Source organism: Bos mutus, chromosome 19, assembly GCF_027580195.1.
Source record: "Bos mutus isolate GX-2022 chromosome 19, NWIPB_WYAK_1.1, whole genome shotgun sequence".
NCBI lineage: Eukaryota > Metazoa > Chordata > Mammalia > Artiodactyla > Bovidae > Bos > Bos mutus.
In genome coordinates this window covers 49042042-49591640 of record NC_091635.1, presented here as the reverse complement: position 1 = coordinate 49591640, position 549599 = coordinate 49042042, and the positions used below count along the sequence as shown (strand labels likewise).

The 549599-nt window shown below is 44.8% G+C and overlaps 9 protein-coding genes, 2 non-coding genes and 1 pseudogene across 30 annotated transcripts; 7 read left to right on the top strand and 5 right to left on the bottom strand.

The window, feature by feature from the left end:
- Positions 1-9105: 9105 nt before the first annotated feature.
- On the bottom strand, positions 9106-19733 carry CHCT1 (CHD1 helical C-terminal domain containing 1). Its single transcript, XM_005892309.2, has 6 exons — positions 19683-19733; positions 17449-17550; positions 17028-17203; positions 15296-15395; positions 12080-12275; positions 9106-9185 (listed from the first exon to the last, which is right to left on the bottom strand). Exons 1-6 carry the CDS (start codon positions 19731-19733, stop codon positions 9106-9108), a joined length of 705 nt encoding a protein of 234 aa, XP_005892371.1.
- Positions 19734-63256: 43523 nt separating this feature from the next.
- USP32 (ubiquitin specific peptidase 32) lies at positions 63257-275922 on the top strand. Its single transcript, XM_005892310.3, has 34 exons — positions 63257-63483; positions 127413-127540; positions 172362-172467; positions 175913-176031; positions 180029-180188; positions 207380-207511; positions 209379-209486; positions 212417-212532; positions 213063-213125; positions 214418-214501; positions 219859-219920; positions 223078-223180; positions 227048-227243; positions 229625-229800; positions 230571-230711; positions 234784-234901; positions 238114-238268; positions 239359-239440; positions 240463-240537; positions 241027-241165; positions 241644-241749; positions 243416-243589; positions 244378-244552; positions 245056-245207; positions 246093-246204; positions 247548-247759; positions 252324-252508; positions 253685-253771; positions 254806-254926; positions 267002-267193; positions 269843-270131; positions 271549-271973; positions 272418-272510; positions 273744-275922. The coding sequence occupies exons 1-34, from the start codon at positions 63426-63428 to the stop codon at positions 273915-273917; spliced, it is 4818 nt and encodes a 1605-aa protein (XP_005892372.1). The 5' UTR covers positions 63257-63425; the 3' UTR covers positions 273918-275922.
- On the bottom strand, positions 132897-135574 carry LOC102268324 (V-type proton ATPase subunit G 3 pseudogene; annotated as a pseudogene).
- LOC138983978 (U6 spliceosomal RNA) lies at positions 165995-166096 on the bottom strand. The gene has a single exon (XR_011461341.1). It is a non-coding gene; the product is annotated as a U6 spliceosomal RNA (small nuclear RNA).
- Positions 275923-299027: 23105 nt separating the features above from the next.
- CA4 (carbonic anhydrase 4) lies at positions 299028-306813 on the bottom strand. Its single transcript, XM_070390538.1, has 8 exons — positions 306655-306813; positions 302529-302582; positions 301523-301678; positions 300719-300864; positions 300505-300597; positions 300166-300229; positions 299670-299836; positions 299028-299344 (listed from the first exon to the last, which is right to left on the bottom strand). The coding sequence occupies exons 1-8, from the start codon at positions 306710-306712 to the stop codon at positions 299150-299152; spliced, it is 933 nt and encodes a 310-aa protein (XP_070246639.1). The 5' UTR covers positions 306713-306813; the 3' UTR covers positions 299028-299149.
- Positions 306814-338803: 31990 nt separating this feature from the next.
- Positions 338804-345666, top strand: ZNHIT3 (zinc finger HIT-type containing 3). 2 transcript variants are annotated; one of them, XM_014477153.2, is made up of 5 exons: positions 338804-338988; positions 339089-339120; positions 343561-343647; positions 344745-344846; positions 345345-345666. In XM_014477153.2, exons 1-5 carry the CDS (start codon positions 338903-338905, stop codon positions 345524-345526), a joined length of 489 nt encoding a protein of 162 aa, XP_014332639.1. In that variant the 5' UTR covers positions 338804-338902; the 3' UTR covers positions 345527-345666. The 2 variants fall into 2 exon arrangements, with proteins under 2 accessions (XP_014332639.1, XP_014332640.1); XM_014477154.2 differs by having other exon boundaries at positions 338818-338988; positions 344745-344834.
- Positions 345667-346312: 646 nt separating this feature from the next.
- MYO19 (myosin XIX) lies at positions 346313-390186 on the bottom strand. 6 transcript variants are annotated; one of them, XM_070390522.1, is made up of 26 exons: positions 389949-390186; positions 377966-378513; positions 377008-377161; positions 372484-372622; positions 371996-372144; positions 370422-370535; positions 364103-364235; positions 363105-363174; positions 362437-362539; positions 361671-361767; positions 361472-361548; positions 359913-360003; positions 359278-359449; positions 357308-357381; positions 356552-356673; positions 356287-356400; positions 355913-356089; positions 355449-355601; positions 354509-354616; positions 353558-353628; positions 352614-352717; positions 350888-351003; positions 350661-350790; positions 349161-349246; positions 347556-347858; positions 346313-346450 (listed from the first exon to the last, which is right to left on the bottom strand). In XM_070390522.1, exons 3-26 carry the CDS (start codon positions 377017-377019, stop codon positions 346322-346324), a joined length of 2844 nt encoding a protein of 947 aa, XP_070246623.1. In that variant the 5' UTR covers positions 377020-377161; positions 377966-378513; positions 389949-390186; the 3' UTR covers positions 346313-346321. The 6 variants fall into 6 exon arrangements, with proteins under 6 accessions (XP_070246623.1, XP_070246619.1, XP_070246621.1 ...); XM_070390518.1 differs by lacking the exon at positions 389949-390186 and adding an exon at positions 379140-379290; XM_070390520.1 differs by lacking the exon at positions 389949-390186 and adding an exon at positions 379140-379290 and having other exon boundaries at positions 378119-378513.
- Positions 348032-348161, top strand: LOC138984029 (small nucleolar RNA SNORA11). The gene has a single exon (XR_011461389.1). It is a non-coding gene; the product is annotated as a small nucleolar RNA SNORA11 (small nucleolar RNA).
- On the top strand, positions 378673-382936 carry PIGW (phosphatidylinositol glycan anchor biosynthesis class W). 7 transcript variants are annotated; one of them, XM_070390532.1, is made up of 4 exons: positions 379731-379867; positions 380031-380153; positions 380517-380627; positions 380905-382936. In XM_070390532.1, exon 4 carries the CDS (start codon positions 380917-380919, stop codon positions 382426-382428), a length of 1512 nt encoding a protein of 503 aa, XP_070246633.1. In that variant the 5' UTR covers positions 379731-379867; positions 380031-380153; positions 380517-380627; positions 380905-380916; the 3' UTR covers positions 382429-382936. The 7 variants fall into 7 exon arrangements, with proteins under 7 accessions (XP_070246638.1, XP_070246635.1, XP_070246637.1 ...); XM_070390531.1 differs by having other exon boundaries at positions 380517-380658; positions 380909-382936; XM_070390534.1 differs by lacking the exons at positions 379731-379867; positions 380517-380627 and adding an exon at positions 379323-379413.
- Positions 390187-390322: 136 nt separating the features above from the next.
- Positions 390323-423501, top strand: GGNBP2 (gametogenetin binding protein 2). 8 transcript variants are annotated; one of them, XM_070390525.1, is made up of 15 exons: positions 390323-390456; positions 391021-391225; positions 398612-398692; positions 401081-401334; positions 403705-403803; positions 407714-407839; positions 407929-408042; positions 414882-415091; positions 416123-416297; positions 417726-417920; positions 419731-419878; positions 420215-420340; positions 420423-420571; positions 421547-421795; positions 422852-423501. In XM_070390525.1, the coding sequence occupies exons 2-15, from the start codon at positions 391133-391135 to the stop codon at positions 423053-423055; spliced, it is 2223 nt and encodes a 740-aa protein (XP_070246626.1). In that variant the 5' UTR covers positions 390323-390456; positions 391021-391132; the 3' UTR covers positions 423056-423501. The 8 variants fall into 8 exon arrangements, with proteins under 8 accessions (XP_070246626.1, XP_070246627.1, XP_070246629.1 ...); XM_070390526.1 differs by having other exon boundaries at positions 390323-390486; positions 414882-415085; XM_070390528.1 differs by having other exon boundaries at positions 390323-390486; positions 417726-417860.
- A 2173-nt stretch (positions 423502-425674) lies between these two features.
- DHRS11 (dehydrogenase/reductase 11) lies at positions 425675-435767 on the top strand. The gene is made up of 7 exons (XM_005892317.3): positions 425675-426055; positions 428772-428981; positions 433042-433136; positions 433892-434021; positions 434637-434729; positions 434924-434989; positions 435117-435767. The coding sequence occupies exons 1-7, from the start codon at positions 425699-425701 to the stop codon at positions 435156-435158; spliced, it is 993 nt and encodes a 330-aa protein (XP_005892379.2). The 5' UTR covers positions 425675-425698; the 3' UTR covers positions 435159-435767.
- A 795-nt stretch (positions 435768-436562) lies between these two features.
- Positions 436563-455512, top strand: MRM1 (mitochondrial rRNA methyltransferase 1). Its single transcript, XM_005911964.3, has 5 exons — positions 436563-437216; positions 437418-437511; positions 444324-444456; positions 444556-444675; positions 445164-455512. The coding sequence occupies exons 1-5, from the start codon at positions 436654-436656 to the stop codon at positions 445334-445336; spliced, it is 1083 nt and encodes a 360-aa protein (XP_005912026.3). The 5' UTR covers positions 436563-436653; the 3' UTR covers positions 445337-455512.
- The last annotated feature ends 94087 nt before the right edge of the window (positions 455513-549599 follow it).

Below are 549599 nucleotides of genomic sequence, written 5' to 3'. Positions count from 1 at the left end.
ATGCCTACCAATGCAGGAGATGTAACAGACAGGGGTTCGATCCCTGAGTCAGGAAGATCCCCTGGAAGAGGGCATGGCAACCCCCGCCAGTATTCTTGCTTGGAGACTCCCATGGACAGAAAAGCCTGGTAGACTACAGTCCATAGGGTCGCAAAGAGTCAGACACGACTGAGTGACTTAGTACACACACATGAACTGCTATTGCTCCATTATAATTTCAGTTTGTCATCATTATACAGCAATAGATAATAATTCCAGCAATAGAGGATGCATTAAATTATGGCCCATCCACCCAGTGGCGTACATAGTCATTAAAAACTACACTTACCATATATAATAGTATGGGGAAAAGGTCATGACAGAAATAAAGCTGGAGGTCAAAACATAAATCAATACAAAACATGAATGAAACAGAAAAAAGAGCAAATATGCCAATATGTTAAATGTGGTTACCTCTTTATTAGTAGAGTGGCAGGTATTAAAAAAGTACTTTATAGTATTTTCCAATATAATTAATACATATAATAAAAAATTCATGATAAACAACCCATGTAACTAACCTTGCAGTTTTCGCCTTTATAAGCCACCCCCGTTTTGTAGGCCATTGGAAGACATTTCAAGTGCTTCTTGAATCTGTGTCTCTGAGGCTGCAGTCCTAACAAATCCCAAATACACATCTTTTTATTTCAGTCCGGTCCCTTGTTTCTAAAAGTTTGGTTAACAGTGCCACGTTATACCAAATCTTAATTGGCATAAACCAAAAATATTAATTAACAGCTCTTGTGGAACTGGAGTTCAGGAGTGGCTTCACTGAGTTGTTCTAGCTCAGCGGACCTCATAAGACTGTAATTATGGCAACCTTAGACTTGGGTGCTGCTGGAGAATCTGCTTCCAAGCTGGCTCACATACACGGCTGTTGCAAGAGGTCTCAGTTCCTCCTCATGTGGGCCACTTGATGGGGCTGTGAGTCTTTTTGACACGGCCACTGACTTACCCCAGGACAAATCATTCCAACAGAAAGAGCCACAGTATCTCCCCAGGAAGTCATAACTCCTCATTTTCACCATACTCTATTCATTAGAAGTTGGTCCTCCCCGAGAACAGCTCACAAGGGAAGGGGAATTAAAACCCTTGTCCTGAAAGAAGCAATATCAGAATTTGTGAGTATATGTATTTTTGTTTGTTTACTTATGGCTGCTTTGGGTCTTTGTTGACTGCGTGGGGGCTTTCTCTTTTTGTGGTGAGCAGCGGCTACTCATTGCAGTGACTTCTAGTTGCAGAGCATAGGCTCTCGAGCTCAGTATCTGTGGCTCACTGAGGCATGTGGGATCTTCCCGGACCAGGGATCAAACCTGTGTCCCTGAATTACCAGGCAGATTCTTTACCACTGGACCACCAGGGAAGTCCAAGTATTTGTGGATGTATTTTCAAACCTCCACACTGGATATTTAAATTGCTTCCAGTTTCTCCCCATTGTAAATTTCCTCCCTGATATTATCCTTGACAATGAAGCTTTGAGCACATCTTAGATTCTTGTCTTAGAGATAAATCCCTAGTCGTGGAGTTGCTGGGTCAGATTTTGACACGTGCTGCTGGGTTGTATCAGTTTCCATTCAGGTTGTAATGTATCAGAATGCTTCTTCTTCCACATTCACGTCCACAGGGGGCCTTTATGATTTTTTTTATTACTAATATGATACAAAGACAGAATTATTCTTTTCATTTGCATTTCTTGGATTAGTAATAAGGCTATGCATTTGGGGGTCTGTGACTGGTTGACTTTTCAGGGTCTTAACTGTCAGGATCTTCCTGCTGGTAAGGAGCGTCCCTAACTCAGTTCTGTCTGCATGAAGAACATTTCTTATTACAGACCATCTCCTAAGGCTCTGAGCCTCCTGTCTCTCTTCTCTGGAAACTTACCAGCTATCAGAAATCAAGACTTGATTTGAACTCCAGTCTGGACCTTCATCCCATCTCCTTGCAGAAAGTGAATCCTGGGGAAGAGGTCTGGGTAGAATAAGCTTCTAGACCAAATATCAAGGCTGAAGACTACCTTGCTTGTTTTAATTCTATATCTTTTAAAAAATAAATTTATTTGGCTTCATTGGGTCTTAGGTACAGCATGCAGGATTTTTAAGTTATGGCTGCTGCTGCTGCTGCTGAGTCGCTTCAGTCGTGTCCGACTGGGCGCGACCCCATAGACGGCAGCCCACCAGGCTCCCCCGTCCCTGGGATTCTCCAGGCAAGAACACTGGAGTGGGTTGCCATTTCCTTCTTCAATGCATTAAAGTGAAAAGTGACAATGAAGTGGCTCATTCGTGTCTGACTCAGCGACCCCACGGACTGCAGCCTACCAGGCTCCTCCACCCATGGGATTTTCCAGGCAAGAGTACTAGAGTGGGTCGCCATTGCCTTCTCCTTAAGTTATGGCATATAGGGTCTAATTCCCTGATCAGGGATCAAGCCCAGGCCCCCTACATTGAGAGCGTGGAGTCTTAGCCATGGGACCACCAGGGAAATCCCAAGACTATCCTGTTTTAAGCCGAAAGAATTATGGCTCTTTTGGAACTAGGAAAGAGGCACTGGTTTGGCTAATCTTTTGAAACTTTCTGTTTTGGAAACTTGTAAGTATGCAAAAGTAGAGAGACTAGTATAAGGAACTCCCTTACAGCTTTCATCCAGTTTATAAATACGTCTCATTATGACTGTTCTCTCAGCCACCAGGCACCCTGCCCTTGTGACCCAATTATTTTATTTCAGTTTTATTGAGATTAACTGATAAAATAATACGCACTGTGTAAGTTTAAGATGAACAGCAATCATATTTGACCTACATACATCATGAAATGATTGCCACAATGAGTAAACATCCATTATCTCATGTAAAAGAAAAAGAAGAGAAATTTTTCCTTACAATGAGAACACTTAGGATTTACTCTCTTCACTTTCATACGGAATATACAGCAGTGTTAATTATACTAATTATGTTGAATGTTATAGTCCAAATACTTAGTTTATCTGATAACTGGAAGTTTGTGTCTTTTGACCACCTTTCTCTGGTTCCTCTTTCCTCCTAGCCCCGCCTCTGATAACCACAAGTCTGATCTCTTTTTCTACAAGTTTATTTGGGTTTTGAAGTATAGTTGGGCTACAACACTGTGTTAGTTCCTATTACACAACGCAGCGATTCGATGTTTCTATACATTACCAAATGATCACCACTCCACTGGATATTTTAAATCAGATCCCAGAATCATAGTTTTATCCACAAATATTCTACTGTTTATCTCTAAAACATAAAGACTTATATATATATATATATATATATATATGTGTGTATATATATAAATCCAAAATACTATTACTAAACTCAAGAACTACTAACATTTCTTTACATCATCAAATCATCAGTCCACGTTCAATTTCCCTGAATGTTTCATAAACGTTTTTGTAGAACTGGTTTGTTCTAATTGAGGTGCAAACACAGTCCTCCTATGTCCTTTGGTCATATCTCTTCAATCTCTTAATTTTTAGATTTCTTCTCCCTCTTTTTTTCCCCCTTTGAAGTTTATTTATTAAAGTAACTGGTTTGTTTACTCTGTGGATCTTCACATAGTCAAGAGTTTGCTGAGGGCTTCCCTGGCCAATTCAGGGTACACAGGTTTGATCCCTGGTCCGGGAAGATCCCACATGTCGCAGGGCAGCTAAGCCCAGGGCCACAACCACTGAGCCCGAGTGTCCAGAGCCTATACTCCACAACAGGAGGAGCCACCACAGTGAGAAGCCCGCAACCAGAGGAAGCCTGAGCAAAGAAACCAAGACCCAGCGCAGGCAAAAACAAATACATAATAAAAAGTTTTTGAAAGAAGTTTGCTGATTCTGTCCCCATGGTATCATTTAATATGCTCCCCAGTCCCTTGTATTTCTTATGAGCTGGTAATTAGATCTAGAAAATTGATCAGATTCAGGTTTGATTTTTTGCCAACATACTGCTTAGGCTGGAGGCCCATAAATGTCTGGTTATTTTGCTTTATGATATTAAGATTGATCTGTGAATTCAGATGTTGTCTCCTGTTTAACTTGACCATTAGAGTTTCAATATCAATGATTATTTTTTATTTTTGAAATTTAATTTGGTTCTTTTTAGAAACTGAATACTCTTTTCCTATCATATCCAGTTTCGTTATTGTAGTGTCTTTTTCTCCTTTTTCAGTAAAACCCAACTCTACATAAGCAGGCAGATCAATAGCCCAGAACAAAAAGTTCAGAAATAGACCCAAGTAAATCAGGAACTTAATATATAATAAGGATGACATTTCAAAACTGTGTAGAAAATGGTTTTTTTCCCCTATATATTATATCCTTATTGTATTTTCCCCTATATATTATATCCTTATTGTATATTGTATATTATCAATACACTCCCACTTGTGCAAGGATAACCATTTAGCTATCTGAAAAAAAAATATTGGAATCCAATTACACAACTTTAAATTCCAGATAGATCAAAGATTTAAATGTAAAAACTGAAATCTTGGTGCTAGAAGAAGGAAAGATAGAATTTTTAAAATTTATTTTTGGTTGCATTAGATCTTCGTTGCTACCTTCAGCCTATTCTCTAGACGCGGCAAATGGGGCTACTCTCTGGCTGTGGCGGCAGGCTTCTCATTGCAGTGGCTTCTCTTGCTGTGGAGAGCAGGCTCTAGGGTGTTCCGGCTTCGGTAGTGGCGGCTCATAGGCTCTAGAGCACAGGTTCAGTAATTGTGGTGCATGGGCTTAGTTGCTCTGTGGCATGGGGTATCTTCCCAGACCAGGGGTAGACCCGGTGACTCCTGCATTGCAAGGTGAATTTTTAACATTGGTTAAGAACATTGGACCACCAGGAAAGCCCGAAAGATAGAATTTTAAATATTCTCTGAGTGAGGAAGATCTTTCAAAGTCATAAAGAAACCACTTAAGAAAGATTGATAATTTTACTTTATAAAAACAAAAAATGTCTGCATGCACGAAGGAAAAATCATAAAGTCAAAACTAAGGAGCATTGGATGTGGAGCCAGGAGACCTGGGAAGTCTGTCTCTCAACTCAGCTGTGGCAGCCCCTAAGCCTCTGTTTTCTTCTCCGTAATGCGACAGAATCTCCCTGACGAGTTTGACATGAAGATCCAAGGAGGATGGATACAAAGAAAGCACTTTGCCATCTCCCGAGTCATGGAATCCAATCATTCATTCTACAAATATGTTAAGGGATTTTCCCAGCAGTCCAATGGTTAAGACTCTGCCTTCCAATGCAGGGGAAGCGGTTTGATCCCTGGCTGAGGAACTAAGGTCCCGATGCCACTGGATACAGCAAAAATTAAAGACAAAAACCCCAAATGTGTGTTAAGTGCCTCCTGTGTGCCGGGCCTGTTGTCCTGGGATACAGCAGTGAGCAAAACAGACAAAAAGCTCTGTCTTTGTGGAACTTCTATTTTAATGGGAGGAGAACATCAATAAACAAGAAATATAATCATTAACTAAATTATGTAATATTTGAGAGGTATTAGTACTTTAGGAAAATAAAAACAGTAAAGGATATTTGGGGTGCAGAGGTTGTTGGACTTTAAAATAGGGGATTACGGTAGGCTACCCTAAGGAGGTGATACTTGAACAAAGATTTCAAGGGAAAGAAGAAATGACCAAGTGGATATTTTGGTAAAGAACATTCCAGACAGGGGCCTTCCCTGGCAGTCCAGTGGTTGAGACTTTATGCTCCCAGTGCCGGGGGCATGGGTCCCATCCCCTGTCTGATCTGGGAACCAAGATATCCACATGCCTAAAGGTGCGGCATGTGGAATAAATAAATAAGTGGCTATTTTTTAATAAAGGAATGTTCCAGACAGAGGAAATAGCCAGTGAAAAGGACCTGAAACAGGAGTATACTTTAAATCTTTTTTATTTATTTGGCTGAGGCAGGAGTATACTTTAAATTATTTTATCTTATTTTTATTTGGCTATGCCAGGCCTTAGTTGGAGCACACGAGATTTTTGGTTGCAGCATCTGGGATCCAGTTCCCTGACCAGAGATCAAACCAGAGATGGGCCCCCTGTGCTGGAATCATGAAGTCTTAGCCACTGGACCACGAGAGAAGTCCCCAGCAGTATGCTTGACTGGTATGAGAAAGCAAGGGTGAGGGCAAAGAGGTCCCAGAATGGACAGGGATAGATCATATAGGGCTTTGCCAGTACTCTTGCCTGGAAAATCCCATGGATGGAGGAGCCTGGTGGGCTGCAGTCCATGGGGTCGCTAAGAGTCGGACACGACTGAGCGACTTCACTTTCACTTTTCACTTTCCTGCATTGGAGAAGGAAATGGCAACCCACTCCAGTGTTCTTGCCTGGAGAATCCCAGGGACGGGGGAGCCTGGTGGGCTGCCGTCTATGGGGTCGCACAGAATCGGACACGACTGAAGTGACTTAGCAGCAGCAGCAGCAGCAGCAAGCTCTTGCAAAAACTTTGGCTTTTAATCTGCAGGAGATAAAGAGCTGTTGGAGGGTTTTGTTTGTTTGTTGGAGGGTTTGTATATGTTTGTTTGTTATTTTTAGAGCAGTTTTAGGTTCACAGAAAAACTGAGCAGATGGTGCAGAGATTTCCTGCATACTGCTCTCCTCCACATGCACGGCCTCCCCCGTCACCCACACCCTCCACCAGAGCGGTTATTGATTACAACTGATGGACTTACATCGATAGAGAATTATCACCCAGAGTCCACAGTTTACATTAGGGTTGCTCTTGGTGTCACACATCCTATGGGTCTGGGCCAATGTATGATGGCATGTATCCAGCACTCTGGTATCACACAGGGTATGTTCACTGCTCTAAAAATCCTCTGTGCTATTGGAGTATTTTGAGCAGAGCAATGTCTTGTGATCTGTCTTTTTAGAATTCTGAGACCTACTGAATTTAAGGAAAGAGTTAGGAGGCCTCCCCTACCCTCCCAAAAAAGGGACTTCCCTGGTGGTCCAGTGGTTAAGACTCCACCTTCCAATGCAGCGTATGTGGGTTCAATCCCTGGTCAGGCAACTAAGGTCCCACACGCCTCAAGGCAATTAAGCCCACCTGCCACAACTAAGACCTGATGCAGCAAAAAAAAAAAAAAAAAAGCCTCCAAATCCAAGCTCACCTCTTGCACATTTTACCTGCAGGCTTCCCGATTGTACTCGAGGCTGGTAGGAATCTCCCACACTGGCTCCTGGTCTCCGGCTCTTTGCATAGGAGAAGGCTGTAGAGTTCCAGAATTCCTGTAGGGGGCAGTGTTGCCTCACACACACAGAGGTCACTTCCTTATTTTGGTCTCTTCCCTAAACACCCAGCTTTTCCCCTGCGACCTTGTCAGTGACATTGCTTGGGAGAAAAGTGGAGAGCCCCCAGTTGTCTGAGACACCCTCCGACCTGCTGCTCTTCTCTCACAAACCCTCCCTGCTTTGTCAGGACTGGTGGGGACCACCCAATGAGGCTGACCCCGGCCCCTGCCTTAACGTCTCTCATCTCACCTCTGGGAGGCAGTGGGTGGGGGTGGGAGGACCAGAGAGATGGGGTGGCTGCCTCCCTCCCCACTGGTGCGTTCCTGTCCTTGGCCTTCAGGTCTAGACTGATGTTCATTTTACCATTTAAAACCTTGGATAATATTTACTCCTGAATACAAATCGAAGGAGGAGAGGAAAAAGGGTCACACACATTTATTCTGGTTCCCCACCCCCACCCCACCCTCCACCCTTCATGGGCGCCAGATGCTCTGCCTGGAGCGTGGCCAGTTTTTTCAAACTGTTGTTATTTCTAATGTGAAATGTACCGAGTTAATATTGGCAACTGACTTTTTAAAAGAAGTTCTACTTTAGTCATTCAAAATGCCCTAGAGAAGTGCTGCTGCTGCTGCTAAGTCGCTTCAGCCGTGTCCGACTCTGTGTGACCCCATAGACGGCAGCCCACCAGGCTCCCCCGTCCCTGGAATTCTCCAGGCAAGAACACTGGAGTGGGTTGCCATTTCCTTCTCCAATGCAGGAAAGTGAAAAGTGAAAGTGAAGTCGCTCAGTCGAGTCCGACTCCTAGCAACCCCATGGACTGCAGCCCACCAGGCTCCTCCGTCCATGGGATTTTCCAGGCAAGAGTACTGGAGTGAGGCGCCATTGCCTTCTCCGGAGAAATGCAGCTGCCTTTAAAAAAAAAAATTGTTTTGTGGCTGAGCCAGGTCTTGGATGTGGCATGCAGAATCTTTAGTGGCAGCATGTGAGCTCTTAGTTATGGCATGTGGGATCTTGTTCCCCAACCAAGGGTCCAACCTGGGCCCCCTGCATTGGGAGCATGGAATCTTAGCCACTGGACAGCCAGGTAAGTCCCTTGGGACGATTAATATAGTTCCTTCTTTGGTCTCCTGACTCTACCCTCTCTCACTTCCTCGTACTTTGCTGATACCCACGTCACATCAACTCCTTCCCCTGCCTGGCATCTCCCTTGTCACTGTCCCCTCTAAGTTCCCACAGGATCAAGGGCAGACGATTTAAGAAGGGACCAGGCTTGTCACCCTCCGACCGACTCCTGGCCCACTCCCCTCCCACCTGTGCTCTCTCCTGGCAGACACATATCAGGCCTCTGTCACCTCCCTTAAGGCCCTCCCCAGACACCGGCATTACCCTGTTATAACGTCTACATGTGTGTGTGTTTCCCCCAGACTGTGACGGTCCTTGACACAGAAACTGCCTCTTACTCACCTGTGTATATGGAGGCCATTTGCTGTTCAGAAAGTGGCTGGCAAATATTTATTTTTAATAAAAAAAAAAAAGAATGAGACCTCCCCTGCTCTCTGCAACTAGAGAGAGCCCGCAGAGAGCAGTGAAGCCCCAGTGCAACCAAATAAATGACTTTTAAAAAATGAACGACGATGATTAGCCAAGTTGAACTGTCTAAAGGATGTTTATTTTCTTGTCCCATTTATACACAATTAAGACTGAGCATCCTTTTGATAAAGACAGCTTCTTCTTCCCCCTCACTGGTCCCTCATATCCCCCTCCCCTCAAGTGCAAGTGCTCTAGGATCCAGGGCAAGCTGGCCCTCAGCCCCAGCTGGGTCTTCTATAGACAGGTCTCTGGAGTGTCTGGGGCTTCCTTAATCCTCCTTCTCTTGAGTTTCGGCTCTTGAGAAAGCTTAGAACCTGAAAAAGAGGAAGGTCGGAGACAGTGACATCACAAATAGTAAGAGAATCTCAGCCTGTAACATTTGCCGGCTGTGGTGGGAAGAGCAGCAAAAGCTTACCTTGCTTTCAACCTAAGTCCCTTACCCTTTTCTCACAGAAACCCTGTGGGGTAGGGAGATGGAATCACCCCAGTTTACAGCTGAGGGATTACAGCTGAGGATCTGCAGGCGCAGAGTAAGGAAATGGGCTGCTCAAAGTCTAAGCCAGGGGTACAGTCAGGACAGACCTCCGGCTTCTGTGATTCCTCTCCACTCCTGTCTCCATTCACTCCCCAGTTTCCAGTACTTTGCTGCTGGGTTGTTTGCAAACACCATTGCCATCTTTTTACTTAAGAACTGACTCATGAAAAAAGTAAAGAACTGATTCATGAACACAGTGCCCAAGGAACACCACGAAGGTCCTATTTGGGGGGATGGTGTTGATTTCACTGATCTTTTCTTTTTTAAAAAAGAAATATTTATTTATTTTTGGCTGTGTCGCTTCGTTGCAGCTTGTGGGATCTTGGTTGCCCTCTGTGGGTGTGAGAGTTTAGTTGCCCAGAGGCATGTGAAATCTTAGTTCCCCAACCAGGGATCTAACTTGCAGCCCCTGCGTTGGAAGGTGGATTCTTAACCACTGGACTGTCAGGGGAGTCCCCGCACAGGTCACTTTTAATTTCATGATAGACACAGTGATTCACCTGGTCGTGGTGGCCCCACCTGGTAGTATGCGTTTTCTCATGTAACACAGTAGGAAGAATAGCACCTCGTCTGAAATGTATGCCCGTCAGAAATGTTTTTAACACGAATCCATGGGACCCTTGACCTACAATCCTGCTCCGAGAGAAACAAGCTTCAAAGATGCCAAATGGAAGCAACAAGAAAAGAGCAGGAGGTGGAACAGTCTGCAGAACAGTAGCCTGATCTCTTCAACATGTCGGGGTGGAAGAAAAGGGAGACTCAGGTTAAGAGAGACTTTTCCCTGGTGGCTCAGACGGTAAAGCGTCTGTCTACAATGCGGGAGACCTCGGTTTGATCCCTGGGTCAGGAAGATCCTCTGGAGAAGGAAATGGCAACCCACTCCAGTATTCTTGCCTGGAAAATCCCATGGACGGAGGAGCCTGGTAGGCTACGGTCCGTGGGGTCGCAAAGAGTCGGACACGACTGAGTGACTTCACCTCACCTAAGAGACATAACCAGGTGAAATGCATGGTTTGGGAAATTAAGTGCAAAAGGGATCTGACTATTGGGAAAATTTGAAAATGGAGTATTTAATTCAATGGAGATGTTGACATGGAAGGTTTCTCTAATTATCTGAAAAAAGCAAGTTCAAGTCAAAACCACGCATTCAGCATGGTCTCATTTTGGTTTAATACAGGTGTTTATATACATGAAAAGCATCTGGAAAGTGGTGGACAATGTGATGTTTATATTTTCTTATTTTTTGTTAATCTGTATTATCTAATTTTCTAGGGTATGCTTGTGTTTGTAATCAAATGTTATTTTAAGAATTATAATTCAGGGGCATCCCTGGTGGCCCAGTGGCTAGGACTGTGCACTCCCAGTGGCGGAGGCCAGGGTTCCATCCCCGGTCAGGGAACTAGATTCCACTTGCAGCTCACATGCCTCTACAGAGTTCGCATGCTGTAACTAAAGGTCCCGCATGCTGCAACAAAGACTGAGGGTCCCGAGTGCCGAAACCAAGACCCAAATAAAGAAGCAGTTTTTTAAAAAACACTTTACCCCGCTCTAAAAAAAATAAATAAATAAAATAAATAAATAAATAATAAAAAACACTTTAAAAAAAGAAGCACAATTTCAAGCCCAACTTAACACGCCATGTGCAGCTTTTCCTTGTTCCCTGCCACTCTATCCCTCTCCCTCCATCCTTCACCTCTAAGCGCAGCCTGTGTGCTCACTGTCTCACCTCCACACAGACCTCCATTCCACCTCTTTGTCTCCCTCGTCTCTCTCCTTTTTCCTTTCTCTAAAGCCTGTCCCAAACCTACCTCCTTCCAAACCTCCGGACCTACCCTTTGCCCTATGACCTGAGATTGATCATTAGTGAAAGGCGGATGGTCATGCCCAGCTCTTCTGGGTGCTGCAGGGGTGGGTGAAATTAAGAGACACGATGCACCTGGTAAGGGAGATGCTGGCTCCGAAGCCTGAACCACACTTTCCTCATCTGATTCATGGACTGCCTGATCCAAATCATCTTAATGATACCGACTGCCCTTCATTCCATGGTATGTTTCACTTCCTCAATCTAAGCAGTAGGCGCCAGGGCCACGGGCCCCACAGAGCTCAGGCACGAATCTGGGTTCAGGGCCTCCTTCCTGGGGGAGTGACCCCTTCCTTCCACCCACGGCCCACCCAACACCAAGAGGGCACAGCCTGCTGCTCGGCCACTTCCCGGGAGTCTCTGCTCTTGGCCACTAGAAATGGCTCTGCTTCTGATCGTATGGGAGCATGCCTTTGTTTACCTGTTAGCTGGAAAAGGCACATTTCCCGAGACCTCTAGGGGGAAACTGAGATGGAACAGGAAGGAAACACACCTAAATATGATTATTAGTCCTGCCTGTGGGTCATGGGTGACTTTTCTGTTTTATCCTATCTGGCAAATCCCAGGGAGAGAGGCGCCTGGCAGGCGACAGTCTATGGGGTCAGACACGACTGAGCGTGCATGCACAAACATTTCAAATTTCCTACAGTGAGATGACCTAAGAGAGGAGGAAAAAAAGAGAAAAGAAAAAGTGGAGAAGGGGAAGGAAAATGGACAAAGAGAAATGCAGGGCAGAAGAGAAGATGGGATGGCTGGAAGAGGACCAGGTCAGGCGCTTCCGGGGGGCAGACGGGCCACTCCTCCGGGCATACCTCTCCTGCGGGGGCCCCTGGCTCTCAGCTCCTTCAGCAGGCGGGCTGGGTGGCCCGGGGCCTGCAGCTTGGACAGCCTCTCCTTCATGCCATTGAGGTGGCTGCGGAGCCCCCAGGCAGTGCAGAGCTTGGGCAGACTGTCCTCCTGGTCAGCCAGCAAGGAGCTCTCCGGGGCGTTCAAGGGGCAGAAGGCCATCTGCAAAGGGACCAGAGTGTTGAGGAGGAGAGAGGGGCCGCCTGCCAGAGCCCGAGCCCTGCCCGTGTTAGGAAGCTGCTGCGGCCAGGCTGCACCTCACGCTTGGGCAGCCAGGATGGAGTGAGGACCACAGATGTTGGGGGGCAGAGGGGGGATCATGGGGATCTTGAGGTCAGGCTGCCAACTCTGTCTTCTTGGGTGGTTCTTTCCTTTGCAGTATCTCCTCCCTCTGGTTTTTGAGCATATTATGTGTTTGTAATGAAACAATGGGACTTAAAAAAAATATTTATCTGGCTGTGCTAGGTGGGGGAGGGCATGGCAACCCACTCCAGTGTTCTTGCCTGGAGAACCCCATCGATGGAGGAGCCTGGCGGACTGCAGTCCATGGGGTCGCAAAGAATCAGACACGAACGACTGAAGCAACTAGGCATGCGTGGCTGTGCTGGGTTTTAGCTGTAGCATGTGGGATCTTTAGCTGTGGCATGAGAACTCTTAGTTGCTGCATGTGGGATGTAATTCCCTGACCAGGGATTGAACCCGGCTCCCCTGCACTGGGCAGAGTCTTAGCCACTGGACCCCCAGGGAAATCCTGGTGCTTATTTTTTAAAGTCCTTTGCAAAATTAAAATCGAGAGCCTGGAAACATCTTTTGAAAGTTCCTTGGCTGCTGAAATCTAGGAATGACTAAAATGGCAGCTCCTCAAATTCTTAGAAGGAATCACTGAATCTATCCCCATATTCATGTTCAGAGAATGAAACAAAGACCCACAGAGAAAGTGAAAGTCACATCCAACTCTTTGTGACCCCATAGACCATACAGTCCATGGAATTCTCCAGGTCAGAATACTGGTGTGAGTAGCCTTTCTCTTCTCCAGGGATCTTCCCAACCCAGAGATTGAACCCAGGTCTCCTGCATTGTAGGCAGTTCTTTCCCAGCTGAGCCACAAGGGAAGCCCAAGAATACTGGATCGGGTAGCCTATCCCTTCTCCAGGGGATCTTCCTGACCCAGGAATTGAACTGGGGTCTCCTCCACTGCAGGAGGATTCTTTACCAACTGAGGATGCCATTATAGCTGCCCAGCTGGAGCAATGGGCAGGATAAGGTCAGAGCAGGGCTCTCCTTTGAATGAGATTATGTTTGAACCCAGCTCTGTCCTTCCCATTTGCTACGTGGTCTGGATCAAGTTCCTTCACCTCCCTAGATCTGGCACCCTCATTTATACACTGTGGATAACAATTCTAATTACCACCTAGGGTTGCTTTTGAAGAATGACATGAAGGAACATAAAGTTTCCTAGTACATAAACACTGTTCCCTGTAATTATTCTTTTGGACAGTGCTTCTCAAAGGGTGCTCTGTGAAATATTCTAACCTCACAGACCGCCTGAAAAGTGGGATCCACTCAGAGTGCAGGAGAGAAATCAATGGATTCTAATGTAACCTAGTGTGAAAAGTTCATTGATAACAAATCTGAAAAGGCTACATACTGTATGATTCCAACTATACCTTCCAATTATACAGTCCAGAAAAGGAAAAACTATGGAGACAGTAAAAAGATCAGTGGTTGCCAAGGGCCTTGAGGGGAGAAGGGGGGGATGAATGGGCAGAGCACTGGGGATTTTTAGGGCAATGAAACTTCCTTTGTCCACTGTAATGGTGGATACATGTTACTGTATATTTGTCAAAACCTACAGAATGTACAAAACAAGGAATGCACCTTAATGTAAACCATGGACATTAACAGTGTATCCATATTGGCTCATCAAAGATACAAATGTACCTCTCCAATGCACCAGGGAAGCCCCAATAAGGAAAACAGGAAAGGGTAAATATGGGAACTCTGTGCTTTACCCCCAATTATTCTATAAACCTAAAACTGCTTTTTTAAAAAAAGTCTATTTTAAAACATTCATTGAAGGAATTCCCTGATGGTCCAGTGGTTAGGACTCTGCACTTGCTCTGCAGGAAGCATGGGTTCAGTCCTGGTCAGGGAACTAAGATCCTGCTGTGTGATGTGGTATAAAATGAAAACAAACAGCCTAATAAACAAACATCTGTTGATACGGTTTCAGATTCAACACTGCAGTTAAGTAACTGCCACTTGCTGAGTTTTGGTGTCAAAAAATATTCACCTTTATCTGAAAATGCTAATAAAATACTCCTCTCCTTTCTATTAATAATTATATATATATATATATATCAGTAGGAGGCTGGATTTTCTTATGTACCAAATCATTATATCGTAAGAGACTGAGCAAAAGCAGATATGAGAAGCCAAGTGTCTTCTATTAAGCCAGACACTAAAGAGATCTGCAAAAATAGAAAGCAATGTCACAGGTTTGATTCATGGATCGGGAAGATCCCCTGGAGAAGGCAATGGCAACCCACTCCAGCATTCCTTCCTGGGAAATCCCATGGACCAAGGAGTCTGTCAGGCTACAGTCCATGGGGTTGCAAAGAGTCAGATGCAACTTAGCAACTAAGCACCATAAAAATTAAGAGGGGAGAAGTGATCTGAGACTAAGATGTTTGAGAATCACTGTTTTGGGACAAAGCCTACCCGGGATATTTATCCTCTGGCTTTTGCAATGGTCTCCATAGCCTCCCCCAAGCTGGCTATGCCTCTCTGCCTGGCCTGGGTCGTCCCCACCCACGGCTCCTCAGAAAGGTCCCCGCTCCTGCTCAGGGTGTGGCGGTGGAGGGTGAAGCTGAGTCTCTGGCCTCCTGAGCCCACTCTGTGCCCACCCTGAAGCCAGTGGAGTTTTCCTCAGGCAATGAGCATGGGAAGGACTAAAGAGTACTTGTTCTATCACAGGGCTCTTCAGGAAATTTCCCGCCAGTCCAGTGTTGAGGATTCTGCACTTTCACTCCTGGGGGCCCAGATTCCATCCCTGGTCAGCTAACTAAGATCCCTCATGCCACATGCTGTGGCAAAAAAAACACAGCCCTTCAGGCTCAGATCTCCCCCTATAATTCAAGAACACGCCACCCAGCCCTCTGCCGGCCAGGGAGGAGCCTCACCAGGAACTTGGTGGTCTGGTTGTTCTTGGTATACTTGTAGAGTTTGCGAAGCTGCTTCGCCTCCAACTCTGAGAAGAGGGAGACAAACCGCCAGAGCATCCTGCAAGGGAGGGGAACCGAGGCTGAGGGGGCGGGGCCGAGGCCGAAGGAGGCGGGACCGAGGCTGAGCGGGGAGGAGCCCAGCCCCTCTCCCCCTCACACCTGCCTTACGGCCAGGACCACCCGTCCTGGACCACCCCTGCACCCTGAATTTTTGGTTGGGCGCTTGGAGGGCAGGATTCTCCAGGCCTTGAATCCCCTGTATTTGGTGATGAGCCCCCACAGCACGCAGCAGTTATTCTATCAGAGTTCTTTCCCCCACTCCTCCCACCCCGATTCAAAATAGGGAAAGGAGTATGTCAAGCCTGTATATTGTCACCCTGCTTATTTAACTTCTATTCAGAGTACATCATTAGGAACGCTGGGCTGGAGGAAGCACAAGCTGGAATCAAGATTGCCGGGAGAAATATCAATAACCTCAGATATGCAGATGACACCACTCTTATGGCAGAAAGCCAAGAACTAAAGAGCCTTTTGATGAAAGTGAAAGAGGAGAGTGAAAAACTTGGCTTAAAGCTCAACATTCAGAAAACTAAGATCTTGGCATCCAGTCCCATCCCTTCATGGCAAATAGATGGGGAAACAGTGGGAACAGTGTCAGACTTTATTTTTGGGGGCTCCAAAATCACTGTTTGGGCTTCCCTGGTGGCTCAGATAGTAAAGAATCTGCCTGCAATGCAGGAGACCTGGGTTCGATCCCTGGGTTGGAAGATCCCCTGGAGGAGGGAATGGCAATCCACTCCAGTATTCTTGGCTGGAAAATCCCATGGACAGAGGAGCCTGGAGGGCTACAGCCAATGGGTCACATAGAGTCAGACATGACTGAGCAACTAACACCTTCAAAATCACTGTGGACGGTGACTGCAGCCATGAAATTAAAAGACGCTTACTCCTTGGAAGGAAAGTTATGACCAACCTAGACAGCATATTCAAAAGCAGAGACATTACTTTGCCAACAAAGGTCCGTCTAGTCAAGGCTATGATTTTTCCAGTGGTCATGTATGGATGTGACAGTTGGACCATAAAGAAAGCTGAGAGCTGAAGAATTGATGCTTTTGAACTATGGTGTTGGAGAAGACTCTTGAGAGTCCCTTGGACTGCAAGGAGATCCAACCAGTCCATCCTAAAGGACATCAGTCCTGAATATTTATTGGAAGGACTGATGCTGAAGCTGAAACTCCAATACTTTGGCCACCTCATGCAAAGAGTTGGCTCTTTTGAAAAGACCCTGATGCTGGGAAAGATTGAAGGTGGGAGGAGAAGGGGATGACAGAGGATGAGATGGTTTGATGGCATCAGTGACTCAACGTACATGAGTCTGAGTAAATTCCAGGAGTTGGTGATGGACAGGGAGGCCTGGCGTGCTGCTGTCCATGGGTCGACAAGAGACCACTGAGCAACCGAACTGAACTGAACTCGTCCCCGGGTGAGGAGAGTCCTTTATCCATTCAGTGCTGCCCTGAGTCACTAGAGGGTGCTGTTCTCTCCACCCCTCTTCACCACACTCACTCCAGGATCCTGACCCTTCCACACTAAGATGAAGGACTAGGAGATTTTCACTAAGGAGCGACCTCGATTCTGGAGGGAGAGGCCCAGGAGAGAGGGCCATGGTCAGGGTAGGGAGGTGTCCTACTTCTTCCAGTGCTTGATTTCCCAGGCTCGGCAGTAGTGCTGCACAAAGGTGTTGATGTGGTCCCCTAGGACCACCAGGCTCTGCTTCATGTACTTCAGTTTTTTCTTCTGGGGAAGGTCCTTTGGCAGGTGCAGCTTACGCAGGAACTTCTTCAGTGGCCTTAGATATTCTTTACACTGAGGAGGCAACAGGGGAAGTGAGGGGCCATAGGAGAAAGAAGAGAAAGTTGGACACCCCACATAGCCCGCAGGTGGCCCAGCTGCAGCCCTTCCGACCCAGTGTTATGTGAGAAGGCCACTTCCTTCCCAAGAGGGTGTCCAGTGGGGCCATGAACTGTGGATCCGAGGCCTGCCAGCTTCTGACCCAGGTCTCCTGACCTGTAGGGAATAGGGTACGGGTCCCAGGCTGGCCCCTTACTCACAATTTTGAAGGTGTCCCGGTCGAGGCCCTTGGCATGGCGCACAAGGGAGTCTTTGGCTGGGGTGGTACTGGAGCGCCTCTCTAAGCTGGGTGCATTCGTCCCCTGGAGGAGGCAGGGGCAGCAGTCAGCTGGGGACCTAGAGCTACTGCTCCTGAGAGGCAGTGCTGGGCAATCACTGATCCAGATGCCAGCCAAAGCCCTTCTCCATTTTCCCAGTGACCTCCTCTTTGACCCAGCTCTCGGGCCAGTGAGCCCTGGGAAAAGGAAACCCATCTCTGAGAATTCCTGCTTAGAAAACCAAGAACACCTAATCCATTTCTTTTATAATATTATAGCTCTGTATACTAACTAACTTTGCAAAGCACTTGACAAACATTAACTCTTTTTGTTTTGGATCATAAAGAAAGCTGAGCGCCAAAGAATGGCTGCTTTAGAACTGTGGTGATGGAGAAGACTCTTGAGAGAGTCTCTTGGACTGCAAGGATATCCAACCAGTCCATCCTAAAGGAGATCAGTCCTGAATATTTATTAGAAGGACTCATGCTGAAGCTGAAGCTCCAATAACTTTTTGGCCACCTGATGGGAAGAAATGACTCATTGGAAAAGACTCTGATGCTGGGAAAGATTGAAGGCAGGAGGAGAAGGGGATGACAGAGGATGAGATGGTTGGATGGCATCACTGACTCAATGGACATGAGTTTGGGTAGACTCTGGCAGTTGGTGATGGACAGGGAAGCCTGGTGTGCTGCAGTGCATGGGGTTGCAAAGAGTTGGACACAACTGAGCGACTGAACTGAACTCTTTCTGTGTATGGTTAACTTTTTTTTTTTTTTTTGAGGGGAGGACTGCACTAGGTCTTCACTGTGGCTTGTGGGCTTTCTCTCTAGTTGCAGAGCTTGGGCTCTCTAGTTGCAGTGAGCATGCTTAGTTACTTCACAGCATATGCGATCTTAGTTCCCCAACCAGGGATGGAACCTGGGTCCTCTGCATTGGAGGGTGGATTCTTTTTTTTTTTTAATTTTTAATTTATTTACTTTTTTGACCATAGTGGGTCTTCATTGCTGCATGTAGGCTTTGTTTAGTTGTGGCAAGCAGGAGCCATTCTTTGTTGTGGTATGAAGCCTTCTCCTTGCAATGGCTTCCCCTGTGGAGCATGGCTCTAGGGCTTGCAGGCTTCATAGGCTCAGGGGCTTTGTTGCTCTGAGGCATGTGGGATATTTCTGGACCGAGGATGGAACCTATGTCCCCTGATTTGCAAGGAGGATTCTTAACCACTGGACCATCAAGGAAGTACTAACATTAACTCATTTTATTCTCCCACAGATTCTGTAAGGCTAGAACTCTTTATTTTTGGTTACAGATGAGCAGAGGGTACCTGAGATGCTTAAGTAACTCCTTGGGGGAATGATCATCATTTATTTACTCGCTTATTCAGCAAACACTTATTGAGTTCCTAAGTCCCAGGCCCACTTCTTTGTATCCCTAATCTTTAGCTTCTTGCCAGGCTAACAGGCACTCAGGAAAGTGGCTGACAGTAATGGTGATGATGAGAAGGAACTTTCTGGCAGCAATCTGGGGCAAAAGAAGTTGAAAATGAATCACAGTGAGGTGACTTCAGAATAACACTTGAAGTCAGAGCACAGGATTAGATTGACATGAGGTTTACACCTGCCCTTTAAAAAGCCTCCCAGAAAAGGGAGCGTAGGGACTTCCCTGGTGGCGCAGTGGTTAAGACTCCAAGTTTCCACTGCAGGGGACACAGGTTCAATCCTCGGTCAAGGAACTAAGATTCTGCATGCCTCATGGGGGAGTCAAAACACAAGTGAGCATTAAAGTCCTGCCTGTGTTCAGGGGGCACAGGAAGTTCCAGGACAGGCTCCTCCAGACTCCAGAGGGAACCCTGACTAGTCAACTAGATAAACACTCCATACAAACCACACAGACCATGACACATGTACATACACACACACACACCAGCCTGTGAGTCTTCATAACTGACAATCATCTTGCCAGGAATCCCCACCCCCATTATCTTGCCAGTTATCTATGTCCTGGATAAACATCTGTCTGGATGAGTTAACCTTCTCTTGTTCTTTCAGTCTCTTACGAACTGGTGAACCTCACCATTTTCCCCCCTTCTCTTCTTCCTTGACACTTATCTTCTCTGCCTTCCCAAGCCAGCCCCTGCAGGGCCCTCCTTTCCTTCCCCCCTCACACCCCCAGCCCCACTTCACCTGCTCTAGTGGCTCCTCCCTTTCGTCCGCCTGCCCATCAGAGGCTTCCATCTCAACAGGAGCGCTGATGGGCTTCATAGCGGCACTCCCCGGGTCCCCTCGCCCCCGGTGACTCAGGGAGTGGCACTCGGAACTCCGGGCAAAACCATGGCAACGGCCAACACAGAGCCCAGCGCCCCTCCCCCACGCGGCCCGGGTTCCTCGGGGTGCCCTGGAGCCCGCCCTGCAAGTCAGCAGCTTGGGCCAGGCACACCCGGGATTTTGTCGGGGCACACAGCTGCCCAAGGGGGGCGGGCACCCCCTTCTCCCAAGAGAACTGTCGGGTGCTCTCGATTTTGAACGTGGGTAAGGTTTTAGGAATAATTCTCCTGCCTGCCTACCATTCAAGCCCCCTCGTTTACAGAGTGGGCTACCCTGTGGGCTTCCCCCTAAAGGAGAGCGAGAAGAGGTTTCCTAGCCGTCCTTTTAGGACAGGGGACAATGTGGTAGAGGATGCAGGGAGAACGTAGCATCGTCAAGCTCTCCGGGGATGCATCTTCTCTTCCATCATTCGTAGCCTCCAGGAGGGAGGAAGCCCACTGTTTTGGGTGGTGAGTGGATGGTGGTGGTGTTTTTAGGGAGTATACAAAAATACTAGCCACCAAGTACTACCTCAGTTAACCCTCATACCTCTTCCCCGGGGTAGGTCCCAGGGGTGGTGGTGGTTTAGTCTCTCAGTCGTGTCCGATACTTGTGACCCCACGGACTGTTGTCTGCCAGGTTCCTTGTCCATGGGATTCTCCAGGCAAGAATACTGGAGTGGGTTGCCATTTCCTTCTGCAAGGGATCTTCCTGACCCAGGGATCGAACCCAGGTCTCTTACGTCTCCTGCATTGCAGCTGTATTCTTTACCGACAGTGCCACGAGGGAAGCCCCGGGATCACAACTGGGAAGCCCCAGGTCTCAGTCGTGATCCCATTTCCTGAAACACCAGCCGAGAAGCACAGAATTCCCGTCATTTGCCTTGGGTCCGCCGCCACGAGGGGCAGCGCCGAGGTTCGGGTAGGAGTCCGTCCGGCCTGGCTTTTCCCTCCTGCGTCGCCCTCGGGGGAAGCCAGGCCGCAGGCGTAGAAGGGGCTGGTGGGGTCCGCGCGTCTCTCCAGCCGGCTTGTCCTGGAGGCGCTCCAGGGCGCGGGGCTACGCCGCCCCCTCGTCTCTTACGCGGCCCCTTGCATCCCCCATCAGCTCGCCGTGCGGGTCAGGGAGGTGGTAAGACCTTGCGGCCCCGGTCCCCTCACCTAACCAGCATCTTCTTTGGATCGCTGGACACCCTCTCCTGGCCGGTCCCTTCCTGTTTTCTGGACCCAGGTCCCGTTTTCTCCACTCGGTTTGGTCCTCTCTCTCCCCCGCCTTCGACGGCAGGGGTCAGCGCGCCGTCTGCTGACTTGCTGCCGCACGGTCTTCCCAGGCCTCTCTCTCGTCATCTGGCGGCGGTACCTGCGAGTGACAGGAATATTTAACTAGAGGTTGTAAGCTTTCCGGGTGGCTCAGATGGTCAAGAATCTGCCTGCAATGAGGGAGTCCCAGGCTCGATCCCTGGGTCGGGAAGATCCTCTGGAGAAGGAAATGACACCCCACTCCAATATTCTTTGCCTGGAGCATCCCATGGACAGAGGAGCCTGGTGGGCCACAGTCCATGGGGTTGCAAAGAGTTGGACGCAACTGAGCGACTGCACTTTGACTTTCCTAGAGGACAAGGTGGGTTTGTTTCCAGACTGGAAGGTGTGTTCTCTGAACATTAATTCAAGACTATTTTTCGACTGTTTTAAGAAGGGTAATTATATTGGCAAGAGTGAGGGGAGAGGACCTCTTTGGCACACTTCTACTGGGAGTGGTAATTAGTTTAAAAAAATGTATTACAAAATGTTAAATAGGCATTTGCTTTGACCCATAAATTCTGCAAGTGTAGGCGCTCGGTCATGTCTGACTCTTTGAGACTCCATGGACTGTAGCCTGCCAGGCTCCTCTGTCCATGGAATTCTCTCCAGGCAAGAATACTGGAGTGGATTGTCATTTCCTTCTCCAGGAGATCTTCCCAACCCAGGGGTCAAGCCTGTGTCTCCCGAATTGCAGGCAGATTCTTTCCCAATTCTACTTAGAGGAATTAGCCCTATGGAGAGAAGATGTAGGAGAAGGAAATGGCAACCCAGTCCAGTATTCTTGTGGACAGAGGAGCCTGGAGGGCTGCTGATCATAGGGTCGCACAGGGTCGGACACGATTGAAGCAACTTAGCAGTAGCAGCAGCAGCAGCAGAGAAGATGTAAATGAGGAAAGTTACGGTGGTAACAGTTTGGAAACAGCTGTCACGGATAGGAAAGGGTAAATAAACTGTGGCACATCAATACTTTAAAAAATACTATACTAATATTAAAGTTAAAATCAATTAAAAAATACTTCACTACTAAAATAGTACTGATTATTAAAATACATGTCTGATTCTGTGACTCCATGGACTATAGCCCACCAGCCTCCTCTGTCCATGGAATTCTCCAGGCAAAAATACTGGATCTTCTCCCGGGGATCTTCCCCACCCAGGGATCCAGTGCGAGTCTCCTGCATTGCTGGCAGATTCTTGGCCATGTGAGCCATGAAGGAAGAAGCCCAGTTATTAAGATATGACTGATTTTCACTATACAAATTAAATTTATATGAATAATTTAGATTAAATATGAATTAAATTTTTAAAATTTTAGATTACTACTCTATATTTAATGATGTGGAAAACAAACTAAAACACCACGTATGGTATGATCCCATTTATTTTAAAATGTATTTTATTGGTATATGTATAGTTGATTTACAATGTTGTGCTGATTTTTACTGTACAGCAAAGTGATCAGTTATACATAGATAAACATTCTTTCTCTCATTCTTTTCCATTATGGTTTATCACAGGATATGGAATATAGCTCCCTATTTACCATGCTCTGTGTAATAGTTTGCATCTATTAATCCCAAACCCCTAAGCCACCCTTCCCCCACCACCCCTCTCTGACGGCAACAAGTCTGTTCTGTCTGTGAGTCTATTCCTGTTTCGTAGATAAGTTCCTTTGTGTCATATTTTATTATTTATAATTTATTTATTATTTAAAATTTAAATGTATTATTTATTATTAAAAATTTTAATCCCAGAGGGATGGTGCGGGAGGGAGGAGGGAGGAGGGTTCAGGATGGGAGCACATGTATACCTGTGGCGGATTCATTTTGATATTTGGCAAAACTAATACAATTATGTAAAGTTTAAAAATAAAATAAAATTAAAAAAAATTTTAAATTTTTAATTGTATCTGTTTTTAGCTTAGTTTTTTCTTTTTTTTGGCTTGCTGAATCTTTGTTATTGCACACAGGCTTTTCTCTAGTTGCGGAGAGTGGGGCCACTCTCTAGTTGTGGTACGCGGGCTTCTCATTTTGGTGGCTTTTCTTGTTTTGGAGCATGGGCTCTAGGGTGCTCAGGCTTCAAGAGTTGCAGCACGTGAGCTCAGTATTTCCAGCTCTCAGGCTCTAGAGCACAGGCTCAATGGTTGTGACACATGGGCTTAATGGCTCCGTGGCATGTGGGATCTTCCCAGATCAGGGACTGAACCCATGTCTCCTGCATTGGCAGGCGGATTCTTTCCTTGAGCCACCAGGGAAGCCCCTATGCCATATTTTAGATTCCACTTATAAGCAATATTATATGGCATTTGTCTTACTTTTTCTGACTTACTTCACTTAGTATGATAATTTCTAGGTCCATCCATATTGCTCCAAATGGCATTCTTTCCTTTTTATGGCTGAGTAGTATTCCATTGTATATATATGTGTGGCATATCTTCTTTAACCACTCACCTGTCAATTGACATTTGGGTTCTTCCATGTCTTGGCTTTCTGAATACTACTGCTACAAACGTAGGGCTGCATGTATCTTTTTGAATTATGGTTTTTGTCTGGATATATGCCCAGGATTTGGATTGCTGAATCATGTGGCAACTCTATTTTTCGTTTTTGAGGAACCGCCATACTGTTTTCCATTTCCACCAATTTACATTTCCACTAACAGTGTAGGAGGGTTCCCTTTTCTCCACATCCTCCCCAGCACTTTTTATTTGTAGATTAAAAAAATAATAATAATGACCCTTCTGACCAGTGTGAGGTGGTAGCTGATTGTGATTTTGGTTTGCATTTCTATAATAATTAGTGATGTGAGTATCTTTTCATGTGCCCGTTGGCCATCTGTATGTCTTCTTTGGAGAAATGTCTATTTAGGTGGTCTGCCCATTTTTTGATTGTTTGTTGTTTTCTTATCGAGTTGTATGAGCTGTTTGTTTATTTTGGACATTAAGCCCTTGTTGGTCACAGTATTTGCAAATATTTTCTCCCAGTTCGTGGTTGTCTTTTCATTTTCTTTATGGTTTCCTTTGCTGTGCAAAAGCTTCTAAGTTTGATTAGGTTCCATTTGTTTATTTTTGCTTTTATTTCTATTGCCTTGGGAGACAGATCTAAGAAAACATTGGTACGATTTATGTCAGAGCATGTTTTGCTTATATTCTCTTCTAGAGGTTTTTACAGTGTCATGTCTCATATTTCAGTCTTTAAGCCATTGTGAGTTTATTTTTGTGTACAGTGTGCGAGTGTGTTCTAACTTCATTGGTTTGCTTGTGGCTCTCCAGCTTTCCCAGCACCACTTGGAGAAAGACTAATTTTTTTTTTTTTCATTTGTATATTCTTACCTCCTTTGTTGAAGACTAATTGGCTGTAGGTGTGTGGCTTTATTTCTCTATTCTATTCTATTGATCCACATGTCAGTTTTTGTGCCAATGCCATGCTATTCTGATACTGTAGCTTTGTAGTATCGTCTTAAGTCTGGGAGGGTTAGGCCTCCTACTTTCTTCTTTTTCCTCATTATTGCTTTGGCAATTTGGATCTTTTATGATTCCATATAAATTTTAGGATTATTTGTTCTAGTTCTGTGAAAAATGTCATGGGTAATTTGGCAGGGTGGTATGATCCCATTTTTGTATGTATTTGTATATATAGAAAAAAGTTTTGAAGGATACACTTCAAAATATCGAGGGGAATTTTTCACTTTCTTTGCATATTGCCTGCATTTTTAAGAATGATGAATATACTTTACAATTGCAGTCAGAGAGAAAGGAAAGCTGTGTTTGTTTTTAAAAACTACTCATAAGGAATAAGGAAACTTCCTTAGTGGTTCCGTGGTAAAGAACCTGCCTGCAATGCAGGAGACGCAGGAGGTGCAGGTTCAATCCCTGGGTTGGGATGATCCCCTGGAAGAGGAAATGGCAACCTGCTCCAGTATGCTTGGCTGGAAAATCCCATGGATGGAGGAGCCAGACAGACTACAGTCCATGGAGTGGCAAAGAGTAGGACATGACTGAGTACACAGCACACAGCACAGCATGAGGAATAAGTAACATCATTAAAAATGTAATATAACGCCAAGTTTAAAAATAGAACGTGGGAACTTCACTGGTAGTCTGCTGGTTAAGACTCTGTGCTTCCAATGCAGGGGATGTAGGTTTGATTCCTGGTTGGGTAACTATGAAATCTCATGTGCTACACAGCGTGGCCAAAAAAAAAAGTACACAAAAGATTGTCACATTATAACTCAAACTTAGGTAAGTGGTTGTGAATATGGACCACGATTGGTAGAAAACACGCACACACAAAGAAACAAAGAATATCTGTACATTTATTCCTCCACCAGCCCCAAACAATATCTAAAATTCAGAAGGGGGAGGTAAGTATTAGAACCCCAAAGCTTGTTTGTCTCTGCCTGCTCCCTACCCCTCCTCTTCCCTCCCACAGCCGCCAGCAAATCCTATACTCTGGATGACTGCCCTATTTTCATAATGGTTTTATTATAAACCGTAGGAAGTAGCCTGAAGAGACAATTAAATCTAACAGCAGCCACGAATGCTCAATGCTCAGCATTAACTAAGACAAAGCAAAACTCCATTGCCTTTGGGAGACACTCTTTAAAATCCAATTGGTCAGCATAAAATGAGGAGCAGGACAACTCTTTCAATAGAGTCATTCCTCCAATATTTAATTTTTAAAAATCCTTAGTGCCACATACTTTAAGCAGGAGGGGCTGGGTGTGGAGAAGGGTAGAAGTGAGCATGTTAATTTGTCCACCTTTTACTTTCTGCAGGCTGACATGTTCCTTGATGATATGGATCAGGGGTTAGAGAGGAATTCAGCATAGAATTGGGGCAAAGGTCGACAGAGTCCGTGTTTCCCTTGATTGACGTTGTGGAGGGTCATAATGAAAAAATAGAATGGGAAAAACTAGAGATCTCTTCAAGAAAATTAGAGATACCAAGGGAACATTTTATGCAAAGATGGGCACAATAAAGAACAGAAATGGTATGGACTTAACAGAAGCAGAAGAGATTAAGAAGGGGTGGCAAGAATACACACAACTATACAAAAAAGATCTTAATGACCCAGATAACCACGATGGTGTGACCACTCACCTAGAGCCAGACATCTTGGAGTGTGAAGTCAAGTGGGCCTTAGGAAGCATCCCTACGAACAAAGCTAGTGGAGGTGATGGAATTCCAGCTGAGCTACTTCAAATCCTAAAAGATGATGCTGTGAAAGTGCTGCACTCAATATGCCAGCAAATTTGGAAAACTCAGCAGTGGCCACAGTGTTAGGGCAAGCACACTGACTGAAACCGCCCACCCTGGCCAGGCACCATAGTAACCACTTGCATGGTTACTATGGTTTTACGACAGGAGGTCCTGGTAAGGAACACAGAACTAATAAGCTGCCACCAACTGGAAGAGTTCAGGAAAGGTCAAAAGGAAACACCACATGTCTGACCACCTCCCAGAATCCTTCTCTCCGGCATGCATCTTGGCTGAACAAGGCGTGCACCACCAGGAAGGACCCTGAGTCAGAATGATTGGCTAAAGACAACCCGGAAACTAATCCCATCACCATAAAACCCGAGACTGCGAGCCACGTGGCAGAGCAGTTCTCCTGGGTTCCCTTCCCCTCCTGCTTTCCACCCAGCGCCCCTTCCCAATAAAGTCTCTTGCTTTGTCAGCAGATGTGTCTCCTCAGACAGTTCATTTCCAAGTGTTAGACAAGAGCCCACTTTTGGGCCCTGGAAGGGGTCCCCCTTCCTGCAACATCAGGACTGGAAAAGGGCAGTTTTCATTCCAATCCCAAAGAAGGGTAATGCCAAAAATGTTCAAAAAAGTTAGCCACACAGTCATGTCCAGCTCTTTGCGATCCCGTGGACTGTAGCTCCGGCTCCTCTGTCCATGGAATTCTCCAGGCAAGAATGCTGGAGTGGGTTGTCATTTCCTTCTCCAGTCCCGACCCAGGTCTGCATTGCACAGATTCTTTACCAACTGAGCCACTAGGGAACCCTAAGAATGTTCGAACTACCTCACAATTGCACTCATTTCACATACTAGCAAAGTAATGCTCAAAATTCTCCAAGTTAGGCTTCAACAGTATGGGAACTGAGAACTTCCAAATGTTCAAGCTGAATTTAGAAAAGGCAGAGGAACCAGAGATCAAATTGCCAATATCCTCTGGATCATAGGAAAAGCAAGAGAGTTCCAAAAAAACATCTACTTCTGCTTCATTGACTAGGCTAAAGCCTTTGACTGTGTGGATCACAGCAAACTGTGGAAAATTCTTAAAGAGGTGGGAATACCAGACCACCTTACCTGCCTCTTGAGAAACCTGAATGCAGGTCAAGAGGTAACAGTTAGAACCAGACATGGAACGATGGACTGGTTCAACATTGGGAAAGGAGTATGTCAAGGCTGTATATTGTCACCCTGCTTATTTAACTTACATGCAGAGTACATCATGAGAAACGCTGGGCTGGATGAAACACAAGCTGGAATCAAGATTACTGGGTGAAATATCAATAACCTCAGATATGCAGATGACACCACCCTTATGGCAGAAAATGAAGAGGAACTAAAGATCCTCTTGATGAAGGTCAAAGAGGAGAGTGAAAAAGTTGGCTTAAAACTTAACATTCAAAAAACTAAGATCATGGCATCTGATCCCATCACTTCATGGCAAATAGAAGGGAAAACAATGGAAACAGTGGCAGACTTTACTTCTTGGACTCCAAAATCACTGCAGCCGGTGACTGCAGCCATGAAATTAAAAGATGCTTGCTCCTTGGAAGGAAAGCTATGACAAACCTAGGCAGTGTATTAAAAAGCAGAGACATTACTTTGCTGACAAATGTCCATCTAGTCAAAGCTATGGTCTTTCCAGTAGTCATGCATGGATGTGACAGTTGGACCATAAAGAAGGCTGAGCACCGAAGAATCAATGTTTTTGAACTGTGGTGTTGAAAAAGACTCTTGAGAAGCCCTTGGACTGCAAGGAGATCAAACCAGTCAATCCTAAAGGAAATCAGTCTTGAATACTCACTGGAAGGACTGATGCTGAAACTGAAGCTCCAATACTTTCGCCACCTGATGGGAAGAGCCAACTCATTGGAAAAGACCCTGATGCTAGGAAAGATTGAAGACAGGAGGAGAAGGGGACAACAGAGGATGAGATGATTGGATGGCATCTCTGACTTGATGGACATGAGTTTGAGCAAGCCCTGGGAGATGGTGATGGATAGGGAAGCCTGGTGTGCTGCAGTCCATAGGGTCTCAAAGAGTTGGACACGACTGAGCAACTAAACAACAGCAACATGAGCATCATTAAGGTCAACATCATCATTCTAACTTCTACTTGGGTAGGGGCCTTAGATTCTGTGGAACTCAGAGGTAATTATCAGCTTGTTCTGTGGTTCCCTTGAGGGGGAACCAGGACTCTGCTTTATTGCTGCCCTGGGTCTTCGTTGCTGCACACAGGCTTTCTCTAGTTGCAGAGAGAGGGGGCTGCTTTTCTTTGCAATGTGTGGTCTTCTCTTGTTGCAGAGCACAGGCTCTGGGCATGTGGCCTCAGTCGTGGTGCACGGGCTTAGTTGCCCCGAGGCATGTGGAATCTTCCTGGACCAGGAATTGAACTCGTATCCTGTGCATTGGCAGGCAGATTCTTAGCCCCCTGGACCACCAGGGAAGGCCAAGCTATTGTTTCTTGACTGCTTTTCCTTTATCCTTGCTTTCCCTCTCCTGTTTTAAGATCATTAATTGCTGAGACCTGATCAAGGGCAAGCGCAGCCAGGCTTAGATGATAAAATACCTTAAGCCTAACTGGTTTCTTTTATGTCAAGAAAATCATGACTGGTTCTTTTTCTCCAGGGACCCCCCTACCCTATCTGCTTTTTCCATCCCCACCCTTTCACCCCAGGAGCACATGCTAGAGGTCACAAAACTCTACGCTGTGAATTCAGTAGACATGGAAAATGACTTGAGCGTCTACTGCCTACACTTCCTCTCAAAGACTTGAAGATTTTCCCATCTCTGTGCATTGAACAGTGACTCAGAGCCTTCTTTTTCCCCCAAAGAACTCTGCTCTATTCCTCTCTTTGATAAGAGCCCAAGAGCATCTGAGCATTGCCAGAAGAAGCCTCTTGATCTTGCTCTGAATAACCAATTATCCGATTAGAATTCTATCAAGACTTCAAGAAAAAGAGGGCCACTCAAATTCCTGTCATAGCTGGGTGCTGAGTCTGCAAGGCTTGAGACAGTTCCCAGCTGAGGACCACAGCATCCGTACTCCAAGGCTACCAGAGTCTGAGTCACCACCAAAGACACAGTCTTTTTTAGATTTTATTGGAATATAGTTGGTTTACAATATTGTGTGTTTCATGTGTACAGCAGAGTGATTCAGTTAATCATATATATGTATATACATATATCCATTCTTTTTTTACATTCTCCTCCATTATAGGATATTACAAGATACTGAGTATAGTTCCCTGTGCTATACAGTCGGTCCTTGTTGGTTATCTATTTTATAGATAGTAGTGTGCATATTTTAATGCCCAAAAGAGTATCTTAAAAATTTTATTTATTTATTTGTTTGGCTGTGCCAGATCTTAGTTGTGGCATGCGAACTCTTTGCTTGCTGCATGTAGGATATCCCTGATGGGAGCCCATGGTTTTAGCCTCTAGATTACCAGGGAAGTCCCCCGAAAGAATATCTTGACATGGATTCACTGAGTTAACAAAGAAAGAGTTAACAAATCCTTAGAAACTCTAATGAAGGACTTCCCTGGTGGTCCAGTGGCTAAGACTCCATGCTCCCAATGCAGGAGGCCTGGGGTTAATCCCTGGTCAGGGAACTAGAGCCCACATTCTACAACTAAGAGTTCACATGCTGCAACTAAAATCCTGCAAGCCACACCTAAGACCCAGCACAGTCAAATACAGAAATATAAAAAGAAAGAAAGAAATTCTAGCTAGTAAAATATATGTGAGGCTCCACAGCCTTCATCAAGCAGAGAAGTCTATAGCCCCCAGAAAGTTAGGAACCAGTGATCTAAGAGGTCTGTCCTAAGCGTATGGACCTATTTCTCAGCAGTAGTTTTTCAGATGGGTCTTTAAATCTGAGCTCATGGAAGCACTCAAATAGATACTGAGAAATCCTAGAAACACGGTCTGGAGAGAAACAGCATGGAGGAAGAAGTCAAGGGATTTTTAGGACTAAAAAAAAAAGGAAAGTATTAGTTGCTCAGTTGTGTCTGACTCTGCGATCCCATGGACTGTAGCCCTCCAGGCTCCTCTGTCCATGGGATTCTCCAGGCAAGAATACTGGAATGGGTAGCCATTCCCTTCTCCAGGGGGTCTTCCTGACCCACGGATCGAACACGCATCTCCTGAACTTCAGGCAGATTCTTTACCACTGAGCCACCAGGGAAGTCCATTTTAGGCCTAACTAATCAATTCCAGACCCAACCCAAGAAGCCAGGGATGAAACAGAAGGCTTGACCAAGTCCAGTAAAGCTGAAACTCTGTGTCCCCTGCCAGGGGCCTACATCCAGACTTTAGCAGTGGGGAGGAAGCGCCTGTCACAGTAATATAAGGATGACAGCCAGTCAGTACAAGACTGCCTGTGTAAAGCCTTCCATCCCTGGGAAGACCCAGACACATCACTGCATCTCGCCATCTCCTCTCTTTTCAGAAAAACAGATCTCAAAAATGTTCGGTACATTTTTTTTCTTCGCTCCCTGATCTAATATTTACTATAGATTTCCATTTAATGGAGCCCTAGATTAATTTCACTTTTTTTTTTTTTTTTTTGGTAGCAATGTTTTAATTTGGGTTTTATGTACTCTAAGAATATCTTATCAGGGCATCAAAATAACACTGCAGAGCGGCACCCTGAGAACTTCAGAGCATTTTCTAAACAGTTGAATGATATGTAGGCTTCTGTGGTCATGTCAAATTCCTGGGCCTGGACTTCCCTGGGGGCCCAGTGGATAAGAATCCGCCTGCCAGCACATGGTTTGATCCCTGTTCCAGGAAGATTCCACATGCCGTGAAGCAACCAAACCCCTGAGGCACAACTATTGAGCCCAAGAGCTGAAACTACCGAAGCCCATGTTCTGGAGCCCGTGCTCAACAACAGGAGAAGCCACCGCAAGGAGAAGGCCGAGCACCGCACCTGGAGTAGCCCCTGCTCACTGCAGCTAGAGAAGAGCCTGCGTAGCAAAAAGACCCAGCACAGCCAAAAATTTAAATATTAATTTTTAAAAATTTATAGAAAGGAAAATAAATTGCTGGGCCTGATGACTTCCACGTGGCTGTCTCTGGAAGCTGTTCTTTCCTAAGTTGGGATTCAGGGAGATGACCAGGAGAGAATTGTGTGGTCAGTGAATATTAGAGTTGGGAAGGATTTTTGGAAAGAAAAAAATGACACCCCCAAATTTCCAGCAAGTTCCCCCCAAACGACTTACTCTTACCTCCTCTTTTTTAGAGTACTGTATTTGTACCGCTTGGTTTCAGGACTAGATTTGATCGTACTAGAGGTTCATATCAGGTTTTCCAGACTGAGACAAATTCTGATGAGTACGACACTTTACCTCGGAGCTTAAGAATCAGAATCTCCCGTGAGGGCCTGGGAATCAATATTTTAATAGATGTCCCAGGTTATTCTGATCATCAGGCACATTCAAAAGATGCTGGAGTTGAATCCCAGATTGACCCTTGCTGGGTCCAATTTGTTAAATAATGGACTCTCCAGCATTATTCTAGAACCAGCTCTGACAGACTCTTAACAGGTTCACCAGAGCCGATCGGTAAATTTCCAGGAATTTTGCCAGCCGTTTGTTCAACACAGACATTAAATGAAATTGATAGCAGGGACTCAAATACATACTTGTACTCAAAGCAGCATTATTATCAATAGCCACAAGGTGGAAACACTCAAGTGTCCATCAACAGATGAATGGACAAAGAAAATGTGGTAGACAGATACAATAGAATTTTATTCAGCCATAAATAGGAATGGATGTTTTAAAATGTATTGACATATAGTTGATTTACAATGTTGCATTAATTTCTGCTTACAGCAAAGTGATTTAGTTATACATATATATATATTATTTCTTACATTTATTTTTTAAATTGAAGTATAGTTGATTTGCAGTATTGTCCCAATCTCTGCTGTACTTAATTATACATATCTATACATCCTTTTTTTATTTTTCATTTTTCTTTTTCGCTACTCTGGGTGCTCATTGCTGAACAAGCTTTTCTCTAGTTGTGGCAAAGAAGGGAACTCTGTAGTTTGAGTGTGTGGGCTTCTCACTGCAGTGGCTTCTCCTGTGGAGCATGGGCTCTAGGGCTCATGGGCTTAGTAGCTGTGGTTCCCGGACCCTAGCTTCCTTGCTCCGTTGTGTCTGACTCTTTAAAATACTTTGGACTATAGTCCACCAGCCTTCTCTATGGAACTTTTCAGGAGGAGTCTTTCCTGCTGAGCCATTGGGGAAGACTTCTGGGGCTCTAGAACACAAGCTCAGCAGTTGTGGTGCAAGGGCTCAGTTGCTCTGAGGCCTACACATTCTTTTTTCATATTCTTTTCCATTATGGTTTATCCCAGGAGAGTGAATACAGTTCCCTGTGCTATACAGTGGGAATTTGTGTTTTATCCATCCCATGTATAATGGTCTATGTATATGTATATTAAGAAGAGGTGGCAAGAATACACAAAGAACTACAAAAAAGATCTTCATGACCCAGATAATCACAATGGTGTGATCACTCACCTAGAGCCAGACATCCTGGAATGTGAAGTCAAGTGGGCCTTAGAAAGCATCACTACGAACAAAGCTAGTGGAAGTGATGGAATTCCAGTTGAGCTATTCCAAATCCTGAAAGATGATGCTGTGAAAGTGCTGCAATCAATATGCCAGCAAATCTGGAAAACTCAGCAGTGGCCACAGGACTAGAAAAGGTCAGTTTTCATTCCAGTTCCAAAGAAAGGCAATGCCAAAGAGTGCTCAAACTTCCGCACAATTGCACTCATCTCTCATGGTAGTAAAGTAATGCTTAAAATTCTCCAAGCCAGGCTTCAGCTATACGTGAACCGTGAACTTCCAGATGTTCAAGCTGGTTTTAGAAAAGACAGAGGAACCAAAGATCAAATTGCCAACATCTGCTGGATCATGGAAAAAGCAAGAGAGTTCCAGAAAAACATCTATTTCTGCTTTATTGACTATGCCAAAGCCTTTGACTATGTGGATCACAATAAACTGTGGAAAATTCTGAAAGAGATGGGAATACCAGACCACCTGACCTGCCTCTTGAGAAACCTATATGCAGGTCAGGTAGCAACAGTCAGAACTGGACATGGAACAACAGACTGGTTCCAAATAGGAAAAGGAGTACGTCAAGGCTGTATATTGTCACCCTGCTTATTTAACTTATATGCAGAGTATATCATGAGAAACACTGGGCTGGAGGAAGCACAAGCTAGAATCAAGATTGCCAGGAGAAATATCAATAACCTCAGATATGCAGATGACACCACCCTTATGGCAGAAAGCCAAGAAGAACTAAAGAGCCTCTTGATGAAAGTGAAAGTGGAGAGTGAAAAAGTTGGCTTAAAGCTCAACATTCAGAAAACTAAGATAAATGCATCTGGTCCCATCACTTCATGGCAAATAGATGGGGAAACAGTGGAAACAGTGGCTGACTTTATTTTTGGGGGTCCAAAATCACTGCAGATTGTGATTGCAACCATGAAATTAAAAGATGCTTACTCCTTGGAAGGAAAGTTATGACCAACCTAGATAGCATATTGAAAAGCAGAGACATTACTTTGCCAACAAAGGTCCGTCTAGTCAAGGCTATGGTTTTTCCAGTGGTTATGTATGGATGTGAAAGTTGGATTGTGAAGAAAGCTGAGCGCCAAAGAATTGATGCTTTTGAACTGTGATGTTGGAGAAGAACCAGTCCATCCTAAAGGAGATCAGTCCTGGGTGTTCATTGGAGGGACTGATGTTGAAGTTGAAACTCCAATACTTTGGCCACCTGATGCAAAGAGCTGACTCATTGGTAAAGACTCTGATGCTGGGAAAGATTGAGGGCAGAAGGAGAAGGGGACGACAGAGGATGAGATGGCTGGATGGCATCACCGACTCGATGGACATGGGTTTGAATAAACTCCGGGAGTTGGTGATGGACAAGGAGGCCTGGCATGCTACGGTTCATGGGGTCACAAAGAATTGGACACAACAGAATTGAACTGAACTGAACTGAACTGATGTATAATGGTTTGCATCTGCTAATTCCAAACTCCCAATCCTTCCTTCCCTGGCAAGCACAGATTTGTTCTTTTTTTTTTTTTTTTTCGCGAGACTTGAGCGTGTGCCAGCTCGTGCTCACCACGTTCTAGCCACGCCACTCCAGCAGCCTCGTGCGGCCACGAGCTCTCTAGATTGCAGCCGTATCACGTCCAGATTTGTTCTTTATCTGTGCTCGTTTGTCTCATAGCTCAGTTCATCTGTGTCATAGTTTAGATTCCACATTCAAATAATATCGTATGGTATTTGTCTTTCTGCCTTACTTTGCTTAGCATGATAATCTCTAAGTCCATCCATGTTCCTGCAAATGCCATTATTTTATAAGGAATAAAATTCTTATACTTGCTACAGTGTGAATCTTGAAAGTATTATGCTAAATGAAATGTCAGACACAAAACAACAAATATTGTATGATTCTACTTATATTAAAAAAAAAACAAAACAGAAAGTAAAATAAAAGTTACCAGCATCTGAGAGAAAGAAGGAATATTTAGAATTTCTGTTTGGGCTGATGGGAAAGTTTATTGCAGGCAATAGATGGTGATAGCTATACAACATTGTGAATATACTTAATGCCACTGAATTGTATACTTGAAATGGTTAAAGTGGTAAGTTTTGTGTAATATATGTCTTACCACAATAAAAAAGTTAATTCTGTAAACATAGAAGTATTAACTTACAATTAAATAAATTATATTGGAAACAATAATACTCAAAACTCCACACTTCTTTTTTGTGTGTGTGTGTGTGTGTGTGTGTGTGTGTTTTTTAATTAATTTTATTTTATTTTTAAACCTTACATAATTGTATTAGTTTTGCCAAATATCAAAATGAATCCACCACAGGTATACATGTGTTCCCCATCCTGAACCCTCCTCCCTCCTCCCTCCCCATACCATCCCTCTGGGTCGTCCCAGTGCACCAGCCCCAAGCATCCAGCATCGTGCATTGAACCTGGACTGGCATCTCGTTTCATACATGACATTTCACATGTTTCAATGCCATTCTCCCAAATCTTCCCACCCTCTCCCTCTCCCACAGAGTCCATAAGACTGTTCTATACATCAGTGTCTCTTTTGCTGTCTCGTATACAGGGTTATCGTTACCATCTTTCTAAATTCCATATATATGCGTTAGTATACTGTATTGGTGTTTTTCCTTCTGGCTTACTTCACTCTGTATAATAGGCTCCAGTTTCATCCACCTCATTAGAACTGATTCAAATGTATTCTTTTTAATGGCTGAGTAATACTCCATTGTGTATATGTACCACAGCTTTCTTATCCATTCATCTGCTGATGGACATCTAGGTTGCTTCCATGTCCTGGCTATTATAAACAGTGCTGCGATGAACACTGGGGTACACGTGTCTCTTTCCCTTCTGGTTTCCTCAGTCCACACTTCTTGATTATCTTTCCTACATTTTACAATGATCTTTACCCCGGAGGTTTTTATGTCTGGTTGTTTCTATTTGGTTCTTGTTGTGGTTCAGTTGCTAAGTTGTATCTGACTCTTTGCAACCCCATGAACTGCAGCATGCCAGGCTCCCCTGTCCTTCACTGTCTCCTGGAGTTTGCTCAGATTCATGTCCATTGAGTCGATGACGCCATCCAACCAACTCATGCTCTGCTGCCCTCTTCTTTTGCCTTCAATCTCTCCAAGCATCAGGGTCTTTTCAAATGAGTCAGCTCTTCCCATCAGGTGGCCAGAGTGTTGGAGCTTCAACTCCAGCATCAGTCTTTCCAATGAATATTCAGGATTGATTTCCATTATGATGGACTGGTTGGATTTTAAATAGCTCAACTGGAATTCCATCACCTCCATTAGCTTTGTTCGTAGTGATGCTTCCTTGACTTCACAATCTAGGATCTCTGGCTCTAGGTGAGTGGTCATACCGTCGTGGTTATCTGGGTCGTAATGTAACTTTTTTGTATAGTTCTTCCATGTATTCTTGCCACCTCTTCTTAATATCTTCTGCTTCTGTTAGGTCCATACCATTTCTGTCCTTTATTGTGCCATCTTTGCATGAAATGTTCCCTTGGTATCTCTAATTTTCTTGAAGAAATCTCTAGTCTTTCCCATTCTATTTTTTTCCTCTATTTCATTGCATTGATCACTGAGAAAGGCTTTCTTAATCTTTCCTTGCTATTCTTTGAAACTCTTCATTTAGATGGGTATTTCTTTCCTTTTCTCCTTTGCCTTTAGCTTCTCTTCTTTTCTCAGCTATTTTTAAGGCCTCCTCAGACAACCGTTTTGTCTTTTTGCATTTCTGTTTCTTGGGGATGGTTTTGATCACCTCCTCCTGTACAACGTTATGAACCTCCGTCCATAGTTCTTCAGGCACTCTATCAGATCTAATCCCTTGAATCTATCTGTCACGTCTACTGTATAATCACAAGGGATTTGATATAGGTCATACCTGAATGGTTTTCCCTACTTTCTTCAACTTAGGTCTGAATTTTGCAATGAGTTCATGATCTGAGCCACAGTCAGCTCCTGGTCTTATTTTTGCTGACTGTATAGAGTTTCTCCATCTTCAGCTGCAAAGAATATAATCAATCTAATTTCTAGAAAAGAATACCTGGGGAATTTCCTGGCAGTCCAGTGGTTAAGACTCTACACTTCCACTGCTGGTGTTCAATCCCTGGTCAGGAAACTAAGATCCCAAAAGCCTCATGGTGTGGCCAAAAATAAATTGATGAATAAATAGAATAAAATAAAAGAATGCCAGAAGGGAGAGGAAGAAAACAAGGGACACTGCAGAGAGAGAAGCCAGCAAAACAGATGATGAGAAGCTGGGTCCATGTGGGGTGATTTGGAAGCTGGGGATGAATGGAGATTACACTTCCAGTGGGAAAGGGTGGCCAAAAGGATTGATATGGATTGTATTCGTCAGCTGTAAGTTATGAGCTGCAACCCTTCACTAAAACCCTTCATATCTACACTACTCAACAGCCTCAGATGTTTCTTTGAATGAAGGAATCAAAAAGAAGCTAGCCTGTCTTATTTGTATTTATTTGTTTCTTTTGGCCTTGCTGCATAGCATGTGATCTTAGTTCCCTGACCAGGGACAATCCTATGGCTCCTGCATTGGCATGGTGCAGTGTTAACCACTGGAGCTCCAGGGAAGTCCCTAAGCTCCTTATTTTGGGCCCTGCTGACAGTGAGAGATAAAGGGATAGCTCCAAGATAAGGCAAGAAGAGGCAGAGGAACCAGAGATCAAATTGCCAACATTCGTTGGATCATAGAGAAAGCAAAGGAGTTGCAAAAAAAAAATCTACTTGTGCTTCATTGACTATGCAAAAGTCTCTAACTGTGTGGATCGTGATAAACTGGAAAATTCTTAAAGAGATGGGAGTACCAGACTACCTTACCTGTCTCCTGAGAAACTTGTATGTGGGTCAAGAAGCCACAGTTAGAACCCTATGTGTATCCATTGACTTGTTCAAAATTGGCAAAGGAGTATGACTAGGCTGTATATTGTCATCCTGTTTATTTTACTTCTATGTAGAGTACAACATGCCAAATGCCTGGCTGGATGAATAACAAGCTGAAATCAACAACTTCAAATATGCAGATGATACCACTGTAATGGTAGAAAGTGAAGAGGAACTACAGAGCCTCTTGAGAGTGAAAAAGCTGACTTGAAACTCAAAACCACTAAGATCATGGCATCCGGTCCCATCACTTCATGGCAAATAGAAGGAGGAAAAGTGGAAGCAGTGACAGATTTTCTTTTCTTTGGCTCCCAAATCACTGCAGATGGTGACTGCAGCCATGAAATTAAAAGACGCTTGCTACTTGGAAGGAAAGATATCACAAACCTAGACAGCATTTTGAAAAACAGAGACATCACTTTGCCCACAAAACTCTGTATAGTCAAAGCTATGGTTTTTCCAGTAGTCATGTACAGATGTGAGGCTGCTGCTGCTGCTAAGTCGCTTCAGTCATGTCTGACTCTGTGTGACCCCATAGACGGCAGCCCACCAGGCTCCCCCATCCCTGGGGTTCTCCAGGCAAGAATACTGGAGTGGGTTGCCATTTCCTTCTTCAATGCATGAAAGTGAAAAGTGAAAGTGAAGTCGCTCAGTCGTATCCGACTCTTATCGACCCCATGGACTGCAGCCTACCAGGCTCCTCCACCCATAAGATTTTCCAGGCAAGAGTACTGGAGTGGGGTGCCATTGCCTTCTTCGACAGATGTGAGGGCTGGACCATAAAGAAGGCTGAGTGCTGAAGAATTGATGCTTTCAAACTATGGTGCTGGATGAAACTGTTGAGAGTTCTTGGACAGCAAGGAGATCAAACCAGTCAATCCTAAAGGAAATCAACCCTGAATATTCTTTGGAAGGACTGATGTTGAAGCTGAAGCTCCAATACTCTAGCCATCTGATGGGAAGAGCCGACTCACTGGAAAAGACTCTGATGCTGGTAGAGATTACAGGCAAAAGGAGAAGGGAGAAGATGAGGTGGTTAGATAACATCAGTGACTCAATGGATATGAATTTGAGCAAACTGCTAGAGATAGTGGAGGACAAAAGAGCCCGGCATGCTGCAGTCCTTGGGGCTGCAAAGAGTCAGACATGACTTAGCAACTGAACAGCAACGACCAAGATAAGGCTCAAAGGAAATAAATCAATCAGAAGTACCACCATAGTGACATAAATTCCTGGGAATTTGGAGAAACTTTGAGAAGTACTTTGGACTTCTATTCTCTACAGATTGAAGATCAGTTTCCTCTAGATTTTAAGGAGCTGGAGGATCTCAGCTATCACTAGATTGCATTCAATTTTGTTAAAAAATTTAGTTGTGTTATATTTCATTGCTTGACAAGTGGACATTAATACATTTTGATTTTTTTCTATAGTTCAAAGGGTTAGACTTTGATTTGGAGTCCTGGGATTAGGAATATTTTCAGTAAATCCATAAAACGTAAGGTCATTATAGTGTTAAATAACCCTGCTCTTTACACAAAATGGATTTTGATACCCATCAAGATCCAAGCTATCCAAAGAGTAAAGTAGGAACAGGGAATGTTAGTAACTTACCAGGAAATGACTGGCAGCACTAAATCAACCCAGTGATGAGAGTTAGTATTGCCAATGATGTCATGTGCCTGGTTGATCAGTCGAGTCAGACTCTTTGTGACTATGGACTGTAGCCCACCAGACTCCTTTGTCCATGGGATTTTCCAGGCAAGAATACTGGAGTGGGTTGCCATTTCCTCCTCAAGAGGATCTTTTCAACCCAGGGATCAAACCCAAGTCTCCTGCATCTTCTGCATTGCAGGCAGATTCTTTACCACTTGAGCCATCAGGGAAGCTCTCAGTGACGTCCTGTGTGGCATCATATCCCAGGTGTGATGTATGATGAGAAGGGCACTTCAACTCGGCAGTATTTTTCAAAAAACCCACAATCCCAGTCTAAGCATGAGAAAAACATCAGACGAAACAAGATTGGGAGACATTCTACAAGGTATCTGGCCAGTCTTCCTCAAGACTGTCAAGGCTGTGAAAATCAAGAAAAGACCAAGAAACTGTCACAGGTTAGAAAGAACCAGGGAAGGGCTTCCCTGGTGGCTCTGTGGTAAAGAATCCTCCTGCCAATGCAGGGGACACAGATTTGAATCCTAATCCGGGAAGATGTCATGTGCTGCAGAGCAACTAAGCCCTTGTGCTGCAGCGACTGAGCCTGTGCTATGACCCAGGAGCCCATGTGCTGTGCCTGCCGAAGCCAGTGTGGCCAACAGCCTGCACTCTGCAACAAGAGAAGCCACTGCAACGAGAAGCCTGCAAGCTGTAACTAGAGAGTAGCTCCCACTCTCCAAAACCAGAGAAGGGCTACCCAGCAATGAAGACCCAGCACAGCCAAAAATAAATAAATTTAAAAAAAGAAAGAACCAGGAGACATGATAACTAACCATAACGTGGTACTCTTGAGTTAGATCCTAAAACAAAAATTGAGCTTTAATGGAAAAACTGGTGAAATCCAAATAATGCCTTGAGTTTAGATAATTATATAACAATGTCTGTTTCCTAGCTTTCACAAATGTATCATGATAATATAAGATATTAACAATGGTGGATTTTGAGTAAGGAGTGTATAGAGGAACCTAGTGGGCTGCCGTCTATGGGTTGCACAGAGTCGGACACGAATGAAGCGATTTAGCAGCAGCAGCATATAAAGCTACTCCTTATAAAACCTTTGCAACTTCTCTGTAAATCTTAAAGTATTTCCAAATAAAAATTATTTTTAAAAATTTATTGAAGTATTGTTGATTTACAATGTGTTAATTTCTGCTGGACAGTGAAGTGATGCATATATATATATATATATACATTCATTTTTTATATTCTTTTCCATTATGGTTTATAATGGGATACTGAATATAGTTCCCAGTGCTATACAGTAGGCTCTTGTTGTTGAAAGTTTATTTTTAAAAAATCCGAGACCTCTCTGGCAGTCCAATGGTTAAGACTCTGTACTTCCAATGAAGGGAGTAAGAATGGCAAAGAATCATCCCCTGGTCAGGGAACTAAGATCCCATAAGTCGTGTGGCAAGGCCAAAAATAAATACATAAAAATAGTACTTCCCTGGTGGTTCAGGGGCCAAGATTGTGCTCGCAATAAAAGAGGTTGGTGTTTGGTCCCTGGTAAGGGAACTAGATCCCACATGCCACAACTAAGACCTGGCTCAGCCTACTAAATAAATAAATAAATATTTAAAAAATAAAATAAGGAAGGGATTTAAGTGACCAGTTCCCCATTTTAAAGAGCATAAAAAATCTGAATTACATAGCCTTGGTCTGACCCAGGGAATCTTATATCCTTAAGTTCAGAGTTTTTCTATTTAAGGAAATAAAATTATATGGTTTATTTGTGCTACCTACCAGAGTATGTTTCAAGGAATCTTTATTTATCCCCATTGACAAAAAATGGGATTCTCCTAGGCCACAGAAAAGAGATGCATTTGGGAACCCGAACTCAGAAAAGACATTCTCACTTAAGCTGTTTCAGTTGGATCAAACCTGGCTTCCTTTCCATGCCTGCACTTGGGATGAATTACCCACGGATGGGTGTTTCATTTGCTCAACTGTAATATATTGAGATGGAGTGCAACTCTGTGCAGAACTCTGTCCTGAGTAGTTGCATAAGAAAGGAAAACAGGGACTTCCCTGGTGGTCTTAAAAAAGATTCTCAAAACAGTAACAATTTTTTTTAAGTAAAATTAAAATATTGGAAAAAAAAAAAAAAACGGAGGAGCTTTCCTGGTGGCTCGGTGGTAAATAATCCATCTGCCAATGGAGGAGACGTGGGTTCCTGCTCTGATCCAGGAAGATCCCACGTGGGTGGAGCAACTAAGCCCATGTGCCACAACAACTGAGCCCATGCTCTAGGGCCCAGGAGCAAAGACGAGAGAAGTCACTGCAATGAGAAGCCCACGCGCCACAACTAGAGAGCTGTCCCCACTCGCTGCAACTAGAGAAAAGCATGCACAGCAACGAAGACCCAGCACAGCCAAAAGTAAATACATAAATAACTAAAATTATTTTTTTTTCAAAAGGAAAACAGATACAAGGGAAAGAAGCAAGCACATGCCATTTGGAAGGCATTTATAGTTAGTGGAAAGTATCATAACTTCATAGAAATCCATCATCATAGTACAAGTGGGTGACATTCCCATAAGTGCAACAAGTCCCCGTATTTCAGGCTGAATCCAAAGGGCTGGTGAGAAGCAGAGCACAGAGATTGAGAAGTGTTAGGTGGGAATAATTTCCTGAAATAAATAATTTATAGGCCAAATCTGATGGACTGGCAAAGCGGGATTGGGATTTCTCAGCAGAAGGAATAGCGTGGGCAAAGTTATGAAGATGGTGAGAAAGGAAGAATTGTGCGTGACTGGAGTGGATAAGCCAGATTAGAGAGAAGAAACAAGAATGTTAAGGAGGACAGCCACCCAAACCAAGGGCAGCAACTCCAGTACCATCTACAAGTAGAGAAGTGAGCAAGTTGTAGAAGAGAGATGGGGGACTTCTCTGGTGGTCCAGCAGTGAAGACTCTGTGCTTCCCAAGAAGGAGGCACAGGTTCGATCCCTGCTCTAGGAACTAAGATCCTATATGTTGTGTGGCACAGCTGAAAAACTGAAATAAAAAAAAAAGAAGAAGAAGAGAGATGAGATAGGGAAGGGGAGTGGGAAGAGAAAGGGAAAGGAGAGGAAACACTCATAAAGGCCTTGGCAGAGGTATCTGAGTGCATAATTTCTCTACCTGTTGGATAAAAGGGTGAAAGAAAACAAGACGCTGTTTATAGGATTAGCGCATGTACCTTGAATGAAGTAGGGAGTTAATTTATCAGATACATATTGAGTACTTACACTGTGCCAGCCACTATGCTAGACTCTGGGAATGCAGAAGTGAATTAAACAGACCCAGTCTCCACCCCTGGGGAGCTTTACTGCCTAAGGGGAGAGAAAGACGTCAGTTAAGTACTCCCAGAAAGGTGTAGTTGTAGTGATGAGACGAAGAACAAGGGGACCTGCTGATGAAAAAAAACTTCAGATTATTAATTTGGTTTCCCAGGTTCCTTGATGCTGGAAGGGGAAATTTTTTTTTTGGCCACACCACATGGCTTGTGGGATCTTAGTTCCCCAACCAGCAGACTGAACCTGGGCCCTTGGCAGTGAAAACACCAAGTCTTAACCACTGGACCGCCAGGGAAGTCCCTCAGGAAATTTTTTTTAATTAATTAATTATTTGGCTGTGCCGGGTCTTAGTTGCAGCATGTGGGATCTTTGATCTTTGTTGTGGTGTGCAAGATGTTTTAGTTAACGGCACGCAAACTCTTAGTTGGGGATATGGGAACTAGTTCCCTGACCACAGATTAAACCCTGGGCCCCCTGCTTCGGAAGGGTAGAGTCTTAGCCACTGGACCACCAGGGAAGTCCCTCTTCCCGGGAAATTCTTAATAGAGACTAATATTATCATATATCCTGGAAGAAATGTATCCTATATAAAGGCACTAACCATTTAGGTATATATATATTCTTCATGGGATTTTTTTTTTTTCAGTTTAAAATTCAACTTTATTGAAGTAAATTTTATATAAATTATAATTACATAACTGCAATTTATATAATGTGAACTCATTTCAAGTGTAGAGTTCAGTGAGTATCAACAAACACACACTTATAACCTATAGAGCTACAACCCAGGTTTAGAACTTTCCCATCACACCAAAATTGCCTTTCGTCTTTCCCAGCCAACCTTCACTCCCCCTCCTCCTTCAGCCCTCACCCCCAGCCCCAGACAACTATTGGTCTGCTTTCCATCATCATCAGTTTTCTTTACTGCAGTTTCACATGAATAAATCATACAGGATGTACTTTCCATGCCTGGCTTCTTTTGCTCAGCAGAACATTTTTGAGATTCTTCCATATTATCACATGGATCAAGAGTCCATTCCTTTTTATTGCTGAGTTGTATCCTATTGTATGACTATATCAGTTTAGGGAGAGTTTTATTTGTTTTCCATATGGCTATTCAGTTGTCCCAGTAATATTTGTTGAAGAGATTCTTGCATTATCTACTGCTGGAAAACACATTGTCTTAAATTTTAATAGCTTAAAACAATCCTTATTATCTCACGCAATTTCTGTGGGGGGAGAATCTAGAGGGTTAGCTTGGTGAGTCTGGCTTAATGTTTCTAATGAAGTTGCAGTCAAGATATCAGCCAGGGCTGTGTCGTCTGAAGACTTGACTGGGGCTGGAGGATTCACTTCCAAGGTGATTCACTTGTATGCTTGGCAACTTAGTCTGGTTGCTAGCAGGAGGCTTCAGTCTCTCACTATCTGGACCTCTGCATAAGGCTTTTTGGGTCTCCTCAAGATGACAGTCATGTCACACCACTGGACTACAGAACTGTATAGGAATAAGTTTTGTGTTGTTTTAAGCCACCAACTTTGTGTTAATTTATTACCTCCCTGGTGGCTGAGTCAATAAACAACCCTCCTGCTAATGCAGGAGACATAAGAGATGCAGGTTTGAGCCCTGGGTTGGGAAGATCCCATGGAAGAAGAAATGGCAACCCACTCCAATATTCTTGTATGGAGAATCCCATGGACAGAGGAGCCTGGCAGACTATAGTTCATGGGATAGCAGAGTCGGACACGACTGAGCGACTAAACCAACACAGATCATATTACTGAAAATAGGAAAGGAATATACTAGGTCATAAAAATCATGTGCCTTCTTTTTGCTGCCATTTTTTTTCTCTCTGATCACTTGCTTTGGGGGAAGCTAGCTGCCATGTTGAATTTTTCCTTTCACATATTATATTTTTCACCTTTAGTAGTTTTATTTGATCCTTATATCTTCCATTTCTTTTCTCATTATGTCTGTTTTCCTTTAAATATCCCAATATAATTATCATAGTTTCTGTTGACTGAGTTTTCTCCTGGTTCGGCTATTATTTTTACTGCTTCTTGGTACATACGGTCATTTTTATCAGATGCTAGGATGTTACATTCTTGAGTGCCTGAATTTTGTAGTCTTCCCTTGAAGACCACAGGCATCTGTTTTACCAGATGGGTTAGGGTTACTTTCAAATTAGTTTGATGTTTTTGAAAGCTTGTTTTAAAGTTTTGTTAAAGCAAGTCTAGAGTATAGCTTAACCCAGGTCTCCCGCATTGCAGGCAGATGTTTTAACCTCTGAGCCACCAGGGAAGCCTCCCACTATAGAGTTAATACAGATCAATTGGTAATGTTTGACATTTCTGAGGTCTCTCCTGACTGTCTTGAGTAGTCAATGAGGTCTTTCTTTTCTCACTGGTCAGAACACTTCCTAGCTGGGTATGAGCCCTGGGAATTGTTCAGTTATATCTCTTTGATTATTCCATGCTCATTCTCCTGGAATTTAACTCTATCATTCTGGACCACATTCGTATCCAGCAAAGAATCAAAGCCCTGTGCAGACTTTTGGAGTTCTTTTAATACAGTCCTTCTTTCATTTTGCTATTCTGTCTAGCAACATTTAGCTACCACAGGGACCATGAACGCCAATCTCTGTCTCCTCAACTCAGTGAGATTGCTGTGTTCTGCCACGTTCAGAATTTATGATCCAGAATGTGCCCTTAGGCATAAAGCCAGGGCAACTGTAGAACTCACTGCATTTGTTCATCTTCTCTCAATGATGTCAGTTCTGGACCGTCTATTGTCCAATGCCTAAAAATAATTGTTTTCTATATTTTGTTTAGTTTCCTAATTGTTTATGGCAGAAGGGTAAATCCAGTCCCTTTTATGCCATCATGGTCAGAAACAAAGGTCTTCTGTTTCATGGTCATTTTATTAACATAAGCCAGTCTGTGAGAGACTGATCAACATGATAAAATGGAGTCTGTAAACTTAAAAGTTCCTCAACTGAGGTGACTGCACTAAAACTAGTGTCAACCTGGGAAGCCTTTCATGGGCAGACAACGACTCTGAGGTGGTGTCATCGCACACCCTGATTTCTTATACAAAATGGTTATTTGACAAATGTTTGTTAAATAAATGAATTACTAAATGAAGATAATTACACTTAACCGTAGTCTTTCTAGAACCCAAAAGAATGGCCAGACTTACTTGCTCTATCCTATGAATTGACTAAGTCCTTGGTCTATGAGTCTAACAGTAAGATGTTATCTAAGCATACTCACCATGAGAAATAAGGCTAATTTATCAAAGAACAAATTGTTCAGCATATGTGTGGGCAAAGCTCACCAATGTTATCACAAAAAATAACTCACAAAGTAGCAACATGCTTAACTTCATACTTTATCTTATTTTATAATCCATAGTGTAACTGTAGATTATGGGCAAGATTTCAGATGTAGGTTTTTGTTTGTTGTTGTTCAGTCACTAAGTCGTGTCCAACTTTGCAACCCCATGGACTGCGGCACTCTGGGATCCCCTGTTCTTCACTATTTCCCAGATTTTGTTTAAATTCATGTCTGTTGAATCAGTGATGCTATCTAACTATCTCATCCTCTGTCATCCCCTTCTCTTTTTGCCTTAAATCTCTCCCAGCATCAGGGTCTCTTCCAGTGAGTCAGCTCTTCCCATCAGGTGGCCGAAGTATTGGAGCTTCAGCATCAGTCCTTCCAATGAATATTCAGGGATGTTTTCCTTTAGGATTGACTGGTTTGATCTCCTTGCAGTCCGAGGGATTCTCAAGAGTCTTCTCTAGCACCACAATTCAAAAGCATCAATTCTTTAGTGCTCAGCCTATTTTATGGCCCATCTCTCCATATGGCCCATTCATATATGACTACTGGAAAAAACCATAGCTTTGACTATACAAACTTTTTGTCAAAGATATGGTTGTGGCTCAGATGGTAAAGAATCTGCCTGCAATGCAGGAGATCTGTGTTCGATCCCTGGGTGGGGAAGATCCCCTGGAGAAGGGAATGGCAACCCACTTCAGTATTCTCGATGGAGAATTCCATGAACAGAGGAGCCTGGTGGGCTATGGTTCAGGGGGTCACAAAAAGTCAGACACAACTGAGCAACTAGTTGTTTGGGCAAGTTATTTAAATTTGATTAACTTTTTTTTCTTCTGTAAAATGGAGATAATGATAACATATGCCTCATAGAGCTAGTGTGAAGATTAAATGATTTAACAATGTATGTAAGTGTTAATCCAGTATCTGACACATATTAGAGCTCAATACATGTTAGCAATTAATTTGTTTAAGAGGATGTTCCTTGATTACATATCTTATAAATGAACTCTCTATGTCTTTGCTATGATGATAAAACATCAGATGTTGGTCCAAGGATTTCAGAATAATCAGTTCTTTTTTTTTTTTGGATGTGCCACATGGGTTTCATGATCTTAGTTCCCTGACCAGGGATTGAACCTCATGCAGTGGAAGCATGAAATCCTAACCACTGGACTTCCTGAGAATTCCCAGCTTTATTATTATTTTTTTTAGTTTTTAAATAATTTTTTTCTTTTCTTTTTTCTTTGGCCATGCCACAGAGGTTGCAGGATCTTAGTCCCCCAATTGAACTGGTACTCTCTGCACTTGAAGCATAGACTCTTAACCACTGGACAGCCAGAGAGGTCCCAGCTTTGAATGGTAAAATTGTATACATGATGGCCATGAATAAATTTATTAAATGGCCTGCATGTGCTTCTTGGAGGTACTAACAGTTCCTAAACTGGGACTTTTACAAGTGATTACTCTTTGCTTGTTTGGGGATTGTGACACTGGTGAAAAGCACCCAAGTTCTATTTAAGTGTCCTTTTCAAACTGGAAACATGAGAAAGCTATTTCTTGCCAGCCACTATTTTTAGAGCTTGTGCTCTGGGTGCACAATGATGGTTCTTCAAGAGAATTAATCCCTGTATCTTTCTGTTACAAGGAGGCTGAGGTGCACCCTTCAATAATTTCTCTGAGCCACAACTTACGGGTGCCTGTAGTATGTAGGTAATGCAAAGACCATGGAAAAGGTGAGTTTCAACAAGGCCAAATCTCCCCTCAGATAGGGATCTTTCCAAAAATAAGTCTTTAAGGAAATGAGATTTGAGGAATGTAGGTAAAAATGTAGTAAGTGATATCTTCTTAGATATCTGGGCAAAGGGAGAATTAAAGGATCTTTTCTTAATGCCCAAAAATTAATAGGTCAAGTCAGAACTTGCCCCTGGAATGAAATATATCAATATATTAATGCTCAAAACCTATTCTATGTGCATGATATTTTAAAAAACTTTTTATTTGGAATTAATTTCGAGCTTATAGAGAAGTTACAAAAATAAGAATAGCACAAAGGATACTTGTATGATTCATCTATTGTAGACATTTTACTCAGCTCGCCTTATCATTTGCATTCCTCTTTCTCCCCTTCTCTTTACATATATAAATACTTATATACATATATATATATACACATGATACATATATATGCATACACTACATTTATATGTGTGTGTATGTGTGTGTGTATATATATATATATATTCCACCTTCAGATGTAACACAGTGCCATTTCTGCTGCATTCCATTCATTGAAGCAATCACAAATTTATGTTCAGGCTCAAGGAGTGGGGAAACTGTTTCTGAAACGTTGTATGTATAAAAATAGTTTTTTCCTGAACTTTTTTTTTTAATTGCATGGAGTCTTCTTCGCTGCTCATGGGCTTTCTCAAGTCAGAGAGAGTGGGGCTACTCGTCACTGTGGCGCGCTGGCTTCTCACTGCGGTGGCTTCTCTTGTTGAAGAGCATGGGCTCTAGAGCTTGGGCTTCAGTAGCTGTGGTGCACGGGCTTAATCGCCCCACAGTAGGTAGAATCTCCCTGGACCAGGGTTCGAAACTGTGTCCCCGGAATTGGCAGGCAGACTTCTGTCCACTGCACCACCAGGGAAGTCCTTCTTGAACCATTTAAAAGTAAGTTTCATGCATCATGGTCCCTTTTCCCTAAATAACTTCAGTGTATATTTACAAAGAACAGGTGATCAAGTCAGAAGATACTGCATTAAGGAAAACACATTAAGGAGCCTCATTCACACCTGGATCTGACCTATAGGATGGGATTCCAGACTCCAAGCCTGACCCTGATGTCATAATGGCTCTTTTGGAGAAAGGGCTGAAGATATACTGCAATATAGGAGGGAGGTAAATTGTTTGGCCAGAAGTCACACTGTGGCACAGCAATATTTCCAGAGACTATTTCCCTCCCTTTAAACCTGGCCAAAACTTTGTGACTGCTTCAGTGATGAGAATGCCTTAGAAGTGACACTGTGGGACTTCCTGGACGGTCTAGTGGTTAAGAATCAGCCTGCCAATGCAGGGGACACTGGTTCAATTCCTGGTCTGGGGAGATACCACATGCTCTGCAGCAGCTAAGTCTGTGCACCCCAACTACTGAGCATGCACTCTAGAGCCCTTGAGCTGCAACTACTGAAGCGCTCATACCCTAGAAACTGAATTTTCGCAACAAGAGAAGCCACCGCAATGAGAAGACTGCACACGGCAGCGAAGAGTAACTCTCGCTCACTATAACTACAGAAAACCCATACGAAGAAATGAAGACCTAGCATAGCCAAAAAAAAAAAAAAATTAACACTGAGTTATGTTTTAGGCTACATCATGAAAGGCGATATAGCTTAGGGTGATTCCCTTTTTGTCTCTCTCTCTCTGTCTCTGCTCACCTTTGGAACCTAGCCACAGCATTGTGAGAAAAGAGGAAACACATTACACGTGTAATCGTTCCAACTGACAGTTCCAGCTATGGTCTCAGCCAACAACCAGCATCAACTGCCAGCATGTGAGTGATCAAACCCTCAGAGGATTCCTACTTCCTAGCTTTCAAGCCACTGCAGCTGACACTAAATGGAACAGAGGTTAGTTATCCCCACTGAACCTTGCCCAAATTGCAGATTCATGAACAAAATAAATGTTGTCATTGTTTCATGCCAGTAAGTTTTGGGGGATAATTTCTTGTGCAGGAGTAATAACCAAAATCATATATAGTAGCACAGGGATACTCACTTGTGTAAACAGACATATGTACCAGAATGTAATTCCAATCAGCACTCTAGTGTTTCAGAAGAATGAAAATTTAAGTTTAAGATCAATGAGGGATGGAGTATTGAGGATAGAAAAATTCCTTATATTAGTGTTTGTACAATGCTAAGTTGACCAGAGTTAATAAATGCACACAGAAGCCTACTAACTAGAATTTAACTCTACCTACCTCTGTTTTCATTACATATCCACAGAAACTAGAAGATTTGGATTAATTTAGCACCCTTTCTCCCCACTCCAGTACTCTTGCCTGGAAAATCCCATGGATGGAGGAGCCTGGTAAGCTGCAGTCCATGGGGTCGCTAGGAGTCGGACACGACTGAGCGACTTCCCTTTCACTTTTCACTTTCATGCGTTGGAGAAGGAAGTGGCAACCCACTCCAGTGTTCTTGCCTGGAGAATCCCAGGGACGGGGGAGCCTGGTGGGCTGCCATCTATGGGGTCGCACAGAATCGGACACGACTGAAGTGACTTAGCAGCAGCAGCACCCTTTCTTGGAAGGTTGCCCTAGAGTGCAGAGCATGATCTGAGTACTAATTAAGAGAGTATGTCTGAGTATATTGCAATATGGGAGGGAAATTTGAACCATTTCCCTATGGATTTTCAGGGAACAATTTTTGTATTTATTAGCTACTCTTTTAGATTTTTGCATGAATTAATTGGCATATCAGTATTATTTACTAATGTATACAAAAGTATGTATCTTAGCAATATCTTCTAAGTTATATGCAGGCTAATGTTCATACATTGGTAGAGATCTACTTTCAACCACTAATTATTATACTTTAGCCCAATTCATTCTTTTAGATCAAATTTTAAGGGTGCCTGTTGTCCCCAGAACCTCCTGTCCATTGCCCATTGACAGCTCAAAGAGATCACAGAAAAATAGATATGTAACAAAACCCAACTAAGCTCCTAAACATTTATAACATAAAATTTACTATTTAAACTATTTTTAAGTGTATATTTCAGTGGCAATAATTTAATTGACTATGTTGTTTGCAGTCATTACTACTATTTCTAAAGTATTTTTCATCACTCCCAAACTCTACTCATTAAGAAATAATTTCTGGAACTTTCCTGGTGGTCCAGTGGTTAGGACTCTGTGTTTCCACTGCAGGGGGCAGGGGTTTGATCCCTGGTCAGGGAACTAAGATCCCACATTCCACAAGCTGAGTGGCATGGCCAAAAAAAAAAAAAAAAATCTACCTGAAAGCAGTCCTCAAACACTTATAGTTCTTACCAAATGTTAGAAGTGAGAATGTTATCTTGCTGGTTAATAATGGATTTTGATTTTTCAGTCGTTTTAGTAGCTAGAGTTGATTTTGTTGGTACAAAAGGCATTTCTGATGAAGCAAAGCTTCTTTGGAGTTTCACTTTGGAGTTCTTGGCATGCCTCTCCCTTTATTTATTTTAAAATTTTATTTATTTGGCTGTGTCGGGTCTTAGTTGTGGCACTCGGAATCTTCGATCTTCTTTTCAGCATGTGCTATCTTTCAGTTGTGGCATGTGAGATCTAGTTCCCTGATCAGGGATTGAACCCCAGCCCCCTGCATTGGGAAGGCAGAGTCCTAGCCATTGGACCACCAGGGAAGTCCCCTCTCCCTTTATTTGCTTCCCTACCTCCATGGCTTCACTTTCTCAGTCTTCTTGCTTGTTCTCCATCTCTGAACTTTTAATGCTGGAAGCCCTCTGGGAGGAGAACATGTTCTTGGAGATCTCATCCAGTCTTGAGTCTTTATATGCTATCACTCTCTAATGACTCCTCAGTTTATATCTCCAGCCTGGACTCTTTCTAATGTCAGACAGATATTTAACTCTCTCTTCACTTGGGGTTCCAAGAGGCAACTCAAACATAACAGGTCGAAAGCTGAGCTCCTGATCTGGACCCACAGACTTGTTCTCCTACTCTCTTTCTCATCTCAGTTCAGTTCAGTTCAGTTGCTCAGTTGTGTCCGACTCTTTGCAACCCCATGAATCACAGCATGCCAGGCCTCCCTGTCCATCACCAACTCCCGGAGTTCACTCAGATTCACGTCCATCGAGTCAGTGATGCCATCCAGCCATCTCATCCTCTGTCATCCCCTTTTCCTCCTGCCCCCAATCCCTCCCAGCATCAGAGTCTTTTCCAATGAGTCAACTCTTCGCGTGAGGTGGCCAAAGTACTGGAGTTTCAGCTTTAGCATCATTCCTTCCAAAGAAATCCCAGGGCTGATGTCCTTCAGAATGGACTGGTTGGATCTCCTTGCAGTCCAAGGGACTCTCAAGAGTCTTCTCCAACACCACAGTGTCTTCTCCAACACCACAGTTCAAAAGCATCAATTTTTCAGCGCTCAGCTTTCTTCACAGTCCAACTCTCACATCCATACATGACAGTGAATGGCAATTCTATCCTTCCAGTTACTAAGGCCAACTTGGGAGTCACCCTTGAATATTCTCTCAGACATCCCAATCCCATCTATCAATAAATCCTGTTGGCTCTTCCTTCAAATTACTATCTTGGGCCCAACATCTCCCAAATTGCCTCTTAACTGGTCTCCTTGTGTTTACCCTTTTGTCTCTTCTCTCACCCAAGCCCATTTTCAACACAGCAGTCAAAGAGATCCTCTAAAAATGCATGCTTGGAATGTCCCTGGTGGTCCAGTGGGTGAGAATCTGCCTGCCAGTGTAGGAGACACAGGTTCAGTCCCTAGTCCAGGAGGATTCCACGTGCTGTAGAGCAACTGAGCCTGTGTGCCTCAATTACTGAGCCCAAGTGCTGCAACTACTGAAGCCTGTGCACGTAGAGCCTGTGCTCTGCAACAGAAGCTACTGCATGAGAAGCCGGTGAATCACATGGAAGCCCCCATTTACTGCAAATAGAGAAAGCCCGTGAGCAGCAGTGAAGACCCAGAGCAATTAAAAAAAAAAGCATGTCTAGGACTTCCCTGGTGGTCCAGTAGTTATGACTGGGCACTTTTACTGCTGGGCCCAGGTTCAATCCCTAGTCAGGGAACTAAGATCCCACAAGATGTGCAACATGGACAAAAAAGGAAAAAGAAGAAGAAAATATGCCAAACCTCTTCTTCCTTGAAAAAGCAGCAATAGCATCTTTTTTTTTTTTTTGGCCTCACCACACTGCATGTGGGATCTCAGTTCTCTGACCAGGCATTGAACCTGTGTGCCCTGTAGTAGAAGTGCAGAGTCTTCACCACTGCACCACCAGGGAAGTCCCAGCATTCCATTTTGCAAAGAGTAAGAGCTAAAATCTTTAAGCAGGCCCCGCCTCTATCCATTTCCCTCACTGTCACAGTCACACTTGCTCCTTGCTGGTCCTCACATCTGCCAGGGTACTCTTGCCTTAGTGTCTAGAACAATTTTCCCTTGGATATCCATGAGATTTACTCTGTCATCTCCTTCAGATTTTGCCTCAAATACCATCTTTTTGCTTCTCTATGACCATTCTATTTTTCTTTTTATTTGATGTAGACCATTTTTAAAGTCTTGTTGCATTTGTTACAATATTGCTTATGTTTTATGTTTTTATTTGGCTACAAGGTAGGATCTTAGCTACTGACCAGGGATGCACCCTCTGCATTCGAATGTCCACCCACTGGACTGCCAGGGAAGTCCCTGGCCATTCTATTTTATTTACTTATGGTTGTGCTGGGTCTTACTTGCTACTTGAGGGCTTTGTCTGGTTGTGGTTTGAGGGCTTTTCATTACAGTGTCTTCTCTTATTGGGGAGCACTGGCTCTAGAGTGTGCGGCTTCAGGAGTTGCAGCACATGGGTGCAGTAGTTGAGGTTCACATGCTCTGGAGCGCCAGTTCAGTAGCTGGGCAAGGGCTTAGCTGCTCTGTGACATGTGGCATCTACCTGGACCAGGGATCCAACTGTGTCCCCTGCAATAGCAGGTGGATTCTTAACCCCGGGACCACATGGAAGTCCCTCATTCTATTTTAAATTGCAACCTTCATCTCAAGACTTTCTGTCTCCCCTTTTGGCCATAGAGCTTGTTACCAACTGGTTGTTATTTTGCTTATTTTGTTTATTGTCTTTTCCCACTAAAATGTAAATTTCGTAAGAGCTAGAACTTTAATTAAATGTCTTCAATGTGCAATTAAGTGTCTTCAATGCCTAGGACAGTGCCACAGAGCAGGCACTTTAAATTTGTTGAATGAGTGAATGAATGGCTGATTTCTTACTTATCCTTCAAGATTCCCACACCCCAAGACTTCCCTCCCTCTCCACTCTTTCAGTTTGGACTAACGCCGCTCCCTACTTTCAGTTCCCGTAACATACTATATTTATCCTGATCAAATGACTTTAAAATATTCAACTTTGGTTCCCTAAGATTTAGCACAGTCCCTTGCACAAGAAAAATGCTTAATGTGGAAATGAATTATTAGCAGCATTCATATCAAATGATGGGGCGGTGGGAAAATGTTAGCTAGGCAACAGTGAGGGACTTGTCAACTTCCTGTTTTTCTATATGAATTTCCTTCCTCTTTCAAAGAAATCCAGATTTGATTCTGCCTCCTGCCATGGGGTGAGGGTGGGGGGGCAGTAATTAAACACAATTACCAAAAAAACTTTTGACCAAATACTATCGTATAGCTTTCCAACCCTTTTGGAAGAAAATATTGGGACTTGTTTTTAATGATATTAATTGTTGGATCAGTAACACCAAGCAAAGATTTTACCTAAACCTACAATCACAACTCATGTACTGGTTAGCTAGCTTCACCTCCTAGTTCCTTTTAAGACTCCAGTGATTTACTCCATCCTCACTTCCACTGTGAATTCCTATGGAGTTTTCAAATTAAACCACAATTGTGTATGTGTGTGCTCAGTTGCTAAGTCGTGTCCAACTCTTTACAACCCCATAGATTGTCGCCCACCAGGCCCCTCTGTCCATGGAAATTCCCAGGCAAGAATACTGGCGTGGACTGCCATCTTCTCCAGGGGAATCTTCCTGACCTAGGGATCAAACCTGCATCTCCTGCTTGGCAGGTGGATTCTTTACCACTGAGCCACCAGGGAAGCCCTATATCACAATTATTAGCCATTAAATATCTAAATGTAGGCAGGCAGATCCCTGTATCAGAATTTTTAAAGATATATATTTATTTATATATTTGGCTGCACCAGGTCTTAGTTGCGGCACTTGGAATCTTTCCTCTTCATCACGGCATATGTAATCTTTAGTTGCAGCATGCAGGATCTTTAGTCTGGGTACGCAAACTCTTAGTTGCGGCATGTGGTATCAAGTGCCCTGACCAGGGATTGAACCTGGGCCCCCTGCACTGGGAGTGTGGTGTCTTAGCCCCTGGACCACCAGGGAAGTCCCTCTATACCAGAATTTTTGATAACTAGATTTTATTTTTTTAAGCAGTTTTAGGTTCACAGCAAAATTGAGCAGAAGGTACAGAGACTTCCCACTTGCCCCTGTCCCCAAAATGCATAGCCTCCCCATCGAAATGATAGTTACCAATGGAAAGGAAGCCCCAAGAGATGTCAGACAATTAGACAAACAGCAGACTGGGAGTTCACTAAAAGGTGGGAAATAGAATAGAAGCATTGTGTTAATTAGCCAGGTGAGAAAAAAAAACACAAAACTCAGCCTGAACTAAAAATAAAAACAGATTTGAGCTGGCAAGAGATTGTATATTTCAAGAGATAATAAGATAATAGAATTTAAGATCTGAAAAAAAGCCTGACTGAGTTTAAATCACTCATCTACTAGATGAAGAAATCAAAGGTCAGAGGTACCTTTGATATTTCTCAGATATCTAAGAAAGCATATTAGACTGATAAGCTGGACTTTGGATGACTTGACAAACCTATTTAGAACCTAGAAATTGAAATAAGATATATCCCATCTGTTCAGAGCTGGATTCTGTATTATTCTATGTTTTCATTGCTGAGTGGAATTCAATTAATGGCTTAATCTCAAACTTGTAGTTTCTATTATGCTGGAAAAGGCTGGCCTAAGAGTACAATGGAGTTGCCATAATATAAAGAATAAGAAGATCAGAAAGACTACAAAGAAGCTGTTTGATTTTTCAGTAGCTAATAAGAAAAAGCAGCCTTTTGGGTGACTGGTGGTCCTTGCATGAGACCTATTTCCTAACCGATATAAATTATTAATGAAAAAAAACACACAAGTACAACTTCATTGCAGTTGGACTGGAGGAAAACAATAGAGGAGCACTATCAAGTGTAAACACTTACAGAGGCTCAGTGAGTAACATGAAATGTTTGCCCAGCGTGGATTGTGGTAAGACTGAAAAGAGAACTTCTAAAGTAGGTCTAAGTTAAAGGTCCTCACTAAACATTTTCTTTCCCATTCTTAGTTTCAGCTTAGGTATCTGAAGAGTTGGAAGCCCTTAGGGGAAGGCCCTGTAGAAATCTTGACAATTTTAGGCATCTTTTTAAGAATGTTAAGTAGGAAAGAGAAACATCTCTAACTGCTGAGCAGAGAATGATATCTCTTTAGTCATTCTTCAAATATTTTGTCCAGGTTTAAAATGAGAGTGAATTTCATGTCTACAAAAGCAGCAATTCAATTCTTTGTTCCTTGGCTTTGTAATAGGTAAATGATAATAACAAAAATCAGCTTAAACTGATATTAATGTTAAAAGGATGAGGGGAAATTGACTTTCTCAGATAATCTTGATTAGAATATAATTTTTTTTTAGTTTTTGTTTTTTAAATTAGAATGTAAATTGATCCAACTTTTTTTCATTTTAAGAATTTAAGTGAAATAATATATACACCACCTACCCTTCGGGGACTTCTCTTGTGGCTCAATTGGTAAAGAATCCACCTGCAATGTGGAAGACCTGGCTTTGATCCCTGGGTTGGAAAGATCCCCTGGAAAAGGGAAAAGCTACTGACTCTAGGATTCTGGCCTGGAGAATTCCATGGACTGTATAGTCCATGGGGTTGCAAAGAGTTGGACATGACTGAGTGACTTTCACCTTCACTTACCCTTTACCATCATCACCAATTTAAGTGCATGTTTCTGAAGAATCAGATATATTCTCCTTCTCACAGAGCACCACCATCCCAAGTTTGTGTCTTGTAAGACCAAAATTCCACAACCATGAAAGTCTCACTCCCCATTCCCTCCCACAGCCCCTGACACTGATGTCCACTTTGGTCCATGAGTTGTCAACCCCAGGATCCCCACTGGAGTGGAATCCTACAGTGCTTGCTGATGGGTTGTTTTGGAGGAGTTGAGTTTCAGTTTGAATCTCTTCCTATTTCCATCTGAAGAATCTGAATTTAGGCAGAGAATGTATGAAGAAGTGGGTGTACAAGGGACTGGGTGTCTGGGGCACAGATGAGCTAGGACCTGACCAGCTGCCTCATGGGCCCTCCTGTCCCATTTCTTGGCTTGCCTCATCTGCTTGCTCTAACTTTTTAGGCAGGCAACCTGGCAACATCTATTAAAACTTAAAGAAGGCCTTCTTCAATGAACAATGCATAAAAAATAGAGGAAAACAACAGAAGGGGAAAGACTAGAGCTCTCTTCAGGAAAATTGGAAATATCAAGGGAACATTTCGCCCAAAGCTGGGCACAATAAAGGACATAAATGGTAGAGACCTAGTAGATGAAGAAAAAATCAAGAACAGATGGAAAGAATACATGGAGGAACTGTACCAAAAAAATCTTAATGAACTGGATAACTATGATGGTGTGGTCAGTCACCCAGAGCCAGACATTCTGGAGGCAGAAGTCAAGTGGGCAGGCCCACTGCTGTGAACAAAGTTTTTGGATGTAATGGAATTCCAGTAGAGCTATTCAAAACCCTAAAAGATAATGCTATCAAAGTGTTGCACTCATTATGTCAGCAAATCTGGAAGACCCAGCAGTGACCAAGGACTGGACAACGTCAATCCTCATCCCAATTCCCAAGAAGGGTATTACTAAAGAATGTTCAAACCATTGGACAATTGCACTCATCTCCCATGATACTAAGGTCATGCTTAAAATCTTGCATGCTAGGTTTCAGCATTACGTGAACCAAGAACTTCCAGATGTCCAAGCTGGGTTTAGAAAAGGCAGAGGAACCAGAGATCTAGTCACTGGATCATAGAGAAAGCTAGGGAATTCCAGAAAACATCTACCTCTGTTTCATCAACTATGCTAAAGCCTTTGACTGCGTGGATCATAACAAACCGTGGAAACTCTTATAGCAAACTCTTAAAGAGTGGGAATACCAGACCATCTTACCTGTCTCCTGAGAAACCTTATGCAGGTCAAGAAGCAACATTTAGAACCCTGTACGGAATAATTAATTGGTTCAGGATTGGGAAAGGAGTATGACAGGGCTGTCTGTTGTCACCCTGTTTATTTAACCTATACACTGAGCACATCATGAGAAATTCCTGGGTGGATGAGTTACAAGCTAGAATCAAGATAGGCAGGAGAAACATCAACAACCTCAGACATGTGGATGATATCACTCTAATGGCAGAAAGGGAAGAGCAACTAAAGAATCTCTTGATAAGGGTGAAAGAGGAGAGTGAGAAAGCTGGATTAAAACTATATATTAAAAAACTAAGATCATGGCATCTGGCCCCATTACTTCATGGCAAATAGAAGGGGAAAAGCTAGAAGAAGTGACAGATTTCCTCTTCTTGGATTCTAAAATCACTGCAGCTGGTGACTGTAGCCATGAAATCAGAAGATGATTCCTTCTTGGCAGGAAAACTATGACAAATCTAGACAGCGTGTTGAAAAGCAGAGACGTTACTCTGCTGACAAAGGTCCATATAGTCAAGGCTATGGTCTTCCCAGTGGTCACGTATGGTTGTGAGAGCTGGACCATAAAGAAAGCAGAGCACCAAATAATTGATGCCTTTGAACTGTGGTGCTGGAGAAGACACCTGAGAGTCCCTTGGACAGCAAGGAGATCAAACCAGTCAATCTTAAAGGAAATCAACCCTGAACATTCATTGGAAGGACTGATGCTGAAGCTCCAGTATTTTGGTCACCTGATGCAAACAGCCAACTCATTGGAAAGTCCCTGATGCTGGGAAAGATTAAGGGCGGAAAAGAGGAGAGGGCATCAGAGGACGAGATGGCTGGATGGGATCACTGATGCAGTGGACATGAACTTGGGAAAACTTCGGAATATGGTGAGGGACAGGGCAGCCTGGCATGCTGCAGTCCATGGGATCACAAAGAGTCTGCCATGACTGGGTAACTAACAAAACAACAATTAAAACTTAAAAGGTTCATATTCATTCTCTGCCATTGCATTTCTGGGAATTCCATCTACACATACACTGACACATGTAAAAAGGTATATATTTACTAGGGTGTTTATTGTAACAGTACTTGTAATATTGAAACACTCGAAACAATCTAATGTTCATCAATAGGTAATTGGTTAATTATACATTAAATACACAAAATTGGCATCTTTAAAAAGATTAAGATAGAGCTGCATTCTGAGATAAAAAAAGTCTGGAATATTCAGTTGAGTGAAAAAAGAAACTTCAGATCAATATGTAGACTATGAATAATATGTGTAAAAATAAAGGGAGTGTAGATGCAAATGTTATATGCATGAAAAATATGGTGGGTGTAGTCCCAGAAAACTGGAAAGATTACACACTTCTCCTGTGAAACAGTGAGTGTGACCTTTTGCTTTAGATATACTTTTGTACTGATAGAAATTTTTTTTTTACAATGACTGATAGTACTTTCATTGAAAATAGCTTAGGGACTTCTCTGGCAGTCCAGTAGTTAAGACTCGGTGCTCCTAATGCAGGGGTCGCAGGTTTGATCCCTGGTTGGTGGGGAAACGAAGATGCTCCAGGCCCGGAAGCATGTGGCCAGGAAAAAAATTTTTTTAAAGGTTAACTGCTTTAAATAGAAGTATAATACAAGTAGGGAATTCCCTGGCTGTCCAGTGGTTAGGATTTGGTGCTTTCACTGCTGTAACCCCAAAGAACTAAGATCTTGCAAGCTGTGAGGAGGAGCCCCCCCAAAATACACACACATACACACACACACACACACACACACACACACACAATCACAATCTCCTACTGTGTCACCACGGGTAACAAGTCCCTAATTCTTTTAACTTTAAAATTTTTATTTAATTTGTCTGCACCAGGTTTTAGTTGCAGCATGTGGGATCAGGTTCCCTGACCAGGGATTCAACCCAGGGCCCTTGCATTGGACCACCAGGGAAGTCTAAGTCCCTAATTCTGGAAAATCAATTCTCTTATTGTGCAGTCATATTTCATACAGTGTGGGCCTCACTTTGTGGTAATCCAGTTAAACATAAGTCAGGTGCTGCTCCACCCTTTATTATATTGACCTCCTTGTCTGTGACTTATACTTCTTTGCAAATTACTAGAATGACTCTGCCCTATTTCTGTGCCAATTTTCTGGGAGTATAATCTGAGGAACACTGTCATTTAGATTCCCCAACTGGAAGAATAAATTACATACCAATCTCCCATGCATCTTCCTTTGGTTAACTCTTTCACAGACATATAATCATAGGTAAAGCAATGGTTCCTCAAGCGCCATCTAATGCTTAAAGTCAGGGGGCTGGCCAACTCTTCAGTGGATTAAGTGAAAGATAATGAAACAGAAGAAACTAAATGATTAATACAATTCTTTTCACCATGACAGGTAGACTTTAGATTTTCTACACCATCAAACTTAAGTGCTATATCAATTTTAAGATATAATAGAGGTTATGTTTAACATCTGACTGCCTGAGACGGTGTAATACAAACCAAAGAAAGAAAATAAAGTGAAGTCGCTCAGTCGTGTCCGACTCTTTGTGACCCCATGGACTGTAGCCTACCAGGCTCTTCCATCCATGGGATTTTCCAGGAGTGGGTTGCCATTTCCTTCTCCAGGAGATCTTCCCAACCCAGGGATTAAACCCAGGTCTCCCTCATTGTAGGCAGATGCTTTACCGTCTGAGCCACTAGGGAAGCCTAATACAAACCAAAAGGCAGGTTTTAATCCCAGTTTAACAGTCTATGGGGTTGCACAGAGTTGGACACAACTGAAGCAACTTAGCAGTAACATTTAAAATTCCCATCAGAAATAACTATCTGCTTCACTGCCTTCAATAATACGTTTAAATGACCTTAAACAACGGAGAAATAGTATTTCCTAGTTTTCTCTCTCAACCCATAATTTTGAGTACTACCTAATCCATGGTAAACCCCGTGATGAAGTGAAAATTTTTATGATCCTAGGGGAAGCTGGGCCTAAACCCAAGGAAGAAATCTTAAAAGTTCCTGTGTATTAGTACCGCTCTAAATCTTTCTTTATGTAGTTTATAGTCCATTCTTATTTTATAATAATTTACTATTTCATGAGATAGATTAATTCCAACCCAATCCCACCTTTCAAGTGAGGCAAGTACTAAAAAGAGATAAAACAATTTGCTTCCAGTTCTACTGTAAATCAAGTGGGTAGATAATCACCCAGGGCTGTCCTTTCTACAGCAAGGTCGCCTTTAGGTACTGATTATTTAGGACAGTAATAAAGCCAAGGTATGTTGTAATTAAACTCTTGAGGGTCTTTTCTCCCACAGCTGAGCCCTTTCTTAAGAGTCACTTCCCATTAATAATGATAATCTACTGCAGGCTGAAGATGACTGAGTTGTTTTGTCTGAAAACCTGCGTTTGAGCCGAACTAATCACCTGGAAATTAAAGGCTTTGAAGTACATTCCCAACCCCCTTATTCATGGCCTTTTAGTAGTGAAGCTAATCTGAGGCCTTAAAATTAACTACCTTACAGTGAACTGGAAAGGGCAGCACTGTGACTAATGCCAGGCTGCTGATCTGGTCTGCCAGGAAAGATGAGTAGAGTTATTACCTTCTCTCTCTAGCAGGGCATATTATAATCTGTTGACTTTAGGAACTAGAATCCTTTTGCTGTCCCTGAATTACGTATCACCTTAAATCTAATCTAATTCAAATGATTATTTTTCAAACAAATGTGTTTTCGTATACAAACTGAATTAAAAAAAAAGCAAGGAACTGAATTTATTCCATTGTAGGCATATACTATATTTACTTATTCATCTGTCCAGTTGATGAGACACTTGCATTGCTTCTACCTTTTGCTTATTTTGAACAATGTTCTATAAACACGGAGATATAAGTATCTGTTCCTGTCCGGGTTTTCAATTCTTTTGGGTATATAATCACAACTGGAAGTGCTGGATCACATGGTAAACCTGGGAAATTCTGCTACTGTGCTGCAAAGTGGACAGATCCTGAGGACACCATGCTAAATGAAATAAACCAATCACAAAAAGGGAAATACTGTGTGATTCTGCTCTTGAGTTATTTAAAAATGATTAGCATGGCAAATTTATATTTTAACATAATTTAAAAATAATAAAGAAAAGCGCAAGGAACTCTCTTATTAGTCTTGTAACGCTCACATTTCTGGTGGGGAGCAACTCTAGCAGATAAGCTAAGCTTTTGCACTACAGCTTCCACTGGCTGTAATAGAGGGAGGCGCAAGGCAGGATGCGCCCAGGGGCAAATTGCCTCGGCGTAAGTGAAAGAAAATCAGGCGTCAAAGGGTCGGGGGATGGGATACAGCTAAAAGGAAGATGTTCTAAATTTTGTCACAAGATTCACTTTCCTTAAGAATCACTCCACTAGGATGGAGAATTCTCTAGTGAAACCCTTAAGTCTCCTTTCCTTTCACAACTTACTTCCTAATCAAAAATGTCCTTAACGTCTGGAATGCCTCTTCTGCCCGTTCCTCTCACGAACCGCACCCGTTTCTGTCTCTCACAAACCGCACCCCTCGGACCCCGGCTCCCTAAGATTCCATTTCTCTTTCAAGACGGCTCTGGGCCACAGTCAGACCAACCTTCAGGGTTACGACCCCGCCCAGCGAGTACCACAACTTGTGGGCGGGAGGACGGCCTCAAGCGCCCCGGAAGTCACCACTCCTCAGGCGGGCGGAGGCCCCTGGGCCTTGCGGCTTCGGATTGGCCGGAAGGTGGCGATGATGCATTACGCGCAGGGTCTGATCCCGCCCCTACGCCCTGCGCGCGGCAAGCGTGAGGCGGGGCGGAGTGGGTGGCCCCTGGCGGCCATTACCCGGAACAATCCCCGGCCTCGGGTCAGGTGACCCTCGGCTGGGCAGGCGGGAGGGAGGGGGCGGGAAGAGGGCGTGAGGAGGGAAGGGAGGGGAGGGGAGGAGAGAGAAGGGCGGAGTAAGAGGGAGGGGAAGGGGGCGGGGTGGGAGCGGGTCACGTGATTCGGCATGGAGGTGGTGGCGGCGGCCGGGAGGAGCCGCCGGGGCAGGAGCCGCACTTGTTAGTGTTGGGGGAGGTGGGGACCGGGGGACGCAGACACCGTCAGCCAGGGACGCCGAGGAGAAGGCGGGAGGGGGGTGGGGGCGAGAGCGGGCTCCGACCCCCGGCCGAGGGGATGAAGGGAGCATGGGCGCCAAGGAGTCACGGATCGGATTCCTCAGCTACGAGGAGGCGCTGAGGAGAGGTGAGGGGGGGAGGGGTCTGGGCGAGCTGCCGGGGAGGCCGGCGACGGGCCGCCCGGAGGGTGGGTGACCGGGAAGGGGAGGGGAGCTTGAGGGCGTGGGGCGCCTGAGGCGGAAGGGAAAGGAGGCCACGATGGGGATTTTTGCGGGGGAGCAGGGTCGGGTGGGAGCAGTGTTTGGGGATTGAGATCGTGTGGACGGGGGCGAAGCTTTCCCAGAGAAAGGGGTGTCAGGCGCTGGCAGGGCGCTGACCGTGCTCTCTGGTGGCGTTGTTCTGGATGTGTCCAGGGAAGTCCTCCTCCCCTTTTTCCTTGGGTGGCACCAGCCCTTTCCAGCCCCCCTTATCCTTTACTGCCATTTTCTCCTATCACTCGTTCATAAACCCTCCAGCGACATCCTAACCTCGTACCTGACAGCCCTGGCTGGAAGGCAGGGGGAAGGCGGCTGCAGTGCTCTCTGTTCGCTAGCAGAAGCCCCTTCCAGTTGTGTGCCGTCTCTGCCGTTTCCAAGGGCTTTTTGCCAGTCTCTTGGGGGGCTGTCACCATCCACTGCCTGCCACCCCCTCACCCTTTGAGCGGCTGACTTTGATGAGAACGACCTGAAATTGAGTTGTGTTTGAGGTGAGATGAGACTGGACAGCTGGTGTTGCCACAAGACCTTGTCTTCGGTTTCATCGCCTCAGACATTGGTCAGAACCTTTCATTACACTTGATCCCTCCTGTTCGCTTCCCCTCCCTCCCCATAAAATGGCATTCGGAAATCCAGCATTCTGATATTGTGTTATAGCTCCCTTTAGAGACCGGCCTTCTTGCTGCCAGTTCTAGCCTGCTGCTTATTGGCTCTGATGCACAGTATGTTGTTAACAGCCCCAACCCCCTACCACTTAATCTGATACCACTGTCCATGATCACTAAAGCACACGCTAACTGGAAGTGTCTATTGCTCAGTTTATGGCCGGAATGTGACTTAATTTTTCATGACTGGGATTTGAGAGAGAGAAAGAGTGTGTGTGTGTGTGTGTGTGCGCGCGCGCGCGCACGTTTGCGCTTGTATTTCTTGTTAAAAAGTAAAAAAAAAAAACATTAAGCAGCTTAGGTGTTAGGCATTATTGTTAACAGGTTTCTAAGTCAAGAAAAGTCAAGAAACCAACCATGCTCCAGGTGATGGTATTAGTAGCTGCAGAAAAAAACTAGATTACAAGACAGGCATTCAATATGAGAATTTAGTAGCAAACTCTTGTTCCTATGTTGGAAGGAAAGGGTAAGTTCATTGGGCCATCACCTGAAATTACATACAGAATTTTGATATATTCTTGCGAAATGACCAGAATAACAAAAATAACACCTTTTAGGTCTTTTTTCACCCTGTGAAACAGTATACTGATTGTTCTTATGGGCAATCTTGCTTGAACTTTTTTCCTTGCTTCAATATGAGAAAAATTCCAAATTCTTGATGTGTTTCCAGCTCTAGTAGGCTAGTCATTTCCGGGATGCTGTTGAGCCTGACAGGTCTGGCCTCAATTAGGCAATGGCTTACATGGCATGAAAGAGGACTTCAGTCAAACTGATTTCCAGCTTCAAGGTTTAGAGGTGTTTCAGTTTGAGGGTGATTTAGCTGACATTAAGGAATTCTGAAATTGAACTTTTATCTAACTCTAGCCGCATATAAAGTAAGATTCTACCATTGTAAATATAAAGGAAATTAACAGTTGGTGTATTTTAAACTGATTTGACTGAAGGTCTTTGTTCAATTTGTTAGACAGTGTCTGCTTGTTGAATTTTAAAACGTATCTTTGAAGAGGTAGCAAAATATTTGTTAAAATCTTATTAAATTTGTTTGAATTTATGTTTTATCATTTTTGCTTGCAGTGGAAAATTAAGGCAAGAAAGAGAAGCAAGCTGTTGATTAAACAGCATTTCTAAATGTAAACCAGGAGCTTTTTTTTTTAAAACAACTTTTTATTTTGTATTATGGTATAGCTGATTAACAGTGTTAATTGTGAAAGTGATAGCTTCAGGCGAACAGGGAAAAGACTCAGCCATACATACGCCTATATCCATTCTCCCCCAAACTCCCCTCCCATCTAGGCTGCCACATAAAATTGAGAAGAGATGAGCTTTTTAAATAAATAAAAATAAAGTGGGTAATTCTTTTGATTATGATACTGTTTGTTAAATGTCAGACTTTGATACAGAATTTTTTTAGTAAGCTTGTAGAAGGAATTTATAAAGTTTTTGATAAAGCTGGAAAATAGTTTGAGAACTTTTTTGAGGCATGTGAATAATCTAAATAGGTACTAAACTTATATTTGTTAGTCTTAGCTGCTTGCTTATATTGTATAAGGTGAATGGGGAGGGTGAAGGACAAACAAGTAAAAAGCTAACTTGACAAACTACTGAAATACCTACTTGCTTGGCTTTACTTAAAAGTAGTGAGCCCTAAATAATGCCTAACCATAATTAGGTGGTATTAAAAAAAAAAGTCAAGTACGTATTGCCACCTTCAAATATGGAGTTACGGGCTGTTTATCTTGCAGAATGGGGCCTTGGAAATGTGGTGTTATGTTAACGACAGATAACACCTACTGGACCTGAGTGAAAGGGCAGTCTAGTGACTTCTTGTTTACGTTTCAGAAGCTCTCGAAATTAGAAGATTGCTTTTGGATACTATTTTAGCTACACTGTATATCAGCCTAATAAAAATTAATAATTTCCTTAAAGTATACTTTAATCTTTCTTTTTTAAAGGAGATGTATTAGTGGTAGCTTTTATTTTTGGCTTGTATCTCTATTTTTCTTAAATAGAACACAAGCTTTCCCTTGAAGGCTTGACTCTAGTTAAATTGCATATATTATCTAAAGTATAATATACTTACTATATTTTATGGATAGTGAAAATTTTAGCAGATAAGTTCTGCATCTCTTTACCTCAGTTCTTTATTGCATTAAGTTTGAGGCCGTGTATTCCTAAAAATGTATTCTAAATGCTTGGAGCATAGCATTAAAAAAAAAAAAAAAAGGGAAGGAGTTGCAGTTTAGAGCATTTAAGAACTCAGAATATCTTCTCCAGTTTTTTAATTCTTTTTTCATGCTCCTCCTTTCCTTGCATCATTCTGGAAACAGAATTATAAGGCTTTTTTTTTTTTTAAGTAAGAATTGGCTAAATTAAAATTGTCCTTAAGTGAAGTTGCTCAGTCGTGCCCGACTCTTTGCAACCCCATGGACTGTAGCCTACCAGGCTCCTCTGTCCATGGGATTTTCCAGGCAATAGTACTGGAGTGGATTGCCATTTCCTTCTCCAGGGCATCTTCGAAGCCGGGTCTCCCGCATTGTAGACAGACCCTTTACCATCTGAGCCACCTTAGCTTTTAAATTGTGGTAATACAATACAGTGGGTAAATTTCTTCCAATCCTTTTCTTTGAGTAGAATTTGGCAGTTATATTAGACTAAGCAGCTAGGTGATGTCAGAAAATTTTGTTGTGGATTCATGTTTTGAAGTGTCTCTTTGCTCATACATTCAGCAACCTTTTACTGAGCATTGTCTACTTAGACACTGAAGGAACAGAGATGACTGAGACCCCCTCTCTCATAACCTGTGTCAGTGCTCTCCACTGAAATATACAGTATATACTTCAAAGTGTATGTAGGACTAGCCATGGGAGGTGGGAATAAAATATTAGGATTTCTATTTTAAGATTCTTTTTTTGTGTTTATTTGATAATGGGCATAATAACTTCTAAATGTTTTATGTATTAAATTTATAAATAATTAACACACAATATATTAAGTGCTACAGTCTATAGAAGGGAGTGCTGTGGGAGTGCAAAGTGTGTGGGAGTATTTGGTGACCTGGAGGTGCCCTGCCACCATACTCATTTCATAGTATGTGCTCAGTAATTGTTTGTTAAAGAATTTAGCACTTAAAGGTCATTGTGTTTGCTAGTGAAATAATTAAGCATGTAATAGTTGAAGATTGCAAAGCTTCCCATTTTTTTTACCCATCAACCCTAATGTGCTCTAAGACATTGACTCTTCAACCAAAATTTTATCCTCCATGTTTTATAGTATTAATATTAAATTTTCATTAGTATTATACTAACCCTGATGTGATGTTAGCTGGTTTAGTGTAACATACCATTGTGCAAATGGAAATTGAATTTCACAGTTGGTACTTTCTGGGATGCACTGTTCTCTTTTATTAAGACACCAATTTGCCTTCATCGGTATTTGCTAAGTTTACCAGTGAACTCTCTAGCATTAGTGTGGAATGGTAGGTCTAGCCTTTTGCAAGTATGCCTCATCAACTGTTATTATATGTAAAGGAGAAAAACAGAGCAGTTAAAAAAAAAAAAAAATTATTTGGCTGTACCAGGTCTTAGTTGCAGTGTGTGCACTCTAGATCAGTATGTGGGCTCTAGATCCCTGACCAGGGACTGAACCTACCCGCCTGCATTGGGGGCTTCCCTGGTGGCTCAGATGCTAAAGAATCCGCCTGCAAGGTTGGAGACCTGGGTTCAATCACTGGGTTGGGAAGATCCCCTGGAGGAGGGCGTGGCAACCTACTCCCATATTCTTGCCTGGAGAATCCCCATGGACAGAGGAGCCTGGTGGGCTACAGTCCATGGGGTCGCACCCCTGCATTGGGAGCATGGAGTCTTAGTCACTGGATTAGTTTGCTTATGTGTAGTCACCTAAGTAGTTACAAAGATACTGTTCTTCATAATCTCCAGTTTGACACTCCATATGGAGTGTCAGTGACAAAGAGGAGATAAATACACCAGTGAACCCTGGATTTGGGGGGGATGAGCAGAATGAGGTGACATCACTTGACTGTTAACGGCCTCCCCATTTACCAAACTGGACAGCTGTTGTTTGTTTTTTCTTGTTCATTGTTTGCCTTTGTGCTCGGTTAGTGAGACTTCACAGTGACAGCGTTCAGGGTTGCCTTCCAGAAAGATGTGTAAGTTCCTTAGAGTTGGGAATATTGTGACCAGCCTATAGCCAGGTGTTCTCTCAGGAGACAGGGAAGGTTTTTGGCCCTTGATTTTATGATAGGTCACTGGAAGAGTTAGGAACGTGAATATTTTTGTTGCTGTGGCTGTAGAAAATCTGTTTTTGGAACACTGGAGTTTAATGATGAGAGTTTAAACTCCATTGTTAGCCAGCTGCAGAGGTGGAGAGATTTTTATTTGTGAATTAAAAGTTGGTGGTTTGATAGTGGTACTGAGAAGGCTAAGATGTTCTTTTTTTTAAATTATATCTTAACATTAAAAAAAAATTACATTGGAGTATAGTTGATTTATAATGTTGTGTTAGTTTCCAGTGAACAGCAAAGTGATTCAGTATTCATGTATACATATATCTATCTATTCTTTTTCAAATTCCTATCCCATTTAGATTATTACAGGAAATTGAGTAGAGTTCTCTGTGCTATACAGTAGATCTTTGTTGATGACAGTCTTTCCAAACCGTTTCCAGAAAGCGTGGCTTCTCTTTTCAGTGCTTGTTTATGCTTCCATTTTTACCTTTTGGGCTTCATGATATTTGTGTTTAAATTGGGCCACCCACTCAGCCTCTTTCCTTTCTTTTACTAAGAAAGAGCTCTTGGAGGTCGGAGGTAGATAGTTGATTACTGACCCCCAAACCTGACAAAACTAGCTTTATGATATTTACTGTTACAGTCAGAGGCCTTCTGTTAGAAGATCCATCTATTGAAAGATGAAGGCCTTCCCTTGTCACCCATTTTTATTAGGAATTTAATATTAATATAAGGCTCTCTTGAGAAATCCCATGTTTATCACTATCCTATGAACAAGGTTCAGGAAAATTGATGGTGGTTGGAGTATTAGGAGCAAAACTGTGAGGTGTTACAGAGGAAGTTCTCCTTCTGTTTCATTTCTATAAAGTTAGATGGTGTTAACATCTTACCCCTTGCAGAAAAAAGCTTTTAAGGTCTGCTGTGGTGTCTTACCTTTTCGTCATAACTTGTAAAAGAGTCTAGAGAGATTGCATTGTGAGAAGGACTCTTGTATCAAGCTAGGGCTCTCCTAGTCTTCCATGTGACAGTAAGTGGCACCACTATTCCAACACAGTTCCTAAAGCCAAAAATCGATAGACACCCTCCCTTCTTCTCTTTCACCATCTGACCTATCCTCTTATCCCCAGTTTGTTGTCTAGTCCCGTCTGTTAGCGTCTGCTCATCTTCGCCGCCACTTCTCAGTTGCCGTCATCTCTTGCTAGTTCACGAGGTTTCCTAGTTTTACATAGCAGCCAGTGTAATCATAAAATTCAGATGGGATCCTGTCATCCCTTTCCTGTCAACCTGTTTTCCTCTCCGCCTGGAAAAACTGTTTACAAATTTTCCCATGTCTGACTCATTTTTCACACCTGAAGTCCCAGCTCTGATTGCCTCAGATCGGCCTTCTCGTATCCTCTTTCATGATACTTACACTTACTTACATGATACTTACACTTCTGTCATTGTTGCACTGTTCTGCATAGTTCACAACTTGTGATTGTTACATTTATTGTCAGTCATGATGCTGCATTCCCAGTACCAAGATAAGTTCAGTACCTGGTGTATTTTGTGCTTAGCAAATATTGCATGATTGGGTGAATATATAAATGATGTAGAGATTTGGAGAACCACATAATGTTTGTGGAGGGTAAAGTGTTAAGTGCTGACAGGGATGAGTATGCTGAGCAATATATCCATCCCAGAATTTCTTTTCCTTTCATCAACTTTGAAAAAAATTGCTAAAGGTTTTGAATCGTAGTTAAAAACATGGGATCCTTAAAAGTAATACATAATTTTGTGTGTTTAGTTCAGGTATTTAATCTAATAATGTACATTCCTGAGTAGTCATTGAGAGACTAGAATGGCAGTCAGTACTGTGTTTATGAACGCTTAAGAATGTCTTTTAGTAATACGTAGTATTTGGTAATTTTGTTCATGAAGTGATTTTTTGGGAAGAGATTTATTTATTTTCAATTTGTTTTTATACATTGATATTCATATATTTTTCATCCATAATGACAAGTATCATTCTATTGCTGGATATGAGATTAGAGTTGGAAACTTAAATGCTTCAAGTGTTGTATAGAGTTACTTCGGAAGCCAAGAATAAAATTCACATCAACATATAGAGCATTCTCACTGGTTGTAAATAATCCAAATGATTTAAAACTAAATTTTATGAATAGCTTTAAAAAAAAATTAAGCTTATTTTTCGTACACTCCACAGCTAATGCCTTTCTTTCTCTTAGTCTTTTAGTTTTAATCTTTATCACAATGATACACACACATAATTTAAAATCAAATTATTTTACAGGGTTTGTTATGGAAACAATAGTAGTTATTCTCTCTCCCAGTTTTCATCCAGCCATCAGCCAATACTTTGAACACTTTAAATTTATTAATTTGGTCCTTATGTCTTGAAATAAAATGTTGAGGACTTGGCTTTTTTTTTTTTTTTTTTAACACTGCTACCAGTCCCCAACACACACATATGTGCTCCTGTCCTCCCATTTTCTCTTCTTAGTGTGTGTATATTTTAATTTTGTTTAGAGATAGTTGTTAACTGTTTATATATTAGGCCTTTGTAAGTGCTCTTCTCAGCTAAGCTATTTAATGTACTATTAATAGGATTACTTTGCCTTTCCTGTACACTTTATTTCCTCTTAAATATTTCCTTATTAATTGCTTTTATTTGTGTAGGTTTCTATTTACTGTAATTCAACCCCCAGAGTTGCCACCAAATGTTAAATCTATTCCATATGTTAATAGACCTCAGATGTTCACTCAGTTCACCATATTAGAAAAAAACATTTCCTGGAGCCTTCTGGCCTGCTGCAGTCTGTACGTTTTGCCCTTGCACTTCCAGCCTAGCTGCTGTCCCGAGATCTCCTCTGCTGTCCTGTGTTGGATCCTGTAGTCTGTATACCTCCTTTCCTCTTTCTTGATTTACTCTTCCATTTTGGTGAGGCCATACCACACAGAGTGTGGCTTCTTGGTCTCTCAACCAGGGATTGAACCCGTGCCCCTCTGCAGTCAAAGCTTGGAGTCTTAACCACTGGACTGCCAGGGAAGGCCCTAAGCTGGTGCTTCCCTGAAAATTATTATTGTTTCTCTAGTCTTTAGTATCCGAGAGGCCTTCTATGTTTTAATCAACCAATTATCTTGAAGTTCTTATTGAATAATCCTAACACTTAATCTCCAGTCACATGGGTCTTAATTTAAGGCTCAGGGAAGATTCATTGCAGTAATCAGAGAGATACTGGGGTGGAAGGAAGACATTGCCCTAGAATGCAGTTTTCATGATCATATATGGTTTAGTGGTAAAGAACCCACCTGCCAATACAGGAGACATAAGAGATGTGAGTTCAATCCCTGGGTCAGGAAGATTCCCCTCAAGAAGAAAATGGCAACTCACTCTAGTATTCTTGCCTGGAAGATCCCGTGGACAGGGGAGCCTGACATATCACAGTCCAAGCAATTGCAGAATCAGACACGACTTAGCAAATAAATGACAACATCCAGTCGCTCAGTTGTGTCCGACTCTTTGCGACCCCATGAATCGCAGCACGCCAGGCTTCCCTGTCCATCACCAACTCCCGGAGTTCACTCAGACTCACATCCATCGAGTCAGTGATGCCATCCAGCCATCTCATCCTCATCCCCTTCTCCTCCTGCCCCCAATCCCTCCCAGCATCAGGGTCTTTTCCAATGAGTCAACTCTTCACATAAGGTGGCCAAAGTCCTGGAGTTTCATCTTTAGCATCATTCCTTCCAAAGAACACCCAGGACTGATCTCCTTTAGAATGGACTGGTTGGATCTGCTTGCAGTCCAAGGGACTCTCAAGAGTCTTCTCCAACATCACAGTTCAAAAGCATCAATTCTTCAGCGCTCAGCCTTCTTCACAGTCCAACTCTCACATCCATACATGACCACAGGAAAAACCATAGCCTTGACTAGACAGATCTTTGTTGGCAAAGTAATGTCTCTGCTTTTTAATATGCTATCTAGGTTGGTCATAACTTTCCTTCCAAGGAGTAAGTGTCTTTTAATTTAATGGCTGCAGTCACCATCAGCAGTGATTTTGGAGCCCAAAAAATAAAGTCTGACACTGTTTCCACTGTTTCCCCATCTATTTCCCATGAAGTGATGGGACTGGATGCCATGATCTTAGTTTTCTGAATGTTGAGCTTTAAGCCAACTTTTTCACTCTCCACTTTCACTTTCATCAAGAGGCTTTTGAGTTCCTCTTCACTTTCTGCCATAAGGGTGGTGTCATCTGCATATCTGAGGTTATTGATATTTCTCCTGGCAAACTTAATTCCAGCTTGTGCTTCTTCCAGCCCAGCGTTTCTCATGATGTACTCTGCATATAAGTTAAACAAGCAGGGTGACAATATACAGCCTTGACGTACTCCTTTTCCTATTTGGAACCAGTCTGTTGTTCCGTGTTCAGTTCTAATTGTTGCTTCCTGACCTGCATATAGGTTTCTCAAGAGGCAGGTCAGGGGGTCTGGTATTCCCATCTCTTTCAGAATTTTCCACAGTTTATTGTGATCCACACAGTCAAAGACTTGGCACAGTCAATAAAGCAGAAATAGATGTTTTTCTGGAACTCTTGCTTTTTCCACGATCCATCGGATGTTGGCAATTTGATCTCTGGTTCCTCTGCCTTTTCTAAAACCAGCTTGAACATCAGGAAGTTCACTGTTCATGTATTGCTGAAGCCTGGCTTGGAGAATTTTGAGCATTACTTTACTAGCGTGTGAGATGAGTGCAATTGTGCGGTAGTTTGAGCATTCTTTGACATTGCCTTTCTTTGGGATTGGAATGAAAACTGACCACTAGTACTAAGGTATAAAACTCCACGAGGGTGGGACATGTATGTTTTACTCACTGCTGTATCCCTAGCACTTACACAGGGCCTATCATATATTAGCTACTCAATATAGATTTGTTGTTTTTTTGTTTTTAAGAATTACTTACATATTTTTCATTGCACTGGGTCTTCAGTGCTGTGCTGGGCTTTCTCTAGTTGTGACGAGCAGGAGCTACTCTTCATTGTGGTGCACGAGCTTCTCCTTGCTGTGGCTTCTCTTGGGGAGCACAGGCTCTAGGCGCACAGGCTTCAGTAGTTGTAGCACTTGGGCTCAGTAGTTGTGGCACATGGGCTTAGTTGCTCTGTGGCATGTGGAATCTTCCCAGAGGGAAATTGAACCCCTGTGCCCTGCATTGGTAGGTGGATTCTTAGCCACTGTACTACCAGGGAAGTCCTCAATACATATTTGTTGAATGAGTGAATTGCATATCAAAGCATTCTTTTCTAAAAACTAGATTGAATTTTTAGAGGAAGATTGGTTTGAATATATGTGTGTGTGCCCAGAGGCCTAAAACTCATGTTTTCATATCTATAGTATATATGTATTTAAATGCATCTTTTACTTTTAAAAAATGGTTAGTTGTATTAGGCATGTTATTATGTCATTTTTGGCTCTGCTTTAAAGTTGGTTTTGGAATCTGTTGGTGAGCAGCTGTGGTGGGAAACTGTGATGGGTTTAGAACAGTTGTTGGATTAATAAATCTGGTTTAGAAATTCTTTAGTTTATGTAAGCATCTATAAATGAAGTCTTTCACTGTGTGGAATTTTATAGATCAGAAGTTATTCATTTTGTCAGATGTTGACTCGACCTCTTTAAAGCTGATTATGGAAGGACAAATTGCCTATTCTTTATAAGTTTGGAGGTGTAGTAAGGAGGAATTACCTAATGGTGGATCCATTTTATATTGTCATATCACTGGTACCATCTTAGAGATTCAAACAGAAGTTGATGTGTGATTACCAAGCAAATATATTTAAATTACAAAGAAATAAGACATCATCTGAATGAACACTTGGCAGTGAGTAACATCTCGTAGAAAAATGTTCCATTTTGATTGGAGCATATTTCTTATTTCAGTAGAGTGTAAAATTAAATGCAACTTCTTTTTCTATAGATCTGCTTTTATAATGCATATGTCTGCGATTTACCCATGGCCCCAGGCCAGAAACCTAGTCATCAGTTGAGACTTTTCCTTTCCTCTGTTCACATTTAATCAGTCACAATGTCCCTTTGGTGCTGCCTTCTTATTATTTTCTGTTCCTTTTCCACCTTTAAAGTTGTTGCCTTAGAAAAGACCTTCATCTGTCTCCTGGACTATTAATCTCATACCCTTCCAATCCATTATTTATTTTTCCACCAGTATAGTCTTTTTGAAATTCTCAAGTGCCTTTCAATGGAAGGTACCTGTATCCTATGGTTTAAAGTCAGTCTAGCATGGCAAGCACTCGTAGTTTCTGTGATTTGGTCCTTGCCTGAATACTCTTTACCTTTGAAAATGCTGCTTCCTAGATGTTGGAATGCTTTCTTATCACTTACATATAGTTAAGTGCACAAGTCTCACTGTACAGCTTGATGAAATTTTAGATGTGTACCCAAGTAACCACCATGTAAAATCTAGAAAAAGAACATTTCCCACACCCCCCTAGGCTCCTTCCTGCCCTCTCCCAGTTAACAGTACCCCTCAGAGGTAACCAGTGTTTTGACATCTGTCACTGTAGATTAGGTTTGCCTATTTTTGAGTCTCGTGTAAATAGGATCATGTAATATTTGCCTTTTTGTGCACAGTGAACTGATTTGTTAAAAAGTTGAGTGTAAACTCATTTTTAAGGCCAAATTTCAAGGCTTTTCTCTATGAAGTAAATTCTTGAGAAGATTACTAGTGTCTTGAAATTAGGGTCAGTGTGTATTATTTTTATTTCTAGAAGCTGACATAGAGGCTGACATGAATTGATGTGCATCTTTCTTCCTGTACTAGCTCCCTCATCAGATCCTCATCCCTCAAAACTGAGTCCAGGCATTAGGTCCTCTCAGAAGCCTTTGCTGATGCTGCTCCTGCTTTCCCTCCTGCTGTAATGCCCTTTTACTGTAGTAGTTACTCCACTGCATCACAGCTGCTGGTTTAATTGTCACCTCTACTTTATGTTGAGTTCTGAAATGCTTGATAATGAGAACTCTGGGATCTAGAAGGTACCTGGCAGGGCTTATATTAAAATGTTTACAGAATGAATGGGCCAGCTTAGTGCCTTTTGAATTATGAAGAAAGCTGACAGAATAAAGCTAATAGTAATAATCTGGTAAACTGTGTTTTTACAGGATAAATTATGGTTGTTTCATGACATTTATGCAAATATTTGAATGCTCCAGGAATATAAATATTTAAAATTGAGTTACAAACTGGCTCTGAACTAAAATTATCGGAATCCATGAAGCACTTCATAGAAAATATGGAGGAAAACAGAAACACAACCTTATGTGCAAGGACTAGTAGATTTCTAATTTGTGTTATAATTCGAACCTTTGATTAAGTTTGAGTGCCCACTTTTTGCAGATGAGCAAAAAGTTTTAATGGTTCTGAGACACTCATATTTCTCATAAGCTGTAAATACTAGTATGAATAGATACAAGGGAAAAGTCATGTCAGAAGTCCATGTAATTTTTAGGAATGTTTTCCATATGATTTACACAATTTGATATTACGCCTACTTTAAAATTTTAAACTTCTCCATAATAAGCATTATGTGGGCTAATTGGTTGGTTCTCCTCATTTCAAATTTCTGTCATTTGCCTGGGTGACATTTTCTCTACTTTCATCTATTTTAATAATTTTATATTTTATGAAGTGTTGGACAGACGTGATGAGGCTGGAGTATGAATGGTTCTCATTCTACTCATCTTTTTGGACTTCTAGACTTTGCCTCGCAGAAGGCAATGGCACCCCATTCCAGTACTGTTGCCTGGAAAATCCCATGGATGGAAGAGCCTGGTAGGCTGCAGTCCATGGGGTCTTGAAGAGTCAGTCAGACACGACTGAGCGACTTCACTTTCACTTTTCACTTTCATGCATTGGAGAAGGAAATGGCAACCCACTCCAGTATTCTTGCCTGGAGAATCCCAGGGACGGGGGAGCCTGGTGGGCTGCCATCTGTGGGGTCGCACAGAGTTGGACACGACTGAAGTGACTTAGCAGCAGCAGACTTTGCCTAAATCTTCCTGTCTTCTCTAGAACATTACTGAACTACCCAGAGCTTACTACCCTTGAATTCCTGTGACTCTTAATTTGTATACTTATTATTTCAGTATTTTTACGTATGTATGGTGGTGTTTTATGTGTATTAATTCAATCTTCCTGCTAGAGTGCAAGTTTCTTGAGGAATATTTTTTCAAAAAAAGTCACTTTGCACAGGTAGATGTTCAGCATTTCTTGGGTTATCTAGTGGCTAAGACAGTAAAGAATCTGCCTGCAGTGTGGGAGACCTGGGTTCGATCCCTGGGTTGGGAAGATTCCCTGGAAGAGGGCATAGCAGCCCATTCCAGTATTCTTGCCTGGATAATCCCCACGGACAGAAGAGCCTGGTGGGGTCGCGGAGTCAGACACGACTCAGTGACTGAGCACAGAGCACAAGAGAACGAGATGGTTACAGTCATTGGTGTCTTTACATGATTATGATGTGTTGTACTTTATATAAAATCAATAGTTATTTCTTAGTTTTCTTTTAAGATACACACTTGGCCCTCTGTGTTCTGTGGGTTTTGTGTCTACTGATAAGGAGGACTGACTGTATTCATTGTACTGCTCCATTTAATGTAAAGGACTTGAGCATCTGTGGATTTTGGTATTCTGGAACCAGTCCCCCACAGATACCAAGGGACCACTGTACCTTTTAAATTTCATTTCTGTGTCTTCATCTGAATCTTTAAATAACATGTGGCTCATACCTCAAACTTTGTAGGAATGTAAGTGAAGGTTACAATTATAGGTCCAAGAGAACTATACTGCATAGAGGTTCAGTATGTATTAGAAGAATTTATTAGAAGATAGGCATTTGAACACCCCACTCCAGTACTCTTGCCTGGAAAATCCCATGGACGGAGGAGCCTGGTAGGCTGCAGACCATGGGGTCACGAAGAGTCGGATACGACTGAGCGACTTCACTTTCACTTTTCACTTTCATGCATTGGAGAAGGAAATGGAAACCCACTCCAGTGTTCTTGCCTGAAGAATCCCAGGGATGAGGGGCCTTGTGGGCTGCCGTCTCTGGGGTCGCACAGAGTCGGACACGATTGAAGCAACTTAACAGCAGCAGCAGCAGCAGGCACTTGAGGAGGTGGCAAGAATACTGTACAAAAAAGATCTTCATGACCAAGAAGAACTGTACAAAAAAGATCTTCATGACCAAGATAATCACAATGGTGTGATCACTCACCTAGAGCCAGACATCCTGGAATGTGAAGTCAAGTGGGCCTTAGGAAGCATCACTATGAACAAAGCCAGTGGAGGCGGTGGAATTCCAGTTGAGCTATTTCAAATCCTGGAAGATGATGCTGTGAAAGTGCTGCACTTAATATGCCAGCAAATGTGGAAAACTCAGCAGCGGCCACAGGACTGGAAAAGGTCAGTTTTAATTCCAATCCCAAAGAAAGGCAATGTCAAAGAATGCTCAAACTACTGCACAATCGCACTCATCTCACACACTAGTAAAGTAACTCTCAAAATTCTCCAAGCCAGGCTTTAGCAGTTACATGAACCATGAACTTGCAGTTGTTCAAGCTGGTTTTAGAAAAGGTAGAGGAACCAGAGATCAAATTGCCAACATCCACTGGGTCATCGAAAAGGCAAGAAAATTCCAGAAAAATATCTATTTCTGCTTTATTGACTATGCCAAAGCCTTTGAGTGTGTGGATCACAAGAAACTGGAAAATTCTGAAAGAGATGGGCATACCAGACCACCTGACCTGCCTCTTGAGAAGCCTATATGCAGGTCAGGAAGCAACGGTTAGAACTGGACATGGAACAACAGACTGGTTCCAAATAGGAAAAGGAGTACATCAAGACTGTATATTGTCACCCTGCTTATTTAACTGATATGCAGAGTACATCATGAGAAATGCTGGGCTGGAGGAAGCACAAGCTGGAATCAGGATTGCCAGGAGAAATATCAATAACCTCAGATATACAGATGACACCACCCTTATGGCAGAAAGTGAAGAGGAACTAAAAAGCTTCTTGATGAAAGTGAAAGAGGAGAGTGAAAAAGTTGGCTTAAAGCTCAACATTCAGAAAACGAAGATCATGGCATCCAGTCCCATCACTTCATGGGAAGTAGATGGAGAAACAGTGCAAACAGCGTCAGACTTTATTTTTTTGGGCTCCAAAATCACTGCAGATGGTGACTGCAGCCATGAAATTAAAAGACACTTACTCCTTGGAAGAAAAGTTATGACCAACCTAGATACATATTCAAAAGCAGAGACATTACTTTGCCAGCAAAGGTCAGTCTAGTCAAGGCTAGTTTTTCCTGTGGTCATGTATGCATGTGAGAGTTGGACTGTGAAGAAAGCTGAGCGCCAAAGAATTGATGCTTTTGAACTGTGGTGTTGGAGAAGACTCTTGAGAGTCCCTTGGACTGCAAGGAGATCCAACCAGTCCATTCTAAAGATCAGTCCTGGGTGTTCTTTGGAAGGACTGATGCTAAAGCTGAAACTCCAATACTTTGGCCACCTGACGCAAAGAGTTGACTCACTGGAAAAGACTCTGATGCTGGGAGGGATTGGGGGCAGGAGAAGGTGATGACAGAGGATGAGATGGCTGGATGGCATCACCGACTCGATGGACATGAGTTTGAGTGAAGTCCCGGAGTTGGTGATGGACAGGGAGGCCTGGCGTGCTGCGATTCATGGGGTTGGACACGACTGAGCGACTGAACTGACTGACTGATGCAAGTGAAAACACTGCAAGTGGATTTTTCAGCCTTTCAAAATTTTCACATTTATTAAGCTCTTTACAATTATTTCCTGATTTAAAAAAGAAAACTGATTTGATGTTTGCACTTCTGTAAAACCCTTTCTAAACACTGTGTTTGTGTATTCCTAATATTAACAAATAAAATATACTTTTCTCATACATATGAGAGAAAGCGAAATTGTACTCAATTATGATTGCTGATTGTAATAGGAATATAGCTTTATGTCTAGTACTTTCAACTATGTCTTGACCTTATTGTAAGGAACTTCTGAAATGTTTTATGTGAATTTTTGTCTCATCTTCACAGACTCGGGTGTATATGTCATTTTTTTTTCTGACTTCAGTAATGTATTATTACTATAGTAAACTACTATAGTACACTGTATATAGTATGAACTTTACTCTTTGAACCATTTAAAAGTGCATACTTCACTGCCATTAAGTACATTTCATGATATTGTGCAACCATCACCAGTATCTATTTCAAGAACTTGTTCATTAACAGAAACTCTATAATTGTTAAATAATAACTCCTCACTTCTGCCACCCCGCCCCAAGCCCCTGATAACCTTTATTCTACTTCTATCTCTGAATTTGTCTGTTCTAGGTACCTGAAGCAAAATCATGCAATATTTATCCTTTCATGTCTAATTTCACTTAGCATAATGTTTTCAAGGTTCATCCATGTTGTAACATGTAGCAGATTTCATTCCTTTTTATGGCTGGATAATATGTATATACTACATTTTGTTTATCTATTCATCTGGACATTTGAATTGTTTTTACCTTTTGGTTATTGTAAATGATCCTTCTAGGAACAGTGGTATACACATATCTCTCCAAGACCCTGCTTTCAGTTCTTTTGATATATACCTTGGAGTGTTGTCCAGTTGCTAAGTCATGTCCAACCCTTTGTGACCCCATGGAGTGCAGCACGCTAGTCTCCCCTGTCTTCACTGTCTTTTGGAGTTTGCTTAGATTCATATGCATTGAGTCAGTGATGCTATCTAGTCATTTCATCTTCTGCCACCGTCTTCTCCTGTCCTCAGTCTTTCCCTGCATCAGGGTCTTTTCCAATGAGTCAGCTCTTTGCATCAGGTGGCCAGAGTATTGGAGCTTCAGCTTAACATTAGTCCTTCCAGTGAATAGTCAGGGCTGATTTCCTTTAGGGTTGACGAGTTTGATCTTCTTGCTGTCCAGTGGGTTCTCAGGAATCTTCTCCAGCACCTCAATTTGAAAGCATCAATTTTTTGGTGCTCCTCCTTCGTTATGGTCCAACTCTAACATCTGTACATGACTACTGAAAAAAACCATAGTTTTAACTATACGGACTTTGTGGGCAAAGTGATATCTCTGCTTTTTATTTCAATACGCTGTCTAGGTTTGTCATAGCTTTCCTTCCACGGAGCAAGCCTCTTTTAATTTCATGGCTGGAGTCACTGTCCACTCAATGTTTAACAGTTTGATGAACTGCCAGATTGTTTTCCTAAGTGTCTGCACTGTTCTACACTCCCACCACCAGTGTATGAGATTGCAGTTTTTCCATCACCTTGTCTACACTTATTTGTCTTTCTTTTTTCTTCTTCTTTGTTTTTGCTGTTTATTTTTTATTTGGCTGTGTGGGGTCTTAGTTGCAGCACGTGGGATCTTTGTTGTGGCCCGCGGGCTTTGTTTGTTTGGAACGTGGAACTTAGTTCCCCAACCAGAGATCCGACCCGCATCCGCTGCATTGCAGGGCGGATTCTCCAGGGAAGTCCCTATTTGCCTTTCTTCTTTTAGCCGCCCTAGTGGATAGCAGTTTTGATTTGTATTTCCGTAATGGCTAGTGATGGTTGATCATCTTCTTCTGTGCTCCGTCATTTGTGTATTTTCTTGTTTTTGAAATGAGTTGTTTGCTTTTTTGTTGTTGTACAAGTTCTTTATGCTTCCCTGGTGGCTCAGAGGTTAAAGCGTCTGCCCACAATGCGGGAGACCTGGGTTCGATCCCTGGGTCAGGAAAATCCCCTGGAGAAGGAAATGGCAACCCACTGCAGTATTCTTGCCTGGAGAATCCCATGGACAGAGGAGCCTGTGGACTGAAGGCCACGGGGTCACAAAGAGTTGGACATGACTGAGCGACAAGAAGTTCTTTATATATTCTAGATATTAATCCCATGTTGGATATATGATTTTCAAATATTTTCTCCCTTCGTGAGGGATGTTTTTCATGCTCTTGATATTGTCTTTGGTGGTCAAAATTTTGATGTCAGGTATTTAGTTTTGTTTTTAAATGTTATAGAGTGTGTAGAGGATAAAGCCATAAAACCCCAAAAGATTGAGCCCGCAGCTGTAGAAATCCAGAGCAGAAAGAACCCTACTTCCTATATCCAAAACACTTCCCCAAATAAGAGAATCCTTTGGACATAAATAATATGCACAGGCTGTGGGTAAATTGAAAGTAAACAATATTCATAAAGGCAGTGCTGTCTGAAATGAAAGTACTGGAGAGCCAATTTCATGATCAAATTTAGCCAGGTTGGAAAATTGGGATATTCACTGAAGAACAGTGTAAAGATCAACCTCTGTCATTGCAAGTCAGTTCAGTCGCTCAGTCGTGTCTGTCTGTGACCCCATGGACTGCAGCATCCTGGGCTTCCCTGTCCATCACCAACTACTGGAGCTTCCTCAAACTCATGTGCTTTGAGTCGGTAATGCCATCCAACCATCTCATCCTCTGTTGTCCCCTTCTTCTCCTGCCTTCTATCTTTCCCAGCATCAGGGTCTTCTTCAATGAGTCAGTTCTTCTCATCAAGTGGCCAAAGTGTTGGAGCTTCAGCATCAGTCCTTCCAATGAATATTCAGGACTGATTTCCTTTAGGAAATTAGGATTGACTGGTTGGATCTCCTTGCAGTCCAACACCACAGTTCAAAAGCATCAATTCTTTGGTGCTCAGCCTTCTTTATAGTCCAGCTCTCACATCCATATATGACTACTAGAAAAACCATAGCTTTGACTAGATGGACCTTTGTTGGCAAACGTGCACAAATGATAATTGATAGCCCTCACAAGGAATGAGATGTGCCTTGTGTCTTTATCAAGTCTAAGGAGGCCTAAAGCCTATGTGTTATATATGCTGTCAGAGTAGAGACCATTTTATTGTTAAGATGGTACTTAATGATGCAAATAATGTTTATATGTCTTAAAATCTTATGTTTTTGTAGGCATTCTTTTAAAGAAAGTTTTGCTTTTTTTTTTTTTTAACTTTCTACCTGGAAATAGATTGTCAAAAGTTATATCTTAATGGGCATATAGAGATTAATAGATGAGTAATACTGGGTGATAAATACTTGCTATAAGAGGTTTCTTTTTAGCTTTGTAACCTCACAAATGTAGTTCTTGCCATATCAAAATTTTACTATACCAGTGTTCTTTGTGTGATTTTATTAGAGGTTGTCAGCCACTCATCTAATGATTCTTACTTCACAAGATTTTATCTCTTGGCAGTGGCTTTTTAAAACTTAATATATTGGAGAAAACTTCTTTTCTAGACTTAAGGCTGATATTCTATGTTAGCCTGAATATTTTTCCCCCAGCTTTTGAATGTTGTTTAACTGAGTAACCAGCTTGAATCAATGATTAATACTTTAATGTTATAATTTGGTACAATTATAGTAGAATACTCCAAGGAAGAAGTTAAATTTTCTTCATTTTAAAAAAGTTGAAAAAATCAGAATATAATTGGCAAAAAAATTGATAGGAAAAATTCAGTGCATATTCTGACCTACTGTTTTTTGATTACGTATGTTGGAAGATATGGGTTATCCTTTATTTCCAAATTAATGTAGAAATTAGAAATTTGTTAGAAAAATTAAAAAAGATGAGTCAAAATTAGTATTTACTTTTTTCACCTTCCTCCTGCTGACATTTTGTGCTTAGAATTCACATCTCAATTCTGATTGGCATGTTAGACTTATTTCTGCAGCTTTCTGTCAGATTGCTTCTACCAGTGTTGATGGAATAAGGGTAATCATAACTCTGGCCTTATCCATGGAGTATACTTAGCTCTACTACATTTAAAATAGGAAAAGGAAAAACAGTATTAACCAGAGATAATTTAGTATATGTTATTTATACACTTCATGGGTGTGTGTATATATGTTTGATCCTAGAATGCAGATTCCGGCATTATGCTATATAATTTATGGTGCATTATAGATATTTCTTTAAATGATCAATAATACTGTTCATGTAGTACACTATAACTTAAATTATCAGAATTAGTGTTTTATTGTTTGTAATAAAAAAACTTACCATGAATGGTTTCAAGTTTCCTTCTTGTATAACTTAAAATATGGAATGGGCCTCTTTTCTTTCATGAATTGTAATATTCCTTTCTAAATATGGATTAACTTCCAGTACTTTCTCTTTTGTGCTTCCAGTGTTGTGAAAGTACCTCTGAGGTTTCCTTAACGTTGGTTTTTTTTTGCACCTGTGCTGCTTCCTCTGGGACATCTTCATCATTTTCAACACAACCACTGTCCTTATTTGCCTTTCACTGAAAGTGAAAGTGAAGTCGCTCAGTTGTGTCAGACTCTTTGCGACCCCATAGACTGTAGTCTACCAGGCTCCTCCGTCCATGGGGTTTTCCAGGCAAGAATACTGGAGTGGGTTGCCATTTCCTTCTCCAGAGGATCTTCCCGACCCAGGGATCAAACCTGGGTCTCCTGCATTGTAGGCAGACGCTTTACCGTCTGAGCCACCAGGGAAGCCTTTCACTAAGTTCCTCTAAATGCATATCTACAATGGCAGCCCACTCCAGTACTCTTGCCTGGAAAATCCCATGGACAGAGGAGCCTGGTGGGCTGCAGTCCATGGGGTTGCTAAGAGTCGGACACGACTGAACGACTTCACTTTCACTTTTCACTTTCATGCATTGGAGAAGGAAATGGCAACGCACTCCAGTGTTCTTGCCTTGAGAATCCCAGGGATGGGGGAGCCTGGTGGGCTGCCGTCTATGGGGTTGCACAGGGTCGGACACGACTGAAGCGACTTAGCACCAGCAGCAGTCTCTTAAAAGTTAGTAATATCAATATTTCCATGGTCAACTGTTTCTTCTAAATCTCCATTTATGTTCTATTTGAATTTAGCATTATTTCTTCATTTGTTTGCTACATTTTTTATCTTTGTTGATGAGTTCCCTCTTTTGGTTATTCATTTTCATAAAATGTCATGGATTTATTATGCAAGTACCTTTGCTTTCCATGTGAGAACTATGTAACAGATGCTAAGTGACCAATTGTAGACATACTTTTAGAGAAGTGACATGAATTATCACTGATGATGATGTGCCTGTTTGCATAGAGATTTTTGCACTGAAGAGATAGCAGTGAAGTTTGGACTTTATGCGTTATTTACAGTTAATATGAATATGATAACTGAAATTTAAGCTATGTTTTGGGGGGACTTGGGTTATTCAGCTAAACTGCAGTAACTGAAATTCTGCATTGTGTGGTAACCATACAAAGCAAGGACTGCCTTTGTATTAAGAAGAATAACTTTAGTTTCTCTACAGTTCATAAATGCTTTGGTGAGGATTTGATTTCTCAAGAAGGGAATAAATGTGTCTATGGTTTGTAGAATAAAAGGGACATGTGTGCTCAGGCACTCAGTTGTGTCCGACTCTTTGCGACCCAATGGACGTAGCCTGCCAGGCTCCTCTGTCATTGGGATTCTCCCTGCAAAAATAATGGAGTGGGTTGTCACTTCCTTCTGCAGCTGATTTTCCTGACCCAGGGATCGAACCTGGGTGTCCTGCATTGCAGGTGGATTGTTTACCTACTGAGCCACTAGGGAAGCCAAAGGATATGAGGCTTACCTATATAACCTCAGTTTTTCTTACACTTAAAAATTCTACGAGCTTATTGCTTTTAACATGGACAATGTATGATGTGCTTACATTCTGTGGGTAGATTTTTAGATGCTTTTTGTTTCTTACCTACCTTGTGAAATTGATTAACAAAGATAGTGTTATTTCACCCCCAAAATTTATTAATGATTATTTGTTTTAAATTGTTAATAATTAAAATAATTAGGAACAGTTTGTGCCCACCAGTAGATTAGTAAAGTGAATTATATTCACACAATGAATATCATAGGCTCATTAAAACTGATACTGTAGAAGAATATTTAATAACATGGAATGCTGTTCAAAATATGATTCAGTGAGGAAAGCAGTATAATGTGTGATCTCAATTTTGTAAAAATGGTATACATGTAAAGGAAAACAAATTTGAAGAATATATTGTAAAATATTAACAGATTATCCCAGTGTTGTGAAGTTGACGGTGTTTTTCTTGTCTCCTTGTATGTGTGTTTTTCAAAATAGCTTAAGTTGTATTTTCTTATTACCAAAAAAAGAGGCAGTATCACGTTTTATGCCACTTCATGAATGACGTGTGTTTCTTTCATATTTAGCTGTAATAAGGAGTTCCATGTCTTTTGATATTCCGGTGGAATTAAAGTCACATTGAAATTTTAAATATTTATTTGTTTTTGACTGCGTTAGGTCTTAGTTGAGGCACGTGGGATCTTCGTGGTCATGTGCAGGCTTCTGTCCAGTTGTGGCGTGTGGGCACCAGAGCACAAGTGCTGTGTAGTTGCAGCACGTTGGCTCCCTTGTTGTGGCTCCTGGGCTTGGCTGCCCCAGTGCATGTGGGATCTTAGTTGCCCAACCAGAGATCATACTTGCATCCCCTGAATTGGAAGGTGGATTCTCAGCCACTGGACCACCAGGGAAGTCCCCCATTGTAAATTTTCTGTGACTTTTTTTAAGATTAAATTTTCAGGTTAAGTATAAATACGTTTGTGTGCTTTCTGGCCATTATGAACATGGAGTTGTGTTTTATGAAGCTTTCAACAGCTTTTATTAATTTATTCCCTTTACCATTTAATAACTTTTCAAAGTTTTTTGCGCTGCAGAAAAATAGAGGCCTTTTGCTGGTATCACAATTAAAAGTGTTTGTGTTGACAGAATATCAGGTAAAGAGCTCTAGAACTTACTGAAAAATATTCAGTTTTTTCAATATAATTGAAGAAATTTTTCTAAAAATTGTAGTACATTTTCTTCAAAATCAAAGTTTGGAGAATGATTTGATAGCTGCCTCTTTCATTAGCTTATAAAGAATTGAAGATGTTTTGAGTTTATTATTAAAGTAATCTAGATAAGTTCCTATTAAACATTTGAATACTACTTTGTTAATCTGAGTTATATACAGAAGTTAAAGGTAAATTATTTTTTAAGTGTTCAAATAGAAAAAATAAAGTTGAATAGTAAGAAATTACATTTCTTTCACAAATCTCTTTTGTGTGTAACTTGTAAGTTCCTTTTGCCTTTCCCCCCTTTTAAAACCTTCATAGTTTGTTAGATTTGACAAAAGCACTTAGATTTCTTATTGAAATAAACAATTGGATGATTAATTCTTTTACTAAATGCATATGTACTGTTCTAGGCTCTGTTGTGAGTACTAGTTGTACCAAGATAAGACATGATATGACCTTCAGGGCCTTATGATTCATGTAAGATAAAACAGGGTCATGAAGGAGAGTTTGGCGATGAAAGAGGACTGAAAGATGATGAGGTGATCAGGTAGCATTGTAAAAAGTAGGATGGTATCTATTGAGAAGGAGGGAGCATTGTAAAGATAGGCAAACAGGGATGTCATCTAACAACCAATAGCACTTTATCAAATGTGTTTAAAAATTAAAAAGCAATACAATAGAATTACTGAAACCTGGAAAAGAGAGAGAATTTCACTGATGATCCTGTTGCCTGACACAGCCAGTCATTTGCTTTTACTTTTTTTTTTTCCCAATAAATGTTTTATGTTATTTTAACCATAGCTTAAAGCTCAACATTCAGAAAACTAAGATCATGGCATCTCGTCCCATCACTTCATGGGAAGTAGATGGGGAAACAGTGTCAGACTTTATGTTTTTGGGGCTCCAAAATCACTGCAGATGGTGATTGCAGCCATGAAATTAAAAGACGCTTACTCCTTGGAAGGCAAGTTATGACCAACCTAGACAGCATATTCAAAAGCAGAGACATTACTTTGCCAACAAAGGTCCGTCTAGTCAAGGCTATGGTTTTTCCAGTAGTCATGTATGGATGTGAGAGTTGGACTGTGAAGAAAGCTGAGCGCCAACAAGTTGATGCTTTTGAACTGTGATGTTGGAGAAGACTCTTGAGAGTTTCTTGGACTGCAAGGAGATCCAACCAGTCCATTCTAAAGGAGATCAGTCCTGGGTGTTCATTGGAAGGACTGATGCTAAAGCTGAAACTCCAGGACTTTGGCCACCTCATGGGAAGAGTTGACTCACTGGAAAAGACACTGATGCTGGGAGGGATTGGGGGCAAGAGGAGAAGGGGACGACAGAGGATGAGATGGCTGGATGGCATCACCGACTTGATGGACGTGAGTATGAGTGAACTCCGGGAGATGGTGATGGACAGGGAGGCCTGGCGTGCTGTGATTCATGGGGTTGCAAAGAGTCGGACACGACTGAGCAACTGAACTGAACCATAACACGTGCAGTTTTATATTGTCTAGTGTTTTCTGAGATGTCTATTTTTATTAGTGCCATACATGCATATAGCTCAAAGGGGTAAATAGTTTAAGATTTGTTGAATGATAAGCAGTTGCCTTATCTTCATATTTCCTCCTTCTCACAAGAGACTATATTCTAGGCATTATCTGTTGACTTCCCGACTTCTTAGCATGTGAATTTAGCTTTCTTCTCCTCCCTCCCCCTTAACCACTTCCCCATTCACCTCTCCCTATTACTTCATCCTTCCACTACAGTAATACAGTAATTTTGATTAGATAGATATTCAGTGTGTACCTTAGGACCATGTACATAATTCACAGCCACCGTTATGTAGTGAGCTATGATTTTTCTATCGCAATTTTTTTTTTCCCTTAGTGCTAATAAGGGTGGTTTTATTTGTGTTTGTTTAGTGTTCCTAAGTAAGAATCACTAATTCAACCCTATACTCACCTCTCAAGATTATCAGATGTTATCAGTTTCTTCTAATGTTTTCCTGTAGCCTTCGAACTCACCTCAAACTAGAATGGTTACTCTTTGAACCTAGTCCATAGTTAGGATCCTGGGAATTCCTTCTACCCTTATCCTGGGGCTTCTCCTGTTCTAGATCTTTGTTACTTCTATTCCATATCTTCTGCTTTTTAGATTTTTCCTTGATTTGATTTCCTTGAACTTTTTAAGCATGAGTTTATCTAAAATAAATTATTAAAATTTGTAAGTCTGAAAATATATATATTTTAACAGTGTAAGACTTTTTATTTTCATAGCTGGCATTACAAATAGCATATTGATAAAAAAGACGCTGTCCTCCACAAATTCCTCACTGTTACTGTGACCACATCATTTAAGCTGTGTGGACTCTGCTTCCTACTTTTTATTTCATTCAGCAGCTGTGGATATATGTAAGTCTGAAAACATCTTAATTCTGTCCTCATACTTAACTGAAAGTTTGTCTGAGTTAGAATTCTAAGTTAGAAATCAGTTTTCTTCAGAATTTTGAAAAAGTGTTGCTTCATTTTTACCCTGGCTTCCCATTTGCTGTTGAGATATCCAGTGCCATTCTAATTCTCGAACCTTTGTATTTGTTTCTGTTTCTGGACGGTTACAGGATTTTTATCTAAAATGTTCTGAAATTTCACAATGATGTCCTTTAGTATGGCTCTGTTTTCACCTATTTACCACTAAAAACGGAATCCTTTAATCTGAACAGGAAATGAAAAAAAATTATAGATGATTTCCTCTCTTAGATTTTCTTTCTTCTTGCAGCTCTTATTTGGATATTGAATTTCCTGGACTAATCCTCTAATTTTCTTAGCTTTTTCCATCTTGTCTTTTTACCCTTTGGGGGAGATATCTTTAAATTTACCTTACAGGTTTTCAATTGATCTTTGTTTTTCTTCTCTCATTTTTTTTTAATTTTTAAGAGTGCAATTTTTTCTTATTGAAAATTTTCATGTGGTAAATTTACATGTGGTGAAATGCACAGATCTTAAGTGTACACGTCAATGAGTTTAAAAACATGCATTCATGTTACCTACACTACTTTCAAAATAGATCTTAAATATTTAGTTCAGTGAATTCTGACAAATGCTTTACAATTATGTTATTACCCAATTCAAGATATAGAATATTTCCATCACCCCAGAAAGACCCTTCATGCTTCTTTCCAATCAATTATTCCCAGCCACCAGCTGCTGCTGCTGCTAATAAGTCGCTTCAATCTTGTCTGACTCTGTGCGACCCCATGAACAGCTGCCCACCAGGCTCCTCTGTCCACGGGTTTCTCCAGGCAAGAATACTGGAGTGGGTTGCCATTTCCTTCTCCTCCACCCACCAGAGGCATCCACTTTTCTGATTTCTGTCGCCATGTATTAGTTTTGTTCATTTTTACACTTAATATAAGTGGAATCATATTGTGTGTATCCTTTTGTGTCTGGCTTTTTTTGCTCAAAAAATGTCTGAGAGATGTGATATTCATCCATGTTGTTGCTGAGTAGTATTCTCCTATGTGAATTTAGTATTCTTCAGTAGGACATTTGGGTTTCCTCGTTTTGGCTATTATGAATAAAACTGCTATAAACATTTTTGTACAAGTCTTTCTGAACGTATGCTTTCATATATACCTAGGAGTGGAGTGGAATGGTTGGGACATAGAATCGGTGTTTGTTTACCTTTATTAAAAACCATCAAATAGCTTTTCAAAGTGGTTGTATAATTTTTTCACTTTCACCAGTTTCAGTTGCTGTGCTTCCTTACCAATGCTTGGTATTGTGAGACTTTTTAATTTCAAACATTCAGATTAGTGGGAAGTGGGATGGGGGAGCCTGGTGGGCTGCCGTCTGTGGGGTCGCACAGAGTCGGACACGACTGAAGAGACTTAGCAGCAGCAGTATCTCAGTGTTGTTTGAATTTGCATTTCTTTAAAGACTGCTGCTGCTGCTGCTAATATAGTCCTTAAAGACTAATAATGTTAAATACTTTTACTTGTGTGTGTTGGCTATTTGTATGTCCTTAAGAGCCCTTTTTTGTTCTGTGAATTGTGTTTAATAGTGTTGTTTTTTTTCTTCATCTTTTTCATATTTTATCTTTGAGGATATTAATGATTTTTTTTATTAACAGGTTTTTTCCCCTCACTCTATAGACTGTTTCCTTAATTTTTTTCCTTTTTTTTTTTTTTTTTTTTTCTTTCATATTAGAGGCATTTTGCAGATGCCTAATCATCTTGTTTCTCTGCTTATAATGCTGATTAGAAGTTCTGTATTAGGCTTGTTGCTGAGCATTTTTAATGTGCCCACCCCCAACTCAGTATATTTAGGTCTTTTCTCAGAGAAAAGTCCCCTCTAGTCTTTTGTTTGGAGGATAAATTTGTGACTGTTAGATTCTGGAAGCTCAGAGGAGGAAGAGGAGAGATGTCTCTACGTTCCCATTCATATATTTATTTAGTACCCTTATTTTTAGAATGGCTTACCTAATCTCATTTATCTGATGTCCAGAGAAATGTTTCCTATCTTCTAGACAATCAGGTTTTAGTCTTTTGCCATGGCTGGGGAGGCTTAGTGGCCAGGCTGTATGAAATGGAGTTGGAGATCTCTGGAGTATCACAGTTTCTTAAATAGCTTTGAGCCAATAGCACAACTGCCTTCTTTATTCTTATCCTTCTACACAGTCTAGAGGTACCCTGGTCCGACTCATTCTGAGCCTTAATAGGGTTCTGTCATATAAAAAGCTCACCTCCTATTGTCAGCTTAGGATTCAGCTTTATTACATCTACTAAGTCCTAATATTTTATATATGTCCATCCTTTATAACTTCCAAAATTTTCTTAGCTTTATCTCCTATGCTGATTTCTTTTTTGGGGGGGGTTTATGCATTTAAAGAAAACAGTCCCTTTACTGAGTTTCAGTGGACTCTTATGCAGGGAGTGAAATTAAATATTTCAATCTAGTGTTCTTTTAATCAAACTCTGTTTTTTGTCATATAGTGTATTGTATGTTAGTTTTTCAAATTGTTATATTTTCATATTTGTAATTATTCTTGGTTGCTTTATATTTGCATTGCCTAAATTGCCTATAATTTACTGTTGCCTTAGTATTAGATATTTAAATTTATTCCAGTTTTTCATTGATTACATTATGGTGAAATGAACGTCTTCATTCATTGAAGCTTCTCCCAAATTTAGGATTATTTCTTTAGGATAGAATTCAAGAAATAACATCTTTTGTCTGAATCATTTTCTTTTTTAAAAAATTAATTTTATTGGAGTATAGTTGATTTACAAAGTTGTGTTAATTTCTGCTGTATAGAAAAGTGATTCAATTATATCAATACATGTATATATTCTTTTTCATGTTCTTTTTCATTATGTTTGTCATAGTATATTGGATATTGTTTCCTGTGGTATATATATAATAGGACCTTATTGTTTTGATATCATTTTCTGAAAGTGATATGAGTGTTGATTTTACTAAAGATTTTGTCAGAATTTGGTATTATCATTTGCGAAAAAATTATTTGCTAATTGAATAGTCCAAAATGGCAACTTATTTTATATTTTTTGATTTAGTTGTCAAACTGGAAGCTTTCCTGTAATTTTTGGTAGCTGTATTTACTCATTGTCTTTTTGTCATTTTTCTTACCAACATTTTAAGTTTAAAGAAAATCACTTTGTAGAACCTCTTTATAATAAAGACTTTAAATGTAAATTGTCTGACAGATTTGCTGTATTTTCTCCAGTTGGTTTACCATTTTATTGATTGCTTTTTGCTATTTTTTTAATATGCATAAGTTTAAAATTTGTATATGGTTAAACCTGTGAACTCTATTTTGTACACTTTGGAAGTTTCACATTTTTACTCTTTAATAGATGTAAAAAAATAATTTGAATTTATGACTTTATATTTTTAGTATTGAGCCTTAAAAAAATTTACCTGAAATTTATTTTAGAGTGAAAGTTAGTATCTGAATTTTTGTGTTTTTTTTTTTTAACTGCTAAGCAATTAATCCAGTATGAGCCAGGGAAACATTTCCGTTTTCTAAAAAGTCTTTAAAAAGAATTTGAATATGTGTGCTGCGTCACTTCAGTCGTGTCGGACTCTGTGTGACCCCAGAGACGGCAGCCCACCAGGCTCCCCCATCCCTGGGATTCTCCAGGCAAGAACACTGGAGTGGGTTGCCATTTCCTTCTCCTTGAATATGTGTAGTAACTCCTATTTTGCCTCATAAATTTCGTGCTGATTATTCCTCCATGTAGTCTTGCCACAGAAACTTGTGTATTTTCTCAGAGAAACTTGAATTGCATCATATGTAATCTAGACTTCCCTATTTTAAATTATTTTGTTCTGCTTTGGTTGTTTGGGAAGTGTTTGTACACTTTTGGTTTTGTGTAATAACTTCAGAATGTTGCCATCTTGAAGTTGTTTATAAAGCCATGTATGGTTATCAGGAAATAGCTGACAATTATGAAGTGCTTATTGTGTGCAATAGAGAAAAGAAACTCCTAGGCTTGTTTTATGTTTATTTTTTGATGGCCAGATTCAATTCTTGGTTTTAATAGTTCGTTTTGTTTTATTTTTGTTTCTTTAGCTAGGACCTTAGTTTAAAATATATTTTCCTGATAGCCTTTATCCCCTCTACTTATAATGGCCATATAACTGGTAGCCTGTTTCTTTTGAACCAGGGCCTTTTGGTGAAAAGATTTTCTTCTAATAGTAAAGCTACTTTAGATCTTTATGTCAGGATTTCTTATTAACAATAGAACCTCTCTTTTCCTTGATTGCTAGAAAGAAAAACATAAAAACCCCACTTCATATTGAAATGAAATTTAGTGTTTATATAATTCTGTCAACTTTAAAAAATTTTTACATTAAAATAAACAACAAGCAGAACTCTATCCAGTAGTGTTGTGCAGCGTGAATTGCTTCATTATCTCTAGATACTGTGTTTTTCTAGCAGCAGAAAGGATGAAATTGTGTTTATGAAACAAGGTGAATTTGGTTATATGAAATTTTTACTTACTGTCAACCCTTGCATTTTCTTTTTATTTGTTTATTGCCTATTAGCTTAATGGTTCTCTGAGATATATAGATTTCTTTTATTTTTATTTAAAATTAAAAAAAATTTTTTTTGGCTGTGTGGGGTCTTGGTTGCTGTGCAGGCTTTTCTCTAGTTTGGGCAAGGTGAGGGGCAGGGCACCTCTCTAGTTGCAATGCACATGGTTCTCATTGCGCTGGCTTCTCTTTTGGAGCAGCGGTTCTAGGTGCAAAGGCTTCCATAGTTGCTACTCCGGACTCTAAAGCACAGACTCAATAATTGTGACGCGTGGGCTTAGTTGCTCTGTATGTGGATCTTCCCAGATTGGGGATTGAACCCATGTATCCTGCATGGCAGACAGATTCTTTAGCACTGAGCCACCAGGGGAGTCTATGGATTTCTTTTAAAACGTGGGTTTAAGATGCTTATCCACTTTAATAATAGCAGCATGTTTCTGTTTCTGGGAGAAAAACAGCAGCACCACAATTTTCAAAAATAGAGTCAAATTAGAATATTTTTAGAATTATAAAAATCATGAATCAATAGCAGGCTCTTAACAAATCTCAGTTATATTTATTTTTCCTAAAAATGCAGTGAAATATTCATTTCAGTTTTAGATAAAACTATTACTATTAAAAATATGATCAAATTTCTTCAAAAGGCAGAACTCTTTTTGGTACCCCTGTTCTAATTTTTCCTCTTATATATTTATTCCATGGCATTATTTTGGGTATTTTAATAAATATATATATAAAGTTTTATTTGTAAAAAATGCCTCTCTGAATGAATCCTTCTAGTAATTACTTTGTTTCCTGACGACTTAATAACCACTGCCATGAGGTCACAGTGTAGAGTTATGATAAAAGGAATAAAATTTTTGTACATAACTAGGACAGAAGTTCCTTGGGGAAATATTGAGTGAATGATTACAGGAAAGATAATTCTTTAGTTACAGATTAATTGTCTTGAAAGTTAAATCCAACTTTAAAAGTCATTTTTAAAGAAAAAAATCATTTATGAAACTAAATTAACTAATTAGAGCTTGGTTGACAAGGAAAGCTGGAAAGTAATACATATTTTCTTCATTTAAACAAAATTAACTTTCACTTGTTGAATTAACTTCCTTTTCATTTTCGTTCAGACCATAAGTTGGTAATGCTGCTGTCGGTAACTCTACCTGAGTATTTAGTAGAATAGTAGTGGCTTTTCCCTCCAGGGCTTATTGATAACCATTGCTATTAGAAAATCTGAGATAAAAAAACTGGTAAGGGACAATATCTAAAATACTCAAGAAAATTAACTATGGTATATGAATCCTTCCTATAAAAATTTGAAGCTGTTAGATTTATTATAATTTTAATTAAAAATTTTCCAGATAAAAGCATTTGTTATTACCAGGTTGGTGTGCACCTTCTTATCATAAAGTATGAGTAAAGACTATTGAGAAAATATAAAGCATAAACTCAGTTTGACAATGTAAATATGTGAATTTCTTTAAAGAATTCAAAATTGTCCCATTTAAATAATTCTTTTCAAAATTTCTTTTGGCATCTGAAGGAATAACATATAAAAGTTTGTCAGTTGTTATATGTTATTATCATTAGTAGTACTGAATATGACATTTTTTCCTGTCTTTTATTAGGCGTAGTATTTGCCAAGGCATTGATTTATTTTCAATACTCTTTCTTCTTAAATGACAGCAGTGTTGAGAATATAGGCACTGTGTGTGCTCTTTTTCACTAGTTTTCCAGGATAGTTAAAAAATTAGTTATTTCCACTCTGTATGGAAATTAAAAGAACAATAGCAAATTTCATTAATTTGTTTTCTTCTAATACATTTTTTAATTTCCAAAGTTCATTAACTTGTTCTCTTCTAAATTGGTTTTCTTTGTCATGCCTGTCATCAAGGATCTTAGTGAAACATAAAGATAGGTGAATTCTCATAGAATTGTGGGGAATTTTTCATGGTTTCTTAATTGAAAAGTATAAAAAATAACTTTAAACTTGAATATTATGGATTTAATTAGTACTGGTAGTAGAATATAGAATGTCAGGCTTTTAATTCTGTAATTAATTGCTAAAGATGTGCCTGTGTTGTTATTTGTGACTTTCTTTATCAATGGGAGTCTAAAATATAAAATTTGACTTACTTGGAAGATGATGTCATTGGAGAACTGAGCTTTCATTTCTTTGCAGACATCTCAGTGAATAGTAAAATTTCTAAAAAGGAGAGATTTAGGATATGCAGTAAGTCCCCTACTTATGACTCTCCGAGTTGTGAACTTTCAGAGATGCGAAGGTGCATTTGCATATCCAGTCACATTAGTTAATTCACGTGCCTGGGATACATCGTCATGCCTGGGATACATCATCATGTGTGTGCGTCCTCTAGAAGTACTTGTGCTTTTATGTAGTTTACAGTACTGCATAGCCAACAGTAGTACAGTATCTTTTTTTCAAACCCAGATGTCTAGAAGCAAGCATAAAAGCAGCAGTGAGGTAGCTGGTACCGCTAAGAAACACCAGGTGATGTAATGATGAAAGCAAAAATGAAAATGATGGAGAGAGTGGAGTGAGGCGAAAAGATGGAATTGGAGGCCTAGAGAAAGGGCAAAGAGAGACAAGAAGAAGAAATAACTGAAGAACCAAAGGGATTCACAGTGCAGGAGACGCCAAGGGGATTTTCTTTGTTTGAGGAGGCACTGTTAGTTTTGGAGGCACAGGACCTGAACATATGACAGTATACAAAGATTGCAGCAGCCATTCTGAATGCAATCCCTTGCTACCGTGTCATCTAGATGAGCAAAGAGCTACTACCCAGGTATCACTGGATCATCTTTTCAAGATTGTTTTCAAGGGTCAGTAGAATTGAAATCAGCAAGGATCCAGAACCTGTGCCATTAACTTCAGGTGTGAGTGAAATCGCAGCTTGCCATCTGTCTCCTATTAATGATGATCCTTCAGCTGTGCCATCTCTGATCTCCCCTCCCTCCTCCAGTTCACTGGATGCCAGCCCCTGTATGCCAGCTATTGTACTTCCCACTGTACTTTTCAAGGTACTGTACTGTGATATTAAAAATATTTTCTTTAATTTTTGTGTTTGTTTTGTTAATGTACTATTTGTGTGAAATGGGGCTACTATTGGGGCTTCCCAGGTCGGGCAGTGGTAAAGAATCTGCCTGCCAGCGCAGGAGATCTAAGAGACAGTTTCGATCCCTGGGTGGGGAAGATCCCCTGGAGGAGGAAATGACAACCCACTCCAGTATTCTTGCCTGGAAAATTCCATGGACAAAGGATCCTGGCGGGCTATGGTCCAGGGTCTTGGCAAAGGGTCGGGCATGACTGAGTGCATGCACACACACACACATAGGTACAGTACTGTACTATAATACATAGCCTATTGTGTTAGTTGAGTTACTAACTTTGTCAGATTTATGACCGAATTGGACTTGCAGCTACTGCTGCTAAGTCACTTCAGTCATATCCGACTCTGTGTGACCCCACAGACAGCAGCCCACCAGGCTCCCCTGTCCCTGTGATTCTCCAGGCAAGAACACTGGAGTGGGTTGCCATTTCCTTCTCCAATGCATGAAAGTGAAAAGTGAAAGTGAAGTCGCTCAGTCGTGTCCAACCCTCAGCGACCCCATGGACTGCAGCCTTCCAGGCTCCTCTGTCCATGGGATTTTCCAGGCAAGAGTACTGGAGTGGGATGCCATTGCCTTCTCCTGGACTTGGAGATGTGTCAAAACAAAACTTGTTTGTATGTAGGGAACTTACTGTATTATGTTATAAAAAAACTTCTTAAAAGGAAAGAGAATGAAAGTAGTAATTTTTTAAATTTTAAATTCATGGATATTAAATGTGACTGGCTTAGCAGGTTTTAGGGGATGGTGATGAAAGAAACATCATTGGTTCCCTTCAGTTCAGTTGCTCAATCATGTCCAACTCTTTGTGACCCCATGAATTGCAGCACACCAGGCCTCCCTGTCCATCACCAACTCCTGGAGTTCACCCAAGCTCATGTCCATCTAGTCGGTGATGCCATCCAGCCATCTCATCCTCTGTCATCCCCTTCTCCTCCTGCCCCCTAACCCTCCCAGCATCAGAGTCTTTTCCAGTGAGTCAGCTCTTTGCATGAGGTGGCCAAAGTATTGGAGTTTCAGCTTTAGCATCAGCCCTTCCAATGAACACCCAGGACTGATCTCCTTTAGAATGGACTGATTGGATCTCCTTGAAGTCCAAGGGACTCTCAAGAGTCTTCTTCAACACCACAGTTCAAAAGCATCAATTCTTCGGTGCTCAGCTTTCTTCACAGTCCAACTCTCACATCTATACATGACCACTGGAAAAACCATAGCCTTGACTAGACGGACCTTTGTTGGCAAAAGTAATGCTTTGCCATAGCTTTCCTTCCAAGGAGTAAGCATCTTTTAATTTCATGGCTGCAGTCGCCATCTGCAGTGATTTGGTGGACCCCCAAAATAAAGTCTGACACTGTTTCTACTGTTTCCCCATCTGTTTGCCATGAAGTGATGGGACCAAATTCCATGATCTTCGTTTTCTGAATGTTGAGCTTTAAGCCAACTTTTTCACTCTCCTCTTTCACTTTCATCAAGAGGCTTTTGAGTTCCTCTTCACTTTCTGCCATAAGGGTGGTGTCATCTGCATATCTGAGGTTACTGGTATTTCTCCCAGCAATCTTGATTCCAGCTTGTGCTTCTTCCAGCCCAGCGTTTCTCATGTTTCTCTTAGGAAACCTGAAACCAGTGTGTGGGCTGGCCTTCTCTTCCTCCATCCCTCCCTCCTTCCCATTTATCTTTCCTCCTCCCCCTTCTTTCCTTCCTTCCCTTTTTCTTGCCTTTCTGCTTCCTCCTTCCCCTCCCTCCTTGCTTTCAGTCTTTTTCTCTCTCCTCAAGAGAATCAGTACAGAGATATACGTTAGCCTTATCTGACTCAGTTCAGTTCAGTCGCTCAGTCAGGTCTGACTCTTTGCGACCCTATGAACCGCATCACGCCAGGCCTCCCTGTTTACCCAACTCATGTCCATTGAGTCGGTGTCCTTCATTCTTTCTGGAGTTATTTCTCCACTGATCTCTAGTAGCATATTGGGCATCTACTGACCTGGGAGTTCATCTTTCAGTGTCCTATTTTTTTGCCTTTTCATACTGTTCATGGAGTTCTCAAGGCAAGAATACTGAAGTGGTTTGCCATTCCCTTCTCCAGTGGACCACGTTCTGTCAGACCTCTCCACCATGACCCATCCGTCTTGGGTGGCCCCACATGGCATGGCTTAGTTTCATTGAGTTAGACAAGCTATGGTCCGTGCTTATCTGACTAAACTATTGCAAAAATCCTTTTTTTTTTTTTTGCCATCCCCAGCAGTTTGTGGAGTCTTAGTTCCTGGACTAGTGATTGAACCCTTGGACCTTGGCAGTGAAAGCTCAGAGTCCTAACCACTGGACTGCTAGGGAATTCCACCCGCCCGCCCACCACTTATTTGGGAAGAATCTTATGAGATAGTGTCTGTAAAAATGCCTTTAAAGCATAAAATGCTAGGTTAGATACAAGGTATATTCTTTTTTTTTTTTTTTAAGAGATTAAAGGCACTGATGACAACTTGTCATTACATTTGGTAGATTTGCAGAGAAATTTGGGCTACTGATTGTCTTTTGACTAAGTTTTTTCATCTCTGGGGGAAAGGAGAGTACTTGGAAACATATATTTTAGAGTAGTTGAACTGATCAGTGCAGTGTTGCTGATAGCTCAAAAGTTTATGAACTAGGAGAATGATAAATTGTGTGTTTGATTTGAAAAACTGCTGGAAGCAAGTGAATGAACTAGAAAACTTGTCATCAACATATGTTAAATAGTCATTTTATATTATGGAGAATAAAAAAAGCCAAGTGAATACTTAAAGGCATTCTTTCCATGACATTTTTAAGACTCTCCTGCAGCATTTTAAGTATACAACAGATTTCCTGTGATCAAAAACTAAGTGGTGTCTTTTCTGATTTATGTTCTTACAGGCAGTTTTCAAAGGCACATTCATCCTTAGAAATTATTTGAGATTGCTAAGTGACATATTTGGCATGTTTCAGAATGTGAGCTGCCATTCTTAGTAGAAGAAAACCTGAACAACTTCCTGTTTCTCCATTTGTGCTCTAAGCTGATGAGTTGTTATTGGTGCATTTATTGATAAAGTAGCTCAGCTGTCCAGCACACATATTCCATTCTGTATTTTTTTTTCACATTTTTATGCTTGTTAATAGAAACTAACAGGAAGACACAGAATTTTCTCTTCGACTACTGCAATTTTTTATGCAATGCAGCAAAGCTCAGGGATGCTGGGCAAGCAGAAGTAGTGGCAGATGGTTCAACCTGATGGTCTGCAAAGACAGAGTGGTTCCTTTTGATTACAGACACTGGCAGTCTGTGAAATGAAGATACCGAGCCACAGTCTACCACCATGCACTAACCGTGTGCGTGGTGGTAAAGCCAAGAACAACTTTGTATGGGCATCGTAGAAGTGCTGCATTCACTTTTCCACACACCCACACGTAGCAACACTGCCCGCATTGTATCTGTGAGTGCTAAGGCTAAACGGCATTGACGTTGCCATGCTGTTTTCTACTTTGAATTACAGATGATTTAAAACTAGTACATAAAAGCAGGGAACTAGATTTATACCTTCTCAATAACAAGAGAAATGGAGATTTATTTTCTCCATTATTTGAATAACTAACTGTACAGGGCCATACAGGATAGATTCTTTTAGAAATTTTTGTTTGAATTATAGAGACTATATAAACAACAATGAATAAAAGGCTCGGAAAAGTACAATTGTAGGCATGTAATTTGGTAGAGCCATTTGGAAGGAAGTTTGATATTTATTAAATGAAAGAAATGTGAATGACCTAGTTAGCACTTTCTAAAGAAGCATAATATATGTGTATGTGTATATATTTTATTAGGAGGCATGATTTTTCATGGCAAATGTTGTATGAAGGAAAAAATGAGAAACAAGATAAATGTCCAACAATAAGTGAATATCTAGACTATCTGTAGTATTGTTGCATAACGGAATACTGTGCAGCACATAAAGGAATGAGCTACATTTCTATGACTAGTACTTATAAAGGCATGAAAAAAGATCTGAAAGGAGGTAGACCAAACACTGAAGAAGGGTGTGGGATTGAAACTAGTGGGAGGAAGTGACAAGGATTTGGTAGTGGTGAGGCCTTTAGCCTTATGTGCGTGCAGTTTGAATTTAAAAGAAGACTGCTTTTACTTATTATTTGTGTAAAAAAAAGTTAATCAGAAAGCTATCCCAAAGTACTGTCCAATACAACAACCACTTTGTTTTTGTATAATATCATTCATTTTGTATATATTTTGTACGCTTTTAATAATCTTTGGTCAGTTTATCTTATAAATATGTTTTCAAGGTTCTATGAAGTCTTTTTTTTTTTTTGCCATCTTTAATGATACTCTTACATTATTTCTTTAAATGAAACTCCCAGGAATGAACCATATGATCAAAGGATATGAACATTTCCTGCTCTTAAATATTTCCATATTAATTTACAAAAGGATTTTTACCAGTGTATGATGCTACCAGCAAAAGTGAAGTGCACTAACTTCATAACCTCAGCATTCAAATTTCTTCTTAAAAGCATAACATAGAGATTAACATTATGGACCCTGGAAACTGAGTCCTTGGGTGCAAATCACGTTTCTGCCACTCAGCTGCCTGACTTTGGGCAAGTGACTTACCTTTTGTTCTCCAACTTCCTCATCTGTAAAATGGAAATAATAAGTGTGTACTCTGTAGGGAAATTACAAGAATTATATGAAATAATATTTGTAAAACACCTGGAATAGTGCCTCCCATAGAGCACATGTTAGATAAAATTAAAAAATAATAATAATAATTTGGAGGCCCCTTGGAGCAAGACTGTGTCATACATATCCAGTTTGTATCTTATCTGACTTGTTTGATATTGTGTGATTCTTTTTCTTCTAAAACTTGTCACTTTTTATCTTGAAGCAAAAAACATACCATGAAAATATATAAATACATAATTTTTGAGTACATGGTATCTGTTTTAATGATAAGGAAAAAGGTACATTTATCAGAGTTAAGAGATTGTGAGTCATCATTTGATTTTCTGCCTTTGCACAAGTAAATGTCTAAATTATACCTATTCTACAGAATTCAGTTCAGTTCAGTTGCTCAGTCGTGTCTGGCTCTTTGCGACCCCATGAATCGCAGCACGCCAGGCCTCCCTGTCCATCACCAACTCCCGGAGTTCAGTCAAACTCAAGTCCATTGAGTCCGTGATGCCATCCAGCCATCTCACACTCTGTCGTCCCCTTCTCCTCCTGTCCTCAATCCCTCCTAGCATCAGAGTCTTTTCCAGTGAGTCAACTCTTCGCATGAGGTGGCCAAAGTACTGGAGTTTTCAGCTTTAGCATCGGTCTTTCCAGTGAACACCCAGGACTGATCTCCTTTAGAATGGACTGGTTGGATCTCCTTGAAGTCCAAGGGACTCTCAAGAGTCTTCTCCAACACCACAGTTCAAAAGCATCAATTCTTCGGCGCTTAGCTTTCTTCACAGTCCAACTCTCACATCCATACATGACCGCTGGAAAAACCATAGCCTTGACTAGACAGACCTTTGTTGGCAAAGTAATGTCTCTGCTTTTTAATATGGTATCTGCTGCTGGTGCTGCTAAGTTGCTTCAGTTGTGTCTGACTCTGTGTGACCCCACAGATGGCAGCCCACCAGGCTCTCCTGTCCCTGGGATTCTCTAGGCAAGAACACTGGAGTGGGTTGCCATTTCCTTCTGCAGTGCATGAAAGTGAAAAGTGAAAGTGAAGTCACTCAGTCGTGTCCAACTCAGCGACCCCACGGACTGCAGCCTAGCAGGCCCCTCCATCCATGGGATTTTCCAGGCAAGAGTACTGGAGTGGGTTACCATTGCCTTCTCCGAATATGCTATCTAGGTTGGTCATAACTTTCCTTCCAGGGAGTAAGTGTCTTTTAATTTTATGGCTGCAATCACCATCTGCAGTGATTTTGGAGCCTCCAAAAATAAAGTCTGATACTGTTTCCACTGTTTGCCCATATATTTCCCATGAAGTGATGGGACCAGATGCCATGATCTTGGTTTTCTGAATGTTGAGCTTTAAGCCAACTTTTTCACTCTCCTCTTTCACCTTCAAGAGGCTTTTTGGTTCCTCTTCACTTTCTGCCATAAGGGTGGTGTCATCTGCATATCTGAGGTTATTGATATTTCTCCCAGCAGTCTTGACTCCAGCTTGTGCTTCTTCCAGCCCAGCATTTCTCATGATGTATTCTGCATATAAATTAAATAAACAGGGTGACAGTATACAGCCTTGATGTGCTCCTTTTCCTATTTGGAACCAGTCTGTTGTTGCATGTCCAGTTCTAACGCTTCCTGACCTGCATATAGGTTTCTCAAGAGGCAGGTCAGGTGGTCTGGTATTCCCATCTCTTTCAGAATTTTCCACAGTTTATTGTGATCCACATAGTCAAAGGCTTTGGCATAGTCAATAAAGCAGAAATAGATGTTTTTCTGGAACTCTCTTGCTTTTTCCATGATCCAGCGGATGTTGGCAATTTGATCTCTGGTTCCTCTGCCTTTTCTAACATACTGTATGTCCCACCTGGGTTTCATTTAGTAGGATACTAAATGAAAGAGGAGGAGATACTTCTAGTGATGACAAACATTAGGTATAAGATAATGAGAAAACGGTTTTATTGAGCCCCATTGTGAGTCAGTATTGTTTTAGATGCTGTGATTCAGTAATAAGTGTAAGGCTATCAATAGAAGAATAGATAGGACATTCATTTGATCATTAAAAGAAATCTGAATCTCTATCCAAAAATTTATTGAACATCGTAGTATTTAAGATTCTTTGGTGTTGGGGTACAGATTAATAAGGTCGTTTCTTTGTTCTCACGAGCAGAGGGGCGATACACAATTAAATCAATGAATACAGTGTAAGTTGTGTTATTTAAAGGGTGAAGCATTGAAAAATTGATGCTAAGTAAATGGCGATGAAGAAGATCATTCTATGGGAGGAACACATAACTTTTTAGGTAGTGGGGCATGGAAGCCTTTAGAATATGCTTCTAGGAAAAGCACAAGAGAGACATTCGGCACTGTCTTTAATAGGCAGTGCAAGAGTGACAGTGAGTATAATATTGTTAGGGAATGGTAAATACAGTTAACTCTTAATCAACTCAGGTTTGAACTGCACAAGTCCATCTGTACTCAGATTTTTTCTCAGTAGTAAATACATATGTATGATCATCATTGGATGAATCTGAGAATGTGGGACTGAAGATACAGAGGAACCATGTATTCAGAAAAACTGCACATACAGAGAACCGACTATAAGTTTTATACATGAATTTTTCAATTGCATGGAGGGTTGGTACCCTAGCCTCCCCCCAACTCCCACCCCTTTCATTTATTTTTCGAGTCAACTGTAATGGAATAGTTGGAGCCTTTGTGTAGCTACTTCTCATTCTAAGTTCTACAGTTAAATTTTTCCAAAAAAAAAAAAAGGACTTCCCTGACAGTCCAGTGGTTAGGACTCCATGCTTCCTCTGCAAGGGGCCCAGGTTTGATCCCTGGTTGGGGAACTAGGATCTCATATGCCAAGCGGCCAAAAAAAAGAAAAAAAAAAATCTTCTATTTATTGCATGCTAAAACATCTTAGATCCTTTTGGTCTAAGACAAGGATTCTCATCATCAGTATTATAGTCTTGGCTAGTTTATCCAAATTCAATATAGAATAAACTCTGTAAAAATTAGTTTCATTTAAAATCTAATTTTTAGATGTAAAAACTCTTGCTTGGGGTTTGTATTCTTTTTTTTTTTTTTCTTACCTGGACTGGCATCTCGTTTCATACATGACATTTCACATGTATTTGTATTCTTGATGTACAGAGTAACGTTACTTTTATTAACCCTTTACTGGTTTTCTGATTCTTTGAATTCTGCATTATCTGCATTTTTCTAGTACTGTTTCTCAGTTTTGAGGTTCTGACCTATAACTGATGTTTTTCTGATTGCTCCCTATATATTTTATATATTCAAGTAACCATTAAATTACAAGCTACCCTGGTGGCTCAGACACTAAAAAATCTGCCTGCAATGCAGGAGACCTGGGTTCGATCCCTGGGTCGGGAAGATCCCTTGGAGAATGACATGGCAACCCACTCCAGTATTCTTGCCTAGAGAGTATCCATGGATAGAGGAGCCTGGTGGGCTCCATGCAGTTCTTGGGGTCACAAAGAGTTGGGCATGACTGAACGACTAAGTGCAGCATAGCACAACCATTAAATTATCTTTTATATGCTCTCCTGATTATATTAGATATCCAGATTTAGTTCAGAAGTTTTACTTTTATGCTAGGTTAATGTATCTTGTACTTACCTTTGCAATGTGTTCATGCCAGACATAATTTATTCACCACTCATTTGCTTTTTACCATTTTCCTGTGTCATGTTTGTAGAAATTTCTTTGTTTCTTTTGCGGGATTTCTGCTTTATTACTTGTGCTTTTATGTTCAGTTAACTGTTTATATTTTACCATTCTTTTCCTCTCTATTAGATACTTTGAGAACTTTGAAAGAATGGTTATTTTGACTTTTCCTTAAAAATGCGGTATTTCTGTGTTTTAGAGTCAAACAAAATACTGTGCATGCTTAGAGGGATTTGTGAAAATTTATCTTGGTAGACGTGTTCACTATAAGAAATTAGATTTGTACTATTGAGTGATTTAAATGAGGTTAAGAGAAACATACTAGATTAACTGAGCAATTGAAATGTGTTTTTTAAAAAATTATTTTTTTAGTTAAACTTTTTTTTGTCTGTGCTGCATATTCATTGCTGCTCCTGGGTTTTCTCTAGTTGCAGTGCGCAGGCTTCTCATTGCCGTGACTTCTGTTACAGAGCAGGGCTTCCGTCTCAGTAGTTGCGGCACATGGGCTTAGTTGCCCTGTGGCATGTGGACTCTTTCCTTGCCAGGGATTGAACCTGTGTCCCCTGCATCGGCAGGCAGATTCTTAACCACTGGACCACCAGGAAAGCCCAAAATGTATTTTGTATATGTGTATATGTACATATATATATATACACACACACAAAAGAGAGGGTGAGCTAGTTTTAAAGTACTCTACACTTTGAGTTCTGTAAGTTTATTTGGAATTTAAAATTTATTTCTCCATAGAAACAGTGTTAGAAATGATGATTAGATTCATAGGGTGGTGATTTACAGAAATTTAAGTCACTGTGTATCTGAAATATTGTATATTTGCAATAAAAAAGTAATACAAACAATTCTGTGGGGATACTAGATGAACTACAGTAATAATAAAGTTGAAAAAGTTATTTTAAAATATATCTAAATGCTAATATTTGAATATGTGGAATACTGTTCCCTGCTAAGTCAGTGAGTGCTTTTCAGATGCAGCCTCAGAGTGTTTATCAGCTGCATTAGTCACAAAGAAGGTTAAGAGTATTCTTAGGGAATTTTTGTCTTATTTGTAAATAGCTGGGGAGTTGTCAGTAAGTCAGGTGTTTGTATTTGTAGGAATGTTCCTATGCATTTGGGTTAGATTTTTCACATGGGTAAAATCTATTCTTTTTTTAAGTCAGCCTTCTTTTGCTCAATATAACAACTTCATCCATGTTGTTAACTTGGTTCAGTAGCTTTTGCCTCTTCTGTGCTGAATAGTATTCTGTAATCTTAATGTATAATGATTTTTTGTTAACCTGTTCAGTGAACATTTGGGTCATTTCCAGTTTTTTGCTGTTATCAGTGAAGTTACTATGAACATTTTGTACAAGTCCTTTGGGATCGTATAGTTTTATTTCTCTTAGGTAAATACTTAGGAGTGAAATTGCTGGGCCATAGGATAGGTATGTGTTAGTAAGAAACAGCTAAACTTTTTCCTAAGCAGGGTATGCTGTTTTATTATATTCCACTGCTGCTGCTGCAGCTAAGTCACTTCAGTCGTGTCCAACTCTGTGTGACCCCATAGATGGCAGCCCACCAGGCTCCCCCGTCCCTGGTATTTTCCAGGCAAGAACACTGGAGTGGGTTGCCATTTCCTTCTCCAAACTAGCAGTGAGTAAAAGTTTCACTTCCTCTGTATCCTTGTCAACATTTGGTGTTCTTAGCCTTTAAAGTTTTAGCCATTTTAATAGTTGTGTAATAGTGTCTCATCAATGGTTTTTTTCTTGAGAAAGTTTTTTTTTTTTTAACATGGACCATTTCAACAGTCTTTATGGAATTCGTTACAATATTGTTTCTGATTTATGTTTTGTTTTTTTGGCCCCGAAGCATGTGGGATCTTAGCACCCTGGCTAGGGATGGAACCCGCACCTCCTGACTCCTGGAAGGGGAGTCTTAACTGCTGAGCTGCCAGGGAAGCCCCTCGTCAATGGTTCTAATTTACATTTCCTATCTTCTTTTATGAAATGCTCATATAAGTGTTTTTTCTGATCTTTCACTTGGGCTCTCTGTCTTTCTAATGTTTGCGTTAAAGGAAGGTAATAGAAGGAGCCTGATACTTAGAGATGAAGTTGTAGATGTTCAGAAGCAATGTAGTTAATAACTCTTAAACCAGGCAGTGGTGTTTTCTGTATTGATGAGAGGGCTAGGGATTGGACCTTCAATGATCTCATTTGCTTTTTGTGTTTTGATGGGTAGAATTCAGAATAAGTAGAAAGCTTATTGATTTAGATTGTAATAATAGAATTTAAATTTTGGGTTCCCAGGTAGAGCCATAGCCATATCTGCCATAGCAACAGTTTGTATGAGCATTGTTACGACTCCTACGAGCCATTAGTTTTTTTGAGGGTAATATTTCTTAGAGATCAAAATCAGTACTTAACAATACTAACATTGTCCTTGATTAGCCAAATCAGTCTTTTTTTGGCCTCATGTCTTTTTAGAATAAATACATAAGCATTAAAATTAGTTTTTTTACTTTATCTTATTTAGAGTTAATTTCCTGTGTCAAAGTGAATGTCTGCTTAAAAGGAATTGATCCTTTATATTAGAAACTCTAGTTTATGGAACAAATGTTAGGCAAGATTCAGAATTTCTAACTTTGTGCCGCTTGATTAAAGATTATGAATATGTATGTGATTTTAATCCTTCAACTTTACTTTTCCCCTTCTTATCAGAGGAGAAACTCTTATGTACCATTTGACCCTAGATATATTCTGAAACTTTTTAATTAAAAAAATTTTTTTTAAATTTTAATTTACTATTTTCATCTCTGCCGGGTCTTCATTGCCGCGTGGGGTTTTCTCTAGCTGTGGTGAGTTGGGGTACTCTCCAGTTGCAGTGCGAGGGCTTCTTGTTGCAGTGGCTTCTCTTGGTTCGGAGCATGGGCTCTAAGGTACCTGGACTTCGTAGTTGTGGTGCACAGGCTTAGTTGCTGCGTGGCAGGTGGAATCTTCCTGGATCAGGGTTCAAACCCATGTCTCCTGCATTGGCAGGCAGAATCTTAACCACTGGACCACAAGGGAAGTCCATATTCTGAAACTCTTGTTTTCTGAAGTCACTAGTGGCAAAAAAAATGCTGTTCGTAGGCTGTCTCTTAGATCTGAGACATTCAGGTTGGCCTTTATTATCTACTTGAAGTGACTTTGCAGTAGTTTTTGTTTTAAGTAGTCTGCCAGAGGCTTTTGGTAGGTAAATTCACTTTTAGATCAACCACACTAAGCGTATTAAAAAAAAAAATGTATTGGGATATAGCTGATTAACAATGTTGTGATAGTTTAGGTGAACCACGCAAAGGGGACTCAGCCATACATACATACATGTATCAAGGACATTTAAAAATTAATAGCGGTTGTGATTTTCTTTCTACTTTGGGCATTTTCCTTCTGTATTTGGATATTCTTATTCTAGTTTGGCAGAGAAAAGCATATTTCCTAGTGTGTGTTTACTTCTGTGGTTATCTTCTGCTTCATATGTTGTTAAATTTTCATCCATGCCTTTGGAACCAAATTGTTAAATAGCAACTCCTGTCTTTTAGCAAAAATCTGAATGCATGATAGGCTTTGGCTGTATAAGAAGGATGAAGAAATAGATTGCTTAGTCCCTGCTTTCAAGAGACTTAAAATCTACTTGGAGAAATAAGACTTAACCATAACCTTTGAAAAAAAATTGTGATTTAAGGCAGTGTATAATAGGAATATAGAGTACCAATATTGTGAAATATTTTATAAGCATGTAATGAGTAGTAGTGAAGTAGTGAACTTTTAAAAAAAGCTTACCTTTACAAAAGTGGATTAAATTTCATATACTTTACATATATGTATATGATTTAAATGGAAGTTAAAAAGAGTATAGTTTCACTAGAGTTCAGAGAATGCACATGGAAATGAAAATATCCATCTTAGGTCATTGCAGAAAAAGGTTGATGACTACTGGTATAGACAAAAGAATTATAAAAGTTTAGAGATAAGCAATGTTCTGTTTTTTTTATACTGATTTTTAAGGGGGGACAATCACAATATAGACATTTATTTTCCTTTCAAAGACTGCATTCTCATCCCTTCATCTGATCCTGTAGAAGCATTTAAGTAGTTTTTCTATCTGAACTAGAAAGGAGGATTTGGCCTGTTTATTATTGGTAATATGACTATTGTATTGGTCTGCTTGGGGTGTCATTTCCTCCTCCAGGGGATCTTCTTGATCCAGGGATTGGCAGGTGGATTCTTTACCACTGAGCTACCTGGGAAGCCTATCTCCTGCTATATTCCCATCTTTATTCCTGGCTTCTGCTGAAGTAGTTGCTTAAGTTTGGGTCTCGTGGACATAACTAAATTCCTTATCAAATAGATATTAGTGTTCTCTTCAGATCAAGCCTTTATCATTTTTTTGCAGTATGGATAGGCTGAGAATTTTCCAAACCTTAAAGTTCTGGGTCCTTTTTGTTCAACAATTCCTTCCATTTATCTCTTTCTTTACATTTTACTAAAAACAAGAGGAAAACAAGTCTTCAACGTTTTGCTTAGAAATCTCCTCACCCAAATAACCAGTTTCATCACTTCAAAGTTCTGTATTCTGTAGAACACTAGAACATGACCACAGTTCAGGCAAGTTTTTTGTCACATTTTAATAAGAATCAGAGGCTTCCCTGGTGGCTCAGTGGTAAAGAATCCGCCTGCTAATGCAGAAGTGGGTTTGATCCCTTAGGTTGGATCAGGAAGATCCCCTGGAGAGGGAAATGGCAACCCACTCCAGTATTCTTGCCTAGAAAATCCGGTGGTCAGAGGAGCCTGGTGGGCTATAGTCCATGGGGTCGCAAAGGAGTTGGACATGACTTAGCGACTAAAAAACAACAATAAGGGTTATCTCTCCTCTGGTTTCTTCTTCCTCATTTCTATCTGATATCTTTTTACCCAACTGAACTTGGGTTCATTGGCCCACCACTCAGCAAAGCAGTCTCCTGACGCCAGGTAATGGTGAAAAAATGCATGGCCTTTCTTTGCAGAGCACCACGCAAGGAGAGTGCACAGCTAATGATCAAAAGACCTGAACTTCCCCTGTGGCTTTCAGGCAAGGGTTTTAAAAGGCAGCAATTAGGGATTGGGGTCATGGAGTGCATAAATCAGCTAGTGGACATCCTTCTGATTGGTTGGTGGTGATATTCAGGAATCTTAATCATCAATTTTCTGGTTTCAGTCAGTTTGGGGGTCTTTGTGCTTGTGGTCATGCTTGTGGTCAGCTTGTAGTTACCACCCTCCACTGTGTAGGCATCTTAGTTTCTGTAGAACAGCTCAATGATACATGTCAGACTGTTCTCTGTATCCCTCCAGTGACTTAGTTTTGTGACTCCGTTCAAGCTATTACTTTTCTTGCTTGACTGCTTTTCCTTTGTTTCAGCATTTTCCACTTCTTTAATTGTTAACTACTTGAGTCTCCTCTTTGGCCAAAACAGAGAGGGACACAGAGGGGCTAGTACCCAGGAAGAGTCTGTGAGGTCCCACTTGGTGTCAGTCTCCTCCTTTTCTTTGATGCTCCTTGGTCACGAAGGGCAGGGGTGGTACAAGAAAGGAAATAAAGGTTTTTTTAATTAATTTATTTTAATTGGAGGCTAATTAATTTATAATATTGTAGTGGTTTTTGCCATACATTGACATGAATCAGCCACGGGTGTACATGCGTTCCCCATCCTGAACCCCCTCCTACCTCACTCCCACCCATCCCATTCTTCAGGGTCATTCCACTGTACCAGCCCTGAGCGCCCTGTCTCATGCATTGAACCTGGACTGGCAGTCTATTCCACATATGATAATATACAATGCTATTCTTTCAAATCATCCCACCCTCGCCTTCTCCCACAGAGTCCAAAAGTCTGTTCTTTACATCTGTGTCTCTTTTGCTGTCTCGCATATAGGGCCATCTTTACCATCTTTCTAAATTCCATAGATATGTGTTAATATACTGTATTGGTGTTTTTCTTTCTGACTTACTTCACTCTGTATAATAGGCTCCATCCAGTTTCATCCACTTCATCAGAACTGATTCAAATGCATTCTTTTTAATAGCTGAATATTCCATTGTGTATATGTACCATAGCTTTCTTATCCATTCTTCTGCTGATGGACATCTAGGTTGCTTCCATGTCCTAGCTATAGTAAACAGTGCTGTGATGAACATTGGGGTACACGTATCTCTTTCATTTCTGGTTTCCTCGGTGTATATCCCCAGCAGTGGGATTGCTGGGTTGTATGGCAGTTCTGTTTCCAGTTTTTTAAGGAATCTCCACACTGTTCTCCATAGTGGCTGTACTAGTTTGCATTCCCACCAACAGTATAAGATGGTCTCCTTTTCTCCACACCCTCTCCTGCATTTATTGTTTGTAGACTTTTTTGATAGCAGCCGGGAATGAAGTTTTGGGTAGAGAGGTTAATCATAAACTCTGCAGGGGGAACTTGGTTTCAGTGGGACTTGGTTTCAGTCTCACCAGAATGGCATTAAGCATTCATATTCCTAACCAACATTCTGTTAATGATGTATTCTTTAAGATGTTGGAGACTTTCTCTGTAGCCCTCTTCTTTCTGAGCTTGCCCTAGAATTGCCTTTGATGTCCATACTTTTGCCAACAGTTCCTTAACAGCAGTCTAAGCCTTTTCTATCAAGTATCTCAAAACTCCTCCAGCCTCTACCCATTGTTGTTGTTCAGTCTCTAAGTCGTGCCCAACTCTTTGAGACTCCATGGACTGCAGCACACCAGACTCCTCTGTCCTTCACTGTCTCCTGGAGTTTGCTCAAATTCATATCTATTGAATGGGTGATGCTGTCTAACCATCTCATCCTCTGCTGCCCCCTTCTCCTTTTGCCTTCAGTCTTTCCCAGCATCAGGGTCCTTACCAATGAGTCAGCTCTTTGCGTCAGGTGGCAAAGTACTGGAGCTTCAGTTTCAGCATCAGTCCTTCCAGTGAATATTCAGGGTTGATTTCTTTTAGGATCTGCTTCTGCATTTTTATACATTTGTTACAGTAGCAGCTCACTTCTCAGTACCAAATTCTGTACCTATTAAACAGCTTGGGCTGCCATAACACAGGGCTTTCCTGGTGCCACAGCAGTAGTGAATCTGCCTCCCAGTATAGGAGATGTAGGCTCAATCCCTGGGTCAGAAAAATCCCCTGGCACAGGAAATGGCAACCCACTCTGGTATTCTTGGCTGGGAAACTCCAAGGACAGAGGAGACTGGCGTCTCAAAAGACTCAGACTCGACTGAGTGACTAAACAATACCACCACCATAACAAATACCATAGACTGGTTGGCTTAAAAAACAAATTTATTTTGTCTCAGTTCTGGAGATTGAAAGTCTACAAAAGTTTAGATTCTAGGAGAGTTTGGTTTCTGGTAAGGACTATTCTTGGCTTGCAGATGGCTGCCTTCTTTCTGAGCTCCTCACATGGCCTTCTATGTATGTGGGAAGGTCCTAGAGATACTGTGAGTCATGTTTCTTCTTATGTGGACATTAATCTGATTGGCCCCACCCTTATAATCTCATTTAACAGGAATTATTTCTTAACTTAAATAGCAGAGACATTACCAACAAAGGTCCGTCTAGTCAAAGCTATAATTTTTCCAGTGGTCATGTATGGATGTGAGGGTTGGACTATAAAGAAAGCTGAGTGAATTGATGCTTTTGAACTGTGGTGTTGGAGAAGACTCTTGAGAGTCTCTTGGACTGCAAGGAGATCAACCAGTCCATCTTAAAGGAGATCAGTCCAGAATATTCATTGGAAGGACTGATGCTGAAGCTGAAACTCCAATCGTTTGGCCACCTCATGCGAAGAACTGACTCATTTGAAAAGACCCTAATGCTGGGGAAGATTGAAGGCAGGAGGAGAAGGGGACGACAGAGGATGAGATGGCTGGATGGCATCACCGACTCAATGGACATGAGTTTGAGTGAACTCCGGGAGTTGGTGATGGACAGGGAGGCCTGGAATGCTGCAGTCTGTGGGATCTTGGAGTCAGACACAACTGAACAGCTGAACTGAACTGACTTCTTAACTCCAAATGCAGTCACTCTGGGGGTTAGAGCTTCAGCATATGAATGTGTAGTGACACATACATTTGATCCATAACAGAAATGTAATTGTGGTTGACCTTTGATTAACTTTAGGGGTTCAGGGTGCTGACCCACCACCCTAGTTAAATTTGGGTATAGTTAAATATGGGTTACCAATGAAATGTATGTTGATTTTCGATGCCTCTTTGTCTAATATTTTCTCTTTAACCTTTCTATTTTCACTTAATTAACTTTCTTATTTCATTTGCCTTCATTTCTTCAATCTTGTTCTACTTCTACTTCCTGCATCATTTCTTTCTTAGGCCAGCAAACTGATGGTGGGAATTTTGGTAAATATTTTTCCATAACGCTGGAGATCTCAAATCAGGGCCCAGTGGCCTTCTCTGTTATCAGAAGATGACATAAAATGAGGAGGAATGGATTTGTATGAGGGCTAATGTATATCTCTTTGGCTTTCTTTTTCAGATTTTTCAGATGTTTAGAGCATGGGTCCCCAAACCTCCAGCATTTAAGGCCTCGTGATCTGATTTGGGGTCCATACGTGGAATGTGTTGCGTTCATATGAACAGTGAACACTTAGTATAGAAGTCTTAAATCAGATTTAATTTTTCATTAGCCTCCAGGTGTGCATTCCAAATTTTAAAAGTTTACATTTTATTATACTTCTTTCACACTCTTACCAGAATAACTCCTGAAAACATAAAACTCATTAGCATATTTATCACTGTAGATATTCCTTCCACTTCTTTTCCCATACTTTTTTCTTTCACAATTCCCACAATTTGCATTCCAGCCTCTCAAACTGTTCTGCAAACCAGTCATCTTCAACCTTTCTGAAACCAGGGACCCGTTTCGTGGAAGACCGGGGGTGGGGGTGGGGATGATTCAGGTGACTTACTCTGCACTTTATTTCTATTGTTATTACATCCGCTCCACCTCAGATCACCAGGCCTTAGATCCTGGAGACTGGGGACCCCCAGCTCTAAACATTCCTAACATCCTCTGACCTCTGTGCTCACTCCCTTCCTGATACCTGACTGTTCTTCCTGTTTCTCTGTCTTGGGCTCATTCTTAATTTTCTAGCGTGAGAATGGCCCCCTTTTATGAAACTTCCTAGATTCCTCTGTAACCTTCTGTACTCCCATATCACTTGCTTATACCATTAGGCTATTTATTATATTCTACTTTGTGTTATTAGAATGTTACTTATGTATTCATTTATTTAGCAAACATTTGAATCCCTGGGTTCTACTTACAGACTTCAGTTTATTGTTTTGGGTTGGAGCCTGGGCATCAGAATTCTTTCAGTGCACCTCAGGTGATTCCAGGAATAAGAATTTATGGAATAAAGGTAAAACACAGTGCCCACAGACAGAGTTCAGAGCTGTGGTGGCTTGATGCTGAGATGCTTGGTGGAGTGCCTCGGGAAGGTGCGTGGCAGTGCTTGCAGTGCATGATGCCTCTCTAATAGTCCTTTGCAAAACAAATGCTGAAAGCTGTTTTCTCTTGTCACCTTTTTTTCATAAAAACAAACATCCTCAGATTTCTTTTGGTTAACGAAAAGAGGTGCTAATGCAGGTTTCTCATTAAAAGTGAAGTGGTATAAAGTGAACTTTTGGAAACTGGGGGATACCTCTGTATGTGTGTATGCGTGCATGCAAAGTTGCTTCAGTTGTGTCTGACTGTTTGCGACCCTGTGGACTGTAGCCTGCTTGGACCCAATGGCTTCTCTGTCCATGGGATTCTCCAGGCAAGAGTACTGGAGTCAGTTGTTACCATGACTTCCTCCAGGGGATCTTCCCGACCCAGCGATCAAACCCACATCTCTTATATCTCCTGCATTGGCAGGCGAGTTCTTTACCACTAGCTCTTCCTGGGAAGCCCCGCCTGTATATAATTAGTTGAAATACATAGTTTTGTTTAGCTTTCCTGATATTTTATGTAGCTGTATGGGCCATTCAGAATATGCTTGGATTACTATGTAACTGGAAACAGCTAGACAAACAGCAGTGAAATCTTTTTTCTGCTTTTGTTTATATTCTTGTTGTTGTTATTCAGTCGTTCAGTCATGTCCGACTCTTTGTGACCCCATGGACTGCAGCACGCCAGCCTTCCCTGTCCTTCACCATCTCCTGCAGTTTGCCCAAATTCATGACAATTGAGTCTGTGATGCCATCCAACCATCTCATCATCTGTTGTCCTCTTCTCCTCCTGACTTCAGTCTTTCCCAGGATCATGGTCTTTTCCAGTAGGTCAGCTCTTAGCAAGTGGCCAAGGTATTGGAGCTTCAGCTTCAACATTAGTCTTTCCAATGAATTTTCAGAATTTATTTCCTTTAGGATTGACTGGTTTGATCTCCAAGGGACTCACTCTCAAGAGTCTTCTCCAACACCACAGTTCAAAAACGTCAATTCTTTGGCACTCAGCTTTCTTTATGATCCAACTCTGACATCCATACATGACCACTGGAAAAACCATAGCTTTGACTAGACGGACCTTTGTTGGCAAAGTAATGTCTCTGCTTTTTGATACGCTGTGTAGGTTTGTCATAGCTTTTCTTCCAAGGAGCAAGTATCTTTTAATTTCATGGCTGCAGTCATCATCTGCAGTGATTTTGGAGCCCCCAAAAATAAAGTCTATTGTTGTTTCCATTGTTTCCCCATCTGTTTGCCATGAAGTGATGGGACCGGATGCATGTTCTTAGCTTTTTGAATGTTGAGTTTTAGCCAGCTTTTTCACTTGCCTCTTTCACCTTCATCAAGAGGCTCTTTAGTTCCTCTTCGCTCTCTACCGTAAGGATGGTGTCATCTGCATATCTGAAGTTACTGGTATTTCTCCCGGCAATCTCGATTCCAGCTTGTGCTTTATCCAACCCGGCAGTTCTCGTGATGTACTCTGCATATAAATAAATAAGGTGACAGTATACAGCCTTGACGCACACCTTTCCCAATTTTGAACCTGTCTGCTGTTCCATGTCTGGTTCTAACTGTTGCTTCTTGACCTGCCTACAGGTTTGTCAGGCAGCAGGTAAGGTGGTCTGGTATTCCCATCTCTTTGAGAATTTTACACAATATGTTGTGATCTACACAGTCAAAGGCCTTATATTTTAAAAATCCATTTAAAAACACCCTCTGCTACTGCTGCTAAGTCACTTCAGTCGTGTCCGACTCTGTGTGACCCCATAGACGGCAGCCCATCAGGCTCCTCCGTCTCTGGGATTCTCCAGGCAAGAACATTGGAGTGGGTTGCCATTTCCTTCTCCAATGCATGAAAGTGAAAAGTGAAAGTGAAGAAGGGTATTTGGGAGGGGGAAATTCCAGAAAGTTCCAAAAACCCACAAAACTTCAATTTGCCAGTCCTGTTACATGCAGACAACTATATATTGATAGCATCTAACCCTAACCCTGGTTGGATCCAGGGATTCCCTCAGGAGGACGGCGTTGGCGATTAAAAGGGTAGATAAAAGGAGAAAGACACAGAGGCTTGACCTGACTGGTTTACGTGGGAAACTAATAAAGTTCGTGACACCGAACTTGTCTGACTACGGAGGCCACAGGCGCTCTCTCGAATCGCGGAAGGTGCCCCACCTTAGGCACCTTCTCGAGTGGGTCTTAGAAGCCCAGGCAAATAAGTAGTCTCAGAGAGCCCCCACGCTCCCATCATTCATCCTGAAGGAAGAACAGAGAAGAAAAGGAGAGAAAAGGAAACAAGAAAGAACGACACGGGGAGACCAAGCCTGATGAGCGAGGCCCACAACTTTATTTTCCAAAGTAGCTTTTATACCTTAAATTGTGCATTAGAGAATAATAGGGGGTGTAGAGTCATGCAAGGTCAGCAGTCTTTGACTCCTATCAAAGCCAGGCTTTCTTTCTGCAAACTTATCATATGCAAAGGCTTTAGGTGATTTACATCATCTTCTGGCCAGGAGGCCTGTTAACATTTTATGACCCTTTCTTCAGAAAACTTATTTTTCTTTAAAGGTGATTAGTCTAAAGTCAGGCGCCACCCTCCGAAAGCATTAGATAAAGTTGCATTCCTATAGGGCAAAAGTGTGGTGGGCTGTAACAAGGAAAGAATTAACTCAAGGGTCCAAGGTTACAAACATTAAAGTTACTACTTACATTTCTATATAGCAACTATATTAATCAATACACTCCCAGGGACACAGTAGGTAAGGGATATGGAAACTTGGCAGCAAGCATTAGCTCAAGAAAGAAATCCTCTACTAGTTCTATTCTTAAAATTTTAACTCTCTGAGAAGCTCTGCATTGTTAGGATATCTTAAGCTTCCCGTGCCTCTCGTGGTTGGGAGGCTGTGAACAATCACATGGGTAGCTGCAGGAGTCCAAACAAACCTGTCAGGCAAGCTAGAAAGTCATCGGAGGGGTTTGAATTGAAACACTCCTATTATGCCCAGGAGATTTATTAACTAGAGCTCTAAGTTGATTTTTTTCAGAGAAAGGTGGTTGGGGATAGCCCCCGTTAATGTCAGAAGAGTTGGTGAAAGTCGTGAAATAGTAAAACAGACAGATTCTGGTTTGGGGTAGACGCTCAGGCAGATCCAGGGGGGCCCTTGAGCCCTGACTCGCCTTGCCCATCAGGGCTCTCCTGCATGACCTTGTCATGGGTGGGAACTCCCGTGCTGGCTCCTGGCAGCAGTTTACCTCACATTTATATTGTATTAGGTATTATGAGGAATTGTTTAGTTGCTAAGTTGCGTCCAACTCTTTGCAACCCCATGGACTGTAACCAGCCAGGCTCTTCTGTCTATGGGATTTCCCAGGCAAGAATACTGGAGTGATTTGCCATTTCCTTCTCTAGGGGATATTTCAGTTTCCTGTGTTGATAGGCAGATTCTTTACCACTGAGCCACCAGGGAAGCCCATTAGAAAGGATATGGAGATGACTTAAAATACAGAGTATAAAAAAAAATCTAGAGGAGGACTTCTTTAGATCATATGCAAATACTACATCGTTTTATATAAGAGATTTTGTTCCTCCCTGGATTTTGGTGAGTGGAGTGGCAGTGCTTGTCTTGGAACTGATTCCCTGAGGATACTAAGAGGTGACTTGGGTGCCTTCTTTACAATTAATGAATGACAGTACTTTCTCTATGCTTGTCTGTCATACCTGCAGAAATGGCCTCCTTTTTCTTGATGTTTCTCCTCCTTGCTTTTTCTTTTCCTTCCGTCCCTTTGTTCCAGGGTTAGGTGGGTCTACTGGGGTAGTAATATTAGTCTGCAGGTAAGGAGGAAAAAGGAGAGGGGCAGAAAAAGATTGTTCTTTTTTGAACTTTTACCTCCTCCCTCTGGACCTCATTTGTCACAACTTTCTTCCAGAGTTAGGAGTGGAAAGGGAACAGGGCTGCTCTCATTGCTGCTGGAAATCTCCTCTCCTCCTAGACTGGCATTATTGGACATCCATTCTTTTCCTGCATTTAAACCTTTATTATACACAGACACACACACACACACACACACACACACAGACACACACACACACACACACACACACACAAGTGACAGTGTTAGATTCAAATATATGTATGTTTTGTTTGTGCTCATAACCAGTTGACCACAGGTTTCCAAACTTGGCAGCTGGTGGGCCATATTAAGACTGCATATTGGTTAATTTTTTTTTTAATTAACTGCTAATACTTTTAAAGTAGAGAGATTTCACAAAAATTTTACATTCTTGGGTTCCTTATTGCTACATTGCAGCCTATGCCTGGAACTTAGTAGCAGCTTCATGCTGGGGAAGGAATATGTGTTTTCTAGGGTTCCACAGGCCCTACCTGCCCCACTTCATTTATATTACCAGTATTTCTGGTTTTGAACTTTGCATCATTAGTCTTTACTACCACCAGTAATTCCTTTTATTCTTGAACTTGTGTTCCAGAGCAGAGGAGCTACAGAATATTTTATTCATACAACTTTTTTTCCCAGTGTCGAATCTGAGAATAGTCAGGTACAAAGGAGATGCCTCATGTTTCTGGCCTTTTGCGTTGGAATTACACATGTATGTTCATTTATTTGGACAGTATTTATTGATAGTGATGGGAGAGAATCAAATGAAATTCGGTTCAGAAATAGTGGAGAATGTTAAGTACAAGTTTCTTGTTAGTGCCCACCACCCTGACTATGTAGTCCGTCACTGGGATATAGACTGCCTGGATGACTTCAGCGTCCTCCCCTTAGCTCACACAGTATACTGTTGCTTTCATCCTGCACTGAAAACCAAGTAATGAGAGAGAGTGGGAAAGTCTTAGATGAGAAGGTGTTCAGGAAACACAGATTTGTGGTTATGTTTAAACCAAATCCAGCCACATCAGTCACTGTTACACCAGTTGATACAAGCTGTAAATCTTACTTCTCTATTCCCAACTGGCACAGTGGTAAAGAATCCACCTGCCAATGCAGGAGGTGCAAGAGACGCAGGTTTGATCCCTAGGTTGAAAAGATTTTCTGGAGTAGGAAATGGCAACCCACTCCAATATTGTTGCCTGGAAAATTCCATGAGCAAAGGAACCTGGTGGGTTACAGTCCATGGTGTCACAAAGAGTCAGACACAACTGAGTGACTGAGCACGCATGCATATAAATCCTACTTAGCTCAGAAGACAAGTATTTTCTCTTGTAACTGGTGATTCAGTTCAGTTCAGTCACTCAGTCGTGTCCGACTCTTTGCGACCCCATGAATCGCAGCACGCAAGGCCTCCCTGTCCATCACCAACTCCTGGAGTTCACCCAAACTCGTGTCCATCGAGTCGGTGATGCCATCCAGCCATCTCATCCTCTGTCATCCCCTTCTCCTCCTGCCCCCAATCCCTCCCAGTATCAGGGTCTTTTCCAATGAGTCAACTCTTCACATGAGGTGGCCAAAGTATTGGAGTTTCAGCTTAGGTTGTTTATATTGATAAGTTGCTATATTAGGTTTATTATAGGTCAGCTAGGTCTTGAGAATGTCATGCTTTGGATGCCCAAATGTGAGAAGAAATCACAACAAGGAGATCTTGATATGAAATATATATATATATGTGCAAATAGTCACTAGAATCACAACTAGCTATCTGCTTTGTTCTTAATTGTACTTAGTGATGTAGTTTGGGAGCACTCTTTCCCGTTTTTAGGTGTTCTTCCCTGTGCACAACTATGTCTTTTATGTTTACTGTATTGTCATTGCTTATTCATGAGTCTGTCTCTTGGCTGAGTTCCTCGAAGGCAAACTTGGCTTATTAGTTTTGTGTTCCTCATGGCCTAGCACAGTTTTTGGGCATGTGATCAGTAAGGGCCCAGTAACCTTTAATTAATGATTGGTTGACTGATTGCATTTCAGAGGGTCTTACTGGAGGGATTCTGTTTCTGTGGTAAACACCATAATCTTTATTTTATTTCTGTTTCAGTATTTGCCTTTTCTGTGTAATTGCTTTTATCAATACTTTCGTGCTCTAATCATTAAGTGACTATCAAGTACTTTATTTTTCTTACCATATCTTGTATTTGAGTGTGAGTTGCTAATTCTCACTAATTGAATATTTTGAAAACTGAGATGTCTTGAAATCAAGGCTTTCTGTTGAATGAGGTTTGTGTTCAGTTCTCTTAAAAATTTGTGTTGATATGAGAAGAGCAAACTTTCTCCCTTATTCTCTTGTCTTTTATTCATACTTCCTGTTTGAGCGACTTTCACTTTCACTTTTCCTGTTTGAGAAAGGATTTTAGTTCTGTTCCTATAGTTTTCAATAAGATTCTAGTTGGTTTCTTAACTCTCATGAGTGTTATAGGTTAGTTGAAATGTTTCTACAGTTCCTTAGATTAAGCAAAACCTAAAGTAAAACCAGTCCTTGAGATTTATTTATTTGACTGAGCTGGTTCTTCAGTAGCAGCATGTGGAATCCAGTTCCCTGATCAGGGATTGAACCCCGAGCCCCCTGCATTGGGAGCAAAGAGTCCTAGCCACTGGACCACCATGGAAGTCCCAAGATTTATTTTTTTGAAGGTGAAATACCTCTTTAAGATATTATCATTGTGGTCAGATGTATTAGTTTACTGTCAGACTTTCCACTTTTATTCTGGAGTCCTTTCTTCATGTCTAATCTGGTCTTGTTCTCTGTGCTTACTGCGTAGCTGTCCTCCTCAGATACCTTAATCATCCTGGAAATTTCCTTTACCTCTCTCCTGTTGCAGTCCGTCCAACTCTCACATCCATACATGACTACTGGAAAAACCATAGCTTTGACTAGATGGACCTTTGTTGGCAAAGTAATGTCTCTGCTTTTTAATATGCTGTCTAGGTTAGTCATAGCTTTTCTTCCAAGAAGCAAGCATCTTTTAATTTCGTGGCTTCAGTCACCATCTGCCTTGATTTTGGAGCCCCCAAAAATAAAGTCTGTCACTCTTTCCATTGTTTCCCCATCTATTTGCCATGAAGTGATGGGACCAGATGCCATGACCTTAGTTTTCTGAATGTTGAGTTTTAAGCCAACTTTTTCACTCTCTTCTCTTACTTTCATCTAGAGGCTCTTTAGTTCTTTGCTTTCTGCCATAAGGGTGGTGTCATCTGCATATCTGAGGTTATTGATATTTCTCCTGGCAATCTTGATTCCAGCTTGTGCTTCATCCAACCTGGTATTTCATATAATGTATTCTGCATATAAATTAAATAAGCAGAGTGACAATATACAGCTTTGATGTACTCCTATAAAGAAAGCTGAGTGCCAAAGAATTGATGCTTTTGAACTGTGGTGTTGGAGAAGACTCTTAAGAGTCCCTTGGGCAGCATGGAGATCCAACCAGTCCATTCTAAAGGAAATCAATCCTGAATATTCATTGGAAGGACTGATGCCGGAGCTGAAACTGCAATACTTTGGCCATCTGATGTGAAGAACTAACTCACTGGAAAAGACCCTGATGCTGGGAACAATTGAAGGTCGGGGGAGAAGGGGCTGACAGAGGATGAGATGGTTGGATGGCATCACCGACTCGATAGACATGAGTTTGAGTAAGCTCTGGGAGTTGGTGGTGGACAGGGAAGCCTGGTGTGCTGCAGTCCATGGGTCACAAAGAGTCAGACACGACTAGTGACTGAACTGAAGTGCTATAGTCAGTGTTTCCTGGATCTGTCTTCTTTCCTTTGTTTACCCCCTCATTTTGTTGTAGGGCAGTCTCCTGTAACTTTCTGGAAAAGGTACAAGAGAGTATCGTACTTTTTTCCTTGTTATATTTTTACAGTACCCTATTCTTATTTGGATGTAATTTTCTTATTCTCCTTTTCTGAAAATATTTGAAGGTTTTCACTTTTTTTCATCCTTCATTATTATTTCTACTTACCCCTCCTTTCCCCTATTTGTCTTGGTAATTTTCTTATTGAAATCTTCCTCAATATTTGGTGTTCTTTGACTGTTCATTCTTTTTTTTTTTCAGTCTATGCTATTGATACATAATTTATATACAATAAAATGCATAGATTTTAAGAATTCAGTAAGTGAACAGTTGTTCACTTTTGTAGCCACCACCCCAATCAAATATATAAAACATTTCCACACCTCAGAATAGTTCCCTCCTATCTCTCTGCAGGTGTCTGTTTCCTACAACTCCAGTCACATACTCCCTACTTCACTACCTGTCAACCACTGTCTTGGACACCATAACTGGTTTTGCTCCTTTGCGACTTTTATATATAATGTAGTCATATGGTATATGCTCTTCTGTGTCTGGCTTATTTTGCTCAGTGTAGTTTTTGAGATTCATTTATGTTGATGCATGGATCAGTAGTTTCTTCATGTTTACTGCAGAATACTATTCCATTGTATGCTATACTGCATTTACTTCATCACCTGTTCCTTTATCAAGGGGTTATTGTTTCTAGTTTTTTTTTTCCTATTGTTAATAAAGCTCCTATGTATATTTCTGTGCAGTATTTTCTTGTGTAATTAACAAGGAGTGGAATTAATTGGGTTATAAGGTTAAGTATATGTTTAACTGTATCGTGTCGTGAAGTTGCTCAGTCGTGTCCTACTCTTTGTGACCCCATGGACTGTAGCCTACCAGGCTCCTCCCTCCATGGGATTCTCCAGGCAAGAGTACTAGAGTGGGTTGCCATTTCCTTCTCTAGGGAATCTTCCCAACCCAGGGATGGAACCTGGGTCTCCTGCATTCCACGCAGATGCTTTAACCTCTGAGCCACCAGGGAAGCAACTGTATAATGACTATCAAGCTGACTTTTTATTTTAAATAGTTTATGCATTAAAAGATTGATTGGAAGACTTATATGTTTGAGTATATCCCTTGTTGTGGATGCTAGATGGCATCCAGTGTTGCTGGATGGCATCACCAATTCAATGGACGTGAGTCTGAGTGAACTCCGGGAGTTGGTGATGGACAGGGAGGCCTGGCGTGCTGCGATTCATGGGGTCGCAAAGAGTCGGACACGACTGAGTGACTGAACTGAACTTAACTGATATCCCTTGTTGACTTGTGGATTTTCCTTTTGGGAACCCAGCCATTTTTAAAAGGGGAATGGCGGCATCCCCCTCACCCCATGTCAGTAACAGTAGGTCTTTGTTCTAGGATCATTTACTTTCTTCAGAGAAGAATGCTTATTGATTCTGCCCAGGGGGAGAACAGGGGGAGGGAGGGCAGCACGATGCAGATGCTCACTTAATCTTCACCTTTTTTCATACCTCATTGTCCTTCCTGTAGCTAAACCCGGTGTGGTTGAGTATGGAGCCTTTCTGTCTCTGTGTCTTTGGTTTCTTGATATATATCTACATCTAAAAGTGGTGTGCGGTGGCTAGATGGTAGATTGGTGCCTGACTCTTGTGCTTTAAGGGACCTGAGATTAGTCTAAGCACTTCTCTTGTAACTTTCAACCAATTTCTCTTCCATCCCGCTTTCTACCGCTACCCTCCCTTTTTTGTGTGTGGTAACTGGTACAGTGAATTCCGGAGCCTTTTTTGGGTGCTCTAGACAGGTTAAGTTAGTTTACTTTCTTGTCCACATTTCTCAGTTGGTTTCGATTGCTTAGGTTTCAGTTTTCATGGGTCTGCTTAAGTGAGTCACCACTCTTCCAGACACTAATGTTCCCCAGAAAAAGATTGACTCTCATAGTTCCTCAGTTCTTCTTTCTCCTATTTTCTTTGTCCTTGTGAGTTTGTGTCCTTTTTTAATTCTTACTGCAATTTTAGTGAAGTCTGTAGAGAGAAAGGAGGTAAAGAAAAATCCCACGTGTTGAACTTTCTAATTTTTCCAGAGATTGCCTTTTCTTTCTAAATTAATATTATGTTTTCCTACCTTGAATTTTCTAGGCTTGATTCTCTTTTGTTTTCCATCCTGCCTAAATTTTTATTTTGAAAATTTTGAAGGTTTCACTTGTATAGTGAACACTTTTAGGTATTCCTTATCTGCAGGTTGGAGACAAGGAATTGTCAGATTTTATTTTTTAATAAAAATACTGTTTATTTTCAGTAAGTATGGATCTCTGGCAGTATTTTAGTGTCTGATAGTCTATTTTGTGCCTATACAGTAGCTTATTCAGTCTGTCTGTTTGCTTTTGTTGTTGTTTAGTTACTCTGTCGTGTCTGACTCTTTTGGCTATCATAGACTGTAGCCCGCCAAGTTTCCCTGTCCATGAGATTTCCCAGGTAAGAATACTGGAATGGGTTGCCATTTCCTTATCCAGGGGATCTTCCTAACCCAGGGATTGAACCTGCGTCTCTTGCTTTGGCAGGCGGATTCTTTACCACTGAGCCACCAGGGAAGCCCTGTTTGCTTTTACAAATGCTTTAAAAAGTTTATGTGTATGTCTTCTCATGTTATAAGTGAATAGATTCATTAGTCATCAGTCATCATTGCTTTTTTTAAACATATTACCAAGCATTCCTTCAAATATCTGTAACCAACAGTGTATAGATTCTCACAGTGATTGATTTTTCTTGTCTTCTCTGGACTACGAACATCTAATTTGTTAGTAAAGCCATTAATGAAAAGTAGGCATACTGAAGAAATAGGTATTCCAGTAGCTGAAGGAATTTCTCCTCCATAACTATAATTTATAAAATTATCTTTCTTTTGTTTTTTCACTTTTGCATTCTAAAAAGGGGGGGAAAATCAGTAAATTGGGATGTTAATATTATGAATTTATTTTTTTTAATGAATTAAGCATTTAGTAGTTATACTTTTCTGTAGCTGCTTATTTGTGTATTAGTTCTTATTGTTTTATCATTGACCTACAGGTTGTAGAATTTGTGAACTTTCCCTCCCTACCACAGACTTCTTGACTGATAATCTGTGTGCCAGGCACTCTTCAGTCTTTATCTTGCTGGCCCTTTCTGCCTTCCTTGAGTGTGTAGACCAGCCCCTTCTTCTTGTCCTTTGGAAACTGCTTTTGTTTTTCCCAAGTATTCCTTGTCAGTCTTGTTTGAATATTTTTTTCTTTCTCAGCAGGTACTGGAAGCATTGCTTTCTTCCAGTTTTGTCTCTATGTCATTTGTGCTCTTTATTCATGACTTTAATTGCCAGCTACATGCTCATGACTTTCATCAAACCTTGCCTAAACTTTACACTCATAATTGTAAAAACTCAGTGGGTTTCCTGAAGGTTGCTCATTTTCAGTATGTCCTTATCATTTCAGTTCAGTTCAGTTCGGTCGCTTAGTCGTGTCTGACTCTTTGCGACCCCATGAATCGCAGCATGCCAGGTCTCCCTGTCCATCACCAACTCCCAGAGTCCACCCAAACTCATGTCCATTGAGTCGGTGATGCCATCCAACCACCTCATCCTCTGTCATCCCCTTCTCCTCCTGCCCTCAATCTTTCCCAGCATCAGGGTCTTTTCCAGTGAGTCAGTTCTTCACATCAGGTGGCCAGAGTATTGGAGTTTCAGCTTCAACTTCAGTCCTTCCAATGGATACCCAGGACTGATCTCCTTTAGGATGGACTGGTTGGATCTCCTTGCAGTCCAGGGGACTCTCAAGAGTCTTCTCCAACACCACAGTTCAAAAGCACAAATTCTTCAGCACTCAGCTTTCTTTACAGTTCAACTCTCACATCCATACATGACTAATCATTTAATTTATTATTTATCATTTTTCCTTCCTCACTTTTTTTTCTTACATTCCCTTTCTATATGCTAAGACCATCCTTCAGAGTTTCTCAGGGTAGAATCCTGAATGTTATTCTACATTACTTCTACTCTTCAGTTAAGTTTCAAATTCCGTTGACTTTTCTTCTAAATAGTTCCCCAACAGCTTCTCCTTTTTCTTCTCATAGTAGCAGTCCACCTTTTGCTTCCACATTTTGCTTACCACAGAACTGGTAAACTACCTGAATTTTATCTGACTGTGTTCTGTTTCCTATCTGCCTGGAGTTCATACCTGAATTGTGTCTGACTGAATCCCTTCCTTACTGTGTCACAACAGAATTGCTATGACTTGGTCAATGACTGCCTTAGGTTTATCTTACTACTCCCAGCCTTGTTCATTTTTTTCTGGTAACTTTATACATCCTGCTCTGTATACTTTCAAACAAACTATTATCTCTGCCTGGCATGCCCTTGTCCATTTCGCTTGGGTTAACCTTTAAATTTCCATCCAGCCTTCCATCCATAAGTCTTTTTTTTTTTTTTTAATTTTATTTTATTTTTAAACTTTACATAATTGTATTAGTTTTGCCAAATATCAAAATGAATCCATCACAGGTATACATGTATCTTTCTTCTCCAGCGTGGGCTAAAGGCACCATTTGTGGTACCTTCACTTACCGCATAGTACTAAAGAATAGTTTTCTCTCCTTGTAGACAGAGATTGTTCTATTCAGTGAAAGGCTTCAATGCCTAAAATAAAGTAATGGCTCAGTAATTTTTTTGTTAGTGGATGTCTAAAAATTATAGTTTATTAGCATCATCTATTTATAGGTTACTTTCTTTGTTGAGGATGATACAGTTTAAGCTAAATTTGGGAGCATGGATAAATAGGTGCTCAAAGAGTACAAATAATATAATTTTTATTCCAGAGGAGTACATTGCTGCTGAAAAGGTATTAATGTCAGAGCCTAATGCCATTCAGCTTACCTGCTAATTGTTACCTCTTCTTTACCCCTGCCTAGAATTTGTATGCATAATTTAATGTTCTGCCAATTGAAGACTGTGGGTCAAGAATTTTCCTATTTATTTTTAAGATTAAATTTGAAAATATTAGAATTATAAAAAATATCTTTGGATTTATTTTACTTATTTGGGAAGAGAAGTAGTATTTGCTAGTTTTTGTTAGGAACTGGGTTGAAAAAAAAGTAAAGATTTTGAGAGACATCTTTTCTCCTCAGGTTTCTTACCCATCTTCTGTTTCTGAATTGCAGTTACAGATGTCGAGCTGAAACGACTGAAAGATGCCTTCAAGAGGACTTGTGGACTCTCGTATTACATGGGCCAGCACTGCTTCATCAGGGAAGTGCTTGGAGATGGAGTGCCTCCAAAAGTTGCCGAGGTAATCTTCATGCTCTAAGTTTTCCTTTGAGATAGTTATCCACCAGTCTGAATTCTTGAGGGTTCTCCTGGTCTTGACCGATTTAATCTTCCCTACAGTTATTTTTCTTGCTGAGTAGGTAAATAGGTCTTGTTTTAGATGTCAATATGGCTGTGTTGTTAGAGGCCAAATGGGAGAACTGCAGGCGTGCAGCTGAGCTTCTGTGTACTTCTGATCTTTAAGAGCCGCAGATCATAATCATGGGACCATTTCTATGATTGGCTTCTTATTCTTACGAACTTTGTCACTCTGACATGTCCTTTTTATGTTGGGAGTGTTTTTATAAACTTTGAGTTTTAAATCTTTCCATATAGTAAGACCTAATTAAATTAATTCTGTAAAATTATTTTGTATATGAAACTTGTAAAGTCTTATTTAGATTCCGTAAAAAATTTTTAGGTAGAGATGCAGTGAGCTAAGTTGGTATAAATATTCCCTTTCTAACATTAAATTCACTGCCTTATACAGTGAATAAAGTATATATACAGTTATGTAATATGTCATTTGAAAGGTGAAATGAGAATACAATTAATAAAACTGAAAATTATAGTAAGAATTTTAAGCTTAGTGTATTTCATAAACCTTAATTCACTGTCCTAATAGTGACGGTTGTAATTTCTAACCTGTGCTATGTGCTTTTGAGTTTATGGTTTATAATATAGAAAGTACACTTACTGCTTTTTTTATGTGTGTTTTACTTTTTTTCTTGGTGGGGATATATGGTGTATTAATTTTATCATGTATTCTTGTGTAGAATTATTATGTACTTTCTTGCTGTCTTTATTTTGGATTTATGACAATTTTTTCCTAATACTATTTATTGGGACCTTTTTTCAGTATGAATTCATCCTCCTGTTTTGTCTTAAATGCTAATATAATATAAAAATTTGGAATTTAGAATTTTTCATTTTAGGATATAATTAGCAATTTAACGCAGAGAGGGCAATGGCACCCCACTCCAGTACTCTTGCCTGGAAAATCCCATGGATGGAGGAACCTGGTAGGCTGCAGTCCATTGGGTCCCTAAGAGTGGGACACGACTGAGCTACTTCACTTTCACTTTTCATTTTCCTGCATTGGAGAAGGAAATGGCAACCTACTCCAGTGTTCTTGCCTGGAGAATCCCAGGGACGGGGAGCCTGGTGGGCTGCCGTCTATAGGGTCGCACAGAGTCGGACACGATTGAAGCGACTTAGCAGCAGCAGCAATTTAACGAATTAATATAAGTTGCCAATTAGAGGAAGGGATTTAAACTGGATCCATAGTAATTAAAACAACATTCTTCCAAATTCAAATATATACTAACTTGAGCCTTTCTTTTTCTTCAGCTTCTTCCTTAGGTCGAAATTGTCAGACTGTAAATTCGTGGTGCCGAGAAAACTTAAGTTAGAATATCTGATTTATTTCTTTGGATCATGTATAAAGATTTACATGTGTCCATCTACATATCTATAAATAGATGTCCGTTCAGGTCCTTGTTCAGTTTTTAATTGGGTTATTTGTCTTTTTAATACTTGAGTTGTAAGAGTTCTTTATGTATTCTAGATCCCGGTCCCTTATAAGATACCTGGTTTGCAAAAATATTCACTTGTCACGTAATTCACTCTCTTGATGGGCTTACCCATTCTTCCTTTCATTCCTTGTTTCGTCTGGGAAACTAAGGTCACAAAGGTTTACTCTTCTTTTTCCCTGTAAGAATTTTAGCTTTTACTTTTAGGTCTCATCTGTTTTGTGCTAATTTTTGTGTATGGTGCGACGAGTCCAACTTCGTTATTTTGCAAATAGCTTTTTAGTTGTCCTGTTACCAAGTCCAAGCTCCTATTGCTCATTGCATTACAGGTCAGTAAATCAAGAGATGTGTTGTTGGTGCCAGAAATAGCGACTTTTTCGAAAAGCCAGCAGATCAGGAAGATAGATGGTCAACTAGTGTCCCAGAGAACCGTCTTATACCTGAATTAGAAGTTAGGCTTTACACTGAAAGGGGAGAGAGGGTGTGGCAGGTTTTTGCAAACTTTTCGGTACCTTTGTTCTTACAGCTGTCCAGGCAGGTCTCATCACAATGTTCCTAGACCTCCTATGAGATAACAATTATTCTCCATTCTACTTTTTATTTCTATATGAGTGAGCCTTGAGAATGGGCTCTCCTGTATGTTTCAGGCTATAGCATTCTTTTACAAAAGGTGCAGAGCCTGCATGACTAAGCAGAGGCAGCAGAGCACAAGGGTTAGAGTTAAAGGAATGGATTCAGTATGGAGTCAAGTTTCTTCCCTTCAGTTACAGTCGTAGCACTGTTTGTTGAAAAGATTATTCTTTCCCATTGAATTTTCTTATCACTGTTGTTGAAAATCAGTTGACCATAAGCATACGGTTTTATTTCTGAATTGTCAATTCTATTCCATTGATTTCTGTCTGGCCTTGCATCAGTACTGCATTATTTCGATTACGCTAGCTTTGTAGCAAGTTTTTAAATCAGAAAGTGTCATCTCCTTAGCTTTATTCTTTTTCAAGTTGTATCTGTTCTGGGTCCCTTGCATTTACATATGAATTTTAGTATCAGCTTTTCAATTTCTGCAAAAGAGGCTGCTGAGATTTTAATAAGGGTTGCATTGACTCAGAGTACAGCCATTTTAACAATATGTTAAATCTTCTGATTCATGAAATTAGAATGCCTTTCTATTGATTTAGATTTTTAATTTCTTTCAGTGATGTTTTATAGTTTTCAATGTACAAGTCAAATGTCCATCAGTAGAACAAAATGTGGTATATCTGTAGAAAGGAATATTGTTAATAAAAAAGGAGTGAAGTTTTCTGTTACATTCATGGATAAACCTTTAAAACATTCAAAGTCAAAGATGCCAAACACAAAGACCACATAATTTTTTGTTCCATTTGCATGAAATGGCCAGGATAGCCAACTCTATAGAAACAGGAAATTAATGGCACTTTCGTTAAAATTTTAGCTGATTTTTTTTCTTACTTTCTTGCATAGTAGTTGCCTCTTACCCCTGTTGTTGTGGAGGAATCTGTCCTTCTTGAAATGTCAAATACAGGTTTCCCTGTTAGCTCAGCTCTCTGATATGCTCAAGAAATGTAAGATGATAGTTAAACGGTTTTTTCTTGTTTTTTTGGTTAGGAGTGACAGTCTTTCAGGCTTTCTACAGCTAAGGTGAAAATGGAACTCCCTGGAGCGTCATTTATATGTGAATATTTTGTAAATTTCATTTTACCGAAAATTATTTCAGGAGTCTCTGTCCTTTGGACTATGTGTTAAAAATTATCACTGGCTAGAATAACTAAAGTAATTGTTTTACAAGAACGATCTTAATTTTAAGTTGTAAAATCTACAGTGATAGTTTCAAATTTCAGTTTCTTTGCAGCTTACACATTCTTGTGTGTAAATTCTACCACAGTATTAAACACAAAAAGAATTTTATAAAGGCTTTTAGTGATGATGGTGGTGAGCTTCATTTATTCTATTATTTACTGACCTAGGCTTATTTTAAGTGAGAAGTACTTTAGCACGTGAGTATTGATTAGTGCATATAACATAGTGTAAGTTTTAAAGTACTATAAGGAATTAAGTACTTCTGTCTTTGATCTCTGGTGTTTTTTCGTGGAACGGGTGTCTGTATAGTGTCTCATACAGTAATCTCAAAGAATGAGTGACCCCCATTAAGCTTAGTTCTGCAACAGTTTCAGCATTTGTGTAAAAGGAGCCTTTTGCTTATTTCAGGCATCTCTCCAAGGCAGGCAGGTTAATAGACAGATTTCATCAACTTTTGTGTGTATTTGGGAAAAGGGTTGAATTTATGAGTATGTTTCATCCTTGCAGAGTACATAGTTATTTGCTAAAGAGGAAATAGTACATTTGAAGTAGAATGGAAGTATAAATCTGGGCAGATAGTTTTGAAATTTGAATTTAGATAATAGTGGGTAGGCAGACTCATAGAATGGAAGATCTGTATTCTCTAGTTGCAGGGAAATGAGGGGATTTCTAAACAAAGTGATTAGTTGCAAAGCTAAGGAAATAATCATTCCACTGTATATAGTCATTGTGAGATCTTTCTTAAAATCCTTTGGAGAGTTTGGGCCTTAAATCTAGGTGAAGAGGGTCACCCACTCCTGGTGAGATTGTGAAAATAATGATTTGAGGCAATAGTCGTGTTTTAACACCAGTATCAGATCCCAGCGATTGAACCTGGGTCTCCCACATTGCAAGCAGATGCTTTACTGTCTGAGCCACCAGGGAAGCCCCCCTTTATAAGAAAAGCCACAGAACCCCTTTAAGCTGCCAATTGTGGATGGAGAAAGAACTTTATTCCCTAGTTTATCAGAGCTTTTCTTTACAGTAGTAGTAATAACATAATATCAAGAGCAAGGAAAGATAGTTTTGGAATCTTCATGCAGAAGGATGCTGAAACCATCCTCTTGTTTGAACATTAAATCTTTTCCAAATTAGAGGAAAATGCACATTTTAAGCAAAAACAATCACAGACCCTGGAGTGTTTTTAGCATAGTGATCAACATGTGCAGACAAGTAACTGATTAGTAGTATATTTTTCCATTAGTATTGATAAATTTATGCTGAAGTATTCGTATTGCATTTAGGTGGCCCTTGGGATTCGAGACATGCATTTACTAGACAGTCTAGGTTTAGGGGGACTACCCATAGAATACAGGTTTGTGATTTTTTTTTGTTTGTTTTGATGTTTGTTGATCAGTATTATTGATTGCATTCCTTTATGTTGGATTTACTAGCATCATGGATAACAACTTTCTTGACAACTCCAGTCATTGACTGTTATCTCTTGATGCTATTGATCATTGACTATTATAAAAGACTAATATATCAACCAGAGAAAAGCAACTAATGTTTTCATTTGTTACATTAAATCTTAATCTTGACCTTATGGCTAACAGGAGAAAACTAAGCAGGCTACTGATTTAAAATCTTTCCTTGGAACTAGAATCTATAAAATATCCACTGGTCTTTATCTTAACTGCATCACTTAAAAAAATTTATTAATTTGGTTGTGTTGGTTGTGGCATGTGGAATCTTCGATCTTTGTTGTGGCACACAGACTCTTAGTTGTGACATGTGGGATCTAGTTCCTCTCCCAGGGATTGAACTTGGTCGCTCGCACTGGGAGGTGGAGTCTTAGCCACTGGACCACCAAGGAAGTCCAACCGAATCACTTTTGTTCATAGTGTAATATTCATGCTAGTTCTTAAATTTTATTTTATTTTTAAAAAATATTTCTCTTTGTATGACTGGTCAAAAAAGATTCCAAAGGGTCTGTTAGATGAAGATAGTGAGAGAATATATCACTCCCTTCTTGTAAAATTATATATAGACTTTTTTAAAAAGTACATTATTGTCTTGATGGTTCTTAACTGCCAAGTTTTATCCTAGAACAATTTTTTCCTTTGTCTGTAGATACCGCTTACTGAACAATGGGGTACACATTTAGTTGGCAGTTCTATAGTTCGGATGGATTTCTGGTTTCACATCAGACGGTGCTTAAAAGCTCATTGATTACACTTTCCATGGACTTGATGTAGCTTGCATTCAGTTCTTTTATCTTCTTCAGTGTTTCCACTTCTTTTTCTCCTGAGATGTTACTTCTGACAGCCCATTATTTTAGCATGTTTCTGTCGAAACTGCTGATTTTGCATTCTCTACTGATCAGTAGCTGCCATCTCTTCTTACTTGGCTTGGTGCAGTCATTTTGGTTTTTCTCTTCTTGGCTTTCCTGAGTTTGTCCTTGTCCCTTTTCTCTGCCTGGAGGAGCTGGTGGATTCCCTGTGACTGGCTGGTCCTGGTGGCAGCTTCCAGTCCGGCAGCTTCTGTGACTCTAGGAAGTGATGGATCTATTCATCCTTTGAGGAATCACTGCACAGCTCACACTATTGTGTCAACAGTGAGTTCTAAGCACAGCTGCCTGTTACAAACGGCCTGACGGAGTGAGCTATCCTAGAGCAGTTTTTCAACAGTTTCATAAACTGTTGGAAAACAAAGTTTATAGTAGAAGAGCTGACATGTTATTAAGCATAATGGGACTAGGGAACTCCTTGTATAAAACATTGTGTCAAATACGTTACATAAATTATGAATGTCTAAGTGGTATGCCAGATGTCAAAGAAGTTGCTCACTTACATTGGTACTAAAAATTACTCTTATAGAAAATAACTTATGCATAATCACTTATTTTGAATCCTGGGTATATTAAGTGAGCTATTGACATGACTAGTGAAGAAGATTATGAAAATAATTGGTATCTTTTTCAAGTCAGTCTTGATAAGACACATCTATCCAATAAACATATTCCTTAATTGGTATTATAAGATAAAATAAGGTTGATTTAATGGATAGTAGAGAGTGTTCAAAACCTTTGCCTAAATTTAGCTGATAAAATTCAGCCAAGTTTGACTATAGAAGCTGGAAATTTTATATAAAATGAATTCTAAATGATGGGAAAAATAACAACCCAAGTTTTCTAAACTTGGGTGAATGTAGAAGGAAAGCATATTCATTGTTATCCTTTTCCCCCTTTCTGCTTGCCTATGGAATAAATACAGCTGTGTTTTATTGAGTGCCTACCTAATAAATTTCTGTTTGTAACAGAAATGGAATGGTTTTATGTTTGCCTTGTATATGGTAGTTATTATCTTTTAGACTATCATCTTTGAGTAGTATGAGTTATTATATTCTGTATTTATATTAAAATGTAAGAAGGGTTATAAAATACAGTTGCACTTTCTATATTTCCATATTTTTGTCATTAAGTGGTAAATATGAGTATCCTTTCTTAATGTACTTCTAAATGTAATTTCTTGATGCTTTATATTTTATGAGTAGCTGCCTGAAAATATGAAGAGAAAAGAATTTGTGTTCAGAGTCATTTATGCTTACAGCTTTAAGGTATACTTTTTTGTCCCTGGGTCTCTCTCAAGTCATAGGAACATCCTGAAGCACCTTTCTGAGAATCTGAGGTGTGGTCCCAAATACTCTATTATAAAAAATGATGGACATAATTGTTAACTGTGTAATGGTTAACTTTTTCATACTATATATATGTTGTGATTTTGAATACAAATATATACAATTCATATGTTGTGGTTTCAAAATATATATAACATTTTATAGTTATCTAAAATTGTGATTTTTAGGGTTAACTTTGCAATTAAGGAACATTTCACTCTATTTTGAGACTTTCACAGGTATATTCTCAGGAAATAAGTGCCTGAAGAAACAACAGTATATCCTCCTATATTCACACAAACTAATACAGGATAGCATTTTATTTATTGGAAAATGTTTATGTATGATGGCTTAAAAGAAAGTCCTTATATAGTCTATCCTTTTTTTTTACAGTGTTGTTTTTAGTAAGAGTCTCATTTATTCCCATTATTTAAAATAGTTATTTGTTGTAAAATGATTTTTTGTGAATATATAAAAGGTTTTTGAAATGAATTCAAAATCATAGTGTATAATAAATGGGTTATAATGTGCACACTAGAATGTTACCACTGTATTTTCTCCCATGTTAATTACCTTTTCTCAGCAATGTACATTTAATAACTAATTCATGGGAATATATTTTAAATAAGTCTTGTCCTATATTTTTAGCTGTTAGAGCTAAATTATTGAAGTCTTTAATTTATTCTTACTTTTCCTGAGAGTTTGATACTAGTAAAATATATTTCTTCATTAGGCAGTCGTTGACATTCTTCCTTTTAAAACAGAAGATATTGAAAATGCTCATTCTGCTCATTATAAATGTAGTATGATGTTTTTTCTGAGAGTATTCTTTTTTTTTAGACTGTTGATTCCTTTTTTTTGTAATTATTTATTTATTTTTGATTGCTCCAAGTCTTTTTTGCTGGGTGTGGACTTTGCCTCGTTGTGGCAGACTGGCGCTGCTCTTGGTTGTGATGCACGGGCTTCTTGCTGTGGTGGCTTTTCTGGTTACAGAGCGCGGGCTGCAGGTGCATGGGCTTCGGCAGTGGTGCAGGCAGGCTCAGCGGTTGTGGCTTGCGGGCTCTGGGGCATGTGGGCTTCAGTGGTTGTGGCACAGGGGCTTAGTTACTCAGCGGCATGTGGAATCTTCCTGGACCAGGGATCAAATCTGTGTCCCCTTGCATTGGCAGGCAGATTATTATCCACTGCACCTCCAGGGAAGTCCACAAGGAATTTTTTTTTAACTACTTTGTAAAATTATATTAAATGACTTAATAGTAAAAAGGAAAATTATTGTACACTCAACAGTATGAGTGAATCTCACAATAATTTTGCTAAATAAAAACATAATTGGTAAAAATAGAGCACATGCTATGATTCCATTCATATAAAATTCTTTAAAATACAGAGTCTGTCATGAAATGAAGCTTACCTAGAGACTGGGTACTGATGCTGGTGCAGAAAGAGAGGGAAGGATAATTCCTCAGGGATAAGAAACTTCTGAGGTGATAGGAATGTTTGAAACTTTTCTTGATTATGGTGATGATTTCATTGATATGGCATGACATATGACAAAACGGATAAATTGTAAACATAAAATATGTGAGGGTAATTGTACCTCAGTTATTCCTCAAAAACTTTGTAAAACATTTGATTGGATGTACTTTTTGAGCTTTTCAGGAAGAATATTTAATCTACTTGGAAAAGTGAGCCAGAAATATAAAAATTGATTATTGGCAGATGTATGGTTTCCTTTTCAGTCTTTGTTAGGATATTTGGGTTTTAGTTCTAATTTTATTATGTACTTCATGATCTTTTACTAGTCACTTAAGTTCTGAGGCAAAAGAACCTCTAAACCTTTCATCAAAATCATTGTAGGAATTTATAGGTTAATGACCAGCTTGACTATAATTAGAAGAGTTTGAAGTGCAGTTAAATTGTGATGTTCTTCTGTTGACTTTGAGATCTGCCTGAATTGGAGGAGAGAAGGTTGTGGGCTAGGTTAGTCTGGGAAAGTTGGAGCAGTGAAAGGAAGGAATTCTCATTGATAAATCTGGAGTTCTACCTTTTTCTCCTGATTTAAAGTCACGGGTTAAATTAAACTTTTAGAAAACAAAAGTTACAGCAAGGCAATTCTAGAATGAGATCATTGATCATAAAAGGTCTAGGATAATTAGCTTCTAAGAAAAGTATGGATAATAAAGTAGATAAGGACAGACATGGGGAGCCAGTTTGAAGATAGGGATCCAATCTTACCATCATGGATCAAGATGTGGAACAGCAAAGAAGAAAGCTAGGCAAGAAGTCTCCCTAGACAGAATTCAGGAATATTAACTCCAGGGAGAAAAATTTTCACTTGAAACTTAGTAGTTGAATTTGTAGCATATTAACAGGTTTCTTTCTTCAACCATCAATGGGTTTATGGAAAATTCCATTTCTTCCTTCAGATGGGAATAGATGAGTTATAAAGGACAAATATTTGCTTTAAAGGAAGCTAGTGAGTAGAAGGGGAGTTACAACCCAGAACTTCAAAGACAATATTTAATTATATTAAGTCAGGGCCAAGCTAATTGAGAGGGTATACCAATAATTTACCTCACTGATGTCTAGTGACACTGTAGTTTATACTGAGTCTCTTTTCTAGTTGTGTATTTGAATAGACTTCAGTAGGCAAGATATCTTCAGAGATGAGAAAGGAGGGTATAAACTGAATCTTAGGACTTGCCATCCAGTGTGGTGGCAGCAGGAATTTACTTAAGACAGAGGTAATAATCTGGTTTGTTTAGTCATTCCTGGGAGTAGTTTATTGGTCTGACAGTCTATGAGATATAAAATAAGTAATGTACAGAGGTATTCTGAATGTTTTGTTTAGGCAAGGCTCCTTTGCTTTTGGACTTAAGGAAAAGAGAGAAGATAATGAATGTTCTATTGTCTATATTTGAAAAGAATATTTATTAGTAACTTACTTCCTGACTCTTCCATAAACATTTTTTTTTTTTGGTTTTGTTTTGTTTTTTACGTTTGTTTTTTTTTTTCCTAATTTTATTTTATTTTTAAACTTTACATAATTGTATTAGTTTTGCCAAATATCAAAATGAATCCGCCACAGGTATACATGTGTTCCCCATCCCGAACCCTCCTCCCTCCTCCCTCCCCATACCATCCCTCTGGGCCATCCCAGTGCACCAGCCCCAAGCATCCAGCATCGTGCATCGAACCTGGACTGGCAACTCGTTTCCTACATGATATTTTACATGTTTCATTGCCATTCTCCCAAATCTTCCCACCCTCTCCCTCTCCCACAGAGTCCATAAGACTGTTCTATACATCAGTGTCTCTTTTGCTGTCTCGTACACCGGGTTATTGTTACCATCTTTCTAAATTCCATATATATGCGTTAGTATACTGTATTTATGTTTTTCCTTCTGGCTTACTTCACTCTGTATAATAGGCTCCAGTTTCATCCACCTCATTAGAACTGATTCAAATGTATTCTTTTTAATGGCTGAGTAATACTCCATTGTGTATATGTACCACAGCTTTCTAATCCATTCATCTGCTGATGGACATCTAGGTTGCTTCCATGTCTTGGCTATTATAAACAGTGCCATAAACATTTAATGGCATGGATTCATGACTAGCATATAACAGTCAACAGTTTCCTGGGATATATATTTGACACAGGTCTGGGATAATTCTTAATGTGAAAAATAGTGGATTGTAGGACAAATATTAATGAAATAAATATACCAAGAATATGGAGCAACTAACGTGTTTTAATTTTTTCTGAAAATAATATTTAATGTTTCCCTTTAATAATAAATTTCAAAATGTATTCTTTAACAATAAAGTAAGTTGACAGGATAGTAATCTATATAAATAAAATTAATATCTGTATCTTAGGATATCCTGTGAAAATAACCAGACTTGTGTCACAAAACTTGGCTACATATGTTTGGGGAGATAGGACTTACAAACTATTCTATATTCTGTACATGAACTTTTCATCTTTAGGATAATTTCAAGGAGAGAGGCATCTTACAGAATATCTCATACCGAGATCCAAGAATACCATGTGACTTACCACAAGTATTAAGTCTCAGCAGAATGAGAAAATAAACCATGATTTCAAATATGGATCTTAAATCAAGTTATAAGGGTAGATGGGCGACATACAGGCTTTATTATTGATAAATAATAAACCGCCTTCTCCCACCTAAAATCCACAGTGACTAAATATATTGATTTTTTTCTTTTATGTAGAAGAATTTCAAAGGTAGGTATTCTAGGGCTTGAGTGGCAGCTGCCCTTTATCGTTAGGGTTGTTGTTTAGTTGCTAAGTTAATTTGGAAATCAACCCTGAGTATTCACTGGAAGGACTGATGCTGAAGCTGAAGCTCCAATACTTTGGCTACCCAATGCAAAGAGCCAACTCATTGGAAAAGACCCTGATGCTGGGAAAGATTGAAGGCAGAAGGAGAAGACTCTTTGCCACCACATGGACTTTAGCCTGTCAGGCTCCACTGTCCTTGGGATTTTCCAGGCAAGAATACTGGAGTGGATTGGTATTTCCTTCTCTAGGGGATCTTCCTGACCCACTGCCATCTCCTGCTTGGCAGGCGGGTTTTTTACTGCTGAGCCACCAGGGAAAACTGTATTATTAGGGACCCAGTCATATTTGATCAGTCTTTTTGGAAGTCCATCTGTTGACTTTCAGTTTTATCTCATTGGTTCTCCCAAGTTGCAAGAGATGCTAGGAAATGTAAAAATTGTAAGTTTGAACAAGTGTGATAGTATCTTAGAAAAAATTAGGGTTCTATTACAAGAAAGAAAAGAAAATAGAATTATGTAGATAACTAATGGTTTCTGCGATGTGCTGTATCGTACAGGGTGTATTATGATCCAGGATAAATAGCAACAGGAATATACTTAAATACATTGGACAGTTGAATATTTTATTTAATAAAACTGCCTTTAAAAAATGTATGCAAAAAATGTTTTAGTTATAGTGTTTATATTGAATTATAGTGCTCTTCTGTTAATTGCTCTATACTTCATGTTTTATAATCCTATGAACTCTTATTTATGATCTGAATTATTATTTTTATCATAGTGATATATACATATAGTTAAAGTGGAATCAGAGATTTAAAAACAGGAATCCTTGTCCCCACCTATTTAAATCTCATCATGGTTCCAGAAGCAACCACTTTCCAGTAATAGTTTCTTATATACATACCTCCATTTTCTAAATACTGTTCTTTACTCCTCACTCTTAATTTTAGATTTTATCCTTTGCTTTCCAATTATGGTGGTGGTTGTTCAGTTGCTCAGTCGTGTCTGACTCTTTGTGACCCCATGGACTGCAGCATGTCAGGCTTCCCTGTCCTTCACCATCTCCTGGAGTCTGCTCCAACTCATGTCCATTGAGTTGGTGATGCCATACAACTATCTCATCCTCTGTCTTCCCCTTCTCCTTCTGCCTTCAATCTTTCCCAGCATCAGGGTCTTTTCCAGTGAGTTGGCTCTTCGCATCAGGTAGCCAAAGTATTGGAGCTTCAGCTACAGCATCAGTCCTTCCAGTGAATATTCAGAGTTGATTTCCTTTAGGATTGGCTGGTTTGATCTCCTTGCAGTCCAGGGAACTCTCAAGAGTCTTCTTCAACACCATAGTTCAAAGGCATCAATTCTTTGACACTCAGCCTTTTTTATTGCCCTGCTCTCACATCTGTACATGAGTACTGGAAAAACCATAGCTTTGACTAGATGGACCTTTGTCAGCAAAATAATGTCTCTGATTTTTAATACGCTGTCTAGGTTTGTCATAGCTTTTCTTCCAAGGAGCAAATGTCTTTTAATTTCATGGCTGCAGACACCATCTGCAGTGATTTTGGAACCCAAGAAAATAAAGTCTGTCACTGTTTCGGTTGTTTCCCCATCTATTTGCCACAAAGTGATGGGACCAAGTGCCATGATCTTTGTTTTTTGGATGTTGAGTTTTAAGCCAGCTTTTTCTACTCTCTTCTTTCATCTTCATCAAGAGGCTCTTTAATTCCTCTTCGCTTTCTACCGTAGGGGTGGTGTCATCTGCATATGTGGGGTTATTGATATTTCTCCCCACTCTGCTGGGTCTTAGTTGCAGCACGTGGGATCTAACTCCCTGATCCTCCCTGGCCCCCTGCATTGGGAGTGCACAGTCTTAGCTATTGGACCACCAGGAAAGTTGCTTTCCAATGGTAGAAGATATTTAACATCCTTGCACACTCCATACCATGTCATCCCAATGCAATTGTATCATAACCTTTGATTAAATTGCTATTTGTTACTAATAGCATTATGACTGTGTAAATATTCTCTGCAACATGTAGTATTATTTAATTTTTTATTAATTTTTTTGTTTTTTTCCTGGAATTGTAACAGTTTCCTTCTTTTTTAAAAAATTGAGGTATAGTTTATTTACCATGTTTTATAATGTTCAACAGAGCAATTCACAATTTTTAAAGATTATGCTCCATTTATAGCTGCTATAAAATATTGCCTATATTTTTATTTGCTTAGTTTTCATACCTGTGGCTAAATCGTTCTACACCTTCCAACAGCTTTTTAGTTTAATTTTCTGTGAGACGGTAGTTAACTTTTTACACTGATCTTCTAAATGTATTTTTAGCTTAAGTATTTTAGTTTGGTAGATTCATATATACATGTCATATCCATCTATTTATACTGGGCTGTCTGTTTCCTCTAATATTCCATGGATTTTTGTGCTTTTTGGAATTCCTTGTCCTAACCATGAATGAAAAAAAAAATTTGATGCAAGATTTAATTAGTGACGTTACCTTACTGGCTATTGGAGTAATGTGGGACATTGAGATAAAATATAGGAGGTGAATTGAGGGTGAATTTTAATCACATCATTTGCATGTTGTTAAATTACCATTAATGACAACAGTGGGAATATACTAGATATAAAATTCCATCTGTACAAAGCAGCTGACCTCAGAGGAAGGAGAAATCAGGCTTAAGAATTGTTTAATTTTATTTTTTTCCCCTCATGAAAGAAGCTGAAATATCCTTTAAAATCAGGTTAGCAGCATCTCTGAAAATGTTTTTGTTTTTTTCTAGATTCTGGCTAGAGTTTAGCTCTTCAAATAGTTTATAAATCTAAAAATCAGTTTATAATTTGTGCTGTTCATAGAAATTAGTAGTAGGCAAAATAGTTTTATGTATCGGTGGCAAATTTAATAGTATTCTATCTTTGAAGAATAATTTTTTCATAAGTTTCTGAATGACAGAAGCAGTAAAGGCATTTTGACAGTTGTACAGAAAACTATACTGGCATATCATACCTCATGTTAGGACTCATCCTGAACTATTTTTCCCATCTTTGCTTTTTCTTGTAGTTACATTTTATTTTCAGAAACTTCAGATTAGCAATCAAAAGACTTACAGGAGCAGTCTTCAGAAAAGTGTATTAAACCAACTTTGCTATGTATGCCCCTTCTTTGCTTTAAATGAAATAGTAGTCTTTCTTTTTCTGGCAGCTTTTTCCTTAACAGTTTCCTAATTATTGAGATACAATATGTGCTCTTTAATTCACCCATTTGAAGAATATAGTCAGTAGTTTTTAGTTGGTTCTCAGAATTGTGCAACCATCACCACAGTCAGTTTTATCACCCTAAAAGAAACCTTTTTTCCTCCATCCCCTCCTGTGCCAGCCCTAAGCTAACGAATATGCTAGCTACCTTCCATCTCTATAGACTTAGCTATTTTGGACATTTCATATAAGTAGAATCACATCATATATGGTCTTTAGTGACTGGCTTCTTTGACTTAGCATCTATCTTGCAGCATGTATCACTTCTTCATTCCCTTTTATAGAATAATATTCTATTATGTGGATATATCACATTTTGTTTATTGTTTATCTATGGATAGATATTCGAGTTTTTTTCACTTTGGGGCTATTATAAATAACAATGCTATGAACATTCATGTGCATTTGTGTGGACGTATGTTTTCATTACTCTTGAGTATATACGTTGGATGAAATATCTGTATCTTATGATAACTCTGTGTTTAACCTTTTGAAGAACTGCCAGATTGTTCTGCAAAGTTGCTTCACCATTTTACATTACCATCGACAGTGTGTGAGGGTCCAGTATTTCTCTACATCCTTGCCAACCATGTTATTTATTGTTTTAGTTGGTAAGTTGTGTCCAGATCTTTTTGCAACCCATTGGACTGTAGCCCGCCAGGCTTCTCTGTCCATGGGATTTCCCAGGCAAGAATATTGGAGTGGGTTGCCATTCCCTTCTCCAGGGAATCTTTCCAACCAAAGATGGAACTTGTGTCTCTTGTGTCTCCTGCATTAGCGGGTAGATTCTTTACCATTGAGCCACCTGGGAAGCCCAACCTTGTTATTAACTGTATTTGATTATAGTCATCCCAGTGTGTGTGAAGTAGTATGTCATTGTGGTTTTGATTTGCATTTTGTTAAATAGTGGTATCCTGAAATAAAGTTTTTCTTTTCTTAAAGAAGAGTGTTTGAAAAGAGTAACTGTTCAGGTATCCTGACTAAATATATTAGTAGATCTAAAATGTATAGTAAAGGTTTTTACATTCTGTGGTATACATGTATGTGACAGTTTGTATTTGGCTTAATTGGCTCAAGCCATTTCAGGGCACTGAAGAATTTGAGGTTTTCTGTATTTCAGCAATAGATACTTTTGAAAATTTAAGTCATTCATCAAATTAAAATTTGAAAATTTTAATAGTCATTCATCAAATTTAATGTTGATATAAAGGACTTAATCTATATTTTATATGGTAGCTTTATAAATTCTAGGTCTAGAAATCAGGGATTGTCTCTTCTTTTTTGAACCCCAAGTCAGTTCATTTTGATGTTGTCCAGTTTTGATCCCTTTTCTGAATTTCTGCTTTTTAAAATCCATTTTTTATAATATTTATCTGTTAATTTTGTATAAATTTTCTGAAAATTTATAGAGAACCAAGATAAAGTGCTTTTAAATCACTTATATATTTTCTTGGTTTGTAGTATAAGACTTACTAAATTCATTTCTCCAAGAACAATTTTTTAGATACACAAACAAATGTTATTTAGTTCTACAGAGCTACTGGAGAATTCCATGGACTGTATAGTTCGTGGGGTCGAAAAGAGTCAGACACAACTGAGTGACTTTCACTTTCACAGAGCTGCCTACTCATCTCACTTTAAAGAAACAGCATGTTGAATCTCAAGATGTTAATATATTAAACACATCTTGTACAACAGTGGACTTTTTTTGTACCTAGTAGTCACATTTTACTTTTTTTTTTCTCATAAGGACTTATATTTTGATATTATTTATTTTTGTTCATTAACTAATGGTGCCAGCTGTAGGCCCTTTATCAAAAAGGGGTGGAGAAGACTCCTGAGAGTCCCTTGGACTGCAAGGAGGTCCAACCAGTCCATTCTAAAGGAGATCAGTCCTGGGTGTTCATTGGAAGGACTGATGCTAAAGCTGAAACTCCAATCCTTTAGCCACCTCATGTGAAGAGTTGACTCATTGGAAAAGACCCTGATGCTGGGAGGGATTGGGGGCAGGAGGAAAAGGGGACAACAGAGGATGAGATGGAGGGATAGCATCACCGACTTGATGGACATAAGTTTGAGTGAACTCTGGGAGTTGGTGATGGACAGGGAGGCCTGGCATACTGCGATTCATGGGTTGCAGAGAGTCGGACATGACTGAGCGACTGAACTGAGCTGAACTGAAAGTTGTGACAAAGTTGAATACAGTGTCTCAGAGTTGTGAAGAAAGTCATCTCATTAAAATAACACTGAGGTGTTAATGAATAATATAGTTGGTCTTCAAGGAGTTGTTACTGTTAAAAGATGAACTTGTTTTCCCAGATTTCTAATCAGTAGATCTAGGTAAATGAATTCTTTTTTGTTTTTTTTGGTTGTTGTATTCTTCAATTCTAAAATTTCCATTTGGTTTCTATGTTGAGACTTTTCATCTTTCCGTTCAAAAGTGTTCTCATTTCTTTGGGCTCCTCCAGAATCTTTGGTAAGTCTGATATCTGTCTCATGTAATTGTTGATGCCTACTGATTGTAGTTTCCTAATTGAATTGAAACTTTACTGGTTCTTAATATAATGAGTAATTTTGGGTTATATTCTAGATATTTTAAATATATATATTTTTTAATTTTTGGCTGTGCCATGAAGCTTTGTGGAATCTCAGTTCCCCTTCCAGAGATCAAATCTGGGCTACAGTAATGATCATGCCAACTCATAACCACCAGAACCACCAGGGAACTCCCTCTAGACATTTTTAGTATTATGAAATGCTGAATCTCTTCAAATACTATGGAGATGTTGCTACAGTTGGCCCTCCAGATCTCCTAGGTCTCCCAAGTGAGGATTCAACCAACTATGGGTAAAAAAAAACCTTGGAAAAAAATTCTAGAAGGTTCCGAGAAAGCAAAACTTGAATTTGCCACAGGCTAGCAACTATTTTATATAGCACTTACATTGTATTTGCAACTATTTTTACACAGAATTTACATTGTACTAGGTATTATAAGTGGAGGAGCCTGGTAGGCTGCAGTCCATGGGGTCGAGAAGAGTCTGACACGACTGAGTGACTTCACTTTTACTTTTCTCTTTCATGCATTGGAGAAGGAAATGGCAACCCACTCCAGTGTTCTTGCCTGGAGAATCCCAGGGACAGTGGAGCCTGGTGGGCTGCCGTCTCTGGGGTCGCACAGAGTCGGACATGACTGAAGCGACTTAGCAGCAGCAGCAGCAGGTATTATAAGTAATCTAGAGATGATTTAAAAGTATAGAGAGAATTTCATAGGTTATAGGCAAATACTACTCCTTACTTATTTATTTATTTGGCTATGTTGGGTCTTAGTTGTGGTGCACAGACTCTTTAGTTATGGTGCATGAGCTCAGTAGTTGTGGCAGTTAGGCTTAGTTGCTCCATGGCACGTGGAATCTTAGTTCCCTGACCAGAGATTGAACCCACAGACTCTTAACCACTGGACCACCAGGGAAGTCCCACTGCTCCGTTATAAATAAGGGACTTGAGCATCCATGGATTTTGGCATCTGCCAGGAGCTTGAAACCAGTCCTCCGTGGACACCAAGGGACAACTGTATGTTTGTTTTTATCATGCTGTGGGTATTGATGGGTTCAGGCTGTAAGTTCCAACCAGTCTTCTTTTGGTTGTGTCAGTGAAGGTTCCACAGCCTTTGCAGTGCTGTTTGGATCTGCACTGCATGTGCAGCCCACCCAGTGGACAGTCTGGAACCTGGGTGTTGATCTATCTTCAATTTGTAATACTGTTTAGGGTCAGATCCATGCTGGTTAAGGCCACATCCATGCATGTGCAGTTTGGAGACCCAGGAGTTGAAAAACATCTTTCCTGAGCTGCTTCCTCCTCTCAATATCCATAATACTTTTCCTTTCCCTGAGCTCCCATTTCTAGTCCTCCTATCAGAGCCAAGCCAGAGGACAACAGAGAGAGGAAAAAACCAATAATGAGAGTTTGTCTCACCTGCTTGGGACTGGAGCTCCTCTAATTGGAGAGTACGATAGGCTGAATCATGGACCCCCAAATCTCCAGGTGCTAGTTCCTGGAGTCCACATGTGGCGTGTCTGTGGAATTGTGGTAATAAATGGGCATGTTCTAAAATGCCAAGTTTATTACCTTACCTGAAACTATTTTTATTTATTTAATTGAAAAAATCTTCCTTGACTACTGGAAATAGGTTTACATAATTATGTATTCTTGGTTGTTTCTCAGTTAGAGATTTTCAACAGTGATTATTCTCTGAAAATTTATTGTGTGGGTGGCACTGTGCTAATGATGATATTGAAGGTATTTATAACCTGTCCTCTTTGGTTTTGTAATAAGTATTCTAGTTGCCCTTGTGATTTAATTAAATAAAATTGGCTGTTTACACAGTGTTTATCACATCCTCATATAAATTGTTGAGTTGAGTCATGATTTTCCCATTTCTCATAGAGTTATGTAGTATTTATCTATACCTAATAGTTAGGTGGCGTGGTGTTTAGGTCAGTATAAGCTACCAAAGGCGTAAGTTTCGGAAGATCATGATCTGAGCATTCCTGGCTCTTAGGTGGAGGGACAGGTCAAGTTAATAACAGTATAATACTGTAGTTTGCTCATTTTTTGTCTCAGTGAGAGATACTGACTATGAAGGTAGTTCTCAGAAGAGCTGTCCTTACTGCAAATTTTACATTTAAGAAGTAAGATTGATAGGAATTGCCTGCTGATCCAGTGGCTAAGACTCCATGCTCTCCATGCAGGGGACCTGGGTGTGATCTCTGGTCTGGGAACTAGATCCCACATGCCGCAACCAAGAGTTCTAATGCCACAACCAGAGCCTGCATGGCACAATGGAAGACCTGGCACAGCACCTCCCCAAAAAATTATCAAAAAAAAAATAAATAGAAAAAAAAATGCAAAAAATAAATAAATGGGGATGATACAGATCAGATCAGATCAGTCGCTCAGTCGTGTCCAACTCTTTGTGACCCCATGAATCGCAGCACACCAGGCTTCCCTGTCCATCACCAACTCCCGGAGTTCACTCAGACTCACGTCCATCGAGTCAGTGATGCCATCAGCCATCTCATCCTCTGTCGTCCCCTTCTCCTCTTGCCCCAATCCCTCCCAGCATCAGAGTTTTTCCAATGAGTCAGTTCTTCGCATGAGGTGGCCAAAGTACTGGAGTTTCAGCTTTAGCATCATTCCTTCTAAAGAACACCCAGGGCTGATCTCCTTTAGAATGGACTGGTTGGATCTCCTTGCAGTCCAAAGGACTCTCAAGAGTCTTCTCCAACACCACAGTTCAAAAGCATCAATTCTTCGGCCCTCAGCCTTCTTCACAGTCCAACTCTCACATCCATACATGACCACAGGAAAAACCATAGCCTTGACTAGACGAACCTTTGTTGGCAAAGTAATGTCTCTGCTTTTGAATATGCTGTCTAGGTTGGTCATAACTTTCCTTCCAAGGAGTAAGTGTCTTTTAATTTCATGGCTCAAGTCACCATCTGCAGTGATTTTGGAGCCCAGAAAAATAAAGTCTGACACTATTTCCACTGTTTCCCCATCTATTTCCCATGAAGTGGTGGGACCGGACGCCATGATCTTCATTTTCTGAATGTTGAGCTTTAAGCCAACTTTTTCACTCTCAACTTTCACCTTCATCAAGAGGCTTTTTAGTTCCTCTTCTCTTTCTGCCATAAGGGTGGTGTCATCTGCATATCTGAGGTTATTGATATTTCTCCCGGCAATCTTGATTCCAGCTTGTGTTTCTTCCAGCCCAGCGTTTCTCATGATGTACTCTGCATATAAGTTAAATAAACAGGGTGACAATATACAGCCTTGACGTACTCCTTTTCCTATTTGGAACCAGTCTGTTGTTCCATGTCCAGTTCTAACTGTTGCTTCCTGACCTGCATACAAATTTCTCAAGAGGCAGATCAGGTGGTCTGGTATTCCCATCTCTTGAAGAATTTTCCACAGTTTATTGTGATCCACACAGTCAAAGGCTTTCGCATAGTCAGTAAAGCAGAAATAGATGTTTTTCTGGAACTCTCTTGCTTTTTCCATGATCCAGCGGATGTTGGCAATTTGGTCTCTGGTTCCTCTGCCTTTTCTAAAACCAGCTTGAACATCAGGAAGTTCATGGTTCACATATTGCTGAAGCCTGGCTTGGAGAATTTTGAGCATTACTTTACTAGCGTGTGAGATGAGTGCAATTGTGAGGTAGTTTGAGCATTCTTTGGCATTGCCTTTCTTTGGGATTGGAATGAAAACTGACCTTTTCCAGTCTTGTGGCCACTGCTGAGTTTTCCAAATTTGCTGGCATATTGAGTGCAGCACTTTCACAGCATCATCTTTCAGGATTTGGTATAGCTCAACTGGATTCCATCACCTCCACTGGCTTTGTTCGTAGTGATGCTTTCTAAGGCCCACTTGACTTCACATTCCAGGATGTCTGGCTCTAGGTCAGTGATCACACCATCGTGATCATCTGGGTTGTGAAGATCTTTTTTGTACAGTTCTTCTGTGTATTCTTGCCATCTCTTCTTAATATCTTCTGCTTTTGTTAGGTCCATACCATTTCTGTCCTTTATCGAGCTCATCTTTGCATGAAATGTTCCTTTGGTATCTCTGATTTTCTTGAAGAGATCTCTAGTCTTTCCCATTCTGTTGTTTTCCTCTATTTCTTTGCATTAATCATTGAAGAAGGCTTTCTTATCTCTTGTTGCTATTCTTTAGAACTCTGCATTCAGATGTTTATATCTTTCCTTTTCTCCTTTGCTTTTCGCTTCTCTTCTTTTCACAGCTATTTGTAAGGCCTCCACAGACAGCCATTTTGCTTTTTTGTATTTCTTTTCCATGGGAATGGTCTTGATCCCTGTCTCCTGTACGTTGTCACGAACCTCATTCCATAGCTCATCAGGCACTCTATCTATCAGATCTAGGCCCTTAAATCTATTTCTCACTTCCATTGTATAATCATAAGGGATTTGATTTAGGTCATACCTGAATGGTCTAGTGGTTTTCCCTACTTTCTTCAATTTAAGTCTGAATTTGGCAATAAGGAGTTCATGGTCTGAGCCACAGTCAGCTCCTGGTCTTGTTTTTGCTGACTGTATAGAGCTTCTCCATCTTTGGCTGCAAAGAATATAATCAATCTGATTTCGGTGTTGACCATCTGGTGATGTCCATGTATACAGCTCTGAATCAAATAATTTTGCCATTTCAAAGGACTTTTAAAAAATCTACAAGAGTAAGTTCCAAGACAAAATGAAGAGGTATATGTCAGTTTCTGATTAAAGTTCAACAAAATGTTGGTGCCAAGAAAGATCAGTTAAGTTGTTCTTTACTGTCTCTCCATTTGATGCCTGGCACATAGATAATATTTGTTATGTGGGGTATAATTTTATTAGTTTTTTGGCTTTATAAATAATTTCTTTCTTTCTTTTTCGCTGTGCTGTGCAGCGTGTGGGATCTTAGTTCCTAACCAGGGGTTGAACCCATGCCCCTTGTGTAGGGGGCACAGAATTTGAACCACTGGACAGTGAGGGAAGTCTCAGTTTGCTTCTTCTTTTTAATTGGGAAAGTGTTATATTATTTTTTGTTTTCAAATACATTCATGTTGTAAATGTGTCGATCTATGCGGAATTTTTTTCTGTGGTCACTTGCCTTTTAGGAGAAAAACTAGCTATTATAGCTAATAGTAGAGAGAAAATATTATGTAGAATACATTTAACAGAAAATTTTTCCTAAAAATTCTTTCTGTGATACATTTACTCAAATATTAAGATCTGTTCGTCCTAAACTTTTTAACTGAAATTTTTAATAAGATAAATACAGATTCACATGCACTTAATAACAAAGAAAAGAGCACTTAATAACAACAATAAAAATATATTTTGCCAGTTTTTCATGAAGATAACATTTTCCAGATGCAAAAAAACCACAGCCAGGTATTGTCACTGGTATTATCCACTGATCTCATTTCGCTTTCCGTGTGTGTGTGTTTAATTCTGTATAGTTTTATAACTGTGTGGGTGCATGTATCTACCATCACAATCAAGATACTAGATAGTTGGTAAAGTCATCAAAGCTTGATAGCTTGATAACCTGTGGGTTTTCTGTTGGTAGAAGTTGCAGCATGGAACCACATGCAGTATGATTTACCACAGTCCATTTATCAATCTTCCAGCAAAGTTCCTTTGGTTTCTGGTTCTGATTGGTCAGGGGCACTTCTCATGATACCTTTAGTTCCTAAGAGTTGAAGTCCCTCATTCAAGTATGTTTGGGGATCCTTTCGTTTATCCAAGAGAGCCCTGAAAAAGGGTCAGCAGCTTAATTGTACTGGTATTTTGAAAGCACTGTATTGAATGTTTTTGGACTGAAAAATAGTCCCCATTACTGATTTTCATTGTCTCTTTTTTCCCCTTACTAGGATCAGGAATACTTTTTTCAGTCACCCATAAGAACCACATTAAGCCCTCACCAGCCTGTTTATTTGGAGGATAATAGGGCATTTATTTCATGTCCTTGAATCCCAAAGAGATATGACCTGGGCTTACGATGAGCCTTTTCTCTACTAGGTCACTTAGAGCATCATGCTGTAATGACCAAGGTGGTTCATTTTATCCTTCTATGGATAATTTCAGCTGAATCCCAAACTGGCAATAACAGAGTTATATATGATAACGTGGTTTGCAAACATTACAGGAGGTACAAATAAAAGTAATTTGTTAATTTGAAACCAGACCTTTCCCTCAGAGATACTATATGACTGTGAGAGACTTTGGTGGTTGTTTATTAATATTATATGCTGCTTTTAGTATTATACTTTGAACAACCACATAATTCTGTTAATGGGGATATTAACTTTGAATACTTGGTAAAAATTGTGTTTGCCTAGTAAATTCACAGTTTTTTATCTTTTCATTTAACTTACACATTTGTATATATTATGTTTTTCATGATGCAAGTACTGATGTTACTACCATTTTATGAATGAGAAAAAGATACCGAGTCTTAAGGATGTTAGGTTACTTGCCCCAGTATTAAACCTAATGAGATCCAGGATTCAGGTCCAGGTATCCAAATCCTTATTAGCTACTGTTCTGTGTTGCCTCCCATGGATGATGATAATAACTAAAATTCATGGAGTTATTTACTATGTACCTGGCTTAGAATAATTTTATGTAAATTATCTCATTTAATTTTCACCATACCATGTGGCTGGTGTTATTATTAATAGCACCATGGAGGTAGGTAGTCCCATTATCTAGACTAGCAAATTGAAGTTACATAATTTATTTGACCATACAACTCCTAATTAGAAGAGCTAGGATTTGACCCCAGATCTTTTTGGTTCCAGAGTTGGTAACAATTATGTTTCACTGAAAACTTACCTGCAGTTGCAAGAACCTACGTTTGTCATGTTAATTCTTTTACCCTCATAAGATGCACGACACTGCCTTCTATTGAAAAACCGTCTTCTCTGGTGACCTTGGCTTCATTTCTTACATGATTTATATCCCTGTCAGTGTGATATGGCCAGTGAGGACAATTAGAAAATATATCTTTTTTTTCTTGTTCTCTTTCTGTACTTTTAAACAAATGATACATTCTCATGGTTCAAAATTTATAAAAGAACAGACAGTGAAAAAAATCTCCTTTCCACCTAGTCCCCTAAGGCCACCTCATTTCCCTTCCCAGAAGGAAGAATATTTCTTACCAGGATTTTTTTTCCTTGGCCTTAGTGTGCAGCTTGTGGAATCTTAGCTACCTGACCCAGCCCCTGGCAGTGAACCGAGTCCCCTGACAGTGGAAGCGTGGAGTCCTAACCACTGGACCAACCGCCAGGGAATTCCCTCTTACTAATTTTTGATGTATCCTTTTAAGAGTTAAGATATATCTTAGAAGTGTGAATTGGGATATTTACTCTATTTTTTAAAAATTGCCATCACAGCAGTTTCTTTAAATTTCTAAAACAATTTGTTATCCTGGAATTTACAGAATCTAACTCTTGGGATTTTTTGTTTGTTTTGGTAAGAACACTTAAGTTCTCTTAATGAATTTGAATTAGTGGTATATAATGTATTAATAGTATTATCAACTATGTTCATGTTGTACATTAGGTTCTCAGACATCCTCCTTCATCTTACAGCTGAGAAGTTTGTGCCTTTCTCCCTTCCTGTCCTTGTTTCCCCCTAGCCTTGGTAACTGCTTTTCCACTCAGTTTCTAAGAGCTTGACCTTTTTTTTCCCCTTGAAAGATTCCACATGTCAGTGACACCAGAAGTTTTCTTTCCCTTTGTGGTTTATTACTTGTAGTATAGTGCCCTCAAGCTTTATTCATGTTGCTGCAAATGGCAGGATTTTCTTCTTTCTTGTGGCTGAATAACGCTGCTGCTGCTGCTGCTGCTAAGTCGCTTCAGTCGTGTCCGACTCTGTGTGACCCCACTGTAAATGTATGTGTGCTTAATCGCATCTGACTCTGCGACCCCATGGACTGTAGTCTGCCAGGCTCTTCTGTCCATGGGATTTTTCCGATAATCATACTGGAGTGGGTTGCCATTTTCTCCTCAAGGGGATACCACATCTTTATTCATTTATCCATTGATGGATACTTAAGTTGTTTCCATATCTTGGCTATTGTGAATAATATTTGCTGCATTGAAAGTGGGAGTACATATATGACTTTGACATCCTGTTTTTGTTTCCTTGGATATATTCCCAGAAATGGGATTGCTGGATTATATGGTAATCCTATTTTTAATTTTTTAAGGAACCACCATATTGTTTTCCATAATGACTGCACCAATTTACATTCCTGCCAATAGTACCCTGGGGCTCCATTTTCTCCACAGCCTCACCACTTTATTTTTTTTCCCAGTTTTATCAAGATACAAATTGACATCCAGCATTGAAGTTTAAGGTGTACAGCATAATGATTTGACTTACATATTTCTTGAAATGTTGCCACAGTAAATTTAAACATCTGTCATTCTATATAGATATAAAAAAGAAAAGAATTTTTACTCATGAGAAGACCTCTTTTAATTTGCTCTCTTGATAACTGTCATGTACACCGTGCAACAGTGTCTCATCTTTTTAATGATAGCTATTCCAACAGGTGTGAGGTGATATTTTCTTGTGATTTGATTTGTATTTTCCTAATGACTAGTGATGTACCTAATGTACCTGTTGGTCATTTGTATGTCTTTGGAAAAATGTCTATATTCAGTTCCTCTGTCCTTATCCAAACCCAGTTTCTTTTTTGTTTTGTTTCTTTTGGCTATTGAGTTCTTTATATATTTTGGATATTAACCCCTTATCGTACACATGACTTGCAAATATTTTTCCCATTGCTTCATTGCCTTTTCATTTTGTTGTTGATCTCGTTTGCTGTGCATAAACTTTGTAGTTTGATGTAGTTATTTATTTTTGTCTTTGTTGCCTGGAATGAATGTGTGTTTGGGTTTGTGTGGTGGTTCTCAAATTTGCCTGATGATAAGATATCCCAGAATGTTATTTATTTGTTGAATGCATATTTTTGGCTACTGAGGGAATTAGGAATATAAGAATATCTTGGCACAAAGACATCTCAGTTCTTAAAACTGGCATTTTAGAGCCCACATATTCTTAAATGTAGCTACAAGGGAGCAGTTGCATATGACAGTGCCTCGCGGTTCTCTTAGTTTGGCTATTGACTTCCCTCCAGGTTTATTTTTACCAGTAACCGGTGTACGTTTGTGCAGAAAGAGTGCTGTATGCTCAATTACTTCTCTTTTTAAAAATTTATTTGATTAACACATAGTTGCTTTACATCACTGTTATTAGTTTCTAGTATACAGTAAAGTGATTCAGTTCAGTTCAGTTCAGTCGCTCAGTTGTGTCCTACTCTTTGCGACCCCATGAATCGCAGCACGCCAGGCCTCCCTGTCCATCACCAACGCCCAGAGTTCACTCAAACTCACGTCCATCAAGTCAGTGATGCCATCCAGCCAATCTCATCCTCTGTCGTTCCCTTCTCCTCCTGCCCCCAGTCCCTCCCAGCATCAGAGTCTTTTCCAATGAGTCAACTCTTCACATGAGGTGGCCAAAGTACTGGAGTTTCAGCTTTAGCATCATTAAGTTACACTTATATTAGGTTGATGCAAAAGTAATTGCGGTTTTGCATTAACTTTGCCATTTGATATTGAAATACATTCTTAAATAGATGTGGTTTCATGATACATTACTTTAATGCACAATTTCTTGCTTTATGTTTTTTGCTAATGAATTATTACTTGCTGTTTATTTTACGTTTATTTGGGACTAGGGATTTGTTGATCTCCTTTGCTGTGCATAAACTTTGTAGTTTGATATAGTTATTTATTTTTGTCTTTGTTGCCTGGAATGAAGTGTGTTTGGGTTTGTGTGGTGTTTCTCAAATTTGCCTGATGATAAGATATCCCAGAATGTTATTTATTTGTTGAATGCATATTTTTGATGTTAGACAACAAGCAAATTCAAGCGATTTTGTTACTCAAGTTCAAAATGGGTCGTAAAGCAGCAGAGACACCTTACATCAACAAAGTGTTTGGCCCAGGAGTTGCTAATGAATGTACAGTGCAGCGATGGTTCAAGAAGTTTTGCAAAGAAGATGAGAGCCTTGAAGATGAGAAGTATAGTGGCCGGCCATCAGAATTGACAACAACCAACTGAGAGCATAACATCAATAAGCTGATGATCTTACAACTTACATGAGAAGTTGCTCAAGAACTCAACATTGATCATTCTAAGATCATTTGGCATTTGAAGCGAATTGGAAAGGTGAAAAAGCTCGATAAGTGGGTGCCTCATAAGCTGACCACAAATCAAAAAAAAATTGTTTTGAAGTGTCATCTTCTTTTATTCTACACAACAAGGAACCATTTCGTGATCAGATTGTGATGTGCGATAAAAAGTGGATTTTATGCAGCTACCAGTGATGACTGACTCAGCACTTGGACTGAGAAGAAGCTCCAGAGCACTTCCCAGAGTCAAACTTGCTCCCAAAAAAAGGCTCATGGTCACTGTTTGGTGGTCTGCTGGCTGTTGGCTGTCCGATCCACTACAGCTTTCTGAATCCCAGCGAAACCATTACATCTGTGAAGTATGCTCAGCACATTGATGAGATGCACCAAAAACTGCAACGTCTGCCGCTGACATCCTTCTCCACGACAATGCCTGACTACATGTTACACATCCAATGCTTCAAAAGCTGAACGAATTGGGCTATGAAGTTTTGCCTTATCCTCCATATTTACCTGACATCTCACCAACTGATTACTACTTCTTCAAGCATCTCAACAACTTTTTGCAGGAAAAATGCTTCCACAACTAACAGTACGCAGAAAATGCTTTCCAATAGTTTGTCAAATTCCAAAACAAGGATTTTTATGCTACAAGAATAAACAAACTTATTTCTCCTTGACAGAAATGTGTTGACTGTAATGGTTCCTATTTAGATTAATGAAGACGTGTTTGAGCCTAGTTATAACGATTTCAGATGCAGGGTCTGAAACTGCTATTACTTGTCACCAATCTTAGTTTCATGCACATTACTTCTTGACTTGAGCTGATTCCTGGATGAAATTAAGACATGGAAAAGGATAACCAAACATGTTAGTATCTTGCTTGATTGATCAATCTTCAGAGGAATGGTAGTCTAGGTTCTGGAAATGTGATTTTAGATAGATGTATTATCAAGGACATTTCTGGCATGGAGGGACTTGATTATTTCCTCTGTGGCTACTCCAGCTGCTCATTTTTTCTTTAGCTTTCTTTTGTCTGATTAATAATCTCAGCAGTGGGACTTCCTTGGTGGTCCAGTGGTTAAAAATTCACCTTGCATGAAAAGACAGCCTTCAGAATGGGAGAAAATAATAGCAAATGAAGCAACAGACAAACAACTAATCTCAAAAATATCCAAGCAACTCCTGCAGTTCAATTCCAGAAAAATAAATGACCCAATCAAAAAATGGGCCAAAGAACTAAATAGACATTTCTCCAAAGAAGACATACAGATGGCTAACAAACACATGGAAAGATGCTCAACATCACTCATTATCAGAGAAATGCAAATCAAAACCCAATGAGGTACCATTTCACGCCAGTCAGAATGGCTGCGATCCAAAAGTCTACAAGCAATAAATGCTGGAGAGGGTGTGGAGAAAAGGGAACCCTCTTACACTGTTGGTGGGAATGCAAACTAGTACAGCCACTATGGAGAACAGTGTGGAGAGTCCTTAAAAAACTGGAAATAGAACTGCCTTATGATCCAGCAATCCCACTGCTGGGCATACACACTGAGGAAACCAGAATTGAAAGAGACACATGTACCCCAATGTTCATCGCAGCACTGTTTATAATAGCCAGGACATGGAAGCAACCTAGATGTCCATCAGCAGATGAATGGATTAGAAAGCTGTGGTACATATACACAATGGAGTATTACTCAGCCATTAAAAAGAATACATTTGAATCAGTTCTAATGAGATGGATGAAACTGGAGCCTATTATACAGAGTGAAGTAGGCCAGAAAGAAAAACACCAATACAGTATACTAATGCATATATATGGAATTTAGAAAGATGGGAACAATAACCCTGTATACGAGACAGCAAAAGAGACACAGATGTATAGAAAAGTCTTTTGGACTCTGTGGGAGAGGGAGAGGGTGGGATGATTTGGGAGAATGGCATTGAAATATGTATAATATCATATATGAAACGAGTCGCCAGTCCATGTTCGATGCACGATACTGGATGTTTGGGGCTGGTGCACTGGAATGACCCAGAGGGAGGGTAGGGGAGGGAGGAGGGAGGAGGGTTCAGGATGGGAAACACATGTATACCTGTGGCAGATTCATTTTGATATATGGCAAAACCAATACAATATTGTAAAGTTAAATAAAATAAAATTAAAAAAAAATTCACCTTGCAACGCAAAGGACACTGGTTCAATCCCTGGTCCAGGAAGACCCCACAGGCTGTGGGGCAACTAAGCCTGTGCACCACAGCTACTGAGCCCATGGGCTGCAGCTACTGAAGCCTGCACACCCTGGAGCCAGTGCTCTGCAACAAGAGAAGCCACTGCAGTGAGAAGCCCATGTACCTACAGAGTAGCACTCCACTCCCAGCAACTAGAGAAAGCCCACGACAGCAGCAAAGAACCAATGCAGCCAAAAATAAATAAAAACTAAAAGAAAATAAAATCTGAGCAGTGGGGACTGCATAGGGCCAGGATAAAGAGGAGAAATGGACTGAGACATTCATATTGTCTTTTTATTTCCTTTTCACCGCATAGTGTATGATATTTGTAAATAATGACTGCGTTCTTATACTTAGCCCCTAAGCTTATTTAGTTCATAATACAGATGAAATGAATACATTCACAGTTGTATACTTTTAAAGTGTTCTTTAAATTATTGTTACTTACTCAGTATTTTAACCACATTATAATTTATGTAGAATTCATGGGGTTAACCAGGGAAATCTGATCATTGGTTGTAAAGGAAAATGCATTCTGAATTCTAAGCAGTTCTTTCTATAAGGTGTAGTATGTGAGTGGGGAATGATTTCCTTGTTTCTTAATAATTAAATAACTTAATAACTAATTGCTTGAGTTATTTTAAGGGCTGCTTATATGTGAAATGATACACATGGCTTTTTGTGTGTGGCTTATTTCCTTTGTGCAATGTTTTCAGCATTCATCCACGTTGTAGTATGTGTTAGAACGTCATTTCTTTTGATGGCTGAATAATATTCTATTGTAACTGATAACTTATTTATTTTTTAATTAGTTCTTGGCTGTGCTGGGTCTTCATTGCAATGCATTAGCTTTCTCTGGTTGCAGTGAGCAGGAGCTACTCTCTAGACGCAGTGCTCGGGCTTCTCATTTTGGTGACTTCTCTTGTTGCGGAGCCTGGGCTGTAGGCACTCAGGCTCAGTAGTTGTGGTACACAGCCTTAGTTGCCCCGTGGCATGTGCGATCTTCCCGGACCAGGGATTGATCACATATCCCCTGCGTTGGCAGGCAGATGTCAACCACTAGACCACCAGGGAAGTGCGATAACTTTTACTAATAGTCAGTTTTATTTCAAACATCCTTCTCTGTTTAACATTTCTCTTATGTTGTTAAAGTTTTTGTGTCTTGCTAAGTGTTAGATGTTGTAAACTGATGTGACACATCACCTTGAAAATGTAAAATATCATGAATTGAGTGAAATTTTTGATTTTCATTTACCCCCTTTAAATTTGGGGGCATTGAAACAGATATGTATATTCACCTGACCTAGTCCCAGCCTCATTTTCCGGTTCTAGAGATAGGGACGGAGGTAGAAGTCACTGGGGATTTTGGCATGTTATCATGAGTCCGTCGTTTTTGCTGTCACCACTAGAACCCCCGTTGGAAATCTGCTACTACTCAGAGATGGAATTCAGCTATTTGAATTGCAAAGTGGGAACCTGAACAAGTCCTTTTCCCCTCCTGCTCCTTAACCATAGTTGATATGCATAGTGGTTAATCCCATGCTGTTTGTTCTCTAGATGGAATTAGATTAGTAACAGTAGGAGAATATTTAATTCTTTAATCACTACCATGTAGCATCGGAGAAGGCGATGACACCCCACTCCAGTACTCTCGCCTGGAAAATCCCATGGACGGAGGAGCCTGGTAGGCTGCAGTCCATGGGATCGCTAAGAGTCAGACATGACTGAGCGACCTCACTTTCCCTTTTCACTTTCATGCGTTGGAGAAGGAAATGGCAACCCACTCCAGTGTTCTTTTCCTCGAGAATCCCAGGGACAGGGACGGGGGAGCCTGGTGGGCTGCCGTCTATGGGGTCGCACAGAGTCGGACACGACTGAAGCGACTTAGCAGCAGCAGCAGCATGTAGCATTAAATTGTATTAGCTTAAGCAAAAAGGTCATAGCTTTGTTGGCTAAAATTTCCAAGCTTGATCTTATTCTTCTATCCTCACATATAATTCTGACTTTTTAAAAAATTCTGAGCACATTACATTTAATCTTGCTGCATTTAGCCTTGTGTTCCTGCCTAAGATGAAGTTAATTCTATATTCTATTGCCTGTTTTATTAGTCATTCCTCCCAGCTTTTGTCTTTTATGAAATTAATACACATGCCTTCTATGTCATAATCCAAATCACTGATTTGTTGTTCTTCAGTTGCTAAGTCATGTCCAGCTCTTTGCGATCCCAAGGACTACAGCTCACCAGGCTCCCCTGTTCTTCACCATCTCCCAGAGTTTGCTCAAATTCATGTCCATTGAGTCAGTATTGCTATCTAACCATCTCATCCTCTGCTGCCCACTTTTCATTTTGCCTTCAGGCTTTTCCAGCATCAGGGTCTTTTCCAGTGAATCGGCTCTTCGCATCAGGTGGCCACAATATTGGAGCTTCAGCTTTATCATCAGTCCTTCCAGTGAATATTCAGGCTTGATTTCCTTTAAGATTGACTGGTTTGATCACCTTGCAGTTCAAGGGACTCTCAAGAGTCATCTCCAACAAAAAGTGTTTAATAGTTGGCAGGTTGGCACTTCTTTAGACCTATTTTTTCCAAAAAAGATGTAGAATTTTTAATCAACACTCTTTTATATTTGAGTTTCAATGAGATTTGCATGACCCTAACTCTAATTATTCAGTCCACAATTTATTATCTAAAATATGTTGTTATTGATATGAGACCTTGTCATAAACTTTCCTAAATAAAGTCAGCATGTTCATCTTAATTATTATTAGTTAATTTAATCACTGTACCATTTTAATTTTCGGGAACATGATCTTTGTCATAACGTGGACTGTAATTAACTTTTTATAACTTCTAGGCTAGCTTTATAGCTGGGCATATGAAGAAATTGGTCTACTTCTTATGTGATCTCTTAAAGGGAAAGGTATATTTTTTAAAATTTTACTTTACAGCTTTTTTTCTTCTTTTTGGCTGCACTCAGTCTTCATTGTATGTCCTCTGGAGGGAATGACAGAGGATGATGGTTGGATGGCATCACCAACTTGATGGACATGAATTTGAGCAAGCTTAAAAAGTGAAGCAATTTTTTTTGGTCACACAGTGCTGCTTGCTGGATCTTAGTTCCCCACCACAGATCAAACCCGGGCCCCCTCCAGTGGAATCTTGGAGTCCTAACCACTGGACCTTAAGGGAATTCTCATAAAAATTCACTTTTATAGAGATTTGAATTGAATCCTTTTTCAAAATAGGTGTAGAAAAATATAAGAATTGATATATTCAGTTATTATTAGAAGATTGTTTCATTCACTTGAAAATAGTTGCTTCTTATATTATTGGTAAAACAAAGAATATGTCAAGTTGACCTTTTGCCAGTGCTATAGACTGTTTGTTTATTTTTCCAAATTAAACATTCATCTTATCATTGCAGGAGAATCTGAAGCATAAGATTAATTCAAGTCTAAAATTGATTTTGCTAAGATTTCTGTATAAGATTCAAAATCATTTGAAGTAAAAACAAGTGGTATCTGTATAAATTTGATCTAAAAGGACCTACTTAAGGAGAAAAAAAAGATCTATTATAATTATCTTTGAAAATGTGTTTTTCTAATGTCATTCATATAAAGAGGAATGCTGCTGCTGCTAAGTCACTTCAGTCGTGTCCAACTCTGTGTGACCCTATAGACGGCAGCCCACCAGGCTCCCCTGTCCCTGAGATTCTTCAGGCAAGAACACTGGAGTGGGTTGCCGTTATATAGTGAGTGCTGAATAGCAGTAAATAGTCACATAGAATCCCTGCCTCTTATATAACTTACATTTTTCTCAGGAGAGACAGATAATTAGCAAAACATACAAAGTGAAAAATTGCTAGTCTTTTAAAACTCCCAAGTGACTATACTTTGTGTAATTTCAGCTTTCCTTTAAGACAGTATAAACAGAAGGATATATGTCATTAGTTCTTTTGATCCTAAGCAGCCAGAGAATCACTTAAGTTTCCTGAAATAATGGGTTATAAGTAATACAAGGCTTCCCCGATGGCTTAGGTGGTAAAGAATCCACCTGCAATGTAGGAGATGCAGGAGATGTGGGTTTGAGCCTTGGGTTGGGAAGATGCCCTGAAGGTAATGCAACTGACTCCAGCATTCTTGCCTGGAAAATCCTATGGATAGAAGAGCCTGGTGGGCTACAGTCCATAGGGTTCAAAGGAGTCCGACACAACTGAGCATACAAGAAGATAGAAATCTTAGACTACAGCTATGTCTGGTTTCAACACTGAAATGAGTTCACATTCAGAAGAAGGGAATGGACTTTAGGAACTTCAAAATTGTCTAGGATCTTATGTATTTTAATTGTTAGTATGTCCCATGAATCTACTCCTAATTTCTTATAGCTGTAGCATTTTAATGGAAAGTAGGTTGGCACAATGGGACTGACTCTAGCTGCCAACAGACCTGCATAGTGGGGTGAAATGTCTATTTTCTTAAGTGCACTCAATAATTCAGAAAATATTTGTTGTCTGTAATGTATGAAGCACTAAAAGATTTATTGCAATCTTTAAGATCTAGCAGAAGCATAAAGAAAGAAATAAAGCAGACTGAAGCATTTTGTTTTTTGAATATGCAACTGTGTTTTTTTTTTTTTAATAGCTGCTTTGGGTCTTTGTTGCTGTACAGGCTTTTCTCTGGTTGCCTGAGAGCAGATGCTACTCTTTGTTGCGGTGCTTGGTTTTCTCATTGCCATGGCTTCTCTTGTTGCAGAGCATGGGCGTGCAGGCCTCAGTGATTTTGACACACGGGCTCACTGGCAGTGGCTCTTGGACTCCAGAGCGCAATCTCAGTAGTTGTGGCACTGGGTTTAGTTGCCCCGTGGCGTGTGAGATCTTCCTGGCATGCGTTCATGGTTAGTCACTCATTCATGTCCATCCGTGTTGTAGCAGATTGCAAAATTTCATTCTATTTTATGGCTGAGTAGCATTCCATTGTGTATATGTAGGTATATACACACACCCCACATCTTTATCCATTCATCTGTTAATGAATACTTAGGTTGCTTCCATATCTTGGCTGTTGTAAATAATGCTATGAACATTAGGATACGTGTATCTTTTTGAATTAGTGGCTTTGCTTGGCAATGTCAAATCTTTGGCACTTAACACATCAGAAAGAGCTCTGTAAATCAGTACTGGAGTAATGGAGGGCATGCTCGGTTACTCATGCAATTAGGTGCCTGGCCCAAAAGTGGTGTCATTTCTCTATATAACCTTTTAGCCAGAAGTTGATATATAGCCCTGTTCATCTGCAAGAAGCATGGGGGAAATGTCTCCATGCCTTATGTCCCCAAGGAAAGGGAAACTGTATTTGTGAGAGCATCAGAATTCTCTTTTACAAATATCTAGGTCCAGTATTCTCATGCTTTATGTTCTCAGAGCATAAAAAAGAAAGTTTTTATTTATTTGGCTGTGCCAGATTTTAGTTGCGGCACACGGGCTCTTCCATCTTCATTGCAGCATTTGTTTTCTTTTAATTGCAGCATTCGGGATCTTTATTTGTGGCATGCGAACCCTTAGTTGTGGCATATGGGATCTAGTTCCCTAACCAGGGATCGACTCGGGCCGCCTGCATTGGGAGCACCCGAATCTTAGCCACTGGCTGCTGCTGCTGCTAAGTCGCTTCAGCTGTGTCTGACTCTGTGCGACCCCATAGACGGCAGCCCACCAGGCTCCCCCGTCCCTGGGATTCTCGAGGCAAGAACACTGGAGTGGGTTGCCATTTCCTTCTCCAATGCATGAGAGTGAAAAGTGAAAGTGAAGTCGCTCAGTCGTGTCTGACTCTTCGAGACCCCATGGACTGTAGCCCACCAGGCTCCTCTGTCCATGGGATTTTCCAGGCAAGAGTACTGGAGTGGGGTGCCATTGCCTTCTCCGCTTAGCCACTGGACGACCAGGGAAATCCCTAGATTCCCTTTGGAAGTTATCATTTAGAATTATTTTCTTGTTATCCTACTTCTCTGTTACCTTAGTTCAATAATGTCCTCTAGAAAGGAACATTGAAACATTGTTAATATGAAACATTTAATCTTTGTCAAATGCAGTGATTAACTTAGTTGGAGATGAAATGGAAAAAATTGTATATATGTGGGAGTATTAGTATACATTCTTCTGGGTTTTACTTTCCTAGATGTGTCCACTGAAAAGTTTGAGAAACAGTCAATAATACCCAAGCAGCAAGCACCCTTAGTATCGTGATTGTGATCTCTAAATAGAACTTCCCACTTTAAAGAACCAGGCTGCTTGAGAAAATATGATTCTAGGTTTGGGTCAGGAAATTTATAAAGTGAGCTTAGAATATCTTGTTGTACCAGAAAGGAAGCAAAGTGTCAGACAGTACTTAGAGTCATAAAAAATGGATTCAGGAGCCAATTTGAAGAACAGTCTGCCTCTACAAAGGGATAGGGAAATTGATCATGGCTAAACTATGAATGTAAGGAGATTGAAACATATCAAATATATTTTAAAAACTACCCCTTTTAAGGGGATTGAGGGAGAATGGAGATGTGTATATGTGTGGCTGAGTTCTTCTGCTGTTCATCTGAAATTGTCACAACATTGTTAATCAGCTATACCCCAACAAAATAAAAAGTGCAAAAGAAAAAAAATATACCCCTTTTGGATACAGGTTTCGAAGACCACTCCCAGATTCATGATTCACAGGAAGGGCTCCTAGGACTGAGCATAGTCATACTCAACTATTCTGATTCATTATCACAAAAGGATACAAAGCAAAATTAGTAAAGAGAAAAGGAATATGGGGCAAAATCTGGAGGAGACCAGGTGTAAGCTTCTTCCATTCCTCTTCCGGAGGGGATATACTTAGTTTCTCTAGTGGTAAGTTGTGACAACAGGTGTGAAATGTTACCATCAGGGACGCTCTTTAGAGAGACACGCATTGCTTAGGGCTTTTACTGAAGCTGGTCACCTGGACACCTTCTAACTTATCACAGGCCAAAATTCCAAACTTCCAAAAGAAAGCAGATGTTGAGCATAAACCACATTGTTTTCATAAACAGTTTAAGCAGTTAACCGCATTTAACATTTAGGGAACAGTTAGATTCAGGAAGTCTCCCCAAAATCCACGTTCACAGATACCAGTCAAGGGCCAAACTTAAAAGCGGATTTAAGGATAACCGTCTCAAGTAGTCTATATTTTCTTTTTTCTGCACAGATACCTCTGAAAAATGCTGGGAAACCAACTCATATTTTAAAAACTGGTTAATGAAGGAAAAGAAGTGCATCTCAGGGTAACCAAAAAGAGAGATAAGCAGTCATTATGTGCCTCCTGATGAAAATACAATAGCACCAACTGGGAGATGGTTCTTGCCAAAAAATATAATTTAAACGTGATCAGTTTTCTGGGTCTAACTACCTATTTACAGGAAATACAGAGGACAGACAATATAGGTCTGTCCCAAGACCTGTTCCCAAGGTCTACATTGTCAAAATGTAGACCTTGGAAAACTCCCCAGGACAAATGTCTTTGTTTCTTCAGCAAATAAATTGTGTTGAAAAAGAGAGGGAGAAAGAAAACCTACAGATCCAGAGAGTTAAGAGACTAGCAATCAATTATATATTTTAGATCTTAAGTTGAAAAAAAAAATGAGATAGTTGGAGAAATTTGAATACTAACTAGATATTTGATGCTACTAAGGAATTTTTGTAGTATTTGTCTCAGTCCATTTTTAGGCTGCTGTAATGATACCATGTTCTGGGTAGCTTATAAACAGAATTTTATTTCCCATAGTTGTGGAGGCTGAGAATTTCAGGATTATGGTGCCTGCAGATTCGGTCTCTGGTGAGGGCCCACTTCCTGGTCATAGATGGCCGTCTTTTTGCTGTGTCCTCCTGTGGCTAAAGAGGTAAAGGAGCTTTCCTAGGTCTCCCATTTATGAGAGTACTGAGCCCCCTGAGTACCGCAGCTACTGCGCCCACATGCTGCAGCTACCAAAGCTCATGCAGACCAGAGCCCATGCTCTGCAACAGGAGAGGCCACCACCACGAGAAGCCGTGCACTGCAACTGGAGAGTAGCCTCTGTTCGCTGGAACAAGAGAAAACCTGCTCATCAATGAAGACCCAGGGCAACCAAAAATAAATTTTCAAAAAAAGACCACCTGTCCCATTTATAAGTGCTTCACCCTCATTACCTCATCACCTCCTGAAAGGCCCATTACTGGGTTTCAACATAGGAATTTGGGAAGAGAGGGATTTTTTTAGTTTTGATAATGATATTATGCGTTATATTTTAAAAATATCTTGTGAAGAGAGACAATATTTTCATATCAAATTAAGAATAAACTATAATAAGTTTTTAAATTTTATTTAGCTACTTATTTTAAAAATATTTTTGTAATGGAAATATGGTTGATTTACAATGTTGTGTTAGTTTTTGGTGTATAGCGCAGTGATTCTATACACACACACTATTTTATATTCTTTTACAGGACATTGAATATAGTTCCCTGTGCTGTACAGTAAGACTTTGTTGTTTATCCATTCTATGTATATAATAGCTTGCATCTGCTAGTTCAGAACTGCCAATCCATCCCTTCTCCCTTCCCACCGTTGACAACCACGAGTCTGTTTCCTGTTTCTGTGAGTCTGTTTGTTTCATAAATAAGTCCATTTGTGCCGTGTTTTTTATTTTTTAAAATCTGTTCTTTGGCCACACTGTGCAGCTTGTGGGATCTTAGTTCCTCAACCAAGGACTGAACCTGGGTCCTCAGCATTGAAAGCACAGAGTCCTAATCTCTGGGCTGTCAGGGAATTTCTTGTGTCATATTTTAAATTCCACTTACAAGTGATACCATAGTATGAAACCCATCATAAATCTATCTGCATGTCATCCTTGCTAAGGGGCCATTCTAATCTCCTCTATATCATTCCAGTTTTAGTATATGTGCTGCTGAAGTGAGCACTGCAGGTTGTTTTTGTTTTTATTCAAGCACACAGTTAAGAGTTTGTTGTTGTTTAGACATTTCTAGAAAAATCAATTTTTCATTAACAAATTTAGATCAGCTAAATTTGATGTAAGAAGACTAGATTTGACAGTTCAGAAACTTTTGATATGAACAAAAACCAGCTGACAATCAAATATCTATTAAAAATTTTAGTGGAAAAGTGATTCTCTTGAAAATTATATAAAATGAATGAAAATTTGAAGATATTAATTTGGTTCTTTTGACTGTGAATCAAAATCGTTTAAAAAATGTAATAGTGTTTACTCAGGAAAAGTTGTATTCAAGGGCAAAGCCATGAGCTCATCAATGCTGAGTTAATTCTTACTGATAAACAGAATGGAGTCAGGCTGCAGTCTGCCTTCTGCCCTAAGAGCAGCCTTTCTCACACAGGGGCTGCTCTTCCACCTGGGTTCTAGAATGAGAAGACATGTGACACCAAGCCTCAGAGGACTGGAACTAAGGCTCAGGTAGTTAAGTGATTTGCCCAAGATTACGTAGCTGGTAAATTAGTAAAGCCTGGCTTCAACTCAGGAATTGCATCCCTTACTGCTGTCCCCTAGGAACAGTGGCATATCCTTGTACTTTATGTCCAAAAGATGCTAAAAGGAGAAGGACGAGGATCGTAGAACGTCAGTTGAAATGTGACACGGTCTTTCCTTTACACTGTACACCTACGTACATCTGCCTTTTTAACCTTCTAACTATATGGAGAGGGTTAGGTTCTTTGTATATTATAGTATAAGTCTTTCTCTTTTAAAATGCAGACTAATTCCCCAGTCTTCTCAACTAATCATATTATTTACTGGATGATATCACTGTCTGAAAAGAGGCTAGTGAGATCATTACCATAAGCATCAATTTTACACATTAGTGTAACAGTATGCCAAAGTCTCAATCCAGATGTTAATGGCTACCAAATGTTTAAGGAAATATGTTTTTTATTCTTCTTCATTTCTAATAGCTACAGAAAATTATTAGAGGGATTTTAAAATAAAGTTTTTATAACAGACTATAGTAATAAGTTAACACGTGCCTTTTAAAAAGTGGCAACAAAATATCCTTGCTTATCCTGTATAGCCTCTTTCAGTGGATCCTAAGAACAGTGTAATGAGCATGGCACTTAATATTTCATTAATGTTAAAGTATTGTCAGTTATTTGGTGAGTGTTGATATAAAAATAACTTCTGCAGAGTGAAAGAAAGATATTACACATTTAATGTTAGATGCATAATGATTTCTGGAACATTAATAAAAGGTGGAAAATACATTCATCTTAGATCAGGGGATGTGGTAATTTTCTTGGGCCTGATTTCATCATCTGTTAGATGAACTTTTGAACTTTGTGGTTTTAGAAAGTTATTGCTGTTCTTATGTTTTGGGCATGAGGGACCACTATATTCATTCCAACCAGATGTATTCAAAACAAAATCTACAATTTACAGATACTTGCAAAACTGAAAAATCATATCTTACTCAGACTTTGTTGGTTAAGTTTACTTTTATGACTTTGCTCTCTTTGTATGAAAACCAATGAAGTGACCACATTATCAAGTTAAAGTGGAAAGAAAGGGATGCCAAAAAGTGGAAAGAAAGGGATGCCAAAAACATAGTGTCTGTAGATTGGGTTTGTGAATACTTTGAAATTTCTTTTGTTTAATCTTCAGTATATTTGACCAAAATGGTATACATCTTGCTGGTGATGTTTTTCATTTTACATGCTAAAGAATATGTGTAACTGTGCTGTGGAACAGTGAAAGAGTTAAGAGTTCAGTGTTAGGAACCTCAGTTTCAATCTTGATCCTGCTGCTTCATTGATGTATGACTTGGGAAAGGTTATTTCAGTCTCCTTGGGCTCTAGTTTTTCTCAGCCATAAAATAGGGACAGCAGTAATATCTTCCCCATGGAATTATCTTGAGGTTTAATACTGGTGAAGCAAAGCACTTGGATTAATACTAGACTTCACTGGTGGCTCAAGTGGTAAGGAATCTGCCTACAGTGGGGAGACCGGGTTTGATCCCTGGGTCAGGAAGATCCCTTGGAGAAAGGAATGGCAACCCACTCCAGTATTATTGCCTGGAGAATCCCATGGACAGGAGAGCCTTGGGGGCTATAGTCCATGGGGTCACAGAGAGTCAGACATGACTGAGCAACTAACACAATAATATATAATTTAAAAGTATTAGCTATTGTTTTTATAAATTTATTAATGGAGTTGATGTTGGGTTAAACACTATGTGCTGTGATTAATTTCTCACTGGCATTGTGAAGACTGAGCTACAACATGGAATAACATTTTAGAATACAGTAGTAAACTTCCAATTCATCTGTCCCATGTTCTATTGTCATGTGTTTTACATATGCTATAAACACATTAGAATTTTACTGTATATTCCTTCCCTAGTAGCTCAGCTGATAAGGAATCACCTGCGATGCAGGAGACTCAGATTCGATTCCTGGGTCAGGAAGATCCGCTGGAGAAAGGATAGGCTACCCACCTGAGTATTCTTGGGCTTCCCTGGTGGCCCAGATGGTAAAGAATCTATCTGCAATGAAGGAGACCTGGGTTCGATCCCTGGGTTGGGAAGATGCCCTGGAGAAGGGAACAGCTACCCACTCCAGTATTCTGGCCTGGAGAATTCCATAGACTTTATAGTCCGAGGGGTGGCAAAGAGTCGGACACGACTGAGCAACTTTCACTTTCTTTATTCCATTAGCCAGCCAATTATCTTTTAGACCAGTGAAAAATAAGGAAATTTCATATTTGATTTATTCGATTTCCTACTCTTTTTTTCTTTGTGTTGATACAGTTATTTTGTTTGATATCTTATTTCCTTCAGCCTGAAGTGCTTTCTTTTACCCTTTTATGTAGTATACATTTGGTTCTCTGTTTTTATTTTCCTGAAAAAGTCTACTTTTTCTTTTTAAAAGGTATTTTCATTGGGAATAGGATTCTCAGGGTTTTTTTTCTTTTCTTTTCTTTAATTGCTTTAAAATTGTCATTCCACTGTTGTCTGGTTTATGTAGTTTTTGATGAGAAATGTTTTTCTCAATGTAATGCATTTTTTTTCCTCTGGCTACCTTAAAGGTTTTCTTTTTACCTTTTGCTTTGAATAGTTTGGATACGATTAGCTGGTTTTGGGGAGTTAAAAGTGATTGTCCTACCTGTTCTCTGAACAACTTATATCTGAGGTTTTGTGTCTATTAGTTTTGGAAAATTCTCAACCTTTATCTTTTCAGCTATTCTGTTCCCTTCTCTTTTACTTCTCAGATTTCAGTTGCATGTGTGTTAAATCATTTTGTATTTTCTCACAGCCTTTGGATTTCCTGTTTTGTCCCCTCCCATCCCCACATATTTTCCCCTCTGTGTTTCGTTTGGATAATCTCAAACTTGAGCCTGTTGAGTTTGCTGTTGAGCCATTCCAGAGCTTTATAAAACTCTATTTCTATGTTTTTCCTTTGTCAGTCTGTGAGGTTTTGGGTTTTTCTCTGCTTCCTTGTGTGACTTATAATTTGTGGTGGGAAGATAGACGCTTTATATAGGACAGTAGAGACTGAGCTAAACAGTGTTTGTGCCTGGCTGAGTCTTAGCACAAGTAGTTGAGTCAGTCTAGACTTGAGTTGAGCTGGTTTTTTAGTGTGTTGTTATGACTACCCACAGTGCACACTACAGGCTTCAAATTCCACACTAAGGTTACCTCTTTTAGATTAGAGGCCCGTTTGCCAGGGGAGATTTGTAATGTCTGCTCTACCTTTAACTTTTGATCTTATTTTCTCTTTGGTACTGTACCTCGGAGAAGATCTCTCTACAGTCTTCCCTCTCCTGCAGTGGTAGACTGCTGTTATTGATTGTTCAGTGTTTGCTAACACAGTGGTGGAGGTGGGTGAGGGGTGCCAGGGTGGGGGATTTTCTGTTGTCCTATTGCTGTCTCAGTTTTAGGCGGTCCTTACGTCTCTGCAACTTGGAGGGTGAGACTTTCTCACTGATTCTGCCTCTTGCCAAATGGTAGGGGACCTTTAAAGGTCTGTGGCTGTGATGTTTTCCTGACCCTCCCTTAGAGATAGAGGGTACCTTCCTCTTGGGCTTCCCTGGTGACTCAGACAGTAAAGAATTTGCCTGCAATGCTGGAGATCCAGGTTCGATCCCTGGGGTGTGAAGCTCCCCTGGAGAAGGAAATGGAAACCCACTCCGGTATTCTTGCCTGGGAAATCTCATGGACAGAGGAGCCTGGTGGGCTGCAGTTCATGGGGTCACAAAAGAGTTGGACACGAATTATGCAGGGGCCAACTCGAAATAGTTACTACTCTACAAAGTATATGTGTTATATTCTTTTTATGTTTTGTGTATTCTGATTTGGAAACATCTCCCTGTGCTAGTTTCTGCTGAACATGCTATCAGTGGCACTGTAGACACACAGTTTCTAGCATCAGCTGTCATAGTGTTATTAAATATATTTATAAATATCATTTAATGAATATGTATTTTCATATGTTGACTCTTTAAGTTTTATTCCTTGAATTATCTTTAATCATGTATTTTAATGACAAATTCTTCTTGGCAGATACTAGGTCATGTTTTTTTTTCTTTTTTAAACCACACAGCACTTCTAACACCAAATGTGTGGAGTTTTTTCCCACATCAATCAGTTCTGTAACTCTCTGGACACCAGCTGCGTGTCCTATAAATCAATTCATTTCTGATACTAACTACCCAGAGTTAGTGCAGACATCCAGGTCTGCCCCCCACTTCAGAAGATGCCAGTTTCAGGTCCCCAACTTCTTCTACTTCTCACCAATCAGCTGTAAGTCAGGGGTTCCCATGTATCCCTCCTGGGATTCAGTAATTTTCTAGAAAGGGCTCGCAGAACTCAGGAAGGCATTTTATTTACTGTTACCAGTTTACTATAAAGGATACAACTCACAAACAGCCAGATGGAAAGAGATGCATGGGATGGCGGATAGCGTGGGGGCGGGGGGACAGTTCAGAGGGAGATGGTGCACAGTACTTCCATGTCTTGGTGTTACACCCTTCTTGCACCATGATATGTTCACCAACATACCCATAGTTTAGGGCTTCTTCTGGAAGTTCCATTACATAGGCGTGTTGGTGGTTAGCTCCATTTTCAGCCCTTTGCTCCTTCCCTGACTCTGGAAAGTGGGGCTGAAAGTTCTAACCCTCTAATCACGTCATTAGTTCCTCTGACTACCAGCTCCCATTCTAAAGCTTTGTAAGCTAACCCTAACCTGCCAAGGGTTACCCTATTAGCATAAATTCAGGTGTGGTTTAAAGAGGCTTATTATCAATAACAAAAGATGCTCCTTTCATCTGTGGTGGTGGGGGTAGTGGTTTAGTTGCTAAGTCGAGTCCAGCTCTTGTGACCCCATGCCAGGCTCCTCTGTCCATGGGATTCTCCAGGCAAGAATACTGGAGTGGGTTGCCATTTCCTTCTCCACCTTTCATCTGTATCACTCTGGGAATTCCAAAGATTTTAGAAGCTCTTGCGTTGTTTTTTTTGGAACCTGGCAGAAGACCAAAATACATTTGTTATATGACAGTGTCACACTAGGCTCTCAACACAGAACTGTTGAGTGAATGAATTTATGTGACTGCTGTTACTGTCACTTTCTTATGAATAGCTTTTCTTCTTTATTTCTGATTATTATAATATTCAATTTTAAGAGTATAAAAATGTCTTTATTTTCTTTTTCTTTTACTTAAAAGTTGAATATATTTAATGTACAGCATTGTATAAATTTAAGGTGTACAGCATGTTAATTAGGTGCATTTATATATTGTAGTATAATCACCATTGTATTTCTGAACATCCACTTACAGAATGTTGATTTTTCAAATCAAAATGATATGTAGACATTTAACAGAAGTTGAAGGAGGTTCTCTGGTCAAAATTCTTATCACATTATGGGACTATTGAAGGGGAAGAACTTATCTCTTTGGACTTTGATGAGGACTCCCAAGAGAAAGAAAATTCAGTGAGTCAGCCAGTGATACATATACTTTAGGATGGATACAGTATATTCTTGATTGAGTGTGATAACAAGGTATAAAGGAGGAAGAAGAGGGAGAAATTTAACATCTTTGCGTTGAAGTTTACCAGGACCTTGTTTGGAGATGGAGATAAGATTTATTAAAGGTGATGTTACCAGCCTCAAATTCCTCAATAACTGAAATGTCTAAGGTTGGCTTTACCATTTATTTTCTCCTAGGTGATTTACTGTTCTTTTGGTGGAACATCCAAAGGACTACACTTCAATAACTTAATAGTTGGACTTGTCCTTCTTACAAGAGGCAGAGATGAAGAGAAAGCAAAATGTAAGTACTTTTATTATCTCAAAAAGTTAAAATACCACATTTATGTACAGAATAATCTACCTCAAAATTTTGATGACTGTCAAAGGATTTGAATTGATGTTTCTTCAAAGAAGATATACAAATAGCCAATAAGCACTTGAAAAAATGTTAAACATAAGTAGTTATTTGGGAAATGTAAATTAAAATTACAATGAGATACCACTTAAGTGTAAGATAGATAATGCAGCCACTTTGGAAAACTAACTGGCAGTTTCTCAAACTGTTAAACATTGAGTTTTCAATTTCATTCCTAGATATATATCCAAGGAAACTGAAACCATATATTCATTAAAAAAAAAAGTTCATAACAGCACATTCATAATGGTTACAAAATGGAAACAATCCTAATGCCCATCAACTGATGCATTTATCATAAACAAAGTGTAATATAACCAGCAATAGAATATCGCTTGACAGTAAGAAGGAATAAAGTACTCTGAAAGAGCAGAAAAAACTTCCTTTCTAGGTTGTTTGGCTGATTTAATAATTAAGTTGATGTAAGACAGGTTAAGAGGAGAAAACCAAACACTTTTCACACGTACGTATTTGTTGTAGTCATTCGTCGTGGCTTTTCTCCCAAAGTGCATGTGTCTTTTCCTTTTTTGTGACTGCAGTCACTGTCCACAGTGATTTTGGAGCCCAAGAAAATAAAGTCTGTCCCTGTTTCCACTGTTTCCACATCTATTTACCATGAAGCTATGCAACCAGATGCTATGATCTTAGTTTTTTGAATGTTGAGTTTTAAAAATCAGCTTTTTCACTCTCCTTTGTCACTCTCATCAAGAGGCTCTTTAGTTCCTCTTCACTTTCTGCCGTTAGAGTGATATCATCTACATATCTGATGTGGTTGATGTTTTTCCTGGCAATCCTTAGTTCCAGCTTGTGATTCATCCAGCCTGGCATTTCGCATGATATACTCTGCATATAATTTAAATAAACAGGGTGACAACATACAGCCTTGACATACTCCTTTCCCAGTTTTGAACCAATCCATTGTTCCATGTCTGGTTCTAACTGTTGCTTCTTGACCTGCATACAGATTTCTCAGGAGACAGGTAAGGTGGTCTGGTATTCCCATCTCTTTTAAGAATTTTCCACAGTTTGTTGTGATGCACACAGTCAAGGGCTTTGGCATAGTCAGTGAAGCAGAAGTAGATGTTTTTCTGGAATTCTCTTGCTTTTTCTATGATCCAGTGGATGTTGGCAATTTGATCTCTGGTTCCTCTGTCTTTTCTAAATCCATCTTGTACATCTGGAAGTTCTCAGTTCATGTATTGTTGAAGCCTAGCTTGAAGGATTTTGAGCATTACCTTGCTATCAAGTGAAATGAGTGCAATTGTCCACGACAAACCTAGACAGTGTATTAAAAAGCAGAGACATCACTTTGCCAACAACAATCCTTATAGTCAAAGCTCTGGTGTTTCCAGTAGTCATGTACATATGTGATAGTTGGACCGTAAAGAAGGCTGAGCGCCAAAGAATTGATGCTTTCGAACTGTGGTGCTGGAGAAGACTCTTGAGAGTCCCTTAGACTGCAAGAGACCAAACCAGTCAATCCTAAAGGAAATCAGCCCTGATTGTTCATCGTAAGGACTGATGCTGAAGTTGCAGCTCCAATACTTTGTCTACCTTATGTGAAGAACGAACTCATTGGAAGAGACCCTGAAGCTGGGGAAGATTGAGGGCAAGAGGAGAAGGGGGCGGCAGATGAGATGGTTAGATAACATCACTGACCCAATGAACCTAAGTTTGAGTAAACTCCAGGAGATAGTAAAGGACAGGGAAGCCTGGCTTGCTACAGTCCACAGTGTCACAAAGAGTTGGATTCAACAATGAACAACAAATTTGTGTTGTTTTTTAGTTGCTGAGTTGTGATCCACATAGTCAAAGGCTTTAGTGTAGTCATTGAAGCAGAAGTACATATTTTTCTGGAATTCCCTTGCTTTCTCCATGATCCAGCAAATGTTGGCAATTTGATCTCTGATTGCTCTGCCTTTTCTAAACCTAGCGTGTACATCTGGAAATTCTTGGTTCACGTACTGCTGAAGCCCAACTTGAAGGATTTGAGCATTACCTTGCTAGAGTGTGATATGAGCACAATTGTACAGGAGAAGTCCAAAATTAAGATATTAGGAGAGTTTTGTTCTCTCTGAAATCTACAGGGAAGAATCCTTCCTTTTTCCTGACTTCTGGTGGTAGCCCTCAATGCTTGGTATTCCTTGACTTGCCAGTTGCTTCCCTCCAATCTCTCACTATCTCATCTCATGGTTTCTTTCCAGTGTTTCTGTCTTCTGTTCTTATAATCAGTCATATTGAATTAGGACCCAACCTAATAACCTCATCTTAATTTGATTTTATCTGCAGAGACCCTTTTTCAAATAAAGTCACATTCATGAGTACTGGGGTTAAGACTTCCAACATTTTTTTTGAGGGGGGAGATATAATTTAATCCATAACAGATGGTCAGAGCCTTCCAGCAAATATTCCCCCCTAACAGAATCAGCCACGGCATGTGGGTGGGCAGGCAAGGAACCCAGTGGGCCTTCAGAGGAATAGAATGTCTCTTCTTTCTATCACCTATGTTTCCAAATAAATTCAAATTCTCAGGTACTTGGAGATTAGGATTTCAGCATATCTTTTGGGCGGACGCAGTTCAACCCTTAACAGCAGTATTTCAAACATAATATGTACTTCTACCCAACTTTATTATTTCTTACCATTGTGTCATATTTGTCCCAGATCTTGGTTTTTTTTTTTTTTTTTTTTTTACAAAATTAAAGATCATGGCCAAGCCAAATAAATGGTATACTATACAGATTTTTCAGTTTGCTTTTTGTACTGAAGATTATTGATATTTACCATGTTGGAACCCTAGTTCCTTTATTTTAATTGCTTTATAGTATTTCATTGTGTGTGTGTCTCAGGTTACCTATTTTTTTTGTTGGTAGACATTTATCTTTTTCCCCCCACCTAAATTTCGCTATTATAAAGATTGCTTCGGTGTATGTTGTACCTCATGCTGATATGTATGAGAGTTTTTCACAAGTGGAGGTGGAGTTGCCTAGGAACTGAACTTCTAGCATAAATCTTCATCTTTACATTTTGGCAAGGTACTCTCCAAGGTGTTACAGTAATAGATATTCATTAACAGTATATAAGAGTTCCAGTTTATCCTAGTTTATTGCTAACACTTTGTATTGTCACACTTAAACAGTTTTTGCAAGTTTGGTATGTGAAAAGATACCACATTGCTGTTGTAATTAGCGTTGGTTTTTTTTTAAGGGATAAACTGTATATTTATAAAATGCTCGGTCACTCAATAATTGTTACCTTTCTCTTTCCTCCCTACATCCACCAGGGTACTTTTAATCTATGTTAAAATTAATTCATTATTTCTTTTTCCTAGACATTTTTAGTCTTTTTGCAAGTGAATCCGGGAGCTATGTTATACGGGAAGAAATGGAAAGAATGCTTCATGTGGTGGATGGCAAAGTCCCAGATACACTCAGGAAGTGTTTCTCAGAGGTACATTTAAAGATTTACATTGCATCCCTGTGGACAGAGTATTAAATCTTAGTTGTATGAGTTTAGCTGTGATGAATAGATGTTTATGTGCAGCATATTCTTGACATTTTTGTATTTAATGGTTGAAGTTTTTTAACAATTTGTGTGCTAGACTCAAAGGTCCATGACACTGCTGCTGTGTTTGTGAATCTGAAAATTCCCAGTTCTACTGTAAAGGCAACTATCTCTACTTATGGTAGATGAAACATACTCCCCCACTCTCACACCAGCACGCACACACACACTCACAGGCGATCCTGCAGACACCTGAGCATTGCTTAAGTTGTGGTGCTCTTCATTGCTTTTCGTCATGAGCACGTAGAAATAGGTCATTGGCCTTGAGCTGTAGGTGACCTCTGTGATCCATCAATGCCTATTTTATCATAAATGCATTTTATAATTTATTTTTTAATTGGTTTGCATAGTGAAATATTTGGGTTTTAAAAATTGGTCATTTTCCTGTTTTCATAAATAATATATTTTCATTGTAAAAAACCTTTAACAACAGAAAATGTATATCTTTTAACAGAGAAAATTTTTCTTTAATTTCTTTTCAGAGGTGTGCTTACATGGGAAGTCCCAAGAGGTGGCAAAATAAAGCTCTTCTACAAGTTTTTGATCCTTTCCTGCAGCACTCAGTGCTGTGTAATTTCTTGTGGCCATTTGATCCACTTCCATTTCACAGATATGAGAGTCTTTCACTGCTGTTGGTTTTATTCAGAGTTTTTATTCAGTTAGTTTAGTCACCTTCCTACCTATATAAGCACTGATTATTAATACTCCAGGCATCTGCATATATCTGGTTCTAATATCTATTTGGACTCTGGCTTTAGCTTTTCATCACTCTGGCTTTAAGTTTCCCCTGTGTTAATAGCACCTGGAGATTTCCCTTTCTTGCTTTTCAGCTTGGCTAAGTAGTTTTTGGTAGTAGTTATGGTGTTACATTTTATTCAGCAGTTCTACATGTTTGGTGCTAAAAGGATTGTCTTCCTGCATTTTTGGTTGTCTTATTGACTGGAAGTTGCTGTGATAGTATTTCAGTACCTTAAGACAAACTAGATCATGTTTTTTGTTTTTCCTCTCTAAAATTTGCTGGCCAAATTTTATTAGGAAAAAAAAAGAGTTATCTAATCTTTGCAAGCCTGATAAATTGGATTTTTCACAGAAATATCAAGTGGTTTGCTTATCTTAGGGGAGAATGTATATTTTTTTCATTTTAATAAGGTTTATACAGACATTCCTGTTTTATAGACAGGGATTTAATTTGGTTAGCCACCCAGTTCTCTTAAAATTTAGGCACAATAGCAGGTACATATACTAAGATAATAATTAGTGCTGTACAGAAAAATTAAGTAGACCACAGGAGATAGGTGGTGATAGGGAGGTGATATCTAGGTGTAGGTATTTTGTTATGGGATGGTTAGGAACAGCTTATAAGAGAAAGGGACATTAGAACAAAGAATTTTAAGGAAATGAGTATGGTAGTAAATGGCTAGGGAAGTCTTATATGAAGAACAAGGTCTTTGGAAGAGAGGAGATCAAAGAAATGAGAGGCCAAGGTTTGGGGATACTCATGTATATAGCTATTTACATCATTAGGTACTTATGGTTGTTTAAAGAAAAAAAAGACTGTGAATGGGCTAATTTTACCTAATTCAACTATTTGATGTATTTACCTACATAATTTTTGAGTAAGGTATGTGATGTGATACACACTCTTGCTTCTTGAGTTACTATGTTTCCAGTAACTTGAGATGAAGGAAATCCACATAGGAGTTACATTGATTTTTTTCTTATTGAATTTTTTTGGTTGTTGATTCTCATGGTGGGAATTCGTACTTTATATTGCTCTTCAAAGATGTATCAATTTCAGAAGTTTGTTTTTCATTGCCATTTATAGTACTGGAAGGTTTTTTCTAGACTGCTGTTGTGATAGTTTATAAAAGATTTCCATTTTGCTTCCTTATTTAGAGCCATGACTCAAGAACATAGAAAGTCATGTTTGACAGATGGGATTTTAGTACTGCCAGTTATATGGAGTGATCCTAATGGGCAAGCAGATTAGAGAGGTCGCTTTGTATTTCACTGAGTTGCCAGGCAGTATATATAGTGTGTGATTCAGGCACAGAGGCTTTGGAGCCTGGACTGCTTGGGTTCAGTTCTCTCTCTGCCACTGTATAACCTTGAACATACAGCTTTCAGAGCTTCAGTTTTCTCGTGTGTAAAATGGGGATAATAGTATCTCCTATTATTGCTTGAGGATTAAATGAGTATAAAAATACTTAGAATTGTGCTTAGGGCATTGTAAATACACATTAAATATTAACTGTATGTGAAGTTGTTAGAAGCACCTATTATCATAGGCAGTTTTTTCTTAGTGGTACATGAAGGTGCGTCTTATAATAACATCTTAGCTTCATAAAACCGTTAAAACCACCATGTTCACTGGATATAAGATGCTTTTGATTAATAAGATGTGCTTTTATGTATTACTATAAAGAACAAAAAAACTACCAGTTACAATTAAAGGGTATTATTGATTTTAAGACTTATCCCAATGTCAAAGATGTTAACGTGTAAAAATGTGCCTCAGCTTGTGGAATTTATACTGCAAACCCTCTTTGTAGACCAAATGTGGGTAGAGAAAGAAAATGGATCTGATCCTCTAAACATGCAGCGATGTCCTCATGTCCCTGCAGCAAGTCTGAGTGCCATAGTCCTCCATTTAGAAAGCTAAGACTTCCAGTGTTGTCTTATTTATTTGTTTATTGGCTGCGCTGGGTATTCATTGCTGTGTGTGGACTGAATTGCCTCCAGTGAGGGCTCTCCTTTGTTGTGCTTCATCAGTTTCTCGCTGTGGTGGAACACAGATTCTCGGCCCACGGGCTTCAGTAGTTGCAGCACGCAGGCTCAGTAGTTGTGGCCCATGGGCTTAGTTGCTCCTCGGCAGGTGGGATCTTAGTTCGCTAACCAGGGATCCAACCTGTGTCCCCTGCATTGGCAGGTGTATTCTTAACTGCTGGACCACCAGGGAAGTCCCTCCAATGTTGTCTTGATTGCTTGAATTGTACTGTTAAATATTCTGAAACCATGAAGCTAAGCATATTACTGTACTTAATAGGATGCTACTAACAATATAGAAATTATTTCTACCGTAACTCTTTTAGGTTATAAGTTACTTGTATCACTTAATAGCTCCATCAGGATTATAGCTACTAGGCTCCTGAGTGTCGTTCTTCATTGTATTTCTATGTGGGTTGCTTCTGCCTTTTTCTCATAGAAATATCTGGCCCATACTCTTGTCTTCCAGTCAAAGAGATTGACTTGCACGGCCATATGATGTTTTTTCTCAGCCCGGAAACTTTTTTTCTCTGCAGATTTAGCAAGACAAGTACTTGGAAAGAAAGCAAAGAAATAGAAACCGCCTTGCTTCTTTTTTGTATTTTAGTTGACTTGTGAATGTACGTTTTCAGTGATGACTTTTGGAAGGGGACTCCTGGATAGTTTTTAATTTGCCAATGAAATTTAAAAGATTATTCATATTCCATACACATTGATTAAAATGTGCTAATTCTAACCAATGGAAGTGTTGAAGCAGGATAAAGCAAATGAAAAATGGCTTTTATTAAGTATTGAAAGAAATGCAGTTTACACTGATTGCAAGATGTACCTTAGCAAATAAAATGTGACTTAGTGGAAGTTCACTGCTTTAATGAATTGATAAAATAATTTGCAATTAGCATATAGGTTTTATGCAAATAAAAGTTCTGAAATAGTTACATTTGAAAAGTTTTTTTTCCAAATACATATATAGCCTATAATGATATTTAGATTATTCTTCCTTTATAGATAGTAGAAGGGAGTAAACGTCAATTAAATGCAAATTTTAAATTGTGTAAGTTCCAAGTAAGGTACCTTAAAGTTTAACTAAACCTGTGTTTTCTTGTTTTAATTTTAGGGTGAAAAGGTAAACTATGAAAAGTTTAGAAATTGGCTTCTTCTAAACAAAGATGCTTTTACCTTCTCTCGTTGGCTACTGTCTGGAGGTGTATATGTGACCCTCACTGATGATAGTGATACTCCCACTTTCTACCAAACTCTGGCTGGAGTCACACATTGTAAGTAATGGCATTTTATTGTGCTCTGTTCACTTTTTAACACAATTGCCTGGTAATAAGAGAATATGCCTATTATCAGTGTGGCTTTTTTTTTCTTCCAAAGTGTAATAACGTGGAATGCTGGAGGCTTGAGTACATAACTGAAAAAGATAAACTTTTTTTGTCTACTCACTGAATACTTTCGTACTCCAAATGCGTAAATTTTTTCCCCTCACACCAAGCAATTCTCCAGTGCTCTATGGACACCAACCGCGTGTCCTACACTTCAGTTCAGTTCTGACACTGTCTGCTGGGATTAGCGCAGACCCACCCCACAGGTTTAGGTCTCGGTCCCAAAAGACTGCCCCTCTGCCCTCCCTGCTTCAGATGCCAAGTCCAGATGGTGACCTGTGCTTCTGACTGACCACCTATAAATGAGACTTCGCATGACCCTCTCCTTGGGTTTGGTAATTTACTAGAACTTCAGGAAACATTTACCTTTACTGATTTATTATATAATAAAAGCTGTATTAAAGGAGACAGATGAACAGCTGGGTGAACAGATACGTAGGACAGAATCTGGAAGGGTCCCAAACCCAGGAGCTTCTGTCCACATGGAGCTGTGTTGCCCCCTTCTTGGCATGTAGATGTGTCTAAGTGCTCTCCAGACCCTGTGCTTTGGGATTTTTGTGCAGGCTTTGTTACATAAGCATTATCAGTTATTAACTGTATTTCTAAATCTTTTCTTCTTTCCAGAGAATGGGGGGTTGGGGGATGGGGTTGAAAGTTCCAAGTTTCTTGTATGGCTTGGTCTTTCTAGTGACCAGCCCCTTTCCAGGAACCTACCGAGAGTTACTTCAGGCATCAGAACAAAAGATTCCTGTCACCCAGAAAATTCTGAGGATTTAGGAGCTCTTCATCAGACATTCCTGTCACTCAGGAAATTAAAGAAATGTCCTCAAAGAGAAAATGTTAGCAAGAACTGGGATCAATATCACTTATTTCACAGCAGCCCTCTACTAATTGTTCTTAACCAAACTATATTAGTTCCTAGGGCTGCTGTAACAAATTAACACAATCCATAAACTGAAAATACAGAAATCTACTCTCTTACAGTTCTGGAAGCTGAAACCAAAGTGTTAATAGAGCCATATTCCCTCTGAAGATCCCAGGGAAGCATCTTTCCTTGCCTCTCCCAGCTTCTTGTGAACCCAGGCTTTGCTTGACTTGTGGCAGCATAATTCTAGTTTCTGCCTCTGTTTTCATATAGCCTTCTGTGTGTGTGTGTGTGTCCTCTCCCCTTCTTTTAAAGACACCACTCATTGGATTTAGGGCCCCGTCTAAGTTTAGGATGATTTTAACTCTAGAACCCTAATTCGTTACACCTGCAAAGACCCTATTTCCAAGTGAGATCACATTCTGTGATTCCAGGTGATAATGAACTTTTGAGGGACGCTGTTTAGTCCACCACAGCACAGGCCTAAATGTTAACTTCTACTGTTCTTTTCTGTGGTTACAGAATGGACGTACTCTGGGCTTTTGCTTATGCTGCTTAACACCAGAAGGAATGCCTTTCCCTTTTATTCTCCCTGCAAACGCTAGTCATCCTTGAAGATTTAAGTCACATGCTGCTTGCTTTCCATGAAATGTTTTCTTGCCTTCCTGTGAGAAATCATCTGTCCTTCCTCTGAACTCTCATAACACTTTCTTTTGTATTCTTCTTGGATGAACTTACCACTTTCATCTTTGTATTATAATTATTTATAATATTTTATTTATTTGTACATGTCATTTCTCTTAAATCATAGAGAGTCTGTATTATTCTTTTATTCACTCTCAGTGTCAAGCCTTAAATAAGTATTTGTTGACCGAGTAGAGGACCTTGGGTATCAAGCACTGTTTGTATTTATTTTTTCTTGTAATTTATGAGTTGGCTACTAATTATTCACCAGCTGCTTTCCCTCTCATTTTTATTCCATTGTTACCAAAAATTCTGACACATAAATCCTGGCATGAATAGGCAGTTAATTTGATGCTCCTACTTTTTCAGCACTACCATCTTTATTTTGAGAGGAAAGCCTTTTTTAAAAAATAGTTTTGTATAAAAAATTAGGAAATCTTTTTATACTTTAAGCTCTATCATTGTCAGTCATATGGATGTTCTGCCGAACTCTTGCTTTCATTTGTAATTGTATGGTAAATTATTTTTCTATTATTGGCTAAGGGTGTGATTACTTTCCTTGAGTGACTCACGTTATAGAAAAAATTGTTCTGGCACTTAATAAAATGGTAAACAAGACTTTTTAAAAATCATTTATTTTTGGTTGCTCTGCATCTTTGTTGCTGTGCTCAGGCTTTCTCTGGTTGCAGCGTGTGGGCTCTAGGGCTCTCGGGCTCCAGCAGTTGTAGAGCACGGTCTTAGTTGCTCAGCATGTGGAATCTTCCCGAACCAGGGATGGAACCCGGGTCCCCTGGATTGGCAGGCGAATTCTTATCCACTGTACCACCAGGGAAGTCCCATAAACAAAACTTTACTTCACGACTTTTACTTTTGCAATAGTGGAGAGAGATTGGTCTTACCTCCAAATATTATAAGGAAAGCAACTTACAGCCAAGGAGCAAGGTGAGGTGATCAGTGGAAGGAAAATTACTAAGAGAAATCATCAAGGGTAGGGGAATTCTTACTAAAAGCCGGCCAAAGACTTATTCATTAAATATGGGGTATGAGGAACTTGATCAGGTATCAAAGATAGGGGATGATACAGCAGGATTCTTTGCTAAGATTCAGCTGGGCAAGCCAAAGACAGAATAAGGGGCCAACTTCTGAGCCTAGTAGAAAAGAGGGCTCAAAGGAGTGGGACTAAATTTTAGTCAAGGTGAGAGTCTCTGTCAGCTGCTTCAAGTTGAATTAGTTCTGACATACTTTGCAAACGCAAATGCTGCTTCATTTCAGTTCAGTTCAGTTCAGTCGCTCAGTCATGTCCGACTCTTTGCAACTCCATGAATCGCAGCACACCAAGCCTCCCTGTCCATCACCAACTCCTGGAGTTTACCCAGACTCATGTCCATCGAGTCGGTGATGCCATCCAGCCATCTCATCCTTTGTGTCCCCTTCTCCTCCTGCCCCCAATCCCTCCAAAAAACAGGGTCTTTTCCAATGAGTCAACTCTTTGCATGAGGTGGCCAAAGTATTAGAGTTTCAGCTTCAGCATCAGTCCTTCCAATGAACACCCAGGACTGATCTCCTTTAGAATGGACTGGTTGGATTTCCTTGCAGTCCAAGGGACTCTCAAGAGTCTTCTCCAACACCACAGTTCAAAAGCATCAGTTCTTCGGCACTCAGCTTTCTTCACAGTCCAACTCTCACATCCATACATGACCACTGGAAAAACCATAGCCTTTGTTGGCAAAGTAATGTCTCTACTTTTTAATATGCTATCTAGGTTGGTCATAATTTTCCTTCCAAGGAGTAAGCGTCTTTTAATTTCATGGTTGCAGTCACCATCTGCAGTGATTTTGGAGCCCCCCAAAATAAAGTCTGACACTGTTTGCACTGTTTCCCCATCTATTTCCCATGAAATGATGGGACCAGATGCCATGATCTTCGTTTTCTGAATGTTGAGCTTTAAACCGAGTTTTTCTCTCTCCTCTTTCACTTCCATCAAGAGGCTTTTTAATTCCTCTTCACTTTCTGCCATAAGGGGGGTGTCATCTGCATATCTGAGGTTACTGATATTTCTCCTGGCAATCTTGATTCCAGCTTGTGCTTCTTCCAGTCCAGTGTTTCTCATGATGTACTCTGCATATAAGTTAAATAAGCTGCTTATTGTTTATTTTTCAAAGCACTGTATCAAAGATTACAGGCTTGTGTAAATTTAATCAGTCAAAATAATTATCAAAATATTAAAAATGTTATCCCATTATATGGCTCCATTTTAATTTGAAAATGATCTTTTCAGTTTAATTTTTTATCAGTTGGGAAGATTTTGAGATTTTTAATGGTATCTAAAAGTACCTGCAAGGAGATCCAACCAGTCCATCCTAAAGGAGATCAGTCCTGGGTGTTCACTGGAAGGACTGATGCTGAAGCTGAAACTCCAATACTTAGGCCACCTCATGCAAAGAGTTGACTCATTGGAAAAGACCCTGACACTGGGAGGGATTGCAGACAGAAGGAGAAGGGGACAACAGAGGGTGAGATGGCTGGATGGCATCACTGACTCGATGGACATGAGTTTGAGTGAACTCCGAGAATTGGTGATGGACAGGGAGGCCTGGCATGCTGTGATTCATGGGGTCGCAAAGAGTCGGACACGACTGAGCAACTGAACTGAACTGACTGAAAAGTACATGACCTTTGTCTTGTTAAAAAATATTTTATCTTAATTTTATGCATTGTTTCATCTGAAATAATGACCTAATTTCTAAACTGAGTGGCTTTCTCCTAGGCTCATTGCACCTACTAATATCTCTGCAGCATTTTAGCACTATTGACAGTGTTCTTGAAATTCTCTTCTCCCTTGATTTTGAAACATTGTAGTTTTAAGTTATTTCTCATTGATCAGCCTTTAGTTCTGTTCTATTCTTAACTGGCGTGCATGCTTTTGCTTCACTACAGCCATTTCTTTTGCTTCATTTATCCTTCATGTCTTTGCAGATGATACCTAGATGAAGTTTACTGATCTTGAGGTATCAAACAATATATTCATTTTATTAAATGCCTCCTGGATATATATTGTAACATCTTAATTTCATATATAACACCTTTCCTTACTTTAGTCCATTTGTAGATCAAAAAAAGCAAACATCCTATTCTTCCTCCTATGATTTTTTTTACTCTCTTTTTTTAAATTGAAGTATAGTTTTTGCTTTTGTTGTTTAGTTGCCAAATTGTGTCCAACTCTTTCTGTGACCCCATGGACTGTAGCCTGCCAGACTCCTCTGTCCATGGAATTCTTCAGGCAAGAATACTGGAGTGGGGAGCCATTCCCTTCTCCAGGGGATCTTCCCGACCCAGGGACTGAGCTGGGTTTCCTGCATTAAAGACAGATTCTTTACTGTCTGAGCCACCAGGGAAGCCCTTAAATCTTTATAGCTAGGCTCAAACACATTTTTATTAATCAAAATAGGAAACATTACAGTCAACTTATTTTTACCAACGAGAAATAAGTTTGTTTATACCTCTAGTATAAAATCCTTGCTTCAGGATTCGATGAACTCTTGGAAAGCATTTTCTGGATCCTGCTGGTTGTGAAAGCATTTTCACTGCAAAACAAGTTGTTGAGATACTTGAAGAAGTGGTAGTCAGTTGGCTAAACATCAGGTGCATGTGGCAGAAGAGGCAAAACTTAGTAGTCCAGTTCGTTCACCTTCTGAATTACTGGTTGTATGATAGGCGGTCAAGTGTTGTTGTGGAGAACAGTCGGGCTCTTTCTGTTGACCAAAGCTGGCTGCAGGCACTGCAGTTTTAGGTGCATCTCATCCATCTGCTGAGTATGCTGCTGCTAAGTCTCTTCAGTCGTGTCCGACTCTGTGCATCCCCATAGACGGCAGCCCACCAGGCTCTCCCGTCCCTGGGATTCTCCAGGCAAGAACACTGGAGTGGCTTGCCATTTCCTTCTCCAGTGCATGGAAGTGAAAAGTCAAAGTGAAGTCGCTCAGTCGTGTCTGACTCTCTGCGACCCCATGGACTGCAGCCCACCAGGCAAGATTCAGAATGCTGTGGTGGAGCAGACTGATTTCAGACATGCATAGCAGTAAATGGCAGCTTAACAGTAAGCAGCAGCAAGCAATAGCTGGAAGCAAGGTCTTAATTTCCCAGACTGGAGTCCTAACCACTGGACCATAGGGGTCAGCAGTGAAGGCTAGAGTCCCTTCCTAGTCCTTGCCTGACTAGTTAAAAACGAATTCAGGCAAGGAGGCAGAAAATAAAGAGTAAAGTAAGAAGTTTTTGTCTTCCTTCAGGCCAGTTATCTTGCTTTGTTCCCCTCCCCGCTAATTTGTATCAGGACTCTCCTCTGGGGTGCACATGCACCCCTTTAGCCAAGATGAATCTTGAAGCAAAGACTTCAGGGAGGAGCAAGACTCACTGTGGCCTGGAATTATCCTCTGACTTTTGACCCCAAGGAGCCTTTGTGGAAATATATAGTGTCTCCCTTATCCTAAAAAGGGAGAAGCGGAGATCCTTCAATCGTTTACTCAGAAAGTGTTTTGCCTCTGTCCTTGCCATAATTATTTCCTCTCCATAATTATATTTCTTCAAGATGTTTACAAGAGAAAAAGACTGGCTGTTTACCTTGTTTCTGTTGTTACTTCCATTTCAGAGGGCAATTGTAAATTCCTCAGCTGGAGCCCACATAGCTCTTGTCTCAGGAAATGCTGACAGGGGGCCAGCTGTTGTAAATGTCCAGCTTGGAACCCATCTGTCTCCTATCTCAAGATGGGCAGCAGACCACCAAACAGTGACCATGACCTTTTTTTAATGCAAGTTTGGCTTTGAAAAGTGCTTTGGAGCTTCTTCTCCGTCCAGCCACTGAGCTGGTCATCACCAGTTTTTGTAGAAAATCCACTTTTCGTCACCGGTCACAATCCAATTGAGAAATGGTTCATTTTTGTTGAGTGGCATAAGAGAAGACAATATTTCAGAATGACAGTTTTTTTGATTTGCTGTCAGTTAATGAGGCACTCACTCAGCAAGCTTTTTCACCTTTCCAATTTGTTTCAAATGCCAAACGAGTGTAGAGTGGTCGACAGTGAGTTCTTCAGCAACTTCTTGGGTAGTTGTAAGAGGATCAGGTTTGATGTTTGCTCTCAATTGGTCATTGTCAACTTCCGATGGCCGGCCACTATGCTCCTCATCTTCAAGGCTCTCGTCTCATTTGCAAAACTTATTAAACCACCACTGCACTGTATGGAAGTATTTCTTTGGAGGGAATGATGCTAAAGCTGAAACTCCAGTACTTTGACCACCTCATGCGAAGAGTTGACTCGTTGGAAAAGACTCTCATGCTGGGATGGATTGGGGGCAGGAGGAGAAGTGGACGACAGAGGATGAGATGGCTGGATGGCATCACTGACTCGATGGACGTGAGTTTGAGTGAACTCTGGGAGTTGGTGATGGACAGGGAGGCCTGGCGTGCTGCGATTCATGGGGTCGCAAAGAGTCGGACATGACTGAGTGACTGAACTGAACTGCACTGTATGGTCGTTAGCAGTTCCTGGGCCAAATGGATTGTTGACATTGCGAGTTGTTTCCACTGCTTTAGGACCCATTTTGAACTGGAATAACAAAATTGCTTGAATTTGCTTTTTGTCTAACATATCCCTAGTCTAAAATAAATATAAAATACACATCAAGTAGTAAGTCATTAGCAAAAAAAAAAAATAAAGTGAGAAATGTGTATTAAAATGCTGTGTAACATAACCACATTTATTTAAGGATGTATTCCAGCATCAAATGGCAAATTTCACCAATGCAAAAACTGGAATTACATTTGCACCAACCTAATAATTCTAGTAATCCAATTTGAAGTTACCTTTGACTTTTCTTTATCAAGCTTCATATTAAATCCTATCAGTCTTAACTCAACCATATTTCTTGCATCTTTCTTTGCCACTGTCATCATTACGATAGTTTTTCTTACTTATCTGACCTGACTGTGGTTTGATAATAGGGGTAATCAAAGACACATTTCTGTTTTTGTTTACTTAGTTTGCATAAAAGCAAAAACAAACCATTCTTACTTCCCTGCTTTGAAACCTTTGAGAAATCTTCACATTCTTAGTTTATCATTCTTATTCTCATTTCTCCTCACTTATGTTCTCAGCTTCAACTGAAGAGCACTGGTCAGTATTCCATGACCGTACCATGAACTTTCATGGCTACCCTCTCTACCGTCACTCCTAATATTCCTTCATGTAAGAATACATTCCATCTTTCAGTTCCTGACAGGTAAAATGCTTTGTCATCAATCCTAACTCAAATGTCATAACCCTTTTGTCATGCCTTCTCCATTTTTCTGCAGTTGGAATTAATCACTTTTTCTCTTTGCATTCCTGCACACTTTACTTTTGAATTAAAGTATTTAAGATGCTTTTTGCCTTACTGTAAAGTCAGTTGAAAATGGCTTTGTTTTTCAACAGAAGTTACAAGTCTCTTGAGGACAAGGCTTGTATTCTATTCATCTTTGGGTTTTTCTTAGTTCAGTAATCTATAATGCATGTTGTTGGACTGAACTGTGTTGGAAAATTTTCAACAACCAAAAGTCTGCATTCTGAGTATTGATTTAAACATTTGAATTCCCCAGGGGAGAGCAGGAGGACTATGTTGTTTTAGGATTGTAGGACTAAACCTACAGGAGGGAGAAGGACCAAGATAAATCATCATGTTTGAATAGAGTTTAACAACTTCATAGTATGTAAGTGTTCATATAAAGACCTACCATATTTTTAGAGTGAAAATGAATTGTATGTGTCAATTTAAAGAACTGCTTAAGATTGCAAAATAGTTGTTCTTAGATCTTCCCTTTAAAACTTTTGGTTAGAAAAATTATGTGAGCTACGGAAAATTGGTTAGCAGTAACTTGAGGCGCACAGAGATCAGTCTACTTTAAATATTATAGGGAAAAAGAAGATATGTGTGTACATATAACTGATTCACTTGGCTGTACAGTAGAAACTAACTGAACATTGTAAAGCAACCATACTCCAATAAATATTAATTTAAAAAATAAATGTCAAAAAAAAAAACCCCAAACACTACATGGAATAAGCTGTCTGAACTAATTATTTTATCTCCTTCTATAATGTACCTGTTGGTTTCCTTGGTGGCTATAGAAGTAAATTGGCAGTGTGTGGTAAAAACCTGAAGAAATAACTTATGCTTTTAATTTTCTCGCTTATTTATAATATTTTTAATTGCTGACCTCTTAGCTGAATTTTGTTGTGTCCTTATTTCTTGTAAGAAGGATATACCAAAATAATCAACTGTTCAACCACTATTTTGTAGTTAATGGCCTTTATCTTGAGCATTAGAATTATTTGAAGAGGGTGTTAAAAATGCAGGTTACTGGTTCTGTCTTCAAAGATTTTTTATCTGTGGGCCGTAGGGCTCTGTACTTTTAACTCTGGGTAATTCTGATATGGATGGATCATGAACTGCATTTTGGGAAATAATTTGTTATCGTTGTTCAGTCACTCAGTTGTGTCCAACTATTTGCAACCCCATGGACTACAGCCTCCTAGAGCTTGCTCAAACTCATGTCTATTGAATCAGTGATCTCATCCAATCATCTTGTCCTCTTTCGTCCCCTTCTCCTGCCTTCAATCTCTCCCAGCATCAGGGTCTTTTCCAGTGAGTCGGTTCTTTGCCTCAGGTCGCCAAAGTATTGGAGCTTCAGCTTCAGTCTCAGTTCTTCTAATGAATATTCAGGGTTGATTTCCTTTAGGATGGACTGGTTTGACCTCCTTGCTGTCCAAGGGACTCTCAAGAGTCTTCTACAGCACCACAGTTCAAAAGCATCAGTTCTTTGGCATGCTCAGCCTTCTTTATGGTCCAACTCTCACATTCATTCATACATGACTACTGGAAAAACTGTAGCTTTGACTATATGGACCTTTGTTGGCAAAGTAACGTCTCTGCTTTTTAACATGCCGTCTAGGTTTGTCATTGCTTTTCGTCCAAGGCGCAGTGAAAGTGAAAGTCGCTCAGTTGTGTCTGACTCTTTGTGACCCATGCACAGTCCATGGAATTCTCTAGGCCAGAATACTGGAGTGGGTAGCCTTTCACCTCTCCAGAGGATCTTCCCAACCCAGGGATTGAACCCAGGTCTTCCACATTGCAGGTGGATTCTTTCCCAGCTGAGCCACAAGGGAAACCCAAGAATCCTGGAGAGGGTAGCCTATCCCTTCCTCCAGTGGATCTTCCCAACACAGGAATTGAACTGGGGTCTCCTGCACTGCAGGTGGATTGTTTACCAACTAAGCTATCAGGGAAGCCATAATACTGGAGTGAGTAGCCATTCCCTTCTCCAGGGGATCTTCCCAGCCCAGGAATCAAACCCAGGTCTCCTGCATTGCAGGCAGATTCTTTACCAGCTGAGCCACAGGGAAGCCCTTCAAAGAGCAAGTGTCTTTTAATTTCAGAGCTGCAGTCACCATCTGCAATGATTTTGGAGTCCAGAAGAAGTCATCACTGTTGCCTTTGTTTTCCCATCTATTTGCTGTGGAGTGCTGGGACCAGATGCCATGATCTTAACTTCTTACTTTGTCTATGGAAAACAGGGGTAATGATACAACTTACATCATAGATTTGTGGTAAGGAGGGCAGGGAAGGAAAAGTATTATCCTGTACTCATCTTGGGTTCATTGGGTGGGGCCCTTTCAATTAGACTAACAAAAGACAGAAAACAAGAGAAAAACATAAGCTTACTTATTACTTACTAAGTTACTTACGCACTGGAACATTTAGTGATGAATAACTCACAGGGGTGGTTAGAGCTTGAGCTTACATAGCATCTTAGCAAAGAACGGTAATTTGTGAAGTGACAAAGGAAAAGAACTTTGAGCTGCTAGGAGTGGCACATTGTGGGAAAACAAATACATAGAGAAACTATTGCCTGATGTATGTGTGTTAGTCACTCAGACGTGTTCAACTCTTTGCGACCCCATGGTCTGTCCATGGAATTCTCTAGGCAAGAATACTGGAATGGGTTGCCATTTCCTTTTCCAGAAGATCTTCCTGACTCAGGGATCAAACCTGGGTTTCCTGCATTCCTGGGAATCCTGCTAATTCTTTACTGTCTGAGCTACTGGAGAAGACTTTGGTTGATTTGGCTGGTTAATAAGATTTGTTATGTAGATTCTTTCTTCTGGTGCCATCTCCAGGTTGATAAGGATCTAGAGTTTTCTCTGGTGATTAACATCTATCCTTCCTGGTAGAAAAGTTATTATTGTTCAGTTGCTCAGTTATATCTGACTCCTTGCAACCCCATGGACTGCACACTCCAGGCTTACCTGTCTGTCCTTGACCATCTCCTGGAGCTTGCTCAAACTCATGTCCATTGAGTTGGTGATGCCATCCAGACATCTTGTCCTCTGTCGTCCCCTTCTCCTCCTGCCTTTGATCTTTCCCAGCATCAGGGTCTTTTATAATGAGTCAGTTCTTCGTATCAGGTGGCCAAAGTATTGGTGCTGAAGCTCCAATATTCAGGGTTAATTTCCTTTAGGATGGACTGGTTTGATCTCCTTGCAGTCCAGGAACTCTCAAGAGTCTTCTTCAGCACCACAGTTCAAAAAGATTGATTATTCAGTGCTCAACCTTCTTTATCTTATAACTGTCACATCCATACATGACTACTGGAAAAACCATAGCTTTCACTATACGGATCTTTGTTGGCAAAGTAATATCTCTGCTTTTAATACACTTTCTAGGTTTGTCATAGCTTTTCTTCCAAGGGGCAAGCGTCTTTTAATTTCATGGCTGCACTCACCATCTGCAGTGATTTTGGAGGCCAAGAAAGTAAAGTCTGTCACTGTTTTCATTGTTTCCCCATCTGTTTGCCATGAAGTAATGGCACTGGATGTCATGGTCTTAGTTTTTTCAATGTTAAGTTTTAAGCCAGCTTTTTTACTCTCCTCTTTCTTTTTTTTTTTTTTTTTTTTTAGTTTCTTTTTTTATTTTATAAATTTATTTATTTTAATTGGAGGTTAATTACTTTACAATATTGTATTGGTTTTGCCATACATAAATCCGCCACGGGTGTACACGTGTTCCCCATCCTGAACCCCCTTCCCACCTCCTTCCCCATACCATCCCTCCGGGTCGTCCCAGTGCACCAGCCTCAAGCATCCAGTATCATGCATCGAATGTGGACTGCGATTCGTTTCATATATGGTATTATACATGTTTCAATGCCATTCTCCCAAATCATCCCACCCTCTCCCTCTCCCACGGAGTCCAAAAGACTGTTCTATACATCTGTGTCTCTTTTGCTGTCTCGCATACAAGGTTATTGTTACCATCTTTCTAAATTCCATATATATGCGTTAGTATACTGTATTGGTGTTTTTCTTTCTGGCTTACTTCACTCTGTATAATAGGCTCCAGTTTCATCCACCTCATTAGAACTGATTCAAATGTATTCTTTTTAATGGCTGAGTAATAACTCCATTGTATATATGTACCACAGCTTTCTTATCCATTCATCTGCTAATGGACATCTAGGTTCCTTCCATGTCCTGGCTATTATAAACAGTGCTTCGATGAACACTGGGGTACACGTGTCTCTTTCGATTCTGGTTTCCTTGGTGTGTATGCCCAGCAGTGGGATTGCTGGGTCAAAATCCCATGGACAGAGGAGCCTGGTAGGCTGCAGTCCATGGGGTCGCTAAGAGTAGGGCACGACTGAGCGACTTCACTTTCACTTTTCACTTTCATGCATTGGAGAAGGAAATGGCAACCCACTCCAGTGTTCTTGCCTGGAGAATCCCAGGGACAGAGGAGCCTAGTGGGCTACTGTCTGTGGGGTCGTCCAGAGTCGGACACGACTGAAGCGACTTAGCAGCAGCAAGGCAGTTCTATTTCCAGTTTTTTAAGGAATCTCCACACTGTTCTCCATAGTGGCTGTATTAGTTTGCATTCCCACCAATAGTGTAAGAGGGTTCCCTTTTCTCCACACCCTCTCCAGCATTTATTGCTTGTAGACTTTTGGATCGCAGTCATTCTGACTGGCGTGAAATGGTACCTCATTGGGTTTTGATTTGCATTTCTCTGATAATGAGTGATGCTGAGCATCTTTTCATGTGTTTGTTAGCCATCTGTATGTCTTCTTTGAGAAATCTCTGTTTAGTTCTTTGGCCCATTTTTTGATTGGGCCGTTTGTTTTTCTGTAATTGAGCTGCAGGAGTTGCTTGTATATTTTTGAGGTTTGCTGTTTGTCAGTTGCTTCATTTGCTATTATTTTCTCCCATTCTGAAGGCTGTCTTTTCATCTTGCTTATAGTTTCCTTTGTTGTGCAGAAGTTTTTCATTTTAATTAGGTCCCATTTGTTTATTTTTGCTTTTATTTCCAATATTCTGGGAGGTGGGTCATAGAGGATCCTGCTGTGATGTATGTTGGAGAGTGTTTTGCCTATGTTCTTCTCTAGGAGTTTTATAGTTTCTGGTCTAACATTTAGATCTTTAATCCATTTTTAAGAGGATCTTTAGTTCCTCTTCGGTTTCTGCCATAACGGTGATGTCATCTGCATATCTGAGGTTATTGATACTTTCCCGGCAATCTAGATTTCAACTTCTGCTTCATCCAGCCCACGATTTCGCATGATGTATGTACTCTGCATATAAGTTAAATAAGCAGGGTGACAGTATACAGTACTCCTTTCCCAGTTTGGAACCAGTCCATTGTTGCATATCTGGTTCTAACAGTTGCTTCTTGACCTGCATACATGCTTCTCAGGAGACAAGTGAGATGGTCTGGTACTCCGATCTCTTTAAGAATTTGCCACAGTTTGTTGTGATGCACACAGTCAAAAGACTTTTGCATAAGTCAGTGAAGCAGAAGTAGTTGTTTTTCTGGAATTCTCTTGCTTTTTTTTATGATCCATCGGATTTTGGCAATTTGATCTCTGATTCCTCTGCTTATTCTAAATCCTGCTTGAACATCTGGAAATTCTTGGTTCACGTACTGTTGAAGCCTAGCATGGAGAATTTTGAGCATTACTTTGCTAGCGTGTGAAATGAGTACAATTATGCGGTAGCTTGAACATTCTTTGACACTGTCTTTCTTTGGGATTGGAATGAAAACTGACCTTTTCCAGTCCTGTGGTCACTGCTGGATTTTCCAAATTTGCTGTTATATTGATTGCAGCACTTTAACAGCAGCATCTGTTAGGATTTGAAATGGTTCAGCTGGAATACCATCATTCCACTAGCTTTGTTCATAGTAATGCTTCCTGAGGCCCACTTGACTTGGCCCTCCAGAATGTGTAGGTATGTGATCACACTATCATGTTTATCTGAGTCATTGAGATCTTTTTTGTCTAGTTCTTCTGTGTATTCTTGCCACCTCTTCTTAACTATCTTCTGCTAGGCCATACTGTTTCTGTCCTTTATTGTACCCATCTTTGCATGAAATATTCCCTTGATATCTCTGGTTTTCTTGAAGAGATCTCTAGTCTTTCCCATTATATTGTTTTCCTCTATTTCTTTGCATTGGTCCCTGAGGAAGGCTTTCTTATCTCTCCTTGCTGTTCTTTGAAACTCTGCATTTAGATGGGTAGGTCTTTCTTTTTCTCCTTTGCCTTTAGCTTCTCTTCTTTTCTCAGCTATTTGTGAGGCCTCCTCAGAGAACCATTTTGCCTTTTTTGCATTTCTGTTTCTTGGGGATGGTTTTGATCACTACCCCTTGTACAGTGTTACGAGCCTTTATCCATAGTTCCTCAGGCACTCTATCAGTTCTAATCCCTTGAATCTATTTGTCACTTCCACTGTATAATCGTAAGGAACTTGATTTAGGTCATACTGTTATGGCCTAGTAGTTTTCCCTACTTTCTTCAATTTAAGTCGAATTTTGCAATAAGGAGTTCATGATCTGAGCCACAGTCAGCTCCCAGTCTTGTTTTTGCTAACTGTATAGAGCTTCTCCATTTTTGGCTGCAAAGACTATAATCAGTCTGATTTTGGTATTGACTATCTGGCGTTATCCATGTGTCGAGTTGTCTCTTTGTGTTGTTGGAAAAGGGTGTTTGCTATGACCAGTGCGTTCTCTTGGGAAAACTCTGTTAGCCTTTGCCCTGCTTCATTTTGTACTCCCGGGGCCAAACTTGCACTCCAGGTATCTCTTGACTTCCTGCTTCTACATTCCAGTCCCCTGTGATGAAAAGGACATCTTTTTTTGGTGTTAGTTCTAGAAGGTCTTGTAGGTCATCATAGAACTGTTCAACCTCAGCTTCTTCCGCATTAGTGGTTGGGGCATAAACTTGAATTACTGTGATACTGATTTGGCTCACAGTATTTGGAAATACTGTGAATTCCATTTGGCTTGGAAATGAACAGATCATTGCATCATTTTTGAGATTGCACCTAAGTAGTGCATTTCAGATTCCTGTTGACTATGATGGCTACTACATTTCTTCTAAGGGATTCTTGCCCACAGTAGTAGATATAAGGGTCATCTGAAGTAAATTCACCCATTGCTGTCCATTTTAGTTCACTGATTCCTAAAATGTCAGTGTTCACTCTTACCATCTCCTGTTTGACCACTTCCAATTTACCTTGATTCATGGACCTAACATTCCAGATTCCTATGCAATGTTGTTCTTTATAGCATCAGACTTTACTTTCACCACCAGATGTCCACAACTGGACGTTGTTTCCATTTTGGCTCAGCCTATTCATGCTGTCTGGAGTTATTTCTCCAGTCTTCTCCAGTAGCATATTGGTCACCTACTGACCTGGGGAGTTCATCTTTCAGTGAGGCCAAACTATGATAGGGGTAATAACGACCTCCTTCAGAGGACTTACGCCAGCATGCCGCAGCTCCCAGGACTGTTGTAGTCAGTGCCTCTGACCTCGAGACAGGCTACTGTCGACACACACCTCCGCCGGAGATTCCTGGACACTCACTTGAAAGTCTGACTCCGTCTCTTGTGGGCTCACTGCTCCTTTCTCCTGGGTCCTTGTGTGCACAGCGTTTTGTTTGTGCCCTCCTAGAATGTTTCCCCCGTCCTGTGGAAGTTCTGTAATCAAATCCCACTGTCTTTCAAAGTCAGATTCCCTGGGGGTTCTCTGTCCTTTTGCTGGATCCCCAGGTTGGGAAATCTGTTGTGGGTACCATAACTTTTCCAAGAGGGCGGGAACTTCTTTGTTATAATTGTTCCCCAGTTTGTTTCTCATCTGCTTGGCAGCTCTACAGTGAAGCTAATGGTGACCTCCTCCAAGAGGACGTATGCCATATGCCGTGCCTCCCAGGTCTGCTGCAGCCAGAGCCCCTGTCCTCGAAACAAAACACTGCTCACACGTGCCTCCAAGGCAGGTCTGGCTCAGTCTCTTGTGCAGGTCACTGCTCCTTTCCCTGGGTCCTGGTAGAGGATCGGGAAGCCATCTTTTCAAATTAGGCCGGTAGGGGGAACTAGAGGGCTTTTCTTATATCTGCTGCTTCTCATTTGCCTTCAACTCAAAATAATCCTTATACTGAAGCAGCATTTCCGGTAGCATATGGTGCTACATGAAATGTTACCTTTTTTAAAGGACTCAGCATTGTGCCTGGTATAGAATAGGCGCTTTACAATGAATATGCATCCTCTCTTTTTTTTTTTGGAGGTGCCGCAAGGCATGTGAGATCTTAGTTCCCTGACCAGGGATTGAACCTGTGCCCCCTGCATTGGAAGCACAGAGTCCTAACAAGTGGACCACCAAGGGATTCCCTTCGGAGAAGGCAGTGGCACCCCACTCCAGTACTCTTGCCTGGAAAATCCCTTGGACGGAGGAGCCTGGTAGGCTGCAGTCCATGGGGTTGCTAAGAGTCGGGCACGACTGAGCGACTTCACTTTCACTTTTCACTTTCATGTATTGGAGAAGGAAATGGCAACCCAATCCAGTGTTCTTGCCTGGAGAATCCCAGGGATAGAGGAGCCTGATGGGCTGCCGTCTATGGGGTCACACAGAGTCGGACATGACTGAAGCGACTTAGCAGTAAGGGATTCCCTTCATCCTCTTGTATTAGTAAACAGTTGGCTAGGAAATGTCAGTAAGCTTCATCCCACTTTCTCAGAGAGTAATTGTTTGGGGAACAAGCAATTTTATAACAGAGGACTGTAGATCACTACAAAAATTAACTCATCCATGTCAATAGGAAGAAAATGTTTTCCTTACTAATTTGCTTTCCTTTACTTTACAGTTTATAAAAATAAAGGTATAACATACAACTCAATTGCTCCTGGCTTCAGCAAATAGCTGCTTTCTTAGTGGACTTTCCTATGAAAGCATTATCATAAAATCAGAATTACTGCTAAATTTCTTATAGAAATTCTGACATGGGCAGGTTTATATTCTGATGACTGTGATTTATTGTATTAGTTATAAATTCTAAGCTTCTAGCTAAGCAATTCACTGTGGACCACATTGCAGGGTTTTCCACTCAAAAATATTTGGTACATTAAACTTTTGAAATAATATATTAGGAATGTGGAAAATTGGGATAAAAATAGAGAATGTTATTAACTTGTCATTTATAAGTAGACATTTATTTTAAAGCATCAGTGACTGCATTTAAATTTGTGTAATAAGCCAAGATATCTAGGAAACAAAAAGGAGTTATAAGTTTTCACTTGTAAATAACATTTATGTTAGAGTACAGATGTATTTACTTTTTCACATATGATTATAAAGTAAAACTTGAAGTCCAGTAAGTTGAACATACTGCCATTTTTAATCAAATTTTTTCTCTTTTATGTATATCACAGATGAAACTGGGTCACTGTTTATTTATATTATTACACACTGAATACTGTATATTCAGTACAGAGTTTAGAATAATTAACTGATTTGATCTATACAAGATTTTAAATTTTGTCATGGCCAGTAGTTTTTAGAACTTAAGATTCCAAACTATTGTTACTTTACCTTTTATTTAAATTTAAGAAATTGAATTAGAACTTTTTGGATTTTTGGCAATGCCACCCACAGTGCAGAATTTCAGTTCCCCAACCAGGGACTCAGTGAAAGCACTGAGCCCTAACTATTGGACTGCCAGGAAATTTCATGAATTAGAACTTCAGCCAAAAGGTCAAATTGTTAAACAGATTTTTATCAACAACAGATTTTTATGATATGTTTTTATTTTGTAATTTGCTACTTAAATACCTAAGATTAGATTTCCTAAAAAGATCTTTTTTGTCAAATGTTAATATATATACAGTGTTTTATTGACAAGTTAATTTTTATACATTTTGATGATATTCCGAATTGGAGAACATGTATAGATAACATAAACATTTTCTATATAGTTTAAATATTTGAAATAGTTTGGTACAGATTTTATTGGTGTTGTCATCATTATTATTGATATCTGAAAGAAGATTCTACTTTCTAAGACTAATCATTTGGTTTTTTCCTTTTAGTACCCTTTCCTCACCCATTTTGTTCATCATTATTTAGCATCACATAGTGTTGAACTTTGGAGACACAGACTATAAACTCAAAATGTAATTTGTTTTAATCAACTTTTTACAAATTTAGTGTATTGAATCCCCTACTATTGTACATGCATAGTCTTATCTAAACACAGTTTGGAAGCTCTGCTTGAGTTTGAAGGCTCATCTTTTAGATGCTTCGGAATGTCTACATTCTAACTGAACTGTCTACTAATTCTAGGTTGAATTGACATTTTTAACATTCCTTTTTTTTTTTTGGCAGGGGGTGGGGAGGTGTCACTCACTGGAAAGTAAAGTTCTTTCTTGTTTTTTGTCTTTTATTGTGGGTCCAGAGCATAAATCCTTCTTACAGGTTCTCCTTTTGCTTTTTTTAAATTATAGCAGAATATAACGGTTAATCTTTGTTTTTGCTTGTCTGTCCTATTGTTAGGTTGGTGCAAATGTAACTGCGGTTTCAGACCATGAATTTTAAATCGTTATAACTAGGTTCAAACACATCTTTATTAATCAAAATAGGACCCATTATAGTCAACACATTTTTGCCAACGAGAACGAAGTTTGTTTATTCCTGTAGCGTAAAAATCTGTACTTTGGGATTCTAGAAACTCTTGGGAAGTGTTTTCTGCCTCCTGCTGGTTGTGGAAGCTTTTTACCTGCAAAAAGCTGTCGAGATGCTTGAAGAAGTCATAGTTGATAAGAGGTCATGTGAATATGGCAGATGAGGCAAAACTTCATAGCCCAGTTCATTCAACTTTTGAAGCATTGGTTGTATGATGTGCTGTCGGTCCTTGTCGTGGAGAATTGGTCCTATTCTGTTGACCAGTACCAGCTGTAGTCATTGCAGTTTTCTCATCAATTTGCTGGGCAGACTTTTCAGATGTAATGTTTTGCTGGAATTCAGAAAGCTGAAATGGATCAGACAGGCAGCAGACCACCAAACAGTGACCATGACCTTTTTTTCATTCAAGTTTGGCTTTGCGAAGTGCTTTGGAGCTTCTCAGTCCAGCCAGTGAGGTGGTCGTCACTGGTTGTCATATAAAATCCACTTTTTGTCACACATCACAGTCCTATCGAGAAACGGTTTATTTTGTTGGGTAAAATAGAAGAAGACAACACTTCAAAATGATGATTTTTAAAATTTGCTGTCAGTTTATGCAGCACATGTTTATCAAGCTTTTTTATCTTTCCAATTTGCTTCAAATGCCAAATGACTATGGAGTGGTCAATGTTGAGTTCTTCAGCAACTTCTCATGTAGTTTTAAGAGGATCAGGTTTGATGATTGTTCTCAAATGGTTGTTGTCAACTTCTGATGGCTGGCCATTACACTCCTCATCTTCAAGGCTCTTGTCTCCTTTGCAAAACTTCTTGAAACACCACTGCCCTGTACGTTCGTTAGCAGGTCCTGGACCAAATGCATTGTTGATGTTGCAAGTTATCTCTGCTGCTGTATGACCTATCTTGAATGTGAATAAGAAAATCACTCAAATTTGCTTTTTGTCTGACATCATTTCCCTAGTATAAAATAAATATAAAATACACATCAAGTAATAAGTCATTAGCAAAAAAAAGTGAAGTGAAAAATACACATTAAAATGATGTATAAAATAGCCACATTTATTTAAGAATATATTCCAGTATCAAATGGCAAAGTACAACATTGCAAAACTGCAATTACTTTTGCACCAACCTAATACTACCTGTTTTCCATAGAGATTTTTACACGTGTTTTTGCCTTTGTAATATCCTTCTGCTGCACTCATTTTTCCTTTCTGATCAACCCTTAGATGTTCTGTGTGTACCTCTTTTTAATATCAAGACTTCCAGGGCCTATCTATCTGCTAATGTGCTCTCTGAAAACTGTGTCTCTGTTCCTTCGTTGTACTTTCCACACTAGATTAAAATGACCCATTTTCTCTTCTACTAGAATCTAAATAAAATTATTTTGTTCACAGTCATGTCTAATTTTTAGCACAATGTCAGACACACAAAATGTCTTTATGAATGTTTGCCAAATATTAAATGATCTTGACCATTGGTCCTGTTCTTTTTTCTTCCCCCCCTCCAAAAAAATGCTTAGAAAGAAAGAAAGTGAAGTTGCTCAGTCGTGTCCTACTCTTTGCGACCCCATGGACTGTAGCCTACCAGGCTTCTCAGTCCATGGGATTCTCCAAGCAAGAGTATTGGAGTGGGGTGCCATTGCCTTCTCCAGGGGATCTTCCCGACCCAGGGATCAAAACTGGGTCTCCTGCATTGGAGGCAGACACTTTAACCTCTGAGCCACCAGGGAAGCCCCCAAAAAAACGCTTAGGAAGGTTCCAATTTACCACATGCAGACTGAGCACTTACTAAAGGAAGCACTGTGCTCCTTTGTACATTGTCTCACTCAAGCCTGTACCACCTCTGAAGTTAATTTTATCTCCATTCCAAAAATGAGGAAACCACAGCTATGAAGAGTTAAAGAAACTTTTCTCAAGATCAAATAGCTAAGAGGTGCTGAAATTGGGATATTAGAACCCAGAGTGCATATTATTATCCCTTTAGAATTTGGAGACAGTTTATTGACACACAGTCATTTTGCTTCTTTAATCTTTTATGAGTGGTCTGTGACTGCAGGTAAAAGGAGGTGGCCATGTGGTAGTTGTGGTTGCGGTGAGCCATCTTCCTCAGACTTGCTTTGGACAGCCTTGCAGGCTCACTTTTCCAATTTCCTTTTTTTTCCCCCTTGGGATACCTTCAAATGATTATTATTTTGAATTTCTCTTTAATAATTAATTTCATTGGATCCAGCAAGATCATTTACCAGCAGTGAAATAGGTGATTAGAAGAACTATGATTTTTAAGGACTGCGTTTTAAATTGAGAATTTTTTTCCTTAATGATGATCATATTTTCATAGAGTTCAGGTATATTATTTAGAAGAAAATATGTGTGCTAATTCTTTCTGTAAATATGTGTTTCAAATAGTAGAATCTAGATCCTGAGGTAATTTATAAATATTTGGGGCTAATTTTAGGGCCATTGAACTCTCTTTCATTGTTTTTCTTTTCTTATCTGAGTCAAATTTATATAGTTTCTATTTTAGCATTTATTATCTCAACTAAAATATACATATTATTATATTACCTTGTCACATTTTAGTTTGCAATGTTAAGACCTTCTTTGTGTAAGAAAAAAGTACTTGAGTGATTCTTCGGCCATCAACTGCCTAGTAAATCTTCATGTCCCTTCTTCAGTATCCTCTTCATTATCTTCTTATCTGGTTGTAATGATGTAAGGCTTAAGTAGATTACAGAAGGTCATTGCTTTTGAGAACAGGTTGCTTTCTCAGAAATGTTGCAGAACTGTGTTACTCTTTGAAAATACTTCGTATTTTCCTGGGCCTTGTTTTTTGTTTTTAAATGAGAATCCAGTTCTGGCATTAAAAAGTGCTTTCTGCAGCTGGAGCCTTCCGATAAGGTGGGACTTGATTAGGATGGCTCAAAGGGCAGGCCGACAACTATTTAGACTGTTGGGAATATGTTATGCTACTGTTGTGAACCAGAAAAAATTATACCCATAGGTGGGTGATAAATTCATTCCTGTTTAGCAAATAAAATAGAAGTTTTGGTATTGATTTATGAATTGCAAATAGAGTAACTACTGCCATTATTACCTCTAACTTCTTTAAGTGAAAATAAAGTTAGTTGTTTTTCTTCTCAGCAGTTCAGCTGACAACTCATAGAAGTTTCATATAATTTTAAAAATCAATTCCAGTTACAAAGTAATTGAACCTTTGCAAAGGTTAATTCATCAAGAGGTTACAATATAGTAATGAATGTAGTATGAAAGTAATATATTTGTTATTTGGTTAAATAAGAAAAAATATATGATAGTTATATTGTATGTACCTGAGACATGTACCTTGTATGAAAATTGTATCTTTTTTGTGTCATCTTTTTTGATGATTTTTGGCTTCCCTGATAGCTCAGTTGGTAAAAAAATCCGCCTGCAATGCAGGAGACCTCTGTTCAGTTCCTGGGTCAGGAAGATCCCCTAGAGAAGGGAAAGGCTACCTACTCCAGTATTCTGGCCTGAAGAATTCCATGGACCATATAGTCCATGGAGTCGCAGGGTCGAACACGACTGAGTGACTTTCACTCACTTTTGATGATTTTTCTGTAAAATCTTAAAAATGAAATTTATCCCATTGATTATTTAAAACTGAACTAGGGGAAATTCCCTGGTGGTTAGGATTCGGCACTTTCATTGTTGCTGCCTGGGTTCAGTCCCTGGTTTTGGAATTGAGATTCCGTATCCTGCAAGCCACGAGGCATAGCAAAAAAAAACCCCACTCTGAACTAGGATTTTGTGTAATGTGAAAAATCATACAGTGGTATAGATGATAGAATGAAATTATTAGATATAATCTTCCCAAACAGCCCAGGTGACAATCAAGTACATTTATGATTATAGTTAAATGAAGCCAGAGAACTGTGTTTCCTTTTCCTTTTTTTGATTACCTACATTTTAAATATTTTTCATGCAGCAAAATATACCACTAGTTTAATAAAAATAAGTAATACAAATTTTTAAATCAATTTAGTGTTATTAGTATTTTCATTTTTTAACTTCATAAAATACATTATCTTATATCCTTATCACTCAGTTACTTATTACTTTTAGTAAATAATAAGTGATTAGTTTCCTTTACTTCAAAAAGCGGGAAGTGGAATGTGACTGCTTTCTGACTTAGTCACTCAGTAGTGTCCGACTCTTTGCAACCCCGTGGACTGTAGCCTGACTGTTTCCTCTGTCCATGGGATTTTCTAGGCAAGAATACTGGAGTGGGTTGCCATTTCCTTCTCTAGAGGATCTTCCAGAGCCAGGGATCAGACCTAGATCTCCCGCTTTGCAGGCAGATTCTTTACTGTCTGAGCCACCAGGGAAGCCCTTACTTCAAGTGTAGGGTAACTTCATTGCTGCTTCTGGACTCCTTCTCCATAGGTTTTAAGAGTATATGTTCTAGGATAGGCAAGGCAAGAACTTTCCAGGAGAGCATTCATCTTTGTAAATTGTGGGGACTAATTACATGTCTCAAAGCCTTTTTTGTTTGCAGCTATGGCAGGTATATAGTTATTCCCATGAACTTTTCTTTCTACTTAAGAATAAATTAGAAGAGTGTCTTTCTGAAAATCTTACTTCTTTCATTTACTGATCTATAGGATGATGTGTACAAAATTTTGTTCTCCCAGCAAAGGATTTTTATTTTTTGTTTTCAAAAAAAAGTCATTCTCTTTTAGATCTTTAGACATAGTGAACATCAGAGTAGAGTAGGGGATAGGAAGGAAAGACAGAGAAGCATTAGCTTTCTGTCCTGGGAGCCCCTTGAAAGTCAAGCCAAAGGAGTAGTTTTTTTTCTTAAAATTTTATGTAAGTTGGTGGAATATGTTTTCATTTATTAACCAATTTTTATGACTATGATATTTGTATAAATACAGTACAATACATACGTTGATTTGACTATCTCTTAGATATCTTGCTGATAAGGACAAGTTTTTACCTGAAATTTTTTCTTAAAACTCCTAAGAAATAGTGTAAGAATGAATGCTTTGAAGTCACTGGAAATTTAAAATACATTGTTCTTGTCTTCCCAGGTAACTTGTAAGATATTGTCCATTAAAAAATATTTATGGAGTGCTCAAAATGTACCAGGTATTATTCGAAGTTTTAGAACATAGCAAAGAATAAAATAGACCCAAAAACCTGCCCACAAGGAGTATATGTTCTAGTTGGAGGAGACAGCAATAAACAAAACAAATGAGTCGTAGAGAGCAAAGTAAATAAAGAAGGAAAGGGGTGGAGGAATGTCATTGGATGGGATGGACTTTGGAAAATCTTGAGAATGTGACATAAGAGAAAAGATCTGAAGGAGTTGTGGAAATAGCCGTGCAGGTATCTTGGTAAATAGGGTTAAAAAGTTTTGAAGCAGAGAAGTAGCATGATTCTGTTTAAATTGTTCTTTTCAAATGACGTTTTATTCTTAGTGAAAAGTTCTCCCCATTTTTATGAATTATATGTCTTGTACTTGTTAATCTATTGTAGTCCTTATGTTTTTTAACTGCATGTATTGATTTAAACACACTTCTTGGCTGCCCACCAGGCTATTCCTAACTCAGCAGTCAAAAGTGGTGTTTGTTAGTTGGATCATGGCACTCCTCTGCTTCAGACCCTCCAGTGGTTCACAGTTTGACTTAAAATCAGAATCCTTCCAGTGGCCTGTATAATCTGACCACTGTTTTCTTGGTGACTTTATCTCCTACTACTCTCTCCTTACTATTATTATTATTCCCTCTGCTTACTAACTTCACTTTAGCCACTCTTGTTCTTTCTCTTCCTTGAGCTTTCGAGGCATGCTCTATCTCAAAGCCTCTATCCTTGTTCCTTCTGTCTAAAGTGTTTTTTCTCCATGCTTGGACCCCTTGCCTCCTTGAGATCTCTGCCCATGTTATCCTCACATTGTCAGGAGATAACCATCTCCAGCCAGTAGTTCTGTCCTGTGGAAATTTTGCTGAGACTGAGGCTAGGCAGTTTCATGGGCTGGCAGTTTCAATGGCTCACAGTTTTGAAGTCTCAGAATCTTGAAGGTTGCAGTCTGAAGACTCTGTGGTCCTAAGATGCTGTCATTTATGGAGTTGGAGTCTTGTGGTTATGCAACTTCAATTCAGGGATGCCAAACATATTTTTAAAAAGCAGTGAATATTTCAGACTTGTGGGCAGTATGGCTCTTCATTACAATTATTCAACTCTGCCATTGTAACATATTAGCAACCATAAACTGTGTATGTAAATGTTATTGTGTGCTAATAAAACATTATTTATACAAACATGCATGTGGCACCCCACTCCAGTACTCCTGCCTGGAAAATCCCATGGACGGAGGAACCTGGAAGGCTGCAGTCCATGGGGTCGCGAAGAGTTGGACACGACTGAGCAACTTTACATTCACTTTTCACTTTTATGCATTGGAGAAGGAAATGGCAACCCACTCCAGTGTTCTTGCCTGGAGAATCCCAGGGACAGGGGAGCCTGGTGGGCTGCCGTCTATGGGGTCACACAGAGTCGGACACGACTGAAGTGACTTAGCAGCAGCAGCATGCAACCAATGAGGCTAGAATTTGTAGACCTCCAGATTAAAAAACTGGTAGTTTCTGGGCTCTCTGGAATAGAAACATGAGCTCACCTTCAGAACATTTGAACTAGAGGTGTACTTCGTCTAACCAAAGCTGCAGCTAAACGCCCACCCACAATCTGTTATGATTAATGATGTCAGATGGACGTTAGGAGCCGAGCATTTCTTGTTTTCATCATTCCTTTGTATAGATAGTGGTTTCCATCTGGTATCACTTAATCTGAAGAACATCTTTTTATATTCCTTTTGGTATAGTTCTGCTGTTGATGAATTCTCTCAGCTTTTGTTTGTCAAAAAAATGCTTTATTTTACCTTTATTTTTGAAGGAGTTTTCATAGGTTATAGAGTTTAACAGGGTTTTAGTTTTTTTTCTCCTTTTTGATCCTCTTCCTCTCCTCGTGCCCCCATTGTCTTCTAGCTGCCTTGTTTCTGAAGAGAAACCATTGTTTAATTCCCCTGGTTATAATGTATTTTTTCTCCCTTCTCATGCTGCTTTAGAGATTTTTTTTTTCTTTATCAGCAACTTGGTTACATCTTACCTTGGTTTGGTTTTCTTTGAATTTTTCTTACACAGGGTTCATTGAACTTCTGGATTATGGGATTATAGTTTTTATCAAATTTGAAAAATTTTCAGCTGTTAAGTGTTTTAAACATTTTCTGCCCACTCTTTCCTGCGACCCCAATAATATATATGCTGTGCTTTTAAAAATTTTTTTATTTTTGGCTGTGCTGAATTTCGCTGCTGCGCAGGCTCTTCTCTAGTTTTGAGGGCTTCTCTCTAGTTGCAGTGAGAGGGCTTCTCGTTGTGGTGGCTTCTCTTGTGGAGCATGGGCTCTAGAGTGAGCAGGACTCCGTAGCTGCAGAGCACAGGCTCTGGAGGACACGATCAGCAGTCATGGCACATGTGCTTAGTTGCCTCACGGCCTGAGGGATCTTCCTGCACCAGGGGTCAAACCCGGTCTCCTGCATTGGCAGGTGGACTGTTTTACCACTGAGCCACCAGGTATACTTTTGATATTTGCTGTACTTTTGATATTGCCTTATAGGTCACTGAGATTCTAATAATTTTTTCAGTCTTTGTTCCTTGGAAGGAAAAAAACCACACATATAGAATGTAACCATAATTAGAGCTTATCTGGGACTTTTTTTAAAAAGAAAATGCATTTTCTGGTGAACGAGGAGAAAAAGCTGTTCATGTTTTCATGATGCCCCTATTACTTATCACACTATAAATTCTAATCTACTTTCTTTCTCATTTATTGACTTCATAATTTGAGTTTTTTTTAATATATATCTTTTAACTTTTTATTATATAATGGGAATTAGCCAATTAATAGTGTGTTGTGATAGTTTCAGGTGAACATCGAAGGGAACTTCATTACTTTTAACATCTTTTATCCTGTTCCTTTTCATTTCTTTAATAAGTACCGAATGTGTAAGTAGTTACCATATCAACAGGATGAATCAGACATAGACTCCTTCTGTTAGGATGTTTACAGTATAGCCAGGAGAGAAAAAAAAAAAAATATATATATATATATAAAATCATCAAATCCAGGATAGAGATTGAATATTAGCAAAAACGAGTACAGATAAAAATGTTGTGGGAAACCAGAATGAAACATCTCAGTTGTTTACGATTTACATGTTGGACTTAAAACAGCCTACTGGGGAAAAAATTCCATTTTAAAACCCGTTTTATGTTAATTTGACTTACTTTTCATTTCATTTTAGGTATAATGTGTTTGTTTTTCAGAGTTTTGTTTTAGGTAGTTGTTAGCAGTATAACTGAGAAATTAAAACATATCCTTAGAAGTTGCATTTTCAGGATGAGCTAACTAACTGCCTAGAAGAGAAGACTGAGGTTTTATGATCTTGTTTGATTTGACTCTCAGTGGAGGAATCAGACATCATTGATCTGGAGAAACGCTATTGGTTGCTGAAGGCTCAATCCCGAACTGGACGATTCGATTTAGAGACATTTGGCCCATTGGTTTCACCACCAATTCGTCCATCTCTAAGTGAAGGTAGGAATCATTCTGTTTCTATGATGTTCCTTGCTTAAACACACATGAGACCAGCTTTTATTTCTAACCAGTATATCTTAACTCTAAAAGGCCATAATGTTACAGGTTTGCAGGTTTCTTGCAAATAGTTCGGTGGGGAGGAAAATTAAATTGGGAATTAAGATTATAGTCTTGAGCGTCCTATTCTACTTATGTAACCTTGCATAAGTCAGTTTAGCTCCCTCATCGGTACATTTGTGCTAATTAGTCGCTCAGTCATGTTTGACTCTTTGACCCCATGGACTGTAGCCTGCCAGGCTCCTCTGTCCGTGGGATTCTCTAGGCAAGAATACTGGCGGGGGATGCCATGCCGTCCTCCAGGGAATTTTCCCAACGCAGGGACCAAACTAGGTTCTCTTGTGGCTCCTGCATTGGCAAGCAGGTTCTTTACCACTAGGGCCACCTGGGAAGCCTCCCTCTCACCTGTATATTCTCATATGTAAAATGTTTTGACCATGACAGTGGTTATGAAACTGTACTCCTGTGGGTGCCTCAGAAACTCACTCCTATAGTCCAGGGATTAGGGAGGTGGCCACTGAGCAGGGAAAGCTCTGGACTTCCACATACAGCCCCGCCTCTTCCTCAGCTCAAGAACCTCCACAATTTTTCTTTCACATAAGAAAGTTCACTGGGGAATTCCCTGACGGTCCAGCAGTTAGGACTCCTCGATTTCACTGCCAAGGGCCTGGGTTCAATTTCTGGTTGAGAAGTAGGATCCTGTGTGTGGCACAGCAAAAATTAAAAAAAAAGAAGAGAAAGGTGCCACTGTTGTGTCACTCCTTCCCCCACCCAAAAAAAGATTAGGAAACCACTGGACTGGTCCATATCTACAGTTCTCGCTTAGCCCTAAATTTCTCATTGCTATCACTTAAAAAGATGGAAATGTAAACAGTAGTTGTCGGGTGATATCACAAAAACCACATATGGTGTCTGAATACTTGGGTTTTCTTTCTGGTCCAGACCTTGTTAAACTTTGTTTTGGCAAGTTGTTTAACTCCTCCTTAGCTATGATTTTCCTACTCTTTAACTGAGGGCACAGAAGTAGAGTCTTGTAGACTATCTGTATTCTTCACATTCCCTGTGTATTTCGGAAATACTTGTTAGGGGAACCAGAAGAGATAGGACATCACCTACTTCAGAGGTGCAGTTGTGTTTTTAACCTTTTTAGAATTAGAGAGTGATAAGTCATTTTATTTGAAAATAAAATTATTTCATTTCTATGTCATATAAAAAGTTTGAAAACCACAGATTATATTATAAATTCCCTTTTATTTCTGAAATTTAAAATATTTATATTATCAAGTAGCACAAAGAAGACTGCAATACAGAATTTCTTTCTCTTATACTGTATTACTTTTTTTTTGCCTCATGAAAGAGCTTAATGGAGCTTATTAATAACAGCACAGTATATCTTTGATATGCAGTTCAACTTTTCTTCTTTTTTCCTTTTTCTTCTCATTCTTTCCAAATAAGGATAGTTGTGGTCTCTGGCTTTTCTTTTTTTTCGGTTCTTAATTTTTTTAATTTGTTTCTACTTTTTACATACTATAGTCATTTTTAGCTATAGGATTTGATATAAGATAGAGACAGGCAGGCAAACAGAACCAAACACTAAATGATAGTAATGTATTTTGCAGTCTGTTAAAAAGTTAAGTTTTATAATTATATCAGGAAAAAAAAACCTTCCTGAGACAGTGGGAGCTATTGATAAACTTTTATTTTTAATTCAGTAGTTTATGGGAAAAAGTCATGCCTCCTTTCATAAACATGTCATTAACATTAGGAAATTTGTTGATTCTGATTTATGTTGTCTTTTCCTATTTTACAGGTTTGTTTAATGCTTTTGATGAAAATCGTGACAATCACATAGATTTTAAGGAGATATCCTGTGGGTTATCAGCCTGTTGCAGAGGACCTCTTGCTGAAAGACAAAAATGTGAGTGTGTTAAACATTATCACAAAATTTGCAAACGATACCGAGAAAAATATCAGCATTCATTCATGTAGAAATCATCTGTGGATTAAGGCTTAAATTTTCATTACTTTGGCAAATATCTATGTTGAAGTTCTAGTGAGGTCACTGTAAGGATTTAGTCATCTTTTTTTTTTTTTTTTTTTACTGTGGAGTGATTTGGAATCTTTGTCATTAGTAATGGGGTTGATTTTCCAGATGAAGGTGCAGTTCATAATAAATGAACTACATCGATCATGATATCTTTGAAAATGTTAAGCACTTAGAAAATATTTTCTGGTAGTCTATATAGAAAATTTTGTATCTTACATGACTTGAATTATAGTTTATTTTCTGTCACTTCTATACATTAATATTTTATTAACAAAATGAAATTTATGATCAAAACACAATTTTATTAAATACTAAAAGTCTTTTAAACCTACTAAAAATGTTATGCCATAATTTATAAGCATTAGTATATTGCTTTAATAAATCTTAACCATATTTGAGAAAATGTAAGTTTACATTTAATTGGAATCTAATTCTAATATATTTACAAAAGTCATTATCTCTCTGTCTTTCAAAAATACAGTTTCACAAATGTTGCCTATTTTGGCTATGCTACTTGTTAGATTTCTTTTTTCTTCTTTGATATGGTATACTATTATTCCAGCATGATTTTATGATAGATTATTTGTTTCCATTAAAGTTCAAATACTAAATAAAGAGACTGACATCTTTGCTTCTCAGTTGAGGTTTATTATTGCCTTAAAATTTTTTAAAAATTGTTTTTTGCTAGTGCAAGTTAATAAGCTAGAGTGATTCATTTGATGTTAATTAGCAAATGTTAGTATTTCTAATTGTTCAGTTCAGTCGCTCAGTTGTGTCCGACTCTTTGCAACCCCATGAATGGCAGCACACTGGGCCTCCCTGTCCATCACCAACTCCCGGAATTTACCCAAACTCATGTCTATCGAGTCGGTGATGCCATCCAGCCATCTCATCCTCTGTCATCCCCTTCTCCTCCTGTCCCAAATCCCTCCCAGCATCAGGGTCTTTTCCAATGAGTCAACTCTTCGCATGAGGTGGCCAAAGTATTGGAGTTTGAGCTTCAACATCAGTCCTTCCAATGAATACCCAGGACTGATCTCCTTCAGGATGGACTGGTTGGATCTCCTTGCAGTCCAAGGGACTCTCAAGAGTCTTTTCCAACACCACAGTTCAAAAACATCAATTCTTCAGTGCTCAGCTTTCTTCACAGTCCAACTCTTTCTAATTGTTAGCCTGTTGTAGATAAACAAAAAATTGAAGAGTTGAACTTGTTCCTTGGCAAAAAAAAAAAAAAAAATAGTTGAGTGTACCTTTAATTACACTGGAGAGGGAAAATCTTTGTATGGTTATCTCTTAGTATCAGCTGGGAGTTGGTTCTGGGACCCCTCTAGGACACCAAAATCCATGAATACTCAATTTCTTATATAAAATGGCATAGTGTTTGCATATATAAACTACATATATATTCTTATGTACTTTAAATCATCTCTAGGTTACTTATAATACCTAATGCAATGTAAATAGTTGTAAATACAATGTAGATGCTGTATAAATAGTTGCCAGTGTGTGGCAAATTCAAGTTTTACTCTTGGAAACTTCCTGAAGATTTTTTTAAAATTTTTATATATTTTTGTTTTGTGGTTGAATCTGGGAACGTGGAACCCCTTGGTATGGAGGGCCAAATGTACCAGCTTGTGTTGATTCTTAATATAGATGGAATATTTTCAGCATTGTGAGAATCAATTCTGAAATGATCAGTTTAAAATATTGAAAATTAAAGGCTTGAATTACCACCTCAAAATCTGCAAGATAATGTATAGTAACTTTCAGTTCAGTTCAGTTGCTCAGTCGTGTCCGACTCTTTGCTACCCCATGAATTGCAGCACACCAGGCGGCCCTGTCCATCACCAACTCCCGGAGTTCACTCAGATTCACATCTATCGAGTCGGTGATGCCATCCAGCCATTTCATCCTCTGTCATCCCCTTCTCCTCCTGCCCCCAATCCCTCCCAGCATCAGAGTCTTCTCCAATGAGTCAACTCTTTGCATGAGGTGGCCAAAGTATTGGAGTTTCAGCTTTAGCATCAGTCCTTCCAAAGAACACCCAGGACTGATCTCCTTTAGGATGCACTGGTTGGATCTCCTTGCAGCCCAAGGGACTCTCAAAGTCTTCTCCAACATCACAGTTCAAAAGCATCAATTCTTTGGCGCTCAGCTTTCTTTATAGTCCAACTCTCACATCCATACATGACTACTGGAAAAACCATAGCCTTGACCAGACAGACCTTTGTTGGCAAAGTAATGTCTCTGCTTTTCAATATGCTGTCTAGGTTGGTCGTAACTTTTCTTCCAAGGAGTAAGCGTCTTTTAATTTCATGGCTCCAATCACCATCTGCAGTGATTTTGGAGCCCCAAAAAATAAAGTCTGACACTGTTTCCAGTTTCCCCATCTATCTCCCATGCAGTGATGGGACCAGATGCCATGATCTTAGTTTTCTGAATGTTGAGCTTTAAGCCAACTTTTTCACTCTCCTCTTTCACTTTCATCAAGAGGCTTTTTACTGTAGTAAATTGGATCTTATTAATATTTTTCAGTTTATAAGGAATTTAGCTCTAGATTTAGAGGCAGGATAAGGTTCTCCAGCCTGGCTAATGATTTGGAGAGAGAGACTTAGAAATGTGTGCAGGAAGCCCTACAAGTTCAGAGGACTTCCATGACATAGTCTGCTCCAGATGAAAATTTAATCCAGAATGTACTTGCTTGAGAAACTTTGTAATTTTACTAGGGCAGCTTCTAGTAATATGTATTGTACTTCAAAGTATAAAAGTGATTTCCCTCCAAAAGAGTTTCTTTTGTTTAGTTTGTTTCAAGGTGTTTGATGTTGACCGTGATGGAGTTCTCTCCAGGGTTGAGCTGAGAAACATGGTTCTTGCACTATTAGAGGTCTGGAAGGACAACCGCACTGATGATATACCGGTAAATTCTGCTTGTATATACATTTTGGTGCATGTAAACTTCACACCAACAGGAAAATGCAGTGAATAAAATTTTTAAAGAGATCAAGAATAAAGGATTTGCTTTGACTTCTAGTTGCTATATTATGCTACTCAAAATATCTGTAGTTAAAAGTACAAAATTGGGAAGAGAATTTGCCTTAGAAAATTTAATAAACTGAATGTATTGTAAATATTTGACCAAAATATATACTTTTGTTATTGTTTGGTCACTAAGTTGTGTTTGACTCTTTTGCAACCCTGTGGACTGTAGCCTGGCTAGGCTCCTGTGTCCATAGGATTTCCCAGGCACCAATACTGGAGTGGGTTGTCATTTCCTTCTCCATAGGATCTTCCCAACCAAGGGACTGAACCCATGTCTTCTGCATTGGCAGGCAGGTTCTTTACCTCTGAGCCACCAGGGAAGCCCAACATCATATACTTAGTCACTGACTAATAAAAATGATAATCTGCTTTTTTTCTAATTACTTCTTTGGGTTTCTGTTTTTACAGGAATTACACATGGATCTATGTGACATTGTAGAAGGCATATTGAATGCACATGACACCACGAAGGTGAGTGCACCTGGGACTGACTTCTTTCTAAAAATACCTCACACTTTGAATTGGTATATGTAGCTGGTATATATATTTAAATCTCTTGTACGTTGTCTCAACCAAGTGCTTATTTGGACCAGTGGTTACAGTCCCTCCAAGCTGTCTCTAAAGACAGCCCATTCCGTATTTCCAATTTTAGTATATGTGCTGTCGAAGCAAGCAAAGCCTATTCCACCTTTAAACAACTCCGCTGAAGTGTTATATACATAAAAACATTTATATTTTATAAGGTAGGCATGTTATAAAAATTAAGTAAACACAGCCCATGCAATCTACAGTTTATAATCTGTATTTCTCCCATTTTAATAAGTTATAGAAAGGCTAACCTTGTACTGAGCAAAGGAAATGCTGGTAAAATGAAAACACATTGTATGATTCCATTTATATGAAGTTTGAGAATAGGGACAAAACCAGCAAATGGTAATAGGTGTTACAACAGTGGTTTTGCAGATGAGTGATTCAACTGGGAAGGGCCATAAGGAGATAATGGAAATGACTATCTTAATCTGGATACATACATTGTTTTACAAAATTTCTAAAGTAATACTGGTAAAGGTCTCTTCTGAGTTCTTTAATAGCATCCAGAATAACCATGTAATAGAAATAAGCATGTACTTTACAAATAATAAATTCTTGAACTTAGTTTGACAACATTTATTAGTTAGGGATATTATAATAGGTTTTCTCCTGTAGCTTGCTGTGGTTTTCATACAGAATGTATGAAAAATGTAATTTTTAGTACACTTTGAAACCAAAAAAGAGTAACATTAAATTATATTTTAGGGAAATGTAATATAGATACTCATTTTTTATTTTTATTAAGTTCTTTTCAATCTCTAAGAATTCTGATGAAGTTGCTAAATATTTCTAAGAAGGGGGTCTTAGAAAATTGTTAGGATTTTATAAACACTTCGACCACTTGAGTTTGTATTTGCGTCAACCTGGGGCCTTTTGTAGGTTCCATAGGTAACGTATGAACCAGAAGATAATGTGAGTTATTTCCCAGGTGTTGTTGAAAGAAGAAGATGGTTGGTGATAAATTATCCTCATTGCCATTGACTACTTTAATGAAAACTTTTAAACTTATCCTGGCTGGCCTATTTCTCAGATGAACAGATAGCACCTGCCTTAAATTGTTGGATTTCTTTCAGACAAATAATCATTAGAAGTTTAATAAACCAGATTTTACTCAAATAAAAAATGAGGGCATTCTTAATATGAGGTCTTTTAAAATACTGTTTCTCTTTCAGATGGGTCATCTTACTCTAGAAGACTATCAAATCTGGAGTGTGAAAAATGTTCTTGCCAATGAATTTTTGAATCTACTTTTCCAGGTATGTTTAAGGTAAATGACAAGTACAGAGGGCAGTGATACCAGTAGTTCTTCATCTTTTCCATTACGTAGTAGTTAACTGCCATCTAAGCTACAAAACCATATATTATAAAAAAAACTACATTATCCTATATACTACCTGAAAGATGGTGAGATAAAGCATGAGTGCCTACTGAAGTTTCTCAAAGTCATGAGAAGTTAGGAGAGTGGAATATAGCTGATCATGTTTATCTTAAAACTCGTCACAGAGCAGAATGTAGACACAGAGAATAATTTAAATTGTGAAAGCCATTATAATTGCTATTTTTCTTCAAAGACCCCTCCTAATAAGGCCGTGGAACAGAGATGGTTCACAAATAGGCACCTGTAAATTTTTCACAAAATATTCAATCTTTCCAGTTAAGAGATTATCTTAGATGCAAAGTTATTTCTTTTTTTTTTCTAATTCTTTATAAGGTCCAAAAAAGATCAAAGGAGAAGGAAGAAAGAATAGCTGCTAGGAATGAGCAGCCAGATTTTAACTGTTTTCCCAGTTAAAATAGGTCTCTTGCTCCCATTTTAAAAAATAGTTTATGAAAAAAAAAAAAAAATAAATAATAGTTTATGGTTTCCATTTTTCATAGTTTTTCATAAATACGTAAGTTGACTTAATAGTGATATTTTAGATTCTCCTTATTTTCCTTTCCTTGTAAAAGCACCCCTGTGAAAGTCAGAAAAGTTTGGTATCTTTGTCTTTATCATGATCTTCCATTATAAATAAAGAGGTCTATGACATAACTGTTAGAATAAATGGAAATTGAACTCTTCCTAGTGGATAATTACTAACTAATGTATATTTAAAGCATATGCAATCTGATACGCTTATAATAGCCATTTAAATCATTCAGCTACTCCACTATCAGTTTTCAACAGGAATTTAAGTTGATGGCTTTGGAAAATAAAAAATGTACAAAAGTAATATAAATCACTACTGTAAACAGAAATGACTTACTTGATAATATGAAAATTGATGAGCTCTTTTTTTAATCTCACTTAAAATAATATTCTCAAATTTTAAGTCATAATTAATTATATAAACATTTCGACCACTTGAGTTTGTATTTGCGTCATCTTGTAGTTCTCAGGCAGCAAAGCATTTTGAATTTTTGTATTGGCTTGACTATTTTCTCATGCTTATCAGGGACTTGCTGTGAAAGTATTTTCCTGTGATTCTAATTTATAAATAAACGAATGCTTGAGATTTGTTTCTGTATGTCAGTGTTTCCAGCATTATATTAAACAGTTGAAAGATTTTTTCATTGAGTACCCATTTACCCATCATCTACCTTTTACTGTGCTCACTTTATCCCATATTTAGACATGCTTTTAAAACTTTACGTTCACTTAATATATGTGTAAACAGATTGCCCTGAGTTATCCCCATGGATCCAGTCTAATCACACTAATCCTTAGAAGTGGAAAACTTTTCCCAGCTATGGTCAGAGAAAAAGAGATGGCATTGGGAGCAGGGCTAGAGAGGTGCAGATCTGTTAGCTTTGAAGGTAGAGAAAGAGCCATGAGCATAGGATTGTGGGTGAATTTTAGACACTGGAAAACGGAAGGAAGCATATTCTTCCTTTGACCTCCAGAAAGGAATACCACCCTGTTGCCATCTTGATTTTAGCCTGGAGAGATCTCTACCTTACTTTTGACCTGCATAACTGTAAAATAATAAATTTGTGTTGTTTTAAGCTATACATTTTGTGATAATTTATTACAACAGTAATAAAAATCCAGTACAGAGGGAGATAACCCATATTTATTGATTGGAAGGCTCAATGTGTTAAAGGTATCAGTTCCCCTTCAGTTGACTTAAAGATTTGTGCACTCAAAATCAGAATCCCCAGAAGCTCGTTTTTGTCACTGAGATTTTATAGAACATGACCAGAGGATTCTAAGTACACAGAAAAGTACAAGGGTCAAAAATATAGCAAAGAAGAAATTCAGGACAATGGATTTATATTACCAGATATTAGAACTTTTTATAAAATAGCAAGTGTTACAACAATGTGAAGTCTGCATAAAGTTAGATCAACCAATGGAACAACATTGAGTGTTCTTACACAGACCTACGTAGGTGTGATCATTTGATTTATAACAAAGAAGACATTGCATTGCGGATGAGAAGGGGTGGTCTTTTCAGTAAGTGGTACTGGATTAATTAGTATTCCTGTGGGAAAAACTATGCATCATTATTCATCCCATTACATGAAAAATAATTTTAGACCCTGTTACACAAAGTGAAGTAAGTCAGAGAAAAACAAATATTGTATATTAACGCATATATATGGAATCTAGAAAAACAGCACTGATGAACCTGTTTGCAGGGAAGCAATAGACATGCAGATGTAGAGAACAGAACTGTGCCACAGCAAGGGAAGGAGAGGGTAGAATGAATTGAGAAAGTAACATTGACATATATACACTGTCAGGTATAAAATAGATGGCTGGTAGGAGGCTGCGGTAGAGCACAGGGAGCCCAGCCTGGTACTCTGTGATGACCTATAAGGGTTGGATGGGAGCGGGAAGGGAGGCTTAGGATGGAAGGGCTGTGTGTGTAATTATGACTGATTTGGGCTTCCCTGGTGGCTCAGACAGTGAAGAATCTGCCTGCAACGCAGGAGACCCAGGTTCGATCCCTGAGTCAAAAAGATTCCCTAGAGAAGGGAATGGCTACCCACTCCAGTATTCTTGCCTGTAGAATTCCATGGACAGAGGAGCCTGGCGGGCTACAGTCTGTGGGGCTGCAAAGAGTCAGACACAACTGAGCAACTAATGTGGCTGGTTCACACTGTTGTACAGTGGAGGCCAGTGCAGCATTGTAAAGCAGTTATCCTGCAGTTAAAAATAAACAAATTTTTTAAAAGTAATTTTAGGTAGATTATAAATCTTAATAAATTTAGAAAGTAAAGAATAAATAAAGTGTCTAGAAAATAACATAGATATTGAATGACTTTGAGGTTGCAAAGAGTTCTTAAACAGCGCAGAGCACGCCAAGCACAAAAAAAGTTTTAAGTTGGACTTCAGTAAAATTAAGAATTCTTTTTTTCAAGAGATGCCATTAAGAAAATAATAAGAATTTATTTGCTTTACTTGTGTCCAGCAAAAGACTTATGTATAGAGCATGTGTGTGCTAGTCGCTCGGTCATGTTCAACTCTTTTTGACCCCCTGCACTGTAGTCCGCCAGGTTCCTCTGTCCATGGAACTCTCCAGACAAGAATACTGGAGTGGGTTGCCATGCCCTTCTCCAGGGGAATCTTCCTGACCCAGGGATTAAACCAATGTCTATTACATCCCCTGCATTGGCAGGCATGTTCTTTACCACTAGTGCCACCTGGGAAGCCCATCTAGGGCATACAAAGAACAAAAATCAATGGGAAACAAGGCAGAAGCTTAATATTAAAATGTACAAAAAACTTGAATGGGTGCTTCACAAAAGAGAATATCCAAATAGCTAATAATTATGAAAGGGGGCTAACTTCTTTAGTCATAATGAAAATACATATTAAAATTGTACTTGGAATACCATTAGACATCCACTAGAATGGTTAGCCTTGAAGTGATAATGAAGCATTGTTGAAGATAAGAAAGTGTAACTTTCACATTGCCAGAAGGAATATAAATTCTTACAAGTATTGGCTGTTTTTATATATACTCTATAGAAACTTGTATATCTGAACACCAAAAGACGTAGAATAAGTTCTTCTAATCACTTCTTATTACAGCCCCAAACAGAAAATGACCTAACTCTACCTGTCAACAATAAATACATAAAAGTTAATGGTGATACTTGCATACACATGGTTTAGTTTAAAGCAATAAAAATAAATATATTACTGCTACATACAACCACATCAAGGAATCTTACACAATATGGAATGGAAAATACTGGACCAGAAAAGCAGACAAAAAGCAATCCATGGTGTGGAATTCAGGGTAGTGAATACATCAAAGGGTACTTAGTGTCTGGGAAGGAACTCAAAGTAGAACTTCGGGGTAGGTAGCAATGTTCTGTTTCTTGACTAGATGAAGGTCGTGTGAAACTAACACAACATTATAAATCAACTATACTTCAATTTAAAAACCTTTAAAAAGTATTGTCTCAACAATAAAACAATGAACTATTGATAAATGGATGAGTCTCATAAACCTAATTTATGTTACTGTTAAGTAAATTTTACCTCAAAAGGTAAACAAAATTATAAACAGGCAGGCTGATATATTTACAGGGAGCTGTACTAATGTCTATAACTTACTTTGAAATACATGCAACAATTAAGATGGATTAATAGATGAATTGAGGGATGGATAGATGAAGTATAATGTTAATGTCAGAATTAGGTAATGAGTATGAGGTGTTCAGTGTAAATTTGTTTCAACTTTTCTGTATTTTTGAAATTTTTCATGATAAAATGGTGGGGGGTGGGGAATAACTTCTTTTATAATGATTTAGAGAAGGCAAATAAATGAGGAGAAAATGAGCCTTAAAAAGCATACTTAGAACTTCCGTGGTGGTCCAGTGGTTAAGAATCTGCCTGCCAATGCAGGAGACGCAGGTTCTCTCCCTGGCCTGGGAAGATTCCACATGCTGTGGAGCAGCTAAGCTGTGGGCCACCGCTGCTGTTTCTGCGTGCCACAACTACTGAAGCCCACTCACCCCAGAGGCCACGCCCCACAACAAGAAAAGTCTCACCCACAGTGAGAAGCCTGTGCACTGCAAAAGAGAGTCGCCCTCGCTCACCTCAGCTAGAAAAAGCCCAGGCAGCAACAAAGACCGGGCATACCAAAAATTTTTTTAAAAATTCTTTTTTTTTTAAAGCATATTTAGCGCTAGTAGCATTAATGTTCTTCTTAGAGCTATTTAAGTTGAAATGCTACCTTTATCCTTCATTTCCGGTATCCTTTTCGTCTCCCCTTTACCTTTCTACCCAAGTGCCGTAGTATGCTCTTCAGATTTCAGGAAAGAAGATAATATTCTCTGTGTGAGATAATTAAGGTATATAGCATTAATGAAACATTCTAAAAAGTAGTTTTTTCCTTCCTTTCTTTCTCCTTTTCTTCCTTTCTCTCTCTCTCTTTTTTTCCCTCCTATCACAGAGATTTGGAAATTGCTTCCATTGAAATGATTTATTTCTTTAAAAAAAACACACAAACTTTAAAGTTCAGATTTGCTCAAGTGGATCATTGGTAATTCATCAGCCAAAAGCTATTGCTAGTTTAGGTTCCCGTCTAGAAGTGGATATTACATAGAGAATGTGAAATATTATATGGTCCAGTCATTGGCACCAGTGAAGTTTAATTTACCATTTTATTTCTAGGTATGTCACATAGTTCTGGGGTTAAGACCAGCTACTCCAGAAGAGGAAGGACAAATTATTAGGTAAGTTTATAGATACAGTCTGTGTATATTTTCATTAAATAGTTAAAATTTCTGACATCTGAAATATATTGTTACTGTGATGACTTGGTATATTGTATGTGTTCTGAAAGAATTCCCCCCTCTAAGTTAATTAAGGCACCCATCACCATCATATATCTTATAATGAAAATTTGTACCTTTTTACCAGTCTCTCTCCCAGCTCCTGGCAGCCTCTTTTCTATTCTGTTTCTGAATTCAACTTTTTTTTGGATACCATGCAGTATTTGTCTTTCTCTGTCCGGCTTATTTCATTTAAAATAATACCCTCAAGCTTCCTCTGTGTGTTTTTGTAAAGACATGATTTCCTATTTTGAAAGGCTGAATAAAATTCCATTTTATATATTCATAAACAGCACATTTTCTTCATCTTTTCATCCACTTTTGGACACTTGGATTGTTTCCATGCCTTGGCTATTGTGAGTAATGTTGCAGTGAATGTGAGAGTAGAGCTGTCTCTTCAAGCTGATGAAGCGATCCATATCAAGACACATTACCATTAGGTTGTCAAAACCCAGAGACAGAGCTTTTAAAGCAGTAGCAGCATAAAGATACCTGTGTGTATCCTTCATAAAATTTAAATCGCTGAAAGAAAAAGAACACTGTAGCCAAGAATTCTATATCCCGAAAAAATATTTCTTCAAGAGTGATTTGGATTTTGAAATGAATTCTTATATAGAACAGAAGCAGTAGAAGAAAGAATAGGTAAATTTGGCTTCATGTAAATTAAAAACTTGTTCTTCAAAGGGCATTGTCAAGAAACTGAAAAGAAAATCTACGGACTGAGACATAATATTTGTAAATCATAGATCTGACAAGAATCTAGTAACTAGAATATATAAAGAACTCCTACAACTCATCAACCAAAATATAACTCAATTTTAAAACGGGCAAGGGACTTCAATGCACATTTCTCCAGAGATGATTTATACAAATGATATACACATGGTTGTCCAGCAGTTGAAAAGATGCTCAAAATCGTTTGTCATTAGGAAAATGCAACTCAAAACCACATGAAATTCCACTTTGTACCTACTAGGATGTTTGTGATTTTGATGTAGAGAATTTGGGATTCTCATTGCGTCACTGGTAGAGTTTGTAAAATGGTGTAACTGCTATAGAAAACAAGTTAGTATTTCCTCAAAATTGCAATTATCACATAACTCAGTAATTCCCTTCTAGGTATTTATCTAAAAAATTGAAAATAGACACTAAAATGCTTGTACCCAGATCTTCCTGTTAGCACTGTTCACAATAGCCATAAGGTGGGAATAGCCCAAATATCAATCAGTAAGGTGAATGGATAAACAAAATGTATATATATGCCATGAAATATCACTCAGCCATAAAAAGAAATGATGTACTGATACATGATATGACATGGATGAACCTCGCAAATGAAAGAAGCTAGACAACAAGAGGTGACGTATTATACAATTCCATTTGTATGAAATATCCAAAAGAGGTAAAACTAAACTATCAGTACAGAAAGCAGATTGGTGATTGTTAAGGGCTAGGGGAAAGGAGTAACAGAAAATAACTGCTTAGCTGTGGTGTATCAAATTGTTTTGGAAAAGTTAGCATAACATAAAATTAACCATTGTAAAGCATATATAATATTCAGTGGCATTTAGTACAATCAGAATGTGCAGAGACCACCTTATGTTATATGAATTTCTTCTCAATAAGAATAGTGTTTTTAAAAATCACATTGTGACACCACTTCACACTCACTAGATGTGTAATAGAAAAGACAGACAATAACAAGTGTTAGTGAGAATGTGGAGCAACTACAACCCTCATACAATAATGATGGGGAAGTTAAATGGTACAGCTGCTTTGGAAAACAGTTTGCCAGTTGCAGATTATCGGGTATTAGGTAGATAAGCAAAACATACACCAACACCCTGTGGAAAATTACTCAGTAATAATAAAAAAAAAAACACAAAGTAATAGTATCTGCTCCAACATAGATGAACTTCAAAAACATTATGCTAAGTAAAAGAGGTCCGATGCAGGAGACCATGTGTTATAACATTCCATTTATTTATTTAATTCCCTTGCCCATTTTAAAATTGTGAAATGTTCAGAAATGGCAATCCACTTCAGTATTCTCGCCCAGGAAATCCCATGGACAGAGGAGCCTGACTGGTACAGTCCATGCATGGGGTCCCAAAAGAGTCAGACAGGATTTAACAACTATACAACAATATATCTAATATAGAAAGAACTCTTAAAAATCACAGTTAAAAAAATACCCCCAAAAAATGTGTAGAAAAAAAGGACAAAAGACATGAATAAACAATTCACAAAAAAGCTATATAATGGCCCATCGTCATATGAAAGAATCAAATTGACTTTATAATAAGAGAAGTACAAACCAAAGCTACCCTGAGACATCATTTGTCTCTTTTGCACATTGACAAAAAATAATTTTGACAAGCCACTCTGATGGCAGTACTGGGAGAACAGGCATTGTTAAACCCTGCTATCAGGAGTGTGTGACTCAGACAATAAAGAATCCACTTGCAATCCAAGAGATCTGAGTTAGATCCTTGGGAAGATCCCCTAGAGAAGGGAACGGCTATCCACTCCCATTATTTTTACCTGCAGAATTCAATGGATAGAGGAGCCTGGTGTGGGCCACAGTCCATGGGGTCACAGAGAGTCAGGCATAACTGTGTGACTTTTTAAGAGATAGAAAATAAACTAGTGGTGTCATGAGGCTGAGGGCAGTAATTTGACTAAAAAAAATGACTAAAAATAAAACATAAGATGTCTTCTGGGGGTATCTGAAATAATCTAAAATTGGATTGTGGTAATGGTTGCACATGTCTGTAAATTTACCAAAATCATTGAGTTCTAGACTCAATTCAGATAACTTGTATGTTATTAAATTATTCCTCAGTGAAGCTGTTTTTGAAACATCAGTTGGAGGCTTAATAGTGGTATTATGACTCCTGAAATTGGCTTATCAGTGTTTCACTAATTTAATATGTGGCCATTTCCCAAGTATATCTGTTTCATGCTTTTCCTTTGAAAAGTTTCTAATGATAACTTGTGAGTGTATGGTCATCTGTTTTACACACCATTTGATGTACTGAATTTCTTTTGTATGTAGAGGATGGTTAGAACGAGAAAGCAGGTATGGTCTGCAACCAGGACACAATTGGTTTATCATCTCTATGCAGTGGTGGCAGCAGTGGAAAGAATATGTCAAATATGTAAGTAAGATTCCTATTTATCTACATTTAAAATAAGATTTTTAGCTCCATCAGACTTTGTGTGACTACTGGACAGTAATAAAATGCTCCAACCTAGAAAAAGATTTAAAGGTGAAAGAAATGATGCTTGCTAAGGACCAACCTGCTTTTCTAAAAAGCAAGTTCCAGAGCAAGTAATAGATTCACTAAGAAATCAAGTACTATATACTTAGTATTTATAGCACATTATGAAAACAAAAGTGTGAGACTGTAATTCTCACTTGGATGGTGGTTAGCAATTCTGATTACATAGCAGAATCACATAGAAAGCTTAAAAAAAAAACATTCCTGAGCAAATAAATTTATAAAGCATAATTGGAGAAAGGGATTTAATTAATTTAAATGTCATTTTTATATAATGAAAATTTTCTTTTGAAATCTAATTTAAATGAAATGCATTTTGCTGTCAGAAAATCTGTGAGAAGATCAATATATCTTTAATGATTTGCCAAGAGGTCTACAAACTGAAGTCCAAACATATGATTAATAATTTAAATACTCAGGCCTAATTCACAGGCCATAGGTCAGTGTGATTCTATTGTTCTGTTGTCCATACAGTTATGACTTATTTAGTTAATAGTTGAATTTAAAATACTAATGGCTCCAAATCCATACTTAATGTAGTTGCCAGTTTTTAATCATTTGTATACTGTGGTCACCATTTTTTTGCCATATAATTTCCATACTATTATTTTCTTAGTTATATAAATAACTTTATCATTTTTATGTAAATAAATATATCTTAATATATCTTATTTTAAATCTTATTTATATCACTATCTTAAATAGAAAATCAGTGTCACATTCCAGAAGTAGAAGATCAAAATAAAAATAAATTTAATGGAAGTAAAGTATATTAAATTCCAAGTAGTATTGCCTTTTGAAGACTGATACTGAGGCCTGTTCTCTGTTAAAAAGAGAAATTATCAAGTATTAGATGGGCATATCAAGTATTCAGTTAGCACATTAACACCAAACTGAGATCCTTTCCTCAAAATAGTCAAAGGACTGGAAGAGAATTGAATAGGGAATAATTTTTTCACTGTGAAGTAGAGTTATTTAAAACCCAACATAATCTGCTACCTTTCATATATTTTAAGAAAGTTAATAATTAATAGAAGATACTAACATTTGGATCTGTAATAAAGACTATGAATCTGTGTCCTTCTGAATTATTTGAAGTTTTAACAATAAAGCTATTTAACTTTTTTTAGTTCAATAGAGTTAATTGGTATGTAGAAAGAAATCTGGGTTTTATTCTCATTCTTCTTGCCACTCTTTTGATTAAATCACTGTAATTTCTTCAGAACTGGCTTTTGAAGAATCTACATATTAATAGTTTTCACCTGGCTTACAGAGGTTAAAGCGTCTGCCTCCAATGTGGGAAACCCGGGTTCGATTCCTGGCTTGGGAAGATCCCCTGGAGAAGGAAATGGCAACCCACTCCAGTATTCTTGCTTGAAGAATCCCATGGACAGAGGAGCTTCGTAGGCTACAGTCCACGGGGTCGCAAAGAGTCGGACACGACCGAGTGACTTCACTTTCACCTGGCTTACAGATCAAAGAGGCAAAAAACATCTAATAAAATATTGATAAAATGTCTCCTTGTTTTGGCTAAAATTAGGGCTTCCCTTGTGGCTCAGATGATAAAGCATCTGCCTGCAATGCGGGAGACCTGGGTTCAGTCCCTGGGTCGGGAAGATCCCCTGGAGAAGGAAATGGCAACCCACTCCAGTACTCTTGCCTGGAAAATTCCACGCACAGAGGAACCTGGTAGGCTACAGTCCATGGGATTGCAAAGAGTCAGACACAACCGAGCAACTTCACAGGGATGCTATAATTGTATAAAAAGAATCTAAAGCTTCCACTGTGCTATTGCTATGCTGTGACTTGGAGTTTCATTCAGTTAGTTACTTTCTAAGTGGTGCCTTCAAGCCCTCCATCCGGATATTCATCAGTTTCATCTACTAAAATTTATGTTGCTGTTTACTGAATACCACTTTACTTCCTCTAGCCATGCTGTCTGTCTCCTCAGATGCCTCTGGGACCTTTTTCTACTGGTTAGCACCTTTAGTCTTTACCTTCACTTAAAAATATCCTGATCTTTTAAAAGGACTCACAGATACATATTCTCATAGCACCTTCCTTTCTGCTTCTCCTCAATCTTAGTTCTCTCTGTTTTTCTGTGTGTTTTTTGTTCACTGATTTTTTTTTTTTTCCTTCACAAATAAGCTTAGTAGAAAATAGTTCTATGCAAGCTGCCTCTGCTTCTAGGGCTCTGTGTGTGTTTTCAGTCACTCATACGTGCCTGACTTTTTCTGACCCCATGTACTGCATGTAGTCAGCCAGGCTCCTCTTCCATGGAATTTTTCAGGCAAGGATACTGGAGTGGGTTGCCATTTTCCTCCTCCAGGGCATCTTCCCAACCGACAGAGGGATTGAATCTGCATCTCCTGCGTTGGCAGGCAGATTCTTTACCACTAGTGCCACCTGGGAAGCTGCCTCTCCTGATTTTTCTCTGGTCATCCAGACTCAGTATCCTTCCTAGATTCTTCTGCCACCAATCCTATAAATACTGTTCTCTCCTTATTCTACATATGCCGTATTCTTGTGTTTCCAGAAATCTATATAGTCCCCAATCTATATCTCATCTCATACTCTGTCCTGAGCAATAGACTCAAATGTCCACAGAATCTCAAACCAGAGTAAGCTCATTCCCAAAACAATCCCATTCACTTATACACCTTATCTGATGAAGATGTCAACTCCCATCTAGTCGTCTAAGTCAGCATCTCATGTTCTACTTTGGAATTACCTGTGCCCTTCTTTCATACACAATTAATTGCCACTTTTTTTTTTTTCCTCCTGAATCCATGCTCTCTCTCCATCTCCTTATTTCTGGTTCTAGCTTTATGGTTGAGTATCTCAGCATCTCCTGCCTAAATTATTACAGAAGTCTTCTAACTTGTGTCTCAGTTTTCACTTTCTGCCTGCTTTTTGCACACTATAGAGTTATTTTTAAAACAAAAACTGGATTATACTATCCCCTATTTAGAAGCCTCTCACAGAAAAATCCTGTCAATATAATGTCAAGTGAAAGAAAAAGAAGCAATATGCTGTATTTAAAATGTGTTTTCTGACAACAACCAGAAGGATAGTTTATATTTACTAAATGCCAGGCATTTTACATGTGTCACTCATGTAATCTTCATATAACTCTGAGATACTAATATCCTAGTTTTTACCTATAAAGAAACTGAGGCTTGTAAGTTTATTTTATGAAAGGCTGCATAGCTGGTAGGTCAGTACCCTACCCTTAATTCTAACCGTATCCCCCACATTTATTTTTTATAGATATGTGTATATGTTCAGTCACAAAAAATAAAGGAAACACATCAAAATGTCAACTATAGTTAATGCTAAGTGATGGAATCTGAGTACTTGTGATGTTTAGTTTCTTCATGTTTTTCTGTATTTCCTATAATAACAATGTAATCTTTAATAATAAAAGAATAAATACTATTTAGCTTTTTAATATTGATAAAAACCTTCCATGATTTTCAACTTTCAGCGGAATAAAGTCTAAATTACTTTATGTGGCACAGGGTCGCTTCAGTCTGTTCCCCTTCTACCTTACCAGTTTTACTTATATACACTATTCTTCTTTGAAGAAATTAAAACTCAGTTATACATCCAAATGTTTTAAGTGCCATAGCCAGCCACAGGAGAATTAGAAACAGTAGACAGTTGGGGGATTCATTTTTGAAGGCTGCATAATTGTCAGATTATTGAATTTTACCTCTTAATTTCTGACTTCATGGTTTTTAGGATGCCAGCCCTGTGGTGATTGAGCCATCATCTGTGCTGAATGGAGGAAAATACTCATTTGGAACAACAGTACATCCTATAGAGCAGAGTGAAGATAGAATTGGAGGAGGCAGCCCAAGTTATGTGAACACCACCGAAGAAAAATTTTCAGACAACGTTTCTAGTGCATCTGAAGCCTCAGAAACTGCTGGCAGTGGTCAGTACAACTTATTTTCCATGAGGTTTAGGCAGGGTCATTTCTTAAAGTGGTACAGTTTGTCAGAGAGTATGCTTGGTGGGATATGGGCATCAGGCTTCCATTCACAGAAACAGGTTTTGAATGAAATAGTCAATTAACAGATTCTTGAATATATTAGTAGCTTTACAAAGATGAACTCTTGTATATTATACATCATTAATCTCTCAATTTGAAAATATTTTCACAGTTTTCATTGATGAGGTCAATCTTTCCATATTGTTATTAAATCATTTTGTCAATAAATTTAGATTAGAGAAGCCATTTTTGAAGAAAATCTAAATTTTTATCTCCAGAACTCTAACCATAGCGCACCTTCATTGGATCAAATGCATCCTCATATTAGATTCAGACATTCCAGGCTGGAATTTGGGAGTTATTTTGTCAACATATTTAGAAAGAATTGATAATGTTGCCCATAATCCCCTTTGGTTGTTGATACCTACCTAAAACTTAGTAGTTTTACACTTATCTGGAAGGCACTTTGCTATATTTTGGCCCAAATGAATTTAGTTGATTCCTGTTATTCTCCAGGACTCTCAGTCTTATTCTGTTGTTTCACCTTTGAGATTTTTCTTCTCCCTTTTCTGTGGAGTAAGAAGGCAAATTGAACAGAGCTAGCATTTTCTCTACCGGAGAAGGCAATGGCACCCCACTCCAATACTCTTGCCTGGAAAATCCCATGGACGGAGGAGCCTGGTGGGCTGCAGTCCATGGGGTCACTAAGAGTCGGACACAACTGAGCGACTTCACTTTCAATTTTCACTTTCATGCATTGGAGAAGGAAATGGCAACCTACTCCAGTGTTCTTGCCTGGAGAATCCCAGGGACAGGAGAGCCTGGTGGGCTGCCGTCTGTGGGGTCGCACAGAGTCAGACATTACTGAAGCGACTTAGCAGCAATAGCAGCAGCAGCATTTTCTTTACAGAACTCCTTGTAGAATCTCAGTTCGGTTTAGTCGCTCAGTCGTGTCTGACTCTTTGCAACCCCATGGAATGCAGCATGCCAGACTTCCCTGTCCATCACCAACCCCCAGAGCTTGCTCAAGCTCATGTCCATGGAGTCAGTGATGCCATCCAATCATCCCATCCTCTGTTGTCCCCCTTTCCTCCTGCCTCCAATCTTTCCCAGCATCAGGGTCATTTCCAATGAGACAGTTCTTTGCATCAGATGGCCAAAGTATTAAAGCTTCAGCTTCAGTATGAGTCCTTCCAGTGAGTATTCAGGACTGATTTCCTTTAGGATTGACTGGTTTGATCTCCTTGCCATCCAAGGGACTCTCAAGAGCTTTCTCCACACCACAGTTCAAAAGCATCAGTTCTTCGGTGCTCTCTTTCCCCATCTGATGTTATTATAGAGATCACTCAGCAGTCCTAAAAGTGCTCTCCAGGTTCGATGCACGATACTGGATGCTTGGGGCTAGTGCACTGGGATGACCCAGAGGGATGATATGGGGAGGGAGGAGGGAGGAGGGTTCAGGATGGGGAACGCATGTATACCTGTGGCGGATTCATTTTGATATTTGGCAAAACTAATACAATTATGTAAAGTTTAAAAATAAAATAAAATTTAAAAAAAAAAAAGTGCTGTCTTTGATCAGCTCTTCACTGTTTCTTGACCCTCCCTCAGGTCCTTTTTGATATATGCTCACTCTGCACACAGCTCAGCTCTGTGCTGTCCTCATGCGGAGCAGCACCACAAGTAGAAGGTTAAAAGTGGTTGATGACTAGAATGTTTACCAGAGATTACATGTGGTTGAGAGTTGCAATACCTTAAGATGCCATTCAGGTTCACAACTCTTCAGTCAGACTTATCAATCATTTTCCTGTATATATTTTTCTGTTGTAACATCCATGCCTTCCTTTCAAATAGATTTATTAGGGGACAGTTTCTTCTGTCCTAGCATTCTCCATTCTCCTGTTGGCATTCTTGTTTTTGCGCCTGCTCTTTGGTTTAGAGACTTGTTATCACGCTTATCTACTAAGAACCTTTGCGGGCAGAAGAGAATTAAGGAAAGGTATGGGAGAGTCCAGCTACTTGGCTATACTTCTTCCTTTCCTATCAGAGGACATAGAATTCTTGTGAATTATTAGATATTCTAGGAATCTGGCCAAATGTTCATTTGATAATAGCTTTTAAAACTTTTATTCTACCTAGTGTTATTCTAGGTATTTTCCAGAAAGGAATACCTCTGTGTCTTCTACACAATTACAGAATCTAAGACTGTACTGACATGTCCACAGAATAATAGCATTAACCTAATACATGGACATTGAGTTCATATCTTCAAGCCTATTTTATGTATAATAAAACAGAGATTCCGTCTTCTTTGTCTTTTACAGGTTTTCTGTATTCTGCCACACCAGGAACAGACATGTGCTTTGCTCGACAACATAACACTTCTGACAATAACAACCAGTGTTTACTAGGAGCCAATGGGAATATTTTGTTGCACCTCAATCCTCAGAAGCCAGGGGCTATTGATAACCAGCCACTAGTAACTCAAGAACCAGTAAAGGTAAGTAATTTGACATCTCTTTCAAGTTGCTAATACATTTCATTCTAAAGAGTTCAGCACACAGAAAATGTTTGTGATTCATTTTATTAACCTGTTGTAGATAGAAATGTTTCTATGAGAGTATTTTATGACTTACTACTTGCATAGACTCAGTTTAGTGATCCTTGGAAATGTTATTTTTCTTACTTAGAACAGCTGCTATGAAAATGTAGTTTCACATGTATATGAAAAAAGCTTTTTTAAAAAATAATAATACTTTTTACTGTTGGAAAGAAGTCTATGAAAGCCATCCTTAATATTTTCAAATGTTCCAGTGATTTTCTTTCAAGTGATTTACCTTGAGTTTCCTTTCTTAAATAGTTTATTTTGAAAGTTCAAAATAAAAACCTTTTAGAAAATTCTTTTTTTTTTCTAGTAATGTAAAACTGAGTAGTGACATGTGTTTATTTTCCTGTGTCTGCTGTTGCTGCTAAGTCGCTTCAGTTGTGTCCGACTCTGTGCGACCCCAGAGACGGCAGCCCACCAGACTCCCCTGTCCCTGGGATTCTCCAGGCAAGAACACTGGAGTGGCAACTAGGTTTTGTTAAAACACAAGAGACTAATTTTAAATCCAACATTTGGGGGAATTCCCTGACAGTCCAGTGGTTAGGACTCCGAGCTTTCACTGCTGTGGGCCTGGGTTCCATCCCTGGTCAGGAAACTTAAGATCCCACAAGACAAGAGGTAGGGCCAAAAAAAAGAGTCAACATTTACATTCCATTCTTTCTAAGGCTACATCATTAACACTAGAAGGAGGACGATTAAAACGAACCCCACAGCTGATCCATGGAAGAGATTATGAGATGGTTCCAGAACCTGTATGGAGAGCACTTTATCATTGGTATGGAGCAAACCTGGCCCTACCTAGACCTGTAAGTACAGCCAGTATTGCCTTATATAAGCAGCATTTATAATAGGGCCTTCTATTAATTCACTATGTGAACCTCACTACCCACAAATTAGCTCTTAACCATGATAGAGCTTTCAATACCTGTTCAAATTAGTTGAATAAATTTTAGGTTCTTTTATGTTCATTCACTCATTTACTCATACATTTATTGAGCACTGTATTAGGTTCTAACCACAAAATGATATTCCTTTGGGAATGGGCAACTTATATAAAGCGAAGGAAATAATCACTGGACTAAATAGAGTCAAGGAATTATGAGGCTAGGCAATTACATAAGTCATCCACATAAACACAAACTTTAGATAATGCAGAACTTAGACTGGAGCAGAAGTCTGAGAGCCAGTGCCAAGAAGTTCAGTGAATATAGAAACAGTGGTGCAGATGTTATTTCTAAAATTGTTATTCCCATTAGCCACACAGACATCCACTTAGCTGTTCTGGATTTTGAGGTTTGTCTTTTTGAAGGAGGGACATAACAAGATCACAATAGATGATAGTAAGAATTCAAAGCCAGTGAATTCTGATCGTGACCATTAATAGAATGAGTCATTTAGAGCATAAGTGAAATGCTCTGAAGTAATTTAAAGGGCTTGGAGTGTGTAACATGAAAATATTAGTTAACTCTACAGCATCATTTTGCTTATACAGTAAACAGCAGTATTCATTGCCTTAAATACTCTTTACATTATTGATGCAGTAAAATACTTTATAAGCAGATTCTTTTGCCATATCAAAAAACACTCTCCCTTATATAATGTCCAAACTAGAACTTTTTTATACCAGGAAGGTTTTACATAGATAAGATATAGTAAGTTAGATCACTTCCAAAGAGTGAAACTCTGCTGTATATCCATAGTCTATAATTTTATAATGATTTTGTTATTAATAATTATATTTACAAAAATTATGTTTAAATCTTAATCAGGAATTTACGGTTTGTATTTGTTGGCTCCAAAAGGTTTTTACTATATTTATCAACAGAACTCCTAGGTAGTTACATGTAAATATGAATATACGTAGATGTATATGCATACATATTCTTTATTTATTGGGGTTTGGGGTAGTCCTTGAATTAATCACTTAATTTCTGGGACTTTCCTGCTCTATCTAATATTCTGTACCTGTAAGGGAATCATTGTGATAATTGGATAGATGTTTGATGGATAGATGGATAGATAGATGCAGTTTGATATTTTAGAGTCTGCCTGAATTCACATTGAGTTCAGTTCAGTTGCTCAGTCGTGTCCAACTCTTTGCTACCCCATGGACTGCAGTACACCAGGCTTCCCTGTCCTTCACCAACTTCTGGAGCTTACTCAAACTCATGTCCATCGAGTCGGTGATGTCATCCAACCATCTCATCCTCTGTCGTCCCTTCTCCTGCCTTCCAATCTTTCCCAGCATCAGGCTCTTTTCCAGTGAGTCCGTTCTTCACATCAGGAAGCTTCAGGACTGATTTCCTTTAGGATTTATTGGCTTGATATCCTTGCAGTCCAAGGGACTCTCAAGAGTCTTCTCCAACACCACAGTTCAAAAGCATCAGTGTTTTAATCTCTAAATCTTAGTTTCCTCTTCTGTAAAATGGAGTTAACAATAGTATCTACCTCATTAGACTTGTCTTGATAAGTAAATAATGCATATGATTAGCACAGCATCTGAGTTATAGTAATGGTCAGTAGCAAATTTTGCCTGTTGCTGCTGTCATCATCATTATAATTATTAAATGAGTTTTTTCAAAGCCTCACAAAAGGTCATGCTTTTTAACATTGATATCAGATAAATATTAGTTAAGCTACCATTTTACTACATTAAAGCTTCATTTGCTGGTTTGACAATATTTTTTCACCTCTAAATATGATAATTTGCCTGATTTCAGGAAAAATTGCTATAAAAACACTTAAAGTATGGTGTTCCACGTTAAAGAATACTAAATATATTTGCCACAGCAAGGTTAAAAATCAATACTTTCATCGCCATGTTTATGTAAATCACACCATTTTTTAAAAATATAACTTTAATTCTTGTGAACAAGCTCGTTGACAAATTGAGCAAAGTAAAAAAGAACAAAGAAAATAAAAACCATATCCTACTCCTTAAGAAGTAATTACTATTAACATTTCAGTGTGTGTCTTCCCAAACATTCCTCTGTGCCTATTCATGTACAAATTAGTATAAATAATTTTATGAAATTGAATCATATTATGCTTGCTGTCTTGTAATCTTTTCAATCTAAGATAGATGTTATTGATATCTTTCTAGGTTAATAACATAATTTATTAACCAATCACCATGGATAGACAATTAGTTTGCATCTAGATTTTCGTTGTTTAAAACGATTTTCTGGTGAATATTCTCTTTTCCAAAGTGTGATGATTTCTTTAAGATAAATTCCTGTAAATGGAATTGCATTTATTGTTATCCAGTTGTAGTTCAATTAGTTCATAGACAAGAATAATTAAAATGTAAATAAATATGTATATATGTTTGATTATGCATGAATGTATAAGAATTCGTTGATCTGTAATTTGCTCACAAATTCACTTATCTTGAAAAGTAATCTACACATTAATAAAAGTTACTTCATTATCAGTTCAGATTCTGCCAAAAGTATGTTTTCTCTGTAGCCTGATAACTACAGGTACAGAATTATTGATCTTTCCCCAAATCACAGTTAAACTGAAGTCCTAAGAAAATTTGACTGTTGGCTACAATTTGTAGCTCTCAGTGACTCTAGAAGAAATGGAGAGACTTTTGTTTTTCTCCATTCGTCTTACTGTTGGGGAGAGCTCCTTTTACTGCTTATTATTTAAATAGTAGTTGATAAAGCTTACAAGTGGAGCTTTTGTAGTATATATAGCATATCAGAACATGCAGAATACTTTAAAGAAATAGTCCTAAAGGTTTGGTTTGTATCATTGTTTTTATCTGGCTCTTTACTGCCCCCTCTTGATATTAAAAAATGCTCTGTTGCAGAATACATTGATTTCTAAAGCAAAAGAAAATGAAAGCCCAATTACTTGAGGTTGTTAAAGATTCTGTAAGATTTTATGTTTTAGAGAGTTTGAGGACTTCCCTGGAGGCCCAGTGGTTGAGAATCCACCTGCCAATGCAGAGGACATGGGTTCAGCCCCTGTCCTGATGAATATATCCGACATGCCACTGGTGAACTATACTCCATGTGCCGCACTACTGAGCCTGTGTTGTGGAGCCCGTGAGGGCTGTTTTAACCATGTGACTTTCAGTTTAGTACATCCAATTTAGTTGTTTTAATCATAGACAAAAAAGTATATGAACAGTCCAGTTAAAGAAAACATAGATAGTAAATTTTAACATGGAAACATTTTTGTTCTCACTACTAATACAAGAAATACAATTTAAAGTACATTTAAAATATTCTTTATATGTATTAAAGAAATTAAAGTCATGTCCAGTGATAAGGTTTTGTGACAGTAATACATTCATATAATTCTGGGAATATTGTAAATTGCTGCATTTTGGGTGGCCATATAACTTATGCAGTTAATGACATGAATGTGTGTGTGCTCAGTGATTTTAATCTTGTCCGACTTTTGTGACCCTATGGACTATCCCTCCAGGCTTCTCTGTCCTTGGGACTCCCCAGGCAAGATTGATGAATAATCCTGTACTTTTTTACTTGTGACTCCATTCGTAAGAATTTGTCCTCTAAAAGAACATCATTTTTCTATATGAGATATGTAAAAGTGAAAAGACTTATTGTGTGAAAATACTAGAATTGTAGATAATATTTAAGATTTTCCCTTTAATATTGATATTACTTGCTTTTAAATGAAGGGGGAGAAAATACCTACCAAGAATCCTAATCCTGGAAAATGGACTTAGATGCAGGAGCCTGAGGGCCTATAAACCCATGTCATGTAAACTGGTGACTTTCTGACCTATAGGCAGTGAAGCTTTTGAACATTTCATTTTGAAAGTAAATCTCAGAAATTAGGTAAAAAATGGCAGGTTTTATTTCTTTTATAGTGATCACTTCATATATTTTAAAACAACAGGTGATCAAAAATAGCAAGACAGAAATCCCAGAACTGGAATTGTTTCCTCGCTATCTTCTCTTCCTGAGACAGCAGCCTGCCACTCGGACACAGCAGTCTAACATCTGGGTGAATATGGGTATGATGAGCCTGAGAGTGTTTCCTCAGCATTTACCAAGAGGTAACTTAAGAATGCAGCAAGAATACCGTGCATTTCCTTGAAAAAAATAAAAATGAAAACCAATTTGCTCCAAGCCTGGTGCCACTATTACTAATACACATTTTCATCTGTTTTCATACAGAATCAGAAAATCTCTTATGGGCCTTAGATCTACGGTCATGCGCAAGACTAGCTGGGGTAGAGGCAAAGTCCCAGCAGCAAATGAAAAGGGTTGTTTCCTTTTCTGGCTTGCAAACATACAAAGATAATAAGCAGAAATGAATTTTATATACTTTGTTTCTTTGAGAACAAGCCATTGTAAATTATGTGCTTGACCTCAGTTAGAGTCTGCCAGCCAGTGGCTCTTCTTTTCAACTCCACTCAGATTTCTAAGAAGTAATTTCTTCTGCAATATCCTCTTCTTGTGTGTGTGTTTTGAGTTTTTTGTTTTGGGGGGTTTTTGTAATAAAACATGATATATTTCTTGTGCTAGGCCCAAGGAGCCTTTATAACAGATAATACAAAGGAAAAGATCTGTTTTTAAGAATGAAAGTGAACATTTTCTTCAAAAACATCAAGCCTATCAAAATGGTATATAAATAAGTTTTCATTTTAATGTGATAAATGCAAAAAGTTCCCTTTTGATTTCTCTCTGAGGTTAAATTTTACCGATGGGCCAGGCTTGCTCTATGCTTTTGCATTACAAATATTTGAAATAGTTCTTCAGCAAAAATAATGAGTTCATCCATTTACACAAAATCTCAGACTATGTTAACAATGCCATAATGTTATTATAATCGCTATAACTTATTATTGCAAAAACCACCTATGAACCCAAACCAACCCTGTAAGTATCATCCCTTCTTTGAAATTTAGTAGGATTAGTTTTATTTCATCATTAAAGATTATATTCAGATAATATATGGAAATTCTTACATGTACTGTTTGGTAAGAATTATGCCAAAGCAGTGCCCTCAAACTTTGTCTTTAGGTAACACATTATAATCAAAAAACAGTGAAATAAGAATCTCTCTGAAACACTCTTAATTTAATTTTCCATTGAATAATATCAATAGTATTTGCCTTTCTTTCATGGCACCCATAGTACATATCTTTTTCAATTCTCTTTGAAAGATATCATGAGAGGCAAGATGTGTTGTTGCGCTTTTAGTAAGTATTCTTTATAACTCTTGTGCTGATCCTAGATTTTTGCTGCTTCTGTAAATTCACTAGATTTGTTGGTGCTATTCAAAAGTATGAAATTATGTATAATAAGTGGCGGCCTGCTTAATGAGCTATGCTACAAAAACTGTCTAGAATTCAAATAAATTTCTTTATATGGCTTAGGACAATAGAAATTGACTTGGACACTAGCAAATGCTTATGAATCCTACAACTGTATAGTCATTATGCTCCAAATTTGTTCTTAATTTGAAATTTTATTTCTTACTAATTAGTTATGAAATCAATCATTAATCATTTTGAAGTTTATAAAAATATGCTTTCTTGCTGTAATCTTATAACTAATCCTCTGATTGTGTATTTAGAGAAATTTGCCCTTTTGTTTTCTTCTAGGATTATCCTTTGCTTGCTGATAGTAAATGATTTGCTTTGCTAGAGTTTAAAAGTTAATCGTAGTTGGGTTTTGTTCTCCATACATAGTTTTCATCTTTCTTTCTAATTTATCACAGCTATTTACTGGGCTCTTTTATTCCTTTTCGGCTTCCCTGGTTTCTGAGACAGTAAAGAACCTGCCTGAAATGCAGGAAACCTGAGCTCAGTTTCTGGGTTGGGAAGATCCCCTGGAGGAAGGCATGGCAACCCACTCCAGTATTCTTGTCTGGAGAATCCCCGTGGACAAAGGAGCCTGGCAGGGCCATAGTCCACGGGGTCACAGAGTCGGACACGACTGAGTGATTAAGCACACAATTTATTCCTTTTGAAGTGACAGGTTTCCAAACCTTACTACAGTTATCAATGACTTAATGGTAGCCTTTTTAATAGACAAAGCTACAGAAGTCGTTAAATGATTTTTCAGCCTATTTTAGGTGAGTTAATTCTTGGAAGCTCTGAAAAAGTAGATGATGCCAGTGCTTTTCTCCTCTGTTTAGTAAGTAAAGACTCAAAGCACATTTAATGGGAGGGAAAAAAGCTAAGGTACCATTGAATGGGTGGAAAATTACCTGGAGTGTATAATTGTACCCTTGATAGATTATATTGATACATTGAGTGTATTTTTGTTTTGGGTTGCTCAGTGAACTAAATATAATCTCCCATAGGCAGAGATGACCATTTTAAGCTTCAGCTTTTGTCTAGATTTTTGGCTGAATAGTTACCCAGGGTTTAGCAGATGGTTTTAGCAACCTGTTTTTGATTTCCATAATCTCTTGTCATTTTATCCCCCTTTTCTTTTGAAATATATGGCTAGACTTGATACATTCTTCCTTTAGTCTTTACTCTTTCCCTTTATGCCTCTTTTTGTTTGCACTTTGAGCCCTTCAAGAATTCAAGGTCATGTCTACTGTCCTCTTATTGGGTAGACAGGCCTTTATGGTTCTCCCTAGTACCTTTCGATAGGGCAGTTTCTTTTTTGTCATGGGACGTTTCTTGGCTTATTTTAAAGCTCTGTTGGCCATGTAATATCTGTGCCTACTTAGAATTCTAAGTAAAAGTTTCTTGAGTAATTGTGCCACAGTGGACCAGGTAATTGGGCCACTTAATGAGAGTGAGGGATTAGCAATGCAAATACAGTTTATTTTAAGAAAGTAGATCAGGTGAATCCAATTATCCTTCTGTGGTATTCAAATCCAGTCCCATTTCCCAGTGTAAGACTCTTCCCCATTCTTTAACACTGAGTTTTGATTTTGCTATTGAGTATGACCCAGCTGAGAGCCAAGAAATCAGTGCCCATTGATATTTGCCACTCTTCTTGGATTCCAGATACTGCCAATTATTTGCGTGTCTGATTTTGTTGTTCTTCCTTTCAAAGTTAAGGCTTACTCTAAGACGCTTAGGTCTCCTGTCTTCATTTTAAAGCTTCTTAAAATTTCTTAATTTATAAAATTATTAAATCTGTAATTCTTATTTCTCATTATTATTTCCTAAAATAGTATGGTCCCCATTACTAAAAGTGGTGCTTTCTCTTTTTTTAACATTTGCCTTTTTCCTTACTGTGATTACTATGACCATAGGAAATGTCCCTTCTCCGAATGCACCATTAAAGCGGGTCTTAGCCTATACAGGCTGTTTTAGTCGAATGCAGACCATCAAGGAAATTCATGAATATCTATCTCAGAGGCTGCGCATCAAAGAGGAAGATATGCGCCTGTGGCTATACAACAGTGAGGTAAGAGGCATGTCAGTCAAGGAAAGTCCTCCTTGTTAGATCCATGTTTCATAAGTATGGAGGGTTTGTCTACATTAATTGTTCATGGACAGTACAATCTTATAAACTCATTATTATAAAGTAACAATAAATACATCTTTTTAACAAATAGTTTATTTCAGATTTGTCTTAAAGTAAGGGACACACATATTGAAATTCAAACAATACAAAAGTATGTGGTGAAAATTCTTCCCATCCTCTGACCTCTGTCTTCCATTCTCCTTAGAGGCAGTGCTTTTAATTATTTATGTATTCTTCCTAACACATGCAATATGTTTTTATTTTACTCTGAAATTGGATGGTAAGTAGTTTTAACCGGCTCTTTATCCCCTAGTTCCTTCTTTCTTACATCTTTCTTTGGTCACCATTGAGAACTGAGAAGCAGTATAGTAAAGAAAGTTAAGAGCACAGCTCCTGGAGCCTCCCTGCCAGGGATTAAGTCCTGACTCCCTCCTGTTAGTTAACTAACCAAGGACAAGTCCCTTAACTCTCTGTCACAGTTTTTCCATGAGTAAATGGGGAAAATAATAATATTTCCCTTAGGATAGTTGTAAGAATTAGATGAGTTAATTTTCCAAGCACTTTAGACAGGGTGAGTGTCAACAAAATGTATAATTCTGTTGCATGGCATTTGGTTTTACATTTTCATTTCCTAGTTAGTGATCAAGGTCCATCTTGAATACAAGCACATTTACTCAGTTTAGTATATACTTACTATATATTAATCAAAACTTCTTTTCTGTAAGCTGTTTAGAAAATCTAAACCTCAGTGAATTTTGGTTTGTGTGATCAGTCTTTCCTGGTCTCCCCAAAATCAGATATAATTTTTTTTAGAAATATAAAATATGTGTTTACAGAGTATAGATTCTTTCCCTCATTTTGCCACCAAAATTATAAGTACTTTTGAATAACTGTAATATGTTAAATGTCTGTACATGAGTTATGTACATGTACCTTCAAGGAATTTTTTAAATTGTCATTCATTTTTATTTCGGCATTTGTTTCAAAGTTAGTAATTAAGTTAACAAAACATTTCCTCCTCCATACACAGAATTACCTCACTCTTCTGGATGATGAGGATCACAGATTGGAATATTTGAAAATCCAGGATGAGCAGCACCTGGTAATTGAAGGTACAAGATGGAAGCATACATCTGTATTAGATTGTTAGGGGAAGAATGAAAGGTTTAATTACTCACCGATAATCTACTTCATGGGGCTTCCCAGATGGTGCAGTGGTAAAGAATCCACCTGCCAATGCAGGAGATGCAGGTTCAATCCCTGGGTCGGGAAGATCCCCTGGAGCAGGAAATGGCAACCTACTCCTACTTTGTTCTTGCCTGGAAAATTCCATGATGTTGCAAAGAGTCGAAGACGACTGAGCAACTGAGCATGACAAGCCTACTTTATAGGTTTTTCCAGCTGGTATTTGATCAGTTTTCTTCATAGTAAAGAAAACCCATTAAACCTTTATGTAATCCTTTTGTAATGGGATATTATTTAGATTGCTTTAAGAGGAAAAACATGTCTACATTCATTATCTGGCAAGGGTGGAAACAGTTGTAAAAACAAGTGAATTCAGTTATAAGTTTACAGTTTATTAAAATTTTCAAGCTTCCTCCTTGAGTTTGAATGAGGAGATTAACATTCTTGCATTGTTAGTGATGCAGGCTTTTCATTAGTCCTCAACACTGATCAAGAAAGCTTAGCTCGAGTAACATACATTTACACACTGGCATGTATAAGTCATTGAAAACTTAGTGTGTCTTTTCTCAAGATTCATGAAACATTCCTAGCTGCCTTTGTATTAAAATGAATACTCCGGCAGTTTCACAATTTAAGAAGGAATTGTAAAAAAGAAAGAAGAAAGAATTGTGATAGTTGCAGTGTTTTAGGCTTAAGAATTTTAATTCCTTCTATTGAAGGTTGAGTATAATTTTACTTCAGGTATGCAATTGAGGGATTAGTTTACTAATTAATTCTAATCACTGACTATAAAGCCCCCTATCTAAAGAATTGGAATGGTTTCAGAGCCAATTACAAAAAAAATTTTTTTTCAGTTTCTGGTTTAGAAATAAGTTTTTGTTTTTAAACAGTACACTTGAGTGGGTGTGATTTGATTGGATAAGAGATTAACACATTATTGTCTTTCTAGTTCGCAACAAAGATATGAGTTGGCCTGAAGAAATGTCCTTTATAGCAAACAGTAGTAAAATAGATAGACACAAGGGTAAGTTTCCACTGTATTTATTTTTAAACAGATGATCTTAAAAGTATTATTTTATGTTTTCTTCTTTCAACTGTTGAAGTGTTAACAAATTGTAGCTTTCTAGCTCAATAGTGATTAGGCCCCGTCTTATTTTTCTTTTTCCTGAAGCATCACATTTCTTTCTAACCTTGCAATTAAATTATTTATTCATTTTAAAAGATACAATTCTAGGAGAGAATTGTTTGAACTCTAAAAAACCATCAGAGCAATTGAAGAGAATCATTGCTACTTCCAGAGTACAAATGAGCATAGATCCAATAGATTATCATGATTGCCAGTGAGGCTCCGTGAAAAACTTCTACTTTAACATTGCAAGACCCAACAGAAAATTATTATCTCCATCTAACTGATTAGAAAAAGTATAAAAATCATTGCATTGAATACAAATAACTGTTTGGTCTATGACATCTTGCTGCAGCTAGGCTTCTGTTCTCATATTGTTTGTTCCAGTTCCGACAGAAAAGGGGGCCACAGGTCTGAGTAACCTGGGAAATACATGCTTCATGAATTCAAGCATCCAGTGTGTTAGTAACACGCAGCCACTGACACAGTATTTTATCTCAGGGAGACATCTTTATGAACTCAACAGGTAATCTTCCTTGAGTCATTGGCTCTTAACTTTTATAATTTTGATATGAACCCAGTATTACCTAAATCTGTTCTTTATTCACCCTGAGGGAGAAAATTCTTCATCTTATTTGCCCTGTTAAGCATGAAGTAAGCTTCCCTAGTGGCTCAGTGGTAAAGAATCCACCTGCCAGTACATGAGACATGGGTTGGTAAAGAACCCACCTGGGTCAGGAAGATCCCCTGGAAAAGGAAATGGCAACCCACTCCTGTATTCTTGCCTGAGAATTTCGTGGCAGAGGAGCCTGGTGGGCTACAATCCATGGGGTTGCAAAGAGTCGGACACAATTGAAGCAACTAAAGGACAAGGACCAAATGTTGCTTCTCTTGTTTTGAAAATGTATTTTGATGTGAGAAAACAGATACTAGGCATTTCTGTGTTCACATGATTGTGATTTATAAGAATCATTAAGCAATACATTTTCCTCCCAAACTTGTAGGACAAATCCCATTGGTATGAAGGGGCATATGGCTAAATGCTATGGGGATTTAGTACAGGAGCTTTGGAGTGGAACTCAGAAAAATGTCGCCCCATTAAAGCTTCGGGTAAGCATGTTAAAATAATATAAAGGTATTAAGTCTTAAGCAGCTGTTTAAGTAATTTTCTTTGTTTTTTATATTTATCTTTTAATTTTAGCTTAATGTTTTTGGGTCTTTCATAAGACATAAACTTTTACTTGTTCAATTATAAGCAAAATACTCTTATAGGCATAGTAGATAGAAAAAGTTCAGAAGTACAGTCTAAATTTATAAATTTTATCAAGTATTTTACTTGTATATATAGTAAACTTTTCTTTTTTCGACCTTCATTATTATTAGTATTCCAACTGCAAGGTAGCCCTGAGTCTAATTAATGATACTCAGTAGCTTTTTAACATTACTAAGATAATTAGTTCTATCCATAGAACAAAAAAAAAAAGTAGCAGAAAGAAAGACTGTAATTAATGAATACAAATTTTACATTAATATTATTTATAGTGAATTTTAGTAAAGTTTGGATTATTTTTTATCTTTATTTAAAAGTAAGTTGAGAACTTCCCTGGTGGTCAAGTGGCTTATTAGACTCCTTGCTTCCAATGCAGGGGGCCTGGGTTTGATCCCTGGTCAGGGAACTAGATCCCACATGTCACAATGAAGATTGATCTGTGTGCTATAGCTAAGACCTGGTGAAGTCAAATAAATAATTTTTTTAAGGCAAGGCAAAAGCTTTTTAGGTTAAAAATTAATAATCATAGTAGCTAAAAATTTGGTTACTTATCACTTACCAGCCACTATCTGATTACTTTATGTGTATTAACTCATTTAATCTTCTAAATGGCCCCATAATATAAAGCAGTGTTACAGTCCCCATTTTATGGCTCAGGAAACTAAGGCTAATAGCAGTTAAGTAGCCTATCCAAGGTTGCAAGCTAGTTAGTAAGTCTTCACAGTTGAACACTGGGCTATTCTGCCTCTAATAATAAAAGTTAGGATACAACAACACCAGAAAAGCTAACTGTAAAAGAAAACAGGGAATCTTCCAATGTGACCAAATGCTATTTTAATATTTTCATATTGTATCTTAAATAGCAATGGCAACCCACTCCAGTGTTCCTGCCTGGAGAATCCTAGGGACGGGAGCCTGGTGGGCTGCCATCTATGGGGGTCACACAGAGTCAGACACGACTGAAGTGAATTAGCAGCATGTACCTAAAGAACTGTTTGCCTATATTGATACTAAACCAGGACACAGGACTGGCCATAATACTTTTTTTAGTGGGCTGGGGGAGCATCATTTGATATAAAGATTAGAAAGATTTCCTGATTATCCAAAATATATTTGCTGAAATAGACTAAATACTATATTGTTTGGGCTTCCCTGGAAGCTCAGCTGGTAAAGAATCCATCTACAGTGCAGGGGACCCCAGTTTGATTCCTGGATCGGAAAGATCTGCTAGAGAAGGGATAGGCTACCCACTCCAGTATTCTTGGGCTTCCTTGGTGGCTCAGCTGGTAAAGAATCCGCCTGCAATGTGGGAGACCTGGATTCGATCCTTGGGTTGGGAAGATCCCCTGGAGAAGGGAATGGCTGCCCACTCCAGTATTCTGGCCTGGAGAATACTGTGGACTGTATAGTTTACTTATTCTCATGTCTCTGATTGAATTATGGGTATGGTCAGTCTCAATTTTATGGGATAGCAAATAATGAATTTGATTCCTTTTACATTTGTAGTGGACCATAGCAAAATATGCTCCCAGGTTTAATGGGTTCCAGCAACAAGACTCCCAAGAACTTCTGGCTTTTCTCTTGGATGGTCTGCATGAAGATCTCAACCGAGTCCATGAGAAGCCATATGTGGAACTGAAGGACAGTGATGGCAGACCAGATTGGGAAGTAGCTGCAGAGGTTTGTCACTTTTGAGTTTCTAATGTAAGCACAGATAAAATATTCTGGCCCCAAATAAGTTTTGCGCAACTTAAACACTAACTAAACTGTTCTGTGATCAGAATTTTACTGTGAAAATGAAGGAATTTTATAATTCTCTGCTTATTTCTTGTGCCATAATCCCAAAACAAAGTATCGTTAATGAACATAGAAAAACGTTTCCTTTTCACATCACACATTTTGGGGAGAGGATGTAGGAATAATTATTCAGTAGAACTTTAGGAGTCCCCATAATTGCTAAAGTAATGTGTATAGTGACTAATAGGCATATTTTATGTGCCTTTAATGGACAAAGAACTCACCATTGTTACCATGGTAAAAAGAAAGAAAAGAAAGTAGGATTTTTCATCTGAATTTGGTATTTTATATATTGAGCAAAAAGAAACACATTCTAAGGAATTTCCTGGCAGTCCAGTGGCAGAGTCCATGCTCTCATTGCAGGGGGCCCAGGTTGGATCCCTGTTTAGGGAACTAAGATCTGAGCGCTGCATGGTGTGGCCAGAAAAAAAAAGAATTACATTCTATTCAATCACTGGTTTTCTTTACTTTCTCAGTAGGCAATATATTTAAAATTATATACCTGATTTGTAAATCTGTAGACAGAAAGCTTATTTTTGAAGGAAAAATTAAGAATTATAATCTTGACATTAAGTCTAATATATTTAACCATTGCCTTGAATTTTTGGAGAAAAGCTTATGTTTTGAATTTGGAGGGGATAAAAAAGTTCTCTCATCTTTTTTCTTGCTAGGCCTGGGATAATCATCTAAGGAGAAATAGATCAATTGTTGTGGATTTGTTCCATGGGCAGCTAAGGTCCCAAGTCAAATGCAAGACATGTGGACATATAAGTGTCCGATTTGACCCTTTCAATTTTTTGTCTTTGCCACTACCAATGGACAGTTACATGCACTTAGAAATAACAGGTAGGTCACAAAGTTCTGAAACATTATTTAATTCCTTTGTCTTTTACCTTGTATTCAGTCAGCTTGAATTTGTAAGTTTAGTCATTTGTTTATAGTGAGTTCTCATAAAGATTGGTAGTCAGCATGTTATAGTTTTTTAAAAATTTTATTGGAGTATAATTGATTTACAATGTTCTGTAATGATAACAAGTCTGGTTTCAGGCATGATTTGAGGTTTGAAAGACTTGAACATGCGTCCATTTTTGTGCTCATTGAGTTCTCTTAATTTTAAATGTGCCAGAAGCTCTCTTGAAAAATCTTACAAAGCCACTCACACTTCTTTATTGGGTGAACATACAAAAATAATGATTTTACTTAATATTATTTTAAACACCACCTGTTGTAGTGTGTACATATAAAAATTCTAGACAAATGTTTACTAGTTGCAAGTCTCACACACACACAGGTATAAAGCTTTCAGTGAAACCTGAATTTTACTAATAAAAATCTTTTCTCTTTACTAGTTATTAAGCTGGATGGTACTACCCCTGTACGATATGGACTAAGACTGAATATGGATGAAAAGTACACAGGTTTAAAAAAACAGCTGAGTGATCTCTGTGGACTTAAATCAGAACAAATCCTCCTTGCCGAAGTACATGGTTCCAACATAAAGGTGATATTAACTATTCTCTCTGGGAAACCCTTGATTCCTTCAAAAATCACAGTTTTCTCAATTAATTATTGTGTTAAATGACCAAGGGAGATAATAAAACACAACAAAAACTGGAAAAAAATTGTAAAGCTTTTCATTCCAGAAGAAACTAAAAGAGTTGTCCACCAGAATAAAAGAGTAAAATGATGGTGATATTTTTAAAGAAGAGAAACATGTAAGCCCAGAGCCCCCTATATGGAGTGGTCTAGCTATGTCAGTACAGTCTGAATTTACCCCAAGGACCGCCACTGCTTTGTTTTATGTCTCTTATGTGTTACTACTGTTCCTAGAATTCTTTAAGTATTTTGTGTATTTATGAATGTGTGTTCTTAATACTTATTTATAAATATATATACCTGGCCTTTAAACACACTAAGAGGGTAAAAACAAAGTGATGCAAATCACTTCTTCCTCCATACCAGCTGGAGAAAGAAGCAATAATAAATAAGTTGCCCTAAATTGAGTTCCTACCATTGGTATTATTTATATTCATCTTCAGGATTTTTAAACAAGTTCCCACCTCCTTAACATTTTTTTCATGTGTAATGCAGAGGTGAGATCTCTGGGGATTTGGGGTTTAGATTCTTGAAATGAAGGGCAAAACTTAAGTCAGTTATACACATCATACTTCCTTCCTATGAAAGAGGATAACGGTTTCTCCAGTAAAGTTAGTTTTCATTCAGTTTATCAAACCTGCATCTTTTAGTTATTTTAGAAAATTTATTCAGACATCTTGTTTGCTTTACTGATAAAAGAATCTAAGACATTTGCTTCAAATATATCAGAGATGATTCTCCATTTTGTCTGAAACATCTCCCCCTTCTCCTCTTGCTTCTTTTTCTGTAGAATTTCCCTCAGGACAACCAGAAAGTACGGCTCTCAGTGAGTGGATTTTTGTGTGCATTTGAAATTCCCATCCCTGGATCTCCAATTTCAGCTTCTAGTCCAATACAGACAGGTAAGAGAGAACTAGAACTCTTTCTCATGATTTTAGCTTTGAATAATAGTCTAAGGGTTGTCATTCTTTTTCGGTTTTTGTTTAGGCTAAAAATATTAGAGAAAAAAAAAATTACAGCAAAAGAATGTTGGCGCCTGTAGGAAACCGTACTGAACATCTTAAATTCTTCATTTTATTAATGAGGAACCTAAAATTCAGAGAACCTAAGTTGGATAGGTAGTTCTTAGCTAAATCTACCACTGGAGTTCAGATCTTTTAACTCTCTTATCTAATACTAACATGGCAACAGGTGGTATGAAACAAATGTGCTTTAGAAAACAGAATAGTGAATTTGCCTAAAAAAGAAGTTTGTTTATACTCTGATATTTATATGGTCATTCATATAATTTAATATGATCATCCAGTTAGTCTTCTTGGCCATCGTCTCTTCTTTTTATTGTTGATAATTAGATTTCCCAGCTATCAAAGGCTTCAGAGAGAAGGGGGCTCCTCTCATAGGTGCTCAGTAGATAGTACTGATGGTGGGTTGGTGGATGATTTATTATTGCTTTTTTTGTTTGTTTGTTTATATCATTTATATCACTGTCCTATAGAACCCTCTGCAATGATGAAAACTTTCTTTAATCTTTGCCATCCAATAGAGTATCCAATGGAGAAGGCAATGGCACCCCACTCCAGTGTTCTTGCCTGGAGAATCCCAGGGATGGCGGAGCCTGGTGGGCTGCCGTCTGTGGGGTCACACAGAGTCGGACATGACTAAAGCGACTTAGCAGCAGCAGAGTATCCAGTAGTCACACCAACTGTTTAGCATTTGAACTGTGGCTAGTAAAACTAAGAAAATGCATTTGTAATTTAAAAAGCAATGTCTTTCATCAGTTATAACAAATGTTTCATTGTGGTGGGGGAGGGTGCTAATGGGGGAGACTGTGCTTGTGTGGGGGCAGGGAGCAGATGGGAGTTCTCTGCAGGTGTTTTTAAAAATAAAGTGTTTGTAAAATATCTGGCTAGAGACTACATGGAGAAATGAATTTTTTGAGACTAAGAAAAAGAAAAGCAGAACTATTTTCATGCCATAACATAGGACTGATAAAGATTGTTGTAAAAATTTCACTTACTCTTTCTAGCAGTTACTCTTGTTTAGTCATTTAATCGAAAGTATTAGTAATGAAAGTAAAATCTAAAATGAAAGTCTTACAGTTAATCTAGAATTATTTGACCTATGATTACTTCAGTCCTAAGTTAAAAGAGACTGTCAGTGGTCTGGGTCCCAGCAATGTTTGAGAAAAGAGGAAAGATAAAGGTACCACAAACATATGATGCTGTGCTTACCTTTGAATTTGTAGATTTCTCCTCCTCCCCATCTACAAACGGAATGTTCACCCTGACTGCCAACGGGGACCTGCCTCGACCAATATTCATTCCCAATGGAATGCCAAACACTGTTGTGCCATGTGGAACTGAGAAAAACTTCACAAATGGAATGGTGAATGGTCATATGCCATCTCTTCCCGACAGTTCCTTTACAGGCTACATCATTGCAGTCCACCGGAAAATGGTTAGTTCAATGTTAGGCAAATTACTGCTGGTCTTGCCAGTGCTATTTATGAAACAGCAGTTTCTGCCTTGGCAACATCTTCAGTGTGTGCACTTTCAATGTGTTGGTTACAGCCAGGATCTAGTATCACATCTGACAGCCTACATAGGAAATGATACTCCTCACTCACATTAAGCAGCAACAAGACAGCTGGTGCATCGGAATACTGTTGTCTCTAGAAAGTTTGTGACTCCTGTATGTTCATGTCAGCGTATACATCTTCGTTACCATATAAGTGTGGCTGCCTTAGATAAGGTTTTGTTTGTTTTGGAAGGAGAAACAAGATTCCTAGGCAAGACAAGTTGTTTCCTAGGACTGCTGTAGCAAATTGGCACAAACTTGTGGCTTAAAACAATAGAAATTAATTCTTTGACAGTTCTGAAGCCCGGAAGTCTGAAATCAAGGCATCAATATGGTTGTGCCCCTCCACAGGTTTTAGGAGAGAATCCTTCTTGCCTCTTCCAATTTGTAAATACCTGAAAATAAACTTTACAAAAAATATACAAGGTACCTATGTAGAAAACAATAAAATATTATTGCTAGAAATTAAAGAAGACTCAATTTGAAGGAATAGACTATGTCCATGGGATGGCAACCCACTCAAATAGTCTTGCCTGGAGAATCCCATGGACAGAGGAGCCTGGAGGGCTACAGTCCATAGGGTCACAAAGAGTTGATCATGACTGAAGCAACAGAGCATGCACTCATGGATTAGAAGACTCAATATTTCAAAAATAACAATTCTCCACAAACAGATCTATAGATTCAATGCACAGTCCTAATAAAAATGCAAACTCTGTATGTTACACGTGTATGTGTATAACTTTATAAGCTGATTCTAATATATGGAAGCGCAAAGCACTAAAATAACCAAAGCAGTCTTGAAGAACAAAGAATGAGGAATTGAGCTATCAGATATCATGATTTTATTAAAGCTTCCCTGGTGGATCAGATGGTAAAGTGTCTGCCTGCAATGCAGGAGACCCGGGTTCAATCCCTGGGTTGGGAAGATCTGGAGAAGGAAATGGCACCCCACTCCAGTACTCTTGCCTGGAGAATCCCACGGACGGAGGAGCCTGGTAAGCTACAGTCCATGGGGTCACAAAGAGTGATTTTATTAAGCAATGATATTTGAGACATTGTATTATTGGTATGAGAAAAGGCAAATAAACCAATGAAATAAAATAGCCCCCAAACAGGTTCACACATGTATGGGCACTTGATTTATAACAAAGATAGCATTACAGAGCTGTAAAAGACAACTCACTTAGTAAATGGTGCTGGGATAATTGGGTATCCATATGAAATTTGACATACCTAGATCTCACCACATAAAAATCAGTTGCAGGTGGACTGTAGAGTTAAATATGAAGGCAAAACAAAGGTGAATATGTTCATGACCTTGGTTTAGGGGGAAAACTTCTTCAGTAGGGCACAGAAAGCACTAAATATAAGAGGAAGGATTGTTAAATTGGGCATAAAACTAAGAACTTCAGTTTCATCAGAAGACATCACTAAAAGAATTAAAGGCAAGCCATGGAGTAGAAGATGTTTGTAACTCATATTACCAACAAGAGCTCTCATACACTGCTGATGAGTGCACATTAATACAGCTACTTAGAAAACTAAGTTTTCTAACTGAAGATAAATAATTCCACCATTCTATTTTGTGTTTTTAAAAATGTCCATTAGTAGTAGAAAGGGTAAGGCAGTTGAGTCGTAGTCATAGAATATTATGCAGCATTGAAAATGAATGAATTTATACTTATTCCCAACATAAAAGAATCTCATAAAAATAATGCAGGAAAGAAATCAGAAACAAAAAGAAATGAAATAATATATTTATAAATAAAGCGTTAAAGACAGGGAAGATGAAATTTACTGTTTATTATGCATAGGGTATAAAACAAAGAAAAGCAAAGATATAATTACCAGAATTCAGAAAAACTGTTACCTCTAGGAGGAAGCTCAAGGAAAGCTTTGGAGTGCTGACCGAATTGCTTCTTGACCTGATTGGTGATTACACAGCTAATTACTTTGTGATAATTCTTTGAAATGTACATTTTCCCTTTGAATTAGTAACTCCCAAGTTAAAGTGATTTTTCTGACCATGTAGATGATGGTCTGTGGATCATTTTCTAGACAGGGTTGTTTGAGTAAACATCCTAGAGAATTAAGGGATATATTTGTGTCTTAGAATTTTGTTTAAGTGCGGCTCAAATCTTGTTTAAGCACAGTCCCATCAGCTAAGATCATTGGAGTGATTCATGCATTTCCCCATGTCTTTAAACAAAGCATTATCAGATTAAATATTAAGAACTCTGATGTATTTTAAAAAAATCTTTCTTACAAAACAGCTCCCTTCATCTATCATGTATGTTATATAAAGTGGTTGGTAAGTGCTTAAAGCATTATATACAGGTTTTTTTGTAATTATTGGACCATAAAGTGTGCTCTAAATTTTTACCTTTTAACCAGTTCCCTGTTTCCAGTTTACTTTATAATCTAATAGCTGCTTTGGGGAGTGCCTAAAATCGATGTGAGAGTTGAACTGTGAAGAAAGCTGAGCGCTGAAGAATTGATGTTTTTGAACTGTGGTGTTGGAGAAGACTCTTGAGAGTCCCTTGGACTGCAAGGAGATCCAACCAGTCCATCCTAAAGGAGATCAGTCCTAATGTTTATTGGAAGGACTGATGTTGAAGCTGAAACTCCAATACTTTGGCCACTTCATGCGAAGAGTTGACTCATTGGAAAAGACGCTGATGCTGGGAGGGATTGAGGGCAGGAGGAGAAGGGGACGACAGAGAATGAGATGGCTGGATGGCAGCACCGACTCAATGGACATGAGTTTGAGTGAACTCTGGGAGTTGGTGATGGACAGGGAGGCCTGGCGTGCTGCGATTCATGGGGTCGCAAAGAGTCGGACGTGACTGAGCGACTGAACTGAAAATCGATTTTACCATCTGTCCCAAGTCAACTCCCTTTCTTATTATGTGAAAGGCAATGCCATCCTTCCATGTAAAAGGCTCAAGGCTAGAGATGTTCTTATTTTTTCCCCCTTTTCTTCTGAAACTCTAGTATATCATGTCTTTTAATTTCTTCTTTCAAAATACTACTTGAATTTACCATTTTCCTTCATTTTCATTGCCACCTTCTTCTTTCAGACACTTTAATCTCATGATTGAATTACTTTGAAAATAGTTTGTCTTCTATTCCCTTCTACAAGATAGAAAAAGAAGAGGAATAAGGCAAGGTAACATAAGAATATCAGAGAATAAAGGGAGAAAGAATAGTGTTGTGTTGACACAACTACTAAAGGGAAGTCAACTTCAAAAAAGGGAAGAAAGAAGTGGCTACATGGACTAGAGACATCGAAAAGAATGAAAACTGAAAAGTTTGGCCAAGTAACCAAGTGAAGAAATAGGGCAAGAATTTAGCACAGTTAGGTCAAGTGAGATTTTTCAGATTAAAGAAGAAGTTGTTAGGATAGAACCAAAGAAAGATTCCTGTACAGTAAAGCTGGGAGCATTATCCCATGAAGAACTGAGCAGGTATGGGAGGTATAGGCCACAGGGCCCTGGAAGAAGTTACCTCCAAGAGGAAGAAAATCATATGAGTTTAGAAAAGAAAATAACACTGAGAAGGGTAGAGGAAAGAGATAGTTGCTTAAATCTCATTTATTTAGTAGCATAAGTCATCTACTGAGAGTTGGAGTGGAAGAAAGGTATAAGTTTAAGGAGAGAAAAACTAATCAAAGTTTTTTGATTTTTAAAAAATAGTTCTTCTGAACTATGTCTCCTTTCTATAGGTCTTATAATAATATAACCACCAATACATGAAATGGAGTCTTAAAATCATGTATTTAGCTAATAAGTGAATAACAGCAAAATAAAATACTTGGGGATCTGAAATAAGAGTCTTCCACTTAGAAACTAGTGAGTTTATAAGTTGTTGGCTTAGCTTCTCTACTACATAAAGTTCAAATTTAAAGAATTAAATGTCCAAGTGCTCAGCAGATTTTTTTTAATAATCCTGTAACTAACTCCCAGCAGCTTTTCTATTATACTAAACTTTTGTTTTAAGTCACCATTTCCAGGCTAATTCTGTGCAGTATCTCGCATGTTAAGAAGTGATAAAAATCTCCTTTAACATCCTCAGAGCAAACATCTCAAAAGTTTACCTTTTATTCCATCATATAATTAAAATATGATTAAAAAATTTTTATATATGATTCATTGTGTGTGAGAAATGTTTATCAGAGAAAACTATGTAATTTGAAAATATTAAATGCTGAAAACCCAAGTTTGATAGAGGGCAACTCTGAAATTGGCACCCCTTCAGTGTCTCCACTTTGAATAACCATTCTCTTCACATTTTAATAAAAGATAGTTCTGTAAATAAAGAGAAGTGTGATAGTGACTGATTTGAAAATGGTAGTGATGCTTGTTCAGGGCAGTCCTAGAAGAACAAAAAGAGGAATCAGAGGCCTCTTCTCAGCTCACTCTTCTCTTGTTTGTACTTACAGATGAGAACAGAACTGTATTTCCTGTCATCTCAGAAGAATCGCCCCAGCCTTTTTGGAATGCCTCTGATTGTTCCATGTACTGTGCATACCCGGAAGAAAGACCTGTATGATGCGGTTTGGATTCAAGTGTCACGATTAGCCAGCCCACTCCCACCTCAGGAAGCTAGTAATCATGCTCAGGATTGGTGAGTCTCTGGGCATCTTCCTAGATGTACAGTTTCCAAATGTAGAAAAAGGAGAATTTATGTTAATTCTGGGTGATTTATAGGACTCACTACAATTCAACCATTGGTTTTGGTTTTCTGAGTAGGAGAGACACTACACTTTCCTTTCATCACCTAGACATTCCAGAGTCTTATAATCCTTATAATCTCTGATCTCTTACCTAAATCTTTCTGGCAAGTATTATAAGTAAAGAAATTTTTTAGAAGAGAATTGTTGTACAGTTCTCTGCCGGAGTGTTACCTGGCTGTTTTATCTCTTTATCTTTCTTTGCATTCCTTACTTACTGTTGACCTGGTTATCACTGACATGATACTGGACAACATGGGCTATCCATAATCATTCAGTCAATGAGTTAGACAGAAAGATGGGAACTGCTGTGACAGGCGTAATACTCGTTCTTGCCCTTACAATGGTTGCCATTACAACCATGAGTCCTTATCATAGTTTCATTACCTTTAGCAGTCATGTGATAGCCACTACAAATTGCCGAATGATCCATAAAGTATATTGCTCTTATGTTATATTCTTTGTGTTGCTTCTTATTGGGGCAAGGATGAATAGTTTGGTTTTTTTTTACAGTCGGAGAACTCATAAAGCTATCTTGCAGTTAAAACATTATTCTAAATATGTTATATAGCTTATAGCTTTAGATAGTTAGGGCAAGGAAAAAGGGATGTCTGTCATGTACCACATCAGGGATTCTGATTAAAGAAGCTTCTAAATATATAGTCAGTCAACTCCTCTAAAACCATTGTGACCTTTCACTTTCCTGTGTTGTATCCGTGTTCTTGTCATAGAAGGAGTCTGGTTTAATGTGAATTAAATCTTTTGATAGAATTAGGGCTGAAAGATAACTAGCATTCGATCTCACGATTAGCTTATTTTATGAAATTTCCGTGGACCACATGGACTCTGTCAGAGACATCTGGCAGTCTGCTGTGTTTCCCCTCTACAAGCAGGGAGCCCTGAGTACAGCTGTGCAGGGCTGAAGTTAATGGGTTAGGATAACCAGCATGGAGCTGTCAGTGTGAGCATACTGCTCTAACAGATGCCCCTTTTTAGGGTTACTTCAGAGAAGATGAAAGAGACTCCAGATAAGAAATGTTTCTTACACTCTGATTTATGTTCTGTTTCAGTGATGACAGTATGGGTTATCAGTATCCATTCACTCTACGAGTTGTGCAGAAAGATGGGAACTCCTGTGCTTGGTGCCCATGGTACAGGTAAAGTCACCTTCTGAAAAGAAAAATGTTAGTAGAATTGCAGCTTCAGATATTATACCTTTTTCGTAAGCTTTCCAGTTTTTAGACGTAATAAGTAGTAATGGGAAGCTTGAAATAAACTTAGGAGTTCTTCATTCATCTCTTCCCTGTGAGGTCTATAGCTAAGTTTTGCTCTTGAGACTTAGCTGATTTTGTTAACTCTACCATCCTCATCAGATTCATAGTTTATGATCAACATTTATCATTCTAGACCTTCTGCTCCTTAGTTATAAATCAGTTTAGCAATTCTGAGTTCAGTAAAACATATTCTATTTACTAGACCTTACTGGAAGTCTATTTTTGGTTTTAAGAAAAGTTATAGAGATTGATTAGTCACTAGTGTTCCAGCTTGGAAAATGCCTGTGTACTGAAGTCAGCTTTCAGAGAACTGTAATAGCCTTAGCAAACTTGAGATGTATAGGCAGTGAAGCCATGGCCTTTGTCATGGTTCCTACCCACTCATAAATTTTTATATGTATTTAATGTGCCATTTGACAAACAAGGAAATAGGCATTGTTATGCCCCATAAGCATTAAGTAACTAAATTTAGAATTTCATGAGAGGTAAATTATCTCAAATATCCACTTCCCTTATCATTTATTTACCGTTAAGTTTCACATATTCATGTGGATTAACAATTGGTTATCAAATGCCTTGAAAAACTAAAGATTTGAGAAGTGTTAAGTGTGATTCAGTGAACTGCTAATAATTACTAACACATATTCATGCATTTATCAGTCTGAAGTTAGAAGCCCATGACGAATTGTGATGCCCAAGAAGGAAAGTAGAGAAGTAGAAAAATAATTTTTTATTTTTTGGCCATGACTTGCAGGATCTTAGTTTCCCGGCCAGAGATGGAACCCCTGGGACATGGTAGTGTAAGCACCAAGTCCTAATCACTGGACCACCAGGGAATTCCTAGGGAAAATTAATTTTGATAAAATTTGGACTCATTAATTATTCTTTCCTCAGTAGATTGTTTTTCCCCTCTTTAGATTTTGCAGAGGCTGCAAAATTGATTGTGGGGAAGACAGGGCTTTCATTGGAAATGCCTATATTGCTGTGGATTGGGACCCCACAGCCCTTCACCTCCGCTATCAAACATCACAGGAAAGGGTAAGTACTCCAAGTCACCATAAGATGGCAGTTTTTATATGTAAATAAAAATATACACATTTTTATATGTAAAATATATGTAAAATTTTCCCCAGCTTAACTGTATCATGCTGTTTCTATTTTCAGACAATTTAAATAATAACCAGACAAATATTCATTGATATTCTCTGTGGCACTTAGATATATTAGCATGATTATGTGATTTCAGTTTCCCCACTTGTAGAGATAATTGTGGGGCTTCACAGATGGCACTAGTGGTAAAGAATCCGCCTGCCCGTGCAGGAGACGCAAGGGACTCTGGTCCGATTCTGGGGTCAGGAAGATCCCCTGGAGTGGGAAATGGCAACCGACTCCTGTATTCTTGCCTGGAAAAATTCCATGGACAAAGGAGCCTCATGGGCTACAGTTTATGGGGTCAAAAAGAGTTGGACACAACTGAGCACCACCCCCCACCCCCCTACACACACAAACAAAACACGAGTTAATTGTATTGTTGTTGTTGTTCAGTCACTCAGTCATGGCCAACTCTTTGCAACCCCGTGGCCTGCAGCATGCCAGGCTTCCCTGTCCTTCACAATCTTCCCAAGCTTGCTCAAACTCATGTCCACTGAGTCAGTGAGGCCATCCAACCATCTCGTCCTCTGTCCTCCCCTTCTCCTCCTGCCTTCAGTTTTTCCCAGCATCAGGGTGTTTTTTTTTTTTTTTTTTTTTTAATTTTATTTTTTTAAAAAAATCACATGCTCCCCATCCTGAACCCTCCTCCCTCCCAACCTCCCCATACCATCCCCCTGGGCCTTCCCAGTGCACCAGGCCCAAGCATCCAGCATCGTGCACTGAACCTGGACTGGCATCTCGTTTCATACATGACATTTCACATGTTTCAATGACATTCTCCCAAATCTTCCCACCCTCTCCCACAGAGTCCATAAGACTGTTCTATACATCAGTGTCTCTTTTGCTGTCTCGTACACAGGGTTATCGTTACCATCTTTCTAAATTCCATATACATGCGTTAGTATACTGTATTTATGTTTTTCCTTCTGGCTTACTTCACTCTGTATAATAGTCTCCAGTTTCATCCACCTCATTAGAACTGATTCAAATGTATTCTTTTTAATGGCTGAGTAATACTCCATTGTGTATATGTACCACAGCTTTCTTATCCATTCATCTGCTGATGGACATCTATGTTGCTTCCATGTCCTGGCTATTATAAACAGTGCTGCGATGAACATTGGGGTACACGTGTCTCTTTCCCTTCTGGTTTCCTCAGTGTGTATGCCCAGCAGTGGGATTGCTGGATCATAAGGCAGTTCTATTTCCAGTTTTTTAAGGAATCTCCACACTGTTCTCCATAGTGGCTGTACTAATTTGCATTCCCACCAACAGTGTAAGAGGGTTCCCTTTTCTCCACACCCTCTCCAGCATTTATTATTTGTAGACTTTTGGATCGCAGCCATTCTGACTGGTGTGAAATGGTACCTCATAGTGGTTTTGATTTGCATTTCTCTGATAAAGAGTGATGTTGAACATCTTTTCAAGTGTTTGTTAGCCATCTGTATGTCTTCTTTGGAGAAATGTCTATTTAGATCTTTGGCCCATTTTTTGATTGGGTCATTTATTTTTCTGGAGTTGAGCTGTAGGAGTTGCTTGTATATTTTTGAGATTAGTTGTTTGTCGGTTGCTTCATTTGCTATTATTTTCTCCCATTCTGAAGGCTGTCTTTTCACCTTGCTAATAGTTTCCTTTGATGTGCAGAAGCTTTTAAGTTTAATTAGGTCCCATTTGTTTATTTTTGCTTTTATTTCCAATATTCTGGGAGGTGGGTCATAGAGGATCCTGCTGTGATGTATGTCAGAGAGTGTTTTGCCTATGTTCTCCTCTAGGAGTTTTATAGTTTCTGGTCTTATGTTGAGATCTTTAATCCATTTTGAGTTTATTTTTGTATATGGTGTTAGAAAGTGTTCTAGTTTCATTCTTTTACAAGTGGTTGACCAGATTTCCCAGCACCACTTGTTAAAGAGATTGTCTTTAATCCACTGTATATTCTTGCCTCCTTTGTCAAAGATAAGGTGTCCATATGTGCGTGGATTTATCTCTGGGCTTTCTATTTTGTTCCATTGATCTATATTTCTGTCTTTGTGCCAGTACCATACTGTCTTGATAACTGTGGCTTTGTAGTAGAGCCTGAAGTCAGGTAGGTTGATTCCTCCAGTTCCATTTTTCTTTCTCAAGATCGCTTTGGCTATTCGAGGTTTTTTGTATTTCCATACAAATTGTGAAATTATTTGTTCTAGCTCTGTGAAGAATACTGTTGGTAGCTTGATAGGGATTGCATTGAATCTATAAATTGCTTTGGGTAGTATACTCATTTTCACTATATTGATTCTTCCAATCCATGAACATGGTATATTTCTCCATCTATTAGTGTCCTCTTTGATTTCTTTCACCAGTGTTTTATAGTTTTCTATATATAGGTCTTTAGTTTCTTTAGGTAGATATATTCCTAAGTATTTTATTCTCTTCGTTTGCAATGGTGAATGGAATTGTTTCCTTGATTTCTCTTTCTGTTTTCTCATTATTAGTGTATAGGAATGCAAGGGATTTCTGTGTGTTGATTTTATATCCTGCAACTTTACTATAATCATTGATTAGTTCTAGTAATTTTCTGGTGGAGTCTTTAGGGTTTTCTATGTAGAGGATCATGTCATCTGCAAATAGTGAGAGTTTTACTTCTTCTTTTCCAATTTGGATTCCTTTTATTTCTTTTTCTGCTCTGATTGCTGTAGCCAAAACTTCCAAAACTATGTTGAATAGTAATGGTGAAAGTGGGCACCCTTGTTTTGTTCCTGACTTTAGAGGAAATGCTTTCAATTTTTCACCATTGAGGATAATGTTTGCTGTGGGTTTGTCATATATAGCTTTTATTATGTTGAGGTATGTTCCTTCTATTCCTGCTTTCTGGAGAGTTTTTATCATAAATGGGTGTTGAATTTTGTCAAAGGCTTTCTCTGCATCTATTGAGATAATCATATGGTTTTTGTTTTTCAATTTGTTAATGTGGTGTATTACATTGATTGATTTGTGGATATTGAAGAATCCTTGCATCCCTGGGATAAAGCCCACTTGGTCATGGTGTATGATCTTTTTAATGTGTTGTTGGATTCTGATTGCTAGAATTTTGTTTAGGATTTTTGCATCTATGTTCATCAGTGATATTGGCCTATAGTTTTCTTTTTTTGTGGCATCTTTGTCAGGTTTTGGTATTAGGGTGATGGTGGCCTCATAGAATGAGTTTGGAAGTTTACCTTCCTCTGCAATTTTCTGGAAGAGTTTGAGCAGGATAGGTGTTAGCTCTTCTCTAAATTTTTGGTAGAATTCAGCTGTGAAGCCGTCTGGACCTGGGCTTTTGTTTGCTGGAAGATTTTTGATTACAGTTTCAATTTCCATGCTTGTGATGGGTCTGTTAAGGTTTTCTATTTCTTCCTGGTGAGTTTTGGAAAGTTGTACTTTTCTAAGAATTTGTCCATTTCTTCCTCGTTGTCCATTTTATTGGCATATAATTGTTGATAATAGTCTCTTATGATCCTTTGTATTTCTATGTTGTCTGTTGTGATCTCTCCACTGTCATTTCTAATTTTATTGATTTGATTTTTCTCCCTTTGTTTCTTGATGAGTCTGGCTAATGGTTTGTCAATTTTATTTATCCTTTCAAAGAACCAGCTTTTGGCTTTGTTGATTTTTGCTATGGTCTCTTTTTGTTTCTTTTGCATTTATTTCTGCTCTAATTTTTAAGATTTCTTTCCTTCTACTAACCCTGGGTTCTTCATTTCTTCCTTTTCTAGTTGTTTGAGGTGTAGAGTTAGGTTATTTATTTGACTTTTTCTTGTTTCTTGAGGTGTGCCTGTATTGCTATGAACTTTCCCCTTAGGACTGCTTTTACTGTGTCCCACAGGTTTTGGGTTGTTGTGTTTTCATTTTCATTCGTTTCTATGCAAATTTTGATTTCTTTTTGATTTCTTCTGTGATTTGTTTGTTATTCAGCAGCGTGTTGTTCAGCCTCCATATGTTGGAATTTTTAATAGTTTTTCTCCTGTAATTGAGATCTAATCTTACTGCATTGTGGTCAGAAAAGATGCTTGGAATGATTTCTATTTTTTTGAATTTACCAAGGCTAGCTTTATGGCCCAGGATGTGATCTATCCTGGAGAAGGTTCCATGTGCGCTTGAGAAAAAGGTGAAATTCATTGTTTTGGGATGAAATGTCCTATAGATATCAATTAGGTCTAACTGGTCTATTGTATCGTTTAAAGTTTGTGTTTTATTAATTTTCTGTTTAGTTGATCTATCCATAGGTGTGAGTGGGGTATTAAAGTCTCCCACTATTATTGTGTTATTGTTAATTTCTCCTTTCATACTTGTTAGCATTTGTCTTACATACTGCGGTGCTCCGTGTTGGGTGCATATATATTTATAATTGTTATATCTTCTTCTTGGATTGATCCTTTGATCATTATGTAGTGACTTCTTTGTCTCTTTTCACAGCCTTTGTTTTAAAGTCTATTTTATCTGATATGAGTATTGCTACTCCTGCTTTCTTTTGGTCCCTATTTGCATGGAAAATCTTTTCCAGCCCTTCACTTTCAGTCTGTATGTGTCCCCTGTTTTGAGGTGGGTCTCCTGTAGACAACATATGTAGGGGTCTTGTTTTTTATCCATTCAGCCAGTCTTTGTCTTTTTGTTGGGGCATTCAACCCATTTACGTTTAAGGTAATTACTGATAAGTATGATCCCGTTGCCATTTACTTTATTGTTTGGGGTTGAATTTATACACCATTTTTGTGTTTCCTGTCTAGAGAATATCCTTTAGTATTTGTTGTAGAGCTGGTTTGGTGGTGCAGAATTCTCTCAGCTTTTGCTTATCTGAGAAGCTTTTGATTTCTCCTTCATACTTGAATGAAATCCTTGCTGGGTACAATAATCTGGGCTGTAGGTTATTTTCTTTCATCATTTTAAGTATGTCTTGCCATTCCCTCCTGGCTTGAAGAGTTTCTATTGAAAGATCAGCTGTTATCCTTATGGGAATTCCTTGTGTGTTATTTGTTGTTTTTCCCTTGCTGCTTTTAATATTTGTTCTTTGTGTTTGATCTTTGTTAATTTGAGTAATATGTGTCTTGGGGTGTTTTTCGCTTGGGTTTATCCTGTTTGGGATTCTCTGGGTTTCTTGGACTTTGGTGATTATTTCCTTCCCCATTTTAGGAAGTTTTCCACTATTATCTCCTCAAGTATTTTCTCATGGTCTTTCTTTTGTCTTCTTCTTCTGGAACCCTATGATTCAATGTTGTAGCGTTTAATATTGTCCTGGAGGTCTCTGAGATTGTCCTCATTTCTTTTAATTCGCTTTTTCTTTTATTCTCTCTGATTCATTTATTTCTACCATTCTATCTTCTAATTCACTAATCCTATCTTCTGCCTCTGTTATTCTACTATTTGTTGCCTCCAGAGTGTTTTTAATTTCATTTATTGCATTATTCATTGTATATTGACTCTTTTTATTTCTTCTAGGTCCTTGTTAAACCTTTCTTGCATCTTCTCAATCCTTGTCTCCAAGCTATTTATCTGTGATTCCATTTTAATTTCTAGATTTTGGATCAATTTCACTATCATTATTCGGAATTCTTTATCAGGTAGATTCCCTATCTCTTCCTCTTTTGTTTGGTTTGGTGGGCATTTATCCTGTTCCTTTATCTGCTGGCTATTCCTCTGTCTCTTCATCTTGTTTAAATTGCTGAGTATGGGGTGTCCTTTCTGTATTCTGGCAGTTTGTGGAGTTCTCTTTATTGTGGCTATTCCTCACTGTGTGTGGGTTTGTACAGGTGGCTTGTCAAGGTTTCCTGGTTAGGGAAGCTTGTGTCAGTGTTCTGATGGGTGGAACTGTATTTCTTCTCTTTGTTCAGTCGCTGTGGGGAGGGAGGGAGGATGCTGCAAGCAAATAACACTGGCGTGCGCTCGCAGTGCCTCAGCCACACTGGGTCTGCCCGCTCACTGCGCGTGTAGCCTCCCTGCCCACACTGCTCGGGCTCTAGGTTGTTCCGCGGGAACAATCCAAGGCTGGCCCTGGGTTGCATGTACCTCCCAGGTCCAAGCCGCTCAGGTTCAGGCACTCGGATAGTCCTCAGAGGCGCAGACTCAGTTGGGCCTGAGTATTGTGCTCTTCCCAGGTCCGAGCAGCTCAAGTGATGAGGTGTTTGGCGGCGCCAATGCTGCGACTTATCGCCCCCCGCCACTCGGTTATCTGGGCGCAAAACCGGCGCACCTTCTTAGGCAGATGTTAACCGTCCAGACCCCCAAGAAGTTTTAGTTAGCAAAGAAGCCTGCTTACAGTTTTATAGATAATGTCTCTCTGGGGCTGCGATTGCCCCCTTCCGGCTCTGGCTGCCTATCACCGGAGGGGGAAGGTCTGCAGCCGCTATCTCTGTTCAATTCTTTGTTCCGTGCGCGGGCCTGGTGGTCTTAGGTTGGGGCTGGCTTTTCGCGTAGTAGATATCCCACAGTCTGGTTTGTTAGCCCAAATTATTTCGCTCAGATAGTGCTCAGGGTATTCAGGCCAGATTCTTACTCTAAGCGATGCAGCCCGCGCTGCGCCTCCCTGCCCAGCCCCCGCTTGTTAATGGCGCCTGCAGGCGTCTGCGCTGCTTCTCCACTGGGGGAGTTACCGTAGGACTCGCAATCTTGAGTTTTAATTGTTTATTTATTTTTTTCTTCCTGTTACGTTGCCCTCTGTGCTTCCAAAGCTCGGCACAGATTCGGCAGTGAGAAGGTTTCCTGGTGTTTGGAAACTTCTCTCTTTTTAAGACTCCCTTCCGGGACGGAGCTCCGTCCCTCCCCTCTTTGTCTCTTTTTTTGTCTTTTATATTTTTTCCTACCTCCTTTCGAAGAGTTGGATTGCTTTTCTGGGTGCCTGATGTCCTCTGCCGGCATTCAGAAGTTGTTTTGTGGAATTTACTCGACGTTTAAATGCTCTTTTGATGAATTTGTGGGGGAGAAAGTGTTCTCCCTGTCCTACTCCTCCGCCATCTTGGCTCCTCCTCAGGGTGTTTTCTAATGCCTCAGCTCTTCGCCTCAGGTAGCCAAAGTACTGGAGCTTCAGCTTCAGCATTAGTCCTTCCAGTGAATATTCAGAACTGATTCCTTTAGGATTGACTGGGTGGATCTCCTTGCAGTCCAAGGGACTCTGAAGAGTCTTCTCCAACACCACAGTTCAAAAGCATCAACTCTTCGGCGCTCAGCCTTCTTATAGTCCAACTCTCACATCCCTACATGACTACTGGAAAAACCATAGCTTTGACTAGATGGACCTTTGTTGGCAAAGTAAGGTCTCTGCTTTTATATGCTGTCTATGTTTGTCATAGCTTTTCCAAGTAGCAAGTGTCTTTTAATTTCATGGCTGCAGTCACTATCTGTAGTGATTTTGGAGTCCAAGAAAATAAAGAAAATGTTAATAGTAAGTAAATCTTGAAACCAAAGTTTGGGCATAAGTAAGAAGATATATTCTCTGGCCAGGGCATGTCAAGCATACCAATCTCTCTACCTGTTTATTAATTATTATTGAAGTTGCAGCATTCGGTAACCACTATTACTTAGCTCAAATGCATTCCAGGACTGTAGCTGCCACCTTTAATAGATACAGTGGTCAGAAAAATTAGAGAAAGGATTGACTGTTTCAAAATGGGGCACCTGAGAGTACACCTCCTTGCCTGTTCTTCACACTTAGCATTCCTCCACTGCCACTCTCAGGCCAGAGCAGTTCTTCAATGTTGAAAATAAAACTTCCAAAAGAATACTGACTCCACTAACTCCATATGCAAAAATGTTTGAAGGGAAGATTGACTAGATGGCTCGTGTGTAGAGATAGGAAGAATCCGATGGAGAAGTAAAAGCAACAGAATCAAAGGGGATGTTTTAGTCACATGAAGAAATGTAGTGGATTTTGCATTTATATGACTCTTGATGGAAATTTCTTTCACTGTTTCTTAATACGTTCCCTTTAGATAAGGTAGTAATTAAAATTAAATTTTCTCTTTCTTTTTTTTTTTTTTTTGAAGTATAGTTGACTTACGGTGTTGTGTTCTGGTGTACAGCAAAGTGATTGACTTATACATATATACATTCTTTCCCATTATGGTTTATAATCACGGTACTGACTACAGTGCCCTGTGCTATGCAGTAGGACCTTGTCATAAATAGTTGGCATCTGCTAACCAACCAGTCCATTCTAAGGGAGATCAGTCCTGGGTGTTCTTTGGAAGGAATGATGCTAAAGCTGAAACTCCAGTACTTTGGCCACCTCATGCGAGGAATTGACTCATTGGAAAAGACTCTGATGCTGAGAGAGATTGGGGGCAGAAGGAGAAGGGGACCACAGAGGATGAGATGGCTGGATGGCATCACCAACTCGATGGACGTGAGTTTGAGTGAACTCCGGGAGTTGGTGATGGACAGGGAGGCCTGGCGTGCTGTGATTCATGGGGTCGCAAAGAGTTGGACACGACTGAGTGGCTGAACTGAACTGATTCTCGAACCTCCATTCCACCTTTCCCCATCCCCTTGGCAACCACAGTCTGTTCTCTATGGACTTTTCTGTCTCTCTGTGCTGTTGAGGAGTGAGGGAACTCCCGATTCCGGACCAGATTCCCTGTTTGGAACCCTAACTATGCCCCCACACACCCTCAGGCTCTCACTAACCAAGAATTCTTTATGGATAGTTGCCAAATGAAAGGAAGCTGCAGAGAAATTGATGTTTTGGCAGATTTTGCTCATTGGAGCAAGATTAATTCAGTGACCTCCACCACACTTCCTTTGAAGAGGGAAAATTTTAGCAACTGAAAGATTCTTAAATCTTTGTTAGCACAGAATCTGACAGGACATTACTGTGGCAAGATAACTCCTGTCAAAGATGAAAAACTATTTGGCTGTAAATCTCCTTCCCTTTTTAAGAAGCCCAGTGTGCAATCTGAAAAATTCTAGAGGACATCCTACTTACAGGAAGAAGGACCTGTGTGACCTGTTAAATCTCACCCCACTTCCATTTTCAGTGATGCTTTTAGGGTACCATGGAAACCAAGCTGCTGTTGAGATATCCTTCCTTTCTGGGGAATGGGGCCACATGACTAATACCTTCCTACATGTGGATTCTGCATGTGCTTGGAGAGTCACGTAGACAAAAGAGATATCTTGGTTCAAAATTGAGATTATTCATGTGGCCCCGTAAAATATATGTTTTATGTTTTTTACTCTAGTAATTTCCCTTTTAAGAGTTTATTCTAGGGAAATACTCTGATTTGCTGAAAGATTTCATCATAGCATTTGTTAGAGTAGTTAAACTAGAAGCAACTAGTATTTTCCTCACATTAGAGGAGTGGTTAAATAAAGTGTGGTATAGTGATTGGGTAAAATACTATGCAATCACTGAAAATGAGGATTACCAGAAGTTTTTACACCAACATATATGGAAAGATGCTAATAATATCATGTGAAGTTTTTTATAAAGTAAGATAAAATTGCATATCCTGAAAAATATATAAAAAGGGCTGAAGAAAATCTGCCAATATTTTGACAGTTTGCCTTTATAAGGTTTCCTGCCTTTTAACATTTTTCACTGCTTTCCAAAATTTCTACATGAATGTTTTATTTGATAAAGAGGGGAAAAAAATAGGCAATTGCTCTTATTCTTTTAATTTTTTCCCTGTTTGAACCTCATATTCATTAATAGAAAATTAAACTAGATAACTTCTTAGATCTTCTCTTTTTCTAATAGTCTTATAATGTATGAAAGCTATTACTTCATTACTTTATGTTTTGGACTAAGGATGAGCTTTCAGGCAACTTAGAGAAAAATAAAGGAAGAGGGTGCCAATAAGTAATTTAGACTATTTGAATAATTATAGAGAATCTGGAGCTAGATCCCAAGGGGAAATTTTATTAATAAATAAAAATTACTGTCATCTGTAGATATGTTTTTTCATCCATTTTCTCATTCCTTCCTGTCTCTATCCAGCTGTCTAGCCTGTGTGTTGTATAGAAAATATAGTCAGTAAAAGTCAACATTCTTTACCTGCTTACTGTAATTTGTGGTTGGCCATAAAGCATCCCTGGTAGAGATAATATAGATAATGTTTAACTGGCTGTGAGAAAAGAGACAGTACTATATTTGACATACCTCTTTTTCTTTTTTCCCCTAAACCTTAAACTTTTTATTTTGTATTGAGGTATAGTCAGTTAAGAGTGTTGTGGTAGTCTCAGGTGAACAGCGAAGGGACTCAGTCATACATATACATGCATCCATTCTCCCCCAAACCCTCCTCCCATCCAGGCTGGCGTGTAACACTGAGCAGAGTTCCCTGTGCTATACAATAGGTCCTTGTTGGTTATCCATTTTAAATATAGCAGTGTGTACATGACCTTCTGGACATACCTCTTTTTCTACTCTGATTCTAACCACCATGATACAGCATGTTTCTTTTTGAAGCATGTCAGTGTTCCCTGGGGAAAGTGTCAGAAGTCAGTGACTCAAGGTCAATCCAGATTTCCCTTTCTGAAAGGGTTTTCCTTGAAATTCCCCATTTTCAAATAAATTCTTTAGAAATGATGGGTGATGCAGTGCTAAGCTCTTCATTGCATGATCAACCCCAACCTTGATAGTTTATACAAACATTTGACAGCCTCTGACTCAGCCATCTCATGCAGGGAAAAAGTCACACCTGAAGAAAGCTGTTCTAAACTGAGAGCTCAGGAAGGAAAGCTGGAGGGAAATTGCCTTGGGCAAAGAGAACCATTTCACCTCTAGAAGGGAGGAGTAACAAGTAGGGTGAAGGGACCTGAGTATGACCTTTGCCAAAAAGAGACATTCATTGTTGTGCTTGTCCGGGCTCCACCCTGGGATGTGATCCCTGTGTGTGGTCTCACGGTTGTTCACAGTCATGCGATGTGTGCCTCACCCGCTGTGGTTCCTAATTGCTTTCTAAGTGGCAGCCAAGAATGGCAGAGGGAAAATTTCTTTCTGTTGCATCCTAGGCCCCTCAGTGTCTCCTTCCTCCTGATTCCCACGCCACCTCCTTCCTCGTGTTGGCCTCTTCCTTGCTTCAGTAGGACCACAGAGGTCTGGGCAGGTCTTAGGAAAATCAGGTTGTTTTGAGTCTGCTGTTCCTTTGTTAACCATGTCATATAAAAAGGCACCAAGAGGCAAGAGACAGGTAATGATACACATGGTGTTTTTTTATATTCATAATTTTGTTTATTTATTTATTTTGGCTGTGCTGTGTCTTCATTGCTGTTCAGGCTTTTCTCTAGTTGCAGTGCTCGGGCTTATGGCAGAGGCTTCTCTTGTTGCAGAGCACAGGAGTTAGGGCGTGAGGGCTTCAGTAGTCACAGCTCCCAGGGTTTTGAGCACAGGCTCAATAGTTGTGGCGCACGGGCTTATTTGCTCTTCAGCATACACATGGTGTTTTGATAACTCTGTGTTATGACTTGGCATCAACATGCAAATGATTGTGGCTTTGGGTTTTAATGCCCTGGTGACTGTCCTCTCAAGGTGAGTTTTTCTGTACCCTTTCTTATTTAATCCAGATCTGGCCTCTGTGTTCCAGTGATATTATTTCTCCTAGCCTCTGTAGAGCCTGCAGCATACTAATAATGTCCCCTGTCCCTGTTAAAAAAATAAATGTCCTAACCTCAACACCCTTGACTTGAAAGCCAGCCTGCATATAAGCTGTTTTCAGATTTCAAAATTGTAAAATAAACAGGCAATTCCTTGTTGGTTTTGTTTTTGTCATTTAGTAGCATGCAGAAATTTTCCCCAAAAAGCTATGGTCATTTAAGTAGAAATTTGATCAAAGATGTTATTGATGTGATATCTGGGAATAAATGTGCAAATGCTCTATTTACTCAGACTCTGGTTTGGTTGTATTTTAAAATAAAGTAAATGAGGTTGAGTCACCAAGAGGATGATGCAGAGCAGGTGACCATTCTAAGCTCCCTCCTACCCCTTCTCCCGTTCCTCGTTTCCTCCACCTGCAGGTTGTAGATGAGCACGAGAGTGTGGAACAGAGTCGGCGTGCACAAGCTGAGCCCATCAACCTGGACAGCTGTCTCCGAGCTTTCACCAGCGAGGAGGAGCTGGGGGAGAATGAGATGTACTACTGCTCCAAGTGTAAGACCCACTGCTTGGCAACCAAGAAGCTAGATCTCTGGAGGCTTCCCCCCATCCTGGTATGTTACAACCCCACCTCTGAGAGAGTAGCAGTCTAGCTTGAAGGAAAGAAGCTGTGAACAAATAAGAATTTTTGAGAATAATCTTTCTTGCCACAGTGTTTAAAATGCTTTTCCTGGGAATTCCCTGGCAGTCCTGTGTTTTGGACTCAGCAGTTTCATTGGCAATTCAGTCCCTGGTCAGGGAACTAAGATCCCACAAGCCACGCAGTTCAACCAACTATTTACATACATAAAACACTTTTGCTAGTGTACGCAGACCTGAATTGTCCTACATACATTTACTAGTTTTGTATCCTAAAGAGGGTACAGCCTCCAAGGGAAGAGAAGTCATATGGACCAGTAACTGCAGTTGAGTGAGACATGCGAGAAGTGCCCCACGTGGTAAAGCCTGGTGAAGTTGAACTTCAGGAGAAGGTGAAAGCACTTCTAGCTCTAGGGAGAGAGGAAGCTTGAGGTTTGCGCTTTACAGACTATAGAAGAGCAGGGAGCCTGAGCCTCCGGTCCCGCTGTGCTTGGTCACATAGGCGCAGACACCGCTGAATTAAATGTGTGTGCACCAGGTACACAGGGCCAATGTGTTCTTTCTGATTTGATGCACTTCTGCCTTCTCCATCCATGGATCAGGAGACTCTCCTGTTGATTGTCAAGAGTTGGAGTGTCAGTTCTTCCTATTCATTTAAGAAAGCTTTTTTCCATAAGGGAGGAAATCATATTGATAACCAGACCTTGCATCTATTATTTTATTCATATCTTCTTCCTACCACTCTGTGAGACTGAATGTAGACAAGAACAACTCCCCAGGGAAGGAAGCACAAGAAATTACTAACAGGGATAGCTTCTCTGGTAGCTCAACTGGTAAAGAATCCACCTGAAAATGCAGGAGACCCCAGTTCAATTCCTGGGTCAGGAAGATACCTGGAGAAGGGATAGGCTACCCACTTCAATATTCATGGACTTCCCTGGTGGCTCAGCTGGTAAAGAATCCGCCTGCAATTCTGGAGACCTGGGTTTGATCCCTGGGTTGGGAAGATCCCCTGGAGGAGGGCATGGCAACCCACTCCACTATTCTTGCCTGGAGAATCCCCGTGGACAGAGAGGAGCCTGGCAGGCTACAGTCCATGGGGTCGCAAAGAGTCAGAGACAACTGAGCGACTAAGCACAGCACAGGGATGGGAAGCTGAGCATAGGGACAGGCTTGAGAACAGGTAGGTGGGAAGGGGTAAGGTTTATTTTTTTTGATTGAGGTATGTAGTTAACATGTAGTTAAATTCATAGATTTAAAATATCTAGTTTGATGAATTTTGACAATTATTTATACTCATATGACCATCAAATAAAACATATCACGTATCATGAAGTATCAGCATTTATAAAACTGTGTTTTTGAGACAGGAGACTCAGGTTCAATCCCTGAGTTGGGAACATCCCCTGAAGAAGGAAATGGAAACCCACTCCAATATTCTTGCCTAGGAAATCCCACAGACAGAGGAATCACTCTGGCAGGCTCCAGTTCAGTCCATGGAATCACAAAGAGTCAGACATGACTTAGCAACTGAACACAAAGAATAATGAGGAGTAAATGTTATATTGATAGCTCGATGGGCTTTTGTTACATCCACATACCAGCGTGGCCCTTAGAGAGGGATTCGCTTTATGTAAATAGTAAATAGTTAAGCATTTAGGGTAGAGGTAGCCACCCAAATATCTGTGCCCACAATCAGTTCAGTTCAGTCACTCAGTCATGTCCGACTCTTTGTGACCCCATGGATTGCAGCACGCCAGGCTTCCCTGTCCATCACCAACTCCCAGAGCTTACGCAAACTCACGTCCATTGAGTCAGTGATGCCAATGAGATGGTGATCCAACCATCTCATCCTCTGTCGTCCCTTTCTCCCGCCCTCAATCTTTCCCAGCATCAGGGTCTTTTCCAATGAGTCAGGTCTTCACATCAGGGGGCCAGAGTATTGGAGTTTCAGCTTCAGCATCAATCCTTCCAATGAATATTCAGAACTGATTTCCTTTAGGATGGACTGGTTGGATCTCCTTGCAGTCCAAGGGACTCTCAAGAGTATGCTCACGATAGGGAGCATAATAACACTGTGTTTAAGCCTGAAGAAATTCATTGCTTTTGAAAAGAAAGAGAGAAGCCAGAAAGGAGAAGGAAGATTCTTACGCTCTTCAGGACAGTGAAACCCCCTGATCTCAGCCAACAGAAATGTTAAGAAAAGAGAGACCTCCTGTTAGAGGCTGGGTAACTTTCATCTGTTAAAAACGCCTCCACTTTTCTTCAAATGATTCAGTCTGTAGTATTCTAGCCTCGTGTATTTGTGAATGGATGATATTGGAGAGAGGTAAGGGTCAGTGTGAGTCACAAGCCCAGAGGACATGGAAGAAGAGGCTCCTTTGATGTTGAAGACATTTGGGAGAGAGTTTGGATGTACACCGATTATGAAATTAGGGAGATTACCGTTTTAGCCACATAGCTAAAGGTCAGTGGCCTCTTAACTAGGTTACATAAGAACATATATTCTTTGGTGGGGGGAAAGACATATTTTTGGAACATATACAAATGTTTTAGACTTTTTTTTAGTGTGTAATTTGTGTCTTCAGAACACGTTAATACAACTGTTTTCTCTTCTTCTCCAGATTATTCATCTCAAACGATTTCAGTTTGTAAATGGTCGATGGATAAAATCACAGAAAATTGTTAAGTTTCCTCGTGAAAGTTTTGACCCTAGTGCTTTTCTGGTGCCGAGGGCCCCAGCTCTCTGTCAGCGTAGACCACTCACACCCCAGGGGGATGACCTCTCTGAGCCCAGGATCCCGACAGGAGAGGTGAAGAAAGCAGACGCTCAGAACTCCGCTGGGGAAGATGTCGTGCTCCTGAGTAAGAGCCCGTCCTCACTGAGTGCCAACATCGTCAGTAGTCCTAAAGGTGAGGAACCCAAAGCTCACTCCGGAGGGGGCCCTTCCTGGGCCCTCTAGGCTGCATGTTTCCCTCCGTCTTCCACTCTAGAGCAACAGCTTGGTTGTACCAGGATCCTTCTGGACTCAGTACATTTGAGCTGTGTGAGTTTTAGCAAGAGATACAGCCTCACTAAATCTCTTTTCTCATTCATAAAAAGAAGAAAATACTCAGTTCACAGAGTGAGAAATTGATACATCAAGAATTAAGCATTGTAGAGACTTCCCTGGTGGTCCAGGGGTTAAGAATCCGCTTGCAGTGCAAGGGTCCAGGGTTCAGTGCCTGGTGGGGGGACTAAGCTCCCACCTGCTGCAGGACGACTAAGCCTAAGCACCTCCACTGCTGAGCCCGGGCACTGCAAGGAAGGTCCCTCATGCCGTAACCAGGACCCAGTGCAGCCAAATAAATAAATATTATTAATAAAATGGAGAGTAAAGCACTTTACATAGCTCCTGGCATTTGGTGATTATGAATGATAGTTGTCATCCTTGTTTGCTTATATCAGAGGTTCTCAAAGTAAAATTTGGGGAAACCCCTAGAGGGTGCCTGAGACCCTTTCTGAAGATCAGAACTGTTTTCATAAAAATACTAAGTATTTGGGAATTCCCTGGCAGTCTGGTAGTTAGGACTCAGCGCTTTCACTGCTATAGCCCCAAGTTCAGTCCCTGGTAAAGAAACTGAAGATGCCACAAGCCATACGGTACAGCCAAAAAAAAAACCCAAAAGCTAAGTATTTGCCTTTCCACTCTCATTCTCTCACAGGTTGACTCAGAGCCAACATATATGTGATATTGTCCATGAAATATATGTGTCTTGTGTTTCTCAAATTCCTCAGTTTTAACTTCTAATATGGTAAATACATACATGGTAAATATTGATAAATGGAACTCACAAAAACAAAAGTTCTCAAGATCCTCAGCAATTTTTGAGGGTATATAAGGGAGTCAGGAGCTGTTTGAGACCTGCTCCTTTGCAGGATTGTTGTGAGAGGTAGAAATAGTAAAGTTTCCGATGTCACGCCTTGCGGGAGTAAGTGCTTGATAATTTGTAGTCATATTTTTTAATCTAAAGAAAAATGCATATTTGTCAAACCCCTTCATCTAATATTATTTTGAATTGAATCTGCCCTAAATCATCTTTCTGCTCTTTTTCTAAGTCCATACTTAACTGTACTTCACATTTTCAGGACATTGCTGCCTTGAGAGGGTTGGCATTGAGGAAGACAAGAATGTAACTTATCGGCCACATAATAGGAGTAAAGCCTAGCCAGTCAGGATGCCCCTGGCTTTACCTTTTTGTGTACACTTGTGCAGTTGACTGCAGAATTAGCTTTTGGTGGCTGGTTCAATTTGTGACATTTGGATTTATCTTTTATTCCCTTTCACAGGTTCACCATCTACATCAAGAAAAAGTGGAACCAGCTGTCCCTCCAGCAAAAACAGCAGCCCTAACAGCAGCCCTAGGACTTTAGGGAGAAGCAAAGGGAGGCTCCGCCTACCCCAAATCGGCAGCAAAAACAAATTGTCAAGTAGTAAGGAGAACTTGGATGCCAGCAAAGAGAATGGGGCTGGGCACGTTTGTGAGCTGTCTGATGCCTTGAGCCGAGGGCACGTGCTGGGGGGCAGCCAGCCTGAGCTGGTCACCCCACAGGACCACGAAGTAGCTTTGGCCAATGGATTCCTTTATGAGCATGAGGCATGTGGCAATGGCTACAGCAATGGTCAGCTTGAAAACCACAGTGAAGAAGACAGTACTGACGACCAAAGAGAAGATATTCATGTTAAACCTATTTATAACCTATATGCAATTTCGGTAAGTGGTTTCTTGTATGATTTTTGGAATGATCTACCTTTTCAGTGGTTGGTTTGTTCATCTTCATTCATTCATCATTTTTTCAGAGCCTGCTCATTTGCAAGGCATTGAGCTTGGTGATAGACTAAGTTAGCAGTAAATATCTTGGCCTTTTGGGTAGAATTCAAGATGCTCACAGTTTAATAAAGGGAACAGTCATGTAATATTCTAGGTGGAGTCACAGGCTTAAGCCATTCAGAAGTGTGTGTTTCTGAGGGAGTTTTGCTTTCCAAAAATAATTACAAAAATAGAATGGTAAGATTCAAAGTTTTAAAATTTTCAGTTTTCCTTCTTGGTTTGTTTTTGGAAGAAGGAAAACACTTTTCCTTGGATTGGATCCTGGTACTTGCCCTGGCCTGAGTATTGTCAACTACTAATACACCTCCACTTTCTTCTCTCTTACAGTGCCATTCAGGAATTCTGGGCGGGGGCCATTACGTCACTTATGCCAAAAACCCAAATAGCAAGTGGTACTGTTACAATGACAGCAGCTGTAAGGTAAATGTCCCCGATCTTTTATAAAAGAAACAGAAATGTCAACAGATCTAGAAGACATTTGTTGAAATAATGGATTTTCTCCAGAATTATTGTTTAGTCACTAAGTCATGTCCTACTCTTTGCAACCCCATAGACTGTAGCACACCAGGCTCCTCTGTCCATGGGATTCTCCAGGCAAGAATGCTGGAGTGGGTTGCTATTTTCTTCTCCAAGGGATCTTTCTGGACCAGGGATCAAACCCGTGTCTCCTGCATTGGCAGGCAGATTCTTTACCACTGAGCTACTAGGAAAGCCCTTTCTCCTGAATAGAAAGTAGTTGTTTCTGTTAGAATCCATATATAGATGCCTTCAATATAAAGGAATAAAAGTGACATGCAGGGACTTCCCTGAAAGTCCAGTGGCTGAGACTTGTCAGGGCCTGGGTTCCATCCCTGGTCAGGGAATTAAGATCCCACAAGCCACACAGCATGCCCCTTCACCCCAAAAAAGTGATATGCAGAGCAGAAAATGAAAACAGTGAAAAAATAGAAGGTATTGATTAATAAGAAAAAGTTCTTATCTTTTGAGCTATTAGAATTTAAAGAAAGTGAAGTCGCTCAGTCGTGTCCAACTCTTTGCGATCCCGTGGACTGTAGCCCACCAGGCTCCTCTGTCCATGGGATTCTCCAGGCAAGAATACTGGAGTGGGTTGCCATTTCCTTCTCCAGGGGATCTTCCCGACCCAGGGATCCAACCCGGGTCTCCCACGTTGCAGGCAGACGCTTTACCCTCTGAGCCACCAGGGAATCCCATTAGAATTTAATGTGTTATTTTGTTTTCTATCATTCTTTTGACTTGTCTATGGCCTGTATATTTTCCCAAAACCAAACATTGAAAATAATGGTTCTTATTTTAGGGGCAGGTATGAGAAAGCCAAAATATTAAGCTGATTGGAAGCGATCAGTTTTAGTCATGAAAGAGGGTTGGTCCTCCCTTCCCTGGTGAGGATGTAGAGTCAGCGTGTGTGCTGTGTGCTTAGTCGCTCAGTTGTGTCTTGAACTGGGGCCCGCCGGGCTCGTCTGTCCATGGGGATTCTCCAGGCAAGAATACTGGAGTGAGTTGCATTCCCTCCTCCAGGGGATCTTCCCTACCAGGGATTTAACCCAGATTTCCCACATTGCAGGCAGATTATTTACCGTCTGAGCCACCAGGGAAGCCCAGCTTTTTTGTTAAAGACTTTTCTTGCTCCTCCAGGAACTTCACCCTGATGAAATTGACACCGACTCTGCCTACATTCTTTTCTATGAGCAGCAGGGGATAGACTATGCACAATTTCTGCCAAAGATCGATGGCAAAAAGATGGCAGACACAAGCAGCATGGACGAAGACTTCGAGTCTGATTACAAAAAGTACTGCGTGTTACAGTGAAGCTACCACTCTGGCTGCTGGGTAGACTGGTGATGAGGGAGATGGCTCCCTGTAGCTGACATTTGGCAAAAGCATCGCTGAAAGGCAAGCTCAATGTGTACTTATTTTATCCTGTGACCCTGAAGCACAAAACTTAAAAAAACTCTAATTAAAATAGCAGTTAACATACCAGTAGTAATAATTTTGTTTGGAAGTGTTTCACGTAAGCTCCCTGGTAGAGAGCTTTCAGGCAGAGCCCACCACTAGCCTGTAAACTAAAGGGTTTGGCACCAGCCACCTGGGACCAAATAAGAACTAAATTGTGCTTGTCCAGACACGAACAACCCTGTAGCGAATATAGTTTACCAATAATCATAACAGAATACTACGAATCTCCTTGGAGTCAAAGTAAAACAAAAAATTGTAGTGTTGTCTGGGGACGACATGATATGCTACCTCCTTTTTCCTGAAGTTTTATTCCATTGTAGCGACTGACACGATGGAGAAAGCGAGATCATGAAGGCGTGTGAAGGATTCTTACAGCATGGACACAGATTTTTCAATTTACGTTTTAAGGCATTTCCCCACCCTTTCTATATCTTCATTGCTTTTTGTTTCTGTTGTTGTGTCATTGTAGTGGAGACATGTATAAGTGGTCAGTCTGAAAGGGAGGCTCTCTTAAGAGCTGCGTGCCTTCTCCCCAGGGCCTTGGTTGGGAGACCCTGTAGGAAAAAAAAAAACATCGTGGGAGATCCAGCTAAAATAGCCCTCCAGATAGAGGCAGCTTGCACTGAGGGTACTTCAAGTGCCCTCAAAAACGTTTCCCCCCACTGCTGAGAGTGGGAGGGGAGTGGCGGCCGACATCGACACCATCCTTCCACGCACTGTTGCGCAGTGTCTGAGAGGGGACGGGGCCACAAAGCTAGATGGTGTTTTGCAGTTAGTGGTTGTTTGTTCTTTGTTTCTTTGTTTTGCACTTTAAAAAAAGAATACGTGCAAATGAACTTTGCAGAACTTGTTCATATTTGATGGCTGTAAGGGCTATAAATTAACTTGATGGGGGTATTTTCCCCTATCATATTAAATTTAAAAACAAAATACATCCCAAACGTTGATAATGTATAAGTATTTTTAATGCAGTTGGGGGATTTAGGAAGTAAACTTTTTGTTTGCATCTCCATTTGCTTTCTTTTTAAACAGTTCTGGTCATCAAAAGTTATGTTTCTTTGCTTACTTCATTTTATCCTCCAATAATTCAAGACTGGAACAAAAATATAAATGTTATTTATTTCAGGCAACATTTTTTTTCTGTGTTGTTTCTAAATATATATTCAAGGTAAATATTTCACTTTTTTTATTCATCTGGACCCTGGAAGTTGATTCTCATTAATTGTCAGATTCCATTACCCTTCCTTCCTCATAGATAGTAGGTACCAATGTAATTAAGCATTTGTGTTTTGATACCTAAGGTCAATTACTAACCAATTCTCAGAGCATTTAGAAAGGTAAATGGCTGAGTTGAAAGCCTATTCAGAAGAAGAATATAATTGCAAGTAGGAAGGGTTGGCCTAAATGCTATAATATAATGAAGTCAGACAAAACGCAGACTTTAGAGTTTCATGATTTTCAGTGTATAAAATCTGTCCATTCCTAACTGGACAAGTCCCATGAAAAAGTGGAAGATTTTAAATAATTTCCTTACAGATGTTTTATTTAAGCAGGTAGCACAATCTACTAATGTTGTTTGATCTGTGTTTGTTACATTGGTTGTAATTAATTTTTTAAATTCATGACTAGCAGAAAATTTATTAAATTAACTAACTACATTCACCTTGTAAATTACTGTATAAAACTTGTTGACAATGCACTGACTTTAGAAAGATGTTAATGTACATAAATAGAGTGTAAATAAAATAGTGTTGATGTACTGAAATATGAACTGTATAAAAAAGTATTGGTAATTGTATATGGAGTGTACCTGTTTCTCTGTAACTATTATCCAAACAAATTAAATACTGTGGATGCATCTATGTGCTCTTTTTCCTCTATACAAGTAAACACAAAAATGTCAAATTCTTTAGCCTTCCTCTCTGTGACCCTGTTTTAATTCTCCTATTTGAATACCTACCTGACTTACAGAGTTGGAGGTTCCATCTCTGAGAGAATGGAAGGTATGTTGAATGTAGAACAAGGTACTTGCAGCGACCAGATAAATTTGCTTCACATCCCTGTTAGGAAATTGTTTGGAAGACATTGAAAGTGTTCAGGAGAAGAGTAGCTTGCTCATTTGAAACTGAGAATTGAAGGAGTTTTTGCAATAGTTTTCATGCAGATTAAGGAATAAAGTGAAGAAGAGATGCACTTCTTACACAATGCCTGGAGATGATCCTTAGTTTATAGAGGACACTGAGAAACCAGGGATATATCCCAGGTTGTCATTCCAAGATGTCTCCAGGGAGACCATTCACAGTGTTAAGAAGAGTTGAAGATTTAGAGTTATGGAACCTTCACATTCAGTCCTGTTTATTTACTTTTAAAATCATAATACCTGCCTCTTGGGCTCATTTTTAGGAAATGAGGTATACAAATGCCTGACACAGTTTCTTGATAAGTGCTCAGTGAATGTGAAATCCTACCCCCATGAGATTCAGTCCTATTTGACAAGGAGATTTATGTATTCGCTTATTACGCTGACACTCAAAGAATTTCATATCTCTCTGCTTACATTCTCCAAAACACAGGAACAAAACATTAAAAATGTATAGAATGAAACATGTTGAATCAGCAGCAGTAGGAGCTTGTTTAAGGAAACAAATAAACAGAAAAAAGATCCAAAATGAAGCACCACTTCTAAAGTGCAGTCTGTGTCTCTGGCTTTTTAAATGACCGCCTTGAATATCTTCATCCTTATATCTCAAGCATTGTTCCTGGCACACAGGAAGTCAGTTATATATAAAATAATGTTTTACTGAAAAAATAAGAATAAGGGACAACTTTGGAAAGAAACAGCATAGAAAGGCGGATGGGTGTTTGACTTCTAGTTCTGAATGGCCCTGTAAATTGAGAGTGGTCATCAGCCTCCCAGCCCCTCTGGCTAAGGCAATTCAACATGGAATCTCTCTTCCACTTGGTGGCATTGCTCATTGTATATACCATTGAACAGGAGCAAGTGGATGCATTGGCTTATTTTCCATAACTGTTCTAAAGGTTAAATAAGAATTTTAATAGGCTACAGCCAGAACGTGCAGCTTAGGGAACAAAGATCCCAGCTTTCCTTGATGATGTATCACCAGGTAGGTTCCTTAGTATTGAAATCACAAGGTCAGAAATGTACCTACCTCATGGAGAAGGAAATGGCAATCCACTCCAGTATTCTTGCCTGGAGAATCCCATGGACAGAGAAGCCTGGTGGGCTACAGTCCATGGGGTCACAAAAGTCAGATACGACTTAGTGACTAAAGCACCACCACCACCAGTAACAGCTTGCAGACAAGCACATCCAATAATACTGACTGATCTAAGGTCCTTCTGAATTTCAACGCTCCACACAGTCCTTCCTTTGAGAAGGAAAAAAACCTTACTCTTCTTAGTCCTCTCACTACATTATTACTATATCAGCATATTTAAATACTTTATTGAAATATGACTGAAATAAACTACACATATTTAAAGTGGACAGTCTGAGCAGTTTTGACATACACGTACCCAGGAAAGCTTCTGGAGTAGGAAATGGCAACCCACTCCAGTATTCTTGCCTGGGAAATACGACAGGTAGAGAAACCTGGTGGGCTACAGTCCACAGGGCTGCAAAGAGTCGGAGATGACAGAGCACATGAGCACAGGAAAGCATCACATCAATCAAGATGGTGAGCAACCAATCATTCCTGTAAGTGTCATCCTATTTTGTTGTAATCCTTGCTTCTTGCCCACTTTGCTCCTAGACAACCACTAATCTACTTCCTGCCACTATAGATTAGTTCACATTTTCCAGAATTTAAATAGAATCATAGAGCATGTTCTTTTTTGTGTGTAATCTGGCTTCTTTCATTATGATTTTGAGTTCATCCATATTGCAACATTTATCAGTAGTTGATTTCCATTTTATTTTTGAGAACTGTTCTGTTGTAGAATTCCACCATCATTTGTTTATCTCTTCACCTGTTAATGGATATTTTCGTTGTTTACAATTTTTGGCTATTAAAATACACAGAATGCTGTTAAAAAAAAAAAAAATGTACCTACCTCAGCGATGAGAGACCCATACAAGATGGTGCAATAAAAAGAGGCTGCCAGGCTTCCCTAGTGGTCTAATGGTTAAGAATCCACCTGCCAAGGCAGGGGACGTGGGTTTGATCCCTGGTTCGGGAAGATCCCACAGGCTTCGGCGCAACTAAGCCCTCATGCCTGGAGCCCATGCTCCACAAGAGAAGTCACCACAATGAGAAGCCCGCGCACCTCGATGAAGAGTAGCCCCCGCTCACCTCAACTAGAGAAAGCCCTCAGGCTGCCACAGGGCAGCCAAAAGTTAATCTTTAAAAAACAATGAGAAAAACGCTGCCTTTAGATTTCATAGCAGTGGAAAGCAAGGTAATAAATACTGCAGTCGTTGCACCTTCAGAGGCTCATAGGGGCTAGGTTGGGAGCAGAGTGTCAGAGAATCTGGTCCCGCCGTGGAGAAGGGAACAATGGGGACTGGTGAGTTCTAGGGCACCCATCCTACCTGAGGCTGCATTTGATTGTTGCCATGAAGGAATGCGGGCCCCAGCGTTTCCAAACCTCTTCCACCCCACAGAGAAGCCAGAAACCCAGGTATTTATACAGAACATCCAATTTAGAAATGTTGGCAGGGCCTTGTTTTGTTTTGTTAATTTTTAAACATTGTACTGTCTAAGTAAAAGTTATTTGCAAGCCAGATACTAGCCACTGGTTTTATGCCCTCTGGTGAGTAGAAAGCCTTGGAGTCCATTATCAGGGTCAGATTCTGCCTCTTGCCATATTACAACTATGCACTAAAACAAGTTATTAATTTTTGTTTTTTTCATTCCAAGTGTGTTTATGTCTTCTCTCTTTTATTCTTTTTTTAACTTTTATCTTATATTGGAGTACAGCCAGTTAACAATGTTGTGATGGTTTCAGGTCGACAGCAGAGGGACTCAGCCACACATATACATGTATCCATTCTCCTCCAACGGACTGGTTCCAAATTGGGAAACAAGTACGTCAAGGCTGTATAGTGTCACCCTGCTTATTTAACGTATATGCAGAGTACATCATGCGAAATGCCGGACATCCAGCACAAGCTGGAATCAGATTGCAGGGAGAAATATCAATAACCCCAGATATGCAGATGACACCACCCTTAGGCCAGAAAGAGAGAAGAAACAAGAGCCTCTTGATGAAAGTGAAAGAGGGGAGAAAAACCTGGCTTAAAAGTCAACATTAGGAAAACAAAGATCATGGCATCCAGTCCCATCACTTGATTGCAAATAGATGAGGAAACAGTGGAAACAAGTGACAGACTTTATTTTCTTGGGCTCCAAAATCACTGCAGATGGTGACTGCAGCCATGAAATTAAAAGACGCTTGCTCCTTGGAAGAAAAGCTGTAACAAACCTAGACAGCATATTAAAAAGCAGAGACAGTACTTTGACAACTAATGTCCATCTAGTCAAAACTATGGTTTTTCCAGTAGTCATGTATGGATGTGAGAGTTGGACCATAAAGAAGGCTAAACACCGAAGAATTGATGCCTTTGAACTGTGATGTTGGAGAAGACTCTTGAGAGTCCCTTAGATTGCAAGATCAAACCAGTCAATCCTAAAGGAAATTAACCCTGAATATTCATTGGAAGGACTGATGCTGAAGCTGAAGCTCCAATACTTTGACCACCTGATGCAAAAAGCCAACTCATTAGAAGAGACCCTGATGCTAGGAAAGATTGAAGGCAGGAGGAGAAGGGGCGACAGAGGATGAGATAGTTGGATGGCATCACCAACTCAGTGGACATGAGTTTGAGCAAACTTCAGGAGCTGGTGATGGACAGGGAAGCCTGGCGTGCAGTCCATGGGGTCGAAAAGAGTCGGACATGACTGAGCGACTGAACTAAACTGATTCTCCCCCCAAACTCCCCTCTCATTCAAGCTGCCACATAACCTTGAGCAGAGTTCCATGTCCTATAACAGTAAGTCCTAAAACAAGTCCTTCACACCCTCAGATTTCTCATGCCCAATGAGAATACCACTTCAAAATGTTATTAGAAGGAATAAATAATGAATGTAAATAGGCACAGGCCCTGCCACCTATTGGGTAACCAAATCACAGTATTCTTTCCCCACTTAGAGCAGCAGAACGCAGGTATACCATAACTAATACTGGGATCAAACTCATTACCAGTCAAGAAGCATACGACATAGGAGTGCATGTACAGAGCTCTGCGCTCGGTTCTCTAGGGGCAGCTGTTCCTAATCTGTCAATTCAAGAGCACCATCAAAATCAGCTAGGAATTGGGCCTCCCTGGTGGCTCAGTGGTAAAGAATCCCCCTGCCAATTCAAAAGACAGGTTCGATCCCTGGTCTAGGAAGATCCCACATGTGGCAGAGCAACTAAGTCCATGCACCACAATTACTGAGCCTGTGCTCTAGAGCCCAAATGCCACACGCCCTAGAGCCTGTGCTCTGCAACAAGAGGAGCCCCGGTGATGAGAAGGCTATGCCCTGCAACTAGAGTGTAGCCCTCTTCTCCAAAGCTAGAGACAAGCCTGCCCAGCAACAAAGACCCAGCACAGCCAAAAATAAATTAAAAAAAAAAAAAAAATCAACTAGGAGTTTGTTAAACCTGCTGTTTCCAGAGTTCCACCCACGTTGTCATGTAATATCTGTGCTCTCTGCCTGTTGACACCCAGATTTATGAGATCATCTCCTTCCACGCAGTCCAAATCTCCGCATTTTAGTAAGTTCTCAGGGGAGATTCTTTTGCAACCGGTTGGCACTGTCCTGCAGACTGGTCATTTGTGGAAACCACCTCTTCAGAGAATGACTCAACTTCCAGTCTAATTAGGGAAGGATGGTATGCTCATGCACACGAGTAAGGGGGATTGGTAGATATAATTGTCCCGGATGAAGTGCTGACCAAGGACGGTAGACAGTAGCTGTTGGCAGAGTACTTAAGGAAAATCATATAGGAAGAGGGAGTGAGCTATGCCATGAAGCAAAACCAGGATTTTCTCTTTTTTTTTTTTTTTCCAACTTTTTATTTTGTATTGGGATATAGCTGATTATACCCCAATTATAAGAAAGCCTTCCTCAGCAATCAATGCAAAGAAAAGGAGGAAAACGATAGCATGGGAAAGACTAGAGATCTCTTCAAGAAAATTAGAGATACCAAGGTAATATTTCATGCAAAGATGGGCACAATAAAGGACAGAAACAGTATGGACCTAATAGAAGCCGAAGATATTAAGAAGAGGTGGCAAAAATACACAGAAGAACTGTACAAAAGAGATCTTCATGACCCAGATAACCACGATGGTGTGATCACTCACCTAGAGCCAGACATCCTGGAATGTGAAGTCAAGTGGGCCTTAGGAAGCATCACTACGAACAAAGCTAGTGGAGGTGATGGAATTCCAGTTGACCTATTTCAAATCCTAAAAGATGATGCTGTGAAAGTGCTGCACTCAATATGCCAGCAAATCTGGAAAACCCAGCAGTGGCCACGGGACTGGAAAAGGTCAGTTTTCATCACAGTCCCAAAGAAAGGCAATGCCAAAGAAAGCTCAAACTACCGTACAATTGCACTCATCTCACACACTAGCAGGAAAACATCTATTTCTTCCTTATTGACTATGCCAAAGCCTTTGACTGTGTGGATCACAATAAACGGGAAAATTCTGAAAGAGATGGGAATACCAGACCACCTGACCTGCCTCTTGAGAAACCTGTATATAGGTCAGCAAGCAACAGTTAGAACTGGACATGGAACAACAGACTGGTTCCAAATAGGAAAAGGAGTACATCAAGGTTGTATATTGTTACCCTACTTATTTAACTTATATGCAGAGTACATCATGAGAAACGCTGGGCTGGACGAAACACAAGCTGGAATCAAGATTGCCGGGAGAAATATCAATAACCTCAGATATGCAGATGACACCACCCTTATGGCAGAAAATGAAGAACTAAAGAGCCTCTTGATGAAAGTGAAAGAGGAGAGTGAAAAAGTTGGCTTAAAGCTCAACATTCAGAAAACTTAAGATCATGGCATCCAGTCCCATCACTTGATTGCAAATAGATGGGGAAACAGTGGCTGACTTTATTTTTCTGGGCTCCAAAATCACTGCAGATGGTGATTGCAGCCATGAAATTAAAAGACGCTTATTCCTTGGAAGGAAAGTTATGACCAACCTAGACAGCATATTAAAAAGCAGAGACATCGCTTTGTCAACAAAGGTCTGTCTAGTCAAGGCTATGGTTTTTCCTGTGGTCATGTATGGATGTGAGAGTTGGACTATAAAGAAAGCTGAGCGCCAAAGAATTGATGCTTTTGAACTGTGGTGTTGGAGAAGACTCTTGAGAGTCCCTTGGACTGCAAGGAGATCCAACCAGTCCATCCTAAAGGAGATCAGTCCTGGGTGTTCATTGCAAGGACTGATGTTGAAGCTGAAACTCCAATACTTTGGCCACCTGATGTGAAAAGCTGCCTCATTTGAAAAGACCCTGATGCTGGGAAAGATTGAGGGCAGGAGGAGAAGGGGACGACAGAGGATGAGATGGTTGGATGGCATCACCAACTCAGTGGACATGGGTTTGGGTGGACTCCGTGAGTTGGTGATGGACAGGGAGGCCTGGCATGCTGTGGCTCATGGGCTCGCAAAAAGTCAGACATGACTGAACGACTGAACTGAGTGAAGGTGCATGGGAAGCATAGTAGATGATAACAATCAGAAGAAACCGTGTTGTAAAGGCCTGCTTATTTAACTTCTATGCAGAGTACATCATGAGAAACGCTGGGCTGGAAGAAGCACAAGCTGGAATCAAAGATTGCCGGGAGAAATATCAATAACCTCAGATATGCAGATGATACCACCCTTATGGCAGAAAGTGAAGAGGAACTCAAAAGCCTCTTGATGAGAGTGAAAGAGGAGAGTGAAAAAGTTGGCTTAAAGCTCAACATTCAGAAAACTAAGATCATGGCATCTGGTCCCATCACTTCATGGGAAATAGATGTGGAAACAGTGGAAACAGTGTCAGACTTTATCTTTTTGGGCTCCAAAATCACTGCAGATGGTGACTGAAGCCATGAAATTAAAAGACGCTTACTCCTTGGAAGAAAAGTTATGACCAACCTAGATAGCATATTGAAAAGCAGAGACATTACTTTGCCAACAAAGGTCCATCTAGTCAAGGCTATGGTTTTTCCTGTGGTCATGTATGGATGTGAGAGTTGGACTGTGAAGAAAGCTGAACGCCGAAGAATTGATGCTTTTGAACTGTGGTGTTGGAGAAGACTCTTGAGAGTCCCTTGGACTACAAGGAGATCCAACCAGTCCATTCTTTTTTTTTTTTTTTCCAACCAGTCCATTCTAAAGGAGATCAGCCCTGGGATTTCTTTGGAAGGAATGATGCTAAAGCTGAAACTTCAGTACTTTGGCCACCTCATGTGAAGAGTTGACTCATTGGAAAAGACTCTGATGCTGGGAGGGATTGGGGGCAGGAGGAGAAGGGGATGACAGAGGATGAGATGGTTGGATGGCATCACCGACTCGATGGACGTGAATCTGAGTGAACTCCGGGAGTTGGTGATGGACAGGGAGGCCTGGCGTGCTGTGATTCATGGGGTTGCAGAGTCGGACACGACTGAGCGACTGAACTGAACTGAAAGGACTTGGAGGGTCAGACCAGTTCTTATGGAAGTATTTCACATTGCCAAATATGCTGGTGTGGTTGCAAAACATGGTTTTCACTACATACACATCAATCTGAGATCGTTTAAACAAATTTGTTCTTGCTGTAACAACTTTCTCTCTTTCAAATACACAGTCACTTCTGCTGAAAATTCTCTTGGTGCTGAACTTTGGACTTTACCTCAACCCCAAGAGGAATGCAGATGGAAACCAGGCTTCAAGAATTTCACAGAGGGGAAAAAAAGGAACCAGGCAGGAGGTGGAGGGAAACTTAGGAGAATTGTGGAAAGGGAGAAGGAATGCATGCCAGAGGGAAGAGCCTGCTCTGTGTGGCTGGGAGAACAGAGGCAAGGAGGATCGAGAGGCGGGGGGAGGGGCTGGTGGCGGCACCTAAAACCTTTGGGGGCAGGCATCTGCAGTTCTTCATAGAAGGATCCTCCGCCCTGGTGCCTAAGCCCAGCCCTCACTGGGGTTATAGAGAGGAGGCCTTCATGTTGAACCTTGGCGGGGAGAGTCCCCAGGGTGGATCAGGAGACACCTGTCATCAGCAGGGCAGCTCTGGCCCCTAGGCCAGGCCCATTGCCCTCACTGACACCACAGAGAACAACATTGCTCTGCTTCCTACAGGACTGTGTGACTCAGGTGGGTCCCTCAACTCCTCTGGCCTCAGTTTCTTTGTGAATCATGAAGGGTTTGCCCGAGGTCAGTAGTTCTTTAGCTTTTATTTTGAAACAACAATGGGGCAGAACCCTTCCAGCCAACTGCATTTTACCTGCAGGCTGTATATATCGCTGAAGTAGGTGAGGTTGGAGGTGCTCAGGTGGAAGTGACGGTCCAGGATAGGGTACGGCTTGAGCAGCTTTTGAGAGCTCTGGATCAGGTGTTCTGCAAGGCCTCTTGGATACTAAAGCATTCAGGAAGTCCGTCACAGGGAATTCCCTGGCAGTCCAGAGGCTTGGACTGGTTTGTTCACTGCCTCAGCCTTGGGTTCAATCCCTGGTCAGGGAACTGTGCAAGCCAGACTGCACAGCCAGAAAAAGGAAAGGAAGAAAGAAAACCGATCATGATGCAGAGCTGATCCCCAGAGAATGGTCCCCAGCAACAGTGCTGTCAAACCCAAGTTCCGGAGCCTGGCACTGAGGCTACACAAACCAAAACATTGGAGTTTGGAGCAGAGAGAGAGTTCAGTCGCTCAGTCGTGTCTGATTCTTTGCAACCCCATGGACTGCAGCACGCCAGGCCTCCCTGTCCATCAGCAACTCCCGGAGCTTACTCAAACTCATGTCCATCGAGTCAGTGATGCCATCCAACCATCTCTTCTCTTGTCGTCCCCTTCTCCTCCCGCCTTCAACCTTTCCCAGCATCGGGGTCTTTTCCAATGAGTCAGTTCTTTGCATCAGGTGGCCAAAGTATTGGAGTTTCAGCTTCAGCATCAGTCCTTCCAATGAATATTCAGGACTGATTTCCTTTTGGAGCAGAGAAAGTTTTATTGATAGGGTGGCGACCGAGAAGATGGAAGGGTAGATTTGTCTCAGATCCACTTTACTGGCCGGCCTGGGCCTAAGGTTTTTAGGGATAAAAAGGAGGGGGTTTCAGGGTGAGTGATCATCTTGTATCAGTCCTCTGATTGATGCCTGGTGAGGTAGCATGGTGAAGTTTCATAAGAAAACACCAACCACCTGGTTCCAAGCAGCCGGGGTCTTCGTGCTTGTGGTCAGCATGGAGTCCTTCCTCCACCGGATGTGGGTCTTAGTTTTTGCAGAACAGCTCCAAGGTATGAGTCAGATTTTCATGAATAATTGTGACTCTGTGTATGTGCTCAGTTGTGTCTGACTCTGCAACCCCTGGACTGAAGCCGCCATGCTCCTCTGCCCATGGGATTCTCCAGGCAAGAATACTGGAGTGGGTTGCCATTTCCTGATCCAGGAGATCTTCCTGACCCAGGGATCTAACCTGAGTCTCCTGCATCAGCAGGCGGATTCTTTACCACTGAGCCACCTGGGGATCCCATGTGTGATTAGGACTCAGTTTTATAGCTAAACTATCATTTCCTGATCGCTTTTCCTTTGCTTCTCTAATTTCCTAATTAGAGAAGCTTCCCTCACTTCCCTAATTAGTAACCGCTTGAATGTGCTCTTAAGAACTCAGGGAAGGCCTGAGACCACAGCCTTTTGCTATTGGGTTGGCCAAAAATTTCGTTTGGGTTTTTCTGTTACCTCAACTTTTTGGCCAAGCCAACACAAACAAGAAATGAGGGGGTGGGGGTGGCTGGGAGCATGGAGAATTCCCTGGAAGACCAGTGGTTAGGACTCTGAGCTTTCACTGAGGGCCTGGGTTCAATCCCTGGTTGGGGACCTAAAGTGCCACAAGCCGCATGGCACAACCAAAAAAGAAAAAGAAACAGGGTGCTTTTGCACCCACGAGGGCCCCATAGGGTCCTGCTTGATTTCAACAGGAGAGCATTCTCATTTGTCTGCTGGAAATGACCATGCCAGCAGAGTGGGCCTTTCCAAGGCCATTTTGCTTCTCTTGGTACATCTGGGCAGGGAGAGAAAGCCAGCCAACCAGGGTGAAGGCCAGTCAGCTTCCCTCCCCTGCAGAGACCACTGGAGCAGGCTGGGGCAGGGCACCTATCGGGAGCCAGCCCCAGGGCCTTGGCCTCTCGTGCCACCTGGAGAACGTCCCAGCTACCACTCCCTGTTTGCAGAGCTCCCAGTGGCTTGGAGCTGCAAATAAACATCCTCTCACTTTGGGAGAGATGGGAAAGGGCGAGGACAGTTTATCACTCACCCATCAAATGTTTATTGAGTTCCTGCATGCGTGCATGCTCAGTCACTCAGTCGTGTCCCACTCTCTGCGACCCCAGGGACTGTGGCCTACTGGGCTCCTCTCTCCATGGGATTCTCCAGGCAATAATACTGGAGTGGGTTGCCATTTCCCACTCTAAGCAATGTTCCTGACCCAGGGATTGAATCTGAGTCTCTTGCGTCTCCTGCATTGACAGGCAGATTCTTTACCACTGCGCCACCTGGGAAGCCCTATTAAGTACTTACTCTGTGGCATAAAAGATAGTCCTCTGCTTGGAATCAGGAGAGAAGTTGAGGAAAGCACTCAGCCATGGAATGGACATGTACTGTTTGCCAGACCCCAAGCTATGCCCGTTTCGTTCATTATTTATTGCTCACCGCAGCTCTGTTAGGGATGCACTATCATCTCTTTTTATAAATGAGGAACCACAATCAGTGAGATTACAGTATCATGACAATCACTGAATGAGAAACTGACCGTGAACTGCTTTCACGGCCGGTAACACTTATGCAAATACAAAGTATTATTGTTCTATAAGGAGGTAAGGAGAGGAAGTAGGTGTCCTATAAGAAACCCCTCTTCCTGGAAGATGGAAAACTCTCAGGAGCAAACAGCCACGCAGTGACTCTTGAGGGACACCGACATCCTAGCTTTGTCCTCATCACCTCTGGTGGCCCAGGGACTTTAGGAGCCAGACGGAGGAAGGGGTGTAGAAGGGGAGGTGGGACCAGGGAGGGGGAAAGGATGGACTCTGGGGCGGGTCAAGGCCACGAGCTCCAAACTGGACTTCGGAGTGTCTGATAGGATCTTATCAGGGATTTAGCAGGGATGTGATGGTGTCAGAGGCAGGATGGGAAAGACCAGGATTGAGAGATCTGGTTTCAGGAAGGCAGCCGCCAGCCACGGAAGCCACAAGAATCCCATGTTCCCCACGGGCCCCCTGCCAGACGGGCTACCTGAGAGGCCAACCCACCGAGGACAATGCTTCCTCCTCCCTTCAGCTGAGGCCTTTTCCTTCCTGGCCTTTCCTGGGAAGAGAGGGAAAACAATCGAGCCTGACCGTTTACACCCAGGTATTTGCACCCACAAGCCTGGGCTTCTAAACCGAACACCACATGTCCATCTGGCCACCACCGTGGGCCAATCGCGCAGCAGGCAGACTCTGCAGGTGCCTTCCATTCAATTCTGACTGCCGAGTCCCAGCGCGGCAGCCCATTGTCTTTCTCTCCAGGGTTTATGGGCCCAACTTTGGTTTTCTCATCTCTCCACTATGATGATAAAGACACGTCAAGCCTCAATCCAGAACTCATATATATCAGGACTTCGCTGGTGGTCCAGTGGCTAAAACTCCATGCTCCCAATTCAGGGAGCCTGGGTTTGATCCCTGGTCAGGGAACTGGATCCCACATGCCACAACCAGGACCCAGCACAGCCAAATAAGTTTAAAAAAAAAAAAATATATATATATATATATACACACACACACACACAAAACTCATATACATCGAGAGAGAGAAAGAGAAGTGGAAAGAGAAAGCATGGCTAATTTGGACGCTGGGGATGTAAGCAGTGTAAATTTGGAGGGAAATCTCAATGCCCTAGCTGATTAGGAAAGAACTGTTAAAACCCGGGATCTGCTGTGCTGCCCAAGGAACATTCTGGAAGTGGCAGCGTGGTCACAGTGCCTGGAAAAGGCTTGGACGAAATGTTTCATCTAATGCTGTTTGCTGGTTAGTTTGTTGAGGAAACCATTTCCTTGTTTAGACCACAGAGCAGCCTCCTCCCATTCCCTGGAACTTGAACTGTCATCAAATTCCACATGGGAGTCTCTGTGACCTGGCTTCTGGGCTGGCTGTGGCTGGCCTGGCCAAAGAGGCCTTGGGCTCAATGACGTTCACACTCTGAATATGCAGGTTGCATTGGATCTTACTTTTCTTTTAAATTTTATTTATTTTTTTGGTCTCACTGAGTCTTCATTGATGATCACGGGCTTTTTCTAGTTGCGGTGAGTGGGGGCTGCTCTTCAGCGTGGTGTGTGGGCTTCTCATCACAGCAGCTTCTCTTGTTGCAGAGCACAGGCTCTAGGCACATGGGTTTCAGCAGTTGCCGCACAAGGAAGGGCTCAGTAGTTGTGGCTCCCGGACTCTAACGCACAGGCTCAGTAGTTGTGCATGGGCTTAGTTGCTCCAGGGCATGTGGCATCTTCCCAGACCAAGGATTCAAACTGTGTGTCCTGCATTGGCAGGCAGATTCTTTCTCACTGTGCCACCAGGGAAGTCCTGGATCTTACCCTTACCGCTCTTTCCCACTCTCTGTTTACATACTGGTAGCAGCCTTCTGAGGGTAGCTGGATGCAGCCTTCTGAGGATATCTGGATGTGACTCGAACAAGTCCTTGTAGCGACTTCCCTGGTCTTCCAGCGGCTAAGACTCCTGGCTCCCAATGCAGGGGGCCCAGGTTTGGTCCCTGGTCAGGGAACTAGATCCCGCATGCTGCAACTAAAGATTCTACATGCCGTAACTAAAAAGATACCACGTGCTGCAGCTAAGACCCAGTGAAGCCAAATAAATAAATACTGAAAACAAAACAGGGACTCCCCCGGTTGCACAGTGGCTAAGACTGAGCTCTCAATGGTGGGACCCTGGGTTTGATCCCTTGTCGGGGAACTAGATCCCATAAACAAATAAAAACTAGGTATTTCAAAACACAGCAAAACAAAGCTAGTGCTTTCAGCCGCCACGTGGTATCCACTGAGCAAGACCTCTTGATTTTTCAGGTACTGCTCATCCAACACCAGGACAGCCTCTCCCAGGCCTCCCCTCACAGACGGGGCTGCCAGGATCAGAGCCCCCACTGGTCCCTTCTGTGTCACTAGATCCTTCCCAAAGCAGAGCTGTTTCCCCCTGCATTGGTGTTTGGGTGTGTCTCACTGAAAACTCGAGGAGCTGTAGAACTGTACACATTCTTTATTCAGAGCAGCAGGGCCGACACGCTGTAGTCTCTCCTGGCTGACCCAGCGGACACAGCCCTGTGTGCCAAAGGCTTTTCGGGTGGTGTTTGTGCAGGCAGGGTGCCCCTGAGCAGGGCTACAAATGATCTCAGCAAAGTCACCATTTACAGAAGATGGGAGGAGAGTGAGAGAACATGGGGTGAGACACTGACCACCTCCATCTTGGCTGACTGTTTTGCCCTCCAGGGTCAAAGCGCTCTTCCGGTTTTTCTAGGCCACTTCCGTTCCCGTTATGACCCCAGTGTGAATCTCAGAAGCTTACTGATAGATGCCACACTGAACTCTGAGTCCCTCCGAATCCTACAACTCAGAGGCTTCACTTGGACCCAACAAGTCACACTCACTTGTCACACTTGTCACACCCAACGCCTCTCCCCTAAGAGAGGTTCCTCCCGGGAAACCGCTGGGGAGACCAGGACCCTCCCACCACCCTCCAACCAGTCCCAATGTGACTCAACACGCGACTGCATGTGAAGCCAGAGCTTAAACTAGACTGAAACCCCAATTTGACCTGCAGCCTCATGGAGCCTGGCCAGGCCTGCAGGACGGAGAGGCAGAGCACCTGAGGGGCTACAAATTGGGAACCGGTTTCACTGGGGAACAGCAGAAGCCAGGGATCGAGCACCTCTATGCCTGGGGCCCACATATGGAAACAGGTGCTCAAACTATAACAAAACCAGGCTGATTGTGTCAGTCACTGAAGGAAAGTCTGCATAAATAGAGCTCGGAAGACCAGGCTTATCTCTCAGGATTGCCCAATGGGCAAAGTAAATATTTAGTCCCAGCCCTGGAATGGTGCCTGCTAATTCCGTGCTATGCTATCATTTTTCCCTTTATTCACTCACCTGCCAACATTTGCTGCCAGTCCCACCCTGAATGGCCAACCCTGGCCAGGTACCACCATCCTCCAATGGCTCAGACGGGATCCTCCCGTTGTCTTCCCGTAGGGCATGTTGTTGGAGAAGGTGGGCAGCAGAGACTAGGAAGGCTTCACTTTTAAGATGCCTTTTGGTTGCTGTGTGAACCTCATGAGATGCAAGTCACAAACGGGAGGGACAGAAAGAGCCTGACAGATCTAGGGAACAGCACGTGTCCCCAAGTCTCTGGCCAGACTGGTGGTTTCCACACTCAAGCTTCCCTCTAGTGAGGATGCCCCAGAAGCACTGAGTTCAAGCAAGGACTGTAGGCTTTATGTGATATCTTTCGGAAACCTGTGAATGGACTTTTGGGCCAGCCCAATAGATGGGGCGGCCACTCACTGGCTGGAAACGGTGAGCTTCTCTACTCACCGAGCCTCGGTTTCCTTCGGAAAAGTGATGGTAAGAGGGGGCGCTTGAGGATCCAATTGTCTGGGTCCAAATCCTACTAGCCAGCCCCGGCTCCCTGTCTTTCACCTCTTTATCTGAAAGTGGAGAACATACCCATCTCAGAAGCTAAGCATTGAGATAGTACCGCAAATTCTTCCATCTGCATAAACATTGGCTGCTTTGATTATACTGTTGTTATTTGTGCACAGTTGGGAGCAGCAATCCCTGCCCCAGGGTCCTTCCCAGCAGATTGAGAGCCTACTGCGTGCTCTGTACTATTTGGACGTTTGATGGCCCCAGAAAACCCAAGCAATTGCATGTACAGGATGTTTACTGAGGTTCGCCTTGTGGCCCAACACCTCGGGGTGGGAGGGGACGGAGCCAGGGATCCTAGAGAGAAAAGTGGGGTGGTCGTGCAGGCGCAATGCCGACCTCGACAGGCCACCGCCGAAAGCTCCTTGCGGGTCACCCTAAATGGGGCCCGCCCTTTATCCGCCCCCTCCCCACCCTCCCCACCCTTGACCAGTCAATGGCTGGGGATCTGCAGAGAGGAGTGTGACCTTGAGCAAAGAGGCCTCTCCTCCCTGGAGAGGCCAAAGGCTAAAGATGTCCGAACTCCGACAGCACCCAGAGCTGGGACACGCAGTTCCTAGAAGGGGCCACCCCAAGCCGCGCATCACTGTCCCCATGAGCAGGAAACAAAACAGATGAAAAACCCCACGGTCCTGAAGCAGTTGTTCTAGTGGGAGTTGAGGTTCTAAAGGTTGCTGTCAGGATGAAATGAGATAATAGGTGTAAAGTACCTTTCAAAGGGTTTTGCATAACAGAACAGGCTTGCAGACAGGGATAACGACAGACAGATAAACAGATGGGGAGATTGCCAGGTGAAAGGACGGCAAGGAAGAGCCTCTAATGTGAATGCATGGGACTCAGAGTGTCTGGATCCTTCTCTGCCTGCACCCCAGGCTGTGACGTGGACGGGCGTTCCAGGCCCAATGGGGTCCCGCGCTTCTTAAGCCTTTCCTCAGTTTGTAAATAAAATCCTGGCATCAGGTCCCGCTAGACCCCACCAGAGCCGGCAGCCTGGCGCGGCCTGAGGGCTCCCTTCCGCCAGAGGTGGCTGGAATGATGGGCGGGAGCCTGGCTGCAGGAAGGGAGTCCTGGCACGCGCTCTAGAGGGGGGCTCCGGCGGAGACCAGGGAGATAAAGAGATTTCCCTGGCACCGGCCTCTCCCCAGGGGGAGGAAATCGACCAGCAGAAGGGCAAGCTCCAACGCCCTCCAGGGCTGAGCCAGCTGCCCTCCCCTCAAGAGCCGGATGAAACAGTCAGGTCTTCAGGGAGGGGAAGCCCACTGATTAATCTGCTCCCAGTTACCAGGGCCGTGGGCCCCTGGAGGCAGAAGGAAGCTGGCAAGGAGACAGAAGGGGGGTGGTGTCAGCCTCTTTGTCCCTCTTTTTTTTTTTCCCTTTCTGTCTTGTCCTCTTTTGTTCACCCTTTTCTCTTGGCCTCAGTTTCCCAGGTGGGACGAGGGAAGGGCCATCAGACCCAGTAAATCCAAATATGTGACACCCAGAGCAACATAAACACAGATAAACGACAGCGATAATATAAGAGTGAAGTGATGTAAAAGTCGCTCGGTTGTGTCCGACTCTTTGTGACCCCATGGACTACAGTCCTTGGAATTCTCCAGATCAGAATACTGGAGTGGGTAGCTGCTTTCTTCTCCAGGGGATCTTCCTAACCCAGGGATCAAACCCTGGTCTCCCGCACTGCAGGTGGATTCTTTACCAGCTGAGCCGCCAGGGAAGCCCAATGTAAGGGTGCCCCATGCAACTTGGGAGGGAAAGGCTAAAATGTATTTGTTGTTTATCTGAAATTCACATCTGTCTGGCAACCCTAGGTGGGTGCAGACCTTGTGCTGGGGGAGGCCTGCAGCAAATCCGGATAGGAGAGGCGCCATGGCAGACAGCAGGGACAGAGCCTGAGCTGAAGAGAGAGATGTGTCAGAGGGCGGGCGTGTGGGCAAGTTCACAGCTCCTCGGGGAAGGACCGGAGGAAGGTGAAATGGGAAGCCAGTGCCCAGGCCCTCTCAGTCCCTCAGCAGGGAAGCAGACTGCCCTCTGACCTCACCCGACAAGGCAGGGACAGGAAGGAGAGCTTCGGGGCAGCCTGGACCTCCACTGGCCCCCTGGCTCCTCCTGATGATGGACTGAGTCCCCTAGTGACCCTGGCAATGCTGGGCAAAGGTGGGCTGGGAGGTCTGACTCTGTGAACTTTTCTGTGGATGAGTGAGATGGGGTGAGGGCTGGGGGATGCCCCTGAGTGTCTGAGCAGAGAGGCAGATACAGTGTGTGTGTGTGTGTGTGGTGTGAGGTGGAGGAGATCCTCCCTTAGGTAGGAGCAGCCACACACCAGCTGCTGACCGCAGAGGTGAGCCAGTGCTTCTGTTCTTGGAATTCCAACTTGTGCCTGCCGTTCCCTACCTCCATCCCTGGAAGAAGCCAGTTTTCCCCCAACTGTAGGCCTTACCCATCCTTCAGTGCTCTCTCTCTCTAATAATAATAATAATAAACATAATAGAGACTTCCCTCGTGGTCCAGTGGCTGGGCCCCCACTCTCCTAATGCAGGGGGCCTGGGTTGGACCCCTAGTCAGGCAATAGATGCCACAAGCCACAACTAAGACTTTGCATGCTGCAAGTAAATAAAGAGGAAGAAAACACACACACACACATGATAATAACTACAAATTATTTAATACAGCCTCTTGTTATGATATCTTGTTTCATCTTTATAGCAACCCTAAGTGGTAAATGAGCTTCCCTGGTGGCTCAGTGGTAAAGAATTCGCCTACCAATGCAAGAGACAAGGGTTCCGTCCCTGGCTCAGGAAGATCCCCTGGAGGGCATGGCAACCCACTCCAGTATTCTTGCCTGGAAAATCCCATGGACTGAGGAGCCTGGCGGGCTGCAGTCCATGGGGTCACAAAGAGTAAGATGTATTGACTTAACAATTAAAACAACCACCACAAAGGGATAAATACCATCCTTATCCCCATTTTACAGATGAGCAAACAGGCTCAGATGGTGACTTAAATGACCAAAGTCACCTCAGAGCTAGTCAGCAGGAGAGGGGAACCAAACCCAGGTCTGTGTGGCTCCGGGGTGCCTGCTCTAGGGTGTGTACCTGTGGTTTGTAGGCCTCGGCCCAGGAGTCTTGGGGGAAAGGCTCAGATGGGGCTTTTTCTCCCTGAATCATCCGTCCCTGGCACAGAGGAAATAATAGCGTTTATTGAAAGAAAAATCTTGTTCCCAAACGTATACCCAGTCTGTTCCCTGGCCCCGGCGCCTCACCCCGCCTTCCAGACTCTGCAGGGCCGCACATGTTGTAGGAGTCCCGTCTCGGCTGGGACGAGGGCTCTGAGGAAGGAACTGGCTTGTGACTTGTCTGTCCCGTGGCTCCCTCCAAAGGAAGCCCCTCCCTGGGCGCAGGTGGGCCAGGAACATGTCCTTGGTCCCCAGAGGAGATAATGCCTTTGTCCCAGTTGAGATAAACAAACAGAGCGGCTAGAACTCGTGTAATGTAAGGTGCAGGAGCGCCCCGCCCGCAGTCACGGGTCTGGCCTCCCTCCCAAGGTCACCAGCAGGAGCCTGAGGACAGCTTCCATCCCACCCCACTTGGATCGAAGGGCCATGCTCAGCCCAGGCCCCGAGCAGGGAAACCACTCAGCTCCATTCCTGCGAGGTTACCAGCTTTCTGGCTTCTTCCCACCCCTCACCCACAGGGGAGCACGGGCCTCAGGGGCCAGCACAGTGCGGTCTCCAACGTGGCCTCTGTGCAGGCAGGCCTGGAGTTCTTTGAAAGGGCAGCCTTCACCTATGTCCCTTTCCACCTCCAGCACCCTTGACTTGGGGCCCCTGTAGACCCCTGGACCCTCCCCTTCCCCGCCGCCCCCACCTCCCTTACCCCCTCCCAACACTATCCGAACAGAGCCTCAGGAAGCAGGGCCAGCAAGTGTGCAAACGGAGAGCCAAGATTGGGAAGTTTATTTTCTAAGAATCATCTGAATACACGGTATTTTTAGCCCCTGGCTCCCTCCCAGATGCCAAATCTAAACAGGGGCCGGAGAGACAGCGCGTCAGGGACACCGAGTGGCGCGTGGAGACTGGGTGGGACAGGGTGCTGTAGGATCCTGCCCTGTCCAGGCCCAGAGGTTGGATGACCGTCAGGGAGAAGGCTGGCCACGGAGCCGAGGATGCAGAGAATGACCGCGGCCTCTGACAGGTGCCCTAACCCCGCCGTGTGCCTCAGCACCCTCAGCCCACGTGTGACCGCAGTACAGCCTTAGAGGATTGTCCTGGAGGCCACGGTGGCTCCAGCAGGCATTCACTGAACATGCTGGGAGCCAGGGAACTAGAAGTCAGGTGGTGGCCCAGCCCTTCAGCCATGGAGCCTTCCCCAGGCTTAGCCAGCTGCAATGCAGTGTGTGTGTGTGTGTGTGTGTGTGTGTGTGTGTGTGTGTATACACATTGTTATGCCCAATGCAAGGACTCAGAAGCAATGAAAGTAGAGCTAGGGGCTCCTCGTCGTGCCCCCTCATCTCTGGGGGAGCTGTGTCAGGAGCCAGGCCAGACTGGAAGGACTGATGCCGAAGCTGAAGCTCCAGTATTTTGACCGCCTGATGCAAAAAGCCGATTCACTGGAAAAGACCCTGATGCTGGGAAAGATTGAGGGTGGGAGAAGGGGCGACACAGGATGAGATGGTTGGATGGCATCACCAACTCAATGGATAAGAGTTTGAGCAAGCTCTGGGAGATAGTGAAGGACAGGAGCCTGACGTGCTGCAATCCATGGGCACAAGGAGCTTCAAACCCATTCTCCTGAGACGGGCTCTGCAGGGGTTGGGGCCGCTCTCAGGAATACACTGGCCCCTCTACCCCAGCCTCTGGGATGTGGGGCCAGTCCCGGGGGTGGGGCCGCCTGAGTGACCCGCCTGCAGTGACCTTGCTGTGAGTGGAGCGTGGACGGCACCTGCTCTGGCCGCCAGGTGCAGGCCCTGGACAAGCCGTGCCTGTTCCGGGCTCCGCTGGTCAGGTTCATTACTGTGGGGTCAGAGGGGCGGCAGGGGGTGGGGGGGTGGTGGGGGGGCGGTTGTGCGCCTTCAGCCAGGGGGGTGGTGGTTGGAGAGGCCTAGGCTCCCCTAGTCTCTGGCAGAGATCTGGGACTTACTGGTTCTGCTGCAGTGTTATTAGTTACCAAATGTTGCCTGGAGGGCAGGGATGGGGGTGGAGGGCGCTGGAGGGGAGAGGCAGTTCAGACTTCCAAGAGAGAGCGCCGAGCCTGGGAGGGACGAGGAGGAGGAGGGCATAGCTGAGATCTCAGATCCCCCCAGGCTGTATGGAACCAAAGAGAACAGGTTTCAGTCCCTACACCCCCTGCTGACACAAGCTGCCTGCTGTTGCCATAGTGACGGCAATACCCACCCCTCCACCACCACCCCACGGCTGGCTGTGTGGTCACCAGTGAAGGGAGAGGGTGCTTATTCTTGGCCACAAAGGAGAAAAGGGACAGGGAGGCTGCTATGGAGGTGGGGAGGGAACATAACCCTTCTCTGTCCCCCAGGCCTAGCTGGGGGTAGTCAGGGCCTCTGAGGGTTTCGAAGCCCGAGAAGGCTTAGAGGTCACCTCCTCCAACCAGCTCCGCTCCAGAGGGCAGCAGCAAGCCAGGGCTTCGAGTATCGGGTGCTGGAATCCCGTGTGTGCCAGCCGAGCTCCACGTCTTCTGTAGGTGTCACCCCCAGACCGGAAGCCTGTTACCAAGGCTGTTCCCATGATCTCAGGTGGCCTTGCCCTGCAGTGGTGGTTTGAAGTGGGGCTTGGCTTCCCAGCCGGAGGTTGAGACCGGGTGGTGGCAGTGAAAGCTCCAGATCCTAGCCACTAGGCCAGTGGTCAGGGAAGGGCCCTGGGCCTTCAACTTCGCAGAAAAGAATTCCCACAAAGACGGAAAGTAGTGAAGCCAGTAAAGTATTTATTAGGAGGCAAAAGTGTACAGTACGTGTGGATAGACACACAGGCAGCCTCAGAGGGAGAGTCCCTGAGTCGCGCCCTCATGACAATTTAAATCACTCACAAGGGGCATTTCTTCCGGGTTTCCTTTGGCCGATCTTTTTGATTGACCTGGTTCACAGTCCATCTTTGATGTAGCTCAGTACCCTCCCATGTGTACACAAGCATCTTAGCCCAGATGGATTCTACCGCAAAGGACTATGGGTAGAGTATCCCTTGACGTCACTCTGCTTTGACCTCCAAGGAGCCTTTCTGCAATTATGTGGTCGAGGAGGTCTCCTGACTTGCAGAATGAGAGATGTGGTCTGGGGAGGGCCCAGCTTCCTGCCTTGATTGTCCTGCTCTTCTTGTCTTGGAGATTCGGTCCACAGGGAATGAATCCACAGTCACTTTACCCCAGGGGGGGCCCATCTACCTCCCACCTCACCTGCACCAACTGACCAGGCCCTGGCCCTGGCCCCAGGGGCCCTCTTCACCCAGTAAAGCCCGTTTTTGGCCTCTTCCTCTCGTCTCACGTTCCTCCAAAATCCACTCTCAAAATCTATCTCACGCTCTTCCAAAACTCCAGCCCTGCCCTGGGACCCCTCAACCCCTGGTTCCCGGGGCCTGGCCTGACTTGGGACCTGCCTCTCGGGTCCCAGAAAAGACCTTATTTCTTTCTCCCTGTTTTGTGGACTGTCCTCTCCACACCTGCTACCTCCTAGTCTTACTCCCTCCTTGGATTCCAGGAAGAGAAAAAACCATTAGAAACTGTGGGGGGAGGGGAGCCTTTATTGACAGCTCAAGGGCCAAAGACCCTGGGGTTCATGTGTGACCCCTCAGCTCCTGGACACTGCAGCAGGCTCCTGACTGCCCCCACCCCTCCCCTGCACCCGACACACTGGGCCTCTCCCCTGCCCGTTCTCCGCTCTCTCTCCCCTCCCCTCCCTCCACTCCGGGCATGAATATTGCTGGCTTCCAGATGCCCCCCCACCCCGCCCCCTTCAAGTCCTCCAGTGGGCACCCCTACCGCTGAGGTCTTCCCTGACTACCTTCCCTTCCTGGTTCAGCTGTCTCGCAGCAGTGTGTCTCTTTTATTTATAGTGTCTCCAGCGAGACTGTGAACTCCAGGACGACAAGCATTTCTGTTTTATTCCGTGCCATAACCCCAGTGCCTAGAACATAGATGCGCAAGAAATATTGAGGCAAAGCAATGAACCCCACCACCCACCCTGGACAGGCTGTGTGCACACACTCTGCCCCTAGTACAGGGCGGAAAGGGCAGGCTGGGTCTCAGCTGCCTCTGCTGGGGGCTCACTGGGCGTCTTTCACCAGCCTCCTCTCCTTTCGGGGCCTGTGTGTGTGTGTGTGTGTGTGTGCGCGCACACACGCGCTTAGTCGCTCAGTAGTGTCCAATTCTTTGAGACCCCCACGGACTACAGCCCGCCAGGCTCCTCTGTCCACAGGATTCTCCAGGTAAGAATACTGGAGTGGGTTGTCCATTTCCTTCTCCAGGGGATCTTCCTCACCCATGGATCGAACCCAGGTCTCCTGCATTGCAGGCAGATTCTTTATCAGCTAATTCACCAGGGAAGCCTTTCTGGGCCTCTGTTTCCTCCCTTATATAACGAAAGGGAGGAACTTCTCCAGCTGTCACTGTGTAGGAACTCTGAGGTCCCTTCTCCATTTCTCCAAGGGGGGTGTCATCGATAGGGAATTCACAAAGGTGGGAGGGGTGCCTAGTGGTCCCTGCTCAGAATAAGTCTCCAGGCCCGAGGCCCTTATCCTGGCACCCTAGGATGGGTTGAGGAGAGAAAGACAGCAGTAGTTGTGGGAACTAAAATCAGGCTTTCCTGGCCATCCAGTGGTTAAGAATCAGCCTTCTAATGCAGGGGACATGGGTTCGACCCGTGGCTGGGGAACTAAGATCCCACTTGCCTTGGGGCAACTAAGACCATCTGCCACCACCACTGCGCCCAAAAGGAGAGATCCCAAGAGACACAACTAAGACCCAACACAGCAAAAAAAAAAAAAGGAAAAAAACTGCACAGATTTGGGAACGTTTTTTCCAAAAATAGATCCATATTTTAATCACCATCGAAGTCCAATCTGAGAAGCCTGAGGGACAGAGGCCAAGCCCTCTTAAGGGCTGAGACCAGAGGTCAAGTGTCCAGGAGGGAAGGGTCACCGGAGGAAGCCCACTGTCAAGCAGGCGAGCACGGGGGCCAACAGGGTGGGCAGTGGCTGGGCCAGCAGCAGTCCCGGGGCCCCGGACCTGAAAACCTGGCGCTGGCCCAGGCTCTGCACGGGCCTGACGTTGTCCGTCATATTCACTTTCTGCTGGTCGTCATAGAACAGCTTCTGGGAGAAGGCCAAGATCTGTGGGGGGGACAGGGCTCGTCAGGGCGGGTAGGCCCTGCTCAGTGTGTGGCTCAGAGGAAAAGAATGAGGGATGCAGGCCCTTGGCGTCTGGGGCTGCGGGCGCTGGGGGGGAGCTCGGCTTCCTAAGCTTTCGGTTTGGAGAGTGCATGGTTCCTCTTCCCACCATCGTATTATCAGAGAAGAGTGCTTCTCAAGCTCGAGCTGGCATCAGCCTCACCTGGGGGCTTGTCAGGCCGCCCTGCGCCCGCGCCCCCGCCCCTGGGACGGCTGGTTTCTGGGAGCCGGGCAGGGGATACTGCACCCTTGTGTGGGCCCTGTGTACCTGGTCCCTGTGGAGCTGTATTGGCTTCTGGAACACGGTCCAGACCACCTTCTCGTCGCAGGTCGGTGTGGTGAGCGAGCCCAGGTAGCGGAAGTAGTGCCTCAGACTCTCCTCCTCGGGGAGCAGGTCGAAGAGGCTGACGCCTTCTTTCATTGTGGTGTTCATATCTGCGGGGACAGAGGTCACTCCCTCACACACCTCACTCAGAGCTCAGGCCCCCACCATGCAGACCTTCCTTTAAAATATATATATATATATGTATTTATCTATTTGGCTGTGCTGGGTCTTAGTTGCGGCCCTTGGGGTCTTTAGTTGCAGCATGCAGAATCTGGTTCCCTGACCCGGAATTGAACCCAGGCCCCCTGCACTGGGAGCACGGTCTTAGCCACCGGGCCACCAGGGAAGTCCCTGGACCCTCTTCCTAGGACAAAGTCTCCACCCCCATCCCCTCTGCTCCTGTGACCCCCACCTCCCAGTCCCTGCCATCCTGACTCACTGGGTCTGGGGATGTCAGACAGCGCCTCCACCAGGGGCTGGAAGTTCACATTCTTGGATCCGTCCTGGAATGGGAGGGAAGGGGGCTTAAGAGAGGCTTGTGGGGAAGCGGGGTTGGGAGTGGGGTGACCACCAGTTCATTCTCCCAGTCTGGAGTGGGGGTGGGTGGGTAGGCAGTTTCTAGGACCCTGAGAGGCTCTGGGCTCCCCACATGGGGGTACACAAATCACTGAGTAACAGAGGGGACTTCCGAGCCTCCCCAGCCCCCTCCTGCCTTGCTGGGATCCCGGGCGCCTGAATCCTAGGAACCAGCCCCTCCGACCCTGGGGTGGCGGCCCACCTCCACCATGAAGGCCAGCACCGCGATCTCATCTTCGGCGAACTGGTTCTGGCTCGCGTTCCTGGATAGCCCCTTCTCGTGCACTATGTGCATCTGGTCAGGGGTGAGTGGGATGGAGAGAGAGCCGGTCAGAGCGTGGACCGCCCTCCTCGCCCAAAGCAAGCATACCCAGGGCCCAGCCAAGGCGCCGACCCCAGGGGAAGAGGTCCCTCACCTCCATGGCAAAGCGCTCCCCATCGAAGCTGTGCTCTGAGCCCCGATCCATCGCCCTGGACCAGTGCAGGTGCAGCTGCGTGGCTCGGTACCGGGTGCTCAGTCCTCCTCCAGCGATCGAGGGCTTATCCTCCAGCAACACCATCACTGAAGGGCACAGGAGGGCGCAGGGTCCTCGCACCCACCTCCTAGCCTCTCCCAGCCCCCGTCCCAGCTCCCCCCAGGCAGGACCTTCTCTCCTATCTCCCTCCCATCCTGGGCTGCGGTCCTGAAGGGACAGGGCGAGTGGCACAGCCTGGCCCTTCCCCTGGCGCCTCACTGCCCGCCTCTCCCTCTGCACGCCCCCCACCGCCCGCCTAACACGTGGCTCAGCCTGGTCCCACCCCTCCATGCGTGGCGCCCCAGTGTTTTCAAGGCAGCGTCCAAATTCCCCAGCCTGGCTGGCTGACCCTGGGCTGGCTCTGTCCTGCACGCACACGGGGCTACACGCAGCCCCTTGAACATCCCAACTGTTGCACGCCCCCGTGCCTTTGCACACACTCTTCCTTCTTCCTAGAACCTGTCTCCGCCCCACCCCAAACTGCTTTGATTGAAAATACCACTAGAGCGTCCCCTCCTTTCCCAGGCCCACCCTGCTCTCCCTCTCTACCCCTGCCCTCCACGCAGGGCTTGTCGGCCCCTCCCCTGGCAAAGGTGCACCTCCCAGGAGGAGCCCAACCCTCCAGTCCTCAGGTAATGTGGGTCCCAAGACCAGGTGCCCCTGCTGCCTTGCCTGGGGTCTTCACCTCGCACGCCCGATACCCACCTGTATGCCCGTTGTTTTGCACGACCCACTGGTGCTTCATGTTGTAGCCAGAAAAGGAAAAGCGCCCCAGGTTTGGGTCCAGCTGAGTCTTGGCTGTGACGATGTTGACGGGGGACTGGCGGTTGTTCTGGCAGCTGCCTTCCCACTCGTCTGGCTCTGAGCAGGGAGGGAGGCTAGGCTGGGAATCAGGGGCGCCTGGCACAAGGGTATGGGGCCCTCTGCCCCATTCAGGTCCACCCAGGTTCAGCAAGGTCCTCCTCTGGAGGCCAGCAGACTGGGCTGGGGGATGCCCAGCATAGAACTCCGCCCTCTCCCTCCTTCCTCCTCAACGTGCACACGAGTGCCGCGCGCGCACACACACACACACACACACACACACACACACACACACACACAGAGTCAGCGAGGCGTAATGTGAGGCAGGGTGGGACTAGGCTGTGAGCTCTGGGGTACAGGACCACCTCGGATGCTCAGCTGTGAAAGGAGAATGCTGGTGATACCTGCTTCCTGGGGGTTCTGAAGTTCAAAGGAGCTGGGTGGCAGAGTGAAGGGAAGCCGTGAAGTCCCCTGGAAGGGCCACTTGCGAAACGACCCCAAGACCTGACACTGAGCCTTGTCCAGACACTGGGGGGCAGGACGGAGCCCCCACCCCACACCCCGGGGAGACGGGCTCCGTGAGTCTGGACCTCTGACACTGGGGGCAGGGCGGGGGCGGGGAGTGCTGTCAGGCCAGCAGAGGAGGCAGCAAAGTGTGTTCTTTGATGCTGCTGCTGCTTTATTTCAGAAGACGGAGGGCTGACTTCTTGGGTGACAGAGGTGATGACAGGAGGTACCAGGAAAAAGTCCAGGTCACTCTAAATCCCGTTTCCTGAGCACCAGGAGTGTGTGTGTGTGTGTGTGTGAAGCTGATATCTGCCTGCAGCCACCACCACCCTCATCCTTCCCACCGTCCCTGGGTCTCCATTTCTGCCTGGACGGTCCCTACCCCAAGACTCGCCGCACTTACCCAAGCAGGTGTAGTTGGAGGGCTTGACTTGAATCTGGTAGCACCAGTGTGACGCTGAAAGGGAGAGGAAGGACGTGAGGCCTGAGCAGACGCGTGTCAGTGCGGCTGCGTGCACCCATCTCTGTGAGTGCCGGCGAACTGTGTGCACACGGGTAACTGTGTGTGTGTGTGTGTGTTTATGTGGTGAGTCAGAGGCTGGGAACATCCCTGCAGTCAGAGCCCAGCTTGGCATGGGATGGAGCTGAGGTCCTGTCCTGGGGGACAGAGGGCCCAGGAGGAGGAGACTTAAGAAGAAAAGGTAGGGATGGAGAAGGAGGCGGCTGAAGCAGCCAGGCTCCGGGTGTCCCTGACGCACAGCTGGTCCCCTGGGCCTCTTGCCCGGGAGACACTGGCCCCTCCAAAGCTGGTCAGCTCTCCCCAGGGGCCAAGATCACTGTTGTTCATCAGCCACCCCCAACTAGACTTGGAGGAGAGGCTCTGGGGAAAGGGGAAGAGGAAGATTAGGGCTGGGCACCCCCCTCTCCTAGGACAACAGCCGCGTTCAGCCTGGTTGCTTTCCCAGAGCTGATGGGTGATGGGGGAGACTAGGCTAGCCCCTCCCCAGAACACGCCCCCTTTACCTAGGCCTTCTCCCCTGTCCCACCACCTCAGTCCTGCTGAGGGTCCTGACCTTGCCTTCCCATCCCCCACTCTGCCTACAGCAGACACAGCATCGCCCTCAAAAAATGCTGTGTCAGGGATGTAGCCTTAATGAAAGATTGGCAGGAGGACAAGCTGCGCAGGGAGACCCTCTCCTCTGAGACTTCTGCTCAGTGTTTCTGTAAACCTGAAACTGTCTAAAATCAGCCTACTGATTAAAAAAAAGGCTGGGCCAGCAGAGTGGACGAAGCATTTGATCATAGCTGGAATTCTTAGGCGGGCCACTTATGAAAGGTGGGTTTAGTGATGTCACTTAATCTCTCTGAGCCTTAGTTTAGCCAAGTGTAAAATGGAACTAATACCACCCACAGGGCTAACACCATCCACTCAGAGGATGGGAGGGAGGGTTAATGAGAGAGAGTGTTCCAGGCAGCCTGGAATTTAGTCAAGTCCTTCCCTTTCCCTTGCCTCCCTCCCTCCCTCCCTCCCTGCCCCCTCCTGTCGGGGCACAGATGGCCAAAGTTAAGGAGGGGCTGAGAGGAGAGAAATGAAGTGAGCTGGAAAGAACTCAGGGATGAGGAAATTCCTAAGAAAAGCACAGCTTCTCCAGCTCAGCCTGAGCTAAGGCCTCTAAGCACGTCCATCCCCACCCAACCCAACCTCCTCTGGGGTCCCTGCCATGAACATGAGATGGGGAAGGGGCAGGCTCTCAGAGGGAGGTGGGAGGGAGGCCAGTAGAGTGAGCATCTAGAGGACCCTGGCCCCCCACCCTCCCCCATTCCCCACCCCCACCCCCCATCCCTGGGAGCCACCCTGGGTTTCCCAGTCTCCAAGTTCTGGAACAAACGCTTCCCCTACTTTGCTGGCACAGCCTCTTTCAGCAAAGGAGTGTCCCTGCAGTGTCTTCCCAGGCCAGTCCATCCCCTGCCTGGGACAGGGCTCTGCTGCGCCCTGTCTCTGCATCTGGGCAAGCCCCATGAGGGGCAGCAAAGGGTAGCGGCCGCTTCCCGTCCAGGCCCCTCTCTGCGCATGGGCAGAGGTGCAGTGCTGGAGCCTGTCACCTGGCCTCCAGTCCTGCTCTGAGTCTTGCTTCTTCTCTGCAGCAGACTTCCCTAACTCTTCTGAGCCCACTAGCGTCCTTCCTTCCCGAGGCAAGAGGAGCTGCCACGGATCTCCCAGATCCGGTGTCCTCAGACACACTGGATGGGGGTTCAGCTGCTCCCTGTGTCTCCACCTCTCAGAGGTAGCACAAGGGGCTACTGGAGTTGAGCCGGTCCTTCCCTGTAACTGAAGCCCGGCGGGAAGGGGTGTTTCAGGGCAAGCCTGACCTGAGCCAGGCTCCTCAGGACCCAGTTCTAGCAGGTGGAACCCCCATCACCTCCCCAGAGCCCATCTGGTCCAGCCTGAGCTTTTCTTAGGAATTTGGTCTTCCTGCCTTCTGGCTGCAGCTACTGGGATTATAATGGTGACCTCTGATCCAGCGTCTTAATCACAGAGACTTTTGACCTGCTTGGTTGAGTGCCCTTGTAACTACACTCTTCAGGAAGCCAAAGCCAGAAAAAATGTGATGTTGATGAGGCCAAGGCCAGGGTCAGGTCTGTATCCAAAGGCTGAAGGTAGGGGCTGGTTTTTAGGCAAGAGATGGCAGGCTCAAACCAGCTCAGGTTCTGTGCTGGCTCATGAGCAGGCAGCCCTTGTAGATGACTTTCAGCCCGCAGTCTCAGGCCACTTCCCAGGGGGCCGGGGAAGGAGAGGAGCTACTCGAAGGTCTTGGCTCCAAGCTCTGGGTTCTGCCCAGTCCCTCTGCCCTGACCAGGGACGGAGTGAGGGAACGGCCATTGCCAGTCACTCAGCTCCGGCCCCCCACCCTTGACTTACCCATCCCTCCAGCCCCCTGCTTTAGAGATGACTGAAGATGTTCCCTCCGGTGGACCTTGCTCACACCGCCCTCCAACTCCAGGGGGAGGGAGGGATCTTGAAAACCAGCTCAGCAAAACCCAAATATGCCCCGGGCAAAGTCTCAGTAGCTTCTGGCCAGGTCTGGGGCTCTACAGGGGCCTGTGACCCTCTCTGCTCCTCTCTCCAGGGCAGCAGATACCCTGGGAACTTCAGTGTGCCGCCTGGTCACCCTGCAGCCTCAAGCTCCCTAGGAGATGAAGCGAGGGACAGCGCTTGGCATCTCCCAGTCAGAAAGCCCCAGCACTTCTGGGGCGCACAGCTTGTTATGAGGGGGTGGCTGAGAGAGGCTCCTGGCTTGCTGGGCCCAGGCCAGTGGTGGAGCAGTCAGAGCCATGTGGCTGCAGAGCGCCTGCCATGTGCCACACTAGCACTTACACCCACTGCCTTACTCGAATCCTTAGTACGGTACCTGAAGTCAGAATTACTTTCTGTTTTGTAAGTGAGGAAACTGACTTACCCAAGGAGGAAGCTGACTTACCAAGGAGGAAAGTGACTTACCCAAGGCCATGCAGCTACCCGGCAGCCACATTAATTGCAAAGTCGTTTCTCTTTCTATAAGCCCAGCAGCTTAGGAAGCTTTCAAACCTCCAGCCCTATATACAAAAATGTTCACATCCTGCCTTCTCGCTCAGGATGCCTCTCACGTCCCCACCATGGGCCAGCTAAGTCTCTCCTGAAAGAGGCACCCACACCCTCTTTCTCTGCTACTGGGGGGGAACCCTCAACCCTTGACTCACTTCCAGGGAGGAGCATCTAGCTTTAGAGAGGAGATGCGGCCAGGTGGACCCCAAGGACCATCCGAGGGGTAGCCGAGAAGGGGAATGGCAGATAGGGGTCTCCTTCCAAGAAGATGGTTCCTCTTGGGGTGTGGAGAAGATGCCAGATCAGATTGGATCCCCGTGCCCAGACGCCAGAGGCGCCTTCAGCTCCTTATCAAATATTAACACCCCTCTCCTGCCACCTCCCACCTAGGCGAATAATTAAGGGCTCAGCCTCACCATTAATCTTTAAACGAAAATCACCCTGGCCGGAAAGACCGGCTTGGCCGGGACCTCGGGTCTCCGGATGCCCCCGGCCAGGCTCCATACACAGCGCTGGAGGTAAAAGGTGCTGGCAGCCTCCCGGGGGCAAGGAATCAGGGCGGAAAGCGGCGATGCCAGGGCCCCACCGCACCCAGTTCGTTGCCCCTGGTCGGAGCCGGGGGTAGCCACCAAGCACTGAGCCCCCGCGGGACGGAGAGCGACCCACGACAGACCGAGGAGCGCGAACAAGGGCGTGACACGCTAGAAAGGGTGAGAAAGCGGAGGCGCGCGCGGGGCCGCTCAGGGGAGCATCCTTGCCCGCAGCCCGCACGGCTCCTGGAGGAGGACCGCGGGCCCCGAGCCCCTTCGCTGGTTCCCCGGCGCCCGCCCCGCCCGGCCGCACGCGCCGCCGCATCTCGGGCGGGCGCAGCCTGGGCGCGGGGCCGGAGCTCCGAGGGACCACTGAGGGGCCACCGAGGGGTCCCCGGGCCGAAGCCCTCGTTCACCTGCACGGGCCTGGGGCGGGGCGGCGGCGAGGACCAGGAGCGCCAGCAGCAGCCGCATCCTGCGTGGGAGCCGAGCCGGGGGTCGCGCACCGAGGAGGTCGCCGCGGGTGCCGTGGTCATGCCGACCCAGGTTTTATAGCAGAGCCGCAACGGGAGGGAGCCCCGACAGCAGGACGCGGGTAGCGGCTCCTCCCCCTGGCGGAGCCTCCCCTCCCCTGGCTCTCCTGATCTGAGCGCCTCCGTTCCCCGACTAGCGCTCCCGCCCCGCCCGGGGTCACCTTTCCACCAGTGCGCGGGGCCCCCTCCCCTACCTTCATCGGAGGCTGCGCCCTCCGCCCGGCTCCTCCCCATCCCACACCTGCTCTCCTGTTGGGGACTGGGAGAGCGATGTCGCAAGGTACCTGGGCCACACAAGGGTGGGACCCCAGATTCCTGCCTTGGATCATGTTGGCGTGGACCCCTGCGCCGCCCTCTCGCCTCGGGAGCAGCCAGCGTGAGGGCTTGGACCCGGCCAGAGTTAGGGGCTGGGGGAAAGAAGCTAACCTTCGGAGGGGTAGCGGAGTTGAGGGATGTGCGATGCTGTTTCTCGAATCCGGTGTTCCCCGAAAGCGGGGCTTGCTTCTCTCTCTCCGGGAGTGACCGCCGATTCCCTGGGTCTTATCTCATTTTCAGCATCTCTCCCAGGCTGCTCCGCACTTAATTTCTAAGCAACCCAAAGACTGTTCTTCTAACAGAATGAGGAGGCCTGTGAATTGCTGTGCGAGGGTGTATGTGATGTCCAGCGCTGGGGATGTTGGGGCGCAGAACTGAGAAATGGATTGCCAAGGGGCTCACTGAGAGAGGAACTGATGAGATCAGAGGGGAGGGGTTGGTCCTCTTGAGACACCACCGCCCCCTGCCCAACTCCCACCCAGACCCCTGAGATGAGATGGGAAGAGAAGAGACTGGGGTCTGAATGGACCTCTCCTTATCTCATCTTTCAGAATCTTCAGAGCAGTTTAAGGATAGGAGACTTCCCTTGGAGGAGGCTCTAGCATTTGGGGAAACCGGGCTGGGCCCTCCCTAAAAAGGAAGCTGCCTCTGGTCCCAGGAGGGCCGCTCCCTCTCCTGGATTTGGCCCGGAGCTGCAGGAGACCCCTTCATGGCTCTGGGTACTGTGTGTCCCACATGGGGTGGGGGCGTCTGTGAGAGTTTCAGAAGCTCACTCGGACTTGGGTGGGGAATGTGGACTTGGGTGGGCCTGGGCCCCCTACATCAACAGGAAGCCCCGGTTTTCTGGTCAAGTCGCTTCCCCATCCGCTGCCAACCTCTCAGCCCCCACCGGCCTTTGAACCTAGGCGAGAGACCTCTGAAGAGGGATCGCCTCCCCCAGAATGATCCAGGCAAAGGGGCTTCCTCCCTGGTCTGAGTCCTGGTTCACTCCCCCGACCTGCTGGCCCAGGATCACACAGCCTCCCAGAGCAGCTTTGATCCTCAGAGAGGGGAGGGGAGAATACACACCAGGTGTAGGGCCCTATTGTCTGCACTGTCTTAGAATCTATTTACCAGCCTGGGGCTAGTGATTAAATCACCAGTGGGGGGGGAAGTGATTTAATCACAATTCAGGAGAAGATTCCACACCCTGGGGGTCTTCTCTGGGAAGCGGATCTGTGGTCACAAGGCAGTAAAAATCTCTCTTTTAGGACTGAGGAATGGAGCGAGGAGAAAGTCTATTCCAAAGAATGAAGTCTACTTCAGGGGTCCCTGTAACCCCAAGCCAGCCCCTCTTACAGGCAGGGAAGAGACTTGGAAGCCTTCCATGAGGTTAAGAGGCTATTGACAAGTGACTTTAGGTTAGTGCTCAGCTGTTTCTGACTCTATAGCCCCATGGACTATAGCCCGCCAGGCTCCTCTGTCCATGGGATTGTCCAGGCAAAAGAGTACTGGAGTAGGTTGCCACTTCCTACTTCCAGGGGGTCTTTCCGACCCAGGGATGGAAGCCTTGTCTCCTGTGTCTCCTGCATTGGCAGGCGAATTTTGTACCACTAAACACCACCTGGGAAGCCCCTGGTGGCTTTAGAGGCACTTCAAAGTCCCTTTGGGAAGAGGAAGCTGATTTCAAAGTACTCCTGCTCCCCTCCAGTCAGGGCTCCCCTTAGGACCATTGAGCTGAGGGAGGAGAACCACGCCCCTGGGGGGGGGTGCCCTCTGAGGCATGAGGTGGTGAGGGGGGAGGATGTTAAGGATGGGCATTTCCTCAAGGCTGCATCTTCAGTCACTGGCACCACCACCCAGACTACACCATCTGTGACGCAGGAACTCAAGGAGGTGGGGGATGGCTCCTGCTCTATCTATCATCTCTGACTCCAAGGTTACACAAAGCAGGTTACTTGTGTTGCCAAGGCCACCCAGCCTTATCTTCCAGCCTGGACCCCTGTCCTACCTGCCATAAACCCGTTAGCTGTCACTGTCTAGATCACCCTGGTCCTAGTTCCTTTGGAGGGGACAAGACCCCCCCCCCCCCATTACAGCAGGAATCATAAGAGCAGGGATGGGCCCTAACACATCACAGTGACTTACAGGGCCCATAAAGCTGCCAGCCTCGGGCCCAGCAGTGCCAGCCCATCACAGCCTCCTTCCTCTTACTCCACATAGGATCCCTGAGTGTCCTTTGTTCAAGTCCCCAGTCTTCCTTTGACTCAGGGATGACCTTGGGCAACTTTCCTGCTCCTCTCTGATTGCAACTTCCTCATCTGTAACGTGGGAAGGATAATCCTGCCCTGCTGACCTCTGTCAATAAACAGTTATTAGGCCAGAGCCTGCCCAGCCCAGACTTTCACAACCAGCCTCCGGGGTGTAGCTGCTGGCACATTGAAGATGCAGGAATGAATCACAATTCTCATCCTTTGGGGGTTATCCTGCCACGGCCCTGTCTGGATCGGGAGGGAGGCATTGGGGAAACTATAGGGCTTTAAGGTCAGACAGCCCTGGATCACTCCTGGCCCCACCCACTTGCTCTGTGAGATCAGCTGAGCCGTGGTTTTCTTCATCTGTAAAATAAAAACCATATCCCCATCTTCCTCCTAGGTTCCCCATCATTCACTATGAGAATTCAGTGACTAAAGCCTGAGAAGGGCCAACCCAGCCCTGGGCACATTAGCACGAGTCACCGTGACCTCTAAGCAGAGGTCCTTTCACCTGGATTGAACGTGATCCTAAACAAGCATGGATGTAGCGTTGGGTGGCGAGAACACTGAGGTCGGCCCAGAGAGGGTCCTCGGCCACATCCCGGGTCCTCCTGGTCTCGCAAGACCTCGGGAGGGGTGGGGGAGGCTGAGGGGCAAGGAGGGAACCCCCAGCCTCGGGGACCCAAAAGAGGGAGATTTGGATTCAGCCTCTCCTACGACTCTGATGGGCCTCGGGTAGAGGCACAAGGGAGCAAGATGCTGCACTCCTGGTGTCCGTAGGTCAGAGGAGGACCTAGGATGTAGCCCTTAGTAGGAAATGACCAGGAGGCCTGTGATCAGGGGGTGAGATGGGCAAATGGATAAGGCAGGAGATTAGAACAGGCTTTGGAGCAACACTGCCCTGGATTCAACATCCCCGCCTCCCACTCGCCCTGCACTCCCTCAAGCTCAGTGTCCGGATCCAAAAAATGGGGATGAAAGCAGGGCCTCCCTTCCACGGGTGCAGTTAGGATTCAACTAGAGGATGCTGGGGAAAGGGCCTGGCAGAGGTTTAGGTGCTCAATAAACGTCGGCCATAAGCATAGCTATTACAGGTAACGGTAGCAGATGCCCATGAGGTTATGGGAGCCCATAGGAGGGCTACCTGGCCCAGCCAGTGGGAGCTGGTGGACGCTTCCTGGAGGAGATAAGACTCAAGCTGAGTTTTGATAAGACTCAAGCTGAGACACATCGGTGGGGCAAGAGGGAGAGACTGGAGAGTTATCTGGCACCACACAGGAGGACTTGTCTGTTGGGGTTAGGAAGTTGGACTGATCTTTCCTTTGATGAGGGATAGATATCAAGATCCTGACTTTATAGGCCAGGAAATATCCCAAGAGAGTCATTTGGTTGTAGAAAGCAACAGAGATGCTCAGCTACTTCTCTGAGTCATAGAAGAACTGAGGCTGAGAGAGGGCAGCGACGCAGGCTTGTTGCCCAGTCCCTGCCACTGCCCCTGAGAGGGTAACAAGCAGGAAGGCCAGGGGTCTCCAAAGGGAGGAAATAGGCTGCAAGTGTCAGACATTTTTATCTCTCTTAAGTGGCAGGAGGAAACAAACTAGCGATATTTTTTCCTTCTCTATACAAATTTAAAAGGAGATTTCTCTTAAAATACTGTGTTGCCATAATGACACCTGGTTTCACCTGAAGTTAACTATTCTCAAACCTTGAGTTAACCAATGCATTTTTCTTATGGAAATGTTTGTCTTAAGCTATGCTAATGTACTATGCATTTACCCCAGACTCTGTCTTCAAGTCGGTTCACCTAATGGCTCAGAACCTACTCGACAAACCAGTATGTTATACTCAGACATTGTTTCCTTAATCTATGTAAATGAAACTATTTGTATGGTAATCTGCCCTTCTACAAGATTCAAGTCAATCATTTTGTGGCCCGGGATAAATCATCTGGTGCCAAGATTATCCCAAAATGCATCTTATGGATGAGGGGCCTGGTGCCATTCTGAGTTTTAAGACATTCCTTTCTTTCATTAACAGAAGGCTAGTGAGAAGGCAATGGCACCCCACTCCAGTACTCTTGCCTGGAAAATCCCACGGATGGAGGAGCCTGGTGGGCTGCAGTCCATGGGGTCTCGAAGAGTCGGACACAACTGAGCGACTTCACTTTCACTTTTCACTTCCATGCATTGGGGAAGAAAATGGCAACCCACTCCAGTGTTCTTGCCTGGAGAATCCCAGGGACGGGGGAGCCTGGTGGGCTGCGGTCTACAGGGTCGCACAGAGTCAGACATGACTGAAGCGACTTAGCAGCAGCAGCAGCAGTGACTATATAACATCCAGCTGAAGACTAGCAGGGGGTACTCTTTCTACCCCCTCCTGATGCCTATGTCAGAAGCTTTCTCTATCTCCTTTATATTTTAATAAAATTTATTTCACAAAAGCTCTGAGCGATCAAGCCTCGTCTCTGGCCCCAGATTGAATTCTTCTCCTCCGGAGGCCAAAAATCCTGGCGTCTTTTCGTGGGTCAGCAACAACTTTTCACTCCCACCCCAGCCCAGCCTACCCCTCACCACCCTCCCCCTCCTGCCGCCCCCAGCAACCCGGGCTCTTTCCATGCCATCTCATGCTCCCCAACACATTCCTCCCTGCCATTGGAACCCCTAGCCTCCATTTCCCCTTGCGTTTGGCCCCAGGCAGAGTCCCCTTCAATTAACAGATAATTCAGGGAAATGTTTGCAGAGATGTCAGCTTCTTGTCCTTGGCTATTGAGGTTAAAGACACATGCAAAGTGGGCACATGCAAAGTGGGTTCCACCACGCCTGAACCTGAACCTCTGCCTCGTTCAAACAGAGACAAGAAGGTGCCTATCCAGCCAGCATCTGTGGAAAGGAAGCTGCAGTCCCCCTCCCCTGGTCTCCACACTCAGCCAGTTTCTCTGGCCCGCAGAGGGAACCCGGGAGGGGAGCAGAGAGAGAGCTATCATGAGGACGGGAATACGGCCCTCTTTGGTAGAGAGCTTGGCGGAAACTTCTGCCCCTGAACATCTTGAAATAGTAGCAGCAAGAAGCATGGAACAATCCAGCAATGGAGATGCCATGTGTTCTGTCCGCCCCGCAGAGGCCTCAGGAAAGCTCCCCCAGGGCTGCCCCTCCCCTCTCAGCCAGGGAGCCAGGTCACACTGGCGAGAGGCTGGGCTCAGAGCCGCTTTGGATTTTCCCACATAGTATTCATATATATTCTGGTTTGTGGTGGAAAGACCACCAGAGAGGGTGATGAGGGTGGTACCAGACAGAGGGAAAAAGGAAGGGCCACGTAGGCAGCCTTGTGGACGAAAGGGCATCGTTAAGGCTATGCCAACATGAAGAGACAGCCTCTCTTAGGCGGATGTGTGTCTGTTAACTTCTTTTTCTCTGGTCATCCAGATAATACCTACTCATTGTAGAGTATTTGGAAAGAAGCAGGGGGAGAAAACTGCAGATAACCTTATCTCCCAGAGGTAACCATTTTACAATTTTAACGTGTTTCTGAGGGAAAGTATTTTAAAGAAAACAGTCATTCCCACCTTAATCTGTTTCATTTTTCCAACTCCCCTTTCCGTTTTTATCTGCAGGCAAAACCTCATGGACACAGTGAGCTATTCAGTATCCTTTTTTAGCTTTCACCGTGCAGTGTCAACATGCGTCCCTGTTACCTCACAGCCTCTGCAACTGTCGTTCTGTGGTTCCACAGTGTTCACAGCTTGCGTCATCAGTTTACTTTCCACTGTAAATAACACTGCTGAGAACATCTTCCCACTGGGACGGGAAGGGCCACAAGCTGAGGAAGAAAACCAGGGCTCCCAGGTCCTCTCCCTAGCTCCTCGCTCTGAAGGAGCACCACCAGCTTATGAAAATAGTTTGGAGATAGGGTTAGGGTCCAAGGGACCCCTAGAGGCCAGGTAAAGAATCTTAATCAGAAATTCTAACTCTTGGATTGCTGAAGTACCCGTCAGATAGGGAATTTGGGCGGGGGGCAGGGTGGTGCACACATCAGGGGGTAAGGAATGTGTTTCCGTGTAGATTTGCAAAGACAATGTGAGAAAAAATGCATGCCTTGTCGGGGCCCCTTCCTATGGGTGTGTTCACACAACAACAGCGCCCTCTGCTGTCCCTGCTCCCCCAACAGTTCTGTGCCCTTACAGTTTAGAAGGTCTTCCTCCTGTTTAACCATGGGTTAGTCTGTCTTTCCCTAGTGTTTCTTTTTCCGTTCTGGGGAACACGGTAAGATAGTGACAGTAAAATAATTTTCAAAGAGTTGAAAAACAGTTCTTGGTGGGCTGCCGTCTATGGGGTCTCACAGAGTCGGACACGACTGAAACGACTTAGCAGCAGCAGCAGTACCCTATACCTGATACTCAGATCTTTAGCTCTGATAAAAATAATTTAGCTGAGTAAATTTTAAAGACCTGTTTGGCTTTATTCAATGATTAATTTATTTTAAAATTTTAATTTATTTGTTTGGCTGTGCTGGGTCTTAGCTGAAGCATGCAGGATCTTTATTTGTGGCAGGCAAACTCTTAGTTGCAGCATATAGGATCTAGCTCCCTGAACCCAGGCCCCCTGCATTGGGAGTATGGAGTCATAGCCACCGAACCCCAGGAAGTCCCTCAATGATTATTAATTGCGCAGCATCCAATCTAGTAGATTTAATGGAGTTCCGAGGAGCTGTACAAAATACTAGACAAAACAACAACAAAACCAGACTGGTTATGGCAAGTTCACTTTCCTGTAGAGAATAGCAGGGGTTATTCAGAATGAGGCAGATTGCTTAACTACTTCTGGTCCTCTGAAGATCCAGCCCGAGCCCCTTCCTTCAGGAAGTGACTCCCTGGCTCTGGCTCCCGCTTGCCCGGAGAACGGATGAAGGTGTCAGAGCTGCAGACAGAAGCTGAAATGTAGCAAGGCTGCAAAGATAACTCACCTCCCACCTTTGATAAGGGCTACAGGTGGGTACCTGTGGAAGGGTCAGATCAATCTGCCCTGGCTCTTCCCTTATTATGGCAACAGAGGAAGGGGGCAGTGATTCTGCCTTAGTAAGTAACCCCAAACTTAACCTTGCAGGGTAAAGCTTATTAAATGACTCTCATGTGGGATGGGTAGGAGCAGTGCTGGCTTCAAGGGCATGGGACTTGCATAGTCGCACAGGGGCTGCACTTGATTTAATGTTCTGCTGTTGCCCTCTCGAAAAGCTTCGTTTTTGAACCAGGGGCTTCTGCGTTTCTATTTTGTAGCAGATCCGAGTTGGGGGCGGGCATGCGCAGTCTTCTCGCTGGCTCTCCACCCTCCCAGGATGCCCGGAAGCAGCCGGGCAACCGCGCCTCGGAGAGCCCGTGGACCAGCAGCAGCTTGTGGAGTCCTTGGCTGGCTCGGGTTCTGCTTTCTCGCAGGAAACCCTCACACTCGCTTGTCCCGGAGCGCCGTCGACTGTGTGCAGCGGCGCGTGACTCTGAGGCACTCGCCACTCGCACCCGAGCACGGCCACCCGGCTCAGCCTTCACCAGGAGGTAGTGCTGGGGTTTGCCGTAGGCTCGGATCGCCGGGAACACGCTGGACAGCACCTGCTCCGCAAACTTCTGCCTCCACTGTCTGTTTTCACACTGCGCCCGGGGCTGGTCATCAGAAGGTGCAGGAAGTTCCTGAGCTCCGGGCGGCCCTGCAGGGCCGTGCAGAGTCACAAGGGACGCGGAGGTGCGGCAGGACCCTCCCCGGGCTCGGCGGAGAGCGTGAGCTCCGCGTCCTGGCTGTTCACTGTGCCTCTGAGCCCTGGTTTCTGAATTTGCCCCATCTCAAAATTACTACCAGTGCGATCGCGTTTAGCTCTTTGGGCAGTCTCTCCATCTTTACCCTTAAAGGCAAAACCTCTGGACCGGAAGTTGCTGTACTCTACCTGGGGAGTCGCTGGCACCTTCCTTCTTGTTCGGACTTTGGAAACACGGGATGGGGGCACACACACGAGCTGGGGGTCACCCAGAGTCCAAGGAGGGCATATTCACTGTGTGAAAGGTGAAGGGGAGGAAGTTCTAGGGATTTTTCTGTCCTTAATTTTTGAACCAGGGGCTCTGCTTGTTGGGGGCGGTCGTGCGCAGTCTTCTCGCTGGAAATCCACCCTCCCAGGGCGCGGGGAAGCAGCCGGCCAAAGTCGTCTCGGAGAGCCTGTGGACCAGCAGCCATAGGTTTTGAACCAGAGCCCCTGGTTCAAAAATTATCTTCTAGGTAGCAGCGTCTACACAGCTTGGATGCTCATAAGGGGGTCGGATCCCTGAAAATTGAGGGAGGCCTTCCCAGTCTCACCAAACAATTCACAAGACAGGTTTAGAGTGGGCGGGGACTATGTTCACAATGTATGAGTTCCTACTAACACCAGGACAGAACAAGAAATTGGAGTTTTGCCCACCACTCCCACGATCCCTGGGTCTGGCCACTTTCCGAGCCTCCTCAGGCAACCTCAGAGCCCCTGCATGCCTCCAGTTTAAACCAGTGATGATCTGAACTGTTGAGGCAATTGATGATCCATGAGGGTTATTGGACCAGTGTGAACACGCCCTGGAGTTTGGGCGTCCCCCTGAGGTGGGGACGCGGTTTCTCCTAGGTCGCAGAGGTCTGGGGGAGTTTCAGCACCGCGGGATGGACAGCACCCTAGAGCTGCAAGTCTAAACCCAATAGCCCAGGCGAGAGCCCCACTCCCCCACCGCGAGCTTTAGTGGGGGAGGCCAGACGGAGATGCATTCAGGGCCGGGCCGAGCTCCTGGATCCTGATCTCAAGTCCCAGAGGCTTTGTGGGGCTTGGAGCAGTGTTCAGAGGATAGGGCCCTAGTTTGAGGTCTGCAATGAGAGGGAAGGAGGCGGGGAGGGAGCCCGAGCCGACCTAGCCGGAGAAAGTTGGTGTTCCAGAACCGCCGAGCCTACGACGGAGATCCTAGTCACTCCCCTGGAGCCTCCTTTCAATTCACCTGGAATTCCAATGTAGATGCTGACTCTGGTGCTCTTTACAACGGAACCTCAGGCACTCGCAGGCCAGGTATGCAGCCTCCACTTCCTGCCCAAGATTCAAAGGAAAGATAAGGGCACCGTTTGAAGGGAAATTAAGGTGTGGAAGGGCTATTCCAGGGGAGGGAGGCAGAGCAGTGACCTGGTAAACTCGAGAGAAGTTACAGACTTCGAGGAACCGTGTAATTGGCCCTTTGTCGTGCTGCGATTCATGGGGTGGAAAAGAGTCGGACACAGCCGAGCGACTCATCTGATCTGAAGGCTCAGATTACACACCTCGTGCCTGGGCCTCCCTGCAGCGGAACGGTCCCCAGAGCCTCCAGGGCCGGTTTGTCCAGGTCAGAGAGAAGCCCCAGGACTCAGCCGGCTAAGGCGGAGGGGGAGGCGCTTGCGATGGGCGGCCACTTGTGGCTCTGGGAGGGCCAGAGGAATTCCTCCCTCCTCTGGGAGGAATCCTAACAAGTTCCCCCTCCCCATCCCAGTGCCAGGATGAAACCCAGGGCTCCCACTAAACGTCACGCCATCTAGACACTGTTACACTCCACTGTCTAACTGGTCCCTGGTCACATCCACTCCACAGACAGTCCCAGGGTTCCACCTCCTCACTATTTCAACCTCCTGGAATTTCTGATTCCACCCACCCGGAAAACTCTACCCAGTCAGGCTTGAACATCCCCTTTGGCCTGAAATATCCTAGCTCCAACCCCTCCATCCCTACTTCTGTAGCCAGTGTTACTCTGCAGAACTCTCCTGTCTACCCTCTCTCTCAACAAGGCCCTGAGCTTCCTTGAGTCAGGAATTAGGTTGGCTTCTCCCATAGCAGCACTACACAGTAGAATACAGTAGGAGCCCCACAAGTATTTGTCAATCAAGCTTTGTCTTGCTTTACTCAGCATGGGTAGCATGGACTGAGGAAAGGTGGGCTCCTAAGGGCCAGTGGCTCAGGATCACCCAGGGAGAGTCTCAGTGAAATGACTGCTCCCTGATCCGACTGCTGGCCCCAATTTGGGTCTATCCAGTTGTACGATGTATTGGCAGTGTTGTGAAAATGCCATGGTGGGGGAACCTTATGGTCTCAGGTGTTCTGAATTTCTTTGACAGGACTATAAGCCCAGAGATGGGCTGTGATTTTTCCCAGGTCACCTAGCAAAGTAGCAGAGGGCCAATGTCAAAGTTTTTTTAAAAGATGTGAACAGATGAAGAAAATCACTTTCCATCCCCAGAAAACTGAACTGGGGGTAACCTGGGTGTAGTGTTACTGGAGAAGGCAATGGCACCCCACTCCAGTACTCTTGCCTGGAAAATCCCATGGACAAAGGAGCCTGGTAGGCTGCAGTCCATGGGGTCGCTGAGAGTCAGACACGACTGAGCGACTTCACTTTCACTTTTCACTTTCATGCATTGGAGAAGGAAATGGCAACCCACTCCAGTGTTCTTGCCTGGAGAATCCCAGCCCACCCAAGCCTGGGGGGCTGCCATCTATGGGGTCGCACAGAGTCAGACATGACTGAAGCAACTTAGCTTAGCAGCAGCAGCAGCAGCCGCAGTGTATTCCTGCTGGAAAAGCTTCAGGGGGCCCTGGTCAGGGTGAGACCACTGATATCAGCCACAATGGCGCTGATCCTGGGCTTGCTGGTCCAGGATAAAAGGGGGACTGTAGAGAGCGTTTTTTGTTCCACTTGTTCATTTTATAAGACCCAGACAGAAGAGACATCTGCCCCGAAGCCGCACGGCGAGGTAAGGAGAGGGCCTAGGATAGTGTTCTCGGAACTGAATTATTCGAGAACAATTTCCTTCCACGTGAAGGAACCTCGACCTTCCAGACACCCATGAGGCAACCAGCCAGCGAGGTCCTTCAGTTTAGCCAAGTTTCTGCCTAGGTCCTGGGACCTACCTCGGATCGAGTGTAAGACGCTCTACTTCTAGTCTTGAGTGAAAAGCGAGACCGATCGATTGGTCTCCCTGCCCGGGGTCGCTGAGCGCTGATTGGCTCTGGCTCGGAAAGGAGAGAGGCGGAGGCGAGGCAGTGGGCGGGGCTTGGCGCGGACCGGGCGCCGTTTGGCGTCCTGGGTTCTCGGAGCCCAGGTAGGCCGACCGGTCTTCAGGAGCTCGGCGAGTACTTCAGGCTGGGCAGGGCCCGGGGCTTCCCTCGCTTCTCGCAGCTATGAGGTCGAAATCTCAAGCTCGTCCTCAGTCTGGCGCCTCCTTGCCTCACTCAGACGCCCTCCTGAGGCTCTCAGGCGCTGTTGGTACCGTCGCTAAAACACTTATAACTGCACCTTCAGTGTCGATATCGAAGCAGTGGTTTTCGAAAGAAATCATTTTCCACCGGCCGTCTGGTGCTGAAAGCAAGGCTGGGGATCTAGGTTCCTGAACACATCTCCACACCCCTGATCTCCGGGGTTCTGCCTCCAAGCATATTCCTGCTCTTTCTTTGTTGCTCATAATACACAAAACGGTGACCTTGGAATACTGGTGACCGTTGGTCACCTGGTCACCATTTCCTCAGCTGAAAGGGGGACAGATTCGAGTAAGATTTGAAATAACAACAAAAATCACAACAATAGCAAAAAGTTAGTAAATACCATGCCATCTGAGAGAACAAACTGGCAACAAATAGCTCAATTCTCTGAAAGGGAAATTAATTAAAAGCTCAGAGGAGATGCCAGAACACTTAGCTAGCAGGTTTAAAGAAGGGTGGGGCGGGAGGGGGACTTCCCTAGCAGTCCTGTGATTAGGACCCCGTTCTCCACTGTAGGAGGCAGGCGTTCCATCCCTGGTGGGGGAATTGAGATCCTGCAAGCAGCATGGTGTGGCAAAAAAAAAAAAAAAAAAAAAAAAAAAGTAAGGGGGCTCTGGAAAATTCCTAGCTATATTGATACAAATAATCCAAGCCTACAGCCCAGAAGGGCAGGCCCAGCAGGGTTAGAGACTATCCATTGTCCCAGCTTTCCCTGTGGGTTTATGGGCTTTGCTGCTTGCCTTTAAGGTGGAGCCACAATCATGCACAGGTTCCCTGAGGCAGTGCTCTGATGAATGTGACCCCAGTCCAGCTGTGTCCTACCCTTTGGACAGTGTAATCACTGAGGCCAGAAGCACTGGCTTCCTCTAAGGCCTCTCATATTCATGGAGTTATGGGCTAAGGCCAGCCCCAGAGGCCAGAGGCAGATATTTGCCCCCAGGAGCCTGGTCTGCATGGGCGCAGGGGCAAGGAACTCAGGGAACAGGGACCCTGGAAGAAAGGATTCTCCTTTATTCCTTTGACCTTAGAAAAAAATTTTCTATATTCCAATGAGTTAAAAAAAATTTTTTCCCCATAACTTCAGATTTTCCAGCCCTCTTAATAGAAACTTGTAAGCAAAACTCTGTTTTGACATTTCCCAGCACCAGACTGCAAACAGCTGGAATCCTTTAACTGGACTGGTTCAGTGAGACTGCATTGGCCTAGTATTCCCAGTATCACTTTTTAACTCTTACAACCCTTCAGTGTGGGTGGTATCACCCCATTTTATACACGAAGAATGCAAGGCTCAGAGAGGTTCAGGGACTTGCCTGAGGCCATTTAGCTAGCAGTGGCCGATCTGTTCTGACGCAGATCTGTCTCATGTCAAAGTACACTTTAAATGGATACATTGTATGTGAATTATATCTCAATACAATTTCTAAAAATATAGCAGTCACTACTTTTAGCCATAAGAGGAGCATGTTTAAGATTAATATTTTATGGGTGGCAACACAGTGACTCATTGGAAAAGACCTTGATGCTGGGAAAGATTGGGAGCAGGAGGAGAAGGGGACAACAGAGGATGAGATGGTTAGATGGCATCATCGATTCAGTACACGTAAGTTTGAGCAAACTCTGGGAGATGGTGAAGGACAGGGAAGTTTGGCATGCTACAGTTCATGGGGTTGCAAAGAGTCTGACACGACTGAGCGATTAAACAACAACACAGTGACCTTATTTTGGTCAGTTCTTGGACAAAATTATGAACTGGCTTTATCGTGTCTCGTTTTATCATGTTCTCAGAGTGACTTTGTGTGAGGTTGGTATTCTGTGATTGTTTATGTCCAACAGAAGGACTTGAAATGTCCAGCCAGAGACCTGGCTCTGAGTGTTTGAGGTCTATGAACATCAGATCACTTCTAGTTGTCAAAGGCTGGTTTTTCTCTTCCTCGGCAGACACTGGGAACCTCAGCTGGGCCCTCAGGGACCCACAAGAATTCTAGTAAACACTTGGAATGTCCACAGAAACTCTGGTCCCACCCTCCTGCTGGTGTGAGCCTGGGCTCCGGTGCCTGGGATCTGGGAACTGGGGACACCAGGCCAGAGGAGAATATGCGTCATCTGTGATACAGGGATGTTTTGTACTTGTTATGTTTGTTGCTAATTCAGAATATTGAGAGGCAGAAGTTTGCCCCACTGTCTCTGCCAAGGAGTATCCTCCCCCCCAATACTCCAGTGATTACTTCCAGCCCCTCCCTGCTGGTTCCTCCCCCAGGACTCCGTCTGTAACTCAGGGAGGATTTGGAGGGTGGGGCTGAGGGGCTGAAGCTTTTTCAGGCCTGGCAGTAAGGGGACTTTTCCTGTCTCTGCCTGTTCTCCATTGCAGAGATCCAGGTTGGGAGTTCAGACTACTGATTAAGGCTTATTTTGTGTTGCGATTAATTTCAACAGGCATTCAGCGGGTACCTGGAGTCCCTGTACACCCTTCCTCAGTTCAGTTCAGTTCAGTCGCTTAGTCGTATCTGACTCTTTGAGACCCCATGAATCACAGCACACCAGGCCTCTTTGTCCATCACCAACTCCCGGAGTTCACTCAGACTCATGTCCATAGAGTCAGTGATGCCATCCAGCCATCTCATCCTCTGTCGTCCCCTTCTCCTCCTGCCCCCAATCCCTCCCAGCATCAGGGTCTTTTCCAATGAGTCAACTCTTCGCATAAGGTGGCCAAAGTACTGGAGTTTCAGCTTCAGCATCAGTCCTTCCAATGAACACCCAGGACTGACCTCTTTTAGGATGGACTGGTTGGATCTCCTTGCAATCCAAGGGACTCTCAAGAGTCTTCTCCAACACCACAGTTCAAAAGCATCAATTCTTCGGCACTCAGCTTTCTTCACAGTCCAACTCTCACATCCATGCATGACCCCTGGAAAAACCATAGCCTTGACTAGACAGACCTTTGTTGGCAAAGTAATATCTCTGTTTTTCAATATGCTATCTAGGTTGGTCATAACTTTTCTTCCAAGGAGTAAGCGTCTTTTAATTTCATGGCTTCAGTCACCATCTGCAGCGATTTTGGAGCCCAGAAAAATAGTCTGACACTGTTTCCCCATCTATTTCCCATGAAGTGATGGGACTGGATGCCATGATCTTAAGTTTTCTGAATGTTGAGCTTTAAGCCAACTTTTTCACTCTCTACTTTCACTTTCATCAAGAGGCTCCTTAGTTCTTCATTTTCTGCCATAAGGGTGGTGTCATCTGCATATCTGAGGTTATTTATATTTCTCCTGGCAATCTTGATTCCAACTTGTGTTTCTTCCAGCCCAGCGTTTCTCATGATGTACTCTGCATGTAAGTTAAATAAGCAGGGTGACAATATACAGCCTTGACGTACTCCTTTTCCTATTTGGAACCAGTCTGTTGTACCATGTCCAGTTCTAACTGTTGCTTCCTGACCTGCATATAGGTTTCTCAAGAGGCAGGTCAGGTGGTCTGGTATTCCTCTTTCAGAATTTTCCACAGTTTATTGTGATCCACACAGTCAAAGGCTTTGGCATAGTCAGTAAAGCAGAAGTAGATGTTTTTCTGGAACTCTCTTGCTTTTTCCATGATCCAGCAGATGTTGGCAATTTGATCTCTGGTTCCTCTGCCTTTTCTAAAACCAGCTTGAACATCTGGAAGTTCATGGTTCACGTACTGCTGAAGCCTGGCTTGGAGAATTTTGAGCATTACTTTACTAGCATGTGACATGAGTGCAATTGTGTGGTAGTTTGAGCATTCTTTGGCATTGCCTTTCTTTGGGATTTAAATGAAAACTGACCTTTTCCAGTCCTGTGGCCACTGCTGAGTTTTCCAAATTTGCTGGCATATTGAGTACAGCACTTTCACACCATCATCTTCCAGGATTTGAAATAGCTCAACTGGAATTCCATCACCTCCACTAGCTTTGTTCGTAGTGATGCTTTCTAAAGCCCACTTGACTTCACATTCCAGGATGTCTGGCTCTAGATGAGTGATCACATCATGATTATCTGTGTTGTGAAGATCTTTTTTGTACAGTTCTTCTATGTATTCTTACCACCTCTTAATATCTTCTGCTTCTGTTAGGTCCATACCATTACTGTCCTTTATCGAGCCCATCTTTGCATGAAATGTTCCCTTGGTATCTCTAATTTTCTTGAAGAGATCTCTAGTCTTTCCCATTCTGTTGTTTTCCTCTATTTCTTTGCATTGATTGCTGAGAAAGACTTTCCTATCCTTGCTATTCTTTGGAACTCTGCATTCAGATGCTTATATCTTTCCTTTTCTCCTTTGCTTTTCGCTTCTCTTCTTTTCACAGCTATTTGTAAGGCCTCCCCAGATAGCCATTTTGCTTTTTTGCATTTCTTTTCCATGGGGATGGTCTTGATCCCTGTCTCCTGTACAATGTCACGAACCTCCGACCATAGTTCATCAGGCACTCTGTCTATCAGATCTAGTCCCTTAAATCTATTTCTCACTTCCAATGTATAATCATAAGGGATTTGATGCGCTGTGCTTTGTTGGAGCAGCCGTGAAGAGATACCGCACGTCCAAGGTAAGAGAAACCCAAGTAAGACGGTAGGTGTTGCAAGAGGGCATCAGAGGGCAGACACACTGAAACCATAATCACAGAAAACTAGCCAATCTGATCACATGTGTCTAACTCAATGAAACTAAGCCATGCCGTGTGGGGCCACCCAAGACGGGCGGGTCATGGTGGAGAGGTCTGACAGAATGTGGTCCACTGGAGAAGGGAATGGCAAACCACTTCAGTATTCTTGCCTTGAGAACCCCATGAACAGTATGGAAAGGCAAAATGATAAGATACTGAAAGAGGAACTCCCCAGGAGGTAGGTGCCCAATATGTTACTGGAGATCAGTGGAGAAATAACTCCAGAAAGAATGAAGGGATGGAGCCAAAGCAAAAACAATACCCAGTTGTGGATGTGACTGGTGATAGAAGCAAGATCCAATATTGTAAAGAGCAATATTGCATAGGGACCTGGAATGTCAGGTCCATGAATCAAGGCAAATTGGAAGTGGTCAAACAGGAGATGGCAAGAGTGAACGTCGATATTCTAGGAATCAGCGAACTAAAATGGACTGGAATGGGTGAATTTAACTCAGATGACCATTATATCTACTACTGTGGGCAGGAATCCCTTAGAAGAAATAGAGTTGCCATCATGGTCAACAAAAGAGTCCTAAATGCAGTACTTGGGTGCAATCTCAAAAATGACAAAATGATCTCTGTTCATTTCCAAGGCAAACCATTCAATATCACGGTAATCCAAGCCTATGCCCCAACCAGTCACACTGAAGAAGCTGAAGTTGAACGGTTCTATGAAGACCTACAAGACCTTTTAGAACTAACACCCAAAAAAGATGTCCTTTTCATTATAGGGGACTGGAATGCAAAAGTAGGAAGTCAAGAAACACCTGGAGTAACAGGCAAATTTGGCCTTGGAGTATGGAATGAAGCAGGGCAAAGGCTAATAGAGTTTTGCAAAGAGAATGCACTGGTCATAACAAACACCTCTTCCAACAACACAAGAGAAGACTCTACACACAGACATCACCAGATGCTCAACATCAAAATCAGACTGATTATATTCTTTGCAGCCAAAGATGGAGAAGCTCTATACAGTCAGCAAAACCAAGACCAGGAACTGACTGTGGTTCAGATCATGAACTCCTTATTGCCAATTTCAGACACCCTTCCTGGTATCCATCAAAGGATGCAGAGGACAGGTCAGGTAGAGGCTGGGGTTCCGTTTCAGAGACTGTTTTGGCCTTTCCCTGATCTGTCAGGTCCAGGAGTGCAAGGCCTCATTCCCTGTATTTCTTCCCCATGTCCAGTATGGGTCCTGGCAGAACTGAATTTAAATCTCACATTATCTAGGGTTGGGAAAGGATAAATTAGGAACTTGGATTAACATATATGCACTACTATATATAAAATAGATAAACAACAAGGTCCTACTGTGTACCACAGGAACTGTATTCAGTATTTTTATTTTATTTTTTTCCCCACAATGCTTGCCTTTTGAATCTTCATTCCCTGGCCAGGGATTGAACCTGGATCCCAACACAGAAACACAGAGACTGCCGAGTCCCAACCCGGGACTGCCAGTGAATTACTTTCATTATTTCTATTAAATATTTATTTGGCTATGCTGGGTCTTAGTTGTAGCATATGGGATCTAGTTCCCTGACCAGGGATTAAACCCAGACCTGCTGCATTTGGGAGCCTGGAGTCTTAACCACTGAATCACCAGGGATGTCCGACCCTTTCATTAATTTTTTTTTCATTCCTTCATTACTATGAGCATGCAAATACTGTTCACAACAGAACCTTACTATGCAATAGAATTGTATTTCCTATTTTGTAAAATATTTTTGTTTTTCCTGTAGTTAATAGTTGACCTACTTTTCACTTGCTTAGTTTCTTTTGTAGCTCATGCATTTTATGCCATATTTCAGAACTCTTTCCCAAATGCTGTATCACTCCTAAGTTTTCTAGTAGGATGTTACTCCATATATTTAGGTCCATGATCCATTTTGAGTTAACTTTTCTATGTAGTGTAGGATTGTAGTTGAATTTTTTTGGGTGAGGGTGCATATGGCAAAGATTGTTTCCTCACCCACCCCCCACCTGCCCCTCCCCCCCACCTGCCCCTCCCCCACCCCCACCCCCAATGAATTGCTTTGGTGCATTTGTCAAAAATCAGTTGACTGGGAATTCCCTGGTGGTCCAGTGGTTAACTCCGTGCTTCCACTGCAGCAAACAAGAGTTCTATCTCTGGTCGGGGAACTAAGATCATGTAAGTCCTGCAATGCGGCAAAAAAAAAAAAAAAAAAATCAGTTAACCATAAAATGTAGGCCTATTTCTGGGCTCTCTATTCCATTTCTGTATGCCTCAGTCAGTCAGTTCAGTTCAGTCGCTCAGTCGTGTCTGACTCTTTGTGACCCTATGAATCACAGCACGCTAGGCTTCCCTGTCCATCACCAACTCCCAGAGTTCACTCAGACTCACGTCCATCGAGTCAGTGATGCTATCCAGCCATCTCATCCTCTGTCGTCCCCTTCTCCTCCTGCCCCCAATCCCTCCCAGCATCAGAGTCTTTTCCAATGAGTCAACTCTTCGCATGAGGTGGCCAAAGTATTGGAGTTTCAGCTTTAGCATCATTCCTTCCAAAAAAATCCCAGGGCTGATTTCCTTCAGAATGGACTGGTTGGATCTCCTTGCAGTCCAAGGGACTCTCAAGAGTCTTCTCCAACACCACAGTTCAAAAGCATCAATTCTTTGGCACTCAGCCTTCTTCACAGTCCAACTCTCACATCCATACATGACCACAGGAAAAACCATAGCCTTGACTAGACGGACCTTTGTTGGCAAAGTAATGTCTCTGCTTTTCAATATGCTATCTAGGTTGGTCATAACTTTCCTTCCAAGGAGTAAGCATCTTTTAATTTCATGGCTGCAGTCACCATCTGCAGTGATTTTGGAGCCCAAAAAAATAAAGTCTGACACTGTTTCCACTGTTTCCCCATCTATTTCCCATGAAGTGATGGGACTGGATGCCATGATCTTCGTTTTCTGAATGTTGAGCTTTAAGCCAACTTTTTCACTCTCTACTTTCACTTTCATCAAGAGGCTTTTTAGTTCCTCTTCACTTTCTGCCATAAGGATGGTGTCATCTGCATCTGAGGTTATTGATATTTCTCCCGGTAATCTTGATTCCAGCTTGTGTTTCTTCCAGTCCATCATTTCTCATGATGTACTCTGCATATAAGCTAAATAAGCAGGGTGACAATATACAGCCTTGATGTACTCCTTTTCCTATTTGGAACCAGTCTGTTGTTCCATGTCCAGTTCTAACTGTTGCTTCCTGACCTGCATACAAATTTCTCAAGAGGCAGGTCAAGTGGTCTGGTATTCCCATCTCTTTCAGAATTTTCTACAGTTTATTGTGATCCACACAGTCAAAGGCTTTGGCATAGTCAATAAAGCAGAAGTAGATGTTTTTCTGGAACTCTCTTGTTTTTTCAATGATCCAGCAGATGTTGGCAATTTGATCTCTGGTTCCTCTGCCTTTTCTAAAACCAGCTTGAACACCTGGAAGTTCATGGTTCACGTACTGCTGAAGCCTGGCTTGGAGAATTTTGAGCATTACTTGACCAGTGTGTGAGATGAGTGCAATTGTGTGGTAGTTTGAGCATTCTTTGGCATTGCCTTTCTTTGGGATTGGAATGAAAACTGACCTTTTCCAGTCCTGTGGCCACTGCTGAGTTTTCCAAATTTGCTGGCATATTGAGTGCAGCACTTTCACAGCATCATCTTTCAGGATTTAAAATAGCTCAACTGGAATTCCATCATGTCCACTGGCTTTGTTCGTAGTAATGCTTTCAGTTAAGTCCGTATCTGACCTCGGGAGCCAGCAAACACCGTTGATCATGCTGACGGGCTCATACGTGCCTCCAGCCTCCTTACCCTGCAGAATCCCAGAGGCTCCTAGACCTCCTGCTCCTGTTTGGATTGGGAACTGCCTGGTACTGCTGCTATGTAGCTCACCCGAGAGCATCTCTACCCCTTCATCTGGGGGTCCCCATGCCCCCTCCTATAACAGGTCCTCTTTGTCTGGATCCCATGGCTTCCTCATTCTTAGTTTGTTTGGTTTTTTTAAGCTCTTCTGGGTCTTCAATGGGGCGAGTGGGGCCTTCTCTTATTGAGGAGCATGGGGTCTAGAGCTTGCAGGGTCAGTAGTTGTGGTGTGGGCTTAATTGCCCTGTAACATATGGAATCTTAGTCCCTAACTAGGAATCGAACCCTGCATCCTCTGCATTGCGAGGTAGTATCTTAACCACTGGACCACCAGGGCAGTTCCTTTAGTTCACTTCTTTGTGTTTTTTGTGGAGCACGTTCTCTGGCAGTTTCCTGGTAGAGGCACATGGAAGGTAAGGTTTTGAGACCTTCAACATCTAATGATATTTTCTTTCTACCCTCACATTTGGTTGATACTTGAATGAAATAATTCCTAAGTTGGAGATAATTTTCCCTCCAAAGTTTGGAGTTTTCTTCTCATGTGCTATAACAATTCATAGTCCCTAATGTCTGATTATTTTTTTGCAGAAAGTTTTAGGACTTCTTTATGTGTTCCTGCATTCAGTGGCTTAGTCATGTGCAACTCTTTTGCGACCCCATGAACCATATAGCCTGCCAGGCTCCTCTGTCCATGAGATTGCCCAGAATACTGGAGTGGGTTGCCATTTCCTCCTCCAGGGGATCTTCCCGACCTAGACTGAACCCATGTCTCCTGCCTCAGCAGGTGGATTCTTTACATCTGAGCCACTGGGGACGCCTTGTCAGTGCTGTGCCTCGTGTGGTGGTTTTCACCCACTGTGTGTGATACGGTATGAGTCCCTTCAACCTGTCAACTCATGCTCTTCCATTATGGGGGTTAAAAAATAGTCCTACCATTTTCTCCTTCTAGAACTCCTACTAATACGAAGTTTAATCATCATCTAAGTTTCTTAGCTGTTTTTAAAAATCTGTTCTGTAAATCTCCTTTCTGGGAAATTTTTCTCAACCTTAGCCTCCAATTCTGTCTGTTTTGGGGGGCATGAGGGGATACAGAATTGGGGATGGGGGCAGAAGAGGGGACGAGGACCCCCTGGAGATGTGTAAGGGAGTTTTTATTGCTCTGTACACTGCCCCGTTTGATGTTCCCAACCTTCCCCGGGTAATTCAGGTTGTGGAATTCTAGCTCACTTGGATGCCTAATCACTCAATTTGGCAGGATCCCTACCACGCTGGACTTTAGGGAAGTCCCTGCAGTAACCCCTCATTTTCCCTCATTCTGCCAGTCCTGCTGGATATATTTGGATTCACATTCTTTCCCAAGAGCCTGGCATAGATGTGACTCAACTACTGCAATGAGCAGCTTAGACAGCACTTCTGGCTCACTGCCCGAAGGCTAGCACATGCAGGAGGTGTCAGGCCCCCTTCCCTCCCCAGGGTCTGCCTGTCTAGCAGGCCCCCTTCCTTCTTGGATGCTGTTCACGTCCTTGGCGTGGCTGTAGGCATGTTCACCCAAGGTCTGGCATGTTGGCCCTCAGGCCACAGGAGCCTTCCCTGTGTCCTCCTAGGACTATGTTGTTGAGAACCTGAAATAGTTATTTGTTACCATGGTAACCAGAGCTGTTTGGCTTTGATGGAGGGGACCTCCATTAGCATCAGTTCCTTGATGGATGAAGCAGAGATCTGGGGCCAGGAAGGAAGGTGTTGCAATAAGCTGAAGAGCAGAAAGTTGGGGAAATTATCTGGTGGTTCAGTGGTTATTAGACCTTGGCACTTTTACTGCTGTGGCTCCAGGTTCAATCTCTGGTTGGGGAACTAAGATCTCACAAACTGTGCCCACCACACACACACACAAAGCTGGACTTCCTCTGGGGTTTTGGTGACTGCACCATGCCTTCTCTGCCCCTGTTTTCTCATCTACCTAATGGGTTAGTAATATCCACTTTGTCTGCTTCCAGGGGTCACTGTGATGCCCTGGACAACATTAGTGATTAATTCATTGCCGACAAGCTACCCTTGTGGCACTAGTGGTAAAGAATCCACCTGCCAATGCATGAGACATCAGAGACACAGATTCGATCCCTGGGTTGGGAAGATCCCCTGGAGGAGGGCATGGCAAACCACTCCAGTATTCTTGCCTGGAGAATTCCATGGACAGAGGAGCCTGGCAGGCTACAGTCCATAGAGTCACAAAGAGTCAGACACAACTGAAGTGACTTAGCACAGCACATGAGGGCTACAGTATGGGGCCTATGTGTTGGGAGGTGGGGTTAGACCATCTCCTTCTGTGGGTGACTGTCCCCTCCTGTCCCATACAATCATCTTCAGGCACTCATCCAGGGTGAATAAAGAGGGGGTCAAGCAACTTGATTCACTGTGCAGCACAATAGCCAATTTTAAGAATCCTCATTCTGAGATGATTCAACAGTCTTGAGGCTGCTGCCTGCCCTTCCTCTTGGTGTGAACTCAGCCCTGCCATTGTGCACTGTCCCCTGGGGCTCTTCAAGCCACATCCAGCCAGAATGTACTATACGCCCCAGAGAGCCTTAAACTGGAGTTGCCTGGCAGTTGTGGGCACTGGACTTGGGTCCTTACACGAATCTGAGGAGACCAGAACCTGATATTTACTTCTGCCAAATGAATGCTGGCCACACTCAGCTCCTTTGGAGCATCCTCTCAAAACTCTCTTGTTTAGACTTCTACTTCATCTTTCTCTCAGCCTGAAAAGAAGCCTCTGATTAGGAGGCTGATTAGGAGGTAGGACTGAGTTCTGGGCTGCTTTGATGATGCTGTGGGGTCACGGGGTGAGCCAGAGTATGGTAGGTTCAGTGTGGGCTTGGTCCTAGGCACCAGGGGACTGCTCCTTCACCAACTGACCAGCCTTCTGTTCTGGACTAATTTCTGCCCTATAGCCAGCTTCTTCATGCTGCCCAGTATCATGGCCATCACAGTTACACTCAAGTCACTAAGCAACTGAGTCGTTTACTCCTTCAAGAACAAGATTTGGGACTCCAAGTTGCAGAGCTCTTCACTGAAGACACGTGATTTTGCCTACCTGTCTGGACGTTGGGTTGGAGGGAGGGGCTGTGAACACCCACAGAAGTCAAGGTCATCTGGAGTGGAGGGAGAGACATCTTTACTGCAGGGAATGGGTATGTCTGTTTCACCCCACCCCGCTCAGGTAGTAGGGCTTGCTGGGTTTGGATGCAAGTGGGAAGAATTGAGTTCCTTCAAAGTGAGTGGACCATCCTCTGGGCCAGTCTCCCCATAGAACTTATAGGCCAAGTCAAAAGGGGTCCATGGAGATGCCCATAGTTCTACTGGTTTCAGGATGGAGCACAAAAATTGACTATTGTCCACTCTGGAGTTGTTTGACTCCCCCCGCCCCCACCCCCGCCCAGGCAAACATAGGCTCTCCCTGGGCCTTCTCAAGGAACTCGGGCCTCTGAGGCGATTCCAGTTTAAACCTGTTAGGCAGACAAGGACCCTTGTGGATTATTAGGCCAGTGTGAACGAGGCTGGAGCCTACCAGGATGGGAATGGCGGCTGCAGGCAGGACTGCTGTCTTTTCTCGGTTGGTGGCGCCCAGTACGCTTCAGCACCGTGGGCTGGACAGCGCCTTCGGAGCAGTGGGGTGGGGCCCGACGGGAACAAGTGTCATCTCTTAACCAGAACTCACCCAGGGGAAAGGGCTGGGTTTCCGGGCAGGCTCTGAGCGGGGGAAGTGGGGGGGTGGGGGGGGCAAGGCATCGTGGCCCTAGTGCAGGCCAGTGATTTGACCAAAGAAGGGAAGGCAAAGAATGTGCCAAACTAAGGCTCTGGAAGGGCGAGTGCACTTGGCCAAGAAACCTGAGGAGGCTGGGATCCCCTCTGAGGCTGAGGTGAGACTCAGGGTTCCTGTTAAAGTATGATTAAGTCCTGAGCCTGGCCGCTCTAGGCTGGTCACAACTCCTCTATGGGGACTAATTTTTGACCAGTCCATGCCCGAAGGCTCCTGGACCCAGAGCTTCCGAATGGGCTAGGTCTCCCCAGCTGAGACCCCTCATCCTGGACTATGCACCCTGGGTGCAGAGGTCACAGGGCAGGTCACTGGTCTGCACCCCTCTCCATCTCCCCACCCTACCCCCATCCCCAGGAAAGGCTTCTCCCCATGGCCCCAGTGGCCCCTCTGGGCACGTAGTAGAAGCAGCTCCATAAATATTTGTCAGGAGACCAGCCTCACCCTTCTTTCTTCAGGGAGGATGGCCTGGGCTGGAAAACAGAGCCTGGAGCTTTTGTTACCTGACTCAGCCAAACTCTGGACAGGTTCTCAGGGTCCTGGGAGCCTTGCGTTTGTTTTTGGACACTGTCCTGGGGTTTGCTGTGGCCGCAAGGCAGGGGTACTGGTTCTCAGCCCCCAGCTGTCTCCTCTGGTCTCTGTAAGTGGAGAATGTGACTGAGAGAGTGGTTGCTTGACAGCTGCCAGGAAAACCAGCACTGTTTGGACCTAATTGGGAAGAAGAAGTACGGATACCAGCTGTCTCCAGGTGTTTGCTGTTGTTTTTACTTGACTGCATAGGTTCTTTTTTGGGGAGCAGGGGGGCCTTCCCCGATGGCTCATCAGGTAAAGAATTTACCTGCAATGCAGGAGACACAGGGAAACCAGGTTCTGTCCCTAGGAAGATTCCTTGGAGGAGGAAATGGCAACCCTCTCCAGTATTCTTGCCTGAAAAATCCCATGGACAGAGGAGCCTGATGGGCTATCGTCCAAGGGATCACAAAGGGTCACACACTACTGAGCTACTAAGCAAGCAGGGTCTTGTTTGTTTTTTTTTTTTAATTATTATTTGTTGGCAGTGGTCATCTTGCTGTGCGCTGGCTTTCTCTGGTTGCCATGCAGTCTCTCATTGCAGTGACTTGTCTTATTGCAGAGCAGGGGCTTCAGGAGTTGCAGCTAGCAATCTATTAGAGACACTTAGAACTTGGGGCTGACTCACAGAAGAGCCGACCCATTTTGTGGACTAGTAGCCAATTTGGACATCAGTCTGAGTGAACTCCGGGAGTTGGTGATGGACAGGGAGGCCTGGCGTGCTGCAATTCATGGGGTCGCAAAGAGTCAGACATGACTGAGCGATGAACTAAGCCAATTTTGGGGCTTCCCTGGTAGTTCAGCTGGTAAAGAATCCACCTGCAATTCGGAAGACCTGGGTTCAATTCCTGGGTTGGGGAGATCCCCTGGTAGAGGGCATGGCAACTAACTCCAGTATTCTTGCCTGGAGAATCCCCATAAACAGAGGAGCCTGGAGGGCTACAGTCCATGGGGTCTCAAAGAATCAGACACAACTGAGTGACTAAGCACAAGGCAGCCAATTTTTATAGCCTCAAGACAAAGAAAATCCCTGCCGGAAGGGTGGCATTAGGTGAGTGGTTAGGACTCTACAGGTGGGTACTAGGGTGGGTATTTTACCTAGTATGGGATCAGGGGACTGGCCTGTTTGGATCAGGAGGCTCATGGCAACAGTTGCTATGGGGCTTGGTCAGTTCCAGAGATTTTTGTCCCATGATCTTGGTACAGGGCTCCACATCTGTGACCTTGGTCATTAGGGCTCCACAAGGGACTCTAGTCTCTTGCTATCAGGATGGCCTCTAGGTTCCAAGGGTGTCAAACTGAAACCTCTCTTCCAGAACATTCTCTAACTAGAACAGCAACCACACCTCTCACCCAGATAAAACAGCTGCTGCCCCAGGGTGCTGTGACACCAGTGTCTAAGTGGGTGATGTCAGAGTCACCGGGGAAGCAGAGAGGCGTGAGGACAGGTGCGGCTCTTGCAGGGCACGGGGTCTGGGGCGGAGGGAAGTATGCGGCTGTGGCCCCTGGTGGTGCTGCTTTGATGCCTGCTGGAGCTGTGAGACGTTATGGACAAACTCAGCTGGGGGCTTGAAACTAAAGAGACACCAAGAAGAAACAGGAAAAAGAAAGAGAGAGGTTAGGAGAAATGGCAACCCACTCCAGTACTCTTGCCTGGAGAATCCCATGGAGGGAGGAGCCTGGTGGGCTACAATCCCTGGGGTCGCAAAGAGTCGGACACGGACACGACTGAGCGACTTCACTTTCACTTTCAAGGAGAGACAGAGACAGAAAGAATTTCAAAAGGCTCCCTGTCTCCTCTCAGTTCCCTGAGTAAGTGTCCTGAATGGAGCCTGAGAGGGAAGTGGGGCTACTGGGCCCCCAGTTCTAGCTCCGCCTGCTTGTTAGAAAGTGTAGGGAGTTCTCCAAGCTATGGATTGTGCTGCTTTTAGGACTTAATCTTTATGAAGGAGTCTAACATATCCAAACTTCTACAGTAAGGCTGGCTGCTCACTGCAGTTTAAGTCAACCAGCCCATGTTCATTTTCCACAGGCTGTTTGGAAGAAGGCTTGATTTCTCCTGAGATCCACACCATTCTCCTGATCACATGGTTGCTTGGCTACACTGTTAGTGTTCTCCTTTTTTGCAAAATGCATAGGCTGAGAATCTTAAGTTCTGCTCTTTTTTTTTAGCAATTCCACCTATAAATCATTTCTCTCTTCTTACATATTACTGAATGCAGTCAGGAGGAGCCAAGCCATACCTTCAATGCTTTGACTAGAAATCTCCTAGCTAAACATCCAGTGGCATCACTTGCAAGATCCACCTTCCACAGAACTCAGGAACAGGAACACAATTCAGCCAAGTTCTTTGCCACTTTTTACTAAGGATCAACTTTCCTCCAGTTTCCAATGTTGTTTATTTCCTCTAGAGACCTCATCAGAATGGCCTTTACAACCCACATTTCTACCAATATTCAATTCACCATCACTTAACTGTTCTCTAAGAAGATTGATGTAAAGAACCGACTCATTGGAAAAGACCCTGATGCTGGGAAAGATTGAGTGTATGAAGGGAAAAGGATGACTGAGGATGAGATGGTTGGATGGCATCACCGACTCAATGGACATGAGTTTAAGCAAACTCCAGGACATAGTGAAGGACAGGGAAGCCTGGCGTGCTGCAGTCCGTGGGGTCACAAAGAATCAGACATGACTGAGCAACTGAACAACAGCAAGAAGGTTAAGGCTTTCTCTACAGCTCTTGTTCTCCTCTGAGGCCACACTCAAATTGCCTTTGAAGGTCCCTTCATGGCAGGGTAGGCTTTTTCTAGGCTGCATCTCAGAACTCTTCCGGCCTCTACCATTACCAGCGCCCAAAGCTGTTTTCACATTTTTAGGCTTATCGGTACCTATTTCCTGGTACCGATACCTGTCTTAAACCATTTGGGGTGCTATAATAAAAATACTATAAAATGGGTGGCTTGAACAGGAAACATCTAGGAAAATATTTATTTGCGTTGGATCTTAGTTGCTGGAGAAGGCAATGGCACCCCACTCCAGTACTCTTGCCTGGAAAATCCCATGGACAGAGGAGCCTGGTGGGCTGCAGTCCATGGGGTTGCTAGGAGTCGGACACAACTGAGCTACTTCACTTTCACTTTTTACTTTCCTGCATTGGAGAAGGAAATGGCAACCCACTCCAGTGTTCTTGCCTGGAGAATCCCAGGGACAGGGGAGCCTGGTGGGCTGCCGTCTATGGGGTTGCACAGAGTCGGGCTGGGCTCAGTTGGCCCACAGCACATGGGATCTTAGTTCTCTGATCTGGCATTGAATTCACCCACCAAGGGAGTCCCGTCAGCCTTTTTTTCTCACAGTTCTGGAGGCTGGGAAGTCCAACATCAAGGTGCCACCAAATGTGGTGCCTGCTTCACAGACTGTTATTCATGAAAAGAGGGCACAAGAACCCTCTGGGGTGTCATATATAAGGGCACTAACACCATTCATGAGTGTTCCATTCTCATGACCTTATCACCTACCAAAGGCCCCGCCCACTTCTTAATATTATCATATTGGGGGCTGGGATTTCAGCATATGAATTTTGAGGGGGGTGCAAATATCCAATTCATAGCAGCCTCTTTGCCAACACTCGGTATTGCCAATCTTTGTAATTTAGTTACTCTGGTATGTTTATGGTATTATTTTGTGATTTTAATTTGCTTCTGATATCATTTTCCTATTGCCTGAATAACTTTCCTGTGCAAATCTGCTGATGAAAGAGTCTCAAGGCTTTCATTTTTATTTGATTCCTTTGATCTCTGCTCTAGGGAATGTATGGTGAGAGATGTATGTATGTTGACTTGCAAGTGGGAGAAGGTGTGAGAAAATGAAAGTGTGGGGTTTGGGTGGCAGTGACCTTTAAGGTCTGTGCTCTTCTATCAGCTCTGCTGAGATAATGCAGTTACTCTCTCTCTCTTTAAAATTTTTTTTTAAACTATATTTTTGACTGTGTCGGGTCTTAGTCGCATAACACAGGCTCTTTGGTTGCAGCACTCAGACTCTAGTTGCAGTGCAGCAGCTTAATTGATTCATAGCACGTGGGATCTTAGTTCCCTGACCAGGAATCGGAAGCCGCGTCCCCTGCATTGCAAGGCAGATTGTTGACAACTGGCCCAGCAGGAAAGCCCCTATGTCTTCTGTTGTTTGGAAGTTCTCCTTGGAGTCTAATGGAAGGTCAGACTGTCACTGTCTCGAGTGGGGAATCAATGCCATTGCAAGATAAGATAACATGCAGAGAGTTGAAATCAGATAACTTGGAAACCACTCCACCAGAATCTCAGGCTGTCTTTATTTGATTCATACCAACAACCTCACCCCCTTTAAATTCTGAAGCACTCTCTCAGATACCAGAAAGTAAGTGGAAGGGAGGAGATGAAACCAGGAAGTATAGGTTCCTAAACACACCACTGTAGACACTTCCCTTGGTGCAACCAAGATGGTGGAGGGTTAGAGGTATTAGGACTGTAGAAAGAAGCTGAGATTGAGCACAGCTCCACAGGGAGCCCAGCTTTATCAACCTCTGGCCTCGGATACGGGCATCATGCAGCCTATATGTCCACCCCATCATGGCATCGGGAAAGACGCAGGGCACTGGGTGCGCCCTAGTTAGTGACCTGAAAGCTCCAGAAGTACTATTAAGCTTTCATCAAGCTAATATGGGGTGGCAAGCTTTCAGCTGGATCTCTACCCCAGGGGTTGCCAGAGGCGTGGGCCGGGGCCAACCCCGGGAACTCTCCCTGGACAGCCAGGTGCATTTGGAGCTCTCGGCTGGCCTGGTGTGGGCCTTGCTTTCATGGAGGAGTCACTGCTGCCCATCCGGTCGTCGGTTTCAACTCCGCACTCTTGACCCTCTTGTGCAGGCCAGGCCTGGGTTTGCTTTTCCCTGCGTGGTCAGTATTGCCTCCCACGCCAGGTGCAAAGTTGGGTGCGAGAGGCGCTGCAGACCTGCTCAGGCGCCGGCCGCGCCAGGACCAATCTCGATCTGGGGCGCCCTCTGGCGGTGCTAGGTGCGGGACCTGGGCCTCCAGGTTGAAGACAACGTCTCCTGTCTTCGGCGTCGGCGCCGGGCTGGGCTTGCCTGGAATGTGCTGGACAGAGCCTGCCAGGCAGCGGGGCTCTGGAAACCATTCTGCCTTGATTACTACCTCTCCTCTCTCCAGGTTCTGCTCTGCGCCTCAAGCTGACGCTGAGAAGACGTGAGGCAGCCTTAGCTGCTAGGAGAGCGTGATGGGGGACCATAGAAGCAAGGGCAAATCCGTGTGGACATCTAGTTGTTGGGCCCAGCGTCATTCCTGTCTTTCTGCTCTGAACTAGCCATTGCCCAGAGGAGCTGTACCAGGTTTCTGTCGCTGCTTCTTGGTTTTCCCCAACCTCCCCGCCATCACAGTTGAGCCACCTCCTTTCCTGGATATTGGAGCGGGAGGGGTCGGTCCATGGAAGATGAGGGTCACCCGGAGTAGAAGAGGCATTTCTACTGAATGGAGTGTGCATGAGAGGAATTCCAGGAAGGTTTTTTTTTTTCTTTTTCTGGAGTACCATCTCTGAACCCGAAGGTAGGGGAGCCAGCATGGTATGGATGTGGATGGGGTCTGGTTGAGCCCCTGAAAATTGTGGAAACTCTGCATGGCCTCAGCCTCCAAACACAACTCACAGGAAAAGTCTGGGTGGGCAATGGTGATGTCCATAGTGGGGGAATTAGTACTGATGCCAGAGAGCACGGGATTCAAGTCACTGACCTCTGTCCTTCCCTGTTAAGCGTGGACTTTCTGGGACACTTCTGATTCAAACCAGCAGTGGTCACAACTGTTGAGGGATACAAGGAATGCTTCAGAGTATTGGATCAGTGGGAAAACATTGGATTTTGGTGTGAGTTCTGTTAGGAAGCTGGAGGCAGGGGCAGCTGCATGCTGGGGCAGGTAGGCAACCAGAAGGGCAGTGCTACTTCAGCACTGAGGACTGGACAGCACCCTCAACAGCCTGGCAAAGCTAGTCACTCCAGCCCAACCCCAGTGCAGCTCACTGAGGCTGGCAGTGGAACCCTTTTAGAGGAGCCTGAGGTCCAAGACCTCAGCCTCCAGGAACTCGGAGCCTGGAACCTGGGCTTATGGGGTTGGAACCAGAGCTCCAAAAGAGTTATAGACTCTAGATATCACATAAATAACCCTTTGTAGCACTGCAGATCACAAATCTTTTTACAGTCACCTCTCTGCCTTGCAATAGCTCAGAAAAGTAGGAACATCTACTCTAACAGATGAGGGAGCTCAGAGAGGGTAGCCAGTCTCTCCAAGTCACACAGCCAGCAAGGGGTCCGAGCTGAGACTTGAATGGCTGCTTGGGGGCGCAGCAGATTCATCCCTACAGACTGTGACAGTGGAGCGGGGCCCTTGTAGTAAGGAGATCCTGAGGGCTGATGGACCAACGCAAAAGGGTTAGGGTTCAGATTAGGGGGTGAGGGTGACTTATGACCCCAAGACAGCACCGCACATGTGGAGTGGGAAGCCTGGTAAAGCTGGACAGTGCTCAGGGCTTTGAAGAGGAGCAGGGCTCCCAATAAAATGTGACTTTGTCTCTTCCTAAAGCCCGAGGTGGCATTCAAGCCCTTTTCTGGACCAGGATGTCCACCTTTGGGCCAGAGGTCACTCATCTGTAACCTGGCCAATCAGTCCCACTCAGGGATTCTCCCTCCTGCCTTCACTCTAAGCCTTAAGCTCCCAGAGACAGTGCCTGCTAATCCCTGGGTGTTCCCAGCCCAGCGTCTGGGAAGCAAAGGGCTCACAGTTAGAGCTCAATAAACATTTGTCAGTGGCCAAGGCTTGTCTTCCTTTCCTGTGAGAAAAATGGCTGGGAAGGGCACACGTGTGTCACGTGGCCTAGCTGAGTCTGGTTTGGCCAGTGTGTGGACTTCTTGTTTGCTGTGCTTAGTCGCTCAGTCACGCCTGACTCTTTGCCATGCCATGGACTGTGGCCCGCCAGGCTCCTCTGTCCATGGGGATTCTCCAGGCCAGAATACTGGGGTGGGCACCCTTTCCCTTCTCCAGGGGATCTTCCCAACCCAGAGATGGAACCCAGGTCTCCCGCACTGCAGGCGGATTCTTTTCCAGCTTAGCCACCAGGGAAGCCCTAATCAGGGAGCACCCCTGACAATGGGCTCTGGATGCGTATCGAGTGCATCGACTTTCTACTTCTCAGGCCTGGAACGATGAGCGGGATCAATCGATTGCTTTTGACGGCCAGTAAGTGCTGCGCGCTGATTGGTCCTGGTTGAGGAAACGGAAGAAAGGGCGGGCACGTGGGGCTCGGGGGCCCCGGGCTGGCGCGCAGGCGAGGGGCGCGTCCCGGGAGAGACCATGTCGTCGCTCAGCTGCGGTACCGCTGTCTGCGTTGTCTGTTTGGAGAAACCCAAATACCGCTGCCCCGCCTGCCGCGTGCCCTAGTGAGTGCCCGGGGTCGCGGGGCCGGGGGCGGGCGGCGGGGCGGCGGGAGGCTCCGCGCCGCCCTCGGGACTGACGCGCCCTGTGGCTTTGTTTTTGCAGCTGCTCCTTGCCCTGCTTCCGGAAGCACAAAGGTAAGGCGCCCTTCTTCGTGGACCGCAGCGCCCTCATCCTGCTGCGGTCTCGGGGACGTGAATCCCGGGGCCCGGCTATCAGCCTATCAGCCTTGCAACGCCCGACCCTGGGGACCGCCTCCCACCCACCGTGGGCAGACAGATACCTCTTCCTGCGAATGCGCCTCCACTCTACGGACAATCACAAACCTTTCCTCTGCTCCACTTTCCTTTCTGCGTGCCATCTTTTTTTTTTTTTTTTAACAGTCTTTGGTTTTTGTCACAAAAGCCTCCCCTAGCTATGCCTTCCTCTTAGTTTTCAGCTCCGCGTTCTTTGGCAGAATCTTCTCTGGCTGAGGTTAACGACGTTTTCTTTCTTTTAAGTGATGTCTTTATAGAAACAGGGAGGTATACCAGTTTACGGTAAGGAGCAGCGTCCCTGGCTCTCACTGTTGTCAAGTCTACATTTTACGTCTTTTTCTATCCGGCGCCTCTTCTCAGTCTTCAGGGACCCTTTCCCATGCCCTCTCTCTCTCAGTGACTTTTCTGTTAAGAGTTCCTCACTGGTGGTTTGCCTCTAGTTTTATGCCCTCCAGTCTCTGATTTTATAGCTGTTTGTTTCGAGCACCACCGTCCCCGCTCCAACTTTTTTTTTTTTTAATCCTAATGTCTTTGGAGCTCTTTGAAAAAAAACCCTTTCGCCTCAAGATAGGAACGAAGTAGAACTGCTTTGCTGGAATAGTTTAGGAGCTATGTCTGGAATGCTTCTCTCTGGTCCTGCAGCCCTGTGAGGCCCCTCCTAAGACTCCCTAGCGCAATCTGGGTAATTTTTCTGATACACAGATTTGAGTAGTTCACTCTGTGTTGGAAACTCCAGCCTCTCTGTTAGTGTGTTTTTTGGGGGGCGAGGGGATCGCTGCGTTGGTTCTTGTTTGCTGCTAATGGACTTTGTCTAGTTGCGGTGCTGGGGGCGGGGGCGGGGGGTGGGTCCTACTCTTTAGTTGCAGTGCTTGGGCTTATCATGCAGTAGCTTCTCTTGTTGCGGAGCACCGGCTCTAGGGTACATGGGCTCAGTAATTGTGACCCACAGGCTTCATTGCCCATGGCATGTGGCATCTTCTCAGACCAGGGATTGAACTGGTGTCCCCTGTATTAGCAGGTGGATTCTTAACACTGGACCACAGGGAAACCCTGCTTGGTTTGTTCTTATTAAAAAAATATTTTTTTAAATTGAAGTATAGTTGATTTACAATGTTTCAGGTATACAGCAAAGTGATTCAGTGATCTGTATCCTTTTTTGGTTCTTTTTCATTGTAAGTTATTCAGTTCAGTTCAGTTGCTCAGTCGTGTCCGACTTTTTGCGACCCCATGAATCGCAGCACGCCAGGCCTCCCTGTCCATCACCAACTCCCGGAGTTCACTCAGACTCATGTCCATCAAGTCGGTGATGCCATCCAGCCATCTCATCCTCTTTCGTCCCCTTTTCCTCCTTATTACAAGGTCATGAATATAGTTCTCTATGATATTCTTTCCTTGGTGGTTCAGTGGTAAAGAATCTGCCTGCCAGTGCAGGAGACACAGGTTAATTCCTTGAGTTGGGAAGATCTGCTGGAGAAGGACATGGCAACCCACTCCAGTATTCTTGCCTGGGACATCCCATGGACAGAGAAGCCTGGAGGGCTACAGTTCATGGGGTCACAAGAGTCAGCACCACTTAGCAACTAAATGAAACAATAATATATTTTAGGCCCGTGTTGTTTATCTGTTTATACATAGTAATGTGTTTCTGTTAATCCCATATTCCTAATTTAGCCTTCCTCACCCCTTCTCCTTTGGATCCATAAATTTGTTTTCTGTTTCTGAAGTCTTTCTGTTTTGTAAATAAATTCATTTGTACCATTTTTTTAGATTCTGTGTATAAGTGATATCATGATTATTTGTCTTTCTCTGACGGACTTCACTAGGTTTCATAATCTCTAGGTCCATGTATGTTGCTGCAAACGGCAGCATTTTGTTTTTATGGCTGAGTAGTATTCCACCACACACCACGTCTTATTCATTTCTCTGTTGATGGACATTTAGGTTGCTTCCATGTCTTGGCTGTTGTAAATAGTGCTGCTATGAACATTGGGGTGCATGTATCTTCAAATTTGAGGTTTTATTTTTTCTGGATGTATGTCCAGGAGTGGGATTGAGCACTATGGTAACTATTTTTAATTTTTTAGAGAATCTTCATACCGTTTTCCATAGTGGCTACACCAGTTTACATTCCCACCAACTGTGTAGGGGGGGTTTCCTTTTTTTTTTGGAGGAGTGCCTTTTTTCTGCAGCATTTATTTGTAGATTCTTTTTTATTTGGCTTACTGAATTATTATAAGGCGAACACCACCCAGGTCAGGAAAATAAAACTTGGACTTCCTGGTGGTTCAGTGGGTAAGAACCTGCCTGTGAATGCAGGGGATGCAGGTTCTACCCCTCGGAGCTTCTAAGCCCATGCACCACAACTGCTGAGCCCATGTTCTAGAACCTCTGCTCTGCAACAAGAGAAGCCACTGCAGTGAGAATCCTGTGCATTGAAAGAGGTGCCCCTGCCTGTTGCAACTAGAGAAAGTCCGTGTGCAGCAATAAAGACCCGGTGCAACCAAAATAAAAATAAATTATGTATGTATTTTAAAAAATATAAAAAACCTGCCTGTCAGTGCAGGGGCAGTGTGTTCCATCCCTGGTCTCTGAAGTTTCCATATGCCTCGGGGCAGCTAAGCCCGCATGCAACAGCTACTGAAGCCTATGCCCCTAGAACCTGTGCTTTCAGCAGGAGAGTAGCCCCCACTTGGTGCAAGCAGAGATAAGGCCTTGGAGAAAGAAAGACCCAGCACATCCAAGTTTTAAAAAAAATTTAAAAAGAAAATAGAACTTTGCCATCCACTCCAGAAACCCCTCCATATGCCCTGTCCTGACCCACTGTTCTCACTTCCTGTAAATGACCACTCTGTTGACCTTTATAGCAGTCACATCTTTGCTTTTTCAGTTTTATTATGCAAGGATGTATCCTGAAAGAGTATTGTTTCATCTTGTTCTTAGTTCCCTGACCAGGGATTGAACCTAACCTAACCAAAAGCACCAAGTCCCAACCACTGGACTGCCAGGGAATTCCCCCAAAATGTGATATTTCTTTTAAGTCTCTCAATTTGTAAATTGCTCCTCCATCCTCTGTTATTACTTTAAAAAAAAAATTTCTCTGTGGAAGAATTCAAGCCATTTGACTTGCAGAGTTCCCCACAGTCTGGGTTTTGCTGATTGCAAACTCACGCTGCGGTTAGGCATACTCCTTAGTCCTCTGTTTCTTACAAATTGACAGATTAGAGACTGGATCAGAGCTCAGGGTCAGTCTCTGGCAAAATTACAGGTGGTCTTAGGCACAACTATAAGTGGTGCATAATGTCTGGTGATTTTTTTTTTAATTGAAGTAAAGTTGATTTACAGTGTTACTAATCTCTGTACAGCAGAGTGACTCAGTTATGCACATGCATAGCATTCTTTTTTCTTTATATTCTTTTCTATTGTGGTTTATCATAGGATCCTGACTGTAATTGCCTGTGCTATATAGTAGGACTTTCTTGTTCATCCATTGTCCATCTAATATTTTGCATCTGCTAACCCCAACCTCCCGCTTAATCCCTCCCCCAGCCCCTCCCCTGCGGCAACTACCAGTCTGTCCTCTGCGTCTGGGAGCGTGCTGCTGCTTCATAGGTAGGTTCATTGTGTCATCTTAGATCCCACATTAGGGTGGTGTGGTATGAGACAGACTGGCGTCTTGCAGGCGCCTTCCTCCTCTTGTGCCCCATCCTCCTGCCAGGCCTGCTTTGCCCGTCAGCTGCCAGTTGCTTGTCACCGTATCCTTGCACCTGACTCGACTTGCTCAAGGGTCGGCTCCAGCCACGGGCCTTTCCTTTGGCCCGGAACGCTCCTTCCAGCTGGCAGCACCTCCCCCTCATCTCCCACCCTCTTGGGGTGACTGGGATCCGACTCTCCTTACCTCGGCCATCTCCCTGTCCTTTGTGAGGCGGAGCCCCTCCCAGGTGGTCCTGGTGAGTTGTGTGTGTGGACTCCCGGTGGCACGGGGACCAGCACATTCGGGATCTGAAACTGCTGAAGACACAGTTTGCGGCTAATCGAAGTCAGTGTGTTACTGAATCTTGGTGAAGTCTCTGTGGGATTAGGCAGGACAGGGAGGATGGAGATAGGCCCTCGGGGAGCGTGAGGTGGGCTTCCTCAGCCCTTCTGCTGGGCCCAGGTTTCTCCTGCCCCCTGACGGAATCTCTCACTTCCTCTCCTTCATCCCCCACCCAGCCCCTCACCCCTCCAGAGGATTCCCCCTAGATGCTGGATGCTGCTTGGGGGAGTGGTGCAGCCTTGTCACTCAAACGGAGGTGATGTACACCTGAGATTTGTGTCTTTCAGAGCAGTGCAGGCCTGCAGCTGGTCCTGTCGAGAAAAAAATAAGATCAGCTCTGACTGCAAAAACTAAAAAGCCTGTGGAAAACGAAGGTGGGTTGGTTGACTGCAAACACACAAACCGAGAAAAGGCTTTCAAATAGAATATGTCGAGAGAGGAGAAGAGACTTTTGCACTGGGGCCAGGAGGCAGGTTCATCAGGGAGCAGCAGCTTCCTCAGCCCTGTGCACCGGCGCCAGGAGCACACGTTGTCACGGGTGGTGATGTGGGGCCGCCTGAAGATGCAGAAGGGCAGGGGGGAAAGGCCGCAGCTGTGGTTTGGGTGAGCGGTGGACCCTGCTGGCAGGAGCCGCCTGCAGTCACGGCTTCGGGTCTCCCTCCCTGGGCCTGGCGGGGGTCACCTGACCTGGACCCGCGTGGCACGTGGCCTTTGGTCTTGCTGCTCCTGGCGGCCCTCAGAGCCTGCAGCGAGCGTGCTGCCGTCCTCCCCATCCATCTAGCCTTTTTAAAATATATTTTTTTTTCCTCTGGTATTAGGCCTTGGTTGCCGTGTGCAGGCTTTCTCTAGCTGCAGAGAGCAGCACAGGCTCTAGGGTGAGCGAGCTTCAGTGGGATGGCGCTCGGGTTCCAGAGTGCAGGCTTCATAGTTGTGGCGCAGCATTCGGGATCTGGGCATTGCAAGGCAGATTCTTAACCCCTGGGCCACCAGGCAAGCCCCACGTACCCTTTCTTTAACGCCTCCTGCGCACCATGCATCATGCTGGGCTCTGAAGACGGCCCCTCCCGGTGCCACCGAAAAGGTATTGAGCGGTCAGAGCCAGGGGATGGCCCACTTCTGCCCTTTGAGAAACTTCCTTGTTGGGTTCGGATGTTTCCGCCCATGCCGAGAACACAGGGGAGTCCTATCCGTGGGTTTTTACAGACAGGGCTGGAGCCGTAGTGAGCAGAGGTAGGCTGGGAAGAATTGGAAAACAAGGCCTTAAGCCCAAACATAGTTTAAGTGTGTGAACACTATCAGCAGCTCTTCACTTTCCTAAAATAGTGTTAGTGTAGTCACAAATTTCTCAGAAGTGGTTGTTTTGTCTGTTCCCACTTGCTTTATCTCTGTTCTTGTGTGTGTGCACACACATTTTTTATTTACTGGAGTTGTTAAAACCTGGCACCTAGGTTTCCTTTGCGCTCATAAACAGGTTCCTTAGATGATGATGACTCTGTGGCTGATTTTCTCAATAGTGATGAGGAAGAGGACAGAGTGTCTTTGCAGAATTTAAAGAATTTAGGTAAGTCTGCAGGTAAGACAATTTTTAAGCTAAGTCTGTGCAGGTACAGTAACTTTTTCTTGGGTGAATGGCATTAAGATATTTATAGAGGACTAATAAAGAATAAGATTCTGACAGCATTTAACTTGGAAACCATCTGACATGCTGACCTCACCTTACGTGAGCATGTATGCTCAGTCATACCTGATTCTTTGCAACCCCCTGAACTGTAGCCCACCAAGCTCCTCTGTCCATGGACTTTTCCAGGCAAGAATACTGGAGTGGGTAGCCATTCCCTTCTCCAGGGGATCTTCCTGACCCAGGGATCAAACCCACATCTCGTGTGTCTCTTGCGTTGGCAGGTGGATTCTCTACCACTGTCGCCACCTGGGAAGCCCCACCTCATGTGAAATGCTGGGTGAAGGGGTGCAGCGTGCTTGGTGTTTATTACGTTTGGAATATTTGGCTTTCAGCCGTCTCTGCCTGCACCCACTTGAGCTCAGCTTGGCTCTCCTCACTGTTCATTTTAAGGGGAGTCTGCAGCACTGAGGAGCTTACTGCTCAATCCACACCTCAGACAGCTGATGGTCGACCTCGATCAGGCGGACGACAAGGCCAAGCTTATGCGAGCCTGCATGCAGGAGCCCTTGTTTGTGGAGTTTGCTGACTGCTGCTTGAGTATCGTGGAGCCGTCTCAGAACGAGGATCCTTAAGGTGGATTATTGTGTTGCCCGCTCCTCCTGGGAGGCTGTCACATGGGGGGCCCTGCCCAGGGGTGGCGATGCCAGGACTCAGCGGCTGACGTCAGGTGGGCCCCCCAGACCCCTTCTGGCACTGTGGGGGTACTCACGATGGCAGACCCGTATGGAGAGAGAACTCGATGTTCAAATGGTGGTTTTTAAGTGTTTTATTTTTTATACAATTAAGACATAAATATTTACTGAATTTCCACACCCATTTGAGTAAAAACGTGCTGTTAATAAAATTTTGGTGTGGTATTTCTTTGGTATATTGCATTGATCATTCTTGATTTGTAATCTAGTTGCTTGACATTAAATTAATCAAATATTTAAATAGTAAGGTTTTGTTCCTTTTAAAGGAACTCAAGGCAAAGTTTCCCCCAGCCACAATGTTAGAGCTGATTTCAAGCTGACTTTGCCTGTGGGGTGTCCACTGTAGTGATGGCCAGCACCGCTGAGTTAGATCTGTGAAGGTAGTGAAGGCCCTGACATTTCCTAATCCTGGTTTGGTCACTGCCAACCCTGATACCCATCAGGGTGTGGGGGCAGGGGATGTGTAGACTGCTGCCCCAGGCCACTGGTGCAGCCGCTGGCCCGCCTGCAGGCTGGAGCCATGGCTCCCTGAGTGCACTCGGAGTCCCTGTGGGAGTCGTCTGGCAGCCGGGTATTGATTACATGTCTCTGGTGAGGCTGCTGGCAGGAAAAGGCCTTGTGGGAAAAAAGGCACAGGGGATGGCCCAGCTGGTGAGGCTGGGAGGGGAGAAGAGGTCACACGTGGCCCGGCCTCTGTCTTTCCAGCAGGATCTGATTAAAGCCAGTAACACTGTCGGGCGAGGGTCCAGGGCAGGTGTCAGCGTAGCGCAGTGGAGACTTTCTGCAGTGAAATCTGATCGAGCCCTGGGGAGAGAGACGCAGCTCAGCCCCAGCTCCTGGGAGGTTGAAGGGACCTCTTGGAGTGAAGGCTAGGAATGCAGGGAGGTGGGGACACCCGAGGACCTGCCGGAGTCACAGCAGTGGCAGACTGACTTAGTGCACTTTTCCTCCTTACTAAGACGGGAGCAGACTCCAAAACAGTATTAAAGACAAAGTGTCACATCCACCCAGTGTGAGATAGATGAGGAAAGCTAGGAGGGAGCTCTTCCCTGCTAAGAATATCATCTGTCCCAGTCTTAGGACTGCTTAAAGCTGGAAGATCAAAGAGCTGCACTTCTGTTTACGCTCTGGCAGGCCCGTGTGTTGTCATGGCGATTTTATCCAGATTATGTCCTGTAGGAATTCCTCCGGGAGGAAATGCAGTGTTTCCTTCCTTCTCCTTTGTGTCACTTGATCCTTGTAAAAGGCGGGTATTAGCCCTTGTCTGTGCTCGCTGCCTCTTTACCTGGCGGCTGCCCACAATATAAAACCTTAAACCACTGACTCATGTGCTTGTCAGGAATAGGGTAAACCAAAGAATACAAGTGAGGGGAAAGTGTGTTAGTCTCGCTCAGTCGTGTCCGACTCTTTGCCACCCCGTGGACGTAGCCCACCAGGCTCCTCTGTCCCTGGGATTTTCTAGGCATGAATAGTGGAGTGGGGTGCCATTTCCTCCTCTAGGGGATCCCAACCCAGGGAACGAGCCTGGGTCTCCTGTATTGCAGCCGGATTCTTTACCGTCAGAGCCACCAGGGAAGCCCAAGTAGGGGGAAGCATGGGGCCAGATCCAGCGCCATTGGAGGGGAAAAGCTGCTGTTACCACAACCCATTTTTTTGGAAGTAGGACTAATTTAAAGATGACTCAGAAGAGATGCTAGAACACTTGGAGGCAGCTTTTTAACAGTGAAAGGACTTTGGAAAACCCTAATTGTAATGATGGGAACGACTCGACTGCTGCCAGCTGGGATGCGCAAGGTTCGGAGGCCTTCATCTCAGCCTCAGTCCTGCGGCTGCTGCTGCGACCCCCGGGGCTCCGCCCCCCCACCCCGCAGTGGGGCGGTCAGGACGCCAGCCCCATCGCATGGCCCACCTGAGGCAGCGCTCGGATGGACAGGACTCCGGCTTGTTCTTGGGCTGTCTGGACGGCGCAGCTCCTGGGGCTGCCCACGGGGAGCTGGAGGCAGGCGAAGACCACCAGCTTCCTCTGAAAGCCGTGAACACCCACAGCCGCGTTGGCCAGGGCCAGTCCCAGGGGCCAGAGGCGGGTTATTGCGCCCTGGAGCCTGGTCTGAGCCGGGGGCAGCGGACTGGAGCCCGGGGAGCAGGGAGCTTGAGGTGAGTGTTTTTCCTCCACACCATCCAGTTCTTCAGAAGCAAGGAAGGCCATTCTGATCTTAAAAAAGAACAGCATATCACAGCTCTTAATGGAAAACAGAAACCAAAAGTCTCTTTGGTGATTTGCCCTTAACAAGGTGAACTGAAGGGCACCTGGCTGGATGTGGCACAGGCCTATACACAGGGCAGCTGTGCTGAGGCTTCACATACTTTTAAAAAGTAACAGCCTTTGGGGTGTGCTCAGAGCAGGGGGTCTGAAGAAATGGCTCGTCTGTTTATAACACACCTGACAGGAATCTGGGTTCACTGTGACGAGAGGCACAAAATGTGTGGCCTTCCTATGAACAGAAACCCAACATGTGTCCCCCTGACCTCCACGTGGCTGCTGGGCAGGGCCAGTACTGGAGGGAAAGCCGCAGCACGTAGTGGGGGAGCTTGCCGCCTGGAGCCTGTCTAGTCCACGCCTGGGTGGGCCAGGAGTGGTCTCATAAAGGGTCTGAACCTCTCATTTCGAGGAGAAAGAGATTCCACCTGTATGCCATTCTGGGAAAGGCAAAACTGTGGAGACGATAAAAAGATCAGTGGTTGTCAGGAGTTTGCAGAGAGGAATATACAGAGTACAGAAGTTTTCATGAGCAGTGAAAGTACTTTGAGCGACATTATAATGATGGATATACGTGGTCATACTTTTTGTCCAAACCCATAGAGTACACAACACTGCTCTGCTCATTAAAGCGAGTCCTAGGTGAACTGGGGATGTTTTGATCACGTGTCAATGCAGTCATCCTTGGTCTAAAAAGTAGAGGTACCATTCTTTTGATAATGGCTGTTCATGTGAGGGGAGGCGGTATATGGGGAATTTCTGTACATTCCTGTCAAGTTTTATTGTAAACCTAAAACTGCTTTAAAAAAAGAAAAAGATCTCAAAAAAAAAATTTAACACTCGGGGTAGACACTTTTGGCAAAACTTTTGTTTCACTTTTATGTATGTATACATATTATATATGTGTATGTGTTTGTTGGATTGTGATATAAAATGTATTTTTTTAGATCAAAGAAGCCTGCAGGCCACTGTGGTTAATTATACTGGCAAATAAACGCATAAATTAACCTCAAAAAAAAATCCACCTTATTGAGATCTAATTGATAATACTGTAAAATTCATGCTTTTAAAGTGTACGGCTGTATGAGTTTTAGTGTATTCCCTGAGTGGCTTGTGCCCATCACAGCCGTCCTGTCACATGGCTGGCATGGTGCCCACATCATTCGTGAGACCCTGCGGCCACCCGCCCCTCGGGCAGGGCCAGTCCCCAGCCCAGGCCCAATCACTGGCTGCCCTGACCTCTGGATCAGCACTCACCCTCCACTCTTGCCACGCACGCTTGATGACCGTGGCAGCCGCGTGCAGCTGCTGGACATGCTTCCGAGTCAGCCAGGAACGGACGGCTGAAGGGTTTGTCCAGAAACAGGAAACAAGAGTTAACATGCCAGTTAGAGCTCTTGGTAAACCAGGCTACACCAGCGCCAGAGCTGCCGTAAACGTAGGAATGAACGCCGGCAGCCACGTGAGGTCAGGGACCGAGTCAACGGGACGCGGACCTGGCTCTGAAAAACAGCGCTCAGACCTGCAGGCAGATGCCTACTGCCAAGGGAAACTGCCACCTCCCACCCTGGGCAACGCCCAGGGAACACGAGGGATCTGAACTGTCTGCACCTTTTAAAACGACCTCTATTTCTGGAAGCCCTCATTTGAATTTGCTCGCTCGCCTTATGGATCCACGAAGGACGCGACTGCACACCCACACCTGGTGAAGGTCATAGATGGGAGGCTGATCATGGGTGGGGCCACACCTGGTGAAGGTCAGAGCTACAGGATGGGAGGCTGGTCATGGATCGGGCAGCACCTGGTGAAGGTCATAGCTACAGGATGGGAGGCTGATCATGGATGGGGCCACACCTGGTGAAGGTCATAGATGGGAGGCTGATCATGGGTGCGGCAGTTTTAATTTTCTCCTTTTGAAATACGCATTTTCTGATTTTAATTTTCTCCTTTTGAAATACGCATTTTCTGATTTTTTGGTACAGTCATTCAGAAAAAGGGCTATTTGGTAAAGACACGAAAGTCACCTGTTATCAGCCCAGGTAGTTTTGCAGCACCCGTCACGTTTTTCAGGCCCCCCCCGCCACACCCCTTAGGAAGGTGGCATCACCTTGCTGTGTAGCGCATCACCCAGGTTTAAGCATCATATTGGAAGTGGGGTTTCCATGAAACTAAAAATATTCTTCAAAAACACTTCTTAGCTGGATCACAAGGATGGGTCCATAATGTAGCCATGCCTCCACCAACTGTCAGATATTTGGGTTGTTTCTAGTATTTTTGCTTTTCAAAGTGAGGCTGTGTCATGGTTCATACATTGCTTCCTTGTTTCACCAGATCTTGTTGGTTTTTACCTTCTTAAGCTCAACAAGCCCAGGAACCCAGGTGATGATGAGAGTTGTCATCAAGGGGAATAATATATGACAAATATAGCTAGCTAGGACTGGGGGAGGGGAATTCAAGGCAACTTCTGAGCCTCTGCCACCTATAGAGAACCCTTACTTGGGGTGGGACGTGGTCTACGCTGAACTGGGGGTGCTCTGGGTGAGCTGGACAGGGAATTCGAGGCCCAGCACACCATGGGGACATGCAGTTAACATCTAGAGGCTGGGACACAGTCCGCTTTGGTCTGTGGGGACTCTAGGAGCAGGGTCTCAAGGGAAACAGGTATCCCGTAGGATCACGTGCAGCTGCAGAGACGGCCACTCCTGGGCCCACCTGCTGGCCGTGAGTGTGGGCCGTGTGCCCGGGCCCCCTTCCTACCTGCCTGGATGAGCACAGCTGCCCGCCTCCGCCTGGCCTGCGTGCGGCACCAGTGTCTCCTCCAGCCACGCTGGATGCGGCGGGCACACTGCTCCAGCACCTGGGCACGCCCACGCTCCAGGACCTCCAGCTGGGAGAAGGGCATCCGCTGAGGTCCTCAGCCTCCCGTGCTCCCCGTCCTCCACCCAGGCCCGTGGCCGCCAGCTCCTCACCCCAGACCCGCTTACCGTGGAGTCGGTCATGAACACCTTGGTCCTGCCGCAGTGCAGTGGGGCTGGCAGTGCGTGGAGGATCTCCTGGAGGAGGCCCTGCAGTGTGGCCGGCTCGGTGCATGGAGGGCACTCTGAGGATGGAGACAGGGCCCGTCAGTCCGTCACCATCCCCTCGGCGTCCCCCTGAAGCGCCACAGGCTTCCTTCCCGCTGCACATGCTTCTCAACATCCCTTCCTTCCTTTTGGGGAGAAGGCCAGAGGGGGCCTCTTCTCATCATCCCTCAGGCTGCCCCGAGGGATCTTGGTGTCCCCCTGGAGGCTGTGCCCTGCACTGGCCGGCAGCCCCCACCCTGGAGGTCCCCTAGGGCAGAGGACACTTGATGCCTAGACTCCCACGCTGCTTTGCCAGCCCGTTTCCAAGGCCCCAAACATGCTGAGGGCTGCACAGGGCAGCCCAGCCTCCCCCTTTGCCCCCGAGCCCTCCCACCCCAGATGGAAAGCGGAGAACAGACCCCCAGACCCCAACGGGGGCCCTGCCTGCCCCCCACACCTGGCGGGGCAGCTCCTACAGACGGAGGGTTTACCTGAGGGCTCTGACCACCTTTAGCTGCCCAGGGCCTCTCTGGAGACAGTGGCGGCCAGAGGAAACGCTGCAGATGAGAAACAGCAGCAAAGCCGACCAGGGGCCCAAGGGGGTTTGGGCAAGAGACAGAACAGGAGAGCACACCGCAGGGAGAGCGGGGAGAGGTGGGGAGAAAGGATGAAAGGAGAGTGGGAAAACTGAAAGAGATGGGAGATACAAAGCAGAACTGTGCCTGCGGGTGCAGGGCCCTGGGGGAAGGGTTGTGTGTGTACTGGGGGCACGCACCCTGTCCTTGGCCTTTGCCCAGGTGTGTGTGTGTGTGTGTGTCTGTGTGTGTGTGGGTGTATTGGGGGGACTTGCCCCGTCCTTGGCCTTTGCCCAGGGTCTTCACACCTGCTCTCACAGCCTCAGTGACGCCAAGTGCGACAGACAACCCCCCGTAGAGCAGGCCTCTCCTGACATCCCCCTAGCCGGGCCTGGCCCGGCAGCTGCCCCAGAAAGAAAGCCCTTTCCCGACCTCTCTTCCCCACTGGCCAGGCCTGGCTAATCCTTTTCTCTCCTCCCTACATCGAATCCAATGCTAGCCAAGTCCGACCAATTTCTTCCCAACGTTTCCCAACTGTGCCCACATCTAGAGCCTCTCTCCCCTCTGGCCACCCAGGGCCCCACCCTGCGGTGGCCTCTGGAAAGCCCCAGGCTGGTATCACCCCCTCCCTTCCTGGAAGTGCCTCCCATCTATCTGGAGAATGTCCGGCTTCTGGGACTGGGCCCGCCTGCCCCCAGCCTCGCCTCCCACTGTCCTCTATGCCCAGGAGCCAGCAACCTTCAACAGCCTGGAGCTCCTCACACACAGGGTGCTGTCTCCTGTCCATGGAGTGCCTTCACCTGGCTAGTCCCACCCCACCTCAGATGCCACCTCCTCCAGGAAGCCTTCCTGGTTCATACCTCTCTACACCACCCACAGCATCCTGTTTCTGTCTCGCCACTTTCCTCACTGCTTAACTGCCTTCTTTTAGTCTCTCTCCCATTGGACCAAGAGCCATGAGGGCAGGACTGTGTCTTACTCATCTCTGAGGCCCCAGGCCCTCGCCCTGAGATGGTCCAAGTAGGTGCTCAGGGAACTGGGTGAACAGATGACTGGCCAGTGGGTGCCCTCACCTGAGCGCCCTCCATCTGGACACGGGTCGTGGGGGCTGGGGGTTATGGCAGGACGGAGCCTTCTCAGTAGCTGGTACCGCTCCATGAAGTTCCGGTGAGAGACCCTGGAAGCCGAGGCAGGCGGAAGGAGAAATAGTGACCAGTGGTGAGCCGACGTCACTGTTTACTCTGCTTGACCACCAGCGAGACGCTGCCCTGCCGTGCCCACTGCGTGGATGAGGTCACTGGGCTCCCTTGGCGGGAAGCCAGCCTTAGCCTTTCCCGGATGGAGCCTTGCTTTTCTCGGCAAGGCCTTCACAGAGCGCACTTGCTCTCAGCCTCCAGGATACCCGCAGCCCCGTTCCTCTTTCCCTGACTCCCTCCAGGCTGTTGCCGGCTTCTCATCCCTCAGGGAGTGGCCTCACACCTCCCGCCTCCCCCTGGGGTCTCCTCCTTGCTTGTGCTGTTAAAAGTCACCAAGAACAGCCCCTCACGTGCCCCAACACTTCAAACCTGACTCCCCACCCCTGGGCGTCCCCCCAGGTCATCCTGTGTCAGGAACTGTCCCGATTCACCCATTTGCCTCAGATGGAAGCTGGACGTTGCTTCTGTGGCCTGGAAGTCGGCTGCTCCCCTCGCCAGTGACCCACCGTCCACCAGCCCAGGTCCCATCCCCACAGCCAGGCCAGAGTCCGCTTCTACCCCCTTTTCTTTCACCAGGCCATCCTCGCGCCCAGAGGATCGGTAATGGCGTCCCACTCACGTCCTCCCATCTCTCCTGACTCTAGGGCAGACCCGGTGCCTCCTCAAAACAGGGCACAGCAAGTGAGCGCAGCCCTAAAGCTCCAGGCTGACTTCCACAGGCCTGCCTCTCACTCCATCTCCACGTCCCGCTGACCCGCGGCCCAAGCACCTCCCTGGCTCTGCCCTGCCCCCACGCCGGACGGACAGACCGACCCACTCACCGGATGGGGAAGCCGGCAGCACTGATGTGGATGGTCTCCACGAGGCCACAGGCCTCCAGCTGGCTCAGGACCTGCGGGGAGGGGAGACGGCGTGGGCAGCAGGGGCCATAGGCCCCAGACGCCATGCCATCAGTGGCCCCGCTGGCAGGGACCTGCGGGCTCCCCTGAGGGCAGACACTCTTCGGGGCAGCGAGCAGTCAAGGGACCTGGAGAGACCCTCCCTGCTAGAAGGGGTCCTGGTGGCCCCAGATCCCTTTACGTGAAGCCTGGCTTCTGGTACAGCCGAGGCCGGTGCTGGCCATCTTACTGCTTCCAACTGTGCTTCACAACGCAGCCCAATCCAGTTCCTCGTTTTTGTTTATTTTATATTCTGCAGACAACACCGTGCGTCACAGCTGAGAGGCGGGGGAGGTTGTACTGTGAAGACGCTTCCGGGACCCACCCAAGGTCTTTACCATAGAGCAGTGATCCTGGCCGTGGACCCTAAGGCCACATCAACCATGTGACTGTGGGACCCACTCCAGCACCGTCCAGCTCTCACACCTCACCCACATCCCTCCACAGGGCAAAGGGCAGCTGCTGGCCACAGAGTGCTTCTGAGCAAATTTTAGGAACTACACCCTCATCAGAACCGGCCCTGTGCCTGGTCTGTAAGGCGACTCAGACTCTCAGCTAATCGTAAAAGACACCCATTCCTCTGGGCCGCCTGTCCGTCAGGGCACGTGGCTTGGCGAGCAGAGAGCAAGATGCACTGTCGCCCCTACTCGCCTCTGTGGCTGGGCCACTGTGCAGTGCACAAACCACACCACCGTACACGACTGTCCTGCCAGAGCTGGGGAGAGAAGCCCTTCCTCACGTCACTCCATCTGGAGCAGACGTCCCGTTTCTCACCCCGCCAGCGTCTCGGCACAATGGGACCCTCCACAAAGCAGCTCCAGCCCAGTGTGTTACCTCCTCTCGGTGGAATATCTGTGCCTGGGCCTGGCTGTTGGGCTTGATGCAGCGAATGTAGTGGGGTGTGGTGCCATGTAGGACCTGCAGGAGCTGCTCCAGGGAGGCCTGCAGAGGAGAGACTGCGGCTCAGGCTGTGGGGGGCATCAGCTGGGCAACCCGGAGCCCAGGACCCTCACACACCCCGGATGACTCCCAGTGGCCCTCACTGGGTATACTCAGAGCACGCCCCCAGGGACCCTTCTTGACTTGTGACCCTCCACCTGGTCCATCTGCCTGCATCTAGTCTCAGGCTCCCCCCACACCAACCAGGGCAATTTTCCCAGAAGGGAACCCTCTCAGAACCCCTGTCGTTCATTCGGGCAACTCCCGTCATTACTAAGCCCGTACTGTGTGCTGGGGCTACGACACAGCTGTCCGCCGTCACCTCACAGTGCAGGGCCTCACAGATGGGGCGGGCCCTCAGGAGCGTGTCTGAGGCTAGACAGGGATGTGTTTCCCTGCCCCGGGAGGTGAAGAGAATGGTCGAAAGCAGGACAAGGAATAAACCGAAAGGGGCGGCACGAGGGTGGGAGTAACGCAGAGCTGAGGGGAGGGCCCAGGGGCGGGGCCGAGAGCAGCACACGGCCCGAGGACAGTCTGTCTGGAAGTGAGGGAGCTGGCAGCCGGCTGCCACGGAGGTTCAGCAGCCACTGCTCTGCTGTGATGACTCTGTCGGCGGTGGGCGAGAGGGCACACCGCCGCCCACGGGCCTGAGGCTTCCTGTCACGTCAACTACAGACCCCCAGTTCATCTGTCAGGTTCCCGTCTCTACCGCAGACCGGGACCACGGCTACGGGCCTCCGCTGTGCTCCGGGCGCACAGCCCCGATCCCAAGAGGTGCTCGGTAAACGCTGGACACTCATGAGCGAGCACGTGGTGTCAACACCGCTGGACCCACCTTGAACTTGGACACCACGGTCAATACAGGGGCCCGGTTCTGGCCGGAGGGCTCCTCCTGGGACTTGTCTTCGGGGTCGGCAGGAAAGAGCACCTTGAGCAGGGGGTCCTGGGACTGCTGCAGGAGCCTGGTCAGCTCCGGGGGGACGGGGTCCTATGGGGAAAGGACAGAGCAGCGGGTGAGGGCAGGGGGCTTGGGGGGAGCTACCGGCCCTGTCACTGGGGCCCCAGGAGGGCCGGCCCACGTCTGAACCTGGAGGCCAGGAGACGCGGTGTGAGGCGGGTTGTTTCCAGGCAGGTCATGCCGGAGTAGCAGAGACCTCAGAAAGGTGGGCCAGAGAGGTGACCCTGGACCCCGAGAGGATGTGCGGGCGGGCAGGGAACACAGTGGATGTTTCTGCACATGTGCGGCGACGCCTCCGCGTTTGGATTCACAGGTGACACAAGGCACGGCGCGGCCCTCACCTTGTTCTTCTCCACCAGGCCCGCGGTGCGGTACCGCACGGGCCCCGCGTAATGCAGCACAATGAAGCTGGGCTCCGGGCTCAGCCTGTCGCGCCCCAGGCGGGGGTGGCCGGTCAGGGCGCTCTCGATGCGCGTCTGGAGCTGGGCTGCGCTGCTTGGCCGATTAAGGCGGCACTCCTGTGTGGGGCGGGCAGTCAGCCACAGGGCAGAGGGGCACGGGAACCCACCCACGGGAGCATCATGGCACCCCTGTGACAGAGGGCTCACAGGGCAGGCGAGCAGACAGAGAGAAAGAGGCGCAGGGTGGGCCTCGAGGTCCCAGGAAAAGGCCAAAGCCCCGCCCTGGGGGCTCCGCAGGCCAGCGACCCTCCAACCTCGTTCATGAGGGAGCAGATGCTGACGGGGCTCCCCTCGATGAGATCCAAGCAGGGCTGGTTGTCCTGGTAGCTGACAAACGACCACTCCAGGCCCTCCACTGCATACTCCTCCTGGGGGTGGAGGGCAGTCGGGGTCTGAGCTCTGGGGGGTCACCGCTTGCTGGCCTCGGCACTCACAGAGGGAACTGAAGGCGCCCAGTGGCACCCGGGACGGGGCTGGGGGCCGGGGAGAGGGCGAGGACGCGGGCAGTGCACCACGCACCTGCTGGGCCCGGAGGTAGTGAGCCACGAAGTGCTGCTGCAGCTTCTCGTTGGCGTAGTTGATGCAGAGCTGCTCCAGGCTGTTGTTGGGGAACGACTCAAACCCGTACACGTCCAGCAGGCCTGGGGGGCCGGGGGAACCCGTGGGGGCTACTGTGGGGCTACAGGGGCCTGGGGTGAAGCCTCACCCTTGGCAGCCTGAGGATGAAACTGAGTGGGTACTCTACCCCACCCCAAGGAGAGAGGCGGTTCCCATCACCGCCTCCTGCCCCTCAGAACTCAGCAGGAAGAGGCCGAAGGGGTGAGGGAACCAGGCCCCAGGGACCCCGTGTCCCACCCAGTCTGGATGGCCTGGGTCGTGGCCGCTCAGTGGGTGCTCGCTGTTTTGTGAGCCAACGTTACTGATGCCTCTGAGCTTTGCTTCCTTCCCTACCTGACTGTCTCACCCAGGTTCCCCTACCTGACTGTCCCATCCAGGTTCCAAAGATGTTCTCAAATCCCCCCTAAGGCCCTTTGAGCCCGTTCGCTGCTCCTCACTAATCTCCTGAGACTGGATCTGGGTCTCCAGGGGGTGAAGGGGCCCTCGTGGCCCGGGCACCAGCTGAGCCTGCCTGGAGAGCTAGGGATGCCGAGACACGGGCACTGGAGAAAGCGACATTGGCCCACACTGGTGGAGCAGCAGGGGATAGGTGCAGAATTGCCCGGAAGCCCCCAGGAGACCCAGGCTCTGCTCTCTGTCCGGGGCCCACCGACCTACCTATGAAAGTGGTCCAGGAGTCGGGGGCGGCACAGATGCTGCTGTTGATCACCGAGACCAGCCAGTCAAACAGCCTGTTGGTGTGTGTGGGGGGGGAGTGGGCTCGGGTGAGAGGGGTCCGGCTGAGCTGGAAGGGTGGCAGAACTGCCCTTCCAGCCTGGGTACCAACCCTCAGATGGAGGGCCTGTCTTCTGAGCCTGAAAAGTCAAGGGCTAAACCCTCTCCGCTGGTTTCCCGCCCATCCTGTCCCAGCCCACTACACCTGCAGGCTGGGGTCACGTGTGTTCCCAGGCACACGAAGGCCTGGCTTGTCCCCAGCAAGAGTGAGCAGGGGACCAGCTGCAGGCACATCACAGTAAGCTTCCTTTACTGCCTGGTTTACAGACTGAAAGTCTGTGCCAACCAGGCATCGAACAAGCCTATTGTGCTACTTTTCTGAAAGTGATATTTTAAAATTATTATACATTGTTCTTTTAGATGTAAAGCTATCGCACACTTAACAGACTACCATATAGTATAAATACATCTTATCTATGTACCAAGAAACCAATAAATTTGTGCTCTACAATATTGCTGAGGTCTGCTGTGGAATGCTGGGGCTAGACAGGGTGTGGGTGCGCCCAGTCACTGGCCTGACACCCAGCTGCTGTCTAGACAAGGGTGGAGGGGCAGGCCTGGGTGGGATTATAAAGGCCTGAGTTCACTGGACTCCCCTGCAAACCTCGGCCAGTGGAGGCCAGAGCTCGAGGCCCCCCGACACCTGCCTACTCTGTCCTATGAGGGCACCCCATTACCCCAGCTGGACAGTGACACCCTGCACTCTGCAACCATCGCCCCTGAGATGATGGAATGGTTGCCGTCCAACGTGGTGACACGTATGACATGATTCAAGGGTTTTCTTCCTTACGATTTCTTTAAGTAACTGCTCTGCAAATTTTTAAACAGTTTCTATTTTTGCAATAAGGGCTTCAAATATCCATGTGAGGTAGTAAAAACAAGAGACCTAGTGATAGAAGGACCTGCTTGCTGTGTGTAAAATGATCCATGGTTAGAGGTTCACTGTGTCTGTAACCGGCACGCTTTATCTACCCATTTTGCCGTGATCTGACACAAAACCTTTAAAAATCCTTGTCCTGAAATTCTGACCTGAAATTTGCTTCGAGGGAGTGAGAACGGACTCCCTTGCTAAACTGGGTTCAGTCTGGGCCCAGGGGCCCTGGGCCACTTTCCCTCAGAGGTTCTGACTCCCTCAGTGGTACTGGTCCGGCTCTTAGCTCTTGAGAAGCTCATGAAAGCAACGGGACCTTCCCTCCTTCCCAAGCACTCGCATGTGTGCACACGCACACACAGAGGTGTTCTGTCCCATCGTTTCAGAGAATCCTGGGCCCCAGATACCCTCAGGGGCATTCTGAAGGGTCTGAGAGCCCAGGGTGAGAAACGCCCCCAAGTGCATGGCCGGAGGGTGGAGATGCCCACAGAACCAACAGGGAAAGGCCAAGACCCCCACCTTCCCCGTTCTGGGCTCCACTCCCTGCAGTGTTGCTCAAGGCTGTGGGCTAAACTCCCGGCTCTACCAGCAGCTATCAAAACCCCAGGTGGCTACAGAGAGCACAAGGGCAGGGACCCAGGAGCCTATTCATCCACAGGTCTGCGCCTGGACCTGGGAGGAACTCACGTCACCTCTGGGCTGGCCTTGCCAGCGGCCGGCCAGGCAGGCCTTCCTCGCCCATTGCCAAGGCGAAGGCAGGCTCCTGTCCCCGAACAACACGCTGAATCTAGGCCAGGCTGTGGCCACTTCCCCACGCAGAGCCCTCTGGAATCGAGCCAAGGGCTTTGCTTGGGGAAGCCCAGCAGCCACTCCCTCCTGTCCCCCCGGGGCTGGGGAACGGGGCAGGGAACCCGTCTGCTTCTGTCTGGTCCAACTCCAGACTGGGGGCATCTGGGAGGAGGGCAGGGCCCAGAGCACTCACCGTGCATAGACCAGTTTGGCCAGACAGTCTCTGCGGGTGTTGCACTCGGCCTGAGAGCAGGGCTTCTGGAATACCTGCTGGCCCCTGCCCGCCCGGATGGTTCGAATCTGTAGTGTCTCTAGCAGATGGTCTTCCGGGAGCCCCAGCAGCAAGGCCGACGTCCCAACAGAGCCTGGGAGGCAGAAATACCCTCCGTCCAAAAGGCCCTCTGCACAAGGCCCCGTGAAGTCATCATGGTGGAGCCGTGACCCCCTCAATGGGGCAGAGCAAACTCAGGAACGGGGAGAGAAGAGACTCAGCAGGGGCAGGGGCAGGACTTGAACCCAGGACTGCTGTGCCCCAGTCCACACGGCCAGGAGTGGGATAAAGCACTGCATAACCCACTCACCCCCACCCGCCCCTGCTCTCGTTTTCTCATCTGTAAGATGCAGAGGAAGCTGTCTGCCTCAGCTGAGCTGGGGTGAGGAGGAACCCCTCCAGGGCAGGGCCCTACAGCTGACAGCCCAGGGGCACAGATCCCAAACTGCACCCTCTGGCCTCCTTGCACCCGATCCCACCACACGCTGGCCCTCCTCTGGTCAGGGCCTGCCTCACGCCTGGGCGGTGTGACCAAGGCCCCCGGTCCTTGCCCTCACACTGAGCATCGTCCACCAGCAGGCAGGGCTGGGCTTCGTTCCCTGAGTCAGCAAACCGGGTGTTGCCGAGGTGCAGCAGTCCAGCCAGGGCCTGAGGGGGCAGGAGAGGACACCCAGTGGGCACCTTCTCAAGGGCTGGAGCCCAGCCTGGGAAGGGTCTCTCTCCTGCCGAACAGAATCACGAAAGCAGAATAGCAACAGCTCTCATTTACTGCCCACTTACTCCGGGACTCGGCCAGGCAGGGCTCTACCCAAGTGATACGCATCGTCTCGTGTAACCAGTGAGGCACGTGCTATGGTGATGCCCACGACAGAGACAAGACAGAGGTTAAAGCCCACACTTGGTAAAGGAGAAGGAACCCAGGATGAGAGCCCAGGCAGTCTGACTTCCGATCCCTCCTGGGGCAGCCAGAGGGAGCGCCACGCCACCCAGTCTGTCCCTCTGTCTCCCGCTCCAGGACCAGACTGTTTCCTGTGGTCCAGACCACTTCTGTGTGGCTGCTGGGGGCTTGGCTCTGGTGCCCTTTGGCCCTTTCCCGACACTGTTGGGCTCCGATAGCCCGGCCCAGTCCAGGGAAGGAGCTGTGATCTTGGTCTCTGTACAGTGGGTGATCTACTCGGGGGAGCCCCCGGGGGGCTGAAGGAAGAGGACCCCTGGGTCCAGCAACTTGGAAACCCTTGGACCAGGCACCGGTAGAGCAGGGCCTCTCCCCCCATCCCTGTCTGGTCCCAGAAAGGGTGGCTTCCAGGCCACAAGCACCGCAGGAGGAGACTGCCATGCTGATGGGCGTTGTGGATGGGCCAGGGCTCATGCTGCCTTCAAGCTCGCAGACTTGGCCAGACTCCTGGGTGGTCCACTTGCCCTGGGCTTGTCCCCCGTGCCGTCCCTCTGTATAAGCTGCCCGTACTGGCTGTGACCCCCCTCCCCTGCCTGAGCAACCCCCACATGGAGATGGAGGCCACACTTCACCCCACTGCTCTGCAGGGGTCACCACCTGCAGATGGAGGCCGCCAGTGGGGGTGACTGGGCCCGGCTCGCCTGGGCCAGCACTGAGTCCCAGCAAGAAGGAGAAGGAGGTGGGAAGTTGGAACCAGCATGTCTCCAAGAAACTATTTGTACCACCAAGTGCTGTCTGGCTTTGGGCAGGTCTCAACCATGGAATGGGAATAATCTCCATACCCATGGAACTGCTGAAAAAAACAAGTGAGCTAAGAGTGATGATTTGAAAGTTTTAACACGCTAGACAAACATGTGGCAGCATTGTTTTCTCTGCTCTGATTTAACAGAGCAACAACTGATCCAGGCACTTTCCCTCTGACCTCCGGGATCACCGTGCTGGTTTCTTCTACAGTGCTCTGTGCTCTGGCCCTGTCCACCCTGACACCCTGTCTCCAGGCTCCGCTGCGCAGAGAGGTGGTCGCCTCCTTGGTGATCGTGCCGTCGGAGCCTAGAGTCCTAGATCCTCAGGGAAAGAGACTCCCGAGTTGAGAGAAGGGCCCTACGAAGGGGGCTGCCCATCACCGCCACCACACGTGAGTGGTGTGGCTTTTCCTCTGACCTGAAAGATGTTGTTCTGGGTGGGGGCATCGATGCCCAAATGAAGCATGGCCTCCCTGGTCACCTCGAAACAATCCTCTGTAAAGGAATCCGAGCCACAGCCCTGCGTCAGGACCCAAGGTCAGCGGGGGCGGCGGGCCCTGGAGGGATGTGTGGGTGCTGCTGGGCTAGCCCAGGGCACCGGGCAAGGCTCCCCCTACCTTCCAAGGTCCTCTCTGGGTGGGGCAGCCAGGAGAAGGCGGCTCCCTCGGGGAGGCGCCACCGGACCCTCTCCTCCGCGTGGGCTCCTTTGTAGATCTGTGGGGGTGGGAACGGGTGGCTGAGCCAGGGGTACCGGGGATGCCCAGGACTGCATGGACTTGGGTGGGCGGCGGGGGGGAGTGGCAGCCACACCACAAGACCCAGAGGCCCCTGTAGGGAGCCAAGGGCGGGCAGGGGCGGGAAAGCAGTGGCAAATAGTTCTGGGCATCTCCATTCGGTGCAAAAAAACCCCACTCACTGAGGGGGCCTGTGGCATGAGGAGGAAACCCTAACCCTGTTTGGGGAGCCCCCGGTCCCGATCTGAGAGCAGCGAGACACTGTCCACGCCTCGGCGGACCCTTGGTCTAATGGAGGGGACACAGTTTAGGGAAGGCTTTGTTCGGTTGGTGGAGGCAGCTGCTGTTCCAGGACAGCCCTCCGTCTGAAGGTGAGTGCTTCCCGTGTGGAGACAGGCCCAGCCTCAAGGACCCTCTGATGGGAAAAGAAGGCAAGCGCACCTCCAGGCCTGGGACTGCCCAGGGAGCCAAGGGCTAGGGCGAGACGCGAGTGTGACGTGAGGTTTGTGGGAGTAAGTGGGGTGGCAGCGCTGAAAGCCCGGCGAAGAGGAGGCAGGAAGCAAGGCGGGCGGCGAGGCGGGTAGGCTGAGAGGCACAGACCCTTCTCCGCCCTGCACCTGGGCAGCTGTGGGCCCCGCCTGGGACTCACCTGGTAGAATATGTGGAAGTTCCTCTCACTGGGGGCCTGGCAGGCCACTCGAGTTTTCTCCAGGAGGTAGGTCTGAACTGCAGCTCCCGTCATCTGCTGGGCCCTGGGCACAAGCAGGTTGGAGCCCGTCAGTGGTCCGTTCACTCCAGAGCCGTTTATTGGGAACTTACTGTGTGCCAGGCTGCAGCCTCGCCCCAGCTCTTCCACTTAAGCAAAAGGGGTCATGAGGACTGGGGAGGACCTCTCAGCAGGTCCTGGGGTGGGGGCAGGGGCAGGGAGGGGAAGGGCTGGGACAGTCCCCTCCAACCAGCTCAGGGACAGGGCCCAGGCCTCGGTGCCTCACTTTGCCCCAGCCCAAGGCAGGAACAGAAGCCCCAGCCTTAGGCTCAGAGATGCAACCGAGGTGACAGTTTTAAGTGACAGTTTTAACTAGAAGTCTCCGCGAAGGGCAGAAGCCAGAAGGCACGTGTCAGGACAGGCACAGTCCCTGGGTCCCTCAGGCTGGGGCACCTAGAGTTCCCCAGGTTCAAAGTGTACGCACAGGTTCACTCATCCCACATACGAACCTGCCAGGCACGGCAGGGTTCTGCCCGTGGCAGCAGCCCAGGCTGGGCACTGCCCCCCAGCTCGCCCGGCCCCCCAGCAGCCAGGGTGGCCGCAGAGATTACCCATTCAGCTGGAGCTGGATGAACTTCCCGAAGCGGCTGCTGTTGCTGTTCCTCAGCGTGCACGCGTTCCCTGCGGACCACAGCTTCTGTTCAGAGGCCCCGCGGGCTAAGGTGGCCGCAGGTCTGCCGGGGCCACGCCGCTATCCTCAATCCACCTACAGGCCCCTCTACTGGTTTCCGGGTCACAGGGGACAGGGCTCGGGACTGGGCACTTGGGCTTTTAGCAAGTGTGATTCAGTTGGGTTAGAACTTTCTGGCAAAGTGGGAAGAGCCAATCTAGGCAGTCAGGGATTTTTGTTTGAAGGGAAAGGATCAAAAACAAGGTGTCGGGACTTCCCTGGTGGTCCAGGGGTTAAAAATACTCCTGCTAATGCAGGAGACACAGGTTTTTGATCCCTGGTCCAGGGAGATTCCATGTGTCTCGGGGCAGCTAAGCCCATGTGCCACAACTACCGAAGCCTGCTCGCCTAGAGCCTGTGCTTCTCAAGAAGAGAAGTCACTGCAACGAGAAGCCTGGGCATTGCAACTGGAGAGCAGCCTCCACTTGCCACAACGAGAGAAGGCCCATCTGCAGCAGCAGAGACCGGTATGCCCCACCACCCCCCTCAAAAAAAACAAGCGTTACTACTGAGGTGGACAGTAAGGCGCAACATCTAGAGTGCCAACATGGACACGACTGCTGTGCATCCTCAGACATGTCCCCTTCTCTGAACCATCAGGGAGCTGTTCAGAAGGACGGGACACGGACTGGGTGAGCCTCTCCCGCACCTCTGCTCCCTCTGCCTGGGCGAGACGGAGAGGACGACAGAGTGATGCGACCACAGCCGGAAGGAGGCTAAGGGCACCCGGGAGGCATGGTTGGGGATCCAAGGCACTGAATGATGAGTCATTCTCCACCCCGCAAAGCGAGGGTCTCAAAACACTGCTCCCCTGCCCGGATGGTGGTAAATTCCAGAGGAGACGGGGCGGAGGAGCTGTGCGGAGGACGCTGGGCTTACCGAAAGCTTCCATGACGGGGTTGGAGTTCAAGATGCGCTGTTCGATCCTCTCGGCAACCTTGTGGCTTTCCCAGGACGTGGGTGAGGCGGCCACCACGGCGTAGAACTTCATCAGGCAGCGGGATGTCCATGTCTGCGGCAGAAATGGCCCCGTGGGAGCTGTGCCCGCGTTCCGTCCACGTGTGAGCCTGCCAGGGGGACTGGGGCCCGCGACCGCCCTCTTGTCCGCCATCCGTGTTGCTGATCAAAGGGCTGAAAGCTGAATTCAACTGTGTCCCTCATCTGACCGACTTCTGCTTCTCCTAGCTCCTGAGGGTGCATTTACGAATGGGGGGGCGGTGGTGAGGAACTTCTCCGGTGGTCTAGCGGTTAAGAATCTGCCTTCTAAGGCAGGGGATAAGGGTTCGATTCCTGGTTGAGGAACTGAGATCCCACGTGCCATGGGGCAACTAAGCCCAAGAGCCGCAACTAGAGAAGCCGGTAAGTGGCAACTACTGAGCCTGTGCTCCGTAACAAGAGAAGCCCGCAGGACACAACTAGGGGAACGCCTGCGAGCCGCAAGGCACCCTTCGGCCAAAGAGGAAAAAAAGGAATGACGGGGGCTGGGATAGAGGAGGGCCACCCACACCGACCTGAGCAGGCTACTGAGCCACGTATGTTTTCACCAGCCCTACAGATGCAGTGCAGTTATATACTACCTGCTTTCAAAATGATGAAACTCGGGCATCAGGAAAACCTAAATTTTATTGAAGATGACATATTCAGTAAATGATAGGGCTCTGATTTATACTCAGGCAATCTAATTATAAAATCCCCACTGTTTTTATAATCAGCTGAGATGAGGTCTGTATGTGTTAAGTGTTAGTCGCTCAGTCGTGCCCGACTCTTTGCGACCCCACAGACTGCAGCCCACCAGGCTCCTCTGTCCATGACATTTTCCAGGCAAGGACACTGGAGTGGGTTGCCATTTCCTTCTCCATGTAAATAGATGAGGTCTATTTACATTTTAATTTCCAATTGTTCATTGTGAGGACAGAGAGCCACAAGAGATTTCCATATACTGACTCTGGATCTCGTCACTGCTCTAGATCTAAGTTTTTAGTTGTAGCTTTGTTTTGGGTTTTTTTTTTTTTTTGGTTGCTCTTTTGGTATATGTATTTTTAGGTCTCGCTCTGAGGTGGGAGGTGTTCCCTCTCTACTGTTTTCTAGAAGAACCTGTATGGAACTGGTAACATTAATTTTCAGAAACACTTGGTTGTAGCTGTCGTTCAGTGGCTCAGTCGTGTCCGACTCTTCATGACTCCAGGGACTGCAGCACACCAGGCTTCCCTGTCCTTCGCTGTCTCCTAGACTTTGCTCAGACTCACATCCATCGAGTCGGTGATGCCATCCAACCATCTTATCCTCTGTTGCCCCCTCTCCTCCCGCCCTCAATCTTTCCCAGCATCAGGGTCTTAAACACTTGGAAGAATCCACAAAGTGAAACCGCCTGAGCGTGGGGCTTTCTAAGAGGAAAGATTTTTAACTACGATTTAAATTTGCCTCAGAAATTTAGATATTCAGGTTATATATTTCTTCTTGTGTGAGCTGCAGCCGTTAACTGTTTCAAAATACTCTTTCATTAAATTGGAGAATTTATTGAAATAAAGTTAATGAAAAATCTCATCTGTGGGATCTTTTGTTATGCCTATTCTTTCATTTCTGACATTTGTAATTTGTCCTTTTCTCTCTCTAAGTCTGGTTAGAAGGGGACCTCCCTGGCGGTCGAGTCGTTAGGATTCTGTGCTTATACTGCAAGGGGTTCAGGTTTGATCCCTGGTCGGAGAACTAAGATCCTACAAGCTGTGCCTCATGGCCAATAAAAAAGTCTGACTAGAGGGTTACTGATTTTACTGATCTTTAAAAAAGACAGCCATTGATTTCATTTACTTCATTATTTTTTTCTGTTTCTACTTTAGTGTTTTGTTAAAAAAATATTTTTATTTATTTAAGAACTATGGACACCACTTTGTTGACAAAGGTCCGTATAGTCAAAGCTATGGTTTTTCCAGTAGTGATGTACAGATGTGAGTGAAAGCCAAAGAACTGATGCTTTCAAATTGTGGTGCTGGAGAAGACCCTTGAGAGTCCCTTGGACTGCAAGGAGATCAAACCAGTCAATCCTAAAGGAAATCAACCCTGAAGACTCATTGGAAGGACCAATGCTCCAATACTTTGGCCACCTGATGCAAAGAGCTGACTCACTGGAAAAGACCCTGATGCTGGGAAAGATTGAGGACAGGAGGAGAAGGTGACAACAGGGATGAGATGGTTGGATGGCGTAACCGACTCGATGGACATGAGTTTGAGCAAGCCCCGGAAGATAGCGAAGGACAGGGATACCTGGTATGCTGCGGTCTGTGGGGTCGCAGAGAGCTGGACATGACTTCAGCGATTCAACAGCGACAATTCACTCATTCTTGGCTGTGCTGGATCCTGGTGGCTGTGTGGGCTTTTCTCTAGGTGTGGCAAGTGGGGCTTCTTTCCAGGTGTGGTGCGCAAGCCTCTCGTGCTCTCTAACACAAGCTACAACAAATTTCCCTCCAGGCGCTGCTTTTTTTTTTTAAAGCACAGATTTTGATATGTTGTGCTTTCCTTTTCATTCAGTTCAAAGTGTTTTCTAACATGCATTGTGATTACTTCTTTGACCCAAAGGATATTTGGGTTTACCAAAGGGTATTTACAACACAGTTCATATTTTAATCTTTTCAAATTGAGATTTGTTTTATGGCTCAGAAGAATCCATATCAATTCCACGTGTACTTGAATGTACAAACATCAAACTACTAATTTTGACTTTATTTCTCCTTTCAATTGCATTTAAGAACAAGGATCTGTGGTTGCCAGCTTTTGGTAATTTTCTTAGGATGTTATTAATACTTCCGACCCACATTCTCTCTTCACCTGGGACACCAATTCCAAGTATGGAAAACCATCTGATGTTGCACCAAAGCTCCTGGACGCACTTTTTCTCTTTGTTTCTCAATTCCCTCTTTGTTTTTTGATTTGTATTGACCCACTCTCAAGTTCACTGATGTATTCTTCTGCATGTCTAACCTGCTGATAAGCATAAAGGAGTTGTTCATGTTTTTAATTTTTATCATTTCCATATAACTGTAGTTTCCATCTCTCAGGAAAGAGATTGGATGAAATCTTTTCTGGAGAAAAGATACTAACAAGCTCATGAGAACAAAGTTATGGGCATTCAGGGTCCCACAGGTTTAGAAAGCTACCCCTGGTGAGGTAGCTTTCTAAACTCTTTCATAATCTCTTATGTTTATGGTATCCTGTCCATAAACGTAGATTCTAATCAGTTGCTTAAGGCTTTACTCTTAAGTATGAACAGAAATTCAAAGATCATCAACTACTTGGTAAACTTCTTTTACATGATTGCAAATATCACAACAAAAGAGGAAAAGGAACTAGAAGGAAACAAATGAAAAGGGCAGGAGCCAAGTAAAAATCATGAAAGATCCTCAAAGAGAAGAGAAGAAATAAGACCAAGATGCTGGGGGAATAATACTCAGAGAATAAGAAAGAACTCTTAGAAGTAAACTGCTTAATAAAAATTCAAAATTAAAAAGAATTGAAGGATAAATTAGAGAATATCTCCCAGAAGACAGGACAAAATATTAAGAGACAGAAGAATATGTAAGAAAAATAGGATATTAGACAATTTATCAAACTCCCTACTAATAGGAATTTCAGAAGGAGAAAACAAGTGGTGTAAATTATTAAATTATTAGATATAGCATTTTCCCAATCTAAAGGACATGAGTCTCAAGGTTAAAAAGACCTACACAAAGTATCCAGCACGGCAAGAGAGAAAAGACACATCACTGTGAATTTCAACACCTATCGAGATGACCCTAAAAACTTTTGGAAAGAAAATACAAACTGCCACTTAAGGACTGGGACTTTTAACATCAACACTCGAAGAATATATGAAGAAATAACTTCTAAATTCAGAAAGAAAATCATTTCCAACTTGAGATCAGAATATCCAGCCAAGATGTCAAATTAAGGCACAATAAACATTTGCAGATGTGCAACAACTCAAAATATGCCCTTCATGTAACCTTTGTCGAGAAGCTACTAAAGAAAACGCTCCAGTAAAACAAGGCAGTAAAGCAAGAGGAGGAAGCCACTGGCCTCCGACAACGGGATTTACCACAGGACGGACGGCACTCTGGATCCCCAGAGCGGGGCAGACAGCTCCCGGGTGACAGCTCCCCAGCAGCCCTTGGCAGCCACCAGTCCGGATGGAGGAGACATGAGAGCGCTAGCTAGGGCATCACCAGGGGAGAAAAAGCACTTGATGTACTGCCAGCTGGGCAGGTGTTTCCCAGTTCTGGTGACAAGTTTGATAATAAAGAACAGGTATGTAAAAACTATACAAGTGAATATATGTGGGAGTTATTAAGAAGAAAGTAAAAATCATACAAGAAAGAAAATATAATCATAGGATATTATAGTGCTTGGCTGTGAACAATACGTACATAGCACTATATATATTAACCTCCTTAGAAATCATAAGAGCACTATATATATTAACCTCCTTAGAAATCATAAGATAATTACATATGCATTTGGGGGCAGGGTAACAGGGCTACACCGTCAAAGTAGGAAGTGAACAGCGAAGGTTCAAAAGGGAAAAATCAGTAACTAATTACATAAGCACGTTGTTTAGAAACATGGATGGCCATACCCAAACAAACTGCTAAGATGGAAAGGCAGCTGCCCCTGAGACAGGGAACAGGGTTGAGAGACACGAGGCAGGGCCGCTGTTTTTCTTTGTAAGCCCTGTAGTATTGCTCGATTTTTGAACTATGTAGCTATATTGCTAGTTATTAAAAATAAATTTTAAAAAGATACCAGGCCCAGCCCATGACCACAGTAGCTATTCAATAAAGGGTTTCTGAGCTCTGGTTGCATGGGTCTAGGGCCAGGTCCAGCCTCAGCTCCCCAGAGCAATTCTGGAGGACAATGGGCTTCATCCAGGAGCCGAGCATCACCACCCCACCAGCAGCCTCGGCACAGCTCTCGAAGATCACCTGTGTACCCAAGTCCTAGCCTCATCCCTAGAGCGTGCAGTCTTCATCTGCTTCCTTGTCTGTCTTTCCCACTGGGCCAAGCATTGTTGTGGAAGTTGCTAAGTCATGTCCGACTCCTTGGGACCCCATGGACTATACATAGTCCATGGCATTCTCCAGGCCAGAATACTGGAGTGGGTAGCCTTTTCCTTTCCAGGGGATCTTCCCAACCTAGGGATTGAACCCAGGTCTTCCCCATTATGGGCAGATTCTTTATCAGCTGAGCCACAAGGGAAGCCCAAGAATACTGGAGTGGGTAGCCTATCCCTTCTCCAGTGGATCTTCCTGACCCAGGAATCGAACCAGGGTCTCCTGCATTGCAGGTGGATTCTTTACCAACTGGGCTATCTCTGTTTCTCCACTTGCCACTCCTCATGGCTAGCCCAGGGCCTAGAACCTGCCTAGGTGCTTGGCAATGCTTTCATGGGTGACTGTAGATAGAGTGGGTTTACGGTCCAAAGAATCCCTTGAGAAGGTAACGTGGAGGAAAGGGTTGGGTGGCTGGTGAGGCTTGACAAGAAGGGGGTGAGGCCCCGGCCAGCAGGCCTCTGACAGCCGTGCAACTCCTCACCCATCCGTGCACAATGTTCCGTGTCACCTGGACTGACTGTGCCGCCTGGGGACCGCATGACCACACAGGAGACTCTGTCCTTCCCCGCATCCGGCCCCATGCACCACCCTTGCCATCAACGGTGACCCAGAGATGCAGGCGGGGTGCTTCCTTACTGGAACCCCAACGACTCTGGAGGAGTGCTGCCGTGTGCCGAGCACGCCACCAAGCGCCTTACGTGCGCAGAAGGCCCCTGTGAGCTACGTGCCAGTCCTTCCCTCCTTGCCATTTTACACGTGGAAGAACTGAGGTCTGCAAGAGCTGAATACTGTTCTGATATGCTCTTCAACGCTATGCTGGAACCCCCAACTGCTGACTTTTGTTTCCAATGGCTGTCAGAGCTGGGAGAGTCCTCTGATGAGGACATGAAGGCTCAGAGAGGAAAGACTCTCCCCTCGGGTCAGGGCAGAGCTGGTGGAAGAGCCGGCCTAGAACCCCTGGCTCCTGACTTCCTGCCCAGGTCCCACCCAGCACTGCACGCTGACTCCAGGAGTGACACTCCCTGGAGCCCCAGCCCAGCCTGTCTGCCCGTCCAGCCAGTCATGAAGCTGCCAGGGTGGGAAGGAGGCCCGCCTACCTTTCCAGCGCCACTCTCTCCACTGACAACAACAGACTGGTTGACCGGCTCGATCAGGCTCTTGACATTCCTGTAGGTCTGTTCGCCCACAGTGAAGATGTGGGGCTTCAGTGTCTGAAACATCAAGGGGTGATAGGTCATGGCAGCAAACCCGTCTTCGAGGAGGGGTTGATCCAGCGATGGCTGCGACGGGGAGCCTGTCCACAGCAGCAGTGGAGGCTTCCTCTAGAAAAACTTCTTCGCATAACAACGTGAGGCCAGCTGCAGGCATGACCCATTCATCTTCTCTCAGTTTGGAAGCAGTGCTGGCCTTGACCAGTTTATGACATTAACACGTTATCCTCCCATCTTATGTCAATAGTTTTATTCTGCTACTTTTTTTATTTTATGTTATTACAATTTGCAAGAACTTTCTTACCAGTTATTGCCTAAGAAGTAACCCTATTTTATAGATGACAAACTGGAGGTTCATATGGGTTAAATAACCTTCTCAAGGCCACTCAGCAAATAAAGGCATCTGTGTGATTTGGATTCCAATGTTACTGTTCTCCTTTCCATCAACAAGGATTAATTGCTCTCAGTGTGCTGGGCATCAAGCTGGGCACTGAGGGAACAGAGGGGACCATCACGCGGCTTTGCCTTTGAGGAGGCAGTCGGTAAGACCGGCTCTCAGGCCAGACCTCCCTGGCTGCCCACCCAGACACGAACCCTGGATGAGCCGGGTTAGTCCATGCAGACCCAGTGCGGCTCTGCCAGCAATGACCGCTTGCCTACAGCTTCCTGAAGGGAGAGGGCATCATTCTGGAGGCTGTCAGAACCATCTCTCTCTAGGCCCTCACCCCACCCACTTCTCACCTGGAGAGTTACAAAGCCTCCAGCCATTCAGCCGCTGGTCTCACCTTCCTTAACCCAACTCCCCCAACTTCATCCCCACGGCGGGCTCTGTTCACAGCCCCACTCCCACCCCGATGAAGCAGCTCTGTGGACTCTCAGCTGCGGTGCAGACCCTCTGATGACAGCCCTGGAATAGCTCACCTTCCCACCCTCATCTGTGCTTCTCTCCACAACACCCTGCTCCTGCCGCCAAGTTTGCTCTGGCTTCTCCCTGCACGCTAACATCCTCTGGGCTGTTCCCTGCCTGTACCAGCTTCATCCCCACTTGCGTAAGAAGAGACCCCTCCTCCCAATCAGTGGAGACGAACATGTGCTGAATTTTCCAAGGCAATCCTAACTGCACGTAAGTTTATTCTTTTCCCCAAAAAGTGGTTTTTAAATACACAAATATGCCTTGGGAAATTCTTTCCAACTAATAAATTCACAAACAAGAAAAAAAAAAATCTGTCCATGTCCCTATTTTAGGATCCAAAATCAGTTAAGCAAATACTGCTTTCTCTCTCATTTTGCACCTCCTGGCACGTGTCCAAACTTCTGTGAGCTTCTGGTGGGAAGGTCACAGCCCCAGCAGTCTCTGAATGACAGCCCAGCTGACAACGACACGGATAAGGACAGCGAAGCTGCCAGGTGCCCGTGGGGAGGAGGGGGAGCCCTGATTCCCTGGGAAGCGGGGGTCTCACCTGGGGCTGAGAAGCAGCGTGGTACTCTCGCATCAGCTCGGGCGAGTAGAGCTGAGGGACGGGCTTGAAGGGGTTCATAGCCACCAGGGTGCAGCCGGCGTTGGTGTAGAACGTGTCGGCCATGTACCGGGCCTGCAGACACCTCAGGACTGAGGCAGGGATGCCGTTAGCAAACTCTGGCTCAGATGGAGACACAGCTGCACGTACAGACTAACACCCCACCTACCAGAGTTCCCTCTGCAATTAGCCAAGAGCCATGAGAGCCCAGCCTCTCCCTGATGAGCAGGTATGAGAAAGATCTAATTAAGATGAACCCCACATCTGGAGCAAAGCCTGTGTTGGGGAGTCTGAGGGCAGCCGCCAGGCGGGGGTCTGGAGCAGCCCACCTGGCTGTCCACGTCCTGTCTGACCCAAGGCAGCGGAGCCGAATACCCTCTGGGAGAAGGCGCACCCCTCTGGGGTGGGGTGGGTGGGCGGGGGAGGCATACCTGTCTCCAGCGTCACAGGATTCACCTTGGTGAGGTCATTGAGCTGCTGCGGTGGGACCTCCCCGCCCAGGAGCTCCTGCAGGTCTTCCCTCAGGGACTCCCCGCTGTGGGCAGCAGAGCCTGAACCGTGGCCATTAACCTGGGAGGGAAAAACAGGACCAGAAGCACTGGGACTCAGACCGGCTGGCAGCTCCGTCAGGGTGAGGGCTTGTACAAGAGACAGAAAACCGGCCTCTGGGATCACAGTCTGGTTGTTCAAATTGTACCTCCGCCATTAACTAGACCTGTGAGCCTGCATAAGCTTCTTAACCTCTCTGAGGTTAAGCGGAGGCTTCTTTATTTGTAAATAAAGGAAAACAGAATCAACTCACAAGGTTGTTTGGAAGAAAAACAAGAAAGAGATGGAAAGCGCTTAGTTGGGGACCTCCCTGGTGAAGCAGTGATTAAGAATCTGCCTTGCAAGGCTGGGGATGTGAGTTTGAGTCCTGGTCGGGGAACTAAGATCCCATGTTGCTGCAGAGCAACTAGGCCCGCAAGCCACAACTACTGAACCTGTGTGCTCTGGACGCAGTGGGCCACACCTGGAGAGCCCAAGTGTTGCACCTGCGTGCCACAACCAGAGATTCCGTGCTGCAAGGAAAGATACCAGACGATGCAATGAACATCCTGAGTGCAGCAACTGACACCTGATGCGGCCAAATAAATAAATGTTGGGGGGAAGAAAGCAAAGCCCTTGGTACCTGGCACAGAGAATGTACTCAAAGTGGAAGTGTTAGCTGTTTCAGTGGTGTCCAACTCTTTGTGACCCCATAGGGCTGAAGCCCGCCAGGCTCCTCTGTCCATGGGGTTCTCCAGGCAAGAGTACTGAGTGGGGTGCCATGCCCTCCTCCAGGGGATCTTCCCGACCCAGGGATCAAACTCTCATTCCCTCTGTCTCCAGCACTGCAGGCGCATTCTTTACCCGCTGAGCCATCAGGGAAGCATGTACTCAGGAAATCAATAAATGCGATCCCTTCTTCTCTGCCATTCGTTCCAGCTTTCAGGTGAGTCAGTGCCCGACCTTACTGGGCTGGCGGGGGTGAGGCCCGAGGTGGGGGGTACTGCGAAGGGAAAGAACCAGGGTTTGGGCCTTTTTTGATAGAGACGTTATCAGCTGTGAGGTAGTACCATGCCTTCATCACGTGCCTCTTGGGACTGAATTTAGGATCGCTAACTAATTAGCTCCTGCTGCCCTGGTCTAGTTGAGAGCAGATGAGGTCAAGAACAAGCACCAGTGGGGAAGAGGCCGTTTCTGCCTCGCCCTTGCCCATCCCTGATACCAACGCTTTACGTAACTTCTCCCCACTTTCCTCCTGTGATCCCACTTCTCCTCTCTTCTCCCAGGGGGCGGCAGGGAAGGTGTGCGGAGCAGGCAGTAACCTGGCTGAAATCTGCTTTTGGAAGAAGGGGTCCGTGATATAACATGTGTGGGTTTCTTTTTTCGAAAATTTTATGTATTTATTCGGCTGTGCTGGGTCTTCACTGCTGTGCGGGGGCTTTCTCTGGTTGCGGCGAGCAGGGGCTACTCTCTAGTTGGGGTGCGCAGGCTTCTCCTGTTGCCGAGCACGGGCTCTGGGGCAAGCGGGCTTCAGCAGTTGCAGCTCAAGAGCTCAGTCGCCTGTGGCAATATGGGATCTTTCTGGACAAACCCGTGTCCCCTGCAGGTGGATTCTTAACCGCCTGACCACCACGTAAGTTACTATGTGCGGGTTTCTAATGAGACCAGTGAACCTTAGAGTTCAAAAATCTCCAGCAAAAGTGGCAAGTGTCATTTGAGAGGCCCAGTGATAAGTTTCCTTCCAAAGATGCTGCCTGTTCTCTGAACTTAGGCCCACCACAAGGCATGCACAAGGCGGACTCTTATCTCCAGGATTAACTGCTGAGGTCAGAGCGTGACTATATCCATGCAAATCCCTCTACCCTAGTGGAAAAAGGAAATCACTCACACCCAGCCATAATTTATGAACAGATCTGATCCAACCAGACAGGCAGCTGAGTATCATGGTTCTTGAGCTGGACTTGAAAGCTAGATTGCCTGGGTTTGAATCCTGATTCCACCACGTCCTAGTTACAGAATCTTATGTAAGTTTCTTAGTCTCTCTGCACCCCAATGTTCCTCATCTGTAAAATGGGAATGGTGGTAGTAGTGGTAGATCTCATAGATACTAACAAGCACATAAAGTATTTAGAAAAACATCTGGTTTCTGCCACCAAAAGTTTGCTATTATCATTCTGTTAAAAAGTAGCTCTTATCATTAGGCAATAATATACTGATGGCTCAGATGACACCCAGGTTCAATCTCCGGGTCGGGAAGATCTCCTGGAGAAGGAAATGGCAACCCACTCCAGTACTCTTGCCTGAAAAATCCCATGGACGGAGGAACCTGGTAGGCTACAGTCCATGGGGTCGCAAAGAGTCGGACACGACTGAGCAACCTCACTTTCTTTCACTTTTCATACCAAGGGCCTTAAAACTACCCTGCAATTCTTTTAGAACATGATACTATATAAAGGCCATAAGAATGTTCTGTGTATATAGAAACATTTACAATGCAAAACAAACAAAAAAAAAAAACCCAAGTGTCCAAGTAGTAGCTTAAATTATAGTACCTCCTTACAATTGAATAAAGCAGGTTACAAAGAGAAAGATATCTTTAAATGTTTTCAAAATTTTTAGGGAGAAAAATCTAGGGTATTCTTTAAAATGTCAGTTATCTATGAGCAGTACAATTATGGGTAATTGTAATGTTCTTTTTGCTTATCTATATTTCCCACATCGTTGTAATGAACGTGACCTTGAATAAGTCACCTAACTGCTCTGAGCCCTATCTTCAAAATGGGGATATAATGGCATTGGGTATGTAATACTGTATCCTTCTCAAGTACTAAACAAAATTATATGTGTAAAATGCTTAGTATAGTGCTTACTATACAGCAAGAGCGCAACATGGAGCAGCTGCTAGTACAGTTTTGATAAACATGGTTGTTGTTTAGTTGCTAAGTCATGTCTGACTCTTTTGTGACCCCACAGACTGCAGCCTGGCAGACTCCTCTGTTCATAGGATTTCCCAGGCAAGAATACTAGAGTGAGTTGCCATTTCCTTCTCCAGGGGATGTTCCCAACCCAGGGATCGAACTGTCATCTCCTGCATTGCAGGTGGATTCTTTACTGCTGAGCCAACAAGGGAAGCCCTGATAAACATTACTGTTTTTTAAATGAGAAAGAAGTTAAAAATGCACAATAAAAAAGCTCCCTCTGCAAAAAAAAAAAAAAAGCCTGGAGCAGGTAGCTGTGCTGCCTGCTCTCTGGCCTCCAAGCCTGTTTCATGAGCCAAAGGATCAAGAGGTCAAGCAGCAGAGTCTACCAGGGTTCCTTTGAGGCTGGCTGACCTCACATTCAGTTATCTTGTCTTACTTGCCTGGGACTCCACTAGTCCAGGAATCATCTTAAACATCTGCCTTGGCCCAACGGCTGCTGCGGCTGCTGCTAAGTTGCTTCACTCGTGTCCAACTCTGTGCGACCTCATGGACTGTAGCCCACTAGGCTCCTCTGTCCATGGGATTCTCCAAGCAAGAATGCTGGAGTGGGTTGCCATTTCCTTCTCCATGGCCCAATGCCAACACTCAGTAAATAAAAAAATTCAGCTAACACCTGGCATTCTCTCTGGACCAAGAGCTGCAAGTGAAGGATGATATGGGTAGGAGGTGAGGCAGCACAGGGAAGGGTGATTTGGAATCCTGCAGGCCTGGGGCCATAGGAGCCTTTAGCGGCAGAGGCCCACAGTGAAGGGCGGGTTTCACATCCCATTCCCCATGTTCCCTGTGATCCATTCATCAGAATTCTTGTCTATTTCCACATAGGTCATCTTCTCCCACATTTCTGCACAGGCTGACTCTGCCTGGACTGCTTACTTTCCTTCTCCATTTGACTAATTCCTACTCTTTCTTTTTTCTGGCTGAGCCATGTGGCATGCAGGATCTGAGTTCCCCAACCAGGGTTTGAACCAGTGCCCTTTGCGATGGGAGTGCAGAGTCTTAACCACTGGACTGCCAAGGAAGTCCCAACTCTTACTTCTTTAAGGCTCAGCTTTAAAGAACACCTCCTCTTGGAAGCCCCAGGCTTCCAACTTGTCTATACAATTCAGGCTGTGAGGAGCATCTCTCAGGACTCCCTCACAGGTTCAGGCTTGTAAGGTCACCAAAACACTCCAAGGATTCCCTCACCCAGCTTGTCTTACCCATCCTAGGGAAAACAGCTAAAAACCACAACAGGAGAGATTCAAATTAGGTATCAGGAAGAGCTTCTCAGCAACAGACAAAAGGCAGAGAGGTGCCTCTCTGAAGACAGAAAAGAAGAAAGGCCTTTAAAGGGGTCTTTCCCTCCATTCCAGGTCAGGGCAGTGGAAGCATCATTCGGGTAAACGAAAGAGGCCGAGCTGCCTTAGGTACTTGAGGGTCTGGGTTATCTTAGGGTGAGGACTTTACCTGCTGGAGCATCCTGCTTCAGTGTGGTCAGCCAGGATTCTGGGTTGCGGGTACGAGGAATGCTATCCACCTGGTCATGGGGGCACAGGCTGGGGCATGGATCCTGCGAAGGGCTCAGCTCCCAAGGAATCTCTGAGACAAGCCACCCCAGAGCCTGTGGTAGAAGAGAGAAGATAAGGGCCGCATACAGGTGATGAGGGTTTCTCCAAGGTGACTCAGTCCTGCTCCTCCCACCGAGCACCAGGAACTAAAATGAGACCCAGGGCGAGCCTGGGCAGAGAGGAAGACTCTGTCCTGCCCCCTGCCAATTAGGGAATGAAGGAAACTTTTACAAGAGCCTCCAGAGCCTCCTCGGGCTCCTTCAGGGCCAGTTTCACTACAGGGTTTGGGGTGGGGCTGCAAATCTTCTGGGTCAGTGTGCCATGGAGGGTGAGGACACTGGAAAGCAGAGAAGCCTCTCGGGCACACAGAAATATTTCATCTTAGTACAGCCAGTATTCAGTGGGGCAGGAAGGCTGGAGTCAATTCTTGATATTCCAGGAAAGCGGTTGTGTGGGACAGAAACCATAGCTCAGTCTTTCACCTGACCAGCCACCTCACCTTCCCTGCCTGCCTTCACTCCTCATTTGCAAAAGCTACTTTGCAGGGAGCGGCTGTGAAGGTCAATTGGGTGAAAGCACTCTACAAAGTCCAAATTTGAATATTCATTTAGAGGAGAAATATTGTTAGTAAGAAGAATGGATGATCCATTCGGGAGCACTGATTACGTGGAACAGTTCAGTGTCAGCTTTAAGAAGGCCAAGCTTTTGGAGGAGGAGAGTCCATCTGAGAGGGGGGTGTCTTGAGGCTGGGTTTGGGCCAATCTCTGAAAAACTGTGAGTGACTCTTAGAATTTCCCAGGCCCCACACATCCCCAGCAAGGAGGGATGAGGATGAGGGGTGCTGGTAATGGACTGACCTTGGAGGAAAGTTTCTTGAGACTCTGAATACATTGAGCCTTTCAAAGAACTCAGGAATGGGGGACCTCCAAGAAAACAGGAAAAAGGACAATGTAGGCAGAGGAGGGCATCAAGACTGTGGTGGACACATTCACTCTGGACACTGACTGTACCCCATCCAGGCGACAGCTGTGCAGAGGGCTCTGGAGACTCAAGGCCAACGAAGTTCCCTCAATGGAAAGTTCGTCTTAAGAGAAGGGATCAGAGGGGAATACAGCAGATTGTGTAGTTAGAATCCAGAGCCCACAACCCCTCAAAAATGCAGTTCACAGGACCTCTCTAAGCCTTATTCCGTGTTTTCCTTTGCAAAAGGACTACTAATATCCAGACCTCACAAGGCCGAGTTAAGGATCAACGAGCGCTTGGCAAATGTTGGTTATTACGATACGGAGCCCACTTCCTGCCAGAATCAAGTCAGATGGAAGCGGTTTTCTCCAGGTTCCCCGAGCTCTTGTTCCGCGTCGGCTTCGCGATTACCAGCCGAGAATTTCTGAAAAGGGCGTGACCACTGTGGGCAGGAGGGAGACAGGAATGAATAGATGAAAGCCCCTAGGCAGGGCCAGGCAAGTGGCAACCTGATTATCAACTCCTCCCTCCCCCCCGCCCCCTCCCCCAGCCTCCGGGCAGACGAGACTGGCGGGGTAAGGGTCCCGGGAGCCCGGCCGGCCCCGCCCGCAGCTTCCCGGCGGGAACCGGGCACTCCCGGTCCCGGCAAGCTGCCGCCGGGCCCAGGACTGGGATGCCACTCCGGAAACACTGGGCACGGGGACAGTCCGTCCTTCTCGGGAAGGTGGACGTGACCCCCCAGCCAAGGGCGCAGCTGCCTGCACGTCTCCCGGGGCCCCCCTCCCAGGTCTCCAGGAGGGGAAAGGCGCGCAGCGGGAGTGGGACCTCCCTGCACCCCAGGCCGCCCCTGCAGGCACGGTAAGGCGTGACCCCGGAGGGTCCTTGTCCTGGAGCAAAAGGCAGAGAGCCGGGCTTCCTCCTCCTGGGATACGAGAGGGTCAAAACCGAAAGGGCGAAGTGAAGCCCGCGCTCTGGAAAGGGGAAAAGAGGGGCGCCCCCTTCTCCAGCGCCGCGGGGGCCCACTGGCCTCCCCGGTTCCTTCGGGCCCGGCTGCGGGGTGGCACTCACCGGTCCCACGGCCCCCGCCGGCCGGACAGGAAAGACAGACGGGCGGGCCGGGTGAGGGCGGCGGGAAGGGCCTGCGAAGCAGAGGGCGGGCGCCGGCCGGGGAGGCGCCGGGAAGGCTGCGGGCGCCGCGCCTCGGGCCGAGTGGCCGGGAGCCGGCGGGCTCCTCCCCGGGGGCGGGGCGCGCGACAGCCGGGCGCACGTGGCCCGCCCGGGACGCCAGGATCCGGAGCCGAGGACTTGCTCCGGGACTGGGTACTTTAGAGCCCGCGGTGAGGTGCGAGGGAACGGGGACGGACGGAGGGGCCCCGGGGCCCTCGCGGGACTGTGGGTCTCCCAACCGGGAGACCGGGCGCCCTGACGCTCGCCGCGGGGTCTGATGGCCAGTGGTGGGGTGCGGGACCCGTTTCCTCCCGGGCGCCTCTGACAGACCGGCTTGCCAGCGGCCCGGGCCACGGTGTCAGGACCTGGGCTGGCCGAGCCGGAGACCCAGAGGGCCTGAGGCGCGCGGGGAACAGGCGGGGCGTGGGAAACTGGCACCCTCTGGGGCGGGGCCGCGCGGTGGGCGGGGCCTGGGAGCGCGGGCCGCCCCGCCCCATCTCGGCCGGAAGCGCTGCTCGCGAGGCGGAAGTGGCGGGCTTCCGCGCTTCCCGCGGCGGCGGGGGTACCAGCTCTCCAGCCCAGTGACGCGGTGCGCTGAAACCCCAGGAGCACGTGAGGTTTGAGGACCGGTGCGCATGTCTGTTAGGAAAAGAGCTCTTTTTTTAAAGGCCAGCCGGTTCGGATCGGTTTCTTCTCGGGTGGTTGGGTCCCGATAGGCCATCCCTCAAACGTGCATTCTCGGGCTGGTTCTTGTTTGACTGACATGTGTGTTTCCCGTGTGCCGCTTTTCAGACATGGACGTGGGGCGGAGAGGCGTTTTGTAGCCGTTAAAACAATTAACACTAGCATGTATTTACGGTCCCTACTCCTCCGTGATTAGCGTCCGTTCCACTCTACCTACACCTTGTAAAGGAGGTGAGGAGCAAGCAGCCTGGGGAGCTCGGGGGATCCCTGGAGGGTTCGCATTTTGTGCTGGAGGCAGGAGGTTCAGAGAGGCTCGGGACAGAAACTGGGGCCCCCAAATCCAAAGTGTATTTAAGCACCTTCTCTTTCCTCATCCCTCTTCTCCCCCCACATATTGGACTCGAAATCATTAGTTAGGTGTGTTTAATTTTCATTACATTGTTTTCATGACAGTGTACTGTGTTTATTTTTTAGCAATTCTGGGTCTTCCTTGCTGTGGGAGGGCTTTCTCTCTTTGCAGAGTGTAGGGACTACTCTCTCTCTACTTGTGGGTGCGCAGGCTTCTCACTGCAGTGGCTTCTTTTTGTTGTGTAGGGGCTCCAGGACGTATCCGGCTTCAGTGCTTGTGGCCCAGGCCTAGTTGCCCTGTGGCATGTGGAATCTTCTGGGACCTGGGATCGAACCGGTATCCCCTGCACTCTTAAGGTGGACTCCCAACCACTGGACCACCAGGGAAGTCCCAGCTAAAGCTTTTTTTTTTTCCCCCAGCTAAAGCTTTTTAACCAGTAATTTCATTCTATTAGTAGGACATCCTTATCTTCATATATTAGGCTTCTTCCAACAATCCTTGGAGGGGAATCTCAAGTCCTAGATTCTGCTCTGAAATTCAGGAATAAGTAAAATCCAGTCAGGTGCATCTATATGCCAATCCCACAGAAAGGTTGGTTTTCACAAATGCATCCCTTTGCTCTTGTTTTCATAGGAAGAAGAAAAAATGTCTCAAAAGCAGATGAAGGAAGCTTTTGTCAGTAACCAGAATGGAACGAGCGTGCTGGAGATCACCGAGGGCTTGTGCCTGCCTGCACTCTGCATCCTGTGTAGAGGACTCCTGATCATTCTCTCACAGCAATTATGTTCTTCTTTACATAACTCGAGGACTCGATTCTTGGTTGACTTTGCTTTCCTGATAGTTCCCCTGGTCACCACTTTGACCATTTTCTCTTCATTTGTCCTCCTCGAGTATCTTGTTGCAATCATCCTTGGGGCAGGGCTGCTCTATGAAATATACTGCAGAAGAACTTGCTATGCCAGAATGCCTTTCCAGAAAATCTGTGAAAAATTCTTGAAAGTCAGTCTAGAATCAGAACACATTCCAGCCATCTCCTGTTTCCGTGTCGTTAACAGTGCCTTTACTGCTGTAGCCATTTTGGCTGTGGACTTCCCACTATTTCCTAGAAGATATGCCAAAACCGAGCTCTACGGGACAGGAGCAATGGATTATGGAGTAGGGGGCTTTATTTTTGGGTCTGCAATGGTTTCTCCAGAGGTTAGGAGAAAATATACAAAAGGCTCCAGATTCTGTTATCTTACAAAGTCACTGTACTCTCTTTGGCCATTGGTTTTCCTAGGAGTGGGGCGATTAGTTGCTATAAAATCCATAGACTATCAGGAACATTTAACTGAATATGGTGTTCACTGGAACTTTTTCTTCACCTTAATAGCTGTGAAATTGATAACATCACTGCTTTTGATTATTTTCCCCCTAAATAGGTCCTGGATTGTGGCCATCAGCATTACTGCATTATACCAGCTAGCCCTTGATTTTACCCCCCTGAAAAGTTTAATTTTGTATGGCACTGATGGTAGTGGCACAAGGGTTGGTTTATTAAATGCCAACCGAGAAGGAATCATCTCTATCTTGGGGTACGTGGCAGTACACATGGCTGGTGTTCAAACAGGGTTATATGTGCTTAAAAAAAGGTCACATATCAAAGACTGGATAAAAGTAGCATACTGTATTCTATTGACAGCTATTGGCCTCTTCATTTCTCTTTACATAGTTCAGGTAAATGTAGAAGTAGCATCTCGAAGAATGGCCAATTTAGCTTTTTGTATTTGGATAGTTGCTTCTTGCCTGATCCTTCTTAGTAGTTTATTACTGGGTGATATAATTTTGAGTTTTGCCAAATTTGTAATTAAAGAGGCAGCAGTACCATGTTCTTGGAAACTTATCCAGTCACCCACTGCAAATAAAAAGCATTTGGAATCCACAGTCTCTGACCCCAAAAGAAAGGAACCCACTCTCTGTTTAATCACAGCAATGAACAGAAACCAGTTACTTTTTTTCTTGCTGTCAAATGTAACAACTGGTCTAGTCAACCTTTCCATAGATACATTACACAGCAGTACCCCTTGGGCCTTGTGCCTGCTCAATCTCTACATGTTTACCAACTGCTTAATTATATATGTGCTACACTTGCAAGACAAGACAATCAAATTTTGGTGATCAATAGGGTACTATATGTTTTGAGCAATATTATGTTAATGAGGAAGAATAAATATAAAGTGTGAAGAAAATGGGCGTCTGTCAATCCAGGGTTAGTTTCATTCCTGCTTTAACAGTAGTGATGCTTAATACTTTACATGTATGTCAACACTGTAAAATCAATATAGAAGAAACAAAGCCTTGTGACTTGTTAGAATACTTCTAAATTTTAGTTATTTTAAAGAAGCTGTTGTGTTTACAGTTGTGACACTGGAAGATTGGAGGGTAGGAAGGAGGATTTTTTACATTATATCTTTTTGGGGGGGGGGTTGAGAAGCACGAAGGATCTTAGTTCCTTCACCAGGGATTACCTTTGTCCCCTGCAGTGGAAGTGGGGAGTCTTAACCACTGGACTGCCAGGAAAGCCCCTTTTACTTTCTGTCTTGTATCACCTATTACCATTCTGTATTTTCTATTGTATGTATTTTATAATATTTACATTAAAATATCTCAGTTGTGGAACTGTCAACAGTACTGCTCAATTTTAATCTTTAAAAAAGACTCGGTATAAGAAAGCAAATGTTTAAAGTCAAATACTTAAAAGATCACAAAACAGCTAAATGCTCCAAAGAAGAATGTGTTAGTTGCTCAGGTGTCGAACTCTTTTTGACCCCAGGAGCTTGCCAGGCTCTTCTGTCCATGGAATTCTCCAGGCAAGAATATTGGAGTGGGTAGCCATTCCCTTCTGCAGGAGACCTTCCTGAATCAGGGATTGAACTCGGGTCTCTTGCATTGCAGGTGGATTCTTTACCTTCTGAGCCACGAGGGAGGACCCAAATGCCCTAAAGAATATATTGAATTATTTGTTGTGATTTACAAGCTTAATAATTATGAGACAATAGTTTTGCAGTGAGACTCATTTTTTTTAGCCTGCTCTCTGCTAGGGATTGGAGAAGGCAATGGCACCCCATTCCAGTACTCTTGCCTGGAAAATCCCATGGACAGAGAAGCCTGGTGGGCTGCAGTCCATGGGGTTGCTAAGAGTCGGACAGGACTGAGCAACTTCTTTCACTTTTCACTTTCATGCATTCACTTTTCATGCATTGGAGAAGGAATGGCAATCCACTTCAGTGTTCTTGCCTGGAGAATCCCAGCCCACCCAAGCCTGGTAGGCTGCTGTCTACGGGGTCGCACAGAGTCAGAGAGGACGGAAACAACTCAGCAGCAGCAGTTGCTAGTGATGATAAACAAAAGGTTCCTGATATCTTGGAGCTTGCAATCTAATGGGGGAAACACATTAAACTGTTATAAACTGTGCTAAGTCAATGAAATATAGGTTGCCAAAAGTGTCAAATCAAGAACTGACTTTACAGTAGAGTGAAGAAACTTTTCCCCACAGACGGTTAATTTTTTTTTTTTTTTTTGAGCTAGAGTCGATGGGTGGAATGAAGAGTTAGTGTTTGTGTGTCTAGGGAGCAGAGGGTCTGATGCTAGTAAGGGAGAGGGGTCAACAGCAAACATGATTATTGTACTAATGAGTTTAAATTTCTTAAGTTGATGAGGACTAATTTGGTCCTCATCAACTTAAAAAATTCTTCAACCAGTAATGCTGAAGAAGCTGAAGTTGAATGGTTCTATGAAGACCTACAAGACCTTTTAGAACTAACACCCAAAAAAGATGTCCTTTTCATTATAGGGGACTGGAATGCAAAAGTAGGAAGTCAAGAAACACCTGGAGTAACAGGCAAATTTGGCCTTGGAATAGGAAAGAAGCAGGGCAAAGAGTAAGAGAGTTTTGCCAAGAAAATGCACTGGTCATAGCAAATACCCTCTTCCAACAACACAAGAGAAGACTCTACACATGGACATCACCAGATGGTCAACACCGAAATCAGATTGATTATATTCTTTGCAGCCAAAGATGGAGAAGCTCTATACAGTCAACAAAATCAAGACCAGGAGCTGACTGTGGCTCAGATCATGAACTCCTTATTGCCAAATTCAGACTGAAATTGAAGAAAGAAGGGAAAATTACTAGACCATTCAGGTATGACCTAAATCAAATCCTTTATACAGTGGAAGTGAGAAATAGATTTAAGGGACTAGATCTGCTACATAGAGTGCCTGATGAACTATGGAATGAGGTCCATGACATTGTACAGGAGACAGGGATCAAGACCATCCCCATGGAAAAGAAATGCAAAAAAGCAAAATGGCTGTCTGGGGAGGCCTTATAAATAGCTGTGAAAAGAAGAGAAGCGAAAAGCAAAGGAGAAAAGGAAAGATATAAGCATCTGAATGCAGAGTTCCAAAGAATAGCAAGAAGAGATAAGAAAGCCTTCTTCAGAGATCAATGCCAAGAAATAGAGGAAAACAACAGAATGGGAAAGACTAGAGATCTCTTCAAGAAAATTAGAGATACCGAGGGGACATTTCATGCAAAGACGGGCGCAGTAAAGGACAGAAATGGTATGGACCTAACAGAAGCAGAAGATATTAAGAAGAGGTGGCAAAAATACACAGAAGAACTGTACAAAAAAGATCTTCACGACCCAGATAATCACGATGGTGTGATCGCTCACCTAGAGCCAGATATCCTGGAATGTGAAGTCCAGTGGGCCTTAGAAAGCATCACTATGAACAAAGCTAGTGGAGGTGATGGAATTCCAGTTGAGCTATTCCAAATACTGAAAGATGATGCTGTGAAAGTGCTGCACTCAATATGCCAGCAAATTTGGAAAACTCAGCAGTGGCCACAGGACTGGAAAAGGTCAGTTTTCATTCCAATCCCAAAGAAAGGCAATGCCAAAGAATGCTCAAACTACCGCACAATTGCACTCATCTCACGTGTTAGTAAAGTAATGCTCAAAATTCTCCAAGCCAGGCTTCAGCAATATGTGAACCGTGAACTTCCAGATGTTCAAGCTGGTTTTAGAAAAGGCAGAGGAACCAGAGACCAAATTGCCAACATCTGCTGGATCATGAGAAAAGCAAGAGAGTTCCAGAAAAACATCTATTTCTGCTTTATTGACTATGCCAAAGCCTTTGACTGTGTGGATCACAAGAAACTGTGGAAAATTCTGAAAGAGATTGAGAATACCAGACCACCTGATCTGCCTCTTGAGAAATTTGTATGCAGGTCAGGAAGCAACAGTTAGAACTGGACATGGAACAACAGACTGGTTCCACATAGGAAAAGGAGTACGTCAAGGCTGTATATTATCACCCTGCTTATTTAACTTATATGCAGAGTACATCATGAGAAACGCTGGGCTGGAAGAAGCACAAGCTGGAATCAAGATTGCCAGGAGAAATATCAATAACCTCAGATATGTAGATGACACCATCCTTATGGCAGAAAGTGAAGAGGAACTAAAAAGCCTCTTGATGAAGGTGAAAGAGGAGAGTGAAAAAGTTGGCTTAAAACTCAATATTCAGAAAACGAAGATCATGACATCTGGTCCCATCACTTCATGGGAAATAGATGGAGAAACAGTGGAAACAGCGTCAGACTTTATTTTTGGGGGCTCCAAAATCACTGCAGATGGTGACTGCAGCCATGAAATTAAAAGACGCTTACTCCTTGGAAGAATAGTTATGACCAACCCAGATAGCATATTCAAAAGCAGAGACATTTCTTTGCCAACAAAGGTCCATCTAGTCAAGGCTATGGTTTTTCCTGTGGCCATGTATGGATGTGAGAGTTGGACTGTGAAGAAAGCTGAGTGCCGAAGAATTGATGCTTTTTGAACTGTGGTGTTGGAGAAGACTCTTGAGAGTCCCTCGGACTGCAAGGAGATCCAACCAGTCCATTCTGAAGGAGATCAGCCCTGGGATTTCTTTGGAAGGACTGATGCTAAAGCTGAAACTCCAGTACTTTGGCTACCTCATGCGAAGAGTTGACTCATTGGAAAGGACTCTGTTGCTGGGAGGGATTGGGGGCAGAAGGGGACGACAGAGGATGAGATGGCTGGATGGCATCACTGACTCAATAGATTTGAGTCTGAGTGAACTCTGGGAGTTTGTGATGGACAGGGAGACCTGGAGTGCAGCGATTCATGGGGTCGCAGTCGGACACGACTGAGCGACTAAACTGAACTGAACTGAATTTAGTGCTTCAGATCAGATCAGATCAGTCGCTCAGTGCTTAGGTAGCATTTTATCCTTGCTAACTACAGTTATATTTGGAGGTAATCTATTGAAAGAAATTTCCCCCTCAAAAAAGTCAACATATTGAATAGTTATGTTGCTATAAAAACAAAAGATTAGATTTTATTTCTGATTAATAAGGAAGACTTGAAATTTAACCAAGATTGTAGTATGTAAATTAAGCAGAGAAGGCGATGGCACCCCACTCCAGTACTCTTGCCTGGAAAATCCCATGGATGGAGGAGCCTGGTAGGCTGCAGTCCATGGGGTCGCTAAAAGTCGGAGACGACCGAGCGACTTCACTTTCACCTTTCACTTCCATGCATTGGAGAAGGAAATGGCAACCCACTCCGGTGTTCTTGCCTGGAGAATCCCAGGGACAGGGGACCCTGGTGGGCTGCCGTCTATGGGGTCGCACAGAGTCGGACGCAACTGAAGCGACGCAGCAGCAGCAGCAATGGTAACTGGTTTTCCTGCCGTGTCACAGTACTAATATCCTACAATTGACCTGTTCAAAGCATTTTAGGAGGGCTGAGAGGCTCTAACCATATTGTTCTCACTAAAAGAGTAATTTTAAAAGTATTTGGTGACTTAATGACCATGTGTCTAATTGGTCTGCTGCTTCTTGTCCCAGGTCTTAAATATCTTTCAGTAAGTCTGTCTCCCAATTATAGATACTGAATCATAACTAAGAACAAAATGTACTATATGTTTTTTCCACCTCCAATTAGGAAAGTCATGGAAGAGAAAGTTAATGAAATTACATTCATAAAAAATAACAAAGTAAACCAATCTGATTTGATTTTACTTTACAGAAGAGAAAGAGATCATTAAATAAATATTTACTAAGTTCCAATGTGCTAGATACGGGTGCTGGGGAAACAACAGAAAATAACACCCTGCCCTAATGTGGCTTCTATTTTAACTTGTGGACATTATTTTTCCTTTACAAATTTCTTTTAGTGGGGAAAATCTGTCCCTATTTTTGACAGATATAATAGAACTTCCCACTGTCAGGTCACGAAAAAGAAAACCCAATTCACAAATACTCAGATCTGGACAACTGTGGTAAATTAAGTAATAAGATTTTGCTGTTGATTTTACTACCACATAAAACAATGAGGTTATTATAGTGAAAACAACAGTAGGTATTTTAATCTTCAACTATCAATTTTTGAGGAGAGAAGTGAGGGACAAAGAAGAGAGAATATAATCTAGTTTAGGACTTATTTGTGACCTTCGGAAAGTGACTCATTCCCATGACTTTAATTTTACACTATTATAAACTGGGGATGTCTACTACATATGTATTAATAGTTTTGTGTTCAGTAGATGACAATGTTTCATTTTTATTGAGCACCTTGTCCAATATGTTGTGTAAATTATATAAGAACATACTTTGCTCCCTAGGAATTCCTCTATGAACACAGGAATATAAGGAACAAATCAGTATCCTTTATTGCTTTTAAACCCAGGTAGCTTGGAGACTAGTCATATCTCATCATGTCTGAGTTTTGCCCTTGGCTTCTCACACATCGTGGACCTGCCAAAGAAGAAAAAGAATGGTATTTTTATGGAGAATGTGATATGATATCGCATCTCCATCGCACCAACTGTTCCTTATGAGGTACCAGCAAAAGGTCTTCTGTTGTTAACTGCCTTTAAAAATTTTCAGCTTTGCCCTTCACAATGCCAGTATTGAAATTTAAAAAGGCAACAACTGGCTCTTTTAAAAATGCAATCGTTTTATCAAAGATAAGCTCTCTGAAGGCAGATCCTTAGTCATGAAACATTTGCTGTAGCACTAAATACATTTGCTTCAGCTAAATATAGCTGCAGACCAATAGTGAAAAAAATGAATGCCTGCTCTAAACTGAAGAAGATACAAGGTTAAAAATTCTAAAAAGTTGTTTTGCAGTGAAGTAATTTGCTAAGCATTTTCCCCTCAAATGTTGATTTTGTCTTATTTGTAGCACCCAGGGACCTCCCTGAGAAAGAGCAATTTATCAAGTATATTAACTCTTTAGCCTTATAAGAAGTCCATTATTAAATAGTATGTGAAACATTGTCCAAAAATACTACACGGTGTGCTCGGTGGATCTAGAAGACAAATCCAAATCATGGGAAGTAATCTCAGATGGAAAGACATTGCTGTAGTCTCCTCATTTTAAGTTTTATATCTGGGTTTTAATGCCTTTTTTTAAACTTATAAACCCCCAAGGTGAATACTCTTTGCTAGTACCCAGTGTGTACTCAGTCATGAAAGTTATTAAAATTAGCACCTATACATTGAACTTATATTTTCAATGCCCTTTACCAACCATCATCCAAAGAAAGTTTGAAAGGTATACCATAGGTACATTAATTGACAGTCGTTATAGGAGCACTTTCAGATTTTAGAAGCCACCTTATTCTTTTTCCTTAGGGGTGTTTTACATAAAACACAAGATTCTCTAAAACTGTCCATATTTTGGCTATGTAGTCTAATTTGTCAGAACTTAATGCAATCCTATATGCCTACTGAATTTAAGCTAAAGACCACACACTCTTCTGCTCTCCTAACATGGCTAAGGACATAAATACTTACTGGATAATCACACCTTTGGGACTGAACAATGGTTCTTCCAGTTTATTATGTCACCTACCCTAACAGTGACCACACAATGTCATAAGTCAACATGGCTAAGGGGTTGCATGCACTATGGGTTTTTTTGTTGCGAATCTCTAAGACTTAATGTGATGACCAAAATACTTTTTAAAGTCAGTATCACAGCTCTAGCCTATTCTACCAGGAAATACAGATCACCAGGATTAGTTAGTTGTAAGAGCATCCGATGGAGTGAGTCTTAAAATCGTCAAGACTTTTCACAGGCAAAAAAATATTCCCGACAACTATATTGGCTTTACAAACAGGACTCTAACGCCTCCAAGGTAAGAACCGAGTATACCATGGCACGCAGTGTGTGCATGAATTTGTCTTGACGGTAGCTCTGATTCTCGGAAGAGGGTCAGAGGGAAGGGCCTTTGGCCAGCACCAGCACTTTGCCCGAGGGATCTGTTGTCCTTTCTGAGTGTCTAGGTTAATATTAACCGGACCCAATAAGTTTCTCTGCCCAGGACGCGTACACAAGCCACTACCGGCACAGTGTAACAACAACAAAAAACTGTCAGCACTTAATGTATTTTCTGCCCCTGTCGGAGGGATCTCAACCTGAGTCTGGGAAGCGGCTAGCTTCTGAAGAACCAGGGCGTCAGGGAAAGCGGCGTCAAGGGCCTGGAAACCCAGCCTAGTCTGTCGTTCAGTCCCCAGATGCACGTCTCCCCTCCGCCGACTCCCACCTTTTGCTCTCACTGGTTTTGAAAAGTCTCGGCTCCCCCCTGACTTCACTTACCCAAGTCCTCACTGGGCCCCGACTCTCGGCGGAGTCCCCTCGGCTCCGCTCCCTTCTACCCTCCGCCCTCGGGAGGGCGGTTCCCGGGCCCCACACAGCGGAGGACTGAGGGGAGGCCTACTCACCCCTCCTAACAGCCCTATTTCGGGTTTATTTGAGTAGCTAGACTCCCGGGAGGGCGCAGGTCACGCGTCAGGAGGCTGCCGGGGGAGCACCCCACCCCCTCCGCCAGGGTTTCGAAAGGGGCGATCCTGGAGCGCGCCTGGAGTCTCGCGAGAGGAGGCGGGGCCCCGCCCGGCTCGCTCGGCCCCGCCCCGCCCCACCCTCCCCACGTCCCCCCCACCCTCCCTCCCCCACTCCCCCGTGGCGCGAGCGGCTGACTGAGCCTGGAGAGGAAACGGCATTCTGAGCCGCGCTCCCGCCCAGGCCGGCCCCGACGCGGGCCTCGTCAGCCGGTAACGGGGAGCCGAGGTGGGGGGTCAGGGAGGCGACCACGCAAGCGGTGAAGGTCAGAAGCGGGAGGCCTCCTCCGAGAAGGGTGAGGAGGGGAGGGTCTGTGCCTCCCCCGCGGACTCCGCAGAGCTGAGGCGGGGTCGACCCCTCCCAGGGGCGGGGTCGCGCTGGGCAACTGCAGCCCAGGGGACTGATGGGGCGGGGCCCGCCCTTAAAGGGGGAGAAGGGGTCAGCTGTGTGTGGGGGGTGGGCTGAGGGCTCCTGGGCGGCGGGCCGTGGGCTGAGGAGCGGAAGCTGGGGGTGGCGTCCTAGACCCGGGACTCCGCTGACCCGCTGGGGGAAGCCCCGGAGCCGCCAGGTCCCTTCCGCCTCTCCTTTGGACCCTGACTGGAGGCCGGCGGGCTGGGTCGGGGGGGGGGGTAGGGAGAACGGCGCGAGGGGGCGGGTCCCCGCGCTGCTCGCCGCTGATTGGTTGAGCGCGTGTGGAATCGGGTGATGGGAAACGCAGCCCAGCTCTCCCGTCCCCTCCTGCTGCTCTCCCTCTCCCCCCGCCTCCTCCCCGTGGCGAATGTGCTGCGCGGCGGCGGGTGCTTACGCTCGCGGGGTTTGGCTGTTGCAGGCAGGAGCTGGGAGGAGGCGGCAGCGGCAGCGGCAGGAGCGGCGGCGGCAGCAGCAGCAGCAGCAGCAGCTGGGAGGAGGTGGTGACGGTGGCAACGGCAGCGTCAGGGACGATGGCGCGACTGGTGGCTGTGTGCAGGGACGGGGAGGAGGAATTCCCCTTCGAGAGGAGGCAGATTCCCCTCTACATAGACGACACCCTCACGGTGAGCGGGCCGGGCCGGGCCGGGCTCGCCGCTCCCCTGGCAGCTGTTTCCCCTCCTCCCCCTCCCCCAGGCCGAGCGCTGCGCACTGGAGAAAAGAGTGTGTTGCAACTCCTAGGCGAGGCCTTCTCTCCGGCAGGCCCCACAAACTCGCCTTTGCAGTGGGTCGTTTGGTAACGTCCGCGGGCCCCTAGGTTGGCGCTCCACCCGCACTGAGAGCCCCTCTCTCCGGCTCTTACTCCTCCTTTGCCGCTCTCTTCCTTCACCCTTTCCCTTTCGGAGATGGTGCTTTTACCCAAAGCACGCTCCTCGGAGAGGGGCTGAAGGATCTCGGGCGTCCAGGGCCTATTCCTTACAGAAACCACCTACCCTCGGGGAGGCTTAATTATCTGGAAATGTCGCAGCTGCACTGCTACCTGTCTATTTTCTAGCTTAATACTACAGCTCTCACTCCATAAAGCATAATTACGGAGGGCAGGGTGACATGCTCTTGTACAGGAAAGATCCCACTAAAAGGATCTGATTTCGCTAGAGTCTCAATATGCCTAGTCCATTAAAACTGTTGGAAATGATTGTATTGCGAGGCCATGACTCTTCAAAACGGGCTTTCTTGGTATTAATGATTATTGAATTTACAGGTAGCTTTTCCTAAAGAAGCCACAATATTGAATGTGTAAGGGCATTATAAAAGGCTGATGGCTCATCTTGAATGTCAAAACCCAGTTCTGAGTAGTTTTCCTTTTTTAGAGTTGATGGTGGTACAGCATTACAGACCCTCTGCCCTGGGTTGCTGTAGTGTTTCCTTTAGAAGGAAATGGCAGAAATTTGAATCTGAACAGGAAATGAGTGCAGTCGCTTATCACAATTTCTTAAGAAATGAAATGGACCTTTTCTGAGAATCTTGAAATGTGCATTTTGATGATGCTGAAGCTTTGGATTATACATTTGCGTTTTGATAAGGTGTTAACTAAGTGTCTTCATCATACCGCCTTTGCCTTTTTTCCTTTTCAAAGGTGGTTGGTGTGTTTTGCTCCTGAATTTCTTTTTTGCAAATACCTACTGAACTTTTTTCAAATTTTGTGTAAAATGCAAGTCATTGTAGAGATGTCACTCTATGCCTTTCTGTTTGCCAGTCTCAATTAAGACTTGATTGAGCTGCAGTACCTTTAAAAAGCATTAGAAGAGCTATTGAATGACTTAATTTGTTAGAACTTTTTAAGTGAAAGCATCTATAATTACCTAAGTGCATTTTTCTTTTTTCATGGAAAAAGAATAATTGGGCTCACATAAGGTACATAGACTTTGTGTTTCATTAGAAAGTGTACTTGTATGCTTTGGTCATGATTACTGCACCTTTTGCATTAAAAGTATAATGGACTTGTATTTTAAAAAGTTTTTTAAAAAATTAGCACTCTGATCAAATTAAATGAAGGATTTCTCAATTTGAAAATTAATATGAGTTCATTTATTGGTAATTTTCTTTCTTCTCTCTCCCTCCAACACAGATACTTTTCTAGAGCTTATAGTTTGGTATCAACCTTTTGTGTTTATTGTCCTAGATAATCTTTGAAGTTAAAAAAAATTTGGATGTAAGGTTACTATTGAGTGTACACTATCAAAACAGGGGAAATCAACCTAAGATTTGAGTATTTACAAAAATTTAAGACACTTATGAGTCTCTTCTTATGTTCACAGAGTCACCTTTAATATGGACGTGGCATTGATATATCCATTAAATAGTTTTTTAAAATAGGCAACTTTGGGGTGTTCTTAAACTCTCTTCTGAATGAATTTCCAAAATTTTCCTTAGAAAAAGATGTAACCTGCACTGTGATTTATTATTGTTACTTCTCTAGGGAAGTTGGGATTGGACTGACCTGGCAATAGAGTTTTGCTTTTATTGTATGGTGGACTTGTGACCCAGGCAAATAAAATTTAGGCTTGCTTAATTTAAGTATCTTAAGCAGCATCTTATTTTTTTATGTATCTTTACTCTGGAAAGGTTTTTATCACTAGGAAATGAGTGGGACTCTTCATTGCTTTGTTATGGAACTTACATATGTCACTGAATGCTGGTTTGTGTAAAATCTTGTCAAGTGTCCATTATATTTAGGGAAACAAGTTTCTTTCAGAACTGTTCTACCAGACAATACTTAAAGGAAGAGTGTAGAACAAACACCTGTTGAGGAAGAGGGAGGAAGCAAGCTTGCAACAGAGGGTTATGCTCAGCACTGGGTCCTTGATAGTTTGATGACATTGTATCCCTGAAGGTAACTTTTGGTTTGATCTTTGTTCCTAGACTCCATAGGTAATCCTCTGAGGAAACATTGTGTGATTATTTCAAATCTTAGAACCTTGTTAACTTCTAGGTGTTAAGTCTAGTTACAATGTTTACAGTCAGTTACAAATGTTTATCCTTGCAGAAGCCAAAAGCTCTAGCCTGGGGTAAACTAGCGATTTTAAGTTGGATTTGTAAAATGAAATTAACAAGCTTGTAGATGAGGAAGTAGCCTCCTCTTTTATGTGGTATGTTGCAGCCACATTTAAAAGACTCATGGCAGTTCATTGGATTTGAGTACTTGAGTACAGTGCTGATATAGGTGTGTTTGAGAAAAATCCCAAGTAAGTAAACTGGTGGAATATTTAGGAAAATGGTATGCTGTGTAGCTAAAATGCTTTTCAGTGTTATTAGAATTATAGAATAGCAGATAGACAGAATACAGATTTTATTTTAAAGACATCTTTGAAGAATTGGGGCTTCCCTAGTGGCTTAGATGGTAAAGAATCTGCCTGCAATGCAGGAGACCCAGATTTGATCCCTGGGTCGGGAAGATCCCCTGGAGAAGGATATGGCACCCCACTCCAGTATTCTTGCCTAGATAATTCTATGGACAGAGGAGCCCAGTGGGCTACAGTCTATGGGGTTGCGGACAAGACTGAGCGGCTAACACACTTTCTTTGAAGAATTACCGTTTTTAAAGTATTTTTAGAAGGAATTAATAGTCAGAATATATACTCCTTATAATATAATCTTGAAAAATAGTTGCAAAACAAAACAAATTATCCTTTACCCTGCTTCCCAGAGATAGCTGAGATTATAGAGCAGCATTTCATGTAGTTCCCGTCATAGAAACATACAGATTCAGAGTTGAGATATGTCATCTTCTGTAACACTTCCTATCTTGCTGCTTCTCACTGAATGTAATATTAAGAACATTTTCTTTTGTTATTCTTAAGCAGTGTTAATGGCCTTGCAATACTTTGTTGTATGACATTCCAGGATGTAATCATTCCTCCTTTGTTGGACTTAGAGGTAGTCCTAGTTTTTGCTATGAATAACATTCTTAATATGAATTATGCATAAATAATGCATTGTTTGCATTAACAATTTTTTCTGGCTTTTCAAAGGAAAATTAGTGGATCAAAGGATAAAAATCTTCTATAAAATTCTTGATACATACTGTCAAGTTACTACAATGTGGAACACAGTTTACCCTCCTAATTCAAACCAATCTAAATGGACTAGAAGCTCTGATAAGGGTTTTTGAGACTTTAAAAAGATGAAAAATGTAGTGTGTCCTTTTGAGGATTAGGTAGTTAGCATCAGTTAGAAGTTTAGTATTGTTTGCTTAAAAAAAAAACAAAAAACCCCAAACTTAGATCTTTATTTATTTATTTTATATTTTAAGCTAGGCCATGTGTGTCATGGCATGAGGGATCTTAGTTCCCTGACCAGGGATTGAACCCATGCCCCCTGCATTGGGAGCTCAGAGTCTTAACCACTGGCCCACCAGGGAAATTCACCTGTTTTCAATTCTTGATTAAGTTTTTAATTTACCAAAGGTGATAGATGTTACAGATGGCTGTGAAGATGAAGAAGTAAAAAAGTAAAACTAAAGGGACAGGGATTTTTAATAAATACAAACAGTATTGTTGGATTAGAGCTTGTGAGAATACGCTAGGAACAGATTATTTGTGGTCAGAAGAAACCAGGACAGGTACTTAAGAGTGAAAGTGGGTAATGGATTCAATAAACTTTATAAAGCAGTAATTGCAGGACAATGACTTGTTCTATTTTTGGCAAGCCTAGGGATAGGCAACCTCATCATGAAGCCAGACATTAATGATTCCTCTGTGAGACCACACCTGAAGTACTTTACGTGACTCTTCCTTTGGGTAACCTAGGATCTGAAGAATAAGTCAGGGAAGTGATTTTATTTTATTTTATTTTTTTTTTTAGGGAAGTGATTTTAAAGAATGAGGAAAAATAGTTCCACTGTCCTCTTACCTTTCTCTTTTTATTTTTTCCCTTTTTCTTATTTTGTTGTCATCATTGAAGAGCATATAGTGATTGGCCAGTAAACAGCAAAGTAAAAAGCCATTGTTGAAAGGGAAAGGCAAGGACAATAATTATTTAGTGTGAGCGTGGAGTTTCTAATTGGGGCGGTATTGGATATGTGTGTGAGTGTGTGCATGCCTGCTCAGGAGCCCAGTTGTGTATGTACAAGGGAAAATTTAGTATTATTCAAGCCAGTGAAACACAGGAAAGACACAGTAATATACTTGATCTTTACATTTGTCTGTACTAGTTAGGTAAAAATGAAATGGTTGGAAATGAGGGTTCTGTTTCAAACATTTTAACCTTGTTCTTTATTGACTTTTTAAAAAGGATTCGAGAATTAGGTATTATTCATTAAATTTTATTTATTTATTTATGGCTATGCTGGGTCTTCATTGCTGCATGGGCTTTTCTCTAGTTGTGGCCAGCTGGGGCTACTTTTTGTTGTAGTGTGCAAGCTTCTTATTGCGGTGGCTTCTCTTGCTTACGGAGCACACACCGTAGGGTGCGTGGTCCTTAGCGTTACGGCTCCCAGGCTCTAGAGCATGGGGTCAGTAGTTGTGGCATGCAGGCTTCGTTGCCCTGAGGCTTGATCCTTCTGGATCAGGGATTGAACCCGTGTCTCCTGCATTGGAAGCCGGATTCTTTATCACAGGGAAGCCCCTATTAAATTTTATAAACATATATATTTTAAAGGTCAGCTGGTGGATTTTAAGATACAGGTGTGCACTCAGTCCTCTGCTTTAATTATTAAAACAATAAAGTACAGCTGATCAGAATAAAAATGATTTACTTATACAGAGTCAGAATTTAGGATTTCACCTATGAACTGGAGAGACATTGATTTGGTAAATTGAATAACTTTGATTTTAAAATAGTATAGGTAATTGTCTCAGTTGTTTTTTGTTTAATGGTGGCAATTAATATGTAGTGAAATGATGTATATATGGATCAAGCAAGTGAAAATGTAAATCAAAGTATTAGTTGTTTAAATGGTAGATTGGAGTGACTTGCAGTGTTCTAGTGAGTTACATGGTTTATTTTGTACCTTTTTTTATGACTTGATGAGTTAAATTTATTTGTGTTTTAAACCATGTAGTGACTCCAGAGAACATGTGAGTTAATTGTACTGTTCTTTTTTCAGTTTTTATGGGCCAGGATTTCTAATACCAGGATTGTTGAGACTAGTAACCAATTTTATTTTGTATTGTTGGCAAAGTTAATATATGACAGTGCTCAGAACCATGGCTAGTATACATAAAGCTACGTTAAATGTCTTTATTATTACTACCATCAGTCTTTGGGGATAAGACACCAAAAACTGGTGACAAGTTGGTTAGCCTAAAAATTGGGTAATTGATCCTAAAACCATGAGCTATGGACATGCAGTCTATATGTATGGAAGAAGAAACTTCCAACATAGTAAAAGCTATTGAGGTGGAAGCATGAGCATATCTCTGAACTTGATATAATAAATATAGAATTGGAAACAAGGAACACTAGCTCTTTCCCTGGTAATAAGTGGTATATGTGTGTTACAATACATTTGGGAAAGTCATCTATCTTTTCACCTAGAGATAGCCACATCTGTAGGAAAATATACACATGAAAATTTGAATCATATTGTACATGCAGTTTTTGGTTCTGTGAAATAAACGCAAGTCCTCTGGATTGTTGAATAGGTGTTTGCATCCATCCTTAGTATCTACTTGCCTTTCTAGCACACATATCCAGTAGTCCCCTCTTCACAAATCAAGAAAAGGTCATATATCTGTTGTTTATACTGGCCTTGATTGTTTCGTCCTCTGTTTACTGTTAGAACAAGCATGTGTTTAGGTTCTCATTTCTGATGTGGAGGGAAAGAGTGGTCACTTGGTTAAAGAAGCAGGTCTTTGTGACGCTGGTTGGTGAAGGGAGGAGTCTTTTTAAGATCCCGTTCAGCTGAGTGGGTTTTTTAGCTTTTTAGTTTTTGCCTCAAATGGTGTCTTGGTCTTGACTTCACTCTTTGAGCGTGTAGGAGTTTGTGGCCCTTGTCACCTGGAAATAGAAGTTTGTCCTCGCGTAGTATGTTTGATACACTTAACAATGCTTTAGTTAAGATATAAATGTGTTACTTTATTCCATTGTTTTGAAGGCATACTTTTTTCATATTCAACATCTCTAAAATTGGGATACTTCTTTCATTTGGTGACATCTTCCAGTTACAATGGTTCTTTCCTAGTGGTACATAACCTAGTGGTGTCTAGTGGTGCGTAAGGTACTCCTTAAAATTAGTGTGTCACACATCAGTGAAATGTGGTGATTAGTGATTCCCGTTGTCTGACATCCCGAAACAGCCTTAAGCTTTATGTGTCTCTCATCCTCTGCAATGAATTTTGAGAACTGAATAAATATTTCAGTGTATTTTTTTCTGTTCATGATTAGAGCCAGCATTCGCTATGTGTTGGGTATTATTCTGAGTGTGTATCTGTGTGTGTGTGTATATGTGAAGTGAAGTCATTACATATATAGTCGTATATGTCTATATAGTTATTTACGTGATAAGATTTACTGTATTTTGGAGCTGTGAGGACTAACTGAAAATGTCAGGATTCTTAATGTAAGATATCAGGTTATTTCACTTACTAAGTGCTTTCATTAGCTACTACAACACACATTTTTAAATATAAGTTTTAAATATAAGTCACAACCCGTTCTATAAGAGATACTAAAAGTTACTGCTTAATCTCATTTTACAAATAAGGAAGCTGAAAATCAGACTTGTTAAGTAACTTGCCCAGAATTATGACATAAATTGTAAATTATAATAGAAGTGCATTTGAATTCAGGTCTGCCTGAATTCAGTGCCCTTGCTTCTAATGACTATACCATTTCTGGCTTTAGAAACTGTAATTTGGATTTTTTTTTTTTTTTAACTTTTTGATGGAGGTGGGAGGGAGCAAATCTGGCTTTAGGGGAGTCTATTTTTGTCCTAGGATATTATAAAATAGTCTGTATCAATGCTTTCAAAGAAGGCAAAATAATTGATTTATATTCTTTTATATATTAAGATGGTGATGGAATTTCCTGACAATGTGTTAAATCTTGATGGGCATCAAAATAATGGTACACAGCTGAAGCAGTTCATTCAGGTAAGTTTTAAAAATTAATGTTGTAAATGGCTTGTGTGTGCATGAACATGTGTGTGTATGTGTGTGTTTTAAGGAGTCAGAGATGTGAGCAGTCATTTTATCTTACCTAGGGCTCTCTAGGTCGTAAGGTTCAGTGTGGTTGTTTTCTTTTACTGTTGCTCCAGTTACATTTACATCCCTGTGATGCGAAAGCTTTGGTGGTGGTTGGTGTGTTACCATTTTACATGTCCGTAAGGCATTAGTTTCACTGGTTTAATTTTAAATTTAATTTCCCTGTTTTTAAAGGATAGGACAGACAACTTTTCTTTGAGAACTTTGTTATTTTCTGTAATTGTTTTCTTTGGTTTAAAAAAAAAACTTTGTATTGTGAATTTTCTGATTTTTATTTAATTCTTTTTTAAATTTTATTTTATTTTTTTATGGAAGTATAGTTGATATACAATGTCATGCTAATTTTTGCTGTACAGCAGAGTGACTAGTTGTACACATGTATGCATTCTTTACATTCTTTTCCTTTGTGGTTTATCCCAGAAGATTGGCTATAGTTCCCTGTGCTGTACAGTAGGATCTTGTTGTTTATGCATTTTAAATGTAATAGTTTGCGGGACTTCCCTGGATGTCCAGTGGTTAAGACTTTACTTTCTAATACAAAGGGTGTGGTGTGAGTTCTGTCTCTGATGAGCTGAGATCCTGCATGCCTCATGGCCAAAAAACCAGAATATAAAAAACAGAAGCAATATTGTAACAAATGCAATAAAGACTTTTAAAAAAATGTAATAGTTTGTGGCTACTAATTCCAAACTCCTAGTCCTATTTAATTTTTAAACAGTGTGATACTTTGTAAATATACTATATATGATCAGTATAAAGGAAGATAAATGGCTAATTTATTTCAAAATTGTTTCAACTTTTGGAGAAAACTGAATTAAAGGTTAGTGGTAAATATGATAATATCCTTCTTGGGAGTTACCTTTCTCACCTTTATTTATTTATTTATTTATTTTGGTAAACTGGATTATTGGCAAAGAAGGCAGTGGCACCCCACTCCAGTACTCTTGCCTGGAAAATCCCATGGACGGAGGAGCCTGGTAGGCTGCAGTCCATGGGGTCGCTAAGAGTCAGATCCGACTGAGTGACTTCACTTTCACTTTTCACTTTCATGCATTGGAGAAGGAAATGGCAACCCACTCCTGTGTTCTTGCATGGAGAATCCCAGGGACGGGGGAGCCTAGTGGGCTGCTGTCTATGGGGTCACACAGAGTCGGACACGACTGAGGTGACTTAGCAGCAGCACACTACATTACTTGTAGTATAACTATAGCTCCAGCCAAGTAGAAGTTACTTCCTGGAGTTTTTGTCTATTTCCCTACATTCATATGCACCAGCATTTTACTCATTGCTGCTGCTGCTGCTGCTAAGTCGCTTCAGTCGTGTCCGACTCTGTGCGACCCCATAGATGGCAGCCTACCAGGCTCCGCTGTCCATGGGATTTTTCAGGCAAGAACACTGGAGTGGGTTGCCATTGCCTTCTCCAGTGCATGAAGATGAAAAGTGAAAGTGAAGTCACTCAGTCGTATCCGACTCTTAGCGACCCCATGGACTGCAGCCTACCAGGCTCCTCCGTCCATGGGATTTTCCAGGCAAGAGTACTGGAGTGGGGTGCCATCGCCTTCTCCGACTCACTCACTGCAGGCTCCTCCATAGGTGAGATGGGCCTTGTTCTCTCCCACTGATCCGTAACACACCTGCTCACGCCTCCAGGTTGAGAACTGCTGCCCTACATGATCACCATCCTAACTTGACTCATGCAGCTAAACATAGTGTGTTGTTAAAGGTTGACAAGGAGACATAGTAAAGCTACATTGTTTTTATTCTTTTTTCTTTTAAAGCTTTTTGTTTTAAGTGAGAGTACTACTCTTAATACTCACATTGAACAAGCACTGGATTTCCAGATGCAGGGTTTCTTTTGGCTGTGCTGGTCACCTACTGCACAGCCCTGGCATCCCAAGCAGCGTTTGTTTATTTTAGCTGTGCCGTGCAGCATGCGGGATCTTAGTTCCCCAGCTCAGGACTGAACCTGTGCCCCCTGCACTGGGAGCTCAGGGTCTTAGCCATTAGACCACCAGGGAAAGTCCGTAAGCAGAGTTTTTCATACTTGAGATTCTAAAACTGGGCTCCGGGGAGGGCAGTGTAAGGGTTGTGGAATAAACTCAGTGCAGCATGGGTAAGGCTGACCCATCTTGCCTTTCTGACTCAGTTGCAGGTAGATGGCAGGCCCTGCCCGGGTTGTACTTACTGCACAAGGACAAGGAATCAGAAGGAGTAGTGAAAGTCATTTTATGTCTTCCTTATGAACTCTTCTTTATCTTTCTTTCCCTTTTTTCTCAGCGACATAGTATGCTTAAGCAACAAGATCTAAGTATTGCCATGGTGGTGACATCACGTGAAGTCTTGAGCGCACTTTCTCAGCTTGTGCCATGTGTGGGTTGTCGTCGCAGTGTGGAACGCCTCTTTTCCCAGCTTGTGGAGTCTGGAAATCCTGCCCTTGAACCCCTGACAGTGGGGCCCAAGGGAGTCCTGTCTGTAACTCGAAGCTGCATGACTGATGCAAAGAAGCTTTATACATTATTTTACGTACATGGGTGAGTATAATCAATTAGGAAACAATGGGTTTGCTTAAGTTTTTAAACTCAGTGACAGTGGGTAGCTTTTTTCTAACTTTGGGGCAAAGCTTAAGTTCAGATTTACCACAAGTAACTTCTGTGTGCCAATGACTGTAAAGTTTCTTTTCTTGAGGGAGAGACAGGCAGTAAACAAATATATACTTTGTGAAGAAAGTTGTTATGAAGACAAACCAGTAAGGGAGATAGAGAATGAGTGGGTAGAACTCACGTGGAGAGTGGTCAGGGAAGACCTCTCTAATAAAATGACATTGCATATAGGCTAGAATAGAGTGAGGGAGTGAGCCATGTAGTTATTTGGGTGAAGCAGAGAAAGGGCAGCAGGGTAAAGGTTCAGAGATTGGAGTTTCCCCGGCGTGTTTGAAGAATAGCAAGGAAGCCATTGTGACTGGGGGCAGATGAATGAAGGAAACAGTAATAAAAGATGAGGTCAGAGGAGCACCGAGAGGCCTAATTATGTGGTGCTATGCTGAGGTCTTTTATCTTAACTCTGAGACGGGAAGATTTGGGAAGGTTTTGAGCAGAGGAGTACGTGGTCTACCTTGGAGTTATGCTTCCTTTTACCTCTGTGTTACGAGTAAGTGGAAAGCAGAGAAACAAGCTGTTCAATAGTCCATGCAAGAAAGAATAGTGACCAGTATAGTGGCCACAGAGATAATGGGAAATGGCTGGATCCAGTAGTTGCAGTGCCTGGACTAAGTTGCCCCGAGGCATGTGGGATTTTAGTTCCCCAACCAGGGATGGAACCTGAGTCCCCTGCACTGAAAGGCAGATTCTTAATCACTAGACCACCTTGGAAGCCCTAGGAGGAGCAATTTCGCAGAGCTGACTTTTGGACATGTTAATTTGAGGTAGCAATTGGGAGTGCAGGTAGAGTTCAGAGAGTTCTGGCCTAGGGATATAAATTTGTGTCATCAGCATATGCATATATATATACACATACATATGTATATACACATACACACACGCACATGTATCCACACACCCACCTATAAGGTGAAATGTGATCACCAAAGGGTAAGTGGTATGAATAGGAAAAGAGAAGCTGTCTGAAGGTGGTGGTAGAGATTATGGATTTTTATTCTGCCTAAGAAAAGAAGCTTTGAAGGATTTCTAAATAGAGATAGAAGAATATGATTTTTGTGTTGGAAAGATGACTCCAGCTGCTAAGTGAAACGTAGAATGTAAAGGCAAAGGGTAGACGGCAAGGAGACCATTTGGGAGGCCAACTGTTGGAATTGACTAAGCTAGAGAGGCAAGTTGGACAAGGGTCGTAACAGTGGCGGTGATGAGAAATGATCTAATTCTGGATATATTTAAGAGTTGACAACCTATGCTTATTGGTTGGATTCAGGGTTTGGATGTTTAGCATTATGTATTTCTATATTTGCATAAAATTTCTGTTGAAGGCTCTTCATCAAGGATAATGTATGTTTATTTATTTTTTAAAAACTTATTAGCTATATGAGCTAGGACTTTTAACAATTATTTTTATTTTGACTGTGCTGGGTCTTCGTTACTACTTGAGCTTTATGCTAGTTGCAGAGAGTGGGGCTCTTCTCTAGTTGTGGTGCGCGGGCTTCCCATTGCAGTGGTTTCTCTTACAGAGCACGGGCTCTTCGGCTTGTGAGCTTTCATAGTTGCTGCTCCCGGTTTCTAGAGCATAGGCTTAATAGTTGTGGCTCATGGGCTTAGTTGCTCCATGGCATGTGGGATCTTGGCAGAACAGGGATTGAACCCATGTCTCCTGCATTGGCACTCAGATTCTTTACCATTGAGCCACCAGGGAATCCCCTGTTTATTTTATTTTTAATTAACCTCCCCCGCCTCTTTTTTTTTTTTGGCCATACTGCACAGCTTGTGGGATTTTAGATCCCTGAGCAGCGATTGAACCTGGGCTCTTGGTAGTGAGCGCTCAGAGTCCTAACCACTGGACCACCAGGGAATTGTCAAGGATAGTGTAAGTTTGGATAAGGGAGTATGGCTGAGTGTCAGGTAGCAATAAGTCATAAAATATTGGAGTGCCAGGCACACTGCTATATACAATGCAGACGTAGGGATGAATGAGATGGATGCAGACTAAGGGAAAGAGTATGTTGAATAGAGCAGGCCTCCTTCAACATTCTGATAGTCTGGGAATGGAATAGGAATATTGTATAGACCCTTGGGTTAGAGTTCATTTGAAGAGAATTTTTCAAAGTGATACGTCTGTAATACTTTAAATATACTTCTCATTAAAGAGCATAAAGATTTTGAAAATTCTCAAGAAAAATTAATGTTAATCAGACCTTTAATGGTTTATTTATTTTTTATTATTTGTTTATTTATTAGGTCCAAACTAAATGACATGATAGATGCTATTCCAAAAAGTAAAAAGAACAAGAGATGTCAGTTGCACTCCTTAGACACGCACAAACCAAAACCTTTGGGGTAAGTAAAATTGATTATCAAGATACTTTGTTAGTGTTAAGATTATAAATGTTGATCCTATTTGGTAAAAAGAGAAGAAACAATGCTAGTTTTATTTCATTAATTGTTTACACTGTAAAATAGAACACCATATAATTGGTCAAAATAAATATGTCTCCTAGTTCTTTTTGCATTGGGTCTATATAGGGTCTCAGTATAAGTTTGACTTCTAAAAATTTTTTTCCCTTGTATTAAATGTGTTTCAGGGAAAGGAGGTTGAGATCTTTGGTTAATTTATGTAGCCAGTATTAATTTTTTAAAGTAGTGGTGTCATTTTTTAACCTAATAGTTGTATAAATTATTTTTCTTGTCTTTCTTGTCTTTAGGTCTCCCTAATAATTTATCAAGGATTTACCAAAAAACCCTTGAGTTAGTTAAAGCAATGTGAATTTATGTAACTAATTTGCAGTTTTCTTCTTGGTTAGATGCTACAGTGCCCAAGGCTGCCCCCTTCTCCCAGCTCAGTGTCAAGTTTCCCCTTGAAAATTGCTTGGGGTTGGGGGTGGGTGGTAAGGAGAAGTCATGGAATTTGAAGGGAGTTTCTAAGAAGTAACTTTTGGGGAGAATGGGATGATATAAAACTGTGCTCCTGAATTAATTTTAGAAGTTAGTTTTTTGAACATCTCGTTAGTATTGTTGACATTTTCCTCCCTGGTAAAAAGATCTGGATGACCAGGTGGTGGTATGTTAATCTCTTTTTTGCCCCCATACTCAGGAACAAAAAAATTTTTTTAAACTTTCATCATGAAGACTGTCAAACACATAGAAAAGTAGAGAGACTATACAAGGACCCTGTTGCCCCCAAATACCTTTACCCAGACTCACTTGTTACCAGGATTTGCCACATTTATTTCATTTGTTTGCCTTTTCCTTTGCTGAAGTATTTTAAAGCAAATTCCAGACATCATGTTATTTTACTACTACATTCATCTCTAAATACAGTGACATTTTCTTTCATGACAGTGCCATTATAACACCTAACAAAAACTTAACTACAATAATGTAATACCCAGTTGATATTCACGTTTCACCGACTCTCTCTGAAAGTGTCTTCTTACATTGATTTGTTAGAATCAAGATTTACATAAGAATCACACATGATTTCTAAATGTGAGAACTCTAAACGCAGTAAAGCTCTGTACAACCTCAAATGGTTATCTAAGGATAATTATTTCACATACCTGATTTACCAGTATCTTTAAAGAATTCCTGACTCTCTGAGTGCAGAATTTAGTCTGATTTTCATTGGACAGTAACCTTTATCTGAATAACCTGTTGACTAAAACCACAGAATAGTCTGATACAATACAAAGCCTGCCTTCTGTTTCTTGATTATGAATGTTTGTCACTGAGGAACTGAAAAGCAAGAGCTACCCCACATGGTAAACATCTGTGCCCACTGCTACCTTCCTGCAAAGACCAGTCGTTCCATTTTTGCTCTGGATTCCATTGCTCTCTTGTTCTTGACTTTGCTTCATCGATTACTTTCATTAAATTGACATATAGCTGTGTCTGCCTATGTTTTAGCTTAGAAATAAAAAACATAACCTCCACAGGCTTCACATCCAATGTCAGCTCTAGCCCCACCACGTAGGAAGCCAGATGTTTTGGAAGGTTGTTTGCCGAATTACGCAATCAGTGTGAGTGGAGTTAGTTGATCTTAAGCAACACCTCCTAAGGTAGTTTCAGTTATTCCCCGTGCCACGTGGATAGCTGGTCAGAGTATAGTCTGCTTAGCCAAGACTTCTCCTCCTCCACTGTGGATGGTCACCGCCATTCTGTGCTACTATGACTTTTTGTATTTTTCCTCTGTTGTTCCCCCCTTTCATTTTCTTCAGGGGAAGGTATAATACAGTTAATTAGGTTTTAGCCTAACCAATAGTAACAGTCCAGTTCAGTCTTTCTTAGAGTATTCTCATATTCATACAAGCAAACCTAGGTTATTGTCTGGGAGTAAGTGTGTGGTCTGAAAGAAAGGTCTAGGCCCAGGTTGTAGGCCTGTAGCTGATGGGTGGTGTACCGCTGACTCTTGAACAGCACAGGGGTTAGGAGCACAGATCCTCCACACAGTGGAAAATTTGAGTGTAACTGCTAGTTGGCAACTTCATATATTATACATGGTTCCTTCATGTCCTCATATTCAGTAACTGCAGATTGTGTAGTGCGGTGGTATTTACTATTGAAAAAAATCCACGTGTAAGTTGACCTGCGCAAGTCAGCCTCGTGTTGTTCAGTGGTCAGCCGTATAAGATCACCTACAGGAAGAGTAGGGTAACAGAAAGGAATGCTGAGGACTTCAGTTTAATGGTAAGAAAGAATAAGTCTAAAGAAACTTGAGAGAGTGGCTGGAGAGGCAGGAGGAAACCACGGGAAAAGAGTGTTTTGGGGGGCAGGGAGTTGGACAGCTGTGTTGAAGGTTGCTGAGTTATCAAGGACCTCAGAGTCCATTGGATATAGCAACACCAAGATAATTGGTGATCTTGATGAGCGGATCTGTGGTTGAATGCATCAGAATCCAGATCAGAATGTGTAGAAAAATGCATGCATTGCAGGGTCTTAATGGACTAAGCTGTCAGTGGAAAGTATGGAAGTAGAACAAAGAAGTGAAAAGACTCCCTTTTTCAGAAAGCTTGATCTTGACAGGAAGAAGAAGTATAAAGACATTTGGTTTGGAGAGATTATGGATAAAATCTTGATTTGAGTTATAGAATTTCAAGTTGTTTTAGAATAATGCTTTCACATTCTGATGGTATAATAGTCATTCCCCAGCCCTTTTCATCAAAACTGAGAATTTGAGAGTTATGTGGATCACTGAAGCATAATTAGAAAATTTGAAATTTGGGAGATGAGAGTAGAAGGATGTAACATGCAAGGCAGAGCAGGAGTTGAGGTGTTTGCTTCAAAAACAAGAACCATTCACCCTTTCTTAAGCCCTTGTGAGATGAGACTAGGGAGCTGAATTGTATGTCTGATCTTATATGGTGGGCAGGGGGTTGAGAAATACCTATTTAGCTATAGAAAGTAGGTTAAGTAAAGATTCAGAAGTGTTTCCATCTCAAGCATCCCAGGTAATGAATTTCTAGGACTAGTGAGACCTGCAGAAGAACAGGCAGGAGCCAGTTGTTCAGAATCATGAAAAATCAAGAAGACTATCATTGAATGGAAAATAGAAACACATTTCTCTTGGAATGCACATCTGCAACAAAGCAAAATGCGTGACCAGCGCCACATTGAAACCTGTGGGGGAGGGAGAGTCTGGGAAGTTTTTAGTAAGTTTTTAAAAAATTATTTGTGTAGTACTACTAATTTAGGCTGTGTTAAGTGTTCATCTTAGTATGCTATCTTTATTTTCAAAAATGTAAAATTTTATTTAATTAGATTAATTTGTGACTTTCCCAGCTACTTGTAAATATGAAGGTAGATAAGAATTTTGTTGCCATGGGCTAGCTATAAAATCACATTAAGTAGATCAACACTTGTTAGCATTTTCAATTTGTGGAAAGTTGATCCGTGTATAGAAGTGAAAATATTTTGCAATTTTTTCAGCCCTTTTGACTTTAACATTTCAAGTAGATATGCTCATAAAATGCTTACTATATTAAACAGTTACTATCTTGATAAATGTAAATGTTAAATTATTATCAAGTAAACGTAATAGTTGAGCACACGTTTTTGTGTAAAGATATGAGCTCCTGTATAAATAACATTTTAATATGGTTAAAGTAAATATGTAATTATATACAAATTTGCAAACTTACCCTACTAATATATCTTAATGTATTAAAGAGTTCATGATCTTAATTTAGACTATAGAAATTATTCCTTCAGATCATCTCAGTGTCACTAAGCTTTGTACTGTACTATACTACAGTGAAGGGAGCAGTAGCAGTGTCAGTTCAGAGAAGTTAAGTACAGATAAGAGGAGTAGTGAAGACCACAGGAAGGACAGCAAGTGTAGGATCATTTTCCATTATGGACCTTTCCAGGGAACAGCCAGGTAAAATCAAGCACTCCTTTACTCCGCTTTTTAAAATGTTTTTCCATTATATATTCCTCCATCTCACTAAGATTTATTTCTTTCTGCAGAGGTTGTTGGATGGATGTATGGGAACTCATGTCCCAAGAATGCAGGGATGAAGTAGTTTTAATCGACTCTAGTTGTCTTTTAGAAACGCTAGAAACGTATCTGCGAAAACACAGGTAAGTCCAAAGGTCATGATGATGTAGTGGGAAGATGCTTTAGGTGTCAGTCACCTTCTTCCTGTAATAGTACTCTGCTGCTGCTGCTAAGTCGCTTCAGTCGTGTCGACTCTGTGCGACCCCATAGACGGCAGTCCACCAGGCCCCCCTATCCCTAGGATTCTCCAGGCAAGAACACTGGAGTGGGTTGCCATTTCCCTCTCCAATGCGTGAAAGTGAAAAGTCAAAGTGAAGTCGCTCAGTCGTGTCCGACTCTTAGCGACCCCGTGGACTGCAGCCTACCAGTCTCCTCCGTCCATGGGATTTTCCAGGCAGGAGTACTGGAGTGGGGTGCCATAGTACTCCAGCCCTCCTGTTAATACCTGCCACCAGGCGGAGCTTAGTGCTAGGGCAGGAAGTTCCTTTATGGCACGATGCTCAGTGTTGACCTTCTTGTGTTTTACCTGTTGGTTCCAGGCCAGCCTTTCAAGGAACACAGAGTGACTGTGAATTGAATAAAGTGTACTTAATCACTGTGGAAATTCTTATATTCCTTGTTTTTGATGGACGTGTTTCATGGTATCATTTTCAAAATTAAAGTTAAAGTAGCAGCTTTTACTTAGTAATATTTTCAATTATTTTTTCTTTGTCAAGAGCTAAAAATAGAGTTGGAAATCATGTGCTTCGTGTATTATAAAAGTAACTTCAGATTTTTCTTTTTAGAATACTACTTTACAAAGAATTTTCCAAGTGTCATTAACATTTGCAAATTCATAGGGAGGGAGAGTACAGTAGGAAAGGAAACCCATAAAGGAGGCATCTAGAGGTGGCGTTGTGCTGTTTGTCACGTGTTGGGTTTGTGGTTATGTGTCTTATGTCTTTGGGACAGATATACACAATTACTTTGGGGACGCTTCTAGAAAACACACGTAAATTATAAAAACTGGCATTATCAAGGTTGGTGTTCATATGGCAATGAGCTAATGACTTAATCTGCATACTAAGTTTATTAAGTGTTTTTCTTTTTTCAATTACAACTTTCTTGTTTTTTGCCTTATTGGTTGATTGTACCAAAAAGAATAGAGAATGTCAGTTATTTGGAGTTTGGGAAGTAAATGTAAAACAAATGAATGTATAGGTCCGTCATAGATACCTTTCTTTTTCAATATATATTTCCTTGTATTCAGTATGAATTGGCCCATCCAAAAGAGCTTTTTTGGGTGATAAATTAGTAGTTACTAGAGCTAACATTTTGAAATTTCCTATATTGGTTGCAGATATTTCCTGTGTTTGGGGGGCAGTATTTTATAGGAAAGGTGGAGTCCGTTTTATAAATATATTAAGGATTCAGGGGAAGAAGTACAATTAGGAGCAGTTAAGGAAGATTGCAGTGAATCTGGGTTCTACTGATTATAACTTTGTACAGATTACTTTTCTGTGCTTCCGTGTTTTTCTGTTTTAAGAAAAAATAGTATTCCTATAGAACTTATTATAAGATTAAATTTGTTAGGATTGATGATACATAATAAGACTTACTTAGAACAGTATCTGGCACATAGTAAGCACATCAGGGAATATGCGTCTGCCAGATTTGCAAGTCCTTGTTATTCCTGTGTAACTAGTTCTTATTTTAGGTACAGTTTGAGTTTTTGAGGTACAGTCAGTTGAAAATGATTTCTAAAGGTCTGAATAGTGGATGTTCTTGGCACATCTATTTTTATTTAATAGATTTTTCTGAGCAGTGTATAATAAAGATTTTATAACACTATTTAAATTATAATAGTGCATTATTAGAAATTAGGTGTTAGAAACTCTGAAACCTCTGTCTTAAGAAACTTTTTTTTTTTAATTTGTGTGCAAGGTTACTTTTGAAAACAGGAAAAATCACTTTCATTCTTACAGCTTCTGTATAAAATTTTAAATGACTGTTTGCTTATGTTTATGCTACTTAACGATCATGTACAGTCAAACATATTAAACTGATGATTTAAAGCAGTAAGATATAGGGAAAATATTTCAAGCTTTATTATTGGTACTATATGATATTTAACCATTTATTTACTAAAAAAATGTAGACTTACCATTTATAGCCTCAAAATGTGGAAGTAATTTTATTTCTGTGTCTAAGACCATTTCTCCCACCAAGGGGAAGACTTTTTAAAAATTGTGATAAAAAATACATAACATGCGTTTACTTCTTAACAGTTTTTAAGTGTATAGCACACTACTGTCAACTATTTACTAGCTATTGTGCACTGGATCTCTAGAACTTTTTCATCTTGTGTGACTGAAGCTAAACCCACCTATTGACTAAAAACTCCTCGTTTCCGTCTCCCTGCACCTCCTGCCAGCCACCGTTCTGTTTTCTGTTTGAGTTCAGTTACTTCATATAACTCATATAGGTGGAATCATGCCATATTTGTCTTTTGTGTTTAGCTTGTTTCACTTAGCATAATGTCCTCAAGGTTTATCCATGTTTTAACACATGACAGAATTATCTCTTTTTAAGGATGAATAATGTCCCATTGTATGTATACACTGTGTCCATCTATCAGTGGACATTTAGGTTGTTCTCACATATTGGCTTTTGTGAAAAATGCTGTAGTGAACATGGATGTGTGCCAAAAGCTCTTGGAGATTCCGTTTTTAATTCTTTTGTATGTGTTCCCAGAATTGGGATTGCTGGATTATATGGTAATTCTATTCTTAATTTTTTAAGGAAATGCTATACTATTTGCCATGCTGGCAGCCACTTTATAATCTTGTCAACAGTGTGCAAGGAAGGGTTCCAGTATTTCCAGATCCTTGACAACACTTGTTATTTTCTAATTAAAAAAAAAAAAAAAAAAAAAAAAAATATATATATATATATATATATATGTATTTGGTTGTGCTGGGTCTTAGTTGATGCACTTGGGGTCTTCAGTCTTCATTGCGGCATTAGGGCTCTTTAGTTGGAGCCTGTGAACTCTAGTTGTGGTGTGTGAAATCTGGTTCCCAGACCAGGGATTGAACCTGGGCTCCCTGCATTGGGAGTGCAGTCTTAGCTGCCGAGCCACCAGGGAAGTCTCTCTTTTCTAATTTTTGATAGTGGCCATACAGTGGGCTTGAGGTGATCTCATGTGGTTTTGATTAGCATCTCCCTGATGATTAGTGATGTTGAGCATTTTATCATGTACTTACTAGCCTCTCTTTGAAGTGTCTGTTCATGTCCTTTGTCCACTTTTTAATCCTACTTTTTTTTTGTCTGTTATTGAATTGTGAGAGTGCCGTGTTCTATACATTAACCCCTTGTCCAGTGTGTGGTCTGTAAATACTTTCTCTGTTCCATAGGTTGGCCTTCACTCTGTTGTTTCCTTTACTGCACAGAAGTTTTTAGGTTTGATGCAGTCTCATTTGTCTTTTTTATTTTGTTCCTTGTGCTTTTGATTCCATATGCGAGAAGTCATCACCTATTCCATTGTTACATGTTCTCTAACAGTTTTACAGTTTCAGGTCTTAATATTTAGGTCTTTAACACATTTTGAATTAATTTTTGTATATTTCTGTGTCTCTTTTTTAACTGTTAGTGAAACAGTGATTTAACTTTACTTGCCAACATGATTGCATCTGTTTACAAAGTGGGCTTAGAGCTTCTGTTTTAACAAATATTCATTTCAAGAAACAGAGTTATCTGCTATTGGGTCAAAAAGATGTGCATAACAAAATAATTGTATGACATTGTAAGGGTAAATGCTATAATGATAAGTGTAAGTCAGAGATAATGGGAATACAGGAAGGTTGAATTTTAGTTATGGAAATTGCAAGAGGCTTTTTTAAGGATGGGTATGATTTAGGCAAATGGAGATGGATGTGGAGGGGAGTGGGGAGGAAGCAGAAGCAAAAAAAGACTTTGTAGTAGGGACGCATCAGTTATGTACAAAGTAATCCATTGTCCATGGAAGCGACCTAAATGTTCATTGACAGGTGAGTGGATTAGGGAAATGATGTGTGTGCCCATGCATGCACACAGTGGAGTACTGCTCAGCCAGAAGAAGGACCAAAATAATGCCATTTGTAGCAGCATGGATGGACCTGGAGATGATCATGTTCTGTGCTTAGTTGCTCAGTTTTGTCTGACTCTCTGTGGCCAGGCTCCTCTGTCCATGGAATTTTCTAGGCAAAAATACTGAAGTGGGTTACCATTTTCCTCCTCCACGGGATCTTCCCGACTTGGTGATCAAACCTGCATCTCTTGTGTCTCCTGCATTAGCAGGTGGATTCTTCACCACAGAGCCACCTGGGAAACCCCAGAGATTATCACATTAAGTGAAGTAAATCACAAAGGCAAATTCCATATGATATCACTTATATGTGGAATCTAAAATATGATACAAATCAACTTACTTACAAAACAGAAACGGACTCACAGACATAGAAAACCAGCTTACAGTTACCAGAGGGGGAAGAAAACAGGGGAGGGATAAATTAGGAGTTTGGGATTAGCAGGTACACACATTGCTATGTATAAAATAGATAAACAACAAGATCCTACTGTATATATAGCACAGGAACTATATTCAATATTCTGTAATAAACCATTATGGAAAAGACTATGGGAAAGAACCTGTGTGTGTGTCTGTGTGTGTATCTGAATCACTGTGGTATACACCAGAAACTAACACAACATCATACATCAGCTATACTTCAATTAAAGAAAAATGAAAGTAGTCCATTTGTATATATTGTATATGTACGGGGGCAGGGCAGTGTAGAGGGACCATGAAGGGAGAGGCGGGTCTTGGGAAAAAGTCTGGAAATAGTAGGTTGGGTAAGAGAAGAAAGCACCGGAGGCCTTAACAAGTTTGAACTTTATTTGTAGATGGTGGGGAGGTTTTTAAGCTGAGAGTGAGGTAATGAGATGTTTTAAAAAATTATTTTGGTATGAGAGCTGCATTAGAGCTAGTAAGAGTGGAAGCAGGGAAATGTATTAGGAAGCATTTTTTTTTTTTTAATTGACTAGGCAATTTAAAACAGAGCAGAGGGAGTTGAAAAGAAGTAACCTTCCTCAGTGTAAGAAAGAGTTGATACCAATTGGCTCCACCCCTAAAAGCAGGAGTTGCAATTAACTAAGGAGTTGGAATTACCTGAGGTTCCATCCTGGGTGACTGTGTAAATGGTGATTTCTTCACACCTATGGAAGATAACATAGGAAGGGGACTGTGTTGCCCTTGGTTTTGGACATCTATGTTGTCCCGCATTTTTCAGCATGGGTCTGGCCTTCAGGCAAGGACAGAGCCTTGAGCGGAGCTGTGGAGTTGATATGTTGACGGGAACCGCTGTGGGAGTAGATAAGCTCACCTGGATAGATAAATTTAAATCATAGAGAGCAAAATTTCCTCATTCCATCACAGCCAATCTTCTCAGAGAGCCAATTACTAATATTGTGAGCCTGACCGAATTCTTCCTTATTTTAGGAATTCAAAAATAGACCAGACTCTTATTTTTTCTTTTCTGATTGAATGATGTTTGGTTTCTAGAAGAAAATATTGTTATCCTTCTACTTCACATGCTCTTCTACACTTTTACCGCATTTAGTTCAGTTCAGTCGCTCAGTCGTGTCCGACTCTTTGCAACCCCATGAATCACAGCACGCCAGGCCTCCCTGTCCATCACCAGCTACCGGAGTTCACTCAGACTCATGTCCATCGAGTCAGTGATGCCATCCAGCCATCTCATCCTCTGTCGTCCCCTTCTCCTCCTGCCCCCAATCCCTCCCAGCATCAGAGTCTTTTCCAATGAGTCAACTCTTCGCATGAGGTGGCCAAAGTAGTGGAGTTTCAGCTTTAGCATCATTCCTTCCAAAGAAATCCCAGGGCTGATCTCCTTCAGAATGGACTGGCTGGATCTCCTTGCAGTCCAAGGGACTCTCAAGAGTCTTCTCCAACACCACAGTTCAAAAGCATTAATTCTTCGGCACTCAGCCTTCTTCACAGTCCAACTCTCTCAGTACACTTAAGTTGAAACCACATTTCTACATATATGTTGTATATATTATTTATGTGTGTGTTGAGAAACATACTTTTTTGTGTGTGTGGAAGAAAGAATTTGACATTTAGGAAATTACCAGTAAACTAAAAATACATGTACCACTTTCCTATTCTTCTTGCCCTCCCCACCCTACATATTAATACTTAGTTGGTGATGTATTTATTAAAATGTCAACATTTGAATCAAGGTGTACTGGTTGAAGGGCTTCCCTTGTAGCTCAGTCAGTAAAGAATCTGCCTGCAGTGCAGGAGACCCAGGTTCAATCCCTGAGTTAGGAAGATCCCCTGGAGAAGGAAATGGCAACCCACTCCAATATCCTTGCCTGGAAAATCTCATGGACCGAGGAGCCTGGTGGGCTGCAGTCCATGGGGTAACAAAGAGTCGGGCACGACTGAGCAACTAACACTTTACTGGTTGAAGATACCAACTATTTTCAGAGACTGAAAGGAGAGGGATCCTAGAGTCATTGGTTGGTAGCCTCTGTTGTTCTATTTCTGACCTGCACAGATAGCTCGTGAAGTGACGATACATAGTCCTTGGCAACTAATATCTTCTGGGCATGTATTTTATCAACTAACAGATATTTATCTGCTTCATTCTTTTAGGCCCATGTGTTTCTCTAGTTTAAAAATCATTTGCAAGTGGAGAACTAGCTATAGCTGTGTAATCCCTAAATGTGTATTTACCTTATATGTGTATGACTTCAGTGTGTGGAGGCTTTTTTTAATACTCAATATGGGAGGGGAGTGTCATTGTCTAGTAAACTGTTAAATACCTCATGAAATAATTACACAGCCAGTTCTTAATTTTGAAATTTTTCTTTTCAACAGGTTTTGTACTGATTGCAAAAATAAAGTCCTGCGAGCCTATAATATCCTTATCGGTGAACTTGATTGCAGCAAAGAGAAGGGCTACTGTGCTGCACTTTATGAAGGCTTGCGGTGCTGTCCACACGAGCGACACATTCATGTTTGCTGTGAGACAGACTTCATTGCACATCTTCTGGGTCGTGCTGAGCCAGAGTTCGCAGGAGGGTATGAGTATGTAATTTGCTAGAATGGGCTATCTAGCGCTTTGCTTCATTTTATCCTTCTGCCTCAGTACATATGTGTGTAAATTAAAGTGTGCCTGTACAGATTTTGCTTTTTTTTAAATATGCATTTAGTTGAGTAAAAAAAGGGAGAAAGTATTGATCCATTGTCTGCTTATTGTTGCTTGAAGTAGGAATTCCGGCTTTTTTTGGCTTTTATTATTATAGCTTATCATTTTCACTTGAAAATGATTAGAAGGGATTTTTTCCTCCCCTCCATCCATGCATTTCCATGTTTAAATTTTGTTTATAATGATGGTTTTTGCATAGGAAACAAGATCTTTGCAACAGGGGTTTAAGAAATACTTTACTGAATGTAATTCATGAACTGTGGATGTTATTATTAAATTACAGAGGAACCTAAAATTTTATCTCTGGCTTTGTTGTAAAAGTCAGGAAAAATTGTTCACAGAATACATTGAACCCACTCCCCCTCTGTTTTGTGTATTAGCTGTCATTTGAGTGCCTGTTTTCTGCTAGGCATTTAGAATACAAAAACCACTTCTGTCACTGAAGTTGGTGATCATTTCTAGTGAAGACTAGCCTAGAGGGCTTTTGCCCGGAATTGAATCACTTTGGCATTGTCTTTCTCCATTCCCCATCAAAAAGAACAAAAACCAAGTAGGCATTTGGTATAATTGGAAGGTGAACTGTCATGCCTGCTATGAGCTGGACACTTAAATATGTGACGTCTTTGTGCCCCCAAAAACATTTCTTTAGGGCCAGTTCCTGAATTACCTTCTTTTTAGCAGTATTAGGACTAAGTTCTACTTGCATGTGTATTTTGCATTGGTAATATACATGTGTGCTTGTGTATTTATATATATGTTGAGTTTGAATGTATAAATGTCTTGTTATTAGTTTGTTTACTAGATATGCAGATTATGTTTAAAACCTGAACCTGCAGAGAGGTGTTATCAATCTCTTACTGTTTCAGCTTAAGAGTTGTAGGAAACATGTGTGATTTATTCTTCTTTACAGGAGAAGAGAAAGGCATGCTAAGACAATAGATATAGCTCAAGAAGAAGTTCTGACCTGCTTGGGAATTCATCTTTATGAAAGACTGCATCGAATCTGGCAAAAACTGCGGGCAGAAGAGCAGACATGGCAGATGCTTTTCTATCTTGGTGTTGATGCTTTACGCAAGAGTTTTGAGGTAAGAACAGTGGACTGCTTCAGTGTCTGGACTGCTTAGTTATTAGATGGAATCTTTTTTTTTTTTTTTTTTTAATTATTTCTTGATTGTACTGGGTCTCTTTGCTACATGAGGGCTTTTTTCTTGTGGCCTTCTCACTGTGGTAGCCTCTCTTGTCGCACAGCACAGGCTCTAGGTGCGTGGGCTTCAGTGGTTGCAGCCTGCAGGTTCAGTGGTTGGGTCTCTGGGTCTCTAGGGTGCGGGCGCAGTAGTTGTGGTGCATGGGCTTATCTGCCCTGCCGCATGTGGAATCTTCCCAGACCAGGGATCAAACCCATGTCCGCTGCGTTCGCAGGCCGATTCTTACCCACTGGACCACCACGGGAGTTGTGAACTGTGGACTGAATCTTAATGTTAATTGCTGCTCTCGCCTTGCCTTAGAGAGCTGTGATCCACTGGTCATGGCTCTGGAGGGTTAGGAGAGGAGTTGGCTGGAGAACTGGAATTTAGAACAAGTTTGTGGATTTTTCTTTGTTTTTTAAACCTGTCACACTGCCAGCCTTGATTTTTTTAGACATTTTCAGAGTAGAGAACTGAAATTGACGATTATTTAATGAGAAGCTGCTATGAAACATAGCTATTGGCAAGTTAAAAGCAGCCCAAAAATAAGCATCAAAATTAGAAACATTTAATGAGTCCCAGTTTGCCTGCTTCTTTCCAGTAATATGAAGTAAATGCTGTCTGAATGCCATGATATGAGAGCTACTTTTTAGAAGCACACTGAAGGCTCTTTATAATGCTGGTATTGGGTTTTGTGTTGTGATTTAGTAATATCTTTTTTCAGTTATGCTCTGTAGAATATAAATTTTTGGCTAGTGAATATTCTGTTATAGTCTAGGGCAGGGTCATAACTGTTTAACTGGTCACCTGTCCCTTTTGAGAATGGTATGTGAACTATAAACTCTTTTTCAAAAGCCTATCCTTGGACTTTAAACATTGTTCTGGGGAGTCTGAGGAGATGTGTGTTTGTTTTTGCCGAAAAGATTTCTTATTCCTTTCTCTTTGTATATTTGTGTCTTCAGAAACTAGATCATTTAATCAGGTTAAATAGTGTTCTCATTGTATGAAGAAATAGGATGAATGTTTACTTTGTTGTGTTAAAATTCTGAAATTTAAAACTAGAATATTTCTGGATTCAAACTGGAGTATGTGTAAGTCTCCCTTTCCCATTGGAGTTAGTTGTACATTCATTTCCTGATATTTTAAGACTGTCATCATTTAAGGTATTAAAATTTAAAATTCTTTTTGGGGACTGCTGGACAAAATTACAGCATGAAATGCCAGTTTCTGTGTGTGTGATATCATTTAAAATTAACAAGTGAGAATTTCCTTGGAGAATAAAGGGAAGTTTGAGCCAGTATTCAGTCTCAGCTTTGTTTTTTATAATAGATGACTGTGGAAAAAGTACAGGGTATTAGTCGATTGGAACAACTTTGTGAAGAATTTTCAGAAGAGGAACGAGTAAGAGAACTCAAGCAAGAAAAGAAGCGCCAGAAACGGAAGAATAGACGAAAAAACAAATGTGTATGTGATATCCCTACTCCCTTACAAACAGCAGATGAAAAGGAAGTAAGCCAAGAGAAGGTAGTACTCCTTAATATTGACTTGACAATATATGGCTTTTTTTCTAGATTTCAGCACTTTCACTGTGCTTTCTCAGAACATGGGTTCCTCTGGCTTGTACGTTGGCTTTTTTTCTTACTGTAGTCTGTATAACAACCTCTTTAATGTCATTTGTTTTATAAAGACAATGTTCAATAATTAGTAGTATCTTACTACCTGACCTTAGTATTCTGTTAGATCAAAGCCCAAATGTGAAAAGTTATCTCCATGCATGACCTAGAGCAGTTCTCAACTTTTGGTCTCAGGATCTCTTTTCATTCTTAAAAATTAGGGTGCCTAGTGAGCTTTTGTTTATGTGAGTTATACTTATCAGCATTTATTGTATTAGAAATTAAAGTGGAGAAATTTAAAGTTATTTGTTAATTCTTTTAAAAATAATAAGCCTATTTAATGTTAACATGAATAACATAATTTTGAAAAAGAACTGCTTTCTAGGAAAATTTGAGAAGGGTGGCTTTACTTTATATTTTTACAAATCTCTTTAATATTTGGCTTAAAAGGAATCAGATAGATTCTCTTTATCTGTTTCTGCATTCAGTCTGTTTGCATATGTTGCTTGGTCAAAGCATGTGAATAAAGTCTTACTTCACTCATATATGGTAGGAAAAGGGGAGAGGAATATTCCTTTTTAGATAGTTGTGGATATTCTTCTTTGGCATTATAACTTGACAGGTGGTAAGATTTTTTATAGTGTGGAACCTGACACCTTAAAGTGACCTTTCATACTTTTAAAATCCATCAGCAGTTTGAACAGATTTTATTCATGCATGATTCTGTAACATCATGCACTGGTCATTTGAAAACATAATGGTTCACTGAGGTGAACCATCTCCCCAGATGCTGACATTTCATTACATAGTATCAGACAACAATGTTAAAACCACTGTTCTTCCCATTAGAAAGGTCTTAAGCTTCAATCTCATTGTGCTTGTATATACAAGTTTTCAAAATTCTAATTATAGTTTGAAAGTTTAAATTTTATCAGTGACAACAAATACTGTCTGTTTTTTTCTTTTAAGAGCTGGACTGACTTCATTTATTTTTGAGAAAATGTCTTTTAAATATTCAAGTCTGAATAACCATAGTTTGTCTCTTACCCTCTCTTTCAAGTGAAGTTGGTGTTCTAGCTAGTTTAGCTTGCAACTCAAACTGTTGCACAGGCACTTCTTGAGACAGTCATACATTGGTATTCATCAAAAATGCTTTAAGCATTCTTCTCATTTCTCACAGACTAATAAAAAGACCTCTACTTCATGAGTTGGTATTTAATAAAATTAATATTTTTAGTGCTGCATGCGTCAAAGACATTTATAAGTGAAATATCCTTTTATCTCTGTTTATTTCCACTGAGAATGCTTGACAAGTGAAGAGTACAGTGACTGTTGGTACACACTTGGGTTGCTTCTGTCTTGGTTTGTGCTAAAGTACCAGCAGCTTTTCCCACCACTGCTTTTATACCATCAGCGTAAGTGTCAAGACAATGAAAAAGGCAAATCACATCTTAGTGTTAGGATGAAAGTGGTTTTGACCTAGGGAACCCCTGGAGCCAGCAGACCACACTTTTGAGAACAGTTGTCCTAGACTTTCCTGATACCATTAAGGTCTTGACTTGGTTCTAGTTGATTCCTAGTTTTTAAATGAATTAATGATCTTCATGAGAATAGTTTTTTTTTTTCTTTAATTTTTATCTAATTAGTTAATGTTGAGGAAATTAAAATATAGCCATATGGAGGTAAAGATTTTTACCATCTCTTAATATTAATCCTTAAAGGAAACAGACTTCATAGAAAACAGCTGCAAAGCCTGTGGCAGCACTGAAGATGGTAATAGTTGTGTAGAAGTAATTGTTACCAATGAAAACACATCCTGTACCTGTCCTACCAGTGGCAATCTTTTGGGGTCCCCTAAAATAAAGAAAGGTAAGTAAACAGTTTAAAAAATATTAACTCTTAAGTTTATTCTTTCTTTCTTTTAAATACAAGAGCTTTTAGAGAGCCTGTAACCTAAAGGTTAGGAAGTGCTTTATAGACCCAAGAATATCATATAATTTAGTCAAACACTTAGGGTATTTGATTTGTTAAACAATAATGAAATAAAAAACCGTAAGTCTCCAGTCACATTTTCATTATTTAATGTACTTTTTACTTTCAGTAAGCCATTGGTTTTGAAATTTTTAAGTAGTCCCCATTTGGGTTATCCTTTGTCTCAATATATTTATTGGCATGTTAATAGTAACTCACTCGATTTGTTCTCAGGCTTATCGCCACACTGTAATGGTAGTGATTGTGGATATTCATCTAGCATGGAAGGCAGTGAAACAGGCTCTCGGGAGGGTTCAGACGTCGCCTGCACTGAAGGCATTTGTAATCATGACGAACATGGTAGGTTCAGATTAAGCTTCCCAATTATTTCTGCTACATGGCTGAGTTAAGCACATAAATAAAAAATTACTGATTTCTTCAGGTGATGACTCCTGTGTTCATCACTGTGAAGACAAAGAGGATGATGGTGATAGTTGTGTTGAATGTTGGGCAAATTCAGAAGAGAACAGCACCAAAGGAAAAAATAAAAAGAAGAAAAAGAAAAGCAAGATGTTGAAATGTGATGAACATGTAAGTGTCATAAAATGTCATTCTTAAACCTTTGCTCTTTTCCTTGGAGTGGCTTAGTCGCTACACACCTTAGTCTCTAGGCTTTTTTGTTTTTAGAATGAATACCTCTGCAGTTCCGTTGGTTGCTCATCCTGTGATTTTTATAGGCATGTGTGTCTGATGTGTGGTTGTTTGTCCAACAGTCCGTGTGCGACATAAATCCAATTCCTTTTTTCACAGTAGTTTTTAATGTTAGCTCCGTGATCTTGAGCAGTTTGCTTGATCTGTTTTCCCTGCTGTAAAATGGGGATAATAGTCCCTGTCAGATCAGATTCTGTGAAGATTAAATGAGATTATATTGATGGGTTAGCATAGTGTTTGTGTGTGCGTGCTCAGTTGTGTCTGAGCACAGACCCGCCCTGGGTGACCCGCCCTGGACTGTAGCCCACCAGGCTCCTCTGTTAATGGAATTTCCCAAGCAAGAGTACTGGAGTGGGTTGCCATTTTCTACTCTAGGGGATCTTCCTGACTGGAGGATTGAACCCTTATCTCTTGTGTTTCTTGTGTTGGCAGGCGGATTCTCTACCACTGAGCCACCTGGGAAGTGTAGTGTTCGCTGTGTAGTAAATGCCTAGAAACTGCCAGCTGTTGCTGCTGTTCTGTATTCCTGGTGAAATCTTAACATACTCTCAGGGCATTTATTTTTTCTTTAAAAAAGAGTCATTGCTATTATGCTCTGCCTTTTGGGGCTTCCCTGGCTCAGTGGTAAAGAACCTGCCTGTCAGGCAGGAGACTCGGGTTCGATCCCTGGATTAGGAAAATTCCCCTGGAGAAGGAAATGGCAGCCCACTCCAGTATTCTTGTCTAAGAAATCCCATGGACAGAGGAGCCTGGCGCGCTGCAGTCCATGGGGTTGCAAAGAGTCATACACGACTTGACAACTAAACAACCACCACCTGCCTTTTTACCTGAGAGATACTTTTGCTGTGGTTTCAGATCCAAAAGCTTGGAAGCTGTATCACAGATCCAGGTACTCGAGAGACCTCAGGAAATACCGTGCACACAGTGTTTCACCGTGACAAGACCAAAGATGCACATCCTGAAAGCTGCTGCAGCTCTGAAAAGGGCGGGCAGCCCCTGGCTTGGTTTGAGCATAGGAAAAACGTACCACAGTTTGCAGAACCCACAGAAACATCGTTTGGTCCTGATTCTGGAAAAGGTGCCAAGAGCTTAGTTGAACTCCTTGTAAGTAAGCCATGATATCTTTTTGTGGATAATTGATTGCTCATGGGTAGATGTGGGAGGAGACAGTATTTGAGGGTTTCGCATTGGGAATGGGAGGAGGCTCTTAAGCAGTATTTTATTATTTTTTGGTGACTTCATTCCTGCCCTTCCACTGTGTAACTGTTCTGGAGCACATTTCCTTGTCCTCCTTTGTCTCAAAGGTAGAAGAGCCTATTTGGGAGAGGTACAGAGAGTTGGCATCAAGTCTAAGAGTCTGACTCCTTGGTGGGGATTGTTATAAGCAAGCTACCTTTCTGAGTGCTAATTAATGGTAGCCAACCTTCCAGACCAGGAAAGTATATAGAATCTGAACTAGAGTCCATTTTCCGGGTTACTTCCTTCATGTAACCTTCATGTCATGTAGGATAAAAGCCTAACTGAACTTGGGACATCTTTTATAATTGATTTGCAGTCTTTATACTTTAGATGAATTATACCTGATTCCAAGCAACCCAGGGCATAGTTCGTGTGGAATTTGCAGGAGGGGCAAGGAAAGAAAAGGGTGGCATCTTTCCTGTAGTCATCACAGGATTCCAAGGGAAACAAATCCTTTAGAATGCTAGCTTTTTTCTTTTTTATATAGTTGTAAAGTTTATTGGTGATACTGTATATTTCATAAGTTTTAAAAAGGTTATATTTTACCTAACTTGTGGAGATAAATGTTTCAACATAGAACCAGCCAGAGAAAAGTCAGATTATTTAAAATTTGGAAGCTATTTATAACCATCTCTAATTAATCTCTTTTTAAGGCTAAGGTGTGTTAGTAGTCTGCTTGTAGGCTTCTAGGACAAATTATAGATCGAGTTTTAAATCAAGTTGAGTTGCATTTTATTCTTACTTAGTACTTTCCAAGGCAGAATGACATTTTGTTATCCTGTAAACATTCTATTTAAAGCCTTTATGTGACTGAATTAAAACTAAAAACTAGCCTGCTTTAGTTTTTAGCTGTCTTCTATTAGGATAGCATTTTGCATTCTTCATTTAAGTCATAGTCTTAACTACTGCTTTAATTTGCAGGATGAGTCTGAATGTACTTCAGATGAGGAAATCTTTATCTCACAAGATGAAATACAGTCATTTATGGCTAATAACCAGTCTTTCTACAGCAATAGAGAACAATACCGACAGCATCTGAAGGAGAAATTTAATAAATACTGCCGCTTAAATGATCACAAGAGGCCCATTTGTAGTGGCTGGTTGACAACGGCTGGAGCAAATTAAATAAATAAAATAGCTCTGTCTTTCAATGAAACACTCAAGATGACTACTGCGCCTTCTCTTTCAAAAAAACTCTTTAATTTTAGTGACTTATGGCAAAATTTTATCTTAAATCAATGTGATTCTTTCTTGTTTTGGGAGACGGTGGAGGTAACCTCATTAGTTTGTTCTTTCTTCAGGCTTGTGTCTTTAGTTGTGTGGCTGCGCAGGCCTGCCATATGATTTAAGCCATCTCTTTTCATTAAATGTTTCTCTTCCTGTGAGACTTACTAAAAAGCAACTTAGTGGCAAAAAGTAATGTTGTACTTATACTTCTGTACAGAAATGACAATGAGCTGAATATATGGTTTTACAAAGTAGACATCCACTTGCGAAATGTTTGGATGTAATGTTAAAGCGCAATGTGCAAAATTTAAAATAAAGAATATTTATTAATACGCATAGTAAAATTTGGTGTACATGTTTCTACTTAATGTGTGGCAGTATTTTAATTAGCCACCTGTGGTCTTGGTATTTGACCAGTGATGATGTTAGAGAGGATGAAGAGCAAATAAGGAGAGGGATACAGGCTGTTGAAGACAAAAATTCTTCCCCTTCGTCAGAGTTGACAGCTGAGAAGAGCAGGGTCCAGTCTTTTGTTCTGAAAGAATAAATTTGCTGCGACACCTTTAAATACTGACTAGCATCATACTTCCTTGTGAGATTTTTTAACTGCTGTTATTTATAATGTTCCTTGATAACATAACATAGAGCACCTTAAATTCAGAGGTTCAGATTGAACTAGAAGAGTGAAGCAAAACTTGGCAGAATTTCAACCAGGGGTTGCCTGATCAGTAGTTACTTGGTGCGTAGAGAACTGGGAGCAGAAGGCTCCACTGAGAGCTGACCACACTGCGGTCTGTGTGAGTGCCTGTTCCTTATCTGGTTTCCAACAATAAAGCCACTCTGGCTTTACAGTTACTGTTTTCACAAGCTGTCTGTGAGTACTGAAGGTGAGATTCCCCGAGGAGTAGCATTTGGCTGCCATTTAAAAGGTTGAGTCAATAGTTAAGTAAAATCATGTGCTTACAGCTTTGTGTCTACATGTTGATAATACTTGGTGGGCAGCAGACAAATGGTGGGACGGTCAGTACCTCTCTGCAGTGGGGATGGAGTGAACCTTGTGGATTTTCTACCACTTAATCAGATTTCTAATCAGATTTCAAGTGGGCAACAGCAGAAGCTTAGTGAGATTTTAACTTTTGTAGTTGGTATTTTTTTGAGCCACCCCGAGTTGTCTTTTCAAATCAAAGTGTGGTACAGGGACTAGAGCAGAGATGAAATGAGTAATTCCTTTCTGATCCTTGTTTGCTTTCATCCTGGAATCCATAAAAAAATGACTAAGGGTTCTCCCAACAGCCCTTGGCTCTGAGCCCAATCCTCCTTCCACCACCTGTTGCAGTCAACTTTTCTCTTGAGATTCCTAAATTAAGCAAGGGCTGGTTTTATTTTAATCTTTGCCCTTGGGGACCCCAGCCACATTCACGGCTTATTCCATTGGTTGCAGTGGTGGGATTCCAGCAGAGATGTTTTCTCTTTGAAAGGACGGCTATATAAAGAATGCAGAAGGGAGGCAGTATTCAGTGTTTTGATGGAATATCCTTAGTGGTCAGCAAAGTGACTTCTACTTTGAATAGAACCAACAACCTAAGAAGAGACAAGGGAGGACACAGTGAAGGCAGTTTCAGAACACATCCCCTGGCCTAATACTGGACTGCTTGCCATCCAAGCCAGGCTCCTCGTCTGTCTCGGTATATCCTATAAAATGACAGTGTTAATAGGTTCTATCTCATAGGGCTCTTGTGCACATTAATATATTTGAGATGCTTAAAATGTATTTTACTGTGCCTGTCACAGTAAGCGCTCAATAAACAGCTATTGCTTTAATTTTTCGCATACACCGTGATACATTTGCTCCAGTGGGAGTAGGGGGGCTTAGAGGAGTTGTAGGCTATAGGTCATGAGGGATACAATCCCCTCCACCCCAATACACATGTACTTGGGACTGTTTGCCTTTTTAACCATGAGTTCTTCTCGGTTGGAAAGGCCAAGCGATCAGGCAGGGTTGAAAGGTCACCCCGCCCCAAGGTCACCCAGCGTCGACCGCTGAGACGCTCAACCTTGTCTGAGCTGAACCGTTCCCATCAGCCGCCGGCTGGTTGAGGAAGGCGGTGGCGTCACCTTAAGTGCCCCGTAACTTCTCTTCCTGGCCTTTGGGTCAGGATAGGGAAGGCGGACAGAGCAAGAGGCGAGTACGCGCGTCCTCAGGCCTGGTGCAAGCCTGCACCGAGCCTCGTTCTCTTCCAAGGATAAGAGCTCACAGAGGGGAAACTACAAACTCCCGGGACCCTCCCGCCCAGTCCCGCGAGAAGCGGTTTTGTCCGGGCTAGGGCCGGAAGGGGTGGGGTGGGGCGGGGACCGGGCGAGAGCCGGAAGGGGCGGGGCCGTGCTGGAAGGAACGGAGCGGAGTCCGGGATCCGGCGAGAGCCGGATGGGGCGGGGCCGTGCCCTCGCGGCAGGGGTGGGGAGGGGTGGGGGCGGGGCCGTGCTCTCGCGGCAGGGGCGGGGCGGGGCGGGGCCGCCGGCCCGCATCGTCCTCCAGCCGGGATGTGGCCGATCGCCGAGGAGCGGAGGGTGGAGCAGGGGGCGGAGGCCGGCCAGAGTGGAGGCAGGTCCTGGCGTACCTCTGACGCGGGCAGGTCGACTGCGGGCGCCGCGGGGGTGACAAGAGAGCGGCCGGGCCCCTACGACCTAGGGCGGAGCTCGGCGATCCAAGGGCTCTGCTCCCAGAGCGAGGTGGCCGGGCGGCTCGGGACCGTGGCCAGAGCCGGCATGGAGCGGTGGCGTGACCGGCTGGCACTGGTGACGGGAGCCTCGGGAGGTATCGGCGCGGCCGTGGCCCGGGCCCTGGTCCAGCAGGGTCTGAAGGTGGTGGGTTGTGCCCGCACCGTGGGCAACATCGAGGTAAGGCCCTGCGGGGGAGCGAGTGGCTCCGGGTGGCGTCGTTTCCGCCGGGCTTGGGTCCAGGTGGGGGATGGGGAGCGGTCGGAGCCAAGGTGTCACGCTGCACTCTTACCCGCCACCCCAGGGCCACTTGCAGCGGGCTCAGGGGCAAGAGAGGTGGATGCCTAGTTGGTGGAGGAGGCTTTTGGATCCCTCAGGGCAGGACTCTCTCTTTGCTTTTTAAAGTCTTGTCCGTTAGGGAGCTTTTTTCCTGACAGCCTCTGCTCTAGTATACCAAGTCTCTGACTCCCTGGCATCTTTTCTCCTGCTTCCCTACCTGCCTGCTCAGGTTGGCTGAGAAAAGGAGAAGCCAGGGAGAAGGGAAGAAAGCTTTCTGGCCTCAGTGGCGAAGCTGGCTACTGGGTTGCTTCCTCTGGTTCCCAGACCTAGTCCACAAAGCCAAACAAAGCGAGTAGGAGCTAGAGGACTTGATCCTGCTCATTTTTCACCCAGGACTGAGAGTGGGGTTGGAGTGGGAGTGGAGCTTTTCTGAAGAGGCTCAGCTCCACCTTCTCCTGAAGGTGAGGGTTAACCTTCTCGATGGACATAAGGGACAAATGGGATGTATATATAAAGTAGACCTTTTTTCCAGTTTCACTGTCACAGGTGGGACTGAGGAGGTAAACCAGGGCATTGAACCTGTGTGCTCTGGGGGACAAAGCAATGTGGAACTGAACCCCCTGGTTCTTCTCTTAATGTGGGTTGGGAGCCCCAAGGGTTGTGAGCAATGAGAGCTCAGAGAAGAAGGAAATGAAGTTGGCTGTGTTGGAGCAGGGAGGAAGAAGGATGAGCAGTTTCCATCATAGGAGCTTTGGATTTACCCCAGCCAGGACCCCCCTCAGGGTTTGGGCTGGTGCTGAGCTTGACCTCCACCCTTGCTCAAAGTCCCTGGGGCAGGGAGAGGGCGAGGAGGCCTTGGGTGGGGCTGAGCTGGAAGGTGTGCAGGAGGGAGGCCTGTCCCCTCCCCTGTTGCCGACCAAAGGTTCGCTTTATAGCCTCCTAGATGGTTCCAAGGTCACCTGGCTATACCCTTGCCCCACACTGCCCCTCCCTTTCCCCTGTTCTGAGGTGCTCAGGGCCCGCCTCCACTCCGGAGCCTAGAGGATCAGACCAGGGATTAAGCCACTTGATTCTCTGATTCTAAAGCCACTCTTGCCTTCTGTTCCTACTTCCACCCCAACTGCAAACCATCCAGAAGGGTCCCTGAACCCTGAGGAGAGCCCCCGATTGATCACTCACCCCCCAGGAGGCCTCCTTTAATGAGGGGGGATGGCTCAGCTGTGAGGGGACTGACATGATTTCAGGTCCTTTTTGAGGATAGATGCGGACAGGTAGGGCAATGAGAAAACAGCAACAGAGAGACATGTATTATCAGTCCCTCCATTGTGGCTTTGCTGCAGGGCTTTGAGTCTGGAGGAGGAATGGAGAGTTTCGTGCCAGGAGAGGGCAGAATTCCAGGCTGCTTTGCCCACCATCTGCTTTTCTTGATTGGTTGATGGATTCATTCATTGACACTCAAACAAAATTTGAGTTCCAACCTCCTACAGTGAGAAGCCCTGTTTCCCGAGGGGGTTGTTGAGCAGGTGAAATGTTGAGTAGGTGAAATTGGGTGAAGGGGGACTTCTGAGACCCAGAAGACTGTACTGCTTAAACTCATGGAAAGTTAAAGCAGAAAAGAATTTCCTAGGTCACCTGACTGAGCCCTTTATTCCTGACTTGGTTTGGGGGTAGGATGGTGTTCCAGGGCAGGAGACCAAGCTGGCCCTCCTCTAGGGCTCCCTGCCCTGGCACCCCTGGCCCACCGACACATGTCCATAGTCACCTTGAGGAGGCTCTGGTGCCCGGTCACTGGCCTCCAAAGCAACCACACAGCTGGTTTTCTTCCTGCTTCTGAATGGCTGCTTACCTCAGCCATCTCCCAGTGGCCTTTCTGTCTTAGGGATCTTTAGTGTCTCGAGGGCCCTGGCAGTGCCCAGGGGGGTGCCCAGTGTCACCTACTACCTGGCTTGGCTCACAGTCTCCAGAGAAACTGGGGTGGAGGGTGGTGCCCCGTGGGTCAGAGAGAAAGACTCTCCTGACTTCCTGACGATTTCTATAAGCAGGGCGAGGGGAGACCAGCTGTTGAGCTCAACTGAAAAGTGAAAAGTCTGTGTGAGGGTTCTGAGCCAGCTGGCTGCAGCTTGTGGAGGGACAGTGATCGTTTAGATATAAGCCCTTCTGAGAGGGGTTGGTAGAGTGATGGGAGAGAAGTGAATTGAGGTCCTGGTGACCCTGGGCGCTGGTGGAAGAAGCATGGGGTGGAGTATGGCTATGAGCGGAGGTGTGTTCCTGTTGGGAAAGAGTCAGAAAAGAGACATCTCTCCATTCCCGGGATCCCCAGGCCCCTTCTCTGACCTCCCCACCTCACCCCAGAGCCCCAGAAACTTCTCCCTTCTTGAACGGAAGACTCGAGTTTATTTGGGAGGTTCCTCCACTGATGATCTCAGCCTCCCCCACCCTCGCTCAGGGACTGCTCTCACCCCTGGACTTTGACCTGAGAGGTCAGGCTGTGAGGATGGCCACCAGAGGCGAGAGCTCTGAGCGGTGACAGCGGCGGGAGGTGGAGTCTGAGGGCGTGGGGTGGGTTGTGTGTGGAGTGAGCAGCTCATCCCAGTTAGACCCCTGTTGGGTTTCATAGGAGCTGGCTGCCGAATGTAAGAGTGCAGGCTACCCCGGGACTTTGATCCCCTACAGATGTGACCTGTCGAACGAGGAGGACATCCTCTCCATGTTCTCAGCGGTCCGCTCTCAGCACAGCGGTGTGGACATCTGCATCAACAATGCTGGCCTGGCCCGGCCGGACACCCTGCTCTCAGGCAGCACCAGCGGCTGGAAGGAAATGTTCAATGTAAGGCCTGGGGGCAGGGTCTGTTGGTGGGGAGAAGCGGGTCACAGCAGCTGGGAGGAAAGCAGGAAGATAGACCTCTATGGCCAGGAGGAAAGCAGGAAAATAGACATATATCTACAGCCAGGAGGAAAGCAGGAAGATAGACATCTATAGCCAGGAGGAAAGCAGAAAGATAGACATCTAGGGAGAGGAGGCTTCAGGTTTCTGCCTGGGGCACTTTGAGTCTCACCTGCTTCTCCTCCCCAGAGGGAGAGGGAGTGGAGGAAAGGCCAAATCTTTCCCATTCTTCTTTCCTCTGAGCCCCTGGGGGCAGTGCTTAAAAGCTGGTTTCTTTCTGTTGGAAGAGAGATTGGTAGGAAAGAAAACTGCCCTCAATCGGATGTCCCCAAGTGGCAGCTTTGTGCTTGGGGACACGGTCTGATGGGAAGAACAGGAACCCAGAGGCTGAAGATGATGGTCTCATTCAGCCCCTCCAGTAACCATGTGGCTTCAGGCAGGTCATCACCCTCTCTGAACTTCAGTCTTGTCACATGGTAATTGGGATGAACTGCACCCAGACCATCAATGTCTGAGATCACAAATTCCAGTGTCTCCTGAGGCCAGGTAGGAACCCAAAGAGTGGGGCGGGTCGCACGGGGAAGCACTTGGCCATGGAGGGCCCCGCCCCTCCCATCCTCTGTGGGCAAGCACAGGCCTCCCCACCCCACCCCCGCTGCCCGGTGTGTGGCCAGATCTGTGACTTCGCTGAGAGCAGCGGGGGCATCAATTTCCATGGAGACCCCCACCCACCCCATTCACCAAAACCTCAGCTCCAGGAATGCAAGGACTTTTGTCTATTTTATTTTTAGAATGTTTTAAAACCACGTGTAGACCAAGCACAGCCTTCAGGGCATGGATTTTCAACCTCTAGACTGTAATATGGGGCAGTACCTTCAGGGTATGAAACTAATTCTGAGAAGTGGAAAGCAGTGTGTAAATGGAATGTTTCTATCCCCCGCCCCCCACCAGACTTTTCATATGTGCTCACAATAACACCTGACAGGTGCTTGGGCCCCGAAATGAGCAACGAACGTTGAAACGTTGAACGGGGATATGCAGCCCTGCCCTTGCCCTCGGAGAACCTTCTGAGAGATCCAAGTTGTGGACGTCACTTGCAGTCAGGGCGTCTCTAAAACTAGACCTCAGCTTGCCTGACTGTAAAGCGAGGCATGTATATGAAATCCCTAAGCCCCGTTCAGCTGGAACATTATGTCATTCTCTTCAGTTCAGTTCAGTCGCTCAGTCGTGTCCAACTCTTTGCGACACCATGAATCGTAGCACGCCAGGCCTCCCTGTCCATCACCAACTCCCAGAGTTCACTCAGACTCACATCTATCGAGTCAGTGATGCCATCCAGCCATCTCATCCTCTGTCGTCCCCTTCTCCTCCTGCCCCCAATCCCTCCCAGCATCAGAGTCTTTTCCAATGAGTCAACTCTTCGCATGAGGTGGCCAAAGTACTGGAGTTTCAGCTTCAGCATCATTCCTTCCAAAGAAATCCCAGGGCTGATCTCCTTCAGAATGGACTGGTTGGATCTCCTTGCAGTCCAAGGGACTCTCAAGAGTCTTCTCCAACACCACAGTTCAAAAGCATCAATTCTTCAGTGCTCAGCCTTCTTCAGAGTCCAACTCTCACATCCATACATGACCACAGGAAAAACCATAGCCTTGACCAGACGAACTTTTGTTGGCAAAGTAATGTCTCTGCTTTTGAATATGCTGTCTAGGTTGGTCATAACTTTCCTTCCAAGGAGTAAGCGTCTTTTAATTTCATGGCTGCAGTCACCATCTGCAGTGATTTTGGAGTCCAAAATAATAAAGTCTGACACTGTCTCCACTGTTTCCCCATCTATTTCCCATGAAGTGATGGGACCGGATGCCATGATCTTCGTTTTCTGAATGTTGAGCTTTAAGCCAACATTTTTACTCTCCATTTGTACTTTCATCAAGAGACTTTTTAGTTCTTCTTCACTTTCTGCCATAAGGGTGGTGTCATCTGCATATCTGAGGTTATTGATATTTCTCCTGCCAATCTTGATTCCAGCTTGTGTTTCTTCCAGTCCAGCGTTTCTCATGATGTACTCTGCATATAAGTTAAATAGGCAGGGTGACAATATACAGCCTTGACGTACTCCTTTTCCTATTTGGAACCAGTCTGTTGTTCCATGTCCAGGTCTAACTGTTGCTACCTGACCTGCATATAGGTTTCTCAAGAGGCAGGTCAAGTGGTCTGATATTCCCATCTCTTTCAGAATTTTCCACAGTTTATTGTGATCCACACAGTCAAACACTTTGGCATAGCCAATAAAGCAGAAATAGATGTTTTTCTGGAACTCTCTTGCTTTTTCCATGATCCAGCGAATGTTGGCAATTTGGTCTCTGGTTCCTCTGCCTTTTTTAAAACCAGCTTGAACATCAGGAAGTTCACGGTTCACGTATTGCTGAAGCCTGGCTTGGAGAATTTGAGCATTACTTTACTAGCATGTGAGATGAGTGCAATTGTGCGGTAGTTTGAGCATTCTTAGGCATTGCCTTTCTTTGGGATTGGCATGAAAACTGACCTTTTCCAGTCCTATGGGCACTGCTGAGTTTTCCAAATTTGCTAGCATATTGAGTGCAGCACTTTCACAGCATCATCTTTCAGGATTTGAAATAGCTCAACTGGATTCCATCACCTCCACTAGCTTTGTTCGTAGTGATGCTTTCTAAGGCCCACTTGACTTCACATTCCAGGATGTCTGGCTCTATGTCAGTGATCACACCATCGTGATTATCTGGGTCGTGAAGATCTTTTTTGTACAGTTCTTCTGTGTATTCTTGCCATCTCTTCTTAATATCTTCTGCTTCTGTTAGGTCCATACCATTTCTGTCCTTTATCGAGCCCATCTTTCATTCTCTTAGGATTGTCTTATGAGGCATTTCCCAAGAGAACCACGTCAGTGATCACAGAGGGAACACTCGACCTCCAGATCTAGAAGATTCGCTCCCCTGGCCCGAGGGGATCTGTTTCTCCTAGTTTCTCCTCCTCCATCCCTCCATCCCCAAGAGCTGAGTTCTCTGCCCCACAAACCCACATTGTTAAGAGGACCAAAAGCAGGGCTGGAAACCGCCTGTGTCCTGCCGTGAACGCCGGGCCAGGTTTATAGCAGGAGTGTTCTGTCCCGATGCCTGGCGCTGACACCTGATAAAGATAAACGTCTGACCTCCCAGCTGGTCTCCCCTCTTCCCCAGAGGAGAGAGTGAAGGCCCGTTGAAAGTTTTATCTCTGCTTGCCCTCCTGGCTGAGCCTAAGTGGTGGGGCTGGGCGGGCGCTTTTAGCAGAGACCCTTCCGTTGGGCCTCTGTTCCCTGCAGGTTGGGGTCTGGGGGTCACCTCTGCCAGAGGAGGAGAAGTGGGCAGGGTGCAGGAAGCTTCATGCCCTTGGGAGGCCCCTTGCCACAGTGACACGTGACTGTACCCCCTGTGCCCAGTCCTGTAAACAGGATGGAGGTTGGAGGACGGCGTGGAAGGACGGAGGGCCAGCCTTCTCCCGTCCACTCTAGTCTCAAGGGAGGGGCCGGAAAGGCAGAGAGCAGCGGGGTGAAAGGCTGAGCTTGGTCCGGAGGAGAGAGATTTTCAAAGGAAGGATTTTAGGCTGTTTCGGAGAGAGGAAAGCCCGTGACTCTGTCCCAGAGAAGAGTAGGGCATTTGGGGAAGAAAAGGGGGTGAATTCCCTAAGGCAGAGGAGACAGCCAAGATGGGGAGCGCTCCTGGGTGGATTCTGGGGAGGGGTGGTGTCTGTTTCTGAATACACGGGAACTTGAGGGCATCACCCAGCGAGGGGAGCCACCTCTGCTGTCCGCTGGGGCTGGTGGCTGGACGGGGAGCAGCACGTAAGGCCCGCGGCCCTGGCATGTCCTTGGTCTCGGGTAGGACCCAGCCCTGTTTGGGATGCCCCCCACCCCGGGGTGCTCTGGGGCTCCATCACCTGCTCAGACGGGCCCAAAGATGCAGACACGCATTGCCCCCCACCCCGCCTGCAGGTGAACGTGCTGGCCCTCAGCATCTGCACGCGGGAAGCCTGCCAGTCCATGAGGGAGCGGAAGGTGGATGACGGGCACATCATCAACATCAACAGGTGTGGCGGCCGGGGCTGGTCAGAGTGCCCCCGCCCCCCAGCGGGGCGATCTGCTGCGGCTCCTTTGACCTCTTTGGACCTCAGAATTCCCCGGTGGTAGAGCAGGGATCTCACACCCAGTTAACACCCAGAGAGCACGACTAGGGGGCGGGGAAGAACGTTGTTGTGGTTGTTTAGTTGCTTAGTCCCGTCTGACCCTTTGTGACCCCGTGGACTGTAGCCCGCCAGGCTCCTCAGTCTGTGGGATTCTCCAGGCAAGAAAACTGGAGTGAGCTGCCATGCCCTCCTCCAGCAGGGGAAGAAGAGTACGTGGCAAACACCAGCCCCTCGTTGGCTGGAAGGGGTAGCTCGGCCCCTTGGCGGCTGAGGCCTGGGGGCCCTCCCAGGACTGGGGTTCTGCATTCCTTAGGCCGCAGCAGGAACCTCACCCTGTGGCACAGAGACTGCAGTCTCTGTCATGGGGGTGCCCGCGGAGACACGGCCTCCGTGCCCTAGACTCTAAGGAGAACCCTTTCAGTGAACCACACGGGTGAAAGGGAGAGAGCTTTGACAGCCTGCGTGGACTGAAGAGGGAATCCTGGGGTCCACGGAGGGAGGCCTTGGAGGAGGAGGGGGCCTGGAGGAGCTGTCGATGTGGACAAGCCGGATGAGTGGCGGGAGGACAGTCCCTGATGTTCAGGAGGCACCTGGGGGGGAGCTGGTCAGGCAGGCAGCCCGGCATCACTCTCTCCTTCCCCTTCCCTTCCTGCGCCCAGCATGTGTGGCCACCGAGTGCCACCCCCGGCTGAGACCCATTTCTACAGTGCTACCAAGTACGCTGTCACCGCGCTGACGGAGGGGCTGAGGCAAGAGCTCCGGGAGGCCCGGAGCCACATCCGAGCCACGGTGAGGGGCGACCTGACCCCGGCCCCTCCCCACCACACACACTCGCGGCCCCAGAGCCCGGCGTCCGTCCTGGGCACAGGCCTCCCGGGCTCTGCTGCTGCCTGCGGGGCCCTGCTCAGTCCTTGAGTCCCTGCGCGTCTCTGCCTTTAAGGCGGGAGGGGGGCTGACTTGAACCTAGAGAAGGGGGCGAGGGCGGAGGGGTGAGGCTGAGGGAGCACAAGGGACCTTGGGAGGCCACGGCTGGAAAGCAGGACTGGGGCTCTCCCCGGGAAGGCTGCCCGAGCTTGGGTGGCTTGCTCAGCCTCTCCATGCCTCAGTCTTCCCAGCTGTAAAATGGAGATGAAAACACCTAGGGTATGAGGGTATGAGGCTTCCCTTAGGAAGCCACTTTGTAAAGCTGACCTGGCTTTTGGTAATGGCCCAGTAGCTGGTAGGAATCATTCTGATAACCCCCCTGTGGCAGCTTTGGAGGGTGGAGGTGGCCGCTGGACCTTGGGTGGCCGTCCCTGTGAGGCTGGGGCCCTGTGGCCTCTGTCCTTTCCCTCCCAGCCCCCTGCCCCAGGCTGGCCTCTGGCCGGGGCTCAGCTCCTGAGCAGGCTCTCTCTTTTGGCCCAGTGCATTTCTCCAGGAGTGGTGGAGACACAGTTCGCCTTCAAACTCCACGACAAGGACCCCGAGAAGGCAGCCGCCACCTATGAACACATGAAGGTGGGGCCCAGTGAAGCCACCCACTCCCTAAATGAAGGCAGAGGGTGCCCTGGCCTTCAGACCTTGCCCTTCTAGCCAGCCTGTCGCCTCTCCTGGGTTGGGGGAACACGGATGCTGGAGAGGACCTCCCTGGTTGGGGGGAGGACCTTGGATCATTCTGTCCTCACCTCTCTCCTTTCCCCCGGTGCTCCCAGTGTCTCAAACCTGAGGATGTGGCCGAGGCCGTGATCTATGTTCTCAGCACGCCCCCTCATGTCCAGGTGAGTCTGGCCTTGGCTGTCTGTCTCCTGGAGGAGCCTAGCCAGCCCAGAGGTGGAGAGTGGGAAGGCCTTAAGAGGGTGGGGAGAGCGTCCTGGCTTCCTCAAGCCTTGTTTGTGCCTTCTGCAGATCGGAGACATCCAGATGAGGCCCACAGAGCAGGTGACCTAGCGCCCTGTGGGGAGCTCCTCCTTCCCACATCCCCCTTACAGCTGGGCACCTGCCCCTGGACTGGGGGTGTTGATTTCTGAACCCCTGGATTTCACTTCCTTTCCCCACCCCCACCAGGGGCTAGAAAACTTGAGGTTTTTATATGTCAAATTGTTGCCACCATGAATGGGTGAGGGGAGAGGAGGTGGTGCCCCCTGATTGTTTTACCTGCTCCTGCTTTCTCAGTCCTCTTCTTGGGCTCCCTGGCCTTTGTCTGCTGCCCTTGCCTTCTTCCCTTTGGCCTGGGGAAGGGACTGTGGCCAAAAGTGGGGCTTTCCCCTATCTTCCTGAACCCCCACCCACACTGTCCCTGAAGGATGAGGCCGCGGAGGGAAGCCCTCACCTTCCATCTGAATGCTTACTGGGGCTCCGGGCTTCCTTCTGCCCTCCCCCACCGCCCCTTCTTTGCCCCATCTCAGTTCTCCAGCCCCACTGCGGCTTCTCCATCCCTCGTGGGGTCCTCCCTCCACTCTGACTATGCCAGCAGAAGACCAGGGCCTGCCTCCCAAGTGGGTTTCACTGTGATCATTAAAAAAAGAAAAATTGCATTAAAAAATCTTGGCTGCAGAAGTGTCTTTCAGTTCTTCCCCCTTCTTGTGATGAGGAATGGTTGTCTCAGAGTTCCTTGCAGGAGAGCGGGAAGGTGGGTGGATTGGGGGCATCCTTCCTGGAGTGTGAATTACCTTTCAGTTGGGTCTGGAAAATGGGTAGGAATTTCCGGCCAGAAAAAGAGGACAGCGGGGCGCGCCAGGCAGGGAGGCCCCGAAGAGCACGCAGGGCTGGAATAGCACAGAACTTAGTGCAGGAGTGACAGTGAGACTGAAAAGGCAGCTCCTGCCTGGATCCCAGGGTGGGGGTGGGGATGGGGGTCGTGAGCAAGGAGTCTGGCCCTTAACCTGTGGGGCCAAGGGCATCAGCTGGCTTGTCAGTATGCCAGAGCTGTCACTCAGAGAATCAGGGCCGTGGGATCGGAAGTCGTCGGTGGGGTTTCTGCTGACGGGTGCTAAGGTCTGACAGGCAGTGGAGGTGTCGCGGAGGGGCTGGATGCAGAAGCAGCTCCGGAGGAAAACCGCCAGCACCCAGTGGCGGAGGGCCGTCACCAAGCCCGGCCAGGTTGGACAGGAAACGCAACACATCTCCTTAAAGTGTCCTTTGCTGGCGCCGGGGTGAAAGGTCCTTCAGCCTCCCGGGACCTTGGAGGGTGCACGACGCCAGCCGGCCCGACGTCGGGTCAGCTCAGCGGCGAGCACCCCCTCCCTCCGGCGCCTCGACGGTGGATGGTGGTCGCTCCGCCGGCCCTGCAGGGGGCACTGTGGGAACGGCTTAGCCTCCGCGCATGCGCCTTGCGGCAACCCGGGCGGGGGCGGGGCGTCCGGACGCGGAAGCGGAGCTGCTCCCTTGAGGGACGGCGCCGGTGGGAGTAGCCGCCTTTGCGGACGCAGCCGGGTTATCGACCATGGCGCTGCCCCCGGCCGTCGGGACCGCGACCTGGCCCTGCTGCAGCCTCCCCCTCACGCGTCCTTTCTCCCAAGCGACGCGGCGCTGGGGGCGGCCCGGCGGGGAGGAGCTCGGCCGCCTGCCCCTGGATGACCTGGCGTCGATGCCGCGGTCGGCCGGGGGCCCGGAGCTCCTGTTTGGCCTGTCCCCGTGCCTCCTGGCGCTGCGGGCCGCCCGCCGCCGCGTCGCCCGGCTCCTGCTCCAGGCTTGCAGGTCTGGGCTGCAGGGGCAGCGGGCCGAGCTGCTGCGCGCGGCCGAGGAGCGGGCCATCCCAGTGCTGCGGCCCCGGCGGCGGGAGCTGGATGTCCTGTGCCGTCACCAGGTTCACCAGGGCGTCTGCATGGAAGTGAGCCCCCTGCGGCCCCGGCCCTGGGCCGAGGCCGAGGTGGCCCGGCCAGGAGACGACCCCCAGCAGCTGTGGCTCGTCCTCGAGGGGCTGCAGGATCCCCGGAATCTTGGGGCTGTGCTGCGCTCCGCTCACTTCCTCGGAGTGGATAAGGTCATCACCAGCCGGAGAAACAGGCATGGACGCCCCTTATTTCCCGTGCGTCCCCATCTGGAGGCACAGCCGAGTTCCTAAGCACCTTGACCCTTGGGTGGTCCCTCAACCAGGCCTCCCCGACTCCAGAATTCTTACCCCCTAACCCTTGGGGTATGGGGGAGGGCACAGCACCGGGCCTGAGGTTACCCGGCTTCATATGGTGGCATGGGGAAACCTTGCAGCTGCCCGCTCACTCCAGTAGTCAGCAAGGCCAGCGCCGGGGCTATGGAGGTGATGGACGTGTTCTCCACTGATGACCTGGCCGGTTTTTTACAGGTAATGGCGCGGGGGAAGCGGGGGTGTGTTAGTAAAGGAGAAGAAATGAACCAAGCTCAGTCTCCAAGAGCCTCCTGGCCAGCAGCTGAGGGAGGAAGGGGTTGGGGGCGGTGGTATCGCTTCCTTGTTTGTTTAGTCACTAAGTCGTGTCCACTCTTTTCGACCTCACGGACTGCAGCACGCCAGGCTTCCCTGTCCAAAATATTGTGGCCATTGGAGCTTCAGCATTATTAGCCCTTCCAGTGAATATTTAGGGTTGATTTCCTTTGGGATGGACTGGTTTGCTCTCCTTGCAGTCCAAGGGACTCTCAAGAGTCTTCTCCAGTTCCACAATTTGAAGGCATTAATTCTTCGGAGCTCAGCCTTTATGGTCCAACTCTCGCATCCATACATGACTACTGGAAAAACTGTAGTTTTGGCTATATGGACCTTTGTCAACAAAGTGATGTCTCTGCTTTTTAATACGCTGTCTAGGTTGGTCATAGGTTTTCTTCCAAGGAGCAAGCATCTTTTAATTTCATAGTTAAAGTCACCATTTGCAGTGATTTTGGAGCCTCCAAAATAAAACCTGTCGCTGTTTCCACTTTTTCCCCTTCTATTTGTCATGAAGTAATGAGACAGGTGCCATGATCTTTTGTTTTTTGAATGTTGAGTTTTAAGCCAGCCTTTTCACTCTTTCACCCTCCTCAAGAAGCACTTTACTTCCTCTTAGTTTCTGCCATTAGAGTGGTATCAGCTGCATGTCTGAGGTTGATGATATTTCTCCTGGCAGTCTTGATTCCAGCTTGTGATTCATCCAGCCGTCTAAATCGCTTTGAGGAGAGAAGGATCTGGAGTTTTACAAAGGATACATGGAGCAGAATCTGACGTTAGGGACTTCCACTGCAGTCCTTTCAGAGGCGTACTTTTTGCTCCTCCTGCAGGTTTACTCAGTGCTCCACTGCCTAGGGGCTTCCTGATAGCTCAGTTGGTGAAGAATACGCCTGCAATGCAGGAGACCCTGGTTTGATTCCTAGGTCTGGAAGATCCACTGGAGAAGGGATAGGCTACCCATTCCAGTATTCTGGCCTGGAGAATTCCATGGACTGTATAGTCCATGGAGACGCAAAGAGTCGACATGACTGAGTGACTTTCAGTTCACTGCCTAGTAAGTAAAGTGTTAGTTGCTCAGTCGTGTCCAACTCTTTGGGGCCCCATGGACTGTAGCCTGCCAGGCTCATCTGTCCATGGGATTCTTCAGGCAAGAATAATGGCATGGGTAGCCATTCCCTTCTCCAGGGGATCTTCTCAACCCAGGGGATCGAACCCAGGTCTCCTGCATTGCAGGCAGGTTCTTTACCATCTGAGCTACCAGGGAAGCCCATCTAGTAAGTAGGTCTTGAGTAAATGTTCACTCGTGAGAAACCAGTGGTTCCTGCTTCCTCCTGTAGGGAAGCAGTTTGAAAGGCTCTTTGAACAAGGACTAGTCTATCCCTTCCCCCTGGTCCCTCCCACAAAAGAAGAAACAAACAAAACAAACCCCCCAAACCACTACCACCAGCAGCATCATCACCACCACCAAAAAAACCCACTTTGATGTCTAGGAAGGGACAGTTCAGTTCAGTCGCTCAGTCCTGTCCAACTCTTTGCGACCCCATGAATTGCAGCACGCCAGGCCTCCCGGTCCATCACCAACTCCCGGAGTTCACCCAAACTCATGTCCATTGATTGGGTGATGGCATCCAGCCATCTCATCCTCTGTCAGTTCAGTTCAGTTCAGTTCAGTCTCTCAGTCGTGTCCGACTCTGCGACCCCATGAATCGCAGCACGCCAGACCTCCCTGTCCATCACCAACTCCCGGACTTCACTCAGACTCACGTCCATCGAGTCAGTGATGCCATCCAGCCATCTCATCCTCTGACGTCCCCTTCTCCTCCTGCCCCCAATCCCTCCCAGCAACAGAGTCTTTTCCAATGAGTCAACTCTTCGCATGAGGTGGCCAAAGTATTGGAGTTTCAGCTTCAGCATCAGTCCTTCCAATAAACATTCAGGACTGATATCCTTTAGGATGGACTGGTTGGATCTCCTTGCAGTCCAAGGGACTGTCAAGAGTCTTCTCCAACACCACAGTTCAAAAGCATCAATTCTTCGGCGCTCAGCCTTCTTCACAGTCCAACTCTCACATCCATGCATGACCACTGGAAAAACCGTAGCCTTGACTAGACAGACCTTTGTTGGCAAAGTAATGTCTCTGCTTTTCAGTATGCTATCTAGGTTGGTCATAACTTTTCTTCCAAGGAGTAAGCGTCTTTTAATTTCATGGCTGCAGTCACCATCTGCAGTGATTTTGGAGTCCAAAATAATAAAGTCTGACACTGTTTCCACTGTTTCCCCATCTATTTCCCATGAAGTGATGGGACCGGATGCCATGATCTTCATTTTCTGAATGTTGAGCTTTAAGCCAGCATTTTCACTCTCCACTTTCACCTTCATCAAGAGGCTTTTTAGTTCTTCTTCACTTTCTGCCATAAGGGTGGTGTCATCTGCATATCTGAGGTTATTGATATTTCTCCCGGCAATCTTGATTCCAGCTTGTGTTTCTTCCAGTCCAGCGTTTCTCATGATGTACTCTGCATATAAGTTAAATAAGCAGGGTGACAATATACAACCATGACGTACTCCTTTTCCTATTTGGAACCAGTCTGTTGTTCCATGTCCAGGTCTAACTGTAGCTTCCTGACCTGCATACAGATTTCTCAAGAGGCAGGTCAAGTGGTCTGGTATTCCCATCTCTCAGAATTTTCCACAGTTTATTGTGATCCACACAGTCAAAGACTTTGGCATAGTCAATAAAGCAGAAATAGATGTTTTTCTGGAACTCTTGCTTTTTCCATGGTCCAGCAGATGTTGGCAATTTGGTCTCTGGTTCCTCTGCCTTTTCTAAAACCAGCTTGAACATCAGGAAGTTCACGGTTCACATATTGCTGAAGCCTGGCTTGGAGAATTTTGAGCATTACTTTACTAACACGTGACATGAGTGCAATTGTGCGGTAGTTTGAGCATTCTTTGGCATTGCCTTTCTTTGGGATTGGCATGAAAACTGACCTTTTCCAGTCCTGTGGCCACTTCTGAGTTTTCCAAATTTGCTGGCATATTGAGTGCAGCACTTTCACAGCATCATCTTTCAGGATTTGAGATAGCTCAACTGGAATTCCATCACCTCCACTAGCTTTGTTCGTAGTGATGCTTTCTAAGGCCCACTTGACTTCACATTCCAGGATGTCTGGCTCTAGATGAGTGATCACACCATCATGATTATCTGCATCATGAAGATCTTTTTTGTACAGTTCTTCTGTGTATTCTTGCCATCTCTTCTTAATATCTTCTGCTTCTGTTAGGTCCATACCATTTCTGTCCTTTATCGAGCCCGTCTTTGCATGAAATGTTCCCTTGGTATCTCTAATTTTCTTGAAGAGATCTCTAGTTTTTCCCATTCTGTTGTTTTCCTCTATTTCTTTGCATTGATTGCTGAGGAAGGCTTTTCTATCTCTCCTTGCTATTGTTTGGAACTCTGCATTCAGATGCTTATATCTTTCCTTTTCTCCTTTGCGTTTCGCTTCTCTTCTTTTCACAGCTATTTGTAAGGCCTCCCCAGACAGCCATTTTACTTTTTTGCATTTCTTTTCCATGGGGATGGTCTTGATCCCTGTCTCCTGTACAATGTCACGAACCTCAGTCCATAGTTCATCAGGCACTCTATCAGATCTAGTCCCTTAAATCTATTTCTCACTTCCACTGTATAATCATAAGGAATTTGATTTAAGTCGTACCTGAATGGTCTAGTGTTTTTCTCTACTTTCTTCAATTTGAGTCTGAATTTGGTAATAAGGAGTTCATGATCTGAGCCACAGTCAGCTCCTGGTCTTGATTTTGTTGACTGTATAAAGCTTCTCCATCTTTGGCTGCAAAGAATATAATCAATCTGATTTCGGTGTTGACCATCTGGTGATGTCCAAGTGTAGAGTCTTCTCTTGTGTTGTTGGAAGAGGGTGTTTGCTATGACCAGTGCATTTTCTTGGCAGAACTCTATTAGTCTTCACCCTGCTTCATTCCATATTCCAAGGCCAAATTTGCCTGTTACTCCAGGTGTTTCTTGACTTCCTACTTCTGCATTCCAGTCCCCTATAATGAAAAGGCCATCTTCTTTGGGTGTTAGTTCTAAAAGATCTTGTAGGTCTTCATAGAACCGTTCAACTTCAGCTACTTCAGTGTTACTAGTTGGGGCATAGACTTGGATTACTGTGATATTGAATGGTTTGCCTTGGAAACGAACAGAGATCATGCTGTCGTTTTTGAGATTGCATCCAAGTACTGCATTTCGGACTCTTTTGTTGACCATGATGGCTGCTCCATTTCTTCTGAGGGATTCCTGCCCGCAGTGGTAGATATAATGGTCATCTGAGTTAAATTCATCCATTCCAGTCCATTTTAGTTCGCTGATTCCTAGAATGTTGACATTCACTCTTGCCATCTCTTGTTTGACCACTTCCAATTTGCTTTGATTCATGGACCTGACATTCCAGGTTCCTATGCAATATTGCTCTTTACAGCATCGGACCTTGCTTCTATCACCAGTCACATCCACAGCTGGGTGGTATTTTTGCTTTGGCTCCATCCCTTCATTCTTTCTGGAGTTATTTCTCCACTGATCTCCAGTAGCGTATTGGGCACCTACTGACCTGGGGAGTTCCTCTTTCAATATCTTATCATTTTGCCTTTTCATACTGTTCATGGGGTTCTCAAGGCAAGAATACTGAAGTGGTTTGCCATTCCCTTCTCCAGTGGACCACATTCTGTCAGATCTCTCCACCATGACCCACCTGTCTTGGGTTGTCCCACGAGCATGGCTTAGTTTCATTGAGTTAGACAAGCCTGTGGTCCTAGTGTGATTAGATTGACTAGTTTTCTGGGAGTATGGTTTCAGTGTGTTTGCCCTCTGATGCCCTCTTGCAACACCTACTGTCTTACTTGGGTTTCTCTTACCTTGGGCGTGGGGTATCTCTTCACGGCTGCTCCAGCAAAGCGCAGCCACTGCTCCTTACCTTGGACGAGGGGTATCTCCTCACTGCCACCCTTCCTGACCTTCAACGTGGGATAGCTCCTCTAGGCCCTCCTGTGCCCGCGCAGCCACTGCTCCTTGGATGTGGGGTTGCTCCTCCTGGCTGCCACCCCTGACCTCGGACTTGGGTAGCTCCTCTCGGCCATTCCTGCGCCGTCGCAGCCTGGCACTCTCGGCCACTGCCCCTGACCTCGGACGTGGGGTAACTCCTCTTGGCCGCCGCCCTTCGGGCATGGGGCCCTCCCAGCTTCTGCCCCTGACCTCGGACGTGGGGTAGCTCCTCTCGGCCGCGCTTAGTGCGCCGGTCGCATCCTCTGTCAAATCTTAGCAAAACCCGTGGTCCATCAGCATTTGTCTTCAGCTGTGCTTCCCTTGCTGGACACAAGGGGGCAGTATTGCCCTGTATTTAGCAGTTTCCCTGACCGTCCCCCAGGGCTCCTCTCAGTCCTTGGGTCCCTGTTCTATACTTATTTCTTGTTTGTCACATGCAATCTGATGGTTTTAAATTGCCATTTAGATACGAATGCCTCCCAAATATATATCCTTCTGGGTTTTGCTCCTGAACCTCAGATTCACATATCTAGTTGCCAACTCAACAGCTCTTTTTTCTGTCTAATGGGCGTTTCAAACAAGATTTCCAAATGTTCCTGTTCCTTTTGCAGAGTTAGCCAGCTCAGTTGATGGCAGCTCTTCCTGCCTTCAGTTGCTTAGGCCTTGGCGTCCTCCTTGGGTCTTCTGCTCTCTCACCCCACATCCCACCTGTCTTACGAGGACGTGATTGTCTAGTCCTGCACGTGCAGCTGACGACAAAGGCACCGCTAGTTCAGGTTTGCCCAGAGATTAGAAAGGATTTAGAATACACAGATATTTTTAAGGCACAGCCTTTCATTTTTACCTTGGCCTTATTTCCATACTTACCTGGCAGGAAATGGCAACCCACTCCAGTACTCTTGCCTAGAAAATCCCATGGACAGAAGAGCCTGGTAGGCTACAGTCCAAGGGGTCGCAAAGAGTCAGACACGACTGAGCAACTTTCTTTCTTTCTTTCTTTCTATTTCCACATTCTGACCATTGCTAACCATCTCCACTGTTACCACTGTGGTCCAAGCCACCATCATCTCTCCCTGTGTCACTGCAGAAACCTAACTGGTCTGCTTGCTTCTGCTCTCAACATAGAGTGATTCTGTAGAGACGTAAGTCAGACCGTGTCCCGGCTTCTCTGCTCAAAACCCTTCAAAGGCTTTGCCTCTCTCAGAGTGAAAGCCAAAGGCCTTCCAGTCGCCTTTGAGGTCCTACCTCCTGTGGCCTCTTTTTTCCTTTCTTGTCTCAGCAGCTCCCTTTCCACTGGCTACTTGGCTGTTCTGCTGTTCCTCACGCTTGCCTGGTAAGCGCCTGCCTCTTGGCCTTTGCCCTTACTGATCTCTGCCTAGAGTATCTCCTCCCCCAGGTGTCTGCGTGGTGCTCCCTCCCCTCACCTCCCGCAGGTCTACACTTCAGTGAGGCTTCCCTGACCTCCCTGCTACGAGGCTGGGGTTTGGGCCTGTTTTGTTCATCCCCTTATCCCCAGTGCTGAGCACAGAGCCTGTCCACTCTAGGTACTTGATAACTACTGACTGAATCCAGCGGCTTAACGAGGGGATGACTAGATGTGCAAGGCCAGGCTCCTCCTGGCTGGTGCTCCGCTGAAGAATTGATTTCACCTCTCCCCTTTCAGGCCAGAGCCCGGCAGGGCTGGCTCGTGGCTGGCACAGTGGGCTGCCCGGGGCCTGAGATCGCCCTGTCCTCCAAGATCCCCATCACTCGCTGCTTGGATTTCCTCTGGGACCGGCCTACCCTCCTCGTGCTAGGTAGGTAGATGTCCCTGCTCTTTGCTGAGATGCAAGCTTCCTGAGTGCCTGCCTGCGCAGCTGGGTCCTCCGTAACCCTCCGGCCCCCTTGCTCTGCAGGGAACGAGGGCTCTGGTCTGTCCCGGGCAGTGCAGGCCTCCTGCCAGCTTCTCCTCACCATCCTGCCCGGCCGGCAGCTGCCTCCTGGACTCGAGTCCTTAAACGTCTCCGTGGCCGCAGGTGAGTTTCCACTCCCCTTTCTTCTCTCCTTCTGATCACATGCATACAGCTGCTTCAATTCATCCTAAATACCTTTCTCAATCTTGCTGTGTCCGAATTGCTTATATATGCCGAATGAGGAAAATATCTACATCTTTTAAAAAATTAATAATGTTTGACTGCTCTGGTTCATCATTGCTGTCCAAGGACTTTCTCTAGTTAAAGTCAGTAGAGCAGAGGTCACTGTCTAGTTGCAGGCTTCTCATTGCAGTGGCTTCTCTTTGTGTGCGGGCTTAGTAGCTGTGGTGCATGGGCTTCATCGCCCTGCAGAGCATGTGGGAATCTTCCCGAACTAGGGATGGAACCCGTGTCCCCCGCATTGGCAGGCAGGTTCTTAATCACTGGACCACCAGGGAAGCCCCCTACAGCCTCTTGAGGATGGAGTGAAGAAGTGCCTGGCCCATGGTCCCTCCTCTGTTCCACCCTTGTCCTTCTATCTGTCTGTGCAGGAATCCTTCTTCACTCCATTTGCAGCCAGAGGAAGGGGTTCCCAGTGGAACGGAGGAGAGAGCAACTTCTCCATGACCCCCAGGATCCCTTGGCCTCATCTGAAGCAGCCAGAGTGGCTCAGCACCCAGGACTGTCCTCAGGATCAGAAAAGAAGAGACAAGACAGGGGCTAACCAGGACTGTCCACGGTGTCTGTGTGCTGGGGAGCGCACGCACCCACACCCTCGAATGTGCTGGAGTCTCTTTGTCTTCTTATGAGTGGGCATCAGGCCTCTGTTTATAAACCGCTATCCTGGGGAGCCAGGAGCTTTGCAGTAGAGACCACAGGAAGTTCAGTTTCCCGTTTTTTTGGACTTTCGGTTGGAGATGGCAGCCTATTGATTTCTACGCTGTGCTGGGACAGAGGGTCTCTTTCTTCCCAGGTCCCGCCTGGAAGCAAGGGGGAGTTTTGGACATCAGAAGGGGATCAGGCAGCCCCATCCAGGGTCCTCTTCCTCTTGGATGGGTGTGAGAAGGCAGAGGAAAGCCCGGGGCACTCCTGTGGGCCAGACAGGTGCAAATCCAGGCTCAAACCCTCTGAACACACGACTTCATCTTTCTAACCCCCAGGGCTGTTGTCAGGATCCAGTGAAACATCACTTGATATCCAGCAGGCACCCCTTCTCTCTGGTTCGTCCACTAGGTGGCAGCCTTGTTCTTTGGTCCACGGTCGCTTTGGCAAGCTTTCGCAGCCACCTGGGGAGATTCCTGGCTGTGGCCCACCCCAGAGACGCAGGGCAAAGATTAGCAAATACCTATCAACTCACTGGCCCTCCAGTACCCACCATGGGTGAGTTAGTCGGCCTCCATGGAAAGACCTGCCGAACCAGAGTTCTGGCCTTTGATTCTGGGAGGTGGTGAGGACCTTGCAGATTTGCCGTTTGTTGTACAACCCAGACAGATTCGGTACTACTCTCCCAGGCTCCCGTGAGCAGAGCAGAAGCCACTAGGATAAGTAGCTTAGGGCAGTCTTGGCTGCTGACTGGAACCACCTGGCAAGCTTTGAAAAGCAGCTGACACCCCCTCAGCCTGATGTAATTGGTCAGTGTGCAACGTGAACATCCGACTTTTTTTTTTTTAAGGATTTTATTTATTTTCTTTTTTGGCCGTGCTGGGTCTTCATTGCTGCTCGGGCTCTTCTCTGGTTGCGGAGAGCAGGGGCTGCTCTAGCTGCAGTGCACGGGCTTCAGTAGTTGTGGCAAAGGGCTCAGTGGTTGCAGCTCCCCGGCTCTAGAGCACAGGCTCAGTAGTTGGGGTGAATGGGCTTAGTTGCCCCGCGGCATGTGGGATCTTCCCGGATCAGGGATCCAACCCTTGTCCCCTGCGTTGGCAGGTGGATTCTTTACCGCTGAGCCACCAGGGATTTCCAAACATCCGAATTTTTAAAGCTCCCCCAGTTGGGTCTCAGTTGCAGCCCAGGTCGGGACCCATTAGGTTTCTACTGATGTTCTGGGCTGGGTAACTCAGGGCATTTAGCAGCATCTCTGGCCTCTGTCTACAAGATGACAATAAGCACCCTCTCCCCCAAGTTGTGACAACCGAAAACGTCTCCAGACGCCGCCGCCGTGTGTCCCTAGGGGGATGGAATGAGCCCTTGAGCAGCACTGCTTAGGAGCGTGGGTCTGGGGGATGGCTGCCGAGGCACAGGTCCTGATGCTCTGACTGGCCAGTTCCTCCCCCTCCTGCTCCTCAGTGGGCGGGGATAATCCTGCCTCCCTGGGTGGCGGGGAGGAGAGAGGCCGGAGAACTCAGGGCCTTACACACTGCAGGTGCTTGGTAAGTAGTACTGCCCTATTCTCTGTGGGGTGGAGTCAGCTCGAATTCTAATGGTGATGCCAGTTAGAAAGACACTGAACTTCAATTTTTAAAAGGCCAAAGATGGGACTTCCCTGGCGGTCCAGTACTTAAGACTCTGTGCTCCTAAGGCAGGGGGCCTGGGTTTGATCCCTAGTCAGGGAACTAGATCCCACGTGCTGAAGCTAAATCTGGTGCAGCCAAATAAATATTTTTTTTAAAAAATAGTATAATTCCAGCTGATTTGGATAGTTGCACAGCAGAAAACAACGCAACCTTGTGAAGCAGTTTTCCTCCAGTTAAGTGAAAGTGAAGTCGCTCAGTCATGTCCGACTCTTTGTGACCCCAGGAACTGCAGCCCGCCAGGCTCCTCCATTCCTGGGGTTTTCCAGGCAAGGATACTGAAGTGGGTTGCCATTTCCTGCTCCAGGGGATCTTCCTGACCCAGGGATTGAACCCGGGTCTCTCTGCATTGCAGGCAGACTCTACCATCTGAGCCACCAGGGAGTCCCTCCAATTAAAAAGTAAATTATAAATGAATGAAAGGGACAAAGATGGCTTTAAAGTCAGAGCTTTTCCTCTCAAAAAGGAGGAAGAACCCCTCCTTCATACACTCCATAGATCTCCATCACACAGGTTTCTCCCTGAGCTCTGTCCCTGACTGCCACACAGATGTGACCTCCATCCAGCTCAGGTGTACGACCCCACCTCCCGCATCACCTCTGCTCTCTCCACGAAGAGGCTAGTGTGTTTTTGTTTTTCTTCTGTTTTCTGGCTGCACCACATGGTAAGTGAGATCTTAGTTCCCCGCCCAGGGATCAAGCCCATGCCCGCTGTAGTGGAAGCGCTGAGTCTTAACCTCTGACCACCAGGGCGGTCCCCCTTGTGTGGTTTCTGGCTGTGGCCATCCTTAGCCTCGTGGGGTCAGGGAACAGGAGGGGCACTTGAATAGTCCAGGTGTGCAGAGGTACAGGCTGACTGAATCAGCATCTCTCGGGAAGAAGCCAGGCACCAGCATTTTTTTTTTTAGAACTATCCCGCTGATGGCCAGTATACAGCCAGTTGGAGAATCACTGGCTGTCACATTACTACATATGTCCAACTGCTTCCAAGTCGTTCACACTCGTGCTTTTGAATGCATACCAGAAAGTTTGGGCCAAGCAAGCTTTTACCTGTCCCCAAGGTTCTTCAGAAGATGCTGGATCTCCAGCCCTGACTCTGGCTTCCTCCCTGGGTGGTGTCTCGGTCTCCTCATCTATACAATGGGGATAGTGCCATCTACACCTGCTCCAGCTACCCTCTCCCCAACAGGGAAGTTGTAAAGATAAAAAAGCATTGTGTAAACTGCAGGACTGTGTGCCCAGGCCTGGCATGTCATAATTCAAACCTGGGTGTGAGGGTTCAGATCAATGTGTCAACTTGAGTGGGCCACAGGGTGCCCAGATACTTGGTCAAGCATTATCCTGGGTGGTTCTGTGAGGGTATTTTTGGATGAGATTAGCACTGCTGGACTGAGTAAAGCAGATCGCACTCCCCTGTGTGGTGGGCCTTGTCTAATCCGTTGAGACCCCCAGTAGAACAGAAAGGCTGACCCTTCCCAAGTGAGAGAATATGCCTGCCTTTTGGAACTGGAACATGGCCTCTTCCAGGTCTCAAGCCTGCTAGCCCTCAGATGGTCACTGTATCATCAGCTCTCCTGGGGTTTCCAGCCCTACCCTGCAGAACTTGGGGCTTCTCAGCCTCTGTAATCACATGACCCAATTCCTTATAACATATAGTGTGTATGTGTATGTGGGTGTGCATATATGTGTGTGTGTGTGCACAAGCTTGCCTGCATGCTTGGTCATGTCTGACTCTGTGCAACCCTATGGACTGTAGCCCACCAGGCTCCTCTGTCCATGGGATTTTTCAGGCAAGAATACTGGAGTGAGTGGTCCTTTCCTTTTCCAGGGGATCTTCCTCACCCAGGGATCAAACCTGCATCTTGTATCTCCTGCATTGGCAGATCCTTTACCACTGTACACCTGGGAAGTCAAATCGACTTAGCAGCAGCAGCATAGAGAGAGAGAGGTTCTGTTTCTCCTATTGGGTCTGTTTCTCTGGAGATCCCAGAGTAACAGATCTGGTGAAAACTGAGGTGTCCTGGTGCTCCCCTCCATCCTGGGGTGCAGAATTGAGCTTTGCTCTCCAGAACTAAAGCCAGCATGAAACCTAGAGGTAGGGTTGGGTGTTCTCGGGGTCTGGAGCCCTCTCCTGCCCACCGACTCCTCTGTGGTGTCCGGAGCCCTATCTAACCTTGGGCCTGCTATCCGTCAGCGCTCTGTGGTCTGGGTCACCTCCAGGGCCACTCCCCCAGGGAAACAGCCGGGCCCAGGTGGCTCCTTCCTGCTTCATCCCCCCAGGCAGCAGGCTGGCTGTCCTCTGGAAGACAGGTTCACTTGAACCAAAGGGAATTGCGGCTGTAATTACCTGCCCAGGACATACAGATACGTAATTGTCATGCAACCCAGACACTCCCCAAATGAAGAAAGGCCCCGAGGCCAAGGCTGAGGCCTGCTTCTCTGCACGTGACCTCAGGTGCCAGGTGCATAGAAGCTGCTGAGCTCAGCTAGTGTGGTTCAACACCCGGGAGCTGGGGCGACAGGCCATGGGTACGAAGGGCAGCAGGGTCAGGGTGCGGCTGGAGGAGAGCACGGTGCTGGCTGAGGACATGACCTTGGCTGGCAAGCAGTGGGCGCTTTGAGCTCCAGCTCTGACTTTGGCAGTGGTGTCAAGGTGGCCATGTTCTTAACTTTTTCAAGCCTTGGCTTTCTTCATCTGTAAATAGGGACGACAACAGTGTCCACGTGGGGGGATCGTGCATGTAAAGCCCTCGGCCCTGTTTCCTCGGACTTTGAGATGCTCTCACAGCTGACATGGGGGGCCGACCTAGAGGTCAGGACACTGGACCCTGCCCTCCCACCACCCTGGCCTCAATTTCCCCAGAGGCTCTAGGACCCCTTTTAGCTGCAAGACACAATGGTTTACCGGGGAGAACAGAGGTGGGTTGGAAGAGGCAGGGGCTGAAATGACATTCCTAGGCTCCTCCTTTATCAGGGTCTCCAAGCCAATAGGGGCAGGGTCTCAGAAGGTTGGGGTTCCCAGAGAACCCTACCCCCTCCAGGGCTGGCGTCTTTTTTTTCCCCCTACAGAAGGCTAAATTTCCAGTTTCACCCTGCCCCAGGCTGGGATCCTCAACTAGAGCCCCTCTACTCCTCCAGGGAGAGTCGGGCGCCAGGGAGCCCCACAGTTTGTAAATGTAATCAACCTTGAGGTCTCTGACTTCCACAGGTGCAATTAGCATGCCCATCTGCTAATCCCTGATTGATGATGTTTACAAACACAGGACTCTGCTCTCAGAGCTGCTCAGCGCCCTCCTCTAGGGCCAGGAGGCAGGGGTCTTCCGAGCACCGCCCCCCACCACCCCACCCCATGTAGCCCACTACTTCGGGCCTCCCCACTCAACAGCCCTTCCATCCCCTCCTCCAGGCAGTGAGCAGAGCTGGAGGTCCTTCCAGATCCCTTGGCCCAGTCCTCACTGCACACAGTTAGAGCAGAGACGCCGTGAGAGCACAGGGAGCCCAGAGGCTGCGGGGCTGGGGCCTTGCTCTCCTTTCTCCCCAGTTCTGGACTTCCTGGGACACACGATGTTGCTTTCACTCTCCAGCCCAGCGCTAGCCCTGAGGCACACACGCCTCCCTTCCTGGAGGAGTGGGCCTGGCCCTGGCACCCTGAGGCCTCTCCCCAGACAGGGAGGCATTTCAACCCCACCTACCCTCCTGAGGACTGCCTGGGTCCTCTCACAGGCAAAGTAGCTAAAGCATCAGGAACACACTTCTAGGGGACTTCCCTGCTGGTCCAGTGGTTAAGGATCTGCCTTCTAATGCAGGGAACGTGGGTTCCATCCCTGGTCTGGGAACTAATCTCCTACTTTGTTTTGTTCTTGTTGTTAAGTCGTTCAGTCATATCTGACTCTGTGCATCCCCATGGACTGTAGCCCGCTAGGCTCCTCTGTCCATGGGATTTCCCAGGGAATTATACTGGAGTGGGTTGTCATTTCCCTCTCCAGGGGATCTTTCCAACCCAGAGATTGAACCCAAGTCTCCTGCATTGGCAGGTGGGTTCTTTTATCACTGAGCCACCACACGCCGCAGGGCAGCTAAGGGATTGCACCGCGACTGCTGAGCCTGTTGCTCTGGAGCCCACGTGCCACAACGAGAGAACTTGTCTGCTGCCCACAGACCCTGCAGAGATCCTGTGGGCAGCAACTAAGACCCCACGCAGCCAAATAATGAATATTAAAACACACACATTTCTGAGTCAGACTGTCCTGGGTCAGCCTCAGGCCCATCCCTTAACCTGATTTAATCACAGTTTCTTCATCTGTGAAGTGGAGATAGGAACAGTACCTTTCATAGGGGTCGTTGTGAGCATTAACGATGGGATGTATAAAAAGGACTCAGCACGGTTCTGGGGACACAGTAGGTGCTCAATAAAGGTGAACACTTTCAGGGCAGCAGAAATAATGATAATGGTGATGATGTTGATAGGAAAAGAGGTCTCTGAAGCTCCAGGATGTCTCCTTCTCCTGCTGCCCCACCCCCACCACGCCCCTCTGGGGAGAAGGGCAGGTCCTGGCTCATTACTGGCGGGGGGCTGGGGTGGAGGTGTCAGATTGGAATCCCTCCTGGGTCTGTTCGCAGCTTCTCTGTTTCATTAACACCTCCCTGGTGGTCTTCAGCTCATCCTGCTGGGGGAGATGCTCCAGAAAGTTCTAACTCCCCAGCCCAGAGCTCACTGCTTCCCGCTGCTAGGTCTGTGCTCAGACCCGCGTAGACAGGGTTTTATGTGGGAGAGAGGTGGCCGCTGGCCCAGAGGCTGTCTCTGTCCCTGCACCCCAGGATCCTGGGGGCCTGGTGAGGGGGTCTGGCACCTGAAGCTGCCCCTTGCTCCTCAAGCAGCCTCTCTTCCCCAGTGCGTCCCACCCAGTCCAGCCACTTCTTCCTTCCTTTTGGATCTCCGTGACTGTGAACACGGCTTGGTCCTGGGCTCTCATCCTGACCCACCACTTCCTAGCTCGATGACCAGAGGCAAGTCGCTCTCCTCCAGGACATCTATCCAGTTCTGCAAAACGGGGACACGACGCCACAGCCCGGAAGCCCACAGCCCGCTAAATCGGTCAGCTCTCTGCAACGGGCAGCTGTTGTGATTTCACAGGGAATGACAGTCGCTCTCAGAACGATCATTCTACACCCCAGGACTTGGTTTAGCCAGCTGGGGGGTCGGGGAGTGGAGGCCAGAGTCCCAAGGACCTGTCAGGTTCCAGGAAGCAGGAGAGGGCGTGAGCTTTGCCCCCATGAATTGTTCCAGCTCCGTCCTCAGACTGGGGGAGGGAGTGGGGCTGGTCAATGAACTGGGACCAGGAGATTTATTCCTCGGGCTCTGGGAAGGCCGCTTCTAAACAAGGTTCCTCTCCACTACACTCCAAGAAGGCTTCTTATGGAAATGCCTGTCCTTCGCCCCGCTCTGCCCTCTCGGTCACAATGGTCCATTTCTGAGGATGCTCTTCACCAGCTGCGGTGGCCCAGGGGAGGAGGGGCTCAGTTGGAGGTGGGGCTGGGCCCGAGCCCCTCTCCACTCCCCCTCCGCGCCCCCCCAATCCAGGCAGTCTAGTTGAACTTGACCCCTTCTGCTTTCTCCTGCCACCTCTCACCCTCCTGGCCCCCCTCCCGTGCCCTGCTTTTTGCTGAGGTTTGTGGATGTCAGAAGGGAGAGACGATGGAAAGTGGTCCCTTTTGTGGTTTGTATGTCAACTCAAAAAAATGTCAGTGGGCTCAACAGTTTCCTTCAGAAAGAAGAAAATGAGAAGTCAGCAAACAAGGGAGGCAGTAAAGGGGTTGGTGGGGGGGGCTTGCTTCCTTCTTCCTAGCAGCCTTAAGGCCCTTCCCCCAGCCTCTCGGCCCCCAGAGTCCTCTGAAGACCCTAAGCACCCCCCACGCCCCCAGGAAGGCCCACCCCGTCCTTGAGTCTTTGGGGCAGGAATTATTAATAGCTTCCTAGGTCCCCCACACAGGGCCAGGCACTTACGGGGAGAGGGAGGGTAGTTTATAAACAATGAATGAACAAGCAAATAGGTCCTGAGGTCGGAGACTAATTGCCTCCTGTTTCTCTTTGGTGGGGTGGGTTGTGGGGGGCAAATCTCTCAGCGTGTTTCCAGCTGGCCCTGCCCCTCCACTTTTCAGAGGAGGCAAGATGCAAATGATCCCCCAGCCACAGCTGCTCTCCATTCTCTGAAACAAAGGAGCTCATCGAAGGCTGAGGGGACAGCTCTGCAAAAGCCCTCAGCCCTTCACCCCGCTGAGATCCATCAGCACCCAGGCCCGGCGTGGAAGCCCCTCCCCTCGACGGGGGTACTAGCCATAGGGCTGGATCTTGCTTAAATCGGAGCCCCGAGGCTAACACACACACACGCCCCGCTCTCAGCGTGGTGGGTGTGGGACCCGGGAGCTGGCAGCAGGGCGACGATGTTGATGATGGGAACGATAACGATGCTGACGGTGGTGATAGTACTAATGTTTATTATGTACGTGCCGTGTGCTGGAAGTTTTACGTGTCTCCTTGAATCCTTTCGATGCTTTTGGGGCGGCCACCGTTACTACCTTTGCTTTATAGATAGCAAACGGGCACGGAGGGGTTGAGGAACTTGCCCAGGGTCATGGTCGGGCAGTCAGAAGGGTGTAGGAAGGAAGGAGGAGCCAGGGTGGGCAGGAGAGGACCTGCAGCCCAAGCATCCCCTCGGAGGCTGCCTCCCGGGAGGCCAAGCCACGGGGGCATGCGGCCACGCTCTCAACCCCCAACACCAAGCCCCTCCGCCCATGCAGCACCCCACCCTGTCTCCCCTCTCCGCCTCTCCCCAGCTCTCCTGACAAGCTCAAAGTGGGGCCCCCAGTGCAGGGCACCTCCACCCACTCCCCGCTCGGCTGTGGGTATTAGGCTGGGTGGGCTGCAGCGGGTGGCATGGCTCCTAGAGACACCCAGACTTGGGTTTAAATCCTGCCCCTGCTCCTGTGTCTAAAGCCTTGGACCTGGGCTGAGTTTCTGAGCCTCTCTGCTTAGTTTTCTCCCTGTAAAATGGTGCCCACGGGACTTCCCTGGCAGTCCAGTGGTTAGGGCTTCGCCTTCCAAGGCAGGGGGTGTGGGTTTGATTCCTGACCGGGGAGCTAAGATCCACATGACTCGTGGCCACAAAAACCAAAACACAGAACAGAAGCAGCATTGTAACAAATTCAACAATGAGTTTAAAAATGGTCCACATCAGAAAAGTAAAATGGTGCCCAAACTGGCTTTGAATATTCACTGGAAGGACTGAGGTTGAAGCTGAAACTCCAATACTTTGGCCACCTGATTCGAAGAGCTGACTCACTGGAAAAGACCCTGCTGCTGGGAGAGATTGAAGGCAGGAGAAGGGGACAACAAAAGATGAGATGGTTGGATGGCATCACCGATTGTATGGACATGAGTCTGAGCAAGCTCCAGGAGTTGGTGATGGATAGGGAGGCCTGGCATGATGCAGTCCATGGGGTCGCAAAGAGTTGGACATGACTGAACGACTGAACTGAACTGAGACTGGCTTTATCCTGAGGGTGTGCTGGGGCTTGAAAGCAGATGCCCATGGCACGAGGTAGGTCTTCAGGGCTCTGGGTCTCCCGCCTCCTCTCCTCCTCAGCTCTGCCTCTGTGTTCCCATGTTGTCCATCCTGTCTGCTGTCACCGGGGGTCCCTGCCGCTGTTCCCTCTCCGGGGCTGCGTCTCCACACACCGGATGTCCCTCTCTTTGCCTCTCCTCTGGCTCCACCCCTTGGGGCTGATCGATGGCAGCCGCTGGTTATCGACTGGGGTGGGCATCCAAATGAGGCTGCCGGAGGCCAGGATTAATGGACGGGATCGGTGCCCAGGCTGAGGGGGAGGCAGTTGGGGAGCCCGGAGCTGCAAGGCCCCAGGGCTCTGGCCTCTCCTGCCAGGACCTGGGAGTGGAAGTCCGTCCAGCTGCAAGGCCCTGCCGCTCAGATGGGAGTAGAGGGCGGGGCAGAGGTCTTCTGGGGACAGACTGCTGAGGCTTAGCTCGTGCTGTCACTGGACAAGTATTTATTGAGCATCTAGTATGGGTCAGCTGGGGATACAGCAGTGTGGGAGTCAGTGAAAATCAGTCAGTAAAATTATATAGTGTGTTATGTAAGAAGTGGAGCAGGAAGAGGTGGGTGAGCGTGCAGTGTGGGGAGGCGCCACTTTGAATAGTGTGGTCAGAGACTGGCCCCCTTGCAAAGATGACCTGTACACAAAGACCCGGGAAAGGGAAGGAGTGAGCGCTCTGAGTGTTCTGTGCTGTGGAAACCACGAGAAGGGCCAGACGCCTTCTGGCAGGGGCAGAGCGGTGTGCTTTGGGCTCCCAAGGAAGCCAGGTGGCCGGAGTGAGGGATAAGGAGGGAAGGAGTAAAGGAGGGGAGCTGGATGGGGTGGGGGGGCAGTGGGGGGCCAGGCCCGGGCACAGCGGGGCACACAGTCAGTCCAGGCCGAGAGGCCCGAGCAGCTTCCGCACAGGGCAGCTTCTAGAGCACGACTCTGCTGCTCCAGCCATGTCAGGAGTTTCTGTTTACTTATTTGTGACTTCTACTGAAGTGTAGTTGAAGTATGTAGTGGGCTTCCTGGGTGGCTCAGTGGTAAAGAACCTGCCTGCCAATGCAGGAGGTGCTGGTTCCATCCCAGGGTCGGGAAGATCCCCCTGGAGGAGGAAATGGCAACCCACTCCAGTATTCTTGCCTGGAGAATCTCCTGGACAGAGGAGCCTGGCGGGGTGCAATCCATGGGGTTGCAAAGAGTTGGACAGAACTGAGCGACTAAATGACAACAATAACGAACATAGCGGAAGTATAGTTGACTTATGACGCTGTCTTAATTTCAGGTGTACAGTGCAGCGATCCAGTTACACATATGTATGTGTGTGTATACTTTTTCCGATTCTTTTTCCTTATCAGATCAGATCAGTTGCTCAGTCATGTTCAACTCTTTGCGACCCCATGAATCGCAGCACGCCAGGCCTCCCTGTCCACCACCAACTCCTGGAGTTCATTCAGACTCACGTCCATCGAGTCAGTGATGCCATCCAGCCATCTCATCCTCTGTCGTCCCCTTCTCCTCCTGCCCCCAATCCCTCCCAGCATCAGAGTCTTTTCCAATGAGTCAACTCTTCGCATGAGGTGGCCAAAGTACTGGAGTTTCAGCTTCAGCATCATTCCTTCCAAAGAAATCCCAGGGCTGATCTCCTTCAGAATGGACTGGTTGGATCTCCTTGCAGTCCAAGGGACTCTCAAGAGTCTTCTCCAACACCACAGTTCAAAAGCATCAATTCTTCGGCGCTCAGCCTTCTTCACAGTCCAACATCCATACGTGACCACAGGAAAAACCATAGCCTTGACTAGACGGACCTTTGTTGGCAAAGTAATGTCTCTGCTTTTGAATATGCTATCTAGGTTGGTCATAACTTTCCTTCTAAGGAGTAAGCGTCTTTTAATTTCAATTTTAAATTTTCCTTATAGGTTATTGCAAAATATTGAGTATCATTCCCTGTGCTATACAGAAGGTCTTTGTGGGTTATCTATTTTTATTTTACCTATTTTTTAGCGGGTGTTTAAGAAATGGTTTCATTGATTGATTGATTGATATCCTGGCTGCACTGGGTGCTCACTGCTGGGCACGGCCTTCTCAAGTTGCTTCCGGTTGGGGTGACTCTAGTTGCAGTGCACGGGTTTCTCATTGCGGTGGCTTCTCTTGTTAAGGAGCTCAGTCTCTAGGGAGCCTGGGCTTCAGTAGTTGCCATGCACAGGCTTAGATGCCCCTTGGCACGTGGAATCTTTTCCAACCAAGGATCGAACCTGTGTCCCCTGCATTGGCAGGTGATTCTTCACCACTGGACCACCAGGGAAGGCCAGTTATCTATTTTATACAAGCCACTAAAAGCCACTAAAGTGAAGTTGCTCAGTCATGTCCGACTCTTTGCAACCATGGACTGTAGCCTACCAAGCTCCTCTGTCCATGGGATTTTCCAGGCAAGAGAACTGGAATGGGTTGCCATTTCCTTCTCCAGGGGATCTTCCTGACCCAGGAATCAAACAATGTGGGTCTCCCACATTGTAAGCATATGTTTTACCGTCTGAGCCACCAGGTAATTTTATACATAGTAGTATGTATATGTTAATCACTTCCTACTAATGTATCCCTCCAATAGTGACCATGTCCAGGGTCCTCCACTGACTTTGCCAGGAAGATAACGCTCTTCTCAGACTCTCTCAAGTCCCTCGTCTGGTTTGGGGGACAGAGGCTCACAGACATTCAGCAGCTTGCCCAGGGTCATGCAGCTAGGAAATGACAGAGCTGGAAATCAAAGCCAATTTTGCCTGACTCCAAAATCATTTCTCTTTCCTTCTTTTTTGGTTACCATCCTTATCACTTTTATGTGTACATTCCAGGAGTTAAGTATTTTCGCACTCTTATGAAATAGATCTGCAGATCTTTCCCATCTTACAGAACTGAAACTCTCTACCCATTAAACCGTCATTCCTCATCCCCAGTCCCTGACGATCACCATTCTGTTTTCTGTTTCTGTGAATTTGACAACCTCAGATACTCATCGAAGTGGTATCATACAGTATTTTTTTTTATGACCGCGTTATTTCTGTTAGTACAATGTCTTCAGTGTTCGTTCATGTAGCATGTGACAGGATTTCCTTCCCTTTTTAAGGCTGAATAATATTTCAGAGAGTGTATCTACCACGTTTTGTTTATCCATTCATCAGTTGATGGGCACTGGATTGCTTCTGTCTCTTGGCTGTGGTGAATAACGCTGCATTGAACATGAAGGCGCAAATCTCTCTGTGAGATCCTGTGTTTTAATTCTTATGGATACACACCTAGAAGTGGGATTACTGGATCGTATGGTGTGTGCGTGCTAAGTCGCTTCAGTCGTGTCTGCTTCTTTGCAACCCTATGGACTGTAGCCTTCCAGGCTTCTCTGTCCATGGGTTCTCCAGGCAAGAATTACTGGAGTGGGTAGCCATGCACTTCTCCAGGGCATCTTCTTGAGCCCGCCTCTCTTATGTCTCCTGCATTAGCAGGCGTGTTCTTTACTACTAGTGCCTCCTAGGAAGCCCAGATCATATGGTAGTTCTGTTTTTAATCTTTGTTTTATTTGAATACTGGAGTGGGTGGCCAGTCCCTTCTCCAGGGGATCTTCCCGACCTAGGGATTGAATCCACGTCTGCTGTGTCTCCTGTATTGGCAGGCAGATTCTTTTATCATCGCACCACTTGGAAGTCCTCTCTGATACATAGAAGTTTTAAATTTTGATGTAGTCTTATTTACCTTCTTTTATTGTCTGTGCCTTCATTGCCAAGTCCATCCAAAATGGTTGTTTTTAACCACTCCTGTGTGTCAACAATGCTGCTGACAACTTTGGGTGGGTAGGAGGGATGGGGGAAGACAGTTTGCAGTGGTTGAGGAAATGAGGAAGAGTTTAGCCAGGAGAGTGGGGGTGATGGTTGTTGTGGGAGCAGTGGTCGTGGTATTCCACTTACAGAAGAGCTTTTCATGGGCCAGACTGATAACCCAGAGGGCAGGATGGGCCCAGTGGGAGGCCCAGGGAGTCAAATAGCAGCTCAGTCTTAACAGGATTCCAAAGATTGAATGGGGGTACTTTGTAGGTAGTGAGCTCCCCATCACTGGAGGAATGCAAGCACTCAGATGACCACTCAGGTAGGATATTGCCAGGGGCTTCAGGCACATGATATTAAGATTGGGTTGATGGCCTCTGATCCCTTTGGTTATTCAGTAGGGAAGGAGGGAACTCAAACTTTAGCCAGTGGGGTAGACACCTGGCCCCAGCAGACACCTAAACCAGCCCAGGGTAGACAGGATTTCAGCTGACAGATGTCCTCTGTTTTGTGCCTGGGGTACGTCCTGTAATTTGGGGTTGAGATGTGGAGAAGATTCCCTGAGTTCCCGTCACTCTGGAGCCTGAACCCAAGCTCTGACCCAGATGGCCCAAGTATCTGGAAGAGGAGAAGACAGGTGACGATGTGGCACCTTCATGGCCTGCGAGGTGCTGCTTGCCAGCAGAACGGGGAAAACACAGACTTCTGGGCCTGGCAGACCTTGGTTCAGGTGCTGCCTCGGGCACTTGCCACCTGGGCGGCTGTGGGCAATTTCTTCAGCTTCTCTGATCCTCACTCTCCTCATCTGAGCAAGGGGGCCATTGTGTCTCTTGCAGGGTTTTCTGCAGAATGATGATAACAGGTGCTTGGAGCCAGGCAGCTGCTCAATAACTGCTCATCATCACCGTCCAAAGCCAATGACCCTGAGTGGGCTGTACAACCCCCACCCTCTGTTGCCGCTTCCTGCTCTTCTTTGCCACAAGCAGCTCCTCTGATCTGGGTGGATCTCAGCCCCACTTCCTTCTGAGGTTGGGAGTCCAGAGTCCTGGATCCAGAACGCAGCCTGGCCCCAGCAGACACCCAAGCCGGCCCAGGGGCCCTCTCGGCCCAGGAGGCTGGGGCCGGGTGGCAGCCTGATCGCCTATCTGTTGGTCCTCTGTCTTGGCCTGTCCTCGAGGCTGCTGGCCCTGGAGCCTCCCCGCCGCTCATTGCCCAGTCCCTCCCTGCCCTGTAAGCTGTGTCTGTCCCCATCTCCTAGCGTGCTGCACCCAGAGAGCTCCCACATCACCCCCAGCTCAGCACCCCTCGTTGGGGCAAAAACTCAAATCTCATTAAAGGTTGTTGATTTTCCGCCAAATTTGCAGCGAGTATACTCTGAGGCTTCTTAAGAGAATGAGAGGGCTGGGGAGCTGTCTTCCAGAGCCCCTAGCCCGCTCTGACTCTTCAAGGCAACAAGATTCTAGATATGCCCCTGATTTCTGGGGAGTGAGTATTCTCCTGTCTGGCTGACCCCATCTTCTGGGTTTGGGCAGAGCAGTGTGTGTTTCTGCTTGTGTATGTCTGTCTTTGCATGTCAGTATGTGACTATGTCTATGTGTGTGTCCCTGGGTGTTGATGGTGTATCTCTGTGTATCTGAGTCCATTTGTCTCTGTATCTGTGTGTGAGTCTGTGTGTGTGTGTGTGTGTGCACGCTTGCATGACTGCAGTATGGGGGATGGGGCTTGGCAGGCAGTTGAACTCTGGATGTTCTGCTGCCTGTGCACCAGCCAGACTTGACTTGGGGTGTGTGCATGTGCGTGCTAAGTCACTTCAGTTGTGTCTGACTCTTTACGACCCCATGGACTGTAGCCCGCCAGGCTCCTGTCCATGGATTCTCCCGGCAAGAATACTGGAGTGGGTTGCCATGCCCTCCTCTAGGGGACCTTCCCGATCCAGGGATTGAACCCTCATCTCTTACATCTCCTGCATTGGTAGGCAGGGTCTTTACCACTAGTGCCACCTGGGAAGCCCTACTTGGGATAAACCAATGGATCTGTTCCCAGGGGCCACGGACTGGGAGGGCTCTGGATGGGGCATAGGCATCCCTGTCCTCTCCTCTCTATCCCTGCTGTCCCAATGTCATCTTGGAAATGGGACGCCTTGCTGGTTTTGTTGTTCCCCAACAAAAAACTGGGGCTTGGGGGAACTGGTGGAAAAGATTTGCAGCCTGATGTTGAGAGTGTCTGAACTAAGAGCCCCAGGTGAGAGTGTTTAGAGTAGGATGGACATATGTTCACCTGAGCAAATTCTGGGGGACAGTAAAGGATGGAGGAGCCTGGTGAGCTGCAGTCCACAGGGCTGTAAAGGGTCGGACACGACTTAGCGACCGAACAACAACCATGTGTGCACCTGGTGAGTCTGGAGGGAAGGTTGGTGAGTAAGGACGCCAGAGAGAGGGTGGGCACAGAGAGCATCCCTGTCCGCCTGAGCCAAAGACTGCCTTAATGGGGATGAAGCTCACACGGGCCCTTTGGCTTTCGTGGTGTGGAGTGGCTTATGGCCTGGCTGCAGGGAGCTTCTCTGGTGGCTCAGACATTAAAGAATCTGCCCACAATGCGGGAGACCTGGGTTTGATCCCTGGGTTGGAAAGATCCCCTAGAGAAGGAAATGGCAACCCACTCCAGTATTCTTGCCTAGAGAATCCGATGGACAGAGAAGCCTAGTGGGCTACAGTCCATGGGCTTGCAACGAGTCGGACTCGACAGAGCGACTCACACACAACATCACCGCCTGCCAGGGACAGAGGTCAGCCATGATGCTGGCCTGGCCTTCTAAGCCCTGGGACACGGCTGAGATGCCCCAGCAAGCAGCCTCAATGGGGTCTCCCACACATTTGGGGGTGGGACGGTCCCTGGATGCGTGCCCTCAATGAAGCCTCGCCTGTACCCCCAGCCCTTCACAGGCGTGTCCTGTGTGAGTTCAAGGATGTGCATGCGTGTTCTCACTGCGGCCTCTGCCGGGAGAGCTGGGAGCAGCTCTCTGGGTTCTGGGGACAGGCCAGATTTATGGTGCTGGGAGAAATATTTAGGCCTGAGACAGTTTGGTTGTGTTAATTATGGAAATCTAAAGATAATCTATATTTAATGCTGAATTTTGTCAAATTTGCTAAAGAATTAGGGGAGCATGTGCAAACAGTGACACTTCAATGAAGAACAAGGTGCAATTAAACTCTGAAATTTACAGTGGAATAATTGGAGAGCATGACAAATATAGTTATCAGCAGCAACTAATTAGGGGTCTGCTCGAGGTTTCTGGGCTTGATTAATCTCGCCTAGATGCTAATACGTTATGCTGGGCAGCTGATTCCGTTTGTAGCCCCCTCTTTCCACTCTGCCTCCAGAGCATTTGCGGGGCGGGAATGTAGCCCATTGGGTCATCCCGGGTACAAGTACAACCTGGCCTGAAGGGGACCACGGGGGTACCACAGATCCCCTGCTGAGACTGCCCTCCCCTGCCAAGGACGGCGTGAACCGCTTGAGCTGCTCAGGCATTCTGGGGTCTCACTGGGGTTGGGAAGTTCTTCTCACTTGAGCTTGTTGAGGTTGAGGGAGGGAGGTATTGGAGGCAGAGTTTTAGGGTCTGACTCAGCCTCAGTGGGTCAGATCTGTGCCCTCCAAGCTGACATAGCTGTCTGTCTCCTACCTCCACTTCCCACTCCATGTCTTGTGGGAAGGGGTGCTGAACCCCCTTTCCCTCCCCAAGATAGATTCCATGCACGTTATTCCTTGCCCAGGCACCCCCCTCCTCCTCCTCTCCCTGGTCTTGGCTAATCTTCTTTGCAGCTGATTGCGCCCAAGCCTTAGATGGATTGATTCAAGTTTAGGCCTGAACTGGTGCTATTACTGGGCTGGTGTGTGGCCAGCACCCTGGGCTTCACGGCAGGTGAACCAGAACCATCTGCTTCCTCTCTGCCTCTCGGCCTGCCCGTGTCTCCTGCCCAGATGCCCCCTCTAACCTGCTGTCCTTGTCCGCCTTCAGGGGCCCAGCCTTCCCTCAGCACTTCTCCTGTCTGCCATGTCCCCACCCCGGGGAGGCGGTCCCCCAGGGCTGGCGGGGCATGGACCCCATCCTGGGGACCCCCTCTGCTGTCTCCTGCCTTTACTTAACATCATCTGGCACAGGCCAGGGACTCCGGTTGGCGTCCTCAGATGAGGTTGGTGAATCTAAACTGGGAAGCTGGATGAACTGTGATGTTCTCTGTGGACGTCTGTGATGCCCCAAGAACTCAAAGCATGAGTGCGTGAGCATGTGTCCTAGGAGGCTGGTGGAGAGACTGCTGGGGCAGGGGCGGGGGATGGGGTCCCACAGAACGCCTCCCCTTGGTGTCTGGGCCAGAGTGGTCCTCCTCCCGGGAGGAGGAGGTTTGCTTCCTTGAGGCCTCCGTTTCTCTTCCTGCTTGTGGTCGGAGGAGCTTTGAGGTCAGACCCACCTGGGCTTGTATTCTGGCCCTGGAGCTCCCGGGCTGTTCCCAACCGTCTCGGGCTTGGTTTCCTTCTTTGGAACAGAGATAATTATTTCAGGGCACTTACCCCCATGGTCACCGGGACCGGTGATAAAGGGTGAGGACTGAGCAGACCTTCAGTAAAGGGGCTCCCTCCCAGCCCCCTTCTGATCTCCTGCCCCTTCACCTTTTGGGGGACTTACATACTCCTCAGGCAGTGTTGGGGCCCTGTCTGAGGAGGCCAGTGTGGGAACCAGCGCCTGGAGTTTCACTGTCCCCAGCGACTGTCTTCGGGCTGGGAACCCACACAGCTTGAGGCCTACGTGCAGTGGTTAAAAAAGAGCTTATAAGGTCTCCTTACAAGAATTGATTCCTTCGAGTTGTAGTGCTAGAGAAGACTCTTGAGAGTCCCTTGGATTGCAAAGAGATCAAACCAGTCAATCCTAAAGGAAATCAACCCTGGATATTCATTGGAAGGACTGATGCTGAAGCTCCAATACTTCGGCCACCTGATGCAAAGAGCTAACTCATTGGAAAAGACCCTGATGCTGGGGAAGACTGAAGGGAAAAGGAGAAGAATGCAGCAGAGGATGAGATGGTCAGATAGCATCACTGACTCAATGGACATGAATCTGAGCAAACTCCAGGAGATGCTAAAGGACAGGGGAGCCTGGGGTGCTGCAGTTCATGAGGTTGGAAAGAACTGGACACAACTTAGCAACTGAACAACGAAAGGTCTCCAGTCAGGCCATAAGCTGTTGCTTTTGTTAATGGAGGGAGGTGGCTCCCATAAAAATTGTTTATTAATGGCTACACTGGGCTTCCTCTAGTTAGGACAAGCAGGGGCTACTCTCTCGTTGCGGTTCACGGGCTTCTCATTGTGGTGGCTTCTTTTGCTGTGGAGCACGGGCTTAGCTGCTCCGTGGCATGTGGAATCTTCCTGGACCAGGATCAAACCCATGTCCCCTGAATTGGCAGGTGGATTCTTTTTTTTTTTTCTGTAATAAAGTTTTATTAAAGTATAAAGGAGACAGAGAAAGCTTCTGACATAGGCATCAGAAGGGGGCAGAAAGAGTACCCCCTTGGCTAGTCTTCAGCTGGATATATAGTCACTGCTGCTGCTAAGTCGCTTCAGTCGTGTCCAACTCTGTGCAACCCCATAGACGGCAGCCCACCAGGCTCCCGCATCCCTGGGATTCTCCAAGCAAGAACACTGGAGTGGGTTGCCATTTCCTTCTCCAGGCAGGTGGATTCTTAACCACGGGATCACCAGGGAAGTCCTCGGATAGCCTTTTTGTCTCCACTCCCTCTCCAAAGGGTAATCCTAAAATGCAAATCAGATCTTTCCTGTCCCAGCTCAGAAAACTTCAATGGCTCCTGTTTCCTCCAAGATAAAGTGCAGGTTTCTTAGCCTCAAGGTCAAAGCTATCCACAATCTGCCCCAATCTGGCTCCTACATCCTCCTGGGTCCCTTGAAGTTCCTTCACTCTGCCCTCAATCCCTACTCAAACCCTCTTCCCTCCAAACCCCTGCTGCACTTGACACTTTGAAGGCTTTTACTGGGGGTAGTTTCCACTGCTGGAAATGTCTTCCCTCCTGCTCTCATCCCCACGTCCACCTTCTGGGAGACGCAGCTCAAGCCTCACTGCCCCTCTCCCCACAAAGCCTGCCCAGATGCTCCCTTAGAACCTGTCAGCCCCTCCACCACCCCACCTGAATTCCTTCTGGTTGCGGTTGTCCCTTGGTGGTTCAGACAGTAAAGAATCTGTCTGTAATGCAGGAGACCTGGATGTGATCCCTAGGTCGGGAAGATCCCCTGGAGAACGGAATGGCTACCCCTTCCAGTATTCTCACCTGGAAAGTTCCACAGACGGAGGAGCCTGGCAGCCTGTAGTCCATGGGGTGTCAAAGAGTCTGGACACGACTGAGTGTCTAACACTTTCACTTTCTCGTACCTGTGTCACACTTCTCTACCAGGGCACGGTAGATGTTATGTGGTTGTTGTTCAGTCGCTCAGTAGTGTCCAACTCTTTGCAACCCCATGGACTGCAGCACGCCAGGCTTCCCTGTCCTTCAGCATCTCCCGAAGCTTGCTCAAACTCATGTCATTGAGTCGGTGATGCCATCCAACCATCTCGTCCCCTTCTCCTCCTGTCTTCAATCTTTCCCAGCAGCAGAATCTTTTCCAATATGTTGGCTCTTTGCATCAGGTGGCCAAAGTATTGGAGCTTCAGCTTCAGCATCAGTCCTTCCAGTGACTATTCAGGACTGATTTCCTTTAGGATTGACTGGTTTGATCTCCTTGCCGTTCAAGCGACTCTCAAGAGTCTTCTCTAACACCACAGTTCAAAAGCATCAATTCTTCAGTGCTCAACCTTCTTTATGGTCCAACTCTCACATCTGTACATGACTACTGGAAAAAACGTGGCTTTGACTATACGGACCTTTGTTGGCAAAGTGATGTCTCTGCTTTTTAATACACTGTCTAGGTTTGTTGTAGCTTTTCTTCCAAGGAGCAAGTGTCTTTTAATTTCATGGCTGCAGTCACCATCTGCAGTGATTTTGGAGCCCGAGAAAATAAAGTCTGTCACTGTTTCCATTGTTTCCCCATCTATTTGCCATGAACTGGTGGGACCAGGTGCCATGGTCTTTGTTTTTTGAACGTTGAATTTTAAGCCAGCTTTTTCAGCCTCTTCTTTCACCTTCATCAAGAAGCGCTTTAGTTCCTCTTTGCTTTTGGGGCACAAGCCAAGGGGACCCCAACAGCCTGGCTCTACCTGGCCTTAGACCTGCCTCTGCTGTGGTGTCTCCTGGACTTCAGGGCTGGAGGATTTGGGGTCAGGCTGCCTCGCCTGACCATTTCACAGACCACTGTGGCTCCGAGGGGTTAGTGACCTGTCCACAGACACACAGAACTTGGAGGTTTTGGGGCCAGAAGCCTGAAGCACCACTCGCAGTTGGTGTTAACTCTTCTCTGCAGAGTTAAAACACTCTTTGAGATTTGGATGGAGATAAACTAGGTGTCAATCAGCAGCCCAGTGGTAAAGAATCTGCCTGCTAAGCAGGAGACTCGGATTTGATCCCTGGGTTGGAAAGATCCCCTGGAGAAGGAAATGGCAACTCCTCTATTCTTGCCTGGAGAATCCCATGGACAGGAGCCTGGTGGGCTACCATCCATGGGGTTGCAAAGAGTCGTTCACCTGACTTAATGACTAAACAACCAGAACACCAGAACTAGAGTCTTACATTTGTGTACACTGGGGCAAATTTACCTGGGTCCCCAGGACAGGCCGTTACTGGCCCATTTTACAGATGGAGAAACACGTCTTGGTCATTGCTTGAACTTGCAGAGTCTGACAAGTCACAGTTGCAGAATGCCTTGGGTAAATGGAGGCTCAGAGCACATTTGCTGTGGGTAATGTGACCTGCGAGGGGGGGACTGGGACTCAAACCCGGGCCTCTGATTTTACTTTAGCAACTTTTCCTCCACACCAGTTTCGTGGTGATTCAAGACCCCGGTCCGGTCCCTCCCTGTCGATCTCACAGCCCCTGGCTCTGAGGCATCCGCGAGTGGTGCTTCACGCTTCCGGCCCCGAAACCGCCAAGCTCTGTGTGTCTGTGGACAGGTTACTAACCCCTCTGAGCCGCAGAGGTCTGTGAAATGGTCAGGCGATGCTCAGTCACTTCGTGGCAGGGTTATTATGGGGTGAAAAGGGATGACGGATGCCAAGGTCTCTCTCCCCTAAGATGGAGCCCCTGTGAACCTGGGCTGGGGTGTCTCCCAAGGAGTCTTGGTCTGCCACTTGGGGCGTGGAGGGGAACGCAGACACCGGCCGGTGTAGTTCAGCCCTTCTCTGGGGGAGGAGAAGAGAGGCCTGGGGGGCTTGTTCCTTAGGAGCCTCCTCCAGCCCTTGCTGCTGCTGGAAGCGATCACGTTCTGTTGCCATGGCAACTCGGCGGGCCAGCGGCTGACCTCACTTAGGATGATTACCTTTTGGCAAATAAAATAATTGTGTTAATAAAGAGGCTGTTCACCCCCTCCTCCCCCACTGCACTGGCCCATTCCCCATCCCCAGCCCAGGAGAAAGAGAGGACCCCCCACCCAGTTGTTCCTGGCCTGTGGGATGTCTTCTCCGTAGATCAGCTGTTGGCTGAGACCCTGGCTGGGCTTTCATTTTTGCCTGTTTCAAGCATTTCTCACTCGGGCCCGGCTTGCCCTCAGCCTCCTTGCCCTGATGTCTCTGGTGCACGGAGGTGACACAGCTCTTTCTGTTTTCCTTTGATGTAGCTTTTTTAAAAAAAATTCAATTAATTATTTTATTTTTGGCTGTGTCAGGTTGCAGCACGTGGGACCTTGTGTTGTGGCAAGCAGGCTCTAGAGCGCATGGGTTCAGTAGTTGTGGCTCGAAGTCTCAGTTGCCTTGCAGTATGTGGGCTCTTAGTTCCCCGACCGGGGATTGAATGTGCGTCCCCTGCATTGGAAAGCGGATTCTCAACCCCTGGACCACCAGGGAAGTCCCGCCGTTGACATTGCTTTGAAAACCAACTGGGCCTCCCAGCGATCAGCATAATACATTCTACCTGTTATTCTACTTGCTGGGTGTGACACCCTTTACCAGGGCCTTCATATACGTCTTCTTTATGTCCTAACACACTGTTCAAGTCAGGAGCTTCAACACCACTTCAGATCGGGGAGAAGCCTGAGGCTCTGGAACAGGGCGTGTTTGTTTGGACAGGACTAGAAAGCTGGATTGGTTTCGCCTCTGAACTGAAGAACGGGCTCTTCCCACAGGTGTGGCCGTTTGGCCTGAGAACATTCTGTCGAGTGGCTGGTTAATATACACTCGCTGTTGGCTTGGCGCCAGGATGGGTAGATGGACACGTTCATGGAAAACAGAGGCAACGTGCCTGTGACGTGTTCTCGGAGACCGAGAAAACAGAGGAGACCTGGCTTGAGGTGTTGTGGAGTCCCCACGGGAGACGAGGAAGACGAGTCTGGCTGTTACAGAGACTCGGGTGAGTGGCTGGCACTGCTGAAGGCCACGTTTGTTATCTCATACGATGCTCGTTACAACCCCATCTCACAGGTGGGAAAAGTGAGGCTCAGAGAGCCTAGGTGAGTTTTTCTTTAAAAAAATTTTTTTTTATTGGAGTATAGTTGCCTTACAATGTTGTATTAGTTTCTGCTGTATGGCAGAGTGAATCAGCTGAGTGTACACATATATCCCCTCTTTTTTGGATTTCCTTCCTGATTAGGCCATTATTATTAGGCCATTATTAGGCCATTATTCCCCAGGGCATTATTAAGTGAATTTTTCAAGGTCACACAGCTGGTATGGAGCAAGGCTTCAAACCTGGACTTTGGCCTGACCTCCCTGCCCATGCTGTGTGCTCATTTGAACTGTTTGGAGGCCGGGGTGGGATGGAGCACAGGCCCCACACTGCTCATTGTTTGAGGCTCTTGTGCAACATCAGGGCTGGAAGGGGATGGCAAGTCACTCCACCGTTCTTGCCTGGAAAATCCCATGGACAGAGGAGCCTGGCGGGCTTCAGTCCGTGGGGTCACCAAGAGGACACAACTGAGCGCATAGAAAGAGGGTTTATCAAAATTGTGGCTAATTTGGGAAATTTGCTTTTCACCAATGGACACAAAATAATGCAATTTGATTAAACTACTGGAAAGCTCACTTTAAGCCTTACAGGCAGGATGAAGCCAGGGCTTTGCGGGCAGTGCTGTCTCATGATGGGGCAAAGCTTTTGAATTGTGAGGGGACTGCCCTCACTAGGTGCCAGGGTCTCTCTGTGACTGGAGGAATAGTTTCACAGCACAGAACATCAGCAGGTAGGATTTGAGGCTATTTGGAAGCAAGTCCCAGCCAGGGTAGAGACTCTTCCTGGTGTTTGACCTGCCCTAGAGGAGAAGTGATGGCACCCCACTCCAGTACTCTTGCCTGGAAAATCCCATGGACGGAGGAGCCTGGTGGGCTGCAGTCCATGGGGTCACAAGGAGTCAGACACGACTGAGCGACTTCCCTTTCACTTTTCACTTTCATGCATTGGAGAAGGAAATGACAACCCACTCCAGTGTTCTTGCCTGGAGAATCCCAGGGACGGGGGAGCCTGGTGGGCTGCCGTCTATGGGGTCGCCCAGGGTTGGACACTACTGAAGCGACTTAGCAGCAGCAGCAGCAGAGTGAACCCAGCAAGTCCTGGGCAGGGTCCGGGGCGCCCACCAGGCACACTAGGTGGCGCTCTGACATCGGTCAATCCCCGGAGCGCCTGGCGGGGCCTGGCCAGAGGGCACGGCAGGGGTGACTTGGAGGGGAAGGGAGTCTGGCTGGACCTGACGCCCGGCTGGGGCTAGGTGACAGGCACTGGAGAGGTCCCAGCCAGGCTGGGGGTCAGGAGTGTGGTTCCTCCCACTCTGGTCTCCTGGTCATCCTCGGGGCTACAGGCAGTGGGGACTGGAAGCGTGGCAGCAGGAAGCACAGAGAGATGTGTGCTGCGTGGGGGTGAAGGTCGGGTGGGGGGCCTGAGCCAGGTGTCCTGTTTTTGTTCAGTCGCTGTTGTGTCTGATTCTTTGCGACTCTGTGGACTATAGCACACCAGGCTTTCCCGTCCTTCACTATCTCCTGGAGTTTGCTCAAACTCACGTCCAGTGATTCAGTGATGCCATCCAACCATCTCATCCTCGTCGCCCCCTTCTCCTCCTACCCTCAATCTTTCCCAGCATCAGAATCTTTTCCAATGAGTTAGCTCTTCTCATCAGGTGGCCAGAGTATTGGAGCTTCAGCCTCAGTCCTTCCAATGAATATTCAGGGTTGATTTCCTTTAGGGTTGACTGGTTTGATCTCCTTGCAGTCCAAGGGACTCTCAAGAGTCTCCTCCAGTCCTGTCATTGACCACTAAAGCTCAGGGTTCTAAACCCAGGGCCCACCTCATCTGCTCTTGGACCCCAGGACAGGTCAGAGGCTGGGGGGGAGGAGGAGTGTGTAAGTCATCCAGCCTCTATCAAAGGAAGCCTGGGGGACGTCCCTGGTGGTCCCATGGTTAAGAATCTGCCTGCCAATGCAGGGGACATGGGTTTGATCTCTGGTCCAGAAGATTCTACTTGCCATAGGACAAAGAGGCCCATGTGCCCCAACTATTGAGCCCACGCTCTAGAGCCTGTTCTCTGCAACCAGAGAAGCCACCATAATGAGAAGCCTGTGAACGGCAACTAGAGCATAGTCCTTGCTCGAGGCTGCTAGAGAAAGCCTGCACACGGCAATGAAGACCCAGCACAGCCAAAAATAAATAATTACAAATATTTAAAAAAGGAAGGCTTGAGAAATGTTGGTGAGGAAACAGCTTTGTTCTCAGAAAAAGATGCGGGCACAGGCCCCAAAAGCCTTGCATTTGTCTCTAGTTTAGCCGTGTCCCAACCATGTGACTGGGGCTCCCCTGGTGGCTCAGATGGTAAAGAATCTGCCTGCAGTGTGGGATACCCAGGTTCAATCCCTGGGTTGCGAAGATCCCCTGGAGAAGGAGATGGCTGCCCACTCCAGTATTCTTGCCTGAAAAGTCCCATGGACAGAGGAGCCTGGGTGCTAGAGTTCATGGGGTTGCAAAGAGTCAGATATGACTGAGCAGTTAACACACACACACACACAGACACACACAGACACACACACACAGCCATGTGATGAGGGGCAGGCCACTGAGACCTCTGCTTCACTCTGTGATATGGACATAATTCTCAGAGTTGCTGGCAAGCTTAAACAAGAGTGTGTCCAGAGAAGCACTCAGTGTGCCCAAGTGAAGCATCTCTCTTGGCTGGTGGTTGGCAGGAGTTGCATCTTGCACCCTTTCTTTGCCTGCAGACCAGTGAACTCTCAGTGATGTTGGTTGATTAACTCCTGGGGTTGGGGCAGCTGGAGTTGGCAGTGTTCCAAAGGGACCTTCAAACCTCAGCCTGTGGGGGATCTTCCCTGAGAGGCCCCTGCCCTCAGATATTAGCATCTTCCCTGTTTAGGAATGCACACTCTGAAGGTGGGCCTGACCAGTCCTCATACCTGTCCTGCTCTCTCCCCTTGCAGGTCCCTCACTGCATGTCTGGGGTTCTGTGGGGCTCGAGAGAGAAAGACAATCCTGGCACCCCCTGGGGTGGAAGGAGGTAGAGGGCCTCTTTTCCAGCAGCCTGCTTGCCTACAGCTCTGGTACAGGTGGGGAAACTGAGGCAAGGGGTGTCATTGCATCAAACCACAAATCCCTGAAAGCTGGTAGGTGCAGAGAGGGAGGTGGCAGATTGTCTTTCCAGCCTCCTTAGGGGGCCTGGGGGTTCCGTGACCCTGAACTCCTGGGGGAGATATGTCAAATGTCTGGCTGGAGCCGTCTAAGGAGACAGGAGAGGGAAGGACGAGAACGGTCCTGAAGGAGAAGTAAGATCAAGCAAGTGGGGGACAACTCAGTGGACAAACGTGCTGCAGACGTTCAGTGAGCCCCTTAGCGGGTCACACACTGTCACAGGTGCCGGGGACTCAGGGGAGCCACCCTGGGGAGGGGCCATGGGGCCAGGCAGTTTGGGGCTTGGCTCCAAGTGGCTTCCCCAAATCACCTAACAACTCTAAGTGCATGTTTCATCATCTGTGAAATGGGGAGATGGGGATGATAACAACATCTCCCCCCGTGGGGCTGAATGAATGTCAGATGCATGGAAAGCGCTCAGTGCTGCTCTGGGCACTGAATGGCTGTGGGGTTGTCAGTAATGTGGTCACCAGCTCTGGACAGTGAGACCTTGATTCAGTTGCTTGCCTTCCTTGAATCTCAGGTTCCTCATCTAAGAAATGGGTTCAAGACATCTGCCCTGCCCACCTCCCAGGACCCTGTTCTGAGGTTTAAACCAGTTAAGATAATGCATGGGGAAGGGTCAGTTTAAACTGTGTTTGTGTGTATGTAACAGAGATGCCAGCGTTTGCGCTCCATCCATCCTGCAGGCTACCTGAGTTCAGGTAAGCCATCAGACGGCTTTGTGGTGCCTGGCAATTCATGTCGGCATGTCTGTTCCAGAGCCTTGGGGATGGGACTGAAACGCAGGCCGAGATGTGAAGATAAGGCCCCAGGGGAGAATTGTAGCATTTCTCCAAAGGCCTAGGAAGTCAACGGCTTTCCAGGTGGCGCAGTGGTAAAGAATCCACCTGCTAACACAAGAGATACAAGAGACACGGGTTCAATCCCTGGGTTGGGAAGATCCTCTGGAGTAAGAAATGGAAACCCACGCCAGTATTCTTGCCTGGAGAATCCCATGGACAGAGGAGCCTGGTGGGTCCCAGTCCATGGGGTCACAGAGAATCGGACATGACTGAGCAACTGAGCGCACACACAGGAAGTCAAGAAAGAAATTTCAGAGACTGAGTTGGGATCAACCCCTCTCCCCATCCCAGCTCAGAATGAGGGGCTGGCAAGGAAGCCTGTAGAGGTCAGGGGGTCCTTTCTCCCCTCTGTGAGCGTCTCTTTCTGCATGAGCCTCCCTCTCCCCCAGCAGCCTCTCCCTCCAGGCTAATTCCTGCTGCTAAGCTGCGGACTGACCCAGGAATAAGTAATACAGTGGAGCTCCATCCCAGAAGATTTTTTTGGCCATGCCACATGAGGGATCTCAGCTCCCTGATCAGGGATCGAACACATGCCCCTGCATTAGAAACATGGAGTCTAAACCCCCGGACCACCAGGAAAGTCCTTTCCAGAGGTTTTCGATGTCTGTGCCTCCTAGCTCCTTGTGCCCGTAAGAAGGTGCTTGGTCACTCCCATTAATGTTGTTAGTGCCCAGGACTCCCCAGCCCCCACCCACCCCACCTGCCCAGCAGCTGGCTGAGTGGTGGAGCTGGTCAGAGTTCAGCTTGAACGAGACTGAAGAAGCAAAGAGGAATCATCTCCCTTCTGGGAGAATTTGGATTGGGGGCGGCTCCCTCTTCCCCTAGAAAAGACCAGTAGGAGGCAGTGTGACAAAATAGGAAGAACGTGGGTCTTGGGGTTGGCCAGCCTGGGGTTCCGATCCTTTACCAGCTGGGGGCTGGGTCCTGGGCAGGATGGGATGGCAGCAGGGTCTGCTCTGCAGGGTGGAATGCGACTTTCAGGGGGTGACGTGTGTGATGTGCCTCAGACTGTGAATCCAAACTTTGTTGATAGGATCAGTTACCTGGGATTTGGGCAATTTTGTGGCCTCCCATCCCCAACCCCAACTACTTTTCCTAGCTTGTTGATTGATTGATTAGGTAAAAGGCAGCACAGGGAATGAGCAAGATGCCATTCAGCTGGGGGATCGGGGTGTGAGCAGAAAATCCCAGAGTGTGATTCCTTTCCTAGACAGCAGAGACAAAAAGGAGCATTTCTAGTTGAGAGATTGCCTGGCCTTGTGAAGGAGGGGCTGCTATGAGACTCTGACTGGTGGGGAAGGGGAGGGGTGCCTGGTGGAAGGAATTAGCAGGAGCAGAGCCTAGAGGTGGACACGCTGGGGACACGTGCACCGAAGTGCAAAGAGGCTGCTTTCCTAGAGCAGAGGGCGAGTGAGATGAGGCTGAAAGGGCCTTGACCCAGTTCCTGGCTTATTAGAAGTGGGACTTCCCTGGTGGTCAAGAATCTGTCTGCCAATACAGTGGACATGGGCTCGATCCCTGGTCTGGGAAGATCCCATGTGCCTCGGAGCAGCTGAGCCCGTGTGCCATGCGGCAACTCCGAAGCCCACACACTCAGAGCCCACTCCGTGCAACAGAGCAGTCTCCGGTTGCCGCAACTAGAGGAAGCCCACACAGAAATGAAGACCCAGTGCAGCCAAAAATAAAGAACTGAAAAAACAAATAAAAAACTAGAAGAGAGTTTTTTCTGGGAAGAGAGGAGGAGGCTGAATTACTTGGATCCTTACTAAAATGCTGTCAGTTCCTACATTTGAGGAATCTGCTCGCTCAAGGTGACCCGCCTCTTTTTTTCCCTTTCCCCTTAAAAACAACAGTGGAGGAAAACGTTTCTCCACCGCCTCCCCCCAAAGAGCATCCCTTTCCCTTCTTCATCCTCCCCTCCTTCAGCTTCATCTTGTGTCTTTAACCCCATCCCCACTCCTTGAAGAAAGAAGGTGGTGTGGGAGGAAGTTCAGACAGGGAGGCAAGGTGGTCCCCAGGCTGTGCTAGGATAATAAAGAGGGACAGTCTAGCCTTGGGGGTGTCTGGGGTCCCACGTCTTTCTTAAGTCCCCAAGGCAGATACACATTGGGGAGGACCCTGTTCTCTGCCAGAAATACTCAGGTCGAGTGATTCACATTACACTGGGCTTACTAGCCTCTTCCTTCTTCAAATGGATACCCAGGGAAGGAGATGCTGTTTGGGCAGCAGGAGAGGAGGAGGAGGTGGTGGCCACCAGCTAGCAGAGATGCCCCTTTATTTCTCATTCCTGGAGCCGGCTGGCAGAGCCCGTCGCTCACGCTGACGGGGGCAGGCCGCAAGCTACAGGAGGAGATGCTTGGGCCCTCCTCCCTCCCTGTTTCCAGCTCTCGCCCCTTCCCTCCCGCTGCCTCTCTCCCCCTCTTCTCCCGTGTGACTCCTTAGGCTCCTTGGTGCTTCCTGAGGGCTGAGCCGGGTGGGAATGATTTTTGTTCCTTCTCATTTTAGATGGACAAAGTTCTTGTGCCCAGCCACGGAGTGTGGCTTTGGTCCTCTCTGGGGGCCCCAGTGGCGGGGAACCCACACGTCTTTCCCCCTCCTTTCTTTCCTTCCTTTTTAAAATTGTATTTATTTATTTTTGGCTGTGTTGGGTCTTCATTGCTGCGTGTGGGATTTCTCTGGCTGTGGCAAGCGGGGGCTGCTCCCCATTGCTGTGCTCAGGCTTCTCTTGTTTCAGAGCATGGGCTCAGGAGTGGTGGCCCGCGGGCTCAGTTGCTCCTCGGCGTGTGGAACCTGTGTCTGTCTTCTGCCTTGGCAGGTGGACTCTCAACCGCTGGCCCGCCTGGGAAGTCCCTCTCTCTCTTTCTTCCAGAGCCCAGCCAATCCTTCCCGGGTCTCCTGTCCCCCACGGGGAAGCTTCAAAGCTCTGGAGCCCTTCCTCTCAAACCATATCTTGTCTTTTTTCTTTCTTTCTCTTTTTAAAATGGACTTATTCCAAAAAGGATCTAAAGATTTTTTTTTTTTTTTTTTGCTGCACCATAGCCTGTGGGATCTTTGTTCCCCCATCAGGGACCAGGTATTGAAACTGGCTACCCCTGCCCCCAGCAGTGACAGCATGGAGTCCTAACCACTGGACTGCCAGGGAATTCCAAGAACTTTCACATTTTGTCAGTTTAAATGTTCACATTTTGGTCAGTTCTTTCTTGATGTTTACTGCCTTCGGGGAGTGTTTTTGTGTTTTTGTTAGCTAATTTTGGAATCTGATTTAACCCTCCCACAACACCATGCCACGAGCAGGGGTGTTGATTGCCTTTTACCAATGGAACAATCAAGGCTCATGAACAGCGTTAACCAATGAGGTTGGATTGGAACCCAGTTCTCCCCTGCGCTGGTGCAGGGCACTCTTCCTGGGGGCTGTGTGCCCTCTGGATTTCCTGCTTTCACCTAACGTCCAGGCACACAGATGTTTTCAGGGTGGCAGAGTCTGAAACATGGTCATTTTAACGTCCACGTGGTGTCCCATCACTTCGATGGGTGCCGCCTCTTTCAGTCACTCCCTCCTTGCTGGGTATGTGAGGGGTGTCTAATTTCTTACTGTAATAAATGCAGCTGCTGTGAGCATTTTGCTCTAATTGCCTCCACCATGGTCTTCATCCCCAGTATGTTCCATGAGTAGGCATAGGTAGGGTACCATGGCTCAGTCTCGCAGTCGGGGTTTTGGTGGTAATCAGTCCTTGGTATCTTGACTTAGAGCACGATCAATGCAGAGGAGGCTCCAACCACCTCTTTTTTTTTTTTTCTCTCTCCTTACTTAGATTTTTTTTTTCTAATTTTATTTTATTTTTAAACTTTACATAATTGTATTAGTTTTGCCAAATATCAAAATGAATCCGCCACAGGTATACATGTGTTCCCCATCCTGAACCCTCCTCCCTCCTCCCTCCCCACACCATCCCTCTGGGTCGTCCCAGTGCACTAGCCCCAAGCATCCAGTATCGTGCATCGAACCTGGCTTACTTAGATTTTGACTGCACCAAGTCTCGGTTGTGGTAGTCAGGATCTTGGATCCTTGCTATGGCATGTGGGGTCTTTAGCTGTAACACGCAAGATCTTTAGTTGCAGCGAGTGGGATCTAGTTCCCTGACTGGGGGTCGAACCCATGCCCCCTGCATTGGGAGCTTGGCGTCTTAGCCACTAGACCCCTAGGGAAGTCACTCAACCATCTCTTGTGGTTTTAAATTCACCTCCACCCAGAAGAAGTTACACCACCTCTTTGGGGACTGGTATATTGGTAATTACCAGTAACTTACCAGCCGGGTAAAGTCCCTGTGTGCACGTGGTCTGGGCCCATTTCACTACTGCATAGCCACCACCACATCAAAAACCAAGAGCTGAAGTGACCCGGAGAATAAATCTACTTCAAACCTTGTCCAGGGGATTTAGTGTTAGCCAAATGGCCAAGGTTATCAATAGCCAGCTTAACGCGAAATTGCTAATGCATTTTCCCAAACAGGTAGCAAGATTTAGAGACTGAGAATGGGTAAGTGGGAGAACCATGAAGTTCAGGTTTTAGCCTTAACACGTCTGTTTGGGGGTAGAGCATACATTTTATGAACAAATTGGACGGAATGGGAAAAGGGATCAACTATAGGAAGAGACCCTTATTTCAGCTCCAGTGGGAGGAAGGTCAGTGGTTCAGGTGGCAAATGGGTTTGGGAATTTAGGTGGACCTCTCGGGGTGTGAGTCTCTCATGAGTGGGCAAAGAAGGGAAGCAGAGGGCAGTGGTCACTGCAGAGGGATGAGGAAGGGGCAAGTCTTCCCAGTTCGGGGGAGGTGAAGGCACAAGTCAGGAAGGGACGTGCCTGGGGTCAGGATTGGACTCCTGTGGAGTTCCAAGCATCCCAGCCAAGCTGCCTTGTGGTTTTGAAAAGCATGGATATTAATAAGGGTGATTAGTAATCATGACGTGTGAATAATAAGGGATGGTTAATTGTCCTGGTTATGATGAACAGCAGTCACTGGGAGAAGGTGGGGGAGTTGGGACCCCCCCAACACACACACACACACACACACACACACACACACACACGTATGTGATCTGTTCTTGGCTGATGCTTATGAGGCCATGGAGCCAGCAAGCTAAAGGGCATCAATATTTTAAAAACTGTAACCTAATAAGGCAAATTTAGAAATTCACTGAACACATGTTCTCAACAGAAAATTTGGAAAATACAGAAATATTAAAGAAGGAAACAAAAGCACTATAAATAGTTTGGTGTATATCCTTCTAGCCTTCTGTGCTCAGTCGCTCTTACTCTTTGTGACCCCCTGGACTGGAGCCCGCCAGGCTCCTCTGTCCATGGGGATTCTCCAGGCAGGAATACTGGAGAGGGTTGATTTTCCAGGTGATCTCTCCAACCCAGGGATCAAACCCATGTCTCCCACATTGCAGGCAGATTCTTTACCACTGAGCCACCAGGGAAGCTCAAGAATACTGGAGTGGGTAGCCTATCCGTTCTCCAGGGGAACTTCCTGACCCAGGAATCAAACCAGGGCCTCCTGCATTGCAGGCGGATTCTTTTCCAGCTGAGCTACCCTGGGACAGAAATATAGCCATAAACTACATTTGAAATGAAACATAATTAGGATTATATTCTGCACGACATTTGGTAGCTTGATTTCTTTTTAACTTACAAACACTTCTCGTGTGCTTCTCCATGATGTCAAGTGATCTTTGAGAGTGTGTTGTTTTGATGAGGGAAACAATATTTGGGGCAAGAAGTCCATCCTTTCGAGCCTCCTCCAGTCTTCAGAAATACAGAAGGGCGATACTGGGGTGGGGCAGGGCCACTCAGTGAGCCCAGTGGACGGGGAAGTGGGGCAAGGAGGCGACAGGGTTGCTTCACAACCTGAGCTTGATAGAGGAAAATATCTTCTGAAAACATAATTTTTTTTTCATACTCAGTTGAGGATAGACAACAGTCAGAATCCTTCACTGGGCATTGATGCCAGGGTTAGTATGTGGTCCTGGAGACAATTTGAGCCCGTCTAAGCCTCGGTTTCCCCATCTGTATGTAGAGGAAAGAGCACCTGCCTCCTACCCATCTCCTGGAAGGCTGTTACCAAGGCCTGAGACACAAGAAAACTTAGGATGTGAAAGAATACTGATTCTGGGACTCTCATCAGAATAACAAAAGACAGAGCAAACCTCTAGGTATGGAGAGGGGACCAACTGTGTGACCAAGGGAAGCCCGTCCTCTCCTTGGGCCCGACTTTTCTCTGCTGTGAAACTTCCGGACACCTGGCTGGTGCCAGGGTACAGGAGGCTCAATTATGCTGCTGCCTAGGGGCTCCTGTTCTTGGGAAGAGGTTACAGCTGGAGCCATAGAGCCTCTGTCTCCTGTTTGGAACTCTGTGAGAAGGACATCTGGTTTGAGAGAGATGAGGGATCGAGTGTGATTCCATCCTTCCTAAAAATGGGACAGAAATCATGCGACAGCGAATGTTGACTTGAGCTCAAGGTCTTTCCCACCAACACGGAGAAGCCTCTGCTCCACAGGGCTCTGAGGTCAGCTGCCTCTGCCTTGCTCTGCAACCCCAGTGTTCATGGGCTCAGTGTGTGTGGGAGGGACTCCAGGACCACTGGCAATATGTCAGCATTCTGAAAGTTTCATTCACTCATTAATTCATCCATTAAAAAAAAAAGATTTATTTATTTCTGGTTGTGCCGGGTCTTTGTTGCTGCACGCGGGCTTTCTCGAGTTGCGGCATGCGGACTTCTCATGGCAGTGGCTTCTTTTGTTGCAAAGCACGGGCTTACTAATTGTGACACACGGGCTTATTTGCTCCGCAGCGTGTGGGATCTTCCTGGAGCAGGGATCAAACCAGGGTCTTCTGCATTGGTAGGTGGATTTTTTTGTTGTTGTTGCCACTGAAGCCCTTTATCCACCCACTTAAAAAAATATATTTTTTAAAATTTATTTGGTTCCCCTGGATCTTCGTTGCAGCATGCTCGGTCTTTTAGTTGGAGCATGCAGGATCTAGTTCCCCGACCAGGGATCGAAGCCCAGGCCCCCCGAATTGGGAGCGTGCAGTCTTAGCCCCTGGACCACGAGGGATGACCTTATCCACTTGATAAGTAAGAATTATCCACATCTGTTTCCTGAATAACACTCCTGCCACCCACAAGCTCTATAACTGTGGTCAAGGGGCTTCAGCTCTCTGTCCTCAATCTCCTTATCTGTAAAATGGGTCTTTGTAACAGTACCTATCTCATAGCATCGATGGGAAGAATAAGATGAAATTGTATAAGGACAATGCTGGAGCAATGATCCTGATACCATCATTATCAGATCAGCATCACTATTATGTGTCAGGTACCAGTAAGTAGTAATAGTGTTAATCGCTCAGTGTCCAACTCTTTGCGACCCCATAGACTGCAGCCCGCCAGGCTCCTCTGTCCATGGGATGCTCCAGGCAAGAATACTGGAGTGAGTTGCCATGTCCTCCTCCATGGGATCTTCCCGACCTAGGGATCGAATCCAGGTCTCCTGCGTTGTAGACAGACTCTTTATGGTCTGAGCCACTAGGGGTTATGTGTCAGGTACCAGATAAAGGGATGATTAAAATCATCCAGACCCAGGTCCTACTCTCAGGGTGCACAGAATCAGGCTGCTGGACAGGCTGCTCTGGGAGCACAAACAAAACAGTGCCTCCTGGGTAAGGTTTTGGCAGGCAGCCTCCCACCCCTAACTCCTGCCTGCTCCCAGCTGCAGCACCCATGACAGGTAGCCCCCTCCTCATCACCCCCCTCCCCCAAGACCCAGCCTACAGCACAGCTTCTTCTTGCCCTTAAAAAGCCAGGCCAGCCTCACAGCCCCCTATCCCTCCACTGTAGCAGCACGCAGGCTGTTTGGAGAGGTGACAAAAAATTAAAATTAAAGCTAAATTAAAAAGAAGATTCCCATTTCCTCTCCCCATCGCACTTTCCACCTTAATTTTATTGCATCTTCCTTCTCGTTTTATTGACTTTTAGAAGCATTGCCACAAGATTTAGTGTGGAGCAGGAGGGGAGGTAATAAATGTGGTACTGCTCAGGCCTCCAATTAATGCTGTCAGGGGGTGGGGGCCGGTGGGGGAACAGGGGGGCGGCCTCTGGGTGTGAAGCCCCTGCGGGGGAAGCCGAGACCCCAGAGGTGGGGGAGATTACCTTAACCCATCCCAAGGTGGGGGTGATGGTTGCTTTTGGCTTTTGTCCCCTCCCTGGGCCCGTTTCCTGGTGACCCAGAGAAAAAAGAATCACGTTCAACTTTGCTCATCAGGCCAGACAACAGAAATCAGAATTTCATCTCCTCAGTCTGGCTTTACAAAAATAAAATAAAATAAATAACAACTCTCCTCTCCCCCGAAGACTCCACCCATATTTCCCAGGATGAAGATTCCCCACCCACCAAACAGATCTTTATTTAATTTTATTTTATTTCATGCTCTGTTGGTGCAAGGCAGTTTTCCCTCCTCTCCCCACCCTCTCTCCGTCCTTCTTCTATTTATTCCACCCCCCCATCTCTAATATCATTTTCACCCACCCACAGCGACGCCGCGTGCTTGTAATTTTCTTCTGACCCTAATGGCTCCGGTTTCCCCTCAGTATTTAAGCGGAACAAGACAGAGGTAAGTGGCAAATAAACAGCGGTTCCTATTTACGCTGCCAATTTCTGTTGATGGTGAAGAGGCTGCCTTGAAATGAACTCTGCCGCTGTCTGCGCGGAGGCCTGTCTGCCAGACGCTGGGGGCGGTCGGCTATTCCCGGTTATCCGCTGGGGTTACACTGGAGGCGGGGTGGAGGCCGGGTGGAGAGGTGTGCCCAGGATGGTGTCCTTGTTCGTGTTGTTGTTGTTTTAACAGGCTCCTCCCCTTCCTGGCTTTGGCCTTTCACCTCTGTAGGCCAGCAGTCCTCCCACTGGGGTGGGACCTCCTCCCACTGGGGTGGAAGGGCCTTAGCTGTCACCAGATAATAGGGTTGATTCTCCAACCATCTCAAACCTACTGAATCAGAAACTGTGGGAATGCTTCAGCAATCCGTGTTTTTTTTTTTTTTTTAAAACAACTTTATTGAAGTATAATTCACATACCATAAAATTCACCCTTTTAAAGCGTGCTATTCAATGATTTTTTAGGAAATTTATCGAGTTGTGCAACCATCGCCACAACCCAGTTATAGAACATTTCTATCACCCCAATAAGATCCCTGACGTCTGTTTACAGTTCATCCTCTCCCTCCCTCAAGCCCTGGGCAACTACTAATCTACTTTCTGTCTGTATAGATTTGCTTATTTTGGACGATCTTTTGAGTCTAGCTTCTTTTACTTAGCATAAAGTTTTGTTAACAGCTCTGTTGAGATACACAATTTACCCTTTTAAACTCTACAGTTCAGGACTTCTCCGATGGTCCAGTGGTTAAGACTCTACCCTTCCAATGCTGGAGGCTAGGGTTGGAACCCTGGTTAGGGAACTAAGATCCCACATGCTGTCAGGTACAGTAAAGAAAAAAAAAATGTGTACAGTTCAATAGCTTTTAATGTATTCACAGAGATGTACAACATTGATTTGAGAACATTTTCATTACCCCAGAAAGAAATGTGTTGTCACTTCCAAATTCTCTTATCCTCCAACCCCAAATCTATCCAGTAGATTTGCCTATTCTGGACATTTCCAGAATGTTATATAATAGATTCATATAACATGTGGGCCTCTGTGACTGGCTGTTTTTCACTTCGCATGATGTCTTCAAGGTTCATACATATGGTAGCAGTATAAAAGCAGCTTAGTCTTTTTATTGCTGAATACTATTCTATTGTATGTATATGCCACATTTTGTTTATCCATTCATCACTTGATAGACATTTGTGTTGTTTCTCCTTTTTGGCTATCAGAATAATTGTATTGCTGATCCTGTTCATGACGCCAATGGTCTTGCTGTTCACACTGTTTCCTGAACCCAGGGTAGGCAAGGTGAGTAGGAGCTAAATGTGTCTGCATTTCCTATGGCTCCTCAAGTCTCCTTCCAGCCTCTTAGCTCGCCTTGCCTACCCTGGGTTCAGGAGACAGTGTGAACAGCCTCCCTCCTGGTTGACACAGCAGCTGTAGCAGCAGCCATAACATAACCATAACAGCCATAACATAACCTCATATAACATAACCATGATGTTGCTCCAATGCAGCTCCAATGCAGCAGCAGCCAGGGCTTTCATGGTGAAGCTCATACCTTTGGTGTACCACACAAAGTAGCCTGTGGCCAAGCGGCTATCTCCTGACGCGCATGTGCAGTGCTATAAGTGAGCTCAGCTGCTTACGGTACAAAGTCATTGGTTACAGAACATGGGGTGAGAGGGCGTGAAAGCATGGGGGAGAGAGGCTGACTGGTGCCATCCTGTTCATTTCCCCACAATAATACTACGGAAATTTGATCCAAAAAATTCTGTGTGCATAACTAAGAAATCCTTATTCAATTCTGATTATGCTACACTTGAGCACCACTGGTCTAGGCTTCACCCCCCATCTCTCTTCTGGATCGTTCCTTTGCTCTTCATCTTCCCACATTAAGTCCCCTGTTTCCAGTCTCTACCTTCTTTCATTCTTTAAAAAAAAATTTTATTTTTAATTTTTTGACCATGTCACACAGCTTGTGGGAACTTAGTTCCCTGTCCAGGGACTGAACTCATGCCCCTTGCAGTGGAAGCTGAGTCCTAACCATAGGACCACCAGGGAATTCCCCCTTCTTTCATTACTTGAACAAACATTAAGGCAGCTCCTTCTGTGTGTGCCCCGTGCAGGGTATGGTGGATGCCAGGGCCAACAAGCGGCCAGGGTGCTTGTGCTTCGCACCGTCCTTCTTACCTAAGCTTCCTGCGGCAGCGTGACTGTGGCCCTTTCCTTCCTGCTGGCCCTCAGGGGTCCCCAGAGCATCACTGGAAGCATGGAGTCTCAACCACTGGACCACCAGGGAAGTCCCTCCTAGGGGTTTCCTAATGTGTGTGCCTCCCAGCTCCTTGCATGGATGAGAAGGTGCCTGGCCACTTCTGTTAATGTGTTACTGTCCTTAGCGTCCAGCTAATAGGGCGGCCTGTCCTCTACCCTGTCCCTCTCTACTGAAAAGGGCACCTGGTAGGTCAGCTGGTGGACTTTAAGTCCCTTTCGCTTCTATATCCTGCTCTTCATTGGGGCTGCCTTCCTTCCCTGGAGCTCACGGCCACCTCCTCCCCACTGCCTCAGCGCCGGCCTCGGGTACCCCGTGCCTGGGCCCAGAGCGCTCCAGGCATTCCTTCCACCCTTCCTAGGAGGACAAGGCTGGGGCTGCCTTAGGCCCTGCGCCTGCTGAGTCGCTTCAGTGTCCGACTCTTAGCTACCCCGTGGACTGTGGCCCGCCAGGTTCCTCTGTCCATGAGTCTCCAGACAAGAATACTGGAGTGGGGTGCCATTTCCTTCTTCAAGGGATCTTCCCCAGCCAGGGATCGAACTTGGGCCTCCTGTATTGCAGGCGAGTTTTTGTTTTTTTTTACCACGGAGACCCCTGGGAAGCCCCTCTGTGTCTCTACATAGGCCCTGGGCAATCCGCAAAAACCTTTAAAAATGCAGTCTTTTGGAATCCACTGGTCCAGCGAGGCCGGGGCTCGGGGCGCACCGGCCGCTTCGGCGTCCCATCCTGGGGCCGGGCCTGTGTAGCCCTAACTCCCGGGGTTTCAGGAGCCCCTGCTCGAGTCTGGGACTCCCTCCCCAGAGGTGTCTCCGCGGTGTGAAAGCGCACAGCGGCCGCCCTCCGGGGACAGGGTTCCTTGGGGCGCCCCCCCTCTCGCTTTTGCTCCCCTTCTCCTAGACCCATCTCACACCCTTCTCGGGGGTCGCTCCTTTCCGTCCCCAGCGCCCTGGTCGTGCTCCCGGTTCCCACTCCGGGCCAGGCGAGGGGCGCGCTGGGGTCCTCCCCACCCGCGCCGCCAGCCCTGCATTAGAGCCGCTCATTAGCGTGTTTGTTTTCATTGGACGCACAATAACCATCATGGGCGCCGGGCGCGCTAATTACAGCTATGAATATTCATAGCGCGGGGGTGGCTCTCGGTAGGGGGGACGCCCCAGGGAGATGCGCCCGGGGGACTGGGCGCCGGGAGAGACGGGGGTGTGTGGGGAGGGGGCGGGGTGCTGTCGCTAGTCCCGGGTTAGGAGGGTGGGTGGGCCCCCGGCCGGAATCAAGGGGTCCCGGAGCCCACAAATCAAAGCACTAGCTAAAAACTTCCCTCCCGTGCAGTTCCTTCCCTTCTTTCACCTTGGCTGCTGGGCAGAGTAAATAGTGGTGGATTTGGGATCCTGACGATCCCACCGCACAGTGCGGACTCCGAAGGGCGTCCTACTTCCCAGGCCTCCTAGCTAGATCTTGCCCGCCGCCTGGGTTCCCTCTTTCGCTCCCGCTCTATTATTCTGTCATCTGGTCTCGGTTTTGGCTTTGTCTTCCCGCCCACCGTTCTCTGCCACGGAAAGTTCCCGTGACACAAAACTCCTGGCGGAGACAACGGAGCTGGGCGCCGTAACGGGAAGCGTGTGCCTTGTGAATTAAGAGATTTAGTCACTTGTGGAATGACTTTATTTTATAGCGACTTCCTCCCCGACTGAGTGATGTTGCATGCATTGGTTGTATTTATAACTTAATAGCTTTTCTCAATTTTATTATACTTTTTATGATACTTGTGGCTTTATGGGACTTCATAATTTTTCTCAGATTCATTAAATCCAGCTGAGGGTGGAGCTAATGGAAGGAGCAGGTACCAGGTTCCAAGATGGCAGGTGAGACGGTAGGGTGCCACCCCCCATCTCCTGCTGCCCCCTCAAGCATTCCGCCTTCTGCCAACTGATGCCCATGGGTCTGTGGGGTCATTTCGTTTACTCCTCTGAGCCTGACATTTCCAGGAGAACCTGCCAGAGAGACAAAGCCCCATCCAGGGACATCCCAGCTTTGGTCAAGGACTGTAGCTGGTCCCCTCTTGTCCTGAGCCCTGTCTCATTCCAACACTAATTTCTAGAACCAGAGACACTTCCAGCCCAGATATCCCAACCTTTTCATCGAACAGATGGGGAAACTGAGGCTCGGGGAGAGAGGCCGTTACAGAGCTAGGGACTGGCAGATGGAGACTTGGTCTCCTACTTTCTGCTGCCAGCAACAGGTTCGGATACTCTGTAGCTTTGCCCCCACGTTCTCTCCTGCCCCGGATTTTATGTTCTCTTGAAGGCAATAATCATAATAGTTAACATTTACCGAGCACATGCCTTGTGTCCTTGTCTTCACAACAGCCCTGCTAGAGCAGCTGCTAGTGTTTATCTCCATTTTACAGATGAGGCAAAAGAGTTGCAGTGAGATGAAAACATTTTGCTCAGGTTTACACAGTCTATGGCCATGCTGGGGTGGAGAGACTCAAGGCTTCTGTTCTCTGCAGTGACCTCATCCATGCAGTCATAGCTAAGTGGATTATTTGCAAATTTCCCCGATACTTTCCCTCTCCAGGAATTCTTTTTTTGAGAGGTGGTGGGCAGGACGAGCAAGTAGTCTGGGGGACTAACCAATCAGAGCAGGGGCTCTTAACTCCAGAACCTCGATGTTGGCCGAAGGAGGGGAAGAAAGGCAGGAGGCAGAGGTGGGTCAGCCGTGGGTGGAGAGGCCGGTGGGTGTCAGCGCCTTCCGGCTGGTGACTGCATCACCCTGGCCACCTCTGGCATCCAGGAGGGTAGCAGCTACATTTTGTGAGATGGATGACTTTGAGTGCCCTGCCCTGCCCAGAATCTCCCTATAGGCCTCTTCTATTTCTGAGGTTCCAATACATTAAAAAGAAATTTTTTTTAATCTTTAAAAAATTTATTTATTTTTAATTGAAGGATAATTGTTTTACAGAATATTGTTGTTTTCTGTCAAACATCAACATGAATCAGCCATAAGTGTACATATGTCCCATCCCTCTTGAACCTTCCTCCCATCTCCCTCCCCATCCCACACTTCCAGTTGTTACAGAGCCCCTGAGTTCCCCCAAGTCATACAGCGAATTCCCATGGTCTATCTATTTTCCATACGGTATTGTAAGTTTCCACATTACTCTCTCCATATGTCTCACCCTCTCCCTGGGTCCATAAGTCTGTTCTCTATGTTCTCCATTGCTGCCGTGCAAATGAATTCATCAGTATCATCTTTCTAGATTCCGTATATATGTGTCAATATACAATATTTATCTTTCTGACTTACTTCATGCTATATAATAGGCTCTAGAACTCACTAGAACTGACTCAAATGAATTTTTTAAAATTTTATTTATTTATTTAGCTGCCTCAGGTCTTAGTTACAGCATGTGGGATCTTTCTTCATGGCACTTGGACTCCCTAGCTGTGAAGCGCAGGCTCTAGAGTTCACGGACTTAGTTGCTCCTCAGTCTGTGGGATCTGAGTTCCCCCACCAGGGATCGAACCCATGTCCCCTGCATGGCAAGGCAGATTCTTAACCCCTGGACCACCAGGGAAATCCCTCCAGTGCATTTAAAGAGGAAGAAATGCCAAGAAGTATTGCAGAAGGGTTATGTGAGTTACATTCCGTAAGTTAACACTTTTAACTCACGAAAGACAAGGCATATAATTGTGCCTCTCACAAAATCATTTCAAGACTGAGAAAATGATGAATGCAAAGTGAGCTCCAGGACAGCGGGCTTTTGGTCCCCTGTTTTGTTTGCCACTGTAACTCTGGCCTCTAGAGCCGTGCTCAGCACAGGGTAGGAGCCCGGGCACCCTGCTGCTCCTCTGAGGAGTGAATGGCGCACTCCAGGCAGTGTGGGCAGGTGAGACTCCAGTTTAAAGCTGTAAGAGAAACACCTTCCAGCTCTGCTGGAGTGGCCCTGTGGCTGTCAACATAACCCCCCTTTGGAGATCATGACAAAAGTGTAGACTGCAGGACTTCTGTCTTATTTGCCTGCGTTTTAATTTTTTTCCCCCAAGAATATGGTGATGAAAATTAAAATTCCTTTAAAAGTGTGCTTGGGTTTGTTGTAGCTTTGGGTCATTGGGCGCTTTTCTCAATTTACAGGTGTTTAGAAATAGAACCATCCAGTGCGCTTGTGACTGCCTGTGGTTGGTGGGGTGTCAAGTGATTTTGAGAAGCTAAAAAAGATCCTTGGAATCTGGAGAGCTGGACTTTCCTGCTTCAGAAGAATGGTATCTTGTTCTGTTCACAGCTTGTCAGGTTTGCCATTCACGCGACGTAGTGGTGGTGTGACAGGTGTGTGCTCGAAGAATGTGTGTAGTTCCTCAAATGAAGCTGGTAGGAATAAGCTCCTTGAAGGCAGTGGTGGAAAGGATGTGGAGTTAGTGAGCCTAGGTTCAAATCCATGCTCTTCTTGTTAAGGAGCAAATTTTCTTGAGCCAAAATCACAGCCTCTCCAAGCCTCAGTTTCCTCACCTGTAAAATGGGTGGAATAAAAACCTAGTTCCCTCCAGGGGTGGCGATGACCAGGAAAAACCTTAGCAAGTGCCCCATCAGTTGTCACGGTGGTCACCCCCATTCTTTAGGTCCTTCACGTGGATTGTAGTGTGCACTCCGCGTGTCTGCCATATAAAATTGGAGACACAGAATGAGCGGCCACACAGATAACGTTCCTACGGCTTCCACCTTGAAGCTCCCCTGGCTTGAGTGAAGGCTGTGCCCCAAGCTCACCCTGCTCGGTGCCTCCATTACAGACCTCGGGGACAGGGTCCTCAAGATGCATTTGTAATTTTTATTGTTATATCTTTTAATTTTATTTTGCTCTCCCCGCTGTCTTGAGCAGGGGAGATAGGGAGCTGGTATTTATAGCTGCTCCTGCGACCTACCTCTTGGAATGTATGTATCAGTTAATTTAATCTCCCCTGGTTTTATTTAAACTGTTTTTCCTGATTCACTCTCTTTTCTCTCCATCCACAACTTCCCCCTCCCCTCTCATCCCAGCCTCTTTTTTGTGTGTGTCTGTTTCTGGGCTCTGTCCTTTTCCTCCTTCCTCTCCCGGCTTCTCCTAACTCCTCCTTCTCCCCTCCCTGCCCACCCCCCTCACCCCAAACCTTCTGCCTTGACTTTGGCCTGGCCCTTTCCATTGCTGGCTTGGGGAGGGTGAAGAAGCCTCTTACACTGAGGTTGCTACAGTCTTTTCCTGGCTCCTCTTTTTCTGTCTCTCTCTCTGCCCTGTTGCCTGATTGACATTTACAAATTACCCAGCTGAAAGTGTTCAATCCCTGACCCGCCTGTTTCTGTTCAGCAATGAGTGAGATTTGCAAGCATTTTGTCATATAATTACTGCAAATCCCTTGAAAATTTCCACAACAAGGCCAGATGAATGGTAATTTGGGGGCCTCCAGCTCCCAGTCGCCTTCGCAGGTTGAGGCCAGAAACGCAAACCCGCCCCCAAGTCCTTCATATGTGTTTATTTATTTACTGGGGTGGGGGGCAATGGTTGGGGCGATGCGGGGCGGAGGAGGGGGGACCTCGCTGGTCGTTTTGTTTTTTTCCCCTAGAGATTTCTGGGAAAATCTTGAACAGCCCAGACACACTCACTTCTCCGCCTTCCTCTTTGTGGTGCGCGTGCTGTAAAATGTTTGGATTGGGAGATTTATTTGCTTTACACGGGTGTATTTGTGCTGATTTTATTGTATTGACTGGGCGCATTTTTTCTGCCCTCCTCTACAGTTTTATTGTGAGCCGGTCTCTGGCATACATCACTTGCATTGTTTTCTGCGAAAATTACGCCCCTTTTCACTGTGACTTGATAGGACTTTACTGCATTAGTACCTAAGTGGGGAGATTTGCTGCCGCCAAAGATGCTCCCATGCCTGGGCACCCCCCCTCTCCGGGCCCCCCTCCTGTAGCTGGGCAGCACCAGCACTTTGGGCTGAGGACACAGGCCCCTGGGTTTCTGTGCCTTGAGGACCCTGGACCCAGGGAAGAGGCTGGATGATGGAGGAGGGGGTTAGAGTTGGCCAGGGGGAAAGGTCAGAGGTCATGGGGTTGAGGGTGGAAGAAGCCACAGCTGGGCAGTCAGATGAAGAGAGGTGCTGTGCTAAGTCGCTTCGGTCGTGTCCGATTCTGTGTGACCCCATGGACTGTAGCCCGCCGGGCTCCTCTGTCCTTGGGATTCTCCACGCAAGAATTCTGGAATGCGTTGCTGTGGTCTCTTCCAGGGGACCTTCCCGACCTAGGGATTAAACCCCCATCTCTTGTGTCTCCTGCATTGGCAAGCGGGCTCTTTACCACTAGCGCCACCTGGGGTCCTGTTAATGTCTCTGCTTCCTGCCAATACTGGCTATATTCACCCCTGGGGAGCATTCGTGGGCCTTTCATGGTCTCTCCTGGGGACCAGTGAGCACGACAGAGACCCTGAGTCCCACACTTCAACAGTAGGCAGAAGGTTGGGCTGGCATCTTATGGCATAGTTGCTCTCCCCACTTTACAGTTGGGGACATGGTGGCGTGGAGACACATGGTCCCTTGCCTGGGGTTACATACTTAGCAAGTGGTGGGTGGGCATTGGAGCTGATGACTGCCTGATACCAGGGCCTGCTACCCACCCTTGGGAAAGTCCAGGAGGAAGAATGCGTGTACAAAGGATGATGATTCAAGGCACGGGGGTTAAAGCTGGAAAGACTCTTAGAAACCATCTATCCCACCTTCCACAAAGACGGGGAAACTGCAGCCTGGGAGGGGTCAGCAACTTGTCCAAAGCCAAGAAGGCTGTTCAGTAGTTAACTGGAGGAGCCTCATTTTCCTTCTTCTCCCAGGACTGTTTAGACGGTTGGGGGTCTGGTCTGGGTGACTGCCTGGACTGCCTGGCCGCTCCATGGTGTAAGTGTTTTTTGTGGGTGTGTATGTGTATGAGTCTATGTGTACTTGTGTGTCAAGCAGAGGCCAGGAGGAGTGTACCACGGCCTGATCTGGACGTGAGATGGATCGCCTGCGTGAGCCCAGGCCCTCCCCCTCCCCCGAGGGCCGCTCCATGGTGTAAGTGTTTTTTGTGGGTGTGTATGTGTGTGAGTCTATGTGTACTTGTGTGTCAAGCAGAGGCCAGGAGGAATGTACCACGGCCTGATTTGGCCGTGAGATGGATCGCCTGCGTGAGCCCAGGCCCTCCCCCTCCCCCGAGGCGGCGGTGGATTTGGCCTGTGGTTTCCCTTCCCAGTTCTGCCCCGTGGTCCCTAGAGCCACCCCAGTATTATACTGGGGGCTCCAGGATGGATCTGGGTCTGCAGCATCCCCGGGACGTCCGCAGTCACCTCCTCATTTCCACTTCCGTACTGTGTCCCAGGGGTCACACACCGGAAGCAAAGGATGCATTCCAACATCTCAGCCCCTCCCCCACTCCATACCGCTTAAAAAAAAACCCCAAAGATTACATAATTAAATTAAAAAATGTGTCTTCTAATAAACTGTCTTTCCTCGTGGTAAAGTCCCACATTTTTGAGGGCGAGGCTGTAATATCGTATCTGGAAATGTTTTCCTTTGGGTATGAGCTGTCTCTTCCAGTTAATTGTTTCTACCATCGCACCAGCAGCTTGGCCTCCTCCGGGAGGGTCCTCTGGCAGGAAGCGGCTGAACGGAAGAGCTTGGGGCCAGGGGGTCTGCCCAGGCCCAGCCAGCTCCCGGGGAGCAGCTCTGGGAGGAGCTCTGGGCACAGGGACCCCTGCCAGTGGGGCGGTGGAGGCTGCTGCTCCCCAACCTTCAGGGAGGGACTTGGGCCCCGCCCTCCACACACACCCGTGAGTGTGACCCAGCCCCACGTGCACAGACAGGCTCACGCCCACAAACATCATGAAGACGTAGACAGACAAACTGCCACATGCAGACACCATGTGTGAGCAGTTGTGTGAGCGAATACGTCCAGGCTCCTGCACATGCTGGGCACGGCTTGCACTTGTGGGTGTGCCAACTGTACATAGAGAACTCTTTCCAGGGACTTTCCTCGTGGTCCAGTGGCTAAGACTTCACTTTCCAATGCAGGGGGTGCAGGTTTGACCCCTGCTCAGAGAGCTAAGATCCCACATGCCGCCAGACCTAAAAATCAGGACATAAACAACAAAAGCACTATTGTAACCAATTCAATAAAGACTTAAAAAAAAATGGTCCACATAAAAAATCTTAAACCAAAAAACTCTTTCCGTCAAATTGAAGTCAGCCTGTGGCTTCAGAGTCAAGAGCCCAGGTTCCCGCCTTCTCCTCCCAGCTGTGACGCTGTGTGACAGAAGGCAATGCCGTTCCCTCTCTGGGCCCTTCTCTGTCTCAGCAGAGGCTCTCCGAGCCCCAGCTGTCCGTGAATCCTCCTCTCCTCGTGGTCGTTCGCTTCTCTCTCGCTCAGGGTTTTTTCTCGGAAGGAGGCAGGAGGGGTCTCTCCCCTTCCCTGACCTCCAGCCCCACTCTGTCTCGTGCACTCAAGGTCCCCACACTTGCTCCGACCACTCTTGGTCCCAGAGGCCTTTCCTCCCACGCCAAGAGCCCCGTGGTGTCCAGAGGGGAGCCCGGTGTGGGCCATAAGCACAGGAATAGGCAGTGGGTGAACTGACCACGGGCTTCCCTGGTGGCTCAGGTGGTGAAGAACATGCCTGCCAATGCAGGAGGGATAAGAAATGCAGGTTTGATCCCTGGGTCGGGGAGATCCCCTAGAGGAGGGCATGGCTACCACTCCAGGATTCTTGCCTGGAGAATCCCATGGACAGTGGAGCCTGGTGGGCTACGATCCATGGAGTTGCAAAGAGTCGGACACGACTGAGTGACTAACACTTGCACTTTCTTTCTGAACTGACCTTGGCTGTCCTCTCTTCTCAACAGCTGACTGTCAAGGGCATGAGCAGACAAGCCTGAAATTTGGGTCTGGCTGGGAAGCTTTAATGGGTCTCCTGGATGCCCCACCCCAATCCCAAACCTCCTTTCCCTGTGCCACCTCCATGCAGCATCCGGCAAAGACAGCTCATCCTAGCCAACATGGAGCAGCAAAGATCTACCTGGGTGGGGGGCTTGGTGGGGCGGCAGAGGGGGAGAAGCAGGAAGGAGGAGGCGGGGCCCACAGGCAGTGTTGGGGAATCTCTACCCCTGTGTCTATCTTGGGATGAAGCTCTTGACTCAGTTTCTCCTGATAAAGCCAGAAACAGAAGTGAAAAAGAAAGTTTGGGGGCAGGTAAACGTGTTCTGGATGGAGTTACATAGCATCTCCTTATCTCCCCCTAAATTAACACCCTCATTGGTTAGTGGGGAGGAAGAGGGGAGAGCAGGGTGGTAGCCAGGGGCAACCCTCCTCTCATCCGGAGTTAATGCCTACTGCTGAAGAGCCCTCCAGGGCCAGCGAATCACCCACATAATTATCCCGGGAGGTAATGGGTTTAGAGAGGTGGGGGTGGGGATGGAGCTCAGGATGAAGGATTTGCTGATGCTGGGGAGAAAAGGGATCTTCCTGTCTGTGGGAGGGAGGCAGGGCCAGGATGTGGGTGCTGGGTAGGTGGGGGTCCCAGCTGCCAACTTCCATCCCCTACCCTGCGACTGTGTTTCCCACAAGAATTGGATTTGAGGGCTGGGTTTGTCTTCTGTTGTCTAGTTGGAAACCTGGTGTGTGTGTGTGTGTGTGTGTGAGAGAGAGAGAGAGAGAGAGGTATTCAAGGTTTTCTGGTTTGGGGAGGGGTAGGAGACATAGAGGCTTCCCTGGTAGCTCAGATGGTAAAGAATCCACCTGCAATGCAGGAGATCCCAGTTTGATTCCTGGGTAGGGAAGATCCCCCTGAGAAGGGATAGGCTACCGGCTCCAGTATTCTTGGCTTTCCCTGGTGGCTCTGTTGGTAAAGAATCCACCTGCAATGCAGGAGATGCAGAAGATGCTGGTTTGATCCCTGGGTTGGAAAGGTCCTCTGGAGGAGGGCATGGCAACCCGCTCCAGTATTCTTTCCAGGAGAATCCCCAAGGACAGAGGAGCCTGGTGGGTTACAGTCCGTGGTGTTGCAGAGTCGGACAGGACTCAGCAACTCAGCACAGCACAGCACAGCACAGGAGATATAGAGGGTTGGGCCAAAAGTAGATACAAGTGTATAAGTTCTGCTTCTTCTTTTCAAACTGAAGTTATTTTCTTGGAGGAAGGTGTGTGGAGGAGGGATAGGATCCCCGCCTTTCTGGATTTAGGGAGAAAACTGTAATCTAGGCTTACAGCTTGCCACCCTTTCTCCAATGACACATTTTTCTTTCTTTTTTTAACTGAAGTATAATTGATAAGTACTGTTTAGTTTCAAGTGTACAGCATAGTGATTTCAGATTTTTTTTTGTAGATTATACTCCATTATATGTTATTATAAGATACTGGGTATAATTCCTTGTGCTCCACATATTTCTATTTATAGCTTACAGGGAGTGTGTGTGTGTGTGTGTGTGTGTGTGTGTGTATGTGACAGATACAAAGAGAGACAGCGAGGTGGTGAGGGGTTAAGCTGAACCAGGCTTTCCTGGGAAGTGGGGAGGGTGCGATCTTTGGGGATGAAGCTAACTTCTGGGCACAGGGCCCCAGACTGCGAGGTGAGCCTGGGGAGAAGGTTCAATGGCGGGTCTGTATCAGTGTCTGGATACTTCTCTGCCTCCCGCCAACCCATCCCAGCTCCAGCACAAATTTGCATTTAAATAGAGATTTTTTTCTTTTTTTAATGAGAAGGACCCAAGGGAGCCCCCAGACTATTAAGTTTTCTTCTGGGGGCTGTGTGGATCCTTCTTCATTTGCCCCTCCGCCCCAGCCTCCCACCTCTCCACCCCCTAACGTCATATTATTCTGTGGCCATATATTCTGAGGGCCAGATGAGGCTCTGGCTCTGACAATCTGAGGGCACTTGTGGGGACAATGGGGCCGGCGCTCCTGGGAAGATAGAGGATGCTTAGTGCTCGACCCTGATCCCTCCTTCCTCTTTGTCTGCCGAGGCCGGCCAACCCGCCCTCAAAGCTTGCACCTCCCTCTGCTGGCCCTGGGGAGTGGAAGGGCCTGCCCTGGGAGTCCTGCTGCCAGCTCTAGGCTGCAGGCAGTAGCGGCACGATCCGTGTTTTCATCACACTGGGCAAAGCGTGTTCACTGGGTATCAGGAGACCCAGTCTGTGTCCTGGCCCCGCCATTCCCATGCTGCATAACCTTGGGCGAGTCGCTCAGCTGCTCTGAGCCTCAGTTTCCTCGTCTGTGGAATGGGGATACTCATAGCTACTCCTTACGGGTGAGTGTAGTGTTGAATGAGATCATGCAGTAATTTGTTTAGCCCAGTGCCTGGCACGGGGTAGGCCCTCAGTGATCAGATTGAGAAGATTAGGGAGAAAGAGATTTCCAGGAAAGAGTCTGATGCTGTAGTGGAAAGAGCAGGATTTAAGTCAAGAGACCAGGGTTGCTTTTCCTGCTTTCTGGGGAAGCTGCGAGGCTTTCCCATCTATTAACTGGAGATTCTGAATTAAAACTCATCTCAAAGGGTTCTTGTGAGCATCAAATGGTACAGTGGGTACTCAGTAAAGGTCAGCTCTCTTCCACTTTCACTTCCATAGAGGGGGCAGACTTGAAAGGTGTTCCAGGGCCTTGGAAAATGTTTGGGAGGACTGGTTGGGGGTAGGGTGTTGTTGGGGGGTGCTGTGGGGTGGGGATTAAAGATCTGAAGCTCTGGGTGGGGGGGCCTTTGGGTAGACTCCAGGGTGCCCACCTGGGGAAGCTCAGAGATTGAAAGCCCCAGATAAAGGAAGCTAGCTCTGCCCTGCCCCGTCTCCCAGACGGCCCTGATGGGGGGTGACACGGCTCTGTGCGTGTCGGGGGGGTTATGGAATCTGAAGGTGTCAGCACACCCATGGCTGATGGCTGAGGAGCTTGGGAGGGAAATTGAAGGAGAAAAGGTCAGCTCAGGAGGGTTCCCCCCACCTCTCCACAGCTCCCATCACTAGGTCTAGGAGGAGGAAATGAGACATGACAGGTCCCTGGCCACCTGGCATAGTCTGAGAAGGGAGACAGGGTGGGCAAGGGAGATGTGTGTGTGTGTGTGTGTGTGTGTGTGTGACCTGTTAGTTCTAATTCACCCCTCACCCCCAGCCCTGGATGCTGGCGGGCCCAGATTAGTCCTGGCATCTCAACTAGCAGAGTGACAGTGACAAGTTCTTTGATTAGAAAAGCTCTGTGGTTTGATGCCCCTCTTCCTCTTCTTTCTTTCTTCCTTCCCTTCTTTCCCTCTTTCTTTTCCTTTTTCTCCTCTGTCTCACTTTCTACTTTTCTTCACCTTTTTATTGTTTTAAAATTAATCTTCTAAGCTTCTTTTTATTTATTTGGCCAGCCAGGCCCTGGCTATGGCATGCAAGATCTTCTGTTGCAGTTCACGTGCCTCTCTTTGGTTGTGACTCGTGGGCTCAGGTTGTGGCCGTGGGCTTAGTTGCCCTGAGGTATGTGGGATCCCAGCTCCCCAACCAGGGATTGAACCCATGTCCCTCACATTAGAGGGTGGACTCTAAACCACTGGAGCACGAGGGAGGTCTGTGTTTTTTTTTTTTAAAGCAAATGATATCTCCTAGACACAGTTGAAGAAGCCCCACCTCTCAGGGCCTGGCTGGTCCAAGAGGCATCTCTGTAAGAATTAGGAAAATGTGACTGCTCTGGGAGGGCCCAGCCTTCCAGAGGGTACAGCCTTCCTGTGGGTACAGGGCAAGACTGGTGGAGGGCGCTCTCTGTGAACCACAGCCTCATAGCAGGGTGTGGCTTGGTCAGTAGAGCAAAGACTGGACTTTAGCTGCTGCCTGCCCTTTGGGCAGTCAACAACCTGTACTCCCATACAGGGCAGTCCTCTACACCTAGCCCCACCTCTCCTCCCCACTAGGGGCTACCTCTATCCTGGTGCAGTTGTACATCCTTTACATCCATGTTTCTGTATTTTTAAATATTTCTTTCCTTCTCTGGGCTTCTTCAAGTCTTTTCTCCTCTTCCTCCTCTTCCTAGAACTCATGTCTTCCCAGAACAAGTCTTACATACAAGTCTTTCTGCACACCTGCTTGTGTCTTTATTGTTAGCAAGTATTGTGTGTGTGTTCATGGTTCTCTCTGCACGGGATATGTGTCTATTGTGTCTTTCTCTTTGGGCTTGGCACATAGTAGGTGCTGAAAATTATGTGACTGGGTATGTGTCCACATGTGTTTCTCCAAGTGTCTCAGCTCTCTGGAGCCCCTCAATTGTCCCCTCACTTGAGCGTAGAAAGGAAAGGGAGTTAGAAAGGGAACCCCACAAGATGGAGGCCGCGTACTCCCCACCCCCTCTCAGCTGACACTCCGTCTTCCACAGAGCATCGAGGAAGGGCAAGCTGAGGGCCATCCTGACTTGACGGCACTGGCCTTGGGGTGCGTGCCCTCCACTCCCCTTCCCAGGCCTCCCAAACCCTCCAAGACCAGAGCTGGGAGGGCAGGGGCGGGGGAGGGAGTAGAGAGGAGGGAGCTTGAGGAAGCCAGGCAGGGGCTGCCGCCCCTGGGACCCCTTTCCACAAGGACAGAGGCGGCACCAGCTGCTCCACAGAAGAAATATTCCCCAAAGTCAGAGTGGTCGTCTCATATTTTAAGTGGCCCTTATTTATCACCGTCCTCCTGGGCTCCCTTTCGTGGCAAATGATGATAAAAGACAGCAGGGAGGGGGCATGGGGGCTGTTCCCGGCTGGCCCTGCAGCTGTTGGAGGTGGCAGCGCCAGGGGACGTGCAGATAGCAACACATGGGCACAGTGACATGCACACACAGACAGTGGCACCAGCACACACGCACAATGGTGCGTGCCCACAGACACAGCAGCAAGCACACACAATGGTGCATGCAGACACAGCAGCACACATGCACAATGGTGCACACCCATAGACACAGCAGCACACACGCACAATGGTGAGTGCCTGCAGACACACCAGCACACACGCACAATGGTGCGTGCAGACACACCAGCACACACACACAATGGTGCGTGCCCACAGACACAGCAGCACACACGCACAATGGTGAGTGCCTGCAGACACACCAGCACACACACACAATGGTGCATGCCCACAGACACAGCAGCACACATGTGCAATGGTGCATGCCCGCAGACACACCAGCACACACACACAATGGTGCGTGCAGACACACCAGCACACACACACAATGGTGCATGCCCACAGACACAGCAGCACACATGCACAATGGTGTGTGCACACAGACACACCAGCACACACACAATGGTGCGTGTAGACACACCAGCACACACACACAATGGTGCGTGCCTACAGACACAGCAGCACACATGCACAATGGTGTGTGCACACAGACACAGCAGCACACATGCACAATGGTGTGTGCACACAGACACACCAGCACACACACACAATGGTGCGTGCCCACAGACACACCACCACACATGCACAATGGTGTGCACACACAGACACACCAGCACACATGCACAATAGTGCACATAGACACACCAGCACAAAGGCACGATGATGCATGCATTCGGACACACCAGCACACATGCACAATGGTGCGTGCCCACAGACATAGTGGCATGCACACACAATGGTGTGTGCAGACACACTAGCACACATACACAATGGTGCGTGCCCACAGACACAGCAGCACGCACACACAATGGTGCACATAGACACACCAGCACACATGCACGATGGTGCATGCCCACAGACACACCAGCACACACACAGTGGTGCGCATGTACAGACATACACACACACAAACAGCACATACGCACAATGGGGTGCACACAAACCCAGACATGCCAACAACCTCACACACACACACACACAGACACATACACACACACAAACAGATTCAGCTACAACCATGACATGCCCACAAATGCTGACCACACACATGTATGCTAAGTGACACCCACAGCTGTGAGCATACACATAGTCTGATCTATGCCTGGGGACACCCATTTACCAACACAGGTACAGTGACAGACACAGCCATATGCCAGCACACACTCACACGATGCTCCCCTAAACAAGCCTGTGTCACGGCCTCTCTGGGGTACTTGCTGGCTTCTCCTGCCCACTGTGCTCACACACCCTTGACCTTCAGCGTGTCTCTATATGTGTCTTCCTTGGGCTTCCCTGGTGGCTCAGTGGGTAAAGAATCTGCCTGCAATGCGGGAGACCTGGGTTTGATCCCTGGGTTGGGAAGATCCCCTGGAGAAGGGAATGGCTGCCCACTCCAGTATTCTGGCCTGGAGAATTCCATGGACAGAGGAGACTGGCAGCCTACAGTCATGGGGTCACAAAGCGTTGGATATGACCAAGTGACTTTCACTTTCACTTTAGCCTCTATGTGTGTGCCCTCAGATTAGGCAACTTCTGTGTGGAAGCCAGCACATGTGTGTGTACTCCAGTCCAGACACACCTATCCACACACATGGATGTGCAAACACACTCATGGTCCAACTGAAAGAAATGAACATCAACTCTTACCTCAGATCATACCCAGAAGTTAATTCAAAATGGATCAATGACCTCAATGTAAGATGTGGAAACAATAAAACTTCTGGAAGCAAACATAAGAGAAGGGACTTTCCCTGGTAGTCCGGTGCCATTGCAGGGAACACGGGTTCAGTCCCTGGTCCTGGAAGATCCCACGTGCCATGGGGCAACAAAGCCTGGGGGTCATGACTATAGAGCTCACACACCACAACGACCAAGCCTCCCTAGAGCCTGTGCTCCACAACTAGAGAGTGGCCCCCACTCACCACACGAGAGAAAGCCTGCAGGTAGCAGTGAAGACCTAGCAGAGCCAATGAATAAATACATTTAGAAGAAGAAGAAGGAAACATAAGAGAAGACCTTTGTGACCTTGGAGCAGGCGGGTAGAACGCTCATAAGCTAAAGTGGCCTGGCTTTAAGCACAGGCTTTGAAATAAGAAAACCTCTTGTTGATCCCTGTTTTATGACACAATTGGCAGAATTAACTTTCTGTAAGTTACTTGCTGTCTCTGATTCACATATCTTCGTCCACTGAAGGTCTGCTACCACCTGTCTCTCTGGATGCTTGTCAACTCGAGAACTAATGCATGTGAAATACCCTTTAAAAGCCGTAATGCATCATACAAAGATCTGCTAAACAGAAGAAAAATTATTTTTGTGTGTTGTACTTATTCACACATGTACACCTGGGCACACCTTCTAAGCAGCAGTCCATACCCAGGCATCTCCCTGCCCTCTCAGTCAGGGGAGCCAGGGCTGGGGTTCATGTTGATCTTGGCCCTGCCCAGCGAAGCCTCCCCCAACCCGGATCCCCCCACCCTTTTCCGCATTAGCCACCCGGTTGCCAATCAACCTCCCTCCCCAGCCTCAGCCCATTAGTACAGCTCCCTGGGGGAATCTATTTTTTAAAGGTTATTAGCAGATTATTGGTTCTTTATCAACCTCAGGCCCCAGTCTCCAATCTCCCAATGAAGCCATTGTCGCCTAATAAGATGCACTTGATAATCTTGGCATGAAGGTAGTGGAGGGCCTGGTGGGGGTAGGGACAGCTGGAAGGAGGGAAGGGTTAATAGCACTGCCCCACCCCCACCCCCTCGGTTCTCAAATAGCTGAACTACTGTATGTTGTAGTTTTCAACTGCAAATCATCTTTAATAGCAGACATCACGGGATGGCTCATTACATTAAGCTATTTTTCATGCTATCTCCTGTAATATCCTTTAATCCAATGCGTTTCAAATCACCTCGGGCTAAAATAAGAGACATAGCGATGTAATAGCCTAGTGTATTAGTGGGTTAATTGCCCTGTTGTACTCTTTCTAGTAGCTATCTCTGGAATGACTTCTATATTAATTGTAAATTGCTTAATACATTTAACTCCTTGCCACCGCCCCATCCCCTAAAGAAGGAGGCCACTACCCAGTTGCTTGATGGGATTGTGTGTGTGTGTGTGTGTGTGTGTGTTTGTGGGCACTCTTTTCCAACTCTGGTTCCCCTCTGTCCTCTCAGGCTGAGCTGGCTTGAGATGTACTTCTCAGCTTAGTGAGGGGAAGAGAGACAGCATTTATTGAATACCTGCTGTATGCCAGACGCTGGCCTTGGCCCTTTCACCACATACTGTCTCCTTGAAGCCTCATAAGACCCTGAGTACTTGCAGTATGCGCCCCAGAGGTCATGTGACTTGTTCAAGGTCACAGAACAAAACCACAATGAAGCTGGGTTTGAATCCATCCTTGAAGACTAGAGCATCCTAGAGCCTCAGTGCCTGAGAACTGGGGAGGACCCAGGGCTTTTGAACGTGAGCTCACCTGAGGTCAGCAGGATCTTGGGGGGTGGGGTGGGAGGGATGGGGACTCCCAGTCTGCAGAGGAGAGACTCCCTTGACCTGGGGGAGTTCTTAGTCTGATGGCAGGGGACAGAAGCCTCTATTCTGGGGAGCTCCGAATCTGATGGGGGGACAGATCCCCTGCCAAAGGAAAGGTCTCAGGCAAATGGAGGAGGCTCCCCTATTCTGGGGAGCAAGCAATCTAATGCGGGGCGGCGGGTGGCGTGGGAGGAATACAGCTCTGCCCTGGCGGTGGGGGAGGGTGCCTCTGGTCTGATGAGAAAGCGTAGTCTCCGTCAGTCAGATGAGACGCCAATCTAACCGATCCACACAGAGAAAAAAGGAAAAGGGTGCAAATGAGTGAGATTCGAGGCAGAGCGAATGGACACTGCAAACAGAGCTCGGAGCACAAGGGCAGAACCCCAGCACTGGTGTGGCCAGCGCCTCACTTCCGGGTTAGGGCGGGGCCTAAGCGGGGCGGGGGTGGGGTGGGGACGGGTCATCACCTCCCCCCTGCTCCTTCCCTCCGTGTGCGTTTCCCCCTGGGCTGACCTCTCCCGTGACTGGCAGGTGGGGGAACGTCAGGCCTTGGCAGGGACGGAGACCTCCTCGCCACGGTCCTGGTTCTCTGCGCCAACAGCTCCCCGTTTTCCAAACAGCCGCCCCACCCTGTGTCCTGTGTGCCCAGAACTTGGACTCTCTCCCGTCTCCCCCTCCCTTGTCTCTTTGCACGGAAGACAAATGGAGATCCTGGAGGACAGGAAAGAAAGATCAGGGAGGGAAAGATCGCGGAGGGGAAGGAAGGGAGCAGGGCTAATGAAGCCATGTCACAGCAGAGCCACAGAGATGGGTGAAGTGTTTGCGGCTGCAGGTGAGAAGCGCACGCGGTCCTGCGTTATCAGTGACACTCGCGAGGCCGTCTCTGCATCAAAGACTCTGCAGTCCGGGGACTCCCGGGGCAGAGGGACCCAAGCGTAAAGTAGCTACACAGTTAAGAGCCTCCTTCACTCAAGCCGGTGTTCCTCACTCCGTCCATTTACCGTAGGGGAGTGAACTTGAGGTTTCTTGGTGAGTTTGGACCGAGAGCCTCTGGATGCCTCGTCCCGGAGATAGGGCCTTGGGACAAAAAAATGGAGAGACAGACACAGAAGGAAAGAGGAAGGCGGCGGGGGCGCAGCGGACCAGGCGGGGAGCGGGCCCTTCCCGGTCTTCGCGGCCGCGGGGGTCCGGGCGTGGAGGGGGGCTGAGGCTCGGTGCCCGGGTCCCGGGCGGAGGCGGAGGCGGCGGCGGCTTTGTTGGCGGCCGGCTCCGGGAGCAACCTTGAGCGCGGGCGCGGAGACAGTGATTTAGGGGCTGGCATTGAAGCGTGAAGGTAAATGGCCACATTTCACCGTCAGAAGGTGAGCGGGAGGCGCCCGCCCCTTCCCTTCCCCCAAGGCCCCCGGGGGTGGGGGGTGCGGGGGATCGGCCTGTCGCGGGCACCCGCCGAGATCCGGGCTGAATCCCTGAGGCCCTGCGGCCGCAGCCGCGCCGGAGGAGGGAAGCCGGACGCCCAGCACCTCTTTCCTGACCCGTTCATATCTGGGGAAGTTAAGCGATCTGGGGCCCGAAGCTGCTTCAGGGGAGAATCTGAGAGGCAAAGGCCCACAGCCCGGGGACCTGAGGGACCCTCTGCTGGTCAGGACGGGGTGCGGGAGGCAGTTTAACTCTTCACAGGGGTCCTGAGGTCTGGTCGGCCTTCTGCTCACAGTGCAGATGTGGAAACAGAGGCTCAGGAGGTTAAGTGACCTGCTGCAGACCCTGCATCTGGGGAGGGATGAGCAGGGAGGGATCTAGGTCTGCGGGACCCCCCAGCCTGTGTCACTGAACCCTAAACCCCCAGCAGGTTGCCTCCAAGAGCTCTGGGATCTGGGCACTGGATGTGGGGGAGCTTGTGGGTGCAGGAAATGTCGGCATCCAGCAACCTCCTGCTGTTTTGAAAATAATACAGGAAAATAATCATGAAAATAACTTCTGCTCTTCATGTTCCGAGGTGGCTGAGACAGAAAAGAATCCACCTGAAATGCTGGAGACCTGGGTTCAATCTCTGGGTTGGGAAGATCTCCTGGAGGAGGGCATGTCAACCCACTCTACTGTTCTTGCCTGGGAAACCCCATGGACAGAGGAGCCTGGCGGGCTACAGTCCATGGGGTCGCAAAGAGTTGGACACGACTGAAGTGACTAACACTTTCACTAACACGTCATATTAAAAAAATACAGAAATTTGGCTGTGATTTGATAACCCTTCTTTTTGACCCGTCTACCTGTCCCTCCTTTGGGCAAAGCTTCCTTCCCGGAGACCCCTTAATCTCTCCCACAGTTTTGAGCCAAGCGCATGTGAGTGGAGTGTTGAGATGATTAATTTGATTCATTTTGTTATTTTGCTGAGAAAAAGAGGCCTAGGCTGGGGCATGCGTGCCCTGTTGGAGTAGGGGCATGACATTGCAGACTGGCCCCGCCCCCTGCCCTGCCCCAGCATCATTTCCCAGGCTCAAGTGGCAGAGAGAGGCAGAGTCAGGAGGAGGGGCTGGGGGGAGTAAGCCCAGGGCACCAGGGCTGGGTCAGAGAGACCCCCAGAGGGTGGAAGGAAACAGTTCCCTGGCTCTACTTGGGGCAGCTTTGGTGGTTTTTATTCATAACAGCTGCTTTTTCTTGGATGCCTACTAAGTGTTCAGCATACCTTTAATCATGCCAGCAACCCTACGTAATACATATTGTTATCCCTGTTTTATAGATATGAACACTGAGGCTGGGCCCCTGATCTAAAAATCCACTGCTGAGAGGTGGTGGAGCTGGGATTGGACCTGAGTCCCGTTGACCGTAGAGAGATTCTTCTGCGGCCGCTCTCTTTCACTGGGAAGGGGACTGCAGAGGCCTTGAGGAGATGACCCAGCACTCAATGGTAAAGGAGGCTGGCATTCACCTCCCTCTTGTGGTTTTCCTTGGGCCAGTTCTCCTACGGAGTCTGGGTGGGACTGCAGGTCAAGGCAGAGGGTAGTCAGGTGTGGGAGGTGGAGGTCAGACCTCTCAGCTAACACTTGCCCTCAACCCTGGGCAGACAGAAGAGGGTCCCTGGGGGTGGGGGCTGTGTATCCTCAGGTTCCAGTGGAAGGTGCCCTGGATGGTGGGAGAGAGATTACCTTCCATGGTCTGAATTACTCCTGGAGAGGCCAAAGACCCCCTACTAGAGAAATTCTATGGGGCTGGGGGGCAGGTGCAGGCATCCCAGGGGTTCATCCTTTCTAGGACGGGGCCCTGGTGGGAGCAAAACCAGCCATGGGACCCAGGTGAACACAGGCTGAGGCTTTGGGGAAGTGAGGCCCGTTTTCAGAAAGCCCTGGTTCCTCAGACCCCAGTTCCTATGACAACTTCAAATAGCCGTTATCATTGAACACTGACTATGTGCCCCAAACTGTGCTAAGCCTTCTCTTAATCCTGACAGCCGCCGTGTACAGTAGGAACTATATTAACTCCATCTGACCGATGAGTAAATAGAGGCAGAAGCTCCCCTGGGCCAACAAGCTCTCCTAGACCTGCTTCCTCCCCTATGGGGGTGGGGCAGGAGGACATAGCACATGGAGAGGGGTCTCCAAACCCTTATAATCTCAGCATAGGGCCTGGCCCCTGGAAGCCCTCAATACACGTAGCTTCTTTATCATTCTTTTGTTTGTTTGTTTGTTTTATTTTTAATTGGAGATAATTGCTTTACATTAGTGAGTAGGTTTCTGCCATACATCAATGTGAATCAGCCATAGGTCTGCTATTATTAGGGCTTCCTTGGTGGCTCAGACAGTAAAGAATCTGCCTGCAATGCAGGAGACCCAGGTTTGATCCCTGAGTTGGGAAGATCCCCTGGAGAAGGGAATGGATACATACTCCGTACTCCGGTATTATTGCCTGGAGAATCCCAAGGACAGAGGAGCCTGGCAGGCTACAGTCCATGGGGTCACAAAGAGTCGGACATGACTGAGCAACTAACACACACACCATTATTATTCTTGATGTTTGGTGGGTGGAGGCATTGGGTGGTGGCACCTTGCCTTTCAGCCCATTATTTTTGGGGCCAAGGTCTTACCTTCTAAACTGGGGTCTCAGGGTACACATCTTTCTCCCAGCTCCTTCTGAGTCTGCCTTTACCTCCAGGTGGCCCTTGATCTAGGGGAGACGCATGTGGGAGCCTGTGTGTGTGAATGTGATGAAAAGATGTCTCTTGTTCTGTGAAGAGCAGAGTAGGGGGTCCCAGAAAGGCCCTTCCTTCCCAGGACAGGGTCCTATCCTGGGTCGCTTCAGGAACCATCCCCCACGCCCCGTCCATTTCTGCATTGGTCACCTGGATGGAGGTGGGTGGTGTCAGGCTAACCTCTCTTCCCTTCATCAACCTTCATAGTGGTGACCAGACCAGGGGTCTGTCCTCTTTCTGGGTTCTCGGCCTTCTGCGCCCCTACCCTGGTCCTTGGCAGGGATCCCAGATTCCAGCCGGTCCAACCCCACCTTTTGACAGATAAGGGCAGGGAAGCTCAGAGAAGGGGAGCGACCTGAACAAGGTCACACAGCGAGTGATGATGCTGGGGTAGGCAACCCGAGGGGAATCTCCTAGGGCTTCCAGTTTGGGGGGGGTCGAGAAATGAGGGGTGCCCGCCCTCTCCTCTTGCCTGGGGTGTTGTCAGCTTGAGCACTAGCCACCCGCCCCCATCCCCATCCACACACCAGGTGGAATTGTCTTAATGCAGCAAATTGTTCATACACATGTAAGCAAATATCTCCTCAAATTATCTCTTATCACCAAATAGGCCACGATGCTCACCGGCTGGAGGGCTGAGGTTGTCTTTCAATCCACTGATGATGAGGGGGAGGCAGGGGAGGGGGCCCGGCTGACACCAAAAATAAGCCAGCTGAGCGGGGATGGTTGTCGCAAGGGGCAGAGCGAAGTTGTCAGGCGGCGAGAGCGTGTGAGGCGGCAGGACGATAATGTGGCATGACACTTCTGAAATGAGCGGCCCGTTGCCATGGTGAGCAGCCAGGAGGGACCGGCTCTCCCGAGGCTGAAATAAAACACGCTTTAAATGATGTTTGATTAGAATTTAGATCATGTAACCGAATACCTCAGTCCTTCTCGTCCCTGTGCTTTTCTTCTTTTCTTCTTTTCTTCTCTTCTTCTCAATTCTCCCCTTCTCCCCTCCATCCCCTCCCCACCCTACCCTGGGGCACATGTACACTCCTGTGCCACACTCACACAGGCACACACACACACTTGCACACACACGCCCTTCTTCTCTCTCTCTCTCTCCTCTCCCCAGTTGTTCTCTGCCTTGGTTGGACCTCATTTCAGAAAATTTGGCTCAGAGCAGATGCCGGGGGCCCCTTGGCGGAGTCACAGCACTGGCCTCGGGGTCCTGGTTTGAGTCTCTGCTGTTGTGCTCTGATAATAGTAACGCTAAAACAATCCACAGGGTCCAAGCCTCTTCTTTGTGCCCTTTACAAAGCTCTGCTGCTGCCCTTTGCCGGCTTGTCATCATACCCATTTTCTGGATGGGGAAGCTGAGGCTCAAAGAGGCCAAATGTCTTATCCAAGATCACACAAGATGTGAATTCAGCACTGCTATGGGCTCCTCTTGGGGCTCTGGGGAGAACCCTCCTAAACACCTTTAGGAGGAAGGGAGTGGAGCCCGCTCTCTGTCCTCTGGGTCCTCGACCTTGACTGGTCCAGCTTGTTTTGAAGATCTACGCTGCTCTTGTTCTGCCTGTGTGAACCATCCCAGGGATGGGCAAAGACCCGACTTGGTTCCAGAGGGCACTGGGACAAACTCTGATTTTCTTGTCATATGCTCCTGCTCGTTTGTTTGGAAATGGATGTATGTTTTATTTGTGGTGGTTTTTCCAGGGCATGCTGCCCAGATGGGGAAGACAGCCAGTCCCGAAGACAGAGGGCACTGCTATTGATTATGGCTGGCATGTAGAGACAGGGCAGACAGGGCTGCTCTTGGTGCCTGGATTTTCTCAGAGGCGCCTGGAGAGTTATCATCATCCTAGGTGTGTGTCAGAAGGCTGCGGCTTGACCCAGCGTCCACCTTCTCCAGCAGACCAAGGTCTCCAGACTGTCTCTCTCACCCTCAGCCAGTCCATCCATGTGTTCACTTGTTCAACATCAGCTGTGTGCCAAGATGCTCACTGTGGAGCAGCCCTGACCTCCGCCTTCACAGGTGTGGCGGTTTGTGGGCCACGGGCAGGTGATCTGAAGACAGACACCCAAACACACACACACACACTACACACACACTACACACACACACACACACACACAAGAGTCTCCTTTGGTGCAGAGTGTGAATGATTTGATGCAGGAGGAAGCAAAGTGCTCCGGGAACATCAAGGATGGGAGCCCTCCTGTGTCAGATGGGGACCCAGGAAGGCTTCTCAGAGGAGATGATAAACGAAGGAAGACAAAAGGCTTCTTGGGGCTCCCCTGGTGGTCCAACTGTTGAGGCTCTGCCCTCCCAAAGCAGGAGGCCTGAGTCTGATCTCAGGTCAGGGAACTAGATTCCACATGCCGCAATTAAGAGTTCACTTGCTGCGATTAGAGATCGATTAGAGAAGGAAATGGCAACCCACTCCAGTGTTCTTGCCTGGAGAATCCGGGGGCCTGGGGAGCCTGGTGGGCTGCCGTCTATGGGGTCACACAGAGTCGGACACGACTGAAGTGACTTCGCAGCAGCAGAGATCCTGCATGCAGCAACGGGGATCTCGTGTGCTGCAATTAAGGCCCGGGGCAGCTGAAATTAAAAAATATACATATAAAAAAAAAAAAGACAGGTGCTTCTCCAAGTGCTCAGACAGAAAGGACAGCCCAGGCGGGGAGCCCTCGATGTGCAAAGTCCAACGTACCCAGCAGAAAGGAAGTTCCTGGGGTAGATGGGGGGTGGGAGTGGGATTGCGGATGGGGTTGGGGGGGAGGGGAGCAGGGGTTTGGGAAGGTGGGGGTGAGAGGGTGGGTGTCTGTGTTTCTTCCATTAGACTCTAAGCTTTTGAAAGGCAGAGACTGAGCCCCTGAAAACCTCCCCCCAAGATGGGGTTACCCTGAGGATGTATAGAGGTGTCTTTTATTTCTTTTGTCTTCTGCAATTCAAAAGGCCTTCATTTCTTTGCATATCCTGTTAACTGTGAAAGCAGGGGCCCCTCCTTCATGTATGTGTCTGGCCTCCTTAGTGTTTGGCACAGGATCTGTTTCATATATATATTTAATTAAAAAAAATTTAAATTTATTTATGTTTTTGGCTGTGCTGGGTCTTTGTCATTGCATGGGCTTTTCTCTAGCTGCAGAGACGGGGGAGGGAGGGCTACTCCCTAGTTACGATGGCTTCTCTCGCCGAGGAGCGCGGGCTTCGGTAGTTGCGGCTCCCGGGCTCTGGAGCGCAGGCTCAGTAGCTGTGGTGCACAGGCTTAGCTGCTCCGTGGCATATGGGATCCTCCCAGATCAGGGATGGAACCTGTGTCTCCAGCATTGACAGGTGGATTCTTCACCACTGAGCGACCAGGGAAGCCCCTATAGTCAATTTTTGACAGCACCCTGGAGCACGGGAGGGACCTTAGTTTCCCAACCAGGGATCAAAATTTCGCCCCCTGCATTGGGAGGCAGAGTCTTAACCACTGGACCACCGGGGAAGTCCTGGACCTGTTACGTAAAAATGAATCAGTGCTTATTGGGTACTTACTGTATCCCCGGCATTGTGCTAAACGTTTCACAGGTGATTCCCTCCTTTGAGCAGCGCTTGACCAGCAACAACTCCCTGGTATTTCAAGGGCAGGAAAGAGCAAGTAGGGGGTTTCGTGAGGGGAGAAGCTGTGGCTCAGAGTCTGGGGCTTCAAAGGGAAGGATGGGGAGTGGAGGAGCACACTAGGAGGCTGGATAAATTAGGCCATCAAGGTTGGGAAAAGGCAGAGGACATTTGACTGGGACTGACTGGGATGGGAAGGGGGTCGGCAGGGGCAGCAAGAGATGCGGGCTGGGGAAGCAGCCATCACCTAGAACCAGGGATCTTTCTCCCTTCCCCACCCTCCCATCTGGTTGCTGTCAACATCTGAATCCAGCCCTCCCTTCCAGCCCCACCGCTCCTGCCCTTGGCCTGTTTATCTTGGACCTCTGTAGCCGCCTTTCTCACTGGCTCCTCGCCCCAGAATTCTCCTTCCGCCACCTTTTCCTCCTGGCCACCTGTTAGCTTCCTGTAACTTAGATTTGACTGCTTCATTCCTGTGCCCCAAAGCCATCGTGGCCCCATCGTGGACCCATGACCCAGGGTTCACAGCTCTGACTCCCAGCCTGCTCTCAAGCCCCACTGTGATGTGATCCCAGCCTGCCTCTCCGGCCTCGACAACTCTCAACTTCTCATCTCCTGATTGGTCAGTTCTTGGTGCCTCTTCCTACCTGCACCCGTGCAAACTCAGAGTGCCCTGCAGGAATGCCCTATCTTGCCCCCTGGTCAAGGCTGACTCATCTCTTTCTTTGTAGGCTTGGCTCAAGTCTTTCCCACTCTGGAACCCCTTTCCTGACCACTTCTTTCAGAAAGCATGTATCTTTTTCTTTTTCTTTTGGCCATGCTTTGTGGCTTGTGGGATCTTAGTTGCCTCGCCAGAGGCTGAACCAGGGTCCTCTGCAGTGAAAGTGCAGTGTCTTAACCATTGGACTACCGGGGAATTCTCAGAAGGCATGTATCTTAGTCAGCTTGAGCTGCCATAACAAAACACGATAGACTGGGTGGTTTAAACAACAGGAATGTATTTTGCCTAGTTCTGGGAAGTCCAAGGTCAAGGCACTGGCTCATTTGGTTCCCTGGAGGGTCCCCGTTCTCCTGGCTGTAGATGGCTGCCTTCTCTCTGGGTTCTTCACGTGGTGGACAGAGAGCGGGGAAGAGCTCTGGTCTCTTTCTCTTCTTACAAGGCACTAATTCCACCACAGGGCCCCACCCTCCTGACTTTATTAAATTACCTCCCAAAGTCCTCATCTCCAAACCCCATCACTTTGGGCTTCAGCATGTGAATTTTGTGGGGAACAAACATCCAGCCCACAGCAGCCTATCTGCTACAGGTAGGTCAGATTTTTCAATATTGTCTAATTGTTTCAGGTTATTTCCTCAACTTGACTGGAAGCTCCCTGAGGAGCAAACTGTGACTGGCAGAAATTGTGTGTTGACATGCCTGGTAATAACATCACCTATTTATTACAGGCTCCCCAAAAGTTTATACTCAAGGGTCCCCAGACTTCACCTTTCCTCTGTCCCCAAGGAAGTTTCTGTGTTTAGCCCTGTTTGGGCCTCAATAGCTTGGGTGGGCATAGTGGATTGGAAAGAAAGTTGAAAGAAGCCCAGAAACCTTAGAATAACTTCCTTCAGAAAAGACAGAGTGCCCCTCCTGGCTGGATAGGATCAAAGGATAAAAGGCAGAGGGGAGAGCAAAGAGAGGTAGGCACCTGCAGGGGCTGGTTTGGTGAGGGCTTCAGGGGAGGTTGAGGCACCTTGAATGAGCTGTGGGAGGGAGCGGGAGATAGGAGAAGAAGATTCAAATACATGTCACTTTGTCTTATGAATGTGTGTGCATGTGTGTATTACATATATATATACACACACATTTTGGAGAAGGAAATGGCAACCCACTCCAGTGCTCTTGCCTGGAGAATCTCCATGGACAGAGGAGCCTGGCAGGGTACAGTCCAAGGGGTTGCAAGAGTCAGACACGACTTAGCAACTAAACCACCACCACCATACACATATATATGGTGGCACTAGCTGTTAAGAACCCACCTGCCAATGGAGGAAATGTAAGAGACACGGGTTTGATCCCTGTGTTGAGAAGATCCCCTGGAGGAGGGCATGGCAACCCACTCCAGTATTCTTGCCTGGAAAATCCCACGGACAGAGGAGTCTGGCAGGCTGCAGTCCATAGGATCACAAAGAGTCGGGACACAACTGAGGTGACTTAGCACGCATGAGGAGAGAGCAGAAGGGGTGACTCTGGCCCTAACCCTGGGCCTCTAACCCTAGAGCTGTATCTTCTGATGGGGCTACCGTGGTCTTTGAACTCTGTGTTGGGGGAGACCAGGAGGCTCATTAGGCTGGAACGTGATTATATGTACCTATAGCTCAGCTCTATCTATGGGGGTTAAAGGTGGCGCAGGTTCAGGCCTCTGTAGCCTTCAGAGTCCAGACGACAGTGTGATTCGCTGTTTGGGAGCGTGGTCCTGGGAGGCCAGAAATGGGGGGGAGTGGCAGGTGTTCTGGAGGGTGTGCAGAGAAAGGGGCGGGGCGCCTTGAGGCCAAGGACATTAAACGACACGGCTCACTGTCTCCCTGGGCTCCACCTGTTAGCACGCAGGGCCTCTTTGGTAAGGGGACAACCTTACAACTCAGAGTTACTTTGTGTGTGTGTCCGACTCTTTGTGACCTCATGGACTGTAGCCCGCCAGGCTCCTCTGTCCATGGGATTCTCCAGGCGAGAATACTGGAATGGGTTGCCATGGCCTCCTCCAGGGGATCTTTCCAACCCAGGGATCGAACCTGGGTCGGAAAGATCCAGACCGACCCGCGACTCTTGTGTCTCCTGTATTGGCAGGTGGATTCTTTACCACTAGCGCCACCTGGAAAGGTAGGGTTTGTTTTATTGCAATACAGGAAGAAAACCCAGGGCTTGGAGGTCAGGAAATCTAGGTTCATGGCCCTCCAATTGGGCTCCCGGGGGTGCCTTCATTGTGCTGTGTGCCTAAGTTTCTCCACCGATAAACTGGAGGCAAGACTCATGTTCATCTCGGAGGTGGCACGGAAGTGACGGTGATTGGAGAGGTCGAGTCCACTGTTCACACAGGAGCTGGGTGAGGGGGTGGTCACAGTAACTCTGCAGCGAGATGAAGCCCGTGAGGACCCGCACATCACAGGTTCGCCCTTGGCACTGCAGCCCCAAGAGGGTGGGCGTCCAGGGTGAGATCTCTGCAGGGACAGGAAGGGGCCCAGGCGTGGCTGGGATCTGGGGAAGGACAGACCCAGAAGAGGGGTCCTGGCAGATGGGGGACTGCCATCCCTGCTTTTCAGGACCCTGTGGGAGAAAGAATTCTCCCCTCCTTCTGTCAACTGAGTTGCAGCCCAGCAATGAACAGTAAGAGTAATAAAAAAACAATAGCTTGGGACTTCCCTGATGGTCCAGTGGCTAAGACTCTAGGCTCTCAGTGCAGGGGCCTGGGTTTGATCCCTGGTCAGGGATCTAAAGCCCACCTGCTGCAAACTAAGACCCAGCACAGCCAAGTAAATAAATAAAAATTAAAAAATAAAAATAATAGCTCATGTCTCAAGGGCCTGTATATCAATCTCTATTTTTAAGCACTTTACCTCATTTCTGCCTCAGAACGACCCTATGGAGAGAGAACTGTTTAATCTGTACTTTACAGATGGAGAAACCAGAGCAGTTGAGTGACCTTCCCAAGGTCACAGAGCTTGTAAGTGGTGGAGTCATGACTCAGGCTCAGACGATCCAGGGCTTGTGCCATGCTGTCCTGTCAGGAACTAATCCTGTATCCTTTACACTTCAGAGCAGGACTCCTCAGCTAAAAGTATCTCATTTGCCCCACATATTAAGACCAGGCAGAGGTTCGCAGCCACCTCTCCAAACAGAAGACCTAAACTTGGGCACCCCGTGGCTGCTGCTCCCTGCTTCTGTACTCTTAGGCAAGTTAGCTCATCTGTAAAATGGGCGGACATACATTTGTTGAGTATCTCTTATGTGACACATTCTTTTTGTTTGTTTGTTTTTTGACTGCACCACATGGCTTGCAGGATCTTCGTGTCCCCACCAGAGATTGAACCTGGGCCCCAGCAGCAAAAGCACTGAGTCCTAACCACTGGACTGCCAGGGAATTCCATTATGTGCCACATTTAATTTAAATCTGACCACTACATTTTGAGATTGCTCCACTTAGCAGCTGGGGAAGCTGAGTCACAGAGGGGTGAAAACAAATTCCCCAAGGCCACATGAAACAGGCTGACATGGAGCTTAGTCTGTCCTGTTTTGGAGTGTATGTTCTTTCTATTCCCTCTCATTCCTCAAGTTGTAATCCACAAAGCCTCAATTCCTGGGGGTGGGGGTGTGTGTTAATAATTATTGTGTTAAAAAATGTTCCATGATCAACTCTGTTTAGGGAAGGCTGTTTTCAAAAATTAGAAGTTATTTGTTTCAGGACTTCTCAGAGCCTTTATTACGCTGGTGTGCCTTAGGAAGCTCTAAGAGGAGAGCAGAGTTAGTATGAAGATAGTTTGTCGGGAAGAAGCTTGTGGGAGAAGCATTCCTTGGAACTCACTTTGGGAAGAGCTGTACTTCACCCCCAAGGCTTCCGTGGTAACAACAGTGACGCCAGTAGCAATAACAGTGACACCGAGAAAGAGATCATCACGATCATGTTAGTTGTGTGTCAGTTGCAATGATCCTTTTCTGTGCAGGATTTTTGGGAGATTTTTCTGCATCCTTCCCAGCTTTAAGCACCCTGATCCCTTCTTTGAGCTCAGGGCAGGTCCAGTCTGTTCCTCATGCCTGGGGCTCCTCTCTCCTCTCCTCTAAGCCTTTGCTTGGGTCAGGCCCTTTAGGCTGCTCTCCCCTTCCTCCCCTTGTTCCTGACAAAAATAAGGGAGGCTTGGAGAGGGGAAGTGATGTGGCCCAGGGTGTGTGGTGAGACAGGCACCCCCCATCTCCTGCCCCTCTCCCACAGCCCACCTGCACAGGACACCCCACTTCTGAGAAGTATCCAGGATGGACTCGTCCCAGGGCCAACCACGAGCTTCTCTGGCTCTGTCTCAGTCTTATCACGCTTGGTCTCTATTACGCACCGCTAAGCGATGTCAGGACTGCCTTTTATGTTGTTGCTGTTCAGTTGCCAAGTTGTGTTTGACTCTTTTGGACCCCATGGACTGCAGCACGCCGGGCTTCGCTGTCCTTCACCATCTCCCAGAGTTCGCTCAAACTCATGTCCATTGAGTCAGTGATGCCATCCAACCATCTCATCCTCTGTTGTCCCCTTCTCCTCCTACCTTCAATCTTTCCCAGCATCAGGGTCTTTTACAGTGAGTCAGCTCTTCGCATCAGGTGGCTAAAGTATTGGCGCTTCAGCTTCAGCATCAATCCTTCCAATGAGTATTCAGAGTTGATTTCCTTTAGGATGGACTGATTCGATGTCTTTGCTGTCCAAGGTACTCTCAACAGTCTTCTCCGACACCACAGTTCAAAAGCATCAGTTCTTTGGCACTCAGTCTTCTTTATGATCCAACGCTCCATCTGTACATGACTACTGGAAAAACCATAGCTTTGACTAGATGGACCTTTGTCGGCAAAGTGATGTCTCTGCTTTTTAATATGCTGTCTAGGTTTGTCATAGCTTTTGGTATGCTGTATTAAAATAAAACAGTTTTGTTAAGATATTCATATATCATAAAATTTACCCTATTATCATATTCATTTAAAGGTGTTTATTATAAAAATTTTTCTACAATAAAGAGCACAAATCAGCACACAGAGTGATGAATTTTTAACAAAGTAAAAACATCTGTGTAATCAGCATCTGTGTTTGAAGCGGATCATCTCCTGTCCCAAAGAACCTCCCTGGTGTATTCTCCCTTCACCCAAGGTTAACACACCTGACCACTACCCCACAGAGGTTTGTTTAGAAAACAAAAGCAAAAAACAACTCCTTGGGACTTCCCGGGTGGTCCAGTGGTTAAGAATCCACCTGCCAATTCAGGGGCCCCGGCTTCAATCCCTGGTCCGGAAAGATCTCACGTGCCATGGGTCAGCTAAGCCTGACAGCCACAACTACGGAGGCCTGCTCACCTCGAGCCTGTGTACTGCAACAAGAGAAGCCGTGGCAATGAGAAGCCTGTACACTGCAGCGAAGAGTCGCCCTGCTCACTGCAACTAAAGAAAGCCCACTTGCTGCAAAAAAAAATAAACTCATCAACTTATCCCTTTCCCTTTTCTTCTTTCCTTCCTCCTTCCCTCCCTTCTGACCCACTTCCTTTATTCCTCTACCTGCTCCTTCCTTTCTTGTTGATTCTACTTCCATATAGTTTATTTGAAGTTTATAGTAAGAGGCACAGCGAGAGTGTAAAAGCCTTAACATGTGCCCTGGGAGGTGGTGTGAGGTGAGGGGGTCAAGTTGCTGAGAGACCTGACTCTAGACTGGCCACTGCCAGCTGTGAGGCCTGGGGCTTGTGACAGAACCTCTCTGCCTTTGTTTTCTTACCTGTGAAATGGGAGTAATGACTCGACTGACTGCAAAGGGTGATGGGAAGATTAAACAAGGTGTCTTTACCTTATGTGTGCAAAGTGTTTACATACACCTGTGCCAGGAAGCCTGGGGAAAGCTCTACTGGATGATAATATCTCTTACAAGATGAGAAGTGAGGACAGGGGATGAGAACCACGGCCATTTAATGAGCACCTGCTGTATGCTGGGGCTTTACCTCTGATCTGCCTGGCTGTCCTGCAAGAAGAGATTATTATCTCCATTTTATTTATTTTTAAAAAAGCATTTATTAATTTGGCTGCTTCCGGTGCTGACTGTGGCATGTGTGATCCTTGTTGCAGCGTGTGGGCTCTTTCCCCAACCTCATGTGGGATCTTAGTCCCCAGATCAGGGATCAAACCTGCATCCACAGCCTTGGAAGGTGGCTTCTTAACCACTGGACCACCAGGGAAGTCCCCATCTCCATCTTACAGATGAGGAGATGAGGCCTGGAGAGGTAAATCCTGAAGACGTAGGTTGGTAAGTGTTGGAACTGGAGCTGGAACCCCAGGAGTCTGGCTTGAATGCCCACATTCCCACCCTGGGAACCAGCCTTGTGTTAATGTCACCTAGCTGTGAGCTGAGCACTGTCCTCTGTGGGGGATGTCCCTTGCTGTGGTCCCATTGTGATCCTATCCTCCCAGGGACACAATACTCCGCCCCCCGCACCCCATGCTGGGGACATCCTCCTGGGGCAGGGGTGGGGGTCTAGGGAGGGGATGGTTTCCCAGGGAAGAGCACTGGAGAGGACTGCCTGGCAGTAGAGGGTTCGGACTGCCCTGGGCACGCGCAGTTCCTGCGCCTACTGGAAGCCTCCCTCCCACCCAGGGAAGCTCTGGGGCCCCAGGGAAGGGCTGGCCTATGGGGTGGCTTTAGAGCCCACCACCCTGGGGCAATGGAGAAGAGTCCGCACCCTGCAGAATGGCCTTGTAGGGCCCTGTCCTGCCCATCAGGACTCATGGGGTGGGGTCGGGGGGTACAAGGCAGAGCCAGGCAGGTCAGGCATGGGGGTGCTGATGACTCCTCCAGCCGGGGCAGGACCAGGGTGGGGTGATGGATCTCCCACCCCTGCTGAGTGCTCAGTAAACAGCCGGTCCTGCTGTGACCCCTCCAACAGGGGGAAGGCTCCCCAGGCAGAGGAGACTAGCTCTTCAGACCAGTTCTGGGGCCCTGAGGCCTCCTTCCTGCCCATCTCCCAAACCAGTGTGTTGTGCTGTGGCCTCAGAGCAGAGGGCAATGGGGGCACCCCCCCACCCCACCCCTGGTGCCTTAGGCCGCGCCTGGCTCCTCGGGGGGGCCTGGTGGGAGTGCAGACATCACCTGCCCTCTTGCTGGCCTCAACCGTCCCTACCCTGACCTCCAAGCTCCCAGGGGCCAGCTGGGACATCTGTATCCATCTTGCCCCAAACTCTGGAGATTCTGACAAATTTCCTTTCATTGCTTGCAGCCATGTTATTTAAAGTAATTAACCTTAATTTATAAATTTTTATATCAAACTGCCTTTTAACTTTTAGAACTGGCAGGAGCAGCCTTATCCCTGGGCTCCTAATAGTTCTCCATTTAATCAAAATTCATCCATCAGGTTCCAGTGTTAAATCATCTTTTAATTGGGAGTTACATTCTGGTTAATAGTTTTATAATTCGCCTCCTCTAATAGTTTTTACCACAGGGATCTCTACTCCATTTTTCCTCACTCTATTATTGAGGGCGTGCGGTTCTGCGGGGACGGCTTTGCTGGGCCCCGCCTCTCTGGCCTCTGCTGGTCGTCGCCTCTTTTGTTCTTGGTGGTCTCATTAATTCCCGAGAAGAGTTGTCTCTGCTGCGTGTTACTAGGGCAGAGCTACTCTCCTTGCTTCCGCAGCCTTCGGAGCTGTGGCCAGTGCCTGTTTCTCTCCACGAGAAGAAGTCACAGCAACAGAAAGGGAGAGAGGGAGAGAGATGGAGATTGAAACAGAGAGTGTGGAGAGCAAGGAAGGTTCTGGAAGCCCATAGGTCCGGCCCGCAGCAGACGGGGAGAGAGAAGCAGACGAGTTAGGAAGTAGATGCAGACCCAGGACTGGCTCTTCCCTGGCTCCTGCCCACCACCGATCATCCACATCCCCTTCCACCCGGAAGTTAAAGTTGCGGGAAGGGACGTGCCTCCCCGCCCCACCCCGCCCCGAGACCCGGAATGGCCGGGCCCGCGGGATTCCTGGAGGAGGGCAAGGAAGGGCGGCTGCATTAGAGCTATCCCGGAGATGCTGCTGGGCCTCCCGGCGGGCGAGAGGGAGAGGGCATAGAGACTGCAGGATCAGGAAGGGGAGAGAGAGGCCAGAGAGACAAGGCAGTAGAAGAGAGTCAAGAACAAGAAAAGAGGGACTTCCCTGGCGGTCTAGTGGTTAAGACTGTGCTCCTTTTGCGGGGGACATGGGTTCGATCCCTGGTTGGAGAATTAATATCTTACATGCCTGGCGGTGCAGCCAAAAAAAAAAAAAGATGAAAGAATAAAAGGATTTCCCTGGTGGCCCAGTGGTTAAGAGACTGCCTGCCAATGCAGGGGACACAGGCTCAATCCCTGATCCAGGAAGATTCCGCCCGCCGCCAGGCAACTAAGTCCACACTCTGCAACTACTAAGCACACCTGCCACAACTACGGAGGCCCGCGTGCCCTAGAGCCCAGGCTCCACGCAATGAGAAGCCACGGCAATGAGAAGTCCGCGCCCTGTGACTAGAGCGTAGCCCCCGCTCGCCTGTGCAACCGGAGAACGCCTGTGAACAGCAACAAAGACCCAGCGCAGCCACAAAAGACAAATAAGTAAAAAATTTCAAAAGATATTAAATATAAAGAGCAAGAAAAGAGAGGGGAGATAAAGAGGGGAGAGAAGGGGAAAGAAAGACAGACGACATTGGAGGGGTACAGAGAAGACGGGTCCCTCCGGTCAGGAGCCCTGACTGGTAAGCAGACATGTTTGTGTGGACACCTGCTCTCGCAAGCCCATGTGCTCGCACAGGGCTGAAACCAGACCCGGAGGCACCTCGTGCGGGGGTGATGATGGGCTGGGGGTCAGACCCCGCGCCTGTGGATGGGAGTCTTTGAGATGGCCTCCAGGGCAGGTGGACCGGGAGGGATGCTCCTAGATTCCTGACCCTCAGAAACCTCATAGAAGAAAGGTTGTTGTAAGTTGCTACATGTAGGCAGTAATTTGTAATGCAGCAGTAGATAACTGGTACACATTCATGCCATCAGCTTCGCTGGGGGTGGAACTTGACTCGGGTATGTTTCAAAGCTCCCCAAGCGATGCCAGTGTGCATCCCAGGTGGAGGGCCACTGCCCCAAGGCCTGTGTGTGCCCGTGAGAGTGTGTGTGGGTGCACCTGGTGTATGCCTGTGCCATGTGCGTGTTTACGGTGGGGTGTGGGCACCACGCCACATGCATTTGTCAGTAGGCAGAAATACCAGCAGCCCCTTGTGTGTATTGGGCCCAGGTACCCGTGTCAGTTCCTGGCTCAGGAAAGTCTGGAGAACGGAAGGAGCCTCAGAGGTTTTGTAGCCAGACTGACATGGGCCATCCACCACTTCCCCTCTGTGAGCCCTCTCTGAGCCTCAGTTTCCCCACTTGTGAAATGAGGGCATGCAGATCCCCATTCTGCCCAGTCCTTTGAGGAGGTGCTATATGAGCTGACTACATACCTCCTGGACTGGCTTTGGCAAAATATCTTGGTAGAATTGTTTAGTGGCTAGGTCATTTCCAACTCTGCAACCCTGTGGACTGTAGCCCACCAGGCTCCTCTGTCCATGGGATTCTCCAGGAAGAATACTGGAGTGGGTTGCCATTTCCTCCTCCAGGGGATCTTCCTGATCCAGGGATTGAACCTGTGTCTCTTGTGCCTCCTGCAATGGCAGGCAGGCTCTTTTGTTGTAATGGCTCTTGGTGTAGTGAGATCTGACCTGCAGTGCCATAGATGTGAAAGTAATCAAGTGTGTAGCCCCCTTTGCAGGACCTGACCTGAAGGAGAGTCTGTCCTGGGGCACATCCCTGAGGATGGGGTGGGGAAGGAGACAACATTAGTCATGGCTGGGTTAGGGCTTGGGATTTGAGGCCAGTAAATAGTCTTTCCCTCTAAATGCCAAGTGGCTCAGATGGGCAGGACGAGAACAGAGGTAGGCTGGTGGTTCCAGCTGAGTCTACACCCCTCCCGTCTGCGAGTCCTTGCTTGAGCCTCTTATCCTTGTTCGGCTTCAGTTTCCTCATCCCTGAAGTGGAACAGCAAACCATCTCCCACCTTCTGCATGTGATATGCTGCATCTCCACACCAAGCCCCTGTGTGGGAGGTTGGGAAAGGAGAGAATCTGGGTGAAAGGAGCTCACCTGGGCCTCCAGCCAATTCTGCAAACAGAACTGATTCCCAACCCTGGCTCTTGCTGTGTGACCTTAGGGAAGTCACTGCCCCATCTCTGGACCTTATCATCAGTAGGTAATGATGCCTGCCTTGTGGTGGTATGGAGAAAATGGAAAAAGATGCTGTGTGGGGTGTGCCCTGCATGGTACTTGAAAGTGTTAGTCGTTCAGTTTTGTCCAACTCTGGGATCCCATGGACTGGAGCCCACCAGGTTTCTCTGTCCATGGGATTCTCCAGGCAAGAATACTGGAGTGGGTTGCCATTCCCTTCTCCAGGGGATCGTCTAAGCCCAGGGATCGAACCTGGGTCTCCTGCATTGCAGGCAGATTCTTTACCGTCTGAGCCACAGGAAACAGAGATGCATGGTACTTGGCATCCAATAAAGGGCAAACTTGCTTGTCATAAGCTCCAGCCAGACTTTTCCAGGTGTCTAAGAAAACACTATGGAAAAACACAATGTTCACTACGGAAAATGGCTTTTCATTTCTGTGGCTCTGGGGTGGCGGGGATGGGGGGTACAGAAGAGGAAGAAGACAGGAGGAGGGACAGGAAAGCATCGTTTGTTGTGAACTCACCAGGTGCCCCTGCAACACGGTGCTTTTACTCCCATCTCATGTGACGTCTAAACCTGGTGACAATAAGGATGATCGGTCCCACTTTACAGACAGGGAACTAAGGCTCAGGAGGGCCAAGGAACGTCCTTGTTCAGTGTCACATGGCTAAGGACTGCAGAGTCAGGTCTCCATTTTCCTGTTCTCTTTTTCTTTCCAAAAAAAAAAAAATTATTTGGCTGCGTTGGGTCTTAGTTGCAGCACACAGGATCTTTAGTGTGTGCGAGTTTATATGAACTCGCAGTTGCAGCATGTGGGATCTAGTTCCCTGACCAGGGATGGAACCTGGGCCCCCTGCGTTGGGAGTGAGGAGTCTTAGCCACTGGACCACCAGGGAAGTCCCTCTGTTTTCTTGTTTTCTTTGTGACTGTCTGTGTCCCTGAAACAAGCCTCTGATCTCCAGTGACTCTGATAGCGGGAAAGCTTTGTAACTTACAGAGTCATCTGGGGAAGATCTCTGTGTGATGACATCCAAGGATGGTTAAAGAAGGCGTCACAGCCCCCAAAGCACATGAGTCAACCCTGACCCCTCGCCCTGACAGGAAATCTCTCACTGAGCCCATTTCACAGATGAAAGGACTGATGCTCAGAGAGCCTGAGTGGGACCCAGTCATCAAGGCATTGGAGCAGCTGAGACTCTGGTCTCTGGCGGAGTGAGAGGTGCATGCAGGGGCAGAGGGAGAGGGAGAGGGCAGGGGTGGGGGCCGCAAAGCTGTGCGGAGCCAGCCCCTTGGGCTGAGGAGCCCGTGTGTGTTTATGGGGATCCGAAAAAGAGGCTGAAGACGGGCACCTCTAGTGCCCTCAGCTGCCAGAAGCAGGCTGGCATTTGTGCTGCGGTGCCGGCCATTGGATGTCCAGCTCTGGGTTAGCCGTCCATCAGCCTCCCGGCCCAGTTTGCCTACCTTCCCAGTAGGGACTGTCACTGAGCCCAGGGGTGACGGAACAGCTGAGGGGACAAAGAGGGGGGATCTGGCAGCAGAAAGGGGATCTGGGGAGAGAGGTTATTCCCTGAAATCTCAGGCCTTTTAGCACTGCCCGTCGGGGTGGGGGAGGTGTGAGGACCCCGCAGGCCTGGCAGGATGAAATGTTTATTTTCCCTAGGGGCTGAAGTCAGTGATGGAGGAAAGGAGAACAGACGAGGCAGGAGGATTGGAAACTCACCAAGACATGGAGCCCGGGAGACGGAAGTAGGCAGAGAAGGAGCGAGACCAGGGAGAGCCAATGGCAGCCTATTGGCTGCCCATCCCGGTTGAGCTGGGGCGGTAAAGCCTGCATCCTTGGAGCAGTGACCAGGATCCAGGGTCTCCGTTTCCATGGGGAAAAATCTGGACTCTTCTGCAAGGGGAAAAACCAAGCTTCCCCTTTTGGGGGATGGAGGGGTTCAGGCAGGGCTTCTCCAGCCCCGTTCCCTCCTCTCCTCCCACCCGGATCCAGGCTCTGTCTCTGCACCGCACCCCTCCCCAGCCCCTCCCACCCTCTGGCTGCTGACCTGGGAGAAGCTGCTGGTTCCTAAGACACAATTCCCAGGACTGTGGGCTGCCAGGCTCCAGGCTCCTTTCTGTCTAATAGCTGGGGACGGGGGCCCTGGCAGGAGTTTAGCTCAGATTTGCGTAAATGAAGCTGGACCGCAGCTTAGAGTAGTGACAGCCTGGAGCCCATGGATGCCAAGTCCTGGCTGGGTTTTGGTTTTTCAGTTATTCTGGGCAAGTGGGGACATGTCCAGGCCTCCTCTGACCCCCAGCACCACCCAAGTGACTTTCTGCTGGGGTTGTGAGTGAGGCTGAGAGGTGAAGGGCAGTGGGGGGAAGGGCAGGAAGCCTCTCTCAGGGGCCTCCCGGGGGATTATATACTTGCGTTTTATATACTTGCCCTTTTGAGCCCTCGCCATCGGTGGGGTAGAAATTATGACTCCCATTTTCACACGTGAGGGAAGCCGGACTCAGAAAGGTTAATTAAATTGCCCAAGGTCACTCAGCCAGTGATGATGGAAATCAGGATTCGAATCCAGGTCTGGTCCCAAAGTCTGGCTCTTTTCATGCTGCTGTGTGCATGGGATTGAGGTGGGGGAGGGGAGAGCCTGGATGAGGGAGAGAGGGGTACAGGCCAGGCATGGGGAGGGGGTCACTGGGTGTGGTGGGGCGGGGCGTGCCCTAGACCTGGAAAACCTTCCTTAGCACCCTGGCTTTGCCCGTTTTCACTTGTGCAAGGTTGGGCGAGCCCCTTATCTCTGAGTCACACGTAGATGGAGTGGCTGTGAGGTGTCTTTTCCCTGTTTGTCAAATAAGTGAACAAAAAGGCAAGCGGAGGCAGGAAGAGGAAGACATATATTCTAACTTGGGTCTAAGGCTGGAGCGCCCCCTTTGACCGGGGACAGAGTCCCTGCAGACACCCAGCCCCTAAACATCTGTCCCTCTCAACCCACCTAAATGAGGCCCCCCACTCCCTGCAGGCAGGTGAGCCAACTGCTAGGTGGTGGATGGGGGTGCACGTCCTGGGGGCTCCAATTCTGGTGGCTCCCTATCACAGTGTAGCATCCTCTCCCCTGGAGAGTCACCCTGAGGTCTCTGTTTCTGGGCTGGGTTGGTTACTGTTAATTAAACCAGTTGTTGGACTGAATGCCTCCCTTTATCATGTCTCCTAGACCTAGTAATCCCCCACCAGTGGAGGAAGGGGATGGGAGGGCAGAGGGTTCTCAAAACCAAGCCAGGCTGCCTCTGGAGACAAGAAGGCACCTGAGAGAGTCAAGCCCACCCTTTGATCCCTCTTGGGAGGCTGGGAAACTTGCATTCCAGCCTCAGAATTCCTGGAAGCTGGCTGTGTCTGCCTCCCATGAGATTCAGCTGAGGCCTTTTGGCCACCATGACCCTTGGGACAGCTTTCCCACTGAGCTTCTTTGGAGCCACTGGGGCAGAATCAGCAAGAGTGGAGGTGACTGCATGGGGCTGAGGTGGGGGGCCAGGGACTTATCTGTGAGGCCAGAATGGAATGCTGGATGGGACTGAGGTTTCCAGTTGCAAAGCCAGGGATACCCCTGCTTCATCCACGCACCCCTGTTCCCTTTGAAGATCTTTGGGGCCAGGTGGGGGGTGGGTCCCCAAACATCTCACTTCTCTGCTCAGGCCTTCCTGGAAGTATATGGACCTAGAGACAGATGCTGGGCCCATGCACAGATGCTCAGACTTCTGGTCAACCTCTCCCTTGTGCCTTCTTCCCTCCCAGCTGAACCTGCCTCCTCCTGCCCGCCCGGTCCACCACCACCCCCCCCCCCCAGTGTCAGAGGCCAGTTGGGGCAGGGAGGGAGCCAGGGTGGGGCCAGCAGAAGGTGCATAAATCATTATTGGCGAAGACCTCAGCCCTGAGCTGCCGGGTGGAGGCTGCTGCTCACGGTCAGGCCAGGGCATAAATCATAATTCCCCTACAATAGATCCTTTTGCAGCCGCCATCAGGAAAACTGTGTTGGTTTTATCGATTTTTTGACATGGGGGCCTAGGCAGCGGGCGGCTCCTGAATCATTATGAAATGAAACTGATTAGGAATTCATGGAATACTAAATAAACTTTACGAGCCCGTTGTAAGTTTTTTGATGCATGGGGAGCGGAAAATGAAAACTAATGATATAAAAATTACACAGCGTGCTGAGTATTATTATACTGCTATTGATTTGTTTCAAACTGTACATCAAAATCGAAGAGGGCTGGGGCGGCTCCTGCAGTGATGCTGGGGATGTTTGGGCTCACCAGGGCTAGAAGGCTTTTTTTCCCCTTTCTATTTTTATTTATTTTTTTCTATCTCTTGCCTCTAGCCTCCCTGCTCTGAAAGCCGAATCCTTTCTCCCCACCTCTAGTCTTCCGGAGAAGGCCTCCAGGGGCCACTTAGCCACCCACCCACAGGGCAGCCTCCTTCTCAGCCTGGAATCTGGACCCTGATTCAACTTGAGTTCCTAGCCTCCACTGGTCTTTCTCTCTGGAGCTGCATTTTCAGTCTGTGAGTTTCTCTTTTCCCTTCTGCCCCCCATCCCTCTTCTCTAGGGAAGGACAGCAAGCTTCAGGAAAAAGAGCTGAGGATCTGTTTTCTGTTGGCATCTTGCTGTGTGACCTTGGGCATGTCACCATACCTCTCTGGGTATCAAAAAGACTGGACTCATTAGATCAGAGTTTCCCAAGGTATAGTCTGTTGATAGCCACATGATAATCACCTTCAGATCTAGTCAAAAATATTAATTTCCCAGGCCCTTCCTTGGATGAACTGACTAAAGCTCAGGAGTGGGATATTTTACTAAGTATCCCTTGTGATTCCCAGACATGTTTGATACCCATGGATCTAAACTGACATGATCTGAGCCACTTATCCCATTCTGTTGTCAGAGGTGGCCTTAAAGCTGTGATTGTTGCCCTCTGCATTAGTCAGCTTTTGCTAGTTTGGGAAGCAGTAACAAGCAATCCCCAAGTTTCAGCAGCTTACAGCAACAATAGATAATTTTTTGCTCATGGTACATGTCTGCTGTGGGTCATTTGTGACCCAGCTCTGTATATCTTCATTCCTGGGATCAGACTGAAAAAGCAGTCTCAATCAAAGACTTGTTATTCCAGTAGCAGAGGGAAAAGAGCAAGAAAGATGGAAATAGCTGATGTTTCCCAGGTGGCTCAGTGGGTAAAGAATCTGCCTCCTTGCAGGAGACAGGAGAAGCAGGTTCAATCCTTGGATTTGAAATATCCCCTGGAGGAGGAAATGGTAGCCTACTCCAGTGTTCTTGCCTGGAAAAATCTCATGGACAGAGGAGCCTGGCTGGCTACAGTCCATGGGGTTGCAAAGAATCAGACATGACTGAGTGACTGAGCTTGCCTGCATGCATTATCCTACCATTATCATTTCCTAAAGCTTTTGCTTGACATGTATTTATCACTTCTGCTTCTTCCATTCCATTCACCAAAAGGAGTCATATTATCAACTCCAATGTCATTGGAGTGGAAAGTACATTTACTTCTCCCATAGGAGGATGGCCATCAAAGGGAGGCCCTGTAGCAATGGGTTGAAGGAGAAGGCAGTGGCTACTGTGATGTGCTAAACCATATCCTCCTGGACTTGGTCTTGGGTCCAGGCTGCTCCAGGATTTGGGGTCCAGGATCTTGTCTGGCTAGATCATGGGGTCTCAGCTCAGTGCGATTAGGAGTAATGCTGCTTTACACAGGTGTTTACGCCCCCTCTACACAATCATGTATCTGCATGACTGTTGTCTACTGACTTCTTCCTCTACTGCTCTGAGATCCTTGCCTTCCTCTCAGTGGGGTTCTCAGTGGGTAGGGCTTAGGGCTCAGTGGGGTTCTCAGTGGGTAGGGCTTAGGGCCTTTGTCTTTAACATCTTTGTTTCATTCATTCCTGTCTTCCTGCTGGGGCGGTCTGTAAACACCCACTCTCAATCCTTAGCAGAACTGCTGTAACAATTAGACTCTTTTTATAAAATTGTCCTTTATCCTCTAAACTCATAGGGTAAATTTAAATTTCGGGTCTTGGATTTTCTTAATGTGAATGCAATATCTTTTTCTTTTTTTTTTTTTTTAAGCAAGTGTCCACTTTTGCACAAGAGATAACTCATGAAAGATACCTCTTTTGCTAGTGTTATGCTTATTATATTCAACTTTATATTAGTCTGTGTCTCAGAAAGGTCGACCTCTTCCCCTGGGCATGCAGTGTGTCATTCCCGAAACAGATGACAGCCCAACACTGGGCATGCCAGAGGACATCTCCAGGAAGCCCATTGATACTTAATGTCCAGGGATCACCTGGGGGACCCACTACACTGACTTGGGTGGGTGGTACTAGTGGTAAAGAACCCACTTGCCAATGCAGGAGATGCAAGAGATGAGGGTTTGATCCCTGGGTTGGGAAGGTCCCCTGGAGTAGGAAATGGGAACCTATTCCAGTATTCTTGTCTAGAGAATCCCATGGACAGAGGAGCCTGGCAGACTACAGTCCGTAGGGTCTCAAAGAAGCGGATACAACTGAAGCAACTTAGCATGCACTCATGGGAGATGTCAGGCATGTCCATGGCACAAGCGTGGCCCTTGGGGACCTCAGTATCTCTCTGAGGACCCAGAAGCACGCACACACACACACACACACACACACATACCTTTTCAGAACTAGACAAACAGATCACACGTTTGTCCAGAAAGCACACAGGAGTAAGAGTTTTCAGGTTTGAATTTGATCCTCAATTCTGTCCCTAACTGGCTCTGTGCTTTGAATAAGTGACTTGAAAAAACTGTGGGATTCAGTTTTTTCCACTGCCAAAGATGGATTTGGACTCCATTGTCCGAGATTCCTTCTAGAGGATGAGGGTGGGCAGAGGTTCACATGCTGGCACAATTCCCAAGGGATGTTGTTGCCTACATTAGTCCCAATTCTTTTCAGTTTGGGGAAAGAGGCTTATAGAAACCTAAAGTTGAATTGGCTTAAGCAAAAAGGAGGTTCTTATTGTTGTTCAGTTGCTAAGTGATGTCTGACTCTCTGGTACCCCTTGGGCAGGAGCAGGCCAGGCTTCCCTGTCCTTCACTTCATTGGAATTTGCTCAGACTCACGTCCATTGAGTTGGTGATGCCATCCAACCATCTCATTCTCTGTTGCCTCCTTCTCCTCCTGCCCTCAATCTTTCCCAGCATCAGAATCTTTTCCAATGAGTTGGCTCTTCGCATCAGGTGGCTAAAATATTGGAGCTTCAGCGTCAGTCCTTCCAATGAATATTCAGGACTGATTTCCTTTAGGATGGACTGGTTTGATGTCCAAGGGACTCTCAAGAGTCTTCTCTAGCACCACAAAAGAGGTTATTGACTATTAAGGAAGCCAAGGGAGTCTTCAGGTAACATGTGACCTGGAACTTCAGACATTACCAAATATCTGTCTTCTTCTCTCAGTTCTTTTTGCCCTCTCGGGACTTTTCTCAGGGAATGCCTTCTACTCATGGTGACAAGATGGCTGCCAGGCCCATATCCTAATGATTCAACCAAGGAAACATGTTCTTTCCAATAGTAAGAGTAAAATTCTCTAGACTGAATTTCACTGGCCCAGCTAAGGTTACATGCCTGCTCATGAACCAGTCACTCTAGCTGGGGGCAGAGGGAGGATTTAGGCCCACAGGCATCCCTGGTTCTGCCCCTGCAGAACGTCATGGACTCACAGTGGGAGAGGGATGCAGGCTCCCAGGAAAATTCGAGGTACAGTCTCAAAAGAGATCAATTCTGGAGAGATGAAAGCCACAGAAGTCCACTGAAGTCCCCGAGGTCAGGGGCAGGAGCAGTGGGGAGGATGAAGGCAGAATAGGGAAGGTTCTTCTGGCCCTGAGTCATGTCTAGACCTTTGGAGACAGCTGGGATAAAGCCCAAGGAAGGGTGTGAGGGGTCCTTCACCTGTTGGGGAGCTTGAAGACAGCAGTGGAGCCCTGAGGCTGCCCCCCCCCGGGAAGGGACGGAGTGTCCCAGCTCCACCCACCGGCATCCTCATCTCTGTGTGAGCCTGGTTGATGAGTCACCAGCAGTGCTGGTCTCTAAAATCACACACCTGGGCTCACATCCTCTTTCCAGCAATGGGACTCTGAGCCAATCCCCTACTCTGTGAAGTGAGTTTCTGAGGATGGAGTGAGAAAACATGAGTGCTGACCCCAGCCTGGCTCCCAGGAGCTGCTCAGGTAAGACCCATTTGCCCCCTGGCCCTAGAAGCTGAGCTTGCACACAGAAATCCTCCCAGGTTCTGAATTGGTGTGTCAGTTATGTCTTCCCCTCTGGCCTTTTGCTGTTTATAAAAGTATTTTTTTTAATTAAAAAATTTTTTAAACATTTAAAATTTATTTATTTTTAGCTGCACTTGGTCTCTGTTGCTGTGCGGTGGGCAAGGGCTGTCTTCATTGCGGTGCATGGGCTTCTCATTACGGTGGCTTCTCTTACTGCAGAGCACTGGCTCTAGGCACGTGGGCTTCAGTAGCTGTGGGTCAAGGGCCTAGCTATCCCATTGCATGTGGGATCTTCCTGGACCAGGGTTCGAACCTGTGTCCCCCGCATTGGCAGGCAGAGTCTTAACCTCTGGTCCACCAGGGAAGTCCCTCCCCTTTGGTCTTTGATGGAGGGCAGAACCACAGCACATATGTGGTTGTTCCCAGGTACTGGCCGTGCCTGACATGCAGTCTCTATCCAGGAATGGCTGTGAGATGAATGCCAGCTGATCCGTGACCCTCTGCACATGCAGCTCTGAATGCAGCTGGGCACTTCAGCCTCTCCTGTGCCCCCAGGCTCACTCTGGGCCATGACACAGACTACCTGGCCCCATTCAAGCGGCTTCCTCCCGCTCTGGGCACTGTGGCCAACCACCAGGCCTCTGTGACCCTGCATCCCACCAACCCCCTCAAGATGCCCCCATGTTGATTCCCAGAGGCTCAGAGACGGCACTTGACCTGCCCCATGTCACCCAGCCCCTGCGCAGAGCTCTTCTCACTACATCCTACCTGCCTTTGGGGGCTAGGTTTGGTACCCTCCCATGAACCCCTGTGGGTGGAAGATATGGGGTGAGGCAGGATTGCCCTTGGCTGGCCTGCCCCCCTCTTGGAGTTTGGGGTGCTGCACACGTTGAATTTAGATGTGGCTCTCAGGAGTCTGTTCATTCATTCTGGCCCATATCGACTGCAGAATTGAGTGCTACAAGTAAGAAGGAGTTTAGCTATTATTCTCCTACTGATGTGATTTAATGTTTGGCTTATTCCTGGCCTGCTCCCCCACCCCCTCATCAGTTTGACATTTGCATAGTGTTTTCCTGCAGTTTTGTGAAACACATGGTTTTTCTGGCAGCTGTCTGCTTTGACTTTTTTGGGGGGAGTTGGGACCCCAATGAGGCATCTTCCTTCCCACCCTTGAAGCTTTTCCTTCCACCTGTTGGTGGGGGGAAACATAAATAACCTGACCTCCCTGGTTTTTGCCCCTTGTGAGCGTGTAAGATTCCTGCTGCCTGGTGGCCTGTAAGTGTTTCTGAGTGTCCTGGTGGGTAGGGGTCTCAGCTCACTCGTGAATAAGTCTGCCCCCGCCCACCCCACCTCCTGGGAAACGTCTGCCCTTCCACTCGGCACCTCTGCCAACACCTCAAAAGCCTTGGGATGCTCAGGCTGCCCAGTGGTCAGGAGGCATGTCCTCCCCGCTCTGTCTCTTGGTGCTGACTTTCATTAGAGGGGCCCCATGGCCGGGCCAGGTGGGCCTCAGGATCTATAGAATACCCGGTGGTCTCGGTCTGCTCAGAAGCAGACTCTGGGACAAGAACTCATTGGAAATCGTTTGCCGGGGAGGTGAAAGGGAGCTCCAGGAGCCAATGGGATGTGGGACACGGAAGGGTACCTCCTTGGTAGTTGAGGTTAATTCCTCCCCAGTTCCTCACCTAACATGCCTGAGCCCCTGCGGACAGCACCCCGGGGATGAGAGGGGATACGGCTGGGAGCCCTCCTCCCACAAGACAACGGCCAAGCCAGTTGGGAAAAGGCTCAGCCACACAGGAGTCTCCAGCAGAAATCTGCACATTCCTGAGTCCCAGATCCTGTGCTAGGATGTGTCTCTCTCCAGCTGGCCCTAGAACGGAGCTAGAACTGGGTGGAGGTGGGGTGGGGGGATGCGGTGACAGGGAGGCAGCCAGAAGCCTAAGAGGAGGCTGACATGTGGGCAAAGGCATCAGCAGCACAGTGACGGGAAGTGATCAGGCAGAGGCCGAATGCTCGTCTGCCCAGAGATGCCATCAGCATAAGGCAAAGAGCCAGTGCATATTAAATGCCTGCTGTATACAACAAGCTCTAGCTATATGGGACTAGAATTCAAGCTCCTACAATTCTGGGCCCCTGTTGTTTTTTTTTAACATATTTATTTTTGCCTGTGTTGGGTCTTCGTTGCTGTGGAGGCTTTTCTCCAAGTATGGTGAATGGGGGCTGCTCTCTATTGCAGTGCACAGGCTTCTCATTGATGCCGGGCAGGGGCTTCAGCAGTGTGGTTCCCGGGCTCTAGAGCACAGACCCAACAGCTGTAGAGCACTGGTTCAGTTAGTCTGAGGCGTGTGGAATCCTCCAGGGTCAGGGATCGAACCCGTGTCTCCTGCACTGGGAGATGGATTCCTTATGACTGAGTCACCAGGGAAGTCCTGGGCCTCTGTTTTGTTTCTGTTGGCATTCTTTCTTTTTTTTTTTCTTGTGTGTTATTCTTCGTGCTTACCATTGTGCTTGGCTCCTGGTCATAAAAACTAGAACAAGAGGAAACATAGCAACCATTGATAGACCATTATATAGGCATTAAGTGCCTTGTATTTATTGTAATGCACCCGATGACAATTATTCATGGGAGGTACTGTTTTACAGATGAGGAAACTGAGGCTCAGTGAGGTTTAAATGATTTGCCCATGGTCACACCTCTAAGCAAAGCCAGGATTTATATATATATTTTGATCCACTGCTGCTCTGCAAGTGAGATCTTAGTTCCCTGACTAGGGATCGAACCCCTGTCCCCTGAACTGGAAGCACAGAGTCTTAACCACTGGACTGCCAGGGAAGTCCCAAAGCCATGATTTGAACTCAGGTCCGTCTCCTCTGTGGTGTGTCCTTACACTGGGTGGGGTTGGGGGAGAGGAGAGTTAGGCTTCAGATGTCCTTGGAAAGCCCTCCAACTTGTGAGGTTCTGTCTCGTTAGCTGCCATTCCCCTCTACCCCCCACCAACCGTAAAGAAAAGGAAAAGTCCTTTGCTCCTCCTCAGGTGGCTCGTGGTGGATTACTTAGCGCTTGACACGGCGTGTCTCTGTGTCACTGTTCCCGGGCGGAATTAAATCAGGACAGGAAAATATTAATTCCGAGTTGGGGATGGAGGCCGCTCCTTTCCAATTACTCTCCACCCCGTCAGGCTTATCCTGGCACAAACAAGGAAGGAGGCTGGATTAATTGCTTTGGACTCTGCCCCACTCCAGTCCCAATTACTGGGCCGGCTTGGCTCCCAGCGTTATGAAGCGCACTGCTGTGCAGGAAATTGTGTGAAATGTTAACGGATTTTCAGAGGCAATAATGGAGCACAGGATTTGGGGCCAGTATTTGCCGGGCAGCCGGGCCCTCTGTGCCGCGGCTGAGGTTAAGCTATTTGGGGTTTCTTTGTGTATTAAAGGATCATCTGGTTAACTCCAAAGCCTGGGGCCACCAGGATGGTGCAGCCACTGACCCTGCAGAGGAAGGGTGGGCTCCTGGAGGACGAGGAAGCCCACTGCGTTCATAACGATGATAATGATAGCAGCATTTTCTGAGCCTCCACATGTGCCAGGTGCTTACCTACAACATCTGTAAGCCTCATCCTTTGAAGTTCCTTTTCCCCACCTTATAAAGGAGAAAAAGGGGATACAAAGAGATTAAGTAATATTAGCACAATGTAGTTGTTCTTCTGTCGCTCAGCCATGTCCAACTCTTTGTGACCCCATGGACGGCAGCATGCTAGGCTTCCCTGTCCTTCGCCGTCTCTTGGAGCTTGCTCAAATTCATGTCCATTCAGTCAGTGATGCCATCCAATCATCTCATCCTCTGTCACCCCCTTTTTTTCCTGTCTTCAATTTTTCCCAGAATCAGGGTCTTTTCCAAAGAGTTGGTTCTTTGCCTCAGGTGGCCAAAGTATTGGAGCTTCAGTTTCAGCATCAGTCCTTCCAACGAATATTCAGGGTAGATTTCCTTTTGTATTGACTGGTTTGATCTCCTTGCAGTCCAAGGGACTCTCAAGAGTCTTCTCCAGCACCACAGTTCGAAAGCATCAGTTCTTCGGTGCTAAGCCTTCTTTATGGTCTAACTCTCACATCCATGCGTGACTGCTGGAAAAATCACAGCATTAGCTGGTTCCTTAGTGGCAAAGTCAAGATCTGAACCCAGGTCTGTCTCCAAGGCTACTCTCTTTTGGGGCACCACTCTGCTTCTTCCCTTCTTCTTAAGGATGCATTATCAATGCATCTGTCCTACCACACTTGAACTTCTGGTGTACAAGGTCCTTTCTTGCTCTGTCTCTGCATCTTCAGCCATTGTCAAGGCACCTGGCACACAGCAGGTACCTGTGAAAAGGTTTATTGAACTGCCCTGAACTTGGCCTAGCACCTGGACTCCAGGATTTATTAACAGTATAGAGGGGGCGAGCTGCTGAGACCCAGAGAGTGAGCCCCATTTGGGTTCATCTGGAACCCACTGGAGGGAGTCGGGGGGGGAGTGTGTCCCCAGCCCTAATGTGGAACCGACTCTGCCTGGAGGCTTTCCACATACAGTTTCTGTTCATCCTTACCCAAACCTAACGAGATGGGTGGCATCACCCACACCTGAGAGCTGTGGAAATGAGGCTCAGAGAGGTGAGTGCACTCATCTGGGGTGAGTAAAGGTGAGTGGGTGAGTAAAGGACGGCCCAATCCACCCCAAGAGCTTGGCTTTCCTTAGTCCGTTGAGTCTGGAAAGACCTGGGGTGTGGGTTTCAAGCTCCAAGATTTTTACATCTCTTAATGTTGTGGCACCTGTGGTTTAAATAGTAAACAAAATTCTGCCCATGAGTTTAACATGCCAACCTGGGTAAAGCGGAAGTGCTCTGATGGAAGAGGGACATGGGGACCCCGTGTGTCTGCAGAGGACTGGAGGGAGGAGGCAGACTTGTTGAGAGGTGACTGACTTGGAGAAGGGGACATAGGTGTGGCACTTGGAGAAGTGAGTGCCAGGTAGCTATCAAAGCTCAGACTCCTCTGGGGTGGCTGCACAGAAAGAGAACCTGACTTGAGGGGTGGGGCCCCCAGAGAAGGACCCTGGAGACGGGAGGGTGGCAGAGAATGAGGGTGCGGCACGCCGAGATCATCAGTAGCTGTCCAATTCTCACCTGCCCCTTTTAGCTAAAGGAGAATTAATTATGTGCAGGGGACGCCCCCTTAATGGCCATCATTTAGTTTAATTTAAGAAACAGGCCTCTCCGCACCCGCCTCTCCCCCCCACCACCCCGGACAAGCCAGCAGCAGCACCATCGGCAGCTGCGCTGATGAATGACCTCCTCCTGTATGTATACACGAGAGCAGAGGTTCTCAAACTGGAGCCAGCCTCTGAATTTCTTGGATGGCTCATCAGAAAAATCCCACATGATGCAAGGAAGATCCTGCATGCTGCAACTAAGACCCAACACCACCAAATAAATAGATAAATAATAATAATAAAAAACCCACCGTTTGCTAGGCCCCACCCCTGGGTGGGTATCCGATGGTGTGCCTTTCCAACAATTTTCCAGATGATGCTGATGTTTTCTAGGGTCTGGAGAACACACTTTGGAAATCGCTGTAGTGGAGACAGGGTTTCAGGTGAGCACCATCCAGTCCTTGAGAACTCGGGCCCTCGCCCCCCACAGGGGTCCTGTAATCTCTTAGGGGAGGGGCGTAGCCATCTCTGTCATGTTATTACGCCCCCCACCACAATCCCTCCAACGATGTGTAGGACAAGTGCATTTTCTCAGCATCTCAGTAAAGTCCCTGCCCTGGGCATTTCTGCTTAGGAGTGGAGGGAGGGATGCCAACAGCTTGATTCCTTGACCCCTCTGCCTGCATGCAGCGCCCCCCCATCAAGCTGGATTCTGGGGACACCCGCTTGCTTCATCCTCAGCTCCTAGGCCAGAGGGGTGCAAGGGCAGCTGGACTCTATTTTGTAGGCCCTGGGCTCCAGGCCACCAGGTGAGAGAGGTCAGGCAGTGGGTGTCTCCAAGGACCTAGCCTTGGCAGGAGGGCCCTGCAGTTATCGCCCAACTGGGGACTGTGGGCAGCCCTCCCCACTGCCTCCCACACCCCCTAACCATTGATCCAGGTCTGCAGGCTTCACCAGGACTACCATCCGGAGAGCCTGTTTGCACCCGTGTCAAGGCCCGCTCAGGAAACCTAATTAGCTAGTTTGGTGTTTTATATTGATAATTAGGTCCTTTAAAAGAATTCATAGGTGGTGATAATAAGCCCATTTAGAAATCTATTAAGCTTTGGGGGAGGTTGAGGGAAGCCTGTGCACACACATGCTTCCTCTTTGCTCATCTCCTCTCGTCCCCCCGCCGCTCTCCAGTTCTGCACCCCTCTTCTCCCTCCTGCCCTCTTTGCCCGTCTGCACCCTCAGTTCCTCCAGCTCCTGCAGATTAGAAGACCTTCGAGGGTCCCTCCACAGCAGGCAGCCGTGTGCGCTCATGCACTTCCTTCTCCCACAGCCCTCAAAGTGGGGGCCCATCACCATCCCCGGCTGACAGATGGGGAGCCTGGAGCACAAAGAGATGGGACATCCCCTGGGAAGCCACGTGCCCTTGGGCAGGTGAGCCACAGGCCTGGCTCCTCATCCCTCCCCAAGCCTCACTTCATCAGCCTGCATCGCCCTCTCCCCCCACAGCCCCAGACCTCCTTGCTCCAGGGCTCGCACCAAGCAGGGTGAGCTGGAATTTTACAGACCACTTCCCTGTTTTCACAGAGAGTTAGTGCCAGGGCTCCAGAGCTAACTGCAGAGGGGTGTGTGATGGACAATGACTTCACATACACTTTGCTTCTCTAGCAACTCTTTTCCATTTGGATTTCTGCCCGTTTGGAGGCTGAATGCCTCCCTCTCTCTCTCTTTCCTTCTTCCTTCTTCCCCTCCCCCACCTTTTTTTTGTATTGCACTGGAAGAGCCAGAGATGAAGTCAGCCAGCTTCTAACTGAGGGGCCCAAGGGGGTCCCCTAATGCCTCCATATCTGCATGAGACACCCCAGCTCTCTCTTATCACCCTCTGCATTTTCTTCATAGCACTTATCACAACATGACATTTTGTTGAAGATTTGTGCACTTATTCATTTATTACCTATCTCTCCCCATTACAAGTGCCCTTGGGCGGGGTGGGATGGGGGAGTCGGGTAGGTTCAAAGATGTGCCTGTATGTATCTGCTTTCCTGGGGCCTGCACAGAGCCAGAATGAGCAAATGTTGAATGACTAAACGTGCTGAACCTGATCTTCAGTTCCCCATCTTTTTTTTTTTTTTTCCGGCTGTGCCTTTCCTTGCAGTTTGAGGGATCTTAGTTCCCAAGGGAATGAACCCAGGCCCTTGGCAGTGGAAGCACAGGATCCTAGCCAATGGACCACCAGGGAGTTCCCAAGGTCTTCAGTTTCCTCATCTCTAAAGTGGGAGTAAACTGTCTCCTCTACAAGGAGCTGAAATGCCTGGCACGAAGCGGGCAATCCACAAATGTCAGCGTCAACACTCCATCCGTCCCCTTTGGGTAAGCACTGCTGTGTCCAGGGAAGTTCTGCTGCTTAAAACACTGCTTTGATAACACCTCTTATTTATAGTGCAAAGAATTTTTCTATAAAGCAAAGGAGAACTCCTAGATTTACCTACTTTGAAATGGTGCTCAGTGTTTTTGTTTGTATTGGGCTTTCTTGAAGTGGGCTGACTGAGGGTGTGTAACTGTAGACAGTGGATATATTAGTGCCTTGTTATCAGAGTTCATGATTATGCAGCCTATGAAAAAGAAGGCTCAAATTATACCTTCTTGAAACATAACCACAACTGCAGAGATGTAAAAGCCAGAGGCAAGGCTGCTGCTCTTAGCCTAGCTGGCAGAGAGCTTGCCCTGGTGACCAAGCTGGGTTTGCATTGATGACCAGTTGGCAAGTTTTTGAATCTCTTGAAGACTGAGTTTTCTATAAAATGAGGGTGGGTGGGTAATATTTATGTCTATCTTATAGCATGCCTGTGTGTGCATGTTCAAGTCGTGTCCAATTCTTTGCGACCCCATGGACTCTAGCCCACCAGGCTCCTCTGTCCATGGATTTTCCCAGGCAAGAATACTGGAATGGGTCTTCCCGATCCAGAGATTGAACCTGCGTCTCCTGTGTCTTTGGCACTGGCAGGTGGATTCTTTACCACTGTGCCACCTGGGAAGTCTTCTTATAGCATAACCACCTTATTAAACGAAGCCATGAGCTCAATCATTTATTCACTGTCAAACACCTCTGTGCCAAGCAATTGTTCTGAGCTCTGGGGATTTAGCAGTGAGTGAGATATTCCATGCCCCATGGGGCTTACATTCTAGTGGGAATTCATGATTCGGTGAAGCACTAGGAATGGTGCTCAGTGAGCACTGGCCTGGAGGGTAACAACGCACAGAGTTGCTCGACAGTGACATGGCTTGTGGATATAGGTCTGCGCCTCCAAAGCTTCTTCTCTGAAGGTGTATCGGTGGCTGGACATATCTCCATGCCATTGATTTCTGGCAGAATTTGGACTGGCTCCTCTCTTTTGTGATGCTGAGATGCTTTGTGTGTGTTCGTGTGTGTTGGGAATCAATGGACGTGGGGGAGCGTGTGGCTTTCAGTGGACAGAGGTCAGTCTCATTTTTCTCTGCCCCTCTTCATGAACCACTTATTGCCTCTCTCACAGGCACACTTTGCCTTCACACTCTGCTTTGACTCGTCCGGTTTGCTGCTCCTGGATGGCTTTCTTCCTATCCCTGCAAACTCTACTCACCCTTCAAGGTCTTCCTTCGTGAAGCTGTTCCTGCACCTTCAGCTGGGAAAAATCCCTCCCTTGACTCTCCATCCTCCTCCTCCTCTCTCTCACACCCATTTCCCTCTCCTCCCCACGTCCCTTGGTCTGTTTCAGCTCTCCTGCTGGACTGTGAGCTCCTTCATGACTAGACCCTGTTCTGTTCACTTCTGTGTCCTCTGTACCACATTGCTTTACCTGAAATAGACTCTCCACAAACATTTCTTAGGCAATTAAACAAATGTATGGCTCAGTGGATCTATATGGGATCATTAGTTGTCACTTTTTCTGGGGGTGGGAGAACCAAGGCAGGGGCCTTGGATACAGCACTAATGGCCTTTTTCTTTGGTTGGTTTTTGCACGGGCTGCTCTGCTTGTGTACAGAAGCTCCCACGTGAGTGCTGTAGCCCACCTCTCTGTGTACTCTCACGTGCATCCACAGTTGTCTTGGGTGTGTACGTGTGGGGGTACAGTGGCAGCCCAGTGCCCAGTGATGGATGAGGGGGGTGGAGGTGACTTTCCCAGGGGAAGATTAGCGCCTGGCAGCTATGATTTGTCTCGTGCCCTCCTGTCCTTTTGCTGGGCCCCACTGCAGAGCCATTCATTACAGAGGCTGCTGTCACAGGGCTGGGGGCAGGGGCTGAGCAATGTGTGTGTGTGTAGAGGGGTGGCAGGCTGGACCCCTCCTCCAGAGAGACTCTCATGCCAGAGCCCAGAGTTTTCTGGAGTTGTGAAGAAGAGTACCAAGTTGTAATTCACCTTCTGGGACATAACCCTGCACCCAGGGGTAACACTGTATGTGATGGAATGGGGCAGGGTTTCATTCATTCATTCATTCATTTGGCAAACAATTCAAGTGCCCACCAGACGTGTTCTCTCCTTTCATGGAACTCACCATTGCTGGAGGAAGGTAGACTTGTAAACAGACAGTGCAGGGTAGGTAATAGGCTGGTTCAGACAGATGCCCTTTTGCCCGGGGGGACCTCAGGGCAAGTGAGAAACCATAGGAGTTGGTGGAAAGAGCAATGAACTTGGAGACTGAAAACTTAGGCTTGAGTCTTGGCTTTATTACTTTCTAGTGTAATGGCCTTGGACAAGTCACTTCAAGCCTGCTTAAGCCTTGTTGCCCACATCCATGAAATGGGGCCAATGATATGTCCTCCATCCATAAAGCTGTTTTAAAAGTGAAAAAATGCTGTCTCAATGCTTTTTAAATAGGAAGGTGCTATGGGATCATTGTCAGATCTGGGAAAGGACTCTTAGAAAAATCTCGGCTTGCCCTCTTCTCTCCTGCTGCTGCTGCTGCTGCTAAGTTGCTTCAGTTGTGTCCGACTCTGTGCAACCCCATAGACGGCAGCCCACAAGGCTCCCCTGTCCCTGGAATTCTCAAGGCAAGAACACTGGAGTGGTTTGCCATTTCCTTCTCCATATCTCTCCTGCTAACAACCTCTAACTTAGAGATCATTGCTTCCTCCATCCAGATGCAGGGGTGGGGTGGGGTGGGGAAGGGTGAGGCAGGGAGTGGAAGCAGGGTAGCCAGATGAGTCTCCAAGAAAAAAATAATACAACCTTCCACTTTGTATCTATCCAGCCCTCTACGGTTTACAACACAGTTTTATACTCTTTCTGTTTCTTGATCCCTATAACAACCTCGCAAGCCAAGTCAAGGCAGATATTATTAACTCCCATTTTGCAGGGCAGGAAGAAGCTCAAATAGGATAAGGGGCTTGCCCAAGGTCACTTAGTAGGTGGATGAGCTAGGGCTGGAATCTGGTTCTTTCTGATATTTAAGCCCTTGCACTCTTTGCCTTTTTTCTACCCACCAGGGTTCCTCCTCTTTGATAAGACCCTCCATTCGTCTCTTTTCTGGTCTGAGTGACACTATCCCCACCCCTGGAGAGCCCCCACCTCATGAATTGATACAGCACCTTCCCTATTCCCCACACCTTCATTTTGCCAACTTATGTCCACTTTTGGAAATAATGATGTCAGGGATGAGGGGTGAGCAGAAAGGGATCTATAAGTTTGAGGTTATTAACTGGAGAGAAGAGAGCAAGCTGAGATTTTTCTAAGAGTCCTTACCCAGATCTGGCATGCCCACAGATAAATTAGTATGGTAAGGGGAGAAAGAAAAAGCAAGGAGGGAGGAAGGAAGGGAAGAGAAGAAAAGGCAGGAAAGAAAGAGAGAATGAAAGTTGGGGTGGAGAGCTTGAAAAGGAAATACAGGGAGGGGGGAAATACAAGCAAATGAGGAAGGAGACAGGAAGGAATCTGGGAGAGGTGAGGAAGCAAGGTGAGAAAAGGGGAAGGAAGGAGGCCTAAGAGGCTGGGGAGGATGTTGGGGGAGGGCCAGCAATGCTCTGGCAAGAGGTGGGAGATTGAAGGCTGAAGCACAGCAGGCTGTGGAGGAGAGGAATAAGTCATAAACGCTGCAGGAGCAAAGGTCAAATATAGACTGATGGCTCCATTGTTTCCCAGCCTGTGAGGAGGACCCTGTTGGGGGTTGCTGAGATGCTTAACCCTTCCCTGCCCAGGTTTTTGATGGTGAGATGCAGAGCAAGAAAAGCACCTGTGTGTCAGAGATGAAGATTGGAGAGCTGAAATTAGGGTTGGGCAGAGACCCCACAGGGTTGGGGCTGGGTCTTGGGAAAAGGGACTCAAGGGTCTTCTCTACTTCAACTCATAGGAAGGGAATAAATAAAAACATGCCAGGTCTCTTTTTCTGCTGATAAGTGTTCTTTTTTTCTGCTGATAAGAGTCCTCTTTTTTTCATCCCCATGGGAGGAGATTTCCTAGGGCAGAAGGAAGTTTCTGGAAAATGGTTCTTGAGTAACACCTATCCACAAGAACAATCATAAATAGTAGTATCAGTATAAAATAAATATTTACTAAATAATAAAAGCAAAATTAATATCAATATTTATCATGAACACATTAATATATTATTACATATGCAGTGTCTGTGGTTTGCAAATAACTAACAAATATAAATCCTCTAAATCTAACAACCCTGTGTGACCAACATTATCACTGTTTGCCATGGAAGAAACTGATACTCAGACTTGTCTAAATGTGGTTGCTGCTACTGCTGCTGCTGCTAAGTCGCTTCAGTCGTGTCTGACTCTGTGCGACCCCATAGACAGCAGCCCACCAGGCTCCTCCGTCCATGGGATTTTCCAGGCAAGAATACTGGAGTGGGTTGCAGCCTATTTTTAAGTCCTAATCCATAGATATTTCTGCTACTCCACAGCTTTCCTTGGACAGTATCATACCCACTTTATAGAGGAGAAAAACGGATTTGGGGGATATATTTGGTTATACAGTGACTTCCTGGTTGAGAAAGCCATATGTAGTTGGTTAGAGAAGGGAAGAGAGGGTAAAGTCCGTCGGTGGGACAGGACTTCAGCACCACGGACAGCCCCAGGCGCCGGCAACCTCGCCACTCTTGCTTGGCAGCCCTGCGTTGTTACCTGCGTTCTCTTAAGGAGCGGTCCATCATCAGACCCTTTGGGCCCCACCCCCAGGGGAGAGCTGGGGGCCGGATCGACTCCTCAAGCGCTGTAACTACCTCCCACCCACCCCCACCCCAGCACCAATGATGTATAGACTGACAAAGGACTTAATGCTGTGAATACATAAAGCGCGAGGCCTGGGCGGTGGAGGGTGACAGCTGCCCTTTAATGCTTGGCTTTTTAAAGATCATGGTAGAGTTCAGAAAGTATAGTCATGAGGTTTAATGATTTAATGGGGACGACTGGGGAGCAAAAATAGTTACTGCGCCCTGGGGAAAAGTGACTCCTCATACATATTACTTTAGCCTAATGGCCTATAACGCCCTCCCCCCGCGCCCGCGGGGGGAGTCACGCTACATAGCCGCTGTAATACCGAATGGCCTGATTAAATGCATATTAAACAATACTAAATTGGGGAAAAAAAGGCAGAGGCGGTGCTAAATGTATTTATTCAGTTCTGTGGGGGGACGATGTGGCTTCTCCTCTGGGATTAGGTGGAAGAGATCCTTCTCCTTACTGTTTCTCAAAAGATGTGGTGCCCAGTGGGATTTGGAGGGAGGTGGGCTTCCCAGTTATCTGGGAGGAACTTAAGGAGGGAGACAACTCCAAAAATGGGGGGAGATGCCAGCCATTAATGGGACTCGAATGCTAGGAGGAAGAAGGATGAGCCAGACCCTGTGTCTTGGGACCTTCATGTGGTCCTCACTTTGGAGACTTGCCCACAGAATCGTGGTTTTATTCTAGTCAGTCATTTTTAAGAGGCTGCTTTTGTAGGTTCTGAGGCTACTCTGGAACTCTTGGGTCAACTGTGATGGTCTTTTTATCTGTTAAACCTCACAACCTTCTATCCATGGCTCTGGTCACCAGTTTCTGAGATCTCTGACTAGAAGGAGAGTACAGCCTTAGTTCTTCAATGCACCTGGGTTCTATATACCCATGAAAGCACATTAAAATAACTGGGAGAGGTTTTTTAAATGCCAGTGTATGTTGGGGTTATATCTCGAGAGATTCTGATTCAATTGGCCTGGGGTGTGTGTGACCCAAATGCTGGTGTTCTTACTGATAAAAAATATCAGTAAGAACCTGGGTGATTCTAGTGTGCCTCCAAAGTTGAGAGTCCCTTTAGGAGCATACCAGAGCTCAGAGATAAGCACCTGGTTCAAGTTCTTCATTTTGCAGATGAGGAGTTGAGGCTCAGAGAGGCCATGGCCTCTCCAAGATCCATAGGGGTGGATCAGGCTCTTGACTCCCAGTCCAAAGCTTTTCCTACTACACGCCTCTCTTTCTCATGGTAGCATGAACAGGGCCAGTACCAGAAGCAGGGACTAAGATGTGTTAGCATCTTGGCTCTGTAACTCTCTGCCCCAGACAAGCCAAGGCCAAACTCAGACCAGGCAGACTTAAGGCAGCATCTCCTCCCCTGTACTTGGGGAAGAGGGATTCTTTGTATGGTTACTCATCCCTGTCTAAGATGCTAACATATGTGGGTTTTCTGATCCTAAGAACCTTCTAGACTATCTCCCTGGACCTGGGTCCCCTAGGCCCTGGCTGCCATTAAGAGCATGGGCTCTGGAGCCAAGCTGCTTGGATTTAAATCCTGGACTTGCCACTTTATTACTATTGTAACTTTGTGCAAGTTAACCCCTATGATAACAGTACTGACCTCGTAAGGTTGAAATAAAGATTAAATGAGCTAATATACACAAAAGTACCTAGAACAGTGTCTGATTTGTGTGTGTGTGTGTGTGTGTGCATGCATGTGTGTGTTCAGTTGCTCAGTGGTGTCCAACTCTCTGTGACCCCATGGACCTGCCAGGCTTCTCTGTCCATGGAGCTTTCCAGGCAAGAATACTGGAGTGGGTTGCCAGTTCGTACTCCAGATTTCTATGTAAATGATAGCTATTCTGGATTTAACATTTTAAATGTGCACTGCACTGTATTAAGTTGTTTGTATATTTATCTCTGTTCTTCGAGTTCCTTAAGGATGGATTCTAGGGTTTGTACCTCAGGAATTTTGTTTACTTAGGTCTAGAATGGCCTCAGGTCCTAGTCAAGATCCAGTTAAGTTTGGATATTGCCCTGCTCAAAGAGGAGGAGAAAAAAAGCCTTCTTCAACTTGGATGAGGATGGGGTAAGGAGGACAGGAACTTAGTTATGTAGAAACCCAGGCAAGCACGAGGCCCAGTGTGAAGTCTCTGCCTGTCCTCTAGGATTTTTGAAACACTTGAGAGTACTTTAGGTAGTGATGAGTGTTAGACTCCAAAAAACCCCACTGATAAGTGAGTATTAAATAGAAAGAAGTTTTGCTTCTGGCTTCCAGGTGGAAATAGTAAGGTCGTATGAGTGGACACTTGTCTTTTTCCTTACCTACAGCCTAACTTTGTTGAGGAGCAATCTTATTTCTAGCCAGGCTGGTTTGCCTAGCCACTGACTGGGATGCAATGGTTTGGAGCCAGAAACCATCCAAGGCATGGCCTGCAGTCCATAGTGTTCTACCCCTGCTCCCACCAAGCACCTGCCCTTGTGTCTTGAGGAGAATGAGGCGGGAGTATAGACGTCCAAAAAGGCACCATCCTCCCAGACTAGCATCTGTACTTTCAGCTGCCTGATATACAGGACTTTCTGAGAGTGGCCTTCTCAATGTCATCTCTAATGATGACCCTTTCCAAGTTTTCTGTCCTGGACGATGGCCCACTCTTCCTCATTCACATGGCTCCCTCAGATACCTCCAGTCTTGGTTCATCCCACTCTGTTCATCTGAATTGCCTTTCTCTGTTATTTCATGTCCAAATCCTGCTCATCCATCAAAGCCCAGGTTCACGTCATCACCTCTAGCAAGCATCCTGTAGTGGAATGGACTCTTTCTGTATTGAGCACCCTATAGCCTTCACATTTCCTTCTCTCATTGCCCTTATTAGAAACTGCACTATACCACAGTTATCTGGGCTCCTCCTGGCTCAGCCAACCACTGGTCTAAGCTTTGAGGGTATGATGCCTTGCCTAACCAATTTATATGTACGCTGCCTTGCATGTTCAGTCACTCAGTCATGTCTGACTCTTTGCGATCCCACAGACTGTAGCCCACCAGGCTCCTCTGTCCATGGGATTCTCCAGGCCAGAATACTGGAGTGGATTGCCATTTCCTCCTCCAGGGGAATCTTCTCCACCCGGGGATCGAACTTGAGTCTCCTGCATCTCCTGCATTGTAGGCAGATTCTTTACCACCTAGCCATTGGCGAACCCCTAACCAATCTGTGTGTGACCCACTCTAAAATATAAAACAGGATCTATCTCAGAATTGGCATGTATTGTTGTACAAATGAATAGAAGCTGAATGTTCTTACCTATCAAAGAATTCATGAGTTAGCCTTCCCTAGACCTGATCAGAAAGGCTTGGAAGGGGTGAAAAATCTCCTGCTTAGGGAGTAAGTGGCAGAAAGCCCTCAGCTCCAACCCTTCCCTTGGGGTCAGAGAGGGGGAAGGAAAACAGTGATTGATTCCTCTTTCTTATTCCATGAGACACGCCTCCACACACTCACACACTGCCACACACACAGACCTTGCTACCTGCCCTCCTACCACCTTCCTCCCTAACCTGCATTTAAAATAAATGCCTATTAAAAAAAAAAAAAGCCTCCTCTCCCCACGACTACATGGGCCAGACCCTCCCACCCCCAGGTCCCTGATGCTCTTAGGCTTTCTTGCTGCCACGTTCCACCCTGAGCCATGTCTTCTAGTATTTTGCTTTCAAATTGTGTCTCCTGCCATTTGTGCCGCATTTAAAATGCTAACAGTACAGAATGTCATTTACAGAACCGGGGCGTTTGCTCCGGAAAATTAATTTGACTTATTCCTTCTGCCTGTTCCTATCTCCAGGCCAATATTATGCTACTCATTCTACAAGAGTAATACTTAATGAATAGGACTATTAATAATGTCAAGGTCCGCGGGGGCCTGGCGGCTAACGGATAGGCGTAGACGGAAGGAACCCATCACCTGACTCCTGGTTTAATGTCCCATGAAAATATCAGGCACTGCAGTGTAATTATGGAGCAGGGAGAGGCGAGTGGATGACGACCCAGAGTTTCTTAAATATTTTTCAAATTAGTTGATGCTTTTCCTTTTGGGGAAGAGATGCTTCTCCCCCATCCCCACCCCCTCTATTTTTAGTTCTGGTCTAGAAGAGGAGGTGGACCTGTTTTTATTGAACACATACACACAGACCATGTATAATACAGAGATGCTAATAGCTGCTCTCAGTCCAGCATGTTGAGACACTCAGTTGGAAATAAGAAGGAGGAGGAGGGCTTAGGTTTTGATTTAGCAAGAAGAAAAAAAAAGAAAAGTGGAATCATAAAATCTGATTTACAAAGAGTACCCCTGTGGCCTTCCTTTTCTCCATTCATCTCCCCTTTTCCCAGTGCATACAGAATCACAGAGCTAACAGTGGCTTCTAGAGAGAATGTAGTCCCCTGTTTACCTGCAGGCCGAGCCCCCCTATTGCCCACAATCCTGAATATTCAAGGAGATGGAAGAATGTACCTGGGTACAGTTTCTTCTTTGCTGGAAGGCTGATTTCTCTCAAGCCCTGGGATTTTGATCTTGAGTTGGCTGCTTTTATGGGAATGGATCATCAGGCTTGGGCAGGAGCATGGGGGAGGTGAGGGGTGGGGGAGGTCAGAACCAGGGGTGAGGGATTTGGAGCAGGACCCTTGGTTATTAGTCTCATCTCATCGGTGGAAAGGGGATAAGAATACATGCCATGCAAGATGGTGGGGAGGCCAGGAGATAACGGGTGTGAAAAGCCTGGGACCATGGCTAGCGCACGAGGGGACCGATCATGTTAGTCTGTTTACCCCTGTTCACAGATGGTGTGGTCAGACTCAACTACAGCAGGAACCAAACACCTCTTCTGGGTGCAGAGTCAAACAAAGGATACACACACCTCCTGCCCCAGGGAAACCTCGTGTGTGGGAGCTTCCAATGTAGTGGGGGAACCTCTGTTCTTGAGCGACCTTAAAGTCCTATGAATCAGTCGTAATCCCTACCCTGGAGGCCCCTAATCTTATGAGAGAAACTCAGGCTCTGACCTGAGTGGCTTCTGGTTTGTTGGTGAAACCCTTGTCCTTTGAGGGGCTGCAAGTCTTAAGAAGGAATTATGGTGCCTATTGTGTGTGTTTGGTGAAGGGGGCGAGGGGGGGACTAGTCTTATGAGGGGATTCCAGATCCCAGTATAGGAGACATTCTAGTCCAGTGAGAGAAACCAAGCTTCAGATCGGGGTGGAGGGCTTCTAATCTGGATGGGGAAACTGAGCCCCTACCTACCCTTGAGGAAGCTCTAGTCTGGTAGAGGACACACGCAGCCTTTGTTCTAAGGGTGAGGGAGAGGGAGAGGACCCGTTTGTTGGTAGAGGCAGGTCTTGCTTCAAGGGAGCTCTAAACCTGGTGAGAGAAGCATAAGCCTGGCATAGTAAAATCCCGGTCTGATGGGGAGACAGAGTATGTCTTGGAGAGATTTCAGTCTGATGACGGTAACAGCCTGAAAAAAAAGCCTCTCTGGTGGGAGACAACAGAGCTTCCTGCTGAGGAAGATAGACCCCTTGGCCTCAGCGAGGTGTGCCAGTAGGACTGGGGGTGGGGCCTTTTCTGCAGGGACAGATGCCCCAGTCTTGATTGAAGAGACATAGTGTCTTTTAGCTTCTACCCTGACAGGGACAGCAGGGCAAATGAAAGCAGGTAAGCTCCAGAAATCCCAAGAAGGGGAGGCACACACCATTCAGTTAGCCTTGAAGAAATCACCCAAGCCCACCAAAGTGGCGGATCCTCAGGGAGGATGGGCGTGCCAGCCTAACCCTGTAAGGTCAAACTGGAAGCCTGCAGGAAAACTCTGCCTGCCAGGAAAGCTCCCTTTTCAGCACCTCGGCCAGTGACCACGTAGCCGTGCGTACCCGCAGTTCCACCCTCGGGTCCTTCTCACACCTTTGCCTTCTTCACGCCTCCCCTCTCGGTCCAAAGGTCCCCGGGGTTTAACGGGCAGGCGGCCGGGGTGTGTGTCAGGAGGTGGGGCGCCTCCCTCACGCGTCTCTCCGCCGAGTATCTGTCTCCCCCATGCGTCCGCAGCTCCTCACAGAGGCTTGGGGAATGCGCATCTGCGAGTCTCTCTCCTGCCAGAAGCTGACCCCGCGAAGAGGGGAAACACTTCCCAGACCCGCTCTCCTTCTCCAGGGTTAGGAAGAGCTGCAAGGGTTCCTCTTGGGGCCAGCGGGATCGGGAGCCTGATTGGTCTCTCTGAAGGCCCAGGGGTGTGTTCGGGGGTGTTGCTGTAAAGGGGTCTTGCTGTTCATGCCTTCTTGGGGCAGTGCAGGGCTGACTAGAACACGACAGCCTCCTGAGCTCTGAGTGCTCTGCTCACAGGGTGGGGGAGCAGGCCTGGGTCTGTAGCTAATCTCAAATGCTCCCTGCCCCCACTCTGGAGCTGTCTGCAGGAGAGTCTAGTGCAGGAACACTGGGCTTCTTTGAGGGACCCCGAGGGACCCCAGGACAACTTAAGGTCAGGAGATCAGGGGACACTGCTGTTACTATGTGCCAGCCCCTCTTCTTCCTTCTCTCTCCATCAACCAGTTTGGGGCCCTTACCATCTCCCACAGAACACGTATCCATGGCACCTGCTCTTTTCTTCACTTGAACCTTCACATATCCAGGTGGTCCAACCAGACCCCCGTCATTCTCTCCTCAGACCCCAGCCTCTCAGAAGAAAGGTGAAGGGCTTGAAGTACTTGGACACAGTACTTCATCTCCAACTCCACCCACCTCCATCCTCACAAAAAGGCAAATACGGAATCAGCCAAAAAAAAGGTCAAATAAAAAGTAATAAAGTCATACAATTAATAATTATTCTGATAGACTCATCAGAATTCACAGCCAGGCCAAGAAAAGTGGGAAAAGGGGGTCAGAGAGGACAAACGTGGGGGGCGCCTTCTTGGCCCTCACCCTCAGGTGAGAGTAAAGAACCTCCTGCCAAGTTCTCGTTTTCTCACTTGCTCCTTTTTTTTTTTTTTTTTTTTTTATGGGGCATCCTGAGTGTAAAAAATATGACTTGCCTTTATGGTGCTCCAACAGGAATGAAGCTATAAAATTATGAACAGTTTTTATGACGGCTATTCGGGGGATGCTGTTATATTGATGGTATACAGCCTGAATCTGTCTTTTTTGCATCCCACCCCTCTTCCCTGGGTGGGGAGGGGAAGTCTCTGTAACTATTTTTCATGCATTTAATATATTAATTATCCGGTAAATGCTCCCCAGGCTGTGCTCGGGACATTGGAGAGTGACAGGTTCTCAGCGAGCCTCCAAAGGCAGCGCATCAGCCTGCAGTGTATTATGTCGGTGAGGTCAGGGTGGGGTTAATGTAACTTTTTATTTGCTGATTTTTCATAGGCGGGAGCAAAGCTGCGATAGAGAAGGGAGGGAGGGAGGAGAAGAGGGAGGAGAAGGTGCCACGAGAACAGAGATAATGGTGAGGCAGAGCTCTCCACCCCCAATTCCCCTCTGTCAATGCCAGGAGGTTTGATTAGGTGGGAAAGGAGCGGTAGGAAACCCTCTCTGGGCTGGCTCCATCACCCAACAACATATACCCCGGTGATGCTTCTGAGCTCTCCCCGGTTGAATCTTACACACTTGAATGCGGGCATGGCTTCACCATTTGACTCCTTCTTACTTCCTCAAACCAAAACCCAGGATCTCAGGCCTGGAAAAAATCTGTAAGGTTACATGGGCGCGTCTGGCCGTCTTCCCTTTGCAACTCTCAGATGAGTGTTTGTACACACATACTTGCACACCGCCATGTGGATTTGTGCAACCCACTGCTGGCTTTGTCACTCCGTTCTGCATTGTCCCTCCTGCTCTCATGCATTAAATTTTCACTCGGAGCCCTTGCCCATTCACAAAGCACAACTTCCGGAGATTAACTAAGAGGATCCAGGAATGGGTCCCACTGGTCCTGTTTTCTCATCTCTATCATGATGCTGTCTGCCCTCCTGTCTAATGCTGAGGCCTTGTCCACCCCGCAAGGAAGAATAGCTATCAGATAACCAGATAGCCCGTCACTGCCGGAGTGCAGGGTGGTCCAGGGTACCCAGCGACAAGATGCTCCCTGGGCCCGAGTGTGTTCCAGTCTTGGGAGGGTGAAGGTTGCTGCTTAGACCAAGCTGGGGCTGCTCTGTCCCTGGCCTCCTGCCCCTGCCCCGCCATCTGCCGGCCCCAAGAGGGCAGCACAGCTGAGTCTTTTCTGCTTTTCACTTCTCTGTGATCCTGAACACCGACTTCTGGCTCCCCAACCTTCTGGAGCCTTTATTTTTGTGTGTATATTTTTATGTAAAGATGTGTACTCATTCAGAAAAGTACAGACTTTAAAGAATTGGTGTAGACATGTTTGTGTGTCCAGGAAGGATGAGAGTTGTTCTTGCTGAACCAGGAGCGCAGACGCTGGGACTCAGGCGCTCAGTTCTGCTCAGCGGTGCTGTGCGAGGCCCCTTTTCCTTCCCTATAGGAGACAAAGCGAGGTGAGACTTCTGAAGCCCTGCAGACGTAGCCACCCATGCCTCGGGTGGGCACTGAGGCGTGTGTGCATGCGTGTATGTGCGTGTGTACGCATGTGCCCTATCTCCCTCAAAGGAGACACGTTCACTGTTTGAGTCCTAGAAACAGAGGGGCTGCAGTTCAGGTTCTTGCTCTGCCGCTTCCTGATCTTTGACCTTGAGAGAGTTTCTTCACTGCTTTCAGACTCATTTCCACATCTCTAAGTTGGGGTTTATTATGTTGGGAATGGGCTTTCCTGGTGGCTTAGTGGTAAAGAACCTGCCTGCCAGTGCAGGAGACCTGGGGTCGATCCCTGGGTCAGGAAGATCCCCTGGAGAAGGAAATGGCAACCCACTCCAGTATTCTTGCCTGGGAAATCCCATGGACAGAGGAGCCTGGAGGGCTTCGGTCCATGGGGTTGCAAAGAGTCAGATCTGACTGAGCTACTGAGCACGCGCACTTGTGCGCGTGCACACACACATTGGAAACGAAACCTTATAGGAACATTGTAAAGAAGCAAGACGTTAATAGATGTGAGATGCCTAGCTCTGTGCCCAGCACAGACGCTATTGCTATTGCTCATTTTATTATTTGATTCTACCCTCTCCCACCCACCTTTGTTTTCTACAACTCAGCCTCTAGGAAGTTACTACCTATCTATAACTTGGCAAACTCTGCATTTTAAGTGGTTATTTCCTGTTAGGTGTTTGGTCCAAGTTGTGGTGTACCGTGAATAAATGTGTGAAAGTGAAACTATTAATCGATCAGTTGTGTCCGACTTTGCGACCCCCATGACTGTAGCCCACAAGGCTCCTCTGTCCATGGGATTGCCCAGGCCAGAATACTGGAGTGGGTAGCCATTTCTTCTCCAGAATAGATGTGTGGTGATGTCTAATTATGATCCAAACATCCAAGCAGCCTTAGTATGCACTTGCCTTTCCCATCCCTGTGAGGCCAGCATAGAGAGTAGCATTAAGGAGCCAACATTGTTGGACAGCTATCGAGGGCTGGGGAGGTGGGGTTACATGAATTACCTCCTTTATTTTCTCAATGACCTTACCAGGTATAAGATATTATTAAGCCATCTCACTGGTGAGGAGCCTGAGGATCAGGGAGACCCAGTCAATGACATGCCAGCCGGAGGTCACCCAGGTGGGATAGGCACCAGGATTGGAATTCA

What these genes read in the sequence shown, in the direction of transcription:
- MRM1 (XM_005911964.3), top strand. Translation starts at nt 436,654, where the DNA reads ATGGCGCTGCCCCCGGCCGTCGGGACCGCGACCTGGCCCTGCTGCAGC. An exon ending in ATCACCAGCCGGAGAAACAG is followed by an intron (nt 437,217 to 437,417) that starts GCATGGACGCCC and finishes GAAACCTTGCAG; the next exon opens with CTGCCCGCTCACTCCAGTAG. An exon ending in AAACGTCTCCGTGGCCGCAG is followed by an intron (nt 444,676 to 445,163) that starts GTGAGTTTCCAC and finishes CTGTCTGTGCAG; the next exon opens with GAATCCTTCTTCACTCCATT.
- CHCT1 (XM_005892309.2), bottom strand. Translation starts at nt 19,733, where the DNA reads ATGGAAGCCTCTGATGGGCAGGCGGACGAAAGGGAGGAGCCACTAGAG. An exon ending in GGGAGGAGCCACTAGAGCAG is followed by an intron (nt 17,551 to 19,682) that starts GTGAAGTGGGGC and finishes TGCCTCCTCCAG; the next exon opens with GGGACGAATGCACCCAGCTT. An exon ending in ACCGGGACACCTTCAAAATT is followed by an intron (nt 17,204 to 17,448) that starts GTGAGTAAGGGG and finishes TTGCCTCCTCAG; the next exon opens with TGTAAAGAATATCTAAGGCC.
- GGNBP2 (XM_070390525.1), top strand. Translation starts at nt 391,133, where the DNA reads ATGGCGCGACTGGTGGCTGTGTGCAGGGACGGGGAGGAGGAATTCCCC. An exon ending in CCTTTCCAGGGAACAGCCAG is followed by an intron (nt 407,840 to 407,928) that starts GTAAAATCAAGC and finishes TTCTTTCTGCAG; the next exon opens with AGGTTGTTGGATGGATGTAT. An exon ending in GTCCCCTAAAATAAAGAAAG is followed by an intron (nt 419,879 to 420,214) that starts GTAAGTAAACAG and finishes ATTTGTTCTCAG; the next exon opens with GCTTATCGCCACACTGTAAT.
- CA4 (XM_070390538.1), bottom strand. Translation starts at nt 306,712, where the DNA reads ATGCGGCTGCTGCTGGCGCTCCTGGTCCTCGCCGCCGCCCCGCCCCAG. An exon ending in CCCGCCCCAGGCCCGTGCAG is followed by an intron (nt 302,583 to 306,654) that starts GTGAACGAGGGC and finishes TCTCCCTTTCAG; the next exon opens with CGTCACACTGGTGCTACCAG. An exon ending in GGGAGCGCTTTGCCATGGAG is followed by an intron (nt 300,598 to 300,718) that starts GTGAGGGACCTC and finishes ACCCCTGACCAG; the next exon opens with ATGCACATAGTGCACGAGAA.
- USP32 (XM_005892310.3), top strand. Translation starts at nt 63,426, where the DNA reads ATGGGCGCCAAGGAGTCACGGATCGGATTCCTCAGCTACGAGGAGGCG. An exon ending in TGCCTCCAAAAGTTGCCGAG is followed by an intron (nt 127,541 to 172,361) that starts GTAATCTTCATG and finishes ATTTTCTCCTAG; the next exon opens with GTGATTTACTGTTCTTTTGG. An exon ending in CATCTTTATGAACTCAACAG is followed by an intron (nt 241,166 to 241,643) that starts GTAATCTTCCTT and finishes CCAAACTTGTAG; the next exon opens with GACAAATCCCATTGGTATGA.
- PIGW (XM_070390537.1), top strand. Translation starts at nt 380,917, where the DNA reads ATGTCTCAAAAGCAGATGAAGGAAGCTTTTGTCAGTAACCAGAATGGA.
- DHRS11 (XM_005892317.3), top strand. Translation starts at nt 425,699, where the DNA reads ATGTGGCCGATCGCCGAGGAGCGGAGGGTGGAGCAGGGGGCGGAGGCC. An exon ending in GCACCGTGGGCAACATCGAG is followed by an intron (nt 426,056 to 428,771) that starts GTAAGGCCCTGC and finishes TGGGTTTCATAG; the next exon opens with GAGCTGGCTGCCGAATGTAA. An exon ending in CCACCTATGAACACATGAAG is followed by an intron (nt 434,730 to 434,923) that starts GTGGGGCCCAGT and finishes CGGTGCTCCCAG; the next exon opens with TGTCTCAAACCTGAGGATGT.
- ZNHIT3 (XM_014477153.2), top strand. Translation starts at nt 338,903, where the DNA reads ATGTCGTCGCTCAGCTGCGGTACCGCTGTCTGCGTTGTCTGTTTGGAG. An exon ending in AAAGCCTGTGGAAAACGAAG is followed by an intron (nt 343,648 to 344,744) that starts GTGGGTTGGTTG and finishes GCTCATAAACAG; the next exon opens with GTTCCTTAGATGATGATGAC. An exon ending in GAATTTAGGTAAGTCTGCAG is followed by an intron (nt 344,847 to 345,344) that starts GTAAGACAATTT and finishes GTTCATTTTAAG; the next exon opens with GGGAGTCTGCAGCACTGAGG.
- MYO19 (XM_070390522.1), bottom strand. An exon ending in AGATATTCCACCGAGAGGAG is followed by an intron (nt 353,629 to 354,508) that starts GTAACACACTGG and finishes CCCTCCCCGCAG; the next exon opens with GTCCTGAGCCAGCTGGAGGC. An exon ending in CCATCCGAGCGCTGCCTCAG is followed by an intron (nt 346,451 to 347,555) that starts GTGGGCCATGCG and finishes CTCTCTCCCCAG; the next exon opens with GGCTCGATCAGATTTCACTG.